Here is a 576,716-nt window from a genome sequence, read left to right as displayed (position 1 = left end):
CTGGCATATAGCAAGTGCATGATAGATAGAGGTTGAATGAATATATGTTAATTAAATAAATAAGATGAATATAGTTGCAATATATTTGTATACATCAACTTTCCAAATTATGTTACAACCATTATAGTGATGGATAAAGTGGTACAAAAGTACATATTTTTTGCCTGTTTATCATGACACCATTCTAAATATCCAACAATAGCTTTTTCATCTCTTTTCAAAATTACTTGAACTCAAGGTCCTCAAAGTCTTTTCTTTATCCATTGAAAATTGCACTCAATTTCAAACTTACGTCAACGTCACAAAAACATTATTTTCTTATTGTCACCTTCAATATCTTCAAAGTTAATTAGGCTCTTGTATTTCCTCTCTCCTGAACTGAAAGTGTTTCCCAGAGGTCTAAATTATAGCCCATGAACCCCCAGAGAAATGGTGGGACCATTTCAGGCCATTGGGGAGGAAGCCTCGGGAAATTTCTACCGTTTGTTGCTTACACTTAACAGACAACATCCTTCACAGATGACATCATTTTTTTTTTCTTTTTTCTTCCCTTTTTTTTTGCATGGGCAGGCACTGAGAATCAAACCCGGGTTTCTGGCATAGCAGGCGACAACTCTGCCTGCTGAGCCACCATGGCCAGCCCATGACATAGTATTTTAATCTATATTAGTTATTTTGAACTTTACACTGGCTAAATGCAGTAGATCATTTGACAGACTCTGTCAAATTCACAATATTTTGCAAAGTCCTGCCAAACAGTGATGCAACGTCATCACCTGAAGCATACTTTGGTTGTCACACATGATGCAATTGTCCTCAGCCTCATTTATATTTTACCTAGATGACTTGCTTTCCTTTTTATTTCCTTTCTCTCTATTCTTCTTTTTATGATCCTTTTTTTATTCAAGTCCCTCACGATGGGTCATCGATTCCAGACTGGGAAGATTAAGAACAAGTACTTAGTAATAAACCTGTCGTTATTCAGAACAAGTTCTTTTTAGTGAGATAGTAGTGGGCTTATTTCCTTCTTCTCCAGCACTGGAGCTCTGGTCTGAGACAAGGCACATAGGTCTAGTGGACTTGGTTTTCTCATTTGAAATGCCCACTTCAGGGAATTGCTGTGATGATCGAATGAGGCATTGCATGTAAAGCACAATAGTAACACCTATTTAAGGTGAGTTCTCCCTTATGGGTTTCCTAAAAGATCTGTTCAGATGGTCATTGGAATCAGAGATTAGACTTTCACTCGGGAAAATCTAAGTTCCTCCCAGATAGGAACCGTCTTATTCATGGTTGTATCCCCAGCCTTTTAGAGATTGCATGGAACAGAGTGGGAGGAAGAAAGGAACTAATATGGATTTAAATTCACTATGTGCCAGGTACTTCCCTAACCATTTGGCATCCATCTTCCACCTAAATCTCACAGTCAGCCTACAAGGTCGCTGTAATTATTCACATTCTTCAAAAGGTAAAACAAGGTGCTGAGAGCTAAAATACCTTTTCATGCAAGATTTCAATGCTTGGAAATGCCACACAGAAGCCTAGATGTGTCTTTCTCCAAATTTATGTTTTATTTGTCCAAAGAAAAACTGATAGTGGATTTAGACAAAGATCCCCTTTCCTGAAGCATGTTTTGGGGATATTAAAAGGGTTGTAAGATGGGGATAGTGTCTTTGATCCACTCAATTTGGGAAACAATAGATTACACTAATGAACTAAATGTTCCCTCTCCCCTTTATAAGACTACTCAGAGCCTGAGTGAGTGAATATACTGAACACTAAATCTAGAGTGTGAGGGAGCTGTTGTGTTGGATCACCTTCCACGGAACATTCTGGGAAACACAGATCTAGGTAAAAGACTTATAAATGTCCAAATGTTCCACTAAAGGAAATAATATTTCACTATAGTCTACATTATTTAGCAAAATAACCTAAGATCAAATCTGTTCTATGAGGGCCTATACAAAGTCCATTATAGGTAAGCAGGTGTTTCTCAGCAAATATTATACTATTATGCTGTTTACTGAGGGAGGATCTATACAAATTGTGCGTTTTTCCAGTAGCATACTTTCCCAGTTTATTGCATAGGGCATTGTTTTGGAGAGCTGTTCCCAGGTGCCAGAGCGCCAGACATCCAACTGCTCTAAATCATCCAGGAAAGGTGATCATTAAATAGATTAAAATGCATGGAAATTACCTAAATGTGGACCATTAGATTAAATGAAGCAGCTATGGTATAATCCCCTGATTGCTCCAGGAACTTTATTTAGATTATAAATGTACCAGCGTTGGGCATATCACATGATTAAGGAGAATATTACAAATCACACTGCTTCTCCCAGCCTCCTACTAAGGGTATGCAACTGAAAAATCTCCAATGCTTAATAAACTGTTACCTCCAAGAAGGCATTTTCTAGACCAATCTGCATTTCGATGTAGTTCAGAGCAAAACCTTATCTCTGAGTGGCATGTTTGCAAGAATAACAATGTTTAAATAATGTCTGAAATGGAGCATGAAAATCCTTTGTAACTCAAATGGACATATGGAGAAATCTTAAGCTTCAGCTCACATTACTTTGTTGATATTTCTTTGTAAGACTGACAATAAGACATCAGCACTTCCAGAAAGTAACTCTCTACGAGAGTCTTGTGCATATTTTTTATGTAGTTCTGGCTTGCAAACTCTCCTCATAACTCTAATAAACGCCAATTTGGGGAGCAGGAGTGGTTAGAATTCTAAATTTTTTATGAAATTCTATGTGAATTTGAAGTAGTGTATTTCTTTCTGTAACCTGATCCTCGGAAAAAGGGAAGGCAAAGGGAGCGGGACGGTGTACATGTGTGTGCCTTAAAAAATACCTTTAATTGGAGTCATTTAGGAAGCTGTGGATAAGATCTTTTTGAAAGAGAAAACGATCAGCCAAGGTGTTTTTCTTCCTCCTTTGCATCAAGCGTATTTTCGTTCTCTTATTAGATAATTTCATTTTATTGAAGCAGAAATCAAGGAAGGGAAAGGAAGAGAAAAAAATCTCACATTGTTTGGTGTCTATTCAGTGCCAAGAACTGTGCTAGGTGATTTCCATTTTATTGCAATTCCTTTCATTTAATCCTCATCACAACCTTTCCAATCAGACAACATTGACTCTTTTTTTTAGTGATTAAAAAACTGAATCTCTGAGACATTGACTATGGGCTATTATGATAGAATCCAATTTTAACCTATTTCTATCTTGAAGAAGTCCATGCTTTTCCTACTATGTTCTCCTGTTTCACTGAGTGTCACACATGTGCCAAAACAAAGACCAATCTAGCACAGTCATAAAACACTGACTGCTGCTCAGGTGAAAGCCTTGGTGGCAGGTGTTAGCAAATGGCAGCACTGACTAAGCCTGGATCCCTGCTGTGAAATGGAAGATGAAAGGGGGAAAAAGCAGCAACAGCAAACAAACAACTAAGAACTTAGATGCATTAGGCATTCTGCTAAGCATTTTAAATCCGTTATCTGATTTGTACTTCATTACAATTCTATGACGTGGGCACTACTATTTCCATTTAACAGATGAAGAAACTGAGGCTCAGAGAGGTAAACTGTCCAAGTCAGAGAGGTGAGAAGTGATGGACATGCGATTAGTCTCAGACTCTGAACCCAGCACGCACTCTAGAGGAACAGTGTGAGTCTCCCTGTTTGTGTGTCTGTCTGGTTTTTTACACACACACACACACACACATATGTAGTATGCGGTGTGGTGGGAGTCACATTTCATTCTTTTTCCATGTGAGTATCCCATTAGTACAGCACCATTTATTGAATTTTGTTGTTGTTGTTTTGTTTGTTTGTTTTGGGAAGTGCATGGGCTGGGATTAGAACCCACGGCTCTCACATAGCAGGTGAGGATTCTGCCACTGAACTACCTTTGCACCCCCTACTTTTTACCTATATATATTTTTAACCTATATTTTTAAAGAACTTTCTTGAGCTATATTTCTCTTGACATACATGGACAATTTTAAGTATAAACAATAATGTTTTTAAGTAAATTCACAGGATGTGCCAACCATCAACACAATCCAATTTTAAAACATATATACCCTCCCCCAAAGAAACCCCATTTCCATCAACAGTCATTCCCAGCACCCCAGTCCCCACTTCTTCTAGCCCTAGGCAACCACTAATCTTTCTGTCTCTATAGATTTTCCTGTTCTATATATTCAGACAAGTGGAATCATATAATATGGTGTCTTCAAAGTTCCTCTTTGTATCAGTATTTCATTTTTTTTTAACTGTTGATTAATAGAACTTTGTATGGATATACCACATTTCATTTATCCATTCATCATTTCATTGACATATAGGTGGCTTCCATCCTTTGGCTATTATAAGTACTACTGTCATAAGCATTCATGTACATGTTTTTGTGTGGACATATGTGTTTATTTGAATATATGTGTAAGAGTGCAACTGCTGGGTCATACAGTAACTCTAGTTGTAATATTTTGAGGAACTGCTCAACTGTTTCCCAAAGTGGCTGCACTATTTGACATTCCTGCCAGCTGTGTATGAGGGTTGCAATTTCTCTACACTCTTATCAACAATTGTTATTATTTGTCATTTTCATTTTCGTCACCCTAGTGATATGAAGTGGTATCTCATTGTGGGTTTGATTTGCATTTCCCTAATGACTAATTATGCTGAGGATCTTTTCATGTGCTTTTTAGTCATTCATATACTTCTTTGGAGAAATATTTATTCCAATCTTTTAATCATTTTTAAAAAATAGCTATTTTGTCTATTGTTGAGTTATAAGCAATCTTTATACATTCTGGACCCAAGATCCTTATCAGATATATGATTTACAAATACTTTATTCCATTCTGTGGATTGTCTTTTCACTCTCTTGATGCCGTCTTTTGGTGCACACAAGTTTTTAACTTCGATGTAGTCCAATTTTTCTATTTATTCTTTTGAGGCTTGTGCTCTCAGGTTTGTATATAAGAAAATATCATCAACCCAGGATCATGAAGAATTTCCCCTGTTTTCCTCTAATAATGTTATGATTTTAATTCTTACATTTAAGTTATGACCCATTTTTGAGTTAAATTTTGTGTGTGGTGTGAAGTAGTGGTCTAGCTTCATTCTTTTGCTTATGAGAATCCAGTTGTTTCAATAACACATGTTTAAAATAGCATGATTTTTAAAAAATATTTTTATTGAAATATCTTCACACACATAGTCTATCCAAAGCATACATTGGCTCACAATATCATCACGTAGTTGTGTATATATCACCATTATTATTTTTAAAACATTCACATCACTCCAGAAAAAGGAAATAAAAAGTTAAAAGAAATGACTCATATGTCTCATACCCCTTATCCCTCCTTCTCTAGTATTTCAACTATCCAATTTTTCCTCGTTATCTGTCCCCCCATTATTTTTGCCCTTATTTCTTTTTTTACTCATCTGTTCATACTCTGGATAAAGAGAGTATCAGACACAAGGCTTTCGCAATCACACAGTCACATTGCAAAAGCTATATAATTGGACAATAATTTTCAGGAATCAAGGCTACTGGAATCTGGTACAACAGTTCAAGGTATTTCCCTCCAGCCACTTCAATACACCATAAACTAGAAAGGAATGTCTATAAAATGCATACGAATAAGCTCTGGGATAACCTCTCAACTCTGTTTGAAATCTCTCACCCACTCAAACTGAATATTGTCTCATTTTTCTCTTCCCCCATTTGGTCAAGAAGGTTTTCTCAATCTGACGATGCTGCATCTCTGCTCATCCCCAAGAGTTATGTCCCATGTTTCCAGGGAGATTCACACCCCTGGGAGTCATGTCCCATGTGGTGCCAGGAGGGTGTGTGCAGTGAATTTACCTGTCGAGTTGGCTTAGAGAGAGAGAGGCCACATCTGAGAAACAAACGAGATTCTCTGGGGGTGACTCTTTGGCATAATTATACGTAGGCTTAGCCTATCCTTTGCAGGAATAAGTTTCATAAGAACAAACCTTAATATTGAGGGCTCAGCCTATTGAATTGATTGTCTCCACTGCTTGAGAGAGTATCAGAAATTCCCCAAAGGGGGAAGTTGAATATTTCCTGCTTTCTCCCCAGTCCCCAAAGAGACTTTGCAAATACTTTTTTACTCTCTGCCTAAAGTACTCAGGGCATCACATTGACCTGGACTAACTAATAAATCTCCCATGTTATTCAAGAGTCCATGTAATATGGTGTTTGAATAAACTGACCATACAAGTTACATTATGTAATGCACTATCCAAAATATAACTTTTGCACCAAATAAACATCTCTTCCTTTGGTCTCCTACAGTAGTTGAAGTTTTAAAATATGGGGCGATACCATCCTTTACCCTATATTCTGATTTACCGTAGTCCTATCCAGATCAACTTCATTCATATCTCTAGTCAAAGTCCGATCACTTTTTCAACTTTTTAAACAGTTGCTGTATGGGGTACTGCTGACTTTCATAGCTTCAGAGCTCTAATCCTGAGTCTCAGGTGTCACAAAACTACCTGAAGATTCAGGGAACAACCAGATTTTACACAAATAGCTCAGTATCTCAAAATTTCCAAGTTAACAGTTACAACTCCAGAATGGATGGAACTGCTGTAAGAGCTTACAATCTAGGGCCCTTTATAAATAGGCCCCAACCTTATAACTCATGCTCTTGACTTCAGTTCTCTGAGTTGCTATATTATAAATAATCCATGTGAGTCATGATAATATTTGACCTTTTGTTTCTAACATTTCATTCAACATATACCTTTAAGGTTCATTCACCTAGCTGCATGCCTCACAAATTCATTAATTCTTGCAGCCACTCAGTAGTCTGTTGTATGCATACACTACAGTTCCCCCTTCAATTCCTCAGTCATTGTCCCCTTAGGCTACCTCCATGCATTGTGAGTCAGGATGATGGCCACCATAAGCACCAATATGCCAATGTCCATTCGTGTCCTGACTCTCAATTCTTCCAGGTATATACCTAGCAAGGGGGTTGAAAAATCATATGGCAACCCCACCTACAGCCTCCTGTGAAACCATCACACTGTCCTCCAGAGGGGCTGCGTCTCTCAGCTTCCCTACCAACGGTGAATAGGTACATCGCTTTCTCCACATTTTCTCCAGCACTGTTTCTTTCTGTTCATTTTTAATTTAATTTGTGCATTAGACCATCCAACCTTAGTAAAAAATCAGTTGTTCCTGGTGTAATCACATAGAAATGCCTTTGCCACCATAATCTATATGAAGACGTTTCCTTTTCTTCTGTAAAGAATCTCATACCCCTTCCCCATATCCGCTGCTTGTTGACATTTAGTTTTCGCATAATGCCTTTGTTATATTCAGTGGAAGCATATTACAATGTTATTGCTGACTACAGACCCTAACTTGCATCGATTGTATTTTTCCTGTATACCATCCCATAAAATAGCATGATTTTCGACATGAGACAGACTTGGTTATTGATTTTTCTTCACCATTTTAGTAGCAGTTGGAGCTTGCATAAATTTCTTAACCTCAGTTTCCTTATCTGTGAGGCTAGTAATAAACTTACAACTCGAGTCTATTGTACAGAAGAAATTGGAAGCTCTATATACAGTCCCTACACTATCCCTGGCATACAGTCAATATTCAATAGATATCTACCTTCCCAACAAAGATCTTGCTGAAATCAAGTGATTAATTCCATCCTCATGAGTTGAAATAAATAGAAACTATCATGAATTTGATTCACCACCCATTGTACACTCTTCTGCGGTTTGCTCAGAAGACATAAATATAGAGATGATACTGTATGTTAGATATTTGAAAAGAAAGACATTTACAGGAAAAAGATGCCTGTAGGAGCTCGAACATTATTATCCAGTTTTGAAGATGAGATACCTGAGAACACAGCTTGAAAACAGTGAAATGGAACTTTGAACCTAAGTATTCCAATCCTCCATCATACACATATATACATGTATATATGCCAACCACATCCTAATGCCTCCACTTGTGAGGGTCAGCTTGGAGAGCATTTAATCTCCCAGATAGTATGTATGCATTTATTTATTTTTAATCGTCTGTCTTTTTTATTTTCTTTTGTGAAAAAATATCCAAAACACCATAAATTTCAAAGCACATCACAACAATTAGTCGTAGGACATATTTCATAGCTTGGTATGGGTTATAATTCCACAATTTTAGATTTTTACTTCTAGCTGTTTTGAGACACTGGAGATTGCAAGTAATATCAATATAATGATTTAGCAATCATACTCCTTGGTTAAATCCTATTTTCTCTGTTATAACTCCATCTTCTCCTTTAATCTTTCTCTCAGTCTTTTGGAGTATTTGGGCTACACCCATTCTACCTTTTTCACATTGGAAAGCGCTGTCAATAATATGGGATGGGGGATGGAACTAGCTGATATTCTGGAAAAGCCAGTGCCTCTAGGTTTCAGTTATTATCTGGCCTAGGAACCCATTTGGAGGTTGCAGGTTTCTGGAAATTAATCATAATGCATGGAAACTTTGTAGAATCTCAGATAGGGTCCTAAGTATAATTTAGGGTTGGCAGGAATGATCTTGGTTGGGGATTGGCAAGCCATAATAAGTAGCAATGTCTACATGAAGCTTGCATAAGAGTAGTTTCCAAAGTAGCCTGTTGACTCTATTTGAACTCTTTCAGCCACTGATACCTTTTTTGTTATACTTCTTTTCCTCCTTTTGGTCAGGAAGGCATTGTTGACTCCACAGTGCCACAGCCAGAATCATCCCTGGGAGTCATATCCCATGTTGCTAGGGAAACTTTCACACCTGGATAACATGTCCCTTGGAGGGGAGAGGGTAATGATTTCACTTGCAAAGCTGGGCTTACAAAGAGGGAGACCACATCTGAGCAACAAAAGAGGTCCTCTGGAAGAAGCTCTTAAGCATAAATATAAGCACGCTAAGCTTCTCTGCTACATAAACAAGCTTAACAAGAGCAAGCCTCAATATCAAAGGTTTGGCCTATTGACTTGAGAATCCCTAACGTGTGAGAACAGTATCAGGGGTTTTCCCTACAGTAAAGTTTAATAGTTCCATATTTTTTCTCCCATTTCTCAGGGACTTTGCCAGTGCTTTTTAATTATCTGCTCCAAATACTCTGGGATGTATCTGGACATTACATTAAGCTGTACAGGATTACAAGCCCTCATTCCCATTCTGTTCCATGTGTTTGGGTTGTTTAAATGATCTATTCAGACAAGTTGAATTAGATTATGTGCTACAGAAAATTTAGCTTCTGGACAAATAAACCCCTCCTCTTTTGGTCTCATAGAGTAGGTGAAGTTCTAAAATACAGGCAATCTCTTCCTTAACCCTGTATTCTGATTTACCTTAATCCTGACCCATTCAGCTTCATTCTTGTCTCTAATTGAAGTCTGAGATCTTTTTCAATTTCTTTAACAATTGGTGTATGTGACAATGCTGACCTTTAGAACTGCAGAACTCCTATTCTGAGTCTTAGGTGTCACACAGGTACCTAAAGGTCTAGGGAAATACCAGGTTATACATATATAGTACAACCTCTCAAAATCTAGAAATAAGGGGCGGGCCGCGGTGGCTCAGCGGGCAAGAGTGCTTGCCTGCCGTGCCGGAGGACCCCGGTTCGATTCCCGGCCCCAGCCCATGTAAAAAACAAACAAACAAACAAAATATAATAAAACAAGAAAATGTTTAAAAATGTTTCCCTTTCTTCCTCCCATCCTTCCTTCCTTCTCTGTCTTTCCTTCCTTTAAAAAAAAAAAAAAAAAAAAATCTAGAAATAACAATTACCACTCTGAAGTAAATGTGACTGTTATAAAAGCTTACAATGTAGGCCTCAATTTTCTTTTAAGTATTTTCTAAATGAGGTCATACAATATTTGCTCTTTTGCTTCTGGCTTATTTTTCATCATATTATATTCCACAGTTTTATTCACAATGTTGCATGCCTCCTGGCTATTAAAGTGAAGAGATTCACACTATTCTTAGACAAGATTTTCAAGTCAGTACTGTTTGTCACCAAAAGAAGATAATCACATGCCTGTTAATGCTTCCAAAACCTTGGGATGATCTGTTGAACCCAGCTACGTGCTCTCTCTTGGAGGCAGGAGCCATCTTGTTCAAACAGACCAAAACATATGTTGGTCTGATTTATATGTGGGAGCCAACTTCTGTCTTTAGGAACCTTCAGTCCTGCAACTAAACAGGTACTTCACACACACCATCCATTCTCTCCCTTTTACCATGGTTTACCATCGTAACTTGCCTGTCTATCTTTCTCTGTTACTGTCTTGGCCTTTTCTCCCACAGAGTGGTCTACTTTCTAGCATGTATAGAAGTTTCCTAGATCCTTCTTATTTGTTTTTCTTGAAGAAAGAAAACAAAGACCCTTATTCTTTTGAACGTTCACTGATGACTACTTTGGGAAAGTAAGTAGAGCTTGACAAGTGTGAGAAAGTAACAAAGTTCTGGAGTGTGACAGCTTGTTTACCCACCTTGCTCCTTTGATATTTAGAGAGATGGTAAAAGGAAGCTGTGTTGAGCCTTTGTCCTCCTTGCTTGCTGGGGATAGTGTTGACCAATCTATATTGTTTATTTTCTCTTGGGAGAAATCCTTGCTGGCTGCTGGATTTCTGCAGAGTTGCAATTTATTACTTGCCTACACACAACTTAATGCTCTACAATTGCAATCAGACTACTTACAATTTTTGTAAAACTAGACATATCACACTTCCATGCCTTGCAAATACGGTTCCTCCTTCCTGGAGTGCCCTACCTTTTCCCTTGTTCAAAACACAAACTCATTGTCTTGCCTTCTTCAGAAATAAACTCAAATCTTAAGCATTTAAAGCAGCCTACTCAGAGCACCTTCACACCAATATACTACCATTTTTCTTCTTTCTAGTGCTTATACATTCTTCCAGAACTACATTTATCACTTTATGTGTCTTTGTTTATAAATCTTTTTTTTTCTACCCTAGACTATATTTCTTGAGAGCATAGCCTGCCTTATTTGCCTCTCTTTCAGCAGCAACTTTTATCTGGCACAGATTAGCAGCTAATTGATATTTAGAAAATTGGTTTAATTACAAAGGAAAGAAAATCAGGAATTTGTGACTCCATCCATTAATGAAGAAAAAAGCAGTCTTCCACTGAACTGAATTAAGACAGGCTTCTGAAAAATTCCCACTATTCAACATGCTCTGGAAGGTTACTTGCTCAACGCCCACCAGTTCAGCCCACCAACACACCACTGGCTTACAATTTTCACAGGCATGGCCTTAAATAAGTTAATATTCCCATTTCTACTGACTCTTGGGTAGAAACAACAAGTTCACATGTTAATGGGAATAGAGAAAAAGAAGGAGTATATGAAGACAGAAAGGAGAAAGGCATTTCATAATTTATGACTGTGAAGCCTGGCACCTCATTTATTTTACAAAATGGACTGCTGTTCATATTTTTATGAGTTGGGACTCAAGACGTCTTCTTCCTTCTCTTCCATCCAGCACCAACCTTGCAGCCTGTGGACACGTTACTTATTCACCAGCTTACTCTTTAGCGTTATCTTTTTACCTTTTTTAAGCCATCACCTGGTGTGCTTCATTACCAGGGGCTGCTGCAAATGGTGCTGAGTGTGTCTCCCCGAATAGGGCACTAAGCCCAATCCTCCTTAATTGATACTGAGTACAAAACCAAGAAACTGTCAATGTGCCTCTGCAAACTTCCTTTGAACCTGATCATCCCATTTAGAATGAATTGACATCTGATCGGCAAGCAATCATGCCTAATAAGTTTTAGATTTGTTTATTCTTCAGAGTCACATCTCTCAAAACACTGTCAATAGAACAATTACATAGGCTTTAATCACTGGAAGTCACTTAGAGGAGTGTCTTGCTAGACTCTTATAGCTACTACTCAAGGCAATTCTTTGTTTCAATTCAGCTTTCCCTGATAATAATAGCAACAGCAATAACAATAGCAAATAAGATAAAATAAGATTGGAAATCTGAACAAATTGGAGGAACACTTTTTCAGCCAAACCTACGTCAATAAAGGTTTGACATATATGTCTGTCTGCCAGGAAATTTATTTTCTTTTGGCAAATTCTAATCAGTTTTATATCACCTCTCCCCTCCCAATTTGTGTCCTGAAGGGCCAAGGCAGCAGAGCTTTCAAAACATTCTTTGGGCCTCTATCATCCTTTGCAAGAAATCCCCTGGGGTCTTCCTTTCGATGTCAGCCATCCATTTCATTTTGTAAAACAATATATACTTTTTTATATTGCGTCCAGAGCCAAAAGGACAGAACAAAGGAAAATGTCAGAGCAGTCTAGACTTGGAAAAAACGGAGGTGACAGGGATTTTTCTGAAATGCTGGTCTTGTTCAAAGATTCCTTTAAGGTGTCCTGTTTTAGTTAATCTTTTCAAAGAACAGTGACACAGATATGAGTCTTCATTTTCTAGACAACAGCAGCATCAGTGACATGTCTACGATTTATGGCAGGGCTAGAAGTGGTAGTTCGTACCAACCCTGTTCAAAGACAAATCACAGGGGGTGCACGGGTAGTTCAGTGGTTAGAATGCCTGCCTTCCACGCGGGGGACCTGGGTTCAATTCTTGGACCATGTGCCAAAAAAAAAAAAAAAAAAAGAAGAAAAGACAAATCACGGGGTCTCAAGGATCCCAAGCCCTGTCTACTTCCGTGGAAGAGTTCTGAGAGCCCTGGAACATTCCATATGACTTATACTAAAGATGCCCTCTAGCTACTACCTGTGCCACTCTTGTTTCCCCTGTTTAGAATAGTGGGGACCACTCCACAACTCAAGTAGAAGTTGCCTCTCCAATCAATGACCGCTGATGCCCATCTGGCTGAGAGTCTTTTTTTTTTTTTTTTTTTTGTATGCTGTATGGCGTGGTCACATTTCATCCTTTTTCCATATGAGTATCCTGTTATTGCAGCACCGTTTGTTGATATATATATATATTTTTTTGCATGGGCAAGCATCAGTAATCAAACGAGAATTCTGCCACTGAGCCACCGTCACACCGCCCCCATTTGTTGTATCTCGTTTGTTTTTATTTGCTTGTTTGTTTGTTTTTTGGAAAGTGCATGAACCAGAAATTGAACCCAGGTCTTCCCCATGGCAGACAAGAATTCTACCACTGAAGTAGCCTGGTTTTTAATGCTATCTTACCTATGTTTGAAAAGTCCCATGGCTCATTACCATTTGAAGAGAGACCATTCAAAAGTGACTGTATTCTTCTAGATTTTATTTTGTGCATCCTTTCTAAGAAATGTAGATAAATCACTCAGGGTCTTAATTGGAAATCAATTAAGTCCCTATATGCTGACAAATAGCTAGAGACCTTGAGAAAATTTCAGCTCCCTATGTCTTAGAGTAATTCTCAGGATCTTAGAATGTTCCTTACCAACAGAATATTTCCTCTCCCTTTGTTTCACTGTCTTAAGCCCTGAGGCTTTAGACCCAAATTATTAGTTTTAAAAACTTTCTCAGCATTTCTTCAAGAAGACCTAGCAACTCCTCATGAGACATAGACTCTGACTCATTTGGCATGTCACAATTTCCAAAGTGGGTATAAAGACAAAAGCACTTCTCTTGGATATTTGTGTGTGTGTGTGTGTGTGTGTGTGTGTGCATGTGTGGTTGAGAGAGAGACAGAGAGAAGAAGGAGGAAGAGGAGGAGAGGGAAGGGGAGGTAAAGAAGGAAGCCACATGGAGACTCCGTCCAAGTATTTGCAAGTTTAGCCAAGAATCTACTGTCTCAGTTTTCTTTTTTAGGTTACAACGTAACAAAAAACAATTCATTTGATTTTCTTGGCACTGAAATGAGTGGTATCTTGTAGGTTTGAATTAGTTTTGGCCTTGTCCCACTCTCCCACCCTTTTAAACATTACTTTGGAAAAAACTCCAATTTAATAAAATATGTCACTGGCTCCTTTCCACATTCCATTTCAAACATTCTCCCCACATTTGTGACCCCTAACATTGACCAATGGAAACCCAGATGTCCTAAATTACTAAATGATATGCTCCAATGGACATCACTTTCTCCTAAAACACTGTATCTTATAAAAATCACCATTTCCTTGCTCATGGCCACAAAGTGAGGTAGAGACAGAACTTAGAACACTGGATCTTTATGACTGCCCTGCTCCTGAAAGTAAATGTGGCAATTTTTACTGAGAACAGATGTAATGGCATATTGGCCCCAATGCATTTTGACCCCTCCCTCAAGGTGCCTTCTGATACTCAGTGCCCTCATTGGGTGCATTCCTACTGAGTGCTCTGGAAATGAATTCAGCTCATCTATCCCTTGAGCTGAGTCCTGTCAGAAAGATATATGAAGATTATATAAAAATGCATACAGTGAGTCAATAATGGTAGTGATGGGGATGGTAGAGAATATATCTTTGTATGTGTGGGGATGGATGTGTGTGTTTATGTATGGATACCTGTGTGTATATTTGGGTATACTTATGTATGAATGTGTATGCATATGTCTATGTATTTTTATACATACACATGTGCCATATGTTTATATATATATATATGTTTTTTATCTTTATACATATACATGTACACATGTGTTTGGGGCCTGAAGAGAATATCAGAAGTTAAGTTGCCTAACCCCAACTTGGCAGATGAAGAAATATTGAGACCCAGATCATTTAAATAACTACTTTTTTAGTGAATCATAATACCTAAAACAGCTTCCTGCAACATTTTCCCCATTTTCTCCACTAAGTTATTATACACAAACAGTTGTGTTCCACTAGTTAATTTGGAAACAATGACATTGAATAGGGTGACAGAGGGAAACGATTTAGGGTTAAATCCATGATAGTTCATCAAGCCAGCCTTGGTTTTAGATGTTCTTACCAGACCATAACTAAACCCAGAGGTTTAGTTTATCTTGCATCCCACCAGAAATAATGGAGTGCTGCATATCTCTTCCCATCTCCCCCAAATATGTGCTGTTCCACAGGCAACAATGCTCAGATCCCTATTCCCAAGGCAAATAGCTATAATCTGCCATTAAATCTACAAAGCTCAGCTAGCACCCAGGATGCTTCCTAGGTGCTAGGAAATGAGATGGGGAAAAAAGCTCCGTTTGGAGTCAGTTCTTTGGAATAAAATGATTTTATGACTCCAAATATAACTGGCATTAGAATGCCAAATTATAATATCCCCGCTAGCACTTTGGCAAAAAAACCCTGGAATTTCAGTTTTTATGAATGATGTTTTGACATATAATCCTCTCCCTGCTGCATCGAACAAGGCTTAGTGGAACTATTCTTTATTGTTATTCCTATTCAATAGATACAGAAACAGAAGTTCAGAGAGGTGAAAAAAATCACAAAATCAAAAAACTAATGTTCACTATTCACATGGGTTTAAGCCCATTTGTGGGGTTTTCTGTCTGTTATTATTTTCAACATAAAAGATCACCCAAAATACATTTGATTTTAAAGAACATTTTTTCTGCTTATGGTTCCACATTTTGGACTGGGCTTAGCAGAATGGTTCTTCTGTGAGACTTTCCTGGGATCATCCATGTGGGTGCCGTCATTAGACAGATAGCTCATCTGAAGCTATTTGATCCAAGATGGTTGCACTCACATATCTAGTGGTTAGTTGGACTGTCAGCTATGGTGTCGGTCTCTTCCATATGTCCTTTCTAACAGCATATCCCCAGTTTCTTATTAAGTGATAATGGAATTCCAAACATGCAAGCCCTATTGTGCAAGAGTTTATCAATCCCCTCTTTTGTCAAGTTAACTCATTTCTCACTGGCCAAGGAATGTTATATGGTCAAGCCTGGTGTCAATCTGTAGTGGTAGAGAAGAATGGTCTTTACAAAGCCTGGATTGTAGGGAGTTTGATGCCAAATCTGGGTCTGTTTGATTCCAGGGTCTGTCTCCATCCCCGTCAAATAATACTGAGGATGTCTTGTTGTTTTGAAGTGTCTTATGTCACTGCTTACCCTACCATCAATATCAGTAAAATGACACTTTAAAATACACACACATAATTTCCCCACACATTCCACACATGCATTAGTGTATGTGTACAAAAATAGGTTGCCAAATTTAGAAAACAAGAAAACCTACAATGTTGGTCAAATGTCAAAAAACAAAAACAAAAACAGGAGCCAACTGAACAAGCTTCAAATGGCCAAAGCTGGACCAATCTTATTAACAACTAAATAAAGCTGCCTTGGATTATAACCCAAGTATAAAACAAATATCCATTATTCCATAATGATACAAATAAATGATGGTAGAAGACTTCTCTTTCATCCAGATAAAGTTTTCTGGATACTTGGAAATCTCTTCTCATATAGTGACGTAGTTTTTCCAAATAGAAGAAAAGAGCTATCTTTAATGGATCGTAACTTGACTTGTAGTCCAAACTAATATTTAGGTCCACATATAAGCCCATATTAGGGGGTGAGGGACACTTTCTGGGTCAACAGTATCCTTGACACAGGAGCCTGAAGCAAACTCAGCAGCAGAACAGAAGCCAGGGGAAAGGGATCCAATTCTGCTTTCTTGGGCATTGAGTTGGTCAGTTATGAATGATTCTAACTTGTAAAATGGAAGTAGTCATGCATTTTCTGCACAGATTTGATATAAGGATCAAATAGGAAAAAATGGAATGAAGGAACAGTTATTCAAAGTTCTTAAAAAATGCTTGGCAAATAATAAGCTCTCAAATAATATGCAGCATTATTTAGGCAGAAGTGCAACTTTTACCATGCTCAAAATACATCCATCTCTTCAGGACTTCTAGAAATTTCCTAAAATATATAGTAGTCTGAACTCAAATGGAGAACACACACTTTGCTTTATTTTTATAGGAATATAATGTATTATCTTGCTTAGTATAGTTATGAAGAAAAAAATGAAAATAAAATAATAAAGAATAATCATCTTCACAGAGTAGCCAGAGTAATACAACCAAAACACCGTGTTGTTTCCCCACAAAGTCTTTGAAAAACTGGCAAAAACTGGCAAAGTATTTTCCTCATAACTCCAGAAAACAGTAAAAGGGTTGCGGTAACTAGGTGAGCACCAAATCAAGAAAATGAAGCTTTAAAAATTGTAGGAGAACATCACAGAGACCTGCCAGTCTTCACCCTCTTTGTGGGCCTCTGGTGGGAACAGAGTTACTCTATGCACACAGGGTCCCTATAAGTGAGCTTGAATCCCTCCAGTGGCAGAATGAAAGACCAAAGACAAGGAATAGAATGAAATTTTCTCAACAAGGTAAAGGAAATATGTGAAAAGCCCACAGGTAACATCATATTCAATAATGGAAGAGTGAAAACTTTACTTCTAAGATCAAGAACAAGAAAAGAATTCCCATGGTCACCACTTATTCAACATGGTACTGGCAGTTCTAGTCAGGGCAATTAGGCAAAAAAAGAAAAAGAGAGAGAGCGAGGGAGGGAGAAAAGAAATAAAATGCATACAAATTGAAAATGAAGAAGTAAAACTTTCCTTATTCGGGGGTATAAGGGTATTCAGTGGTAGAATTCTCACCTGTCATCTTGGAGACCCAAGTTCAATTTCCAGTCCATGCACTTCCCCAAAAACAAACAAGCAAAGCAAACAAATGAACAAACAAAAAAATTCAACAAATGGTGCTGCAATAACAGGATGCTCACATGGAAAAATAATGAAATGTGACTGCATTATACAGTGTACCAAAACAAAACAAAAACAAACAAACAAAAAAGCCTTTCCTTATTTGCACATGGCATGATTCTATATAGAGAAAATCTGAAAAATCTGCAACCAACTACTAATAAACTTGTTCAGCAAAGTTTCAGGGTACAAAATCAACATGAAAAAATGTGAAGGGTTTCTATATATAACAATGGTGAAAAATCTGAAGAAGAATTGAGAAAGAAAAATTCCATTTGTTAAAGAAATTTAAAAAATCAAATATGTAGTAATGAATTTAACCAAGGATGTAAAGGATTTATACATAAAGCTCTAAAGCATTGCTAAAAAAAATCGAAGACCTAAATAAATGGAAGAACCTTTTGTGTTCATGGATTGGAAGATTAATATTGTTAAAATTTCAATTCTACCCAAAGCAATTTACAGATTCAATGTAATCCCAACCAAAATTCCAATAGCCTTCTTTGCAAAAATGGAAAACCCAGTCACCAAATTTATATGGAATGGTTAATGGGCTCAAATATCCAAAATCATCTTTTAAAAGAATAACATAATTAGAGAAATCACACTTCCAGATTTTTAAACTTATTGAAAATCCACAGCAATTAAAACAACATGGCACAGACACAAGGGCAGGCATATAGGGAAATCGAATTGACTGAAACTTCATAAATAAACCTTCACATCTATGGTCAACTAATTTTTACAGAGATATTAAGTCTATTCAATTGGGGAAGAATAATTTCTTCAGCAAACAGTGTTGGATAAACTTCATATCTATATGGAAAAGAATTAAGGTAGATTACTGAGGTAGTTAGGTTCAGGTGTCAACTTGGCCAGGTGAACATGCCTCGTTCTGTTGCTGTGGACATGAGCCAATGGTACGTGAACCTCATCTGTTGCTCATTACATCTGCAGTCGGCTAAGAGGCGTGCCTGCTGCAATGAATGATGTTTGAGTTAATTGGCTGGTGCTGAAATGAGAGAGCTCAACATAGCACAGCCCAAGCAGCTCAGCATACTTCATCTCAGCACTCGCAGCTCAGCCCAGGCCTTTGGAGATGCAGAAAGAAATCACCCTGGGGATAGTTGTTGGAACCCAGAGGCCTGGAGAGAAGGCCAGCAGAGATCATCCTGTGCCTTCTCACATAAGAAAGAACCTCAGTTGAAAGTTAGCTGCCTTTCCTCTGAAGAACTAATGAAATAAATCCTCTTTTATTAAAAGCCAACCCATCTTGGGTGTGTTGCATTCCAGCAGTAGCAAACCAGAACAACTATCACGTCACTCCATGTACAAAAATTTACTTAAAATGGATCAAAAACTGAGCTATGAAACTCCTAGAAGAAAATATGTGGAATCATCTTTGGGATCTTTTGCTAAGCAACAGTTTATTAACTATTACACCAAAATCATAAGCAACAAGAGAAAGATAGATAAATGGTACTATATAACAATTAAGAACTGTTGTGCATCAAAGGAGTTCATTGTGAAATTAAAAAGACAACCTACAGAATTGAAGAAAATACTTGGAAACCATTTATCTTATAAGATACATGATTTAATACCCAGGATACGTAAAGAAATCCTACAACCCTTAAATTCAAGAACAAAAAGACAGATAGTCCAATTTAAAAATGAGCAAAATATTTGAATAGGCATTGTTCTAGTTTGCTAGCTGCCAGAATGTGATATACCAAAAACGGAACAGCTTTAAAAGGGGGAATTTATTAAGTTGCAAGTTTACAATTCTAAGGCCATAAAAATGTCCCAATTAAAGCAAATCTATAGAAATGTCCAACCTAAGGCACCAACAAGAGGTTACCTACACTCAAGAAATGCCAGTGAAGTTCAGGATTTCTCTCTCAACTGAAAAGGTACATGGTGAACACGGCGACAGCAGCTAGCTTTCTCTCCAGGCTTCTTGCTTCATGAAGCTCCCCCAGGGGCATTTCCTTCTTCATCTCCAAAGGTCTCTGGCTATGTGGGCTCTGGTAATTTTCATGGCTTTCATGTATCTGCTTCCTCCAAAATGCTTCCTCTTTTAAAGGACTCCAATAAACTAATCAAGACCCACCTGGAATGGGTGGAGTCACACCTCCATCTAATCAAGTTAATACCCACAATTGGGTATGTCCCATTTCCATGGAGATAATCTAATCAGGCTCCCAACCTATGGTGCTGAATAGGGATTAAAAGAAATATTGCTCCCACAAGATTGGATCAGGATTAAACATGGCTTTCAAACCAGCACAGGCATTATTCCAAAGAAGAAATGTGAATGGCCATTAACAACACAAAACAATGTTCAATATCATTAGCCCTTAGGGAAATGCAGATCAAAACCACAATGAGATACCATCTCACATCCACAAGAATGGCTTATGATTGAAAAAAAAAGGAAAATATCAAGTGTTGGAGAGGATGTAGAAAAATAAGTAATTTCACTTCTAGATATATACCAAAAGATTGAAAGCAGGGACTTGAACAGATAACTTTCACACTGATGCTTATAGCAACATTAATGATAATTGCCAAAGATGAAGCAACCCAAGTATCCACCAACAGATGAATGGATAAAAAATGTGATATATATATATATATATATATATATATATACAGAATGGAACATTACTCAGCTGTAAAACTAAAATGACTCTTATACGTGGACAACACAGATGAACCTTGAAGAAATAATGTTGCATGAAATAAGCCAAACTCAAAAATATTGCGTGATCTCACTGTTATATAATAATTAGAATGAGAAAATATATAGAGTCAGAAACTAGAATTGGTTTACCAGAGGCTGGGCTTGGGGTAGGAAATAAGGAGTTAATGCTAAATTGGTACAAAATTTTTGTTTAGGGTGATGGAAACACATGGGTAATGGATGGTTGTGAATGTAACTGACACCACTGAATTGTATATTGAATATGGTTGAAAGGGGGAATTTTGGGTTGTATATACATTACTATAATAAATTTTTAAAAATAAGACCTAAGATTGTACAACATAAACAACGCATACCAACGTACACTATGGACTAAAGTTAATAAGGTAATTATAACAATAGTTTCATAGACTGTAACAGTCACATTAATGTAAAGATTTAGCAATAAGGAAATGTGCATGTGTGAGGAAGATATATAGGAACTCTATTGTCTGTATGATTTTTCTGTAAACCTACAACTTCTTTAATTAAAAAATTAAATGAATTGGGAAATATCACTTTTCTGCATAGATTTCTTCAAACACCTGAAAAATCCCTAGCAAATCATATAGGGTCTGGACCCCTGCCCATCCTTCTAACTCCAGCCACAGGTACTAGAATAGACTTTCAGATCTTCCACTACGCTGTACTCTTTCCTGCTTCCAGGCCTGTATTCATGCTGTCATCCCCCTCCCTGCCAACCCCCCAGAGAGCTCTTTACTTGTCTCTTTGACTCATTCCTACATGCTCTTCAGATCTCCTTTCCTTATCAGGGTTTCAACAGGCCATCCCTGACACTTCACACTAATTTAGGCCCTGTTCTGCTATTCTTTCTCATAGAACACTCTTATTTTCCTCCTTTGACTCCCTAGCACTTATAACAAGTTTTAATTATATAATTATCTGAGTGTCTGTATGTTAAAGTTTGACTCCACTAATTGGTTGTCAGCTTCATGGAGGCTGGACCATGTGTATCCTGTGCTCATCATCATATAGGAAGCATGAAGGACTGTGCCTGGATTTCAATAAATATTGGCCAAATGACATTAACGATCCAATGATTGATGAATGAATGATAAAAAGGCAACATTAGCACTACAATTTTAAAATTGCATATGAGGACACTCTTGAAGGTGGTACTTTTTGAGAAAGCATGCCTTTTGTTTTCTTTCTCCTGTCCATCCTATTGGGTCTCTCCTTTCTGCATTTAGGAACTCAAGCCTTTGCTGAAACTCACTGGCCTTTCCTGGCCAGGCCTCCTGAGGAGTGGACTCTGGTGTTTTCCAGTCTTTCTCCTGCCAGAAAGCTCCTCTCTGGCTGCCTGCTGAGTAGGATCCAATTAGCTCACTCAGGATATGATTTCAATTACTGATAAAGGCCTCATGTCATACCTCTCTTGTGCACATCTGCATGCTAATCCAAGTGGTGGCTCTCTAATGGAATTCTTGGCATCAGTAGGAGGTTGGGAATGGATATTCTGGGGGCAAGGACAAGAATGGAAAGGAATTCTTCATGGCCCTCCTTAAATCTTATACCTTTCAAAGTCTCAAAGAATATTACCATTACAGAGAGACATATATGTTTAAATGGAGTAAAACAAATGCACAAATAAAACAGACTACCTGATAATATGAACAATATGATGTTACTGAACAAGCAAAGAAATGTATGCATGAGTAGATACTGTCTGGAAGGACATATTCCCAGAAGTTAAATCAGACTTACTGCTTGGTGGCAGAATTAATGTTTTGATATGTACTATATATTTATATTACTACTTCTATTATATTATTAAAAAAATCCCATTGTACTTTTGAAAAGAAGAAGAAATGAATAACAACTTGAAAGTTTGAAGAAAAACAGACCAACCAGTTTTGTAAATTGTTCCTTAGCTGGAGGTTTGATTCTTTTGCTCCCTGTGAAAACACCTTCAAAACCAGCACCTTACAAGGAAAATAACCAGATTCCCATGTTCCATTATCCTGGTTTCACTCTTTCCTTCTTTTGGCACAAAATCAGAATCCTTTAAGGACCATATTCTATTAGCAAAGTAAGAAGATGGAGGGAAGACTGGACTGAAGTCTAGAAAACTTGGTTATAGTCCTGGATCTGCTATTTATTCACCTTGAGTTGAACCTTCTTGGAGTCAACTCCCCTTTCTGGGCCTGTCTTCACATCTATAAACAGACAGGTCTGGCTTAGATGGCCTCTTAAGGGTCATTTAAAAGCTCTATCTTTCTATGTCTCTGAGTATTATTACTAATAGGATTCTTCCTTCTAGTTCCACTTTATGGATCGTCAAATTGATTTCTCTAGATACTTTTAAAGCCCTGCTGGGCTGAAACTTCCAAATGCTCTCCTGCCATGGTTTCATGTCTGGTGTCCTACAAAGCTGTCTAGCTGTAAGCCCTAGAAAAAACCTGAGTAAAGGAAGCATAAAACTCATTGTCTAAATTGGAAGACCAGCTATTAATAATTAATGCCAGAAGATCAGCAATCACCTGGGACAGCCCTAGGTACAGCAGGGCACCAGGAAGTGCCCAGCTTTCAGTCCAGGGAGGCTTGGCTTTCTTGGCCAGCAACTCATATTTTAGCTGTGATCTCAGCCACTAGACTATAAACTCCATGAAGGAAGGAACAAGGACCATTTTATTCATAAAGGCATTTTCTCTTAATAAGTGCCACTAAAATATGTCTGAAAGGAAGGATTCAGAGAAGATGCTGTGGTTTTGTCAAATGGAAAATCAAGCTAGTGACACATCGTCTTAAGTGTCATGATTATAGAAGTACCAATTGGGTTGTGTTGCTTCTTTGTTTTTTCCTTCTAATTCTATAGATGAGGACTCAAGGCTTAGAGAAGTTAAGTGACGTGGCTAATAGGAATGTTCACAAGCACGGTAATATTTTTGTCTATTTTTCTATATCTTTTTAAAATTTTTCCTCTTTGCTTAATTTTTACTTAACTTCATGTGTGTGTGTATCTACCTATTATCTGTCTATCTCTATATCTATCTATCTACCTATCTATTTAATTTATAGGATTATACTACCAATAGTTGGCTATATTTGGATTAGAATCCATGGTAATTGATATCCATGCCAGGTTTTCAGAATCATCGCTCATGCCATACTTCTTTTCAATCCTAAAACCCTTACTTTGTTATTAAACTCTATGAGGCAGAGAAATTTTTATGCCTTTTTCCCTAGGAGACTTGGACTCTGGGAGCACTTTCCTTCCCATCACCATGCGGGCATGCACACACCTTCAGGATGCAGTTCTGAATTACTTTTGTCTCTAAAATAAGGTCCATCCCCTCCCTGTGAAAAGGAAAAAAAAAAAAAGAACAATGGTTTTCTTGTAAAATGAATGCAAATGTTTCCCTGAATGGCATTGCCATTGTCTGAGACTTATGTGGTTTTAATATGAAAGTATTTTTATCAGTAAAATGTAGAGAGGAAAGCATAAGGTAACCTAAATCTCTTTCTGGCTGGAAAACCTCTAAAGATGGTTTTGCCAAAAAGGCTTGGCAAGAATCAATGATACTTGCAAATTTTTTAGGGAAACTGTTTTCATTTAGTCTGTTTCATACAAGTGTCCAATGGGTTCCTTGCATAGGGTCATGTTTCTTAGACAATGACAAGGCTGTACCCCAAATTATGAGCTATGGCTGAAGATAAAGCAACAGAATGTCATTCTTGATTTGTTTCCTGAGCTGGAGCTATATGGCTAGAAACATCAAAGGGGTGATCTATGGGGAAAGGAAAGACTTAAAATGGCTCTGGAGTTGGGCACCAAAGCAGACAAGCATGGCCAGACATAATGTTGTTTGCTCCAAAAAAGGAAGATAGATGGTCCTTGAGCCAGCTGGCTTCTGACCAGTGAGATTCCCACCACACCCAGCAGTTCTGCCTGCATACATAGATTCAACTTCATAACTGAACTCTGCCTCTGTCTTCCAGGAGCCCCCTCCCATGGGGCAAAGATGAGCTCTGTAGAGTTTATGCTCAGTTTGCAAGCAGAAAGCTATGCTGTATTGGCTTGAGATACCAAAAAGATCCTGAATGCTAAAAGGAAACGAGTTGTGTTGGGAAGAGAAAGATGGCTTTGGAGACTGGTAGGGCAGGTTTAGAATCTCAGTTCACCCTGGAATGTTGGAGTAAGCATTACCTCCTCTAATCTTCACCTTGTTCATCCTTAAATTGTAGAAGCTATGTAATCAGAATCTTCAGAGGATAATGTGGGCCAACTGGGGAGTTTAAAAGGTGATGGAAAACAGGAAATCAGAGCTCAGGTCCTTATCTTGGGTGGATTTACTGACACATAAATGTTTCAGTTCTTCCAGATATTCACTATCTAAAGAAATCACCAGGCAGGACAACTTCCTCTAGTCAAATTTCTCAATTTCATGGTTGCTTCAACTTGGTTTGAATCTTAGACACAGGCTGAGTCTGACTTCTTTAGGCTGTGTGGAATATTTGATGGATACTAGATCACATGACCTCAAAATGGCAACTTTCATGGAGTTAGCACTAGACCAATACTCTGCAGGGAGACAGGGAGGTAGGAATGGTCAGCGGGGCAGTGATTAAGGGAAGAGTTTGCCATCACACCCATGTGGGCTTAATAGGCCAAATTAATTAGCATCATTAAAACTCAGTTTTCTGTTCTATAATGTGGAGAGACTATTCTATATTTTCCTTAGAAATAATGCCTACAAAATGTTTAACACATTTTAAGCACTCAGCAAATGCCTGTTTTAAATATTCCAAGTTTTAAGATCCCTCTAATATCCCTTCTCTATATACTCTATTTAAACTTTATATACATATGCACACATGCGCGCAATTGTAAAATTGATTTTCTATTTAAAAATTGTGGGTGATAGCTCTTAGTTTATATCAAAGTCATGAAACAAATAACCTCCTAAAAGTCACATGCTCCAGGGATCTCCTTGAATCACTTACCTATTTTTAGAGAAGAGCGAAGGGAGATCCATAGAAGCCAGTTGTCTTGCTTGGGTCATATAGAGAACTAGTGATTGTTTCCAGAAATGCTCAGTCAATTGTTAGTATCATGAAGTCAGGCAATTTTCCACAAGTTATACTACTGCAAAGTATCTAATATGGGTGGGGTCCTGTCAGTCTCTTTTGAAATTGTGCCAAAGTGTGTACACTCAGTTACCAGTTGCTGATTAAGGCAGACGTGTGGAGGGTTGTTTCACTATTTTATCACATGATGCCATCTTCACTAGAACTATAGAAGCAAAGTCTCCCTTTAAGACCCTTATATATGATGGAATCTTGCCTGAGCTATGATTAAGACATCACCAGGAACGCTGTCTTCCTGATCTTGTGCTCTCTTCCTGTTTCCGGTAGAAAGATCTAGCCACTAAATGGAAGATTGACTTGGCTGCCTTTATCACTGTGGTCTTTAAAGGCAGAAAAAAATTTGTCCTATTCTGGCACTGCTGACTACTAGCTTTGTAACCTTAGGAAACTCACTTCACCTTCCTGAGCCTTATTATCCTCATCAGGAAAGCCTGAGGTAGTAATCCTTACTTCATAGACTTGATATCATGGTCAAATACGGCTGTGTGTGTAAAGAGCTTAAGGAAGCTCCTGGTGCCTAAAAGAGCTTGATAAATGACAACCATGGTAATTAGCATGATAAGTTCCTCAAGAAAATGTTCAGTCCCTTCATGATTCTTAAATTCTGGCAGGAATAAGTGATGGAATAAAATGAAATCATTTGGTAAATTCTGCATCCAGGAAACCACTTAATGCCAGGCAAACTGACTTGCTGTTGATGTCTGTTTGAAACATGATTCATTTTCAAAACTTTGAACTATTTTGAGAAGTTAACTATATCATGCATTTTTAAACAATTATAGCAGCATAGCTTTTGCCAAAGAATGACATAATATGACCTTCTTGAGTAAAGGATGGGGATATAAAGATAACAAAGAAGAGAATGAAGAGTTTTATACCAGAGGGGCTAACCAGAAAAATAAGTTCAATGAGGACTATGTAAGAATTCTGTAACTTTAATAATTATTAGTTTTTAGTTTCCACCATTTCAACTCCATTTCCTCATGCATAGTAGACTTAAAGTCTATAAAAGCTCAACTTCTTACTAACTGTGGACTCTTAGACATGTCATTTCATCTTTTTGTACCTCGGTTTTCTTTATAAATTGGGGATAAAATAATATTTACTTGTAGAGTTATTTGGAATATTAATAAAATAATATATAAATAGGACTCAGTAACAAGTTTACTTTGAAGGCATATTTGAAAAATATACAGTTAGCCAAATGCCCAGTGTGGTGTCATAGTCACTACATTATTTTTTCCCAATGTGAATTAATAAAAGATACCATATATATAACTGATGTTACAAAAGTCAGAAAGCAAGTGAAGAAGAGTTCATCTGGAGTGGGAGGGCAATTACACCCTCAAGATCACACATCCTTTATAAATTCCTAAAATCAAACCTTCTTCATGCCCTAATAAACACAAGTGTATGATGTTGGACGCCATAGCTCTTATACCTTCTCCAGCCTCGAATTTCCAGTGTATCCTTTAGTACATCCCTTTAGCTCTCTGGGCTCACTTTTCTCATCTGTAAAACAAGGGTAGTGGAAATAGATGATCTTTTCAACCTCTTAAAGTGTTTCGATCTTCAAACGCTTTTCATTCTACAACATAACTTCACATTTTTGTCTTCTGGGCTCACCATTCCCTGAACTAGTGCAAAGACAACTAAATTCTACAAATATTTTATCATATTACACAGAGAAGACAGTATATTAGTGATGTACTATGACTTTCTAAACTTTTTCATAAGGCAATCAAAAAATGGGAATAATTTCGCAAATTTTGTCAGAAATAATGTCTCTGCCAGCAAAGGCTTTTAAACAGTAATGTTGTGAATTCAAGGTTGTGTTGATGGGGATGGGTGTGAGAGAAACCTTTCTAGTAATTCAAAGTAAAGTAAAATGGACTGTAATTTGTATCTGAATTTTTTTTTTTTCACCCTTGGAGTTATCTGCTCTAGTTTGATACTATTGTTTGCCCCAAGAGAGAATGCAGCTGTCGCTCTCTGTCTGGGGGTAGATATCCATCACCTGGAATGTATCACAAACTATTAATAATGCATCACAGCAAATCTACTTGTCTCAATAAACACCTTGTCTCCGAGCACAGATATAAGGTCCAGCAGGCAGATGTTGGAATTTATTATTGCCGCATTTCGCTTTTCCTTTTTCTCCAAAGATGATGTCCAGTTTCTGAGCTCCCCTGTGGTTAGTACAAAAAGAGGAAACTAACATTTACTGAGCAAACTCTGTGTGCCAGAAGCACATATGAAATCACATCAACAACCCGGAGAAGTGTATCTTGTCTATCCCGCTGTGCAGATGAGAAGACTGAAAGAAAAGAGGGGAAGTGACTTGCCTAAGGAGTCTCAGCTCACAAGTACTGAGAAAACTTTAAACTATAAGTCCAGGTGTTTTCACCTCAAAGTTCTTTCTCTTGCCTTTGTAACATGTGGTTAAGTCTGTATTTTTCATTTTTACCTTTCCTAATGTACCATAACACTGTAAAAAGTAAGTGCTCAGGGAAGCTTAAACAAATTGAGTTTGTGAAAGATGAATGTGAAAAAAATCCTTCAGGACATCTATCTGAATATAGATTCCTACCCAGGGACTGGGCTGTGAACCCCCAGAGCACATAGAGTTCTCCCAAAGAGCCGATTGGTTCCTAAGCCATTTCACTATTTCTTTTCCTGACTCTTAGTCTTGGATGGTGTCTGTAACCCAGTTGGCAAAAAGGCAGCTCTTTGTAACCTTTGATTATAGAATGCAGCAAGTTGTACTCAGACGTTTCTGTTTCCCTCTAAGCATGACTCCTTGCCTGGTTCAGGAGGGAGTGTTGCATGTTCACAATTCATCTCATATCTTAGTCTTGCCTATAAGAGATGAAAAAAAAAAAAAGACCGGCCAGCACCTTTAACCCTTTGCATCCCTGTCCCTACCAGAATATTAGCTCCTTTTCAAGAGAGAATGATTGAATTGCTTGATGCACATGTGCCATGCTTTACTAGTAGACAGGGTCACCAGTGGTCTTGTACAGTAAATGGTGACAATCTATGCATGCTCCAGAAGGAGGGCAGCAGGGCGGCTGCCTCCTCTAGGCAGCTCCTTTGGTTAGAGGACTCAGCATCTGCCGTGCAGGACCTCCTAGTATAGATTCAAAGATGAGAGACTGGGAAGGCATTTTTAGTTTTCTAGGTCATAGCTCTAATACCACTGTCTACGAAGTTCCAAACTGGGGGTTACAGGGTAATGTCAGAGCTAAGAATAAAATTGTCACCTTGTTTTCTCTCTAACTACTGCCATTATGCATGTGGCACTCCAGATCCACAAATCCAAAATGGAAGAGGGGATTGGGGCACTGAAATCCCACCCAAATCTCTGGCTACTCACTCTCAGTTGCATTCCCCTTAAAGCCACGGAGGTGCCAGCATTTGTGTTGCTGATTCCAGTGCACCTTGCCAATGACTTCCATTCTGGAATCAGCCCTCTTAGATCCCATTGTAAACTCCATTTTACAGATGAGAAAACTAAGGCTTGGAAGTTCAGTTTCCTTGTCCTCCTTAAGAAGCCGTTGAAGAGTTAGGTTGGGATTCCTTGGAATTGAGCTGAAGGGTTATCACTGCTTAGGAGGATCAACATATATGTCTTTAGCTCTCATGGAAATAAAAACTGAAACTCAAATTCAGGGGGGGCTGAGGTGCCCTTGAAGGAATTTGTGCATCCATTTCCCCGTGAGGCTGCTCCCAGAGATAGCCCGAGCATTGCGCAAAGGAGTTCTCGTAAAAATAGGCATAGCTCACTGGGCTCCATTTCCACAGCCGCAGGAGGATGAAAACTCCTTAGTGGTTATAAGAAACGGAACAATTTTACTGACAAATTAAAGGTTTGGGAGGCAGTGAGAGAAACTGGTCAACTGCAACTTCAGAGGAAGCCACACTGAGCATTTCAAAGGCTCCACTTCAATTACGAAGGGAGAAGCTGAGGTCTGGGAAGTGGTCCCTAATGTGCAGGCACCCAGCATTGAATATGCTCCTTATACTCAGCAGGGCTTGAGGCCTTTTAAGGAGGGACCAGATAACAGGGGAGGGAGGGGCGGATGAGAGAGAGGGAGAGGGAGAGATATCTGCCAGAGCAGAGTCCTGCCCTGCTCATAAAACTGTAGCGGGTAAGAATGGGATTTTTGAGATTGCTGTTTCCAAAATGAAGAACAGAGCGGGGAAGCAACCGGTCAAAACTACTTCAGCTTGGCAATGAAGGCTGGCCTTGGCTGCACGAATGAATTGAGATTAATGTTAATGAAGCACCTATTATAATATATATAATATATCATGTATATCATATATAATTATTATATATAATAGATATAATCTAATATATGTGTATATATTAATCCTAGCAGCCATGTTCTATTACCTACATTTTTTTTAGATAAAGAGAGTGAGGCTCCTCTGAGTTTAAGTAGACCCTGCACAGCTCACAAATGGCAGAGCAGTTGACCTCTTTTCCTAAGACCTATGAACATTTCAGGAGCCCCCAGATGTCATTTCCTTCAAATGAGCCTCCTTGTTGACTCAGGTCTGGGTTAAGTGTCACCATCTCTGAATTTCTACCGCATTCTGCATTCTGCCTCTCTATTGTGAGAGAATCTACGAGTGCTTTCAATCCCAGCCCCCCAGCACAGCTCAAAGATTGTATGAAAATGAGATGCTATCCTGAGCCTTCTGGTACCTTCTTTTTTACTTGAGAAGGCCCATGAACGTTACCTACATTTCCCTTCTAACCTAATTCCATGCTCTACCTCTTTATCCTCTTCATCCTCCTTCCTGTTTCCCCATAAAACTCTACTATCAGCCTCCAGTCGAGAGGAAAATTAGTCAGTACATGATGTCACTCCCAGGCATAAGTAATGGAGAAGTGTACCATTCATTTTCCATCCAGAAATTTTGTAGTTTCATTAACAGAAATCATCGCCATCCATTGAGATGCAAAGGATTAAATTACAGTAGTGCCAATGATAATAGCCAATGTTCACTGAGAATTTACTATGTTCTCTCCTTTTACAAGTGTTTCCTCATTTAATTCACACAATAGTCATGAAACATATGAGGTAACATCATCTCTATCTTACAAATGAGAGAACTGAGGCTCATCAATGTTGTCATTACTCAAGATTGCACAGCAATAATTTGGATCTAGTTCTACGTCCAAAGTCAACAAAGTTTCTCCTATATTAGCTGCCTTTAAAAAAATAAATAAATATAAGGAGTAATGCCAACAGTCATATATTGAGCTTCTATTAAATGCAAGCCACTACCACACATTCCATGTATGAGTCATTTAATAAGTTCATGCATGCAGAAATAAAGTTAGGGTCCTTTAATGGATTGATATAAAAGGGACTCATGGAGCTCAATGGATTTAGAGATGTTAAGGCAAACAGCTGGACCAAATGTCCACGTGCGGACCCTTCCAGGATTCACAGACAATATTCTAAAGATATGTGAGACCACATGGAAATCAGCAAGAAAAATACACACGTCTTCAAGTACATGGAAATCAGCAAGAAAAATACACACATCTTCAAGTACGGTTTTATCGCCTTGTCAAGGCAGGGGCTCTTCCATCTTTGCTTAAGCATTGTCACTGTGGGGCTCCATGGTGTGGCGACTCCGGGCAAGTGGCCCCTACATGAGAAGGTCCTGCTCCCTGCGGCTGATGTGCCATGTCTTAGCACAATTTTCTCAGCAGTCAGAATGGAGTGGCAATTATTTAAAATTGGCACAAGTCTGCATACTCCACTGGATTCTATTTTATCCCACTTTAAGCCTTTCCCTTGGGACAGCTTAAACAGCTCTATCTTTTTAATGACAAACTATCCATCCATAGGGCTTGAAATGAAATCAAGCTTTTGTTTAGCAATCGGTCTGTTTATTTATTTTCCAAGTTCATGAGTTTATATGCATGCTGCTTTTAATGGGCAGTGCATAAAAATGCCTCTTTTTGTTTTCTTTTTGTTTACGTAACAGCTATTATCAAGCCATTAGAGGCAGGAAAGTACCATTTACCTTCCAAGATGAGCTGTATTTTTGTATGTGTATTCTATGCAGACTGACCAATATGTTAAACATCCTTTTTAACTCCTCCTTCTGCTATAGATAGCTTCAAATCAGCTAAACAATTTTTCCCAGTAATGCATTAATGACACACAAACATAGACTGGCATGGATATATACATATGCTTGTGTACACACAAATGAACACACATATACGCACATACACACATATCTGCACACACAGAATCAAACTTTTCAATCAAAATGAAAGTCTGTGGCAGAGAATGTGAAATGAGTTCTAGCTTAATCAAAATCCAAGGCATGGTTATGTAAATCCAGAGTCTAGGACACCATAGTATTGTTTTAGGTCCATGTATAGCCCATTTAAGCTTTCATAATCAACTAAAATCATTTTTAGATTGTACCCAACAGGCACAACCCATACGGATAAAAACTAAAGAAAGTCATTCTTTATCCAATAGTTTCCAAATATATACGTAATGTACACAGACAAAATAGCCAAATATGAGAGCTGACTTTTTTTTTTCCAGGATTTCATTGATTTTTGAGAATAGTGTGATCGAATCTCTGGGGGTGATTAGATTCTTTCATGGGCGGGGCAGAGGTAGAATTCAGTTTTACTTTGTTTAACATTTTTGGTGAGAGGGGCAAAGTGCAGGTAACCCGCACTGGTGACTGTCATTTTCTGGATCTTTTTGTAAATATCATTTCCCATAATAATAACCATTAAAAATCTGATAGGAAGGCCATGATTTAAATTCACTTTTACTTCTGTGAAGAATTATCTTCATTTTATTATTGATCAGGATGGGACAAAGAGTGATTGTTGGCAACTAGGAAAGTTCAGATTGACGAGACTATAAACACTGAAGGAAATCCCAGGCGTTCAATAGCTAAAGATTATTAATCTCAGTCCTCTGATTGATATCAAAACCTAGAGTGACAGAATGTATTAAAGCAGTGGTTCTCAAAGGCAATTTGTCTCTCAGGGAACATTTGGAAATGGATAGGACATTTTTGCTTGTCATGACTGGAGATGGGGGTACTTCTGGCATCTAGTGGGTCGAGGCAAGGGACATTGGAAACGTCCTGCAATGTACAGAGCAGCACCCTAAAACAAAGACGTACTTGGCCCAAGATGTCAATAATACCAAGATTGAGAAACTCACCATCTTCCCTCTAGGACACCTGATGCTCTTCTGCATTTTACAGTTATGACCACTTTTATGTATCAGTATTCTAAGAAGGTTTGGGAAACAAATGGAAATATTAGCACGTGTTTTAGGAAGAAGAATAAGGCAGAACTGGATGTAAAGCCTGTCTCTGTCGCCTATAATCTGTGCATCTTGGGGAATGGCACTCTCATACTGACTTAGTTTTCTTGTCTGCATATTTAGGGAAACACTAGCATAAGCTTCATCAGATTGGTGTAAGGATTAAATGAGATAATTCATATTAAGAGTTTAGTGAGACACTGGGAATAGAGTACGTTTTCAACCCCTTAGTTGTTTCTATCTTCATTACTGTAACCGTTACTTCATGTGGTATTACCATTTTCTGGAGAACACTCAGTTTTTAATACTTTTGCTTTTTTAGAGAAAGCTTTTATCTCAAGGGTAGGTAGACCTGCATTCACTCAAGTTTGATTCTAGATGGCAACAGAATCAGAGTACAGGGCAGAGAGCCAAGTTGCAGGAGGGAGCTGTGAGTTGTCTTTTAAAGAAATGCTTTTCTATGAACAACTCTGGAAACTCTTTCAATATGGTATCCTCAGTATCTTCTCGGCACACTCAGAGCCCCTTGAAAGTGACAGTACCCTCTACTAAACAGAGCATCATTCTACAGCTAGGACTCGACTAACTTGTGGAATCAGAACTTTGCCTTCATCTCAGCGCTGTTCTTATGTAGCAAAAGAGCATCAGGTAGCCCACGAAGCTCAGGGGAAGTTCCTGTGTGAATTAAAATCACTGTCATGGAAGGACTAGAAAGGAGAGAGTAAAAGGTTGAGGTCAGAGGGAGAGATGTAAAATGTATGAGTTCGATATTATTGAACTTAGAGAGTTCAGGAACATTGTGCAAGGCCACACCACAAGTATGTGGGAAACCAACATCCAAATTCCAGAAATCCCTTGTTCTCAATCCTTCTATTATTTTTCCTTGGACTAAAAGAAATCCCCTGATTGGAGAAGCTATAAACAGGATCTGAACTTTGGTAGCTACAAGAAAGGCAGAGAGAGGCAATATTGTTATTGATAAGACATTGCAAAGAATGAAGTAGAATGTGTTGTTTACTGCCTAGTACAGAAAGCAGAGAAATAAGAAATATCTATCAAGCTCTGGCACATATAAAATAAACTTTCTGTTGAAAAACAAGAGGGAATTTTTGTGTTGGATGCTAAATCCCTATGCTAGCTGTCTGTTTCACCACTGAATGGCAGGATGGCAACACCCATGGGCAAGCATAGTCCACACAGCCTTGTTTGCCAATTGGGAGTTGCCACTCCATCCTTTGGGGCCCCCTGATCGACTTTGAAATCCTTTATGTAAACTGTCATTCTAACCAGTGTGCATTGGTTCCTATAAGGAATAACTGAGTCATTGTGGAACTCGGAGGAATATTCAATGCTTATCAAGGACATTCACTGAAGGGGAGAATTCCTTCATCATCATCATTGTTACTGTCATCATCACCATCATCAGCATTATACCATCTCCATCATCATCATCATCATCACTACCATTATCATTGCTGCCACCATCACCATCATCACTACTGCCGCCATCTTCCCCCATCACCATCACCGTCATCACCACCACCACCATCAGGATTGTTTCCATCAACACCACCACCACCACCATCATCACATTACATCACATATTGGGTTTGCATTAATATGTCATTTATTCCTCATAGCATGAGGAAGGCAAATATTATTAATCAACCTTCCTTCCTACATAGTTGAAGAAACTCAGGCTCAAATGAGTAAAATAATCTGTCCAGGATCATACTTGGGAAGACGTTCCTGCTACATAGCCATTTGTTAGCATCCTGCCCAATCTTCTAGGTTTCATGCAAGTGTTCTGTCCCTCACTAACCCATCTCACCATCTCAGGGCTGTTGGTGCATCTCTTGTGACAGCATATTCAGGATTTCATTGTGCCTGTTGAGATATGGTTAATTAGACATCACAGCTAGCCAAGAAATGAGAAGGTAGAGACTCTAGTATTTCCCAATGCACAGTTAGCACTTAACATATTAAATAGTTGCAATATCAGTGGCTTTGAGGTAAGTTCTACAAGTTTGTGAATCTCTTCCTGGATCCATATTAAAACTCTAAAATAAATGTTTATTTATTTAATAAGGCTGTAGTTGAAGCACTCCCAGCCTGAAAAACACAAGATAAGAAAATAAAAATTATGTTTAACTCCAAGGCTGACCAAGTCAGATGTTTTCTATAAAAATACTTTCCAAAAGAGATAGAATTTATAACTCAGCCATTGTAGGATCCTTGGGCCCAGGGTCTGGGCACTCTGGCTTACTCACTGTGAGCCATCAGTCCCTTGCAAGGCTAGAACTCTCATCAGGCTGTAATTCATCCGTTTGTTTCCCAGGCAGTGAACTCCTTAACTACAAAGACCTTTCCTCATTTATCTCTGAGTCCCTATCCTATCACAAAGCCTACAATAAAATGGGTGCTTTGTACTTTGTATATACTCTCAGATGAATGAATGAATTTATTTTTCTTTGTTTATCAATTTTTCCAACTGCAAAATGTTAGGAGATATGCTAGGTGAGCCCCAGGGAACACTGCAATTCTCACATGATAAAAGAGTATGGAATTTACTGGCATTTGGTCTGGTCCAGAGCAATGAATAGCTGATATGGATCATGTTCCTTTGCAGTTTTAGAGACGATAAAAAAAGGCTTAATCAGATTCACAAGGCCATTAATTTGGCATTATCTTTGCAAATGAAATGCATGACTACTGGTCAGGAAAGAACCCAGATAATGCTCCCCTACCATTTTCCCTTTTCTTCAATTCCAGTGCTACAGATCAAGCTTAACTGCACTGATGACCATCCACCATCCATCTACCTCCATGGCATCTCTGCAGCAAAAAACAAAACAAAGCAAAAAAAAAAAAAAACACAGGAAGAAAGTGGAGGAAGGGAGGAACAAGAAAATGAGCAGCCTCCAAGGGCCTCTGAGTCTGAACACAGGCAAGTGTTAGTTAGGGTTCTCTAGAGATATGAAACCAACAGGAAATATCTGTAAATATGAGATTTATAAAATGTCTCACACAACCATGGGGATGCCAGAGTCCAAAATCCATAGGGCAGGCCACCAGGCTGGCAAATCCAATGAATGTTCTTGACAAACTCCACAGGAGAAGCTGGCTGGCTGAAGAAGTGATAATTGTCTCTTCTTCCTTAAAAGCCTTCAACTGATTGGATCATATCCAAGTTGACTGGATTATCTCATTTGCGGAAGACATGCCCTTAGTGGATCATAGATGTAATCAGCCACAGATGCAATCAACCAACTGATGATTTAATAAACCAACCTTTGGATTTATCAAACAGCCATGAAATGTCTTTGCAGTAATGATTAGGCCAGTGCTTGCCTGACCAGACAACTGGGCACCATCACATGACCAAGTTGACACCTGAACCTATCACAGGAGGCAAAGCAGAAAAATGGAGTAAAGACACCCATTTCCCCTGTCTATGGCACAAACAGATGAGGTGAAGAGTTAGGTCTCCATAAGACTCCAGAAGAGTATCCAAGTAAACTGGCCACTCAGACTATTCCCAGCAGTGGACTTGTCAAAATCAGATTGTTACCAGCTACACGAGGAAAGACTCCAGCCTCAGATTGGGAATATACAGGTGGAGAAAAGAAAAGCCAACTTGCAACATCTGAAAGGCTGGCAACAAACACAGTCCTTTTAAAGCCCAGCCCCCTTTTCTACACACTGAGCACTTACGAAGGGCACTTGGGAGGGTGGTGGGGGTGTGCCAGTTTGAAGCTATTATGTACCTCAGAAAAGCCATGTCCTTTAATCTTCATTCAATATTTCTAGGTGGAATCTGTTTTACTGTTTCCATGGAGATGTGACCCACCAATTGTGGGTGGCAACTTTTGATTAGATGGTTTCTGTGGAGATGTGTCTCCACCCATTCAAGGTGGGGTTGCTTCCTGGAGCCCTTTAAGAGGGAGACATTTTGGAAAAAGCTTTAGAGCCATGAGAGCTACAAGAACCGACAGAACCCTAGGGAAGCCATTGAAGAGAAAGCTAGCAGATCTTGCCATGGGCATTTCCAGCTGAGAGAGAAACCTTGATTGTCAGTGGCCTTCTTGAACCAAGGTATCTTTCCCTGGATGCCTTAGATTGGACATTTTTATGGCTTTGCTTTAATTTGGACATTTTCATGGCCTCAAAACTGTAAGCTTGCAACTTAATAAATTCCCCTTTGTAAAAACCATTCATTTCTGGCATATCACATTCTGGCAGCTTACAAACTAGAACAGTGGGGCAACACTCTTTGTGGGACTTTCCTAATAGTTTATGGCCCCACTGGAGGACTGAATATTCCCCTCTCTGTATGAGAGAAACAAGATAGGTGGTAAATGGCTCTGATGATTTACAGAATATTCAGACAAGCCTTTATAATCTCTTCCAGCTTACTTCAAAACTTAATAACTGAAGTTCTTGGTCCCTTCCAACTCTTTCTCTTCTTATCCAGCAGAGAGATCTTAGAAGTTTATTTCTGCCTATGTCACTCCCTAGCTAAAAACATTTCGGTGTTTTTATAATGCTTTTAGAGTAAATACAAATATTCAATTATTTTAGCAGACTCCTACACATCCTGTCTACTGTCCCTGTCTGTATGTCTTCCAATGCAGCAGGATTTGCTCCTTTTGTTTCAGCTCCACCAAACTCCTTTTGGTTTTTAAAAAATTCCTTGAACTCTACCCCCTTATCCACCCACTCTTGAAATAAATCTTATCTATCCATTAGATCTCAGATCTGTCTACCTTCCCTCGGGGACACTTGTTCTGAACAACCAGCCTAGGTTAAGGCTCTCTCTCATAAGTTATCAAAACACCCTGTACTTTTCCTTCTTTTTGCTGCCATTCAGATCAGCAACATATTATGCCTGTATATCCCCACCTTCTATCTTCTCACTGTCTGCCACAAGATAGCTACTCAGTGACTTCATATTTGTTGAATGGAATTTGTGGAATGTTAACTAAAAAAAAGAATGAGAGTTAGGGTAAACAGGCTAGTTGGGGAAACACCATGTTAATGGCCTCAATTTGTCAATCAAGGAATCAATTGATCTATATTTCTATGCACATGTGCATGGTGTGGAGGCACACAACCTTTCTGATTCTGTCTTGGTTGTCTACTATAATATATCCAGAGACATCATGAACATGTTATTAATACCAAATTGTATATATGAAAAAGAGCCTTTTATTCAAAGTCAGGAGACAGGGTTTTAGACTCAGGTTCCAAAGTGATTAATTGCATGACCCCTGTTTATTATCTCATCTCTATATGTTTCATATTTGTCATTTATAAATGATGATGTACTCATTTATTCAATAACTTTGAGAAGTCCTTTGGTGTTTAAAGCTGGCCTAGATCTTTAGTGAAAATAGAAAGTGAGAGCACCATCTTTGCAATTGGGAACCTTCCAGTTTAATGGGAGATAGGCATATAAATAAATCTTCACAGTAACAAGGTAAGTGCCATTTTCAAGGATTGGACAAAGGGTTATGGAGGTGAGAGAAGGAAACCACTTCAGGGTGCCATTTGCAGATGTCAGAGATAGCACTCCTGGAAAGACTGTTTTCAGAATTAAGTTAAATGATGAACTCACCCACCACATAAAGGAAAGTAATGGGCATCAGCCCTAGGGCCAGAAAGTACTTAGTGGAAATCCTACTCCACTTCTTACTCACTGAGAGCTGAGGTTTCTACTTAGCCTGTCTAAGATCATTTTTTTCATCCACAAAATTGCAAGTGATAACCTCTCCCTTGCCATTTCCTGGTAAAATCTAGAGAAAAATATATGTAAAGGACTTCTTAATGACAGGTCTGACTCACAGTAGGTGCTCAATAAGTGATAGCTGGGTTGATATTTCTGACTATATGCCATCGCAGTTTCTGGGAGACCAAGGCAGGTGATTTTGGTGGACTCAGTATATTTCTGCTGGGTGGGGTGGGGTAGCTTGCATAACTAACCTGAGATGTAAGGTAAGACAGCTGAGCTTTGCCTTTTGATGTACTTTTCCTGAAGTGACTCTCAAAGGCTCTGTCAATATCAGTTTTCTTGCAATATCTGGAAATTATAGAACACTAAGGGGATGTTGCAGGGAAACCAACCTCTGACCACAATGGTGACCCCGGGAGAGATTAGGTGCAGGAAGATTCCCACCGGGCCTTCACCAGGGCAGCATGGCAGGCCTCCTTTATTATTTTCCAGAACTTGAATGGATTGCCTGGGCCCCGTGGAGAAAAGGAAGGAAGGGGGGTAGAATGCAGATAATAGGAAATGCTTTCAGGCAGAAAAACAGAGGGGATTTTAAAGATCTTAATGAGTTTGAACTGTTCTAGGCTCAAAGTCCTGAGTGGTCTCATGAAAGGTGGGTTTGGGCTCATAGATGCCTCTATGTTGAGCACAATCAGGACCCAGCAGTCTATTAGCTTTCACTTGTTTTTTAAGACTCATCTCAGACATTTCCCTCTCTAAGATACTTTCCCTGATCCTACAGATCAGGTTAGACCCTGTTCCTGTCTCTGTCATTCCGCTTATGATTCCACATCATTTGTAGCCACCACGTTAAATGAGGAGGTCCCTAAAAGGCACATCCATCTTGGTCCCCAAATCTGCCAGCCAAGACAAGCTCTTTTACTCCTAATTGATCAATATGGAAGACCCCTAAACTTTTTCCTTCAATCTCAGTCCATGCAAGCAGTTCTCAAGCCAATTCTATTCACACACACACACAACAGATTTGGGAGGAGGGACATGAGGCCAGCTTTTCTTCCTTCTCCCCCAGTATATTGAGGCTTTATCCTTTAAATTGTCAATTTTTCTGAGCCACAACAGAGTGAGATTATGCGAAAGCACAAAGGAAAGGTCTTATTTGATTGGCACTCTTATAGAGGTATGACCTGCATACAGCCCTGGGCTTGGAAGGTATTTAAAATAGACTTCCTCAAGAGGCAAATTTTGGGTTCTTCAAAGACCCCAGCTTCATTTACTGGGGCTCTCTCACCCACAGTTCCCTTGCTGGGGAAAATGTTTCTCTGTTGTGGTTGATCAGTGACTCCTTTCTCAGCCCCTAGGTACCCAGATTCTCTGATAGGATCTATTCAGCCCTCCAGTCAACCCTGTTTGGAGCAACTTAAGAGGATCCCATGTTATATCTCTCTCTTACTCTTGAGTGTGTGTGTGTGTGTGTGTGTGTGTGTGTGTGTGTGTGTGTGAGGGGTTGAGGGGGGCTCTTTAGATCAGGGTAAACACGCAGCATTTGCAGGGTGAACTCTAGAAGTATATGCCACCCAAATCAAGGTTCTTTCTCTTGAAACTGAAACGCATTTCTTCTCCTCTTCTTCCTCCTCCTCTGTCTACTCTTCCTCCCCCACCTCCTTCTCCTCTTTCTTCTTCTTCTTACTTTTGTTGTCTGCTATGACACCAACAACACAAGAGTCATCCATTAAATCTTCCCGGTAATTCTGCCAAGGCCCCTTGTGGAGGCTTGAAGGAAGGAAATACTCTCCTCCCATCTCCACGGAGAGAAGTGGAGAGGTTCACAGTATCCTGCACAGTATACTGCCAGCTTTCCCAAGTGGCCCTCTTTTAATTTTCCATGGTTTTGGTGTGATTGAGACATTTAATAATTATCACCCCAGTTTTCTAACTCTTGTCTTGAGGCCTCAGTCAATGCTTCCACTTTAACATCCTATTTGATCATGATCTTTGATTAATAAGAATCACTTCACAGCAATGGGACCTATTATGAGGAAGCTTAGCATATGAATTTGCACTTGGTAAACTGCTTCCTTATTTCTTAAGCTGGAAAACATGCAGAGATTCTAACTTCTTCGGGGAATTATTATATTGAAAGTAAAAAGAGAGAGTGTGGGGTTTGAAATGAGTAAATCTAGGCAAAGCAGTTTGAGAAATACTCCTAGAAAATTGTTAAATGCGTTCCAGAGCATTCTGATTCTTTAGCTCTTAGAGCCTTATCGGCCAAGGCCATGGGAGCCTAGCATGTTTCATACAATAAACATGAAATAGATATTTCTCTGAAGGGAATCAAGGGCTCACTCTTTAATTCTTTTAGTAAGCATGTCATCAGTGATAAAACAGTATAAATGTAAAAGTGTCTAGTAACATTGTGTGGAAGGGACACTATGTGGACAATAAATGTTCCAGTAAGTGACTTAAATGAGCAAATATCATTGATAATATCTTTGGTTTTCTGTCTTAAATATGTGCTTTCACATGTGAAACGTAATAAATTAATCCATTAGTATGTAGCTCAAGCATGAACCAGCAGGGTTTCAGGGATATGGCATTCATTCTTGGGAACAGAATTCTAGTTTTCTCACTAAACTTGGAATTGCTATTTCTATATTCCCAGTGCCGGAGGATATAAGTAATCCAGGTTATGTATATTAAGATATACAAGTATATTCTTTTAAAAAAAGTTAAATGGGTAAGTCAAAGAATGAATGAGTGAATGGGTTTTGGATCTGGGCACAGAGTGATGCATACATATAGAACCTAAACTCAAGAATCTCAAACCCAAATGAGAAAACACGTGTAAATGTTTTAAAGTAATGCAATGACTAGGAAGACCAAGGTGAATTCTCCCTGCAAGGAGCTTTCAGGCTTCTAAAGAGATCCTTCCCATTACAGGTCTCAGGATTGGATTCTGTTCCTCAAATGTACAAGGATCACTGAGGCTGATTCCTGCACTTGGTGGTCAAATAATTGAGTCAGTATCTTCCCCTAAGGTTTAGCTTTAAAATATCCAAGAGTTGTTGGAAGAGTTTAAGGGGAAAAATAGGAACAGTGGAGCAAGCACCTCAACCATCAGGCCAGATGAAAATTCATCAGCCACCCATTCATTCAACAAACATATGAGCATCTACTATATCCCAAACTCAATTATAGACTATAGGGGTTACAGAATGAATAAAAACAGACACAGTTTTTGCATATGGAGTATTTATTTGCTTGTCTAGTGGAGGAGATAGGTACTAAATAAATAAATATACACATAAACAAATACATATAAAATTGCATCTAGGATAAGTACCCTAAAAGAAAATTTTACAGTACTGAGAAAATGTCTAATTAGGTAGCTAGGAATTAACCAGGGCGCACAGGCATTGGAAGGCGGTAGATATTCCTACCCCAAAGTCTGAGAAATTTCTAAGATGTAATTTATCAAAATTTATATAATCTGTTGCACAGTCTATTTGCCATTCTTTTTTCCTTTCATTTCCTCCCATGCCTGTTCATGTATCCGTCTTTTAATTCAAAGTAAACACGTTTTTTATTCAATGTGTAATTTGGGTCAAATGTTGTGATGGTTGATCTCTTTTCAGAGCAATGAGATAACTCATTTCACTGAAACCCTGTGAGGTAGAAAGTAGAAAAGACAGTGACGTTAGACAGGCTTTAGTTTGAATTCTAGCTCTGTCTCTTGCCTATTGTGTGACTTTGGAGGAAATTGCTAAAACTTCCTGCGTCTTTTTCCTTATTTAGTCACAGTTTATGGTATAATTTTATCATGCAAGCATCATAAGAGCTACTTCAAACAGTTTTGAAAAACAGAGTGGGAATCTACCAGCTCATTACTTTAATGCATCCATTTGTATCCTTACCTCTTCTCTTTCTGAGTTTGTAGATGAGGAATGCACGTGTGCATAACTGGAGTGTAATCTCAACGTTCTCAGCATTTTGAATTCTATACCCAAAGTTTCTATATAATTTTCCCAGTTAATATGGACCTTAGTCCACATGACTTTCAAATACTCTTAAAATTCATGTTTTGGTAGAGGAGAAACAATTCCCAAGATCTGTAAGGCACTTCCCTGGAATGCTGAGACAATGACCTTGGCTCTGGCTGCCTCACTGAGAAGGTATGAATGGTGAGCTAATGAATGGAGCCCTGGGTGTCACAGGGGTTCAATTCTGCAGGAAGGGCAGGGATAATACACGTGAAAGTTGGCTACTTTATTTCAGTTCCAAAGTGACCTGGAATTAATTCTTAATTCTTCCCTTATTGTGTCCCTGCTTCTAAGAGACAGGAGAAGCAAGAGAGAGAGAGACAATTGGCAATTAAACACTGCGAGGACCTGGAACAGAAAACCACATGAGGGCTTGGGGCAAGGACAGAGTCATGAAAGCAGGGTTCACGAGACATAATTCCCTGGGATAATTGAAGCTGTCCATTAGTTTGTTTCAGGCATTTCCCCAATTGAAAATCGCTATATTCAATGAAAAAGAACCCCATAATTTAACTTTCTGGAGTTTAATAATAATACAACCAGTATGTTTTTGGCTAGTGTATAATATAAAAATAGGAAATTGGAGTTTAGATGACATTTAATTTTGAAATCAATAGTTATTTCCTATCCAAAAGTAATGCATTATGAGGGAACGCATTGATAGGAAAATGAATATGTACGCATGTATGAAATTTGCCTAGAGGTAATATTTATCACTGAGTTTTGTGTCACTGACAATTTTACGTCTATACATTTGTATGTTTTGATAGAGTTATTGTGTATAGCTGTGCTTTTATTTGCAAACTTGGGAACTCCTATACACAGTTTGTTTCTTCCTTTTCTCATTTGACAGTATTTTCTTTCCTTTTTTCATTTGACAGTAAGTACTTTCCTCTGCCACTAAGTATCCTTGGAATATAATACCTTTAACTGGTGAATTTGGATGCACTGTTCTTTATGGAAACATAGTGAATATTCCCCTGTTGCCTAGGCTATAGCTTATTACTAACAGTTTTCAGCTATCAGCATCACTGTGTTGGAGACTCTTACGCATGCAGTTCTGTCTGCAATTCTTTCTCTGGATAGATTCTTGATGGTTATATTAGCCAATCAAAAGATATGAATATATTAAGGCTCTTGATACATGATGCTAAATTATTTTTGCAAAAAATATGGATTTCCACAGGTATATAAAAGTGCCATTTCATGGGACTGTCACTCAACCTGAGTGTGCATAGTGGGTTTGATGGAGCAAGGGAAATAGGGTATAAGCATCATCAGTTTGAATCTTAAAGTAACATGTCTCATAAATGGGCTAATTCTCAATTTTTCTTATATAACTTTGCCATTTGTCTCTTCTTTTTCCTTTTGTGAATTTTCTGTTAATACCCTATGTTCATTTGTGAGACATCCTCATCCATTTTCTTGTTCTATCTGTATCATTTCTATTCTATCTGCTTTTGAAAAGGTGGTAAGTAACCTACAGCAAAAGATGAAGATGTGATCAATACATTAAAATCAGGCCAAACAAATCATGCCTTACGTGGACAGCTCAAGAATGTTGTAGTTTAGTAAACACTTTCTCACTCATCATCCCATTTGATCTTCGCAAGATATCTGTGAGGTCTGGTGTAATTACAGCCTTCGTTAGACAGATGTAGAAACTGAGAGTCCTAGTGGAGAGATGTTTGTGCTGGAGCACATCGTGGCTGCTAGCTGCCACTGCAGTCTGTGACCCTGTCACAGGGTCAAGCTCATTCAATAGATGAAGATTGCCAAGGACCTGCTATTTGCCAGGCAGTGTTCTAGGCACTGGAATACTTCAGGAAGCAAAATAGACAAAGTCTTCCTTAAATTTTAAAGTTAGGGGGAATGAACAGCAAGCAAAGATATACTTTATGTTAAGGGGATGAGCGTTAGGAAGGAAACTAAAGCAGGGTGAGGGTCGGGCTCAGGGTAGGAAAGGCAGGCAATATTGCCTAGTGTGCGCACTTATTAAGACGCTCCTGTGGAACTAGACTAGGGCTTTTTAAATAAAGGCAGGGAGAGAATGAGGAGGCTGCAGACCATTGCCACTTTTCACCCATCCCATGTCATGCAATCAAAATGCATTCAGAAGTCAGAAGTGAAATTGTGCAAATCCATCATCAATACCGCCTTCAAGGTCACCCGGAGAGCCAGATGTCCCCTCACGAGACACCGAGTACAGGCAAGCTGGCTGTTTGATGAGGAGGACAGAAATCTTGGGGGAGGCATAAACCACGGTTGCTGCTTCTATAAGAAATGCAAAGTAAATAAAGCAAGTGAAGACGAGGAGCAGCAAGGGAGACCCTACCCCTCGGAGAGTTCAGTGTCGCTTCCTGAACACAACCAAATAACTGTGCCGGCTCGTCCATCTGCAACGACAGCCCTTCCACTTGCTTGTCCCTTGATTGTGTGACTCAGATTACAAATATGGCCAAGGGAATCCCAGGCATCGTTGCAATGCTTAGGAGTCCCCAAAGAATCAAAGCGTCGCCTCCGCAAAAATCCCAATTCCCAGCATGAGGCTGGAATCCGAAAGCCAAATGGGGCATTGGAAAGATGTGCATTCATGTCACACAGCTGAGCCTGGAGTCCAGGGCTGTGTCTGACGGCTGTGAGATCATGTTTGGAGATGCTGATTGGCCTTATAATGACGGCTTGGTGGTGGAAGGTGGTGAGGTAAATCTTCATTTTTCAAAGACACTGGTAACAACATGGAGTCCTGGGAGGTTGTCTGCCGTCCTCTGATGACTCCAGGCTGCCGTCTGGTTTCTCCCTGTGAAAACTCACTGGGCAGACAGGACCTTCATTAAACCTCTCTAGGTCCCACCCACACACAAAAAAGATATTTTTCTTCTCTTTTCCTGTTATCTTAAGCTGAATTTTAGAGCTTCCCAGTATTGGTTTCCGAGTCTTCTTTGCAGACTTTAATATTTTAAAACACGACAAACATTAAATGAGCAGATACTGCTGCCAGGCTTTGCACAGAGCACCGCAATTGAAGAAATGCACATTGCTGGCTGGGGAGGAGGGGGCAGTTTCTGTGAGCGTGTCATATCTACCATCACCTTCATTATTATAAGATCAAAATTCCCTCTCAGCACGTGCATGCATTTTACACACAAAGACACATAAAGAATCAGAGCCCTGGGTTTGCACACTTCTTGGCCAAATGGAAAGAACAGGTCAGGGTGGGGGGTGGACATGGGAATCCCCTGAGCTGGTCTTTTCCCATCCAATGACATTGCTTTCACTGCCGCCCTACAGCCCATAACTCTCACAGCTGTGTCTTGCCCCTATCGGCTCCTAAATTCTCACTAGGGCTTCCGCTCATTTTATTCAATTGGCTATGAGACTATTGATTGTGCCAAACATTGTGCTGAGGATACATTGTCAGACAAGTCAGATAAAATCCCTGCTCTTGTGAGATTTTCACCATTTGGGGAATGCCAGGATTTATTAAACAAGGCATTTTCAATAAGATTGGTCATGCCTTGGAGAGGTACATGGTGCTGTGGGGAAACAGGAGTTCTTACTTTTCTAGGGGCCAAGAAAAACTCCTCAAGGGGTGTGAAGTTTACCCTATACCCGGATGGATGGGGTGTGTGGTTGTGCATGTCAAAGGGATGGAGACAGAAATAGAGATAGATGGTAGGTAGAGAGATAAATAGATACATGGATAGGTAGGTAGATACATAGATAGATAGAAACAGAGATTTCGAAAAGGAGAAGGAGCTTGTGGACCTCCACTCTGATGACTATTTGAGTGAAACCAGAGAGCCTCCCTATTTCCAGTGCAAATCTCCTGACTGTTTGCTCTGTATGGGCAGGGGTCCTCTGGCCCCCTGCGCTCAGCACCCTACTGAGGATCTCAGACATAATTCTTGCCTCCTACTTCCTTGGGAGTTGTCTTCAAGCACACAGGGGGCCTGGAATCTAAATCTCACCACTAAAAAGGCTTTGGCCAGATTTTTATCTACATCAAAGGGAAGAAAAAGCTGAAAATGGAACCTGGAGGATGGAAAGGGTACATGTGGGTGTGAAATGAACACAAATGGTCAGTTGGAGAGTGTCACTCTAGGACAGCTCCATTTGTTTGTGAGAAGAGATAGGGGCAGGCTGACAGCTGTCAGGACCTCCCGTCAACACCCACTTGTCTTCACACCTAAACTTTTCTTGGCTTTCACCCCTCCCTGCCAAACACTTTCCTTTTTTTTTTTTTTTAACTAGCAAGAAACAGTAAACTCTAATGTTTCTATACCATGCTAAGTATATTATACACACTTTCTCATTTAACCTTCACAATATTCCTAACACAGAGGCATGATCGTGGTATTTATCTTACATAGGGAAGTCAGCACCTCATCCAAGGTCCCATGTCTTGTACTGTAAGAACCAGGAATCAACCCCAAATCAAGGCCACATCTGATTTGTGCCAAAATGTCAGAACTTATGAAGAAAGATGTTAAAATTTAGTCCAGAGCCTTAACACTTAAAGTGATTTTTTTTTTCCTTTTTACCTAGTTCTTTTTTTACAAAGTTACCAACTGTGTGTTGGTGTGTGGGTATAATTTTTTTTTTTGCAAAAAAATATTATATTATAAACATATTAGCATCAAACAAATCTTAGTAAGCATACTATAAATGACTTCACAGTCTACATAACATTGATGCATCACATGGATGTGTATACCATAGATTTCCCCCCATGTTGTTTGTATTGTTTTAGAAATATAAATACCATAATAATAACAATAATATAATGTATAATAATTATAATAATATAGTATAAATAATGCTGCAATGAACATCTTTATAGGTACAACATAATTCATTTCTCCAAATATGGTAAAAGTTCTCGTGGTCCCTTCTTACTCAGAAGTCCTAGCTCCCTTCTTAATAAGGGCCACATCTTAGCGGTTGTTTCCTTAAGCAAGGAACACAATAGCATGCAGCTTGTATATGTCTCAATTATTTGAATATTGATAGGTGGGTGTGTGTGCTCATAACAAAGCCACCGTAGAGGTTAACCACCAAGATGATGACACTGAACGGGGTGATTTCAGCCTACAACAAAGGCCCCAACTCTTCTTCCTGCCTCTCCATTTCTCTTCTAGTATTTGCTAGGGAAGATGCAAATTACACTGGCGAAGCACCTTTCATGCCCAGACTGCACACATAACAATTCCTTGACTCCTCATCACTTCCCTACAAAGAATGACTTTGGAAGAAAATGGAAATCAAGAGGAAGTGACTGATCCAGGACTATAGAGCAAGAAAATATTGAACTGGATTCAGACACAGGTCTGATCCAAGAAGCCCACACACATTCTACATGGTACCTTCCTTCTGAGAGACACCCTTGGAAACAAACCTTTGGTATCTGAGTTGAATGTATGAACCTGAAGTATATGTAGATATAAATAGATTTCCACTCTTTTTGAGACAAGTCTGACACCAATTCTTTCTGCATGGTTTTTTGCAAACATTATCACATATCAGGGATGTTTTCTCTCAGTACCCTGCATTTTTGGCTTTCCTACATGCCAGAGACCATCGCTCCCCACTCCAACTTCACACTTCACATTTCCCTTTTAGAGATGCAGGAAAGGGTCTGCAGCCTGCTGTGCTTGGCTGCGGTTTATGTGGAGGGAGGTTAAGCTGAGAGGCGCCAGGCTCTGCTTCAATTACACTTTGCCTGTTTTTAGAGCTTTAATCATGACCTCTTTCTCAATAGATCCTTTCAGAAAGGCCAGGGGGAGAATAGGCAATTGGAAACCTTGGTAGTAATCAGGGTCCCAGACCTCCAACTCCTGTAAGAAACATGGCTGGGACATAACCTTCATTAAAGGAAAAAAAAAGCTAAGAACTTCTCATCATCCTGGAAGGAATCCATGGGTGGTAGGGGCAGGGATGGGGGTACTCAGAAATCATAAACAACACGTGGAAAGAGTAGGCGACAATAATCAGTTTGTGACTTTAAATTAGGAGGTCTCCTGGGCAAGATGTTTATGGACAAAGAATGAAGACCCCTCCTGAGTTATGTAATGAAATTTAGGGCCCCCTGTAGCTGGAAAAGGGGTGGAGATACTGGGTAGGGATTCATTGGAGGCTTACAGGTCATTAGCCTTAAACATCCTGTGATGGGAAGAAGGAAAAGAGAGGGCAATGCATGTTTTTGGTGGACTACCACCCTCCCACCCCAGGATCAGACATTTGCATTTCCTCCCTAGAAGCCTATTCAGTGGGGCATGCCTGCTTTTGATTAATATAAAATGGACAGCCAGGCCACAGGGCTCCCTTCCTGGACTGGGCTGATGCAGGAATCTGGGCCTCTGTGCACTAGGTCTCATTGTTATAAGGAGAGACTCTTTCCTGACACTTTTAGTAAGCAGGCTCCTGCTCCCATTCCTGTCCCAAGTAGAGTGTGACACATGACGGGATTTAAAAGAGACGGTCCCCTGCTAGTAATATTTTACTGAAACCCTCACTCCCCAAACATTTCCTTCTCATGTAATTTGTTCACCGGGGACCACATCATTTATTGCACCATAACTACCGGCTATCAAGTGCCAAGCTCCTGAATGAAGAAACACAGAGATGGATATTGGTCCAGGTGGATGAATGAAGAAAATAGCAGTCATTATAATAGTAGCTAATCTCCAAAGGCACTTTTTCAGCAATTTACATGGATCAGCCCATTGAAGTTCCAAGAGAATATTGCAAATTAGGTCTGTCCCATAGCTGGAGAAAAAAATCTGAAGTTCAAATTGTTACCAGACAAAAGTTGTGGATTCTTTTGCCTAATGCACTCAACAATCAATTCCTGAGACACTGGAGTTTCAAAGAGAGAGAGTTTATTACTAGGCACGTAGTAGGAGAGCAGATGACCTAATGGCCCAAAATCTGTCCCCCCAAACTGCAGTAATTCTGATAGTTTTAATAGAGAAAAGATGGGCAGGGTTTAGGATGAGAACAGTGGCCCCAGATGATGGGATTAATGGTGATATAATTGTTGAGCATGTGCAGACTGAGTACATGCTTAGTCACAGAATGTGTGTATGAAAATGGCAGAAGGAGGTAGAGGTGACTCTTAGGTTAAAGTCTAAGTTACCACATATGTCAGGTGGACCCATTTTGGTTTGATTCAGTCTTGGTTATCAAGATTACTTGGGGTACTTGCTCTGGGTTGACCCAAGACCCTTCATTGATAAGCATTAGGGACTGTCTTTAGTGATTTTCATCTAAAGATGAAAAACTGTGTAACTCAGTACAAATGAAGGTTCATCACAAGGTTTTTACAATCACAGAGGCAGAAGATAAGGGCTATACAATCATTATCAGAGATCAAGGCAGCTGGATTACAATTTAGAGATATCAGGAATTTCCCTTCGTCTACTCCAATATACCAGAGAGCAAAAAGGAATAGCTATATAATGATTCAGAAATCAAAATCATCCTTTAAATCTTGATTTTTTCAGTTACAAAATAATTTCTGAAACTTTCCCAAACTCACACCATTAGTGGTAGACTTGGGAGTCGACCTAGTCAGAAGATGTTCAGAAACTGGTCTCTAAATTCTTATAAAAGGAATTCAGGGAAAGCAATGTGAAGGGAAGGCAAGAGCTGGGCAAAGAGCGTGGGTGCTAGAGGCAGAAAAAAATAAATTTCCTCTAGGACAGGGACTCAAAACTTTTTCTATAAAGGATAAGATAGTAAACATTTTAGATTTTGCAGGCCATAAGGTCCCTATTTCAACCACTCAAACCCACCATTATAGGGCAAAAACAACCATGGACAGCATATAAACAAACGGACTTGACTGTATGCCAATAAAAGTTTATTTACAAAAACAGGCAGATTTAACTCGGAGGATATAGATTGCCTACCCTCGCTCTAAGCCATCAGTAGCTCTTGAGATGTGGGATGAGGTACTGTAAGATACTGTGAGAGTATACGATTCAACAACCTCATTTACAGATTAATAATTTAAGGCTCCTGGAATTCAGGAATAGAGGTCCCAGGACAAGTACACTGGTTATCCATTAACAAATTTGCCCAAGATCCCACGGTTGGCAAGAAGCAGATTTCTGGACTTTAACTCACTGCAGTTTAACTACAAAATCCTTACCCTTTCTCATTAGATTCTATTGACTCTTTTAATGTAGCTAACTGACATGAATTCTTGGATGGACTGTTTTCCAGCATGTTTCATTGTCTGGATCCTCAGCTTTGACCATGCTTGTACTAACCTTGTGACCTTGGACAAGGGATTAACTTCTCTGAGTGTCAGAATTAACCTTGTGTGGGCAAGATCAGTGACTCTGTACTCAGATGGACGTTCTTCTGATTATTGGCTCTGGGATCTACTAGCAGTGAGATCTTAGGCAAGAGTCACACTCTGATAGAGATGCCCGCCATTGCCCCTCACTCATATCTTTCTGGGATCACTCCACCACTGCCCCCCTGTAGGCTGCACACTCTGTAGGCTGAGGCACCTACATGAATCACTTCACATCCCGCTCCCCATATTTCCCCTGGACCTGACCTAAGCAAACTGCTCTAGTGGCTGAACTACATCAGGCAGTTTCCCTTCAGTATTTGCACTGAAGACACATTCTGAGAGGGGGTAGTTGAGTCCCATTAATGAGGAAGAGATGTGTAAAGACCCAGAAATGCTTGATGCTAAGGTCTCCGAAGGCACAATATCTCTTGCCTACCATAAAGACTTCTGTAGCTCAGCTTCTGAAGTTCTTGTATTTTGGACATGTTTGAATACATTTTTATTCTTTATGAGCAAATACGTCTTAAGATATCATATCTGTTATGCAAAGATAACTGATATAAGACATCATATCTGTAATGCAAAGATAACTGTAATGCAAAGATAACTTGATAAAGTTTGTCATTATAATGAGAGCACTAATGTAAAGGAGCCAAAAGCATAGATTTGACAGGCAAGTCTTTTTTCAAGAAGGGAAGTATTACAGCTATGTGGGAATCACAGACCTGTGCCCACTTATGAGCATGAAAAGACTATACAAACCATCCTGTCCAACAGCTAACACAACCTAGAAAGCCCTTGGCAGTCTTACTGACAGACATCTTTCAGTTCATGCCAAAAAACTGCTAGGGAAGAGAGCCCACCCCCAGCATGGTTTGTTGTCTTATTCCATTGTCACATGGCTTTGATCGTGAGGATCCTCTTATTTGTAATGTTTTACACATGCTGACTTTGAGATTTTCATCGCTGGTCCTCAGATTGACTTTTGGGACCAGAGAAGAAAGTGAATACTGCAAGTAAGCAAGTCACATGTACTGGAAGTACTAAAAGGGAATATGCAAAAAATATAAGCAGGCTTATATTGGAAGGGTAAAATCATGAATTGTGTTACCTATTCGCACATGTTCTCAAATTTGGTCAAAAGAGCTCTCTTAATGACAGAGATAGTTAAGAGTGTAGCACTTGAAGATAAAGGACTTTGTACCCCATCTTTCCTAACCTTTTTATTCCCCAGTCAGAACATCTCTAAATCCTTGTATTGATTCTTCTAAGATGTCATTTCCATCTTTGGATTATATCCAGGTTATCAACATCTTTTTAAACCATGGAAATTAGAATGAACACAATTTGTTTAGATGACCAGGGTTTTCACTTTTTAAAATTTATTTTTCTACCTAGTATGAGCTAACTCCAGAGGGCACAGGGGAGTACAGTTTTCCCAACTCCCCTATCTTGCCATTCCAGTAGCTTATATCAATCCATAAATAACAATTTGTGAAAACTATAAACAGGGCTTCATTTTAACAACCATCCCGGGAAGCCTGCCCCTACGGGACAAGAGATCTCTTGTGTTTTATACCCATAAGGACTTATTGCCCTCATAACATGTTTTCCTTCAATCACTCCCCTCTATCTCAGCTGGCACAAAGATTCTGTGACTTTCATTTTCTTACAAGATTTGGTACTGACCATTGCTTGTATTCCAGTATTCTTTGGACCGCCGGAGAGGTTTTGTTACTCAGATTTCCAGTTTCCTCATTCAATGCCTTATTTACAATACTCTGGAAGAGATTTAAACCTTGTTGACACCAATCTTGCCATGTTTGGTTATGAAAACTGCCAACATCTATGTCCTACAGTTGGGATTTTAATGAAAGCCAAGAATTATAAGAAAATAGATAACTAACAATCAGAACAGGACTTGCTGGTTTAAGCCAGACCCAGCACAGTGACAGGGAACAACTCAGACCATTGATAGTCAGTGTTTGCTCATTGATTATGGTCCAGGAGGGAGAGCATGCATTTGGATGGGAAAGGATTACTAGAGGGCTGGTTTCTTTGAGATCCAAGCTCTAGGACCCTCCAAGGTCTCTGCTGAGAAGGCAGCATGTGAATCCTCTTCAATGATTGAGGGACTCATAACGTTAAGATAGTATTTTGACTGTTTGGGAGCATTTTGTCAGGTGTCTCCTACCCTTTGCATCTTTGTATCTCACAACCTGCAGCCACAAACTAGAGGAAACTGGACTATGCCACGTGCAAAATTATTTCACTGTGATTTGTTTTTAATTGAAGACAGCCAAATTCTACAATGCCTGGTCCAGAAAACTCCTGAAGGGTTGCTTCTCCTGAAAACTAGGTCTCTAATTAAAAGGGACTGGAAGAGACTATACAACCCTTAAGAGATTAGTGTCAGGGGCTGATTCAAAGGACAGTAGAATATGCAGTAAAGTGATTCTCAAAATTAAGCATGCATGAAAAACTCCTGGAAGGCTAGTTAAAATACGAGTCCCTGGGTATTTAGAAGGCCTGGTGTGAAGTCCGAGAGTTTGCATTTGTTGAAAAGTCCACAGGTGATGCTGATACTGCTAGTTCCAAGAACCACACTGGGAAGCCTTAGTGTAGAGGGAGGGAAATGGGTTTCAGAGTCAAGATTACACAGGCTCAAGTCCAATCTCTGTCACTTTTAAACCATGTGGACTTGGTCAAGTCATTTCCCCTCTTTGGACTGTAGGGTATTGTTGTTGTACATTAAATGCTGATAAGAACTCCTAAGTTAAAATATTTTCCCAAGCAATCAATAAGATAATGTGTTTCAAGGCAGAGTTGTGTATATAGTATAGTTTCAACCAGCACAAGATCCCTTCAGTTTCTTTGCATCCTTTCGTACCTGGACAGGTGGGGTTCAAGGAAATGATGCCATCACTTTGTTTCATAGACAGTTATCCTGACTCTTTTCTTAGCAGGCTTTCTTAACATGGCCTTCATCCTATAAATAAAAACCCACACTGTCCACCACAGCAAAGACTACTCAAAGCCACCAGCCAGGCCAGTGGAGACAGGATGTCCCTGTTGTCTCGACATCTGGCCTCTCCAGCACAAGCCTCTAATTTTCTGTGGCTCCCTCCTGGACTCTTTTCAATGTGGGAGAGTGGTGTGGATAACGAGACCCATCTGTGAGGCAGCTGGATTCTAGAGGCCCCCCCTTTCTCCTTGCCTTTGAAGAGTCCATCCATGTTCTGCCCGGAGGTCTCCTATTGTGGCCAGCGCCTCTGTTCCCTATTAGAAGTGAGGAGAGCACAGATATGTTAAAAGGAGGAAGAAAATGAATGCCTTATTCTGAGATGTGCTGAGACGTAGCAGGATGGAGGAGCTTGCTGCAGATGGCTGTGTCTTGAACAGTTATTACTAAGGGTGCGTCCAAAATGACACTCATTTCTCTCCCATCACAGTAAAGTAGGCTGGAGTAGTGGCTAAAAATCCATGTGATTTAGAGCCAAATAGATTAAAATTTGAAGTCAAGGGCTACCATGAATAAGTCACAATGACCTTGAGCCTCAGGGTACAGAGAGAAGTTGCAGAGAGGTCTATAGAAGAGTTAAAAATCCCTGTCCTGTATTACCTTAACGTTATTTTCAAAAGCAGAAGCTGATAATCAAGAAAAACTAACTACTCTAATTTACTTTAAGATGTGAAAACCAACTGAACTGATAACCCTATCAAAGATGAAGTACACAAATTAATTTCCTTTTTTAATCTCTCCATTCATCTGTAACACAACTGTCTCCAAAGTACCAAGAAATCCCTTCTGAATCTGTTTTTGTGGTATCCTGAATTCTTTCCATCTAGATGGTTGGGGCAGTTTTTTGGTGTGAAATAAAGCACTTTTTGTTTCAAATTACGCCTTTGGCATAAATGTTGCTCAGTCTTCAGATTGTTGTTGAACAGTGTGAGCTTCTGCTACTTACCCGTACTATGTGTTTCAGCAAGTTACTTGATCCTGCTGAACCTCAGTTTCCTCATAAGTTAAATGGGTATAGAACCTACTTTTTAAGCCTGGGGTAATGATTGCTTAAGAATTGGCACATAGAAGATGCTCAAAACTGCTATCAAATCCTGCTTCCCTGAATTAGATTGTTTTACAAGTACTAGGTAGAGACAATCCTTTTCAAACCTGCTACAGGACTTTGTTTTTTTTATTTATGTTACCCTCAGTTATTTTAACTTGTAGATTAGCTATGTCAAAGCTTCAGAAAGTGCTCATAGCAGTTGTGTGCTAGTAGATGTTTGATAACCAATTCTCAGGAGAAAGAAAGAAATACGATGATTTGTAACCTGTGATTATTTCCATAGTGTAAATACTCTCACATTGACCAATATCTAGTTAACGAGGAGATGTGGCCAACCATGGAGTTAGAAAGAAATGAGCACAGCTGGCTCTCTCAAACGGGAAAAGCCACCTTTTTAGTACATCACTGGGTCACAGGATGACGAATTGACCATTTCAATCTAGTCACTGGGAAAGGCAAGGAGGAGAGAAGGGTTGAGGTGGAACACAGAAAATAAGTATAAGAAAGAGAGGGGGATGGGAGAGAGAAGAGAAGAAAAGAGGGAGGGAGAGAAAGCGAGAGGGAGGTTGAAGGAAAGAGAAGGAGGGGGTAGAAGAGAAAAAGAAAGCCTTAAATATCATTCCTTCTAATTCTTCCATTTTGTGAAAAGGGAAGCTGAAGACCAGAGAGGAACAATAAGCTTCCTAAGGTACCCCCAAATCAGTGATGGACTGGGAAAACCAAGCCAAGGGCTTAACATGTGTGATTAGAGACCAAATATTCCAAAGAGGGAACTATAATTAATGAGTGTAACCAAACAAAAAAAAAGTATGGCTTGAACCAAATGAAGCATCACTTGTGAGGCTGGATGACTTTCCTGGAGAAATACTCTAACTCAGTCACTTCAAACTCAACTAAGAGAAAGACTTGAAGACGGTTCTTCAGGAAGAGCCTTTGCATGTGGAGAATGGGCTGAAGGAACTGGTGGAGATTTTCAGTCCCTAATGTCTGTGATTCTGTGATTGAGGGGGGTGGGGCTGCCATTTGGTACTTAGCTGCTACACAGGAACTAACAGTACTAACCTGCAAAGACAAGCAATTAGCATGTAGCTAATAACCTCGTGAGAATTGCTGAGAAATTTGGCAGAATTACTCTGTGATTTCTCCCTTTGGCGTTTGTTTTGCAAAGGGAGAAATTTCTGTTGTGTTTCAGGTTTTATTCCTTGTGATATCAACATCCATTTAGACCAGATGTTCCAACCATCTTAGGAAATTCAGAGCTGCAGATCCTTCTTTCCTAAATTGAAAAGCTCAGCATCCCAATTAATGACACCAGATTCCTGCCTGTCAGAATGGTGCACAATTATTATGAGACTGATGAAAAGAACTTATTTTTAGGGATTCCCCGCATCAGACCCCCTAGCAGGCCTCAGCATCCTCAGAATTCCTGACTCTGTCAACTTACTACTTGATACTTCTCCTAAATTCATTGAAATTTCCCCCTCATTGGTAAAAAATGATGATATTGAACTCATTGCATAACAGTTGAAAGCACAAGTTTCAGAGCAAAAATATAAAAATTTGAATCCTAGTTCTGGCAAGTAATAGCACAACCATTTTAGGTAATGGATTTAATATACCTAAGCCGCATTTTGTTATCTGAAAGAAAAAAAAATGAAAAAAGATATTCTAAAACACGTGTTCATGCAAATTAAATGAGATAATACTTCTAAAGGACCTAGCATCACGCCTGGCACATGTTGAACAATTAATAAATGTTGGCTTTACAATCATAGTAATATTTTTTAATAAAAAAAAAAAAACCTAAGATTTTGGAGTAGCTAGAAGGAAAAATCTGAAATAGTGAAATGGTAATCCATAATAAACTTGGAAATCTACTCTGTATCTCCTTGTTGAAGTGTACTTTGAAGATCATGGCTTTTTTTTCTTTTCTTTGTATATATGCTATATTTAACAATAAAAAAACACTAACAAAACAAAACAAACACCACCACCAACAACAAAAAAAACCAAAAAGCTGAGAATCTGTGATTCGGTTATGTGAATGAGGATACTGATATTTGAAAAGAAGTGGCTTGACCAAGGACACATCACTTAGATTCAAACCCAGGTCAATCTGACTCCATCTGATATCATACGTTTTGCAAAAGCTCCCTCATAGGAATGGGGAGCAGGTATTCTTAATGATGCTTAAATCACTCCTCTTCCCATTTCTTTATGATTGGGAGTCCCTGAGCCAGATGGTAAGTCAAGTGGTCGAGCAAATGCCACCCTTTTAAAGTTCTGGGACAAATTGCCTAAACATTCTCCAGGCAATAGAATTGCAGGGAGCTAGGGAGCTATCTTATCATTGTTACTTCTGTCTTTTTCAAAGGGAAAGGACAATAGAAATGGATTGGGAAGAATGCTCCACCTTAAACCAGTTTCCAGTCTCAAATGATCAGTCGCGTATTATGGGCAAGTGAAAAACCTGGTAACTGGCAATTCGTGGAATGGCATGATGCTGTCTTCCAGTATCTGAAACATACTGGTCTAGGCCATTTATTTGAAGGAAAAGAAAAAAATATTCTGAGGAGAATCGTTTTCTAGCTTGACAATTTTATCTTAGTGTTATCTTGATCTACTTTTAAGCCTCCTGGGAAATCAACAGTACATTTGACTTCTCTCTGTGTCATCATGTTAGCTATTAGACGGCTAATTCGCCTCACAAGATACTCCAATATGGGGGGCATGAGGCTCATATTCAGAGTAGAATCTCACTGCTCAACGATCAGATCTTTTATGATTAAGACAGAAAAGCAATCCAAACATGACAGCCAATGAAAATGCTCTCCAATCACCTGTAATCACTGCTCTTGGGTTTCTAATGGATGTGGTCTCACTTAGCACCGATTATGCAGCTCTAATTTATTCTAACAATAATAATGTGGTTTGATTTTGAAGTTGCAACAATGGAAAGCTTCTTTCTTCTCTCTCTCTCTCTCTCTCTCTCGTTTTTCCTTATGTTTTTCACATTTTCTTTATGGAGCTCATATTATAGTAACAAAATTGAAAATAAAGGAAAAATTAATGTAGATCATGACAATGGCAATATGTGAAAATTAAAACACTCTAAGGAAGTTGAGTGCAACATACCAGCTTTGGTGTTAGATAATCCTGGATTCTAAATTCCTAATTTATTATGTATTGGCCATGGGACTTTGAACTTTATGAATAAATTTACCTGAGTCTTGGTGCCCTTAGTGTGAAGGGAAGATATTTCACGATTTTTTGTAAGGCACAACTGAAATAAATGAGTGAGCAGCTCCACAAATATGATGACAACTCTTGGGGGGAATCCCTAAGGAAATCTATTGCCTTCACTGTTTTGCAGTTAAATAGAATGAATTGGTGCCCGGACAAGGTGAATCTTAACTGAAACAAAATTTGTTTTCATAGTGTAAGACCTCTGGAGACTATACGACATAAATGTTAGAGCTTCTCACCACCTGGCTTGAGAACTGGAATAAGCAAGGGGGGTAGGGACAAACTTCAAGTTAGTGGTCATCAAATCATTCTCCACAACCTGAAATAGGGGAGAAATTCCCTGTGTGTGTTTGTGTCTGTGCATTCAAACCTTCAAAGGGGGGGTATCTGAACAGGTAGGACAAGACTCTGCTATTGCCCAAGGTAGAGGATAAAAGAAGAAAGAAATCACAAGAAAGAGAGAAATTCTAGTGTTCTGAGACTGTATAACTTTTATGGAACCTGGATAAATTATCAAACTTTGGTTAGCCTCAGGTACCCATTTCATAAGAATCTCCCTGTGTCTTTATCAACTGTCCAAACATCCACTTTAGCTTTCCAAGAATAAGGTGAGAAAAATGTATAGAAAGCATTGTGAATCTTCAATAACAGCCGAGCAAATTCCACTTATAGCTAAATAGTTCCTGGTGGAGAAACCAGCAAGGGAAATAGGATGTCCTATTTCTCTCACCCACCTCTTTATCTTCACTCTGCCAGGCTTTGTGTGAAATAGTTTTGTTGAGGGAGAATGAAGTGACAGACTTTGTTAGAAGAAAAGTAATGGAAATTAAATGGAAGAAGCCATCCCCACTAGAAAGAGAAAGGCGAGTTTGTCGTACAGCTATTCCAACCCGAAATTTCTGGAAAATCTTAACACCGTACGGATGAGTCAAGGCCGTGGGATACTCATGGGTGAGGGACTAGAATAAGACCCAAGAAATAATGGCAGAGGAGAAGAGAGAGGAAGACCAGAGGAAGAGAAGTTTTAGATCTCTGTTTGATATTAATCAGTATGGACTGAGATGTTACTTTATGGGGAATACGAAAAGGCATATTTTGTAGCATTCTTTGGATTTTTTGTGGGTAAAATATGTATTTTATTTTACCCACAAAAAATGAGAAAGTCTCATTTCTTTTTGATAATGATCCTTACCTGCAATGTACACAAAAATATATGGGCATCAACCATGACAACTGTGGGCTCAGCCACCATACAGGTGGACAGCTGGGAGAGGAAAGAGGCCAAATGGGCAGAACTGCATCAATGTTAAGACACACTCCTAAGAAGGTGATCAGCAGAATAAAATAAAATAGTGATATGGGGAAGTGCCTCACCCTCTTAGTGGAGTACCCCAGGAAGAGCTGTGCTTTTGTTTGCAGCTAAAGTAGTATACCTGTCAACTTCAGGTAAATAATTTGGGTAGGATGACATTCGTTCAATCATTCATTTGATTGTTAAGTGAATGAAATAGATGTGAAATGGCTGAAAGAGATGGCCTTTAGTCATGCACTGGCCTGGGTTTGGTTACTGCTAAAAGTCTGGGTGCCAACCAAGGACCTGTATCAGGGAGACCTAAAACAAGGACTAGACATTGTCACCAAGAGTCAGCAAAAACCCAGGTGCACACAAAAGAGTGAATGTTGACAAGTACTGAGATACACAGATACCTACTCTAGAGTATCAGGATTAATTCTTTCAAACTTGACCTGAATTGGTTTAAAGATTGGTTGGGATAGGACACCAGAGGGAAAGTCTCCAAACCCTGAAACCAGGTCAGCCTGGTCCAAGAGGCCATTGACAAAATGATGTATGTTGAAGCATTGAAGCATAAGCCCTATGGACATGTCCTATGCCACAAACAACTACCAGAGAAAGGAGGAATAAAACCCATAAAAATATGCACGCTAAAGGTGATGTGTTTACAAAGAGAAATTGGGCATTAACTATGCCTGCCCTTCATTAAAATGGCCTTGTGTGTGTATGTGTGGTGAGGTAGGGAGGATGGCCTGGTAGTTGAAAGATACTTGAGGAAAGAACCACTGGTGTCTACTGTGGAAGAATCTCCAAAGAGGTTGTGAGCTAGAAAGAAAGTGTAGTGACAGCGACCACCAGCCCCCTCTGAGTGGGGAGGCTCTGAGGAGGAGACTAAATAAATTAGTGTCATTTTAGAGGTGTTCGCTCTTTCCATTCAGCCGCAAAATGCAATTATTTAGTAGTTCATGATTCTTTTAATTCTGTTTGAAGAACTTAAGAGGTTAAGGGCTTGAAATGATAAATGCATTATTAATGTTGCCTCATAGAAACATCCAAGTCTATAATTTTCAAGGCAGAAAAAAAAGACTAATAGGTTTTATTCAGGTTCTTTTTTTCCCCTTAGTAAATTAACCTACAGGACCTGTGAGAAATGTATAAATTAGACATTGTTAGAGACAGTAATAATGGACCAAAAGCCATCAACCGAAGGTTTGATTTATTAGGAATAGTGATGGGCAGAAGTTTGGTTTGAGGGCCTCTTCTCATTCTAGCCCCTGGACATACAAGAAGGGGAATTTTCAGATCGATTCACACCATGAAGGACACATTCTCCTATGTGGCCTTATATGATCCCCAGAAGCCCATATGACAGAAGAGGGAGAATGTATGGTAATTAAGATCATGGCTTTTGGAATCTGACAGACCTAGGTTCAAATGCCATCTCCACCAACTATGAACCTGGGCAAACTCAGCCTTCGTTGTTTTCACTTATAAAAACAGGTACAATAATACTTTACAGGGTTTTGTGATATTTAATATATATCACACCTAAATTGGTAAGCATGAGGCAAGAATATGATAGGCAGTCAATAAATGAAACTTTTAAAACTTTTAGTGTTAATATTAGAATTAGAATTAGCATAATATCGATGCATTTGACAGATGAGATTTTGATGAGTGAAATGATTTACCTAAGACCATAGAGTTATTCTGTGGCAGAATCAGAGCCTTCTCACTTACTTTTTTTAATACATTATGCATGGTGGCCTTAAGCTACTTGAAACAGCAAACTCAAGTTCCTTCTGAGTCCTTGCTCCAACTCTCTTCTAGACAATAGTCACATAATATCCACTGGGATTTTTTTCTCAGATGATGTTCAAGCAGTCCAGCAAAACTAGTGGAGTTTGTGATCCAGGTTATCAGAGAAGATAGGGCTGTGCTGCAGAGAGATCCAGAGGTCTGTGGAAGGTTTTCCCACAGATCCCTGGTTATAGACCTGCCTGCACACTTCTGGGAGAGACTTCGTGAGGCCCACTAGAGAACGCTGCTACAAGACAAGGTTGAATGGAGATGCCAAAGATTGCACAGGTGTTTCTGAGTACTCAGGCTTCAGTTGAGGTCCTGAATGACCATACTTCAGAAAGGAGGCCCACCCTTAAAATAAGAGCCACGCCCTACAACTAAAGAGAAAACCAAAATAGATTCTTATGATTAAAGAATAAAATTAAGACTAATATATCAAAAGGAGTCACTAAAAATTTAACTCTCTACAAGAATAAAATTAAGTGTCCTTTAAACTTTAAATAAAGATAATATAATCCAGACTCCCTGTAGTGTTTCATCTGTAGTGTTCAGTATATAACAAAAAATTATAAGTAATATGAAAAAGCAGGAAAGTGTGACTACCAAGAATAAAGCAATCAGTAAAAATAGACCCTGAGATCACCAAGATATTGGAATTAGAACTATTATGTACATTTTCAATGGCAACATAAAGAGTACAAATGTGAGGAATAACAGCTAAAAGAAAAAAAAGGAGGTTATAGAAATGAACTAAATGAAAACGCCATAGCATGAAATTCAATAAATGAAGTGAAAAAATCACTGCATTGGGTTCACAGCAGATTGGAGATGTCAGAAGAAAGGACTAGCAAACTTTAAGGTAGAACAATAGAAATAATGAGTCTATCCTTAGAAATCATTTAAAATAAAATTGGTACTGAGACAAATATAGAAAGAACAATCTTTTCAACAAAAATATAAAAGAACTTTTACAACTCAACAATTAAAAAAGAAGAGGATTTAAATAGATATTTCTCCCAGGAATATATCCAAATGGCTAATAAACACATGTAAAGATGCTCAACAGCAGTCATTAGGGACATGCATATTAAAACCACAATGAGATAATATTTTCTAACAGCGAGGAAATTTTTCTCTAAAGCAAAAAATAGAACATATTGGTAAGAATGTGGAGAAATTGGAACCCTCATACATTGCTGGTGGGAATGTAAAATGGTACAGACACATTGGGAAATAATTAGGTAGTTCCTTAAGTTGTAAAACTAGAGTTAACACATGATCCAGCAACTCTATTCCTAGAAATGTCCTCAAGTGAAATGAAAAGAGGTCCACCCAAAAACTTGTACATGAATGCCCATCAAAGTAATAGTTGTACTACCCCAAAAGTAGAGACAGCCCAAATGTCCATCAACTTGTAAAAGGATAACCAAAATGCAGTGTATCCATATAATAGAATAGGATTCGGAAATAACAAGGAATGAAGTACTGATACATGCTAAAATATGAATAAAATGAACAGTATTTGGAATGAAAGATATGAGTCACCAAAGACCACTTATTATATAATTGTATTTATATGAAATGTCCAGAAAAGGTAAATTTCTAGATATAAAAAATAGTTTAATGACTGCCTAGTGCTTGATGGGGTTGATAGGGAATATACAAAGTGACTGTTAATGAGTACAAAGTTTGTTTGAGGGCTATTGGAAATAATCTAAAATTAGATAGTGGTGATGATTTCACAAAACTGAGAATGTACCAAAAAAATCACCAAATTGTACGCTTTAAAAAGATTAATTGTATGATATATAAATTATAACAAGAAATATGTTATAAAAGTAAATGACACAGTCCTAGTAAACTATGTTACAGTAGGAAATAGTTTAATATATCTAATTGAAATACCAAGGTACAGTAGAGAGATAATGGAGCAGATATTATTTTGTAAATAGCCAAAGTTTTCCAAGATTGTTGAAAATTAACATATATTTCCAAGTAATATGTGAATCTAATCAAGATAAATACAAAGACTATAGGCATAATAGTGTATTTGATAAAATCCAAGGAAAAAAGTAAACATCTTCTAAGTGGCCAGAGAAAAATGATTAAGTAAACTAGAACCATGCTGCATAGAAACTGGCTTCTCATGAGAAAGAATGAGACCAGAAAACAGTGGAGGAACAACTTTAAAAGACTGAAAAGAAATACTCAACATATTTTCATATCTAGCAAAATTATACTCCAAAAATGAGGATTAAGTAAATAAAATTTCAAGTTTAAAAAAACCTGAGAGGATTTGTGTTCAAGCAGACATGCACCTCAAAAATTGGTAAAGGAAGTTTTCAGGCTGAAGAAGTGACATCAGATAGAAATTCAGAGATAAAAACATTAAAAAAAACACCAGAAATAACAAATATATCAGTTAATATAAATTATTCTCTTATATTCTTCCCTTATTTTCCTTTAAGAAAATCTGATGACTTAAATTTTTAAAAATTAACATTTTTGTGGGGTTCATAACATAGGCACATGTTAAATATTTGACAAATATGTTAAATATTGGTAACAATAGTACAAAAGACAATGTGGAAAGTACAAATATACTGTTGTAAATTTCTTGCATTTTACAAGAAGTTATCCAATACTAATTATCCACAGACTGTGATGAATAAGATACCTATTGTAATTCCTAAAGCAACCACACACAAAAAATTGAAATATAGTTAAAAAGCAATAGAGTAATAAAAAATAGGACAGAATTTTAATTGTATAGCTGAAACACAATGGAGTCATTAAATATAATACAATTTTTTATTAAACCTAAGCTAGTCGAAGCCTTCGATCTCGAGGCTTACTCTTATGAAACTTATGTCTGTAATTGCAAAGCTAAATCTACCTCTAACTATGCATAAGAATCCTTCCCAGAGAACCTCTTTTATTGCTCAGATGGGCCTCCTTCTCTAAGCTAATTCTGAAAATAAAATCACTACACTTCCCTCTTTGTGGGACATGACTCCCAGTGGTGTAAGTCCGTCGCCAGTCATGTCATGGGACATGACTCTTAGGGATGAGCCTGGCCCTGCCATCATGGGATTAATAGTGCCTTCTTGACCAAAAGGGAGATAAAAGGGAACAAAGTAAAGCTTCAGTGGCTAAGAGATTTCAAATAGAGTTGAGGGGTCATTCTGGAGGCTGCTGTCATGGACACTTCAGCCAGATATTGCAAACTGCCACAGAATGCCAAGCCCCAACCGACATTCTTCCTGAAAGCCCTAAAGAATACCCTGGGCTCTATCTAAGACTCTATAAATGTTTTACTTAGTATGTTTACTTTTTCATTAGTACACTTGAGCCTTCCAGATTGGTCCTATGCAGGATAAGCCCCAAAACCCAGCAGTACCAGTCTCTCCAAGAACATCAACCTGTTTCATTTCTCTACCCCACAGGTCAACACCCCTTTCCAGCATGAAGTTAAAATGGTCAGTGCCCAGATAGCCCTGAAGATTGAGAGGATGATTACATGAGAGGGAGGAGGTGTAATGGAGAAATTCATTCTAATAAATGATTATGACTACTTACTTATTGTATAGATATTTCTTTTTAGTTTCTAGTGTGTTACAATAGCTAAAAGGAAATACTAGAAATTGATGAGCTGCAATCCTGTAGCCCCAATCTTTGATAATAAGCATATAGCTATATGTAAAAATAAGTCAGTTGCCCATGTCTGTATGGATCTTTTATTCTGTTTTATACTGGTTGTTTTATTCTATTCCACAGATCTATATATTATCACTGACAATAGTACACTGTCTTGGTTAACTTTATTGTATATGTTTCAATTGGGTAGAATGCAAAGCTAGGGGTCAATAAAGAGGGGGTATAAGGGGTATAGGATATTTTGAGTTTTCTTTTTATTTCTTTTTCTAGAGTAATGCAAATGTTCTAGGATTTGTTGTGGAGATGAATGCTCAACCATGTGATGATATTAGGAACTACTGACTATATACTCTGCATGGATTGTATGCTGTATGAATCTATCTCAATGAAATTACATTTGAAAAATAAAAAGTTAAGCAAAAAAAAAACAAAACAAACTAGGAACGTAGGAACAGAGGAACAACAAACAAATAGAAACCAAAAAACAGGATGGCACACTCATATTCAAGTATATTAATAATTACATTAAATGTAAATGAACTTAAAACCAATTAAGTCTATTATAAATGCACTTTAAATATAAAGACACCAATAGGTTGAGAGAAAACGAATGAGAAAAATGATATGTTAAAGAAACACTAATCATAAGAAAGCACGATTGGCTATGATAATACCAGTCAAAGTTGACTTCCAACAAGGAGTATTGCCAGAGATAAAGATATCTGGAAGCCTCTTTGAAAGAACCTTGTCTTTGTCTCAGTATCACAACCCCAAAATTCTTCCACATTTCAGAAGAACAGATGTCCATATAAAACACACATCATCCCTCATGCCTACAATAAACTATTCTGAGAGTGATGGCTCATGGTACTAGATTTGTCCCTGAGGATTAGCCATGTGCAGAACTTTCTTCAGCTTTCTCCAGGTGAGTGGATCATCTCTGATGATCTAAAGCAGTTTCTCAGTTTGAGATCACTTTGGTTAATCATGGGTCTTATCAATCACCTATTCAAATTCCATAACTATTTCATTTCAAAACTTTCTTCAAGCACTGTCTCTGTTGGTTCCGTGGAGACAGAGGTGAATTTGATCAACATCACTTTCAGAAAGTCTACAATCTGCACAGTTAAAGCTATATTAGAGCATGATATGCGTCACACTACACTTTGGGTAAAGGGCTGAACAAAGGCATGCATTTGCTACTGCCAAAATAAAACTTCTCCCAAATCAGTGGAGAGAGAGAGAGAGAGAGAGAGAGAGAGAGAGAGAGAGAGAGAGAGAGAGAGACTGCTTTGAAGGTGGCAATTCCTGGGTCCTAATCTTACCCTTTATCAACGTCCTTCTTTCCCCTGATTTACTTCACTCTTGCTGTATTGGTGCTTCTTGAATCATCTCTCCAACTGACCACTTGTACCCAGATCCTTGCTTTGGGGTTTGTTTCTAGGAAGAACTAACCTAAAATAATACACCTAGATAAGAGGCAGTAATTGTTTATTGGATGCAGTTTTTATGAAAATAGCTTTAGTCTTTGGGTCAAATAAACTTAGATTTGAACCGAGGTCCATGTCATACCATCTGTGTGTCCTTGAACAAATGAATGAATCTAAACCTCAGTTTTTATAGTCAGGTAGGTATCTTTTCACTGCAAGTGACTGCCTGCAACACAACTCTAGCTATTTTCAACTAAAATGGGATGTATTTACTCACATAATACCCAGGAGGTCAAGGGGTTTCATATGCCTTCAGAAATGACTGAATGTAGCCACTCAAATAATGTTGCTTCTCCCTCACCTCTTGTTCTATTTCCTCTTTGTCAGCTCCATCTCCTATTGGACTTTCCTTACAAAGGTAGCCAAGGGCACACAGTTGTAGGCTCGGCATTTCCTTAAGTGCCCAGAACTTGTGGGTGGTGTCCACCCCACACAAATCACATAGTCTAGGAGTGTGGTAAATAAGTGTTTCAAAAGTAAAGAAGCAGGCGATGTGATGGTGGCTCAGTGGCAGAATCCTTGCCTGTCATGCCGGAGACTTGGGTTCTATTCCCGGTGCCTGCCCATGAAAAAAAGAAAAGTAAAGAAGCTCTGTTACCAGAAGAAGTAAGAAGGGGTGCCAGCCACGCAGGAATGAGTGGGCTCTGCCAGTGGAGTGATCTCAAAAATTGGTGTGAGGATTAAACGAGGTAATCCATTCAAACTCTCAGCACAGAATCAGGACTGGGCTAAGGGCTCACTCATTGATCGCTGTCATTACTATCAACTACACCCTGGGGAGTGCCTAAATTGTCTCATCAATAAGCACATAAAGACACACCTCAAAAGATTGCTGAGAAATTTAAAATATCTAAAATCCGTGTTAAGCTTCAGGCTTCTTTCCTCTACAACGTGGGCCTCCTGCGTCCCACCCCTGCAATAGACATGTGTTGAATAAATGAATGAATGAATGAATATAATATCAAAATTCAGGATGACTTTTGTCTAAAATTCTACCCATAGTTATTACAAACTTGGGGCTTATTTCAGAGGACTATTCTGTACAAGAAAGTAATTCTGAACCCAGATTACAGAATTTCTTTTCTTGACTGGTTTTATGTGAAGAGAAATATCTTTCAAGGTCCCAGATAGTGGTACAGAGGAAGGCTGGACTCAGAGATGCCGAGGACAGTGTTCAATGCATTGGGCCTCATTCCCCATCCCATCCTCTAAGCCCTGATTCCCTCAGCATAGTACCTGGAATTCAGTTGTCTATTGGTGGCACAAAGGAAGAAAGATAAAAGATTGCGTTTCCAGCTTTTCCTTCTAAAATAAGCTACATCAGGCAGGTATTTCATTTTCATTATGTGAAGCAAACACCCTTGCCTCAAAGAACTCAATCACCCACAGCAAATAAGAAGGGAAGACATGATTTGTGGGTTTTGAGAATGTATTTCTTATCTCAATATACTGGGTGCAGATTTAATTTTACTCTGGCACAGCAAGTTCCAATGATGACAAAATCATTTAGCTTTATTCCTTAACACAAAGAAGGAATAAATAGAAGGACTACATGAAGAAATGGCCCAGAGAACATGGCCGACTTTCTCATCAGTGACTCCTTTTGGCTCTGACTCCAATGTCATATAACCCTGACCACATGGTATGGTATTTTGCAAGCTTGTCCAGTCAGAGAAGTACAAATATGAAATAATATGTAGGAGATGGACAAAAATGAGCACAAATTCTTCTCCCGGTGACTTAGTAAAATGTAACGTAATAAAACAGTAGCTACCAACTATTGAGCATTTACGGGGTTTTACTCATTCTGCTTTCATAGAGAGACATTTGGTCCCAGGGTGGTCATAAAAGTTGTTATGAGTTTACATATTTTACAGACAGGAACACTCAGTTTCAAGAAGATTGAATAACCTATTCAAGGTTATGCTGAGAGTATGGTTCTAATCAGATCTTGTAACTGCCTCCTTGAAATCTTCCCTGAACATCTGAACATGACTAAAGACGAACTCGAAGTCCATTCACCAAACTTGATTTCTCATCCAATGTTTACTCCACCAAACATCCTGATTTGTAAGCAGAAACCTAAAGATCATTCTTTACCATACCTTACCTCATACTTCAAATCTGGTCCATCACCAAACCTCGTTTATTTGACTTTGTTTTCTTGCACAGTACCTGGCACGGTAGATTCAGTAAGAAATTATTAATTTTGTGGACATACAACTGATAGAATAGGTGGTCTTCAGGGTATATTAGAAAGATGGATCAAAGTTCATGCCAAGATTTAAACCCAAGGCACATTTAGGGGCCCAGAGAAAGCTCAGTGAGATCAGCCCTAAAGAAACTTATCAATTCACACAATCCTTTACCCTCTATTCCATCCAAAGTGTCTTCACTACCCTCTATGCCCAGGTTAAGAGCGCTGGTCCAGAACATCATGTCTCCTTGGATTAGTGCAGTGTTTCTATGTCTCTTCTTATCTTCTCTACTACATTTTCCATTCTGCCAGAATCATCAGTTAGACCAAGTCCCATTAAAACCCTTTAAGGACTCCATCATGGGTTCAGCATTAGGCATCTGGCTCACATGACCTATTAACCCCTCATTTATACCCCAAATAATGCCCAGATGGGGACTCTGGGCAGAGAGGCCAGCTAATTTGGCCAAAACCAAGTCCCTCATCATGGCTCCATCACAAATCACAAGTTACTCTTTTTCCATCACACCAAGTCACTTCCTGGGAAGCCTGGCTTAGTATAACAGTGATATCTAGAACACACGGCATTTCACCTCAGTGTGGAGGAAATAGGCCTAAATAGAACTTCCAGAGGACAAGTCATGCTTCTGCTGCTAACTGAATTTTAAGACAGGACAGGCCTCACTGGTAAAATGATACCTTGGTTGCCTCATTGGTAAAATGTAGAGGTTTTGGGTACTGAAATCTGAGAGCCATTTAATCACTAAAATGAAACTATAAACGTATCTGCCATGTTGTTGAGATGAAATAAAATGATCTCAGGTTGAACTAGAGACAGTGGCAAACAACACTGGTGAATTTGAGGAGGAGCACTGGTGCCAAAAAAGTTTGTGTGGATGTACTGCCTCAGAAACCAGTGATTAAGCAAACTTGGGTCTTCCCCACCCTCTCAGTTTCTCTGTATTTATCCAAGCAACAGCGGAAATAGTGCTGAATTTTCTCCAGGAACAAAGGGATGGAAGCCAGGCCTCAGGAACACCTCTTCCTGCCCAGATTGAGCAGGGATCCACCCAGGAGGTTTTAGCCATGAAGACTGTGCAGCCTGGGCCAAATATTGCCCTTTCCATCAACATGACTGCCTTTTGAAATCATACCAGACATGCCTAATAAAAATGAATAATAATGCAGCACTCATCAGAATACTTTATTCTGTGAGCAGCCAGTTATCTTGTAAAGCAGCTAGAACAACCCTCTCTTTCCTCAAAAGAGAAAACCCAGGTGCAGGAAGGTCAGGAAAGTTATGCAAGGTCACACAGCAGGAAGAGATATTCAGAGCATAATTATTTTGACTCCAAGTCTTACATTCTTTCTTTAATACCTCTACCTAAAGAAGGGTTTCATGAGAGTGTCTGAGTGATAGCTCAGGTCTTCTCAGAGTCTGGCAGATTCCATTAATCACCTCCATTGATTTCCCTCCATGCAGAGGCACCTAAGTCACCAACTTTCATACTGAGGGGCCATATGGACAATTCCAAAATCTCTTGTCCCAGCATATGAGTCAATCATTTTTGGTCTAAACACCCAGTCACTACACTAGGGCAGCCAGGAACCTGGAGAAATCAGTCATCGGCAACTATGGGTACAAAGGGTCTGGTCACTGCAGTTCTGGAACAAGCCTTCTCCTCATTTACCCAAGTTATGGGCCTTCCTTCTGGTCATCTTGTTGGAGCTGAGAGTTCTGGACTTAGGTGAAGAGGAAATTAGCCCCTGATATTCTTTCTCAACGAGTTTATTTTGTTACTCATTGTAGCTTTGTATCAATGACTTCTTGATGAACAAACCAACCTTTCCCTCCTAACCTTGAGCCCTATCACTATTATCTATCAAGTATTAGATATAAAAACTTCACCTTTCTCTACTAAATCATAAAATAATATCTTCATAAACATTAAATCTTAATAGTCAAAATAGCATGATAATCACAAATAGCTGAAAATCATGACAATAGCTGTCATTTTTAAAATACTTACTAGATGCCAGATACTTTGACAAGTGCTTTATGTGTACGATTTTGTTTACTCACTTTCAACATTATGAATTAGAGTCTCCTGTAATTCCAATTAATATGAGAAAACCAAGGCTGAGAGAGGTTAAGTAAGCAGCCAAGTATAACACAGCTAAGAAGAGCAGAAGTCAGCATCCAAACCTAAATCGTCTTTATTCCAAAGATTGTTCTCTAAACGACCTTACCTTTTAATGCTACCAGCTGAGAGGTTATATGGCTTCAGGGTTAAAAGCTTTCCTTCTTGCTGTGCCTATTCTTGTAGAATTCTGTTGCCTCTGTCCACTTGCTTTGGCCAAGTCTGCCATATTATCACATTTCCTGATTTGTGATTTTGCATATATGTCTCTTTCACTAATTACCATGAAAGAGAAATACCCACTAGGTTACTCTCAAAGAAGGGCTGAGGTCAGATCAAAACACAGGCCAAGGACTTAAGCAGCTAGAGAAACAGAGCTCAGAACTTAAACAGCCTGTTGCTGAGTTACCCCTAAGAGCCAGGAAGATCCCAAAGGCAAGAAAAATGAACCTGAGAAGCCCCATGTCACAACATGGATCCAAATCATTGGAAGAAGCAATAGGCCAAAATTGCTTCTGTTTATCGATGAGTATAGTACCATGTGAATCTTCCAGTTCAGGTGAGAAGGGGAAAGGAGGAAGAATTTCCACTTAGAACTCATTGACCACAGCTGTGTTAAACAGCCAGCCCTAGCTCCAATGGAGGCTTAGAACTATGTGCAATAAATGAAGTCAATAGTGGGAAAGAAGATTGATAGGATTATTGAGTGAGTTAACTTCTAGTATCTACCCCCTTCATTGGCAGTTACCTTGATAAGATTCCTCAAATAATGAATGATATCATCCAAATGTATCATGCCCAACCCAAGAAAAAGTCAGAACATAGGATACTAAGGGAGTGTTGGAAGGTATAAGTTTATCAAAATGATCAGGTTCTACTTGAGAATGATATAACTGTTGGCATATCAATAACCTCAATAGAAGCTACAGGGTGATCAGTCACTGAAAACAGGTGCCTTTCAGTCAATGACAGTAAGAAAAGGCAAAAACATTGACCTGGCTTATTCCATATTGCACTGAATATACAAAGCTTCTGTACTCAGCAACAGACAGAATATGGTCTATATGAAGAACAGAACAGGGAAGCTAAAAGTGCAGTAGAGGTAGTGAGTCTTTTTCCCTATTCGTGGAAGTGAAACTGACATGGAAGATGGCCTTATTCCATCCTTGGAGAGAGTCTCTGCTGTGATGGACAGTTTCTCATCTGCGTCTCCCAAGAGCCTAGGAGAATCAGGTTAAATTCATCTTACTATGTTACCTTCTGAGGTTCAAGATGACTTCCCACATGACTGGAATAGTGGTTAGGTGTATTTTGGCCACAGAAAAGGAAGGCTCTACAGTCAAAATGACTAAATTTTGATCAGGTTTCTATGGCAGTATCCTGTAAGCTTGTTTGGAATTTATTTAGTTTACTATGTCGGGTCTGCTCTGGATGTGATGACCAGGCCAAGGACAGTTCTTAAATCCATGCTAACTTCATCAGATGACACCTTCTCCTACACACAGACACACACATATAGCCACAAAGACAAACACACACACACACACACACACACACACACACACTTGGGGATTTTGCCTGTATGACCAATTGACCTCCCTAGATGATAGACCTATATCCCTGTTGCCTCTTCTAATTGCTGTAGGGAACAGCTTCAGGCTTAATAATAGAAGGACTCTCTCACAGTCACATTTGCCCAAAGGTACAATGTACTGCCTTGAAAGGCACTGGGTTCTCCATCTCTTGACATAGATAGACATCATTAGGACACTGTAGGATTCCCAGCATCAGAAGGAGGGTGGACTAAATCACCTTTAAACTCCTTCTGACTCAGAGATCCTGAGGTACCCCCAAAATTTTCACCTTCATACTCTTTGCACCCACATAAATCTGAGGAGCATTTAGAGGTGTGTTGTCATTCATTCATTGGTTCATTCACTTATTCTTTTATTTCTTCAACTAACAAATAGATACATCTCATTCACCATGGCTCATAGAAGCTGAGAAAACCTAGAAAAAAATTAAGTAGTTTCCTTCCCTTTAGAAAGGGGTGAGTACTTGATGTGTCATAGAATGAGTGCTCTGAACTCTAATAGGTCAAAACACACTCTGCAAGATTGAGAGAAATGGCTAGGGAAAACTTTTGAAAAGTTTAAATTGTGAAAAGCAGTTGTTATACTAATCTGAAACCCTCTGGGTACCTAATGAAATGTATTTCTATCATGGGTTTATGCAAAATAGCCATTGGATGGCCATCTGGATGAACAATGGTTTGTGTGTGGGTGGGGGTCATCACCTTATTTAAGAAATTATAAAATGTCAGAACTAAAACTGCTTGCTCTAGTTTGCTAACTACCGGAATGCAATATACCAGGAGTGGAATGGCTTTTTAAAGGGGGAATTTACTAAATTGCTAATTTACAGTTCGAAGTCTGAAAAAATGTCCCAATTGAAACAAGTCTATAGAAATGTCCAATCAAGGCATCCAGGGATAGATACCTTGGTTCAAGAAGGTCAGTGAAGTTCAGGGTTTCTCTCTCAAGTGAGAAGGCACATGACGAACACAGTCAGGGTTTCTTTTTTGGCTGGAACTGGCACATGGTGAGCAGGGTGTCATCAGATAACTTTCTCTCCTGGCTTCCTGTTTCATGAAGCTCCCAGGAGGCATTTTCCTTCTTCATCTCCACAGGTCACTGGCTGGTGAACTCTGCTTCTCATGGTTATGTCGTTCTTCTCTGCTCTCTCTCAATCTCTCTCATTCTCCAAAATGTTTCCTCTTTTATAGATTTCCAGTAAACTAATCAAGACCCACCCAAATGGGTGGAGACACATTTCTACCTAATCCAGTTTAACAATCACTCTTGATTGAGCCACATCTCCAGGGAGATGATCTAAGTACAGTTTCAAAACACAGTACTGAATAAGGATTAGAAGAAATGACTGCATTTATAAAATGGAATTAGGATTAGGACATGGTTTTTCTAAGGTACATAAACCTTTTCAAACTGGCACACTGCTCATAGACAAAGATCATCACATCTACTCCCCTTGTATTTTACAGAAAAACTTGAGGTAAAGGGAGTTTAGTAACTTGTCCAAAGTCGTATTATGATTTTGTACCATTCAAGCTGGAATCAGGTGCTTGTGTCTGTCAGGTTTGTATGATGGCAGCTTGAGCAGATGTTTTATTTTTTATTAATATTAGTATTAGTATTTAACATTTATTAAATACTAGCCACGTGCCAGATAACTCCCAAAGCACTTTCAAAGCTTGTGCCATTGAAAAGAAGTCCACAAAATAAGCTTAGAAGCTAGGTGCTATTGTCTTGATTTTTACAGATAAGGAAATTAAATCTCAACAAAGTTAATTGACTTGTAAATATGCAGCAGAGGCAGAATATGAACCCATGTCTGCTCAACTCTTAAAGTACATAAATGGGCATTTTACCTCATGCCTTTCTAGTTTGCTCTGGTTGACTTCATTTGGTGATTTCTCCCTGATATCCAAAATCATGGAGAATCAAGCACAGGTCCTGTATTTGAGCTTAAATCAAGCTAATGATTGTTCAGAGCCTTAGGGCAATGAGAAAGAGATTAACTGATGCTCAGTAGCATTCCCATCCTCTTCTCCCTGTGGTGACTGCACCTCCAGCCAACTTAAACAACACTGAAAAAATGAAGCAGAGATAACTAATCTCGGGGCATGACCCCTCCCATTGCAGACATTCACAGCCGTTGCCATAACAAGAGCAGGAGCTGTGAAGAGAAGCTGGGAAAATCTGATGCAAAGAATGTTACACCCAAATCAGACTATGGACACAGACCAGAACTGGCCCTTGGCTCATACAGTGTGGGAGAACAGGCACAGATATCAGGGTGCAAACTGTACTTCCTTTTCCAAAGGACTCCTGGTTCTTAACTGAATCTTGGTCCTTGGACTCAGTGTTGGAAGGGGCTAGAGTCCCTTTTGGATTTGGGCCTTGGTTAATTCTCTCCCTTTACCCTGTTCCCCTATTTGACAGACTCAAAGTTCTGTATTTATTGGTCCCAGAATACTTTGTGCTATTTCTTACCACTGTGCTATTGTGCCTAGGGGCACCTTCTTCTTTCTTTTACTTGAGAATGTCCATCCATTCTCTAAGATTGAAGCAAAATGGCACCTCATCTGGGAAGGCCTCCAAATCCATTATAACTCCCCTCATTCAGATGAGAATGGTTTAGTTTCCTTCCCAAGGGCAGTCATATACCATAGGAATATCCATATGTGAACACTCCTGTATTACATTAAAATTGTGAGTCCATGTTCTTTTTTCCTCAGTAGACTGCTGCCTTTTTGAGAACAGGGACTAGGCTATATTCCTCTTTGAATTTACAAGATGTAGTAAAGAAAAACAGCAATTTTCAAATTCTCAATAAATATTTGATGAGGGAATAAATGAATGTACAAATGAACAATGCTTGAGCTCAAATTGATTTCATAAAAGAAGTCCTGATCTAGTAGGTGGGGCCAGAAATAATATAACTTTTACATTTCTTCTGGGAGCCTGATCCATGACTTTGGGTATGGAAAGAGTTCCTGAATCACCATGATTTAGAGGCTGGAAGGATGGCCCACAGAGGGAAGTCAATTCAACCCCATGCTATACAGATGGGAAACAAGTTTCAGGGAAACTGGCTGACTCAGCCAATAACCATCCAGCTGGGTAACAGGCCCAGCCCTCTTCTATCAGTCAGGAAGATGATATTAGCCATTTTGCAGATAAGACAAGTATATTACTTTATCAGATGTTTTCTGAGCATTTATGGTGTCAGGCCCTGTGTTGAAATGGGAGTCCAGTGACAAATAAGACAAACAAACTCCCTGCTCACCAGTGTTCATGGTCTGGGTAGGAGGGGAGTCAAACAAATTTTTAAAAAAGGTCAAAGTTCGTGAAAGAGGGTCACTGAACCTGGAGCTGTAGAGTCTAAATTTTCTGGAGTAAAATGCAGGCTAGAACTCAGGTATTAAACTTAGACCAGTGTGATGCTTCTTGTACTTAGTAATGGTTGGTTATTTTTATGCTAGGAGCTTATTAACTGCAATTCCAGGGTAGAACATTTTACATATTTTAATTTTCAAATCCTCCAATTTCTCCTAAAGTTAGGTTTATTGTCTTCCATAGAGATAATTAATAGTAAAGTTCACAGCTATTATGGGGTAAAGTCAAAGTACCGACCCAAGTCTATCTTTGTCTAAAGCTTGCAGCCCCTTCATCAACTCTGTACCTTCTACTCTACAATGGATTGCTTTGGATATTTGCTACATTCCAGATATTCTAGGTGTTGAAAAATAACAGGTCCCAGATTTCAGCTAAATCCCTGCCTTTCCAACAATTATTGAGCATCTATTAAGTGTAGAGATTGCTACTGGATACTAGGAGGAGATAATATGGGGACCAAGTAGGACTCCCATTCCAAAAGTCTCCTCTCTTCTCAAGGAGAGAGAGTAGGAACAAGAGTGAGAGAGAGATTGAGCAAGAGAGAGAGAAAGAAAGAAAGAACAATTAAATGGCAGAAGTGCCAGGAAAGATAGCCCCAAAGGACGGTGGTAGACATAAAAGGAAGTGACTCATTCTTCATAGGGAGATCAGAGAGGTGAATAACACCATAATGTTTATTTGTTGGTGGCCAACTTCTAGAGATTTAACTTTGGAATGATACAATCAAGTCCTCCTGCTGAGTACAGAGCCAGGAAGTTCAAACCCAGATCCTGGGCAAGTTTTAGTAGGATTGAGATATTGGCAGCCTCTGCATCTTCAAGAGCTCCCTCCTTAATCCTGAGCAGCTAGTAATTCAAGAACTGGATGAATGGATTGCCTAGTAGCTTGGCCCTTGGTAGTGTTTCTCAAATCTGGCTGCATGTTGGGAATACCTAGGAGATTTAAAAAGAAAACCAATACCAAAGACATACTCCAGACAAATTAAATCAGAACCATTGGGGAGGCGTCACAAGTTAATGACTTTACAAAACACCCTAATCTACAGCCAGTTGAAGAAGCCACTATTATATTAAGCACACACACACACACTCAGGTTTTGCAGCCCCAAAACCATGTCTGAGAAACCTTGAGGCCTGGCAAAAAAAATTCCCTGAGATAAATGAGGTAGGCTATGGTCATTGTTTTCCCAAACTTCTTCTCCACAGGGCCTGCGTACAACCACATAGATTATCATCTCTCTGGTCCACCTCACCCTCACTCTGCTACTTTACGTCTCAAGTTCCCTTCCTCTGTGGAGTCCACCTTGACCTTTCGTATGAGGTTTCATCCTTTATTTATTTACCTCTCCTCATAGGACCCCTTTCTCTACTTAACAGTCCTCGCCTCAGCCTGTAATTGTACAACTAAGAGGATAAATAGTTCGCTAAAGGTGGTCTACCCCATTAGACTGAAAACTTGCAGAAACAGGGATCAGAAAAATTGTGATTTAGCCTGCCTGTGAGCAAGACCAAACACGGTCCCTGGCACAGAGGAAAAACTCGGCAGATATTTATTGAATAAAATGAGTGAGTGAACGTGCAAATAATGAATGAAGGAAAAATTCATCTGTACTTCACGTTGCAAATCAAAAACTCATCAAATCTAGTGGGTTTTTTTTTGTTTGTTTGTTTTTTCCCCTATAACCTTCAGGCTTTTACTGCCTTCCTCAGCATTTGCACATTAAGTGACCTGCTAGTAGATCTGCATCTCAAAATCCCACCCATGCTTCAAGGCTTCATTGTAAAACCTCATCCCTCATCATGCTTTACCAAATTATCTTGCTGGAAGTGAATTCTCTTCTCTTCACAACTTGGAGTTCTAATCCAAAAGTGTTAACCTAAATTGCCTTAGGCAGATATTACCATTTCCAAGGGATAATAGGCAACTGGAAGGTGGTAACTGCCTAATTCATTTCTGCACTTCCCCCTATGCTTCCCAGTAAAGTGTCAGCCACTTGGTAAGTCTCCAGCAATTATTTCCTTTAATACCCATTGGAGTGAATGGGTAAATGTTATGGGTAAATAGACAACAGGTTTATAAATTCACATTTCAAACACAAGCAAGGTACAGTCAGGTAGATTTTTAAGCTCATATCTATTCCAAGGAACCAGTCAAGGAAAAAAGTACTAATCAGTGTCTTTTCTCTTTTCCTTTGTAGACCATACTCTTTTTGTTGTTGTTGTTGTTTAACGGAAGAGAGAATGAAGATAAGACAGTGGTTCTGGATGAAACTGGATAATTATATTTTTCACATTACGGTGCAGTTAGGATTGACAACTACTGATTATCTATGGCACTGTGTAGTTTTCAAAATAATTCACGACACAAAAGTAGTAATTGAATATAATTGCAAAACTGACTGATATGGTCCCAGCATATTCCTGAATTTATAGATCTCAGTTTCCCCATGCATAAAATAAAGACAGTGGAATAGAAGAGAGTTTTTTAGTTTCTATATCCCCAAGACATTCATCGTAGCACGTACAGGGTTCATGCATTCATATGGTAAATATGTGATGAATACCTACTATGTAACAGAAAGTACTGGATGGTGGTGAGTCACAAACAGGCATGCTTCTGTCAGTATGGCTCTCATCTCCTAGTGGAGGAGACAAGCATTCCTCAACAATCATACAGATATGTGTACAATTGCTATGTCTGGGAGATAAAGATATTTTGACAGGGAACAATATGGAAGCTTGAGTTAGTCCAGGAGGTCAGGCCTAATGGACAAAGCGGAAAAATCTGGAATGTGGGCACAGGTGAAAGACCAAGGGAGGACAGGGTGGTTGTGGAAGAAGAGACCTGGGGCCGGCACTGTGTGGCCATATAGGCCACCGGGCCATGCTGTGGATGTATGTCTTTTTACCACAAGGAGTATGGGGGTGTTTAGGGGTTTGAAGTAGAGATTTCACTTGATCCAACATGCTTTCTAAAGCCAGCACTCTGGCAATGTTATGAGAACAGACCAGGGGGTCTGTCACAGTAGAGCAGGGGAGAGATGAGAGACGAGGATGATGGTGAAGCAGATGAGGAGATGTGGGTGGCGAGGGGGGACTCTGTATACAGAAAGTTGGAAGCACCAGGTGATAGGCTGGACATGTAGGTGAACTACAGACTCTCCTGTTTTTACACCGTAAATCCCACCCTCTGGGGAAACTCCTCCGTCTCAGCACATGCAGATGGTGGGTCACCCTAGAGGGAGCTGTCAATAATTATATTTAGGTTTCTGGACTGCATAAGGATCATCTTGAATCCTCTTTAATTTGCTAAGGGTGGTGAAAAGGATGCATGATGAATCCACGTGAATGTGAGGAACTCGGTGGACAAATTTCTTCCAAGTCTACTTTCAGTTTTCATATTCTGGCTCCTCTAAAGCTAGAGCAGTACCTATGAAGGCAGCCCCTCCTGGGAAACTGTTCTGAGGCTAGAATCCTCAATGGACAAAGCTCTTCCCTTTGAGGTCCAAATGGCAAATTCTCCAATTTCATAAAACAGTGGATGATTGGAAGGCAAGAGACTCTCTACAATGCCTACCTCCACTGAGCCCTTAGCTAGTATCATAAGGGACCATTTAATTCATTGATTTTATGCATGGTTGGTTTCATGTTATACCAAAAGCAACGTGTTTTTTCTTTCATTCAATGAAGAACAATAGAATTTTCCTGTTCATCATTTGCATGCTCTCTCTCCCTTCCCGCTGTCCTTCTCTCTCACTCTAAATCTTTTCCTAAATCATTTGAGTGTCTCTTGGATACAAGGAGCTCCTTTATCCTTAAATACGTAATGTGTATTTCATAAGAACATAGGCATTCAACTTTGATAAAATCCTATTACCTAATCCAGAGTCTCATTGGTAACTCCCCCCACCACCTCCAAAATCCATAAACTGTAATTTATATATTAATTTGATCATACATGTATCACTATTTGTTAATTTTAAGAAAGTTCTTCTTCATTAGAAATTAAATTATGCTCACAAGATTATGAGAAAATAGAAGTGAAAAAGAACTCACTACCCAAGCTCAAAACAGTTTAGTCCTATTTCTTTTTATAAATATTTTAGCACCTTTGTATAAATTGCCATATCACACTTTACTGTATGATATACAATATTGTTTAACATCAAAACTTGATTTTGTCTCTCAACATTATAACACTAATATTTCTTATGTTGAGTCCAACTTTTCAAATAGCATTTTGGCTAATAACATGGCAGCTCAGCAAATGTGTATTCCACAATTGAGCAAGCCATTGGCCATGGATGAGCATTCACACATTTGTTTATACAAATGACACAATGAACATATTTGCGCATAAAGCTTTCTTATATTTCAGGTGATTTCCTTAAGCTGGATTCCCAGAGGTGGAATTTCTGCTTCAAAGGGCACTGGCAGCTTACTGTTCCTGAAATGTGCTGCAAAATTGCTTTCCAAAAGACTGGCTTTTCTACTCTTGCCAGGATGTCAAAAGTACCTGTGGAACATGTGAAACCTAGTCTGAAGGATGTCTCAGTTGCATGGGATAATACGCAGGGCTGCTCAATTCAAACTTAGCACCAGAAACTGCATTTCCAGCCATCTGAGTCTCATCAGTGCAAGCATCAATTTAGATCAATACCAAAAGGAGATATTTGATGATAATTGATTCATGGACACAGTTCGTTAGTGTCTTTGAGACCCCTGATTCTTTAGTTTATCTTTACTTTTCTTCAATTGAGTTTGTTTGTTTCTTGGGTAAATGTGCAGCCTTTCACAGGATTCATGTCTGTGCTTAAACATTTGTAGCTTTTGCTGCCTGTGATTCATCATCCTTTTGGTAAAGGAGTGCCCAGAAGTTTTCTTGGGAACCCCCTGCCACACACACACACACACACACACACTGCCCCTTAGTTTGAGTAGAGTTGACCCCATTCTCAAAGCCCTCACTGACCTAAGGCTGTTGGTGTTTTCCATTTTCCTATATCCAGTGATTGGATCAGAATGGCATGTGACCCAATTCAGACCAATGAGATTCTTGCATCTAGGGTTCCACTATTAAGGGAGAGAAGCCTTTCTCCAGATGGAAGCTCTGACTTCATGCCCTTAGTGTTCTGTCCTAGAAGATTTGGAGCTGTAACCCACACAGCTTAGGGCAGTGCCAGTAGCTGGGTTCCTCAAGGACACAAGCAAGTCAGTGGCCGAGCCAGGTTATTTTGTCTTTTTAATCTACCAATCTTTCCAAACTCCTTTGCTAATTTGGAAAAGAAGGATTCTTCTTTGGCTTCTGAAGATGCAGATATGTAGTTAACTGCCACAGCTTCTTGGGTTGTGGATTTAAAGGTATTATGGCCCTTTGAAATAAGATTTAGCTACTAAAGATTATAACCATTGAATCATCCTTTAATCCTAAACCTGTGTGAGCACCATTTGAATGGGATAGCCCAGCTTTCTACTGAGATTCTCATCACCCCAACACAGAGGGTAAAATTTCCTGGACTATACAACTACTCTGTTCTGGTTTATCTGACGCTTATACAGTAGGACCTCCCAAACAGCACTTGCCCACACTAAAGAGGCTCTTTGAGTTATTCTCTGCTGCTTTTCCTGACTAAAATTCCTCTTTCTCTCTTGCCACTGCCCTAACCCCAGGGTTGCAAATCCTAATCATATATCCCAAATGCTCTAGCTATGCTTCCTCCTTCATTTGCCTGGTTATGATTGAAGTTGGTTAAAATATATGCCCCCAATGAGAGGAGTTGCAGGTGATAATTTGAACGTGCAAATTCTATTTATTTAGCACTAAAGTAACTTTGTTTAGCAATGCTTTTCAAGAGATTTGGTTCCCAAATCACTGGGGATCCCTCCAGTAGTCCTGGTTTTCAAGGCAATTAATACATTGTACCTAGAATGACTTTTTCCTCTGAGCACCCTCCATCCCCATCTGAGCAGGGTCATTATTTGCTACAAACAAGCCCTTCAAAATTTTTAACAGCTCCTTCCAGACACTCTTCCCAGGATTGCTGATAAGAGACAAAAACACAGAATGTGATGGAGAAAACACAAAGTAGGAAAAAGCCTTTCTGGCATGTAGAAGGTTTGAGTCCATTTCCAGGCTTCTGGGGACTGACTCAATGGGTAAGAACTTTAGCCTCTCTGAATTTCAGTTTCTTATCTACAATGACAGTTTTTGATAAACTTTGGTATGGTTAGAATAATTTATTTTTAGAGTTTGAAAGAACATTAAATTCCACTACCCCAAACTAAAACACAATCCTAAAAGTGTGAGTTTTATCAATCCAATGCCAGAGTAGCTGTGCAAAATTTGTCCTGAGAGGTTAGGGGTGAGGGTATTGTCAATGATAGGTGAAGCTGAGTTCACTCTTAAGAGACCCAAATTAGGAATGAGGCACTGGGGACCAGGAACAAATCTCAGCTGAGAAAGGGTAAGTAACTGTAAAGGTATCAATCTAGGGAAGTAGTCTTCTTGGTTTAGTCTCTCTACTCCAACCATGACTGAGGACTCCAGGCTTCCAACTCCTTCCATGAGAATTAGCCTTTCCCCAGACCCCAGTGCTTGGGCTGGTTTCTCATATCTCTTCAGACACAGCCGTGTTGCAGGGATCACAGAAACTTGAACAGTACAAGCTTCTGATTGCTCTCCTTTAATTGTGGGAGATCAGAAAGGATCCAGAGCTTGGGTCCAACTGGGAACCTAGATTCAAACCAGGTCTAAAAGCTAGCTTATGTATAGACTGGTATAGCCAAAGAAGCTGAAATAAACCACAAACTCAAAGGTCCAGAGCTAGGATGTGCAGGTCAGGGAGAATGGGCCCACTGATTCCACACCAAGAAGGAATAGCCTGCAGTACATTCCCATGGGCCATGGGTGGTGCTTGTCTGGTAGTCACAGTGTGCCAGGTATAGTAGGTTATTGAGTTCCCAAGACCTGAAATGGGACAGAGGCTGGCAGGACTTTCTGAGGGCAGTAAAGGGTTGGAACCCCAGTAACTCCCTAAGAATTGTGATCAAACAGAATCAAAGAACAAAATCCATTGTGGCTGACTTGAGAGGAATAATTTGAGAGGACAGGGAAAGATGGCATACACATAAACATGGGGGCTCATGGGCTATGGCTATTGGAGATTAAGTTTCTTCCACTCCCCCAAATTTACCACATTCATGGTCACTTGGCCAGCATGTGATTGTCTCCCATTCCAAGGGAATCCTTCTTGCCTGTCACCTTTCTCCTCTGCATGTCTGGCACCCTTCCTTCTGAGCCAACACTTCCAGCTCTTGAGGGTTTGATTGCCCTGTGATTAAGGAGGTTTGTTGGGGTCCAACCTACTGAGAAGGGAGTGGGAGAAGGTAATAAATATTTAATGAGAATTTTGCTTCTGGGCCTTCCTCTTAGAGGGGAAAATGGAAATCAAAAGTCTTCATTGGAACCCCTGTTGTTGGAGGACAAAGAAATGTTCTCTCACTGCTGTGAAAATGAGCTGCTGGCACCTCAGCAAGAGGCAGCTCTGAGAGGGGGGAGCCTTTAATGAATCACAGAGCAAAGAGCCCTTTCCTGGAAGGAATTATCCCTAGTGCTTCCTCTAATAACACTCGCAAGTCTCAGCCTGATGGATGTGGAGTTTGGAGCACACGCTCCTGGGTTATAAGGTTGAGATTTATACAGCATTCCCCAGCAATGCTTCCCACCCTATTTTGCAGGCAGAGCCATCAGGTTGGGTCCTGCAACTTGCAGGGTCACACAGAGAGGCTGGTTAGGCCCTCAAATACCATATTGAGAGACTGGAGGACTAGACTTTCTCAGAGGAAACCTCAGAAGTTTAGGGGAGTTTGGCTTTGTGACTTTGGACGACTCAATTAACCTCTCTGTACCATAGATTTCCAAAACTGTTATGAGGATTTAATGAGATCATATATTAAAAAAATACACACTTAAAATGATTGGCATGTAAGTATTCTGCAAGTATTAGCCAGAATTTTTATTATTGAAATTTCTGTTGTGGTGGTTATTTTAGAGAAAGTTGGGGTTTGGAACTGAGGTATTGGGCAACAGCTGCCATGAGAAAAGGTAGGTTGATGGAAAATTCTAGGTCTTTCTAGTAATAACCATGATGTTTATTGATTACTTAGCATGCTCAAAGGATTTGTCCTTCATTATCTCACTTAACCCTCACAGGAAGGACAGGTAAAGGCGCCACCACCGTCATCATCTTGGGAAGTGGGGATCAAACCCAAGCTGCTTCCAAAGCCTATTTTCTTTCTCCATCAGCCATCTCTACTCCAATTCTCAAGTCTTCAGTTTATCCAGTATCAGTATACCAGGAGTTATGATTGCAGCCCTTTATCTGGACTGCCCCTCATTCTGCCTCACCCCTCAGCTATTCCCACTCATGGTATTAATCAGAAGCCTCAGACCCATTATTCCTATGAGATAATCCTGGCTGGGCCCAATGTCGCAGCCATGCTAGCACTTGCTTATTTCAATGGACCCCAGGTTTTCAAAGCTTTGGAAAAGCTCTGAGAACCAAATTCTCTCTTGTCCTTCCTCTTCCTCCACAGAGCTGGTACAACCTCTGACGGTATGCTTCAATTTTCACCCTTAGAAGTTCTGTTCTTATTTAGAACTGTTCCAAATCATACCTCCTTTAGTGAGAGCCTTGGTAACTTGGCCTGGTATTTCAAACTCCCAATTTCTGCCTGGGATCCTATTCTCATTCTAAAATCATGGTACCATCCCCACTTTGCTATTTGCCCAAGCAGCTGTGTCCCAGCATCTCAACTGGACCTCTGCACCCTACATGGTGGCATGGGCTAAAAGAACCTGATGTCACCATGCATCATAGGTCATCACAAATAAGGACCATGGCTTCCTGTCACTCTGCTGCTTCAGATATCAAAGCCAATCCAATCCCAAATTAAATAATGGGTCTTCTCACTCACTTCCATTATGCTTTATTCCGATGTGGATGAAGAAGGGGCCATACTTATTGAATCATAGAGGATATACTCTTGCTGAAAGCACATTTTCCCCCATCAAGTTCTTGCTTGGCTTCCTTTTACTTGTTCCAAGAATTTTCCCTTGGACTTCCTCCTACAGCCTGATTCTTCAAAGTTTCTGCACTTAGGGTCACCCTTGCGTTTTCATTCTCATATTAGTGGGAATACCCAACTGCTCCTCATAGATACATTAATGCTTGATGCCTGGTCAGCCCTGTAATCCTGTCTGTGCTGACTCCCATCACCTAACCCCTTAAATTCTGTGCCCTACTTCATTCTCCATGCATGTTCAAAGGCTGGTCTGATATGGGGAGGTGATGTGCATTGATGTGTGTTGAGTGTCTCTGAGGACTGTGTCTATCCCCCTATCCATAGACATCCCTGTCACACACAGAGTGGTTTGGACTGTGAATTGCATGAGGATGGGGCACTGACAGATTCATCCTGGTGAGCTCCAAGTCAGTGCTCATTAGAGATTGGGGCCCTGCATCCCCATTCTTCCCTAGGCCCCGTTGTGTTGAGTTGAGTCTATTCCTAAGAATGCTGAACTGGTGAAAAGAAAATACTTGTCCTTTTGATGTTGTCTGACCTCACAGATGACCTCAACATTAGAAACTCTACTGAGAAGGTCTCCCTTGGCAATGTCCCTTCCCCCATGAGGACAAGACATTATAGGATTAGAACTTCACTGTAAATAAATGAATTAATGAACAAAATGAATGGGGTCACAAGTGAATGAATGCATACAAAGACTCTGCAAAAATAACCCCCTCACCATCAGGGGGACCATTGATTGTCATCCTTTGGGGAAGAATAACAGATTGAGGTTCTCACAAATGAACAGATGGGAGATTTGGGGGAACAGATGCAAGGCCGGCAAGGTCAGAATTAAGAGGCTCAAAGCCCCTCTGCTGCTGGTGGCATTCAGGGTGGCTGCAATTACACTCCTTTGCCAGAGATTCTGTGAGGCAGCAGGGCACATATCAGAGCCTGCTCCTCCTTTTCCCCAACACTTGTTTCCAATTCTCTGAAGGGACAGCTGGATCTATTCCAGGTGAGCCAGGAGCCAATATTGTGCTCATCTTTCTTTTCACTGCAACAGTTGGCTGATTCTTCGGGGTTAAAGGGATTTACAGTGACCTGTTAATTGACACACAAAACAACCCATCCAAAGGTAAACTGATCCTATTCCTCCCGGAGGCAGCAGGAAACCTTAGTCTTTGCAGCCTGCCTTCTGTTGCTTGTTCTTTACACAAAGTGATAAGGTGACGATCATTCCTCAGTAAACACCAGCAGGGAAATGGTTAAGCATTGAGTGGAGTATCTCATTCCAGGAGGGCAGTTCAGTGGGTGACTGAACATTCCATCATCATTTGCCATCTTCAAATTGCCCATAAGAAGCCCCAACATCTCTATGCGGTGTTGGAACAAGGAGGGCTGGTTACTTTGCATTGTAGGCAGCCGGCAGGAAAATTTGAGCAAAGGCATTAGGATAAATGGGATGATCAGAGTGATGATAGAAAGAGGTATTTTTCATTGACTGCTTTTGTTGGTGATTTTTCTTTTTAGCACAGAAAGGCCATGTTTTGTAGAGGAAGAGCAGAGAGTCAAGAAATGTGGTTTTGAATCCCAATTTCCTTTTATGAGTGCAACATTCACTACAGCACCTTTCTGCATCTAGGTGACAATAAGGAATATATATACTCAATAAATGACCTTTTCCCTAACTGGAGATCAGACTCAAATCTTTCTCTTATGAAGAGGTAAGATGCTTCCAACGTTTTGGCCATGCTATGTGCATGATCCAGTACTATGGATTTATAGCCAGCAGCTCATTTAATCCTAGCAAATAATCCAAAAAAAAGAGAGAGAGAGATTATAATGGCCATTTTGTAAATGAGGAAACCAAGGCTCAGAAATTACAATTGTTCACATTGGGTTGTTGGGCCAGTACATCTCAGAGTTGGACTTCCAGGCCAGGCTGATTTAACTGAAGGGCTGGAGAAGCAGTGTGGGAGAATGGATTGAATTTTGCTGCCACCATATACCAGCCGTGTGATAGACAATTTACTCAGTTTCTCCATGACTTACTGTTCTCGTGGATTCAATTGAGATAATGAAACGCTTACCCCACAGAGTTGTGTGGCTGTTAAATGAGATAATACATGCAAAGCAAAAGTAAAGGGCCTGGCAAAGAGTGGGTCTCTGATGACTGTTAGTTGCTATTGTTTCCATCACACGATTTGTGCCTCTGGAACCTCAGCTGCAGGGAAAAGAAGGGACCATGTTCCGGAGTCTTGGAGAGGCTAAGTCTCGGTGACTACTTGGGAAGACTATCTCAATTTTTCCTGAGAGGGGTGATGGGACAGAGGTGGTGGGAAATGAGAGAAAAGAATGGTTCCCAAGAAAACTTACAGGGAAAGTAAACACAATGGAGAATGGAAAAGACTGATGGCCTTTTAAGTTGGGTAAACTATGAGAAAGGGAAAAATCAGTGGAACTCTCAAAGGTTTTTGGCTGGATCGAGCTATTGACTGGGTGATCTTGAACCAACATGGATAAAGCAGCCAGAGGAGGGAGTGGGCCACAGTGGCTCAGCAGGCAGAGTTCTTGCCTGTGATGCTGGAGACTTGGGTTCAATTCCCAGTGCCTACGTATGCAAGAAAGAAAAAGAAAATAGCCAGAGGAAGTTATATATAGCAGTTATCTATAGAGTCCTTTTATTGGGAAGAGCATATATGCAAGGACTATCATTCTGTGGAAATACTAATCAATAATTCTTTCCCTAACTGACTTGTATTTTATTATAAATAGAGAACCATTAGAATCTGGCATCCAGCTAAGGCAAAAATTACTCTCAGATCTGGAGACCAAGGAGAAAGCTCTCACAGCTAAAGGAGTTTACAGCGTCACACTCTCTTGGTTCCAGGAGCCTACAGACTCTGCGTTCTTATTTAATATGAACTAAAATTCTTATTATTTAATAAGAACCATAAAGTTCTTAGGTACTGCTTTGCAAAAGTCCCCAGGTGATTAAATTAGATTTGCTTTTGCCCTGCAAATTAAATTCAGAACAAGGTCAGAGTGTAAATCGGGCCTGATCAGAGCAGCCTCTTAACGAAAGCAACACTGTGTCCCTGCCTCTCATGTGTAGTGGGAAACATGAATCAAAATCCTTCTTTCAATTTGAAACTTCACTGCGGTCAGAGCAGGCTGAAGGAATGCATGGGGCAGCATAGGGATATCTTTTATGTTAACCATGGGTTTACTCGCATAAGGGTTTTAATAGAAGTCCCTGTATTGGCCATTGTTCCAGGAAGCCATTTGATTTGCATCCTTGGAACAAATGTACTGGATTTTGCAATTCTCTGCTTTCTTTGCGTAGTAAAAAATATTGTAAAATTCATCGCACAGAGTTCCAAAGGAGTGTGATACTGAGAAGGGCAGTGGGCTAACAGGCAACAAACATGGACAGTGTGCTAAGCACAATGGCAGGTCCCGGGTTCAAGAATTCATTTATTCAATTCCTACTTATTGAGTCCCTAAATGCTCCAGGCATTGTCCCCCGGGGCACAGGCCCCAGGCCCTCATGGAACTTGAGGGAAAATATACCACTTCCTAAAATACAGTCTCTGCCTTTCTTGAGCTCAAAGCTTACAAGATGATGAGCTTTCTAGGAGAGCAACAAGAGACAACAATCATCTTGATTGAGGGCACAGGCTTTGGAATTAGAGAGGCCGGATTTGAGTTCTTGAAATGTCACTTAATTGTTGAGCGGCCTTGAGCAATTGACCTCAGTTCTCTGAGTCTCAGAGCTCTCATCTCTGAAATGGGTATCCTAATGTTCAGCACAGAGGGCAAGTGAGAAATGCCCTCAGATGCTCTATGGGACAAACTAAGTACAGTATGTGTCATATGATACCAGCTGCATAAATGCCAGAAAAATGCGAGGTATGATTATTATCAGAGGCAGCCTCAAGCTAGTTATTTAACCTGCCTGACCCTCAGTCTTCTTGTTTGTGAAATAAGAATAATACAACCTCCCGCAGGGTTATTAGAATGATTAAATTAAATAATCTATGCACAGCACCTGGCACAGGACAAGAGTTCAGTTAATGGTAAATATTATCATAAATATTAAGCAAAGCACAAAATGCTGTGAATTAAATGCGCGGGAGCTAGTGCTGTTTGCCGTCTGGAGAGACTGAGGGAAGTTTAGAAACAGATTTGTTTTTAATCTGCAGAAATTCATAGAGACAAAAAGCAGAATAGTGGTTACCAGCAGTGAGGGGATGGGGATATCTGGAGTTATTGCTAAATGAGTGTGAGTTTGAGCTTGGGGTGATGAAATAGTCTGGAAATAGATACTGTAAGAATTACACAGTATTGTCAATGCACTTAATGTCAAAGAATTGTCCACTTGAAATGGTTAAAATGATTTTTATTATACGTGTATTTTACCACAATTAAAAGTAAGTAAATATGTTTTTTTAAAGTCTGCAGCCTGGAAGGTCCTTTTGAAAATCATCTCCCAGGGTGTCGTTGAAAACATATTTTGATGTAGACATAAACAATTCACAGACCAAGAATTTGTCTTTCCCTTGCAGTAAGTATTATCCAAAAATCTAAGGGAAAAGCGATTGCTACAGACATTCAGCACACGTCCACTCAGAGAGTGGCGACTTGTAATAAAAAAGCACCATCAGAGATTGAAATGTTTGAGGTTTCTTTTTAGAGGCTAGAAAGGGCCATTTTTTGACATATATACGTGCTTCTCAGAAAAGCAATATTATGTAACTCCCAGTTCCATTTCCAAGAAAGCAAAAGAGGCCCTTTTAGCCGATACCATTTATGAGGTAGAGATTTTTCATTAAATGAATCCCACTACTGCAGACCCATGTTGGGCCTTTCCCAGCTGGAGCCGGAGCCAGCACCGATTTCTGATCCCAAGGGCTGCCCACCCCGAGGGCCCACTGGCATCGCTGGATTCCTGGGTTGCAGCGGGGGTCAGCGGGGGTCTCTCTCTCTGTGTGCATCTCTGGTGGGTATGTCTAGCCTTGTGTCTCCATCTACCTCTTTCTCTCCATCCCTTTGCCTGTGTCTTTATCTCTGTCTCTTCTGCTTTCTCTCCCTCCCTCTGTCCCCTCTGCCCTTCTGCTCTGGTTTCTGCCCGGGGCTCTTTGTCCCTGACTCAGCCTCTGCCTCTGACTTCTGAGCCATCTTGTTTCTGTCTTGCTGACTCTGCTTCTCTGTCTCACTCTCTGGGGCTTTACATGCCTTTTCTTCCTCCCCTGCCTTCTTCCTCCAGCCTGTTCTCTGTCTCTGTCATTGTCTCTCTCTTTCTCTCTCCCCCTCTCACTTTTTCTCTTGAAGTGTCTTTTCTTGTTTTTCCATCTGTTTTCTTTCTATGTACCTCTGTCGCTTTCATTTTGCCTCATTCAATCTCTCTGCCTTCCTCTGTCTGTGTTTCTATCTTTTTGCAGACATTTTCTTTTTAAATCTTTCTCTGTTCCATTTCTCTCTCTTTCTCTTTCTGTACATTTTTCTTTTTGCCTCTTTGTCTGCCTCTGTTTCTCTATCTTGAACCTTGGGTCTCTCACGGTCTTGCCATGTCTCTGTCTCTCCTCCCTCAACACACCCACTCATGCATCCTACTCTTTCCCTTTCTGTATTTTGACCCAGTGGACTCACCAAGGAGAGCAGGTTGTAAATGTAAAGGACCCCCCACCACCATGCCACTGCGTGCTGGTTGGTTCATGGTGCCTTCATGAAATCACAGATGCTTATTTAATCCTGCCACAAACACTCTCTGGTTCAGTCAGCATCCACACGGCCCCCCACGGCCCCCCAGGTATACATAATGTCACTGACCCATCCCACTATATTCCAAGATCCCCTGGCACAAGCAGGATGCCCTGGGGGGTTCCTCAGGCTTGCACTGGACGGGTTTCATCTCCCAGGTACAATTCCTGACCCAACTCATAGGACTTCAGGACAGCCAGGTCTTAGTGAAGTCAAATTTAGTGAAGTCAGAGAAGAAATAAATAGATAGCTTTATGTGAAAAAAAAAAAAAAAAAAAAAAAAAAGAAGGGGAAGGAGAAACTGAAAACTCTTTCACCTGAGATCACACATATTGAAAGGAGTGGCACTGAGGTTCAAAGTAACCTCAGTCTGTTCTAACACCCAAGCTCTCTCTTCCCTTTCTTGTCTGATAGTATTTATCACCCAGGGTCCATATAAGGAATGAATGAGATATTACATGTGCCAAGGGTTTGCAAACTGTGACACTTCGGGAAAATATTATTACCTGTAAAATAGAAAGGTTAAACCAGACAATCTTTCAACATCTATAATTCCTTGAAATAGGCAGGATTTTTTTTTTTATCACAGGCAAAAGTGGACAAAGAGGACTGGTCTCTATGGAGATCAGAGGAAGTCCAATTAAACAGGTATGACCCAAGAAATTGATAAGTGTCAAGATCCTGGAGGGGCCAGACTGAAAAATGCTCTAAAGTTCTGACCTCCAAATCTCCTCCCTGGGGTGAACTCAGGGGACCCTTGATCTCTCTGGAATATTCTTCTTGTAGCCCGGATAAGCTTGCTCCATGCCAGGTTCGCCAGGTTCTGCAGCCAGGTGGCCTGGCTCTCCACCCCCATTTCCATTAGGTGGACTTAGATGTCATCAGGGAAATGGCTTTAGCATCATTCTCCATGGGGTTGCAATTATTATTTGATACTAGGAGTTTATAAGTCCCCACCCAATGCCCTATCTCTTTCCTTTAGGACTTCAGCAAATTCTCTCTGACATTTGATGGACCATAGATAACTGTCTTTATTTCCTTTTCTAGATGCCTTGAGAGATTCCCTTCCCCTCAACTTTGGTTATTGGGTTTGGACATCTCCTATTAAGTGCACTGTCTGGTTAAGGAAGAAGCACTTCAAAGCCTCTCTTGCTCCAAACTTTTTTAGGAAACAGCTTTTAAATGCATGGTGCATTATACCTAACAAGAGTAAAGATTACAAATGTTGATGCTTGTTGTGTGCTAAATAATTCACTTGGGTTATTTCCTTTATGGGTCCCAATACCCTGTGGTATCCCACTTTAGAAATGAGGAATCTGAGGTTCAGGATGATACAGTGACTCAGAGGCTACATGGCCAGGAAGACACAGAAAGGGAACCTGAGCCTTGTGGCAGCTGACACTGTTCGCTGCCACACTCTTCCCATCTCATTGCAGAATAAGAGCTTCCCTATTAATTATCATTGTTCTGACAGTAATCAATTCCCCCTCCCTGTTTTTTTCCTTTCCCATTGTCACTCCAGGCCACCATCACCTCTCAACTGTTTAGTGCTCACAGCCCCTAAGTGGTTTCTCCTATGGCCTCAAAGGTTAGTTCCAGCTCGGAACTATTGATTCTAAGTGTTCCTTCCTAACCCACGCACATAAGCATCACAGAATGCTCTCTTTAATGTATGTGTAGCTTTACCTAAGGGAATATGGCCAGTGCCAGGATCCGTGACTATCAGCCTACCTCAGTAGATTTTTTCTTTCTCTCCACTATTAATTTCATCAGACCCTATTTACTTCCCTGAGACCCATCTCTTCCAGGAATTTGGGACCTGGACTTTGTCTTCTCTGATAAAATCATTGACTCTCAGGTTGTACAGGGCCTGAAATAGACTGAGAAATATCAAGGATCTTTTCTGTGACTTACATCTAGTCTCTATTAAATAGATCCAGTGACAGGAAATTTAATACCCTTGCCAAAGAGGGTATTTCATCTGGAGATCCTGTTGGATATCAACATTTATAGATACTAACAATTCTCTAGTGCTCTCAATTTGCCTTTTTTTTTTTTTTAAGAACAGGTATTCTTCAAATGCTTTATCTCTAATCCTCCCAAACCCTGCAAGATAAGTATGAATAAACCCATTTTACAGATGAACATGAGATTGAAAGAGGCAAAGTGAGTTGGCCAAGGCCCCAGAGTTATTCAATGGCAATGTCTGGAATCCAACCTGGATCCAGCACTTGCTCTAAGTCTCCACCCTTTAATTCTTTCCAAGTGAACTCCCAGGGGGTCACATTATGCATCAGTTCCTGGGGAAGGGTCCCATCTCTTTTGCGCCCCAACTGCTTCTTCTGTTGACCTCAGCTTGAGGCACATGGTCCCAGGTCTGCCTCTTGACTAGAAAAAGTATTCCTGGAGAGTGAAACCCATCTCAGACTTGACTTTATCTCCATTAAGTACAGAACCTATCCAGACTTCGTAAAAATACATGTTTATTAAATGCATGATGGATTAGCACTGAGGTCAGCTTGATCCACTCTTTATATATTATCTCTTTCAACTCTCACAATGGGCATGAAGATTGCACTTACTTTACAAAAAGTAAAACAGGCTCAGAGTTCTTCCAGCTGCACTTAACTGTGTTCATCTTGAGACGTTGGATCAGCCTGAGACTCTTGCCCTTGCAGCTGTATGGTGCAGGTCCATCAGGAAACAACTTGCCTCCTCTGATGTTCATGTCAGCTTCCATTGAAAATGGGACTCAGTCTGTGCAACTGATCCTTGGTTGCACTGAGCATTCCAGCTCTGGGTTACCTCTGAGGTCACATAGGTACTTTTCCACTTCCCACCCCCAGGTAACATTTCCTGTTTGTTCCCCACTCGTTGAGTTAAGCACACTATTCTATAAAGGCTGAGTATATCTTTACACATATAAATGTTGAAAGAAAAAAAAAACCTGCAGGGCAATTATTCCTTTGAAATGCTGTATATTTGGAAATTGAGGTTAAAATAAAAGTGAGTTGTCCAAGGTCACATGACCAGTACCAATGGAACCAGCTTCAACCTGGACATGCTGACTCCTGAGACTGTTCTCTTTCCCTGTGTCCCTGCTGCTTCAGAGGCATCCAGTTCGCTCTGAGTAATCTCAATGGGGATTTCAGTCTGATTAAGTTAGGTAGAGCTCAGAAGACCTGGATTCATGTGCAGGCCTTACCATTATTGGAATGCAAGAACTCAAGGAAGACTAGTTTCCCTGGGTTCAGGTTCTGTGGGCATGTAATTTAATAGCTATTGTATATTAGAATCCCCCCTATTCAATCATTTAGCCATCTGGTGGAAAAGGAATTACCATTCTTATTTTATACATTTAAAAAATTATAAGTAACTGGGTGAGAGTTATGTGAGCAAAGACCCTTCCATATTGGTGTAGCTGTTTCTACTAATGAGATATAGGGATGTACTTTACACAATGGAGTGGGCAGTGCAGATTATTGTAATACATAACCTGTAATTAAAAGAGTGGATGCTTGTGACCTTGACTTGGCCTTTCAGTACTTTAATTAGAATTTATCCACTGCAACAGTTGGTGAGGCACTGTGATGCTGATATACAAGCAGGACTAGTATATTCAAGCCCAGAGGCTATGGATATGTGTAGGCACGGATTCTAAGGAAGCCCAGAGGCCATGGATATGCATAGACATGGATTCTAGGGAAGCTATTTCAGGGGCCAGGTTCCAGTCACCTGAAGCTGTGAGCCAGATGTTGTCTTGACCATGAGGTGTAGACAGCAGAGTCTGAGGTTGGATCCCTCTCTCCACTTACCTGGCTCCAACTTGGGCAGGGGTCAGAGTGGCAGCTCCTGGCTCTCCAGGAACTGCTTGGCTCTCATTTATGCTTGAAAAACCAATAAGCCTTTCTGGGGTATTTTTCTCACAGATTTCCAAGCCTGCCTATTGGCTTTCTGTCACTCTCTTCAGACCTGATTAACACCGTATAAAATCGAGGGTGTTTCAGCTGTTCTTCAAAGAGGAGGAGTCCATTTTTTGTGCTCTCACACTGAAATAAGCAATTGCATTACCTCCATATGAATGGAGGTGGGCGAAGCAAGATGGAATTGATCTTGCTGTTAGAAGGAAGGCTGAAGCTGAACCAGCAATGAATGTGGGCACACTGTTCAGGCTGGATGGCTGAGTCCTAGAATCAAGGAAAGATCAATGGGACCCAGGCTCTTGCTTTTCTGCCTGTCAGTAGACAGGCAAAGTGGCAGTACAGGCCTGGTGGATGGACACTGGAATGGCGATAATAGCTAACATGTACTTGGTACTTCTCAGGTGTTGTGCTGAGTGTCTTATATGATAATCTCTTTCACTCTTCACGAAAACTTTATGTGATAGAAATTATTATGTGCCCACTTTACAGATGGTGGAAAATGAAGTTCCGGAGAGGTTGCTTGAGAGAGCAGAATTGGTGAGTGATGGAGCTGTATTAAATCCCAATGATGTGGGGCTGGTCATGGTGGTTCAGTAGGCAGAGTTCTCACCTGCTGTGCCAGAGACCCGGGTTCGATTCCCAGTGCCTGCCTATGTTAAAAAAAAAAATCCCAATGATATGAAGATAGAATTCCTGTCTGAGCACCACATTCTAATGCATTCCTGGTCAAAACCAGATAATTTGCTTAATTGGGCCTATTAGGTCAGCCTATCATTTTGAGAGATAAATGGAAGAAATCTCAGAGACTCAAGACAAATAGCTTCCTTTGGGGCTAAGAAGCAGTCTCTCTCTGTGATGAAAGTCCTAATACAGAAGTTTCCCAAGGGGCTTAGCATGGTGTAGAGGAAAGAGCATAGAGAGATGGAGGACTCAATTTAAATCCTAGTTCCATTCACTGCCTTGGGACTGTGAGCTAATAACCTGGCCTCCCAGAGCCCAAATTCCCTAACCCATAAAAGGATGGTGGTGATACCTACTCTCAGCAAAGTGCCTGGCCCATTATAGGTGATTAATATCTATTGGCTCTTTTCCCTTTTCCCAGGGGCCTACATCCCTTGTGGTCTCTGAATGTATCTATGAGTCTACCCACCAATTTCCATGTTTCAGAACACTTGGCAGAACTCGTGCTGTCCTCCAAATACCTGCAGGAGGATCAACTCCTACTCTGAGCTTCTTTGCTTCAGTTTGGAATTAGATCAATGGTTACCTCCCGATGAAAAGAAACTTCAGTTAGCAGGTAGAAAGGCTTATGAGCAAACATATTGATGGGAAAAAGCATTCGTTTTCTGGAGGAAGTTTTCCAATATCAAATATCAAGTGCATATTTGGAAAGAAGAAAGCAAAAGTTCTTGGTGAAAAGTTTTGAAAATGCATCGACAGTTTCTTTTTTTCGTCACTGACCAGGGCCCTTCCAATTTCTCCCAGAGCTCCTGTTTCCCCCTACCATGCTGCCCTTTTTCAGACATGTGGTAGTATGCCACCTCTTCCTTAGAGCCATTTGCCTCCTTAGACTAGGTATATAATCAAACCCACCAGCAGAGCAAATGACCTTGGAAACCTTATCATTTCTGGTAATTACATATTGGTCTAAAATGGTCAAAATGATGTTATGAGATCAGATTAAATAAGATGTTTCTACCCACTCCTGAATTTATCTTTTGTAAAGGCCAAGAAGGCACCTCCATCCTAAATGTTTAATCTTTACCCCACTCCTCAATTGTTCATCCTTGGTGTTTTTACATCTGCAGAGGTGTTTCTTCACATTGACAGCACGTTAGGATCCCCTGGATTAGGATTTTGGAATTTTCAAAATCCCAGTGCCCAAGCCTCTCCTCATATCATATAAATCACACTCTCGAGGGCTGGAACTCAGGCATCAGTATATTTTTTAAACTCCCCAGTTGACCCAAAGCTGCAGCCAAGGATGAGAACCACTGTTTTATAGAGATAGGATTAGAATAATTCAGAGAAAAGTTTACCTTAACCCCTAACCCCGGTCCCTTCCCCTTGGCTCTACAATTAAATTTCCTCCCCACACTAACTCTCCTAAGAGCCTGATCAAATATTCATATGGCTTCATTTCTGAGGTTCTGGGCATTTCAGGCTATGAGCTAGCTGGCCTATGATGTGTTCTCTCTGACAGCAATTCAACAGCACCACTTGGCATGATTGAGCTCAAAAAGCAGAAAGATAAAGACCTCACATTAAACTAAGGGGTCTTGGTCTCTCCTCCAATCTCCCCAGGCTGATACATAGTAGATAATGGAGAACAGTACTGTAACATGTATGAAGCCCTGGGCATCTGCCTCCAAGGCAGCAGTATCCATTTCATCCATTTTCGTCTGAGGTCCAGATCAACATAATATCTGTTTGGTAGTAAGACAGGGTCTTTTGGATAGCTCTTCAATGCTGCCAAATTTTTCATTGGGAAAAGAAAATAATTCAATCCTAGAATCAATTGCAGTTTCGGTTTTTAAAAGGCCGAGGGACTAGGTTAGTCTGGATGGAGGTTCTCTTGCCCTTTTAGATTGTGACATCCCTGAATCTACCTGTATTTGTTGGGCAGGTCAGCACAGCTCGTCAGGGAGACTCATCCAAAACTGAGTTCCTTATGAATCTTCTATTTAATTCTCTTTATAGCATTTATCAAAGCCATCAGAACTTAGCAGGATGGTATTTATTTTGCTTGTTTAATTTTTTTTTATTTTTGGTATCTTCAGCTGATGTGTAAACTCGGGAGACACCAAATCTGGTTGGATCCTTGTGCCTAACACAGGGCCTGGTACACAGCAGGTGCTCAATAATATTGGTTAATAGAATGCTAAAGATGCAAACTGTGACAGTCGCCTTGCACTGGGTTTCAGGGCAAACTTTTGCTTTATTAGGTATATATACTTCATATTTGGCAGAGGTGAAGCCGTAGAATAGTGTTGGAAGCAATATTTTCTCTTGCTAGAAACGCAACCTTGCAAAGAGCCTGACTCTCGATTGGTCACACTGCTGTGTAGTCTTAGAGAAGTTGCATCCTGCACCTTGTGCACAAAAGGGGAATTCCATTCCTAACTCCCTGATGGCCATGCCTGTTTTCATGAAACAAGGTTCTGGAGGAGGCAGGTCTGCCTGTGAGCCTGGCTCACTATGGACTTCCTCTATGTGGTGGCACGGATGCATGTGAGAAGACCTGCCGACTCACATTCCAGCACTCCAAGTACCAGATGGACTTTTGGGTGAATTATTTAACTCTCTGGGTCTCAGTTTCCTCTTTTAAAAGACCTGTGTTTAAAGTGATACTTGATTAAAACCCTTATACACACAGTGTTTCACAAAGTGTGTTTCACAGAGAATTAATCCCCCCAGATATTTTTGTGTATAAAGGGCTCCGTTGTGAAATAATCTGGAGAAACTTCACATACTCTATGCTTCTTGATCTAGTCAAGATTCAACAACAAATATTTACTAGGTGCCCACTATGTGCAAAGCACTGGATGTCATCGGTGAACAAAATACACATAAATCCCCACCCATGTGGAGCTTACATGATAGCAAATAAACAAAATAAGTGAACAAGTACATAGTATGTCAACTGTTGGTAAATGCATTGGAGGAGAAGGTGGTATGTGGATGGGCATTTCTTTCTTTCATTTTTTCTACAGAATGGCAGGGAAGGCTCTGATTGGCCTGCTTAGCTCATATCTCCACCCCATGACTGACTGCTGATGAAGGAATAGTGTGATCATACACCCTCTCCTATGGCTTAGGAGACATAGTCTGCAGCCAGCAGAAGGAGAAGACAAAACTCACCAGGAAGATGACATAGCCCTCTCATAGGCTACTAGTCCCTTCCAGAAAAATCTCAAAAACCTGAGATATCCTGCTGTGAATAAATGTGCCTAACCTTGCTTAATCCAGTAGTTCCCTCAATGACTTGAGTGCATACTTCTGTTTTTGTAGTACCTACTCACATTGCACAGGGCACACTTTGATAAACACCTTGCTATAAATTTATATGATTTCATTAGTGCTCCATCTCTACTAAGTACAATCTCATTATTAGTAAATCTGGAGTTAGGGAACACTTAAATTTTTAAAAGACTTTCTAAACTGGAAGAATTCCATTCCCCTGTCTTTTTCTTTAATGAAAAGTGCATCTTGGAATAAGTAAGTGTTTTTCCTCAAATGCAGTGAAAAGTTTGAAGGAAATAGCTTTTTAGGCAGAGTGGTCCCATTGTTTAAAAAAGGATCTGCAAAGGATAAATGCATGGACCAGAAGTGAGATCACCTAATTCTGACGCTAGAAGAAACCTTTCAAACCACCGATTGTCCCAGGCAAATTAGTTTGGTTTAATGAGAAACTTTCATAATGTCTAATGGAAATGTTTGCAAAATCATAACCCTGTAAAATGTCATGTCGTATTACTTGTGACTTTGGGAAATGCCATGAAGTGAGCTATATCAGCAGGGTTCCTACTGCTTCCACTAAAATCCTCTCAAGGAGAGGAGTGTACAGTGGTTGTTGAGCCATAGGTCACAAACCATAAAACAGCTGGTTGGACCATAGTAGCAGAAGAACCTAACTATTCACAGCAGCTGAGGATGTTGGTGGGTAGAGTTCAGGACTGACCTCATTACCCAGGCATGGTTTCACTCTAGGAAGTCAGCTCACCCTCTGAGGAGTCTGAGTTCCCTCCCAGTGGGTGCCAGGATAATGGTGATGAACGCCTGAGGTTCGGGGAGAAGGTCAGTGAATTTGAGGGCGGAAGGGTCACTTTCAGTCAGAACTCTTTTTTTAATGACTCCTGGTTTCATTTCATTTTAAAATTCAATGCACAGCCATACAAAAAAAAAATATTGAAAAGTATAAAGAAAAATTCTCATAAATCTTCAGCTCACTTCACTTCTCGTTTGGTAAAGTGCTAACTTTTATGTGGTTCTTTATATGGTTATTGATGTGGACATGCAAATGAGTTTACACATTGATGTACTGTTTGTATTGTGTTGTTAAATATGTGTGTTGTTAAATTGTGTGTTGTAAACTTATTTATGTGAGCTTTATATTATGAGCATTTCCCAAAAGCATTAGACAGTCTTCACGTGCATCATTTTAATGGCCACATAATATTTCTTCTACTAGATGCACTATAATTTATAATAGTTCTCTTCCTTATAATGTACATAATATGTTTTGTCATTATAAATAAATCCAATAAAAAATTTTTGTCCATAGGACTTCAGAAAAAGTAATATTTAGCCACACAGTAATGTGGGAATTTTAGAAGGACATATATGGGATGAGTCAATGATTTTTCCAGGTCACTGTAAAAGAGTAAAAACCACAAAAGGAGAGTGTTGCAATAACTATGCTCACTGCTGATGCAACATAGGAATTTGTTTTGATCATAAGGAAGAAGGTTTGCAGTAAACTGTTTGAGGGAGAGAATTTCGAGGTATCAGAATTGGAAGTTGCTCTCTTCCCAGAGTGTGCATGTATGCACACACACGTACAAGCACACACAGACATGCACACATATTGCAGGGATCAGAACACTGGCACCACTATAAATGAAAAATGGCAGGGCTTGGGATGTTGCAGAATCCAGCTAGTAGTATATATCTGTTAATAATCTTGAAGCCCTCTAACACAGAACATAGTTTATAAAATAGTTTAACTAAAGACAGGACAGGAGAAATCAGTTCCAAAACATCAGGTGTCTTCCCACCTGTGATTTGTTTTTCCAAAGATGCTAAAAATAGAGCATGCAACCCAGGATAATGGAGATTTTGTAATACTTTTATGATCAGAATATAACTGTCCATATGACACGTATAGATATGTGTTTACAAATACACTTATTCTCGTCCAAGTCATATTTTTTTCTCAATATACTTCTAATAAGACTTTAGTAATAGTGGGAGTGCAGATCATTTGTCTACCAAACAAGTACAGCAATTAGGCTTATCCTGCCAGTAGCATGTACTTATTTAAAAGACCCAGACAGAGTGCCCTAAGGAACCTCATAGTAGATGTGCACTGTGATAAAACTTCAGCACAAGCAATCAATAAGTTGGTATTTCCAGCAATTGGGACCTGTCTAATAAGCTATTTGATATTCGGGCATCAACTGCACCCCCCTCCCCCCCCATATCTTAGCATGGGAGCAGCAGCCTTTTTCACCTCTGCATCTCCCATCAGCACCACACAGTTCCTTGGGTCATTAAACATTGTTCACCAGGCATTTTCAAAGTTTACCACTGTGGGAAATGTGACACCAAATTTTTTTAGAGGTCAGAGTCACTCGCCAATCCTCCTCTTCCAATTTAAAGAAAGTGGCATTGTAAATTATCTTAGAAGAGCAATTCCCAGATGGTGATTTTTTTGCAAGGATACTTCCTCCAAGTGAGTGTATTTTGATAAGTGACTTTAGCATACTGTGCAGGTTTGAAAGTATTATGTAACCCAGAAAAGCCATGGTTTAATCCTGATCTAATCTTGTGGGAGCAGCCTTTCTTTCAATCTTAATTCAACACTGTAGGTTGGAATCTTTTGATTGGATTTTCTCTGCAGAGACATGAGATGCCCAATTGTGGGTGTGACCTTTGCTTAGATGGAGATGTGACTCTACCCATTCCAGGTGGATCCTGATTAGTCTAGTGGACGCCTTTAAAAGAGGAGACATTTTGGACAGTCAGAGCCTACAGAAACGTCAGAAACGACAGAGCCAGAAGAAACTTCAGAGCAGAGCTGACAGCCAGAGACAGAGACACAGATGTTGAAGATGCTTTGAGCCCAGCAAATGTTGCCAAGAGGTGTTAAGCAAGCCAGAAACTGGAGAGAGCCAAAGGAAGCAAAGAGAAGGCAAGAGATGAAGGTCAGCCCGAGAAACAAAACAAGGAACCTCCACAGAAACAGAGGCTGAAAGCAATGGAGTCCAGGAGCAAGGGACCAGCAGATGTCAACCATATGACTCCCTCTTTGATAGAGGTGTTTCTGACCCATCAACCTTCCTTGAGTTAAGATATTTTTCTCTGGATGCCTTAACTGGACATTTTTATAGGCTTAGAACTGTAAACCTGTAACTTATTAAATTCCCCCTTTTAAAAAGCCATTCCAGTTCTGGTGTATTGCATTCCAGCAGCTTTCAGACTAACACACATGCACTAACATCTAATTTTATTTCTTGCTTGGTAATGTTGAGGTAACCTGAGCTCCATTTCCCTTCACTGAGGATGGAGGCATCTGAGTAGTGATTTGGCCAGGTTCCCATTAATCGTATCCCCTTCAAAGGGATAGAGGGGTGAAGGGGAGCTGACTTGTGGGAACCTCAGGCTTGGTTCCCTCAGAAGCCTTGGTGTTAGTTTTCAGGCTCTTCCAGACACCGTCCCTGGTGCCAAAGGTGCTCCGTCAAATCTATCCATTTCAATTAAAGGCTGGAGAAATGGGAAGAAAAATAATCAATTTTGCAGGCTGAACTCAATCATCCTGTCAACACTTTATCTTTTCTCCGGATATACTTGTGCAGGATATGTTTAATACGACTCTTATGACATTATTCACCGATGACACTTTTGGTTGGAAATCGATCAAAGCTTCTATGGAAGTTATCAAGTTAAGGGAAAATGACAAAAGTATAAATGTATGTGCGTGTATTTATGTACTTTTTATATGCATATTCGTACATCTATATGCATGTACAAAGCTTATTTACTACCAAGAACTCTTTATTTGTCACTCAAAGATCACCATGATCAAATGCCAAGCTCTATTACAAAATTAGCTGAATTATTTCTTAACAAAAATCTAATACTTCAAATTGATTAATCACATCCTACTCATATCCTTACATTTTACCACCACAAAAATATGGTCTTTTCTCATGCCCTTTCCTTTAACAGTGATGCTTTCAAGCATTTACCATCTATTATTGCAACTTTTAGGTCATTTATTGAGCAATCTGCTGTGCGATGCAGTGTATTTAAAAATGTGCACACATTATCTGGTTTTACCCTTCATCTTTTGAACAGACTTACATTCTAATAAATAAGTATGCTTGACTTGTTCATTCATTTATTTACCCCTTTGACTGTGTTACTTTTTATATTGTATTCCTTGAGAAATGATAAACTCAGTAAAGTAAAAGAGAGGGTGTATCTTCATCATCACTCTCTTTTAGCACCAAAGAGTGAACAGATTAAATTTTCAACATATTAAGTTAGTTAAATATAACATTTGTAAATCAATCACCTGATTCCTAAGTGAGTTCAGGTAACTTCGTCAGAAGTCACACAACTTGTAAGTGTGAGAGCTGGGAATTGAATCTGGCTTTGCCTGGCCCACTTCCTCTGCATAAACCCATCACTGACTAAATGTCAGTGAATTGTTTATATCAGACATGACACATGTCCTGGTCCCGAGTTGTGCTCTCTGAGCATGGTTCTCCAGAATATGAACTCTCAAATAATAATGGACCCTGCTATTGAGTAATCAGAGAGGTAGAGAAATAGCTACTGTGTAGACAGCCAGTGGTACCTGTCACCAAAAGAGAAGCATTCACTGGAGCACAGAGAAGGAAGCATTATATTTCATTAAGGCCTTTCTCCTTATCTCTCTGCATGTGACTATCCAACAGATCATCCACATGTGAGTATTCCACAAATTCTTTAACTCAACAAGTCCCAGATTAAATTCATTATCTTCTCCATAATATCCATTCCCCATCCTGTGATCCCATTTCTCTTGGCCTTCTAGCACTACAATTATCAGTTTGCCCAAGGCTCAAACCTAAATGGCTTCTTAAAATTTTTCTCTCCCTCTCAAACTTATGCCTTATGGTATTGAGTGCTATCCATTCTGAGATCTAAATATCTCTGAGATTTGACCACTCAAATCTGTGGTCACGATCACGTTTAGGTTTACATCTTCATAATGTCTCATGTGGTCTATTTGCAAACTTCTTAATGGATTTATCTCTGGTCCTCTCACACTCAATCTAGTCTTAACTATACCACCATCTGCACATTCCTTAAATATAAATCTACTCAAAACTCATCAAAGTATCATATTTAGTATCATGATTAAAAGACCCTTTGCTAGCTGACTCTTGTTCTACCATCCAACCTTATTCTTTGTTCCTCTCCCCTTTTCTTTACACCAGTGAGTAATCTTGAACTACATAAATTCAAGTAACCCAACATGAATGACTTGCCCTTGAACGATGATAGAATAATAGAAACTCTTTTCTTAAATGATTAAAAAATCAAATAAAATATTAAAACAGTCATTTTCAGATAATGGTCAAAAGTCCTTTCAGGGAAGTGAAAAGAAAAGTAACCTATGAGATGGCCTCAACTTACTTCCTGGAGTTTCTTCCTGGAAAGAGTTTCAAGGATGCAGTTAATAAGGGCAGAGTCCAAATGGAATCTTTGTCTCCCTGAGTGGAGGAGATGGAGTTGAGAGCTTGGGGAGGCCAAGGAGGCTAGGATTCACAGGGAAATTACTAGAGAGGATTTGAATACTTGGAGATGAGAGAGCTGTACACAGAGCTCTGGAGACATGTAATAACTGGCACCCGACAGGATAAGTTCACAATGCCAGCTTTCCAATAAAAAATTATGCAAGAGGATTGTGGGAAGATGATGGAGTAAGAGGCTCCAGAAATCAGTCTGTCCACAAGAATAAAGACTGGAATTATCTGAATCAACAATTTTGAAATTCTGTAGTCTAGTATAACTAATGTGGAACATCCAGGAAGGACAGAGAAGAAGAGGTTGGTAAATTGTTGTAAGTACTGGTGGATTTCACTCTCCTTGCAGTTGCTGTCATTCTCCACTCCCAGCCTCATGCAGGCAACAGCTGAATCGCCAGCTCCTGCTCCTGGTGCAGCTTGCTAGGGCCACGGTGGGGTATAGAGACCTAGTTCCCCAAGATGGGGAGTGGGGCAGTATGTGATCATGGATCATACTTCTGATTAGCTACTTCAGATCACTGACAGTAGGCTCTGAGGGCAGCCATGGTTTCTTCACCACCTTCTTAAGTAAAAGTGGCAGAGGATTCTCCAAGAGAGTATACTTACTCAAAACAATGGAAAACAGTTAAAGGTTTTCATTAACTTGGCAGTGAAAAAAAACAGAGCTTAAAAGCCACACAGGAAGCTCCTAGAGCCCTTGCTAGTCCTTTCCTCATCCCGTATCTAGCTCAGAATAGAGTTAGACTCCACTCACATTGTAAGGCCCAGGCCTTATTCTAATTGGGAAAGTCTGACCTCAGAAATTTCTCTCTGTGTTTACCCCTCTCCCCCAAAACAACTTGAGGCAGCTAAAGCAGTGTAAGAAACAATTAAGTCAAACAGGTTGAGGCAAGGTTTAAGACCTAGAGCAGCTGGGAGAGGTAGAAAGCATATATCATAGGCCACAGAGAGGATACTTGGATTCCTGTAAACAGAGGAAAACCTAGGGCGACCAGCAAACAGAAGCCCAGTTCAAGGCACAGGCTCAGGAAATACAGGGAGGAGCGTGTACTTTACATTTGCCTCAGGCTGATCTTCTGAAGATCTGAAGAACATCAGCCAACTCAAAGGTCATTTGAAAAGTTTTTTTTTTTTGCATTGATTTCTTTCGTTTTGTTAGCTCCTGGCACTCAAGGAAATCTGTCAGAATATCAGCTGGATACAAATTCAAGAAATTGACAACTTCTTAGATATTTTAAAGTGACTTTAAAAAATTAAAATATAAGTGTGCCATGAAAGATGACGAGACAAACAAAGAAAGAGGAAATGATGACCCATCCAAAGGTAGATGATACAAATCCAGAAAACATCAAAGAAGACCAGATTGTATATATATCAGTAAAAGACATTTTAAAAATGATCCTTGGGGGGGTGCGAGGGTAGTTCAGTGGTAGAATTCTCACCTGCCATGTGGGAGATCTGGGTTGGATTCCTGGCCTATGAACTTCCCAAACAAACAAAGAAACCACCAAAAACAAACAAAATTTCGGCAAATGGTGCTGCAATAATGGACTGCTCACATGGGAAAAGAATGAAATGTGGCCCTGCCATACAGCACACACACACACTCACAAAAAAAAAAAAAAAAAAAAAAAAACTGTAGAAAAATGATCCTCAATATTCTCAAGGAAATGAAGGAAAAAGCAGAGAAAACCTAAAGGATATCAAGACAACAATGAATGAGCAATATGAGATATCAATAAAGATACAGGAGTTTTTTTAAAAAGAATCAAAGAGAACTACTGGAGATAAAGACCACAATAACTAAAATGAAAAATTCCTTATGATAGTTTAACAGCAGATTGGAGCTGGAAGAAGAATCAGTGAATTCAATGACAATACAATTGAAATGAGTCAGGCAGAGGAACAAAAAGAAGAAAGAATTAGAGAAAGCTTAAATAACCTAAAGGACCTATGGTACACCATCAAGCATACCAAATAGAAACATTATTGGTAGCCTCAGAAGGAGAAAAAAGAGAGAAAGGGGAAGAAGGAGCATTCAAAGAAATAATGGCAGAAGACTTCCCAAACTTAGCAAAAGACGTGAATATACATACTCAAGAAACACAGCAAACCCCAAACAGAATAAACTTAGAGAGACTTTAAGTGAAACACAGTTACAAAGGATAAAGGTCACTATATACTGATAAAAGTATCAATGTAGTAAGTCAAAACAAATATAAATATATATGCATCTAATGGCATATATATTTTTTATCACAATGTGGTATATTTTACCACAATCGAAAAGAAATAATTTTTCAAAAATACCATTTTTGAAGTATAGATAATTTATTATGTGGTTTATATCTATGTAGAAGTAAACTGAATAACAACAATAAAACAAAGGCAGGAGAGGAGATAAGAAGAATATTGCTATAAAGTAAAAGATAAGTACTACAAACCCAAAATCAACCACTAAAAAGAAAACTAAAAAATAGAATAGCCAATATGTTAGCAATGGAGTTAACTTGAATCTGAAAAACATGTTTAATTAATCTAACAACATGCCTTGCTCTCTCTTATTTCTGCACCAATTGATATGCAATATATTTGCCAATTTTTGCTCTAGACTATCTGACAAACCCCTACTCATTTTTCAAGGATCAGTTTAATTAACACCTCCTCTGGGGCGTCTCCTAAGCTGCTCACTGTCATACATACTTTTAGGAAAATAAAATTATGTTCTTAATACTGTTTGTTGTTCCATTTTACTTATTAAGCTCTTAAGAGCAAAGACCTTGCATTTTCATCTCTCTATCTTCAACACATAGTATAAATCTGTCACATAGTAGGTCCTTGATAAGTATTTACTGGATGAATAAAGAATCTTTATTCTTTTATTAACTCTAATCTCCCTGTGGGTCTTTTTATTCTAAGCAGATTTACCTTGCTATCACATGTTGCTATCTTTGATTCAAAAATAATCAGCCTGGAGATCAACAACCCAGGTCAAAGATTAGTTATCCTTATTACTCTTGAAATCATCAAGCCCAAATATTTCATTAGTAAAATAATAAAGGCCAGCTTCAAGGAGAGTTCATCGGAATAGTTGAAATACTGAAGTTTCCGCTCAAACTGTCCCATCTCATCAAGTTTTCCCAGTGTACCCAAATGGAAAACAAATTCTCACCTCCTCTTAATTCCCTTGCCATTTGAATAGCGATTTGGCTATTAGGTATATTTTATATTTATATTTATAATATTTTAGCTTCTTTCATTTTCCTTATTTCTTGATTCTTCTCTGGAGTATATTGTTCAATTGAGTGTACATTCAATTACTGTCTTTAACCAATGGATGAAGAATTCAGAATATGATACATACAATTTTGATAAAGTTAATCACAAATCTATGGAAAGATGGGAAGCTTCTGAGCTCAGGTTTATACAGGGAGAATCTGAGGCTTAAAGAGGTAACAGCAAAAAAAAAAAAAAAAAACAACATTTTTGCAGACTTTTAAAATTCACATTATATAGTTCTCCAAGGATATTTTTGGTTGAGACTTTCCAGTAAGGCTGCTAATGTTTTTATTTTTTTGTTTTTTGTTTTCGTTTTGAAAATATTTTTTTAGAAATCTTACTGAAAATCTGTAGCATATCTCTCTATAAGTCATACAGTTATTGTTTGTTTTAAAAAAGCATTCACTGCAGGTTGTTACAGATCAGAGCACCACCAAAGGATGGAAATACAAAGATGGCTAAAATTATAATCTCTGACCTAAAGGAGCACCCAGTGATGGAAGACAGATGTTGACAAAACATTAAGTTCTGCATGGTAAATGAAAGATAGAGGAATGCCTGGAAGAGAGACACCTGCCCAAAGTGAAGGAATGAGAAAGAACATCCTGGGAGATATGCCATCTTATACTAAGTCTACTTGGAGAGGAGGCCAAGACCAAAGTAGGGCTGGCATGGAGGTTACTCAGCAAAGAATGTATGCTGGTAGAGTGAATAGGGGAATTTCAAGGGAAGTAAACAACAAATAATGTAGGCCCTTCTGTGCCATAGTAACAAAATTCAACTTTACCTTAAAGACAGAAAAGAGTCAGTGGAGTGGGAGAATCATTAAAATGCTTTAAGAAAGTGAATGACATATTCAGATTTCATTTTTAAAAAATCAGTGGCTCTATGGGGGATGGATTGGATAAAATAAAATTTCCAGTGATAAAGCCAATTAACTCCTTTGAGACTCATTTTCCTTATCTAGAGAATGAGAGGAAAGGGATAGATTATTCCCAGTGCTAATAATCTGTGAGTTTTTACCATGTGATATCTCTTCTGTGGCACTGTCTGTGGGATCTCAGGTATGGCACTTTCCTTCTCAGAACCTCTAAATTTCATCATCTTTAAAATGAGGAATTTGGGCAAAGCAGTAACCCAAGTCTTCCTTTGCACAATCATGGTCCTAAGATAGTTTTCTCTTAGGCTATAACAAATGTATCAGAACATATAAAACAATGACAAATAATTTTATAATTAAAAAAATACAGGGATATTGCACTCAGGTGTTTACTTATTTCTAGAGATTAAAAGGTAATTACACCACAAGTTTTCTAAAAGTTTCTCCAAACTCGATGGCACCACAAAAATGACTAATTGAATCTAAAATAATCATGTAACCCTCTTCCCACTTCCCTTATCTCTTTCACCCTGGCATGATATCCCCAGTGAGGTTCTCCCCATTTCGCCAGTGGAGATAATTTGGAGTGACCTTTCCATTATCGATTCTTTATTAGAAGCATGCATCTTGTTTGAACAGCCAACTCTGCAGGTGACTGAGGGTTCTTGGTGATCACTGAATAATTAAGCATGGGATTATGAAAATTGGAATTGCTTACCCCTGCCTTGGAGCTCCTGGAAGACCACTGCAAATGACTCAGTGCAATGGTTACTATTTTCCTAAACACTAAGGAACACAAGTAATGGTATATTTGCCACCAGGACATGATATAAGTCCTGAATTTTTTAAGTGCAGAGTGCAAATGTCCAGGCTCCACCCCTTAGTACAGAATGATATGGCCAAAAGTCACAGATGTCTGCAAAACTCAGTTCATTCTTGTGAAAGAAGGGGATACTAATGATAATGTGCTTTTTATTTTGTGGTTATAGAGTTACTTACCTCTCTATTAAATGCTGCAAACTTCCTTCTGCAGTTTGATCCCCTCATTCTGCTCTACTTTTTATTTTTCTATGGTACTTATATCTTCTAACATATTATATAATGCATTTATTTATTATATTTATGTTTGTTTTACTTCTCTACCATCATGCAGAAAATGAGCTAACTTCGCAAGTGCAGGGATCTTTACTTTTATCAGTGATTACCCAAAATGCCCAGAATATTTCCTCGCAAATAATAGGTACTTAATAAATAGTTGTGGAATAAAAGTATAAACAGCAAATTTGAAATAGGCTATTAGCAGCCAAAAATGCTTGATGAAATTATTGTCATTGATATCGTCATTGTCATCATCAATGCCAAATCCCATACCTTTGGTATTTTTATAGTTATCAAGAGCTGCCTTAATGAAATTTTTTTTTATTTTTCCACCATTGATAGTATCCAAGGTTACATTTGTGAAAGATGATGAAATCAGATTTTGATTTAGTTTCCACTGGACACAGCTTGGTTGATTTCCTGCTGTGCCAGGCACTCTGCCACATGCTGGGGAAACAAAGCAAAGGAAATATAAGTTTCAACCTTAGAAGCTCTCAAGCATGGTAATGATTATTATCTTGCAATTAATGAACTGAATCTGAGGCCATTAATAAAATTATTTATTCTCTAATTATATCACTCGTGATCCTCACAAGCACAGAAAAATGGTCTTTTCCTCTCCTTCTTCACCCACCCCCAACTCAAGGAGGCATAGGATAATGAACAAGGATTGGGAAACTGGAATAAACAAGGATGATGAGAATAACCCGGGGAACTTCTTGAATAGGAAATGACCCAACCCCACAATTCTAACTCTGAGGATAACTTCCTGGGATGGGGTCCAGCATCTAAAGTGAGGCCAGAAATCTGCATTTTAGCAAGCATCTTGGGTGATTTTATTTCAGGCAGGCTGTCCCACAAATTGAGGAACATTGATTTAAAGGGTGCATAAATTGTCAAACAGTTGTAAGAGCATGAAATGGCTCTGGGCTCAAGGGCACTGATGGCCAGAGCACATCAAGGCTGACATACATACATTGCTGCCAGTGGTTGTCATGGCAAATAAAGTGATTAAGACTTAGAGCAGAGGTTGTGGAGAGGAGTGACCTCACTGATAGTAGTACAATAGGGAACACCAGGACTCTGTCTCTACACACACACACACACACACACACACCAAGAAGCAGACAAAAACAGTAGGTTCAATTTTCACATAACAAAGTCAGAAGCAGTTGTTTGGTGATAAGAGAGTGTTGTGATATTTTAATTTTCATAGCCCACTCCTCAGATCTACTGTGGCCATGAATTTGGCAGCCCACAGTCCTGGTACAGGTTGCAAAGGCCCAAGAGAATAGTATGGACTTTGTTCTCAAAGAATTGTGGTTCTAAGTCTCAACCTACCTGATGTCTCTGAAAGACCAGCACAAGGGCTGACTTGGAGTGTTCTGAGGGCTGAGCTGGCTTCCTGGAAGTGTTTGCCAAAATCATTTAAAGGCAAATGTATTGGCTGCAGTAGCCTGTAGCAATGAATAATGGTTCACACAAGCAATAGACAGACTGAATAGCTTGGGAAGGAATAGTTTGGGAAAGGAGATGCAAAAGACAATAAGGACTTTCAAAAATGCCCATATATACCAGGGAATAGAGAAGGTCACACTCATGACCATGGCTGGATGCATGTTGAGCAAAAGACTATGCTAAGCTATCATGTCTGGCTGATTTTAAGGCTCCAGGCAGGAAATGAAGGCTCAGGGGCAGTTGTAAACAGTCTGATAAAGCAGTGAAAGTGGGTTCATCAAGCCAATTTGCAAAGATTATAAGACTCTGGAAGAGGCTTCCATCCTTCCTTCCTTCATTCCTTTGTTCCTTCGTTCCTTCCTCCCTCCCTCCCTCCCTCCCTCCCTTCCATCTTTCTTCTTTCTTTCTTTTCTTTCTCTCTTATTTTTTCTTCAAGTATTTAAAGAGATCTCTGTCAAAACACTATCTGACCACCAAGATAATGGAACACAGACTCAGTGGCCATATATGCCAAAGAATGCTTTACAAAAATAGCATAGAAAAGTCACTAATAAACAGAATAACAACCTATAATAAACAGAAGCAACAAACTCTGGAGAGGGAGAAAAACATAATTTCTGGCATTGCCAATGATAATATTAAAAATATTTATGCATACAAAGAAACAAAAAATATGGTCCATATATAGGAAAAAGTAGAAATTAATAGAGAAGTATCCCTGATAATCCAGGGCATTGATTTAGTGGACAAAGATTTTAAAATAATTGTCCTATGTATGCTCAAAGAGCTAAGGAAAACCTAGCAAAAGGCTAAAAGAAATCAGGAGATTATTTTTCAAAACAAATCATTCTAATAAAGAGAGAGAAATTATAAATAAGAATCAAATGGAAATTCTGGATCTGAAAATGCAGTAATTAAACAAAAATACACAAGGGGGGTGTATTTCTTGAAGAAAGATCAATTGAGATTATCCAGTCTGAGTATCAGAAAGAGAAAAGAATGATGAAATAAACAGAGCCTAAAAGTCCCATGGGAAATCATCAAGCATACAAATATATAGATAATGAGAGACCTAGACAGAGAGAAGAGATTGAAAACAAAATGGCTAAAAACTTTCCAAGTTTAATGTATGATACGAATCTACATATTCAAAAAGCTCGATGAATTTCAAGTGGGATAAACTCAAAGAAATTCACAATGAGACAAATTAAAGTCAAGTTATTAAAAGCCAGTGATAAAGAAAGTCTTGAGAATAGCAAGAAAAAAGTGACTCACCATATATAATGGGGCCTTGAAAATATTAATAGACAGATTCTACTAAGAAACCATGGAGGCTACAAGCAGTGTAATGAAATATTTAAAGTTCTGAATGCAAAAAAATAAAGAGAGGTTAAGACATTTCTTAATTGCTAGAGATATTAAGATATTCATATATATAAAACATACACACTCACAAATTCAAAACAGAGGAGGTATATCACTAAAGAAATTGCACTGCAATAAATGCTAAGTGGGGTCCTTTAGTCAAATAAGGACACTAAACAGTAACTTAGAGCCATATGAAGAAAAAAATACAAAGATAAGAAGAGCGACAAAAGTGAATATAAAAGCTGTATTACTGAATTTCAAATTTGTTACTCATATTTTTTCATATATGATTAAAAATGCATGGCAATAAGTATATGTGGTAGTTTGATTCAGTTGTCAACTTGGCCAGGTGAAGGCACCTGGTTTTGTTGCTGTGGACATGAGCCAATGGTATGTGAACCTCATCTGTTGCTGATTTACATCTGCAGTTGGCTAGGAGGCGTGCCTGGTGCAATGAATGACATTTGACTTAATTGGTTGGTGCTTAAGTGAGAGAGAGCAAAGTAGCACAGCCCAAGCAGCTCGGCATTCCTCATCTCAGCACTTGTAGCTCAGCCCCGGCCTTTGGAGGTACAGAAAGGAATCACCCCAGGGACAGTTGTTGGAACCCAGAGGCCTGGAGAGAAGGCCAGCAGAGATTACCCTGAGCCTTCCCACATAAGAAAGAACCTCAGATGAAAGTTAGCTGCCTTTCCTCTGAAGAACTAACGAAATAAATCCCCTTTTATTAAAAGCCAATCCATCTCTGGTGTGTTGCATTCCAGCAGCTAGCAAACTAGAACAGTATATATTTATATTAAAAGACAAACAATGCATGGATATAATTTGTGACAAAACAGCATTAAAATAGGGAGGAGATGGAGCTCTGAAAAAGAAGATTTGCTATACCAGTAAAACTAAGCTACTATTAAGTGAATTTGATTATTAAAAGGTGTAATCTGGAGCAGCTAAAAGGAGAAATATGAGAGGATTGTATGGTAACTCATGACAAACTCTGGGATCTGTCCTTAACTATTTGTTGAAGAGTGCTTTGTAAACTATTGCTTTTTTTAAACTATTGTTTTTTTATTTCTTTGCTTTGTATATATGCTATTCAATAAAAAAGTTAAAAATAAAAAAAATAAAACCTAGGTAGCCATAGATTCAATCTGTTTTCCCTTTATGATTCATAGAACTACACAACACAAACAGTGGACCCTAAGTTAAACTGTAGACTTTAATATGTAGTACAATTACAAAAATGTGCTATTGTCAATTGTAACAAATGTTTCACACCAATACATGGTGTTGGCGGTTGGGTAGTGTATGGAAATCCTGTATTTTATGCTGATCGTTCTGTAAACCCAAAAGTTCTCTAATATAAAAATGAGATAAAAATCTAGGTAAAATTTTTCAATAATGAAAAAAACAAAACAAAACAGTAAGAGAGAGTTGTAGCTCCATTGCTGGTCCACTCCCCAGTGTGGTGTGATTTCAGCCTGTGTTCTTATTGTGAATTCTTAGCCCAGCTCCAGAAGGAGATGAGTAAATGAGAGGCATATACTGATGTGCCTGCATGTTGGTAACAATCTATTATTAGCAACTTGAAAGATGAAATAGGAACTTGTTTCGGGCTTACCCTCCCAAACCTAGCCTTGAATTCATGAGCGGCTTGTGGGCACCTAGAGCAATGTAAGACACAATTAAGTCAATGCAACCTAGAGAAGCAATAACCTGCTTTACATCATACAATAGAGCATGGAGAGTAGGAGAATGTCTACTTCATAGGAAGTAGAGGGGACATTCAAATTCCTGCAAATGAAGAAATTCATAAGGCTATGAGCAAGCATAAGCCCCTGAAATGACACAGGTTCAGAAAGATGGAGAGGACTCTGCACTTCACATTTGCCTTGAGATGATCTTCTTGATAGGATGCTAAACTCTGATGAAGAGCCTTAGCTAATGCAAAGCTAGCCTGAAAAGACTGTGAGAAATGGTTTTACATGGTTTGTTTTTGTTGGCTTCTGGCAATCAAGGAAATTCTGTCATGTCACTAGCTGAATACAAACTTAAGAAACAGACAGCTCAGGGGCCAAATCCTTGAGTAAGCAACTTAAAATATTAAAATGCAACAAATGATTCCAAGACAAACAAAGAAATGGGAAATGATGGTAGATCAAAAAGAACAATAGAAAAAGTGAGAAACCATCAACAAATAAAAGACAATTTTGCACATACTAGAGAAAGACTTTAAAAAATTGATCTTCAACATGCTCAAGAGATAAAGGAAAACACAGATAAATATCTAGAGGCTATCAGTAAAACACTGAATAAACAATACAAGAATTTCAAAAAGAGATAGAAACTTTAAAAAGGAGCCAAACAGAAATACTGGAGTTGAAAGCAACAATGGAAATGAAACCTCGATGGTTTCAAAAGTAGATTGGAGCTGAGAGAAGAAAGAATTAGTAAATACAAAGATAAGACATTTGAAATCATTCAAATTAGGAGCAAAAAGAAAAAAGAATTTAAGTAAAGCAAACAAAATCTAAGAGACCGTGGGGCATCATCAAGTACTCTAATATGTGCATTAAGGGAGTCACAGAATGAGAAGAGAGGAAAGGCCAGAAGGACTATCCAAAGATCCAATGACTGAAAACTTCCCAAATTTAATGAAAGACATGAGTATGTATATCCAAGATGCCAACAAACTGTGAGCATGATAAACTCAAAGAGAACTACACCCAAGCACATAGTGATCAAATGGTCACATGCCAAAGACAAGAAGAGAGGCTGACAGCTGCAAAAGACAGTGTGTTATGTACAAAGGAATCCCAATAAAATTAAGTATCAATTTGACGTTAAAAGTCATGTAGACAAGAAGGTAGTAGTAGGACAAAGTATTTAAAGTGCTGAAAGGAAACAATTGCAAACCAAGAATTTCATATCTGTCAAAACTGCCTTTCAAAAATGAGGGAGAAATTAAAGTATTCCCAGATGCATGAATGCTGAGGAAGCTCATCATCAGGAGACCATCCTTACAAGCAATGTTAAAAGGAGTTTTTCAGACTGAAAGGAAAGGACATGGATAATGTCCTTGGATAATGAACAGAAGTGGCATAAATAATGAACTCTGGCAGAGGTAATAATATGGGCAATTATGAATGCCAATACTGTTGTATTTCGTTTTTTGGTATGTAACTCCTCTTCTTACATCTTAAAGAGGCTAAAATGCAAATTTATAAAAAGAATGAAAATCTATGGCTTGGGACACAAAATGTAGAAAGATATAATTTGTAACAAGTACAAAAAGATGGGGAACGGTGGGCTATAGGAATATGGTATGTGTATGCTATTGAAGTTAATATGATATCAAATCAAATATGATTGTTACAGATTAAATATATTAAATTTTAACCTCATGGTATGCACAAAGAAAATATATGGAAAATACATTCAGAAAGAACTGAAAACGAACTCAAAATGGTTGAATGCAAAAAAATCAAATAAATGTGAAAGGCATTAACAAAAGGATTGAGTGTAAAAGAAAAGTATAAGACTTACAAAGACCAAATACAACACCAGAGAGTCCTGCATTATTAGTAGTTATTTTAAACATAAAAGATTAAATTTTCCTGTCAAAATGCAGAGTTTGGCAGAATAAATCAAAACGCATGGCCCAAGAGTATGCTGTTTATAAGGGACCACCTTAAATTCAGTGACATAGTAATTTGAAAGGAAAGGATAGAAATAAAGATATATGCCTTGCAAATGGTAGCCAAAAGAGAGATGGTATAACTGTAATAAAATCTGATAAAAGATACTTTCAGTCAAAAAATGTTAGGAACAAAGAAGATTTGAATGGAAAAATCTTCTGTTCACATTTATAGTAGGAGACTTTAATGCATTTATGGTAGGAGACATCAATACACCACTTTCAGTAGTGGATAGGACATCTAGACAGAACATCAATAAGAAATTGAAGACTTGCACAATACTATAAATGAACTAGACCTAAGAGACATATATAGAACATTTCACCTATCAGCACTAGATTACAGCTTCTTCTTTAGGGTATAGTTGGATCATTCTCTAGGATACACCATATGTTCAATCATAAAACAAGACTCAATATATTAAAAAAATTGAAATCATATATTGCATCTCCTCTGACACAATGGAATAAGACTAGAAATCAATAACAAAGGAAGAACTGGAAAATTCAAAATATGTGGAAATTAAACAACACAACAAAAAATACAACAAAGAAATCAAAATGAAAATTAGGAAACTAACAAAGATTAGAGCAGAGATAATTGAGAGAATCAAAAAACAATAGAATCAACAAAAGAATCAACAAAACCGAAAGTTGGTACTTTGAAAGGATAAAAAACACCAGACAAACCTATAGGTAGACTGACAAAGAAAAATGAGGGCACAAATAACTAAAATCAGAAAGGAAAGGGAGGACATTACTACTGACTCTACAGAAATAACAAGATAATTGGATATTATGAACAACTGAATGCCAATACATAAGATAAATTAAATGAAATGTATAAAATCCTAGAAACATGCAAATTAATCACACTGACTCAAGCAGGAAGAGGTCTCCACAGTCCAATATCAAGTAATGAAATTGAATCAGTAATCAAAACCTTGCAACAATGGTATCCACGACCAGATAGTATCACTGTTGAATTTTACCAAAGATTTCAAGAATAATTAGCTCCAATACAGTTTTTTTTTTCCATGCAAAAAGTCAAACATAGAATTATTGCATGGACCTATAATTCTATGCTTAATTATGTACACAAAATAATTGCAAACAGGCGTCCAAACAGAAACTTGTATACCAGAGGAAAAACATTAACAATAGCCAAAAAGGTAGAAATAATACAAGTGTCCATCAATGGACGAATGGATGAAAAGTGATTTATGCATACAACAGGAATTTTTTCAGCCGTCAGTGGAATAAAATACAGATTCCTGCTACATTCTGGATGGACCTCCAAAACATCATGCTCAGTGAAAGAAGCCAGATAGAAAAGTTTCCAGTGTTGTCTTGGGATTAGTTAGTAGATTATAGGTGGTGAGACACAGTAAGAAATGTGTATATTTTGGGAAGTAGAGCTCACAGGTAATTTCTGATAAGGTGAATGAGAGAGAGTGGAATGGAGGACTTAAGAATGAGTCACACATTCTGGGAAAAGCAAATGGGTGACTGGTAGTTTTATTCACTGAGTTAAAGAATTACTGAGGGGGTTCAATAGTTGTATTCTAAATGTAGTCAGTGATACACCTTGAGTTGACTCCAGTCAGTTGAGTTACCAAGTCTGGCTATACGATAATAGATATCAGAGATATTGGACCTGGAAATAAGCCACTGATATTCATTGGGATTCTTAAGTACATTTGCAATGGACAGAATAGCAGCTCTTTGTACATGCTGTTCCCACTACCTGGAATGTGTTTCTTGTATTGCTTCCTACACGTCCACATAAACACTCACAAACACATGATTTCCACCTGGAATATTTTTAACAATTCTTCATGGCCTATTTTAAATGTTTCTCACTCTGTAAAACCACCTTTCACCTTCCCCCAAACATTAAAAGAATCAGTCATTTCCCAATGTACCCTCACAGAATTTTATTCAGGCTTCCAACATAGTACTTCAAAAATTGCATCATTATTATTATTTGGATGTCTGCTTCTGCACCAGTCTGTATGCTGTTTGAACATATATTTTAATTCCACGTTTGACAAGAGTCAGGGACTCTTGAATCACAATGATCTTGTTTGAAATTATTTAAAAAGTATGAGAAGGATATCTCAAATGATCCTTGTGATCATTGAATGAGAAAATGAGAAATAACCGAAAGGAGCCAGGAATGCAGTGCTCACTTGGCAGAGAAGGGATACAAGCTTATTAAGAATTTAATAATTCTTCTGTAGGGAACTAGCAGAAGGATTCTGGACCAGGGATACTAAACTTGGAGTCTCAACTCCCCCTCTCCCAAACAAACTCTTCTATGAGCAAACTGTGTGGGCTCGAGGACATTTATCCATAATCCTCTCACATTCTGGGTCTCCCCACCTTTCCAGGTGGAGTCCTGGAGTGGCCATAGAACTCTTTGACTTTATGTGATTATAGTGCTCAGCTACCATATGAAGACATAGTCTGGATGAGATTTCTGTCTATGAACCATCAATTAGAGACAACTCCAGGTGTTCACATAAAATTCTAATGTTCCCTTTCTGAGAAGTTCTGTCAAATTCTCCACCGCATGCCAGAATTGGAGCTTACTCACAGCAGCGGGATTGCCTTATTTTACTTTCTTTCACTCTCTTCTCCCCCTCTTCCACCCACGAGGGCCATCGTTAAAGCCTTCTTGCTGATAACTTCCTTCGTACACAATTTTAAAAACTCTTTGGAGTGAACGCCATTCAGGACCTGGTGTCCCTTCCTCAGGATAGAAAGAGGAAGGGGTGATGTTTCCATCTCTAGTGGTAACTCTTCAGCCAGACTTGAGTGTAGTCGTTGTGCAAGGGAACTGTCACTTTTTTTGGCATTTGTTATGTGATATCCACTGCAGCTGGCAATTTTCATTTATTTCTCACAAGTCTGAGACTTAGGTGGTTATTGTGGAAGCAGGCTTTAGAGGACATTTAATGAAATAGGTCTGAGCTACACTGAGCTCTCACCTCCAAGAGGCAGGCATGCCTGAACTAGTATCTCTTTGTGGCATTGATCTACAGATCAGGATATAGTATAACTACTGCATTTCCTCCATTTCCTGAATGATAGAAAGGTCACCCATATTAATTGGCATTCTCATTTGTCTTAGAATTCACCTTCCCCTTTCCCAGATTTGATATGTAGGACTTTTACAACTAAAATAGTGGCTTGGCCAATGGGTACTGGCCAACGGAAAGCCCACAGGATGATAAGGAATCAAGCATCATCCTTAGGGTCAAGGAATCAGAAATGCCTGAATTCATCTGAAACTATTTCAATCCTTAGGGGCCGGCACATGCACAGGAGTTCATGAATTTTTTATGCCACAATAAGAAGAAAAACTCATGAAGGACTAAGTGCTCTTAATTGTGATTGAAGGCTGCAGAGTCGGGTGCATCTTCCCTACTCCTCTCACGAATGGTCCAACCTCTTAGCATAATATGGAGATTGTTAAGTTTTGGAAGAGAGTCAAAGTGAGAGAAATTTTATGGAAATCTTGCATGGGGAGAAAAGATTTTGGATGTCAGAAAAAAATGTACTCCTTTGAATCAGGGTCAAGGTGCCACATGGCTTGGTTCCATGTTGTCAGAGAGCACCCATGAAGCCAATAAATATGTCTGACATTTTCTAAGTCAAAAAGTATCCCCATTACAGAAAAAAATGTATTTCATTGTTGTTGCTGATACTTTTTAATAAATGACAGAAATATTATGGCGGGAGAAAAATAAAAAAGAAACCCACTAGGGTATTAAATCACTCAATGATCGTAAATAATATGCCCAATATGCAACAGAATTTTGCTTAGGATAAATCTGGATCTTATCATAAATGAGAGCCATTTTACTTCTTAATGGTTTGGGTATAGGCTGCTTTGGAGAAATGGAGCAATGGAGAAACAATGTTGCTGGACTTATCATTTGGCTTTTATGAATGGGGGGGGGCTCATGGAAAATTTTCCATTAACACTAAGAGGCAATAGCATAACCATAACAGTTCCTTGGAGAAGCTATTCAAATACAGCAATATCCAGTAAACATGAATTTGTTAAAAAGAACAATAAAATTTTAACATAATATGATAATGTGCTGGATCAACAGAAGCCAAGAATTCTAAGTCAGTTCTCTCACTGTGGACACACAGAAATACAACAGAATCAAATTAACTTTCAATTTTAATCATGGTGAACAAAGCTGTAGGAATAGAGGGATTGAACCAGTCAAAAGAAATTTCTTGACGTAGTGGTAGATTGAAGCATTAAAATAATGCTGATAAAAGATATATATAGGTTTTTTTATTTCTTTTACTTATAACACAGCTCCTTCCCATCCAACTCCAGGATTCATGCTGCATCTCATTTGCTGTTTTTCAAGATTCAAAACAGAAAATGTATTCCAAAACTTTTAGTGAATGAAATTTCTATGCACATATCATTATCTATATCTAATATCATTATACATAATGGCTTTTGTAGTAGTAGCCGCAGAAGCTGCTGCTGTAGTAGTGACATCTGCAACAGAAATAATACAAGTGACGGTAACAATAGAAGCAGCAGCTTCTACTCCAGGGCCATAGCTGGAAAGATTAGGAGGTGCTTTAGGGATCTACTAGTTTTCCCTTTTCATTGTATAGATTAGGAGACTGTGGTTAGGAGAAAGCAAAGGGCCAATATAAGATCATACAATAAGTAAAAAACATATCCAGGAATACAATTCAAGTTTTCTCTTTCTCGGTTTGGTAAAATAGAACATAAATCTATAAATCAATGATCCTCAAAGATGTTCAAGAGTTGGGAAATCTGGTATTCATGGTAGTCTTTGCAGAACATTAAGACATAGTTACGTCTTCAAGACCTAACTAAGAATAGTCCCAGCAGAAAACACAATTGTGCTGCCTGCCCACCATGTATTATCCTAAATATACATGCTTTCATTTCAAGGAAAAAAACTGTCAAAGTAAATCTAATTAACAGCTTCTTAATCTTCGCATTGATATTTGTTTCCTTAATGTGCATGTACCTGGATACTTTTAGTAGTGCATAAGACAATGTGTTGTGGACTGTTTAAATAGAAACATCTTGAGTAAAGGGCCATTTGAATGGCAGAAGAAATTTCTTGCATTCATCCATATGTCCAATGCCCAACGGGAAATAAATTTTCAGCTTGGAATCGATCTTAAAATTATTCTTTATGTCATTGTTTTAGAGCTTTTACTGGAAGGAGAACCTAAAAAATCAGAGAACCCAGAGTTTTCATGTGTGAGAAGCCTAAGGAGACAAATTTCCTAGCTCTGTCCAGGCCCACCTGCCCCAAGGAGACAAATCTCTTAGCTCCGTCCAGGCCTACCTGCTGCTTTAAACAATCTCATGGTGAAGATGGATTAGAAATTGGTATTAGAAAACTGATGCCATCTGTAGAGGATTGTATGCAATTATGCTTCAGTTAACAGCATATTAAATCATGTCTGGGTCTCATTCTAGAACATGGTTTAATCATTCTCACCAACCCTGCCATCTTTATAAAGTCTTAAATTAAAGGATTCCTGCAGATATCATCTGCAAGATAGACAGGGAGTTGGGCTAAGGGGACCTTAACTGACCATGAAAGTCAAGATTTATGTGTCCAGAATGAGTTACACCATTCTGCCCGCCTCCTGCCGTCCCATACCACTCAACAGAATGTTTGGCATCTCCTTCTGAAGTGTCTAATGATACAGTACTTGTTGATAGATAAGTAAGCAGCAGCAGATGCAAATGTTTGAGTAAAAAGGAAGGAAATAAAAAATATAAATCCATTATTTTTCCTTATACTTTTTGCAGGGATAAGAATCACCATGACTCTAGGTTACAGATCTTGCCCAGTTTACAGGAACTTACTGTTGGGTGACAAATCATTTAGAGATAACTTTCTAGATTGCCAGAACTCCCTTTGCAACCCTTCTCCTCACCCTCTTAAGCTACAGCTTCCTCTCACCCCTCTTGACAGCTCCACTATCCTACCTACCATCGACTTGCTCTGTGCCCATTGCCGAATCACGTGGTGTGTTCACCTAAACATCGTGTCCCTCGCCCCCTACCAGGCATCTGAGTGAATGAGGACATGATTGCTGACATGCTTCTGGACACAGCACCAGGAGTACCTATCACCTTTAAAGATAAATTCTGGACTCAAAAATTTGAATAGGGAGTTCCTTTGTAGCCTTGGCAAATGAAGAGAGGTCACTTTCAGCCTAGTTTTAAAGAGAGGGCCACACAGTAAGAGAGAGAGCAGAGGGTCCATCATGTTCCTGTGTGCTGGGGTTGAAACAGAGCCCCTACAGGTGATCTTTTGGAGCTGGCAAATAACAACTGGGGCCAATTTTATTTCCATAATTCCACCCTAGGCTCTGCAGGGCTTGCTGTAGAAGCCTCCTGTTCAGAGCCACTACTTGGCCTCAGGAAAAGTTTCCTAGCCAAATTTAAACCCCTGGAGAGGAGGGATGTATAATTTAAGCACTAATATAAGCTAAGAGGGCAAGCAACAATACTCGCTCCCTCATAATGGAAAGATCATTATTTTTAGGTTTGTATAGAAAGCAGAGCTGGCAGCTGCGAGGGAAAATGTACCCTTTGAAAAGAAACTACTATTGTCACATTTAAGCTGTTGGGATACAGCTTTTGACTCAACAGCAATTGTCATAGGCTCAGAATTACCCCATGAAAAAATCACAGGCTGAACGATTTTGGAAGTAGCAATATACAAACAAAGAAAGGTGAGGGGTCAGGGCTGAGAAATGTTTCATGACCCACTATTTCTTTCACCTGCTGAAGAATTTTTAACCTTCATCAGAGGTGATGGGAGAATGACAATGCTACTTTTTTTTTCTTTTCTCATAAATATTTACCTTCTTTGCTTAGGAAAGACAACAGAGAGGTCAAGTACTTGCTCAGACTTGGCTTCAAATACCAGGTGTATAACTTACTAGCTGTGAGACCATGGTAAGAGTTCTGACTTCAGTTTTTAGCTATTTATCTAATAGATGCAAAATGAAGATAATTACAACATCTGTTTCAGAAGGATGAGGCATAGGTTTCATTAATTCTACACTTACTTATCAACAGCCATCTAACTGACATCTGACTGTTAGGTGCTGGGATACAGCAGAGAAAAGACAAGACACAATGTCCCTAGCCTGTTAGAACCTCCCAAACTAGGGACTCAGATGAGATAATGCATGTGTGGAGCACAGGGCTGGGCCAAAAGTAGCTACTTAATAAATGTGAGTCTGTATTCAAAAGCAAATTCCCACTGCACAGACCACTGCATTCTGGGGTTAGGTTAACTGAGCTTGACCCCAGTTCTCTCACTGTGGATTGCTTTGGGTGGGAGGAAGTTATGTAACTTCTCTGAGTTTGTTTTGCTGTCCGTAAAATGGGTGTAGCAACATCCATCTCCCAGGATTGGGGAAGGGTGAGATTATATAATGCATAGTTCCTGGCATGCAGAGAAATTTGTGAATCAAAAAATGCTCAGACTTCATTAAAACATTGACAAATTGTTCATGGCAAGGGGGGGCTGAAAAACCAACTGGGTCTGAAAGCCAAAAAACACGACTGGCAGATGTAGCTTCAGTCCCACTGGATTACCCTTTATCAGCACCTGCTCTATTCCAGGCACCTTGCTGGGGGCTGAAGAGGAGGCAGATGTGGAAACCACAGCTCCCCAGCCTTCTTGGGGGTGGGGGTGGGGCAGTGTCAGGAAGACAGAAAATTTAACAGCTGATTTAGGAGTGAGAGAATTTGGTGAGTGCTGTGGGACAGATCCAAGCTGAGGGCTATGGGGGCATTGCATGGAAACAATTGGTTCTCATGGGACGGACACTCACCTTGTTGGCAATCAGACACCTAGATTACTAGCTACACTGAAACCATGATGTTTTATCAAGCTGCACAAATGTATGCTTATCTGGGGAGATAGCCACTACTACATATGAGTACCATTCTAACCAGGGAGAGAGGAAGGGAAAAACAGCATTTACGAGAATCCATTAGGGGCCAGGCTCTGGGTTCCGTGCATTACAAAACATCATCTAAGTTGAACCATTTAAATGGAGCTACTGTGCTCCATTGTAAAGATAAGAAAATTAAGGCTTAGAGCAGGATCACGGGGCAAGATTATGCAATCAGTAAACAAAATGTGGTCTATACATACAATAGCTAACCATAAAAAGGAATAAAGTTCTAATACATGCTACCACATGGAGGAACCATGAAAGACATCATGTTGAGTGAAATAAGCCAGACACAAAAGGAAAAATATTGTACAATCTCACTAATATGAAATATTTAGAATATGCAAACTCATAGAGTCTGAAACCAGAATAGCATTTACCAGTGGCAGGGGTGGGAAATGGGGAATGGGAAGTTAATGCTTCCTTGGTATAGTTTCTGTTTGGGGTGATGGAAAACTTTGGGTAATTGATAGAGGTGATGGTGGCACAACATTGTGAATGTAACCTACAGCAGTAGATTGTACACTTGAAAGTGGTTAAAGCAGGATATTTTAGGTTGCATTTATGTGACCAGAATAAGAATTTACAAAAGAAACATAACCTCATGTAAACTATGGGCTATAGTTAATAACATAATTATGACAATATTCGTTTGTCAGTTGTAACAAAGGTACCACAGTAATGCAAAACATCAGTAATAGGGAAAACTGTGTGTGCCTGTTTGAATCTGTGGTGGACCCCAGAAAAGCCATGCCCTTTAATCCTCATTCAATATTGCTGGGTGGGAGCATTTTGATTGTTTCCATGAAGATATGAGCCAATTGTGAGTGCTAACTTTTGATTAGATGATTTCCATGGAGGTGTGTCTCTGCCCACTGAAGGTGGAGTTGCTTACTGGACTCCTTTAAAAAAGGAAACAGTTTGGAGAGAGTCCCTTTCTTAGAAGGGCCACAAGAAAGCCAGCAGATGCCACCCTTCCAGCTGAGAGAGAAACATCGAACATCGTCGGCCTTCTTGAACCAAGGTATCTTTCCCCGGATGCCTTAAATTGGACATTTCAGCCTTAGAACTGTAAACTAGCAACTTATTAAATCGCCCTTTTAAAAGCCATTCTGTTCTGGTATATTGCATTCTGGCAGCTAGCAAACTAGAAGACTGTATGAAGGGAACTGGTATATGGGAACTCTATATATTCTGAATGATATTTCTGTAAACCTACAACTGCTCTAATGAAAAAACAAATAAAAGACAACTCAGTATTTGTATCTCCAGATGGTATTGGCTGTAATGTTCTTCTTCCTAATATACCTATTTTTCACTATTCATCTATAAATCACAGTTTTCCTTTGGAGATAAAAGTAAGTCAGGCAAAGTTTGAAGACAATTTAACAAATTGATTCAGTGTCATCCAAGTAAATTGCACTACTATTGTCAAAGATTCCAAATAAACAATGTATTTAACCAGGTAAAATTATTCACCAAGGATAATGAGGTCTGTGTTTCAGCCCCACCATTCAAGTTATTTTTGTCTGTTGATTTTTTCCTGATTCCTTTATAGGGCATAGTATGCTGTAGTCATATGCAGTAGATTTCTAAAGGGCATAAGTATAAACCTTGACTTTGAGTAGGGATCCAGGACGTGATCTTGAAATCATCTTGGTGGTTAATGAGCATATTAAAATGGTCATATTATCTAGAACTATTCATGGATTGCAATATAATTGGATCACCTGGTAGACATAATAAAGAGATATGGAGTCAAGGAGAAACTCAAGGGAACTAAAAAAAGTGTGGTCAAAAGTCAGGGTTATGAAGGAAGAGCTTGGTTGTACTTTGTGAGATCAACTCACAAAATTCATGAGATTAGTCATCTGATACAGTTTCCTTTATAAACCAGTTTATCCCAATTCAAGGCAAGGATATATGTGCTTAGAAATTTAGTCAAGGCTTGGTAGGATATGAAAGAATCCTGTAGCCTGGTCAGTGGTACTATTAAATCTGATGAAATAGTATGGTAAAAGAAGGGAGTTCTGCTTTCATGAAGAAAAAGGCAAGAACTATACTTTGTCAGTGCTGATCTAGTGTTGTCTAGGGGTAATACATGTATAAGAAACCTACATTCTGGGCACCCAGGATAGTTCAAGAGGTGATTCCACTGCTTAGAAAATGCATTTCTCAATGACATTCATTGTTCTTTACTCTAATTCCTCATTCACAATACAAACCTGGAAAAGTCTGAGGTTGATTCCTTAGAATTACAGATATAGATATTATGGTTATTGGCAAAGTAAAACCTGCAACGAAAATGAACATGTTGGTCTCTGAATTCTGCTTTGATCTCTCATGGTTTTGGTCAGTATGAGTCAGTACAAAGTAGTTACTTACTTTTGAGCTCCCAGACATTGTTTCTGAACCCAAAATGCTGAGAAAAAGCCCTTAAACAATGATGGTTGCACCCAGACTGGAGCTCAGAAACACCTTGTCTAGATATTTGGCTACTACCTTACTGTTGAAGCTCTACTTTCAGAATGTTGTAAGTATTGAAGAAAAAACACTTATTATTATTTTTTTTTACAGAGAAGGGAATTCCTTGGTTAAGCTGGAAGACAATGGGTGTAGCTCTTTATCAGATCCTATTTTGTCTTTTGCCATGTGACATTCAGCAGAAAGCCATTCCTATTTTCATCATTTTAGGGAGAAAAGGTAGAGAAATAAGTAAGTCATAAGCACTCTACATAAAATACTCAACTTGGAGGGAGAACCATTCATATACTAATTTATGCACAAATTCATTCTTTACTTCTTTCATTCATACATTCATGAAACAAATACACATGCAGTGTGTACTATATGTAGGCATTGCAGATACATCAGTGATCAAAATAGACAAAGTCTGTGACCTCATGATTCAATAAAGTTGTAAAAAAGTTAAATGCATATTTAGTGTTTCAGATGATGATCAGTGCCATGGAATACGATCAAACATAGTAAGGCAGAAAGAGAATGCCAGTTGGGAGCAGAGGAAGTGGTGGGTACTGTTTTATATGGACATTGGAGCAAAGACCTAATAGAAGTGAAAGAATGAGCTATATGGGTAAATAAGGTAAGAGTCTTCTGGGAAGAAGGTAACACTAAATGTAAGAACACACTTAGTATGGTCAAGGAAGAATGGAGGGAAGTCAACACAAGGAAGAGTAGTAGAAGTTCATATAAGGGAGTTAATGAATGAAAGATGATGTGAGACTTTGTAGGATCATGATAAAGATTTTAGCTTTTATTCAAAGTGAAAGGGGAAGCCCATAGAGAGGTTTAAGTAGGGAGTGATGTGATCTGATACTTCACAGTACTTCTGAAAGTACTAAGGATACTTTCACTACTAAGTTAAGAACAAGTACAGAAAGGGCAGAAGCAGGAATACCACAGACAACTTCAGTATGATGATTTGAGCACCATCTTATCCAGCCGTCCATGTTGAGGCATCTTCACATACCTTCAGGGGCTGATTCCCTGGCCAGCTGGACAGATTTCTTTTCTGTCAGAGGCCTACCCTGAAAGAGAAGAAAAATAGTGGCTATTTTTCTATGATCTATGGAAAGAGCACCTATAGAATATTTGCCCTGAATTTCCTTGAGGTTGATTAGCTACCATTCTTAGGCAAGCAGAGAGTCACAAAGAAGAAAGATTAAGCCCAGAACATGAAAAGAAACCCAAGCGACTCATTTCTTACTTTATCGGTAACTTCACTCCAGTCAAAGTGAAATATTAATGCCCTCCACTGAAAAGACGGAAAATTGAAGCTTTCTATTCATCAAAAAGTTGAAAAGGGGAGAAGGAAATGAAGATGCAGGACCATCTCTCCTGTGCCCACATTTTTGTCTTTCTTCAGAGGTTGAAACTGAAGCATCACTACCACCATCCTGAGGAGAGAGAGGCAGTGGCATTGACAATGATGTTGACGGTGGCAACTTGGCCAGCCAAGATGCCAACTTTTCTGTATATAGTGTTTTGCAGATGGCATAAGAGTTGAAAGGACAATTTTAATGTGAAAAAAGGCAAAGGCACATCAATGATAGAATGTGACCCAAGGCAACCAAAGAGAAAGTTCAGAAAGACACTGACTGGAGACTTGGGAGTCTTTCCTTTCAGTGAGCACTGTCAGATCATTGAGAGGTGTGAACTGATGAGACAAAAGTTTCTGCATAAAGCAAGGCGACAAGATGGTGGAAGTGGACTTTGTGGTACAATACAAAGGTGGCAAGGGTAGGAATGGGACTTAACCCTCTGTCAATGATTCAATGATCAAGTAAAAGTTAACACATTTGTATAAGGTGCTCCCTTTGAACACTAAGTAGGAAAATCATTTGGAGTTAGGAATCTAAAGTTTGAAATTATAAAAGAGACAATTTACTCCATAATCTACCCAAAGTTTATTTTTTCCACAGTAACTTGTGTTGCACCAAAATAGACACATGGAAAGATCTGAGTTGTGATAAACATGCACCTGTCAACTACTCCTGGGGCTAGTAAAGGGAAATAATAGAAGGAAATTCATGAATAGCTTTGGCTAAAGAAGAAATCATGCCTCTAAAAAAGAACAATGGCATGGGGATGACTAAGAATTGAAGTGAATGAAAAAGAAGTAAGAATTGGAGATTTGTGACCATAGGATAGCTGAAACCAGCACTGTTAAACTGTAATGTTACCGTTACACTTTTTTGTCATTACATTTTTATGACTATTATAAATAAGCTCCCAAATATTTAGTTGCAGCAGGAGAATGCAAAAAGAAAAGAAAAAAGAAGAAGAAAAAGAATCAAGCGAGACTTCTGTCTTCAGCTCTAACATATAAAAGGTTATTCTTGTCCTTATACCAAGAAAAAGAGGAGCAAAATGAAAATAATGGCATTTTTTAGACTCATCAGAAAAATGAGTTTGTGGTGCAAACCATGGCCCCAATATCTGTAGAGATAGGAAAATCCAGGGAATCATAACCAAGGACTGTTTATCTGGAACAGAAACTGTTGGTACCATGAATTGGCTATAAATTGTTAAACTGGAGTTTTGACAAGTTGCCAGAGGCTAAATGAGGAATGGCAAAAGAGTGAAAAAACTCTGTTTCTGTGGTTTTGTGAATTTAATCATAAAGAAACCCAGTAGATTCCCACAGAAACAAAGGAAGAATCCCCTGTGGCTCTGGCAGAGAAAGAGGAAGATAAATCACTGCAAAATACACCCAGAAGATTCTCCAAACCAAAGTCTTACTCTCTACAGGAAAATATTTTGCCAGACCCTAATCCCAGCTGGGGGAAGGTAGTTCTTTCCACTCCAGTCCCTCTAGCCTTCCTGGCTCACCTAATAGGGAAAAACAAAAGCTGTACCACTGAAGAAACATTTTTGAAGTAAGGAGTCACAGGCTTACTGAAATCCTGATATTCATAAGATTATAAAACTCTTGCCCTCCTCCAGGCCTGACCACAGGGCTCTAGTATAATTACACAGCTGAAAAGGCTGTGAGACACAGATTCTCTCTAAGGAGTACATAGAAAGCCCAAAGTCAAGAAGGGAGTCCCCAAAAAGAACATTAGAGGAATTTGAAACCTCTGGCATCTACAACTTCAACAAGCACTAAACACACCCCAACTATTAGACAGTGTAACACAAATTCTCACACTATGGGCTTACATACCTCAGTTACTATTACTTGATACATGTCCAGCTTTCAACAAAAACTAAAAGTCACGCCAAAAGGTAAGAAAAAGCATAGTCTGAAGAGACAAAGCAATTATAAAACAAGCCTCAGATATGACACAGAGGTTGGAATTATCACATAGGGAATTTCTTTCTTTTTTTTTTTTAGAGAGAGGGAGGAAGGGAAGGAAAGACAGAGAAGGAAGGAAGGATGGAAGGAAGGAAGGGAGGAAGAAAGGGAAACATCTTTAAACATTTTCTTGTTTTATTATATTTTGTTTGTTTGTTTGTTTGTTTGTTTTTTTACATGGGCTGGGGCCGGGAATCGAACCGGGGTCCTCCGGCATGGCAGGCAAGCACTCTTGCCCGCTAAGCCACCGCGGCCCGCCCCCACATAGGGAATTTAAAGGGCTTTTAAAAAAAGAAAAAACCACTAAGGGCTCTAAGGGACAAAAAGTAAATAACATCCAAGAACAAATGTTAGATGTGAGCAAGAGTGGAAAACTCTAAGAAAGAATAAAAAAGATACACTAGAAATAAAAACCACTGTAACAGAAATGAAGAATGTCTTATACGGGATCATCATTAACCTGGACACAGCCAAAGAAAGAATCAGTGAACTTGAAACAGGTCAATAGAAACTTCCCAAACTTAAATGCAAAGAAAAGAAGAAAACAAAAGCAACAACAAAATATCCAAAATTGGGTATTCTATTTCACAACATTGAAAGGCGTAACACACATGTGATTAAAATAACAGATAGAGAAGAAAGAGAGAAAGAAGCAGAATAAATATTTGAAGAAACAATAGCTGTGGACTTTCTAAAATTAGTGACAGCTGCCAAGCTACAGATTCAGCAAGCTCAGAGAATGTCAAGCAGGATAAACCCATACGCACATACACACACACAAACACATGAGACAGAAAGAGTGAGAAAGAGAGAGAAGAAAAAAACTATACCAAGGCTTATTATTTGCAAATCAAAGAACACCAAAGACAATAGAAAGTCCGAAAGAAGCTAGAGGTTGAGAAGAGCTCATCTCTAGAGAAATAAGTGCAAGAATTAGAGTGGACTTCTCATCAGAAACCATGTGAGCAAGAAAGTAGTGCAATGAAATTTTGAGTGTTTAAAGAGAAAAACCATCAATTGAGAATTTCATATACAGCAAAATTATCCTCCACAAACTGAAGAACAAAAAAATGCAAGGGTAGTTCAGGGGCAAAATTCTCGCCTGCCATGTGGGAGACCCAGGTTTGATTCCCAGTCCATGCACTTCCCAAAAAACAAACAAACAAGGAAACCAAACAATCAAAAAACAAGCAAATAAAAATTCAATAAATGGTGTTGCAATAATGGGATACTCACATGGAAAATTAATGAAATGTGACCCCAACATACAGCATACAAAAAAAAAAAAAAGAAAAAATAAAGACTTTCTCAGCTGTAAACTGAAGCAGTTCATCAACAGCAGGTCTTCCTTGCAACAAATGTTAGAAGAAGGTCTTCAGGCTTAAGGAAAGTGATATATGTCAGAAACTCAGATATACATAAAGAAATGAAGAGTGTTAGAGAAGGAATAAATGAAGTTAAAATAAAATCTATTATTTTTCTTATTCTTATTTGACCTAAAAAATAACTGTTAAAAATAGAAGCAACAACAAATTGAGTGATTATGAATAAATGAAATTAATGACAGCAATATCATAAGAGAAGAATTGGGATTACTCTGCTATAAGGTACCTGTACTCTACATTAAATGGTGTGGTGTTATTTTGAGGTAGACTAGAAAAATTAAAAATGTGTATTGGAAACTCTAGGAAACTGCTAATTTAAAGAGAAAAAAAGTATAAATGATATAGCTAAGAGAGGAGGTAAAATGGAATCATATAAAATGCTCAATTAAAACAAGAGAAGGCAGAAAAGGAATGGAAAAAAGAAAAACAAATGCAATGAACAGAAAACAGCTACAAACATGATAAATATAAACTCAACTATATCACTAATAACTTTAAATATAAATGGTTTTAGAACACCAATTAAATGAAAGTAATTGACTGAGTGGACAAAAAGCAAGACCAAACTGGACACTGTCTTCAAGAAACCCACTTAAAGTATACAGATAATTATAAAAGCAAAGGACTAAAAAAGATATGTCATGCTAACACTAAGGAAAGCAGGAGTAGAAATATTGATTTCAGACATGGCAGATTTCAAAAGAAGGAAAATCATTAGGGATTAAAAGGGGTATTGCATATTGACAAAGGGTCATTTCTCCAAGAAAAAATAATAATCCTAAACATGTGCTCCTAACAACAGAACATCAAATATATAAGGCAAAAACAGATAAAATTGAAGGAAGAAATGGACATAGCCACCATTACAAATGAAGACTTTAAAGCCACTGTTTCAGAAATTAACAGATCAAAAAAGTCAAAAACCAATGAGGATATAGTTAAATTGAATGACACTATCATCAATCAACTGATCTAATTAATGTTTTTAAAATACTGCACCCAAGAACAGTAGAATAAACATTCTTCTCAAGGGCACGTAAAGAAATCACCAAGATCGACTACATTCTGGGACATCATAACAAACTTAACAATTTAAGCCATTTAAAAGTAACATAAATCAATATAAAGTATGCTTTTAAATCATAGTAGGATTAAATTAGACATCAGCAATAGAAAGATAACTGGAAAGTCTCCAAATATTTGGAATTTAAACAACACAGTTCTAAATAACACATTGTGAAAGAAGTCTCAAGAGAAATTTAATATATTTTAAACTAGATTAAAATGAAAATACAACTTATCAAAAATTATGGAATGTAGAAAAAGCTGGGCATAGATGAAAATATATAAAATTAAATGCATATGTTACAAAAGAAGAGAGTTCTAAAATCAATAACCTAACCCTCTATATTAGACTAAAGAAAAAATAAAATTATGCTAAAGCCACCAGTAGAAAAGAAATAAGAAAAAAATAGAGCAGCAATCAATGAAATTGAAAATGGGATAAAAATAGAGATAGATGTGAAAAACCACAAACCACTCACGTAAGAAATAAAAAATATCTAAATAAATGGATCCTTGAAATGGATCATCTTTTCATGGACTGAAAGACTCAATATTGTTGAGACATCAGTTCTCCCTAATTTGATGAGTAGATTCAACACATCAATAAAAAATCCCAGCTAGTCATAGGTATCCACAGATGTGTTCTGAAATTTATATAGAAAGGCAAAAGATCTAGAATAGGAAAACAACACTAAGGAAGAAGAATGAATTGGAAGACTCACACTACCCAATTTCAAGTCTTACTATAAAGCTACAGTAATCAAGATAGTATGGTATTGATGAAATAATAGATACTTATGTTCTAGTTTGCTAGCTGCCAGAATGCAATATACCAGAAATGGAATGGCTTTTAAAAAGAGGAATTTAATAAGTTGCTAGTTTAAAGTTCTAAGGCTGAGGAAATGTCCCAATTAAAACAAGTCTATAGAAATGTCCAATCAAAGGCATCCAGGGAAAGACACTTTGGTTCAAGAAAGCCAATGAAGTTCAGGGTTTCTCTCTCAAGTGGAAAGGCACATGGTGAACATGGTCAGGGTTCTTGGAAGAGCACATGGTGAACACAGCATTATCTGCTACCTTCCTCTCCTGGCTTCCTATTTCACAAAGCTCCCCGAGAGGCATTTTCCTTCTTCATCTCCAAAGGTCACTGGCTGGTGGACTCTGCTTCTCATGACCATGTCATTCTGCTCTGCTCTCTCTGAATCTCTCATTCTCCAAAATGTTTCCTCTTTTATAGGATTTCAGAAACTAATCAAGACCCACCCAAATGGGTGGAGACATGACTTTACCTAATCCATCTTAACAACCACTCTTGATTAAATCACATCTCCGGGGAGATGATCTAATAACAGTTTCAAGCACACAGTACTGAATAAGGATTAGAGGAAATGGCTGCCTTTACAAAATAGGATTAAGATTAAAACATGGCTTTTCTAGGGTACATATATCATTTCAAACTAGCACAATTTATATCAGTGGAACATAATAGAGAGGCCAGAAATCAGCCACACAAATAGAGTCAATTGAACCTTGACATAGGCTATTGAACAGATAAAAGATAACTTTTTAACACATTGCTCTGGGAAAACTGGATATCCATATACAAATAAATGAATCTAGGAACAGACCTATGTCTTTCAAAAAAGTTAATGGAAAATTGATCACAGACCTTAATATTAAATACAAAAGTACGGAACTCCTAGAAAACAAACACAGGAGGAAATCTGGTTTAGTAATGAAAAGAAATGAAAAAGTTGATATGACAGACTTAATTAAAATGAAAAGCTGCTACTCTGAGAGAGTCACTATGAAGGGAATCAAAAGACAAATCACAGTTTTGGAGCAGATATATGCAAAATACATATCTGACAAAGGGCTTTTACTCAAAATATACGAATGATTCTTAAAACTCGACAGTAGGAAAACAAGCACCCCAACAAACAAAACAAAACATGAACAAATTCTTGAACAGACTCCTCTCCAAAAGAGATGTACAAATAGAAGATAAGCATATGAAAAGCTTCTCAACCTTAAATTTGTCATTAGGAAATTGAGGATTAAACAGCAGTGAGATACCACTGTACACTTTTTAGAACCACTGTCATCCAAAATCAGGCAATACCACTTGTTGGTAAAGATGCAGAAAATAGGAGCTTTCATTCATTGTTAATGACAATGAAAAATGGTGCAACCACTTTGGAAGACAGATGTGCCATTTCCTACAAACTAATGAGCTTCACCATGTAACCCAGCAGTTGCAGTATTTTGAAAATTTGCGTTTTCACACTGAAACTTGCTCTATCAGCTGAGAAGGAATAGAAGCAATACCACTGCACAAATAATCTGTATACCTAATCCCTGATCTTGCTTTCTAAGATCATTCCCTAATAAAAGGAACCAGGACTCCTTGGGAGAAATGGCTGATCCTAGATTAAAGCAGGGAATATAAAACATAAACCTAGAGCATACTGTAGTATCATAGTAAAGAAATGCTAAAATACATACAGATACAGATACACATTCACAATAATATAGCTAAGTCAGAGGGACATAGGTACCAATAGAAATCATTCCTAATAGACAAACCTAGAACAATTTCAGGAGCATGATAAATATGTAATATTGGATTATAATTATAAAATAAATAGCCATGAACCTATAGTGCTATAAATCAATAATTGAATAAATAAATAAATGAAGGAGAAGAGATAAATTTTCCATCCGGAATTCCAAATAATGTATGTAGATACTACACCCTCATGGAGGTGCAACTTACAAACAGTGATGTCCTTCCAGACTACAGTGTGGCAAGGAAGAAACAAGAATAACTTTACACTGGAGCAACTTGACAAACACTATCTCAGCCAAGTGATTAAAATTAACATCATCAGTCATAAGTCATGTTTTTACATGTACTCATTTTTTTATTATTTATATTCTGATTGGAGAACTTGTAGGATTACAGGAAAATCATGCATAAAATAAAGAGTCCCCATATAATATATCATCCTAATATTAATACCTTGGATTAGTGAAGTACCCTAGTTACAATTCAAGAAAGAATATTTTCATAATTGTACTATTAACTACAGTCCATCATTTACAACAGGTTTCAAAGTCCTACAATCCTTGGTTTGTTTGTTTTATTATTTTTTTCTAGTAATATATATATATGTATATATATGACCTAAAAAAAACTTTAATCACATTTACGTATATAATTCAGTGCAGTTAATTGCATTCATAATGTTGTGGTACGTCACCACCATTCAGTACCAGTTTTACAATTTACTGAACTAGAAGCCCAGCTTGACCATTGACTCCTTATTCCCTACCCTCACCCTGTTTCCTGGTAACCCATTCTACATTATGACTATGAATTTACTTATTCTAAAAGGGCAGTATTTGCCCTTTTGTGTCCGGCTTATTTCATGCAACATGATGTCTTCAAAGTTTGTCCATACTAACACGGATGAGGTGATAAAAATGGAAAATGTAATTTATCTCTGGTCTTCCAACCCAAAATATATAACTTCAACTTAATAATGAGAAAAATTTTGAATCAGACGATTCACAATTGATGATCATTCTAGAAAATATCACCAGCAATGAATGAATGTCTCTATTTTTACACATCCTCTCCAGTATTTATTATTTTCCATTTTTTAAAACAGAAATCATTCTAATGAATGCAAAATGTTATCCCAGTGTGGTTTTAATCTACATTTCCCTAATGGCTAATGATGTTGAGCACCTTTTCATGCATTTTTTGGCCATTTGTATATCTTCTTTGGAACAGAGTGGTGGATAGAACATCTAGACAGAAAATCAATAAGGAAATAGATGATTTGAAAAATTTTCTAAACAAACTAGACCTAGCAGGCATACTTGAAAATAGGTTATTGAAACCTCCTCTTGATGTAGAATCCTTGGTTTTCTCTCTTCAGATCTGTCACCGTTTGCTTCACATATTTTGAGGCTCTAATGTTAGCTGCATATATATTTATAATAGCTAATTCTTTTTGTTGAATTAACCATTTTGTTGGTTTGCAGTAATAATCTTTGTCCATTATAACAGCTTTTACTAAAAGTTTATTTTATCTGATATTAGTAAAAATACTTCAACTTTCTTTTTTGCTACTATTTGCATGGTATAATTTTTCAACCATTCATATTGAGCCTACTTGTAACTTCAAATTGAAGATGAGTCTCTTGTTAACAGCACATAGTTGGGTCGTTCTTTTTTATCCATTCTGCCAATCAATGCTTTTTAACAAAGCAGTTTAATCCATTTACATTTAAAGTAGTTACTGAAAATGCTAGGCTTTCTGCTGTCATTTGATATTCTGCATTTGTAAGTCATATTTTTTCACCCTCAATTAATTGATGTCTTTCCTATTTATTTGATTTTTTGCATTGTACCATTTTGAGTTCCTTTTCATTTATTTTTGAATATATTTTTCATATATTTTCTTTGTGCTTACTATGGATTAAAATTTAACATCCTAAGTCAATCATGATTATATTTGTTTTTTATACCAACTTAACTTCAATAGCATACAAACACTATTACTACACCCCTCTGTTCCCTGGTTTTTCTTTGCATTTGTTACATATTTTTGTACATTTATATCCAAAACCAAAGATTTATCATTTATTTATTTGTTTATTTTTGACATAGGTAGGCTCCTGGCAATGAACTCAGGTCTCCAGCATGGCAGGCAAGAACTCTGCAACTGAGCCACCGCTGTCCACTCAATCATCATTCTTTTTTGTGTAGTTTCATTTTAGCATCTGTAAGAAATGGAATTACAAAGCAAAAAGGCAATAGTATTAGCATTTACAATTACCTATATTATTACCTTTCCCAGAATTCTTTATTTTTTTATGTTACTTCTATCCATTGTTCAGTATTTCCTTTCAGTCTGAAAACATTCTCTTTAACATTTCCTGTAAGGCGGATCTCCTGACGATGAACTCCTTTGGATTTTGTTTATCTGGGAATGTCTTAATCTCTCCCTTATTTTTGATAGAAAATATTGTCAGATGTAAAATTCTCATTTTCTTTCAGCATAATAATATTTCATCCTACTACCTTCCTTCCTCCATGATTGCTGATGAGAAATTGACATTTAATCTTATTGAGATTCCCATGTACATAACACATAGCTTGTTTCTTACTGCTTTCAGAACTTTTTCTTTGACCTTGGTATTGGACCATTTCATTACTATGTGTCTGGCATGGATAGTTTCATTACTATGTGTCTGGGTGTAGTTCTTTTTAAATTTATTGTGTTTTGTCTTTATTGGGCTTCTTGAATGTGCATATTAATGTCTTTTGAATTCTTTGAATACCCTTTCTGCTTTTTTCTTTCTTTCTTCTCTCTCTCTCCCTCTCTGTCTCTTTCTCTCTCTCTCTCTCCCTCTCTCTCCCCCTCCCTCCCTTCCTCCCTCCCTCCCTCCCTCCCTCCCTCTTTCCCTCTCTCTGTCTCTCTCTCTCTCTGCCTTTGCCTTCTCAGACTCCCATAATGCAAGTATTAGTATACTTGATGGTGACCCATAGGTCTCGTAGGATCTTTTTTTCTTTTTAATTCTTTTTATTTTGTTCTACTCAGCCTGTATCATTTCAATGTTCCTGTGTTTGAGACTACTAGTTTTTTCTTCTTCCACCTCGAATTTGTTGTTGAAAACCTCTAGGGAAATTTTAATTTCAGTTATTGTGCTCTTTAACTTTAGTTTCTCTGTTTTGATCCTATTGAGAGTCTGAATGATATTTCCATGCTGTCTTTGTTGATGTTTTCTGGAGTTTTATCCTTTCTTTGGATGGACCACAATTTCCGATTTCTTTGACTTATCATCTTTTGTTGCACACTATACATTTCAATATTTTATTTTTGTATATGGTATGGTAAAGGTCACATTTCATTCTTTTTCCATGTGACTATTCCGTTATTGCAGCACCATTGGTTGATTTTTTTTTTCTTAGGGGGAGAAGTACAGGGGCCAGGAATTGAGCAGGAGTCTCCCACATTGCAGGTGAGAATTCTACCACTGAACTACCTTTGCATCTTCCATTTCAATATTTTAAAATGTTAACTCTTGGGTTTAGTCCCTGAGCTCTCTATTCCTTAAGTTTATATCCAGCTAGAGATATGACAGGGATTTACTTGATTGCTAGGAGCTAAAGAATAAGCAAACAGACAAAGGCAATAAAATGCCTTCCATAGTCTTTGCAAACTGGCTTGGCATTGGCTGCTCCATAGTTTAGCCCTCCTAAGAAGATAAACCTGAGACAAGTTCAGAGCCCTCTGTCTTATCTGAGCCTGCATGGAGCTGCAAAGCCTGTTTCTTTTCTCAGGCTTATGCTTGCTAGTGACTTTAGGAATGCCCCCATTTAAAGTTCGAAGGAGTTCAAAGATTGCCCCTTCTACTCAGTTTGAAATAGACTTTCACACCTTCTTGGGTACTCTCTTGTGTGGCTTAATGCAGGCAGTCCTTTGCCCCAAGCTACTTCCACTTATTTGACCCTTATCCTGCTTTAATGTCTGCAATGAACTTCTCTGCAGGACAAATTCTAAGAGGGTAAGCTGAGACAAATTCTTCAGCTCAGTTTCTCAGGATTCCCTTCTGATAGTTACTCCCGTATGTGCATAGGGATAACTCTACTCCCTCTGGGACAGGACTTGGGGCCCACAGTGGGAGCATAAGCAGACTTCACCCTGCACTGTGGAGGCAGTGGGCAAGGGGCCAGCAAGGACTGCTTGTTCTATAGCTTTTGAAGCTGTATTTTCTTGATTCAGCCCTTGCCCAGTTAATGCAGCCCTTTAACTGTTTTCCATAGGTTTGAGGAAGGTTGTTGTCTGTAAGATTCCTCTGCTGTTTTTGCCTTGGGAAGTAGGGGGTGGAAAAGTGTCTGCCCTTAGAACACGCCTCAAGTGATCTGAAGTAATTGTCAGGGATCACTCAAGTTTGGAGGACTAAGTGTTTATGTACCACCCTGGCATCAGCAAGCTGTGTCAAGAGCTCAGGCTGCAGTCACCCTTGATGCTTATCAGGAGACTGGGGAATGGGGGATGGTTTTGATTGCAGAGGGAATAAAATTCACCCATATTTATGAGTCTCTTCCTCCATTCTACCTTGGATGTACTCTGTTCCACTAGACCCCATAGTTTCAAAATAATTGATTCAGACAGTTCCAGCCAGCTCAATAGTTGTTTGGATGGAGGGAATGATTGCTGGATCTTTCGACTCTACCATCTTACCACCTGGCCTGCAAATCTTGGTAGTTAAAATTCTGGTTCTGACTTGTTGGATCTGGAGTGGGTCTGAGATCTAAATTTCCAAACAGCTGCCTGGTGATGTCCATGCTGCTGCTCCATGGACCACACTTTGACGAGCAAGGCTGTAAAGAGCACTGTGCCTGGATTCTTCAGGTTAGCAGGATTAATTCTCTCCTCTACCATTTCTCTCTCTTGAGTGCTTTCTAAAACACATGCCATCTGAGAAACCTATGCTCCTCTCTTGTTCTATCTTTTTTCCTCAATTATTGTAAAACTTCTCTGAACTATGGAATGCCTAGCATGTGTATGTCTGTCTTGCCTGTCTCACTTTTCTTCTCTTTCTCTCTGGGGTCAGAAATCCTCCTGAGGTAAAGCCCCCCACATTGCACAGTGCCCCTTTTGTAAACGCATCTCAATTACAAAGAATGGCAACACTAGCAACCAAGACATGCATGAATCAGCTGCAGCACCATTAAAGTTCTTACAGTCCTCATTGCCAGGAGTCAGACTGTTTAATCCTCATTAGAATCACTATCATTAACAGATGGAGTTTGGAGACATAAGTGGCCATAAAACCCGAGTCTTGTTTTCAAGGAAATTGACACTCTTGGTAGAGTTTTGTCAGAGTCTGGGTCATTAGGAATGGTGGAGTCACCATTAAGCAAGATCAAGTCAATCACACTGAGGACGACAGGCTAGCCTGTTGGCAGCAGCATATACCCATCAGGAGCCCACAACAATACTCTTGCCAAAATAAACTGGCATTTTGGGGTTTGCATTTCTGTCTCTGGGATGTGGTCACTGAGTTATCAAGTCACACAAGACCCAAAGAGTCACAGATTCTATGCAGAAAAATCCAGCATAACTCTGCAATCAGGAAAGCACATTTTGTTTAATTTATCAGAAGTTAACCAAGTGTGATTTTGTCTTATTATGAAGGCTTTGCCAGCACTGATAAATGAATATGTGGATGTGCAGATGTATTGATGAACATGTTTAAAAAGTAAGTGAATAAATTTAAAAAATGAATGAAAAAGTGAAAGAGTTAGTGAATAAAGATTTGACAGACCCAATCACTTGGGATTTGGTAAATCATGTTATTATATTTTTAACACGCCAGAGACTCCATTTAAATCTAGAATCCTATCTAGGATATGAACAATGCTAATGTGAAAGGAAAATATGCAAATCAAATTTACCTATATGTGGACTGTGAAATTGAGAAAAGATGGAGAAAGATGACAAAAGACTGAAATGAAAAATCCGTGAAAGCAGGAACCAAGTATGTCTTATCCACAACCATGTATCCAGCAAGAAGCACTGTTTCCGACTCACAGGAGGTGCTCAATGAATATTGTTGAATGAATGAAGGGGTAGGTGATTAACGCAATTGCGCTAAGATTATAAAGTGCATAAGAATCATTTGTGGAGTACCCTTGAAGACTCTATATCCAAAAATGGTGACTCTGTTGTTCTGGGGGTGAGTTCAAGCTATTTATTTCTTCAATAATTATCCCTGGATCACTCAAGCACAGGAAAGCCTCACTGAGAAACTCCAACCACTTCTTTACATAAAAGTTATTTCCTGGTGACCCCAAAGAGGCAATCTTATGACATTCTGATGTGGAGAGATTTTAAATTCAAGATTGAAATCAGATCTTTGATTTCAGGGTCAGCGTTTTGCTTCTGGAGTGCTAACTTTGCCAGGTAATCATTTGAGCAGAATATTCTGTGAACAGGTATATTCCAAACTACACTGTAGGATCAGAGATCATGCCGTGACCTTAGTACAGTTTCTCACCCTCAATCAGCATTAGGACCCACTGATAAAAGGGGTTTAAAAATACTGGTACATGGTTCATACCATAAGCCACCCTAATCACAGATCTGGGACTGAGGCTCAGCCATCAGTATATAGAGTAGGTGTCCTCAATATAACTAGACTGAAGGACCTGCCACAACCTCATCTGCAACCACCTGTGTTTAAACTTCATCTACCGCTTCTTATCTTCATCAACATCATTGGTTATTTGTATTTTCTAAAATCTGCTGGATTTCCTTTCTATTTCTGGTTACATTTAAATCTTTCTAAAACCTGTTTTGGAACAAGGTAGACAGCAGATAAAATTGTTCTGGAAGAGCCAACCTCTCCACAACATTAACTAGTTCCATCCCTGCATTTTTTCCTTTGTCCTGTATTCTGGTTAAAAACAAGGAAAAAGCTGATTGCATTATAATGAACCAGAGCAGGTATAAATTAGGAAAAGAATCTATTTTTGAAATGACCCTTTTGTGTCATTTATTTTATTTAATAATTTGGTTTGGCAAGGCCATAGTATATGCCATCATAGTACAGCTTGGATTTGGTATGGGGAAAATTGTTTTGCAAACACAGTAAGCAACGACTCTTTTACTAGACTGCCCTTGAAATGGCACCTACATGGACCAGTAACCTTCGATGTGAGAGCATCTCTCACAAATGCATAACCTCCCTTTATTTCTTTTTATTGTGACAAATAGCATATAGACAAAATAGCAATACATTTCAAAACACACCTCAACAATTAGTTGTAGAACAGATTTCAGAATTTGACATGGGTTACAATTCCAAAATTTTAGGTTTTTACTTCTAGCTGTTCCAAAACACTGGAATTTAAAAGAAATATCAATATAGTAATTCAGCAATTATTACTCATTTGTTAAGCCCTATCTTCTCTGTTATAACTTCACCTTCTCCTTTAATCTTTCTCCTACTCTTTTGGGGTATTTAAGCTATGTCCATTCTAACTTTTTCATGTTGGAAGGGGCTGTTGATAATATGGGATAGGGGGATGGAACTAGTTAATGTTGTGGAAAGGTTGGCTCCTCCAGAACAGTTTTATCTGCTGTCAATCTTGTTCCAAATCTTTAGAAAGATTTAAATGCAACCAGAAACAGAAAGGAGAAATGAATTGAATGTAGGTGAAGACAATGAGTAAAGGGTAAACAAGAACAGGGCCATAAAATTATGCCATAAAAAGCAATCCACATTACCATCTACTCTTCCCAGGACTCTCCAAGGCTCACAGCATCTCCCCAATGCCTGTGGTCTCAGCCAGAGTGGTTTTCTTGGATACCGATTTCCTCAGGCCAACTGCCCCTGTTGACCAACGTGCTGCACCCGTTCTCCTGCAGAACACAGAATGCAGCGGTGCCTCAACTCCAGTGTGCATCAGTGTCTCCTGGAAGACTTGCTAAAACTCAGATTGTTTGGCCCCACCAGCAGAGATTTTGATTCAGTTGGTCTGCAGTGGGGCCTGAGGATTTGTTTTTCTCATGAGTCTACAAGTGTTACTGATGCTGCTGGTCTGGAGACCACAATTTGAGAACAACTGTTCTTCTGGTTTCCTGTTATAACACACACTCTTAGGATAGAGACAAAATGCTTTCCTGATTTACAAAGCCTGTTATTCTCAGTTCCCTCCTTCCTTAGACCCATTTAGCAGCATACTCTCTTTAGGTCCCAACTAACAGTGTACTTGCTCCAGTTTCTCAAATGACCCATACCTCCTTCTGACACATGCCTTTATGCATGTGGGTTCCTTCCCACATTAAACGCTCCACACAATTCCTGCCCCATGCCATATCCAATGCCTTCTGTCCAGTTCATTCAGCGTGTGTGTCATTTCCTCAGGAAAGCCCTTAGTTAAATCAGGATTCCTTATTTTGGACTCTCCCGGAACCACGTTTCTTTCTTTCATAACCCTTATCTTCATTGGGAATTATACATTCATGAGTGTGCTATATGCATTAATGTCTTTCTTCCCCTCTACACTCCAAGGCTCTTGAGAGTGGAAGCCTTGGTTTGTTCGGTGCATCAATTTATCCTTAAGGTCTAGCACTGTTTGGAACAGACATTGACTATTTATTTTTAATGGAATAATGTCCCATACACTCTTTAAATTTGGACTTCACATTTACCTCTAACTTTCCATCAACAAATCTGAAAAAGAAGAAAGATCAATTATGCAGTTCTCAGTCTTCCTATTACCCCTAAGTTCTCAGAAAATCAACTGCTCAGAATTCTTACAATCACCTCTGATTCTTTAACTGCAGTGGAGATTGCATGTGATCCAAACATCTGGTCAGCCAAAAGTAACAAAGCATGTCATCATACCAGTTTTTACCTTACCAGTTTGCTCCATAGTAAGTCGCTGGAGGGAAGTTCAGGTGGGTTCCATTAAAGAGTGAAACCACAGGCTTTCTAAGCCAATCTAGATGAGAAACCTGGACCTTGGTTAAGCTGCCCAGGGCCTCCCGGGATGACCGGGATTACATTACTTCTACAGTCATATTAATACTCAGGCTCTGGCCTTGCTGATCTGCGAGCACAAAGCTTCAAGACTGAAAACGTGATATAGAAAGTTCCAAGGCGGGCAAAAAGACGAGTGTAGTAGGGAGAATGTGAGCTGATCGTGGATCATACTAAACTGAGTTCAAATCCTGCCTGTGCCACCAACCAGGTGTGTGCCCTTGTCAGTGAAAGCTCTAGCCATCAGTTTCCTTGCCTAGCAATATTAAACTTGGTTTACTAAAAACTTAAAGGTAAATTGGATAATTTATACAAATTTCCCAGCTTATGAGGTATAGCACATGCTAGTTTGTTTTCTCCCAGCACCATGATTTTAATCAGCTATTATTTGAAGACAATAAAAATTTGATATAATATCACAAAGTGATGTCCCAGGAATGTTAATATGTGAAGCAAAGCAAATTTGAGGCTAAACTAAGCCTGGTGATTTGCTTTTGTTCTGGTTCCTTCTTGCATCTTGGGAAATACCCAAAGGATGTTTTTTGAAACACTGAAATAGAATAAAGTGATTCCCCACGGCCCAAGGGATGGTGGTGCTTAAAAGGCTGTGGCTTCTTATGGCTCTCAGGTAGGTGGTAGTGGTTTTTGTTCATGGCTGAGCCCTGAAATAAAGTGTGATTGTTATTTGGCTGATCACCTGGCTTGCTGACCTGCCAGAGACACTTGCCAAAGAACTTTATGTTTCTCAGTGTGTGTTGCATTTGTAGCATTTAATTCTGGAAATGACAAATGGTCTTGGGCCACCTCAATTCTGATTATCATGCAGAGCATTTTTTAAAGAATTTTCCATTTTTAATGTTGCTTAGAATGCCATAGCACTCACAGAGTATCAAGAGACCTAGTTTTTACCAGACTCTTCCACAGAAAGGGTATTCAAATAGAGGAACATAAGGTGCAGAATTACAGATGTAAGTGAAGGACCTGGTGAGTTGTAGAGATCATTCAGAAATTTGGTGTAGCTGGAGACTTGAAAATGTAAGGGGTAATGGTAGGGAAAAAAAGTTAGAGAATAATGTTGTTGGACAAAGACATTGCAGGGCCCTAGTGTTGTAGAGTTCTTATTACTTTAGGAACCACAGCAATAAGCTGTGTAGAGTGGACATGGACGGGCAGACATAATCAGGCTGTTTCTGAAATGTCACTCTAGCAGAAATGTGAAAGATGGGGAGATGATAATGCAGACATGAGAAAATGAAGCACACTAGTTAGGAAATAGAAGTAATCCAGATATTTAAAATTATGCATACACATACTCTGCATATATATACAGTTCCTAACATGAACATCTTAAATCATTGCTATACAAGCATGCACTCCCACCCACCCCACCCCACCACAGACACACACACACAGGGTTGAAGCAGAGAATTTGCAGTAAGAATGGATAACAGTTATTGAATTGAAGAGGCAATCCTAGGGAAAATTCAACTGGATGTGGAAAGAAATAAGGAAATAAGGGAAGGAGCAGGTTTTAATGTTGGTTTTTAAATCTGGGCAGATAAAGAAATGTTTATAAGGTAAGCTCAAAAAAATGCCTTTCCCCCCAGGGTCTTAGTTTTGCCATTTATAGACTTAGAAGATGAGAGGACAGGACTCCTACTGAGGAAGAGGAAGTGTGTGTGGTCTCTGTCGTATGACGGTGCCCAGCGTAGCTGCCTGGCCACCAAATAACAGTAGCCATAACTTTGGAAGGAAGTTAGTGATTTGAATACAAGCATGAAGCTCCATACGCACATATTGCAAAGCCAGGCTAATGCTTCAGGGCTTGTTGCATCTTTGAATACTAGAAGGAAAAGTTTGTGCTTAACGAAATTATTTCCTAGCTTGGGATAGATAAATTTGGTTTCTCAGTGTGCCTATGCTATCTAAAGGAACATTCAATCAAAGACACAATTTCCCAAAATGACAAACTCTGTGGCACACATCTACATGTAGTACTACATCCTCAGATGATGGGCATGTTATCACTGCTTCCACTTCCTTAGCTCTAAAACAGGGTCGCTCATGCTGATCTCATAAGGCTTTAGTGCCCATGGAATGAGAGGAACTGAATAAAATGTCCACAGTGGAGTTTCGACACCTGGGAGGACTCATTTGAAGTTATTTCTTCCATTTTTCTGTTTAAAGGATTCAGATTTATAAGGAAAATCTGTAACTCAGGGTTAAATATGGAAATATATATATATATATATATATATATATATATAAGATATGGAGTCTTATAAACTTGATTTACTTTAAGTTTCTTGAGCCTCAATTTTCTCACCCATAAAATGGATCTAACAGTAGCTACTCTACAAGGTGGGTTAAGTATCAGTAATAATCTTGTTTTCATTTGTCCATGTTCAACGTATGATCTAAATAAGTCATATCTGCTCTTATTCAAGGAGCTTCACTATGAAGCAGAACATGCTTTGAGGGATTTGCTCAGACAACAACCAATTCAGGGGAAGAAGAAATGGAAAAGTCACCACTTAACTGATTGGTGATGAATAGGTGGGGACATGGCATCTGTGATGGCTATATTCCAGTGTTAACTTGGCCAAGTGATGATGCCCAGTTGACTGGTCAGGCAAGCACGGGCCTGACTATTACTGTAAGGATATTGCATGGCTGGTTGACAAAAAACAAAAGAAAGTCTGGTGTAATAATCATCAGTTAGTTGATTACATCTGTGACTGATTACATCTGCAATCAACTAAGGCATGCCTCCCACCAATGAGATAATTTAATTAATTGAAGACTTTCAAAGAAGAGAAACTCTTTCACTGCTTCAGGCAGGGAGTAAATACTGTGGAGTTCATCTAGACCCTTCATCAGAACTGCCAGCTTTAAAGCCTCCCTATGGATTTTGGACTCTTCCATTTCCAAATTGCATGAGACACCTTTATAATTCTCTTGTTTTCAGATATCTCCTGTTGGTTCTGTTTCTCTAGAGAACCGTGACTAGTACAGTTTGGTACTAGGAGTGGTTCTTGAGAAACAGAATTTTAAAAATGGGTTTTTACAATTGGTTTTCTACTCTGATTAGACTCAAAGGCACTAATGACTCTTTCCAATAATCGAGATGGCACTGACAGTTGATGGGGTGAGTTGTTAAGAAAGATATGCAAATATCACAATTAGATTCTGCTAATTGTACACTTATACAAGGCAGGTCTCTGAGTTGAAGTGTTTTTGACACTTTTACAGAGTTTTGTGGAACTAAGAGTTATAGTGTTGTTGGTTGGTCATTGTTAGATGTGCTGGGTACAGCGATGAGGGAAACAGATGAGCTGAAGGCTTCAATTTTGCAATTTAAGTGCCATATGAATGATAAAAAAGTTTCCATATTTGTCCTGAAAGGAAATTTTATTTCCTGCAGTCATAGACTTGAGATCTCTGAAAACTAGACACAGAGCCTCATTGTGTGAGTAGCAGATTTACAACGTAAACTAAAATATCAACCTTACAGGGTGTCTGCTGTTAAGGTAAAGGCATTGGAAAAGAATGGGATTCTGAAATGTGGATTGGTGATATTTGACTTGATATTTATGGTAGTAGGGAGACAGACTCCCTGGAATCTGATAAGTGTTTGCTAGTCCTAAAATGCACTGCCCTGAGAAAACAGCTGCCTGACCTACAGCCTCCCTTGTGGAAACAGTTCTTGCCCTCCAGTCTGTGCAGAGGAGTTTGCCATCCAAGCTTCACCTAATGAGATTAACCTTTCAATGCCTGCTAATCCTGTTACCAACCCCCCTGGGGAAAAAGCCCTCATTCCTCTGTCTGGAGCAATTAATCCTATGGTAATTGGCTTGAAAGACACTTCTATTTCTTTTACTGACCCACCCCTCTTTTTTCAACACCTACAACTATACTAAAATCCCAAGAGGTCCTGAAAGGTGAGGTACAAAATTTAACTCATGAGGAGGTACATTATATTCCCAAAGAACTGGATGAGTTTTGCAGTCTATATAGACAGGAATCAGGGGAATGTGCGTGGGAATGGATAGTAAGCATGCATGATAATGATGGAAGGAATTTAAAGTTGGATCAAGCTTAATTTATTGATATGGACCCAGTAAGCAGAAATTCTGCATTCAATATTGTAGCTCGAGGGGTTGGAAAGGGCGTTAACTGTTTGTATGGATGGTTGGTTGAAACATGGATCAAAAGGTGACCAACATTACCTGAGGTTGAAATGCCAGAACCTCTCTGGTATAGTGTAGATGAGGTGATCCAGAGGATTAGAGGGATTGGAATGTTTAAGAGTGGATTTATCATGGAAGACCTGCTCGCACACCCCTAAGAATGTCCAGAGGACACATCTTTCACCAGAAACTTGAGAAGTAAATTACAAAAACAGAGAATCATGGCCCCTTAATCAATTCCCAGACCTGAGGCAGTTTACAGACCCAGAGCCCTTGAATGAGGGAAGGGCTGGGTACTCTTGGGGAAGGAAAATTTCATATTGCCCAAAATTTACACTGTTAAACTTCCTCCAAGCCTTCCCCAAGGAGACCTACAGTCTTTTACCAGGGTTACGATGCATTAGGAAAAAGGAAATAGTCAGATATTTCAGGGATTATTAGACCCTGGCTCAGAAGTGACACTAATTCTAGGTGACCCAAAACATCACTCTGGTCCACCAGTCAGAGTAGGGCTTATGGAGATCAGGTGATCAATGGAGTTTTAGCTCAGGTCTGTCTCATAGTGGGTCTATTCCAGTGGTCATTTTCCCAGTTCCAGAATGTATAATTGGAATAGACATACTCAGCAGCTGGCAGAATCCCCACATTGGTTCTTTGACTCATGGAGTGAGGGCTATTATGGTAGGAAAAGCCAAGTAGAAGCAATTAGAACTGCCCCTACCTAGCAAAATAGTGAATCAGAAGCAATACTATATTCCTGGAGGGATTGCAGAGATTAGTGCCACTCTTAAGGACTTGAAGGATGCAGGGGTGGTGTGCCCTGCACATTCCCATTTAACTTTCTTATTTGACCTGTGCAGAAGACAGATGGGTCTTGGAGGATGACAGTGGATTATTGTAAACCTAGCCAGGTATTGGCTTCAATTGCAGCTGCTGTGGTATCATTGCTTGAGTAAATCAGCACATCACCTGGTACCTGGTATGCAGCTATTGATCTGGCAAATGCTTTTTTACTCAATAGCTGTCAGTAAGGACCACCAGGAATAGTTTGCATTTAGCTACCAAAGTCAGAAGTATACCTACACTGTCCTGCCTCAGGAGTATATCAACTCTCCAGCCTTAGGTCATAGTCTTGTCCAGGGACTTGATCATTTCTGCCTCCCACAAGATATCACACTGGTCGATGATACTGATGGTATCATGTTGACCAGACCTACTTAGCAAGAATTAGCAATTATTCTAGACTTATTGGTAAGGCATTTGCATGTCAGTGGATGGGAGATAAATCTAATAAAAATAAAGGGGCCTTCCACCTCAATGAAATTTCTAGATGTCAGTGGTATGGAGCATGACAAGATAGCCCTTCTAAGGTGAAGGATAAGCTGTTGCATCTGGCCCCTCCTACAACCAAAAAAGAGACACAGTGCCTATGACATATTCCTTATTTGGGTGTGCTGCTCCAGCCCATTTACTGAATGACCAGAAATGTTTTTAGTTTTGAGTGGAGACTGGAACAAAAGGCGGCTCTGGAACAAGTCCAGACTGCTATGCAAGCTATTCTGTCACTTGGGCCATATAATTGAGCATATCCAATGGTGCTAGAAGTGTCAGTGGTAAATATGGATTCTGTCTGGAGCCTTTGGTAGGCTCCTATAAAGAATCACAATGTAGAACCTTAGGATTTTGGAGCAGAACCTTACTATTCACTCTTCTTTTGAGAAACAGCTTTTAGTTTGTTAGTAGAGACTGCTTAACCACGGAACATCAAGTTACCAGGAGATCTGAGTTTTCTATCATGAGCTGGGTGTTGTCTGACCCACCAAGCCATAAAGTTGGGCATGCAAGTAGCACTTATCATAAAATGGAAATGGAAATGGTATTAAAAGATAGGGTTCAAGCAGGTCCTAAAGGCACAAGTTACATTAGGAAGTGGCCCAAATGCCCATGGCCCCCACTGTTGCCACAGTGCCTTCTCTTTCCCAGCCCAGAGCTTTACAGCCTCTTGGGGAGTTCCTCACAGTCAGTTGACTGAGGAAGAGAAGACTCAGGCCTGGTTTACAGATGGTTCTGCAAGATATGCAGGGACCACCTGGAATTGGACAGCTGCAGCACTACAACCCCCTTCTAGGATGTCCTTAAAGGACAGTGGTGATGGGAAATCCTCTCAGTGGACAAAACTTCAAGCAGTGCACCTGGTCATTCATTTGCTTGCAAGGAGAACTGGAGAGAGGTGCATTTTTATACTGACACATGGGCTGTTGCTAATGGTTTGGCTGGATGGTCAGGAACATGGAAGGAGCATGATCAGAAAATTGGTGACAAAGATGTCTGGGGAAGAGGTATATGGACAGACTTTTCTAAGTGGCAAAGAACATGAAACTATTTGTATTCCATGTGAATGCTCACCAGAGGGTAACTTCAGCAGAGGAAGATTTTAATAATCAAGTGAATAAGATGACCCATTCTGTGAATCCAAGTCATCCTCTTTCCTCATCCACTCCTGCCATTGCCCAATGAACTCGAACGAAGTAGGCATTGTGGTAGGATGGAGGTTATCCATGGGTCCAGCAAAATGGGCTTCTACTCATCAAGGCCAACCTGGCTATGGGCACTGCTGAATGCCTAACCTGCCATCAGCAGAGACCCACACTCAATTCCTGATATGGCACCATTCCCCAAGGTGATCAGTATTTTACCTTGTGGCAGGTTGATTATATTGGACTACTTCCATCATGGAGGGGGCAGCAATTTGTTCTGACTGTAATAGATACATACTTCGGAATGCTTCTGCAAAAACTACCATCTGTGGACTTATGGAATGCCTTATCCACTGTCATGGCATTCTACATAGAATAGCTTGTTATCAAGGAACCCACTTCACAGCAAATAAAGTGTGGAAATGGGTACATCCTCATGAAATTCTATGGCCTTATGGTGCTCCCTATCATCCAGAGCAGCTGCATTGATAGAACAATGGAGTGGCCTTTTGAAGACCCAATTATGGTGCCAAGTAGTTGGCAATACCTTGCAGGGCTGGGGCAGTGTTCTCCAGGAGGCTGTGTATGCTCTGAATCAGCATCCACTCTATGATGCTGTTTTTCCCATAGCCAGGATTCCCAGGTCCAGGAATCAAGGGATAGAAATGGGAGTGGGACACTCACTAAGAAAATTTTTGCTACTGATCCCTGAAACCTTAAGCTCTGCTGCTCTACAAAGTCTTGGTTCCAAAAGGAGGAGTGCTTCTACCAGGAAATGCACCAATGGTTCCATTGAACTGGAAGTTAAGACTGCCACCTCACCTCTTTGGGCTTCTCATTCTGCTGAATCAACAGGCATGAAAGGGGAATACTGTTCTGTCTGGGGTGATTGATACTGACTATCAAGGGAAAACAGGACTGCAACTACACAATGGAGGTAAAGAGTTTTCCTGGAATACAGATGATCTTCTAGGGCATCTCGTGCCCTGTGATTAAAGTAAATAGAAAACTGCAACAACCCAATTCAGGCAGGACTACCAATGACTCAGAAACTTCAGTAATGAAGGTTTGGGTTACTTGACCTGGCAAAGAACCATGGCTAGCTGAAGTGCTTGCTGAGAGTAAAGGAAACATAGAATGGGTAGTAGAAAAAGGTAGCATTAAATATGAGCGAATACCCTGTGACCATTTACAGAAACAAGAACTGTGATTGCATAAATATTTCTTCGATGTTTTGTTTAGAGTGCTTTTGAATTTGTAAATAGCAAATATCTCATTGGCCTCTTGTCATATGACATATGTTGCATTGTTCATGTGGTAGTATTTAAGTCATAGGATGTGAAATTTAAAAGTGAATGGTACCTAAGAACTTGCACCCTATTCTGCAGAGATGTGGGGCATTTCGGTTGTACACAGGTCAGTTGAGTATTGATGAAAAAATATGTCTGTTATTGAGTTCTATTTGTAAATTAAGCATATTTCAAGGTGATGTGTGTAGCTGCCAAATTAACAAGAGTGGACTGTGGTGGTTAGGTACTGGCATCAATGGTCATGTGATAATACACAGTAGTCTGGACAGGCGAGCACCGGCCTGACCATTGCTGCAAGGATATTTTGTGGCTGGTTGATAAACCAGAAGGCTGGTGTAATAATAAATCATCAGTCAGTTGATTGCATCTGTGGCTGATTACATCTGCAATCAACTAAGGCGTGTCTCCCACCAATAAGATAGGCCAATCAGTTGAAGACTTTCAAGAAAGAAGAGAGACTCTTTCACTGCTTCAAACAGCGACTCTCTTCTGTGGAGTTCATCCACACTTTTCATCGGGCCTGCCAGCTTCACAGCCTGCCCTATGGATTTTGGACTTTCCCATTTCCACGGTTGTGTGAGACACCTTTATAAATTTCATATTTACAGATATCTCCTGTTGGTTTTGTTTCTCTAGAGAATTTTTAACTAATACAGCATCCAAAGCCCTAAATAACTGGGAAAGTTGTAATGTCTAAATATATATTCTTCTCTTTTTTGTATAATTTATTGTATACCAAGATGACAACAATTCAATTAAGTACAAACAAATGTAATTGAGCATTGACCAGATACTATATGGCAGACACTGTACCAAGTTGAAAAGAAACAGAAGAAGAAGAACAGAGAATAAAATGCAATGTACCTCATGTTTTCCAGGGTAAACAACCCACAAGCAAATAAGAGTGGGTATTAGAATCAATTTTTTGATTAACAGTGAGAGCACATTGGAGCCAATGCACAACAACTTATTCTTTGGCTCCTCTTCTTTTCCTTAACTAACCAACTCCTGTTCTTTTAAGGAATTAATTCTTCAGTTAAGAAGACACCCACAAATTTTAATTGTTTAAGGAGCACTGCATCACAGAGGTAACAAAAGATTATGCTCTCCAAGAGTGGCTCACACAGGGACGAAAAGAGATTTTGAACATCTATAAAACATGTGTCCCAGCGAGGGAAGCAGAATGCATTCTTCTATTTCTAAACAAACTACATTTTTTCATCTGGAATTATTTCTATCCTGTCAGCAGAAAAAAATCTTTGCATGTGGTTGTGTATTTATGAGTGAGTTTTATCTCTAAACAGGGTTGTAACTAAAAACAGAAATATCTTTTTATGGGAGACAGCTGGTTGGGAAATTAAAGATACACATGGAGGGAAAGGGGCTCAAATTAGACATTCCTAGACATAGAATGTCTGTAAGTATTAGGGAATCTTTTAACTTGTGACCTAAAAAATATTTCATCCCCACAAGTTTACCAGGATAAGTTTCAGTCTGTTATCTGGCAGTTAAGAGGAAAAAAAAAACAAACTTGAAAAGCACACAGGGCTATAACTCTTCAAAATCTCAAGAAATCATAGATAACCTATAAATAGTCATGTGAGCATAAAAATTCCTAAATATGCAGTTCCATTTATGGAAATCAGAAAAAAATTAACCAATTGAATCAGGCCAATTACGGGCTCACTCTCTCCCTCTTAGAGTACAAAAAAATGTGCTTCTGAAGTTTTGGACTTGATCTCTGCATTTCAAGCAGCTGCCATGTGTTTGTGCTGAGAGTGTGCTGTAGTTGCAATGAAACTATTCTTGGTTTTATTTTCCAAAGGCACGGGAGGACATGTTTACAAACCTTTCTATTGAGCCTAGGTATAACCCTTTGATTCTGGCAAACCAAACCACAAACTGGATTCATACCACCAATGAATGAAACACCCTCAGCTATTGTTTTCCTAGTGCAGGAATGGCTTTTAAGATAAATGTCCAGAATGCAGGCTGGATTCATTGGTGGCTGTGGTCTCTGCTGCACAAACAGCGGTGGGAAAGGTAACCACTTTCGCGTGGTGAGCTCCATGACCAAACTTGGGGGCTCCCTGTGTTTTAAACTGATTTAAGCTTTGGAGTCATCTGAACAAGAGCAAGGTAGAGAGCCAGCTACATGCACTGCTTTTAGTGATAAAAACCAAAATGGTAACCACAGAGTTGGCTGATCCTGGAGAAATTCGGCAAGGTCCATTTCCTGTACTTCTCTTCCCAGTCTACCTGGGCATTTCTCAAAAGTCCATCATTGATCATATTTTAATAAGGGAACATTATGCCTCCTCATAAATGAAATACTAGTATTAACTGGCATAAATAGAATATAGTCTTAGAATAGAATAGAGAATATAGTTTCCTTGTGTGTATTTTACATTTATTGCTCACTGAAAACTCTGAGCTTGATGTGGCTCTTGTGGTTGTTGTTTGAAGGGGAGGTTAGCAGGTGTTAGAGACAAATTACCAATAAAATCATTTGAAGGAATGATTGATTACTGAAAAGGTTATACTTTTTTACTGTGTAATATTTAGTGTCATATGTTCATAGTACCACCAACAAGCAATTTTAATATTGCCAGTGATTTGCACGCCACGCTCTGAGGAATGCTTTCCTAGCAAACAGCTGCTACTACTATTAAAAGCCAATATCGCTTGAGAAGGCATAGCCCTTTAAAGAGCTTATCAGTCATTATCACCTGGGAGTGGATGCAATTTAGACTCATTCCGGCCTATGGACCCTGGCTCATCTCCATTCTGGGGCTCAGAGAAGCCATGAAGTCTTTTCTCTTTCATATCTGTATGTTTTGGTCTGCATTGCTTCTAAAATCCAAAAACTGTCTCCCCCACCCCTCCCAATCAAGGCAGCCCTTCCCTTGACAAATATGCCTCTGTCCACTTATTTGAATAGCTCCCCCTCACCCACCGAGTTTCAACAATCAAAGAAACACTGGAGAACAAGTGGATGACATAAACTAAATGTGCTAAACTTCTAGAATTGATTAATCAGAAATACTTGCTTAATGGCATAAAGATACAAATAACTGGATGATTATTTTAGCATTACTTGATACATCAAAAAAAAGAGCAAAAATAAAGCAACATCATAAATATGGGATTGGTTAAAATAAAAACTACAACACATTCATAAAATACAATTTTCTAAGTAGTTAAAAATAATGGGTCATCTATATACTTACTTGGGAAGATAGCCACCTTATCTGCATAATTTATTGTGTGCCTCCTTATTCCTTACCTGGATTCATTAATGAATTCATTCAGTCTTCACCAAATCCCTAAGAAGTAGCAGTATTATCTCCACATTACAGAAGAGAGATAGAGAGAGGGCATATGAAAGATTGGTTACTTCCAAAGCCACCCAGTTAGTGGTAGAGCCTACATCTAACCCTAGGGATTCTGGGCTTCGGATAGTTCTTTTAAACTTTGTATTATACTGTAGGTTTTGAGGAATTGCTCTCAAATTATTGACATCTTTTATCTAGGAAAGAAGCAGCAGATTCACAAGGGGCCTCCCCGCATCCTCAGCAGTCCACATGGTGCTCCATTCCTCATGACTTTTACTCATTCCCTCACTGACTGAAGCCATTAAACTCTGGTTAAGGAGTAGAGGAATAAAAGAAACTATTTTTAGTTGTTCTCTGGGTCCAATGCCAGGGTCCTAGAGCTCCTCTATGCAGCCCAGTGTCAGGGATAAAGTCCTTTCAAAAGGACTCGCCCCAACAGGACTGGATGTCTGCAGCTGTATGCCTGCTGATTTCATCTTGGTGCAATATGTTCTCATTCTTTTTTAAAAAAATTAATTTAGTTTTTCTTTGTGAGAGGACTTGTGGGTTTGCAGAACAATTGTGCATAAAATACAGAATTCTCATACACCACCCCTCACTGGCCCCTTTGACCAGTGGTATTCCTGCCTAGCCCATCTTAACTCTGTTTTATTTTTACCTCTTCTAAGATTTGCGGTCCTTCCTAAGGCTTCCTCAGTATCAAATCTCAGCTTATCACTCTCCTCTTGTAGGGTGTGGGGATTCCTATCTCCAGGGAAGTGCTGAATCTGCATTATTGTCTCCTACCTAGGATGGGAAGGAGTGAAAGTGATCAGATCCTGTGGTTTTCGTCTTAGGTTCCTATATGTCTTTTCAAGATGAAGCACAGAATCACATTCTTGGTAACTGCTGATTAAATCACCAAGGCAGGGGCTGGCTTATTTTTAACTACATTATGATTTCTATTGGCAAATCTCCTCTGATAATTTCTCTTTGAAAATGAAAGCTCTGGGCGGTATGACAAGTATCTTGAAGTACCACCTTCCTACTGACAACAACATAATTATTATTATCATTGTTATTATTCCGCAGAGCTTTATTTGCAAACTTTACATGACAAGTATCTTTTATCTGGTTTGCTGCCAGATACCTGGTGTCCCTCCCTCTGTCTTGGTTAGCAATGCCTAGAAGCATCAGTCGGAAATAACAATCTATCATTCTGTGACCATCCCGGTGGAAACAAAATGGCAAAAGATGGTTGAACTTCAGAGGATTGAACTATGTCAACTGGATCCCATAGTGTTGCTGCCACAGCTGCTGCCACTGTTATACCAACTAAAGGAGTGGTTGATATGGGCAGGTATTTTTAATCTCTTCACATTCAGAATCTCTCACCTTCTCAAAAAAACATCAAGAAAAAACACTATTACTCCAACTCAGAGATTAGTATATCAAAGACCCCAGAGGTCAGGTGAATTGACCAAGGTCATCAGAAACTGGTAGAACCATGATTTGAAGGTGAACCTTCCTGATCCAAAACTCCTCCACATTGCCCAAGAAACTTCAGGCTTCATCATCTAGCCACAGATTTGCTTTCGGTAGGTTCCCCAACTTTGAAAGTAATTCCCTTGACAAATCTGAATGCTAAGGGAAGTTCTCTCTAATTTGTGGTCTGGGGCCACCAGGAAAGGGTGGGAACATATGGATAAGAGTTTGTTTTTCTCCTTCCAAACTACAGTTATGCATTTTGGAAGCCCCAAGAAGCTCCACACTGCTTTGTATCAACACACAGCTGTGGGATAGCTTCCAGAAAAGATGTTTATTTTCACTGACCCTTCCTCTCTCAACCTTTAGTTTTCTTTTTTTTATGGGTCTAAGTGTGAACACTCATCATCCGCTTGAAATCTTCCAGCTGCTTCTATAGCTCTTTGGAGACGGGTCTGAAAGCCATTGTCTAGTCTGCCCTGCTAGAGGCCCTTTCTAAGAAAGGAGACCTGGGACAAGGGAGGGGCAGAGAGGATAAAGAAGAGGCAAGCCAAGGATGTCTCTTGGTCCTTGGTCACTGAGGGGCTCTGGCTGCAGGAATGATCAGCAGACATGGAAAGTCCTTCTGGTTGCACTCCTGTTTGCTTTCCTGCTGGTCCTTTAGAGAATTTGAGGATTTGCCTCCAAGTGATTTTTCACTTGGTCTAAGGCTAAAGACCCCAGGTTTCCTGTCCAAAGCTATCACTCACTTGTTGAAGAGATAATGATATCTACTGAATATATTGCAGATGTGTGGTGCTAAGTTATATACATTTTAAAAATGCTTTTATTGAAATAAAATTCATATACAAGGAGATCTCTAAGTAGATCATGATCTAGAAATTATATTAGAAGATTCTGATATCTTGCATCTGAGAGGGTTTCAGGTGGAATTTTCAAAGAATAGGGATACTGGTAGCCTCTGACACACTCACAGTGTTTATTGCTGAAGCAGCAGGCTCTGATGCTTGCCCTCTTTCTCTGTAACGTGTGTGTCTCAAAGGTGCTGCCCTTTATTGCAGAGACTGGTCCACATGGACCCCCAGAGGAATTTTCATTTCCTCTTTCCACTGGATAAGAAGTGAGAATTGGATGTGATCCAAGTGAGAATTGGATATGGCAAGCTGGCTTCAAGGACAGATGTATGGCTTCCTCCTTTTCATTGCTGGTCAATTAGTTACTTAGGATTCTCTTTCTTCCAGTTTAGGCAGGTTTCAGGCTCTGAGGTTTGCTGTTGAGCCCTTACACCTGTGCCCTTGATCTCCAACTTTTTTGTTCCTTGAGGACCCCACTTCAGTTACACATGCCTGCATTCAATCCTTCACTTTCTTCAACTGCTGATATTTCCCCGTCAAAAAATATGTTAGAAAACATTCCACTGAAGAATCAACATAGTAAAGATGTCAACTCACCACACCCCCATCAATTGATCTATAGGTTTCATGGGATTCTTATCAAAATCCTGGCAAGAGTTTTTGTAAACATAGACAAACTTATTCTAACACTTATATGGAGACAATTTTGAAAAATAGGAATAAAAGAATCACTGTCCCTGAGGTCATTTTATAGCCACAGTAATAAAGACAGTGTGGTTTGGGCAGAAGGAAAAGACACAGAGCAATGAACAGAATAGAGAACCCAGAAATAGACCCATACAATATACCCAACTGATAGCTGACAAAGGCATGAAAGGGCAGCCTTTTTTTAAAAAATGGTACTGGAGCAACTGGACATCTATAGGAAAAAAAATAAAGGAACCTTGACCTGAATTCATCCCTTTTACAAAAATTAGCACAAAATAAATCTCATACGTAAAAGGAAAATGGCAAAATGTTTAGGGAAAAAAAAAAAACAAAACAAAAGCAAGAATAAAATCCTATGGATCAGAATGGGCCACGGTGGCTCAGCGGGCAGAGTTCTCGCCTGCATACCAGAGACCTGGGTTTGATTCCCAATACCTGTCCATGCGAAAAAAAAAAAAAAAAAATCCTGTGGATCAACAGCTAGATGAAGAAATCCTAGACTTGACACTAAAAGCATGAACCATAAAAGGGAAATTGGATAAGTCGGATTTCACCAAAATTTAAAATTTTTTCTCTATGAAAGACCCTGGTGAGAAGCTGAAAATAAAAGACACAGACTGGGAGAAAATATTTGCAAACCACATGTCTTGAAAAGGAATAATACCTATGATACATAGAATTCTTAAAATGTAAGAGTTTGGAAAAAAGACTCAATCCAATTAGAAAATGGGCAAAAGATATGAAGGGATAGTTCATCCAAGAGGATATATAGATGGCAAAGAGGCACATGAAAAGGTGCCCAACATCAGTATCTATTAGAGAAATTACAACTACAATGAGATGTCACCCACCTATCAGAATGACTACAACAAAAATCGTGGAAACACCAAATGTTGACAATGATCAGAAAAAACTGGCTCACGCCTGCATTGTTGGTGGCAATGTAATACGGTGCAGCCACTCCGGAAAGCAGTTTGTCAGTTTTCTATAAAACTAAACATACTGCTTCCATTTAACTCAGCAATCACGCTGCTGGGGATTTATTCTACAAAAGTAAAAATATGCTCACACGAAAACCTTTACATGAGTTATCATGGCAGCTTTATCCATAACAGGCAAAAACTGAAAAAAAAAAAGAAAAGCAAATGTCCTTCCGTAGGTGAGTAGTTAAATAAACAAGTGCATCTACAACATTTGTTTTTTTAAAATAACATAATTTTATGTGTCCACTTGTTAATTTAATGCATCGACTTGTCTAGGTTATGGTGTCCAGTTATGTGGTCAAGCAACTGTGTGATATCTCATTGTAGTTTTAATTTCTCTAATAGATAGCTTGATTGTTACTGTGCGAGTATTTCATTGATTTAAACCATTAATATATGATATTATGATGCATTCCTTTTCCAGATATTATATGATTCGCAGATATTATGTGATTACATTTACAGTCAACCAGGGAGATCGCCTTCAGAAATGCGAGAAGTTCATCCCATTGGTTGAAGGCCTTAAAAGGATAACTGAGGATTTCAGCTGTCAAAAAGAATTTCTTTTCCTTCTTCACTCAACCAGCTTCTCCTGGAGAATTCACTAAAATCTTCAGCAGAGTTCCCAACTTGTGGCTTTATGGAACTTGGACTTACCAATCCCTCCACAGTTGAATGAGCCACTTCCCATTCCAAATCTCATAATATTTACATATAAATAGGTACACACACACACACACATACACACACACACATACACACACACATACACACACACACACATACATACATATTCTCTCTGTTTTGTTTCTTTAGAGAACCCTGACAAATGCGCCACTGAATACTACCCAACAATAAAAAGGGAATGAACTACTGATACACATGCCAACTTGAATAGATATCAAGGGAATTAAGGTGAGTGAAAAAAAAAGCCAATCTAAAAAGTTTACAAACCACAAGATTACAAACTAACTTGAATAGATATCAAAGGAATTAAGGTGAGTGAAAAAAAAAAGCCAATCTAAAATGTTTACAAACCATAAGATTATATTTATAAGGCGTTCTTGAGATAATAATATGAAGATAGAGAACAGGTTAGTGGCCACCAAGCTTGAAGGCTGGTAATGGAGTGGAGGATGTGGCGATAATGGGCCTGTGGTTTTGGACCAGTGCAGTATCTTGATGTGGCTGTGGTTACACCATGTGATAAAATTACATATCATTATGCACACATACAAGTGAGTGCAAATAGCTTGTGAAAACTGAATAAACTCTGGGGATAGTACCAATGTCAATTCCCTGTTGTTGATACTGTACTATACTTAAACAAGATGTTATCAATGGGGAACTGGAGTACATGAGAGTACATGAGACTTTCCTGTGCATTCTTTTGTGAGTTCCTGTGAGTCTTTAATCACTCAAACTCAAAAATAAAATGAAAAACATTCCCTTGAGCATAGTACCCCTACAAATGATCCCCACTTTTTTCTTTCCCTGAAAAAGACACTAGCCTTCTGTGCTTCTTTCACTCATTAGTTCTACCACTTATAATCATTTCCTTCCACCAATCCACTTCAATTATTTTTCTTGATGTCTCTGATAACCCCCTTGGCTTCTTCTCAATCTTCCAAAAGAATTTGATCATGTGGTGAATATTCATCAAACTACTAGTGGATTAAAATTAGTGAATTAAAATTAGTGAAGAAGTAATTTTGTGAAAGGCATTTGAATGGGAAGTAAGTAACATTGAGTCTGTTAATCAAATGCATTTCTAAACATTGAGTTAAACAACTTGTTTTACTGCTAAATTTCTGAGAGCCTCTACGAATATGTGCAAATCCCAAACTATCCCCCAAATATCTAACCATACAAGCCTTTCTGTGAGGTAATTCATAAAACTGGTTTCCATAGGAGACCAATTGGGGAATGTTGCTATGGTGAACATAACTCCCACAACCTTACACACTCAACACATATGTGTATCGCTGTGTTTATGCACTCTTCCCTGACCTCTGTGGTATTACTTGGTTCATTTTATCTATTCTATTAATGTTTCTCTCGAAATTATATTTTTCCTATAACTTCCCATCCCATCTTCCAAACTATTATCCTTAGGTTATTGCAAAAGATTCAGTTTTCATGAAATTCATTTTTTTATTCTTCTCTTTCCCTTTTGATATCTATTTTCATGGTTTCACTTATCATTTCTACAGAGCACACTCCAAATCTGTCTCATCAGCCAGATATGGCCCTCTAATCCACACTCAGGAATCCAACAACTGGGTATCCTCACTTGGGTGTTCTGCAAAAAACTCTTAACCAACTTGTCCAATGCTGAATTGCAACTTCTTAAGCTTGGTCCTCTTTCCAGCTTCTTCATTTCAAGAAAAGTCACATCCATCCACCCATGTATCATCCATTTACCACCATGGTAAGTGAGATACAGGGGCGCAGGTGGGCAGTGGAGATATTCTAGCACTACTTTCCCCTCTTCAAACCATAATATTAGAACTAGAATTTATGGAGTACCAGCACTCACCATATAAAGTGGGTCTTATTTGCCCATTTCATTAATGACAATGAGACTTCAATGTCAAGTTCCATGCCCAAGTTCCTACCAAAACAAAAGTGGCATATACCTATGCTGTAAAAAATCCCATATCTGTCTGATATCAAAGTCCAGACACTTTACACTTAACCACTCTACCTCCTTTAGACTCAATCTTTCAAACACCCTTAATTTTTATTCTTCCCTCTCCATTATATTTGCACATCCCCATATCTTCTTTCCCAAACACTTGCACAGTCTCCTTAGCTGAATTTTTGCCCCATCCCCTCCCTTCTCCATTGAATATCAATAATAATAATTCCATCAAATATATACACCAGCACAAGAGTTTCATGATCTTTAGAAACTTTAACTAGTTCTCATTGTATACTGAACTGTTTGCAATCTTTGATCTGGCATTAAAAATGATCTACAATATGCACCAAACAGTATTTCCATCTGTATATATGAAATTGCACTACTTATTATTTTTCTAATCACACTATTCCCTTCCTAACTTATTATTTATGCCCATGCATTTTGTTCATATATTTGTTGAATGATAGCAGAATCTCAGGATCGGTAGCCCAGAGTCCTAATCCAGGACCAGACTCTATTGTGCTTTATATATATATCCTTTAATAAATTGAATGAAATAGCATGAAAAGCTATCAATAACAGATGGGGGAGGAAAACAGATGGAAAAACAGATAGTCAGTGAGAAAAGATGGACACAAGTTCAAGTCATTGCCCAAATTCATATAGAAAGAGTTATAAAAGGATGGGTAGCAAGATAGATACATTATTGCCAGCACAGTGGGTGAATGGTTTGTAGATCAGAGTGTGTTTTATAGATTATGTCTTAGATATGTGGAAAAGATTTAGGCAACTTCCTATATTACCCAATTTGAGCTGCAAAACAAGTGAGATTGTCTTTATTCAGCTGCTACTCATGAAGGCTTGAAGACCCTCAGAGACGCAAGCTCTAATTCTCAAACTCCCTCTGATTCCTGCTCTCCTAGGAGTAACTATTGCCTACTTACTCAGCATGAAATGTAAAGAATATTTTTGAGAGATAATGAAACCATGAAAAAAGCATAATGTCTTGCTTCATCAGTGGATTTCCTATGGATTTTATTGTCCTCATCAATAAAGCGAAAACATTGGATGAGGTAATGTAGTAGGATCACCCTTACCTTGATATGCTGATATTCTGAGTCTCCTGCTCTGAATGAAGTTTCTTGCTGGTTTGGCTTCCACCAAACTGGTCTGAGACAATCATGAATCACTTTCAGCAAGAGCAGGATGTGACTATGTGGTCTCAATGGATCTCATGCATCTCTCTGACCATCTTTTAGATTGCTTCCTTATCTGCAATGGTATCTCTTGCAGGTCTGATTCCCTGAGATGGACATTAATGTTGCAAGAACTTTATTAGAGGGTACTCTTGGGGTCAACACCTGCGGAAGGAAAAAGGAATGAGGAAAAAAAGGGTAGGAAGGGAAGACAAGCAGCAATATAATTTCAGTCAAGTTTTCAATGACTAAATGAGGGGCTCTGATTCCTTTAGAATCATCCCTAGTTGAAGTGAAGCCCATGTAACCCTGTGTCAACCAAAGACTGGATGTAGCCTTCCCCAGGAAAGGGGCATGGCCTTGGGCAAAGCAGTTCCTTTCGGCCAATAACTTCCTCAAAAGGACTCATGGCTGAAGGCTATCCTCATGCAGCACTTGCTGTAGCTGGATATTAGGCCCTAAGTTCCTGAAAGGGGTTTTGGTGATCCATCACAATACTGGGCTAAATTCTCAGGTAAAGCCGGTGCCTGGAAGTAACTAATGCTTAGCTAACAAATGGCATGGCTTTATGCTGAGAAGTGTCTGTGTTTTGAATTCTTGTGTGTTTCTTCTGTAAATTTCTGTGTGTGTCGCTTGTCATTGACATTGGTAGACTCATTTATGGCTTCCCCTATGCTTTTCTTTCTCAATACTTTAATGTCTGGCTAATTTTATTCTCCAATCCGCAAATCACTCTCTGACCAGAAGATATCATTTTTCACTTCTTTGTGATTTAAGATATCCATTATTCTTTTGGGTGGTTTGTTTGGGACAGGTTAAATCATAAAAGGCTGACCAGACAAATTGTCAATTGGATAGGACAGATAGGAGAAATGGATGGTTTATGGATTTATCTCATGGAAAGCAATACTGTCTGCCAGTTTTCTTGAACTGCTTTCTTTGCTTTATCTGTTGCAATATAAAGGAGAAGGAGTGAGGATAAAACTGGAACTTAGGATGAAAAGAAGAGGAAAAAGTAAGATGAAATACAGCAGTGCCAAAGAATATCAATCTGGCTACTCCCATAAGCACAATTCTCAGGTCCATCTTTGTTTTTTTTGCATATACAGTTCTCTCCATCTATGATTTCCTAGCCTCTGCTCTCCTTTCATCCAAGCCTCTTCTTCTAGAGCTCCCCAAAGATTCCCTAAACCACTCTGTCTTCAATAACCTACCTTAGTCTCTGAACTAATCTAATGCTTACTGCTGGATTAACAGAACTCCATGCAAGAAAAACTCATCAATCACCTATTCTGTACCAGGAACTGTGTTGTCTTCAGGACTGAAAAAGAAATAGCCAAAACTCAATTTCTCCCTCATGAAGGTTCTTTTCTGTAGGAACATTGGTCTATAAATTTTTAATAGCAGTATAATATGGTACCCAATTCCAAGGAGGAGAAAAGATATGTTGACAGAAAAAGACATGAAGTAAATGCTCAGTAAATATGTTTTGAATAAATGAATGCGTTAATAATCAGATTTCTAAGTTAGCAAACTTTTCAGGATGGATGGATAAAGCGCTAATGCAGGGATATCAGCTAGGAGATGTTGCATGAAATGAAATCTTAAATCAGGAGCAGCAGTTAGAGGAGTCAGAAAGTTAACTGGAAATCCCTACCTAGGGAAATATGCACATTGCATCTCTCTCAGAAATCTGTCATCAGGGCTTGTGGAGTCAATGAATGAATGATGACAAGGTTTGCACTTGTCCAAACTAATAAACCTACAAATTCAAAGAGAGTTTATTTTATTTTATTTTTACTATTTTAAGTTTTCATTTTGAATCTTGCCATATCCTCTCTTTTTGCAGTTTGCAGCAAATGTATACACATTTAGATTTTAATAGAGAAATGAACACTTTACACAGCGATCTTTTCCCATTTTAGAATAATCAGTTGTTTTACCCAAACATATTTATCATAAGACACTTTGGGAGCAAATCTGTAGTCTGTCAAGATATCAAACACATATTAAAGCTGCACTTTAGCAGTTTATCAGTGAAATAAAATTAGCTGAAATCTGAGTTGTCAGAGTGTCGTTTTTTTGCTGTTGTTGTTCAGTGGTAATCTGTTAAGCACAAAATTTATTGCTGATTTCTCTAATTCACGTAGTTCTTTGTCTTTGGGGAGGTAATTTTAAGTAAAACAAATTTATATGTCTTACCTGTCCCCTTGTCAAATGTATATACTCTCATTGGACTCAAGCTACAAAAGACAATTCATTTTGCCCTAAAAACACTGCATTTTTTCCGTTCTTTGTGATTTTGCCTGTGGGTTCCTCTAGTCATAAATGTTTTGTAGCACTTCTCTCCCTGTTGTTTAAAATCCAGACTTCCATCATAGGAATTAGTCACGGTCTTTTCTGCCTAGCATGCATCATATTAATACAGATCTTACTAATGTTTGGCACAAAGGATGATAATCATTTATTGAATTAAATAATGCATATACCACAAAAGAAAATAAAAGACCAAGAAAAGAATGCGTTTATAAAATCTCAATGAATATACACTTTGTATTTTTGTATTTCTTCCCCCCCCCCCCAAGAAACATGGCTACTGGGACACAGCTCTACATTTTTGTAAAGCTTTGCATTTCATTGTATATAAATTTTTATATGAAAGAAAGGCATTGTGAATAAATATTAACCTCTAGTATTAATATGCATACTGCAATCTTTATGTAGAAGTGTACAACTGTCTACAATCTACTTGTGTAAAAATGTGTAAAAAAAGATGGATTGATAGATGGATAGAGGGATGGATAGATGAATGGATGTGATTAAAAACAACTATAGTAAAACGTTCATGCTAAAATCTAGGTGGTAAGTATTTGGGTAGTCCCTGTAAAGATTCTTTGCTGCATGTTTAAAATGTTGTTTTTTTGTTTTTGTTTTTTTATATGGACAGGCACCAGGAAGTGAACCCAGGTCTCCAGCATAACAGGTGAGAACTCTGCCACTGTACCACCTGCTTAAAATTCCCCACCCTGTTTAAAATGTTTTGCAATAAAATATTGGAAAGAAAAACCAGGGTGAAGAAGAAAAATTCACCAGAGAACGTATAAATGTAAACAAAATAATCGATATGTTCTCTCCTGACTCTGATAATCAGGATTAACTCTAATTTTATTCATCAATATCTTTTAAGCACATACTCTGGCTTACATAACAATATTGAGAACTGAGCATTATTGACCCAATTTATATATATGGAAATGGAATAACAGACAGTCTGAATTGTGTGCCCAAAAGTAGGTGGTAAAGCCGGAATCTGTACCTAGTTTTGTCTGATGGAACATTCTACAGTATCAAAGCTATGAATTGAAAGAAAAATTGTCATTAAATCAGAAAACTACAAGAAAAGAGGGGAAAAATCTTTGCAAAATATTTTGAAGAAACTGTTGCAGATCACCCAGTTGGTCTAATTTTGCATGCACCCACACCCAAATATATATATGTGTGTGTGTGTGCATATGTATACATATGTGTGTGTGTGCATATGTATACATATGTGTGTGTGTGTGTGTGTATATATATATATATATATGTATATATAAAACATTCTGAGATGATAACGCAAACCATAGGCTCAGAGGTCTATATGTGTGTTGTTTGTTTGTTTTGTTTTGTTTTTTTGCATGCACAGGCAGCGGAATCATACCCAGGTCTCTGGCATGGCAGGCAAGAAGTCTACCTGCTGAGCCACCGTGGCCTGCCCTGTGTGTGTTTTTGAGGCCTGAGCAGGGAAGTTTTATGGGGAAAACCAATCCAAGATTTGTAGAAGGATTATAGGGAGCTCTGGCCTGAAGCCATTACATCATTCATATACTATTTTATTTTCTTTCAAGGAAATAAATTAAGGATATATTTGGAGGGTGAGCATAAAGTTTTGGAAATCCTATATATCTTTCCTCAGACTTGGATTTTAGAGCAAACTATACATAACAGGGTTGGGTCTTGGCTGGTCAGATCTAAGATAAGTGGAGAAAACACTTCAGGAGGAGTGACACAGGTTTAAGGACAGAGTTCTTACAGACAGATCATTCACAAACCCACTCACTACCTTCTGATTTAAGTATGCTACAAAGCCTCCATACCTTAATTTCCTTATCTTTCAAATGGGGCAATAAATCTCTACCTAGAATCATTGTCATGTACTTTCAGTTAGATATGGCACATTGAACACATGGGTTTGTCTCTACTCCTTCCTAATTGGGTAAGGAGAACAAAGGAGAACATCTAAGTTGAAAAGAAATGGAAACGCAGGCTTGGAAGATAGACAGCTGATGGAAGAGTGTAAACTGCTTAGCAAAGGAGAAATATGGAAGCTGTGCTGGAGATAGTTAGGGAACCTATTATGTAAAGTTATGCACATATTTTACTTTGACGAAAAGTTAACATAGGGTTAGGGCTTATCAATAACACAGGCTGTTACAAATATGAAGCCTTTCCTAGTGGTTAAAATGTAAGGTCTGAGTTAGGTCATCTGGATTATGAATCTGGTTCCATCACTTACAAGTTGTGTGACCTTGGGCAAATTCTTTACACTCTCATTGCCTTTTTTTTCCCGTTTGTAAATGAAGCCAATTTCATACATGAAATGAAGGACCTACTTCATAGCTTTGTTGTGGGGATTAAAGAATTAGTAAATGTCAATGGATTAGAACAGTTTCCAGTAACTAGAAAGTTTAAGTATAGTATTATCATTATTCAGAGCCACCTAAAAATATTTACATGTAAAATGCATATTAATTAATAAGAGGATTCTAAGCTTTCACTGAGAATTCAGTTATGTTAAAAAATGGAAAACATCTGATAGAAAATATAACATAATGTAAACAATGATTTTTTCTTAGTTGGATGTTTTCTGGACTTCCAAATTTTCTACAGTGACCATATCTCACTTTTATAATCAGAAATAAAACCTTGATTTTCCAGTGCAAATGAACTTTGGAAGATAAATCTGCCATCATAGGGAACAAAGATGTGAAAATTAAATGAGAAATGGTAACATCTGGCACAACCAGACAAGATATTGGCTATGTCCAACGGCAACATTCTGAAAATGAGTTGACAATTACTGTTGTCCAATCTGGGCTCCAGTTGTGAGTTGGGTTCCTCACAACACATTTACTTATCTATATCAGTGTATAGAGAGATTGTTTTATTCAAATATATGTGACAACATATAAAACATTTAGCTGAAATGACTTAAAGCCTAAATCATAAGCACTACTGTATGCCAGTGCTTAACAATTAATAAACAATTTAAAAATATTTGTTAATTGAATAAATCAAGACTATTGGGATAAGACTACATGCACCTTACCATATCATTATCTCAAGAGTAATTATGTAAAACAAACTATAAGAGTTGCTGCTTGGATTCCTGATAGAAATATTTATTTACCTATTCATTAGGGCGCTGTTCCAATCTATCAGCTTCTACTGTCATGGGACAATATAATGCATAGGAGTTTAAGTTTCTCCTGGGCTGCTCTTTTCCTGTGCTCTCCAAGCTCTGCTGATTTTCCTCTAATTGACTCTCTCTGTTCTATTCCACACTGACCTACATTCAGCTGGTCACTCCCTTGTATCAGAGCCCTTGTTACTCCACTGCAAAATAATCCCTCGCTTTTGCTGTAACTTTCATTAAAGTTCACTTTATGTAAAACCCACTTCTCTTATGCCAAATACTTTTTCCCACTCATTTTATCAGTGAATGAGTATCGAGAACACACTGAGGAGGGGCCCTGGCAAGCAAAACATATTTCCTGGAAGTTCCTCAGGTAGCCTGAAGTTTAGTGGAGGCTACGGGCATGTCGTCTGACTATCAGAAAAGAGTGGCCATGTACCTGAGCAGAGGTAAATACAGGGTGCTCATGGAGCTATAGAAGAAAGCACCTGACCTGAATTCTTGTGGAAGAGGACTCTACAATACCTTCTTTTGCCCCAGTCTAAAAGGAATGCTTTTCATTCTACCCAGTTGCTGCTGTGCTTTGTCCTTGTCCTCTCTCTGGAAAAAGCATGGGTTCCTGGTGTGATTCTGATTTATAAATGGATCTTTCATGGGTCTAAACATGGTAGCCAAGACACATCAGTATAACTTCATTAAACAAGCCCTAGTTTTGCAAAAGTCCAGGAGGCTTTTGTCTAATTTTATCTCATCCCAATCTCTTGAAGCAACATTTTGATGTCCATGAAAGAGCAAATCTGTCTTGTCCAATACTATGACATAAGTGATTACCACTGTTTCACACATAGTAGGTGTTCCATAAATATTTGTGGAATGCATAAATAAGGGAATGGGCCACAGACAGTACTCAATGAATACTTGTTCATTCATCTTTCAGATGAAAGGACTGGATGAGATGGTTGTCAAGTCCTCTTTCAGCTCAGAAATGCTTTGGTTATATGTCAAAGGAATCTTTTAATAAGAATGTCGTCCTCTCTGGACTTTTCTTCAACTAGCCTCAATTGCTAGAAAGAAAAGGCATCAAAAAATACATCAAGTAAGGCCTCAGCATCAAACACTTATGAACCAAAGGTGTGCTAGGAGCAGACATGAGCCCTATCAGAAGGACCTGGTTCTAATTCTGGTACTGCAAGTTACTGTTTGTGAAGCCCAGGGGCAATTCAGACCCATCCTCTGGGACTTAGGTTTTATCTTCTCCAAAAGAAAAATGGCAATGTGTACATGGCAAATAGAAAACACTCAGTATCTATTTGTTGAATGAAAGAATGCAACAGAAGATTGCATGAAATAGGTGAAATAGGTCACTGTCTATATTGCCTGACATAAGTGCGTCAAGGTGTTTGATTCCTCCTTCCATGCATTTTACAATGAAATACAAGTAAATAAGATAGTGGGCAGAATTATGATTTTAAAGGGTAAAACTTTATGACTTTTTTACTTTCCCACGAAATTAAATACAAAAGAATAAGTGAAATGAGACAAGCAATTTATTGACCCATTCCACAATGAGCCCATCTATATTATGCTTAGGGTCCTTTAACAAACAAAAATTAATTTCTGTTCCCACGAGTTGTTGGCACATTGATGGACTCCTTAATTACAGGGTCTTTGGCTTAGAAAATAATGATTGATTATTTTAGACTGTATTTCACTTAGTTATGGATGAGACCCTGAATATTTGCAAAGAGAAATTATTTCAAATTTATTATGATTAATAAGTGTTATAGACAGGGGTCTGAGTTATTGCGAAGTCTGAGACAATGGAGATAATTTTCTAGAGCATCAGACTGGGTTGTTCTGTGGCATATGACAGGAAATTGGGAAAATGAATTGCACTTCTGTTTATTTATACCACAGATATTTATTTGATGCTTTCTAAATATCAAACCCTGTATTGGACACTGGAGAAGTTAGATGAGATGTGATTCCTGCTCCCAAGGAACTCACCACATTCTAAAGAAAACCAACCCTTATTAAAATAAATTCTGGGTGATGACAGAGAGGCCATGAGAGAGTTCAGTGATGGGTCACAAATGACAATTTTATCTGATGTGCTCAAACAACAAACAAAACCAGCTCACAGAGGAGAGGAAGGTGAAGTTGGAAGCATGAGCAGTGGTCTTCATGGTGGACAGTGGTAGGGAGGACATACCAGATTGCCAAAACAGCCTGAGCAAAGTCCATTGTTGGTCTCAGAGGCAGCTTCCAGGGACTAAGCCCAGCAGGAGTGAAGAGGCACCAAGAGGTCAATGCCAATGATGGGCACAGGAGGTGAGCTCTCTGCTTTAGGTTTGTAAATGAGCAAGGAAAATGGTCACAGCTACAGTTTAAAGAGACTATTCTGCTAACAACATGGAGGAATGAAGATGGTAAAACTGGCTCTATGAGGCTCTTTGGGAAATGATTATGATAGATTGTTGTGGGAAGCAAGATTGGGGATGCTGGCGCCCTGGGTTAGTTTTCCAGGGTTGACATAAAAAAAATAAAAATAAATAAAAAAAACTACCACAATTTGGGTGACTGCAGGTATTTTTCTTTCATGAGGGGTATATATTTAATTATATTTGACCAAATATATGACATATGCAAGTCTTGGTTTGCTCTCTCAATTTTCTTGTTATAATTCTCACCAAAACATAATGCTTTATATTTCAGTCATGCCAACAGAACTGTAAAGGAAAACACAGTTCACAGCAGCTTTTGTGGTGATTATTCTTGCTTTGTAGTTCATCACATCATCTCAGAAAGGAAAGGAGACCCCTTAGTGATCCGCAAGGTAAGGCTATATGGACTAAGTTTGGCTAGAGGTGAGGAAAAAATCCTGAAACTCATGATTTCTCTTTAGCTGGGTTCCAGACTTATGTCTGTGTGTTTAATTACATAGGGATAAAATTATAGAGTAGTAAAAATATAACTCCTGGGTCACCTTAAGTGACTTCCTTCTCCTTCTTGTGGGCAAACCTGGGATGTGATTCTGTTAGTATTTTGTCCTTTTTTGATTCCTTCAGAGGAAGAGTGCAAAAGAGCCACAGTGAAAACAGAAAATGTGTACTAGATGGCCAACTAATGGCACAATAGGACAAATACAAAGGAAAACAAATTAAGAATGAATTTAACTTCTGTTTGTGAGTAGAAGTGAGGAGGAAGGATTGTTACAAAATTGTAAAAAAAAAAAAAAGAAATAAAAAATAAAAAAGAGATAAGAATACTTTGGACAGGCTTTCTATTCCCAACTTTTTGGCATATCAACCCTTAGAACAATCCCTGGAGAGGCAAACTTTTATATAATTTTTTCAAAATTGGGTTCCAACTCTGGTGCAGACACTTGCTACCTGTGGCGCTTGGAGACTAAATGGCTAAATCTCTCTCATTTTCATTTGTTTATTCACTCATTCATGAAGACAGGTCAGTAAAATTGCATTTATTTGGCAGTGATTAAGTGAAAGTGAATTTGCATTTTATAAGTGAGGAAACTAAGGTCCAAAGATCACATGGGGGTTTCGTAGTAGAGCTTAGACTTGTACCCAAGTATCCTGATAGTTACAGTAAGACTTTTCCATAGATGTTTTTTCCCTATTTTGTTTCATAAGGGCGCAGGACTGTGAAAAATATTTGTGTTTCTAGAAATCATATGAGCATTTTCCCTCTCTCTTTAGATTTATTTAGGGTTATGGGCCTTCGAGGGTAACTTGGACAAAAACATCTGAGTAGTTTATCAAGTCCCCACTTTGCTTAGGTTGTTCACCTCTGGCCTAAGGGAGTCAAAACAGGATCCTCACTCATAAATGAAGCCTGTATATCATTCAATCCATCCTTGTCCCCACCCCATGGAGAAGAGCCAGAGTAGCTAAAGGGAAGCTTGCTATCATTTATGGAATAGCCAGAACATAAATATGGCCATTGAAGATGCATGGCTTTTAAAAAAGAAATTGTTTTGCAATAAAGAGAAGTAATGATTATCAGAGCAAGAACCATGAAATAACAGATTGGAAATAAAATATGCTTTTATTAAGTCTCCATTTCTATGAGGCAGAAAAGGAAATAAATAACAGTACAAAGCTAGGGGCTGAGAAAATACTGCTAAGGGTGGGGTCTAATGACTTGACTATGAAACAAAGAACTGGCTTTAGAGAAAGTTGAATAAGGTGGTGAAATCACAAAGAATTTTCAAGATCTCCACTGACCTTATACGCAGTGCTTCTTTATTTCCTGACTTTTAATCTTAAAATGGACTCCAATTTTTAATTCTCTTTTCTAAGCTTTCCTGATTTCATTTTAAGAAGTACTTAGCCATTGTTAGACTTAAATAAATCCTCTGATTCATTAGAATGCATTGAGATTTTATAATATGGTGTTTTAAATAACACCACAATTAACATTCTTTATGCTCTGAGTTTTTATTCTCTGGTAATCTTTCCTTTGTCTCATATCCACGTGGGGTCTTGAAGCTATTGTAGTCAATTTCATAGAATATATACATGCATACATATGCACACACACAGACACATTAGTAGGTTGTCTAAGCTAGATCTGACTGATTATATTTTGTAAGTCATTGCAATGTCATATTCATATTGAAGTCTTTAATGAATGTGCTTTGTAAAAGGAAAATAGTAGGAACACATTATTTTTCTTTCACTCCTGTCTTTTAAGAGATCTCATTTATAACATTTTCATGAATTTATAAATTGGGTTTTAAGGTTTTATTAAGTTTCAGGTAACAGTAAATTAAAATCTCATTCACAGATGGTTCATTAATTTCATTTGTTATCAATAAATGCAGCTACATTTCTTGATTCATTTGAATGTGTCCTATAAATATATATTAATAATGAATTCCCAGCAAGAAATATAACACATTGTTGTGGAAAGCATATTATAATGATGACTATTTTTAAGTACGTGTTTAATACATAATTCAAATTATCAAAGTGTGGGTGTATAAATCATAGCAGAGTTTAGAAATGAACTTTTCAAATTTATATATGTAAATTTCTCGCAAGAATCTATTTCTCTTGTGTGTGTGTGTGGGTTTGTATAATTACTTGATAGGCATCCACACATATTAATGGTTTCTAAGCATGTCATAATTAATCTGTCTTCCTAACTGTAGCACAAGAGTATTTTTCTTCAAATTACTTTAACTGTTACTTGGCAGAATTTCCTAACTTTGGTTTTCCTCTTGATTCAATGGGTGGTTTAAATATTGGAGAGGTGGAGACATCATATCTGCTCTATGTGATTTGGATTGAGAGTTGAAGGACCTGAAATTTAGGATGAAGACTTACAGAACCGAGAACATGCAGGCTGCTTTTCTCTCCTTGGACACTGGAGCTTTAAATATTTATCCTGAAGGTGTTAACAACTAAGGATCATCAGCAGGGAAAGGGGCTGACTTTGGCTCTAGGAGGATGATAGTAGCTCAGTGAAGTCACAGGATTAAATTTGAACCTATGTTTAAGGGTAATTGGCCTAACTTCAGAAATTTTATCTGACCAACCCAAAGCACCTTACTATAAAAAAGATAGCCTTGGAGGTAATGACATTCTTGCCACTGGAAATATTTATGAAAATACAATAAAACCAATTGACATGTAGGAAATTTCTTTAAATGACCATGAAAATTTCCTTCAACTTGGCCATTTTATGAATCCTTCCCTAAGTCAAAGGCTTTTGAGGGAGGACCATATAACTTTGTGGATTCATCAACCTGCAGATCAATTTTTTTTTTTAATCTTCCAGGTTGGTTTTATCTTCTATGAAATTAATTTTGGGTCAGTGATGTCAACAAGGTGGCAATGTAAGACATCACCTGAGAAAAACTTCTCAGAGATTAAGCAAATAAAAGGAAAAAGTCACACTTACTTAAAACTCTGGAGGGCAGTAGAGACTGGAGGACTCCACAAATGCTAAAGTGAAGAAAAGCAAACAAACAAAAAAACAGGTAGGAAATTACCATCTTAAAATGCCAGTCTCACTCCCTGTCCTCTCTCAGCCAGTGCAGCTTGAGAGTTCCTCAGAAACAGAGAGGCTGGGATCCCTCCCACCATAGTCACAGACTTTAGAGTCACTCACAGGAGAGTAGTAGAATCCCACACATATCAAGGCACTGGTTACTGAGGCTACAGAGAAGCAAGGTAGAACACAAATCGCTTGGGAGTGCTTCATGTATAAGGGTGGCCAAGGTTGGGTAGGGAGAGAAGCTGCAGCAGAAAAGTGGTTTACCCACCAAACTCAGGTTCTGTTGGCTGGACCACCTAAATGCAAATTGAACTTTTATAGAATGACCCATCTTTCTGAATTGACCCCATCTGGCTCCCTAGAGTGGAATACCCTAATGAGGAGGAAACAGGAGGCAGAAAAGCATCATGGATGGAAATAATAGAGGAGAGGTAAAATTGAGAGGAAGTTCCCAGAACTAGAAAGCACAAGGAAAATGAAGCACTAAGTGAGGGAGAGAATTTAAACAAATGATAGTTGCTAGGGAGAAGGATCTACAACTGGACAGGCCAAGATTTCCAGAGAAGGAATAGAGGAAAGGAAGGTTTTTCCTGGAAGTGAGACAACTGCACAAAAAGTACAATCTCAAAATGTGTACCACAAGGCAAGAATCAGATGAAGAAGAACTGAAAACAATCTGCTCAGTTCAACACGGGCTATTAGAAAAGTCTAGAATAAATTGAACCAAGAGTCAAAGAACAGCCTTCAAGCAAAGCCAATCAGCAATAAAACTCTAGGCAAAAGAGAGAAGCAGCTCTTCAGAGTAAAGTCATCAATATAATCAGATGCTTAGATATTAGCAAAAAATTACAAGCTATACTAAGAAATGGGAAGATACGGCCCACTCAAAGAAATAAATTAAAACTTCATAGCAGACATATAATTTGGAACAACTTAAAAAAGTTGAAAAATCTAAATCAGTTCAAAGAGATGAAGGAAAGTATGGATAAAGAGATAATGGATATTAGAAAGGCACTGGATGACCATAAAGAAAACTTTAAAATTTTTCAAACACAGAAATTACGGGAGTGAAAGTCATAATAGAAGAGATTAAAAATGTGCTAAAGGTATACAATAGCAGATTCAAACAGGCAGACAAAAAAATAAGCAAGTTAGAAGACAGAGCAATTGAAATCTCACAGAAGAATGGATAAAGAAAAGGATGGATAAAAAAGATCAGTGTCTCAGGGATTTGAGAGGCAGCATGAAGCACACAAACATATTCATCATGGGTGTCAGAGAAGGAGAAGAGAAAGAAAAAGAGACAAAAAGAATATGTGAGGAAATAATGGCCCCCAAACTTACAAATCTTATGAAAGACATAAATTACATGTCCAAGAAGTGCAGCATACCTCAAACAGAATAAATCCTAATAGGCTTACTCTGAGACACGTAGTGATTACAACGTCAAATGCCATTAACAAAGAGAGAATTCTGAAAGCAGCAAGAGATAAGCAATTCACACATACAAAGGATCTGCCATAAGAGTAACTTCTGATTTCTCATTAGAAACCATGGAAGCATGAAAGCAATGGTATAAAATATTTAAGGTATTGAAAGATAAAAACTGCCAGCCATAATTCTTTATCCAACAAAACTATCCTTCAAAAATAAGGGAGATTTAAAATATTCACATATAAGCAGAAACTGAGAGAGTGTGTCAACAAGGGGCCTACCCTATAAGAAATACTAAAAGGCATTCTGCAGGTTGAAAAAAAAAGATAGGAGAGAGTAGCTGGAGTATGGTGAAGAAATGAAGATCATCATTAAGGGTAAATAAAAGGGAAAAAAGAGACAAAAAAAGATAAGACATATACAAATCAAGGACAAAATGGCTGAAATGAGTATTACCTTTGCATTAATAACACTGAATATTAAGGATTAAACTCCCCACTCAAAAGACACAGGTTGGCAGAATGGATTAAAAAAAGCATAATCCAATATGTTGTTTACAAGACACTCACCTCAGACCAAAGAAAAAAATGGGTTGAAAGTGAAAGGTTGGGAAAAGTATTCTACACAAAGAGTAACAAAAATTGCTAGGGTAGCTATACTATTATTAGAAGAAATAAGCTTTAAATGCAAAGCTATTATAAGAGACAAAGAAGGACACTACATTTAATAAAAGGAAAAGTCCACCAAAAGTAAATAATAATCATAAATATATGTGTACCTAACCATGAAGCCCAGAAAAATATGAAGCAAACACTGGCAAAATTTAAGGGAGTAATAGATGTCTCTGCAATAATAGTTGGAGACTTCAATATGTCACTTTCATCAACAGATAGACTATTTAGACAGCGGCTCAATAAAGAAACAAAGAACTGGACTATACCAAATTGACATATACAGAACATTGCACCCAAAACAGCAGGATATATATTCTTCTCAAGTTCCCATGGATCATTTGTGACCCATGTGTTGGGTTACTAAACAAGTCACAATAAATTTTAGAAGACTGAAATTATATGAAGTATTTTCTTGGGCCACAATGGAATGAAGCTGGAAATTAATAACAGGTGGAGAACTGGAAAATTCACAAATATATGGAAGTTAAATAACACAAACAATCATGAATCAAAGAAGACATTGTAGGGGAAAATAGTAAGTATCTAGAGATGAATGAAAATGAAGACACACCATATCAAAACTCATGGGATGTAACACAGGCAGTGCTGAGAGGGGAATTATAGCCCTAAATGCTTAGAATAAAAAAGAAGAAAGAACTAAAATCAAAGGTCTAACTGCACACCTGGAGGAACTAAAAAAGCAAGCATAAGGAAAGCAGAACTAATCCCAAAGCAAGCAGAAGGAAAGAAATAATAATAATTAGAGCTGAAATAAATGAAAATGAAATTGAGAATAGAAAACCAGCAGAGTATCCAGAAAACCAAAAGTTGGTTCTTAGAGAAGAATAATAAAATTGATAAACACTTAGCTAGACTGACAAAGAAAAAATGAGAGAAGATGCAAATAAACAAAATCAGAAACAATAGGGGGGCATTTCTATTGCCCCACAGAAATAAAAAGTGTCACAAGATCCCAGACTGAGCTGGGACTTAGCAACAAGGAATTGAGAAAGACTTCTTGGACCAAAACGGAAAAGAGAGAAATAAGACAGTGTCAGTGCTGAGAGATTTCAAACAGAGCCAAGAGGTTATCCTGTAGGGTGTTCTTATGCATCGTATGGGTATGCCTTTTTAGCTTATGGTTATTTTGGAGTGGCTGGAGGGAAGTACCTGAAAGTGTTGAATTGTGTTCCAGTAGGGTTGATTCTTGAAGATGATTGTATAAATGTATAACTTTTATAATGTGGCTCTGTGGTTGTGAAAACTTTGTGTCTGATGCTCCTTTTATCCAGGGTATGGACAAAAGAGTGAAAAATATGGATAAAATAAATAAATGATAGAGGGGACAAAGGGTGAAATAAATTGGGTAGATGGAAATACTAGTGGTCAAAGAAGGAGGGGTAAGTGGTATGGTGTGTATGAGTTGCTTTTTTTAAATTTCTTTTTCTGGAGTGATGCTAATGTTCAATAAAATGATCATGGTGATGAATATACAACTTTGTGATGATATTGTGAACCATTGATTGTATGCCATGTATAAAAGGTATGTGTGTGAAGATTTATCAATAAAAATATATATTTTTTAAATGGCCACAAGAGGATACTCTTAACTGTATGCCAACAGATTAGACAACCTAGATGAAATGGACAGATTCTTAGAGACACAGGAACTCAGAATAAATAGAAAACTTCATCAGATTAACTATAAATAAAGAGACTGAATCAGTCATTAAAAATCTAGCCAACAAAGAAAAGCTCAGGACCAGATGACTTCACAAATGAATCCTACCATCTTTCCAAGAAGAATTAATATCAATCCTGCTCAAACTCTTTCAAAAATTTGAAGAAAAGGGGACACTACCTAACTCATTCTGTGAGGACAAGATCACCCCAATTCCAAAACCAGATAAATATGCTACAAAAAAGAACATTTCGGACAAATTTCTCTTATGAATAAGATGCAAAAGTGATCAACAAAATGCTTTCAAATCAAATCCAACAGCACATTAAAAAATTATACACCATGATCAAGTGGGTTTTATGCCAGGTATGCAAGGGTGGTTCAATACAAGAGAACAGATTAATGTAATACACCACATTACAAAATTGAAGGGGAATGGCATGCCGGTTTGAGACAGTACGTACCCTAGAAAAGCCATGTTTTAATCCTGAACCAATCTTGTGGGATCAGCTGTTTCTTTTAATCCTGATTCAATAATGTAAGCTGGAATCTTTTGATTACATTGTCGCCATGGAGATGTGAGACATCCATTTGTGAGTACTAACTTTTGCTTAGATGGAGATGTGACTCCATTGCAGATGGGTCTTGATTAGCTTATGGGAATTTTTTAAATGAGGGAATATTGTGGAGAATTGACAGAAATGAGAGAAATGACAGAAGCCTCAGAGCTGAGAGAAACTTCACAGCAGACCTGACATAGGTGTGGACACATAGAGAACAGAGACACAGATATTTGGAAACGCTTGGAGTCTGCTTAACGTTATGAGATGTTAAGCAAGCCAGAAATGGGAGAGAGCCATGGGAAGCCAAGAGATGAAAGCCAGCCCCAGAGAAGCAAAGTGAGGAGCCCCCACAAGAACACAGGCTGAAAGCAATGGAGCCCAGGAGCAAGGTATCAGAAAATGCCAGCCATGTGACTACCCATCTGACAGAGATGTCTCTGATCTATTGGCCTTTCTTGAGTGAAGGTAACCTCTTGTTGAATGCCCTAATTTGGACACATTCACTTCTTTAGAACTGTAAATTTGTAACTTATTAAATCCCCCTTTTGAAAAGCTCTTCCAGTTCTGGTATATGGCATTCTGGAAGCTTGCAGACCAACACAGGGGGAAATCACATGATCACCTTGATTGATGCAGGAAAAGCATTTGACAAAATCCAGCATCCTTTCTTTATGAAAACTAGGAATAGGAATAAAAGGAAACGTCCTCAGCATGATAAAGGGCATATATGAAAAACCCACAACTAACATTGTACTCAATTGTGAAAGACTGAAAGCTTTTCCTCTAAGATCTAGAACAAGACAAAGATTCCAGCTGTCACTACTGCTATTCTACATTATGATGGAAGTTCTAACCAGAGAAGTTTGGCTAAGAAAACAAATAAAAGGCATCCACAATGGAAAGGAAGAAGTAAAACTTTCACTATTTTCAGATGGCGTGATCCTATATAGAGAAAGTCCTGAAAAATCTACAAAAAAGCTAAAAAAGAGCTAATAAATGCAAGATCAGCACTCAAAAATCAGTAGTATTCTATACACTAGTAATGAGCAACCTGAGGAGGAAATCAAGTAAAAATGATATTTACAATAACAACTAAAATGATATATAGGAATAAATTTAATAAGGACATGAACCAAGTAAAAATGATATTTATAATAACAACTAAAATAATCAAATATATAGGGATAAATTTAGTAAGGACATAAAGGTTTATACATAGAGAACTATAAAACATTGCTAAAAGAAATTAAATCCCTAAATAAATGGGAAGGTGTTCTGTGTTCAAGGATCAAAAGACTGAAGATCATTCGAATACCAATACTACCTAAATTGATTTACAATTCAACAAAACCCCAATCAAAACTCCTCCAGCCTACTTTGAAGAAATGGAGAAACCAAATAACAAATTTATTTGGAAGAGTAAGGGGAACCAACTACCCAACTATCTTTTTCAAAAACATCTTGAAAAAGAGCAAAGTTGGAGGACACACGCTTTCTGACTTTAAAACAAATTACAAAGCTACAGTGGTCAATACAGCATGGTACTGGCATAAGGGGAGATACACTGACAAATGAATCCGAATGAGAATTCAGAAATAGACCTTCACACCTATGGCCACTTAATTTTTGATAAGGCTGCAAGTCAACTCAACTGGGAAAAAATAGTCTCTTCAACAAATAGTGTTAGGAGAACAGGGTACTTATTTTCAAAAGAATAAAAGAGGCCCCATCCCACACCATATACAAAAATTACTCAAAGTAGATCAAAGACTTAAATTTAAGAGCCAGGAATAGAAAACTGCTAAAAGAAAACATAGGGAAGCATCTTAAAAATCTTGTTGTAGGCAATGTTTCTTAGATTTTACACAGAAAGCATCAGCAATGAAAGGAAAAAATACATGAATGGAACCTCCTCAAAAAAAAATCTTTTGTGTATCAAAGGGAAAAGAAAAGATAATCTACTCAATGGAAGAAAATATTTGGAAACCACATATCTAATAAGGGTTTAATATCCAGAATATATTTTTAAAACCCTACAACTCAACACTAAAGAGAAAAATAACCCAATTTTTAAAATGGGAAAAAGACATGAATAGACATTTTTCCAAAGACAAAATACAAATGGCTAAAAAGGGTGGAAATATGTTCAACATTATTGGCTATTAGGGAAATGCAAACCAAAACCACAATGAGATATCATTTCACATCCAGTAAAATGACCACTATTCAAAAAACAGAAAACTACAAGTGTTGGAAATGTTGTGGAGAGATAGAAATACTGATTCATTGCTGGTGGGAATATAAAATGGTGCAGTGGCTGTGCAAGACAATTCGGCATTTCCTCAGGAAGCTAAGTTAGATTTACCAAATGACCTAGCAGTCCCTCTACAAGGCAGTGCCCAGAACTGAAAACAGGGATTTAAACAGATATTTGCACACTTGTGTTCATAATATTATTATTCACAATTTTCAAAAGATGGAAGCAACCTAAGTGTCTATCAACTGATGAAAGAATAAAGAAAATCTGGTATATGCACACAATGGAATATTATTCAGCCATAAAAGAATAAAGTCCTGATGCCAGTGACAACATGGATGAACCTTGAGGATAGTATATTTAATGAAAAAGGCCAGATACAGAAGGACAAATGCTGTATGATCTCACTGATATGAACTAAGTATAATAAGCAAACGCATCAAGTTAAAATTTAGAATGTAGGTTACCAGGAAATAGATTGGGATTAGAGAATGGGGAGTTAATGCTTAACTTCTACAGAATTTCTGTTCAGGTTGATGGTAAAGGTTTGGAAATAGATGGTGGTGATGGCAGCACATTATTGTGAGTATAACCAACAGCACTGAACTATAGCAGTGATTGTGATTAAAAGGGAAACTTTAGGATAAATATGTTACTAGAGTAAAAATTAAAAGAAAAAGCATAGGACTATAAAACACAGGGAGCCCATTGTAGAAGATGGACTATAGTTAATAGTAAAAGTATATGCATGTTATTTTGAGGATTATAATAAATGCACAATACTATAATAAAAGGTGTTAATGTTGTAGTTTGCTAGTTGCCAGAATGCAATATACCAGAAATGGAATGGCTCTTTAAAAGGGGAATTTAATAAGTTGCAAGCTTACAGTTCTAAGGCTGAGAAAATGCCCCAATTAAGACAAGTCTATAGCAACGTCCAATCTAAGGCATCCAGGGAAAGATATCTTGGTTCAAGATGGCTAATGAAGTTCAGGGTTTCTCTCTCAAGTGGAAAGGCACATGGCGAACACAGTCAGGGCTTCTCTCTCAGCTGGAAGGGCACATGGCGAATACGGCGTCATCTGCTAGCTTTCTCTCCTGGCTTCCTGTTTCATGAAGCTCCCCGGAGGTGTTTTCCTTCATCTATCCCCAAAGGTCACTTGACTCTCTGCTTCTTGTGGCTATGTTGTTCTCTGCTTTCTTAGACTCTCACCCATTATCCAAAAGGTTTCCTCTTTTATAGGATTCCAGTAAACTAATCAAGATCCACCCAAATGGGTGGAGACACGTCTCCACCTAATCCAGTTTAACAACCACTCCTGATTGAGTCACATCTCCAGGGAGATGATCTAATTACAGTTTCAGGCATACAGTACTGAATAGGGATTAGAAGAAACGGCTGCCTTTACAAAATGGTATTAGGATTAAAACATGGCTCCTCTAGGGTACATACATCCTTTCAAACCAGCACAGTTAATAATAGGGTGGTATATGGGAAACTATGCCTATTGTAAATTATGGATGATAGGTAATAGTATGATTTTAATAATCTTTCATCAACCATAACTGAAGTGACTGCCTTTTAAAAATAGCACAATTATTTTTAAAAGTGTTGTCATTAATTGTAGCAAATGTTTCACATCAATGCAAGTTACTGGTGGTGGGATGGTATATGGCAATCTTGTATTTTATGCATGATTGTTTGTAAACCCACAACTTCTCTAATAAATTTTTTAAAATAAAATACAATAATTTAGGATCTGATACTATACCTCAGAGTTTTAGACTTTTAAAGTTGGGGGTGCTTCCAGACATTTTATAGCAAAGAGATGTCAAAGGAGAGAACTAATATTGAATACAGAAGAGTAAACATGATTTAATTAAGATCACACAGTAAATTAAGTTAGACCTCAAATGCGACACAAAAGACCCTTTGTACCCAGCCAAGTAGGGACCGGGAATTATCCTTAAATAGATTGATTGAAAGAGACACATTTAAGTGAAAACTATCCATTATCCCACTTTAAATATGGACATTGATTTGTGGAGACAGATAGTAACTCAGGATATGTTTCTCTCATTAAAAGAATTGCCTGTGTTAAGTGAAGAGAGCAAAAGCCCTACTGGTCAGACCTCTCTGAGAATACGTCCTGTTCATGCCTAAGTCTAAAGTCTGCTCAAGAATGAAGAGACTCCCCTTTCATCTAAAATGATACCCCTTTTCCATATTTGGACATCTTTTGGAAAACAGTAGTGTAAATTAAAATCTAACGGTGAATCAGATTTTCACTTGTTTTCTTGCTCCTCATTGCAGAGATTGCCAGGTTCTACAGTAATGGGACTTCCATCCGAGACTAAACCCAGGTGTGTGAAGCGTATAAACACGGAGGCATCTGACACTTGGATTCCACTGGACTGTTCGTTACTTGTTTGATTTGCACAGCATTTTTACACATTAATGATCGAAACCCTTCCTCTCACAATCCCAAGAAGTAAGCAAACAAGATTAGGAGTATTTGTGTTCTAACTAACAATGGCCTCATTTGTAGATATGGGCAGTGAGCTGCTTAAGGTCACACAGCAAATTATGACATGGTGGGAACCAGGACATTGGTATCTGGCATCAAATGATTGTCATTTAGTAGATATCCGCCTGTGTATTAATTCTCGCCTCTATTCAAGATATCTACTTCCTTTGAAACGGGACTCTTAAATTTCTATTGTGTCTCACTGGAGAAGGCCTGAATATTCAGCCTTGTTACCTTCAGGCTTGGCCATGTGACTTGCATGGTGAATGAAATGGGAGTGCAAATGATGTGTGCACATTGAAACACAACTATAAGCCATTGTGTGGTCCCAACATACATGGCCTCTCTATCCTGAGAATGGCAATATTCCAAATAGAATCTTCTTTCTCAACTTGAGTCCTGGCATAAAAATGCTGTGATTCAGGCCACATCCTACATAAAATAGTCATGCAGTGTAGATGTGAATAATTTTTTGTTGTTATAAACCACACTGAGGTTTGAGGATACTTCCTTTAGCATCACCAAACCTAACCTACATGGATAACACAGACTCCAGAGAAATTACCTTCTCTATCCTTCCCTCTGGAGGGAAGAAAAAGCTTTATTATTATTAAAAAATCAATATAGTAAAAATAAATCTTTAACGTACTCCGTTTAGTCTTTATGCAGATGTTTAATTTGCAATGTGTATGTGAACTAAAATTTATTGAACATCTACTATGTTTCTAAGCACTTTACACCTCATTTTCACTAATCTTCACATTAACTTTGAGATGTGGTGTGCTGGACTATAAAAAAAAAAAAAGGCAAGAAGTTCTCCTCTTTCCTGTACTGTGCCCTTACGATATAGGGCAGCAGGGTCTTCCAAATAAGGAAAAGGCCAGGAAAGAATTTTTTAAAACCACATTTCCTTTTTTTAAGATTACTTAAGGTTTGTGAAAGAGTCATTTCCAGAAACCAGATACTCTCTAATTCAGTGTCAGAGCACTTGAATATGACAGAAGAAGGAAATTTGGGAGAGAAATGCTGCATTTGTGTTATTTCTCTCTTGTCTGTAACTGCATTTACCTAGAGTGTCTCTGGGTCTGGAGTGTTGAATTGCTCCTATTTAGCACAAAATTATAATTTTGAACCATTTTCATGATTGGTATCATCAGGGCTGATATTACAGACCCTTTTTATGATATGCAGACAAGAGGAGGCCCATCATTTTAAGGAAAATGAGGAGCAGGAAAGCAGGCTGAGCATTTGAGCGAATTCCTAACCATAAAGCTTTGCAGAGGTACGTCTACATGTTGAGCTGTTAGGAGTGATACCATGTATACCAGACCAGAGACCAAGGGTGGAAGGTAAGATCTAGGGCCCTGAGGACTGAGAAAGTCAGCACAGAAATAATTTTATAATTATGGATGTGGCCGCCGGTGGACCTATTCTAGGTGCTGGCCTGGCCCGGCCACCCAGCGTTGGGCTCTGGTGCCCTTCAGCTCTTGGGAGCGAGGAGAGTGCTGCAGGCTGTGGATTTGCTGTGGCATCAGATGCAAGGTAACCATTGAAGGTGGCCTCATGCAATAGAAATGACTCACAGAGGGCCGCAAAGTAAACCAAGAATGAAGTTTAAGATTTATGAATTGTTATCACTCTAGATTTGCAAGTGGGGGAAAGATTGGAGAAAATGAGGGGCAGCTGTCCCTGTATTTTTTTTTTTTTTTCGCGTGAGCGAGCACCAGGAATCCAGGTCTCCAGCATGGCAGGCAAAAATTCTGCCACTGAACTACTACCGCACCGCCCACCTGTCCCTACACTTTACAGAGGTGAAAAAGGTTCTTGCAAAACGTATGATGAAACTGTGAAAAGTACCTGAGATCAACTCCAAAAATTGTACAAATAAATCATGTATTTTAAAAACTTACAATAGTTCAACTGAATGAAATGAAAACTAACAAAGACAAACTATAAGGACTTGCAAAGAGAAAGATAGAGGTTAGGAAGAGAATGTAGCAGGGCATAAGGAGACCAGGAGAAGAATGCTTGGGGCGGGAGGAAGTCGTGTTTACCAAAGGGTGTGGAAGCACTTGCAAATATTTTAATAGAGTTAGGACTATGCCCCATTAATTATAACCACTTACCTCTGCACCCCTTCTTGCTAACAATCACAGTTTTTTCTAGATAAGCCACTAGAGAAGAATTGTGTGATGTGATACAATGAAGAAAGAGGCATTTGCAAGAATCCATTCTGCCATCTATAGTTTTGCATTCTAGTGGAGTCACCCACATTCCCTAAGTTGAATCCTCATGACTGAGGTCTTTTGACACTCTCTTTGGTCATTTTAATACGTTACTGAAATGTCTGAAGACTCATTATAATTGTATTTAGACTCCCATCCATGTGCAAAAGGACTCCATAAGGAGTCCTTGAAATACCAGAGTCAGTTTCTGAAATTGTACCCAGCAACAGGGAAGATAGCCTTTAAAAAGCGATGCTTCCCAGAAGACAGTTCACCATTTATATACAGGCATTATTAACACACATGTGCAAGCATGTTTATCATTTATTTACAGGCATATATCAACACACATGTGCAAGCATGTTCACCATTTATATACAGGCTTATATTAACACATGTGCAAGCATGTTTACCATGTATTTATAGGTATATATTAACACATGTGCAAGCATGTTTATCATTTATTTACAGGTATATGTTGACACATATGTGCAAGCATGTGCATCCACACACTATGTGTGTGCCACTCATGACATGGTTCCTGCTCCAGTTAAGGCAGCACAACATATCTTGAAAATGAGGTCTGCCCATCTCAGACATAAAGTATGCATAAGGCAAATTACATGAGAAAAGAAGAAAACAAAAAAATAAAAAGGAAAGCAATTCAGAAGGGCAGTAGACCAGAAAATAGTAGTTAATTATGATTTATAAACTTATTACCTTACTAAGCATTGTAACAAAACAAAGAACAAATTTAATTTTAAATAACATTAAAGTAGAAAAGTTGCCTAGATGAAAACACAAGCCAAGAAAATGCATTTAAAGACTGAGAAATCACATTTTTTTAGGAAAGGGCCTAAATGTCACCTTTCAATTCAACTTTTATCCATTTAACATGAACGCAATAGAACTAATAGAGAACAATAACAATTCAGCCTTTTCTAGATAATTGTTATTAAGTAAAAATACATGTGTGTTTCATTTAGTTCTTTGATATTAGTTGCATGTTATTTGCAAAAACAAATTATCATGGCAGTTTATAGTTTTGAACTTCCACGTTCTTTGTGTACATATGCTGGGCAAATCATAGTCTATGCTGTGGTCTAAATAATGTCTGTGTTTCATTGAACAGAAGAAAATATCATATTCTTTATTTGAAATGGAAAAATTAAATTTCATAGAAATTGTGATATTTTATAAATCACCCAGACAATATGTGATAACAAAATTAACTTAGTTTCATTGATTATATAGTATTATATTTCATTTGAATTATACCTTTGAACTTCCTTGATTTTTCCCACTCACATGTGAAACAAGAAAATTGTTGTTGGAAATAAATCAAAATGTATGCCAGGCACATCCTGGCTGCTGGTGTTTCAGTATTTGGGAGGTGGTTCTGTTCTTAAACCAACGCTCTAATTTAAATGTAGACTGATGATCAGAGACAAAGGTAAATAATGATGTGTCTTTATACCTACAATGCTTAAGGGACTACAAGTTGTCCATACTCTCACCCTTCCTTAAACGATAAACTAATCTGCATGGAGCACCTGGGCTTTAGGCTTACGTCCTCTTCGTTTCCCTTGAACTCCCCAGGCTGAGCTCATCTGTGCCTCCATTGGATCAATATCATATTTCTATAATAAAATTGTTCACGTTTTGAGCACTTATTCAACGTCAGGCGCTGTGTAAGAGTTTTACAAAGATGATCTAATTCCTGAAAAAAAAAATTTCCTTTTGCAGATGGAGAAACTGAAGGGTGAAGAGATTAAAGAGGCTGCCTGAACTCAACAACCTTCCCCAGTGGGCCGGGCATGGACTAAGGAAGTATGACCAAGTAACATGTTCTTATTTTAATGTGTGTTGTAAATGCAATGGAACATGTTTTGTGGTTCGTTGAATGGCATGTTAAAGTTGACTGGGTGTTTGGTTGGTTGGTTTGAGTGTCTTTCCCAGTAGACTGGGAGCTTCTTAAAAAAAAGGAGTTAGAACTTCATTCATTCTGGAAGTGTTGATTACTTACTATACATTATATAACAAGGAACAGATTTGAAATTTGCTTTCTGGTTGGGGAGGGAAGGTGGTGGTGGGAAAGACAGATACATAGCACTTTCCTGCTATGGAGAAAAATAACCCAGGTATGTGAAGAGGCAGTGTTAGGGGTTAGGAGCAAGGAGAGCTATTTCACAAAAATAGAGAAAAGAAGCTTCGAAGTAAGGTGGCAATAATTTCAGGCAAAGGAGCAGTGATTGCAGAAGCACCAACACACCTAATAGGTTAAAGTAACACTACCAAGCAGACAGGCTCTAAAACCAAGTGAGAGTGTGCATGTTGGTAGCAAATGAGGTCAAAGAAGTAGCAGGGAGAGGAGGTACCCATTGGATAGGGCCTATAGATCTTCATAAGGCCTTCGGTTTTTATAAGAGGCACCTAGTATGGTTCCCATTCAATAGGTGTTTATTTTTTTAAAATTTGACCTTGACCTTTAACAGGTCATTCATCCTCTCATTGATGTAGAATCATAATCAGATAAATGATAGGATTGGTGATGGATTCCTTAACCTCTTAAAATCTGATTCTAAGTTTCAGAAGTAAATTCACATTATTGTAAAAATATATTCCTTAGTGACTTGCTAAAATTTAATTTTTATTCTAGATCAATAAAGTCATGAGGCATTGCTGACTCTAGACAAATCCTAGATGAATTCTACTCATGATTATGATTTTTAAGAGTCCAGCTTTTTAATTAAATTATTCAGTGTGTTATAAGGGCATTGTTTACCTAATTGGCATTAGTTAAGAAACTCAGAGCAAAAATGTGTGTCAGAGAGAGAGGGAAGAAAGGAAAAAGGAAGACAGAAAGAGGGAACGAGATACTTAGATCTCAATTTTCTCCACCAAATCTTTTGTTTTTGAACTTCTATATTCTTATAATAGAAATTTCAGCTGTCCAATCCAGTGCTGTCCAATAGAAATATAATGTAAGCCACAAATGTAAGCACATATGTAATTTAAATTTTTCTAACAGCTACATTTGAAAAGAGTAAAAGTAAAAAAGAAACAAATAACAGTAATTTAAACGTTATTGAAACCAGTATATCCATAATATTACAATATTTACTCAAAGTAAAGCTATTAATCTCACAATTTACATTCTTTTTCCAAACCGTCTTTGAAGTCTGATGTGCTTTGTGCCCTTAAAACATCCCAACTTGGACCAGCCACATTTCAGCCCTCCCGCTTGGACAAGAGAGACAATTGGTTACCTGCTTGTAGACATTTCAGCTGTTGTCTTCCTTGCTAATCTTGATCTTTTCTTCAGTACCCTCCAAACGGCAGTGTCCCTGTGAAGGCTGAGCCCACCTGAGCCTCATGTTCTGAATCATTCTTAATCTAAAATCTTATCATGGTGGTCTCATTTATTTGCCACCTGAGTGGTTTAAGTCTAAGTAGGGACAAGATCTACAGTTGGGATCTGGAAGAACTTCTGGGAGTGGTCTTCTTGTTTTTATAGGAACATAGGACAGGAACATTCTCTTAGTTCAACCTCTAGAGTACAGCTGCACATGGCAGGCTGTCTTCTTGGGGCAGGCTACAAAGTTAAGAGCAGTGAAATAGGAAGCGAGAAGGAGCCTAGTTCACAAGGATGCTGTCGAGCCATTGGAGTAAGCCATGGAGATGAAACAATAGTATTTATAATTCAAGATACTTTTTGAGTTTTCCATTAATTGAAAATATGTAATAAAATTCACAGCATCGGTGATGTTCTTTTGTCCACCAACTGCTTATTGCACCCTATGAACAGTGCTAGGAATGGGTCGCACATTGGTGATAAACTTTCTTAATCCTGCTAAGCCTTGGTTTACTGATCTGTAAGATTTTGCTGTAAATACAGACCTCATAATCTTGCTCTGGATATTAGACTATTATTAATAATTGTGAACTTTGCAAACTTTAGGAAATCAACTAAGGGATTACTATTGTGTAAGTGGGAAAGTCTAGTAGAGGCCCCTGGTGAATAAAAAATGGTTCCAATATGAGTTTCGGCAAATGGAAGGTGACTTTTCTTCAGAAAATCAACACTAAGTGAGGAGACCTAAAATATAGATGAGTTTTCAGCTTTTTTTGGTTTTTTTTTTTTACTCTGATAAAGGTGTGGGGCAAAGACACCATGCTGTTATGGAAAGAACATATTTTGGAATCTGGAATACAGAGGGCTCTGTGATTTAATGCTATGTGACTTGGGAAAAGAACATTATTTCTCTTAATTCACTAAGAAAATAGATGTAATAACAGAAGAGAAGTTCCACCTGCTCCCACCACCAAATATACCAAAGTCTCTGCATCTATATCCATAAGCCATGTCTTTGCTCCTGTTACAATGAGTGAACTCATCTTGTCTAGAAGGTCAATTTCCCCAGTGTGACCTGGACCCACTCATGCCTAGCCAAGGACATGCCTCTTATCATCTCTCTTTCTTGCATCATCAAGTGTCCCCTATGTATTGTATCATTCCCATAATCACACACACTGAAGTATTTCCCTCTTATCCCAGAACGTCCTTAAACTAAGGCCCGATATCTCTGATCGGAATTCTTAAGAGTGAAGGGACCATGCATTGTTTCAACTTCTCCACTCAAGTCAATTATCTCTGTCACCAAATCCAATGGTCATTTATTAGTCCTCATCACACACATTGGCAGCAACTGACATACTCCTTTCCTCTTAAAATACCTAACTTGCCTTCTGGGACAACACACTCTCAGTTCTCTTCCTACCTTATGGATTGTCACTTCTCAAATTCCTTTTCTGGCTTCCCCTCATCTTTCATATGCAAATACTGACATGCCCCAGAAACAGGTCCGCTTCTCTTCTCTGACTGCTTAGGCTCTAGGTTGTCTCATTTGGCTCTCTGAACATTGAACTCATATGTCTACCTCTTTATTTGATTAAACATCTCAAAATTAATCTGTTTTATAGACAAACACCTGATTTCTTTGCATCCCTCCCCTAAATCAGCTCCTTCTACAGTCCTCTCTCAGTAAATAGCACCTAGATTTTAATAGTCTCTCAGCTCACAGGCATGGTATCATTATTAAGTCCTCTTCTCTTCTCACACCCCATTTCCAATTCCTAAACAAACCCTGCCAGATTAATCTCCAGAATGTTTAAAAATCCAAATATTCCTCTTTTTTTTCCCCTATTGCTATTGCCTTAGTACAAGCCACTGGTATTTCTCACCTGTTTCTGTTCTCCCTACCCTGCTCCCAATGATGACTCACACAGCAGCCAGATGATCCTTTTAAAGTAGATCATGCCACTTTTTGACTCAGACTCTTCCAGTCCTGCCCTAACTGCTACAATTCAACAAAAATTACAAATAACCCAATTGAAAAATGAACAATGGACATGAATAGATGTTTCTTTAAAGAAGATATACAAATGGCCAATGGACGCCTGAAAAGATGTTCAACATCATTGGTCATCAGGGAAATGCAAATCAAAGCCATAATGAAATACCACTTCACACCCACTAGGATGGCCACCACTAAAAAACCAAACAGAAAGTATCAAGTGATGGAAAGATTGTGGTGACATTGGAACTCGTTTACATTGCTGGCAGCATTGTAAAATGATACATCCACTGTAGAAATCAGTTTGGAGGTTCCTCAGAAAGTTGAGCATAGAATTGCCATATGGGGTGGTGTGAAGGTGGCTCAGTGACAGAATTCTCACCTGCCATGCCAGAGATCCGTGTTTGATTTGTGCAGCCTGCCCATGCCAAAAAAAAAAAAAAAAGAGTTGCCGTATGCTACAACAACCTTATTTCTTGGTTTATACCCAAAATAAGTAAAAGGAAGGATTCAGACAGATACTTGTACACCAATGTTCATAGCAGCATTATTCATATGAGTCAAAATGTAGAAACCACCCAAGCGTATCAATAGATGAATGGGTAAGCAAAATGTGGTACATGTACACAATGGAATACTTTTCAGCTGCAAAAAGGATGAAGTTCTGATACATGAAACAACATGGGTGAACATTGTCACATCACATTGAGTGAAATAAGTCAAATGCAAAAAGACAAATAATATATGATCTTGCTTATATGGAATACCTGGTATAAGCAAATTTCGTAGATAGTAGGCTGGTACCAGGAGTCAGGAAGGTGGCAGGGCAGAATGGGGATTTATTGCTTAATGGGTGTAAAGTTTCTGCTTGAGATAATAAAAAAGTTGGGGTAATGGATGTTGATAATAGTAGCACAATGTTGGGAATGTAATTAGTACCACTGAATCATACACTTGACAATGATTACAGTGGGAAATTTTGAGTTCTGTATTGTTACTACAATAAAAAGTCAAAAACGAAATTCTGTCCAAGATGACCTGATTCTTCCCTGCCACCAGCCACCACCTCTTCACTGAATTCCTTTCACACTACCTTCCCCTTCCTCCTTCCAATCAAGTCCCACTGGCTTCCTTTATTCCCAGGAGCCATTAAGCATGCCACCATCCCAGCACCTTTACACCTGCTATTCTCTTTACTTCTCTGTTACTTACTTGGATAGCTCCCCCACTTTCTATAGGCCTGTACTCAAATATCCTCCTTGTAGGGAACTCTTCCCCGACAAACATATATAAAATAACTCCTCCTCAATGGCATCCTATTTTCTTATCTTATTTAGTTTCCTCCAAAGAAATTTTTACCAACTGACTTATTATTTGTGCATTTGTTTGTTGTATGTACTTCCCTCATTAAAAATAAAAACAGCACAATGCAGGGACTTGGCTGATTTTATTCACTATTCTACCTAGAATTGTGTCTATAATATCATAGACATTATAAATAAATACTGGATGAATAAATGAATTAACATAATAATCATCCATGGTCATACAAACTATATAGACAAATGCTAATCCCATATATGAGTAGGTTTAGCATTCGTATATATTTCTGTCTTATCTTTCTCAATATATACATATGCATTTGTTAGTTCTTCAGTTTGTCTTACAGAGTAGAGGCCTTTTAATATATTATGTTTTGTAGTCTAATTATTTCACTTAAAATCTAAACCAAATACTTTTCACACTTATTTTGAACAATTCATAAATGTGTCTTTTATCAATGGGATAATCTTTCTTCCAATAGATGAGTCAAACTTTTCTTCCCTTTTTCCCTGTAACTGAATATTTAGGCTTTCCCCCCTTTTTTTCATTCTTCTTATTAACAATGTAAAAATCATTTGGTACAAATGATTACTATATCAAAAAATGTTCTCAAGGTAAGATAAAAACAGGATGAGGGTTTTCCTGAGTGTAATTTTAAAGATTATCCATTCATCTTTCCAGATGGGTTAAGCCTACATATACTCCAGTAATATGCTTCCTTGGGCGGCCTTTGATGTCATATTGACATGAATGGATTGTCTTGGTAAGCTCTTTCCTGGTATTAGTAATGAATTTATTTTTATTAATTCCTCACTCCTATCCATTTCTAGGAATAAATATTTGAATCCTGTTTCTGATGCTCCAAAGGACTATCTGAAAAAAAATAAGTTGCCTTGATGGAGCTCGTCTAACTCCATTTTGATGGTCAATGAGGCTCGGGTGTTTTATCACATGGAAAATGTGTGATGTGGAGTTACCTTGCTATTCTGGCACAATTCTGCCTCTATAACTTGCCATCACCATCATCCTTAGTTGATGTGCCTTCTATCTTCTGAATCAACTAAAATATGTGTTCCTGGTGAATTGCATCATTGAAAAAAAAGATTTGCACAAGAGGCATATTAGGGTTTACTTTGTCCACATGTGAGTGTGAGAGTCATTATGTGGTCTTAGGAGAAGCACGTACTTTGAGTTAGTTGGACCTGAATTCAAACTTCAGCTCTCATGTATACTAACTCTGCGGCCCTAGGCAGGTTACTGAGCCAACCTGACTAAGCTTACCTGAACTCAACTTCCTTGTCTGTAATGAAAATAGAAAGAAAAATATGTATCTCATAGGTTGTTGTCAAGATTGAATGGCAACTGAACAAGAACATTACTACACTAAGTTCATGGTAAGTTCTGGGAATATTAGCTCTCTTTCCCTTTCTTCAACCACCTGTGGATTGTATCCATCTTTGACAAATATTCCATTTCTTTCACTGGAAATGCCCTCCCTGAAGGAAGAATATACAAACCTACCTAGTTAAAGAGGCATGTGACTTGCTATGACCAATCAAATGTCTATAAAAGTGATGTGCCACTTTCAAGCAAAAATACCTTGGTTCATCAAGCTTTTTTATACTCTCGGTCATGACAACCAGAGCAAGGGTTTTCTATCAAATGGGTCACAGAGTGAAGGTGACAGGGGAAGCAATGTAGCTGATCTGCAGTAGACATGTAGCATGAAAGAGAAATGAACCCTCCATTTCTTAAGCCTCCAGAACCTGGAGAATGTCTGCTATCAAAGCTTAATCTAGCCTATCCTGACTTCTATCCACCAGCCCAACAAAATAAGAAGCATCAAGTTTCTCCAGGTGAAAGAATATTATAACAAACAACACTAAAGCCATGCTTGCTTAGAACCTATTATGTGAGTTATTAAAGTTATTTATAGATACTATCTGCCTTCAAAGAGATCACAGTCCATTATTTCGGCATATGTTGTTATAAATTATCACTGTTCCCTTCCCACAAGGGAAGGTGTTCTCTGACCCAGAAACATGAAGGGGATGTCACAAAATGTCCTCCTTACAAAAGACTGTGGAGTGAAGAGAGATTTTTCTCATTGTATCCACATTATATTCTACATATGTCCCAAAGTGACTAACTCACTGCACTGTCTGTTATTGTAGAAGGACAAAAAGCAATTCCATAAGCTATTTTAGTTTTCCTAATGGAAAAACTAGATGCTGCAGATGAAAGAGTTATTAGAAAAATAAGTCTTGGCTCTTCTATAAAAGCATCCAAAATGTGCTGCACGGCTTGGCCAGTCCATCAGTGCTGAGAAGGTATGCATTAGCAGACAGGTCCCTAATCAAAATAAATCTTATATTTAAAGACTTTTTTCCCTAGAAAGTAGCTGAAGAAGAAGAAGAACAGCCAGAAAAAAATAGCAGAAGTTGATTCAAGTGAACATGTTTCAATCCATTTGATGAGTCTTTTCCGCCTTTCAAATGTTTGGCCCACCAAGGCAGCTATTTCCAGAGACAGGTAGAAGCCCTGCTGCTATAACTCGCCAAAACCACCCACCCACCCTGTTGCTTTACTGCTGACTTTCTTGGAACTACTTGGTGTTTTTGATGCTGTGCTTCTTTGCCCCAACATCTGCCTTTTCTTCTTAGTCTTGACATTGTATAGACCCTCAGCCCAAGATGAAATGAGTTTGCTCTTCCATCTACAGTAGCATTTGGAGAGGGCAGAAAGGTTTCAAGCAGCAGAGTTAAGCCTAGAATGAGGCGAGTGAGGGACTCACCCAAGGCACAACAATTAAGGGGTGCTAAAAACTCAGCAATCAAGGTAAATAATATTGTAATGCAATATGTTTTTAATATTTTTATTGAGAAATATCCACATACATACAGTCCAACCATGTTATACAATCAATGGCTCACAACATCATCACATAATTGTGTATTCTTCACCATGATCATTTTTAGAACATTCATATCACTCCAGAAAAATAAATATAAAGAAAAAAAAGAGCTCATACATCTTATAGTCTTTACCTCTCCTTCTCATTGGCCCACAGTATTTCTATCTATCCAATTTTTACTCTTTATCTCTCCATATTATTTATTTGCTTTTTATCCTCATTTTTTTTTTTTACTCATCTGCCCATGGATAAAAGGAGCATCATACACAAGGTTTTCACAATCATGCAGTTACATTGCAAAATCAATGCAATATTTTAAAATATCAAAATTTATGCAAAACTTCCAAAGTGAATAAACTATCAAAAATTTAAAGATAGAATCAGTATTACTATTCTTTCTTTTTGCCTCAGTTTCCAATACGGTTCTTTAGAGTGTTATTATTGATCTTTTCTTTTGTAAAAATCTTGATATTTTGTTCATCGTGGATTTTTGCATTAATTTAAGTTTTAAAAAGAAAGCATGAAAGACATTATTTATCTTAATTATTGTGCTTTTTGGTGCCCCCTTACACGTTGTAGCTATGATGCATGCCTCACTTTCCTTACCCTGGTCCCATCACTGTCAAACAGATCAGAGTTACATGTTTATGGTAACCATGGGCTCCATAAAAGCACATCAGGCCAAGCAATAGCTCCCTTATTTTATCTTTATAAACCTAAAAAGCAGACAAAGTTCTATAGCTAAGCTCTTGTCAATCCTGCCCATGATTCTGACAAATAGGTCATTCGTTGGAAAACATCTTTTTCTAAAAATAAATTTTTCATGGCCACATCAGCTTGGAAAAAAGGTCAGTGGAACAAAGCTAAACAGAAGAGAAAGAATATTTTGCTAGGTGTGCTAATATAGATTCTTGTGATGATGCATATTGTGAATCTCCAAGTAGATAGGTCTTCAGTATTTTCATATTTGAGCAAGTACCCCCTTTTTCAAGGGCTGATATTCTGTATAACACATCCAGGGAAATGTCTAGGAAACCTTGGGGAATGAACACTCTTTGAGAAGATGCACAGAGCTTGGGAAAAAGTAAATTGGTAATAGGTATGCTGACACAATCTACAGAATGGTGTCACAACAGAAAGTTGAAAATAGCTCACTTGCCGCTCTGGGGGAAGGAAGTTTATGTTGCATGACTTAACATCCTCCTGTTGCTAAATAACACGTAGTTTCATGTAGGGTAGAGTGGGAGAGATGATGTGAGTTATTGTTCACAATCTCCTCATAGCTGTTACACTTTCATTGACAGAAGATTTCCCTTTTGCTAATTTTATTTCAACTTTCATAAAATCATCATTCAGCATTAAAAGGTGGTGTCAAAGCTGGATCTGTAAGGAAGTGGGGAAATGAATTGAAATTGATTACTTTGAAGGCAAGGAAAAAGGCCACTCTCTCTGCATATAATGGTGAAATCCATTTTTTTCTGGGTGAAGCAATGCATAGAGGTTTCTCTTTTTTTAGATATTGGCAAATAAGTATTCTTAAAGACATCCCATTAAAAAAAGTAGACAGAGTTTATCAGTTGTTTTCCATATACGAGGCCCCATGCTAAGCACTTACATGGATTATCCTTTTTAATACTTATGACAGCCCCATGAGATAGGTTCTATAATTATCCCTGTTTTACCTAAGAGGAAATTAGGTTCAGAAAGGTTAAGTCACTTACCAACCTCAGGCACTTAGGAAGTGATGAGGCTCAGATCAGAAGCCAGGCAGTCTGACTCCAGAGTCTGCTCTTAAATGCTATAGGCTAGAACCTTAAAACCTTTGCCTTCTAACAACTTAGCAGGCATTAACTTGGCACCCAGCTGGTAAGTTCAAGTGGGAAGATGAACCATTCTGGCTAGGACCAAATAAATGATGTTAACTGGAAGGAATCAAAGAGCAACCTAGAGAAGTGGTGGCATCGATAGAACAGTTTCACGCTTATGATACAAACATCAATATAGTCAAAGAGAAGACAAGAAAAAACAGTCCATGGAAAGAAGTTGTCTCAGTGGAGATACTGCTTTGTAGCAGAACAGAAGTCTAAACTTCTTCCACATATCAGATCCATAAACTTCCAGAAGAGGAAAGAAACTTAGAAGTAAACAATTCTCAAGACCTGACTGTGGCAAAGATTTTCTCTGTTTTTCCTCCAATACCTATGTCTCCCTCCACATTTCCCAGCCCCCATCAGGACATGGGGCCCTGTGTTCTGACTGATGGACTGGTCACAAGTGATGTATGTCACGTTCAGGGTAAAGATTTAAGAACTTGTACATGCCCCATCAGCAATCCTCTTCACCTGCAGCAAAAGCAAACATTTCAGTGGTAGAGCCATAGATCAGCACTCAGATTGCTACTGCCAAGAGGACAGCTTCCCTAGACTCACCCAAGTAGTGGATTTGTGAATCCAAATAAACATGAATGTGTTAAGTCTTTGATAATTCATGGTTCATTTGTAACCACAGCATTACATAGCCTGGCTTATGTGACTATCAAGATTATCTAGGGAGTACATAGAAAATACAGATTATACGTCCACTCTCCTGTCTACTGATTCCAAATTTTCAAGAATGGAGCTCTTGACTATCTGTCCTTACAAAGCTAAGCTATTTTAACGGGTATTAGTTTTGGAAAATACTGTTGGACTATCAGCTAGTTCCCTCAAGATTCCCATTCTGATTCCTTTCCAGACTCCACTGTCACAGATATGAAAAGCAAAAGAAAACCCACAGCTGTTGAAACTAAAACTTGGAAGCCCAGTGTATATAGTACAATGACCAGGAGCATGGGTTCGAGCATCACTATCGTTATTTACTATCTGTGTGGCTTTGTGCAAATTATTTAACTCTTCCAAACCCAATTTTTCTCATCTGGAAATTAGAGTTAAAAATAGCATCTACTTGGGTGATGAAAATGTTCTTGGTCTTGATTGGAGTAATGCATACATAATTGTCTACATTTCTTAAAACTCATGAAATTATACAAATAAGATATGTGCATTCCACTGAGTGTGTTTTACTTCAACAGTAAGTAACAAAAAGGTTTTTCTTTGAAGAATTGTTGTGAAGATTATAACAGATAACCATGGAGGATATCATGATCTCTGGCACAAAGAAAGCCCTTAGAAAACACCTGCTATTAAATATTATATATTTAATATAATGATTCATTATCAGAATCATATTTCAAGGTTACACATACCTCAAACCATGGCCGTTTTGGGAAGCTAGGAAGAGAGGTCAGATTATTTTATATTATGAATTGTGTTCTTAAGGTGCGTTTCTTTCTGTTTTTAATGAGTAAATTCTTTTCATGAAAAGGATTTCAGAAAAACAAACTTCATACTTACTCTAATAGTTTCTTACAGAACGTTTTGGTTTCCTACCTCAGCTTATCCACAACTCATAATTTTACAAATGATGCATGCTCCAACACACAATATATATTTTGTTATGCCTTTGCTATAATTAATCAAGCAAAAAATGAGTATTATATTTCCTAATGACAACTTTGTGCCTGCAAAGAAAAAAATCTTGCCAAGATGTTAATGCATCTATATGGTTGTCTGCATCAAAATGCACAATCCTTAATTCTAATTTCAAGCTTTAATTGCCATGAGCCATAATAATTAAGGATTTGGGTTTTTAAAAATATATACTTTCAGTAAGCTTGCTCTTTAAGAAAGTTCACATAGTATGATGATGTAAGGTATGTTCAGCTCAACAGGATAAAGAATACCAGGTATTACAAATGTGTTTAGAAAGAGACAGACGAAGTGGCTGCAAATTTTAATTTTCTGGAACCCAAGAAAATGCACTTAACAATAATAGACTTTAAGAATAAGGCAGAGTTTTTGTTTTAAGAGATGTGTGAAATATAGTACAGACTCCCCTGTTAAAGAGGACACCAGGAAATATTTGAGTTTTGAAGAACATTGATGCTGTAATTCTGTGCCTTATCCTCTGCTGGAATTTCTGGGGAAGCAGAGAAAGAAAAAAAGTAAAACTGCTTTCTCATGAAAGCTACATCTTGTGTTGGGAATTTTGTCCATTGTTGGGGTTTTGATATTTTGACAGTCTTTTGGTTGCAGACTTCAGAACAACAGCAACAGCAAAAACAAGCACTGACATTTAAAACATAAAATTAAATAAGAGATAAATATGCAAGATCATCTCAAAGAGACAAACTGATCCAGGGCAACAGAAAGATGTGGCTGTAGCAAAATTGCTTATATTTATGTATTTGAAGAGAAGTGTGACTATCAAAAGAGAGACGAGCAGGAGATGAGATAGATTCGCAATGTGTCGCAGCAAGGTCTGGGGAAGGAGGGGTGGACATGTCCATGTGGAACTGTCTCCTCTTGGCAAGGCTACTCCTGTGGTGGGGATGGTGCACAAGGCAATCAGTCTGAGGCCATTGATGGCTTAGATCATTCCTGAGTTCTTCTTCCCAATTTATTATGTTCCCACAAATTTAGTAATTCTAACAAGTCTTTTCATGCAGTCTCCAATAGACACACACTCATACTACATTCAGACTTTGTTCATTGTTACTTAATTCATCAGCATTTTAATATCTTATGAGCAGTCAATACAAATTGACTTTCCCATAAAAGAAGATATTAAATACATGTTGAACATCTACCATTTCCATGTAATTAACATTTTCTTTTTGTTTAGCCCTTATTCCCAAAGCTAGACATCATTATTCCGTAAACATACATAAGCCAAATGTCTTCTCGTCCTTTAGCTTAGAAGCTACAAGAGAACTGCTCTGTTTCACCTATGACAATCCAGATTCAGAGCTCAACCCCTTTTTAGGATCCCCTTCCCCACCCCCACTGTGTCATAAAATCATTATCAACATGATAGAATGCATTGGAGATGTATGGCAGGAAAACTAAGAAGGAGACTTATATAATACCTATAAACCATAATCTGCACTAGACATTACTCTTCTCTATAGTCCCTTCTCAACTTTGGTGATACTGGTGCCACCAGAAGTTATGCAAAAGCAACCAGTACAATTTAGCTCTACCCTGACTCAGACTCCTAAAATTTAATACCCAACTGATCAAGATGTTCATTCAAAGCAAAGAATTCTCCTAAAGCTAGGATCTCCTCAAGAAGGCAATTTGGGAATCATCTTTCTCTATCTGAATGTTCTCTTGCTGCTTCCTCATCCATTCCATTTATCATATATTTCTTCAAAGCACATGTGGGGTTCTTCTCAGGGGAAATTCTGATGAGTGTCTTTGTCTTCATTGCCTTACAAGTAGTTGAGATAGTGAGCTTCTGTTTTTTTCCAGATTACTCATGTTAGCATGGACACAACTCGAGTGCTAGGAACACATTATAAATACTCTAATCAATGATCATTTCTAGGACCTCATTTCTGAGTTCTTAGACTTGCAAACTAAAGGCCAAATATTGAAATTCAGTATATTCTTCAAAGTTGTGTCATCCTGTAAATTCTCTTGACGAGCTCCAGCTGGCATTTCCCTAGTGCTGCTGTAGCAGGAAAGGAAAGCAGACACAGAAGAAAAAAATAGCCAGCAGTAACAAGGCAACACATGATACAGAATCCAATTTTGTGAGGCAGAGGATAACTTCAATAGGAGGTTCAGAGAGAGCACCAAGAATCAGAGAACTGAGGAAAGGCTTCTAGGGGTGGTAGGTCTTAAAGAAAGAGAGTTGAGGAATGCCTAACAGGTAAAGGGAAAATCACAAGTGAAGAGGTAGACACAGGCAAATTTTTATTATAAACTTTCCATTCATCTATTTCACTAAGCCTGACATATTTGACTAATTGGCTCAATCCAATTTGGGTTTTTAAATCCTTTGGGAGAAAGACTATCTCTATCAAAACAGCACAGAAACAGCTGGTTTCAGACACATGTTTAAATTCATTATTCCTGATGTGCTGATATTATCCACCAAACCATCTCACCATCTTTGATCTTCCAATTCCTATTCAAGTTCTTCTATTGACCCTACCTAAATTCCTCTTAACGTCTCTTCTTTGACCTCAGTTCTACACATGACTTGATCTGTGTCATGAATTGCATGTCCTCATTTAATTGTGAGGCAGCTCTTCCTACGAAGGGAACCATGACTTTTCATTAAAATGGGCTCATTAGAGAGAGAATCAAACAAATGAATTTGTCATCAATAATTGCAACCTACGCAATCAATAATGTATACATATATACAAAAGAAACAAGAGCATCTGAGGAATAGGGTAGGGCATAATAAATGCTGCAAAATAAATGGGCATAATGCTAGGACTATCTATTAAGCTTTTTGTCTCTCTTCTCCTTCCTTCTCTCCTGTCCTCTTCCTTCAGCATCCCTTTCCTCTTCTTCTTTCTATTCCTCTCCCCAATCCTTCCCTCCTTCCCTCTCTCTTTCAGAAAAAATACTTATTTTGTACTCAAACAGACTGGGGTTTGAAGGTCACTATCTAGTTAACCAGAATCTCAGTTTCCTCCAACTGAAAAATGGAGTTGATATCAACCATTCAGGATTGGTGGGCAGGTTAAATGCCTTGGTGTATGCAAAATACCTAGCAGAAGGATTATGAACCTCTTACACAACAGCTGTCTTGTAAACAGTAACTATTATATGATATTAATAGTAATGGTGGTAGTCGTAGTTTTCATATTAGTAGAAAGAAATGTTTGTATAAGGTATAGGCTACTCTAACTGACTTGTTAAAATTTAAATGAAAATTGAGACTTAGAAGAAATCATCGTTGTCTATAATGTTTTCTCCTATTCAAAGCAGATGTTCCTGTGAAATATGACACTGTCCATCAGATGGACATATAATCTGAGACCCTCTGCCATGAGACCCTAAGCTCCCTCATCCTAGGAGAACAAGGTCTGGTGGTGGAGATCTTTTCTGCCACACATCCTTCCTCAGACTGAGCAGCAATCCACCTCCCTGAAGCTTCCACCTATTAGTCTCAGTTCTGCACTCCCTGGGACCAGGCAAAATGAATCTAATCACTCTTCCCCATGAACACTCTTTAGATAGTTGAGCACAGTGATCATGTCCCCCCAGAGCATTCTCTTTTCCAAATGATACATCCTCAAACCTTTCTTTAATTTCTCCTCGTGGCTTGCACTCTAGATCTGAAATGTCTCAGATGTCAATGTGGCACCCAAGACAGAGAACTTCTACACAGACCATGATAGGGTACAGAGGACATAGAACCACCTGTGGTCTGCAATGTGTGCTTATCAGTGCAGGTAAAGACGACAGCAGTTTCTTTGCGTTAAAGTTTATCAAGTAAATTATCTAGATCTACGTGTGTATGTGTTTGCAAGGGTAAGCTGTGTATATGTTTGTGTGTATATTTCTGCCTTTCACACACACACAAACACACACACCTTTTCCCTCTCCCTCTTCCCTTTCTCTCTTTTTCCTTCTCTCTCCTATTAGAAAAGGTCTTTGCCAATAGTTTCTATCTTGCATGTTTGTTGTGAGAATTAGATGTCTAGATGTAAACTTAGAATGGTTCCTGATTCATGTAAGCATTAAATGAATGTTAGCTATTATTCTTATTTTATCCTACCATGAATGGATATAGTCCATTTCCCGAGGGCTGTGCTAGGTTCTGGAGGTACAGTGATGTATAAATTGTGGCCCTACCCTTAAAGAAATAAAACCCATGGAAGAAAAATTTATAAGAATAATGACAGGTTAACTGTTGTATCAGATCCTAGGTACAGGAGGAATACAGAGGACAAAGGAGGATGGCAAGAGGAGGAGACAAATTGTACCAGGGAAATCTTCCTGGTGAATAAGAAGTCTTTAAGAATAAATGGGAACTAGCCAGAGCCCCAAGGGGAAAGCTTGCTTTAAGTAGGGAGAGCAGTGTATGCAAAGAGGGCTCTATAGCTCTTGGTACATTTGAAGATAAGTAGAGAATGATAATCTCCCTGGATGTGGCTTCAGAACATAGATACCTCGTAAGATGTTAAATATCCAGTTTACAGCTAGGTATCATCCATCAGACTGCATGCTTTCCCGCTGACATATCAGAAATACCAGGGCATATTGGAATCAAAAAGATGTACGTAGACATCGAAGCCCCATGATGTCAAAGTTATTTGTGAAAGGCACTTAACGCTTTAAATACTGATTAGGATGCTGCTGCTGCTTTCCATTCGTGACATCATGTTTAAGTAGACATTGGTCAAAGGAAACATTCAAGTGGCCTAGAAATCACATTGTTAACAAGAGGAAAGTCAAAGATACTTATCATGGAAAAGTAATTACTGAGTATTGGCATGAGGGTGAGGAATGGGGTTAGGAGGAAGGGGGTGGAAAGGCCAAGACAAATTGGTATCTTCAGCTGCCTTTCGGCTTTGAAATCATGCTCCTTTTAAGTGGTAGTCTGGGTAAATTTCTCTCCTTCTTCCATCAGAACCTTTTGTAAATACACCAACTTTAGCTTACAAAAAGTCTCACTCCATTTTATACATCTGCCAGATCCAAAACAGTTTTATCTGATGATTGATTATTTTGTAGCACATCTTCTAATGTTTGCTGCTCTGACTCATCTGACTTAAAGAAATGACACTGTCTGGGTGCATTTCTCTCCTTCTGTTGATGTAAGCAAAGCTAAAGAAGCAGACCATTTCAAACAGCAAATGCACGTGGTAACTTCTGCTTCTTCTGATAAACATTTCTTAGTCAATCAAGGATAGCTTGTACTAAAGATTAAATGATGACTGTATATCGCATAGCAGAGGACTATTAGTGCAATTTGGGCCAGTTAATGGATTTTGCTTTTACTCTGTCTTTCTTTTATACTCTAAACTACAATCTCCCTGTTTTTTTTTTTTTTTAAGGAGCTGGCATGATATATGCAATTTTTTTCCTTCTCCTTTTCTGTCTTAATTCCTTTTCCAGGATTCCTTCTTCAATATGCTCTTTGTCAGTAAGGTTTAGCAAGCCTTTATTGAACACCTACTGTATGCCTGTATGCTTGAAATACAGCAATGGAGTTTTGACAATTACTGCCTTCTGGGTATGTGTTGTAGAAGAGACATTTTTCAGAAAAACAATCCCAGGGGATTATGCCATATATTGTAGCAAGAACAAATTATAGACAAGACTCCCCATGGGAAGGGAAAAGGTCAGGGAAGGTTTTCTGAAATGGGTGTTCCCTTAGCTCAATCCTGAAAGATGAAGGATAATGAAGGAGCAAATATTGAATACTGTATTCCAGGCACTGTAAATTATCACTTTTTAACCTGACAATCCTCTGAATACGTACAAATGTTACTAGCATTTTACAAATGTGCAAACTGCATTCACAGAGGGAAATGATTTACCCAACAAGTGTTCAGACTTGGGTTGCAACTTCCAAAGTAATCCTCTCTGCTAAAGTATTCTGCTCCCTCTCCTAATAGGGGCAGACAAGGAGAAGATGAGGATGAGCAAGGGTGCAGGTATCTTAGGTAGAAAGGAGGGTGGGTGATAATTCTGAATGTCACGCACAACAACATACCATTGACAAATGGCCTACGTTGCAACGTTAGGATGCCTAGATGAGTTGACCCTGAGCTCTGGGGCAATGTGAATGCCTCCGTGCGCCTTCTGGTCATTATCACTGCCCCACATCCTCCTCCTATGCCTCAAGGCAGGACCCCCACAGACATGGCATATAAATGCACCTTTTGGACACAGTCTTGAAAAGCTGTGCCTGGTGTGATCATAATCAGTAATCATGGGCTTTTAGAGAGAAGCTGGAATGCAAAAGCCTTTTGGGAAAATCTCTTTAAGACAAAAAGAAATTATGGCACAGAGAGTGGAGTACTTGCCCAAAGTCAAGGTCCAGAATCTAGTCTCCAGCATCAGAGCTCAAAGCAATTTCTATCTCTACCTTGGCAGCACTTCCTTCCTGACCCAGGAAGATATTTATGGATGTAGAAAGGGAAAATACCCTAGTATGTGGCATGGGAGCTTAGGTCAAAATGCAGGTTTGGGAACTTTACATTCCACTCCTGCAAGTCAATAAAAACCATCTGCATCTCCCCAATTCATTGAGCCAGTCATGGAAGAACCTTCATTTGCATCTTACTCTTCCTCATGTGCCTCATCCAACTCAACACAAAGCCTTAACTGCCACTTTCAGAACACACTAGGTCTTCTTCCTTTCTTTGCTGCCACTGCCTTAGCCCCAGTTAGCAGCTTCACCCTCCTGGGAACCTACAACAATCTCCTAATCAGTCTCTTGCATCCATTCTTGCTCCACACTGCAGCCAGTGGATTCTTTGTCAACAAATCCAATCAGATCACTTTTGTTTAATAAAACCTTCAATAACTGCTTAGTTCCTGGGATGCTAAAACAAATACTATACAATGGATTGTCTTAACACCAGGAATTTATTGACCATAGTTTCAGAGGCCAGAAGTCTTGCTTCCTCTAAGGATCAGTATCTTTTGGTTGGCCAGCAATCTTTGGGGTTCCTTGGCTTTTCCATCACGTGGCAATGCACATGGTGGAGTATTTACCATTCTCTTCCAGCTTCCTTTCACTGCCAATTCTGGCTGCTCCCCGTGGCTTCTCTGGCTGTGCCCAATGCCTTTGTATATCAGGACTTTGTCCGTATTGGATTAGGGCCCTCCCTCATTCAGTGTGGACACAACTTAGCTAATAACATCCTTGAAAAGGCCCTATTTACACACAGGTTCACACTCCCAGGGCCAAGGGTTGGAGTATGAACATGCCTTTTGTGGGGAACATGATTCAATTCCCAACACCGCCCATATGCCTTCCCAGTACTGATGATTAATAGTCAAGGTAATTGGAATACAGAACTCTCTTAAATACAGTTGTCCAAACTGTAGATTGTTTGCAAAGCACAGCAGTATCAATCTTGAATACATTTCTAATGGTTCCTCTGGATTACAAACACATTCAAATGTGCCTGTTCACAAATTTTAAAAAGAATGTAAATGTATGCACATACAAATATTGAAATAGCCTTCTGTGATGTGTTTAATAAGCCAGTCTCTCAGTCCACACAACACACAAACTCGAATTAGAAATCAGAAGCAGGACTGTCATTATGCATACCTGCATACTTCATTTTAGGAAATTCATATGTTTTAGAAAAGTGGTCTGTATACTACCATTTTGTAAATTGAATTATATTTTTAAAGCACTAAAAGAGGTAGCTATTTTTACCTTTAGAAAGAAACCTCTTGTAAAGCGTAGGATCTTTTTTGTAATGTGAATAAATCGGCATCATTAAATTTACACTGTAAACAAGGGACATTTGTACCATGCTTACCTTCAAGACTTTCTCAGATGATCTATCTGTATTTGGCTCTGGGTTTCATTCCTTCAGCTAGTATTTATCAAGCATTTACTACTCATATATTCATTCTACAAATGTTTACTGAATAAATGCCCAGCACTGTTATATGTTCAGGGTTCAGAGGTGAACAAGAGAAATTACGTACTTGGCCCTCTGAAAGCTTGTACTCTAGGAGCGTGATGTGACCAATAGATAAGTGAATGAAAATACATAACACAACTTCAAGGAGATACATTTTGTTATGAAGAAGATTAAAGTAGTCTAAGAAAATAAAAAGTAATGGTCTACAGGGGATTGAAGTTTTCAGTGGGTGTTTCTGCTGATAGGAGAGCCCGGGAAAGCCTTGTAAATATGTAAAGTGAGGGGGCCAGTCATGAGAAAGACGGGGGAACAGTGTTCCAGTCCAGGGAAACAGCAAATGTAAAGATCTTGAGTCTGGAGTACACTTGTGTTGAACAGTAGCAAGAAGCTCAACGCGGCTGGAGTAATCAAGCGAGAGAGTTGAAGGCAATGTGGTCAGAGAGACAGGCAGGAGATATCTCATGTTGCTCTTTCTAGGTTAGGGAGAGAAGGTGTGTCACAGAGCAACTGTTCTCAGCACCAGAAGGGGACAGGAAATGAGCGACATTGTGCCCATATCCTCAATAAATGTAGAGACTAGAAGGGGAGGAGCAAAAGATGAAGCAATAAAGTGAGTTGAGGAAGTGCACAGAAATATGTCAATGGATCTTAGCTAACAGGCTGGGTGGCATTGGAGATGGAATAAGAAATATTTTACAGAGCATTTTATTTTGGGTGAATGGTCCGGGAATCGAACCCGGGTCTCCCACATGGAAGGTAGGCATTCTAACCACTGAACTGCGCATGCACCCTTTACAGAGCATTTTAATGTAATATTTTGGTAGAATAGAAAATGTAGGTGATTGAAATGCATTACCAAGCACACCAAAAATGCTAAACTAGTTATGAAGTTTAGTTGGTATACCCCTTTTCTAACACACTTGAATTACACTGCAGAACCTCCTTCTTCTCAAAGCACTAAACTAACAAACTTTAACACGCAAGGAGTGCTTTGTCTGTGGCAAGCACTATGCCATGGATTTTATAGATATTAGTTCATTTGGTGTTCAGAGCCTTATAAAGCAACTACTGATATCACTCCCATTAGATAGATGAGAAAACCAAAGCATAGCAAAATTAAGTACTTTTCTCAAGTTACCAGTCAGTAATGTGATCCAAATCATTGTGTTTATGCGTTTTCTGAAGATGATATTCATTTAAAAACTCAGATTTCTTTCAACTCTGTTTTTCATTTTGGGGGATATTCATCATTTGAAAAATAAAAAACATCCTGAGCACCTACTTTATGCCCGCTCCTGAGCTCTATACCAGGAATATGTTGATGATATCTATATGATCCCAGGTCTGTGCTGTATGAATTTAAAGCTTGATGACACTTATGTTTCCACAGTGAGTTTTTTAAAGAACCAGGTAGCTTAAAAGAGAAGGAAAGAGTAAAATTCATACTCCAGATGGTTTGTTACAAATGGCATAGTAGTGAGGCCTCTGGAGCCTTTGCCCTTTAGATAGACAGCCCTTTCACCCAAGGAATATTCTGGCTGGAATAGTGGTGGGAATCCACAGGAACTGAGCAGAGGCTTCACAATCGAGGGTGAGAGGCAGGCTGTGGTTTTCCTCTGAGCAAGTGGACTCAGCCTTTGGACTCTATATGCTGGACTCTGCCATCACTGCTTTCTTCCCTTCATGCCTGCTGGCTTCTGACCCCGCAGAGGGCCTCTTGGACAGGTGGTTTTTAGTGAAAACAGACCTAGAAAACCCCAACAAAATGTCACTCTTTCCTTCAATGTGCCCCGAATGCATTGTCCTTAGAATCCACAGATTTCTGCCCATCGTGGAAAGGGATGGTTTCTAAATAGAGCATTATGTTTATATCTTCCTCTTTGTTATATCCTTCTTCCTCTCCTACCATCTCTACTTCTAAAATCCTTCCTTCCTTCCCTTCCTTGCACCCTTTCATCTTCCACCCTTTAATGAATATTCACTGTGCACCTACTGGGTTCCTGCATTGTACCTAGAGCTCTGACGAATGGAATGGCCTAAGATCTTCTCTGCCCATCTCCCTCCAATAATATCAAAATTGGGATTTGTTTACATGCTTCTCCACTGACAGAAAGGCAGGACAGTGGGATATCTTGTGATTCTAACACTAAGCATGGAATTCCAGCTCCACAACTTACCAGTTGCACAATCCTGAGCAGTACATGTCATTTCCTTGTTGCTTCTATCCTCCAGTCTATAAAATCAGGATAGCAATACATACTCTGACGAAACATTTTGAGGATTATTGGTTTTACACATAAAAGTTTTGGGGATATAAAAAAGCTGACTAAAGATGGTACTTATTATTATATTATTATTTTTGCCTCTTCTCTTTCTCTCCAACTTGGGCCCTCATGTAGACAAAAGGTAAACTTGCAGTGTTATGTATGAGGCTGAAATCAGCCTCTTATTCTCTAACCCTCTAATGTTCTAGAATATATGGTACTTAAGATGGCCCATAATGGAGCCACGGTGGAAAGCTGTTTCTGCCAGCAAGAGACTGTGTTACTAGTCCCCACTCTTCACCTTTCTCAGTATTCACACCCTTTGCCGTGTAACCCTGGAGTTTCTTTGCCTAAAACAATAAACTTATTTCTCCAACCCTTAACTTTCCATATGACCATCGGACATGCTTCGGCCTAGGCCTCCAGAGTCTGCACCTGCCTCTCCTTGACATTTGCGCCACCACCATTGCCATGGGAACAGGTAGGCTCTGAGATGCTTTCATTTTAATGAAGAAAGGAGCTTAAAGACTCTAGAACTTCAGCTCTGGAAGGACCCTCCCCAGAGCTCATCTTGGATAAGCTCCCATTTATATCAGCCAGAGAAACCGAGGCTCAGAGGAAGGGATAGCTTACCCAAAGTGACCCAATGAATTGGTGACCGATCCACGACATGAACTCAGGGCCGCTGCTTCCAAGGTTGGAACATCTAATTCTATATGATCCAGAACATGCTTTACAGTGTCAGGAGATTTTGAACTGCCATAATCTTCTTGATCAGACGTTTTACTACTAATCCCATTTATGATAAGCTTAATCTCAACAATTGTGATAATTCAAAATTGTAACATGACTCCTCTCTTGCTCAGATTTTTTAAGGTATGATAAAAGTCAGATCTAATAATTGATAGTAGCAATGAATAACTTTCCGCTATGAACCTGTGTTCCAGGTTTTAAGTAAGAGGGCAGGTTTAATCTTAATCTTTAGCAACCATCGAGGCACAGATTATAAACCCCATTTTACAGAATTAGAAACTGGATCTCATAGAGATAAAGTCTTTGCCCAAAGTCACACAGCCAAGAATCAGACACAGATCAAAGGCCTATGTCCTTCCCATTTTTCTCTGCAGAGCCAGCTGTGGGAGTTTCCACCCGGCATGCCTGATTCAGAAATCACTTGCCTCTTCCATCTTTTTCAGTGTCTTCACTCTGCTTGGGGAAGGCAAGATGGGAGTCCATCCCAATGCGACGAAACCCACTCCCTGCTTGGCTCTCGCCTCGCTTTTTACACCACTTACCAAAGGATACTTCTACAGCAGGAAGTTTTGAGAAGTTCTGGGGAGCCCAGAGCTTCTAAGTAGAAACAAGGAACTGGCTCCACAGGACCTGGCTTTCTTCAGAGTCTGAGGAGAGGCGCATCAAAGGGATGAGAGCCTGGTACCTTTGATGAAGGAACTGACAGGAAATTAACAGCCTCGTGCTGGCAAGGACAAAGACAACAAAGGGCCCCTTTGGGCGTCATCTCTGTCTGGACTGGAACAGGCAGGAAGCAGAAGGGACTGTTTAATACTGGCTCCAGAGCAATGCTGAACCGTGAACATTGGCTTCTTCCCTTGAAGATCAAAGTGAAGGAAAGGTAAAGCAAGTTAAGGTAAACATCCAAACTTTTGGCTGCCTGGCTGAACTGAATCTTTCAACTGAAGCTGTCAGTAGGCTCTTTTCTCCTTCTTTCTCTTTTCCTTTTTAAATCTAAATTGTAATCACACAGTACCCAGCCCATGAGCTTGATATGGATTTCTAAGACAGATCCTAACATAGTCATAAAAAAAATCCTCTCTGAAATGTGCACTTTGTACTGTGTCTATGTGTAGGTGTGTTTAAAATGTCACGAACTGGAATGCCTAACTCTAGTTCCCAGGAATTAATCACTTAGAAGAGTGAAAGGAGGGAATTAACTTGCTTTAACATTTTAAGGTTCTCCAAAGTAGTTGCCAAAATAGAACTTGCTGAATAGAAGTATGGTTATCTTTCCATAAGAACTTAAACTTGTTTTTTATGTTTTTCTGTCTTTAAAACTGCCTTGCAAAAGGTTTCCTCCCTGGGGCTTAGCTGCAGGTCACAGTTACTACGGGAATGAACATGTGAAAAGAAATATATGTGTTTTGCTTTTTTTGTGGCTCCGATTCAATGATTTTTAATAAATTTATGGATGCTTACAACCATAACCAATATCCAGTTTTGGAACATTTCCATAACCCCTCAAATTTCCCTCATGCCCATTTGCAATCAACCCCTGTTCACACCTACAGCCCTGGACAACCACTTTTTTCTGCCTCCTATAAATTTGCTTTTTGTGGAATTTCATATAAATGGAATCATCCAATATGTGGATTTGCATCTGGAGTCTTTCGGTTAGCATATACTCTTAAGGTTCACTCGTGTTGTAGCATTCAACAGTATGGTTTTCCTTATAGTTGCTGAATAGCATTCCATTGTGTGGATACACCACATTTTGTTTATCCATTCACCAGTTGATGCAAATTTGGATTGCTTCCAGATTTGGGCTTCTGTGAATAATGTTGTTAGGAACATTCAAGTACATATCTTTGTGTGGACATATGTTTTCAGTTCTCCTGGGAGAAATCCTAGACATGGCACTCATTGCTGAGCTGTGCAAAGGAATATGGCTGTTGCCGTACAATGGGTTCTATCTGCTCTGTGAGTGCAATGTCAGTGGAAATCTACAAAGCAAATTTCAACTTATTTTTTTTTAATTCCCTGTGGTTATCATTCATAAACTGGATGGTCCAAAGAACAACTGTTATTATTGATAAATGTTGTTAAGAAAGTAAAGGGCAAATTCAAGCCAGAGTCCAATCCCATGCTACCAGGCTCATCGTATCATACCTCCACAGTGGAACTGATTAAACTTCTCAGGGGTCAAAAGCTGTTCTAACCATCACAGATCCTGGATATCTTCTTGTGTGCATAATTAGATTGATGGTGGTTTCAGGAGTCTCTTCCCTCTTTTCTTGCGTAACTTCATTCATGAGCAGAAAAGGGTCAGCACCCACTATCACCATCACCATCACTGAGCCCCTTAAGAAAAAAAAGTGGGGGCTTTCGATCACCAAGATGAAGTCTGATACAGACGGTTGCTCACAAAATCTTCTAACTTCTGTCTTTGTTTGAGTCGTGCTTATTTCCAGAATAATATAACAGCAAAGGCCTGCAACAAAGCTGAGCGACACCATTGCCCCTTGCCCTCTGGTGAACTACAAAGTCCCCAGCCAATGAAAAAGCAAGAACCCATCTCAGTGTTGACTCAGTTGCTGTCATGCCACAGTTAAGAAAGTCTCCTTCCCAGATCTTGTGCACTAAGCCCCTAATAGTGACCCTACTTTGTCTTTTTTCATAATAATAATAATAAATTCTCCATATCTGGGCAGGATTTGGACGCCATTTTCTGAACATGCAATGTATGTGGAAGCATAATTTAGCATGACCAAAGACTGCACATGCTCAAAACCAATTCTTTGAAACCCTCCTTGAACTCTTTGGAAATCTCCTTGACTCCTTGCCACAACTATCTGCACGTGTATCCCCTAAACCACTATTAAAGAAATCCCACTCACTTCTCTTCAGAGAGAAGGTGCTGTCTGGACACGTGTCCACCCTTTTCCATTCTTTGGCCAAAGAATAAGGTATTGCTTTGCTTTACCGAACCTGGTTTTGTTCTAATGGTGCCAGCACCCTGAGACAGCAGGCACGCTTTGCAGGGTCGGGCCCAGAGAGGATTGGTGATATTTCGGGGGCGGCCTGGGACAGAGCCAAAGTGAAAGTTTTAGGACTAAGAGCAGACAAGTGACAGATGAAAAAGCAGGGACAAAGAAGCTGAGAGAGGAAGCCAGGCAGCGCTGTGGAAGGGACTCAGAGGGCCAGAGACCAATCGAAGCAGACAGATGGAAGAGGCAGGCGTGCCTCGGCAGTCCCCAGCGCCCAACATGTGTGTGGCGAGGGTGAGGGGGCTCTGGGGTCCAGAGGCCTGTCAGGGGTGAGGAGGGGCGGAGGGGCAAGGCAAGTGGGCAGCTGGAAACTTAGCGCCCCAAACCCTTCCCCGGCGGAGGGACGGGCAGTTTAAAGCCGCGGTCAACCGAGTGTGGCAGACACACAGGACGCCGGCAGGTCACGGGCGCCCGTGCCGCAGCACTGCGAGTGGCGGGAAGGAAAGTGGGCGAGGCGCTGGGGAGCCTAGCAGCCGGCTGTAAGCGTGGTGGGTAGCACGGGGCACCTCCCACTCCCCTGCACGTGCCCGGCGCCACGCGGAAACCCCCGGAGCTCCGCGCGCCCGCCCACCGGGGGACAGACGGCGAAGAGCGTGAGGGCGGGCTCCGGCCCGCTCCTCTACTCTCCGGGCACTCCTGGTCCCTTCCCCCTGCGCGTCGGCTCCGAGGTTTTTCTCTTTCTCCTTCGCCTCTGTTTCCGTTAACTCCTCTACCCTTCTCCCCTCAAGCCTTTTCCGTGCGCTTTCCTCCAGTGCCCTGGCCTCCGTTCCGCGTTCTCCTTCTCCCACTCCCTTCCTGGGCTCGTCCCCCGTTCTCATTTCCCAGCCTCACCCTCCGCCCATTTACTTCTTTTCTCTTTCCTCCACCTCCCTCCCAGCCCCCATCCCACCCCGGAAACTTGTCCCAGGTCAGGGTACCCACGTACGCCACTGTTGTTCCCCCCCGCCCCCCACTCCTGGGATCACAGTGGATGCGGGGCCCGCCGCCGACGCCCCCCATGCCACAAGCCTCCCGTCCAGTCCCTGGTGCGTTTCTGCAGCCCGGGCTCCGCCGGCCCTTTCCCCAGGGTCCAGCGGGGGCAGAAAGCTGGCCCAGGGCTCTTCCCCGCAGCGGATCCGCGGTGGAGGCGTACAGGGGAGGACAGGACCGCGAGGTGCGGCGCTCCTTCCCGCGGAACCGCCTCTCCGCACGCCGGGGCCGTGCTGGGTCTGCGGCTACCGGGGACGCGGGGGGCAACAAGTGACGCTACCTGCGGGGGCCACCCATACCTGGCTTGAGCCGGAGCCAAGGCATCCCCTAAAGGGAAGCCTGTCAGACCCTGTCCTAGCCCTCCCCACGTCGGTCCGCAGACCGGGGAGGGGGTAGAGAGACATAGAGCAGAGATCCGTGGCTCCAACCAAGTCGGCAGACCCCTCCCCCTGGTTTCGCTACCCGCCGCCCCAAGCAGAGTTTGAAAGGGGTGGGGGCAGGGCGACAGCTGCGGACGTGGACGGATCTTCGGAAGGTGGGATGGTGGAGTGAAAAAGCATAGGATTCGCTCCCAAATTCCTGAGTGCTTTCGCGCTCGGGCGACGCTTCCCCTCAACACAACAACTCGGCTGGCGGGCCGAGAGCCCAGCCTGACCAGCTGGAGCGGATTTGGGGAAAGGAGATAAAACGGGGCTCCCAGTCTCTCCCCAGCCTCCCTCCCCCGCACCCCCTCCCCTCACCCCCCATTAGCTGTCTGTCCCTGGAGCCCAACTTCAGTCACTCCAGACTCTGGGCCGCAAGGGAGCCGGAGCGGCCCGGGACGGGAGGGGCGGCCGCGAATCCAGGGGTTGGCACCCCCGGAGGGGGAGGGGCGGGACGGGGTCGGCCCCAGCGCCCCGCGAGGCCCAGCTCGCCGCGTCTCACAGTCTCCGCTACTCTCCGCCCCCCGCCTTTTCCTTCCCTCCCCGCGGCGGCCTCCGTCCTCCTCCGCCTCCCCCCACCCCCCCCACCCTCCCGCCACCTCCCTCTGGTTTCTCATTCCTGCCACTAGCGCTCTCGGCGGCTCATTCCGCGGCCGCCGCCAGCCGAGGGGAGCGTCGCGGGCCGAGGAGCAGTTGCCGCGGGGGCCGCTCGAAGCCGCCACCGACTTGTGAATGGGACCCGGACTGGGGTCGGGGCTGACACCGCTGCGCTCGCCTCGCGCCAGGGACCGACTGCCCGGAGCTCGCGCCCAGCCGCAAGGGGCCCAGGTGAGGCGCGTCGCCAGCCCCTGGATGGGGCTCCTTGTGGAGGTGGTGGGGGGGGCTCCTCTGGAAGGGAATGTCGGTGGAAGGGCTCCACTGATGCAGATCACAAAAAGGGATGGGAGGAGGTAAGAGGAGATTTATTTTAAAAATCAGAAAGGGAGAAGGGAACCAGCTGTGGGCGAGGGCAGTGCAGGGGGCAAAGGCGCCAGATGTGCGCTCCAGCCTCTCTCCCCCACTCCTCCCTCCTTTGAGGTCTGCACCTAGGCCGCGGGAGAGGGGCGTTTGCACCCTGCCGGGACGAGAGCCTGTAGAACGCAGCTCCGGACGCCCCGACTGCGCCGGATCAGGTCTCGGGGGGAAAGTCGCCCCCAGCGCAGCGCCCGCCCGCCGGCGCTGCACCTCTTTGCGAAAGCGGCACCACGACCGCACTCTGCGGGATTTCTTACTGTCTTAGAGCTCCTTGCTCCCCGCCGAGAGCTTCCCTGGGCTCAGTAAAGACCGCCGGGGAAGCCCGGGAAAACCGAAAGAACCGAGCCGAGGGCGGCGATTCCCTGGCACTTTTAATAGCGTGGGCTTCTGTCCGTTGACTGCGGCTCTGGAGCTGCTGACTGCGGTGCGCGCCCCAGCCCTCCAGCCCGAGTCCCTCCAGGAGCTGTGGGGGCGGGTGTCAGCGGGCGCCAGCCAAGGGGTAAGACGGCCAGCCGCTCGGACTCGGGCTCGGCTCGGCGAAGCTGCCAGGGTCCACGCTAACTTCGCGAACCCAACCCTCCCTGAAGTCTGCGCCACCTCCAGAGCGCACCAGACCATCAGGTCTCCGCACGCATGGCCTCCCTCCCTGAGCTCTGCCCGGGAACGTGAGCCGAGTGGTGGGGAGCCCAGAGAGCCCGGCGGGATGGGGAGGGCCATGAGGAGGGCACCCCTTTGGCTCCCAACCCGGGCGGAGCTGTAGGAGGGCCCGCCTCGCGCGGAGAAGAAAAGAGTCCCTGGAGAAAGTGGGTCGGAGAGGCCCGCGGGTCCGGCCTCCTTGTCCCTTTCTTCCAAGGCCCTGGTTTCGCCGGGGGCTCCGCGCCTGCTTCTCCCGGGTGAAAGGTTGTCCAAGATGCTCGAAGCCCTGTAGCTTTTATTGATAATGCAGCAGGAATTTCACGGGCCATCGCAGTGCTGTTAAGAAATTGCATCTTTTAATTATTTAATAATGCCATCCCTGCATGACGACGGGTCATCCCTAAGGAAGGGGGTGGGCGGTTGTTCCTGAAACCCTGCTGCTTGAGGCTACAGATTTGTTTAAAGTCTTCGCTTCCGATTTCCCCTAAAAAAAAAAATCTTCAGATGGTTCTTTTCGTGTTTACTCCTTCCTGACTATTTTTATCGGCTTAATATGAGGTAATGAGTTAGTTTTCGGTTTAATCAGAGGGATGCCCCGATAATTAATCTGGAGAGCTAATGGATCAATTTTTTAAAAATCACTTGGGCTTGCAGCGGACGTCGGTAGTTTTGCGGGGTGTCTGGATTTCCCGGTTACGGGAATGCAGACGTGTTTTCGGGAGCAAGGATCCGCCAGCAGCGCCCCAGCACGTTTTCGAGGCTGGGTTCTGAGCGCCTAATGCGAGGGAAGAGAAGAGAAGAGGCTGGCCTGCATTTCACTAATCATGGACTTTTTTTCCTGTTAATAAAAACATCGGTGCGGACACCAGAACACAGAGGTTGTCACTGCTTAACCCCTCTTTGCAGGGAGCCTGGTCTTCTTGTAGAACAAAGGAATAAAAGTTGCAAAACAAAGGGCCAGAGTTGGGGCCAATACCAGAGAGGCCCTGAAGCTTCCAGTCCCTAGAGTTCCTTAATTATGAGCCCTGACTCAAAGTTCCAGAGTTTGCCAGTGGGCCTTGGAATTCGAATCTCTGCAGAACTGAAATCCTGCCTACCACAAAGGAATGTGAGTAGTTTTCTGGAGAGACCAGGGAAAGGCATCTGAGAGGCCAGGAAACTTTGCCTGGTGAGAATTATCCATATGCTATGTTTTTAAGACATTGCAAATTAATACATTGAAATGTCTTACAGCCACGCTTTCATATTAAGTAGCATCATTATTTTACTTATTTCAGAGTCTGCCTAAACTGACCATTTCATGACACTGTTTGAAAAAAAGAAAACTGTACAAACCACCCCTCACCCTTAGCGATTCCCTGAAAGGACAGAACGAACAATCTGTCCAGGCCCCAGACATGTAGATATGCTCAAAGTGGACTTATTGCTTACTAGAAAAATAGAATTTTAAAGTATTTCTAATTGGTGCAGTGGACCGTCTTGATAGTACTTCAGAACTTTCATTATGTCCAGCATTCTTATCAGAATACCAGAGAGAAACATGGCTAGAAGCCTAAATTCTACTTTCAATTAAAATGCAATCTTTTGTTAATTTGAAAATTAAAAAAAAAGTTACAACTATTTTTTATGATTAAAGTGCATGCTTCTTCTTTGTAGCAGTGGCTGAGAATGTTTATGTTTATTTGTTTATTCATAGGAGGAGGGGGCTTGAAAAGCCACACCATGATTTGGGGATATAAGGATCAATTTCATGCTCCCTTAATGCCCTTGTCTCCATAATTCATGGTTTTTCTTTCACTTTGAATAGAATTATAAGGCTGCTTTGTTAAGATTCGGGTTTGGGTACCCTCATATGGGAAACGCCATGACTCTGACCTCAAGGCCTGATTTACAATACCAAAGTTACAATCCTGTGAGCATGGTGGGTCTCACAACCTTGCTTGTGAATTCCTGAGACTTACAAAGTTGGTGCTTCATGTAAACTTTGATCTGTTATATTCGGATCTATTTTCAGAACTATCCAAAGGAGATCTGCAAATCTGATTTTAGTCTTTATTTTTGATTCATTCATTTAGGTAGATGTTTAAGAAGCATATTAATGCCATTTAAGTTTATTTTATGTTGATTTTATCACTTCGACCCTAAGCATACCATTCATTATTGAAAAGGTAATAATAATAATACAGTGATCTATAGAGTTTGAAGGTAGGTAGCAAACCTTCTTGTCCTGTCAACTTTGCAGACTGATTGTGAATTCCTAAGGACTTTCCTGGAAAATATGAGCACTGTGTAAGTTCCCTAGCCCATGATTTAAGAGACAGAAATGGGTTTGGGGATACATTTTCCCCTTGTGAAATTGGTCATAGTTTCATAAAAAAGTTCCTAATTTGTCAAGACCTCTTCCCGTTCTGAGTTTGTCACGCATTGAGGATATAAACTTTTCCAGCCCAAAGTTATTACCCCAGAGTGCGTAAATATCTTTGGCTTACACAAAATCATGATTTAGTTGATCAGAGTGGGAAACATCAACAGGTCTGTTAAAAAAGAAAGAAAAAAAATCAAGCTGGAGAAAGTTGGTCAAATGCTGCTGTACCAGTAAGAGTAGGATCAGCTTTTCCATCAGGATTACTGTGATAGCCCTCCACAGCCTCCTCTAGGAACAGGAAGGACTAAAGCAAACACTTGAGAAGGATAATTAGACATCTTTCTGCTATAATTTTTCCCTGACATGGAAAGCCTTGTGCCTCTCTGGAAATGGACTCCGTGGAAGATTGCACTTCTAGCCACTAGAGGGCAATGGCGCCCTTTTCCAACTTTCTGTATGGGCCCATCTGCTTACGAGGGAACCATGAAAAGCGGTTTTGTTATCACCAGCCGTGTCTGGCCCCCTCCGGAGACACCAAATTCAATCTAGCTGTGGTTCAGGCTACTGCTTGAGCAGTTTGTCAGGATTAACATCTTTCTAGTCAGTGGATCCCATTACCTTCAGCTTCTTCGTCCCACCTTGGAGTTTACTAGAAAGTAGGAAAATGTGACTTGAGATTGTCTGAAGCGGAGTTTGAGTGGGGGCTGGGCTGCACAATAGACAAGATCTGCTCTCACAGAGGCCATGATCTGGGGAAGATTTTCTGTCCTTTTTTTTCTGGAAGAAAGAGCATCATTTCAGACTCCCAGGGTATGGGGGCAGTAAGAGGAAGGGATGGGAATGCATAAGAAAAATATTATAAGGCTGCGATCCCTGCCTGTTCTTTCAAGAGGGTTTGAAAGTGTTTGCAAGACATTTCTAATGTGCAAAAAAGAGTAGCAGTTGAATCTTCGGTAAACACTTTGGGGCATGGAGTTTTACTGTAACAGTAAATGCCTTACTATTATCTTTAAGCCATTCTTGCTATTGCTGTAGAAAATGCAACTTTAGCAAAGAGTAAAATTTAATTCAAGACTGGTCTGCATTTACTGTAGTTTAATCATTTGATTTTTTTTTTTGCCTCCTCAGTGATATGGAAATTATTGCTTGTGATAAAATTGCATATTTTGGGCTGCACAAATTTTTTTTTTTTTTTTTTTTTTTATTTTTTATTTTATTTTTATTTTTTTAAAGGGAGGAAGGGAAGGAAAGACAGAGAAGGAAGGAAGGATGGAAGGAAGGAAGAAAGGGAAACATCTTTAAACATTTTCTTGTTTTATTATATTTTGTTTGTTTTGTTTTGTTTTTTTATACATGGGCTGGGGCCGGGAATCGAACCGGGGTCCTCCGGCATGGCAGGCAAGCACTCTTGCCCGCTGAGCCACCGCGGCCCGCCCTGGGCTGCACAAATTTATATTTGTTACCGTTTGATAGCATCATTATGAAAGTTCAGAACAAGAATGAGAAAAAGAAACTAATGCTATATTATAATTAAAAGAAAAGCTCTTTTAAAAATATAAGTACTGTTTTAAATGTATACTTACTTGTATTTTCTTTAAAACTGAGCCCCTGGTGAATCAGCAGTGGAGCTTTTGCAGCTCTGAGCTGTGCTGGAGTGCGTAGACAGCTGACGAAGAAGGAATCAATGCAAATGGATTATGGGAGGGAGTATTAAGTAACTCAGCGGAAAATAAGACAAAGTGTTTTGTAAAACGATGTTCACTCACAGACAGTTTATTTAACTTAAAAAATAAGGTACTTTTCAATTTTAACTGCTTGTAAATGATGTGCATTTGTTAGAACTGGAGGCACATTTTCATTGTTATTTGGTTTAATTAGTTGTCAGTTGCAGAGTTGTGGGATTCCTATTGAGATAAAGCACGTCCTCGTGCCTGCGTGGTCAAAGTTTCTTCTCAGACTGAGACTCTCCTACACGGTGATACTAAGCTAGCAGGAGGAGAATAAGAGAGAAAAGAGGGAATGGGGAAGGGGAGTAAAACAGAGTGTGAAAGAGACGTGATTCTGTTTCTCAGGGCAGGCTGAACACTCGTGCCCTCCCCTCCCCCTCTTAAAAAATCATTATTTAGGCCACGCTGGACACCGAATGGAGAGAGTGGGTGTAACCAGCCAGGCCACTGTATACTGTGGCAGGTCCCTATTCTGTACTTCTGGCCCCAAGCGCTCCTCAGACAATGCTTTTAATAAGCTCTGCCTTCTTCTCCCTTTTCCTGGTGATACAGGTAAAGAGAGCCTTTACCCTCTCCACCACTTCTTTCATTTGCCAGAAACCCTCTTGATGGGGTCCCAGACCAGGTGGTTTCCACAAGCTGAGGTTCCTTGTCCACATTCCGTTCTCTTGGAGAAGATGGGTTGGGCCCCGGCTTAGTCCCAGCTCAGAGGATCACCTAACGACAATGGGGTGGGTGTGGCTGCTCCCTGGTCTTAGCTGAAGACAAATAGAGGTCTCCTTTGGGCTTCACTGGGCTCAGTCAAGAAGAGCAAATGAGAATTTAGTGGGCATCCCTGCTGTCGATGCTGTTTCATCCTTCTCTATAAGAACCTGCGTGAAGGTGGCATAGCAGATCAAATCTGGGTGTGCCCACCTCCCTGTCGGTCCTCTCAAAGGTTTTGCCCGTGAACACGTTCTGGAACATTTAGGCCTGTTTCCCTCATCCCTGAGGCTTGGACCAGTTCTTCCAGTTGGCAGAGTGGGGAGCTAGGGGGAGGGGGAGGCGTGCTAATGCAGACTTGGAGCCATGACTTCATTTAAAAGTTTGATATTTTGCTCAGCATACATTTTTTAACCTGAGTTTTAATTCTTAAAAGAATATTTATCTTGATGACTGAATTTTGGGGGCATCTCCTTCAATTTTGTGCCCGAGGTGAATGCCTTGCTTGCCTTACCTTCGTTCCACCCTGTTGCACTGTTTTGTTTTCTGAATTCCAGCTCTGCTGTGTACAAGGCATGTGCTCAGTCATCTCTAAGACTCAGAAGCCTCATCTGTAAAATGGAGCTAATACAGACATCGATGTCGTAGGATTATCGTGACTATCAAATTTAGCACAGACTAGTTCATAGCACAGAATTTAGCACAGACTAGTTCATAGCGCACATTCTATAAATGCTCAGGCCATTTGTCCTCTCCGAAATAAACCTGGAGTTTGGATTTACAGATTACCAAGTAGCAGTTCTTCCTTAGATGCATTAGGCCAAAATCCTGCACTGAATATGCTTTGGATTAAGGCCTTTTCCAATTAGTGATGACTTGTTTATTAGCACCTGCCTTTTAAAAATTATTTCATAAGTTTAAGTGATGCATCTCTCTTCCATTTAAAATATTCAAGAGGCAGTTGAGGTTGTAGAGATAATCGTTGCTTTTGAAAAGTGCTCCCTCCTTCTTCTCTTTGCTTTTTTCCCCTCTGTTCATTTTGCACAGGGGTCGGTGTGCTAAGTTACCCTGAAGTGATATCTTCTTGGGAAGGTTTGCTAAGCGCTGGATGTTGAGATATTCCTTGCAGGTTTGCCTTCACTTCAAAGGGGCTCATCACTATTCCAGATTTGCTTAAATGATAATTAGTCTCCTGATAAATCATCTCATTTCCAGAATATTTCTGTTGTTGTTCAGGTAAATGCCGTCTAAGGGGTTTTAAGGGACTTGATGGGGCTTCAGCAGTGACAGTTTTAACCTGTGACAGCAGTGCCCTTGAGGGAGGCCCAGTCTTGTCTTGTGTTCTTCCTCCTGCCCAGGCGAAAGCGCAGGGAATTGGCACTGTGTTAAAAGTCACAGTCCGCCTCGCGCAGCCCTTGATGATCGTCCAAGTGTTTTCACACCCCAAATCGCAGTCAGGCGGGGCTTTCCACAGCTCCTGGACCTTCCAGGGTGTCCTGCTGCTTCCCATCTGCGGCCGTCTTATATCATCTGTTTCTGCCCCAGGCCAGCTTTCCTCCCTGGGTGCGCCTGATGATGGAAGGAAATAGCTGCACGCGTCAGCCTGGGAAGGAGAAGGGGGAGAGAACTAACTTTTTGAGATCCTACTACGTGCTGGGCCAAGTACCTCACCTATTCCATCCAACCGCCCATGAGAGCAGTAGTGTTATCTCTATTTTACAAGTGGGACGAGAAGAAAATGGCTCTAAAGGAAGATTCCAAACCCTTGTCTAAACTCCCAAGTCTGGGAAGAGGTGACACTGGGTTTCCTAGCCTGTTCTCATGTCAAATGCTCTTCAGTTTCCCACTTTGTGTAATGCATTGCTACAGGCCTGGGGGACAAGGGGACAGGGCTGCAGTAGCCAGACAGAAGAGCTGAGCTCAATGCAAGACCCCGTGTCCCTCCAAGATCTCCAGTCTTATCCATTAGAGGAGCACCTGAGACCTTCTCCTGCTCCTCTCTCCGCAGGTCTTCTCTTTGACAGTGATTGACAGCTTCTTACATGTCCCAATGTCAGGCTGCTAACTGCCTCTCAGGGAACCCATGACGTGGTGATTCATTAACTCCATTCATTAAAATGCCACATTGTATGAAGAGCTAAAATACCCGTCTTTTGTAGCTTTTTCCCACTGGTTGCTCTTGACCCCCACCCATCACTTTTTCCTTCTCCTGACAGCCCTGCAAATATTTCAAGACTGGCACCAGATAATAGTGAAAACCCAGCATTAATTGCTCACTTAGCTTGTTTCAAGCACTGTGCTAAGAGCATTACACAACATGAGATGGTAAAATTTTTGCCAGCATCTTACTGGGGAGAAACATACGTTCCCATTGTCCTATAGGTGATAATAGGCAAAGCGAAGATTTCAACTCAGGCTTCTGACACCAAAACTTCAAACTCAGGCTTCTGACACCAAAATGTAACCACGGCTTCAGGCAGCTCTCAGCATTCCCTTGAATTTTCCTGCTAACCCTACAAAATACTGTCTCCAAGCCTCTCATCCTTCTGCTTCTATTCTATTTTGTCACTGTTGTCCTTAATGCAAAGCACCTTAAATCAGATTCCCTATTGCAGATAAAGTCTAACAACTGCACAATAATTTTCACCCACTACTTCCTAAAATGGTGACTGGAGACAGTTTTATAATGTAGAACTCTCAAGTATCAGATGCATAAAATTATCGACTGGGTTACCTGCTATCCCAATCCCCCTTCATTGAGAGGTGAAGTTTCAGGGAGAAATCCTGACTTTCTTAAAATCACACAGTCATTTAGGGACCAGATGGATCAAGAACTGAACTGTCTTGACCCTTGACTCAATCTTTTCTATTATTTTCATGCAAAGGTCCCTCCACTCACATACCCCCATATATATATTCATGGCTGGTTCTTATATAAACATGTCCTTAGTTCAAGGATATGCATAAATCTAAATTCTGTTATATCCTTGGGCAGTTGAGTTTTGAGACCTAAATGTGGAACTTTGCATGAATCCATACTTGTGAGTAATCTGTGGCCAGCCAATCTAGTATCATTTGATAATATTTTGCAAAATGTACCGTTTGAGCCCAGACTTAAGCTTTGTTTTACTTTATATTCGCTTACCTTTAATATCACCATTCGTAGATCCTGTAGCTCATGGTGTTAGAATGTAATCCTCACCTTGCCAGTCTCAAGCCTCCATAGAGCATCTCTCGCAGCTTTCAGTTCAAATGCCGCTTCACACATTCCTATGTCACCTACTCAGTGTAAGGCTCTGGGCTGAACACAGGGAATTAGTCAAATTGCAGTGTTTTCCTTCAGAGAGTTGGCAACATCAACATTGCAAAAAATTCTAGGTCTGTATACAAAATAATTGAGGATGCATTATTAATAAGCAGTAAATGTTGCAATGAAAGTGTAAAACAAATATGGTGATGGGAGTTGGGGCACAGGGTGAAGAAGCCCATCCAGTTCATTAATGAAGGATACTCCAGAGAAGGAATATCACAATTCCACTCTTACATGATTAGAAGAGACCCCAGAGGCCATGCAGAGCAATGCAATGTGCCATTGCAGGCTGACGTCGTCCCTACTGTGTGTAGGGATTGTGTCCTGGTTGCAGCTTGTGCACCACTGACCATATGGAGCTCATTACCCCCTTTGACAAACCATTAAGACACGCAGACCCTACAGCTTTAGAAATGCTTCCTTATTTTTAGTCAAACTCCATCTCTCCAAAGGTGGTGTTGCTTGAGCTGAGCACTTGATGTCATGCAAAATAGATGTAATTCTTCTCCCACACATCAGTTGTGCAGGATGCGATTTGTCTTTCAGGTTGTCGTCTCTCAGTTGTAAACTCCAGAATGAGCACCGTGCCATTTTTGTTCCGGCCCTTCTCAGATGGAAGGACTGAAGACCGAAATCTAGGCAGCTAGACTCTAGACAATCATCTCCCTTCTCTACACACTTCTTTTATTGCAGCCCAAGGCTACATTACATTAGCTTTTATTGCCAGCCACATCACCCAGAGGACTTACGCTCCACAGTTTATTTGTTTTTCCTCATGTGCTACTAAGTCGTATTTTCCCATCTGTCCCTGTGCACACAAGACATAATGGGGTACACTCAGTGGCGTTCTCCCAGGCTCTGGAGTCTGGCTGCTGTGTTTCCAAGCTTGGCCCTGCCACTTGCCAGCCATGCAAGCCACTTTCTCAATTTTACCATCTATAACACTGGGTTCATAATTTTATCTACCTTACAGGGTGGCTTTGATAGTAAATGATATTAATATATAAAATCCTTAAAATGGTGCATGACATAGGGTTGCTATTTATATTTCCATTACATTTTGCATTGTTAGGGCCAGTCCATTGATCTGTCTCCCAGAATATTTTTTAATTTAAATCTTTGGTCTGTTTCCCAGTACGTCTGTCATCCTTCTTATCCTCATATCATGATTGCTTTATTAAGTCATCCACTTTGCTTGGTAAAAATGACAAAACAACAACAACAACAACAAAGAATAGGAGCAGGGATATATTCTTGTTAAACCATGCAGGAATACAACATTTTAAATGTTACTCAGCCCTTGCAGTGCATATTCATCCTTCTGTTTATTGGTTGGTTGGTTGGGTTGCATAGCACTGGAATTCCCTTGCTGTGTCTGGGGCATAATCCACTGTAAGATCCTCTATAGAAAGAAGACTGAACTGTCAGAGAGTTGCTTGCCTAGCTCCTTTGGAAGCTAGCATACCAACTAAGCTCCAGCTCCACCTTCCCAAGATGTTTTAGTTGGGATTAAGTACCTTATACATGCATAGGCGCACGATCACCGGACATGTAGAATTTACTCTGGTGGTTGTGGCAATAGCTGTAGCAGCATCCAGGTCTGGGAGGCTGCAGGGAATGAGCTGTAGCCACCCATGTCCAGCCAGCCCAGTTGTCGTGTCCTCACCCACCTGGTTCCATGGCAGGATCTGTTCTGTGGTTCCTGGTGGTTTTGGGACCCTGCAAACAATGAACTACCCAATGTCTTTCCAATACATTCCCTTTGGCTTAAATCAGCCAGAGTCTCTTTCTGTTGCTTTTACTGAAGAACCCTCCCAAAGAGGCTTCATTTCCCCTGACCTGGCAAGACTGTGAAAGACCTTACCAGATGCAGCACTGAGTGAGATTTTTAAATTCCTCTTGAAGGCTTTTTAGATGTCAGTTGTCTGTCAGAAATTGGGCTGAGAAGGCTTTGCTAGAAAAGCCTGATGATACACTGAGTAGTCCAATTTGGGCTGAGCAGAAATTGGGCAAAGTATCAGGACCTGGGCAGAAGCCTAGTGATATAACTCAGTAGATGAGGTGGCATTTCCAAGAGCAGCTATTGCAGGTGGCGCAATAGCCAGGTATGTAGTGGCAAATGGTCTCTTACAAGGGACAAAGCAGGTTGTATGGAAAGTGGCCCATGGATGCAGGCCATGAGGTCAATGGAAAAATCCCAAAAGTCTTATTCAGAGGAAGCTAGAGCCAGATTCAAGAACAGGGGTCCCAGTTGGAACCCTAATCCAAGGGGAGTAGGATAGAAAGGAGTCTTCTGGAAAACATCATGAGTAAGCCAGGAACCCTGTTTGGAATATGTGGGGACTCTCTAGGCATTGATTGATGGGCACATGAAACATACCCCCAGGAGAATGGACAGTGGGCCCCAAGCAGCATGTCAGCTTCTGGAATGGCTAGCCCTCAAAACCCTCCTGGCAGGGTGGCCCAGGGACTAAGTGAACAGGTGAAAGTCATCAGTACTTGCAGCTGGACACATTGGCCCAGCAGGAAACTCACAGGTAAAAGCGACTTTCCTCATTGCTTGGTTCCATCCCACTGCAACCTGGGACAGCATTCCTCCTGCCCTTCCTTTGACAGGTATTGGCATCACCCTTCTAGAGAGCAAATTCTTCAGAAGTTCAAGATTTCAAAGCTTCTGTGGCTTGGGAGCCTGACTCATGGGCCAGGTAGCTGAACCGTCTATGAGATTTGATTTTGTGGCTGATGGGCTCCTAGCCCAGACCTGACGTGGTTGTCACTGTGCCCCACAGGATTCTCAGACTCATGCATTTCAGTTTCTGTGTGATACTTCCTGCCTGGTCTCCATGGACACAAGTCCAGAGCACAAACCAAGGGTGCCTTCCCAAACACAAGTGAGGCTGGATAGCAGGCTAGGAAAATATTCCTTTCCAACTCTTCATTGTCTCTTTATTAAAACTACATATTTAAAATCCATAAAAATATTTATATGCAATAGCAGCAAAATGATATTTAAATTCCAAAGCCATATTGATAAATGGCGTTGATTTATGTAAACAATTCTGATTCACAACACCTTCCCCTGAAATAGTCTCATAGTAAAGGGACCTATCTCTAGAACTGTCTCATTCTACTCTATGCTTCAAATATAGACACCTGTAAATACAGTTTTTGTTTTTATTATTATTTTGGGGAATGTAGAAAGAACTATATAAATGAAGTGTCACTGTTAGTATTATCTTATAATAAAAATTGCAATTTAGCAGTTAGAGCTGGGCACGCTCGCCTTCAGAGTAATGCATTGGTGATTCTTGTGCTTTATTCATTGCTAGTCCTGCTGCAAAACATTACAGGGAATCTTCAACTTCAGCAAATCTCGGAAGTGCATTTGGGAACATTAGTCAAGAGACTAATGCGGCCTGAGAGGCCATGGCTTTGAAGTGAGGGATGGTTTGTGCAGAATAATTTCGGCTGCCCTCTCTTAATAGTCCCCATTTCTGCCGAGCCCTGCATCACAAGACAGGGAAGCACCCACTGCTCATTGATTGAGAGCCATACCTTGTGTCCTGTCCTTATTGGATACATAACTTCTGTTCCATTGCAGGGATGGAAAAGGATCACCTATCAGCAAGCTTGTAGCCAATTACTGACCAATTTTCCCTAAAATTCTGCCTTGTGGTTTTCTCCCTCTATGCAGACCAGGCCAGTATGAGACTCACATTGCTGATAAATAGCTGTGTGGCCTTGGCAAGTCAATTAACCTCAGTTTCTTCATCTGTACAATAGGCTCTTTGGTCCTTTCTAGATCTAAAATGGTCTAGTTCCCAAATACTCTTCCACACATCACTTGGCGTGATACCCTCTGCTTGTGGTTTCGAAGCATTCTGTAGAAGGAATCCTGTGGACAAAATCATGGGGGTGTGAACAGACAGATTTGGATTGCCTGAGCACAGTGTGCTACACGTGAGAGTGGGACTTATGTTTGGGACCCATTGTAGAGTACCTTGAATGCCAAGCTCAAGCATTTGGACTTTATTTTCTAGACCCTGAGCACCTCAGAAGGGTTTGGAGCAAGGGAGTGACGTGTTCAAAGCTTTATTCAAAGATTTCTGGGTGGGCATTGAGAAGAACAGATTGGGAGAGGCAGAAGCTTAAACAGAGAAACCAGCAGGGAGGGAGCTTGGGCCACGATGAAGAATCAGAGCCTACGGTGGTGACATTTATGAGAGCTGATGTGTACTGAGCATTCGCTGTGTGCACACACTGTGCACAGTGCTTCCCATGAATCGTCAGATCCTTCCTCACAACAACCTCAGTGAGGTAGGAACTGTAGTTATCCCCATTCATAAAATGTGGAAACCTAGACTCAAAGAAGTTAAACCATTTTCCAGTGTCGCACTGTTAATAAGTGGTCAAGCAGGGATTTGAACACACGGAGATCCCATTTTCTTCAACACTGTGTTTTAGGGAGACAGATGTAAGAGGCTTTGCTACTGATTGTCATTGAGGAATAGGAACGGATACTTGTGAAATGCCTGCTAAGTGGCAGGACAGTGTCTTCTGTAGGTTATCTCGTTCCATTCCATCTTCCCAATGCCGAAAAGAGAAGCCCAATATCACACTGGTACAGGGAATTTGAACTCAGGGCCTGTAAGATCCAGAAAGCTTTTTCCATGAATCTTCTAATTCATTCAAGATGATGGATTCTTGACTTTCTCCTAGCCCAGGATGATTTCAAGATGACAGAGGGTTTTATTTGCTATGATGTGCTCATACAACTTAAATATTTAAAAAGATGTGTTAAGCAGAAAAAAAAATGTGTTTCTGAGATCTGTGTTCTCTGTTGAAATTTTGGCTCCTGTCCAGACCAAGCATAGATAAGGGTGCCATCAAAAGTGTCACATCAGAACATTTGTTTTGCATCCAGTTAACAGGGTGATTCTAGGGCTCATTGAAAGAAGACAAATAAACCTCATCTTGGCCCATTAATAGGCATTACCCATTTTCTGTTGGACAGTACCAAGAGTTGGCAAAGTGCATGTAATAGGTGCGAGAAGAGACTGACAATGCAGCTGTTATAATGTATATGAATAAGGATTCAGGTTTCTGAGATATGAAATCATCTGCTCAGAGTTCTAGGAGGACACTAAGTCATAAAATTTGGCATTTCCAGCCAAAATTAAATTAAAAACAACAAAAACCAAATTTAAATGTGAGCACCTACATTGCAAAGTTTTGTTCAAAGATGCAAAGGCCAATAAGATGTCTTTCAGCAGTCTCTTGCCTGTGCTTTGTGTGTTTTTTTCTGCTCTAGTATTCTTGAAGCATTTGCATATACCTTCATACATGCTTTCACCCATCTCTCCTGGTTTTAACCAACTCGCCATGTAACCAGAGGGATGTCACTTCTTTTCTTTGAACTCAAATTTCTTCTCTTGTGGAATGAGAGGCTAAGAATGGAAAATAGCCTCCTCACGGGAGGGGTCTGGAAGAATAGCTAAGCTCTGCTTAGAAAGTTCAAGAAGAAGTTCAGGTCATGCTTGACACAGAAGATACATCTATTATTTTCTTCCTAATCCAGGCCCTTGGTGTGTGTTTGTGTATATATATATATATATATATATATATATATATATATATATATATATATATATATATATGTTTTCATTTCTTCAATAAGAACCAGACTCATGGCAGGCTCTGGAAATTTAGAGCTTAGCTCTCAGTTCTCACAAAGAGCTGCCAAAATGGGTTCTCAAATCATTTAAATTAATGGTTATAAAAACAGAGTAAGGAATCTTTATGGGCAAGAATGTGAATTGATGAAATTCATGGAAATAGTATCACTCTTCAAGGATTATCTGTTTTTGCTTAATCTTGAAAATATTGTTACTATCTCTTGTATTGTTTTCCTATTTTTTACATTTGCATGGGAAATGATTTGATTAACATTTTTCTGAAAAGTGTTTCCTTTCAAGAAAATGACATTGATTTTATTGACCTGGCCCACCAAGCATGTCTTTCCATGCAGAGCTGATTTGGATGCAAAGCTGAGCTTTTTTGGGAAATGGTAACTTTACCTCTATTCTCTTGCCTCCTTTCAAGAATCAGTTGGGTTTCTTATAAGGTTGCATTGAGGATGCAATTCGCATGCTCTCAAATGTAAGAAATTGTGCTAATACAACTTTAATTTTTATATCAAATTGAACAAGAAATGAGTTTGTCAGAAATAATCATCTCTAATGCAGAAGTGCCAGGTTGGGTAGTTACTGAGATGTGACTGTTGCTCCAAGATGTGTGACCTTGTATCAGGGGATGTGTTGATGGAGGTCATCCAGAGTACTGGGCCCATTACACCTCCTGGAAAACTCTTAGGGTTCATTCCTGGCAGTGGGCTCACCCCAGCTGGGAACATTCCCCAGTCTCCTACTATACTTGGCCCAGACTCTGCCTCATTCCCAGGACCTTCCTTGGTCCTTTTTGATAAAAAAAGAAAACATTTCTTTATATAAATAGTTCAGTCTTTATGGAATTTAAGTTAACCTTAAATAAAGACATTGTGTCTTGAGGTTCATGGCACAGAAGTGGGCCTTGAAATCCAACATAGTCTGAGAAAGAACCATGAAGACCAGAGATGTTCATTATGATGAACAGCCAGCATTTTAAACCTATTAGTTATCTGTGAGGCCAGAATTCTCTTAACTTTATATTTCTTATATTAACTTTCTAATAAATGTTCCCCAAAGACTCAATGATTCTTACAAAATGCAGTATATCTACTAGTATATCAGAGTTTCCAGAGTCAACTTAGGTTCATCCTCATCTTTGTGGTTCTTTCTTTTGAGCTAATGGAGCACAGAGTGTTGTAAATCGTATGTCCTTTCAGTGCTCTGCTATGCCTTACCAAACAACAATGATAAAATTATCTGTGCCCTTCCTTGAAACTGTTAGTATGTGCTTTAAATTTACGGTTACCTTCAACTCCCACAAAAATGGAACTCGGCTCTGAGTGTAGCACAATGGCTAAAAGCTCAAGAGCAAGTTAGAAATGTATCTATCATATTTCTCTGCTGCAGAGAGGAAGTACAAGCTTGCTGAGTTTATGCATCTTGCTCTGGGTCATAGAGCCAGTGAATGCCAATGGTAGAGTTTGTTTCCAAGTTCAGTGGTTCCAAGCTCATTTGTCTGTGTCCTTTCTCTTTACTATAGTTTAATGGCTCTTGTTCTCTTCCATAGTAAACCCTCAAGTAGATTTAACAAGAACTAACTTTCCATGGCTTGTGAAAGTTTCATGATTTACTTTCAAAGGGAATTCCCAAACATAATCAGAGATAACCATGGTTTTCAGAGCTATGGTGAGCTAACATTGACATAGGCTTTACATTTGTGACCAGACCTGAAAAAGTAGAACTTCTCTGTCTCGAATACAAATTCTTCCATTGCTTTTCATATTTAAAACAGCAAGAGGGACACGGAAAGAAAAAAATCTGTTTCTTGCATAGCTCTTTTTTTCTCTCATCTTTTGTGCTCTCTTGAAAGTTTCATGGAAATGTTGTCATATGTATACACTAAAAGCTACAGGTAAATAAAGAAACTATAAATACTTGTAAAGTATGCAAATATGTATTAGCCAAACAATCACTCCTATATTATTGTCTGGTAAAATGTTTGTTCTTCAGTGCTTTACAAGTCTGTAGGAAATGACATAATCCATTTAAGAAATGTCGGGCACCTATTGTTTCTGGAGTCTTGTGCTAAATATGGAGGGGTTTGATATAAAAGATATAATGGCACATGCTAAGTTTATGGAAACACAATTAGCTCCCTACTGAATAATTTAAAATATAGATGTAAAGCAAAAATGCTGACACTAAATACTATTTGGCAAGGTGTTTTGACTATCTATTGCTGTGGAACAACCTACCCAAAAGTTTGTGACTTACAATAGCAGGAACCATTTATTTGTCTATCATTCTGTAATGAGGACAGAGTTTGCTGGAGTCGGCTCATCTTTGGTCCATGTGGCATTAGCTGGAGGAGCCACTTCCAAAATAGCTCAGTCATGTATGGCAAGCTTTTTCTAGATGGCAATTCAGCAGGTGGAAACGAAACTGGGAGCTCAAGTTCTCTTCCACGTGGACTCTCCATGAGGTAGGTTTAACTTCTCATAGCATGGTGTTTGGTTTCAAAGGGGAAACATCCTAATGGCGAGTGTCTCAAAAGGGAAAACCTCAATGAGCAAGTACTTGAATGACTCTGTTGGTACCATGCCAACATCCAAAGGCAGTCCCTTGGCCAAGCCCAGAGTCAGAGTATGACAGGCTTAGCCAAGGACATGAATGAAGGTGTGTTTAGTGGGGTTATCTAAATTAACAGTCCATCTTATGCATTTTCTCAAGAATAAGATATATGATTGTGTAGGAGAGTGGGTATATAGAGAGGTTGCAAGAGACATGATTTTACTTAGAAATATTTCCATTTGTTCTGTTCTTCTTTTGATCCACTAGAACAATTTTGGGTGTGACCATGAGTCCATAGATGCATGGAAATCAAAACAGTGAAGAAATGGATTTTCCAGATGGATAAATATCTAACTCTTCACCGTTTTCATTCAAATGTAATGTCTGATTTTAAGTCAGAAGTTTCCTTAGAGTTCATGTCAGCTGTGGTTATCTGACACGTTTTAGAGATGAGAACCTGCAAGGACTGTGCAGAACAAAGAGAAATGCTGCTCCCTTTAGTTTCGTTATGCAACCTGAGGACAATTTTCCTGTTTTGAATGCATGTCTACATTGTGTGAATATACTACATCATCATAACTGTGAACACTAGTCCCTGAAACAAAACAGGGCATCAGGCTAAAAATGTGTCAGCCATCCACCCATCCATCTGCTATCCATCCATCCATCCATCCATCCATCCATCCATCCATCCATCCATCCATCCATCCATCTGTCCCTCCATCCAGCCAGCCAGCCAGCAAACATCTATGGTATATTGATAATCAGTGAGTCTGGGGAACATAAGGTTAACAAGGTAGATATTTACAAAGTTTCTTCTTTTATTGATCTTTTATTTTGAGGTAATGGACAATAAAAAGCAAATAAATGAATGAAATAACCTCAGTCATAGTATTATCAGTTAAGTATGGCAAATGTGACATATTAAGAAGTGACCGGTACATTAGTGAAGGTCACTAATTGGAGGACTGGGAGGTCAGGGAAGGCCTGCCTGAAGGACTTATATATGAGCTGAACCCTGAATGCTGAGAATAATTTGGCTTTCGATATGATGGAAAGGAGTTTTTGACTGAGGTCATAACAAGTTCAAAGGCCTAAACATAGGAAAAGAACCCATTTGAGAAACAGAGAGAAGGACTGGGGGCTAACCAGATACCATGAAATGGATTTGTAAAGGTAAGCAAGAACTGAAGTGAAGATTGTGTAAAATACACATTGTGGGTTTTTCTCTCTACATAATTACTCTCTTTGTTTCATGCTTAAGCAACTACTAATAGCCAGAGTGAAATATTTTAGTCAAAATTATGGAAAAAAACCTTACAAGTAAAAAAACAAAACAAAACAAGAAGAAACTACTACTCATTCTTTTAAGTTGCTTTGCAAAGTAAGAAAACATCTCAATGATTTGACATTAACAATGAGATTCTTTGTGTAGCATTGGGGCATACTAGTGTTTAATAGGAGTCTAGTCGGAGAATCTCTCCAGGCTCTTTTTCAAAATATTAGAAATCCCTACAACGTCTTGGCAAATGTTTAAGTAGCCTCTGGTCCAACATCTTCTGGAGGGGAGCTCATTACCCAGGAAGACACTCTTTTCTATGCCTGGATGCTCTTTTCTCTGAAATGCCTGTCTGCCAAAATCTGTCTTTCTGTAATATCCACTCGTAATTTCTAGTTGTAGCCTTCAAAAATATCAGAACCAATCTATTTCCCATTTTAACCAGCATAGTTTCACCCATTTTAGAATGATAGTCACCATCTCTGCCCATTTCCAGCTAAGTGAGACTGCTAAGGAAGAGGAAGGTGATGTGATGGTGGTTGTCATTATGTGGAACCAACAAACTGATGAGCAGGGGTGGAAAAAAAGCAGATAAGGAAGGGAGAAGGAAAATGAAAAAAGAGGAATAAAAGAGAACAAAAGGAAAGAAGGGAGGGAGGGATGGAGGAGGGGGAGAGAGAAAGGGAGGCTGGGGAACAAAGCATTAGCGTCATGGCAGTCAGTTTTCATAATTGAGGACATGAAATCTCCACAATTGAAATAAAGTTGGATCCCCTAATGTGAAAGGAGGGCCCCAGAGAGGAAGAAGAACTTGGACAGCTTCACAGGTAAGGTAAGGGCTCTGGGTCTCCTGGTCACAGTTACCTGCTTATGAATAGCTGCCTCTCCTTGTGGATGTTCTGTGCCCTTATACCAAGGAAGGCTCATTTTAGCAATGTTGTACTTTTTTTAGGTGAGTGTTATATTTCTCAGGGGCTTCTGGGAGGTCAACAAATGGGGACAACATATTTGTATACGTAAGTGTTTGGAATGGACAAAACATTAGAACATGGTTTCTCTGAGTAATGGGCAAACATGTTGAATGAGGCTGCAAGAAACAGCCCACACATATTTGAGGGATTGCTTTGAGGGAGAAAGTTACCAGATTTCACCTCTGACCAAATTAAAAAAAAAACAAGAACAATGAAATATAAGTCCAAGAAGAGACATTTAGATTAAATCTGAACTGCTCCTTTGATGAGCGATGTTAGCTATCAGTGGAAGTGCTTGGAATTGTGTTCTCGGGGGGTATTAAACATAGCAGTTGCCCATCTGTCTTGGATATCACTGATAGATGCCATCCTGGCTGCCTTCTCACACCTACTCCCTCTGTTTTTTCTTGAGAAAGCTCTATTTTCTCATGGAGAGAAACTTGATCTGATCCCTCAATTGGCTATTTATCTCAGCCTTTCTCCTTAAATATTGGAGATTCTTAATGGCTTTTTCCTTAGTATTTTCTTCTAGGCATCTTTTCTTCTCCTATTACTCTTGTTCTGTGAGATTTTTCATAAACACCCATGGGACTATCTACTACCCTAAGGCTGGCTTGTCCTCAAACTGCATGCCAAACTAAACATAGCAAATCTATAAATGCGATTCTTCTTCTGAATTTCATATTTCACCGATGTCTATACCATCAACCCAATTTTCCAGCAGAAGCAAATGGTAGATTTAATTATGTATCCCCAAAAAGAACAAAGTTCTTTATCTTAATCCATGTTCCTATAGTGTGAAATCGTTTGTACATAATATCTTTGAATATGTTAATGTGAGTCAAGGTATGGACTCGTTTGTGAATAGAGTCTTCTAAGATCCAATTTAGGTATGGTCTAACTGATTCAAGATGAGCCTTAATCCATATTACTAAACACTTTATAAGAGAAAGCCACACGGAGAAGCAAGAAGCAGCAAACCAGCCAGAAGAGCAGACATAAAGAAAATGAAATCATCAGGTGATGGGAGGCAGAGAGGCAAGCTGAGAAACCCCAGGGCTTGCAGCAAGCCAGCACCAGAACTGTATAGACTTTGGGGAGAAATAATTGCCTTGCCCATGCCCTGAGTTTGGACTGCTAGCCTCCAAAACTGTGAGTTTATAAATATTTGTTGTTTAAGCCAACCCATTGTGCAGTATCGGAATAGCAGCATGGAGAACTAAGAAATGTAAATGAACACAAAGCTTTGTGCGCCCTGATTGATAGCTTATGTCCAGTAGAACAGCAGTTTCTATTCAGTTTCTTTCTGATATTTCTCTCACAGCATGTCCCTTTCACTAATTCCATTGCCGTTGTCTTAGTTTCATACTTTATCACTTCTCTTCTGAGCTTTCTCTTTACTCTAACTGGCCTCCCTTCTGCTTTTTTTTTCTCAGAGTCCTCCAACCTTCGTCAGCTAGAGCACTTACCCTACTCTTCTTTACTTGAATGTGAGCTTCATGAGGGCAGTGAGGTGGCAGGTGATATCACCCTTGCCTTTTTAGTGTTTGGCACAAAGCATGTAATAATGGCAGAACGCAGAAACACAAATCAAAATAGTTTAAGTGAAGAGGGGGACTTTTGGGCCTTATGATTGGGAAATTCAAAAGTGATGTAGCTTTTGGCAAGACTGAGCCTAGGAGCTTAATAATCTTGTGAACTCTGTCTGTCTTTCTACATCTCCATTCCATGTGGACATCTCCATCTTCTTATCACTACTTCTCCTTGGGCATTGGCTTCAAAGTCTACTTCTACAGATGGGCTTTCTCTATGTGACAAGAACAATGAAATAATGTTCGCTGGCAGTCTCAGATTTAAGATCACAAATGAAAGAAATACCTCTTTGCCTTCAAATCAGAAAACTGCAAGGAAGGACTGAGATGACCTTGCTTAGGTCTTAAATCCACCTCTGGGACTATCTCCTATGCCCTGTGAATACTCTGTTGGGCCCAACTTGGGTCATGTGCTCATCCATTCAATTGACAGTCGGGTTGGACAGAAAAGAAAAATCCATCTAACCACATCTAAGAATTGTTGTTAGATGGATGGATATATGAATGGATGGATGGAATATGCTTAAGTTTGTAATGTTTTTTAATTCCTCTAAGTCTTCATTGTGTTGTTCAGTCTCCTTGAGAGAAAGGACTTGTGCCACTCCCCTATGTAGAATTCATTCTGGTACGTCTGTTTATGTGCCAGTGATCCCCAGTAAATATGAATTCCATCTAATCTAAGTCAGTATTACATTTTCAACTCTAAGTCAGTATTACATTTTCAACTCAGCACTCTGTACAATTTGTACTATGCAGATATATTGGGTAGATGAATAAACGAGTTCGTGACTGATGAGTATGAATGAACAAATCAATGCGAAAATAGATGGTTGTAGGGTATTCCTTTATTTCAGGTTTCCTGATCAATGCATGCTTTAGATTCACAGATCTGAAAGAAACTTTGATGGTCATTTAATTCATTTACTTTTTTTTTTTTTTTTTTTACAGATTTGGGAGCTGACACTTAGAGAAATATAAATGACTCTCCCAAAATTACATGATGTAATGGTGACAGAGCTGAGAATAGGACCTCAGCAGTTTTAACTCCTAGAGAGACATGCTGTCCATGGTACACCCTCTTTTCACAACCAATATGCATTAGATAAGTCCTTATTATATTACAGACCAAAGAGAAGGTAGTACAAGGTTTATTAAAAAATGAGATGCTAAAGCTCCAATTTACAACAGCTCACACACGAGTGTGGAGAATTTGATACATGTCCAACAGCACAACTATTACATATCCAGAGAAGGTCTGGCATTCTGGCCAACTATTTTGACATTTCCTTGCTGTTTGAGTAGTGTTTTATATATTCTTCTTAACTTTGAACGTCTTGTCTAACTGGACTGCCAGGCTTACTTTAAAGAAGCATCTGAAGACATGTCAACACTAGCAAGTTGATGAGTCTTCCATAAACATTCAGGAAACTTCTAGATAACAGGGAGAAGGACATAATAACAGCTGGGGACAGTTTATTAAGAAATTCCTTATCATTCAGGTTCTCTAAAGATAATCATATTGGTTAGATTGGTTCCTCCAGCTGTTCCTTTACCCAGCCTCATGCCCTCTCTTCTACATTTGATCTCTTTGATGATCTCTGTTTTTCCATTGAGTTGAATAAGCTTGCATTCAGGTAGGAAGGAAAAAGCAAGGGTTATCATCCTGAAGCTCCTCCAAATCATTAAGACAATACTTAGCTGGGTTTGGGTGCTTCACCTGCTTTCTTGCAATGGCTTCCGGTTAGATAATCATTCTAGAAGAGCTTTGCTATCTGGGCTAAATCTCACAGAAAACCAGTTTACAGACTCATATCTGAATCTCCTCTTATGTGATAAAAGTTATGCCTTCATTTTAGTAACCATAAATAAACCCCCCAGCAGTGACCGGAAGGAGGGACTGTAAGGGGCTTCCTGTAAGGGATGGGGAGGGTAGCTGGTGCTGCTCTGTTCCTTTTTACAGGGGCAGATTACGTGTGTTCTCTTAGTAAATGTCCACAAGAACAGTGATTTTCTATATGAATAAAAATTCTTACCAAAATAGAACAAGGAAATAATAATAATAATTGTTCCCCTATAGCAGCGATCAGCAATCTGGAGTGGTTTTTATGCTGAGAACACAATTAGCAGGATTTGAAGATACATTTGTTTGTCACAACTAGGTGGTGGTGGGGGGGTTGCTACTGGCTTCAAGTGGACAGAGGCACAGGGCTCGGCTCAACATCCGACAATGCACAGGACAGTCCCCCCAGCCCCATAGAGAATTATATCTGGCCCAAAACGTCAATATGTAGAGGTTGAAAAATTCTTCCCTAGAGAGGATCAATCAAAAAGATTCATTGTTGAAGGGCCATAATAACTACCATTCACAAAGGTTTGTAGGGTGGGCAGTATCTTCATTGCACAGTTGAGGAAACTGAGGCTAATAGAATTCAATAGTCCCAAAGTCACCCATTGGGGAATCCAGGACCACACAGAGCCCAAACTCTTACTCTTAATAGCCAGTGTATCATCTTGCTTATTATCACTACCCCATCACAAAATAATATTTTGAAAGCTTACAGATACATTTCTCTCAATAAGTGAAATGTTTGTGTAAAACAACCAGATAAAGGTATTGAAAGAGAAGAGGCTTTACAAAGATAGCATCCGTGTGGTCTTCTGCAAGAATGCCTTTATCGAAATGTAATAATAGAGTGCTGCGAATTCCCTTTGCCAAGAACTTGTCAAAGAACATTGTGAACTGAAAGCACAGCATTCTAGTTATTGAACCAGTTAAAATCTGACCTTTGGATGTAGGAAAGAAAACAGCTATCATTTGACGGAGTTAAAATGTGTTTCTGGTTGCCATTAGAGGACTGGATGGCCTCTTCCATTTCCTTGAACTTGAAATTTTCTAAGATTCCCTTATAAATATTAAGAAATCTATTTCAAAGAATTGGTTTATGGAATGGTGGAGACTGGCTGGCTAGGCAAACCCAAAATCCTAAGGGCAGATTGTCAGGAAGGGCAGCCAGGGAGCTGCTGACTATGGGTGGGGTTTTGTCTTTCTGAGAAAACCTGTTTTGGTCTTAGGGTCTTTCAACTGATTGAATCAAGTCTACCAAGAATATCTAGGATAACTCTCTTTAATTATAGTAAGCCGATTATAGACTTCCATTTCATTTATAAAATAGCTTTGCAGCAACACCTAGCTTAGTGTTTGATGGAGTACCTGGGGACTGTAGCCTGGCCAAGTTGAACACATGAAATTATCACATGTAGTAAACTGTTTTTTGTTTTGTTTTGTTTTTTTCCAAATCCAGAAATTATTTGAGATGGTGGGGTAGGGTTACCCAAAAGTACAGTGAGTGTGTAGTACTGCAAAGCACACTCAGCCTTGGGAGGCTATAGGTGGGTGACTGTCCCCAGTGATCCCAATCTCCTGTGCTCTCCAAGTTGGTAAACATCTGTGCATGCAACCACTTACTTGTGTTTCAGGCATGTAACTCACTAGGATGTCACCCTGAGACAGTGTGGAGATTGGGAAAGAGCTACGATGAGGCAGACCTGAACCCAAACCCTTGCTCTGCTCTAAGAGTTATGTAAGGTGCCTGTTTCTTAACTGTACGAAAGCTAATACTACACTGCTTCATAAGAGTTGATGTGATTTACCTGAGAAGCCCCTGGGCAGTGTATGGCAATACAGATACACACATGCATAAATATGCGTGTATATGTATATGAACACACACACATACACACAATTGTCCATTTGGCAATATCCAACAAAATGCCTGTGATATAATAGGCACAGTACTAGGTACTAAGCGTACAGAGATGAAACTCTCATAGTCTCTACCCTCAAAATGCTAATAGTCTGGAAGAGGATGTAATTAAATTGGCAACATCAGCATTTGTAATCCATGCTATAATGCCCACACTTAAACCCTAAAAAGGCTTCATTGGATGTTGAATAACTGAAAGCAAAAGTTAATTGGCTACAAGTCTATCCTTTGAATATATGCCCCTTGGATGTACATTAGGGCCAAATCTGCCTTAGGAAGGAATTACTGCTGCTTTGGATTTAGCTAAAGCTCTGGGCAGACAGCCAGGCGAAAGATGATTGGAATTACAGTGGTTGTCCATGTGAAGAGTTCAGACAGTCAGGCCTATTTACCTGTCCATTTATTTATGGCGTTTCTTGTTCTTAAGAGGAGTTGGAATGGCCTTCATAAAAACCAACAATGTACTGAAGTTTCAAAAAAAATTTTTTAAAGATACTAGGATGAAGGGAAAGTAGGAGTAAAGTTGTAAGATGAGCAGAGGGCTTCACTATAAATCACATCATATTTTATGACATAGCACATGATGTTTCCTAGGGACCAAATAAACTAGGGAAATAACAGTAGCTATAAATCAGCACAAAATAAAAATGCATATGTGTTCAATTGAAGCAAAACATTTCTTGACACAGATGTCTGTAGAATTTCTCCCAAAGAGACTTACAAAGAGGACAATAGCTTTAGCAATAACCCAAGAAAAACCACAAAACTATGCATACAGGTGGGCATGTGTATTTACATGTAGATACACAGATGTGTACATAGAAGTTATCTCTAGGGTCCCTTAATGCTAGCTAGGGGGCCAAGCATAGCAATCCATTTCAGTAAAGCTAATTCTTAGGTAATGGTGTCATGTACTTGAGAGGGTTCAGTCTCCGGCCCAGCCAGCCATCAGTCTTGCTCTCCGTGTGTCTCCAATACATTGCTGCATGGTCACCTCCCAGAAGGACACACAGTGATGCTGACCGAAAGTAGAGGAGTATAACCAGATGAATCAGCGGCCTGTTATTCCAGAACCTCTCCACTGTTCAGAGCTCAGGGGGCCCAGAGTTGTTGAGGGCCCTGATTCCTGGTCTCGCTGTCACTCATCTACTCGGGTAACCTCAGAGAAGGCATTTGCCTTTGTGGCTGCAGTCTTTGCAGGCCTAGGAGTGGGTCCTTTTACTTCTAAGATTCTTTGGGTCTTGGAAATAAACAGTGACCAGATCCCGTTTCGAAGGTGGGTGTTTTAGTTTCCTGGCTGCTAAAACAAATGCCATGCAATTGGATTGACTTAAACAAGAGAAATTTATTAGCATGTGGTTTTGAGGTCATGAGAAGTTCAAAATCAAAGTATCATCTAGGCTATGCTTTCTCCCAGAAAAGTGTGGCATGCCGGGCTGGCTGCCAGTGATCCTTGGTCCTTGGCCTTTGGCTCTTCTGTCATATGGCAATACACCTAGTGGCCTCTCCTGGTTTCTCTTTTCTCTTCCAGGTTCTGTTGCCTTCTGGCTTCTGGTTACCCTGGCTTCTCTCTCTGTGGCCTTTCCTATATAAGGGTTTCAGGAATGGGATTAAGGCTCATCCTGATTTAGTTGGGCCACACCTTCACTGAAATAGTCTCATCAAAAGGCCCTGTTTACAATGGATCACACCCAAAGGAATGGATTAAGTTTCAGAGCTTTTTTTTTTTTTCTGGAGAACACAGCTCCAAAGCCACCATAGTTTGTCCTCTGGTCCTTAAAAAGGCATGTTCTTCTCACATGCAAAATATGTCCATTCCATCACAACATCCCAAAAGAGTTACATCATCTCAGTAACACAGTGACGATGCTAAGTACAAAGTCTCATCACATCAACTCTGGATGTGGCCTACCCTGGAGCAATCGCCTCGCCTTTGCCTGTGACAACCAGAAAACAACTTGTCTGCTTCCAATATAGAATGGATGGACAGGTACAGGATAAACATTCCCATTCCAGTTGGGGAAATTGGAAGGAAAGCAGGGGTCACGGGTCCCAGACAGTGGGTTTGTACCGTTTAGTACACTCTGATGAACTCCCAAGAAAAGGGAAACATTTTGTTTTGGTGATTACCGGAAAAATAATGAATCGATTACAAAGAACCTCATATCACTAGATATAAATTATTAATACAGGGTTCTTTTTATTCACTTTTTTTCCTTTAAGGAAGTTAAGGAACTTTTTTCCTGGAAGGGTCTCTCAGGGTGAGGAGAAACCACAGCATTCCACTGTGCAATCATGGCTTCTGGGTCTGTGCTGGATGGAAAGGAACCCATCATTTGAGTCCAGTTACATAAGAACTCAGGGTTCACATCCTTGGTCTAGGTGAATGGTCTCCTGGCTCATGGTCTTGGCTTGGTCACTAGGCTGTGGCAATGTCCTACAGCTACATTGTCTCCTGGATGCCCTCATCATAGCAGATGATGGTATGAGCTGCCTCATCTTTATGAAAGTCTCTGTGCAGAGGTCCATGTAATGACAGTATTATACTTAGACAGGTTTGGATGGTGTCAGGGAGAACTGGAGAGAGAGATTTCTTGTCCGTTTGTCCCAGAGCACTTCAAGTCTCTCTGGACTCAGGGGGAGTGAGAACCACCCCCTCCTCTGTTCAAGACTTTGAGGTGAATGTCCCAGGAGATGCTGTAGAAAGAACACTAGTCGGGAGTCAAGAATTCTGGATTCTTATCCTGATTTCACCATTTTTAGCCCCCAGAGGCTGGTGGGGCAAGGTGGCTAAACTTTGGTCCTTCGTAGGCCTTCAGCACCCCTCTCTTGGCCCCATCAGTCCTTCCCGGTCCTCCTGGCACCCTCTCCCACCCCTACCAACCCTCTTCAAGCATGAATTCTTTTGGAAGAAGTAGAGCATCCACAATAGAGAAAGTCTGATTGGAATAATCACCATGAGAAAAAATACAGCATCATGTGATGGAAAGAGAAGTGAACTGGGTCATGCTCGCTGAGGTGACCTAGGAAGACTTCTCTGAGGCGGTGACAGTATTTGAGCTTCCTCTTTATTCTTGATACCTAAACAGTTAAAATTGACATCTGAAAGAGTAGCTTTGTCCTTTGCAAATCCACCTCGGTGATAGTAGTAGGAGATGGAATTGATTTAGAGAGGGATCTCTTGCTTTAAATCCTTTGTGGAAAATATCAAGGTTTAATAAAGGAAAACAAATGAAGATCTTTGCCACTTGAGCAAGAAACACATTTATAACCCCAGAGAAGGGATGGGGCTTGATTTTAAAGATACATTAATCAATTCAGTGAACACTTATTGAGCTCCCCCTGTGTGCCTGGCCTTAAGCAGGGTACTGAGGCTAGGATGACGCTTATCACCCAGAATGATACACTTGGGTAAGGCTGAGTCTAGGAGGCTGCTAGTCTTCTAGTTTTCCGTTAGAGCAGATGCTATAATGTGGCTTTTGTAAAGAGCTAAAGAGGAATGGATTATTTGTACATAGTGGAGCTAACAGAGAATTATCACATAGGAGGTGATTTGTGTGAAGTGAAGGGCAATCTGCAGGAAAGATCAGGAAGCAGGAAGCATTAGGAAAGTGGGTGGCAGTAGTGTGGACTGGTGTTTGCAAGGGCTATGGGGCATTAAGAGACATTAGTAAGGTGCTGTCTTACTGAGCTGTGAGAAAAACTACAGAAAATGCTAAAATTGTATAAGTGAAAAAAATCATTGAAATCATTTTGATATATTCATATTATTTCTGTTGACATTTTGCAATATGAAATGAGACATTTACATTTACAAAACTTAAAAAAATATTGTTTAAACATTTTGTTTATTTTCTAATTTTTCATTGCTGCACATCAGTACTTGAGTTAACAAACACATTTAAAAGAATTCCAAACCTGTGGTATTTGGAGAAAAATGGCCTAGAAGTTCTTTCTAGTTCAGTCTGTCTCTGATAAATTAGTCATTATCCCTCTGGAACACATGCAAATTTTTTTAAAAAATTAATATTTTTAATCTTATTTAAAAATAGACTTTACATATTGTTTTTGTTTCTAAGCTTTTATAGTATCACAATTTATTTTCACTGTTCACTTTTTTTCTCTCCAAATTGAAATGAAAGCAAGAATAGAAGGCTTATGTGAGTTTGAAAAATGTGACTTTATTGTATGTTTCTGTTGGTACCCCAAGAAGAGCTGGGAAAAGAGGACCAAAGAGCTACTAGAAGTAAAAAGGATCTTAACGAGGGTTAGCGAAGGGTTGGGTTGTCAGTGGTTACAGGCTGAGTAAGGGGACATAAGGCATCGTCACAGAACAGATGAGCAGAATAAGGCTAAAAAGGGACTCTGCTTTTCTGGTGATGGTGGTGGGAGTGGTGGTGATGGTGATGATATCTAGAGGTAAAATGAAAAATAGGGCTTATGCTTGGAAGATTCATAATGGTAGTTGTAAGGGTGTAGATTTTATATTCTTTTGAAAAGCATAAGCACAATATCAGAAAGGGAGTTGTATAAATATTAAATCAAGTGAAACTCAAGGTCTAGAATCAAGTCTATCTATGCTGTGAAAACTTAGAGCATGTCACGTTTCAGAATAGAAATGTTTATCTCCATATCTGAATTTTAAAATTCATTGTGCATATGTTCTGTGATTTAAAAGTAACAGTCTTTTCCATTTTTCTCATTCGGTTGCAAATTGCACTTGCACCATGTCATCAAAAAGTTATTTAGTGGCAACTTATGGGGAGCCAAAAAGTTTCCTGTAATTTGCATATATTTTCCACATTCAGAATGTTAGTGATTACGTTTTTTTGTGCTCACTTAATGTATTATTATTGAAAATAAATATAATAATAAATGCGAAATGTTGGCTCTAACGGCATATGCTAAACATTTTCACAGTGCAGCACAGCATATGCTTAGTTCTTCATTAAGAGATTTTAAAATAACTTGTATTTAGCAAGAATGCATTATCTTTTATTCAGAATTAATTATATGCTGTTTTGTGTACCATAATTTAACATGCTACCCACTTCTAATATGAACTACGTGAAAGAAACTATGGTTACAATTCATTAGAATTGGCTTCTTTCCTTTGCAATTTAGTGGCATAATGAATACACAGCTCTGAAATGTTATTTGTTACTTGAATCAAAAGTTACATGAAGTGCTGGTAACTAACAGTTACAAATCCTTTATTATTACTATTTTTTAAGCACAGCATGCCTCAGCAGACTGGGATAAGTCATAAGAGTAATTGATGTATAATTAGTTATTTTATCATTCTTTCATAGTTTTAAGAACACATTTTCAGAAGGCTTGTTGGAATTAGAAGGTTAAAGAGCATTTAGAAATCATTTCGTGTTATTCAAACACAGGATATTTTTTAAATTGTTTGGAATTCCCAGCCAGACATGTCTTTGAGAGCAAAGTATGACTCTTGTAAAGAGTTTGATTCTAGGTGTCTAAATTTAAGTAAGTATAACATATCTTTTATAAATGAAACCAACAGTGTTGAACGATGACTAGGGTATATATTAGTTGTGCAGTTGAGTGCTTGAAACCTTTGTTGGATCAACTTCTAATGCAACTGTATTTCTTAGTAATGAGGAAGATGATGCCCAAAGAGGTGAAACCTTTGTCCATGGTAACATGGCTAGTGCCCGGGAAACCCAGAGTTAAGAGGTCAGGTCTTTTGGTCCAGGTAAGGCTGCTACTTGAGCTGCCTGCAACTTGCTCATAGTGTCATTTTAAACCTTACCTGTTACCAAAAGAGTGTCAGGGAGGGTGGTCCGTTTGAATACCTTGTTACCTCAACTAAGCAGAAAAAAGAGGACAAGAACAGCCAAAACGTATCAGAAGTGAAAGCCAAATCCAAATGCTGTTGGCATTTTTGGAGTATAGGTTGACAGATATACTTTTCCATTAAAAGTGACAGAACCTGAAATAAAAATAATTAATACTCAGTGCTGATCAGGGTGGAATGAAATAAGCATTCAAATACTCTGCTGGTGGAAGTATAAATGAATACTGGGAGCATTTGGCAAAGTTTGTTTTGAACCTAAGTATGCAAAGATCGTTTACCATAATCTTTTAACTTCTGGATATTTAGCCTTAGGACATATTCTGAAATACAAAGATTGAGTCTCTGTCTCTGTCTCTCTGTCTCTGTCTCTGTCTCTGTCTCTCTCTCTCTCTCTCTCTCTCACACACATACACACACACACACACAAATGTTCATCCAGGTGAATTCTATGGGATATAAATTGTCCCTGAATAAAACTGTCTAAAATTGCACATCATTTTTCTATTTATTGCAGGCAAAAATGGAAACATGTTAAATGACCTCTTCTAGAGGAAATCTTTAAATAGTAATGGCTTATTCAGATGAGAAGCCATTAAGGTTATATTTAGTAAAGGTACTTTTAATAATATGGAGATATGTTTTTACTGTAGTATTTATCAGAAGATGCGTGGTAAAAATTGAACAGAAAACACTGAAAAAAATTGGTTAAAATGATTTGATGGTAAATAACAATACCTATCCTTTGGGGACAAGATTATCTATTCATCATCCATTCATTTGTTTATTCAGTCAAGTTTGTTTAATCTTTTTTAAACCCCTACATTTCAAATGTTCTTCAATGAGGATTACATACTGTTATAAATCATGAAATGGCATTAATAGAGGTCAAATTGAGGAGTCCTCATACACAGGCATCTCAGCTGTATCAGGGAGATATAAGACAGCACTTGTGGCACACTTTTTAAAAGAGTCAACGCAATCCAACTATAGCCCTTACCTGGGAAGGAGTGTCCCCTCAAATAGGATTGACAGAATTCATTAGCACTTCACTTTCTCATCATTGTAATGTGTGTCAGCCCTGAGAATATGAGAGGTAACAGGTTGCCTTGCAAGCAAATCCACCTAAGTCAATCGGTTTACACCAATCCTCTTTACATTTAGCCAGCTGTACGTTTTTTAATTTCCATCATTTATAGCCACTGAAATTACTGTGTGAAAAAGCATAGCGTTTGTTCTGTAAGGAGCCTGGTGATGTATGAGTTGCATGATAGTCCGGGTCTTACTGCTAGGTAGCTTCTCATGGTCTGTCCGGGTTCCAGCCCAGGATGTAAATGTGTGCTCTGCAACACGTTAACTCAATTACACAGTCCTCTGAATTGCAGCGAACCTTTCTTATACAAAACCACTTGCTTACGCTCTATGGTAGCTGACACTTCATAATTCCTATGGGTAGGCATGCAGGGTTAGACTAAATTCCCTGGAATCTGAAAGGAAGGGGCTGTGATTAAGATGTTGAAATTGCTCAGACTATACTGCTGTCCTTGTTGAAGGAAGCAATACCTGAGTCAGGTACATAAAGGTAATAGCTGTGATTACCGGTTACCTACCTTCTGGGACATTTCCAACTCACACCTAACTCTGAAGCCTGCTCTAAATGGAAAGGTTCCAGAGCGAGCTGGTCTAGGGTTTTCTTTCATCGCAAAGGATATCTTTTCTTTCTCATTTAAAATTCACTGTGAAGGTCCTAAAGTGGGGTATTTAACTTTCAGGTTTCCATGATATATATATATTATGATTACACATATATATATAATGATTACACTTTCTCTCACTTCTTCTTTGCTATGGAATATCTAACAGTACAGTTCTCTGGGGCGCCCACTCTTTAGGCCAAACACTAGACCTCAGAGGGGAGGCTGTGGAATCTATTTCCTTACATGCCCTGAGAATTGTCTTTGTTTAAGACAGGATTTTTCAAGGGTGATGTGCAGATCACTTGTCTCAACCTTAACTGGGGACTTTGTTTCAAAGGCAGCTTCTGGGGTTGGGAGTGTGTTTCCACAAGCTACATTCGTTAGAAGCCTCCTTACATGACTGTAAGGCCACCTATAGCTTAGATGTTTTCCATCCTCAGAGTGGTTCTGCTCCCGCTATTCCACTCTCTGCTTCTCGCAGCTTTCATTACAGGTAGGCACATTCAGACTCAAGGTGAATAAACATTCTAATATCATGGAATCAACAAGGATGGATCTAGATTTGCCTTTCACAATGTGGCACCTGGACCAGCAGTATCATTATCTTCTGGAAATATGCTACAAACCAATTTCCTTGGGTCCACCCTCAGAGTTTCTGGCTCAGAAACTCTCGTGTTGGGCCCCAGCATTCATGTTTTAAAAAGCCAGGTGATTCTGCTACATTGTAAAGTTTGAGAACCACTGCTATAAAAATAAGCCCTAGCTGCTTGCCTTAACTTACTTAAATACTCACCTTACCAATTTTTATAAAGGATAACACAGCTTTTTTTCCTTCAAACCTTGATTCCTTTTAAAGAATCTGACGAGCTTGGAGATCTAGTGGAGATTTTTAGAATTAATATCATAGGCATATGGTGTCTTTGAAAGAAGCAGTGGTCCTAGCAGGAAGGTAATGGTTGCGTCTCTTAAAAGCAGGGTCACCATAGCTCAAGATCCATTGGGCTGTAAATTAGATGTCTGGTTCCTAAGTTAAATCTAGTTAAGTTGACTCTTGAGTTTAACATTTACTAACTGTGTAGCTTTAGGCAAACTAAAGGATATCTGAAAGCTTCACTTTCCACATCTGAAAAAAGATATAATGATAATATCTTCCTTTCAAATGGTGATTTTGAGCATTAAATGAAGCAATGAATGAATGGAAAGTACTTTGCTGGTACTCAGCAAATATCCAAGAATGTTATAAGATGCGTAACCATGGGTGTGTACTGCAGTTTCTGACCCTAAGTTCTTTATTTAAAATGAGGATAAGTTGCAGTGCCTTAAAGAGATGAGTTCTACCAACGGGACAAAAATGACTGAATCTATGTAGAATAGGGTCTAAAGTCTTCGTATGAAAGTTGAATGGGTAGAGACTGGGCCTCTCTGTATCCCCAGCATCTGGGAAGTGAATTGGGCACATATTGAACACTTGGTGAGCAAATGATCAATAGCTGAACTTTGCAAAGGGAGCTACTTTAAGGGCCCAGTTATATACTTTAGTTGTTTAATACTCCTGTTAACCCCGTGAGGAAGTTATAGTGACTCATCCCATTTTTCAGAGGAGGAATCTTAAGCTCAGAGAAATGGAACAAATTGGCTAAGGTAGAACAGGGCAACAAGCTCAGGTTATCTGACTCTAGGACATCTATACTTAATTGCTCGGCTATGCTGTCTTCAACTTTATGTGGCTTTGGCTGGTATTGCCTCGCAAGAAGCAAATGGGGTGGGGGAAGAAGTAATTTTTAAGTGCCTGTGGAGAATGCAGAAAAAGAAATTATGCCCTGGGATGAATCAGTTAGTACGTAACTACTAGACACTTAACTCCTGACCAAAGCAAGGGAAGAGAAGCTTTTTTCTTTTATTAATATTACTTTTGAAACTATTTTCTCATTAACGATGCAGGACAACACATAGGACAGTTGTGCAGTTCAGTGCACTGTTGTACAATGGACATTGTTAAACCACCACCTCTTTAAGGAAGGAGAACCTTGCTGGAACTCGGGAAACCTTCCCAGCCCCTTCGCTCTGGCCGCTGGCATCGTAGTCATAGCGCATTGACCGTGTCTGCCTCCTCGAACACTCTAGTCTAGTTTGGCACTTTTTCCTTTCTTTAAATATTTTGGTAGCTTTTAAGGCTTTTTTGCTCTATAGGTGCTCAACTACTCCTCTCATTGATAGAACGGAACCGTTTATTCCATAATACTGGGTTTCCCAACCTCAACATTATTGATATTTCTTTGTAATGGGGAGAGGGTCAGTCCTATGTGGTGGAGGCTATTTTGCAGCATCTCTGGCCTCTATCCGCTAGTTGCCCTATGACACCCTCTTTCCCATATTTGTGCCCAATAATATTGCCAAATGGCACTGGGGGCCCAAATCACCCCCCGGTTGAAAACTCAAGTTTTCTAGAGTTTCCCACAATCTGTATTGCATTCCTGTGATGAAGTTCATCATGTTCTGCTGTTCTCTTAATTTTCAGTGAATGTGCTGTTGGATCAGAGGCTTAATCAGATTCAGATTCAATTTTTATTTTTTTATGTTTATTTATTCATTGCTAGGCTACTTCCCGGGGGTGACGTGTACTTCCCTTTGGAGGCACATGATGTGGGTAATTTCTCCCTTTGTGATGCTAGCTGTCCTTGAAGCTCAATGCCGAGATCATTTAGTAGGAGTTCCAAAATGCTGACATTCCAGTGTTATAATATCTGCGTCATTTAGTTGTGAAAATGTTTGTATAAAGAGAAACCTTGCTTCAGTTGGCATGGTTTGAATGGGAAAGGGAAGACAGCGTATGTTTTCCCTTCATTTACCAGTCCTTCTTATATTTATTTTTTATTTGGCCTCACATCTCAAAAGGGTGACCAATGAGAATTTTTTAAACACCTTTATAAAACCTCATGGATTTAGGCATATTGATATGTTTCAGTTTATTGTAATTATTTTGATACTCAGATTGTCCCATTTTGTAGCCAATTCGAGCTCCTTTGGGCTAGTTCCTGAGTTCTTTTGCATTCGCCTCATAGCCTTTGACAGTTTCTTTTTCCTTGCTGCTATGACATGATGTTCCAGGCTCAGCTTGAACCTTTCTTCCCTCAACTCTGTAATTAGCCATTTCTCCAAGAAGCTCCATTTTCTTTGGTGGAAGTAGTATTTCAAGACCATAATTTAAGCACCAGGTAGAAAATTCCTTAAAAAAAAGTGGGGAGAGGGCTCTTTTATTTCTTTTCCTCCTTTGTTTGGTCTCCTTTCTGGGGGAGCTGTCACAGGTCTGGTTATCTGACCTCCCCCCACCCTTCCTTCCCACCGCCCTTCCTCTGCTTTGCAATGTTCTGTGAGCCCCTTTGAGTGCTTTTGCTTCTTAACGTTGGTGTTGGAGCTGGAGTAGTTGTCAGGCTGTGGGTTGTCACCTTCCTGCGTCTGTGGGAACAGTAGCGAGGTTGCACCTGCGCTTTTACAGCATGCCAAGTTGAAAAGGGTTCAGGAATAGTGTTGACTACTTCGTACAAGTGCCCTCAAACTGCCTGCAGCTGGCATTTCATGTCCTCTTTTCCTGGACTGGCTTCCACCTGACAGCCAGCCTCCCCATTCCTGCCATTTGAGCAAAGTCTTCTTAGCTTTTAAGACTCAGCTTATGGAATGAATTGGGATTTGTGTGGTCATCTCGGCCTCATCCTCTTGCAGAGTCAACCTCTCCTCCATGCTATTCAGATGCCAGGCATAATCCTTTTATGATACTTACCACGGTGGACTCAATCATTTTGTTTCATGTCCTTCTTTCCCACTAGGCAGTGAGTGAATCAAGTGAGGATAGGTCTCTCTGTTCTTTTCATCCTCACTGGTTAGATTTGTACCTTGGAAAGAGGCCAGGCTTTGCTATGAGACACACCTGGAGCCAAACTCCAAATCTGAAAAGTAGCTGCTCGGTGACTTAAGTGAGACTCTCAAAGATTGGTGCTTCAGAGTACTCATTGTCAGAACAGAAAAAGGAATAGCTCGTGGAGTTGTTTTAAGTATCAAGTCATTTGGAAATAATGTTCATGGGATACATATTCGGTATGTGCTTAAGGTATTCCCTCTCACTGTCAGAGTAACTTCCCTTCCAGAAGCACTTACTATGTTCCATGCACTACATCGTGCCCCTTGGTGCCTTCTCACTTGATTCTCCTGCAGTGCCCATATCCAGTTGTAGCAGTTGAAGGGAAGGAGGCTCACAGATGTTAGATAATCTGTCCAACATTTCTGGAGTTGCTGTGCATTGACTCTGGGTATAAACTCAGACTTTCCTGATGCCAAAGTCCATTCCTTTACCTGCTATGCATTCTTCCATTAACTGGGTGTTACTAAGCTTTGAAGAAATGAATGAATGATGAAATGAATGGATATAAGATGATGTTAGAAGTGTATTGGTAAATAATTATTTCACTCAAAGGACCTCTTTCTCCTGGGAAGTCAGCTGAAGCTGAACCTTGTGTTTCACATTTGGGCTGAGGCTAGAGAGAGCAGTATTTTGGTGTGGACTTCAGGGGTAAGGTGGAAAGGCAGGCACGCAGCCGGGTGTCCGCAGCCAGCTGGTCATGTGGCCACACACTGCTCACCTGTACTTAGGCACTGCTTGGCACTTATTTCTAATCAGTGGTTCCCCGTGATGGGAAGTTCCCTTAGTTCTGTGGGCATCACAGTATCCTCGGCGAGGCCAAGGTCCAGCATCTTCCTTTCCACACAGTTGTTAGCCTATTAAAGCCTGTGTGGCCCAGTTAGCACGGAGGCCGAGAGAGCTCAGTGCATCCTACCTGTGGCTGGCAGAATAGCAAGGTGCCACTAGGAGGAATTTAACCTGACATAGCCAAAGTAAGTTAAATATTCTCAAAAAGGATGTGGGTTGGAAAGTGGCTCTGTACATCAGGGGTGGCTTCTGCCTCTCAGGAGGACCTCATGCAGGTGGGGAGATGACAGACTATTAGGTGAACCTGGACTGAAAAGGGAAGCAGCTGCACCGAAGAACCACCTGGCACACAGCATCAGCTCTGTGGTTTCTCAGAATCTTCTCTCCCCTTAGTTTTCTCCTTGCCATCAGGCATCTGATGTAGACATTGCGTGACATTTCCTTGAATCTATTCTGTGTTCAAATTACAAATCGTGTTCATGTTTGCAACACCAGTTGATACAGGCCACGTCAGTATACTGACAGTAACTGGAAATGAATGTTTTATCCTAGAATATATTCGGGATAAAAATTTTTGGGTGGTGAGAAACCTTGATGGTGTGGAGAGTACAAAAATATTAGGGTTCTTTTTAAAGTGTTCTGGGTTTTGGTAGTGACTAATAACTTTCTACTTTGGTAGATAGCCAAAGAACCCCACCTTTTTTGATAAGCCCTATTGCATTGCATTCAACAGCAGAGGCTCCCTACCTCCCCGCGTAAGCGTGTATGATTGCGACTACACGAAGTGACTCATCTATGGAATCCTATTAAATTTTTATAGAGATTTTCAAAACATGTGTTTGGGTGGATCACTAAGTATTTAAGGGAAATATTGAAGCATTTAAAGTATTTATCAAATATAAATATATTCAACATGTAAACATTTGAAGTATGTGTATTTTAATATATAAAAGCAAATGATTTAGAAGATGACTTTTACTAAACAATTCTAATTCAAAACAATCTGGCAAAGATTTATTGAGTGATAATTACATTTTGGGCCCTTGCCACTGTTACATAATATGCTAAAGATGCAAATATGAATAGAAGTGGACATCTGTCCTGACATGGCTCACATCAGGGGAAGATATGTAAAGAAATAATTGTAGAGGAAAAAAAGAAAACAAAGAAAAGAATGGGCAAATTAAACTACCAAAAATATAACAAAAGAACAAATCTGGGAAATACTCAAAACAAATATGACCTACAGGAATATTTTGATATTTGGATATGTAAGGAACTTTTGAAAATTATTAACTAAAATACTATCACCCCAATGGAAAAAAACAAATAAGACGTAAGCTACAAATGACTACACGCACACACACACACACACACACTCACATATGCATGTAATCACATGAAGAATTTAAGAAGAAACAGTCAAACAGTAATGTGCTTATCACTTTTTGTGGGTGTAGGGATTGTTATATATATCATCATAGAATCAGGGGAATGTAATGGACATTCCATTACAATGTTGTTCAATTGTTAATCAAGATGTCTTTTTTGTAAACTACTCGGCAATTTGTACTTAGAGATTTACATTCTACCCTTTTTGACTCAGCAAGTTCATTTCGCAGCATCCATTCTAAGAGAATAAACAGGGATGTGGACAGAGATTAATGCACAATTAAGTTTGCTGCATTGTTACTTATAATAGGGAAATTTTGAAGCCACTGAGTAGTCCAAGAGTACGTGAATGGGTGGTTATATGCCTTTTTGCCCATCCTGACAGGCAATTATGCAACCATTAAATGCAGAACTTCCAAAGATAGTTTCATAGTGGTGTGTGAAAATGCATGGGGCATATATTATGGCAGGTCCAATAGAAGAGAGAAAAAAATCTCAATTGTCTCTAAAAACATAAAAAAATAGTGGAAGGAAATATTTGTTTTCTTATTTACACCTTTTATTTTCCAAAATTTTGACTCTAAGTATACATTATCTGATAGTTATAAAATATTGATTAATAAAACAAGAATTTCAGTGATAATCATAATGCGTTTGGAGGTGAGAATTATAGAGAGGAAAAAGAGGTTTCCAGGAGATTGATCAATTAATTTCTTTTGATGAAAGAAACAGGGAAAGCTATGTAATAGACATAGATTTTAAAGACTGAGACATAATTTGCCCCATGGACTAGAAATAAAAGGTCATTTCAAGACCATCAGGGCCATGGGTTCTACATATGACAGAAACATAAACACACCTGGAATGTTCAAGAGATGGAATTGATCTGGTGTGGCTGGGGCATGGTCTCAGTCCATCAAGAAAGGGAGAGACTCACCAGCCTGTGAAAGGCTTTCCATTTACAGGCCATGCTAAAGAGTCTGGGTCAAACGACAATAAGTGTCAAAACCTGATCACAGATCCTAGGAGACTCACAGCTAAATTCTGATTGGAAAACACACACACACACACACACACACACACACACAGAGTGTAGAATAAATTTCTTTACATGAATCAAAGAAAAGGCACATGTGTAAGTAGAGTACAAATACTTTTCAGAGAATGCTGTAGAGAAAAAATAGTGTTCTCCATGAAACAATCCAAAGCAAACCCTGAAAGGAAAAATAAAAATCGAATGTACTTAAAAGCACTACTTCTCTCCCATGGCCAGCTCCTTAAAGCCTTCTTACCCCTAGATAGGTCTTCAGAGAGGCTTTCTGACCAATCCCTACAATAAGGATTCCTTCCCAATTATTATCCAACAGTAATTGCTACTTGGATTGTAAGCTTAATGCAGGCAAGACATCTACTGTATATGCCATTATAACTCCAGTGGCTGGAAATAGGACATACTCATCGACTGTTGCTACTTGAATGAATTTCACAGAGCTGCTGCATATAAAAGGCTCTGTCAAAATTCAGGAAGTTGACTTCTGTAACTTCTCATGACTCAAACCACTGCTAGGTTAGGAATCAGCACAGGCACCTTGGGCTGGGGTGATGACACTTTTCACAGGTTGATTGGCTTTTCTCTTGATACTGTTAAATTGGGTGGAGATCTGTGCAGCTAGATTACACATGGTTTAAGGTCAGGAGACAGTCAGAAGGCCATGGTTCTGATTTCGCCTCTCCCAATTCCCTGAGTGGCATTCGTTCCGATTTCTCCCCTCGATTTTCTCCCCTATGACATGAGGATGTGGAATCAGTCTGTGCTGCTGATTCCAAGATCCTACAGCAGCAACCGCTACTTCTTACCTGCCTCATGAGATCTAGTGAAAAGCTCAACAGAAAAGCAGTGCCTGATAAATGCTTGATGACTTATTGATCAGCACATCTACTAGATTAGAATTCTTTATATTTTGAGATTGATTGAGCTCTCATAAAGTTTCTGGAAGTTTCTGTAGAAAAACATCAGCTGTTTTCAGTAGGAGAGGGGGATTATTCAATTATGTTTAATGGGAGAGACCCTGGTTTCCTTGGGGACTTTCTATGCCCTCATTGGGGAAATGGCATAATAAAAATATCTTCACTGATGCTAATACTGAAGATATCCAGTCTGCACTGGAATATTAAACACTTCCTTTGCCACAAGGAGCACTAATGTATCACATGTCTCAAGCTGAAGGCAGAAGGTTTTGAGCTCAAGAAATACATGCACATTTACTTACCAAGGAGAGATCTGAAAATTATTTTTCTCTGCACATGCAAACAGCAGAGTGAGGGCGAGAAACTATCACATCTTGCAGAGAAACACCATCATGTATTTGGCTCCCCAGATTTCATCATCAATGCCATGAAGATTTCTTTAAATTTTATATTTTATCAGAATATATAAAAGTAATTTCCAAATGAATGAATAATGCCATTCTTTGCTTTTAGTGGTGATGCATTCATAGGGATCGAGAGTAGGATGGGGGTAAGGGTAGGTCATTAGAGTCAGTGCTTATAGTCCAAGGATCGGAGGATCAATGTAATTGCCACCATCTCCTCCAGAAGCACTTAAACTTAAATGTCCCCGCATTTTAATGTCTATGAACGAACTTAACACAGGTGTTCAGCACACAGGAAACATACAGATGCATTTCTGGCTAACATAAATTGATGGGAAAATATTTGAGAGGCGACTGCTTTATCCTTGACATGAAGAGAGGTAAGATGCTGCAAAATTTTGAAGATGAACAGAATAGCAAAAGGTATAACGTTAAGGTTGTTTTATATATCCCATCAAATATTTGTGGAACTTGCTATTGCTCAGTTTTGTAGCTGTGTGATGACTTACTATTTAATTTTAAAGGATTTCCTCCTTTAAGCATATTGTGTTAAATGTAAAGCCTGTGCAGTACCTTTTGAGGTAGAACAGAATTCACATATTCATTGTGTTGGCTATAAGAAATATGTTAGTATTTTGTGTGGGTGAGTGGTAGCTTTTGCTAATATTACTTTTCCTATTTTCTTAGTTGCCGTTGTGCTATTGCGTTAGCGTACCACTTTTATAATTAGACTATGCAGTATCCTCATAACCATTATTATTAATTATCCTCTTTACATTCAATTTTAACTTTGCTGCTACACAGCCTTACAATAAAATAATTCTTTCTGGAGTTGAGAAGAGAAGATACACATGTTAATGAGCTTCGGTCTCGTGTTAGACAATTTGCTCCATTATCTCATTTGATCTATGTGTAATCCTCAATATAGATACTAATGCATGTTTCTTTTTCTCGAATAAGAAAACTGATATTTAGAGAGATTAAATGTTTTTCAGGTGTTCATATATTGGAGTGATAGAAGTGAAAGTTAGACATGATTTGGTGACTTTACATTTTTGGGACCTTTGCATGGTAGGTCTGCTAAGGATTGAGAGAGCCAATGGTTTTTTTCTACCCCCTTTGAAATAACATGGTACAGTGGAATGCCATTGTTCCATGTGCAACTGAGTCCCATTTCTGTCCCTGATGCTTCCTAGATGACTATTGGGGAACTGCACAAGCTCTCTTGAGTCTCAATTGCCCCTCAAAAAGATGTGTATGAGAAAAGGTCTCTTTCTGATTGTCTGTAGGATTAAAAATACCACATGCTTCCAGGACGTCCTGGGTCAGAGAGAGCTATTCTGGTTTCTGTCCTTTTCCCCACTGGCCTCTGTGTTTTCAGACTGTAAGACTCCAACGGAGGTTATTGCTGGCTCGGTTGGAGAGCAGCTCACGGAACCTGCGAAGGGGATTTTCCTTTTGGTTTGTCGGCATCACCCTGAGAAAGAGAAAAGCAGTAGCAAAGGCAGCCATGCCTTTCAAAGCTGAGAGGCAGGAATTGGAAGAAGGTTTGTGGGAGATAAATAAAAGAAAATTGTCTAGAATTGGTACAAACAAAATTTGCACTTAACAAGTGCTGGAGTGGTGAAACAGGATTTGTGCTCCTCTCACTGAAACACAATTACTGCACCTCACAGGGGAAAGCATCTCATTGGCAAACTCTCCCAGGCATAAGTGCACTAGTCTCATTTTGCCTAGGCTGCCTGGAACCTATGACTCGCAGCCCTTCCTGAAGGCAGGCACAAGGCAGTCAGCCAATGCCATTTCTGTTCTACAGATATCCTTTCTCAAAAATAATGATTACTATGTATCCAGCCCCATCTGTAAATTAGGTGTAGGGTATACCAGGTACTTGATCACCTTTACCGGTTCAATTTGAATGACAGCTCCAAGAGGAAGCCCTAATCACTTTTGTCTAATAGATGAGACAGTTTGCTCAGAGAGGTCAAACAACTGCCCCAAGGTCACACAGCTCTTTGTGACAGGGCTAGAATAGGGAATCGGGACCATCCAATCCAGGTCATCTTCACTGGCTTTGCAGTACCACCTTACCCATGGAAACATCAGGCTGTGCCTGTTTCAACAGAGGAGACAAATCTCCAGGACTGTATTGCTTTTGGAGGTAGATTTTCCTGAAATACTCTTTTGGCTGTACTGTGAAAGCCAGTGACTCAAAGATCCTTGCCAAGAGCTCATCATAAATCCTGTTTAGACAGAGAAATCCCTGAAGGCAGAAGGGTTCTTTGCAGTGGCCCACAGCCTCGAACAATAATGTTGAGAAGAGGGTGGTTTGCAGCTAAGCTTGAGTAAAAGCTGAGGGACTTGCTTACATGGGCAGGGACACACATGGTCCCATAAGTAGGATTTGATGAAGAGAGCCCCCCACCCACGTGGTGAATGGGGAAGGGCTTAAGGCAGAGACCGCTGTCACGTGTGAATTCCTCTAATCCTCTAATCCTGAATTCACCAGTCACCATGTCTCTTTCAGAGACAAGAAAGCTTAATTCTAAGCAAGTACTCCGATATTCTCTCCCATACCACAGCGAATATTACAGCCATGGCTAATAGCTATTTCTTTCAGTTCTGTTTCCCCCATCTCTTTATTCTAGTCAGGCTGGCAGACTAGTCTGGCAGTGCTCACTCCCAAATGATGGAGAGATGAGCAGATTTCCAGCCACTGTGGAATCAGCCTGCTAATAATTAGCCAGGATCTGCCATGTGTGGGACACATGCCATGCTCTATGGGGTGAGAGGAGAGGGCCACTCTGTGTGGATATGTGTGTACTTAGGGTTGCTTCTTTCCTTTCACAAATATATTCTAGTTATGCAGTTTTATTAAAAATTTTTAACCATTTCTTCCACCCAAGGATGGAACAAGATCTAATATTTCCGTTATAATTTTGGCATTATTCTCTACAATAATTAAGAAAGTTTTGTAAAGTAAAGCACTATTTTGAATATGGAACTTTATCATAATGCAAACCTTTCTTTTTCTTTCTGTTAAAATGTTTTAGTCTCTCTCTCTCAATCTCTCTCTCTTACATATATATATATATATATATAAACATATATACATGTGTATGTACATGCACAGACACCTGTACATATGCATGTACTACATGTACACACATATTCTGAGAAAGGATAGTATTTGAAATAGAAAAGAGAATTACTAAAGTGTACATCCATGGTAGCCACTTATAAACGTTAACTTCTTGGGGACTTTTCCACTTTGAGAAGAGTAGTGTAATTGTTCATGTATTTCTCTCTCTCTCTCTCTCTCTCACACACACACACACACACACACGTTTCATCTCACAGCAACAATCCTATAAAGAAGGCACTATTTGGATGACATTTTAGACAGAATTACTAAGGTTCAGAGAAGCTAGGTCACTGGCCTGAAGTCACACAGCTAGTGAGTGATGGAGCCTTAATCTGAGCCTTACGTTCCTAAATTCCAAGCTCTGAGCTCTCATTCATGCCTGGAATTTTATGGAAGACAGTTAATTCAGGCATATTGAACTGGCGCTGTTTTATTATTCTCATCAGAAACTTGTTTCCTTTGGAACCGAGTGGTTTTTGCATTGCAAAATAGTGCACAGCACTGCCCTCTGTAGCTTTCCTATCCCTGCTTCCACAGCCAGGCGAAGGGACAAGGGAATTAGAAAGTTAATGAACTCCCCAAAGGGCAGACACCAGGAGTCAATGGATATTTGCTTTATTCCATTTGATGTAGAACAAAACAAAATAACAAATGTTCCCTGCCTCTGGGTGCAAGGGCTTTGCTACAGATTTAACAACAATAGTGGTTCCCATGAATAATGAAAGAGTTTCCAAATTGTCTGAAAACAACCACGACATCAAAGCAACATACCATAATGAAACTCAGGTGTTTACTTTCTCCTCTCCAGTGCCCCAAGGAGCAGCTTTTTGGAAGGCCTCGCTCTTCTGAGCTCCACCCGATGACAGGCACATCGGTGCATCGTAGCTTTCATCTAGGCACTTTTTGGATGGGCAGGACCTGGATCAGAATCTGCACTTTAATAAGGTCCCTGGGCAACATGCTCATTACGACCGGAGAAGTGCTGTTCTCAGGAAGGCTGGGAAAGACAAGGGCTTACCTTCCTCTTGGGGTCAGGAGTGGGGTCAGATGAGTGAGTCACTCACCTCTGGGCCAAAACTGAAGAGGGTGGCCAAAAAATGCAACCATCATCATAAGCAATATTTAATGCAGTACTTTAACAATCCTTTTTCATGAAGGTATCTGAACAACTGAAAGAGGGCAGGAGAAGCTGGTAGAGGCCTGGGAGCTTTTTGGTTTTCTCTGATTATTCAGAATTTGCAGCAAGCAAATTTGCATTAGGAGTTGTTTCCGTTTTGGTCTGCCTATCTATACGTTATTGGATTTCCAATTACTGTGATTATACAGAAAGAATGGGCATTGTAATGTGAACATTTATGCCCCAGGGTCAGTCCAGTGGTTAGCCTAGATCATGCTAATGATGATGATGGGAATACCTAACTTTTATCCTGGGCTTGCTGTGTGCCCAGTGCTAAGTGTGTTCCATGAATGCATTCATTTAATTTTCATAAAAAACTCATGAAGCAGGTACAATATTTATCTCCACTTCAGAAGTGAAGGTACAAGGGATAAAAAGGGTAGGTGACTTGCTGGAGGAGAAGGATTCAAATCCAGACAACCTGGCGGCAGTCTACACTCTTTCCCACTTCACTGAACGCCCGTATAATGCAGTACAAAATGAATTGCCTGGGCGGGCCACGGTGGCTCAGCAGGCAGGGATCTCGCCTGCCATCCAGAGACCCGGGTTCGATTCCTGGTGCCTGCCCATGCCAAAAAAAAAAAAAAAGACTTGCCATTTTATTCAGCGTTCTAAAGCATCTCTATGCCCTCCTCTTTTTTCATTTCTTGCTTATCCAAGTGTCTCTGTATTCCAAAATCCTGCCCCTTTTACATTTTTATGTCAAAATGCCCTTGGAAGAGTGGGAGTGATAGTTGATGGTAGTGCCTTTAAAGGCTGTCCTTAAATATTTGACCACCATTTTCTTTTTAAATGGGTGAGTTGGGGAGGGGAGAAGACGCTGTTAGTTCATGGGCAGATGGAAAGCTTCAGGTCCTGTCTCTCAACTTGGGGTCCCTGTGGCTGCTGAGGGCGGGAAGTACCTGTGAGCCCAGGTGAGGCAGCTGCGCCTCTGCCCGGCCCGCGCCCCTGCTTTGGCTCTGCCTGTTCCCCCACAGCCCCTGCTCCTGCCCCTCCTGCTTGTGTCTGTGGGGGGCTCGTTGGCAGTGGGCATGTGTGCACCACAGTGGCTCGTTGACAAGGCTGCCCACAGTGCCAGGGACATGGGGCTTCCTCTTTGACTGCCCGGGAGGTCATCGCTCCTGGCCGCCCAGGCTGGCACGTTGTCCTGGAGCTGTCCAGAACACATCTGGGCCATACCTTCTCCCCGCCCTGTAGTCCTTGGTGTCCCCATATGAGGTGTCCTGAGACCAAAGAGAGATGTTGCCAGTGGAGACGGCATTGTCGTGGCTGCATCCCACCTCCTAAAGAGGATTCTAGGTGGCCAGCTGCTGCGCGGAGACCTTTGTGGTGGCAGAGTGAGTAAGTACTGGATTTAACAAACCTGGCCTCTCCATCTGCCAGCCTCAGTGCAGATGCCAGCTTCATCACCCAGCAAAGACAAGGGTGGTGGCACATAGATCCCAGCAAGGGGGGCTGCTTTCGGGAACAGAAGCTTTAGGTTGGCAGTGCTGTTTTATTTGTGCCCTGCCCATGCTGTCACAGCTGCCGAGTCTGTCCGTGCAGGCTGTTTCGTTGGTTTCAGGATTTGTTTTTATTCCATTCAGTTACTGCTGCCAGAGTCGTGGCTCAGGCACTTGGCCTGGACTGTTGATCCTCGTGTGAGCACTTTCTGAAGTTTGTTCTGGTTTGTCTGTGAGAGAGGAGGCATGGGCTGGGTGCTGTTGCCAGACTGTGATATCTGGGAATATGCGCTCAGGGTGTCCATTTTCTGTTTTTGTTTAGTCTTCTCATTAAATCTTCCTGGGTCTGTGGAGTTGACTACCAATTGGTGCCTGACCTAGTTAGAGATCCATGGCATTACTCCTGGCTTATCATAATAAACAGATCATAATGGTCTGCTCACTGGGATTCAATGCAGACTCCATTATTTTAGTGTTGTTTCTGTCTCCTTGGCGAGGATGTTTATGTATGCATTCACATATGCTTGTGTGTATGCACGCGTGCGTGTGCATGCATGTGTTGTGCAGCTGCCTAAAGGGAGGCTGACATTTTCCATTGCTATGCAGGGACTTTGCTTTTGGAAAACAGTCTTGTGGATCTTTGTAGAATACTGAGTGGGCTTCTTGGTTTCCTTGCCTTGATCTCCTTTCATTTCCTACTTGGAGCAGTTTCTCTTGAGCACCAGTTCTCACATTTTCTGCTTTTTATGTCCACTCTGTTTGCTTCTCTACTGCCAAAGGGCACCAGGGAGTTACTCAACAGAACTTTCGAGCTGTTTGTTCCATGAATGGAGAGTCCAGTCGGGACAGTTGTGAGGACAGCACGTGCCCCCAACCAGTTCCTGAGGCTGCAGTGCTGAGCCGTGACCCACGCCTTTTTCCTTTTGCCTCTGCTCATCTCCAAAGCCTGAATGAGAGCTTGGCTCTGTCAGTGTGTCCTGGAGTCTGGGAGCTTCTTGTCACTGTTTCACCTTGCATTTTGAAAGATATTCTCCCTAAACAGATTGCATTGATAAAGTAGCAACCAACCCATTTTTCCATTTTTAATTAGCCCTATATTCATAATTGCCCATCAGCGTTTCCAATAACCAGCGTTATTCCTATAAGTAAGTAATATTTATTTATTTACTGAGCGTCTTCTATGTGAACCAGGTATGCCAGATGCTGGGGATCGAAAAGTAAACGAGCTTCAATCTTGGCGGGAGTTTGTGATATATAATATTCTTGTCAACTCTTTTAATTTAGGTAAAATTTACTGAGTACCCACTGTGTGCTTGGCGTGGGGCCAAGTGTTTTATATATATCCACTCCTTTCATCTTCAGAGCAAGGAATTGGGCCTTTGAGGTGCATTTTTCAGATTAGGACACTGAAGCTTGCAGAGTTGAGTTGAATTTCTCACTCACAGTCACACATTCCATTTCAAGGGAGGGACAGAATTCAAACTCAGGATTGGTAGCCTCTGAAACTTCCCCATGGAGATGGCAGTCATCAGCTCCCTGCATTCCTTGCTTCTCTTCTCTACTAGACAGAGGTTTGTTTTTGTGGAAAGGGGGTACCTCTTCTGCTCTCCCCATGTTCCATGGTGTTTTATTTCATTTTTAGGTCTCTGGAAATGCTGAATACAAATGAGTTTGTCGGTCCATAGAATAATGGAGCCTCTAGCTTTCTAGGACATTAAACTTACTCACATCCTACTTTTCAGATAGGAGACCTGAGGCCTTGAGTGGCAAAGGGATTTGTCCATGTTCACACAACAACTGGACTTTTAACAATGTGCCCCTGATATGCAGGTTGGTTGTACTGGTCATTCCGCCTTACCTTGTTTTTTGTTAATTTATACTGGACTAGTTGGCAAATCTCAAGAGGTCTTCTGGGAAATTCTACCGCGGTTTCAAGTAAGAACAGCTGAACTTAGATACAGTATACATTCTCATTAAGAGTCATGTAAGATTGCTCTTGACTTTGTTCCCAGTACAATCCCAGGTACACTGTAAGAGATCAGCAGGTGTATATTGGATGGATGAAATGAAGGGGCCTTACGGAGTGTTCAGGACTTCTCTTTGGTGGTTGCTGACCTCTCTTCTTGGATTCCCCAACACCAGCGAGTATTTTAGACTCAAACTGATAGTATCAATATTTAATTTGACACTTCGATGACTCAGTCATTTAGTAACATAAACTGTTTTCCTGTTTCTATTTTGGAATAAATCGGCTGGTCCTTTTCGCCTCTCTAGGCTGAGTGCGTGGGAAGGAGGTAGAGGGCACTCAGTTATCAGACGACTGGTTCACTTTGGATGCAGCTGGCACAGGTACTACTCTGCAAAATAGGTACCACGTGTTTCATGATGAGCCTTTTATTATAAAATTAGCAATATTCTTTTTCTAGGACAGACACATTTTGAACAATTACGTAAGAAGACAGGAAAAATATCACCTGCAGTTCATCTACTGTGGCTCATGAGTTGCCCTTATTTTTCTCCTCCCTTCTAGCATCCAATTTGTTCAGGAATATTTTTACATTGTTATAATTGGAGTAGAGATTGTATTTCATAATGAACCCTGTTGAAATATTCTAACATATTTTTTCACGTAATTGCAACTTTGGGGAAGGCCTGCTATTCTATGCTGGGTAGGTATTGTGTTTTATTTAAATATTCTTTTATTATTACAATGCAGTTTTGACTCTACAGAAATATAGGGATATAATTCTTCTTGGGACTCTGGGTGAAATAGAATAGGATTATAAAATATTTGCATTTTCTAGAGGGTATTGCAATTCAGTTATTCCATTTGGGTCCACTTGTTAAAGCTCTAATGCTCTATTTCCCTAATGAGAAAATAATACTTGGAGCATGCATAGAGAAATTTAGAATTAGTTAATTTCAGAATTCTTTCCTTTTATATTTTATAATTTAAATAAATGAGATGACTTTGAAAGCAAGTCTTTGTCCTAATTGCTAAGAAAATTTTCCTCATTTCTGAAAATGGGTGGCATTTAATCAGAAGACAAAACAATAAAAGTAAAAAAATAATAAAACTAACTGCTTACGAAAGCTAACCTGGTTCTTTAAACTTCTTTATGTACAATGACTAGAAAGGAAGAAAATGGTTCATGTAAATCTATCTGCTTACTCTCAGGTCAAACCTGTTAGGATTAATCTTTTAATGAGGTTACAGGGTTTTAGGCAGTGAGTCTGTGGAAAGGCTCTGGTAATGATCTAACTTCTAAAAAAAGGCTGAGAGAGCTTTCATTAACTTGGTTTGCATCATGATTTGGCGAAGTCACTGGAGAGAATCTTCTTTAGGCCACTAAAAATAACCTCTAGATCCAATCATGCCGTCAGCTCTCCTCTCCTTTTCTTTAGTCATGTTTTATTTTTGGAACTCTCTTCATTCTTCTCACCCATCTGATCCTCCTGTAAATCTACATTTGCCTTGGATTAACTACTGCCTCCTTGTGAGTTGAGGAACAGCAGTAAGACGGGAAATTTCAGGATCCTCTCCTGTTTTGCCTTGCATTTGTCTTTTCCTCCCTCCCTCCCGTTCTTCTTCCTTCCTTCTCCCCTTCCTTCCTTATCTCCTTCCTACCTGCTCATCCTTTCTCTCATCCTCTGTCTCTCCTTAACACGGTTTCTAATTTGGTGTGCTTGTCTGCAAAGAGACTAGCACGTAGAAATTGTTGAATCCTGAAAGAAAAAAGATCGAATGGTCAGAGCTGTAGAGAGAACAAAAGTCTAGTGAGGGGTGATGGGGCTAAGAAGATGCCTCCTTTGAAGGCATATCCCACCCAAAGTTTGATAACTCCCTCTTTCCACACCCATGTACCGCCATGTCCTGATAGGTAATTTGTTTAGTTCATGTCTGTATGCCATCCCTGTCCAGCAGTCAGCCTGTGGTTTTCTGTATCTGTCCACTTCTAAGCCTGCACATCTGTCCAGGAGGAGGTTAAAACATACTCAAAGGAGTCATTTACTCCCCCTGGATTTAGTGTTCCTAGTTTTACCCATCTTGATTTTTACACGTCTTGAATGTCGTGCAGATTTTTATAAATAAGGTCTGACCCTAAAACTTAACACATATTAAACGGCCAGAGTAGGGCTTCTGTGGGTTTCATAGAAGAAAGACGAAAAGGAGGCGCTCCCAGAACCCTGCTCTCTGACTGCACTGGGATTGCCCAGCTTCTGCTAAGCAGTTCATGAAACCGCTGGATTAGATCACTGAGTTTCTGTTTGGCTCTTACATCTTGTGGTCTGTTATGTCTCTCAAACAAAAAGCCTAGGTCTTTGTGTTATGGTCGTTTGCAGCAAATGCAGACAATAATGCAATAGGGTCTGGAGGAGCTATAAAAGATGGCCATGACAGAATTTCTGCTCTTTATGAGCTCACAGAGATTGGAGGTGGCAGGCCTGTTTGGGAAAATGATTTCCTAAGCAGCAAGGTGTTTTAGGACTTAAGGCCTTAATGACTTATAAAGATTGTCGGCAATATTTGTTGCCCCGCATTCCAGCAAATCCTTACTGAGCACCAGCTATGTGCTAGGTGTGTACATGCTGGTGTAAAAGGATCTTAAGAAAAACACATGACACAACCTCTGCTGCACTAACCTGTTCTAATTTTCTATGCATCATTTATCATTATCTAATTGTTGGCAGTTTATTGTTCGATTTACCGCTGGATGAAAGCTCCATAAAAATAGCAACACTGTCTGTTTGGTACCTTGTGTCTGGCACATAGTAGATGTTCAAGAAACTTTTGTAGGCAGGAGAGAGATGGCACAGTGAGTTGTGTGTGTGTGTGTGTGTACATGTGTGTATGTGTGTGTGTGTGTTTGTAGAGTCACGGAGACGGGCCATCAGGAGATAACAGTTGGTCAAGGCATTAAAGGACAAGAGGAAGTTTATTCGGAAGAGAAGAGGAATCTGTGCAGAGGCAGGGTAGGAAAGAGAGAAACCATATGGTAAGTCACAGACAAAACAGCCAGTTTCTGGAAGGGGCAGCCTCATGAGATGCCTTCGTTAGCAGATGCTCTGGAGTCGGCTTGCCTGAGTTTGAATCTCTACAAGCTGAATGACTGGGGTAAAGTATATATTCTCTGTCAGATTTCTCAATTTTCAAACAGGGCTGATCATGTGGCAGTCCATTAAAGCATGGTATTTAGCACGAAATGGGGTTTAATTATTGTTAAAAATAGAAGGAACACGCCCAAGGAGACCTCGAGGGCTTTTGTGTAAGGAGCGGCACAAGTAAACCCATGGTTTAGCAAAGCGTGTGGCAGTCGCATGAAGGATGGGCTGGAGAGACCTGGAAGAGGCTCTCATGTCCTTCTGGGGGAAACATGCTGTTGTCCTCCCTCCCCCAACTCGATGGCCCGCTTGTGAGCATCTCAGTGTCTTCCTTGTGCCGGTACTGTTCTGAGCTGCTGAATGATTCTGTTTCCATGATGTTTACTCTAAGGATGCTCATTACCATATGTAGGATGTCTCTCCAATGGGATAAAAAACTCTCTGCTGTCAGTTTCTGGAATGGCTGTGACCTTCTCAAGAAACAGGTCACTCGGTGGCTCCATGGTCTTGTACCTGCTTGCGATTCCCCATCCCTTTGAATGGTGCGTCTCTTGCAGGTGTTTAACTTCATAGCCTCTGAGTTTTACATGGTTAACCTTAGTTCGTTTTGTTATTTCATGCCATTGTTTCTCCTTCTCTCATGCATATATGATACATTTTTGTACTGTGTGCATCATTGCAGGCAGCCTTAAATCCCCACTGGGATAAAAAGGAGTGTGTATAAAATGCATGACATGAATTCCAGGGTGAGGTAAGGTGAAGTCTGTGCCCAGTCAGTGTTCAAACTTGTTTCTATTTCTTCATGAAGACCTGGATACCTGGAGAGTTATTAGGTTCAGCGCCTGCCTCTGCCACCAGCTACCAGCCACCAGCTCTAGACTGACATTTGTCTCTTCAATCCCATCTCTGTGTTTGGAGGAAAACTGCAGTTGCTCCTCTTGGACCCTTCACACACCTGCCCTGACAGGTGGCATTAATGAGGGCATGGCAGTAAGATCGTGGGACACCAGAGGTAGAGACTGTCGAGGCTGGACCTCCTGAGGTTGGAGGCTTCTGGGGTTGTGCTCCTCACCCACTTCTAGCCCAGGACCTCAGTCTACCCATCTGTAAAAGCACTGCCATGGGATGAATGCGTGTTCCCCATCCTTCATTCATGTTTTGTCTTCACGGTATCCGGCTGCCACCCACAGTGCTAATTTACTTAATATCTTCCTTTTACTCATTCTACTTTTCTTGATGATTTTAAAAGAAAATCCTATCACTCTCATGGTTGGAAAACTAGTACTCCTTGTCATAAATAGAAGATAACTCTAAAAATATAAATAACCAAAGGGAAACAATATAGCTGAGTCCATTCTGAGACTGCCTTCTCTTTTTCAAAGGAGAAATTTGTTCAGAAATAGCTGCAAAGAGAAATTTTCTGTTGCTGTGATCAGGATCGAAAGAGAATTGAAATGATATTATCCCACTTCCCGATTCATTGTCATTTAGTGCAATAACAATAATGTTGAGGGTCCCTGTTGAATCAGGCATTGCATTAATTTCTTGATATTAAATCTTTATAAATAAACCCTGATACATGTGAGATGATGATGTTAACAGATTTAGTGAACATTGAATTTGTGACAGAAATAATCATGTAATTTATATGCAATACCCATGAATCCTCACCTCACCTGTGTGAGGTGTTGATTTGGCTGCACAGCAGGAACTTCTGGACTTAACTCAAGGCCACCATCCATACGAAGGGCCCTGTAATAGCTCTGCCTACACATCACCCCCGGAGCAGAAGGGGTGAGCACATGCAGTGTTCTCCCATAGGAACCAAGTTTGGCCCATGGCATCACAGACTCATGTTGACTACTGGAGAGGAAGAGGCCCTTGGAGATGATGTAGCTGTCTGTTTCCCGAAGTGTGGTGAGAGCACTGCTGGAGATGGTCAAAATCTTACAGCTAGGGGACTGTATTCCAGTTACAAAACTCTATAAACTTTCAGAGTAGGAAAGACCCTTACTGTCCCATCAGATCTACCTCAGCACCTGATGCCAAACTTCATTTTGTAACTTAATGGACAAATAAGGTGGTTTAAATATTTCCAGAGATGAGCAATCATGCCTGTGCTTTGTGTGTGTTTATGTGTGTGCACGCACATGTCAGGATAGACATATACACAGAGAGCTGGCAGCTGCAGGTATCACAGCCAATAAGGCATACAGATGACCTGTTTCAAAATCTGGCCCAGTTTTCTTGGTTGAAGCCAAAAGAGGGAGATTAATAAGTATATACTGTTGGGTAGCCCTCCCAGAGCCTCTGATTGAGGACACCTTCTCTCGTACACAGATGACCATCTGTCTGTTACATTCCACAGGAATGACCCAAGCTGGGTTTTGTAAGATAACTTAAGGCCACTTGACAAGACAATTTTTCTCTTCATTCTCAGTTCTTTACAATGGGATTAGTGGAAGTAGACTTCACCTGTCTTCATTTGAGAAATTCAAAATAGAAAGTTGAATAGAAAAGAGGGAAAAGACTCATGGACCCCTTTTGCCCTTTGAGAATGCTGTGTGTTTGTGTGTAGATGTGTGTGTGTTTGTGTGTAGATGTGTGTGTGTTTGTGTGTAGATGTGTGTGTGTGTGTGTGGTGTGTGTGTCCTGGGAGTACGTGGTCACAGAATGGCCTCGATAGTTTCGCGAGACAGAAATTGAGTCTTGATATTGGCAAGTGATTTTTCCCAAGAGCTTTAAGAATGTCAAAAATTTGTGCATGCTAGTGAAGAATATTGTTCCACCAATAAAGTGCAGCAAACTATAACTGAAACATTTTAATGGCGAGCTTCCCTGCCAACCCTGAATGAATACAGTGTACTTAATGAGGTGTGATGAGGATGCAGAGTGCCCGCTGGACTTGCTCGCTGGCTCATGTCAGCCCCTTTGTGGCCAAATTCAAATTTGTGCCTGAAGAAAATTACAAATCACCCCCCATTGCAAGCCTTCCAAGGCACTTGCACGTAGGTGAGACTGCAATGCCAGAGAACCATTCCTTTATTTACTAACTCATTCATTTGAAAGGCGTTTGGAACATTTAGTTTGTGCCTTTATGTACCGGGTGTGCTGTGGGCAAGAAAACCTACATATTCCTTGCCTTTGTAGAGCTTCTAGATGAACTAAGTTTGTAAAGCTTGTGTCTTCAGAATAAGTGCCTAAGAAGAGGTAAATGACAAGACGGCATTTTCAATCTCAACTCAATTTTACACTGCAGAAGGCCAATCCTACTTAATTTTTAGGAACCTTGGTTTTGTTTCTCTTTGAGTGTAATGAGCCCAGAGAGAAACCTTTTCTTATTATAAATTGATCACCTTGCAAGTGTTAGGTGGGAAGATATAGTAACAGGCTTCAATTATTTCTGGCACCCAGCAAAAACTTTGCAGCATTTGTGTGTGTTGGTAAATACTTCCCTGACTTTGTGAATGTGGAGATTTACATCCTCCAGAACTTTTCACATAAGCTTATTACTTGGTTGTGTGTGTTGCCCAGATTTGATAAAATGTTAGAGTTACTTTCTTGAGCCTTGCATTATCATCAAAGGTATTTGCCAATCTCTCATCTTGGAGTTTTCCTTTGTCTGTAGCTGCTGTCTTTTGGTAGCCCGATAAAGTGGTATTATCCTCAATAATTCATTTTTTAAGTCATTGTACTCTTTCCCTAAATGAGTGCACTAATTTATATCCAGAAGAAGCAGCTGAGTGGAGCTGGTAGGTGAGTAGCTACTGACTCATGACACCTATATTCAAATCCTGGCTTCACTGTTAAGTGGCTTTGTGATTTAGGACAACTTCAACCAATCTTTCTGTGCCTTGCTTTACTCAGTGTGGTAGTTAGGTTCAGGTGTCAACTTGGCCAGGTGAAGATGCCTAGTCCTATTGCTGTGGACCTGAGCCAATGGTGTGTGAATCTCATTTGTTGTTGATTACATCTGCAGTCGGCTAGGAGGCATTCCTGCTGCAATGAATGATGTTTGATTTAATTAACTGGTGCTTAAATGAGAGAGCTCAACATAGCAGAGCCCAAGCAGCTCAGCATATCTGATCTCAGCACTGGCAGCTCAGCCCCAGGCTTTTGGAGTTGCAGAAAGGAATCACCCCGGGGAAAGTTGTTGGAACCCAGAGGCCTGGAGAGAAGGTCAGCAGAGATCACCCTATGCCTTCCCACATAAGAAAGAACCTCAGTTGAAAGTTAGCTGCCTTTCCTCTGAAGAACTATACGTTAATTAAAGAAATCCCCTTTTATTGAAAGCCAATCTGTCTCTGGTGTATTGCATTCTGGCACCTAGCAAACTAGAACGCTCAGTTAGGAAATAGAGAAAATCATAGTACCTGTCTTAGAGGATTATTGTCAAAATAAATTATATATTGTAGTAAAGTAATTAGCCAAAGATCTGGTACATTTTAAGCTCTTGATGTTAGCAATCACCCTTGCCTGTTTGTATTGAGGTGTATCTACCTAACACTCACCTCCTGGGTGTGGAGAAGAACTGGTAATCAGCATCATTCCTATGTAACACTAATCGTGTCCTTAAGTCTTCAAAAATGATTAAATATGTCACTTGGCATGTGAGATATTTAGGAAATATTGATTACATTTTTCCAAACTCAGTACTCGCCCAAACACGTGCCTTTAATGTCAGTCAGCTGTGAAGAAAGTATTGGTTACCCAGTCTTTTTCTCGCTAATAAATAACCAATTGTTTGCAAAACGATAGTCTATTTTGCTGATTTTAACTGTCTTAGAAAACAAATCAAACAACTTGACATTGCTTTAATCAAGGCTGAATAATTTGAGCCAAGTGAGTACATGATTACAGTCCTTAAAAAATGCAAATTGTGCCTGTCATATATAGCTAAAAAGGAAATAGATATTTTCAATCTTGTAGAATTAAATATATATAGTTCTATGGGCACCGCCTGTTTAGCTACTATCATTCATTTATTTCTTCAACAAGCCAGGTCTTATAAAGGGTCAACAGTGTACTGACCCAAGCCAGACCAAGGTGGGTGAGATGTGATTTCTGTCCTTGTGGAGCTCACAGCTCCTTGGATGCAATGTTGGGAGGGGCAGAGAGCCATGACAGCATAGGAGAAATTAAGAAACAATCTAGTACACTCAGGGAATGCTGAAGCTCCTGAATCCACAACAGGGAGTCAGGGAAAATTCTACCAAACTTACACTGAGGTTGAACAGGAGAGGTCAGAGGAGGGAGGGGCAGAGGTGCAGAGACCCATACCAAGCTGCAGTAGGTGACGTGGGCAGGGGAGGCTGGGAACAGAGCTGGGAGAGATGTATAAGGTGTGTTAGCGAGTGTAACCATTTACGGGCTTAATATTATCACAGTTTTTTCATGCAGAGATCAAGGTTGGTGGCTTCCATATGTGTTGCTTTCCAATATTTAGATACTCTTTCATGAAAAGAGGCAAATAAGCAAAATACAATTTAAAAAGAGGGGATTCCTTTTCTGGAGCATATGTGATCATGTTCATCATGCCTGCTTTATTTATTTTCCCAGGGACTCTTTTACAAACTTTACTGACACTGTAGACATCCCTAAAACTCTCCTGAGCCAGGTTATATTATTTTTGTTTGCTTGCCAAAAAAGAAGGGAAAAAAAGTTAAAATTAAAATCACTAACAGTTTAAGGGAAAAGTAAAATAAACTCCCTCCTAGAAGTCTTTTCATTTTCCTTGCTTTCTATGTGTTCTTAAGTGTTCTCGGATTTTATAATGATATAGATAGGCTCAATATACATATGCAACTTTTATAATGGTTGTGTTTAGATTTTTCCCCTTACCCTGACTCTTAATATCCATTTTATTCAGTAGGGAAATCATCGCGGCCAAGTGGGAAGGGCAGAGGCTTTGGAGCAAGGGAATTCTGGATTTGAATTGCCATTCTGCTCCTCATTACTTTCTTTGTCTCGGGTGGGCATATTATTTAACCTCTCTGAGGTTTGGTTCCCTTCTCTCATAGGAGGTAGGAATGGAAAAAAACAAATGTCTCCCAGTGCTGTGGGGAAGATACATTGAAAAAGAAAAATGTACAAGAAAACACCAAGGCCGTAATATCAGGCATATGTAGTAGGTGGCAAATAAAACCGAAGCTTCCAGTATTTCAGTTGTTAATCTGGTAAAGGGAGATGGTGACACGCTATAATTTGGGAAGAAATAGGGATAAAATTTAAAGAGTAGCAGGAGGTTTGCTCATATGCTAGATGACTGTTTGTTTATTCATTTCCCAAAGTTATTACAAAGGTTGTGAATATTTATTTAGTTCTGCTCCCAATAGCCCTTCTAATAGGGAATTATTTGGGTACAACGAAAGACATTTGTAAATGCGGCTGATAAGACTGGCATTAGACAAGGAGGGTTTTGTTGGACACAAGAATTCTATTGTCCCCGGCTTCGGTTGTCAAGTGCCCAGGGAACCCAGAATTTATGGTGGCGGCACAATAGGCCTTTCAGGGTCCGGCGAAAGAGCTGTGAGATCCCACTCCCTGGCTTTTCAGGATCTCTAATCTTTTTATCAGGCGCGGACAATGCCGGATTCAGCTGCTGCCTGAGCCTTCTGACTGTCCATTGGCCATCAGGTATTGTGCAGTAATTACCATGGTGACAATGGACTCTCTCTACGCCCGTCCATCGGAGCTTTGGAAAACAGCGTAGGTTGTCACTTTGTATTAGGTGCCTCTAAAGGCATGGCTTACTTAGAGAAACTACCAAAGAGAAATAAAGATAATCGTGTTGAGAGTTTGATTTAAAGGGCCACTGTGTCAAATCCATTTGGAGTTGAGGAGCTCTTTATGGATGTTTTCATGTAATTATAGCTGGATGTTGGCTGTCATTCCCCGTGCAGGCAGTGAGTAACTGGCCTTAGAGAATTTGCAGGGAGGCATGAGCTATGGGCAGCTGGGAGCTCTTAATCACTCAGACAGAGCAAAGGTTTAAGCTGAGTCCATGGGCTTTGAGGCATCATTGAACTTTGAGACTCAGTTTCCTCATCTGAACAGAAGAGTAGTGTAGAAATCGTTTATAGATTAACATTAATTATGTCATTGTACATCAATATCTGCAAATATATTATAGTCTATAATAATGCATGTACATCTAACATAGGGCTTTGTGAAGGAGAAATAAATGATAAAAGATAGAATTAATTTTTTAATCATATACAACAAAAAATGCACAATCTATATCTTTACATAATCACAGCGACTGATATTGTGTGCCTGCTCTCAGTGAGATGTTGCATTTATTCTCAGTATTTTTCATGGTAATCCTGCAAAATAGTTACTATTGTCCCCATTTTGTAGAAGAGGATACTGAGGCTCAGAGAGTTCTTGCCCAAAGTTCACCCCAGTTTGGAAGAGTCATTGTCTGGGTGTAAGTCCTGTTCTCACCCATTTGCATAGCTTACTGCGTCCCCCATTTTTTAAATTAATAATCTACCAACCTGTCATACAAAATCTGCTTTCCCATATGGCTTTGAAACTTTGGCAATAACAGGAAAGAAAAACTCCCAGTGGCTGTTATTAATTGAGTTTATTCATCCCTTCAAGATTGCCAGGAATATGTGACACCCAGAGAAGGCAGAAGGCCCTGTCTACCTTGTTAGGTGCTGATACTTCTCCTCCCTGCAGAGAAAGAGAAGGAAAGCGCATCAGCAGAACAACTTGCTTATTCTAAACAAACTGAAAAGTATGTGGCCACGACTCTCCTTTGCTCAGTAGAAACTCATATTTACATTGCTTATTTAGTAGTGATATAGCTCATCACTGGTTTGGTCAAGTTCCTACCAAAATAGCTGAAATTCCCCATTGTGTTGCCATACCAAAAACTAAAAATGATCTGTCGTCACATACCAGAGGAAGGTGTGCTGGGAAGTGGGTCACGTTTTGGGTTCTTAAAGCTGGTAGGAGAGAAGTGGATTTGTTTTTCCCCAACCCAGCTATGTCCCTTTCTTGTTGTATATATTTGGGCATTTATTGCTCAGCCTCTATTTCTTTGCCTGTAAAATGGAGCTGTCACTACTTTATAGGGTTATGATGAGGATAAGAAAAGCCTGGCCCATATAAAAGCGCCCGTGAATGGCAACTCTTTCTTTCTTAACCCATCACCCCACTGCCATGTCTACCTCAATTTTGTGTACTCGGTAAGAGGTCTGGAGATAGTGGAGTATGCCTTGATGGGGCCTATTTTCATCTAATTTATAAATACTTTCAGCAATGCACACCCTCCCCACCCTTCCCCCCAACAATACGACATGGATCTTTTTGTTCATGTTGTGTTTGTTTTTGACAATGATCCTGGCCAAGCTCATATTCTAGAATAGGACCTGCTTATCCATGGGAATCTATCAGCCAGGGCTCTGATTTGGAGCAGAGGTCCCAAGCAATGGAAAGCAGTTATGTCTCATGGGTCAAAGGGAAGGCTCATGGCCATTGTGTGTTCCAAGCCATCCACCCAATCCCAGCTTAGCAAAAGGGAGCTGCCAATCACAACACACCCTTCCCTGGCTTTTCACCTTGATTTTGTGGACTCACCAGATGTTATTCTGTTTTTCGCTTTACACCCTTGCATCAGGACCTTGTGTCCTGATGTCTCACTCTGTCTGAGATAATGTATTATGGCAGGTCCTCCAAGGGTCTTAGGACTGTGTGGATGGGAGGGGGAGGAGGCCAGTGGTGCTGTGCGTGAAGGGGCCTGGGATGGCGCACAGCCCTTGGACAGTGAAGTTGGGAGGTCCTGAGAATAAGTAGGGGGTGGATGCAACAATGCTGGATTGTCATTCCCCAACTCTGAAGGAAACATGTAATTCCAGGTCTGGGGGTGTCGTAACACATTGGAGAGGAGGAAGATGAACCCACAGACCAAGAGAATGCCAACAGAGAAGCAGAGAATCTGTGGCATACCTTCTCAGCCCTCTCAGACACAGCATATTCTTTTTTTTTTTTTTAAGGAAGAAATTTTATCTTTATTTTTGTATCTCCAGTTCCCCTAAGTGTGCGCCTGGCACACAGGCAAATTCTTTTTTTTTTAACCATCAATTCTGCTAAAAGCACAAAGAACAACAGATTTCTCTTATGGCCATATTTTTTCCTTTCCTGAGAAACATAATATAGTTGTATACCAATATTTTTCACAGGACCCACAGGCCCTCTTTCTCAAATGTTTGCAGTGATCACAGTTCATAGACAATTCACCCATCTCCTTTGACTTTTCTTCCAAACCTCTTAATTGACTCACGGGCTTTTATGGAAGGGAGTTTTATAGTAAACACTTTGCAGGGAGGTAAAGAGTACAAGACAAAGGGAGGTTCAATTGTTTGTTTTTAGTTCACATGAGGAGGCTCTGGGAATCGAACCCAGGTCTCCGGCATGGCAGGTGAGAATTCTGCCACTGAGCCTCAATTAATTTTTGTAGATTTGAGAAGGAAACTTTGAAACATGCTGGCTTTCGATAGAGCTGCTTTAGGAATTGACTGGAGACTGGTAGAGGGAAATGGAAGGAGCACAGACTAAGGAGGTTGCAGTGCTGGTTTCTGTCCCACCTTGGCTGCGACAGAATGTATACCTTGAATAAGAAGTTCACCTTCTTTGTCTGTGAGGTCCGATGGGGTGCGTGACACCCACCAAGGAGTGGTCAACAGCATTGAAAGAGAATCCTTTCGGGGGGGCCCCAGGCAACTGTCTGTTCCTTCCCTGTCTGTACTGTCCCAGTTGTCTGCACACCGCCCTAAGGCTCCGAGGCTGATAACAACAACGGCATGGGTCCCTGGAGGAGTGGCTCACTGGGGGCCATTTGAGGAGACTGGCAGCCACATGTAACATGATGGCAACGCAGAACCCTTCCTCACCAGCTGGTGTCATGGGAACTGCTCCATGTGGCTCTTCCTTTATGACGCCATGTGCTCTTCTCTCCTGACAGTGCACACGAAGGGACGTTCCCATTGTTCTCCTTCTAAAGTCATCAAAACAGGGTTTTCTGAGCAAGATTTTAGTAGATTTACGATTCGTCTACAACACTTCACTAGGATGTTTTTTTTCTGGGGGAGGGTGTGGGGAAGGGGAATTACATGGGGGGAGCTGTTTCATGAAACCAACATGAGGCAAAGAACAGTGGATTTGGAAAGAAATAAAGTACAATAAAAAATTAAGTCCAAAAAGCTGTGTAAGCCCTGCTGTAGGCTGAGTTGGCCCTAGAAGGTAGCTCTAGAGATGAAGGGCATTCAAGAACTCCTTTATGCTGTTATACTAAGGGAAGCTATGACAGCCGCCACCTTTCTTGGTTCAGTGCCTCAGTTTTTAAAGATGACAGCTGTTCAGACACTCCATATTCTTCTCTTCATTCATTCAGCAAATATACATTGAGCAGCTGCTCTGGGCTAGGAAATGTGTTAGACACTTTGGGAGAAACGAAGCTGAATCAGACCAGAATCCAGGCAGAACACAGTCTCCTCACAGAAAATCCACTCTGGGGTAGTGGGGGTGGGGGAGGAAGTGTCTTTAGAAAGAGTTGCAGCCCAGTGCTCTGCTCTGCTGGGGTGGAGATGAGATCTCCTAGCACCACCACCACTGTTGAGATCGTTTGTCTTTGAGCCCGTCATTCCACAAGTATCTGGCAGCATGAGAACAGAACTTCTCACTTTAGGAGAGAAGGCACTTTGTTCGCAATCAGATGGGATGCAGTTTTGCCCAGAAACTAGCTCTGAGTTAATACCTCCATCCACAGACTTGCTGGTGCTAAAGCTAAAGCACGTAGCATGTTGCAGTAAGCTCAATGTATGGTTACTTTTGTCTTTGTTATCAGAGTACCCAATGCAGATGTGTTAATCACAGAATCTCTTGGTACCTCTAAATCTGTGACAGTTCCCCACTTTTCATACAATTGTAGTGAAGACTTCACATCTCTCTCGTCACCGCTGGACTGTGCTCCTTCTAAGGAGAAAAGTTTGTTATGTACAAATATGTATCCCCAGTGCTTAGCAATGTATCATTTTAGTGGTTCATGTCACCTCTGGGATTACTAATGAGCCTTTCACTTTTTGCAGAAATCACTGCATTTTCGACTCTGAAGCCCCGTGATGTTCATTCCTGTTGTCATTTCTTGAGTGATGATTCCAATGGGCGGAGTATCTTATAGAAATTGGCAGCAGGTATCCAATGGGTGAAGAAGGTAAGATGGACCAGCATTAATGAGCTGTTTGCATGAGTTGAATGTATGTCTACCTGGGCCATCCCCCAAAACTGTCTTGATTTGGATCTTCATCAAAGAGCTAGGTAGATTCTCAGAGGAAGTGAGACACCTACCTTTGTGGTCTTTAGGAATATCATTATTTGATGTTGTTGTTATTGGGTTCCCTTTATTGCATATGTACTATGTGTCAGTACAAATATGATCATTTCTTTGGCTCCAGAAGACCTAGAGTAGAAAGAGGAACTTAGGGTTGTTATCGTTCTTTATCAAGCACTCAGCTGGACAGACTGACTGAGAGTATGGCTATGTCATTTTACCCCCTTTTCTTTCTTTTGAAAGAACACCTTTAATATGAACAAGGCAGCTTCAGTCTCATGAGGAAAAGAACATGGTAGGGGGTGGTTCTTTTAGGACTCCAGACACAGATCACTAGATCCTGAGCCAGGGGATTTCATCATCCAGGCTCAGCTCTGCCCTTCATTATCAGCATCTTAAACTGAGCTCTTTGCTGGGCTACAAGTTTCATCGGGTCTAAAGTCTCTAAGAGTTCTGAAATTCTTAGAGTCTATGAATCCATTTGCTTTCCCCATCTGCTCGGTGGTAACTGGGGCTATTTTTATAGTTTGTCCAAATATCCAAATTCTTAAAGAAATTTAAGAATTAATTTTACCAGTATGACTTTCTACACCTTGGGGTTCTAGAGCCATTTATCCAAGTGTCTGTAGGGCTGATCACCATGCAGATGTCTCATGGCTACCTAAATTCAGAGGCTGAATATGAATCATGATTTTCACTTCTAAATCTTCATTTCCTCCTATATCCTACATTGCAGTTATTGCATCAAAATCTACCCAAACCTGAATCATGGGCAGCACCCCTTATGCTACTCAATCTCTCATTTCCAACACCAGCTTCATCATATCAATTCGAATTGATTCTACTCTCGGATTACCTCTGAAATCTGTTTCTCTCCATCCCTACCCAGTTTAGTTCATCTTCCATACCTATTCTGAACAATGTTCCTAAACCCAAATATTATGTTACTTTCCCCACTTAATACCTTTAAATGATAAAGCTCTGAACTCCTTAGTAATCTTCCAGAATCCTTTAAGTATAGGGTCCTTGTGTTACTTACCCACATCCATCTCTTGGGCACTCCTTCTCCCCACTAGCCCCACCAGCCCTTACTAAACACATCCACTGTAAGAATTACCCATATAGCACAACCATCATCCCCCAAAGCCCTGTAATCTCACTCTCTTCTGAGTGTTGGCACAGGCCAACACTCAGTCATCTCTGTATATTCGCTTGGACCTCGTTTTCTGTGAGGAGTTCTTTCTGGTCCCCTAAGACTGAGCAATTGGTATCTCCTGGGAAAACTTTTAGCAGTCAGGGATTATAGCACATACTATGATTTATGTATAGGGTTGTAAGTGTCTATTTAGTTATCTTCTCAGCTCTTGAAGGTGGCACTTATTTTGGGACCACCAAGCTCCCATTTGCAAGTACTGTACCTGGCACAAAATAGATTCTCAATAAAAACTTGTAAAATATCTGAACAGAGACAGCCTTTAGTCTTTTTTGAATACAAGATGAATGGGTGCTAATGTCGTAGAGAGAAAAGTCATAATAATAGCAGCTAGTTGGTTTTGAGTGCTTACTGTATGTACCGGACACTGTGATAAAGCCTTTAAATTTATCACCTCCCTTAATTCTTTCAAAAGTCTCTGTAATAGGTATTATCATTATTATCTACATTGTTATAGGTGAGGAAACTGAGTCTTAGAGGAGATGAGTATCTATGGCCATGTAAGAGTAAGTCTGGAGCTAGGAATTTGATCTTTTACTGCTCCCCTCACAGCTTTTCTAGGCTAGAGGCTTTTTCTGCAGCCCCAGACATGCTGTTGTTACATAGATGGTTCCTCCTTGAGACTGAAACCCACAAATCTTTGACATTCATATCTTGATGTGGCTCTGTTGTAGGCCAAATTTAGGTTTTGGAAGCCCCAATTCTTCCTCCCATCCCCTGGTCAATATTTGTTAGCAGCTGAAACCAATGCATGAAAACACTCTTCGTGGAAGCAAGGCTGTGCCTCCTGCAAATGCACTGATATGATTTGGAAATTGCATGCCTGACTCCTGTCTCATTCGCATATTTTGCACTCATTTGCTCTGAAGCCTGGCTTAGCAGACGAAACGTGCCTCTCCCGTGGAAACGTCTGTGAATGATGATCATCTCATTTCTGCCAAACCAAATGGGTCTCTTCATTTCATCAGCCCTCTGAATTCTTCAATAGGATATGTGGCTGACATTCCTTATTTTTCTCAATAATGGGGACAGTTAGAATGAGGTATCAATGGAGCAGAGTCAAAAGTTAAACAGAAAGTACTTGAATTTAATTTCTTTTCTAGGAAATCTGCTACAATTTTTTTTTTTCATGCGAAACTAAGAGCAGCCTGTTTTGAAGAATTCTGCCTATAGTTTACTCTAAGGAGGGAAAAGGTAAAATATTCTAATGCTTGCAGTGCCCTTCAAGAACCAAGACAAGGTGCGGGTGGAATGACCTTTTGATCTTTTAGCCTTCTACTAAAGAAGCTTCTATTCTTGTTCTACAGAACTTTGTGTCTAGAGGGGGAAAAGACTCATTCGTGATCATGCTGTAAGGTTGGGGAAGAACAAAGCAAAATTAACTAATAACTTTGGCTCAAGACTCAGATTTGTGATCCTCCATCAATTCATGGCATCATCATTTATTGAGCAAGAAAGTGTGCCACCTACTGGGTAGCAGAGATGCGAATGCATTTTACCCTTCCTTGAAGAGCTTTCAGTCAAGTAACTCTCTATATAAAGCTCAAAATCTGGGTTGGAAGGAGAGAGAGAGAAGGGGGAAAGGGAGAGAGAGAGAGGGAGAGAGGGAAAGGGAGGTGCTTTTTTATTTTTTTTTTCTGCATGGGCAGGCATTGGGAATTGAACCCGGGTCTCCAGCGTGGCAGGTGAGAGCTCTGCCTGCTAAGCCACCGTGGCCCGCCCATAGGGAGGTGCTTTTAACAAATGGTGGTGACAAGGTTTGGACTTACAAGATTGGCGCTCTGGCCGAACTCCGGGGAAATCCATATGAGCTTCTGTTCTTGGCACCTCTCTTACTCAGGAGGCTGCTCAGAGCAGGGGGAGGATTACCTGGGTAGCTACAGGATAGGACTTTTCAGCCCTCCTGCCTGGCTGAGCTCTCAGCAGGGTGCTGGAACACAGAAATGCATGTTTGGAGAAATTAAAGAGACCAGCCCTTGTGCCTGAAAAGTGTGCATACATACATCGAGATACTTCTGAGTCATCTTCAGCAACAGAGGGTACTGGCCGCAGGTCATCCAGTTATCTCTCATTTTCACAGAAATCAGTCCCAACTTGCTTCTTGAAGAGGAGCTCACCTGTGCTGGAGGCTTCACCAGGCTCTGTGTTATCGCTGACATTTTGAAATGTTGGCAGTCTACTTCCTAACCGCCTGTGCCTGCTGGGTCTGTCTGTGAAAGCACATTTCTTATTTGGGGATGTAGGCCACTGTAGAGAAACAGGCCAAGTGTTTGCCTGTAGCTGGCGTCACCGGAATCATAAAGAGATTCTTGGGTCACATGGCAATGGCTTTGCAGAACTTGTACGATGTGACAGCTTCTACTGCATCGAATAACGATTACATGAAGCTCTTAGGTGTCAGGTAATGTGAACCTCTCATATATGCCCAATGCTCATATATAATCAATACTCAAGGAATACCTCAATCAAAGGCATGCTTCTTTGGTCTTGCTTTATTTAACCAGTAGGGAACAAAAAGGAGAGAGCACAACTGAGAATAATGATGATAGCCTGTATTTATTGGGCATGCCCAGGTGCCAGCTCTCTGCTATGTGCTTTACATCTGTTAGCTCGTGGTCCGTGCAACGATGACATCACTTTTATAGATGAGTGGCCCATCATGGACAATGGGTGAGCCACGGCTTAAGGGACGCCTGGACGAAAGGGTCTCTGCTCCTCAGCACAGCACATCTTGCCTCTTACTGTTCAGGATGACACTTCAATTCTTTTGTGCCCTGGCTTCCAGTCATAACCAAGGTGGAGTGAGAGAGGGTCAGGAGGACAGTTACTATTAGAGTTACCCTACTTCAGGGAGGTGATTCATTTTGGTAAACCCATGTCCTAAAAGTCCATTTGAGTTATAAAGGAGACCAAGTTAGTTCTGACAAAAGCACCAGGATGTAGCTAAATGTCTACATTGTGTAAGAAGCAACCCATCAGAGAGGCAAAATGGACCTTAGATACATTCACTCATCAGTCATCTCTTGAGAAATTTCTGTATTTTAGGTCCTGGGCTAATAAGAATGAACAGAACAAAAGCCGTGGCCTCACAAGCCCCCTTTCTTATGGCAGAGTCAGGCTGACAAACAAATAGCTGTGGCATGAAATTACTTAGGACCATCACCACAGTCCTTAAGAGCACCAAGGGGTTGGCTCTGCTAAAGGAAATCATGGAATCCTTCAGTGAGGAGGTGACCTTTGGGGTCAGACTTGAAACATAAGTAGGAATTTAACAGGAAGAGAAAATCAGGAAGGATTTACCAGGCAAAAAAGAATACTATAGAAATTCTAGAGTCCATGTTTGTCATGACTAAGTGGAGAGTCCATGAAATGTTTGTTTTAATTTTTATTTATCTAAAAATAAGAAGCAAACATGATTTAATATCCAAAAGGTGAAAAAAAAAAGTCTACGGAGAATTAAATCTCTTTACACTCCTGTACTCCAGACACTCAGTTTTGCTCCTTGGAGACAACCAGTAGTTGACTTTCTATGTGACCTTCCAAGGATATTCTGGGCTGTTAAAAACACACATCTGTATAGTTGCTTCCCTTATATTTATACATATCCATGGTATCTGGCTATAAATATTGTTCTCCTCACTTTTCTACACTTTGATTTAAAAATAAATTATGAAGCTTTCCCCTTGCTTGTTTTGCTTGGTCTTTCTTTGACTTTTAAACTTTTTAAAATTGAGAATGTTTCAAACCAAAAGAAAAGCTACAAAAATAATACAACAAATTCTTATGAACCCATTATCTTGAATCACTGATTTTTTTAAAAAATCATTTTACTGTGTTCCACTTAGCCATTTTATGAACTTGAATATTTATCCCTAATTGGGGTGCATCTTGGATGTTGGTTTCCTCTCCCCAGCACTTATTTAGGGAGAGAAGCCAGATGCATCTGAAACCAGTGAACGCATTCCTGTCTCTCACAGTCCAGATCCTTGTGATGCCATAGAGGCAAATTCCCCCAGAATGGGGGTGGCAGGACGGGTCCTCTTTGGGCCACTTGATACCCAACTTGTACTGTCTTTGAGAATAGGCTTTGCCTTATCTCTTCAATGCTCAGAAAGAGGAGAGTGTCTTAGGCAGATGAGATGTTCTCTGAACTTGCTTTCTGAGCCCAGTGGTCCAGGGTGGGAACAAACAGTACAGTTGAAATCTAATCACTTCATTTCCGACAACCGGCCATTTAGATAGTATGACGCTTCTGTTCTGCTTGTCAGAGTCTACACAACGTCTCAAAGGCTGGGATAGGATTCCCTCCTCTTAAAGATCAAAGTGGCTGAGTGTTGCTCAAGTTATCTGTGCACTTCCTCTGTGCAGTGTGTGGCGAAGGATATTTTGTACTCAAAATGAGAGGGACTTTGAATACTGACAGGCAGAAAGTAACCTAATAAGACAATGTGATAGGGCTTTGCAGCTATGTGCTTTGGGGCTAGGAGTATTGTTTTCAGGCATTCATCCGTTCATTCATTCATCAAATAATTCCTGAAAGCCTTCATGGCACTCTTCCATGCTCTGTGCCAAGAGAGCACATACTCCTTACAAACTTGTGTCTCAAGATCTATAGGTGTCAGAGATAGAGACATATTGGGGCTAAATAAGGCAGTTGAACCAGAGTGCAGTGTAGCAGTGTCTCCAAGGAAGGACCTCCTGGCCATTCATCCATTAATTCATTCATACTTTAATCACATATTTACTGACTGCTGACTCTGTGCTCAATTCACCTGTGCAGCTGTGAATAAGACCATCCTGGTTCCTATTCTCATGGAACTCACATGCCATTGGGGCTAACTCCTGACCCTTCTAAGTCTGTGCCCTTCACTTGGGTCCATCAGAAAAGTACAGCTGACCCCAGAGCGTGTTAAGAGAAAATCACGCCATTTCCCCACTTCCCTTTCTAGCTTCATGTGATTCCTAAGCCACAGAATCACCATTTCCTCCAGAGGTTACTAACCACAAATACTCTCCCTGTGGGAGACCCAGAGCACAAGGCAGAGAAGGGAAGGTAGGAAACCACCCTAAAATCTGCTACCAATTAATCATGGATGTTGAAGATCTAGAAGGCTGCAGCCAGACACCTGGCAGAGGCCTCCATTTGGAAGGTTTGAAAAAACTGCAGAGGGGCCTGTGAGCTCATCTTTGCTTTTCAAGAGGCTCTGAATTTCAGAAGCTAAGCGCTCTTCCAAATGCTATTAGGTTGCCATAGCAACATTTCTTATACTTTTTTTTCTTTTTTAATTTTAAGAAAAATCTTTTTTAAAAATTCAGGCACATTCTTGCAGGGGCTAGTGAGAAGGTATTTCCAAATGAATGTCTAGCAACTTTCCTGAAGTATCCTATTTTTGTCTGTAACAGATACTGTTTTGGATCTGTCAATACTCCCAAACTCTCTTCAGAATTTCCACTTGAAAAATGGACCCAGGAAAATAGTTATTCATTGCCCCTAAACCGTTTACGTCATGCTTTGGGCAAAAAAAGAAAAAGCCTTTGTCGCTTGTGCAGTTTCCCTCTTGTCAGGGGTCTGATCTGGACTGCACGCCCTGCTGCAGCCTCCCCCCGCAGCAGCCGCCAGGAGCTGTGCTCACACGGAAACGCCAGGCCGGCTGACTCACGGGGGCTCGCGGGCAGGTCCGCCTCAGTGCCCCCTTCCCTGATCCATTGTCCACTGAGCTGCAGCATGATTTTTCTAAAATCCAAATTGTATGCAGTTTGTTTTTTTCTGCCTAAAACCCTCCGGAAGCTTGTCCTTGAAGAATGTAGTGGCTTGAACCTGTGTGCCTCGGAGAAACATATTCTCTGTCTTAATCCATCCACAGGAGTACAAACCCACCGCAAATAGGACGTTTGGGTTACTTCAGGTAAGGTGGGGCCTGACTGTATTAAGATAGGTCTTAATCCTATTACTGAAGGCCTTATAGGGAAGGTCACAGAGAGAGAGAGAGAGAGAATGTCACGGGAAAAAGTCAGAAGTCATTGGATCCCAGAGAGGCCAGGAGAGGCTGCCATGTGCACTGGCACATGACATAGAGGCCCAGGACCAAAGGTCACGGGCAAACCAGCCCCAGAGCACCACTGTCTCCTGGGACAAAACATCATCTTGATGATGCCTTGAGTTTGAACTTTTCCCAAGCCTTAAAACTGTGAGCCAGTAAAGTCCCATTATTTAAGCCTGCCCATTGCATGCTACTTGTTTTAGGCACCAGGGAACTAAAACACAGGGTAGAACCCAGAGTTCTTTGCCTTCAGACGATGACCTGACGTGATCCAGCACCCACTTCCTTTCGTATCCTGATGTGCCCATTCCGTCCTCCCACTGAACACTCCACAAATAGCATGTTATTGGTAGACCCTGAGCACATCATGATGCTTCACAACTCGATTCTCTTGCAGAAGTTTGCCCTTCTCTCTGGTCTGCTCTGTCTCCATTTGCCTGGGTATGCAGAGATGACTCCTCTCCTCCAGATGGGGTTCCCTGACCCCATGAGATACAGTCTATCATTTATTCCAGTTTGCAGGGTGACTCTCTTCCTCAGCTTCACATAATGACTTCCATGAGCCCTACATACCTTTGCCTTCATGAACTCATTCTTCATGAATTATTTAAAAAACTATATTGCACTGCTGCTTTGGTATAAAGCTGAATATAGTCTTCTACCTTAAAAGATCATCCTTTGCCTATTCATTTTAAAATAAGTTAAAACATTCCCATGAGACCCCCAAATGTATCATGTACTCTGATCTCTGCAGCAACTGTATCTCATGGGTAAGCCGATCCTGCCAGTCCTGTGTCACTACAACACATTGCCCTATTTGTCTACAAGCCTGCAGGTCCCTGAGGACAGAATTTGGAAGTTTAATGCCACTTTTCCCATTGCAGTGTCTGGAATACATGTGTATGCTTGGTGATTGCAATGGTCAGAATTGGTTTTCACTGGAGCCATCTCCGTCTATTTGGGCTTCCACAGCTGACATTCGTGGAAGACGCTCCCTGCTAGTTAGGGATAGGCGCAGTCCTTTAACATTTGTATAGATCTTCCCTATGTTTTATCCACAGCAGTCCCTTGAGATGGGCATTATCCATTCCATTCCACAGAAAAATAAACTGAGGTTCAGAGAAGTCAGGCAGAGTCTAGGAAACAGAGCTGTCCTCTACCCAGGGTCACACATAATCCATGGTGCACCCATATTTCTAATTCTTTTATCCTCCAATACCAGTGTCACTATTCTTTGAATCAAACCACACAGCCATCACCCCAAGTCAAAGCAGAAATTATCTAAATGCCTTCAACTCTCTTGGAAACTCCAAGATTTATAAGAAACCATAGATCCCTAGGCAGATAAGATTGCCTCTAAACTCTTTGGTGATATACCGTCCAGCTCCTCCTTCACTGAAACACTGGTGGTCCCAGCAAGTAGGAGTGATGTCGACAGTCAACCTTCATCTCTCATCTCCTTCAGAGCTAGCCTCAGCTTAAGGAGCCATCTCAAGATCATACCCTTTCCTGGGGCAGCCCACATTCACTGACTGATGAATAAAGGCCTAGCGATTGTAACTCAATTTAGGTGCATTTTGAAAAGCAACCCTAGCTCCAGTCAGCCGTGTGGGGTGGACTGAGGCTATGGTTGGGTATGTACCTCACTTCTTTCTGTCTCTGCTCCTGCCCTTTCCTTCCATGGGTGTTTTCCCCAAGGGCACCTCTTCATAAACTTCCTCCACGCTAACCTTACATCTTTAAGTCTGGTTCCAGAGAAACTAGCCTAAGACAAAATCTATTGACTATTTTGCAACAAACCTTCTTGTGTCTGTATATGAATACATCAGATTCAGTTGTTCCTTCAATGTTTTCATTGAATGCTTGTTTATTGAATGCTTAGTGATGTGCTAGGTACGAAATGCTGTGTTGAACAAGACAGTAAAGAATCTCTGATCACATGGAACTTCATTTTTTTTTACTCTGAAGACAGAATTTAATCATGTTTCTGCCACTCAAACTGTGAAATTTCTTCCAGAGCATTCAGTCTGTCCCTGCACTTCAGTGAAGGGACAAGAGAAGCTTCCGTTGATTAAGCTCTACTGATTGTTTTGCAGGATAAATACTGTCCCAAAGAGATGGATGCCAGTGTCTGGATGACCTCCCCCTCATCCATCTTGGGACTCTATGGTTAGCTTTATGAGATGGCCCAGAGTGAAGGCTTGGTTAGGAGGGGCTAAGTTGGAATAGGAGCCTGGGGTGGCTGCTTCGCTGGAGGATAGAGGTGCAGGTACAGGGAGAGCTAAAATGTGTGGTGAGAAGGCAAGTGGTGGGCATCACAGGCTCCGAGGTTATTAATAAGATCAGATGAAGAAGAGGCACGTCTAGATCTAGTATGTAGCAAGGTGGAGTATCAGGGAGGCGGGGCTTCCTTGGCATTGTCCCATAGTTCTTAATTAAAACCATCCAATGACATCCCATACCTTCTTAATCAGCATAAAACCAGGGTCCTGCTTGGCACGGTCACTCCCTATCTCTCCCTATGGCTCACTCTGCTACAGTCACTGGATTCTTACTGTCGCTTGAGCAAGCCCAGCTCTGTCTAGCCTGAGAGGCTTTGCATTTTCTGTGCTATTGGACACCTCATAGGCCTGGTTCCTCATCATGTAGGGCTCAGCTTACATGTCACCACCTAAGAGAGCTCCTAACCTCACAACCCCTAAAGCCTCACCTTTGACCCAGTTATTCAGCATGTCATCATTCTGCCTAGTTCTTCACAACCGTTATCGCAATCTGTGACTGTCATGACAGATTCATTTCATGGTTTCTTCTCTATTGTCTGTTTCTCACAAGAGATCCTAAGCCTTCTGTGGTTCAGAGATCTGAGGGTCTGCCTTGCCCACAGTGTTATATTCCCAGTATCTAGAGCAATATGCATTACATCAGTAGTAGCTCAGTAAGTATTTCTTGAAATAAAAAATGACCACACTAATGCTTCTTGCTTGCATACTTCCCTTATGGGTTGGCAGGGATGATGGTTTGGGTGTCTGCCTTAGAACACAGGCTGGAGCAGAGGGCTAGGCCCTGGGTTCCTCCACTCTGCTGGGAATCTTCAACCACCTCTCCCTCTGTTTCTCTCTCTCTCTCTCTGTGTCTCTCTGAGGTCCTCCTGGACCATCATTCATATTTGAGTGGCAGCTCCAGGAGCGCTCTATTCTCAGGAAGCAGACAGCTGCATAATGGCCTCACTGCATGTGCATCTGTACATTAGCACAGGCTTTTGGGGCCGGCTCCAGCTTGCCCGACCCATCTCCCTGCAGGAAAGACTGTGCATCTATAATACTCTGGAAAATTGGGGCTGACATGTAGCTTGGTGCCCAAAGTGGTTTCACACAAGCAAACACAGAGAATAATAGCCAGGCACTTAAATGCTTGAGCAGGTATCACTTGAAGGAACATTCCAATAATCCATGTTTATAAAGCCTGTTAGTATGAATTTTTTAAATGGCACTTACTCCACTTTATTCTTGACAAATGGTGTATGTAGCCATTGAGATATTTTATTTCAATTATGTGCCGGTGTTGTAGGGAGAAGGTTTCTGACAATAGCAAAGCATAAGCCATTCTTACTGTGCTTCTATCACTATTTCCTGTGCTAAACTCAACTGGACAGTTCATTAAAATGAAAAATTAACAGCACATGCTTTGGGGAGAATAATCATGGAACATGACAGCTTGTGGAGGCATCGGCATTCAGAGAAGCAGACAGATGACAAACATGCTGGTCTTCGGAAGAAGTGGCAATTGGCCAATCAGTCAGAAACCATGTGTTTACCGAGCACCTACTGTTTGTGCAACCTAAACTTGGATGTTTGGGGAGAAAGAACATGAAAGAGACACAGCCTTTGCCCTCAATGAGCAAGCCATCTATTTGGGAAGGCTGGGGAGATTCCAGCTGTCAATCAGGGAGCCCCTGACGAGCATGCATTAACTGCCTGCCACTTTAATGCTGACTCTAAGTTTAGCAGTAATTCAGTGTGGACAGGAGAGATTTCTTAAACCTTGAAGAATAGCGAGATTTTGACTGGCAAAATGTTTTAAAAAATAATAACTGATAATGCCTATGGGTTCTCCTTTTGGGATGATTAAAATATTCCTGAATTAGTGGTGAACGGTGCACAACTTTGTGAATATAGTAACAACCACTGAAGCACACACTTTCAAAAGATGAATATTATGATTTGTGAATTTTATCTCAGTCAAGCAGTTATTTTTTTAGAGAACTCTACAGAGCTAAATGAACAATTATAGCAGATTTTATTACAGGATCAGAGAGTTGGGCCTTGTTTGAATAAAGGGAAGGAATAAGGCAGACTAACATTGATTGAGGACTCCTTTCTGTAAGAAGAAAGGAAGCATATATACATTTTACAGATGAGGAAATCAAGAGTCAGATCAGTTAGTGCCTTATAGCAATTATTTCCCGTTCCAGAGCATTTTGAAGTTTGACAATGTTCTTTACTCTCTTCTGTCCTCTGTTTTTAAACACTTTATTTTATTTAGTTAATTAATTTATTTTGCATAGGTAGGCACTGGGAATCGAACCTGGGTCTCTGGCATGGCAAGCGAGAACTCTGCCTGCTAAGCTGCCCTGGCCTGCCCTGTCCTCTGTTTTTAAAGCATCCATCCCTGTAAGGAATGAACATTTTCGAGAGGGATGGGGATGTGCAACTGAAGAGGTATGCTGTATCTTGGGGAAAAGCAGGGGCCAAGAGAAAAGAGGCCGAATGTTCCTGCCCAGGCTGCCTAAAGAAGGCCACCTTCTCTTTTCCAGCTATTTAAGGTGTTTCCTCCTTGCTCCCACCTCCATTTTTGACTCTGTCTCCTCTTAGACTCTTACATGCAACCTGTTTCCCCAGTGCAAATGACATTTCTAAGCGAACCCATAGAGATGTGGGATCCACGGATATTTAGAAACAAGCCCTGGAATCAGGTGTCCTGCCTGTCAAATACAGCAGTAAGTGCAGCTTCCTCTTTTCCCTTTGTAGAAGGAGCAGGTCCGCATTTCTATTGTAAAGCACATGTCTAGATTAAAGTCACTTAAATCATTATCTCGCCTGCGGTTAATGAGAGGAACTTTGATTGTCATTCTCAGCTTACTCGTGTAAATAGCAGGTCAAATTCTCATCCTGTTGGACAGGATGGAAATCTGACTCAGGATTTGTAAATACTGCTTTTGCATTTAATTTATTTTCACGGGGACATTTTTTTCTCCTGCAGACAGTGGAATATCAGCATCCCGGGAAACAGCCTGTGGAGGAGTCATGATGCATTAACCTAAGCAGTGAGATCAAAACAGAAGCTGTTTGTGATCTTCAGCCAGAGCTCCAATCCCTGCAGTCCCCACTGTTTGGCTGCATTCAGGAAGCGTAAATAAAACTAGATCTTAGCAGAGTAAAGAAGAACCGGAATGTGTAAAATAGAAGGCTTTCTCAAGCAGCAGATATCCCCTTTCCATTTCTTTCCAGTTCTATTAGCTTTAAAGGAGTTAAAGGAAAATGAGTGTTTTTTTTTTTTTTAATAAGAAGGCATTAGTAGCTCTTGAAATATATCCCTGCCTATTTCAGAGTATTTTTGGGTTTTGTTGTCTTTTCGTCCCTTCTTGAAGGTACTGTATTTGCAGCCTGATGCCGGAGCTGAAATGCCTGGGTTCGTTCCTGGTTCTGCCACTTGCTGGGCAGGAGACCGCTCTGTGCGTCTCTTTGCTCACTTGTAAAATGTGGTCCAAGGTGTGCCCTCAGCCCAATGGCTGTGTCTTGGGAAGGACTCTTTAAATAGGAGTCAGGGTGATGGTGATGACAATGGATGACCCTATACATTCCCAAGTAATGTCTCTCAAAATGGAGCTGTGCGAACAGGGGCTCCCATGATTAAGTCCAGGCTACACCCAGCTTAGTACAGCATGTGCGTGCCACCTCATGCTCAAGGGCAGCTGGCATGAGCAGCGCCTGGGAAGGTCGCGCCAGGCACAGCCTTCCCCTGAGCCTCTGCCTCTACCTGCCCCACGCCCTGCTTACCACAGTAAGAAAGGCCGCAAGAGGGCAGGGTGCTTCTCTTGGTGGCAGGGCAGTGACTGTGAAGGTGCCCCACGGATCCAGAAGCAGCACAGTGCAGGGGGGAGGAGCAGAGTCACCGGGAGAGCCAGTGTTCCTAGGCTGGAATTGTGGCTCTGTGCGGCGGTGCAGGTGGCTGCACCTTGCACCCATGTTTCCTCTTTAGTGTAGTGGCGTGGAACACACTGACTGTCTTTACTGCCTCGAGGGAGAGAGGAAGGACTTACATTTATTAAACTATGAAGTTGTATTTGTCTTTGTCTTCCTTCCCCAAAGCAATATAGCACAGCATAGAGGGACCAGAGCTATGGAGCCATCCACTGGGCATCATTTCGGTTGCTTCTCGTGCTAATGTGTGACTTTGGCCAAGTGATTGAGCCCTCTGAAGAGTCCTTTTGCTCATCTATAAAATGGATGTGTTCATTTCCTATCACTGCTGTGGCAAATTAACACAAACTCAGTGGATTAAAACAACACAATTTTATTATCTTATAGTTTTAGGAGACACAAGTCTGAAATGGGTCTGATGGGCTGTTTTAGTTGACTAGGATGCCAAAAGCAGGCACCATAACACGGGCTGGCTTTTAATAATGGAAATACATTAGCTTATAGGCTTACAGTTTTGAAACCACAACAATGTCCAAATCAAGGCATCATCAAGACAATACCTTCTTTCTGAAGACTGCCTGCCTGAGATCCTCTTCTGTCACATAGCAATGCCCGTGGCAGTGTCTGCAGGTCTGCTCTTTGGGTTTTCTTGCCTTCAGCTTCTTGTGTCCCTGGATTTCTCTCTCTCTGTGTTCATCCCAGTTATAAAGGACTCCAGTATGTCACACCTTCACTTGAACTAACGTAATCAAAAGGCCCCACAGGAATGGATTGGCTTTAAGAACAGGCTTTTCTGGGGTGCACACAGTTTCAAACCACCTCAGGAGTTAATGTCAAGTCCTGGATAGGGCTGCGTTCCTCTTGAGGCCCTCAGGGAGAATCTGCTTCTTTGCTTTTGTCAGATTCTGGAGGCTTCCTGCATTCTTTGTTTTGGCTTCTTCTTGCACCAACAAAAGTGTATCACTTCAACCTCTGCTTCCGTTGTCAGATCTCTGTCTGTGTCTGGACCCTCCTGCCCCCACTTATAAGGACCTTTGTAATTACCTGGATAATAATCCAAGACAACTTTCTCATCCCCAGATCCTTAACCTAACTACATCTACAAAGTTCCTTTTACCATATAAGGGAACATATATTCACAGGTTCAGAGTTTAGAATGTAGATATCTTCGGGGCTGTTTTTCTTTCTACACAGTGGGAATGCTATGCTAATAGTACCTTCCCCATAGGACTTTTGCAAGGATCAAATGAGGTATTGTATATGAAATACTTAGCACAGTTCCCAACGCATAGTAATAATCCAATAAATGTTTGCTCTGTTCCTTAGAATTAGCAGTAATGACATTTGCTTGTGTACCTCCAGGAGATAGTTGGGGCCACCACAGTGGAGATTCTGACAGTCCTGTACTGTTAGAAGCAGAGTCACTATTTAACAGTGGCTGGGGGTTTCCATTCACTTTAGGCATGGAGGGAAGGCAGTCTGCAGACTTAGTGTAAAACACAGTCTACTGGTGCTAACTAGGACAAGTTTTGCCTCTTTTGTATTTGTAAACTGAGATTAGGGGGACAATGCTTGACTCATTCTTACCAGAACTGAAAATCTATCAAATGTTAATGATTTACCTGAGGTGAATCAAAGGACATGCATGTTGGTGCTAAGGTATTTTACTGGCTTCTCAGGGAAAATGCCCCATTACAAAAGAACAGCAACAACAGAAACAAATATGATAACCCTCTCCAGCCATCCTTGAGGGAGTTAAAGAGGGTCACTAACTGTGGGAGCTTCCAGCCTCAGGCTATGTGATGACATTTAAGGGAGGCTTACTGTGGCATTTTCTGCAAACTGTGGGTCAACAGACAATTGAGCTCAGGTTTTAAAGCCTAAGGAGGTGGGGGAGTATTGCAAAACCCTTCTATTTAGAAGGCATGGTGTCCATGGAACAAGGAGCAAAGAGCCAAGTGGAGCAGAAGGAACCTTCTTAGTGCCAGACACAAACGGATAAGGCTTTAGCATCCTAGTGGTTCTTCTTGCCTTCAAAGTTGACCTCCTGTTGGGGATTAGACACTAATTACCCATGGTACTGCGTTCACTGATATTATCTCTGGAACTCCTTTTGGGGTCTACATTTCAAATCGTCCTAGCAATGGCCAGAACCCTGTCCTGGGAGAAAGCTGGAAACTCCTCAACATTATCAAGAGATCAGATGGATGTGGAGCATGAGAGATCACACCAATGAACACGGGTTTGGTGAGTAGGGATTTGGGGTTATAACGTGATGGATTGGTGTTTCTTTTGTGACTCAGATGCTGGCTCCACGGGGACGTTTGGACACATCAGTTCTGGTGTTTGCACAAAATCAGTCTCTTTCATTACAAACCAGGGTCCCTGTGGGAGAAGGGACCTGCAAGCTGGTGCAGGTGCCTCTAAGAGTCTTGAGCAGAATGAAGCTAAGCCTTTGATTCGAGTCAGGAGTCACATTTCTGACCTGGTGTAAGCCGGAGCGAAAGGCGAGAAGCTTTGGGTGTGGAGAAAATCCTGGTTACTAAAGAGGCTGCACTAAGTGGGGTGGTCCTCAAAAAAGTAGGACTGTTAAAAGTGAAACCTGTAAGACCAGTCTGTCAGGGTTTGCCACTAGTAGTGTGACCTTGGGCAGGTTATTTAACCTCTGAGAGTGCCAATGAACTCATCCATAAAATAGGGATAGCAGTTGTGAAAATGTATAGAACGTGTGCAGAACACTGAAATAAAGCATGCTGACTGCTCAGGGTGCTGTTGAGTGTGGAATAAACTCTCGGTAATTGTAAGCCACTGTCATCATCAGCTGTTATTAATCCACTGGGCTCTCCTGGACAGAAGCATGGTGCAGACTGAAGGCTGAATTGGGGCTGATTTGGCAGCCCTCAACCCCCTCTGTGGAAACTGTATTTCTATCAGGGATGATTTTTCTTGTCTTGGGTAGGATTTTCTGCTGAAACCCTAATCTGCAAACAACAGCCCTCATCTTCCCCAGTATCTTTGAACTTTAAAGACTGTGGCTTATTCCTTCATTCTCCATCAACAAAATGAGGATGATAATAACCCTTACCTTTGTCGGCTGATGTGTAAAATGAGCTAATGGTTGCAAAAGCCCTTTGTAAACTACAAAACGCTATAAAGTGTGAATTATGAGTGTAGCTATAAACTATCAGCAGATGGGCTTGATAATACGATCTTCAAATCTAATTCAAAGATGCGTAACTGCCTATAGAGAGTGACTTCCTGGCAGGGGGAGTGCTGCGGATGCCAGCGGGCCGTGGGGGTGCCCGGTTTAGCTGCGAGAGCTCCCTGGTTCCACTGGGTGGAACACCAGCTACTGACCTGCAGGGCGACTATGCACTTAATTACCAAAGGCCTCGGAATCTCACTTCCCTCATCTGTAAGATAAAGATAGGAGTACAGCCTCATTGAGTCGCTGTGAACTGTAGAGATAAAGATAAGGATCACGAAGCCCTGGGCACAGTACCTAATTCAGGGAGATCTGGGAGTCTCCTAATTACAGTCCCATTGTGCTCTGATTGATGGGTGTTCAGTCCTTTGCCTTAGGCCCCTCATTGAAACGCTAATCAGGGTTCGAGCCCTCGCCATCAGCTGGGATCCTCTAGGGAGCACTGAGAGCTGAGGTCACTGCCATACCAAACTGCAGCCTCGCCTCCCAGCACTTGGCCAGCCTTGAGGACCTGCAGGCCTTTAGGGTCAGCTCCAGCAAGGCCAGGCCTTTGCAGATTTCATGGCCTCCTCTTGACAATGCCAGGCGTGGAGGTGGGAACAGGGAGGGAAGGAAGTGGGCTGTGTGTGGGATGGAGAAGAAGGCCACCTGTTAAAGCCAGCATAAGCAACCTGAAGCCTTGACCATGTCCCCAGATGGTGAGGGGGCCTGCCCAGACTCCAGGGCCCTGCATTACCAGCCACATATAAGCGTGTCTATTCCGCCTTGATGAAAATCCAGAGAAATGTAAAATTGACCTCAGGGACATTAAGTTCTAGAAGTTGTAGCTTCAATGCTGCTAAAAACAGCAGCTAGTGTTTTCTGAGCCCGAACCATACTCTAAACACAGTTGCAAGCATTTCAAGGGAATGATCTCCTTATTCACAGCGGCCCAAGGAGAAATGTACTGTGCTATTGCTCTCATTTTTTCAGATGTGGTAGCAGTCTCAGGAGGGCACTTGAGTGAGGCCACACAGGACCAGGAAGAGCAGAGGTGGGATTTGAACCCATTGCTCTCAGCCGTGGTTGTTCCAACCAGCTTATGGGGGGGGGGCAAATGACCTGGGGGGGAGGTCTGGGAGGTAACTGACAAGGCCGCCATGAGCTGGTTCCCTAGCCTGGCTCAGTCTGTGCTCTTCCCTACACAAGCTCATTTCTGGAATTCCCACTGGAGTCCTGAGTGTGTCCAGTGTAAATTCTTCTCCCACATACTCATTCAACAAGTAGACATTGAATGCTTCCTATTCGCCAAATACTCTCCTACCCTCTGGATGTAAGATGATGAACAAAACATACCACCCCCTTCATTCAGGGAGCTGCTGCACCCCTGGAAAATGTCACAGAAGTATGGCTAAACCTTTTATCAGGAATTCCAAACAGCTCATCTAAGGGGACAAGGAAATACAATTTCATATTCTGAATAAACCTAAAGAGCAAGAATAATCAGGAGACAAATATTAATATTTGACTGACTTTATTTGCATGTGCATATATCTCCAATTCATCTATTGTTTTGCAAAGCGGTGTATGATTTCTTAAAGTCTCTATGCGTTTTCTTCCTGGTTTACTGGTGGGGTGTACTCCCAGGTCTCTCAGACCAAGCCCTGGAAGCGGGGTGATTCTAACTAGGGTGTACCACTTATTAGACGGAAGAACGATTACCCTGTGCTCTGTTTAATTAAACCTCACTTAATGGGCAAACGTTTCCTTTAATGGGCTTTCTGTCACCTCATCAGTTATTTAAGGCAGTTCATTTCACAGCAGGGGAAAAAAGAGAGAGAGAGAGGAAAAAAATTCTCATTTGCTCAAACTCGATTGGTCTGAGGAAAAACGTGGCTGTCTAGAAGATGCCTAATTGCCGCCGTGATGGTGTGCTTATTCTCTATTTATTCCTAGGCTTCTTATTGAAACGCTAATCAGGGTTAGGTCTCACCTCTTGATGAATGATTTTGTAAAAACTTGATATTCCTCAGCTTAGCTAGGAATGTCTGCATGCAAGTATAATGCCAGTCTGAATGGAAAGATAAGTAATGCCCTTAATTTTGCAAAGAGGGCTGTGATTTGGTACATACAGTACAGATCAGGGAAATCAGAATGAAATTAATTTCTTTCTTTGCATAGGCACCACCTCTATTATACCATGAGCCACTTTATTTTTTTAGCTGTTTTTGCTGGGGATTTAGAGAACACTTGGCACGTGTATTTGGGCTTATTGCCTGTAACTCGGGTCAAATTTAGGTTCTGCCATTGGAAGGTGGGGAAGTTAAGTTTTCTTGTTCTCTGTTTGTCAAGTAGGAGTAATGATCACATCCTCACACAGTTGTAAGGATTAAGTGAGACCATATCATGCATTCTATTAGTTCAAGGTGCGACACTGTAGGTGCCCAGTACAATATTATTCCTTTTCTCCTTTATCCCGTCTCTTTCCCCCCACCGTGCCCCCTACCCTCCATCCTGGAAGGTGCAACAGAAGTGTTTATTTCCACAGCAGCTAACACGCGCATCCCAAATCTGACACTTGGGCACTCTGCTTCTTCTCAGTTCAAAGTTATTTGCGCTTAAGGCATCCAGATGGAAAATGAGAAACTAAAGCAGAATCCACTTATTTTGCCTATGGGACACCGAAATTATAGACATTTGGCCATTGCTGCATGATCAACTGATGAAAGTCAGTTTCGTCTTTTCATGCCACAGTATGAAATGAAGCATTTTCTTCACGTGCATTCAACAAAGATAGGAAATTTGTTATTATAATTATTACTTGCTATTTTATTATTTGTGTGGATGTGGTTCACTGCCTGCCTACTTTTCGTGCCTCGCCCCTTTTGTCTTTCCTGAGCAGTCCCAGTGCTTCCACAATAACAAATTCCCATCGTAGGTAAACAGTGCAAATTCCTGCGCCCTTTCCCTTCATTGCCTGTCCTCTCCCTCATCCATCTACCCTCAAAGCTGGGACAGAGGCATTTGGAACATTAGGTCTAGTTTTGTATTTTAGGGGTTTGCTCATGCATTGTCTCTGCCTGGGCTGCTGCCCCCACCTTAAACATCTATTCTGTTCGTCTCCTTTAAGGCTGTATTTGGGTTTATCCAGTCTTTCCTGACCAAGCATCGCCTCACCCCTGGTTGGTGAGACTCTCCTGTGATCCTTCTCTGCCCCCTAAAACTCCCATCAAAGTCATTTCTCCTTACAGTTTCCCAGCCTGCCACGCCCACCATTAGCCTATCAGTGACTCAAGGGGCGTGGCCACACCCTCTCCTTAACTGCCTCTGCTTAACACAGCGCCAGGTTCCAAGGCCAGGCTCGGGATCAGCCTGGTGAATGTGTTTTTATTAAAATTGTTCTGTGTGAACACACGTCCGTGCGTAGTGCGTCCTGAAAAGATCTTGAAGGCTGCCCATTAACCCGGTGTGGTGTGTGCTCCGAGCAGAAATCATCCCGACTCCAGGACTTGGCTATTGTTTTCTGAGAACTAGCATCAACACCTCCGAAGGAAGAGAACACAGCTTCTAATTCCTCAGTCAGTTAGCGCCAGAGATAATCCTTTCATCCTTAGGCCTTTTGCATCGTGGGTCACCGGTCAACATCTAATGGCCAATTCTGCCTCTTCCATGGAATCTGAGATCCTTCTTTGGGCTTCTCTGACTGTCAGTTAAACTAATGTTACAAATTCCTAAGCTGTCAAGATTTGCTCAATGTGGTTTTCTCTGTCCAGTGATGTAGTCCCCATACTGGCAACTAGGCAAAAGTATTCTGAGTTCAGAGTGAATTTAGCTGAGATAAAATTATTCTGGGAGTTAGAAAAAAAAGATAACTTGGAGCTTAAAGATTGACTTACTTAGTCTAGCTCTTTATTTTTCCAGATGCCGTTCCAATACCGTTGCCAGACCAAATACAGAACTTACAGTTAAATTTGAATTTCAAATACATAACAAAAATATGCTCTAATATAAGTATCTATCAAAAAATGGCATGGGATATCCTTCTACTAAAAAAAAAGCTGTTTATCTGAAATTCAAATTTAGTTTGGTGTCCTGTATTTTTGTTTACTAAATAACTGGCAACCGCTAGCTCCCAGAAAAGTTAATGACTTCCCTAGTAGCTCCCTGCTACTGTGACAGGACATCAAACTACCCAGGCTTTCTGAGTCCCAAACTAGGGCTCATACCTAAAGTCAGGTGATTCAAGAAGTGAAATTTTTCCTACTCTAAGGTAAAGTACTTTTGGCAAGTACGTGATACTTAGTCCTGCAGCAAAGCAAAGTTTGGTTTAATATGGAACAAAAAAATGAATCATATAAGGAAAATGTTATCAAGGATAGTTGCAACATGCATAGATTTTTCAATTTGCACATTCCAAATCTGAATGCAAATGCCAGGTGAGCTCCTATTAAGGCCAGTTCCTCTGGAAAAAAAAAATGCAGGAGGTTTTTGCAGTGTGAAACATTCGACAGGTAACAAAAGAAACTGTTCTGAGGGTAACTGAAGCCACACAAAAGAATAAGGAAAAACAATTTACTCTAAAGCTATCTATTTAACCAGTGTACATGATGACTACTTTTCTCCAATATAAATTTTCAATTTGTCTGTGTTTATGAGGAACTGGTCTAAAATTCTTTAGCTAGGTACAGGTGAAAGAAACGTCACTATTCTGCTATAATCTGAAGTTCTCCTCTCTGTCGTGCTTTTCCTGTTCCAGGAGTTGGTCACTGAGAAAGAAAAATTACATCTTTGTATCAAGGTCTTTATTACTCTTTCCAGAAAAATTTTCATATTGTCTCATCTGCCTGCTCAGGGTTCAATCACAGCACCAAGCTTTCTATTTATAGCAATTTGAAGGAGACTTTGCTTCTTTTAAATCTGCAAGACAAAATGTCTGCTTGGTTTTCCTTATTGCTCCAGGAAAACTTTCCTTGTTGTTTTTATTTTATTTATTATTCCCTGGCACCATTGTGTTTCACTCTGAACTTTTCCAGGTTAACATCTCCATCCCCTCCTATATCAAGAAACTTATACTCTGTCCTCTTGGTGGTGGAGGATTTTAATTAGGTTACGATATGAAAAGGATTTCCCTCTGCTGAGTAGAAACGTGGTTACCTGGACACATTACCGTTCTTTCTCCATGGGTAGACTTAATTGTTTCCCAAGAACTGAGGTTTGAGTATCTGTTAAAGGGAGATGTGCAAGCTAATGAAATATTGGCAGTGATGTTGACATAAGAAAATGGTTTAAATTATGCATCAGCAGAGAGCTCACTTCGTTCAGTGCCATGTAAAAAAGAGTTTCAGCAGCATCTTGGGAAGTCTCAGCCAAAGGGGTTGGTGCTCTGTGATATCTTGGTTGCAGAGTGAGTGAAGGGAATAAAGGTGTGGTGTGTATGTGTGTGTGTCCGTGGGTAAGGGGTAGGGGCTATAGCTAGAAAATAACTCCCCAGCAGTGGACATAGTACTAAGATCCCAGGTCCTTTGTTGCAGGTTGGTTCAAAGAGCGTCCATCTGGGGAAGAGCACAACCATACCAAGAGAAATACAGATGCATTTAGAAGTCAGCATCATTTACTGTCTCCTCTACCCAGGGTAGAAGTGGGACCCCAACCAGTAGGTAAAAATGACATAAACAGGAGTAGACTACAGGTGGAAACACGTAGTATGTCCTTGGAGGGACCTCAAATATATAGGACAGCATAGTCACGGAGGAGGGATGAGGGGGAAGTTACAATACCAACGCCTTTGTCCATTTCTATCTTACAAAGTTCTACCCCTCTTCTTCAGCATTCTTTCTTTGTGAAGTGGCCATGCCATCCTGAATATATCTTGACTGCTCTTAATGCTTCTATTTATCAGTCATTTTATTGAGCTGCATTGATCTGGAGCTGTTAAATTTTCTGTGTGTCCATTTTTTGGATCAACTACTTTTCAAGGGTTGAAATCCACCTTGTGAAGGCTGGGTGGACTAGACTAGATTACTGAGGTTTAATCCTGAAGATATCTTAACATGCCTTAAGCTTCAATGTTGGGGAGTGCTGGAGGGCCTGACTCTAGAGTACTCAGTGTCATGGTCAGGAACAAAATAAGAAACAGTCTCTGAAACAGGAGACAAAGGAATGTTTGAGTGACCTCATGGGCAGCCATCCTTGAGATGTAATGTGGGCAATTCTGGCATGAGCAACTTACTAGGAAGGCAGTAAACCCTTGTTGACAGGCTTCACGACCTATAGTAACTCTGCTTTTATTGCTCCTTCTTCATCATTCCTTGCATGAGTGGAGCAGTTGGGTCTCAAAGGTGCCTTCCCTTAAGGAATGATGCTCGAGAACATTTCTTACTCAACCACCAGTGTCATGGACTGTAAACTCAGTCTTCCAGTGAAATCTTTGTAGAAGGAGATGTTTGGTTAATGTGATGTAAAACCCTGTTCCCAGGTTTTAGGTGAATTGGGTTCTCTCACTCTGGTGCTCTATTAACTGATAGAACTTTATGTTATTTTACTTGCTTATTGGCTGATGTACTTTGGTGGAAACAAAGTCATCATCACTTTGTTGTTAAGAACAAAACGGTATCTTCTTTGCAATATTGATTTGACCAGTGTTTAGGTAACAGCTGCTTTTCCTTGTGGAGAATAATTCTGGAGCTCACCTTCACGCTATGGATAAAACATTGATGGGTGTCACTTGCCTCTACCAGTACCACCATCTCCTTCCATGAGCAGTGTACCCACTCTTTTTGACCAGAGCAATCACCAAGGAAGAGAGAGCATCCTGTGGTTAGTTCACAAGAGGGACACAGCCATCTTCCTGCTGGGCTGGTTCCTTGTGTTAGAAGATATTTATCATCTGGCTGCTATCCAACAATTCCCTGCACTGCTTGTATTTTATTACTCATTAGCACCTCCTTTGGAAGCTTAGGCATGGAAAGATGTACAGCAAAACTTTGTTCTAATGTGGAAAACATTATGGAGAAGAGGTCAAAAATCATAAGTTATCCATTCACGGGCTTTTTGGAAGAGCCGGGCAGGCTGGAGATCATGTGGAGAAGGGTGGGGCAAATCCTCTAAGTGCTGAAGGAACTGGCGCTATCTGAAGTTGAGAACATAAGACCCTTGAGGAAAAGCCCACTCCCTAAACATTCCAGTCACTTATGAGTTCCTTGAGGGCAAAGAACATGTCTTCCTAAATTCTTAGCCCATAACTTCAGAAATCTTAGTCTCCAGAAAGACTTCTTAAATGGTAGTGATGTGGAACAAGGCCTGGCTGAGCTCTGAGTAGCTCCAGAGAGCAAATGTAAGACAATCACAGGAGGATTACAGAAGAATAGTTTAATGCCAAAGGGTAGAAGGTCAAGAGCTTCTGAATGGTTTGCATATGGTTCAAATCCTTTCTCAGGCACTCATTAGCCATATGACCTGGACTAAATGCTCTGAACCCAAAGTGCCCCGAGCCTTTGTCTTCTTACCTGTGCAGTGGGGGCAAAAATATCAACCTCATGAAGATGCTGAAGGGAAATTTGTTATAAAGAATATATGAAAAGCACCTATCCCAATATCTGTTGCATAGTAGGTGCTCAGCAAATAGAAGCTAGGTGGTAGATGATAATTCACTAGAAGGCTCATCTACCCATGGACTGGTTTGTTGAAGAAGAGGCTGAATAGAGAATGAGTTGTTTGACAAGATGGCTTCTTGGAACTTATCCAATTAAGAGAACCCATGCCATCTTTTTGGCAGCTTTGTTCATAACTCCCCTCATCCCCCTGATGACTGCTTTGTTCTCATGCCATAAAGTGGATCATTGAGAGCCCAGTTGCCTCTGCAGAGAGGCTGAAGGTCTCTATCCTCTTTGGAATGAGGTACCCTGATATATTTTAACACCTTTTCTCATTGGAACCAGCCATTTACCCCACCCAGCCCCGATACCCCCTCGCCAGGGACCACAGCTGATCAGAATTGGAATCCTCACTTACAAGTCAACCCTACAGAATCCCTTTGGTTTTTGAAGCAAACCAGAAGGAGGACCATGCACATGAAAGGAACTCATTTTCAGTGTCTGGAATATTTTATATCCCTGACAGGGAAATGGAAAAAAAAAGCACATTTCCCTTCTGTAATAATAACATATCATTTATATAGATCTACAACCCACACTACTAAAGGTTAGAAAGCAAAACTTTTTAAATTATCCAAAGATATGTAAGTTGCCACTGCTGTCAGCATTTCATCATCCTTCCCTCACCTGTATAGCCCACATTTTGCTTTTACAAAGCGCTTCCCAAGCCTTTATCTCATTCAACCGCAAATTAACCTGGGAGTGAAGGAAGGCAGGCATCATTCATCCACAGTTTTCATAGGAGAGAACTGAGACCCAGAGAAGTGAAGTGAGTTGTCAGTTGTCAGTGGTTCCACGGTTTCCCGAGCAGGAGCCTCCTCCCTAAAGCGGGGGATTATGGGCACTGAAGCAGGAATTTACTAACCCTCTTGTGGACTGAGACAGGGAGTCTTCTATGTATGAAGATATCAGAAGTGGTTTATTTTTTTCTGCCTTTCATTTAATGCAGCAAAACCACTTTTCAAAAAAGCCCATTTTGTTGACTCTAGCGACATGCTCTGCTTACTATGCTGCTTTCTCCACCCCGTGGCCCCTTGGTTTTTCAGGGTATTCTACTGAGCACTGCTAGAGAACCACCCATCTCATCCACCCCCTTCATTCTGCCAATAGGAAAATGAAGGTTCAGAAATTGGATATGACTTCTTGGACATTGCATCATGAGTTTGTGGCAGGTCTTTGGGTTCCTCATACAATGTTTTTTTGTACACCTTCATTCATTGAAGAGATTCTGTAGCGGGTGTTTCATTGCCTCAGACTAGCACTGGCTAATAGAACTTTCTGTGGTGATAGAAATGGCTACTGAGCACTAAAAATGAAGCTAATATATTGAAGCGCTAAATTGTGAGTTTCATTTAATTGTAGTTAATTTCACTAAAAATAGCTGCACATGAGTGATTGCTCCCATGCTGTATATTTCAGTGGTTCTTGGCCTTGGCTATATATTGGAATAATCTGGGAAACTTTAAAAACGACTGATGCCTGGGTTTTATGGATTTAATTGGTCTGGAATGAGACCTGGGCACCTGGATTTCTAAGACTCCACATTTGATTCAGCCAAGTTTGAGAGACACTGGTCAAGATTCTTAAGGTCTGGGAGGGCAGACGTCGTGTCAGCTGTATGCACCACTGTATCTGGAGACAGGAATTCATTCGCTATGGCCCCAAGTCTTAAGAAACTTCAGATATCCTGGGGAATAGGAAGACCTGCAGTCAGGGGCAAAGCGCTATTCAACATGTGGTCATGAACAGCCAGTGTGATCTAAAGGAGGGGAAATAGTCACTTCTGCCTGGGGAAGGGGAGAATAAGAGTCTTTGTAGTCATGACTGTGGGTGGGTTTTAAATATGGGGTATTTTTTCCAGAAATCCGTTTGTACCAATAGATGTTTCTGCCAGGCAAGTCAAACTTCACGTCTGCAATTCACAATAGGATTAACCTGGGATTATGGAAAATCTAATTAAGGAAACCATATTATCTGAGCCCCACAAAAGATACTTAGCATTGCCTTTGAAAGTCCTGTCTGCCTGAGAGTGTCCGGCTTATACTTCAGAAAATGCTTTGCACACGCACAAGGCACTTGACTAGTTTTCTGTATTCCATTACTTTTCTTTCATCCTTTTTTTTTTTTTTTTATAAATCCCATTACTTTCGATAAATGACGTTAATACACCTGAAAAGAAAGAATTGGGCTTGACAGATTGGGTTCCTTTGAAACAACAATGAAATCATTATGAGGCTTTTGTTGGTGTCTGCTTTCTAAAAATAAGGCAGGGGTGGGTGGGTTGGACTCAGTGGTATCTGTAGGCATACAAAAAATTTTAAAAAGCTACTTGTAGCTTGATGTGATGACTTGGGGAGGTAGATTAGGAAAGAGACCTCCAGCGCAGCCACCCACCCTCTGGCAAAAATCAAACTTCCAATAATTGGAAGCAATGCGACGTTTCTGCTTTCATCCTGGCCCGTCCTCGGTGGCATCTGCACACGGATGAAGCTGGCGGGCTGGTGGGGGCCACAGAGGAGTCGGGTCACAGGCCGGACTTCCCACAATTCTAACGCCTCTCTGCTGTGGTGGTTGGAGGCACACTCTCCCCTCCCTTTAGCAATTATTTCAAAAGACCACATTAAGCCCTTGCCGGGATACGAAGGCCACCTTGGGATAATTCCTCCCCTCATTGTTTATACTTAAAAAAAAAAAAGAAAAAAAAACAGACTGTGGAAAGTGGTTCTCTGCAGGATGTCAGATTCCAGTGAGAATATGCAGATCATTTTCCCTCTTTGAGTTAGTTTTCCACTGACAATCTTTAAAAAGCGCTCCCAGATCCTTGTTTATGAATGTCTTTTCCCTTAAAGAACCTGGGCTGCTTGTTTCCATAGCAATGGGTTCAAAGGGAGGGTTGTTTTTAAGCCAGGTTTGGGGGAGAGAGGGCAGGGTAGATGCTATAAAAATTACCTTTCCCTTGTGGATGCTTTCCCCTCCCCATTTGCTTTCCTCTGTAGAGTGAGGAGTGTAGGTTTTGTTCAATTTGTCTTTTATTTTGGCTAGTTCACATAGCATTTCTGTATCTCAGTTTTCCCATTTATCTACTGAAGTGAAGGGCTAGTAGTCAAATGTGTCTAAGTTTTCATCTAATTCTGAGCTTCTCGAGTTAATAATGCAACAAAATGGAGATGGCAACTTAGATAATATCAGCTCTTGGAAGAACTCTTGAACTTTACCCTTGAGCAGCCATCAGATGGCTTCACAAGTCTAAACATTGAAAATCAAATTGATGTTCTTTATGCCCAAACCAGACCTTTTCCTGTTGAGACCAGGGATAGCTCTCCGACCTTTTCCCTCATCCTTCTCAGTCTGTTCTGTTTACAGGACCCTTTACATCAACATGGTTTCTAGAATGGCCACTTTTCCCTACCTGAAGGCTTATTTTTCTAGTTCAGAGTGATATCAACACTCACCTGAACTATTGCAATCATTCCAGGAAATCTTTGACACCATGCCCTCCTCTCTCAGAACATGCTGTGGGATCCTCCATTTCTGCATTGTCCTATATGGTAGCTGCTAGCCACATGTGGTTTTTGAGCTCTTGAATTGTGGCTAGTTTGAGTCAGGATATGCTGTAAGAACAAAAAAATACACTAGAGTTTAAGACTTAGGAAAAATGAGATGGCAAAATATCTCTTTAAAACTTTCTTATATGGATTACATGTCAAAATGATATCATTTTGCATATATTGGGTTTAATAAAATATACTATTAAAATTAATTTACTTTTGTCTTTAATGGGGCTACTAGAACATTTAAAACTATACCTAAGGATTGCATTATGTTTCCATTGGTCAGCACTGCTCTACTTTATCTCATTCCCCCTCATATGTTTCTATCACTGCATTTAACAATTCCTATTAAAGTACTGGTTCATTTGTCTCCCTGTAGTAGACAGTGGGTTCCTGGAATGCTTTTTGAGACTTGTGCCTTATTTCATTCTGTATTATGGTACCTTTTCCAGGCCTTATGGTATATATTTGTTAAAGCAACAAGCCCTTAAAGTTATCCATTTGATCACTTGCGTTCTGTCAGACCATGTGCTCTTCTCAATGCATCATCTTGGCCTTCCCCTATGAGACTGGTCCTTGTGTTTTTCCCATTTTCTATGCAGTGGCATGGATATTCACATAGGTTAAATTACACATCTAGTGAGCAGTGACCCTGGAGCTCTAATGCTCTAAGCCCTTCTGACTCCATAGTCCGTGATCTTAGTAATTTTGTCAGAGTTGCCACTCCTTAACTGTTTCTCTTGTGTAAGGCAGATAGCTCGAACCCCTTCAGGCTCCTAATCCAAAGCTGTTAATGGGCTTCTATTGCCTGTTGAGTAAAATCCTGACTCCTGTGCTGGGATTCAAGGCTGTCATATTTGCAGGGCCTCTGTACTGCCTAATACCAGAAGATACCATTCAAATATTCTTTATGATGTATCCTGTGCGACCCTGGCATCTGGGACCCCAGCCTTCTGAATGAGATGAAAACCTCCGTCTAAGGAAGCTTGCTCTGTCTCACACAGCACAGACTCCCGCAGACATGGAAGACTCTTAATAGGCTGATCCCAACCTCTTCTTTCACAGAAGGAGAAACTCAGTCCTGAGGCAGAATAATTTTTTTTTTCCTTATAGTCATGCAATTAGCCAGTGGCAGAACCTATGCTGGAACACAAATTCCTTGACTTTTGGTCTCGAGATCTTCCTCCAGCCTGAGTACTCCTTAGAAATTCAGACCAATAAGGACATTAAAGGTTTTTAGAATGAAAGGGAGGGATGGAGGGGAAAGATATTGTAGGAAAGGGTGAGGAGAATTGGGCAAGGGGAGAAAAAGGCATTTTCTGTAATTGAACAAGTGATCTCCACTGCTGTAGTATTGCGTCTTCGACCAGAGTAAGAGCCACTTGTTTGCACTTCGTTATATGTAGTTTACTAAGTTTGCTAGTTTGATGGTAAAAGATGGCGCATAAGTTAGCTCCTGTACAGGAGACCTAGTGTTCTCCAGTGGGTGAGGCATTATAGGCGACCCCACGGAAATCCAGGAAGAGAAGATCAGTAGGGCTGGGTCCCGTGAAGACAGCAGCTGTAGGGCGGTTGGTCAGAGAGCAAAGGGAGCGTCTGCCACTTTTGTGATTCAGGGACAGAGGCCATGCTTGTTTCCATTTGGCTCCAACTGGCTTCCTCGTGGGCTCTAGTTTCACTGAAACTTTGGCCTTAGGGTATCATTTTGTTGCTCTCTATCCACCAGGTGCCTCATAGTCTTCATTTCAGCTCCCTCAGTAACTGGCATGTAGCTCCTACTTTCTTTCATTTCAAATATGTGAGAGCATCTCATTCACCCAGCTTATCGTTTTGCCCAGATTACACAGGTTGAAACAATGGCCAGTTTATGGTTTGGTTGTCATTGGACCAGATGTGGTTCACTCAACCATGGCCCAGAGTGGGAGTATAAATTGCCTTGCGGTGCACAGTGTGGCTGCTCAGACGTTGGGGATTGTGGGGACATGGGTGTTCACTTGGAAGGAGTTGGAGTGGGCAAGTATGGAAAGACAGGATTGAAATATTGCACATCTATGTGCAGAGATGTGGTCACTGGCTCCTCTGCGTGCGTCTCCATGGTCCTGTTTGCATGGATCACACTGGATTCTTATTCATCTGTTCTCACAACCATCTCTCATTGTGTGAGGGCATTCCTACAGGCGGAGGGTGCACTTTACCCTCGATGTATCCCCAACGTCCAGCACAGGCCTGACGCTGTGGAAAGTTTTTGCTGAATGAAGTAATGGGCAAATAAAGAAGACCTAATCAATAACAAAGGGAGGTTTACGTATAGGCTTTTGATACCACCAGTGATGTTCCATCATGTTAAGCATCTGTTCATCATCACCAAAATGCTCTCAACTTCCCTTGGGCATTTTAGCTCAAGTGAAAGAAAAATTGGAACTACATCTCTCCCTACACATTCATATAGTGTTTATTCATAGTCAGAGATGACAGTGCTGACAGTGTTATTTCCTGCATGTGTTGATATATTTTATTCATCTTAATGATTAACATTTAAAAATATTGCAGTCAGAAAAAAAACTGTCTTAAAGATTGAATAGAGTGCAAATAATACGTTCTTCATTACACACTTTGCATGTAATCATCTTATCATTTGGAGATGATTTAATTACGTAAAGAAGTAAATTAATAATCACTGAATGATTCCACAAGTCTGGGACTGGTACTTAAAGTTGAATTCCATGATACTTTGTGGCCATGGGAACCTAAGCATATAAAAGCTGATTGTACATGCTTATAAAAGAATGAAGCTCATATCTAATAAAGACTCTTTTCAATAACAAATGAAATTTGGAACTGAAATTGTCCACGGAGATGGATCATGCAGTTTCCTTATACTGAAGATCAGGAAAATGGGCTCCCAGAGTTTAGGGAGTTATATAAAATGGTCCAAAGCCAAGCATAGGTTTTGCAGTTACGTAAACTCAATTTCCAATTGTAGCTCTCCCAGTGACTCAGTGTTTACCCCTGGGTGAATTACTTAACCTCCCTGAGCCTCAGTTTCTTCCTGAATGAAGTGTGGATAAGAATTGTATATATTTGTGATGAAAATACAATAAAATGGTGTGCACGAAACCCTTAGAGCACTGTCCCACGCAAGAAAAGCCAAGTGACTGGTTAAGGATGCCCAATGACCATTACCTAGTTTACATAGCCTGTAAGTAATGGAATCAGGATTTGAACTCAGGTCTGTCTGGCACACAGATGCTGAAAGGGCTTCCCCTTCCAAAGCTGAACTCCTGTGGTTCTCTATTTCTCCAAAAACAGAGGCACAGTTACAGATTCCATTCCCCTTTACAGAACGTTGTCGTCATTGGCAACGTGCCCCGTTTGTTACACACTTTAACATTCAAATTTGATCCTGGTTTGTGGAGCAATGTATGCAACGACCCCTTTACTGACTCTGCTGCATAGTTTACAACTGAGAAGAAGTGATTACCCCAAACCTAAAGCTTGCTCCAAGGGTAGAAATCAGGGATGAAGAATTGTGATTCAATAGTTCTTGTAAAACTTCCTTTCCCCATTGTCTGTGATTTCCACAGACATGGCATAATTCCTGTGATTTGATTTGAAAACTAGAGACCAGCTCAGTGCTGAGTGATGAGATCTGAAAGGAGAATAAAATATGCTTGAATTAATTTGCATAATAGAAACTGATTGGCTACAAAGCCCTGTTTGTTGAAGGAGAGACAGGAGCCCCTGAGCTCACCAACAAGGGGACATTGCAGATGCAGATTGGAATTTGGAGTTCGGGTAATATTCTTAATGTAATGATAACCTGCCTTTACTGTAAATTAGCTACTTGGAAATGAAAAGAACAGGTCAGCCTGTCTGATCCCTCCAGCTCTGTGGGGAGGAGGAAGCTGAAAAACCAAATCCGCTTGCTTTTTGCTAAGCGCTTTCGTCTTTCTTTCTCTACCGATAACAATTTCCAGCAGGAGTCCAAATATACTTAAACACCCGTATATGTCATTTTCTTTTTGTGGAGACAAAAGCAGGCACAGCAAGAGAGTTTTATGCTCAAGGCACAGTAGCTTATGATGGGTTAGCTTCTCTCAAGATAGAGGGGAGAGCCTTCCACTTAGGGCTGGTGGTTTTGCAAATCCATTTTCCTGTCATGCTATTACTCCTGTGACTTTCAACAACATTTATTTTTCCTCCCAAGCAATACGCTCCCCTCATAAAATCAAGTCCTTCTATATGTTTCTGCGGAACCCCAATGCTTAGGCATGCTGGCATACTGCTAGAAAGTGCTTAATGGAAGGAGCATTCAAGAACTGCTTTGGGGACCATTATTAAAACCAATTAGAACGTGGATAGATTTCCTTAATTATGACCAATGTCAAGGTCTTCTTAGGAGGGTGGTCTCCTGGTGTTAATGTGCAGTTCCTGCAAAATCTCTACTATTGAGTATATCAATCAAGTCTCTAGATTCTAGATGCATTTCTCAAAGAATGAATCTTTCTTGATACATCTCTTTAATATATAAGTTTAGAAATTCTGACGCAAGAGTTTAAAACTAAAAAGCAACCTGTGTTGTTGAAGGATGCGGCTGTACTGTGCTGTGCTGTTGGTGGACTGAGGCAGTCACCTCCTTCTTACCCTCACTTCAGTCATGGCTATGAAATGCTTTCTTACAGTCTCTCTGGTTTGGTTAAGGTTTGGGTCCAAGTTTACCACTCCCAGTGCCGCCAAAACATAAATCACTGTCATCACAAAACTGTTGTGCAAATGGAGGTGCATGTCTGTATTTAATCTACAGCCTTAATTTAGAGAAGCGGTATCATATAGTATTGTTAGGTGGGTAATAACACCTGACAAACGTTGACTATTATTAATATCTTCATCATATTACTATTATTATTATACACTAAGCCTCAAGGTTGGTTTACATTCCACTTTCAGGTGGCTTCAGCACAGGGAGCATCTAGGTTTCTGTTTTTATCACAGTGTCTATATCATTTCTTTGTGAATTTCAAACAAGGGGCAAGGGTTGGCATTGTTCAGTGGTTAAGAACACAGACTCTGAAACAGATGATGTGCATTCAAATCCCAGCTTTCTTAGTTACTAGTGGACACATTACTTGATTTATCTGGGTTTCGATTTCTTCATCCTTTAAAATAACGTATTCATGGTATCTACTCATAAGGTTATGATACAAATTAATAGATGGGATACTGTTTGTAATGGTTTTAGAACAGTGACTAGTACTATTCGTTAAGCAAATTTTCATTGTGAAAGTGAATAAATTTAAAAAATCATGTCAATGTGTATATTATTGATAGCTGAGATTAATCATTAAATTAATTATAAATTAGATATGATTTTGTAAGCACTTAAAAATAATAGAGCCAATGAATTGCTTTAAAAGTAAATGGGTTTTGCTCTTCTCTCCAAGAGAATAAAGGAGATACTTTCACCATTTAAATAAAGAGTGAAGTTATTGTTTATTGGTCATGTGAAAGCTTTTAAATTCATTAGTAGTAAGCTAGAATTTTTTTTTATAAAGGGAAAAAAGTTGTCATCTAGTTTCCACACTTCTAGTGTCAGAAATAATTGTGCTTTACAGCAAAATGGCAGCCAGAAGAAAGAGGTGCAGAAGCATCAACTTTAATTAAACCCTTTCTTTCAAATACACTTCACAGCTTATATGTAAGAATAATTTATCACCATGTGAATGAACACTTAATACTTGGCATGGTGCAAAATGGGCAAGGATCTTGTCACACCATATGCTCTTTCATTTCTGTTCTTCTACTTGAGTTTCTGTGGAAGCAATATCAAGTTTGAAGTTGAAGTATGTCGTTCAAATCATTCATTCATGTAACACTTACTGATGGACTGTTCTGAGCTCAGCATTGGATATGTAACTGTCAATGGGAAATAATCCCAACATTAAGAGACGTCCAGCCAAGTGAGGAGAGAGTGCATGGACAGAAGAAATCCCCCCATCTCTCATTGGAACTCTGGCAATGAATGTAAAGCCTGAAGCTAGGTGTAGAAAATGTCACACAGCTGCTTCGTGTTACCAAAAGTAAGGCAGAGCCTCTGAGAGGTGAACTGATAAGGCCCCATGACAAATTAGGAGCAGATTCTCCACCAAATCTTGAGCTTCCTGAGACTTTCCCATCACTCTGCATTGTCTCCCTTTGGGAAAGACACTGTGCTTTTCCCACACCATCAAGTTAGCCCACGGGAGCCAGCATTTGATTTATTATTAAAATGCCTGAGTTCTGAGGGCAAAGCTATTAAAGGATGACAGTGACATTTTAATCTTTCTCTCTCTTCCACACAGAATTTTACGTGTCCTGAAGTATCTGTCTTCAGCAAATGTTATAGGTTTAAACTCCCTGTTCCTTGAAAAGAGACTAACATGAAGACAAAGTGGTATTGAGGACAGATACTGCTTTGCCAGATTACAAAGGAAACAGGCTGGGGTTTGTGAAGCCACAGTCCATCAGAAGGGAAGGGATTCCATACCAACAAACTAGAATTCTGGTAATTTCCTTATCCCCTGTGACTCTTATTCCTCAATTCCTCTCTAGGAGAAGGCACCCTACTGCCCTCTTCTGGGCATCTCCACCTGTAATGCCAGAGCACCTCCTTCTACCAAGTGAGGCATGCAGGCTTGGATTTGTGGCACTTTGGGGAAAGAGGTAGAGATGCAACACAGGCCCTGTCCCCCCACCTTGTATTCAGGGCTTTATACGAAATAATTTGTATCATCGCCATTGTTCAGATGAGACCATGGAGACTCAGAGTAACTGCTTGTCATGGCCAAGGCCACCACGAGTGTAAGATATAGACATGGTATTCAGAGCCAGGTATGTCTCAGCTTCAAGTCTGAGCACCTTCCACTAGACCAAGATCCCTCCCTACCAACCCCACCACTCAGTGCATCCAAACCAAAGAGCAGAGAATTCTACCATAGCTCTGATTCCTACAATGTTTGATCAGCTCACACCTTTCATTCAACTGGTGCTGCAACAAAGTATCATTGTGAATGTCAGAGTCTCACCCACTATACACAACAGTCTTCTGAGATTCCTCTCAGGTTGTTGGTTGGGGTTGTCTGGTTCTGGGAGATGTGCCTCTGATTGGAGTCTGGTGACTCTAAGGGGAGAGGGTGAGTCTCCAAAGGAGAGTGTGAGGTACTAAGAGAAGGGAACCAGTGAGTGAAATTCCTTAGGGAGAACTCAGTTTCCACTGGCAAAAAGACTAAGTCCAGTGAAGACGCCCAGGAACCTGAGACAGGAATTGAGGACTGGAGAGAAGAACTAGAGTGCTGGAGAAAGGACAGGATGAACATGGGTCAGAAAACTGGAGAGGTTCTGGAACACTGCTGGTGGCTTGTCTTCACCACTGATGAGTAGTTGAGTCATGGCCAGGTGCCGGGAAAAGGAACTCTGGATCAGTTCATAGGGCAGATTGTTTTATTTGATTTTGCTTCTCCTGAGTGGAGAGAGCTTACAGAGTAACTTCGGTAAGACTGCCAGGCGAAGTTAGGATCTCTGGCTTCTTGGACGGAGCTCTGACCCGACAAGAGCCAATCTTGCTTGTTGAAATGACACTAGAGTTTTAAGCGATTCACCAATGGCAGCGTGATACATCACTTCACTGACAGTTGGTTTGGTAGCCATCAGTGTGGTCTCTTGGGTCATGCGCTGACCTCCTTGTCTAGCAGGATGTCTTACCTGCCTGTCTTCTTCATTACCCCTCCAGTCATGGTCGGACCTCTTGGAACATGCTTTGCTGTTGACTTTGGGACATGCTGTCTCATCTCAGTCACTGTCCCTCCCCTCCCCTTCTTATCACATGTAACCCTCACTTCAGGCTTCAGCCCAGCCGTCCCCTCCTCAAGGATGTCTCCTTTCAATTGCTCCGCTCCCTGCCATCCCCAGGATGTGCCATATGTGCCTCTCCTGGGCCCCCAAGTATCCTAAGCTTTTCTATTATAAAACATATGAAAGCATAATTAGTATCCATAATAATAATCATTATTGACAATAATAGGAATGCCTATTGTGTACCAGGCTTTGTGCTAAGCGAATTCCATGCATTACTGGCTAATCCCTGTGACAACCTTGCAGTGAGCGCCGCCCCCGTTTCATAACTGAGCAAGCTGAACCCAAAGAAGTTAGTTAACTTACCCAAGGCCAATAGCTAGTAACTACTAAAGCTGATGCTCAGACCCAGGTCGCTGGATTCCATAGCACACAGTGTTTTACCCTCAGATTAATCAGACCTTGAGGGTTTTGTGTGTGTATGTGGGTGTGCGTTTGTGTGTGTGTTTATCTCACCAACACACTGTAATCTGTGAGGGAGCAAGGGCGTTTCTTTCTTCATGCTCGTCCTGGGCCCCCAGAACAAGGCACTCACGTGTCCGGAGTCGGGTCAGTGTTGAGTGAATGGAATTGAAGTGAAAAGGGTTCGGAACCTGCGCCGAATGTGACCTCTCTTTTTGCTTCCAGAAGCCGACTGGAGAAGGGGGCAGCCCTGATGTGATGTGCTCAGCACACGGAGACATTCCATCCCGAGAGAGGTGTGCGTGACGCGTCCGGGAGGCCGCCGCTCGGAAGGCCAGCACCCGTCGGCAGAAAGGGTGGCAGCCGCATTTCCCTGTGCCCACCGCGTAACCGGAAATGAGGGACAACTACTGTCTACAAGCCGCCTTGGTGTGCCTGGGCGTGCTGTGCTGTCACAGCCAGGCCTTTGCCACGGAGCGGCGGAGCCACCTGCGGCCGTCGTTCCACGGGCACCATGAGAAGGGCAAGGAGGGGCAGGTCCTCCAGCGCTCCAAGAGAGGCTGGGTCTGGAACCAGTTCTTTGTGATCGAGGAGTACACTGGGCCAGACCCCGTGCTCGTGGGCAGGGTAAGGCTGCTTTTAGTCCATCTTTATATTCCTGACATAGTATATTCACATTTGTTTTCATTCAATAATTATATATATTTCTCCATCATTTTAATTTTTTTATTTATTAATTAAAAAAAGAACAACAAACAAAAACATTAACATATTCCATTCTACATATATAATCAGTAATTCTTAATATCATCACATAGTTGCATATTCATCATTTCTTAGAACATTTGCATCGATTTAAAAAAAAGAAATAAAAAGACCACAGAAAAAGAAATAAAACGATAACAGAGAAAAAAAAAGATTATACATACCATACCCCTTACCCCTTGCTTTCATTGACCACTAGCATTTCAAACTAAATTTATTTTAACATTTGTTCCCCCTATTATTTATTTTTATTCCATATGTTCTACTCATCTGTTGATATGGTAGATAAAAGGAGCATCAGACACAAGGTTTTCACCTTGATTGAACAATGATATAGCCTTCACAATGTGACTCTGTGATTGTGAAAATCTCCATCATTTTAATACAGCGAACAAATCTTCTAGTAGTCTGGCAATCCACAGAATACATTGTTCATGCACCCCTCTAGTCTTTTTTTTTTCAGTGCTTAGACTTATCCATGTTGAGAACTTTCGGTTTTCTACTTAAATGGAAATGACCATCATTTATTTAACCATTCTCCAACTGAGGGTGTTTCCCTGACTACACCTCGCTCCCACTTGGACGCCCCTTCTCAGTGTTCTCATAGCCCTCTGCACCCTTTTGTCACAGCTTTCCTCTCTGTGTTATGCATAGCTATTTATTCATCTGTGTCCCTGCTAGACACCAAGCCATTTGCATGAGGGACAGGGACAGCGTTGTATCCCCAGGTCCTGATACTAACACTGGCTGGTGTGGGGAAAGCCTCCATAAATAACTGATAAGAAGAAGGAATGTTTGTCCTGGGGATGGGTGTGTTTGAGGGGTGTGTTAGGGATGGTAGAACCCAGCTGGAGACAGCTTCAGCGTCCTAGCACTACTCAGGCTCTGCTTACCCTGTTATTTCCTGTGAAAAAATCTGCAAGCATAAGAGAGCCCAAAACATGTCTAAAAAAACCTGCCTGTCCATCATTGTTTGTGGTAAAGCATGCAGCTATCTTTAATTGAGATGTTAGTGACATTAGCTCCAAGGATATAGGTACTCATGCATGTAAGCACCGAGAGCCGTCTCTATGCAGCTGCAGATGCAATGCCAGGCAAGTGGAATCCAGGTCAGAAGAGTTTAGAGTCTAGTGGAAAAGGAAACCTAGCGATGAAACAAACAACAACAAAAAGCTATAATGAAAATAGAATAATGATTATGAATTTACATGGTAAGATTTTGAAGCTATGAAGAAGACATTCATGGAGAACGTGATATAAACTTATGACCTGAAAGATGAGTAGAAGTTATCCAGTGAAGGGGAATTGGGGCAAGAGTGCATTTGAGAGGGGCTGTTTTCTAAGCCTCATGGATTTCGACAAAGTTATCTTCGTCTCTCCTTCACATTTGAGCTCCTTATAAATGTAGTTGATGTACTTGGAGGAGGCTCATATTAGAGAGTTCATGTTCAGAGTTGGGAAGGGATCTTTTTGAAAAGATGTACCAAAGGAATTTTCATTTATTTATATCTGAAAGGGGAAGCTGTCGAAGTGGACTTGGGACATGAGAACACAGGGAAATAATAAGCATGTGGAATTCCCTAACTAAAGGTGGGCTCTATGCCCAGAGAATTAGAAGAGGCTTCAGCCATGGCAGGGTCTGTGTAGCTTGAACAATGTGGAAAGGTGGGCAGATACTACAAAATAGAAGCTTCTGCTTTGGGACCCTTCTCAGCGGGAAGCATTGGGTGTTCGGATGGGAGGTTGCAGAAGACAAAAGGTGGGGAAGACCATTTCAGTATCTCTGTGGAGCATGCCATGTTAATGCCTGCGAAAAGGGGGCATAGGGAAAAAGTGGGGTAAAAGGAAATGGTAGTATCATTCATAATGAGTTACCTTCAAGCCTAGACTTAACCATGAGAGTGAATCTCCAAGTTATGTCGGAAAGGGGTAAAAGGAAATAAAGTAGTGGAATCCTGTGGCTCTTCTCTTTGAGATCGTGTTGAGATATGGTTCCTCATAAATAGGAATAAATAGCAAACTCAATGACTTGTTCCCTAAACACCCTTGATTTGACAATCTTCAAGTTTGTTTTGACGACCCCTGAACAAGTGAAAGTGGGCAAGAAATGGACTTTCAGATTTTTTTTTTTAGGAAACAGTCTGTATTGTTCTGTGTTATGCAGAAAAGAGAAGCCTTCATTCTTTGATTTGGTTATGCCTCAGCAGCTGGTTCCCCTGAGGGCATTGACAGGTTTACCAAACTGCCTTTTGTGTGGAACCTAGTGGTAGTATCATTGTTAGTTATACAAATCATCTTTGTTGGGGAGAAAAGGAAAAGGAATTTATATCCAAATTTCAGATCTGAAAACAAAGTTAGAAAAGATAATGAGCAGTGTGTGTGTGTATTGTTTCTGCTTTTAATTTTCAGTCATTTGGTTGATCATGAAAAAATACCTAATTCCCGAGAAACTTGCCAAATTCATAAATAATACATGAAGGCCACTAGAAACTTTGGTTGTCTGGGCGCTCCCATTAAAGTAAGCATGTTATTTATTTTTTTGTTCCCTATTCATTAAGATGAGCCCCTAGCTTTTGCTAGGTCTGAGGCAAAGAAGAAAAACAAGCAACCCCAAGCCACTGAGGGAGCAGAGATCCTCTCCTTGTTGTGGGAACTTGTGTGTTTTAGTTTTAGGTAAACTCTATTGAATTGAGGACAATATTTTCACCTTCTGAAGGCCATCAGATGACTTCAGATTGTATGTATCCACTGTCTTATTCATAGGAAATGTGCTAGCCATAACCTCATGACCACACACACTAATAACAGAAGTGAGTGGGTGTTTTCTTTTCTTTTCCTGGGAAATACTGTAGACTAAAAAACAAAAATTATCTGTAAGATGTGTACTTACAGGTACCCCCTGAGCTGAAATATTTGGTGTTTCCCAGGAACACTGAAAATGAATGAGATATCTTTTGGGAAACTGGGACAGTACAAAAATTAAAAATGTGTTCAATCTTGCTTTGACTCTAAGCAAGTTGCTTAAGCTCTCTAGGCCTTGACTTCCCTGTAAAAATAATGTTGTTATCTAATATAATGATATTATTATTTATTTAATATTATAACAATAATCAGTCTCACAATTGTATTTATGATAATGATGAATTCCACTTGAACAAATCTTTTTAGTTTAAATAGATTTTCTTATATAGTAGACAGACCCAAAGGTTTTATCTCCATTTGCCTATGGTTGATGCCTAGGAGAATGGTGAAAAGCAATGCTTATCTTTTCCCACAGAGGGTAAAGGAAGATAGAGGAGGTCAGATTAAGATGACAGCTGCAGAAATTGAGGTTGGACAACAAGGGAAGGAGAGGCGTTCACTGCTACAGGAAAATCGAATGAGGGCTTTTGGGGAGTTCATATTATGAATCTCAGGCAGAAAGGCACAGGATTAGTGCTGAAGAAACCTGGATGATTTTCTTGGCTTTAACGGGTATCATCCAGGCAAATACCACCTTGACTCTGAGATTTGTCAAAGAATGGGGAAGAACTCAGGGATATTTCAGGTTCTTCCCATGGTGTAAGGACAGCTCATGTTGCCCACCCCGTCCTTTATGATTAGAATGGGGGCTCCTTCCAGGCAGGACACATTCCCAGCTTCCCACGCCCTCTCAGTCACACAGCAGGTCTTCTGGAAAGATCTGACCAGTTGAATTGTTTGTGGTAGCAAAAGCCTGGAAACAGTCTGAGTGTCCTTTGGAAAAGGACTGCTAAGATAAATGACAGTCACATCCATAGAGCAGGCGAGGTAGCTCTATATGTCATGAGGTGGGAGGTGTACCTGCATGCATTGCTATAAAACAAAGGAAAGGTGAAGAACGATGTCGCACTATGGCAATTTATTGTGTAAAAATAGGGCATGTATATGTCTGAAAAGAGATACATAGAATATCTCTTAGAGGATTCACAGGAACCTGGTAAAAGCAGTTGCTTCTGAGTAGGGAAAATAAAGGACTGGGATTCAGAATTGAGAGGAAGGCTTACTTATTGCATAAATATTGGTTTATATTTTTGACAACATGCAAAAGTTTCTTTCCAAATAACGACTAATGTATAAGTTATGTGTGTGTGTGTGTGTGTGTGTGTGTGTGCATTTGTGTGTGCGTGTAAGTATGAATGGGGTTGGGGTGGGGGAAGCACATGAATTCCAGAATTAAAAAAAAAAATGTTTGAACCCAGGCTTCACTGCTCCTCAGCTGTGACCTTGACCACAGCAACGGTCTTTGCTAAAACTCCATTTTTTTCATTTGTAAATGACCAGCTCTCCCTCTCACAGTGTGTGTGTGTGTGTCTGTGTTTGCCAATTTTGTAGCAAGGAGCACGCCAGTGAGTCTATCTCCCCATTCTAACCCTCTAGGAATTACAAATCTCAATTTCTCTTTTTTCTAGCTTCATTCCGATATTGACTCTGGTGATGGGAACATTAAGTACATTCTCTCAGGTGAAGGAGCTGGAACCATTTTTGTGATTGATGACAAATCAGGGAACATTCACGCCACCAAGACGTTAGACCGGGAGGAGAGAGCCCAGTACACACTGATGGCTCAGGCGGTGGACAGGGACACCAACCGGCCTCTGGAGCCGCCCTCGGAGTTCATCGTCAAGGTCCAGGACATTAATGACAACCCTCCCGAGTTCCTGCACGAGACCTATCACGCCAATGTGCCGGAGAGGTCCAATGTGGGTGCGTACAGCAGCCGCGCCTGCACCGCCGCCCCCCTGCCCCGCCGGCCCCCTGCCCTGCCTGCCCCGCTGCCCCCTACCGGCCCTGCCTGCCCACCTTCCCTGCTGGCTCCCCTGCCCCCCCTGCTCCTCCTGCCCCCGCTGCCCCCTCCTGCCCCCCTTGCTCCGCCTGCCCCGCCTGCCCCCTCCTGCCCCCCATAACCCCGTCTGTCCCACCTGCCCGGCCTCGGCTCCGCATCGCTGCAAGAAGTAGCCCTGAGCCGCTATCTTCCATGACACACGAATAAATTTCAGTTGAGGAGCTGAAGTTCCCGATATTTACAGTTGGACTTGAGGTTTTAAAATCTAAACTTAGAAAATATGAGGAAGTGTGAAGGAGTGGGGAAGAAGATGTTTGGATCTGGATAATCCCAGCTCTAACGTTTTATTAACTCTGTTATTTTGAATGGGCTTCTCTATTCTCTTACTTATGTCTTCATCCGTAAAATGGGAATAGCAACTTATTGTCTTGCAGTATTAGAGATAGTAGTATATGTCCAGTCACTGCTGCATGTTGATGCTCAGTAATTAAAAGCATCGGTAATATTGTTGTGTGGAGGCATTGCGCTAATTAATTATTTGCATTTAGTATTACATTAAATCTTTTTAGTGATTAATCTTTGCAATGAGGTAGTTCCTATTGCTCTATTTTGCAAGTGAGAATTCCAAGCTAAGGAAAGGTCAATTAATTTATATAAGATCTTCAAGTTATCGAGTGGATGCATGATACTACCACACTTAACTATGAAACTATGCTGCCATCTGTTATTAGAACAAATCAGAAGCCAGTATGTCTTTTCATCATACACAAAGATATGTTGCACTGCCAAAGGATCACTCTCTATAGGATTTCTTCAACTAGCCACCTTCGAGTGGCAGTCACATTTGTTTGGCTTTATAGAATGCATGAGGTCATTTGTGAAACATGCCGCATATAATTAGAAAGGCTTGTCTTTCAGACAGTGAGCGAGATTGTTCCAGCAGGAAGTGAATCCAGTATGAGTTGGAGATTTAGAGCCCAAATGAGTTTAATGATCATCAGGACCAAACTACCCATTTCATATGTGAGAAAACTGCACCAATTATGAGAGTCTTGCCTGCTCAAAAAAGTTAGGTGCAGAAGTGACTGTAGACCCTCGAGTTCCTGCTACGTTTCGTATAGAGCCTCTTGTACCAGCATGTATTCTTCTCCTCCTTCTCCCTCTCTGAAATAAAGCCCTTCTCATAATTGGTGACTGCCAGGCTGTACCATTTTTCATTTTCTTCACTTCCATTTTCCCTGCCTAGCCCCTCAGTTCCTTGGTATTCACCTACGGATTCTAATGGGAAATATTAGACATCAAAATATCCATAAGTAGGTGACTTACAAGTATCAGGACCTGTGCCAGAGGGAAAAGACCAGCATCAAACAGGATACTCCAGGAGAATTTTCATTGCTACAACTTGTGGGAGCTCCTTGTTGATTAGGAATAATGCCACAACCTTTTAATACAGCGAATGGGCGTGAACCCTTCATTGGCAGACAGTACTGGTTTGAGTTCTGCTGTGCCTCTGAGTGCAGCTGTGACCTGGACAGTGCCTCACACCTCTCTGAGTTTTCACTTTATTATCTATAAAATGAGGGTGAACAAACTATGATGAGACTTAAATAAAATAGATGTAAAATGCAAACAACATAGGGGACTTGGCAGAGTGCTAGCAACAAATTAAGCATAACAAACTAATAATTAAAAAATTTCCTTAGTTGCACCGTGATGGTAGAGAATAGAGCTCCTTCTTCCTTATAAAACTCCAGTGTCTGGAAGAGCACCTGGCATGAAGGAGGAGCTCAGGAACGGTTGTTTGCATGAAATAATGAATTACTAATTAGTAATTTAAAAATCAGATTTATATCTATGTCACATGAAAGTTGCTGACAACCCTGCCAGCTGAAGACTAGGAAGAGGTTGTATAAAAGAATCCCTGACCTTCCACATAGAACCTCATCCCTCTGGTGAAAATGTCATAGAAAGAGCGTGAGTCTGTCATGGAAAGAGTTAGATCAGGGCTAGACTCCCAACTCTGAAAATAACCAGCTGTGTGAAAAAGATGGCAAAATACCAAACCCCTGACGTTTATAGCTCACAAGTACAATGAATGTAAAAAAAGACCCGGCAGAGGGATACTGAAAGAACACATGTAAGGTGCTTAACGCAGCGCCAGGACCAAAGGAATTTGAGAACTGCTGGTTTTCTCCCTCCTGTTTCCCCTGCTCCCGACACTGAAGCCTAGCATGTCAGGCTCTACATACTTACGCAGTATTTCTAGGAGAAACAGGGATCCCATTTTCCTTGAATTTCCTGGTTTCTTTTCATTCTGACCCACAAATGCTTGCCTTAACTCTCACTGATTGTTGATTGGTTGCTTCTATTAAATGGCTACCTGACTCGTTAGAGGTGGGGAGAGGCAGTTTTCATGCCATGAAGGAACAACATTCTGCACCATATTTATAGCCATAAATTAATCAAACTGTAGTATTAGCAGCAATTTCATTACCTGCAAAGCAACAACCAAATGATGTATTTATTGCTCTGCTACAGATGGAAGATCATACTCTGTCCTTTCCTGAAAAGCAATTCATCATTAATTATCATTTATTATACTCTTTGGGGAGATTTTTATTTAATTATTTTATATACTTAATATTTCAATTGCATGGGTCTGAGAACATTTTTGCCATCCTGTTCGTATTATTATTTTAACTACACAGACATAGCAGGTTGTGCTGTGAATATAGAAAGTTCACTTTTAAACAATGTGAATTTAAGAAAATCAAGCAAGCAAAGAAGGAAGGAAGGACAAAACGAAGGTGGCTGTGCGTCTGAATTCTAGGAAAAGAAGAGCATATTGGATAACTGTGGGGCTCTTCTCCGTTTTTAATTTCAAAGTGAAACTTGGTAAACAAGAATGCAATTTGAAAAGCCGAGGGGGTGTTGCTAATTAGCATCTCTCTTTCTTAAGGAACGTCGGTGATCCAGGTGACAGCTTCAGATGCAGACGACCCCACGTATGGAAACAGTGCCAAGTTAGTGTACAGCATCCTCGAAGGACAGCCCTACTTCTCAGTGGAGGCACAGACAGGTACTGTGGAATGTCGTTGTGATTTGTGACACTGTGAATCAGCAGTCTAGACCTGTTCACCCCGTTTGACCCACTGTTTTCTCAAATATGGAAAGGGCACTGTAAGCCCCGCCTTACAGGGCCATTGCCAGCAGAGGTATGATGCGCGTCCCTGGCATATGCTTGGCATTCAGTGAACCGTATTTATTATTGCTCCCGTCAGGGTTTCGCAAAGTCACAATAGCAAATATAATGTTGACATTAAAATTTTATACCAGAAAAGACTTGAACTGTGGATCAAGAGACCATAGAACCTGAGGGCTGATATAAATTCCTATGGATTATTTAAGTGGAAGCTCTCAACTCTTGCTCTTAAAAATTCACAGTTCTGACAGCGTGTTGCATAAGGTTGAGGGCTGGAGAGGTGGCTGGTGCTGTTCCCAAATGTCTAAGAGGCAGTACATTCCCCAAATCTACTGCACTTTGAGATTCCTAATGGATTTTAGCATCTGGAAAAAAGCTCTGGAAATGTCCTACAGAAAACCAATAGCAAAGCAAAAATATGAACAAATGAAACAACCCAAACCAGAATGGCTTAATTTCAGGTATCCTAAATTGCAGCATAGAATCCTTTTATAGGAAAAAATACATACTGACATTGTAAGAGATAGTCTACAATATGCTCAAGGTATCCCATCATTTTTTCCCACAATATGCCCCAGATTTTTACAAATAATTTGCATTCATTGTTATAATTAAAAATCATATTACAAATTATCTGCATTTATTGTTACAATTAAATATCATGTGTGTATATGTATATATTGCCAATCAGGTATTGTGCTCATTTGCTTGACTTGATATAATTTTGATTTACATATATATATAACATACATATTCATTTACTTGTAGCTGCTTTGATTCAGAATTCAGTTTATGGGGTTACTTGCTCAGTTTATGGGGTTACTTGCATCAAAGGCATTTGCTATTTAGTCTTTGCAGGCTAAGCAAGGGTAAATGCATGATTTCATTTAGACTTTTGAGATGTTAAAACCTGGAAGAGGCTTGTAATTGCAACCTTCTGTTTCTCTGGGTCCTATGGTTAGGAACCACTGGGTTGAGTCTACCAAATTATTTAACAGGAAAATGAGCCCAATTAGTTCAAGGGGAGACTCATACAAACAACTAGGGATAAGTGGGATGAGAGCATAAGGCTTTCTAGTATAAATGTTGCCATATCTACAGAGAGAAAAAGCTTGTGCATGTTTCCCAGAGATTTAAGTGACCATGGCTTTCATGCAAACTACATGCCAGTATCCAGCGATCATATGGATTGATTTATTATCGTGTCAGTGAGAGATAATAGAAAACAAGAAATGTTTTCATAAACAATATGTATACTTTTAACCCATTTGGCTCATTCTTGTAAAAAATTAATATTAAAATCTTAAGGTGTTGCATTAAATATATGCCTCATTCTTTCCCTTAAAAGGAACTACATAAATATTCATAAGGATTGCATATAGATACTATTGATTTTTGAGGCCAAATGCATGGATTTTTAGTCAACGACGTTTATGTGATGGGCATCAAGTATTTCAGTCTTTAAGTTCTTTAGGTGTTATATATAGTTGAAGCGAATGAGGCCGTTACTTATATTTGAAATAAAACGTATAAAAACAACTGAAATTTTAATGATTTAATTATCAAGATTTGCTTTAAAAGAAATAGGACACCTCAGGTACAGTTAGAATTTTCTGTTGAAATGACCTTACTGGGAGAGCAAGGACTTTTTTTTTTTTATCATCTTTGTTTCCCAGTACCTAGAACTTCTTATTGTTATAAATGATTTTATAAATAAATCACTTGTCCAAAAAAAGGCTCGTGGTTTCTGTGATATTTCTTGCTCACCTGTGCAGGGATCATCAGAACGGCGCTTCCCAACATGGACAGGGAAGCCAAGGAGGAGTACCACGTCGTCATCCAGGCCAAGGACATGGGAGGACACATGGGTGGACTCTCAGGGACAACCAAAGTGACGATCACACTGACTGATGTCAATGACAACCCACCAAAGTTTCCGCAGAGTAAGTAGGTGGGCTTGGCTTTTGCTTTTCAAGGGTGCCACAACCAATGCTCTGTCTTCTCTGACTCACTTCTGCTTTACATGGTTGCTGAGAAAAAAGTTAGAAAAATAAGAGTCTTTTTATATCATTCTTGCAGAAAAGCAAAGAACACACAAAAATAAATGTAGTATAGTAGAGGTAGTGGGAGAAGGACAAGAAGTAAAATATTCAATGACCTTTAAAATAGATCTATTTTACTAGGTAATAGCAATATGATACCAGTAATTCAAATTAACTTTTCTCTGCCTCAATTTTCTCATTTCTCACCAAGATATAGTAACAGTATCTGAATCGACTATCTATTGCTGCATGACAAATGGCCCAAACCTTAGTGACTTAAACCAATAATAATCACTAATTTTTTGTGATGACTTGCAATTTTGTCAGGGCTTGGAGAAGACTGCTTGTTTCTGTAACCCAAAGCATCAATGATAGGTTGAGGGTAGGGATGGGGAAGGTGAGCCACTCACTTGGAGGTGGAAGATCCACTTTCAAGACAACTCAACCACATGGCTGGCAGGGTTGGTTCTCTTTGGTCCCTCTCTATCTGGGCCTTTCCATGTAGCGACAGTGAGGTCTGTCGCTCCTCACTGCACAATGGGTTGGGTCCCAAAAGCAAGCATTCCAAGGGTACCAGGCAGACACTGTGTTGCCTTTTGTGTGCCCTGGCTTAGAAGTCACATAGTATCGTTTCCACTGTAGTCATAAACCTACCCAAATTCAAGTCACATGAATGTGGCTCCATCCTGTGATGAAACGAGCATCAAAGTCATATTGAAGGAAAAGTATGCAACATGGAGATATCATTGTGGTCATTTTGGGGAAATATAATCTGCCACGGTGCCTAATTAATAGAATTCTTGTCAGAAATAAATGAGCTAGTGTAAGATCTGGCAATGACACCTGATCTAAATGGTCAACGAATGTTAACCATTATTATTATCCGAGGGATTATGGCATTTGTAAAAGATTTATGGGATTGTTGAAAGATTAAAAGAAATAAAGGTTTTGAAAGGTTTGAAAAGTTGCTGCTAATAATCATAATTGCAGTCCCTCTCATTTGATAAATACTTACTGCTGTTGCAAATCTCTATTAGAGTACACATTTTTACAGATTTAATTGGATTCCATGAAAGGTAGAATAAGTTGCCAAAAGAAGGTGGCCAACCAAGGACTCAAACACAAGTCTGGTTATGCATGCTGGGCGTATTACAGATATCCCTGGGCCTACGGTTTTGCTGGCATTGCCAGTCCATGGGGTATGCCATGAAAGTGTCTTCTTCATTAGGTAAGGCAGATAGTAGAGCCTGTGAGTTTATCAGCAGAGTGATGGTACCTTTTTCTAGTGAGAGAACAAGGAAAACAACCAAATATAGCCCAGGAAGGCACCAAAGTCACTCAAAGGAACCCAAAGACAATAATCAATGCGGGAAAGACTTTGAGATAAATTATGAGGCAACAATCAGTTCTTTACAGGATCCCAAAAAGAAAAGGGTGCTTGGCCTGGCCAAATACAAACTTTAGCATCGCCAATAAGCTTAAGACTCATATTGCACTCTAAAACCTGCATGCACCGTTATACATGCTCTAAAATTGTCTGGTGCGCTGGAGGGAAAAGACCAGGTAGCATTATCAGCAGGTAACTCTCATTGTTTTTGCTCGTATGCTATCATATAGTAAAGTTATATTGTTACTGTGCAGATACCAGTTTTGTAGCCTTGAACTTGAATGAGATTTTGAAAAAATCAACTTATGGTAGGGTTTTCTGAACCTCCACTTCAGCTGAAAATTATCTACAGAAAGACACCCTCACCTCCATCTTGTCCATTGATATGGAGGGCATGATGAGGTTAAGTGAATATGGGGAAAAAAACTGAACGTATTTGGAGCAAAATAATATAGTTAGGTAGATATAGACAGGTTATGGAACTGATAAGACCTATATAAGGGGAAACCAATGCTTAAAGAGGTTAAGTAACTTAATCTTAAACTATGACCACTTACCTTGACAATGGTAGAGACGAGGTCTCCAACCCTTGCTTCTCTATATTCTGTTTCACACAGAGTATATTTAAAATCAGAAGATGCAAATGAGATCATATTACTCCCAGCTGAAAACCTTCCGCGTCTTCCCATCATGTTTAATAAAACCCAAAGACTTTCATTTCCGACATTGCTTTCTTTTATACATTAGAGTCCCAAACAACTTATCATCTCTTACCGAGAGGCTTGTCTCTTGCTGCTGTGTGAAATCGGCCAGTATGTTCCCAAATTAGAGTTTTTGCCAGTTTTTTTGTTCCCTTCCCCTGTACTTTTTATTTGCAGGGTATTCACATATTCACATATTGTCTTCCTCAGTCCCTTCAGGGGAGTTCAAATGCCTGCTTCTGAAAAATGTCATCTCTGATCATCTTCTTTAAAAGCAACCAGTCTCCCTCTCTCTCTCCCACTCCCATTTCCTTTTCTTTCTCTAACACACACACACACATGTGTGTACTCACATTTTACCCAAACATACATGTTCATCCGCACTCATACTCATACTCACACATACACAAACACATATCTAACATAATCTTACACACAGTTGCACACATATGCTCACGCATGCTCACATATTCACACAAGTCATCATAATCACACTCATGCCCAGTCACACACACACTCACGCGCCATACACATTTACACACACCCAGGCACACTATACACACATAATCATACACTCACTATTTTCCATTACCATCTAATTTGTATTTTTCTTCTTTCTAGCAATGACATGGGAGTCATTTGCTTATTTTCTTTTTAATGTGCTTCATTAATGAAGGAATCTTGATTGTTTATTTACAATTAAAAATATAGGCACTAGAGCAGTGCCTGGAAAGAATATAATAGGTTTTTGATAAATATTAAATAAATATATACGGAAAGACCACAGTGTAGGAAACCCTTCCAAATAAAGTGATGCTTGGCCTAGTGGTGAAAAACATGAAGTAAGAAGAAATCCAAAGATAGAGTTAGATGGGGCATGACCTTAAAAGATACAATTTGCATTTTATCTTCATACTAATATGGAACTGTTAAATGCTTTTAAATAGAAAAGGGCTATTTCTGGGTGTTTGATAGAAGCCATAAATGGGCCTTGGATTTTAACTCTTGCACCATCCTGAGAACGTGAAAGCAAATCTCGACTATTTGAAAGCATGAAGTCATGCATGGACCTCCATCCTTTCCTGATGGGAAATGTGGCTGAGCATTGCTTTCCTTCCTCACAGGTGGCAGGTGACACAACCATTTCACCCTAGACCACTATGGTTTTATCATCCTTTATAGAACACATTCCTTAGACAACAAGCTACTTGGATTCATCCTCCCATCTATTCATTTCTTTCATATTTTCAATCAATAGAAAGTTCAATTTCAAACCCTTTGAGAAATTTATTAACAGTCAATGAAATCTAAAGTCTTACAGCTGACAAATAAAAGGGAAAATAAAAATAGATGCCTTCTTCTTTTAGGCGTTTACCAGATGTCTGTGTCAGAAGCAGCTGTCCCAGGGGAAGAAGTAGGAAGAGTGAAGGCTAAAGACCCAGACATTGGAGAAAATGGTTTAGTCACATACAATATTGTTGATGGAGACGGTATGGAATTGTTTGAAATCACAACGGACTATGAAACACAGGAGGGTGTGGTGAAGTTGAAAAAGGTGAGTTAGGGTAAGGAATCAGACCTGCCCATGACTCGGTCTGCTCTGCCAAGGGAACACTGCAGAAAGCATGGAATGAAAGGTTAAGAAATTAAAATACGGGGGACTGGGAGCCCACATGACTTTTCATTAGACCTCTGGGAAGATAAAAGAACGGTACTCTCTTGTATATTACTGCAGAAAGAGCTGGCAAAAGGATTGATGATGCCTCTCTGAGATTCCTGAGTTCATGTCTGTTTTGGTACAGATTTCCCATGGCAGGAAGGACGACTAGATAAGTCTGGATTTTGTAGAAGCATCCTGAGCATGCATGGAGTTCCCCTTTAGCTCTGCCAAGCTGATTCTGTTAATACAGGTTACTAAGAATGTCTCCTAACTCAGCCATCCAAGGCCCACTGCGTGGTTGGAGCCTCTGTAAAACTTGACCCAAACCTCTGTTTGCTTTTCTCTAAAAAAATCAACCTGGGGTGACAATAGAAGACCTTTCTCCATAGTTAACAATACTGTCACTAAAAACATGTCCCTGGGATTGATTCATTACAAATACAATTTTATTGTTTGCTTGCTCCTGTTTTGTTTTAAAAAGATATCATTTACTTAATACCAATTATTGCCCAGAAATCTCTTACAGACATCCTCTAATTTATTTTTTATTAAAACATAAAGTTTTTAGTTAAGTATTATCTCAGCGAGCAAGAATACTACAATTTAATTATATAGATATTGGGCTTCAGACAGATGAAATAAAGTCACAGTCATACTTTTAACAATCCTCAGATATGGGATTCAAATCTAGGGCATTATAGAACAAGTTTCCTCTGAAGACATTTTGATAACAGCTGGGCCAGTAATCATTTATAAAGGAAAGACAGATAGGATTCACTTTCAAGGGAACAAACAGTTATGCTCTATTTTAAAGCAGTTTTCCCCCCTGATTTACCACTTGAGAAATCAACACCATTCGATCATCAAAGTGTATGGAGCATTAAATCTGAATTGGATGTTGGGATTACCTTGGTTTTAATCAAGCATTCATTTTCAGCTTGGTTTTGTAGCATGAATATTAAGCTCCTTGGTGTGGTGAAAAAGATTGGACTGCAACACTGATAAAAAATTAATTTGAAGAATCAATAAAGAGGCTAGTAGCTAGAAAGAAGGTGAGAGTGGGTCAGGGGGAAGCTGGTCCTAAGAGGATCATTTCAGTGAGGGGAGTGGGAAGAGACATGCTCTAGGAAGTTGACCTTTTATCATATTTGAAAAGCTATGTTGGGTTTTAGAAAAATATTATGGGACAAAGGAAAAAGGAAAGGTGAGATGACTCTTTAAAAGAATAAAGAATATGAAGGGTATGGAGGTTGGGTGAACTTTGGAGGCTTAAAAAAGTCAATATTAGTGACAATGAATGGTATGACTGAGTAAACCCAAATCGTCAGCCACAAGGGAATGGGTTGCCTTACATTCTGGTTTCTAGTCTAGAAAAATAACTATGCGACTCCTGTATAGCACAGAGCTGTCAACTTAGGTTGTTAATTAATATTACTGTCCCTCCTGCTTGGCACTAACATATGAGCATTGACATAAAGGATTCTTGCTTCCTAACCTTTGCTATTTGAGTAATTGGATAGTTGGTTATGCTAAGGTTGTCACCTCTTTTCAATGTATTCAAGGCATAAACAAACACTGTGTCTTGAAAATCTTGAAACATTTAAATCACCCCATGGAACTCTCCCATCGCAAATGAGCCCTCTGCATACGATTAATTTGCACATTCCCCCCAATTTCACTGTGTTTATTACAGGCAAAGAAATGATCTTCTGTAAAGCACTGATGCTTAGGTTAAGTACAGGATGAGATATTATTTCATTATGAACGAACGTTTGCTGAAACTTGCAGCACAAAGTTCCAAATGCCCACACACATGCACCAATTGAAAGGCAGGCTTAACAGTACAATTAGGGATCCTTATGGAAGTCATTATATACAATTTAATGATATAAAGAGAGAGCATAGAAGTACTTTTGACTTTTAAAATAATTTCTTAATATAGTAGTTTCATTCATTTCTTAATTAATTCACCCATTTTCAACCAAGACATATTAAGCAATTGTTACTGATCATGCTGGAGATGTAGTAAACATGAAGTTGAAGAGAGTCCTGGCCACGAGACGATCATGGCTTAACAGAACAAGTATGTGAGAAGACAAAATAGAGCAGGTTTTCTCAGCCTCAGGACTTTTGGCATTTTTGTTGTTAGGAGTTGCTCTGGGCCTTGCAGCAAGTTTAGCAGCATCCTTGGCCTCCACTCACTAGATGCCACTAGCGACACACTGCTCCCCACCAGTCATGATAATTATAATGTATTAGACTTGGCCATGTATCCCAAGGTGTCAGAACCACCCCCAGTTAAGAACCACTGCAATAAAGCGTGATAAGACCAATGAATATGAGTCGTGGCTAGTTTCCTAGACAACAGTTCTTGAGCTGCATTTTGAAGGAAAGACAAATCAGACATACACATAAGAGCTCAGGAAAGTCTGGTATCAGTGGGTACAGGACACAATTAGTAAACGACAATACATTCGATCTTGAAGGTGGTAAGTTGAATGCAGCAGGACTAGTTGTGAAACAGTTGTCAGAATTCAAGGGAGAAATTACGAGGAACTGAGAAGGGCAGAAGACACAGTGGAATGGTAGTGGAGAATACAAGAGATCACTAAGAAGCAGAGTCATTCATCTATTGAATATTTTAGAAAACAGAAAGTACTTCTTGAGTACTGACTCTATATGAGACACTGTTTTAGGTGCCAGGAGTATAACGGTGAAGAAGAGAGAAGAGAATTTACTCTTGGCGGGTATATTAGAAAATCCCAGTGTGGTTAACTGAAGAAGAACTAGTGAAAAATAAAGAGGAGACTTTTAAGTAGCTTGGTAGACTTGGGAAAGAAAAGCCAGTCTGTCCTGTTCACTCCAACACGCTTGACCGAGTTGGATGCCCATATATCCTAGAGAAGTCACTTTAGTGGCACAGTTTCTAAGCTATTTGTTTTTAACCAAGCAAACTGAAACTCAGTGTGAAAGCAACATTAGAGGACATTTTGTAAAAATCACCCTATATTCCCTATTTTAATAAACTAGTTTTATGTCTGATAATTTCTTTATATACTTTGTCCACATGTATATAAATGTGGACACATAACATTTAACACAGCTGCAATCATAGGGTGATCTGATTTGTTAACTTAATGTCACATCGTAAGCATTTTACATGCTGTTACATAATATACATAATCACTTTAATGACTATATAACATCTCATTCCATCGATGGACCATTATTTCCTTAATAAAATCTCACAGTTGGATTTGGTCTTTTGTGTATACATTTTCCCTGATTAAATAGACCACTCTATTATATCTAACCAACATCACGCATTTCTAGATATTGTTTGTTTTGATTTTCTGTTGAATTGTTCCCTCAGGGAGACGTTTCAGAGGTGGGATTAGTAAACCAGGGGGTACAGAGATTTTCATGGCTTGTGCAGTGTGTTGCCTCATTTAGCTTTATTTCAACTACTCATAACATGAAAAATAAATATTCACATGGGAAACAATCTCAGATCCTTTTTGGACGGAGGCAGGGAATAAATTGTGGGTAAATACTTAAATGTTATCCATCAATAAGCCTTGCTCCCCACTAAATCAAAATCACTGATCCATATTATCGCTTGGTACCCTCTTTCCTTGATACTGGGGAGGCAGAGATGGCAAAGATCAACAAGACGCAGGGAAATCTTTTGAGCTACTTCTAGCTTAGCAGGGGAGGGAAATGCAGGGCTACAGAAGGGAAGCTTCAGGACCACAAAATTCCCCCTGCTGGAGTCAAAGAGGACTTCCAAGTTCGGGAGGCTAGAGCTGACCAGCAGAAGGCTCAGTAGAACCTAGCAAGGAGGCAAGGGCATTTGTGAAGATCTGGAGAGTCTGGCTTGGGACCTGGCACGTAGCCATCAGGCTGTAGTGTGACTATACTTGCCTCACCATCAGTAGGGCTTTCCAGTCGAACTTGCTTCTAGTTCTTGGGCATATGTCTAAACCCAGTTCAAAAGATTGTGCTCTGGTGGCATCAACAGACCATCTCAGATTAAAGTTTGCTTTCTTCTGGCTATAGATTACCTTATCTCAGAACTATCATATTCTAGTTGTTGATTCTAATAATTACAGATTTTTGAGAAATCTTAGCCATCTCATACCTTTACCCTATAAATATCATTCTTTTCTGCTGCTCAGTAACCCAACCAAGGTTAAAGATCTGCCGAGGCGCAGAAGGATGGAGCAGTTGGCGGTGGAGTGGGGGTGGGTGGATTAACTTCCAGAATAGGAAGTGTCGCCTGGCTCTTGGGGAGGTGGGGCAGGAAGATGATGTGAGAAGTCTCCACAATTGTGAATGTGGTTAACTTTCCTGGAACTCAGATGGTCCTTGGTTTGGAGTGGTGTAGAGTTAGGTCAGGGCTAAGCCCCGTGATTACATGCCCATTCAAAACAAGTGTTTGCCAGGCACGTTAAAATGACAACAGCATGGCAGGCAGATGCTTGACTCAAAAGATCAAAGTCTTTCCAGACATTTGGTAGTTCAGCAGCAACCAGACTGCTAATTAGAAAGTTCTGTTTCCTAGGCATTGGGGTTTGTTTCTTTGCTATGATTTTACTTTTCACCCTTTGCTGCCTGACTGTACATCCTCTCAGTCCGAATTAGGAAATGACTGCTTACCATCGATTTCCCAAAAGCTGCAGTCATTCAAATGATAACTTTTAGTTTTTTTTTTTGTTCCATGTCTGTGCAAAACCTGTACTGTTTACACTTGGTTTTCTTTAAATGGACCTTGCATTTTTACATATTTTTGTAATTTTAAGCAGGAAGCATTATTCTTATTGACCTACTTGCCATAAATAGAAGTTCCCCTAAAAATGAAGATAATCAAAACAAAACAATGTCATCACATTCCGGCCAGAGTTGTGTCACAGTCTTTCAGAAGGAGTATCAGTAAGAGTAAAGGATATGTGAAAAATCAGTGCTATTCCAAGCGGCTCTTCCTGCTGTATTTAGGATTGAAGGAATTGGAAAAGGAATAATTATGTTGATAAATAAGTTAATGCTATTTAACAGCCCTACTCACCAAAATTATCCGTTAACCACCTCACATTGTCTTTTGGGCCAATCCTTGTAAATGTCTCAGCCTTTGGGAAATGCTAAATGGTCAGTAAGTTTAAAACCGTGGTTGCCAATATGATGAAATCAGCTGTAGCCAAGGGAAAAAAAGCAAATGAAAAACCAAACAAGTGTCTATTGAGGCATACTTTGCTCTTTGGCTGAATTTCAGCTGGTACTTTTAGTACCAAAGTACTTAGTTAATGGGCTACAAAACTTATTGTTTTAGTGTTTCAAATCTATCCCTTAGACTTTTAACATCTGACTTGGGCACACTTGGTGCTGCCATGTAGACTGGGGTTCGTTTCCGACTATGGGATCCTGTGTCTGTCATGAATCTAGAAATACCCATGAAGCACATTCCAAGTTTCAGCAGTTGATTTGTCTGATTTTGTGACCAAATGGCTCAGGTAATTGGATTCTGAATAGACACCGGTTTTCTATTTTTGAGGAACTCCTCACTCAGCCCTATAAAGCAAGCAGGTCTTTCTCCTGCATTATTCTTTAAAAGAACTGGTTGTCAATTTTTCCTCATTCTGGCCAGCCCGTAGATTTTGAAACCAAAAGAGCATACAGCTTGAAGGTGGAGGCAGCCAATGTGCACATTGACCCGAAGTTCATCAGCAATGGGCCATTCAAGGACACTGTGACAGTCAAGATCGCAGTAGAAGATGCCGACGAGCCCCCCATGTTCTTGGCCCCACATTACATCCATGAAGTCCAAGAAAATGCAGCTGCTGGCACGGTGGTTGGGAGAGTGCATGCCAAAGACCCTGATGCTGCCAACAGCCCAATAAGGTACAAATGGATTTATTTTAAAAGATGAGATGGGGGGGTTTAGAGGCAAGAGGTTTTGCAGGAACACATCCTTGAATCTCAAAAAGCATCCACCTTTATCTCAAAAAGGGATGGTAAACAGGATTGAGATTTAGAAGACAGGGCTCCAGTTCACCTCTGCTACTAATTTTTTGTGTAGCTCTTTTTTCAAGCTGCATAATTTCTCTCTGGGATGGATTCCTCAATGTGCATATAAGTCTTGGCTAGACTATCCGCCCCAGAGAACTTTGGTGAAGGACAAATAATGATTGTGAAATAATTATATGAATTATAATTTTTCAACACCTTCCTACAATTCTGCTAGGTGTGTTAGGCATATGACCTCATTCATCCTTTCTATGTTATTGTTATAAGAATTATTATTCTTTAAATTGATGCTTTGCAGGGCAAAGTGCCTTGTCCAGAGTGACAACTAATGAGCAGGAGGATAAGAAAGCAAGCTCTTTGCATCTAACTGCAGCAGAGCAGTTGGGAAAGGTGACAAAGCACCAAGCAAATTTAAGGTGTTTTTATTTATTATGAATAGATCTTTTTGTAACCTATGAAAGCAAGCTGCAAAAGTGGCAGAACCTCATCCCAGCCCACCCCCAACCTGTACTAATGACCAAAGACGCTGATATTGAAGGTGAAAGAGGGTCAGGAGAAAGAGCCTGAGAAAGAGGCACAGTTTCAAGACAAACTTGCTCAGATCTGGATTCTAGCAGGCATTTGTCTTTTAAAGGCCACTCCCCTGATTCCTTTCTTCCCTGGATTCCTTCATCTGCTGTCTCTTGGTTTCCCTGCCTTCGGTCTTCTCCCAACCATTTTATTACCAATCCTGTAGTCAACATGATCGTTTTAAAATGCAAATCCAACCTTCACATCACACCTCAGTTAATTACCAACTTCAAAAAAAGCAATGACTATATTGTTCCTCATTGGTTGCCCCTCCAAAATAATCCAAACTCGATTCCTTAGTTTAACTCTTTTCCTTAGTCTCCTCCAAGCCAGCCCCTGCTGTACCTGCTGATCTCATCTGCTTTTTGTCTCACCATCCTCAGCTGCAGCTGAACCAAGCTACTTCCAATTCTCTCCTAATCCCTTTCTTGGTTGGAGATCTCTGCTTCTGCTCTTTTTACATTGCTACCTCATGCTCATTTTCTCCATATCTGTTTGGGAGTCACCTCCTCTGGGGATTGTCCCAGGCTCCCTCTGGATGGGTTGGATGCTTTCCCCACCTCACCATGCTTCAGCACAATTGCACCTTAGATTGTGTCTTGTCCCTTCGAGCTACCACCCCTCAAAGAGGCATGGGGATGTGTCTGTCTAGGTCAGATTTGGCAAACTAAGGCCCACAGCCACATCCAGTTGTCATCTGACTTTTCTTTCTTCCTTTTTTCTATTGAGATAAAATTCACATATTATAAAACATAAAAATTCACCTGTTTGTAGTGGATGATCCAGTGGTTTTTAGCATATTTCATAAGGTTGTTCAATAATCATGCCTGTGTAATTCCACCTTTTCAAATGGCACATTTGAAATTTGAATATTTTTAAATGTTCCCCACAAACAAACTCCATACCCATTAGTAGTCACCCTGTTCCTAATTCTGATAACCTGTGGCCATACTTTCTGTCTGTAGGTCTGCCAGTGCTGGCATTTCATATAAATGAAATCATACAATACTTTGGTTTTAGGGGACTGGATTCTTACACTCAGCATAATGTTTTCACAGTCCATCCACTTTGTTGAATGCATCAGTATTTCATTTCTTTTGATTGCTGAATAATATTCCACTGTATGTATATATCACATTTTGTTTATCCATTCATTGGTTGATGGGCATTTGAGTTTTTCCTACCTTTTGGCTAATACAAATAATGTCGCTATGAAAATTCCTATATACAAGTATTTGATGAACATATATTTTTTTTTCTCTTGGGGATATGCCTAGAGTGGAATTGCTGGATCATATGATAACTCTACTTTTCCTTTTGAGGGGCTGCCAAACTGTTTCCCACAGTGGCTGCACCATTTTACATTCCCATCAGCAATATGTAAGGGTTCCAATTTCTCCACATCTTCATCACTACTTGTTATCGTTTATATTTTTTCACTATAGCCCTCTAAGTTGGTGTGACATAGTATCTTATTGTAGTTTTGATTTGCATTTCCCTAAAGTCTAATGATGTTGAGCATCTTGTCCTGTGTTTACTGGCTCTTTATATAGCTTCTTTGGAGAAATGTCTATCCACATGTTTTGAGCATTTTAAAATTGTGTTATTTGTCTTTTTATTGTTGAGTTGTAAGTGTTCTTTATATGTTCTGGATACTAGAACCTTATTCGATATAAGATTATACTATAAATTACTACAAATATTTTCTTCCATTCTGTGGGTTGTCTTTTCACTCTCTTGATAGTGTCCTTTGAGGCAAAAAAAAAAAAAGAAAAGGTTTTTACTTTGGATGAAATCCAAATTATCTGTTGTTGTTTACTGGCATTTTAGATAACATCTAAGAAAACATTTGTATGATGATTTACATTTATGTTTTCTTCTAAGAGTTTTATAGTTTTAGCACTTACTTTTAGGTCTTTGATCCATTTGTGTTAATTTTTGTATATGGCGTGAGATAGGGGTCCACCTCCATTCTACTGCATGCATTTGTCCAGTGGTATCTGCATCATATGTTGAAAAGACTATTCCTTCCCCCAATTGAATTGTCTTGGTATCTTTGTGGCAGATCAGTTGCCCATAAATATTTTTTCTTGACTCAATTCTGTTCCATTGATATGTCTACCGGTATTACAGGACCACAAAGTATTGATTACTAGAGCCGTGAATTCTCTAATTCTGGTGTTGCAATCTTTTTCTATAAATAAAATTTTATTGGGTCACAATCACACCCATTGGTTTACATATTTTTAAGGTTTTTTTGTAAGCTCCTAGGGCAGTGTTAAGTAGTTGTGGCAGACTATAACCTTCACAACCTAAAATATTTACTATATGGATCTTTACAAAAATAAAGAAATTTATTTATTTTTTAAATAAAATTAAAATTAAAATTAAAAAAAAATTTCTGACCCTTTTGCTGGTTCATTGCTACATGATCCTGTTCTCTGTTTTTTAAACTTTTTATTTTAAATGGTTTCACTTCCTGGACAGCTACAAAAATAATACAAACCCCATAAGAGAACTTTAGCATACCCTCATCTCCACCCCTAGATACTCAGATCCTCCAATTTTAACATTTTTATACCTTTTGCCATTATAATGCTGCCTCTTAGCAAACTACCCAGCCCATAGTGGTTGCGGATAAATATATATTGGATGAATAAATGAAATAACCTCAGCTTCTCCCTAGAAATTAAATCTGACAGCTTTTTGAGTGCAAAAAGTATAAAGCATTTGCACATTTATTCAAAAAAATCTGAACACACACTGAGTGTTCCCAGACTAATTGTGGAGGTAGAAATTTATCAAGACTAAACTAAACATATTTGAGTATTAAAACAAAATATGCCACAAAGAGTGGAGTTTTCCCTTTATGTCAAAGAAAACAGTGGCAGGGCAGAAGTGCCAACTGTAAATGCTCTGCAGTTGCCTTTACATCCTTGAACATTGTCCCTTCCAGGAAAAAGGGAGAGAATTACCCTTTGCTGAGTAGCTCCTCAACCCCAGGAAATGTGTTGCACCAAGTTATTTAAGTGACTCCTCACAGCCACCTACAAAGGCTGTGACTGCTTAAGGATCAAATAAATGAGATGACTGAGGCTTAGAGGGATGAAGGAACTGCCTCAAAGGCACATGGCCAGTCATTGTTATGAGACTGGTTTTCTAACCCAAATACGTTTTGAGTGCATTTTGAGCTTTTTATTCTAACTAAGTAGCCATGATAAAAAGACTTCCCGAGAGTGTTACATACTGTGTTCTCTCTTTGCAGGAAGATACATTACATAATACCTGGGGACCATTTTACTGCCTTTAAACTACTCAAAAACTTTCATAGTGTGAATTTTAAATGAATTAACTTTGGCCTAGAAAATGGAAACACAGTAACAACTAGAGTGAGGAGGTAAAAATACGTAGAACAACCATTCATTTCCTTTGCCCTGCATTGCTGCCAGAGATCCACACCTGTAATTAGTTATTTGGGTCAGGTTTTTAGGGATTGCATTCTGTTCATGTAGACAATTTCTTTGCCCATAACTATCCAAGGATAAGCAATACTGCCCTTGAACTCACCCCTCTCTCCTGCGCAGGTCCTTGATCTTGGAAATGCCAAACAAAATATAGAATATTCAAAACTTTTCATGCAATGAGCCTCTTATCCTCACTACTGCCTTTCCTGTTTGCTTCTCTTCACCTGTAAGAAAATCTGTGGCCTTGGACATATGGGTGAGGCCTGATGGTTTCACACCAACCTGTTAGGTACTTAGACAGTTTTTAGATCTTTCTTCTCAGACTCTATACCATTAGACATAGTTTTGCTCACCATTTTCTTCCCCAAATTTTCTCTCCCCTTAGCTTCCTTGGTAGAAACCTCTTCTTGTCTCAGACAGCATCATCCCTAAGGTTTTCACTAGTCTTTGATCTCTGTCACGCTTTAAGGGCTCCCTGTAACATGGTCTTTTGACTTTGGCCCTTCTCTTTCTCTGTCCACTCTCCTGTAACATTCTCACCTGTACCATGATTGAAAATTGAGTTGAGGCTCCAGTTTCTCTGCCCACAGTCTGATTTTTTCCCCTTGATTGTAATTATGTATTCATACACCTGTCATCTGTGCATTTCATCTACTCTTTCACTCACTCATTCTTTTCTTTTTTTAAACACAGACAGGAGCCGGGAATCGAACCCGGGTCTTCAGCATGACAAGCGAGAACTCTGCCACCGAGCCACCATGGCCAACCCCTCACTCATTCTTTTGTTCAAAGTATATCTTTGAGCTCATGCTTATTGTGACATACTTAAAAAAGAGACCAACTCCACCCCTGACTCCATGAAACCTACCATCAAATTGAATTTGTATTCTGTCAGCACTGTAGCATATCCTTAGTTGAATCCCAACTTCTCCTTTCTGCTAAATTGAGTTTCTTTTCATATCTCCCTCTCTAAGATAGTCTAGAAACTAAGCCTTTTCCAGCCTCCCATAGATATCCAAACATCCACTAACTCTTATTGGTGCATTCTTCATCGCATAGTTTTCCATTCCCTCAGCCACTCATATACCTAACCCCCTTATTACCTCATGCCTTAAAAATGTCATCAGATCCTTAAGTTTCCTCTATTCTTCCCTCTTGCTGGGGCCATCCTGCTTATGCTTATGCCTGATTCCATTTATTTGTTCTTCTTCTCAAAAGCCTTCCATGTTAGCTGATTGGCCATATGATAAAGTCATACTTGGTAGATTGACATTTGAGAACTTCCATGATCTTCCTTAGTGTATAAATACTGTAGCAGAAACAACAAAAATATCTCATAGAGAACTACAACGTCAAATGAGATTATGGATGAGCTCATGTTTTGTATACTGTGAAATTCTGTAATGCACTATGGTTGGTCCCTCATTCCTGGAAAGAATATGATCTAGAGTCAGAACATCTGGACTCTAATACTGGCTCCTGCAGGAAGTAGATATACACCATGGACAAATCCCATCATTTGCAAATTGAAGAGTTTTTAAATCTCATGATTTCCAGTCTTTGTTACCTCTATTATTCTTTGACACTGTGACTTTCAAGGAATACCTTTAGACATACATAGTCTGTAAATTCTGTAAATTTTAGGAGAACACAGCTAAGATCTCTTAAAGGAGGAAACTATCCAGTTATGGAAGTTCAGCATATTACCTGAGTTAACACAACCCATCTTTTTTGTTTTTTTTTTTTTTTTTTTTTTAAAGGAAAGACAGAGAGAAGGAAGGAAGGATAGAAGGAAGGAAAGGAGGAAGAAAGGGAAACATCTTTTAAACATTTTCTTGTTTTATTGTATTTTGTTTCTCCGTTTTTGTTACATGGGCTGGGGCCGGGAATCGAACCGAGGTCCTCCGGCATAGCAGGCAAGCACTTTGCCCGCTGAGCCACCGCGGCCCGCCCTTGTTTTTGCTTTTGAAGTTAGTAAGGTGAAATGAAAAAAGAAGGGCCTTTTGGAGTTTAAAAGACAAATTAAGGCCAGGACTTCAGTTCTGGGTACACCTGACAAGTTATTTCACCTTCTACTCCTCAATAAAAGTCTTTCGCCTTCCCCCATTTCCTGCATTACCTTACCGTATTTATGCTACAATGATATTCTGGAGTTTGTTTGCTTTTTCAGTAGAGGAAAAAAATACTTTCTAGTGGGCAGGAGTAGCTAAATTACTCGAGCTGTACTGTTAGGTGTCGTCTGAGTCATTAGTGTGCAGAGTGTAATGTGGCAAAGCAATGGCCAATCTTATATTGTATATTGCACCCTCGAAGTCAGAACCGAGCTACCAAAATTAAATGCTCAATCAAAATGTAGTTAGCATTTTTCTTTCAATAAGGAGCACAACTGATTTTTTACTGCCATAAATGATCCTTGGTGATAAATTTAGATAAACTTGAAACTCTTTAACATCTCAAATGCAAAAAAATCTGGCAGAGTTCTGATACCTTTCTCACTTTCTGAGTAGTTTGGGAAGAAGGGAAACCCTCTTCCCAAATACAGTTTCATAAATATTCAGATGGTGGGTGGTTGAAGTAAACATGAAGCAATATGCAACATGTTACATTTAACATTACACTTCTCCATCAAATATGCTAAACAGCTCTTTCATTCATTGTACAGAATAAACAATTCCAATGTGGCAAAATAATTTCTATGAAAGATTCAAGTAAAGAGTTTAAAAAGTAAATTTGATTGAAAAAATTTCCTTACCTCAAGTGATTCATTGAAAGGTTGCTTTAAATATGGCATGGAGAAAATATTCAAATGTTAAGCTGCTCTGAATGTCTCAGTCTAATTGCCTCATTTTCATTCTGCTTAGGTATTCTATAGATCGTCATACTGACCTCGACAGGTTTTTCACTATTAATCCTGAGGATGGTTTTATTAAAACTACAAAACCTCTGGATAGAGAGGAAACTGCCTGGCTCAACATCTCTGTCTTTGCAGCAGAAATCCGTAAGTATTCTTCTAAGGGTTTTCATTCTACTTCGCCAAATCTTATTCCTTCTGACTCTTTTTATGTATGTGCTAGAAAATAAGAGATAACTGATATTGAATGATTTTTTTAGTCTTAAAATAATTATTTTAAAATAATTTGTAAAATAAATATTTTAGTCTTAGAATTTATTTGTGGTCATTGAGCTAAGAAGACATACAGGCAGAGGTATTTTCATTTTCTGTCACGCAACTGTGTTCAAACTTGGCAAGACAGCTGATAGTCCTCAGCAGCTTGAAACTTATGATCATTGGTGAAGAATTTCCAATTGATTCCATCATTAGGCTTTATTAAACCCAAAACAGAGGAATGCTTAGAGCCAAGGTTTACATGTTCATGTTTACCCGCAGACCAGTGGTTCTTACTCATGATTGTACTTCAGAATCTCATGGAGGCTTGTTAGAATACAAACCTCTGGCTTCCACAGGCTGAGCCTCTGATTCAGGAGGTCTGGGTTGGGGACTGAGTGTTTGCATTTCCAACAAGCTTTACCAGATGATTCTGATGCTGATCTGAGGACCACTCTTGAGAACAGCTGCTGTAGATTGTGTTCTAGATGGCCAGGCTCCATTATAAGTCTTTAAAATTAAACCTCCAATAGAGGTTTAATTGGTCCAATTAAACCTCTATTGGACCAATAGACATGAACTATTGGTCCAATTGTTACTGGCCTAACAATGACATTTGTTCCAGGACACACTAGAATTAGCAAACTTCAGGTTCTAGATGGCTTTTGTGCCACCACCTTTCTATGCTTTACCCAGATAGGCAGCTAGAACTTCTTCTTTCCCAGGGACCAATGTGGAGTCCTCCTGGGTATTGCCTGTCTGAATTATCTCTTTCCAGACAACAGGCATCAAGAAGCCAAAGTCCCTGTGGCCATTCGGGTCCTGGATGTCAACGATAATGCCCCCAAATTTGCTGCCCCTTATGAAGGCTTCATCTGTGAGAGTGATCAGACCAAGCCGCTTTCCAACCAGGTAAGGGCTTTTCTCCTTCCCTGTCCATGAAGCGCATTGGGAAATAGAGTTTCCCAAAAGAACATCACTGGGCAAGACCTCCTGATACCCAAGAAGGCTTCAGAACCCTAGTTTGCTATGGAGCTATGTTCCGTAGTTCAAACCAAGCTTTTAGGCCAGACAAAAATGTTTTAGTGAATGATATCCCAGTGTCAGCATGATTTATTTATGGGCCACCTTTCTCTTTCAGCCAATTGTTGTAATTAGTGCAGATGACAAGGATGACACAGCCAACGGACCAAGATTTATCTTCAGTCTACCCCCTGAAATCATTCACAATCCAAATTTCACAGTCAGAGACAACAGAGGTTCGTATCAAGGTTCCTATATATTTAGAGACGCAGACATGGAAAACAAATGGCTTTTATATTACAGAGAATGAGTATTTTTGCTAATGTTAATAATGCCTTCCTGTTGAAGAACAGACAAGAAATAGAAACTGCCACCTCTATTTTGAGACTTGGGCTCATTTGGTGAATATGAATAAATGAGTCTAATTTTATTTTACTTTTTTTTATTGACTTTGATATTCATGAAGAAGTGGGGAAACTTAGTGTCAACATGCAAACAACTTTCATTTATCTTTAAAAAAAAATAAGAGATTGATAAACCCTTAGGGGGAAACATGACTTTATGAGTATCGATATCAAGTAAAGTATTAGAAGAGATTAGTTCAACTTTCTAAGGCAATGTAATCTTTCAGCTCCCATAGTTTCCAAGTACAGCTTTAATGCAATGCAGTTGAGAACAGAGCTTGATATCTAAAGGAGGTTGCAGAATTGTCAACTAAAGGGCACAAAATAAAGCATTTTTTGTCCAATGTAAAAACTGCAAAATTTAACATGATTTCAACTTCTCATTTGGCTGTCCAAGGAAGTCTAGACTTGCGGATTGCTTAAGGTAGTTTCTTATTATATAGGTCCAGACTGATGTACTCCCTTCACAAATTTGTGGCAGAGGCAGGGACAGAAAAGATTTTCTTGACTCCCAGCCAGGGTGTTTTGCTCTGCATCTTACTTCTTAGTGAAACTATTCACATAAACCTGTGAAACATTGCAGTTCTGTGTAAAAGGAAGATGATGCCATCGTTTAATATAGGAATAAATGGTGGTTCTCCTGAGTATGCATGTTTTCATTAGCCCCATGTGAAGGATGTTCTAGGTTACAGGTTGATTCTTTCCCAGTGACTGAGTCAGGCTCATAGGATATTACGCTGACCCATAACTCTTATTACCCCCATCACTGTAATCATGGTCACCAACATGATAATCAGCACTAGTTAAGTTCCCAACACCATGCCAGGACCCTTCCCAAATCCTATTTACTTAATTCTGTCAACACCACCATATTATTGTTACTATTATTATTCCCATTTTTCTGATGAGAAAAGTGAGGCCCACAACTATTAAGTAACTTGCCCACAGTCAGTCAAATAGGACTTAGAGGTGGATTTTAAACCCAGACACTTAGAGGCCAGAGGCTTCAACCTGAATCACTGCACCTTACTGAGTTGAGGATTTAATCAGAGAAATGTTCCACATACTGCTTACATTGCAAGGAACGTAATCTGAGATACTTTAAATTTTATTCCTTGGACTGATCCAAACATTTAATATGGGCCTTATAAATCAAGCACACACCAAATGAGGCTGTGGAGTAGAGTGCAGGGGGCTTTCTCCCCCGATGTCTTGCTTTGCATAGTGGGCTTGCTCCTGAGAGCCTTTCTCCTATTAAGGAAGCAATAGACAAGACCTCCAGGGCTAGCTGCCTCTTAAAGGGATGCTACGGAACAGTCTCCAATTCACTTTGTAAGGGTTTCTCATCATTTTCAAGTGTAATCATTAGTTAGGAGTTCTTTAATTTTACATTTTAGCTAGGATTTTTCTTTTTCCTTCTGGCTTTAGTTCATGCACATATTTGGACACCTCAATCCACATAAAGGGGTCAGTTTCCCAAGCCCCAGAGTAAATGAATAGTTCTCAGTAGGAGCACATATACTCCTGGTGGCCCACCAATGTAACCCAGGGATTTCCTGTTGTAAAGTTTGGTTTTCCCAAAGCTGGGAGACCCTGTCATGCAAAAGGGGTCTAATAGATGTTTACTGAGGTGAATTAAAAAGAGAGTATAAGCAATGTTTTTTATCATACTTTCTAAAATATACATATTTCACACATGTGTATTATATATCACTTTTGTATTCTACTTATGTATACTTTCATACGCTTGCTTTCTAAGATACGTGTATATCTTTATTTGAGTTCTTGAGAATCCCTTCCTCCACTCTTGGAATTTTCTTAATTCTCAAATTAGTCTCAGATCCAACTCTAGGTTGATTGACCATAGAGCATTTCAGCCTAAGCTTATGTCAAGTTTTCCAATAAAGAGAATACTTTTAATAATATATTTCAGTGTGTATTAAGTTTTATCAATTGTCAGGTGTTTTGCCCAGGTGTCAAGAAAGCTCTGGTGCTCTTTTACAGACCCTATGCTGCTGCCTCATTTATGATCTGATTTCTCAAATGTTCGTGGACAAAAGTTTATCTGTGTATTATTATACTCTCCAACTTATACTTGGATTTTAACTGCTGGGTGAATTTTCAGCAACATCCTTGTCTGTCATGTAACATCCTACAAACAGAAGGATTTTCTAGACTCTATTCACTGTGCCAGCTCCTCCTCATTGTTTCCCTTGTCTTTCTTCTTTCTATATGTGCAATAATATTTAGCTCCTGTTAACCTCCAAAAACATTACATAAGACATATTGTTCTCTGGGGAGGCATACATATTTTACTTTCTCACAATATTTCAGGAATACCATCTTTATTTTCATGGAGATTTTATTACCATAGGTAAGCCAACTACCCAGCCAGCCTCCCCTGTCCATTATTCTAAGTGACTAATTTTACTATTGAACTCCCACTTTTACAGGGAGTGGCTACTTTTTAAGAAAAATGACTTTATTAAGTATGGCAAACAGTAAATGAAAACTCCAATGTTTAGAGCTATCACAGAATATTAAAGCAAATACAGTACTATAATAATCATTTAATAGAGTTTCTTTCTACTAGCTTCTAAAAGTAATTACATATTGAAGTAATCCAAAAGGAGTAATCACATTCCACATCCTATTAATAGCCCACTGAGTTACCAAATTTCTCGGCTGAGGCTGTTTTCCATAGAAAACATGAGATAATGGTTTGTATCATGCTGAGTAAAAGCATCGAGTTTCTTTCTCCTTGAGTGTTTACTTCCATTATGCCATGTAAATAATCAGTATTGTGTTTGCCTAAACTCTCCATACACATTTGGCATCTTTAGAAATATGAAGGAAAGCCATTTTAATATGTGAAGCCTTTTATTTCATTTTATCTTACTCGTTCTACAGCCCAGGCTTCAAAGCCAGTTCAGCAGGCAGTAGAAAAGTAGAACACAGGATGATTCTTCAGTATTTAAGTCCATCTTGGACTATTAATATTGGGAATGGCCCTGTTTGGGCAGATGAAGAGCTGATCTGCCCAGGTTTTGAGATACATTTACTTTGAAAAGATGAGACTTGTGTCATCTCTAAAAACAGAAGAAATAGGTAACAGTCAAGAAGAGTACAAAGAAAAAAAGATGGAGAATAATCCCTAATAATCCCCAGAAGAGATAAAATCTGAAGTTCAATTTAGAGGTGTAGGCTCTTAGGGAAAGTGTGAACAAAGAAGGATTAACTGTATTTCAATTTCAATTTTTGTCAGTCATTTTAATTATAGTGAAATGTATTTGCAAAACATGTTATAATTTTCTTCTATTCCATAATTAACGTAAATTCCTTGGAGGAAAATTAGAAACAAGCAGAAATAAAATAGAAAATAGTGAAATAACTATCTGGAAATAACCTCTGCAGATATTCTTCTTTAAAATTCTTTGCAGATTCTGTTTTTTTTCAAATGCAAGTACAAAATAACTGCCTACTTTTTTCTTAATTAATAATATGTGATATACATTTTTCTGCATCAATAATTTTTATCAACATTCTTCTAATTATATCCATAATTCCATACAATATAGATGAATGCGTGATATCAGTTAATTGTTGTGCAAGCACATTGTTTCATATACTTTTGCCAAGTATCTGATTATTCTTTTAGGAAAATTCTTAAAGTAGATTGCTGGAGTGAAAGCTTTTAATACTTAATCAACACACTGCCCATCATAAATATTATACCAATTAATAAGCCCATCAGTAATGTAAAAGAGAGCCCATTTATTCACATTCATACCAAATATAGATATTATTAATTTTTAAAATCACTGACAACCTGATAAGCAAAGGAAGTATAATTACATATTAAAATTTCAATTCCTTTCATTTCTAGTAAAGTAAGGAATTAAAAAAGTGTGAATTATCTCTTTTAAATTTTTTTTATTTCATGAATTGGCTATTTATGTCCTTGGCCCATTTTTAAAATTGCACGTTCATTAATTTTGCAATTGATTTACAAAGGCTTTCCATCTTTTTAATGTCGTTGACCATTGAGCTATCATATCTATTGCATATATTTCCCCAATGTTTCAATTATCATTTCAGTACTATTATTGTGTTCTTAGGCATAGATGCTGCACTTCTTTTATCAGTTTTTCTTCTATTTAAGATTATCCTTAGCAAAACTTTTATCACATGGAATTGATGTAAACATTTATTTTCTTTTTTTAATGTTATTTTTCCCATTTGAATTTTTATCCATGTGAAATAAATATACCGCTGTGTACTCATTGTTTGGTCATTTCCTAAATAGCATTTATGAAATAATCAGTTATTTTCTACTGCTTTCTAACACCATCTTTAGTATCTTCTATATTATACACTACTACATTTTTTTTAACTTTCTCTTCTTCTCGTTCATCTGTTTGCTGTAGTGCTAATATAATATTTTTCTTTAATGGTTATATATATGTAAAATCTGACAGATAATTTCTCCTCATTATTTTCATTTTATATTATCCTTAAACTTGGCACCAATTTTGTTTTCTTTATCTCTTCAGATATAATTTAGGTATATATTTTTTTCTGGTGCCTGCTAAATGCCTTTGTGAAGTTTATTGAGTTAATCTTAAATTCATGATTAGCTTAAGAAAAACTAAATTTAAAAATAGTCTTGCTGTCAGCCTTATCTGACTTGCTACTGAATCATTTCTCTCTTTTTTACTGTCAGTTGTGTTTCCTACTTTTCTGCATTTTTGTCCTATACATTTCTTATTAAGTTTGTCTCTAGCTATTTTACATTGTGGATGTGGTTATAAAGTGGAGTTATAAATTATATTTTCTAATAACTATTGTTAGTATAGATATTTTAATTGGTTCATTTATTACTGGACTTTGATTAAAATTAATATAATGTCTCAGATGATTTTTCTGATCTTCCAGAGAGGCAACCACATCAAAATTAAATGATGATTATTTGTTTCATTATTTTTAATATTTGTTTTCTTATCTAAATGTATAGATTTACACTTTTAGAACACATGCTAATAATAGCAATGATAATGGAATTCTTAATTATTACTTTAATAAGAGTGTTTGTTATTTAAGTAATATAACTTCACCATTATACTTGTTGCTAGATTAAGATTAAGATCTGTGGTGTGTGTGTGAGTTAGGGATTTCCCTTCCATTGTTATTTTACTAACAGCAGGGTTGTTCAATTTTTGTCACAAACAATTTTTGGATACTAAAAAGATGATAGAATGGTTTGTTCTTTGTTCTAAAGATCTCATAAAGCATTTAAATTAAAATATACTAATATTGAACCCCATATTTTAATTCTCAACCCTCTTTTTCCTAATAATGATTATTTGATAAATATAAAGGAAAGGAAAAAAAGTTAGAGATTAAATGCTTGTCTTTGTTCTTTATTTCTAAATCAGGGAACCATCTTGATAGTAATACATGAAATGTTTTACACATAATTAATTCAATGACTACTTTAAAAATATATATTCTGGTATCCCATCACTCCTAATTCGCAGACTGACCTACTCTTATGAGAGATAAGGGACTGGAAGTACAGAAAGCTAGTAGCACAATTGGAAAAGATCCCAGGCCTCCCCGCAGCCCCACGACTGCATGCTTCCCAACAGGCCATCTCCACGAAGGCTGGAGGCCTAACAGGTCATGCAGGTATTTGGCTATTAGAACATCATTTTGCCATTGGAAAAGCAGAGGAGAATTTCAGGAGCTCGTAACAAGTTCCTATTATAACAAAAACAAAAATGCTCTGAGTATTTTCCAGTCATCATGAAACACCCTCTCTGCTTTATTTGACCTTCTCCATCCTTGATGTTTCTTCCATGTTGAGTATCATTAAGATTCATGAAAAATGAGGAATTTCCTAGTTCTTCCACAATCTTTAATTTCCGCCGTTCCTTGACCATGGGAAAATGGGCTGTTCTTATGTACTGTGCCAGGATGAGTCGTAAGAGTGGGGCTTCAGGAGGGAATAAGACACAGTCCCCAGTGTCAAAGACATGTATTAAAGATATTTGTATTGTGAAAACACAGTTAATTTTAATAGGGACTTCCCCTCAGGGGTGTCGGGACTATCATGGCGGCCTGCAAACTGGTCTGCCTAGCACAGGCTTTGCCCTCACTTTACTCAATAAGAATCACACCTGTTGGTGTCCCTTCTTAGACTCCTTCTCTGGCTCTCCGTTGCCTATAGATTTAACTGAAACATCAGAGCTGAGTGAGCAAGAAATTCCCTGTGAACTTTTCTTCTATCAGTTGTTTTCTCTTGCTTAAACATTAAGCCGTAAGCTTCAAAAACTTCAAAATCATCTTTAGTTCCCCAAACTTGTTTTGCTCTCAAGCTCCATGTTTTTACTCTGCCTGGAATATTCTCTTCTTCCTTCCCTTTAAATCTCACCTCAAATGAAGTTGTCTCTTAGCTGAACCCTTGCCAGATGTCCTCAAGCCATTTAGATGTTCCTTCCCCTCTGCTCCGGAAACTGCACTGTTATTTTCCTTAGCAATCTACATTGTAAGCATATGTTTCCCTGTCTGTCTCCACCTAAAGTATGAGCTCTGTGTGGGCATTTATCCCAACCCTTAAGGAAAGTGGATGAAGTAAAGTGATAGAAGGGATGGAATGAGGACTTGTCTTTGGATCATGTAAAGTGCTTCAGAAACTTCAGGCATTAGTTACTATTATGGAAAGAACTGATTTTATGCTATAAGCTTCTGGCTGAAAAAGACAACATATCTCCTGATACTGAAATATTCGGAAGGAGTCAGTATTCCTTCACCCACCACTTTCAGTCATTTACCCATTCCTTTATTTATAATTCCACAAAACTGTATTGTACACTTAGGGCTTCAGTCCAGAAAGAGATGACTTTCAAATGTATTTATTTTGCAGATCTGGTATTATCCACGATGGGCCAAGTTGTAGTTTTATTTTAAATAAGCTCTGATGAACTCATAGTTAAGTGTGCACTGCTTAAAAACATTTGCACACCAACTAGAGGGTTAACAATGTGTGGGGAGGTAAGTGGTATGGGATATTTTGGGTTTTCCTTTATATTTTTATTTATTATTATTATTAGACTAATTAAGATGTTCTTAAATTGTGGTGATGATTGCACAACTATGTGATGATACTGGGAGCCATTGATAGTATACTTTGGATGGATCCTATGGTATGTGAATGGTATCTCAATAGAATTGCCTTAAACTCACACACACACACACACACATTTTCATGGAAAATGGGTCTGATTAAGTAAGGACAGTCAAAAGACTCATCCTGAGTAGGCCAATTGGCAAAATTTTATCATCCTTTTTCCTTCTTTCCTCCTTCTCTCCCTTCTTTCCTTCTCTGTTTTTCTAAGCTAAGGACTTTTTTTTTTTGAGCAGCATTAAATAGCATCCAGCTACACTTCTGGTTTTTCATTTTTATATTTTAAAGATAACCAAACAGATTTTTGTGGAAGTTTTTTTTTTTCCCCGTTTTTTCCCTTAATTGATCCAATGTAGAAGATGCTCTGCTGGCAGATCTAAATGACAGATGTCTTTTAATGCCCTGCTGTTTTCACTCGTGTAAATAATTATGTTCCTTTTCTGCCTGCAATTCATTGCTGCAATTTGTCCCACACAGAATAAATTATCTGGAGTCCCACCTCCCCACCCCAACTCCACCAAAAAAAATAGTATTGATCACTGGCTTAAATATCTTCTGTGATCTAGTTCACTTATAATACCTAAATGTTCATAACTCACTGAGTTCCTGTGTAGTTTTCCTTGAGTTAAAATAAAAAAAAAATACCTAGGCATAATGCTCTATCTCCCTTTATACACTATTGCCAAGGAAAAAATTATTCACAAATAAAAGCAGAGGGGGAGTGGATTCTAAGGACATGATAAAATAGGACAGTGGAAACATTTAGTGATGCCAGCAAGCAGTGCATAATGTTTCATATCTCATACACAAAGCTTGAGTTTCATACTTCATACCTACCATATTATTCTTTATTCTGCTCCAAGTTTTGCAGAGCCCTAACTGTACTTGGTATCCGGGACATTTATTAAAACAACACAATCACCTCATGCCTCCTTTTTCTAATTGGGAGACATTATAGCCATCAGAGTCTTGAGTCAAACAATCTTTTAGTAGTATTTTAACACTAGTCATTTATAGAATTTACCTCAATGCAGCATTTTTCTTCATTACAAAATATTAGGAAAATAATAGTTTGCTTTGGTTTGTTTGATTTTGGTTTCTTGCCTATTGATCTGTTTTGAGGGTGTATGTGGGGTGTGTTTTTCTGTTAAGTCTGCGAAACTGGAGATGTTAAATAAGAGGCTGTGATAGTGAAGAGGATCTGTTAAGCTCTGCACCAACTTGTACTTGCTTCTACAAGATGGTTCCTGACACCAACTGCCATTATTGCAGTAACTTAATCACGTACGAGCTTCCCTGTCCTCTCCAGGTGGAGTCAGACTGTGTCACCCTCCCGGCATTTCTATGTAATTGTCAATCATGGAAGTTCATTGGGACTTCTTCAAGTATCCTGAGTTTAAATCTATTACATAGACATGGTTGATAGAATCAATGTCCATGTGGTTAAAATCAATCGCCAATCCCCCTCTTTCCCAGAGGTGGGAGAGGAGGGCTGATATGACAAGGCTTAAAGCCCCAACCCCCTAATCAATGGACTAGTCTTTTCTGGTGTGGCCAGCTCCAGTCCTAAGACTGGCTGTTCCTTCGCTGTTGTTTTGTTAGAATATGAATGATCAGATATGGTCCTGAGCCCACCAGGAATAACAACAGACACTTCAATCACTGGAAATTCCAAAGACATAGAATTTGTCCAAGGACTGGGGACCAACCAAATTTTCATTATGCTACAGGGGCTTCTAATTAGCCAACTATATTGGGGGAATTTGGCCAAAAGCAACCAGAGTAATCGATGTGACTGATATCAGCTGCATGCTAATAAAATACAATGAAACCTATAGGAATTTGAATCCTAGTTGTTTATAATTTCCGTACTATCTTGAGCATGTGGTGCCTTCTTTGTTTCTCAATAAGAAAAAAAAAACCCTTTAAAATTAGAGTAACTATGTTGATGAACAAAGGGCAAATTCCAAGGGGCAATCAGGTCTTAAGGAGAAAGATACCTCTGAGATGAACAGCAAAAAAACAGCATCTGGGGGCACCATCAAGCATTTACAGGTGAAGGAAAAAGGGAAGGTAGTAAAGTATTGATAAAAGCAGATTGTCCTACAGTGTTGGGGCACTTCTCTTTCTTTGCGAGAGTGCCCGCATGTCCTTCTCACAGGACACATTCAATAAATGTTCTGCTTACTTGCTCTGTCTGTGCTGTGCCCTTGAGTTGTTTTTTTTTTTTCTCCTCTCAACATGGCCAAGAATCTGGGAATAAAATCCACCAACAGTACTTCATTGCATAATTTGAAAAATTGTTTGGGATTGAAAAAAAATTGTTTGGCTTAATTGAATTTGACTCAACCTAAAAAATGCAAAAGAAAAAATTAAATAAAAAGATGAAGATATCTAGCAGGAACAAAATCCTTAATATTGATATGGGCAGCTCTGGTCAGGCAGGATCAAAACTGAGGAGTGGAGATTGACTGCAGATCAATGAACCGGTAAAATCTGACCATGGTAGAGAAGTCAGATTGATTCTGAGATGAATAGAAAGGAATATCATTCAGACTTTCACTTTGGGAACACACATGCAAAAGCATCCATGCAAATATGAGCAAAATATGGCCCCTACTCTCAGGGAAGCTTGGTGGTGAAAAGGGCAGATATTAAAACAATTGCTATGGGAATACGTGTGGTGGCTACAGGTAGAGAGTTCATATGGTGTTTAAAAAGAAAGTCTAATTTCTGTTTTAAGTTTTAGGAATATGAGAAGTATAAATGCTATAAACTTCAAAATATCATTTGAAAATTTTATTATTTCAGGCCTGATTGAAGAAGGCAAACATTGACTGAAACAAGAAGTTTAAATTAAAATTATTTTTTTAAAAATCACTAATGTAAATTTAAAAAATCAAAATAAGTAGACTTTCAAATGATGTCTTTTTTGTTTTCTAGCATATATATTTCTGAAATTATTAAAGCTTAAAATTCCATCAAAGAATTTTGGGACACTATATATATATATATTTAATTTCATATGTGTGCATGTGTGTGTGTGTATCCATTTTCTTGAATTGCGCTTTTGCCACATTTCTAAGTTGACTGGGCCTAGGAGAAAGTAAGCAAATAATGATATTTTGTAAGTGGATGGTAACTGTCTTCAAATGCACAGGAGCTTTGAATGAGATAGTTGGATCTGTTTTGTTTTTCTTTTTTCCTGAAATTTGAGCAAAAAGGATAGCATAGATTAGAAATGAGCAAAGTATCTCTCTGGTAGCAGGGGACCGTGACTTTTATTGTTGTACCTTAGTCTCCTGCGCCTGACGTGTTTTTGTTGCATGATTAAAGAACCTCTTTCCCCCTAAGGCTATTGCCTCTGACCCTAGAGATATTCACCGATCAGTTGGCTTGGCCTAATTCTCCAGATCTTTAACAGTTTTGAAAGAGGAGCTCAAAATTAATGTACCTGTGACCCTTCTTTGCAGGCTACAGTGTACCTGATCCAGTCAAAGTGATAGGGAATCTTTAGATTTAGAAAAGGACAGAGGAAAAGAAGAGGGAAATAAGGGCATCTTCAGGTTTTTGGGGAAGCTCCTGGGGTGACTGAATTCCTCCCCTTGGGTAGCCTCTCTCCTAGTATCTTACTGAGAGCAGAATGGCCTCATCATTTACTGCAGTAAATGATGAGGCCATCATTTACTCTTCTCACATTTTTAACATTCAGGCACTGCGCCCTTATACTGCCCAGTTAGCCCTGCTGCTAAATGTGTGTGTGTGTGCTTATGAAGGGTGGGTGCTAGTACAGTTTACCAAGAGCTGTTTCCCAATCAACATTTTCATTTTGAGCATCCGTTTAATGTAACCTTCCACTATGCTATTTCATCATCATAACCCAGATTTTGTTTTGCATTCCAAAACTGATCTGATAGAGACCATAATTCTCAGGAACTGTCACATTTTGTAAGTGAAATGGCACAGTGTACAGGTAGAAACAGCATGTGATTAGATGTTCATGTGGCAGACATAAAAATTTGAAACCTGGACTTATTTTCCCATTAATAGAAAAACACTGCAAGTTGTGCATGACATAGACCAGTAATTACTGGCCCGTTTGCAAGTTTTTGCCTAAATGGGGAAAAAAATGGAACCAATTACATGTCTGTGGAAGGAAGGAGAACACTGGGTGTCGGCATGAAAAGCTGGGGTGCTTGAAAAACACCCTTAGCATGGGAAATATGGTGCCCTAGACTGAAGGGTATGAATTATTTTCTTACCTCCTGATCATAAGCCTTTCTGCATAGGCAATTGCATTCAAAGCTTCGGTGACATTTCTCAGAATCCACTTTTCTGTCTCTGCCAATAAGTTTCTCTTCCTCATTAGTCTCCTGCTCAAAGAGGAGAGTTCCAGAAAAAACTTGATATTTACTGAGTGCTTTAGTTTCCCAGGCTGCTCAAGTAAATGCCATGCAGTGGGCTGGCTTATACAATGGGAATTTAATGGCTCATAGTTTTGAGGTTAGGCAAAAGTCTAAGTCAAGACATTATCAAGGTGATGCTTTCCTCCAAAGACAGGAGCATTCTGGGGTTGGCTGCTGGCAGTACTCAGTCCTAGGCTCCTTTGCCACATGGCAGGGCACATGGCAGCCTCTCCTGGTCTCTCCCTTCTCTTCTGGATTCTGTTGATGTTTAGCTTCTGGATGCTCCTTCTGTGGTTTTCTCTATCTTTCTGAACTCCATTCCACTTCAAAGGACTCTAGCAATAGTTTGCGGTGGGTCACATCTTAACTGAAGCAACTTCATCAAAAAGGTTCTACTTACAAGGTATTCACACCCAGAGGAATGGATTAAGTTTAAGAACATGATTTTCTAGAGCTCCAAACCACTGCACCAAGCACATCCAACAGGCTGGTGCTAAGTAACTTCACGAGCGGAATTACATTTGACTCTTAAAAATATTAGCTTCACAGATGAAAATATGGAAGCTCAAGGCATTTACTTAGTATGTGAAAAGCCAGGCATTTAATTCAGGATTCATATCCAAGTCTGTTTGACTCTAAAAGATTGGGAGATTTGCCCTTTCGAGGTTTTGTAGAGAAGGATCTGAGAAATCTCTTGAGAGAAAATTTTAAATAAACAGAATATTTTATTTTTCTGCTTCATTTTACTAACCATGGAGTTTATCTGACATTTCCCTGAATGTTATTCACACTTTTTTTTTCCTGGGGTCCCCCAGAAATCTCAGTAATATTAGGCCAAGAGTGAGGTGTCTCTCTCAAAGATTGGTAGTGAAGGTAAGTCTAATTAAAATAATTGATGTAAAAGAGAGCTGTGGTCAAACCTAGGATGCAAATTTAGTTCTTAGTAGGTGGGGATTATCTGATTATTGTTGTTCATTTGTTTCTTTCTCCATATGTGTGTCTAGTTTCGTCTTTCACGACGTTCCTGTCCATAATGGCTCTTTTTCTTAGCAAAAGATCAGTGATGATGCGGGTCACAAGAAAGACCATCAGAAGCTTCTGATGCTAAGCGGTGCTTAGATGCTAAAATATAGGCTAGGATATCTTCCTCCTAACACAGGAACATGAATTCATGGTGGTGTATTGTATCTTTTACAATGTTTTTTCTGGAAGAAAGCCCCCATTCATATTTGTTGCCTTAGTGACTTGGATCTAGAAGGGGACATCTTTCTTTAATGTATCCATGCAAACAGCAAAGACCACTGGAGTGCCAAGCCAGGCTGGGGGCGTGGTGCCCTCCCATCTCACCAGCCCCATAGGACCTGCATGCCAGGTGTTAAGTTTTCTGGTAGAAGTGTTGAACATTCTGGAAGCACAGTGAAGAAGTCAACGCTTTGCTTTCATTGCTTTATTTGGTCTCGGTAATAACCCAGTGAGTTGTGCTTGACAGCCACCATCCCCCTCCTTTTACAGGTGAACAAGTGAGGCTTAAGACAGGAAGGACACATGACACAGTGGGTAATTAGCATCTGCCCAAGCAGAGACCATTAGTCCCTTGCTTTCCTACCTCTCGAATTGATTGTAAAATCCATGTGTAAGACATGTTTTGTTAGAAGAAACATTTTAAAAGTTCTCAAGATTCTACTGAATCTATCACTCAGAGATTGCAAATGTTTCAGTCAGCTGTATATTTTGATGAACTTTTATGTAACAGTGTCAGTGTGTCTGGAGAGGACTCAGCTGTTCAGAATTCGAAACATTTTGAATTCACATGCGGTGTCCTATATAGATCCTTGTTTCCCATTAGTGTTTGATTTTCAATTACCTTCATGTGGAAGCCAGCCTGCTGTGATCTGGAGGTGCAATCTTGCATGGATGGCATATTGAAGAATTGATTTTAAATTATGGCATCTACAAATTAAAAAGAATAGTGCTTGGTAATCCATACCCCTCTCCCAACACACCACCATGGATGACAGAGTGGGGCCCAATAAATAAGTTAAGTAAATAATCTGCTGGGCTGCCATCCTTTTCAAAGAGGCATATTAGACCAAGCAATTTAATGAACTCGCTTTTCTACTTCATTTTTAATGCTCGTTTTTATTCATGAGGGCCTTGGTAACATTTCAGATTTAAACATTTCAATGTTTAAAACGGTGGTAAACATTGGTGGAGGAGGTTTATTTCAACTCAAAATAATTTAAAAGAAGAATAGATAACATTTTGAAATAATATATTATATGTATGTAAGTCTTTTTATTGTTGTTTTGTTTTTTCAAATGCTAAGTATGGAGCAAGGATATAGGCTAGAACAGGAATAGTTTTAGGAGAAAGAATTTTCAGTTAAAATTTAATTTGATCAGTTTATTTGTTAAGAAAATATTTTTCATGGTATATCTATATCTATATGTATAAATCCATTTCCAATTGTAAAAGCAATACTTGCCAATAATACAAAATTCAGGGAATATAGAAATGAGGGCTAACTGCTCTGTCTTGTCTTGATTGAGATGTCAGCAATGAAGGGCAGAGTTTCCATCTGTAAGATGGGAGAGTTTCCATCAAAAGTCAGTGGAAGGGTGCTGCAGCAATGGCTCAGTTGCAGAATTCTTGCCTGCCATGCTGGAGACCCGGATTGGATTCCTGGAACCTGTCCATGCCATAAATAAATAAATAAATAAAAAGCAAAAAGTAAAAAAAAAAAAAAAGTCAGTGGAAGCACACCTTATCTTCTGCAGTACTCAGAATGAGTGTTCATCCTTATATGAGACTAAATTTGCCTTTTATATTTTTATTTTATAACTCACAGAGAGAATATGACTCTTCACCTAAAACAAATCCATTTTTATTTTGAGATGCTAGGTTATTTTTCTCCTAACACAGGAGCACTACTTCATGGTACTTCATTCTATTAAGATCTTATTAGCTATTGGGTCATCATGTTGGTGATAGCATCAAAGTTGTTGTAAATTAGTGATTCTCAACCCACAGATGCAGACAGGTCATACCCAGGAATCGTGGTGTGTGTGTTTGTGTGTGTGTGGGTAATTTAATGGACATATTAAAAATTTCTTGTTTTACATTTCTAATGTTTTCCCCAGAAAATGCAGCCAGGAAAAATATTTTTGACTGGTGGAGGTATGAAGAAAGCACGTTGAGGAAGCATTTGTGGAGCACAACTTATAAAGGATTGAGCAACACTGTGGCTCATGAAAACCAACATCTGGGGTTTTGGTTAAGCCCTTCCCAGAATACAGTCACATCATTTACTCAACAACATAGTCACTGAGCGCTGCTGCTTGTCAGACACTGCAGAAACTGAGATGAATTAGATGAAGCTCTCTGTTCCCTAGAAGCTCACATCCTAGTAGAGGTCCAGGCAATTATGTCAATGAGTAATGATGGCGTAGCAGGATACACACTTCAGTAGGAATGTACCGTGTTTGGGGTCACAAAGGAGATCATAGGGGAAGTCCAGGAAGACTTCCCTGAAGAGATGCCTCTATTTTATTTTATTTTTTGCATGGGCAGGCACAGGAGATAGAACAAAGATGGCTTGTAAAAAATATTTTTATTGCGAAATATCCACACACATACAGTTCAACTGTATCATGCAATTAATGACTCCAATATCATCACAAATATCCATCACATCCTATAGTTGTGGATTCTTCACCATGGTCATTTTTAGAATATTTGCATCACTCCAGAAAAAGAAATGAAATGAAAAAAAGGGAACTCATACATCCCATACCTCTTACCCCTTCCTTTCATTGACTCACAGTATTTCAGTCTACCCACTTTTACCCTTTAAAGAGATGGTTTTTGAGTTCAATTTTGAAGCTCGAGGAATTCGCCTGTACTGATAAAAGGGACAGTTATTTGGGGCAAGACAGCAGCAGGTAAATGAGTAAAGCACATAGAAAAGAACAGGGTGCTCAGGGGACAGAAGTGGAGTTCAGCATGTCAGGGTAAACTGGTACATGTGGGAAGGCTGTGGGATGTGAATCTAGAGGGCAAGGCCAAGTCTAGGGTAGGGAAATGTCATGTGGGTCACTTGACAGAGATGTGGTTTATGCAGACAGAAAAATCCTGGTCTTGTTTTAAGCAGGAGGGGTGGCATGGTTAACTAGTGGGTGATGGGTTTTGAGTTTCAAAAAAACTGTAACTGTCTCTAGGATTCTAAAATAGTTCCTCTTTAATGAAGACATTTCCTGTAAGACTCATGAGTGGGTCCATAGTTAGGGCAAAGTCTGTGGATGGACTTGGAATCTCTTTAAGAACAGACAAACAAAAAGGGAACCAGCCAAAGACTTGTAGTGCTGTAGGGAAAGTGCCAACATGAAAAAGAAGCTATTTAATTCTCACATTCAGTTATATATTTCAATATATTCTATGCTAATATAGATTATATAGTTGCTGTCCATTCTTTCTTGTAGTATTTGAATAAGGGGTCAACCTTCATGTAGAAAATGATGTGATTCCCTTGCCAGTGAAAGTATTCACCATGTGCCAAGCAGAAATAAACTGATTTCTGAGTTTTTTTCCAAAAGGAAAAGAGATTTTTTGATGATCTTATGCCAAATGGCTGTCACTTCTGTAGATACTTAGATTAAAGACCAAGTGGGAAAGGTTTGGGTTGTTCATGTTTGTGAAGACAAGCGTGTCCTCAAATGTGCCAAGTCAGATGCAAAAATGTTAAGGATGAAAGTGGTTGAAATGGGAACTATCATCTTGCATATATATTGCCACAATGACTTAAAAAGAAAAAGTGAAGGATGTGACATGAGTGGTTCTGATGCAAGAGTGCGCTTGTCTCTCCTCTGCCGACAGATAACACTGCAGGGGTGTACGCCCGGCGTGGGGGGTTCAGCCGGCAGAAGCAGGACTTATACCTCCTGCCCATAGTGATCAGTGATGGTGGGGTCCCCCCCATGAGCAGCACCAACACCCTCACCATCAAGGTCTGCGGCTGTGACGTGAACGGGGCGCTGCTCTCCTGCAACGCGGAGGCCTACATTCTGAACGCCGGCCTGAGCACGGGGGCACTGATTGCCATCCTTGCCTGCATCGTCATCCTCCTGGGTAAGGCTCTCCCTGGGCACCTGCAGGCAGGGCCCTCCATCTAGCTACCCACCCTTGGTCACATCTGTTTCTCCAGGACGGGTTGGGTACCAGGAATTGTGCCATGTGTGGTGAATACAGTTCGAGATCAGAAAGAGGCAGGGTCTGCTCTCTCGTATTTATGAGGCCATGGGGGAGGCAGGCCATTGACAAAGCAGTTATGGTAGAATGCGGGGAGAGTTATCATGAGCAAATTGCTGGGCATCGCAGAACTGCATAGCAGATGTCATCTGCGGGGTATTGGGGGGTCATCAGAGAAGGATTTACATTTAGGCAAAAACCTGGCATAGAAACAATGGTTTCCTTCACAAGGGGAAGGAGAAGGTTTATGACAGAAGGTATAATCATGGGACAAAAGATAGCATGTGGAGGATTTAAGGAACTTTAAGTGGGTGAGCATGGCTGAAGCCCAGCCCTGACCCTTCTTCTAATTACCCTATGTAATAGCTGTGTACACACCTCAGCTTATGGGGACCCCTGGGAAGCTGTTCTTGCACTTGCCAGCTGGGTTGGATGCCCTTCTTCTGCATCCTTATCCCATAGGCGCGTCCCTCTATAATAACAGTAATGCTGCCATGCTAATAGCATCTTACCATTGCTGGAGCTCAAGCTGGTTGCATCATTTGTTCCAACATCAAAGAACTAGTGGGTGACAGAGCCAGGATTCAAATCTAAGTATGTCTGATGCTAAGTTTATGCTTTTCCTACGATGTTTAGTTCTCCGTTAAATGAATAGTGCCTGATTCCATATAAGGAACAGACGGTGAATTCACCTAAGAAAGTATTTATTGGGTATGATCTGGGTACCAGAACCTATGTGAGGCTCTGGATGGAATTTTACAAGATTTCTGCACTCGCTAAGCTGAAAGTCTACCCAGGAAAACATATGTGAACAGATAAAAGACAGAAGGAAATGGCAATGCTGTGAGAGACACATGAACAAAGGTGGTGGGACCCAGAAAAGAAAGTACCCAACATTGTCAGGCAAGAAAGATCACAGACATTCTCCTCCAGCTGACACAGGTGTCAGATGCTGAACTGGCTTTCCAGCCGGAGAAGGGGTCTGGGATAATGGATAGTCTAAACAGAGGTATCAGAATATGCAAGGGCCCTGAGGAGCATATCATCTGGAGATAGAGACAGATTTATGGACTGGATGAGTGATATTGACTTGTAAGAACAGCGTCAGGTGGGTGCACAGACAGAGCTGGTATCAGTAGTGCTGTCTAGAGTCAGGATGGGACACCAGAAAGGGCTTCCATGATGAAAGATAAGGAGTCAGCAAAGCAGAGAAAGAAAAGGAGTGGTCCCAGCAAAGTTTCTGAAGTTTCTGGCAGGGACAAAGCCTAGAGAAGGATCCCTGTTTGTTGAGCACTGGGCACCGGAACCACGTACTGTCCAGTCAAGTGCATACTCTCCTCCCCGCAACTCAGAGGGATGGTGACCCCAGGGCACTCGCAATCCACTTGCTGAATTCAGATGCAAACGTCTTATTCCATCTTGCTGAGTGTGTGGGTGAAGCATCTAATGGAGAACATTATAGAAACCTCTTTTGAGGGAAGAAATCAATAAGGAAGTAAGCAGAGTCTGAGCTTTCCTTATAAATGGCTCTTTTCTCTCCCCCGAGACTGCCACAGCTTAATGGAATTCCCTCTCTCAGGGACGAGATAGGATTGCTTCCTCTGGGATTTCAGCTGATACTATTTTCCCATATTCAAATAAGTGGGGGGAGATTTGCCTCGAGAGTCTTTGTATTCCCTCTTATCCGTACTGTGAGCTGAAGAGAGTCCAGCCAAGCTCTTGAAGATTTCTTACTAAAGCAGAGCAACCTCGGTGCTGACTTGTAGGCCCGGAAGGAGTGGGGCATCACCTATAAAATTGTAGGGCCTGGGATTTCTGATGGCCTCATTCTCACACTGTGGAGAGGCAGTGCCTGGTCTCTGCAAAGAGAAACTGGTATAAGCCACTTTTAAGAAACGGCAGACCAACATATTTAGAATCTTCCTAATGCTTGAGGAGGGTGAACCCTGAAGTGACTTCCAAACAGTGCCTGGATCCATGTGTAGAAAATTAAAAATAGTCCGAACCTGCCTGTTTGTTGGGTAGAATGTTCTCGGGCAGCATGTCACACGGGAGGAGGCAGACGGAGGGCGATTTTCACGTACTTGGGGATTCCAGGTAAAACTCTCATTTTACCTATCAGTTACCGTATTGAAACTTTTGTATGCCAGGATTTACGGTAATCAGAGCAGCTCGGGGAAAAGAATTCAGGAATACTGGGCTTCACGTAAGCTTACTTTCTTTCTCTTTCCTTGTAGTCATCGTGGTATTGTTTGTGACCCTGAGAAGGCAAAAGAAAGAGCCACTCATCGTCTTTGAGGAAGAAGACGTCCGTGAGAACATCATCACCTACGACGACGAGGGCGGTGGAGAAGAAGACACAGAAGCCTTCGACATCGCCACGCTCCAGAATCCCGATGGAATCAATGGATTTATCCCTCGCAAAGACATAAAGCCTGAGTATCAGTACATGCCCCGACCCGGGCTGCGGCCCGCCCCCAACAGCGTGGACGTGGATGACTTCATCACCACGAGAATACAGGAGGCAGACAACGACCCGACGGCCCCACCTTACGACTCCATCCAGATCTACGGGTACGAGGGGAGGGGCTCGGTGGCCGGGTCGCTGAGCTCCCTGGAGTCTGCCACCACAGACTCAGACTTGGACTATGACTATCTCCAGAACTGGGGACCTCGTTTTAAGAAACTCGCAGACTTGTACGGTTCCAAAGACACTTTTGATGACGATTCTTAACAATAACAATACAAGTTTGGCCTTAAGAACTGTGTCCGGCGTTCTGAAGAATCTAGAAGATATGTAAACAGGTATTTTTTTACATCAAGGAAAGTCTCCTTTAAAACAAGCAAAGTTTTACAGAGAGAATGCATTTAATAAAACTGCAAGGACGTCAAAGTGGTAAATACTGTGAATACCTTTTCTCACAAAAAGGCAAATATTGAAGTTGTTTATCAATTTCGCTAAAGAAAAAACCACTTGGCATACAAAATATTTAAGTGAAGGAGAAGTCTAACGGTGAACTTACAATGAAGGGAAATTGTTTATGTGTTACGAACATCTAAATCTTTCTTTCTTCTTCCTTTTCTTTTTTAATTTGTCAAAGAAGCTTCCACAAAATTAGAAAGGACAACAGTTCTGAGCTGTAATTTCGCCTTAAACTATGGACACTCTATATGTAGTGCATTTTTAAACTTGAAATATATAATATTCAGCCAGCTTAAACCCATACAATGTATGTACAATACAATGTACAATTATGTCTCTTGAGCATCGATCTTGTTACTGCTGATTCTTGTAAAATCCTTTTGCTTCTACTTTCATCTTAAACTAATACGTGCCAGATATAACTGTCTTGTTTCAGTGAGAGGCGCCCTATTTCTATGTCATTTTTAATGTATCTATTTGTACAATTTTAAAGTTCTTATTTTAGTATACATGCAAATATCAGTATTCTGACATGTAAGAAATGTTACGACATCACACTTATATTTTATGAACATTGTACTGTTGCTTTAATATGAGCTTCAATATAAGAAGCAACCTTTGAAATAAAAAAAAGATTCTTTTGTAATTCTGGGTTTGATTCTTAACATTGAAAAAAGTCAGAATTTCTAATGCCCCATTTATAACTCTCATTTAAAATAATTGTGATCTTTTAGTAACCCTATTTATGATCTGTTTGTAGTCTGTCTATTGCTTTTATTGTTTATTTAAAAACAAGAATGTTTTACCAGGCAAGATTCTGTAACATCATGTAAAACTTTTCTGTACATTCTCCGTCTCAGCCTCCTGGTCTCTCTTTGCAAGTATCTTTCTTAAGAGAAGAATGTTTAAGAGCTAGGTCAGTCCCTGATTTTGTAATACATGTTAGATAATTATGCATTTCTCTTGTATATTGGTAGTACTATGGTTATGAGTGGCATATCCATGAGGGAATGAAACTATCAGAGCTCTCCTGTTCGAAGCGTAGACTCTATGACCCATCCTGAGCATTTGCGGGTAGCATGAGTAGACAGTCAAAATTTTGAATTTGCCCCACTTAGATATTGGGCCTCCAAAGCTGACTCAAGTTTTCTTCACATTGATCTTGCCAGACTATCCCCCTGTCTCAGATACTTTAACTGCTTAATTATTTTTCGATGGGATATTTTGAATTTTGTGAAGAGGAGGAGTGATTCTTAAAATTTGCTTTGGGCCATTTGCTCAGAATGAAGGCAGGAACCCGCTGGGTCACTGGGTCAATGCGGTTTGATCCATAAGTGTGCCTATTCTTACAGTCTTATGCAGTCCCAACTAGCGTCTTGGGAAGTGGGTTTTCTGTGACGGACATTTCCACTGCACAGTTGGGCCAAAGGTCAAAATGTAGCAATACTTAGGGAAAGTCCACACAAAGTCATGCTGCAGGCACTTTCTCTCTTTCAGCCTGGTCACAGGACGCAGGTTTTCTCTTGGACTGCAGATGATTTTCAGATATTTTTTTTTTCTTACTATATTGTGAAAGTTTGTTTCAAGTATTTCTTGATTTCCTGTTACATTCTATTTTTATGACTCAGTCAAAATGCATACAAAGGACAATGTTTTTATGAAGTGCTCACTTCCATTTTTACTTTGCATTTAAATCAAATTGGACTTAACACTTCAATGGAATCAATTCTACGGACAATGTCACTTTAGAATCTTTCACTTCAGTGAAGTACTCTATTTTCTCAAGACTTCCATAATTGCAGATTCTGTTCATTTTTGTACGTTTTTTTTTTTTGTTATCCAAAGAATATTTTGCTAGCTTTGCACAGATCTCCAAATGAATTTGAAATGAAGAAATAATTCGAAAGGAATATGAATAACACTTAAACAAGTATAGCTCTGTAAGTAACCTGTCACCACAGATGATCTTTTTGTTTTCCCTAGGAATGTATTTGATTAGATTTGACAGCTACATTTTTAGATTTGTTTGTTTTTGTTTTTGTTTTTTAAAAAGCTGGTCTACTTTTCAATAGTTAAAAGTACTTTGTTTTTTTTTTTCCTTTTAAAAATATTTTCTTTTTTACTTTAAGCCTCTATTGTTTGTAGAACCTTCTTAGAAGCTTGGAAATAAAATGTCTTTCCCTATTAGTGGAGTCCTTTTTCATTTGGTACATGTTGCTAAAAGTAATCTTACTATAAGTGGTTGTTCCTATTTCAATATAAAATACTCCATGCTTTATGATGCTAAAAGGAGGAATGTTCTTCTGTCCCTGAGTAATTGGTAGTTTTCCATTCCTTCCTTCCTTCCAGCCTTTTTTTGTACCATCCTTCCTTCCTTCATTCATCAAAATCTTATTTTGTAGACCCGTGCTAGTTACTTGAGGATACAGAATGAATCTTACTACCTCCCTTGATATCTTTAAGTCTTCCCAACTGTATAGAAAAATATCCTGCTGCTTTGTAATCTATTTAACTGTCTGTCCACCCACCTCCCCAGGCAATGCAATAGGCTATATCTTTTATTTCAGGGTCGAATTAATGTAAAAAATACATTAATTAAATGATATCACAGGAGAAGGTGAGAGAGTGAGCAAGAGTGGAGGTTAGGTCAGTTGAGCAATTTTGAACAGATTTTGTATTTAACTATGCTGCATCTTATAGGCCAGAATTCCTGGAGATAACAGGGAAGATAAGAAGAGGCTGTTATCTAAAGCTCTTGGATAATTTATTAAAAATGCACATTCATGTTTTCCAGAGAATATGGCTCTGCAGGTCCCGTGGGGCCTGGTCAGGACGATTTTGCAGTTGCCCCTGGGTAATTGGGCACATCGTTCACTCCGTTTTGAGAACATCTAAGAACTTGGGGGCAGGCAGCTGGAATCTCTTAGTAGGACAGTGGCGAAATCTATATGGCCGACGGTGCTGAAGACAGGTCAGGAGCTTGTGAAACTAGAGGCATGCCAGGAGGGTTTTTGTGGAAGTCAAAAGGAGATAGGGCGAAAGCCTGGAGTAATGAATTCCGTGAGGAGAAGAAGGCTTCTCTCCTGCTGCACTACCATCAGCTTGGTCCACGCCATGGTCCTCTCTGGCCCAGGGCACTGAAACATCGTCTTAGCTGTTCTCCCCTCCCAGTCTCTCCTCCACAAAGAAGCCAGGGGGTTACTGATAACACAGACTTAGGTCACGTGACTTCCCAGCTGAAACCTCTTCCCTAGCTTCCCAAAGTTTAAAAAAAATCCAGCCACCTTACTTTCTGGGTTTACATCACCAGGCCACTGCAAACCTCTCCAACTTATTATCCTCCCATTCTCCTTTGACTGCACTATGTTCCAGCCACATGGCCTTTTTTTTTCATACTTAAACAGACAAGACCTATTCTCTTTTCTATCTAAAGGTGACCGTTTGTTGGTTTCCTTCCTAACAATTGCAACTCTTTAAACTTATTTTGTTTGTTGGCATTTTGTTTTATTGTGAAAAATAACATATATACAAAAAAGCAATAAATTTCAAAGCGCATTGCAACGATTAGTTGGAGAACAGATTTCAAAGTGTGGTATGGGTTACAATTCCACAAGTTTAGGTTTTTACTTCTAGCTTTTCCAAGACATTAGAGACTAAAAGAAATATCAATACAATGACTCAGCAATCATATTCATTTGTTAAATCCTATCTTCTCTGTTATAACACCACATCCTCCTTGATCTTTCTCTCAATCTTTAGGGGTATTTAGGCTATGACCCTTTTAACATTTTCATGTTGGAAAACATGAAAACATGGAATAGGGGAATGGAACTAGTTGATGTTGTGGAAAAGCTGACCTCTCTGTTTTTCAGAATTTCTCTGGCATTAGAACCCATCTGAAGGTTGTAGGTTTCTCGAAAGTAATCATACTGCATGGAACCATTTTAGAATATGAGATAAAGTCCTAGGTGTTCTTTAGGGTTGACAGGAATGGTTCTGGTTGGGGTTTGACAAACCATGATAAATAGCAATGTCTACATATAATTTGTGTAAGAGTAGTCTCCAGAGTAGCCTCTCGACTCTATTTGAACTCTCTCAGCCACTGAGACTTTATTTGCTACAAATAAGGTAAGAATGGCATTGTTGATCCCATGGTGCCAGGGCCAAGCTCATCCCTGGGAGTCACACCTCACATTTCCAGGGAGACTTTCACCCCTGGATGTCATGTTCCAAGCAGCATTTGAGGTTAATGATTTCACTTGCAGAGTTGGGCTTAGAGAGAGAGAGGGGTCATTTCCAAGCAATAAAAGAGGTCCTCCAGAAGTAACTCTTAGGCATAACTATAGTCATGCTAAGCTTCTCCACCACATAAATAAGCTTCGCAAGAGTAATCCTCAAGATCAAGGGCTTAGCCTATTGCCTTTGAGGTCTCTAATGTTTGAGACAGTATCGAGGGTGTTCCCCAGTGGTGAAGTTTAATAGTTCCTTAGTTTTTCTCCCATCTCTCAAGAGACTTTGCCAATACGTTTTTATTATCTGTTCAACATACTCTGGGATGTATTCATGCATTACGTTAAGCTATAAAGAATTGCAAGCCCTTGTTCCCATTCTGGGCTCCCTGAATTTGGGTTGTTTAAATTATCTATCCAGACAGGTTGAGTTAGATCATGTGCTACAGAAAATTTAATTTGGGTCAAAATAAACTTCTCTTTCTTTGGTGTCATAGAGTAGATGAAGTTCTAAAATACAGGCAATGTCTTCCTTACCCCTGGGTTCTGATTTACATAGTCCGGACCTGATTGGCTTCGTTCTTATCTCTAATTGAAACCTGATCTCTTTTTCAATTTCTTTAACAGTTATTACATGTGGTAATACTGACCTTCAGAACTGCAGGACTCCTACTCTGGGTCTTAGGTATCACACAGGTACCCAAAATTCCAGGAAAATACTAGGTTATACATATATGGCACAGTCTCTCAAAATCTAGAAATAACAATTACTGCTCCAGGCTAAATGTGAATGATATAAGAGTTTACAATCTAGGCTCTTCTTGTCTTAGAAGTATTTTCTTAAAGAGACGACACAATATCTGCTCTTTTATTTCTGCCTTATTTTGCACCACATAGTGTCCCACAGTTTCATTTACATCATTACATGCCTCATGACTTTGTTCCTTTCTGTAGCAGGACAATATTTGATCACATGTGTACAACATAATTCGCCTTTCTACTTAGTATATCTTTCAACCATCTCCATCCATTAAGCATCATGTGTAATGTCCAAAGTCAGCAGTCCATCAACAATCTCAATTTTAGACAATTTTCATTGCTCCCAAGAGAAAAACGACCGATAAGCACACCTTCACCAAACAGAAAATCCAAATGTCCTGTTAACTCTTGTCCCTCTCTCCCCCCATTATTTACCCCTGGTATTACTGTGGTGCCATTGATGTCTTCCTGTTAAACGTAGCCCATAGCATGCAATGGTAGTTTTCTGCCTATACCTCGATATTATAGACTTTTTGTCGCACCTTTGAAGTAGTTTATGCAAGAACTTATTTGTATTTGTAGTGTTATCGGCAGGATACATGGCTCTATACAAACCCTTTCAATCATGTTCACCTTCAATATGGCAATATTACTTATGGACCTACTAATGAACTGCCTTCACTTCTCTCCTTTCCCTTACATTTAAATTCAACCTCATCAGCTAACCAGTCACCTATCTCTATCTTCTTCTCTATGTGCCCTATATTCTGTACTAGAAATCGCTGAATTTCCTTTACCATGGTCATAAAAGTGAAATCATACAGTGTATATTATTTTGTGCCTGACATTTCATTCAGCATTATGTCCTCAAGTTCATCCATCTTGTCATGTGCTTTAGGACGTCATTTCATCTTGCTGCACAATGTTCCATCGTACGTCTATACCGCATTTTGTTTATACACTTGTCTGTTGATGGGCATGTAGGTTGTTTCTATCTTTTGGCGATTGTGAATAATGCTGCTATGAGCATCAGTGGGAAAATGTCTGTTTGTGTCACTGCTTTCAGCTCTTCTGGGTGGTATTACCAGGTCATAGGGCAACTTGATATTTAGTTTTCGATGGAACTGCCAGAATGTGTTCCATAACAACTGTACCATTATACATTCCCACTAGTAGTGCACAACTGTCACATTTTTTCCACACCCTCTCCAACATTTGCAGTTTTTTGTTTGTTTAATTGCAGCCATTCTTCCAGGTGTGAGGCCATATCTCATTGTAGTTTTGATCTGCATCTCCTTTATAGCTAATGAAAATGCCCATTTCTTCACATGCTTTTTAGCCATCTGTACTTTCTCTTTGAAAAAATGACTAATTATCTTTAGACCATTTAATAAATGGGATGTTTCTTCTTTTGTTGCTGAGTTGTAATTATATATACAGGATATCAAACCTTTATTTGATATGTGATTTCCCAATATTTTCTCCCATTGAGTTGGTTGCCCCTTCATCCTCTTGACAAAGTCTTTTGAGGGACAAAAACATTTGATTCCATTTAATTCTGAGGAGTTCCCATTTATCTAGTTTTTCTTTCATTGTTTGTGCACTGGGTGTAAAGTTTAGGAAGCTACCTCCTATTACTAGGTCTTGAAGATGTTTCTCTATAATTTCTTATAGAAGTTTTATGGTATTGGTTCTTATATTTAGGTCTTTGACCTAATCCACTTTAAGTTAATTCTTATATAGGGTGTAAGTTAAGAATTCTCTCTCATTCTTTTGGCTATTGATATTTAGTTCATTTATGATTGTAATTTCTTCTAGGTTAATTGTCCCTTTTAATAATATATAGTGTTCTTCTTTGCTCTTATGATGTCTTCATATTTAAAGTCTATTTTCTCTGATATTTGTATACCTACTTCTGATTTCTTTTAGTTACAGCTTGCATGGAACATCTTTTTCCATCCTTTTGATTTTCAATCTATTTATATCCTTTGGCCAAAGATAAGTCCCTTGTAAACAGCATATAGCTGGATCATATTTCTTAACTTATTCTGCCAATCTGTATCTTTTAATTGGTGATCTTCGCTATTAACATTCAAAGTTATTACTGTAAAGGCATTTATTGAATCTACCATCTTATCTTTTGGATTATATTTGCCAGATTTATATATTCTTCTCCATCTTTCTTACTTTATCCTTTAAGTTACCCTTACTGGTACTCTTCAATTCTGTGCCCTCCTCCAGATCTCTCTCTCTCTCTCTCTTAACCTTTATTTCAGCCGAAAGAATTTCTTTCTTGTAGAACCTATGTCTTGACAAATTCTCTCAGCATGTGTTTGTCTGTAATAATTTTAATCTCTCCCTCACATTTTTTTTTTCTTTTGGCACATGGTCTGGAAATTGAATACATGCCTCAGGCATGGAAGGCAAGCACATTCTACCACTGAACCACCTGTGTACCCTCTCTCTCACTTTTGAAGGACAATTTGACTGGGTACAGAACTCTTTGTTGGAATTCTTTCTCTTTCAGGATCTTAATTGTATCATACCACTTCCTCCTCACCTCCATTGTGCCTGTTGAGTAACTAAGCTGAGCCTTATTGGTTTCCCTTGTATGTAGTAGATCACTTTTCTCTTGCCAGTTTCAGGATTTTCTGCTTCTCTTCTACATTTGATAGACTGATTGGTATGTCTTTGAGTAGACTTATAGGATTTATTCTATTTGGGGTTCATTGGGCTTCTTTGATTTGCATGTTTATGTCTTTCATAAGGGTTGGGAAATTTTCCCACATTATCTCTCTTTGAGTTTGTAAAAGTTGCTGGAATGCAATTTACCAGAGACAGAATGGCTTTTAAAAGGGGGAATTTATTAAGTTGCAGGTTTACAGTTCTAAGATCATGAAAATGTCCAAACTAGGGCATCCAGGGAAAGATACCTTGATTCAAGAAAGGCCAATGTGCTAGAACACCTCTGTCAGCTGGAAAGGCACAGGGCAATATCTGCTAGCTTTCTCTTCTCTTTTCATAAGGCTTCCTCAGGGGCATTTTGCTTCTGCCTCTCCAAAGATCTCTGGTTTTGTGGGCTCTGCCAGCACTGAAGCTTTTTACAAAATGGTTCCCTTTTAAAGGGCTTCAGTAAGCAACCCCACCTTGAATGGGTGGAGACACATCTCCATGGAAACCAACTAATCAAAATTACCATCCACATTTGGGTGGGTCACATCTCCATGGTAACAACAAGAAAGATCCCATCCAGTAATATTGAATGAGGATTAAAGAATATGTCTTTTCCAGGGTACATGTCAATTTCAAACCGGCGCAATTTCCTCAACTAATCTTACTAGGCCTATAACTATTCTCTTCTCCTTCTGGGATCCTGATGATTCTTATATTTGTGTGCTTCATTTTGTCCATCATTTCCCTAAGATCCAATTCAAATTTTTCTGTTTTTACTATTTGTTATTTTGTGCATTCAAATTCAATTTTCCTGTCCTCTAGTTTACTTTTTCTTTTTACTGCCTGTTCAAATCTGCTATTATGTGTCTCCAGTATATTTTTTATTTTAATCTACAGCATCTTTAATCTCTGTGATATCTGTTATTTTTCCATTTATTCTTTCAAGTTATTCTTTATGCTCTTCTCGTGTATTCTTAATCTCCTTTATGTCATTAGCCAACCCATTGAATTCATTTAGTGGAGTTGTCTGAACATCTTTGATTAGTTGTTCCAAAGTCTGTGTCTCCTCCTGTGTTTTCATTTGGTCCGTAGGCTGGGATACATCTAATCTACATCTTCATATGCGTCATGATTTATTGTTGCCTTCGAGACATGTAATTATCCTGATAGGATTACTTTGGAAGTTGATGTCCTTCAGTAGTCTACAGTTTTGCATTTGCACGATGGAGATGTGGCAGGATGCAGTGGTGGGGTCGGGCAGTGAGTTGGTGGCAGGCTGTGGCCCAGAGCTAGGTGCAGGCCAGGGGCACAACACTGGTGCCCGGGAGCATGGAGTGTAGGTAACAGGGTTGCAGGGGGTGGGCTGGGGTCATGGGAGTGGGATGCAGTGCAGGCAGGGTGCAGCGTGAGGTGGATGGGGGTGGGGAGGGGAAGGGGAAACTGTGCAGGTGTGCGGAAGGGTGAGTGTGCAGGCAGGATGCAGGTGCACGCATGGAGCATGGGGTTCCTGGGTATCGGGACATGGATATTGGGGCAAAGGGATATGAGTATGTAGGTGCATGGGGAGTGAGAGGTCAAGCGATGGGGGTGCTGGAGTGGAGTGGGTGAAGCATGAGTGTGGAGTTGGCTGTGGGAGGGGTTCCTGGTATGGGTATGCAGATGTGGGCAGGGGGTGGGGAGCAGGTGTGCTTGTGAACACAGGTTGGGGAAGCAGGGCCGGGGTGAGGGTATGGGTAAGCGCCTGCCAGGGGGCAGATGAGGATGTCATGTCCTGTGGGGGGGGGGGGCCCAGGGACTTGAGGCACTGCAGGGCAGGTCTTGGGTGCATAGGGCATGAGGGGGCGAGGAGCAGGGAACAGGGCTGCAGGGTGGGGTCACAGATCACATGGGTAAGGTGGCACGCATGGGTGGGAGCACAGCTTGTCTTACTTCCCTGTCCCCATCTCTCTGTCTGTACCCCTGAGGACTCCGGTTCTCTGTTTGGAGAAGGACGCATTAGGTTCTTTGCATTGGTTGGATGGCTTTTGGTTCTCTGTGTCCCAATTCCTCAGCTTTTTCAACCAGGGCCTCCCTTGTGGTGTAAAAGATCCTTTCAGGTCATTTGCACCCTGGAATTGCCGCCCCAGTCATTTTTCTGTCCCTTTCCTAGCTGTTCCTTGTAGCAGGGGCGAACTTGACCTATTCCACCATCTTCCGGGAAGTTTGTTGGCATTTTTTTGGTGTCTGTGAATCTGATTGCCCCAACAGAACGTAGGCTCCAAGGGGGCAGAGATATTGTTTTTTTGTTCTCCATTGTATGTTCAATTCCTTACCTTGTGCCTGAAACGTAATTGGTGCATAATACGAATTTGTGGAATGACTGAATATAATACGGATGAAGCTGTTTCATCAGGATTTGATGAATGATTAGAAAATGTCAGTGTGACTTCAAGTTCTCTCTTTCTCTCTTTTTTTTTTTTTGTATGCTATATGCCCAGAGTCATATTTCATTCTTTTTCAATCTTAGTATTCCATTATTGCAGCACTATTTGTTGAATTTTTCTTTGTTTGTTTGATTGTTTGTTTGGGGGAAGGGCGTGGGCTAGGAAGTGAATTCAGGTTTCCCACATGGCAGGCAAGAATTCTACTACTGAGCTATCCTTGCACCCTCTTCAAATTCTCTTGTGTGAAAAACTGAGTTGTTTGTGATCTTCATACCTGCTGTATTGGATCCAAAGGAAGTGGGCGTAGGTGAAAGACCTATACCTGGGAGGTGTTTGTGTGAGAGCTGGATAGAGCAGTCAAGTAGGTAATAAGTAGGGATTTGCAGGCACTCACTATAGAAATGGGGGTGGGTGTGTAGCTTAGCAGTCATTTAATGGGAGTTGAACCTCAGGAGCGACTGTGTATTGAATTGGCTTTTGCTGCTCTCTCACAACTTTAAAGGAGTATTTCATGGTATTGAAGAGTAATGTTGATTTTAGTTTTAGTAATAAGGATAACTAGGAAGCATAAACTTTCAGCTTGGACATCATATGGTTTGGAAAATAAGAAGGGAATATTAATTAATTTGCTAGTTCTTTTACTCAATTAGTGAGCATTTCTGAGCACATAATATAAAGGAGATAGTGAACTAGACATGTAACTCATCACGTTCTTACGAAAAGACCAAGTGTGTGCTACAATCCCCATATGATGGTGAAGGAAGCTGTATACCAGAGGGGATAAGCATCTTTCCAAAACATACACAGGAAGGGATCATCAAAGCCAGAAGGAAAAGGATCCCATTTCTTCCATCTTGGTCAGGAGAGTCATTCTTTAACGGCAGTGACTATTCCTCACAATCAGCAATTTAGCTGATCAAGGTCAGGTGAGGACGGAACAAGATGGAAGCCTCAGGTCCTCACGGGTTCCATGTATTACTGCGAGCAGCCATCCCCCACACAGCTTGACAGTAGGATTTGGTTATATCTCTGAATGCCCAGCACTAGCCTCCACATCCAAAGTGACATCTAGAACAGAACTGTGATATGTTCTAGGGTTTGCATCTTTCCAAAATATAAACTTTGAAACAAATAAAAAAGAAGCTGATTTGGCATTTTGTAGCGGTTTGTATTATGTTTTCAAGAGGTTTCATATTTCTTCCTATTCATGGGATTAAAAATGTGTTTAAAAAAATGTCACTGTCTGGAACCCCTGTCAGCTCTCAAGGGCCTGAGAGTAAGAAAAGAATTTCCATCTTGGAAACACTCATCTAATCATTTTTTAATGATCCAGGGGAACCATCATCGTAAAACCATGTTCTTCATTGCAGGGGACTTAAATGCAGTTTTATCATCCTTTGTCACTACAGGAAACTCATAGCTAGTACTGTGTCACCTCTCACAAACTCACAAAGACAACACTGGCCCATGGCTCAGTCTTCAGAGAGCTCAAATCTTCAGTTTGAGAGTAAAAGCTTTACTTTTTATTGGGTATGGCACTCAGCACACCCCTGTGTGTAAAGCTTGACTCTAACACTTTCTAGTCGTGTACTTTGAACAAGTGTCTTGACCTCTCTGAATTTCATTTTCCCCAAACATGTAATGGAAATGACAATTCTTACATTGCCAGTGCTGGTGAAGAATGAATGAGTGCATGTATCCAGAGCCACTAACTGTTCCTACACAGGGAAAAGACTTACTATAAGTTAGCAATTATATTGTCAGTGTCTATTTGGTTGCAGCAGAATGTAAGGGAACAATTTACTATCTCATTGTAAATGGGCCAGTTTCTTCAGAAATCAACTCACTTTCTTATTATTTCCCTCTCTCCTGACCAACATTACAACACAGATGGCTTAGTACACCAAAGAAGACAATAAATAAATTCAAATGATTATGAATTGTATAAATGCATAGAAACCGTGCATCAAATGGTATTTGAAATTTGGATGCTCTTGTCAAGAACTGCACAAAGTTTGACATTTCATATTTGATATATTTTCACTCATTTGTTCAAACAACGGTGCTGCCTTTTTTTAATAGATGTAACTCTTCTCTGAAAATATTTAGACTTGAAGATATATAATTTCATTAGAATGCTTCTCTTTCAATAACTATTCTGATGAGTTTAATTTAACTACAATTTTTATTTCATTTAGCTCTCAGGAATTACTTTATGCTATGGTAATTTTCTTCCCTCTTCTTTAAAAAAAAAACATCAACTGGGATGTGAGAGAAATAGTAGTGCTTGAAATATAATTTTCAAATTACCTTCTCTTATGAATTAGTAAAGAAGTGGTCAGTTTGATGATGCTGACCGAGCAAACTTGCCCCAGGTTTCTAGGTTACAAATGAGCTCTCATGGGGGCACTCCCTTTTCTTTTCTTAACTTTGCATTCCCAGAACAGAATAAGGGCTGAGTAAAAGTTAGGGGCAAGAATACAGGAATGGGTGGATAAAGGAAAATAAATGCTTCATTTCATGTTCTAGGTAGGATGGCATTATAAATGGCTGGAAATGTTTATTTGAGATTCATCTTGAAATCCCCAACCCCACCATGTTTTGACTACCATTACAGATAACGATTTTGCTTTGCACAAAAATCTCCAGCCTTCAGAAATAGATTTAGATTTGACATGATTGGAGATTCCTATTTGGCTTTCACTCAACACATGATGAGAGCAAATTGGACCCCAATGTACTGATCAGATCACTAAAGTGGTATCAGACGATCTGTGTGACCTGTCAACCCTGAGAAGGGCAATGCATTTCTGTGTTTCTCATTTTCTTTATCTGTGTGGTGAGGAGATGCAATCCCTGTCTGGCTGGCCTCCAAGAATTCTGGAAAAGATTGACCTAGAATACAAAAATAAAAGTAATAAATGTGTAACTTGCTGCACAAGTTAATGATTTTATTATTGTTCCTTTCCAACTGTGAATCACATCTTTCTAGCATCTATATTTGAGTCAGAAGGCAACCTCAGATCCAAACGCAGAATTAACGGACCCTTTGGCTTCTCTTCCAGTAGCGCCAGGATTGCCTTTAAACTGGCTCTCAGAGACGGATGCTGCATCTTTGATGTGTAAGGTTTGTGACCCCAGGTGTTCTCTCAGCCCAGCCTTCCAACTTTGCTGCAATCTCATCCCCTGCAAGGAAGTAAGTGTTGCCTAGAAGGCAGAGGCTGTAAGGGACATATATCTGAGGAGTTCAGTGTTTTGCAAGTTGGGAATGTGCATCTCTGGTGATTGGAGGAGATGGTTTTATGTATCAAATGGACATGGATGTGACACTGAATAACATAGAGTGAAGATAATTCCATTCAAGCTCCTTAAGCAGATAGTTTGCACACTGTTATCCCTTTGTTTGGACTCCACTTCCTCCTGAGGCCATCTGCCTGACCACCCAATCTACAACAGCTTCCCAGCCACTATCTGCCCTCGGATCATTCTCTGCAAATCACATATCATTTTCTGACTTTCTCTTTCCTTTCAGTGCTTTTTTGCTTATTTTCAGTCACTCTATCTCCTTATAGAACAGAAGCTTCATCGAAGCAAATACATACTTTTCACCATATATCCCAGAATCTAGAACAGAGGCCAGTACTTTGTTAATGCTCCGTAAATACTTGTTGGCTTATTGGGGGCTTTGGTAAAATTTTTATTGGTATTTCTAATAGCAGATATCTACTTTAGGGTTTTATGTCTAGCCATTGTTAAAAACAAAACAAAACAAAATGAAACAAAACAAAACAAACCAAAAAAACACTTTTCAAAGGGAGATATGACCCCAAACTTAAAACCTTTAACCACAAATGTGTCCAGGTGGAATTTTAAAAAAATAGTTTGTTTTCACTGAATTTATTTGTGCGATTTTTCCAAGCCATGCTAGAGAAGTTCCCCATTTATAGCAATACTACCCTATTTTCTTTTAAAACATTAGCATATTTGTAAAGCAAGCTATTTAATGACAAATGCATCTTTTAGTAAATCATTACATAAATGCATTGGGCGTGGGAGAGAGAAAGGTCATGATGAATTCAGCAGTGCTCTGAGAGTTTAGGCAACACCAACAGTGTCCACAGAGCCCGTTTAAGGATGAAGGAACTGAGGTTCTAGGAAGTGTTGTCTTCCTTCAACAGGCAGTGCACCAAGAAGAGGATCTGGAAAGAAAACACGGATCTCCTGCTTGTGACTTGACTCTCAGTTCTAGGTAAATCTCCAAAGAGAGCAATATAACCCATTAAGTCAATACTCATTTTAACAGCTAATTTTTCCTGACTAAACGTGAGCCTAAGTTCCCCCTCATTTCTATCCTTGCTCTACTTCAATGTCACCTCCTCAAGAGGGCTTCCATTGACCACCTTATATCAGATAACCCTCCTGCTTTTTGGAATCACTTTCTAGCCCTTTATCCTACTTTTTTTCTTTCTTTCACTGCACTTACCTGACATCACACTTGGTATCTATGTATTTGTTTATCATCCGTCTCCACCCACTCGCGAATGAAAATTCCATGGGACAGTGGCTTTGTTGTTCCCAGTCTGAATGTTAGACCCTAGAACAATGATGGCATATTTGGGGGCTCAATAAACATCAGTTGAACAAATGAATGAATAACTGTTCAAAGATTATCAACAGTTGGTTTTTTATGCCTGGCTTCAATTAAGCTAGGCTTTTCATTCAACTTTTTCTTTTAGTGCTATTTGTTAATAGCAATGATATCAAGCGAAATGAAGGTCAGAGAGGATATAGCATAGCTCCATTGTCCCTGCCAAATGCAGGCATTTCAGATGCTTGGGGCCAGTGATTGATCAGCAATTGTCAACCCCGAATAGGATTTTTCCTCTAGCTTTTTCAGGCAATAGAAAAACTAGAGCACTAAAAAGCTAGGCCTCCTCTGTGCAAAGAAGGGGTCACAGGTAAAAGGAAACAGTCTTTGATAAAGCTGCACAAAGAGCTCTTCCACTCGCTGAGGACCCAATGTTTAAATGAAAGAAAACTTTGAAGTCCCACTCTAGTAACCCACAAGGAAGCAGACAGCTTTGCCATGAAGATAGTTTCTAGTTAACTATGATGGATTTTTTTTTTAACTGTGATGGATTATTAAACTCAAACTGCTTGGGTGGAGAGGGAAGTAAAATAGTGCTAGTTGCTCTCCTAAGCATTGAATACCTGCTCTTAAACAGGATAGTGTGCTATATACACACTATTTCTACCCTAAGAGATCCGATGGACAATTTTTTGACTGCTCAGTCTGTTCTAGAAATTGGATCCATCTGCCATTTGTATTCATTTCCTTTGTAATTATTTCGATTTATGGAAAAACTTCCAAATAAAGAATATATTCTGAGAATCAATGAGCATATGGGAATTATTTCTCTTGCGATTTTCAGGCAAAGAAGTTGAAGTCCAGAGGATCCAAACATCTTATAGCCATCCTTTCATTTTCACTTGGTAGTTTATTGGAAACAGGCAAAGATAGGATGCTTTTTATGGATAATACCAATAAGTTTGGATACCATATGTTCCAGCGATTCCTGAGACGGTTTCAGATTCTGTTTGTGGTTCTAGAGTAATTTCTAAAAGTGCTGCCTTTCATTCTCCAACCTGGCCTACATAGGTAGTAATTTACATTGTCATCCTACCAATAATTTTTCCCACAATGGCTTGACAGTGTAATTGGTTTTCAGTGCCTCATAGAGACTTTTCCCACAATAACAGAAAACTGATTATCCTACTCCGGGACAGAAAGTAAGAAAAAAAGAGAGAGAGACACACACACATTAATTTCATTAATCTTAGAGAAATATGCCAGCATATCAACTTCTCTGACTTTTAAAAATAACTTCGTTTCCAGGATATAGGACTATTAAAAAGAAAAAAAAAAAGAATAGTTGGTTCATATTGTTTATACAGTCTTATGCTGTGTATGTCTTACTCAACATAGGAGCATTTTTTGTTACTAAAAAATATCCTTTTAATCCTCACTTGAATTGCTGCACAATATTATATTGGGTGGATGAATCACTACTTGTTTGATCGCTACACTAGAAGATATTTATTTAGCACTGTATGATAAGCTGGGTACTCTACAGGGTCTCCAGGAAAACAACAGTAGCAAAATGGGCCTATTCCCTGTCTTCAGGTGGATTAAGATCAAGTGGGGATTCAGGCGATAATCGAATGCAGGTTCAGGGATGTCACTACAGTCTGTAATGACCAAGGGCATAGAAACAATGATTGTTTCCTTATGGTAGTACTATGGTACATGGTGCTTGAGCTAATAAACTGTGCAAAACACAATTCTGTATTTCTGATAATTTCTTTAGGCTATATTCTACAAAGTGAGGTTCTGAGAAGTAGGATTGGGGATAAAACATATAAACATTTTTTAATGGATTTCAGCTAAATATTTTTAATTGTTTTCTAGAAAAATTGCTCCATTTATGCTCTACCAGCAGTGAACATGACTACCTGTATTTAGTGCCCTAATTTTTAAAAAATGTCACATTTTTTCATTTATTGAATGTCTAGTGATATTGAGTATTTCTCATGTGTATTAGCATTCTGCAATTATCTTCCAAGAGGTATTATCTTGTAATGTTCTCAGAGCCCAACTGAATTTTAATTTTAGATGTATAAGAGTTCTTTTTATATTAAAATTATGAACACATGTTCGACATTTACATATTTTTCCAGTTTGATGTTTATTAAATTTGAGTACTTTTAATAATGCAGATATATATATATATATATATATGTATCACTGGATCCTTTATGATAGTTCTCTTTGTGGTTTTTCCTATTTGTTTTATTTTAAAAGTTTCAAATGAATTTTCATCTGTAAAGTGTGATAAGGGTTAAAGTCTTTTCATTTAGATGTCCAAATGATTCATCTCCATTTATTAAACACACTGTCCTTAGTATTTATCCTCATAAAATGTATCCTTAGTAAGGACTGTATTAAAATATTTTCCTTTAGTTTTTTTGGCACCTTTGCTAAAAAAACAATTTATATGATTTTTATTTATGTATGGGCTCTTGTTTCTGGGCTTACTAATCTGTCCCATTAATTTCCATGCCAATCGTTACAGCAATACTGTAGCTTTATACTAAATCTTGAAGTCAGGCAATACAAGTGTTTCATTATTGAATTTTCAAATTTCAACCAGACTTGCAGTCCTGAGATAAACCCCACTTGGTCTTGATATATATTAGCTTTTTTAAAAAGCATATTCATGGATTTGAATGGCTAAAATTTTACTGATGAGTCTTGCAATATGTTAATGAGGTTTATTGCACTGTACTTTCCTTTTTTTGTAATGCCTTGTGTGGTTTTTGTATCAGGAGGATTCTGGCCTTTTAAACTCATTTGAGACGTAGTCTCTCCTCTTTTCTGGAAGAATTAACATAAAATTGGTACAATTTCCACTTTGTCACCAATGCAGACATCTAAGCCTGGAGTTCTTTGTGGGAAACTTTAAAATTACACATTTATTTAATAGGTATAAGGCGGTTTGGTTTCGTTCCCTTGGCTGCGCAAGCAAATACCATGAAATGGTTTGGTTTAAACCATGGAAATTTACTTACTCACAATTTTGAGGTCAGGAAAATGTCCAAATCAAAACACCATCAAGGTGATGCCTTATCCCTGAAGACTGCGGCTCTCTGGGGCTGGCTGCCCAGGATCCTTGGTTCCTCTGTCATATAGCAAGTCATATTGCAGCATCTCCTGGTCTCTTCCTGTGGCTTCCTCTCTGGGTCTGAGTTCCATTCTCTTATAAAGAACTCAAGTGGTAGAATCAGGAGCCATCCTGATGGAGGTGAGTCACACCTTAACCAAATTAGCCTTATCAAAATTACAATTCACACCTTCAGTTACAGATTCCATTTTCTGGGGTACAGGCAGTTTCTACCATCCCACACTCAGTGTTAATCATTTCTTCTAGAGTACTTTTGTAGTCTGTGCCTTTCAAGGAATTTGTCTGATTTCATCTACATTATAGAATTAAGGGCACAAAACTGTTCATAAAATTCCCTTATTGTCCCTTTAAAGGTCTATAGGACCTCTACTGGTGTCCCCCATTTTATTCTTGATATTGGTAATTTGTGTTTTTCCTTTCTTCTTGTTTTCTTCATCAGTCTGTCTAGAGGTTATCATTGCTTTATTTTCTTATTAAACAAGCAAATTTTGATTTCAGCTTTATTTTTATTTGACTTTTTAAATTTGAATTTTTAATCTTTATTATTTCTTCCTTTACACTTTGCACTTAACTTGGTATTCTTCTGGTCTCTTAAAGCAGAAATTTAGGTTATTGATTTTAGACCTCTCTGTTTTCCTTCATAGAAATATTTAATACTAAAAATTTCCTTAAAAGGCCTTACTTGTGGGCGGGCCACGGTGGCTCAGCAGGTACGAATGCTTGCCTGCCAAGCCTGAGGACCCAGGTTCGATTCCCGGTGCCTGCCCATGTTAAAAAAAAGGCCTTACTTGCACCCACAGTTTTGGTTTGCTTTTTTTTTTTTTTCATTTTTCATTCAGCTCAATATATTCTATAACTTCTTTGAGATTTCTTCCACAACTCATATCAAATATTTGAAGATTTCCTATATATCATTCGGTTTTTGAATTTTAGTTAAACTCCATTGTGATCAATGAAAATATTTTTTCTGATTTCAATTTTTGTGAATTTTTCTAGACATATTATGGACCAGCACATTGTCTATCTCAGTGGATCCTACAATTAGACATTTCAGCAAACTCCTAGGTGATGCTGATGCTTCTGGTCCATAGACCACATTCTGAGTAACAAAGCTCTGAGCTATTCTGAATGCACTAAAACATACCTCATATACTCATGGAATCAAAGGGAATTTTTTTTCCCACTGAAGATAATCCACTTCCCCAAGAGTAAAGACAAAGGAGACTGGCAGAGGCATCCTCTCCCACATGATTGGGACCAGCAAAGTGACATTTCGAGCTATCTCAAATGAATCATTTCAAATCACACAGAACTCTCCATCCAGTGAATTGAGATGTGAAAAGCAGACAGGTGTAGACCTATGTTTTCTCTGGTCATTACAATTGACCAGGATATGATAATGATAATTTTAAGGAGGCCTTAAAATCAGTTTCTTGGAAATCCCCACTAACCTCCTACTGTATTATCACATTAGAATATTTCCTTCAAGTGCCCAGCCATGCCCACTCCATTAGGATGAAGAGCTTCTGTCAAAGGTCAGCTGCCAGTGGGCACAACAGCTATCTAGAGTGTGTGCCAACCAAGCTCTGTTGCATTGATTTGATGTATTCAGCCTGAGGGTATATCGAGCTGTTACTCTCAACTCTCTGATGCTAGGAACTTCTATCGGTTTTCTATCTCAGATCATAACAATAGTACTCTGTAAATAGTATTCCAAATAGTACTGTCTTTTCTCTTTCAAGTCTAGTTAATCTCCATGGGTCACTCTCACCATGCTAAGCTAGGGGGAGTTCCAACTCAGCCATTGCTGATCCTTGGTTTCCTCTTCAGGGTTGCACTAGAACCCAAGAACATTCCAGAAAATGGGTGTTTTGGTTTGTGAAGGCTGCCAGAATGCAATGTACCAGAAATGGGTTGGGGTTTATAAAAGGAATTTATTAAGTTACAAGCCTACAGTTCTAAGGCTTAAAAATGTCCAAACTAAAGCATCCAGAGAAAGATTCTTTGTTGAAGAATTATATTGGGAGTTTCTGTCAGCTGGGAAGGCTCATAGCAACATCTGCTAGTTTTCTCTCCTGACATCTTATTTCAAAAGGCTTCCCCAGGGGCATTTTCCTTCTGCATCTCCAAAGATCTTTTGCCTATGTCAGCTCTGAAGCTTTTTTCCAAAATGTTTAACCCTTAAAAGACCTCAGTAAGCAGAACCACCCTTAAAGGGTGGAGACACCTCCATGGAAACCACCTAATCAGAAGGTCTCACTCACAATTGGTGGATCATAACTCCATGGAAAGAACTTAATCCAAAAGATCCCACCCAATAATATTGAATCAGGATTAAAGAACAGGGCTTTTTCGAGGTACACAATAGTTTCAAACTGTCACGGTGGGAAAAAAAAATGTGCTTAAACTCCATTTTAATGTAGTTGCAGCAGACGTTTTTCTTGTCCAAACCACATGTTCTAAGGGTCTCAGACTTCTCAGGGGTGTAGAAAATATCTCATATCTAGGGTTTCGCTCCTTGAAGATACCTTAACATTCTCCTCTGACTGACATATGCAGATTCTTGGGGTTCTGCCAAAGGGCAAATTCTGGGTCAGTTCTTTCAGGTGTACAACATACCTCTTTGTCTTAAATGAGAGAAATCTCTCCCCTCTATCATTTATCTTCATTGGGTTTAATCTTTTATAAAAGGGTTGGAAAGCTATTTGACTTGAGGCTATGTCTGCTTTCTCTAGGGCAAATATTCTTGAGGCTAGAAGCGCAAAACACCCTGGCAGTTTTTTTAAAATGGAGAAAAGTGTGATAGAATATATAAGGAGAACCAATTCTGATTAATATTAAACAAAAGTATTCTGTCATGTCATTCTAAATGTGTGTATGACAATAAACATGACAAAAAAGAAAAATATATATTTTGTTATATAGTGACAGTGGAAAGGAGAAAAAATAAAGGGGGAGTGGAGAGGAATTGTCATGTGGGTACAAGTTTTGCAAACTTTATATATTCTGTCCAGGAAATGCCTCAGTGAATTGATGTTTAAGGAAAGCCTTGATGGAAGTGAGTTGCTAATCATTCAGACATCGATGCTTAGTGAAAGAAGCCAGCTTCAAAAGCTATGTACTGTGGATCTACTTCTAGATGTTTTGTTTTGCTCCACTGATTTATCTATCTATCTATCTGTCAATACTACACTCTCTTAGTTAACCTACCTCTATTGCAAGTCTTAAGACTGGGTAAATTGCAATGCTAGTGGTCAATAAGAGGGAGAGGTGAATATTATGGGATGTGTGTTTTTTTTCTTTTCTCTTTTCATTTCTTTTCTGGACTAATGCAGATGTTCTTTAAAAATGGTCATGGTGATGAATACACAACTGTGTGATGTTATGATGAACCATTGATTGCATACTTTGCATGGATTGTATGGTGTGTGAAGATATCTCAATAAAAATACACATATATTTTTAAAAAACTACATGCTGTATGATTCCATATATGACCTTCTTGCAAAGACAAAACTATAGGGACAGGAAACAGAACAGTGGTTGCCAAGAACTGAGAGTGGGAGAAGGAGTTGGTTATGAAAAGGTATGGGAAAGTTTTATTCTATGTCTAGATTACGGTGGGGGTTGCATGATTGCCTATACTTGTCAAGACTCACAGAATTGTGCATTTTAAAAAGGTGAATTTTACTGTATAGAACTTACACCTCAATGAAACAAATGGAAAAAAAGTGCTGGGTTAGAAAATGTTTTGTCATTACTAAACAAGAGCATTTCCATCCTGTGCCATCCTCCCAGTAGGATTTCTGGTCCAGATCTGACATCCCAGAAAGGGGTCCTAGCTGCTTGGCTTACCTATGTGCATTTAACATAGGGTGGGCTTACTGCCAGCTTCTCAAGCTGCCAGGTTATATTCCTCAATTCCCATTAATCCCATTAAGAACAAGCCAGTGACTTTAATTTGGATTCCTGATTGAACTGTAAACTACATCCATCTGCTTTCTAGTCTAAAGCAACAGATAGACCGGTACTTCTCAGAGAGGAATTTGCTGAAATGCTTAAATTGGGAAAATGGGCAGCTGAAGATGTTAGTTCCAAAGCCCTTGGCATCAGGTAGGTCTCCTTCAGTCTGCGTGCGAGAAGGAACATCTTCTCGATGTATCTGTTCATCACTCCTGGGCCCATTGGCAAGGTGGGGGTACAGAAAGTTTCCTAAGGTTAACATGCCTGTTCACAGGCCTTAGATAAATAGACACTCAGGCATCTGTTTGTTCAGTTCCACACCAGTCTGGCAAGCTTGTTGCCAACAGTCCCTACTCAGAGTCCCTTGCTGTGGGCAGAAAGAGATGTTTTCCAATCGGTACCTGTGTCCTAGCAGCTTAGCCTCTATTTATCTTAAATTTAAGAGGATAAATTATTTCAGTAGGGCTGGGACTTTGCTTTGTGACTAGAGGAGGGGGATTTTCAGAATCTTACCAGCATGGAATAATTCCAAGGGAGAAGATAAAAATGAACTCTGAAACTCAGAAAACTGTATGAAGACACACAAATTATTGAACTAATTGTCCCTAGCTAAATAGAGTCTGTCTTTGCCTGCTCAGTTTCTTTACTTCTTCTACCCTCTAAGAAAGAGCCTGCATGGAGGAGCTGATCCTTTGAGGGTTTTGCAGTGCAAACTGAGGAGAGTGGGAGGCTGAAAATAAAAAATGAGGTTTTGGGGATGGGGCTTTGTTTTCTGGAAGTTTTGAGGAGAGAGGTGCTGGAGTAGTTAACAGTGTGCAAAAAAAATGGATGAAAGAGAGAAGTGATACTTAAGCTGCACTGCTGTGATCTACAGTCAAGATGTGTTAGAAAGAGCTTGAGTTAGTTTGCAATTATTTGGAGCTACTCAGCTATTGTTGCATTTACTCCATCTTTTTCTTTGTTTCTCTCTAAACTTGACCAGCCTTCTGAGCCTGAATCACGACTATGATGACTTTAGGCCTGGCAAATACCCGGATCTTCTCCTATATCTCAACTCCATATAAAATTGCTACCAAATATTGATTCTACCTTAGAAATATCTCGATTCTGCCTCTCTTCTCCATAGCAACAGCCAATTGCCATTTTATATCAAGAGACTTTTGAAACAGGCCCCTCTATTTTCTTTCTACCTCTAGTCTATCCTCAGTAATCCTCTCCCCACATTATTGGAAAAAAAAAAAAGCACAACAAAAAAAATAATCCAACTAACTTTATAAAATGCAAATGTGATTATGGCTGCCTCCAGCTTAAACCTCTCCATGATGTCCCATTGCTTGATGAAGCTGTAAATCCCCAGCAAGGTATGTGAGAACTTCCATGATCTCCACCCAACCATTCTTTCTATAATCATCTTCCACGAGGCCCAGGAGACTTTCTAAGTCCCATACACGGCTCTAGTAGCTGTCCTTGGACCAGGGCTGATTCTATTTATTCCATGTCAATGTCTGTACGTGCAGATCCCTCTGCTTGCATGTTCTTCTTAAATGTCTATCAGGTTCTCAAATTTCTACTACTTATGCTGAGTGGATTAGATTCTCTTTGTTTCAATCTTTTGAATCCAGAATAATATCTGCGTTCTTACAAAAAGACATTAAAGTGCTGTAGTTGATCTTATTGTTACTTATCACCTCTCCCCCAAAATTGTCAGTCCCCATTTCTAATATCAGTCCCCATTGTCATGCCAACAAATTAATGTAACTTGCTTTAAAAAACAACTTCATTGATGCATAATTTACATACCATACAATTCATTCCTTTAACGTAGACAAATCAGTGTTTTTGAGATATTCACAGGTTGTGATACCATCACCAAAATCTAATTTTAGAACATTTTTTCTCACCCCTCAAAAGAAACACCTGTGTCCATTAGCAGCCATTCCTTCTTCTTGGCTACTCTCCCTTACTTCCTCCTGCTCCAGCCCCAGAGGACACTTAATCTACTTTCTGTCTTATGGATTTGTCTATTCTGAATATTTCTAATAAATGTATTCATACATTTTGTGATTAACCTCTTTCACTTTTTAAATATAATTTTTTAAAGTTTCATCCAAGTTGATGATTCAGAACTTCATTCCTTTTAAAGCTGTAATAATATTCCATTGTATGGATATATGATAATGTGTTAATTCTTTCATGAGTTTATGAGCATCTAGGTTGTTTCCACTTTGGGCTCTTATAAATAATCCTATGAATATTCATGTATAAATTTTCATTCAGTCACAAGTGTTCTTTTTTGGGAGTACATACCAAGAAGTGGGATTATTATGTTATATGGTAACTCTACATTTAACATTCTGAAGAAACTGCTGAACTGTTTTCTGAAGCAGCTTCATCATTGTTCATTCCTACAACATTTGAGTGTTCCAATTTCCCCACAGCCTCAGTGACTTGTGTCTGTCTTTTGATGACCATGTGTGTTTTGCCTTTTATTTAATTAATATGGTGTGTTGTATTGTTTTGTCTTAATTTCTTTGGGGTTTCTTCTTTTTCAAGTAGTTACAGTATTTAAAGAGTGTTAAAAGGCAGCTTGAATACAATCCTAGCTTATCATTAAATATATATACATGTATAGGTTATTTACGTCCCAGAAAATATTTAAGATAGGTAAATTGTTGCTTACTATGTTATGTTCTGATGTAATTTTTAGGCTACAAATAAGTCTTCACTAGAGCAAATTAAAATATCCCTAAGGTGAAATATTATTATAGAAGTAATACAAAGTAGTAAAAATGAAAGCTTCAATATCCTCTTGTATCATCTGTAATTCAAGATTGCCCCAGATATTTACTTTTGCACTCAAAATGGGAATAATGGTAAAATTTTACTAATATAGAGTTATGTAGCTGATTGAAGGAAAACGAGATCACACATAATTGATCCTCGTTCTGAGTTAGCAATAAAGCTGTAGATACCTGGAAGAAATTTTCATTCGTGAGCAGACCTTCTCATAAATGTCTAAATTTTCTTATGAAAGAAAACATAAATAATAAAAATTGCTAATTAAAGGAGGGGAAAATAATAATAGACAATATCTGCACACACAGACACATATATATACATGCACACACTTTTATATATATGTATATCAAGTACAAGGACCTTTTGCATACTTTTTTTGATTCTCACAACCACCCTTTGTGGGACTGATTTCAGTTATTCATTCCAATGAAGTATTTTCTTCCAAAACACTGAAGGATGCCAAGAGAAGTTTGCTCTTCGACCTAGTTTTCATGTATTTTAAGAACAAATGAAAAATGTTCTTTTTCAAACTTTACTTTCAGAAATTACATTAGATTTTTTTTATTTTCAAAATCCATCTTTCACAGAGAAGACAAGAAATGTCTGAAGTCCACCTTTCAGTTGTTTGGGGATTCTTTCTGACTAAGTAACATTTTTAATGGAGAGAAGTGTCCTGTGCTTTGCTCCCATTCTTTGAAGAGGACATGGGTGTCGGCTGTCCAGTGGAAGGTGTTCTGCAAATTAATGCTGGACTCTTGCCTTTGGAATCGACCATAGCATGATTTAGGTTTGCAGAACATTGAGTCTTTCTCCCTGGTGTCTTTGGGCTGGGTTTCTTTGTAGAAGTGGAAAGATTGTTCTTCAGGGCTGATAGAAAGCTTCTACTTTTACAGGGATGTTTAACTTTCTATTGCATGTTTTACAAAGGAATCAACAATACACTTTTGGGAGTCTTTGCCCTTTTTCACAGTGTTTGCTTCTTTAAGACTGAGTGTATAATTTTTTTACTTCTCGATGAAGAAGCTTCTGAATTTTGTGTGCCAGTTTGGGCTTGCGTTTCAGATGCACTCTAGAGTTATCAGCACCAGCAACTGGAAACAGTATGGACATGTTTCTTCAAAAGTGCTTTATCACAGGAGACAGTGGACCTGGCCGGCACAGCTAGCTTGTAGTTTTCCTGCCACAGCCTCATTACAGCAGCTGCTGCTGTTTCCACGCCATGGAGATCCCAGAGAAAAACTTTGGGGTTTATTCTTAAGAGTGGAATTTCTGAGTCTTATGGTAATACTTATTTTGTGCATCATTTTTATTATAACAATCAGTTCATGTGAAATTACAGTTTTGATTTGCATTTCTCAAACAATTAATGATATTGAACATTCAAGTATTATTGACCATTTTCATATGTTATCTGGGTCTATTTTTTAGATTGAGTTAATTGTCTTTTTATTCTTGAGTTGTAAGAGTTCTGTACATGTTCTGGATTCATGTCCTTCATCAGATATATGCATTACAAATATTTTCTTTTGCTCTTTTGGTCACATTTTCTGTTTCTTAATGGCATCATTTGAAGCATGCAGTTCAATTTACCTTTTTTTTCTTCTTTTTTTTCTTTGCTTTGGGTTTGTGCCTATCAAAGGCATTACCTGCTTCAAGAACAGGAAGCTTTATTTTTCCTGTTTCCTTCTAAGAGTTTTATATCTCAAACTTAAGTCTGTGATTCATTTTGAGTCAATTATTGCATACAGGTAGGGGTTAAACTGCATTATTTTGCATTTGGATGCCCAGTTTTTCCACCATGAGTTTTTTGAAAGACCAGTGTTTCAGCATTAAATTGTCTTGGCACACTTGTCAAAAATCAATTGACCACGGATGTGTGGGTATTTATCTGGACTCCTAATTCTGCAATTCCAGCTTTTTGCCAGTACCACATCGTCTAGAGTATAATCACTATGCAGTAAGTTTTGAAATCAGAAGGTGTAAGTCCTCCACTATTATCCTTTTTTTGAAATTGTTTTGGCTATTCTGATTGCCTCCCATTTACATATGAATTTAAAAATCATATTATCATTTTCAGTGAACAAAACAAAACAACTGAGTTTTAAAAGCCACTTGACATGGTTTGTACCAAATCTGTAGACAAATCTATATATTATGTCATCTAGTCCATGAACATAGGATGTCTTCACATTTATTTAGATCTTTAATTTCTTTCAACAATATTTCATCCTTTGAATGTACATGACTTGCGCTTATTTTTCTTAAATATTTTTAGGTATTTAATTCTTTTTGATGCTGGTGTAAATTAATTCTTAATTTCATTTTAGAATTGTTTTTGCTAGTGTAGAGAAATACAATTGATTTTTATACTGACCTTGTAACTTGCAACCTTGTTGAATTTATTAGTGCTAATGGTTTTAGTGGATTACTTAGGATTTCTCTATATAAGATCATATCATCTGTGAATAAAGGTCATTTTACCTCTTTTCAAATCTGAATACCTAGCTAGGTGGTGGCCCTGTGGGATTGCACTGTGATTCCTGCAGGGGTTGGGGTGGAGTGGTGCCCCGCAAATTTGCCTGCTCTCCCTGGGACACCAGCAAACCACCTGATGAGGCCTGGGTTGCCTGTGGGGCCTCGGGGACACCTCTGAGTCAAGGACTTTAGGACGGTGGTCGCATTTCCTGTGTCAGACCCTGTGCCTAGCCCTTTAACAGGGTGTCCTCTTTCCTAAATCTGACCTTGAGACTTCAATAAAGTTTCCTTTTTGTTGGATGAAGCAGTAAAAAAAAGAAAAAAGAAAAAAAAAAAGAAAGAAAAATAATACCTTTTATATCTTTTTCTTGCCTACATGCCTGGGCTGGAAACTCCATCACAATGTTGAACGGAAGTGACAAGAATGGACATTCCTGTAACAGACCTTTGGGGGAAAACATTTGTTTGCTTTCATATATTACGTATGCTGTCGACTGTGCATTTTTCATGGATTTCCTTTATCAGGTTGAAAGAGTTCTCCTCTATACCTGTTTCGTTGAGTGCCTTCACCTTGAAAGGGTGTTCGGTTTCACCCAGGACTTCTTATTTGCTATTGACATGATCAAATATTCTCTGTCCTTTCTTTTATTAATATGGTATATTGCATAATTGAAAACCAGCCTTGCATCCCTGGGATAAATCCCAACTTTGCCCTGCTGTGTCATTTTTATATGTAGCGGGATTTGCTTTGACAGTATTTTGGTTAGGGTGTTTGCATCCACATTCAGGAAAGTAATTGGTTTTATTCTTATGATGTGTTTGTATGGTTTTGGTGTCAGGATAATACCAGCATTACAGAATGAATTGGGAAAAATCCCTCCTCTGCTATCATTTGGAAGAAGTTGTGATGATTTGGTATTAATTCTTCTTTAAATGTTTGGTAGAATTAACCAGTCAAGCTATGTAGCTGGGCTTTTATTTGTTGGAAGTTTTTGAGCTACTCATCCAGGCTTTTTACTTTGTATTAATCTATGCTGATTTCTTTCTTTTTTTTTTGACTCAGTTTTTGGTAGGTATTTCTAGGAATTTGTCCATTTGCTTTGTTACCCACTTTGTTGACACACAATTATTCAAACATTTCCTTATAGTCCTTTACTTACAAAAAGTTATTTGTGATAATCCCTCTTTCATTCCCAATTTTAGAAATTTGAGGCTTCTCTCTCTCTCTTTTTTCTTAGTCAGTACAGGTAGGTTAACATTTACCAATTTTGTTAATACTTTGGAAGAACCTGCTTTTGGCTTCCTTGGTTTTCTCTATTGTTTTTTTTCTCATCTCAATTTCATTTATTTCTGCTGTAATGTTAATTTTTTTCTGTTATTATTTTGTGTTTAGTGTGCTCTTCTTTTTCTATTTCTTAAGGGAGAAGGCAGGTTATTGATTTGAGATATTTCTTCTTTTTTACTTTTGCGTTGGCAGGCACCAGAACTGAACCCCGGTCTCTGGCATGGCAGGTGAGAACTCTGTATGCTGAGCCACTGCGACCCACCCCTTTCTTCTTTTTTAATGGAGGCATTTATATTAAAATTTCGTTCTAAGCATTGATTTTATTGCCTCCCATAAGTTTTGTCATTTTGTGTTTTCATTTTCATTCATCTTAAAGTGTTTTCCAATTTCCTTGTGTTTTATCCTTTAGCCCATCGATTATACAGGAGTGTTCTGTTTAATTTCCACATATCTGTGAATTTCTCAAGTTTCTTTTTGTTATTGATATCTTTTTTCATTCCACTATGGTCAGAGAGCATACTTTGTAGGCTTTCAATCATTTTCCTTTTACCATGGCTTGTTTTATGGTCTCCATATGTTCTATCCTAGATAATGTTTCATGCACACACGAGAAGAATGGTCATTCCATGGCTGTTGAGTAGAGCATTTGATAGAAGTCAGTTAGGTGTAGTTGGTTTATGGTACTTCTCAAGTTGCTCCTTAACTTTTTTTTTTTTTTTTTGGTATGCTGTGTGGCCGGATCACATTTGATTATTTTTCAATGTGAATATCCCGTTATTGCAGTACCATTTGTTAAATTTTTGCTTGTTTTTTTCCTTCTCTTTGCTTGTTTGCTTGTTTCCGGGAAGTACATGGGCTGGGAATTGAACTCGCATCTCTCGCATGGGTCTGCTTAGTTTTTATCCATTATTCAAAGTGGGCCATTGAAATAACCAAAATTGTTGCTGAATTGTCTATTTTTCCTATCAATTCTGGTAGTTTTGCTTCATATATTTTATTGTTTATATATGAAGCTCTATGTTTAGATGTGTCCATGTTTATAATTGTTATATCATCCTGGGGGATTACCCTGTTTTTTGAGTATAAACTTTTCCTTTTTATCTCTAGCAATATTTTTGGTTTTAAAATCTATTTTTTTCCTGTACTAATATCATAACTTTAGATCTTTTGTAGTTGTACTTTACTTTATATATCTTTCTCCATTCTTTTACTTTTAACCCATTTGTATACAAATTCAAATGTGTCTCATGGAGTGGGCATAATGTTGGATCTTAAAAAATCAAATTTGGCGATTTCTGTCTTTTGATTGGATTATTTGGATTATTTCTTCTGGTAGTTCAAATATACTTCCAAATCATCTAATAACTTTTTCATTTCAGTTAATGTACATTAAAACTCCAAAATTTCAATTTGGTTCCTTTAAACAATATTAATTAATAAATTAATCATCACATGCTATTTATTTGATGAGACATTGTTATTGTACCTTCCTTTAAGTCTTTAAATATGGTTTCCTTTAGATCTTTAAGATATTTTTAATAACTGCTCTAAAATTTTTGTCTGCTAATTCAGCCGCATGGGCCCTGTGGTTGTCTGAAGCTGAATGTACCCCCAGAAAACATGTTCTTCAATTTAATCCATTCCTGTGGATGTAAACCCATTCCTAGCAGGGCCTGTTGATGAGACTATTTTAGTTAAGGTGTGATCCACCTCATTCAGGATGATTCTAATCTTGTTATTAGGGTCTTTATAAATGGAATACATATAGAGACAGGGAGAAAGCCATGGAAGCAAGAAGCTGAGATCAACAGAACCCAGAAGAGAAGGGAGAGACAAAGATGCCACCATGTCTTACTCAGTGGCAGAGGAGCCAAGGATCACTGGCAGGAGGTTTTTGAGAAGAAAACATCACCTTGATGCTCTGATTTGGACATTTCTTGGCCTCAAAACTGTAAGCTGTTTATTTCTTGCCTATCTCAGAAAAATTTGTTGAAAACTAAGCACTTCAGATAATATATTGTAACAACTCTGGACCGTGATCCCCCCCAGGGGTTATTGTTATTGGTTTTTGCTTGGCCCTTTGTTTATTGGGTTGTAACTTTGGCTCAACTATTTCTGTGATGTCTATTTCCTTAATAGTGTGCAGCCTTTGATATCACAGCTCAGATTTTTTCCTTTGTCTACATCGTTAGCCTGACTGCCTAGGGGTCATCACTGTGCCAGCATGAGACACTTTTGTGTTAAAGATTAAGCTCCCTAGGCCAGGCTGGGTTTTACCCTCTACCATAGGGTGTGTGTATGGCTTGGAAGCTACTATCATCATTTAAGGGATTTATTTATTTATTTATCTTTTGCTCCATGTTCATTCAGACATTAGTAGGATGGAGGTTACTTCTCAGATGACACTTGAGAGGGTGCACCTTTGGACATGCACACAATCTTTCAGCCTGGAAGGGCTGAGTGTGGTTTTGTTTTTAAGCCTGTCTTCCTAGGAGCTTCTCCTGGGTCAGAATAACTTATTGCTCAGTTGGTGTGTGATATGGGGTAGTATTTAAGCCCCTATGCACTGAGGTTTCAACCCTCTTTTGAAGGGACTTTTTGTCATTTGGAGAATGCTTTCAAGCCTACACAGTCTGATTGCTCCTGAGTGGGAGCACCTACTGCATATGACAGACTTCCCAACACCCAGAATAGACTGTGATCCCAGAAAGGATCTTCTCAGTTTTCTCTTACCTCGGTTGTCTCTATGAAACTTCTGGTTGCAACTCACCAACATCCACTCAATTGTTTACCAAGACCTCCATTGTTTTTTACACATCCATAGACATGAAGGGCTCCACACTCAGTTCAAATAAAGTCCATGTCTTCAGGCAGAGCTTCAGAGCTTTTGTCCTTATGGTCTGCCACTCTTTCCGGGCAGTTCCCCAACGCCACTGCTCCAGAACTGGGGCAGGACCCTGTTTTTCCTAGAGTAACATTCTGCTCCAAGAGTAAACACCATAATGGGATAGAAACCCCTGAGGCCCTCAGTTTTCCCATCTGGCCATGGAGCCCCTGTTCTATGAGTATACTGGGGCAGAGGGGATTGGAGCCCCAGACTTCTTGTGCTATGCTGCCTGGAGTAGAGTTCCTCCCCACTGGGTGAGAGGACTGGGTAGAGAAAGAGTGCCCTATGCTTTTAAGACGTTCTTGCTTGGAATAGAGTGTCTGCAACATGGGCCTGTGATGGATGAAAAATGCAAGTTGCCTTCCCCTCCTGGAGTAAAGCCATAGTTCCAGAGGGTGACTTGCGTGGATAGGGACTCTTCATCTTTTTGGCCACACTCACCCAGAGTAGAGTGTCCAGGGTACAGCTTCCATAATTTAGAGCCAGAGGGAGGAGGGAAGGGTTAGCAGTAAGGGAGCAGGTGATGGCCCAGATGGCACTAGACTCTCATGTTCTTACTGAAATTCACTAGATGATCTTGAGTGACTCTTTCACCTTTTGAGTATGTCCTTAGGGCAATTTCTAGACATTTTAAATTAATTTTGTTCTTGTTGTTTCGTATCTTATGATTTTTACCAGTTAAATTGTTGTGCTTTTGCTTTTGTTTGTTTGCTGAAAAAAGGGTCCACTGAACTCCTTATTCCACTATCTCAGAATACCTGAAATTATTTTCTTCTCACCAAAAGTTCATAATATACTGAATCAGACCATGGGTGATTTTTTTTTCATATGTGTCCTCCATTTGCTTACCTATCACTTTGATTTTATCTATGTAACTTCTATCTCTTAAGCTTAAATTTTTGAAACTCTGCTCCCAATCCACCGCTTGCTCCAACATACACTCAGTTCTCATTTATCTTTCAGAGCTTTCTTTGAAAATAGAGTTAAGAATGTTTATCAAGTTTATTAAAATCCTTGGCTTTTTTTTTCCAAAGAAGATTTTTTTTTAAGTTTAAGAGATAGAAGTTACATAGATAAAATCAAAGTGATAAGGTAAGCAAATGGAGGTCACATATGAAAAAAAACCACTCATGGTCTGATTCAGTATATTATGAACTTGTGATGAGAAGAAAAATTTTGTTGACTAGCAGAAGGCTTGCAGTGCAAGACCTTGTCAAAAGAGCTGATAATGACACTTGAGGGAAACCAAACTATGGGGCAAACCAGAAGAGAGAGGCATAGGACAGAAGTCACAGCTGGGTAAAGAACAAGATTGATATTGAACAACCGGAATTTTCTATGCTGAAAGCATAGTGCAGAGGTGTGGAATATCAGAGATGTTGCAGAAATTTGTATGTTTACTGTATAGCCAGACTGTCTCTGCTCTGTGGGTGGGCTACGTGAAAATGACCTTGACCAGGGAGAAAACACATGTTGCATGTGTGGGCTGAACTGTCTCAGATAAATATAAAATTTACAAGGTCCAGAGTTTGATAATGAAGGAAAGCAAATGAAGATGTCAGGGCAGTGTGCCAGTTGTGAAAAACATCACTCTGGCAGGGCGGAAGAGAAACCTTACCATTGAAAGCTACCTTTAAAAGTTTACTACACACACACACACATATATATATACTGCACACACACATAAGCTATATACATATATAGCGTCTGTCCATTTGAAAGTGCCTACAATATTGACTAAAGTAAAAACAAAAGGTGAAAACAATCCACAAAGATTACTTCTTTCAACATTTCCATCCCTTTCCTTCCAGTCTTTTTGCTTTAAGCCAAGTTTTACTTGATCACGGTCATATTCTATGTATAATTTTGTACCCTGTATCTTCCTCCTAACAATATATCTTTCATATTTTTTATGCTACCAATTTCCCATAAGTACCATTTTAATGGCCACATAACAGTTCATCATATGGATATGTTATCATTTAATAATTCCTTTTATTATCTATTTAGAATTTTTTATCATATCAACAAAATTGGAAACTATGGTGTGATACACATATTTCTGCAAATACATTTTTACATATTTATTGTCCCCTATGTCTTAGGTTATTTCCTGTGGATGGATTTCTGGGAACGGAATTGCTGGCTCATAATAACCCTATATGAACATTTTTAAGACTCTGGTTCCATTAATGCCAAATTGCTTTTTAAGACTTCTGTATCAATTTACATTTCCATACAGTGAATAGGAGCTCTTAGAAAGATAAATATTAAGTCGCAGAAAAAGTATTCCAGTATCTCTAGGTTATAGTTAATGGGATGTGCTGCAGGGTATGATCCAAGAGATGAAGGCAAAAAATCATGTCAAGGTGTACAAATAGAGCATTTTCCTGTGTAAGGACTGGGTGGTTGTCTTCAGAGTCTTACCTGTATGCACGGAGGAGATACATACCACAACATCATGTCTCCCGGCATCACTCCCATCAAAGTGGGGTCCTGTTTTTCTCACTGCTATTCCTTTAGAATTCTAACTCTGAAACATTTTATAAAGTCAGTTCTGCCCACAATTCCTACTCAAGTTCAGGTTCACTGTCGGAGCTCAGACAATGTTTGTTGAATTTGCTGCACTGTGTGGATCTCAGGGAAGCGCCAATCCCAGGACTGCAGGAAAGGAAGCTAGAAGAGAGCAGAGGGCGTGGCATGCAGAGTCATCATGGAGACACAGCTCTGCCCAGATGAGCGAGGACTTCTTAGAAGTCATTGCAGGGAAGTATGTAGAGGTCAGGTTGACCAAGAGGTGCAGAAAAGGCCTTGGGAACTGCTCTGGTGCACACCTGAAGTAGGGTATTGCTTAGGAATAGTTGGTGGTTATCTTAGGCAGGGATGATTTCCAACCAAAAACAATAGAAGAAGCTGTTGTTACTGTAACTTAGGTTAACACAGTAATATGATAGAGACAAGATAAATTGCTCTGTCAGGGTTCTTGTCCTTCTCCTGCTGGAGGACTTTTCTATACGTAGACAATAATTTATCACAGCAACCTCATATATATTTGCTATATACTCATACATTTCTCCTGTAAAGAGATTGACTTATTTATAATTTACGTTAAAACTAGGTATTAAATTCTAAAACAGGAAAGCCATAAACTGGCCACATATAAAGAACATTTCAATGAAAAGTAAAATAAGAAAGCTTAATCATCAAAGAGGAAAAAATAGACCCCTCCCCCATTGCAAAGAGAGTAAAACAAAGCCTCTGAAATCGATTAATCAAGATGCTGGAAGTGGAGATGGGGATAGCTCAGCACATTCAAAATCTCATGAAGGCATTTTATTAAAAGGCTCTCTCAACAGCCTTTAGGTTAGGGCTACGTGATTATAGGTGATCACGTCATTTTATTTAAGGCTGATTTGAGACATTCACAGCTAATTGAATATGCTTAAAACCCAAACAAGATATCTTAGACTGGAAAGACAAAAGCAAACACAGAGAGAACAGACTTGACAAAGCATCAAAAAGGCTGACAGATTAAAGGATATGTTTTGAGGGGGCAATCCATTCTGAGAGCCAAAATGTACCTTGTGAAGCTGAAAAGGAGAAATATGAAGACGAAACAAAGCTTCAATCATATAAGATTCATAAAAATTAATAATCAGCATCTAGATTCTAGCTTATGTGTTGAAAGAAACGTAAATGTGTAATATAAAAATAGTCTTTTAATAACAAAAAGTTAGGATACAATTAAATGCCAAAAGGCACATACACAAAGTAAAGAAAAAAAAGAGAGAGAACTTGCTGTCATTATTAATATAATTTTAGTGAGTTTACTATCAGATGAACTGTTCCTTCTTACAGGAGTATATTCTTCAACTTTGTATATGTAAATGCCATCAATCTCTGCTTCGTTCCAAATCAAAGACCCCCTCTTTCTTGATCAACAGTGCTTTACATTTTTATGTCACTTGGCACTGAATTACACTAGTTTCTTTTAGATAGAGGCAGGAGCTCCTCTGGAGATCCTTACTTTAGTGTTTTATCTTAAGTAAATGTTTGGTAAACACCAGCCAAATGAATGCAGGAGAAAACCTTGTCATTCCAAAATGTTCTTCATGAATGTTAGCTTCAGTGTGTACCAGTTGTAAAAGCCTAATCTGCAAATCTATACTAAAGCAGAATTACCTTGGTCCCCTTGCATTTCAATATTTGATGGCCCCGTGAATCAAACTGAACATAAATAGCTCCACTGGTGAGACTTGATTGACACAGCACATCTATTCTGGGCAAAGTTCTGTGCTCAGCATGGGGGGATGGCTGAATCAATAGAACACTAAAGCCTCAAACCCGTCTTGGAGATGTTTGAATGCCCAAATGGAAATGTTGACCTTTTCTTGTTGGAGGCTAACTCCTCCATTTAATGAAGTTGCAGCTGCAAAGAAAAGTGCCTGGTCAGCTGGAGTCGGAAAATAATTTCATACTGATTGGATGCTGATAGTTCTTGACATCAAATCCTGTACCCTATCCTTTATTCCAGACCTTCCTTAGAGGGCATCATTTTGAATGGTCTGCTTCTCTCTAGCTACTCTCTCAAGCATAGCCAAGCAAGAGAAATGATATCTCCAGGAGACATGCTAAGGGACAAATCACCCATGCGTTCTCCAGAGGACTCAAAGGTGGATCAAATAAGACAATGAAAAGCTATTACTTGAGAGGTAGCAAAGGAGATAAAAGCTCTGGCTTCCTTCCACTTTCCAGGGAATCAGAAGGTGACATGTTCCTAGAACGCGTCGATCTGAGTAATGCATGCTGAGGACATAGCTTCCCTGGGTTGATGGTGACAGCTGGGACTTTTGAGTGGAAGCCTTGTGAGCTGGGGGGAAATCCTGGGATGAAGGATATGATCCCATCAAAAAGACATACCCCACTTTGGGTTCTGCCAGTTTCTCTATCTCAAGAAATGTTGAGTGTCACTTAGCAGGGAGATTCACTAACCAGTCCCTTCAGCCCTTCTGAGTTACTTCCCTGGTGGAAACCAAGAAGAGAGTAAAAAAATTTTTCCCCCTGCTTCAGAAGACTCAGGTAGAACTTATGGAAAGAAGCCAGGAGAATCTGAATCTAGCGGAAGCTAGTTTAATATAGTTTTTTTTTTTTTTTTTTTTTTTTAAGGAAGGAAAGACAGAGAAGGAAGGAAGGGAGGAAGAAAGGGAAACATTTTTAAACATTTTCTTGTTTTATTATATTTTGTTTGTTTGTTTGTTTGTTTTTTACATGGGCTGGGGCCGGGAATCGAACCGGGGTCCTCCGGCACGGCAGGCAAGCACTCTTGCCCGCTGAGCCACCGCGGCCCGCCCCTAGTTTTTGTTTTTATTTGTAAGTGTTTAAATGATCACATCAGAGCCATCCAATGCAGACTGAGCCACTTTTGGTGGAAGAGATAGCGAGCTCTCTTCTTCGTGGAGCAAGCATCTATCTGCGGACACCTCAATTTGGGATTTCGTTTAACCTCAAAGCATGAGTCAATAAACTACTATTGTTTAAACCAACCCACTGCATTTGTTTTAACAGCTAGGAAACTAAGCCAGAAAAAGACCAAAATAAATCTCCTTCTGATCACACACAAAAACAGAGGCAGTGAGCTCCCCATCCTCGGAAGTGTTCAGACGTGTGTTGGATGGTATTCCTCTGGAATGTTATCAGGCTCTTATAGACAGCAGTGAGCACGGTGGTGGCAAGGTGGCGGCTTGCATGTTCTTTAAGGTCCATTTCAATCTCCAGATCTTGTGACTTAGTTTTATCACCTATGAAATGGGGATTTAAAAAAAAAAAAATCCTACTTCACAGAAATTCCATGAGACTCAAATCTTGCACCACATGTGCGGTGCCCAGCACAGTGCAGGGCTGATGGCAGGACCTTCATTAAAGTTAGTTCCCTTCCTATCGACACTTCAGCTCTAACAGAAGCACAGCTCTTCTAGAAGACCTGATTAAAATTTAAACATACACCATGCTCCAAGTCATCCACCTGAAATGTCTCAGGAAAGAGAGGTTTGAATAAGTACACATGCTTATGATGGTGATGTGCTGACATTTAAAAGCAATAATATTTGAACTGAGCAAGGAAAAAGGCTGACACCCCAACGAGACTGCCGTGCATAATCAAGTTGGCCCTTTTCTTCACAAGGCAAGACTGTGCACCCAGGCTCAGCATGGCCCTGCCTGCTTTGTTTGCAGGTGAAATCTAAACCCAGTGCCAGTCACTGATTTGCTATTGCTCTGTTTGTTCAATGCTGCTGAGAGAAAGTAGACATACAAATCCCATGTTTGTCTCTGTAACTCTCAGACCTAGGCATTTGGTAGGCAAGAAGCTCAGTTCTAAGGCACAGCATCAAAATTAGGTCCTAAGCAAAGACACCGGGTAATCATGCTTTGCTTTGATCTCTGAGGGGTGGCTGTGAATATTGTTTTGATAAATGGACAAAAAAAAGCCATATAATTAACATGTTTTTTATCTGCAAACAAATTTAAATAAAAGATGAAAAGGAAACGCCCTCAACAAAGTAAAATTATCACGAAATATATTTGGAATATACATGTCAAATAATATTTTAAAGATATAGAGGATACTAGCTCTTTTGGATATGAAAATAGTATACTATACTACCCTATACCACAACTAAAATTAACACGGGGTGGTGCTTTTAGAAAATTAAACAGCTGATTGACACAAAAGAGAAACCTGGATGTTCACCAATCCACATGATTTCAACCTATCATTGTGTAACGAGGAAGGAAGAAACCATATTATAAATGGTATTTGCAAAGTTAGCTAATATTTGGGGAAATGAAAATGTTAAAGCATCCTTTGTCTCTATATGGCAGCATAAATTCCTGGTGGATAAAGGGATTCGATATAAAATAATCTAAGCACAAAATAATGCAATAAAATTGTATTATTGGAGGAGTAAATATTTGTGAATGATGAAGTGATAAAAAAGCTTAAAGTAAAAATCCAAATGTTCTAGCTCACATGAAATAAAAAACTTCTCTACAGCAAAATGAAACAAAATATTTAAAGAGGCATATTCAGAAAGGAATGCATGAATCATCAGCAAAGGTGATGCTATATAAAATAACTATGTAATTTATTAATATTTATAAGAAATGATATCCCAGATTATAGTACCTAAATTAGTATAGAAAAATTCTCAAGTAAGAAAGAGTAAATAATAATCTGAAATGAGGAAATACATGAAACATTTTTCTAAGCTCCAGTAACCAAGAGACAGAGAAATGAAGCAATCTGATGTATTAAATTTGTGGTGACCTGGTAAATTTCCCTGTTACTGAGGACAATGGAAGTCAGAGGAATCTTTTTGAAAGGCAATAATCAAAACATAACGAATCATACAAAATATTCACAACCTTTAAAGTAGTAACCCAAAGAATTATTATTAGGGAAATGAGTTAATGGAATACAAATTCTGAATTCAACTATCCTTTGGGAGCATTACCTGGGACTTAAAAATAAAAATATACAGAAGGAATTAAAGTAAGAATACTATTCCTTTAGAAGTGGGATCAGTTTGGGCAACTGAGTATGTTTGGGGGAAGCACTTCTAACAACTCCACTCAGAGTTTTTTCACAGAGTGTGAAGAAAGCTTTTGGAATTGAATGATACATTCCAATGGCATTTAGTCCTGTCCATCAGACTCAAGTAGGAAAGTTTTTAAAAAATACTGATGCCTGGCATCTCCTTCAGATCAATTTAATCAGATTTTTCTTGGGGTGCAGCCTAAGCTTCTACAAGCTTTAAAAGGGCTCCAAATGATTCTAATTTATAGCCAAATTGCTCTCCTCATGTTAAAATAAATTTAAATATCAGGGGGTCTCTCTTTATAAAAGTGTCCCAGGAATACAGAGCTTGTCTTAAAAATGTTTTTTCCATAAATAAGAATGGAGACAAAACCAGACTGCTTTAGGCCTTAGCACAAATGAATGAGATACTTTTTTGTTTTACATTGGATAAAGGTTTAATAATACACTTTTCTCCACAAATTCTAAATTTCTAGTTTTTTCCTATATTAATAAAAAACCCATTAAATAGAATTACTTACAATCGGTCACAAGATTTTCCTTTATTTAAATGTCGTTGGTAGTGTGAAGAGGTGTTATGAAGTAAACTTATAAATAGACCATGTTGCGGGAGCTGTTTAGCCGGTTCTCCCGCTTGGGGTCTCCCTCCTAGCGATGGGGGGGGAACTTCGCCGGTTCCCCGGGGGTTCGAAGGTGTGGAGGGCGCGCGAGACAAAAGACGACTCACGGGAACTAGTTGGGCTGGCGAGGCGCGCACACTAGAACGTTTATTAGAGGAAGTACACTGGTATATATAGGGTGAAGTGTGTAAGGGAGGGGGTGAGCGAGGAGGGTTCAGGGCGATTGTTTGATTGGTTGGGTCGGGTTTTATTGCCATAAATGGAAGGCTTTGGTGGGGGTTTCTTGGGGAGGAGACTGTTAGCACTAGAAGGACCAATGGGATGGTTAGAAATATGCTGTAAAGGGTTGCTAGGTAGAGAGCTGGAGGAATGGGGACCGAAATTACATCCGGCACCATGTATAAATATGAATAATATAATATGTAACCATATCTGTTTCAGGGAAACTTTATGACTCAAATAAAATGATGCATGCCAATTTATTAGCACAATATATAGCATTTAGAAGGAAATAAATACGTGGCAGTTTTTCATTTACTTTTTTTCTCAATAAAGTATCTTTTTCCTTTTGTAATAGTCATACATTGTATGATATAAATAACAAATATTTATTTCAAATTCTGAAATATGTAGAAAAGATTAAAAAATCACTCACAATTCTCCATCATTTAGAATGGTGTATGATATATATTTTGGTGTGTATCTTTTCAGAATTTTCCCCTATGTGGATGCATGAATATGTTATGCATATTTGACATGAATGGGGATAGATTATACACCATGTTTTGTAGCCTCCTTTAATGTTTTATAATGCATTATTGATAGCTTTTCACATCAGTACATACAGATGAATCTACCTTGTTGTTATAAGATTGCATAATTTTCCATTGTAGGAATGCACCATAATTGGCCAAAGTTTTCTTTCAAAATTTTCAGTGTATGAAAAGATACTGAGATGAGAAAAAAAAAATCTTTATGTATTTATCCAATTATTTATTTAGTATGAATTCCTAGGTGTGTATAGTCACGGTGCACATTTTTACATTTTTCAGATGCATCCTGAACATGTAAGGATACTGCAAGGCAGTGAGGGAGCCTGAGGCAGCCAAGTGTGCAATCCTTAGGCAGGCATTTTTGGCTTTGAAATCCTTGCTGCTGATGATTTGCATTCTGCAGGAAAGAGGAAGCCCCTGTCTGATGGGTTTCCTGTCTAGCAGCTGTGTAGCTATTGGCTCACCCTCCTCCAGAACTTCCCTGGGATCAGGACTCATCCCTTCCTCACTGGCTCTCATTTCTAGGGAAGGAAAGAGTGGGAGGAACTGGGCTGTCTCTTGCTTCAGCCGGACAGTGTGAGTCAGGTGGGAACGAAGCTGGGGTTTCATAACTCATCAGGGGTGAGCTGGAGAGAACGTCATCAAGAACATTCATTTGGGTTAAGGTAAGAGTAAGAGTTCATTCTCATGGAGAGAAAGCTGAACTACCAGTTATTAAACTTCTTTTCTCTGTAGCCTGTGATGCTAGGGCTTTACATACACCATCTCATTCAATTTTTGCCACTGGTTGGCAAGAGGTGCGTATTAACATTTACAGATCATGAAACTGAGCTTCCATGAGACTGGAAAACTGTCCAAGACACACCTGCTCTGCCAGAAGTTTTCACACTTCAGCTGTTTCTTCTTACCGTGATTCCAGTTCCCTCTGACTTTTGACTGTCTTCCCTCCCACAACTTGGTGCTTTAGGGGCCCCATCAGGAGTTCCCTGGTGTCTGTGCCATGTGTGAGAACACCCCTGGCCCCACACTGGTCCCATGGGGGTGAGGTCAGGGGAGCCTCTTGAACTGGAAGCAGTAGGGTCACAGGACAGCCTGGGGGGCATGGCCTGCTCTGCTTCTTGCAGTATTCATCAGACCTTAGTCCTTCCTTCCCACGCCATGGGTTTGACAGTAAAGTAAAAAATCCTGAACTTGTTCCCCTCAGGCTTTGTACTACTTAGCTGTCTGTTCTTAAGAGGTTTCCTTATCCTCTGGGTAGGAAGCTCAGAATATTCAGTATGTCATTAACTTTGCATCTTTCACAACTTTGTCGGTCCCCACAGCTGCAGGGAGGTTCAGCTGAAATGGTAACCACACAACCTAAATAACAAATTATTCAAAAGTCAGATCAAGAGACATTTAGTTGTTTGGTTTAAAATATCTGCTTCTTTAAATTATTATTATCATTTTTTAAAATTCCTTTTTCTTTGAGCAAAATCCCTGCTTAAAATCATCTCCACATTTCTGCATCCCCTTTTGTGTGTATAACAGAGTATTTCTGTTTCTTGGGGTGAATTAATAAGTATCTCGAGCTCCTCTTTGCTATAAAAATTACCCCAGTGTATTGAACTTTGCCTATCTACCTGCCTACCCCTTCAACTAAATGGAATCCTTCAGGGCAGGCATTGAATTGTTTCGATCATTTTAACTCCAGTAGCTCATGCAGTACTTATCTTTGGAAATAAATAATAATTGAATGATGAGTGAATGAATTAATGAATGGATGGATGTTGGTTTTAGCTCTAGTCCAATGATAATAAAATTGAAGGTCAGAGTTTTCTCTCTCTGCCAAATAAATAACCTCAAACAGAATAAATGTTTGAGAAGACTGTAGCTAGAACTTCTTTAAGAAATCCTGTGGCCAGCAGCTTTTTTTTTTTTTGAGATGGTAAGGTATGATGAGAAGATTCATCTAAAGTCTCATGGACCACTATCGAGATGATAGAGATTTACACACTATCTTTACTGACATACACATATACCTATAAACGTAGACACACACATATGTTTATATACACTTAAATGTCCGTCTGCTCACACAAATGCTAAAAAGCCTCCCTCCCCACTTAGATAACTCGAGGGTCACTGATTCTAGACATTAGCTATGAGGAGACCAAGTCAGATGTCATGTAAGCCAGCCCATGGCTAGACTAAAGCTGCATGGACAGAGGGCTCTGATGGGACAGGCATTCAGGAGGCAGAATCAAAGAAACAAACTTTCTTGTTCCTGCTTTTCTGGGAGTTGATTGTGTCTTGACTGTATCACTTACTGTGCTTAGCTTGAGGTGTCCTCTGTAAGTGTGAAATGCATATCATGGAGAATATTGTTTCCAGCCATTGAAAACTTTGGGCTGCAATTTGTCAAAAAGTCCTGCACTGGACAGATTACCCCTCCACCCTGCCCAAAGAGATCAGACCCAATGGCTGGTGATGCAAAACAGTGCTTCCTCGGATAGATGAAACCCTGCATTCCAGGACAAGTCCCCAGGCTTCTCATGCTTCTGTTATCTGTGGATTCTGTCTCTTGTCTGTGGTCTCCCGTTTAACACCGTCCATCCGGTCTCTTGTTTGGCTTTGACTCCTACAAACTGATCTTTTGCTCTCTTTCTGGCCTTTGTAGCCAATTTGCTGTCCCCAGAAATGGTGTCAGCCGTCTCTCAGCGGACTTGTGCAATGTCTCTGACCTTGGCCTCCCTCTTTGAAGCAGGGCTTTCTTGCAGCCTTGTCCAGGCTGTTATCTCTCACATCCATCCTTGCAAGGGGGTCAGAATGTTCCAGGGACTCATTAATCAAGAGCCCTTTCCTGACATCGGCTCTTTGGAAGCTCTCTGGGCTCCGTGAGTGCATCTGGAGGTGTGGGCTGACCGCACCAGGCGGCTTTCCCTCCCACACCCTTCCATTTATGGGTGGAAGACCAGAAAGATACAGTAAGAAAGGAGATGAAGTGCAGGAACGCTACCCTTCCCGGCCCTGCGGTTCCTCTGAATGCTCTTTTCTCATCACGTGTGCCTACAAGGAAAATCTCTATTAGCATCTGTCCCAGGGTTGACAAATCTTTTTCGGCAATTGAGCTGCTTCACTATACAAACAAATCATGTAAAACAAATTGTGAAAAACCTTTGATCCCTTTCTCTTTCTTTAAGATTTGGTGTAGGAAAATTCTCTTCCCCCACCCTAATTCCCCAATGGATCTTTTTTTTTTTTTTTTTACATAGGCAGGGACCGGGAATCAAACCTGGGTCCTCAGGCATGGCAGGCACTCTTACCTGCTGAGCCACCGTGGCCCAGATATCTTCTCTTAAAATAGTTGACAATCAGCCATCTCACTCCAGAGAGATTCTGGGGCTTGGAAGAGAAAATATGATGCCCACCTTTTCTTTTGGGATCTGTCATGATGAAGAAGGGTCATGCTGATTCTTCAGGAGGTTACATCTGGAGAGGCAAAATTCATCTCAATGGAAGCAAGAAATTTCTAAAAACGTTGCTACTAAACAAACCAAATGCTCTGTCTTGGGACTGAATAGGATCCCTGTAGCTGGATATTTTAAAGAAAATGTTAGACAATTGTCTTATTAACATTGAGGGGGAGAGGGGATGCTGTTTTTGGAAAGGGACCAAGTGACTTTTAAGAGCACTCCAAAATCTAAGATTCTAGGAGTTTTATCTGCTTCCTTGAAACACCTTCAGCTTTCTTCCCATAATAATTTAGGACCAATACCCAAAGGACTCTGATAGGGTTGACTCTCTTACAAAGAGGGTATATGGTTGCTTCATGGACTCTTGACCAAGTGCCCCATCAGTAAATTCACATTCCTCTCTAATCTAGAACGCTTTTTTGCTTGCATCTCTCAAATGAAGTCCAAAGATGGGGTCTTTGTGCTCAGATGTTTAATTCTTCAGGTTTCTAAATTTATTTAGAAAGATTACCTGAAAACTTAAGTAGCTGCATTGTTCTAAGTAGAGAGGTAAATTGCATACTTTTAAAATAGTGATTGGTTACTTCTGATGTGTGAAAAGAATGTTTCCAATGAAATGACAGCATTCTCAGAAGACTGTTGGAGAGGAAGGGCTCTTCAGATCCGTTGGAGCCTCTCTCTCTTCTCACTCTCTTTCTCTCTCATCATTCTCTCTTCCTCTCTCTCTGTTAAACTAGATCACCCCCTGTGCTGGTTTAAAAGCATGTATGCCCCCTAGAAAAGCCATGTTTTAATCACAATCCCATTTCATCAAGGTAGAATAATCCCTATTCAATACTGTATGTTTGAAACTGTAATCAGATCATCTCCCTGGATGATGTGATTTAGTCAAGAGTGGTTATTAAACTCGATTAGGTGATGACATGTCTCCACCCATTTGGGTGGGTCTTGATTGGTTTATTGGAGTCCTATAAAAGAGGAAATGTTTTGGAGAAAGGGTGATTCAGAGAGAGCAGAGAAGAACGACATAGCCACAAGAAGTAGAGAGCCCACATGCCAGTGACCTTTGGAGATGAAGAAGGAAAATGCCTTCCGGGGAGCTTCATGAACCATGAAGCCCAGAGAGAAAGCTAGCAGATGACACCTTGCTCGCCATGTGCCCTTCCAACAGAGAGAGAAGCCCTGACTGTTCACCATGTGCTTCTAACTTGAGAGAGAAACCCTGAACTTCATCGGCCTCCTTGAACCACGGTATCTTTCCCTGGATGGATACCTTTGATTGGACATTTCTATTGATTTTTTCTAATCGGGACATTTTCTTGGCCTTAGAACTGTAAACCAGTAACTTATTAAATTCCCCTTTTTAAAAGTTATTCCGTTTCTGGTATATTGCATTCCAGCAGCTAGCAAACTAGAACCCCCCCCCCAAAGAAAATAAGTGCAAATGTCATGAATACTAATTCAATATTAATTATTAAGATAACATTAAATACTATCTTAAAAAAGGAAGACCACAGAACGTATTGTTTCAATTAAAGGATCCATTGGTCCTTCACATTTGACAGTATGGAGAACTATTTATAAGGAATTGAAATTCAGGAATTGAACTGAAGTACAGGGAATGATACATAGAAAATATGTAAAAAGCCCTCACATTTCCAGGAAGAACAGTTGTTGGAGGTCAACAAAACTTAGTGGTGGACATGTTGAGCTGGTGACATAATGACCTAGAATATAGGTTGAAAGAAATTTCCTGTTACATATATATATGTATGTTTTGTGGGTTTTTTTTCTTTTAATGTCAGAAGGGTCAGAAGACTCTGAAGAGTTTATTTAGCACTCTCAGGAAAATGATTCACCCTTAATCTTCTAGTTTCATTGTGTGATCAAATGGCTTAATAGGCAAAGAGATTCTGGACAAGAAGTTGAATTAAATTGTGTCTGTCATGCACTATAGACATTAGGCACTTTGCATGAGTCTTATACAGGCTTCTTTGCTTCTTCACAATAAGTCTGAGAAGTAGGTGCTACTTTAATGAAGACTTTTCTATTTTCAGGAAGCATATTTTAGAGCAAAGAATTTTCTCAACATTTCTAGCTATTTTGTGACATATGTGTTCCTTTTATCTGTTCTAAGATATTCCCATTGAGCTCTTTGACTTGATGTACTGAAGTTTCTATCATTCTAGCTAAAACCTCAGTGATCTGCAATCTCTGCTCTTATCGCCTTTTATCCTTTACACTTCAAAATAAGCATCATCATTCTTATCAGATAGATGTGTACACATGCACATTATAGAACTAATCACACTGCATATAGCTGTCAATTGTAGGTCTGTCTTTCCATACTTTGACAGAATGAACAAAGTCTTAATCATCTTTGTATGCCCATTTCTTAGCATATTTGTTGCAGATAGGATGTATTCAAATTGCTGAATGAATGCGTAAATGAATTTATAAATGGATATTGACTTCATCTTTTGTCTTCTTGGCAATGGTAATATCTGGGGTCAGACGTAGACAATACTGGGTGAGGACTAGTAGGACTGTGAAGTATACATTCCACACCAGGGTGATATGATTGTTTTTATCTTTTTTAGAATCTTCTTTTAAGGAAATAATTTGAGATTAATGGGACACTTTCCTGCCAATTAGTGTACATCAGAAAAGAGATCAGAATCATTTGTAAAATCATCATCCCCACTCTTAACAACTCATATTAAAACACAATCAAACAGGAAGGCATTTCTTGATAATAATGAGTGTGGATGAGTGAAAAAACTGTGTTTCTGCAACCCAGGCTCTCTCAAGGATAGTGTTATCGCCCTTCTCGGAAACAACATCAGCACATTATTGGGGATTCCCTTGAGATATTCTACCCCTACTCTCATGCATGCATTATGAAGGGGTCCACTCCATCCTGCTGTCAGCTGGGATGGTGGTTAGCCATTTCAATCTCAGGGAAAACAACTCTATGGTGTGTGATCTCATATATAAATGGCTATTTATGCTGGGCTTTCCTCTACCCCAACCTGTCAAACCTCACTCCTTAGAGGTTTCTTATTGGGTTTTAATGTATTATCAAGGCAGAAGCTATCACGTGGCAAAGGAATTTTCTTCCATGATGAGGCCTTCAATCATAATGTATACTTTCTCTTTCTACATATCAAGCTACTCAGATAGATAGGACTACATTAGATCAGCATTTGTCTTTCTTGAAGACTTCTCAGACAAATGATACATTGAAAGAGACTTTTATTTATGTATTTATTTGAAAAATGTCTAAATTCAATGAGAGAGAGATGTGGATAACTGGGACGATTGGGAGTTTGATTTTGTCTCTTTCTCTGGGACTTTTTTTTGTCAAAGAGATCACATGGGTATTTTAATTTCAGGATCACTAATGTGGTCTCATCCATGTATGAAGAGTTCAGGAAGGTGGTGAGCTTTGCAGTTATTACTCCTGGAATTCGATCTTGACTCTATTTCCAACTCTTACTGTGCCTGGCATATAATAAGTGTGCAATAAATGGTAAGTGATGCTGTCTTTGCTGTCAGTGTCAGGCCTGGTGACATGGCCATGGTTCTCGGCCATCCCATACTCCCCATGACTTGCATTTCAGCCCCTCCTTGTTTGATTACCTCTAGTTGGATCCCACTCTCTGCTGTTGTATTAGAGCTGCCTCTTCCAGAGGTTCACTCTCTTTGAACTCAAGTTTTTTATTTCAGTGCAAAGCATGTTTTTAATGTTATCTGTCTCTTGCCTACCTCTCTAGTTTCAACTATAACTTACCCCTTCTCCTAGAGAACTATTTCTAAATGGGGTGATCTTAGGCAATTTAATTCTCTAAGCCTACTTACCTGTAAGGTGGCAGTAATCATAGTACCCACAAGAGAGCTGTTGGAAGACTACTTGATTCATACACACAAAGTGCTAATTGCCATTTCAAACCTACATAAATTGATTGGACAAAGAAAAGCATCCAGGTTGAAGGAGATTTTAGAGATGAGAAAGCAAAGCTTAGGACAGTGACAGCAATGAAAACATCTAGCATATGTTGGCGATTTACTATAGGTCAAGGGCTGGCTAAGCATTTCACCTAAGTTGACACTTTTATCCTTGCAAGGACCTTGAGATCTAGGTATCCTCATTTTGAAAATGCAAGGACTAAGTTTCATAGAAATGAAAATAAAACAAAAAATTCCATGTGTTGGTGGAGCCAGGGTTTTACCAAGGTTTGTGTGAAGGTAATGTAAACATCTATTTTAGAAGTAAAAAGGAAATAGATTATAATCTAATCTCAGGAATCACATACCATCACTTTTACCATAGTCCTACTGTAGAGAAGAGTGGTCACATAGACCAACCAGAGCATAATGTGGGAGGGACAAATCAAAGGTATGAGTTCCAGGAGTTGGGGGTCATTGGGGCCATTTTAGTGGTTGACTACCTCACCTACCTACTTCATTACAACCTGTTCTGACACGCAAAATGTGCAACATAAGAGCAAATACTGTGGCTGCCATGATCACCACTGAGCCTCAGGTTCTTGCACTGTTTCAGGCCACGCTTATGCTAAATGGGGATTTTTTGAATGAATCAATGAAATGATTTAGAAAAATGAGAAATTTAAGTTAGCCAGATAAAATTTGCTTGGGGCCATGGGTACAGAAAACAGAGGAGAAGTAGAAAGGGTGAGAAGAATTATTTAAGGAATGTGGTACAAAGGGAAAACTTTAACATGTTCATTTTCACTCTGGGGTAGAGGTGGGGGTGGAATAGGCAGGATAAGCACATCGAAGATAGACAATGCAGGGCCTTACAAGTCGTGGGAAACTTGGAAAATTCTTAAGTGATAGGATTTCAAGTAAGTGGGTAACAAGTCTGAGAACCAATTAGGGAATATCTAGACAGGTTTCCTTACATCCAGATCATCAGAGTCAGGCACCTGGAGGACTTACCTGGAACTCATTTGGTTGATAAAGGTTCAGCCCCCAACCAATTCTCAATCTACCTGGTTGCATTTGACTCCAGTCTGTAACATTGCCCATTCATTAGAAACAGCTAATCGTTTTCCCACATGTTTGTCCTTACCTGTCTGAGCATTTTTTAATGTAGTTAATTCCCTGTCTTTTTAATTTTACTTTTTAAACTTAATATTAAGAAACATCGAAAAATTCATATCATATGTGTTCAGTTCAATGAATTATACCAAATTAAGCACTTCCATGAACCCACCATCCAGATCAAGTAACAGAAGGCACTGGCATCCCAGAAGCTCCCCAACGACTATACTTCTTGACAAAGTCCTTCCATTATCGCTACTTGTCTCTATAACACCTGATGATCAGGTGTTCCTGATACAGTCTAAAGCCACCATGTTTAAAAAGGCTTCATTGTGCGTCTCAAATTTTGTAATAATTACCTGGGGCAATGAGTTAATAGCATAAAGCAGCAACAAGTTCTGAGAGCCAGAGATCATGACAGAAAATGATGACTGCTGCTACATATTTTTTAGAAAAAGGGGCCGGGGGTAGATGGATACTAACAAGAATTTTGCAGCTATTAGATAAAAAATTCTTAAAGGAGATGAAATACCTCATCATTTTTAAAAATGATAGGGGAGACTCAGAAATGTTCCATATCGCAGAAAAATCCCCAGTGCACATATATAGAAAAGAAGTATACATGCTCCAAAACAAGAGAAACATCCATATTTCCAGTTAAGTGTGGCTCTTAGCAGATAGCCATCACAACTCTTGTATATCCGCACAAACTGTTGTGTCTTTCTCAGTGCCTGGCAAATAGGAGGTACAAAACAGTGTTTACAGAAGGAACTTAATTCAATTTAAGTGAACAAGACTTGACCATTAATATCCATGCCTTCAAATTAGGTCTGTGTATTTACTCTCAAATGTCTACTTCAGATATAAAACTAAAAATCTTCTCAAATTTGGTCGTTTCCACACTTAGACTTCTTTTAGAAAATGACATCACCATATTCCTGCTTGCTGGTTCCAGAAATCTGGGAGTCAACCAAAGCATTTTTCTTCATCTCTATAAAGGCAATCATGATCCTTATTGATTTCATCTCATAAATAGCATAAAAACTGACCACACTTTTCCCACTTTAAATCTATGCTTTTGTCATCTCTGTCCTAGTTTTTATTAAAACTCATTTCTCCAAATATACCCCCAATCTCCAACCAATCCATTCCATTCATAGCAGTCAGGGGGGTAATTAAATAAAAGATCCGATTTTGTCCCTGTCCCCGTGCCCTGTTTAAATGCCACCAACGGATTCTGGTCATCCCTAAGATAAAGACCAAAATCCTTAAACTGGTCTAAAAAGCCCAGCATGAGCTGGCCTTGCCTCATTTTGTGTCACCTTCCCTTTTATTCGCTGGTCTCAGTAGCCTTACATCTATCCTCAGGACATATCCAGCTCAGCGCCTTCCTGTTTCAATGTTTTTGTAAATCCGTGCTCACCTTCAAACCATTAACTACTTTATCAGTTTTGCATCAGATGTGTCTCAGTTTAAGTCCATTTCCTCAGAGAAGTATTTATAATTCTTTTCCACAATGTCATGTGTTTAGACGAAGTATCTCTAGACTATAAAGGATTCCATATATATATTCTTTTTGGGGGGTATGCATGGTCCAGGAATCGAATCTGGGTCTCTGGCATGGAAGGCGAGCATTCTACCACTGAACTGTCTGTGCACCTACATATATATATTCTTTTATAATCTGATGTACTTATAAAGTGACAACCACTATAATTCCTACTGAACTGTAAGTTCTATGGGGGCAGTGCTCATGTCCTTTTTTATGACTTTTCCCCAATATCTAGTACAGAGACTGGCATAAAGCATATCCCCAAAGAAAGGCGATCTTTCATTTGTTTTCATAATTGGTGTGCGGATATATAGCATAAAATGTAATGGAAGCCTCATCATTTAGACTCACTTGTCCTCAGTTTTCCCAGCTACAAAGTGCCAGAGAAGAGTTTTCCGTTCATGAGTCTGCAGTCCATGGGAAATGTTTGCTTATCTGATGATGTTATACTTTTGAAGGTTCACAGAACTTACCAAACTCCTGAGTTCCCATCCACACCCTCCAACCCACTGCAGAGATGAAACTTTGCTGCTACACTCCCAAAACAAATGACAGAGATGAATGTCCCAACACTTTCCAGCAAGCAGTGCCAACTTTTCCCTTTGCTCCAGTTTATGATGAGAGTCCCTGCATTCCCAGTCATGAGTGTTCAGTGCTTAGAACTACTGTGTCCAACTGAACTTTGTGCTTAGCTCTCTGCCTAGCCTCCTTAAGCGCTATTTTGAATAAACTCCCCTCCTTTTCCAAAGCTGGTCAGAATGGACGTTTGAATAGTCCCTGTGCAAATTTATTCTCTGATTAACAACCCAGGCGATGCCTGGGTGCACAAATGCACACACACCACCAAATGATTGCAAGTCTGAGAACAGGTTTGGAAATACAGCGTGGGTTAAGCTGAGCCAGATAGTTTAAAACAAAGGTTGTACAAAATGCGCAACATTAATTAGAGGTGGTCTTTTATTTGATGCTGTTAGGAACAGACCTGATAGCTTAACGGATTCAGTTAGAGACATCCAAGAAGAGTTAAGAGCAGGTGAAGCCTGTTTTGACAAATGCTTTGTGGTAGAGACACTCTTCTCCCCAAATCTATAATGCAGAGACTTAAACATCAGCTTTCAGGTTTTATGTCCCACTCCATCCTTCTTTAGATTCCACAGGGAAGAAATGGACAGTCTTGGGCAGGAAAATTCTGAACTAGAATTCTTATAGTCTCTCTCTTTTATCTTTAAGATCCACATCATTTTTGCTCTTGAGTTCAAAGTTTTACAGGTATGGGGCACAGCCCTGTATTATGGGTTTGCCTTGACTTCATTTGTGTTCAACTTTGCTAAGCTTGCCGATGCTAGTTTGGGGGACATTCAGTAGGAATGCAAACAGCCACCAAGATTTTTATTGATCAGAAGGAACGTGTTTAAACAATTCTCAATAGATTTACCAAATAGAGAACTCCTCATGTTAGATTATCATTCTGTGAGCATTTCCTTGTTTTTAATTGGCCACTTGCTTCTTCATTACATTGGCATTCTCCAACAGTGTTTAAATGCTGCAGCTGTTTTTCCCCTGTGTTTGTCTCTTTTAGAGTAAACCATTAACTTGCCATTTCAGTCTTCTAAAAAATGTGTATGATTGACGAAACTTTATGAAACAGTGACAAATTGGAATAAAATTAGGGCCACAAACAAGGAACAACTAAGCGGTGTTCAGAGAGAAATTTGTTATTGTGGGCTAACAGTGTAATTGGCTTGTTAAATATATTATAAACAGGCTGGGGCTTCTACTCTCAACGTTTTCTTTTTCTCTTTCTTTTCCTTCCTTTTTCCCTCCGCTCCCTCCCCCTTTCTTTCTCTCTTTCTTTTGCTTTCCTTCTCCCAAGTCTTAGAGTTGGGCAATTTCATGCCATTCTCATTTGCAAAGGTTCTCATTTGCGATGCTTATGTTTGGTTAATTTTTAAATGAATGCCATGAAGGAGAATGTACTATATCACAGTAATCTTTTAAAAGATGAAGCAGCAAAAACCCTTTAGCGTTCCCTGTCTCCACCAGCTATTGGAGGCTTCCTTAACCAGCATTATCCTCTCTGTATCCTAGGACACTGCATTAAAATAGCCAAAGGTGCTAGGAATCAGGATAAATAAGATTTTCATCCTAATACTCTTTTATCTCTTAATTGAGGCATAATTACAAATAATAAATACACAGATTTTAAAGTAAAGTTTGAATGACTCTACTTTACAAGTAGGACTTCTGACAAATGCATATACCATTGTAATTGCTACCCAATATAGAGGAATTAGACTTTTCATTGTAAATCTTGACAAACATGCAAACATAAAAGTAAGGTTTTGAATAATTATTTTAAACTTTATCATTAAAAAATGATACTGAATGATCCTGTGTGGACCACACTATTTTAATTCTTTGTAAACAACCCTCAATTCTAAATTTAAAATAAGCCTTGTCCAGTAGACCCTATTTTTGAAGCTGCAGGTAAATGAAGGAAGGAAGTTCAGTGGAGTGTGATGACAAGGGCAGAAATCATCTGCTTTTGCCTGGAATGAAACTCAAGTCATATAAGAGGTACCATTTTAGTGTCCCTATAACTGGCCTCTGAGTCCCAGATCCCAGCTCTGTATTCTGAAATAGAACTTACTATAAGAAGGAGCTGGCAAATCATGTATGTGCTTATGTATTCATTTATTTATCTATTTTTATTGTGTCTGCAGCAGCCTGGCTGCTTAATGTCTGCATAACATCTAATTAAAATAGCTTTTAGACACTATATTTTTCAATTAAGATGTGAGTCACTAAACCAATCAATTATAAGTTATTATAAAATTTCAAAGGTGACTAAAATGCAATAGCACGAAATTAAGAAATCATTCATCATTTGTTCAGAAGGGCCACCTTGATTTAGAAGTGTCAACCAGAGAACTGAGCTCTTAAAAGTGTGTTAATTATGCCCACTCCACCCCCATGTCAGCCTAATGCATTAAAATAAATTAGAGGGACAATTTAGAAATATGCCCCTGAAGTTGCCCCTGCACTATTAAATCAGGACAAAGAATCATATTCTTTACGTCAACTTGCCAGTGATTTACACTGTCCTTGAGATGACTATGAATTTGGAATTGCTCACATCAGTTTTTGGAAAAAAGCCATGTTATTATGAAGTTCTGTCCTTCTTTCAGCTTTGCAATTACACCTCTGTATGTACCCAGATGTGGTTACATGCACTATTCTGGTGCATTTTTCTCCTGGCAGAAGCTCAGAACAGGAAAATTTTCATTAGGCAAGGGCTGTGGGTATCATTTAAAAAGAAACAAGATTAGTATTGACTGTGGGAAGCAGAGGTCAGAGAAGGGCCTGCCTCTCCCATTATAGCCCCTTTTCATATGTATGCAATCATTTCTGGTCCCGATGAGTCCTTTGTGCGGGGGGGATTCCTGCTTTAAATGTTGTAATACATCAAGCCAAGATTCATCTCAAGAAATGTGCTTCGAAGGCTATTCCAATTTTGCTGCCATACATTTTTTATTTAAAGAAAATGCTATGACATACAATATTTTAATATCTTAAAAATGCAGAGAGTGTTCACAGAGGGCAAAGACAGGAAGAGAAGCTGAGAAATAACCTTCATCAGTTGTTGTTGGGGTTGGACTTTCCAGTGGGGCCAGAAGAATAAAAAATGGTGGAGGATTCAGAAAGAACAAAATGGAGTAGAAGTGATATCTCTGCATTGCCTCATTCCCCTCTTCCAGAGTAACTTTGGAGGTAGAGGCCTCTGAGGCAGGAGCATCAGTACAACATCTGCTAAAGAGACCTGACCTTCCATTTCTCCTCTTAGATTGCATGCTCTGACTGCATCACTTTCTTCCAAGCTTTCTACCCTAAAATGTACACCAGAGCCCCACTCTCATCCCTCATCTTATCAGCCAAACAGAGGGTGGCTGGTTATTGTCTCTGAACCCTTCACAAATCCCCCAAAAAACTGAAATCTACTTGAACCAAGGCATGGGGTGGTAGGGCATTCCTAGTTGAAGAAATCTGCAGGTAAAGTGCATATCAGTGATGATGGACAGCCTGAGCTCCCATCTCCTCAGCCATGAACTTGGGAAAATATTACTCTCTCTATGCTTCAGTGGATTCATTTGTAAAAATAGAGACCCTGCCTTATGTGTTTTGGACAAATAAAGGATGTAATGCATGCCACGTGTCTGGTACAGAGCCTGCCACAAAGCCTGCCACAAAGCAGGGTGTGTAGTAGCACCTCTCCTCCTCTTCCTCCAGTGTTTTCCCCAGCTGCTTCCTTCTCTTCTGCCTTTGGTTGGTTTCCAGTCCCAGCTAATTTGGCAGTACTATCAAATCACCCTTGACGAGGGAGATGGGTTGCTTTTTCCTGAATCATAAGGGTATGGACATACAAGGCATACATTTCTGTGCTCTTGTCCAGATTTTAAGATCTCTTGGTTTCTAGATACTACTGGTTTCCCACCACTGCCCTTCTGACCAGGGTGGAATCCACCTCTTGTTCTCTGCAGTCACCTATAATGGAACACCTGGGGCAGGACTGTGACATTCCAAGACCTGCTCCTCAGTCATTCATTAAGTTAAATTTTTATTTACTGAATAAACAAGTATTCACTGAAGGCCTTCTCTGTACTTTCAACTCAGGCTCAGGCACAATCTCTTGTTCTCCAAGTCAACGTGGCCTTTGTCAGTCTCTCCCCAGATGGGCAGGTTTTTTCTCCCATTTCCCTATATTCCTTTTAACTCTGGCAACTCCCTTTTCTCCCATATTTAGGTTTCCTTTTATGCACAGAATCTGTACGGTGGTGCTGACCTTGATGCAGACTACTTATGGCAAGACAGGTATTTCTCCTGAGGATATAGATTACCTTCTCCAAACACAGAAGCATCATCTGATCTGCTTATAAGGAGCTATGTGTCCTTGGCAAGTTACTTGGCCTCTCTGAGTAGTATTTTTTACCTAAGTTTAAAGCAGAGCTAATACTGTCTCCTCTCTGGATCCTGTGAAATAATCATGATGGAGGCATTCAGCCTTTGTGAGCACAGAGTGAGAATGTGGTCAATACTCATAGCCTACCTTCACTCCCATATTAGTATCATCTTCAGTATCACAGATAGAAGACAGAGCCAAGTTTGCTCCCAGCTCTGCCACTTGCCAGCTATGTAACCACAAACAATTTGAGGAAATTTTCAAAGACACAGTTTTCTTTTCTATAAAATCAGAATAGAAATAGTGCCTCCCTTAGAGGAAGGTTGAGAGTTAATGGAAAAAGTGCTTATGTGAGTTTGATCCCAGTAAGGACAATAAATGAATGGGATTGTGTTCTAGTTTGCAAGTTTCCAGCAAATGTGGTATACCAGAAATGGTATTACTTTTAAAAAGGGGAATTTATTAAGGTGCAAGTTTGAAGTTCTAAGCCTATGAAAATGTTCAAATGAAGGCAAGGCTATGAAAATATCCATATTAAGTCACTGACAAAAGGTTACCTTCACTCAAGAAAGGACGATGAAGTTCAGGGTTTCTCTCTCAGCTGGAAGGGCACATGGCAAATTCTGCTAGCTTTCTCTCCCAGCTTCTTGTTTCATGAAGCTCTCCCTGGGGCATTTTTCTTTTTCATCTCCAAAGGTCTCTGGTTGCATGGGTTCGTTGGTTCTGGTTGCTCTAAAGCTTTTTCCAAAGTGATTTCCTCTTAAAGTGCTTCAGTAAGCAATGCCACCTTGAATGGGTGGAGACACATCTCCATGGGAGCCATCTAATCAAAGGTTACCACCCACTATTGGGTGGGTCATATCTCCATGGGAACAATCAAAAAGATCCCACCCAGCAATATGGAATGAGAATTAAAGGACATGGCTTTTCTGGGGTGCATAATAACTTTAAACTGGCACAGATTGTTATCAATTCCATCTTCACTACTATTAGAGAAAAAGCATGGCCCTCAACTACTTTGGTTAGTGACAGCTAGCTCAGTGGGGTGATGATGTATACTTTCGCTGAAGAAAGCAGTGCTAGAAAGGCAAAACTCAAGACGGACAAAAAGACTGGAATGACGTATAATGCCTTTTCTTACTTACATGACCCTTCTTCCCAACTCTGCCCTCACCCATTCTAAAAAATCTCACAGAAACTCTCCCTGCCACCAAATGGTGTGCTCTAGCTGCATAAATTATTCTTCAGTTCTGCTGTGTGGCTAGTGGTTAATTTAAATAAAGTCAGAAGAACATTTCCAGATGGCCCTGAAGATGCATCATCCAGGTGCTTTGCTTATGTACACTCAGATAAACACCTAAACAACCAATGGACTCTCTACTTATTGTGAACTAACCGCATACTGCAGAGCAGAAAACAAACACCATTGTCCTATTTTAACACTCATAATGAATCTGTAAATCAATGTTCCCATTTTATAGACGAGGAGACTGATCTTCATAAAGGTGAAACAAATGGATGATTTTAGTTCACATGGCTATTATAGAATTATCTAGAATTTGAATCTAGCTCATTCTGAGACTATTCTTTTCTCTATTATGATATTCTTCCTCTAAGGCAAATAAAAATTGGAGTGTGTGGCCTATCTACTGGAGGCCAGTATATTTCACAGGGAGTGGAGAGAAAGGGACATGTTAAAGCATGGATTTTTTGGAAGCTAAGAATTCATAATTAATTCTGCTGTTGCCGTGAGATGGAGGAAGGGTTATATTCCCAGTGATACCATTAAAGTTAATGGCCTGGATCATAAATGAATTCGATAGTTGAAAAACAAAATAAAAAAAATTGAGCTCTTTCGTCAATATGTGGCATTATCCTCATTTTTACGGTAAAAATATTCCCCTATCTGAAAGTGTAGTAAAATACTATGACATTTTAAAGAGTGTGTGCAGAAGCTTCAAGAATCCTCCAATGTTTAAATACCTCCTAACATACCTTATTATTCCCAGTTCAGAGATGAGAGAGCCAAGGCTGAGAAAGTGAATTGTTTGACTGTCCCCCGGAAGGAAAGTGGTAGATCCAGCTTTGAATCAAGGTGATATTTTTGGAGCTCAATTTGTGTGATGTTTATTCTTGTAAGTTGTTTTCAATCTATGTGGCTCAGTGGCAAGATTCTACGCCTCAAAATTGGTCAGACCTGGCTCTGGTCCCAATCTCTCCTTATTATCAATGCTACCTTGCTAAGCCTCCGCCCCTCTGGATTCAGTTTTCCCATCTGGAAAGAGAGAAGGACATTGTTTGCCTCATGAGGCTTTTGTAACTATTTGGTTTGACAGCAATTGTGAAGGTGGGCTTTGCCAAGTTTGGTAGATGTTTCATGCTCTTAACAAATGTTACCTTCAGTTCTTTCTCTTTGAAGAGTCCTTTTGATAAATAAAATAAACCTCACCCCATTTCTCAGATTAGGATGCCCAGGTCTCAGCTCCTGACAGCTTGCATGGTTTTAAGCTCAATATAGAGGCATATGGGAGATTTATACCTAGATGTGACAAATGGCTCCTTTCTCTATTCATTAGCTGGTGTCAGGATGAATATTGAATTTACACCTTGTCATCTCTCTTTGTGACTTCTGAACTATCGCTTTTTATGATTTTCTTAAATGAATATTTCATCTTTAGGACATGTACCTGACAATTTCAGGGATCAGTACCATCATTTTCTGTGTTCGTTCCAGGAACTTGTACCCATCAAACAGATGCTCAAGTCAAAGGGAGGGGATTTATTCTGTCCAGTACAAACAGACCTCCAAATTTTTGTTGGGAAGTGCAACAATCTTAGAGAATTGCATTCTGTCATGAGCCATCCTTAGTGGGAAGGATGCTACATTGCAGGGGAACTTGAATCAGTCATTCCTATAGTTATTAAACTTTCTTTTATTTCTTAAATGCCTATAATGTGTCAGACCCAGCACTAAGCCAAGTGGCTATATAGGTATTATAGAATGTATACACACACATACCTAAGAACATACTATATAACCATATGTATGTGTGTGCTTATATATATATATATATATGATGTAAGCACTAATTTTCAGAGGTCTTATGACCATAAATAAGTAACTGCTAAGTGGCCAAATGTAGCATATATCAAAGGAGAGATAAAACTAGTATGCTACGAGAATTCAGAGGAGAAAAGAGGACATCAATTCCACATTGGACGTATCAGAGATGACTTCCTGGATTGTGAAGCCTGGGAAGGGTTTAGGCACTACACCTGAGAAAACACAGAGCATTGAAGGCAAAAGGGACATGTATCAGGAAAAATTGTGACCAAGCCAAATGTTGGCAGACTTGGCACACTTTAAATTAAGGACAGGGACTGGGTCTCACTTATCCTTGTCTTCCTGGCACCTTGCGTCAGCACATTTAAGCAATCATTATAGGTTTGTTGAATGAGAGTAGCTGTGGGTAGAATGAACAAAACTCAGGGTAATTTTCTGCAATAACATAAGGGTTATAGAGCTGACTTCTGGGCAGGTTAGAACAAGGATGGGGTATATATTTTTGGATACATACAACTGTACATAAAAGGTGGAGTTGTGTCTCCCATTCACACACTTCTCCTGCTGTGCTAAACTGTGTGCTCGCCAAGGTTCATAAATATTGTGCTAACAATTGACCATGGAAATATAGGTGACTGAACAACAAAGATAACTTCATTTCACTTTAAATATGGCCCAGAATTCATTTTTATATGGTGGATGGGAAACTGCCAAAAGGGTCTACCTGCTCCTGGAGTGCAAATAAAGCCTGTTTCTGAGCTGTAAATCAGCCTTGTGTGGAACCCAATTGTTGGGAAGAGGCTTCATTTATTTCTGGCTCTCCTTTGAATTTTAAAGGTCTTGGTGCTGAAAGATGCTGAGATTCTCTAGGGCTGACCCCATCAGCCTTCATCTGCGAGCGTGCAATGAACCCCTGAAACAATTTCCCATCTGGTGTGCTAAGGACGTATGGGCACTGGAGGTTGGGGTGAAGGGCAGCATCCCTCACAGGCACTCAGCATCCGACCAATGTTTCCATAAAACTATGCCGTGGAGGTAGTCTTATTCTTAGAGCTGGACACATTATTTTTGAAGAAAGATCAGGAATTTGAAAGAAGGCATGATAAAGGGGAATTGAAAGTTGAAAGGAATGGAGAAAAAGTCTTTCAGTGGCAACAAATAGAAGAAATCTGACTCAAACTAACCTAAAGCAGGAAAAACATATTTAGGTTCTCATACAACAATTAAGTCTGAGGTTGGGGCAAATGTCTCCAGTGACTTAAAGAATATTGTCATCTCCCTCTCTTGCTTTCTGCCTCTCCTCTTTCTTTCTGCCTTTCTCTTTCCCTGTGCTTAACTCTGATTCTCATTTTGCCTACCATAGTCACACATTCTTCATGTATCCAGGAAACCAGGGAGTGAGCATTTGCTGCTCCAGGCTTGTATTGGCTTCACTTTCTCTTCCTGAAGGAAGTAGAGAGTTTGCTTAGCTACTTGTGATCCAGGGGATGTGTCTGATTGGCCCAGGTTAGGGGACAGATTTATCATGGCCAGAGGGATGGGGGTACCCTGACTGGCCAGTCCCGGGTACATAGCCACACCCAGGTGTACAGATTACTGTGATTTGCAGCCAGACATGAACTACACCGAGCGGAGGAGGGGCTGTTTCAAAAAAGAATGTGTGGGGGTGGTGCGGTTTCAAAGCCCAAGACAAGGAGCCTGCCATTTTAGAAATAAGAAACTTCTTCTAAGCAGTTCACTACACTTAACAGTGAAGTGCGAAACAACCTCTCCAGTCTTCAGTAGCCTGGGGAGGGTAGCAGAACAGAAACAAAAAAAAAGGAAGTGAAGGATGGGGCAAAGTCACCATATTGCAGCATGTGGTAGAGTGGCCCTATTGACAACAAAGTGAAACTTGGACCTTTTGAACTGCTGTAGCCTCATTTCATTTCTAATGCCAAATTTGATAGCTATAACTTTTGCTACAGGTTTAGTCTTGTGTTCATTGCACTAATAATAAGAGTGATTCTTATCAACAATTATATTATTAATAAGCAAATATCAATACATTAATAGGCTGTACAACAACAGTAACGATAATAATGATATTTTCAGGTCAAAAATATACCCTAACTGAGAAGGGTTCAGTCGTAAGGTCTGTGTGTTCTCAGACTATACGGTGGTCCAGAGAAGGAGAAGGGAAATTAGGCCTGGTAGGATCAGGGTTGAGGAAAGTGACTAGACTCTTAGGGATGACATCCGTGTGTATTACTGAGCATCAGCTATATGCTAAATCTGTGCTGTTTGCTTTATACTACTCCCTCATTCACTCCTTCAGCAGCTCCCATCAGCAGGGCCTATTACATTATCTTCATACAGAAGAGAGGATTGGAATATGAAGATTTTTCTCATGCAAGGTCAAACAGTATCAAGGATAAAACCAGTTTTTGCTACAGCACCAAAACCAAACAAAAACCCGCAGCAGTGTCCTGCTATGTCCAGGCACTTCTTTCCAATATATTCAATATTATTCGAGTGGGAGAAAAAAAAATGCTTCAGGAATACAAAGCATTGCTGGTCTTGAAAGCTGTAAAATGTTAGTCAGATGGAGTGGAGGAAACACACACGTTGGGAATAGCATTGCAAAGCCCTGGGGTTCTTAAACATTGAATATTTCCATCATGAATACCTGATCTGATCCCATTATAGGTACTTGGGTAATGTACATTAAAAGAGTAAATGAATGATAAATGAATGAATAAATATTCATTCATTCAGCATTTTTTACGTATAAAGCTTCATTATTAATTCACATGATATAATATGTCTGCTTGAGTCCTTTCAGGGATTGGACAAATCAATATGTTTTTTCCTTTCATTTCCACAAGAATGAAAGTAAGGGGAGGATTTTTGCATTCCCTTCATTCCCCTCTCCACCCCTCCGCTAGTCCTTCCTAAGTGGTTTTTAAATCTTTGCCTTTGCATCAAAATCCTGGTGTCTGACAAAGAAAAACTTCCTGTGAATTATAAATTGGATATATATTTTTTAATATAGGACAATCAGAATGCAGCTTTAGGGTGGCCACTTAATTTGGAGGGCATTATTTTTAGCCCTGCAAAGGACCAGTGGCATGAAAACAATTAGAATCTTCTGTCAAGTTAATTAAATTTTACTAACTGTAGTAATCTCAGTGGTCTTCATACACCAGAGGTAAAACTAATTAAAACGCAAATTCTTCCTAGTCTAATAAGGAGTTCTAACTTGGGTAGCTGAAGAATGTTGTGCATACTGAGAGATATTCAAAACTCATTTATAATGAGATGAGGGCAAACCCTTAAATGGTTCAGTTCCGTTGAAGGTTCGCTTGAGAAAGCCAATAAGTATGTGAAATTGGAGGCAGCCACTTAAGGAAAGGAGAGCAGACTGGTAAGCCAAGCTGGGATCAGGAGAAAATGGATCTTGTTTCGATGAGGTAGTATGGAAAAGCCGATGGAAAAATGAGGTATCCAGGTTTTTTCTTAAAAGTGCTATTTTCTCCCCAGGTTCCTTCTCTTCATTAAATTCTCAAAGGGCAGGCTGAGCTCATGGCAATTGCTTTTCCTGCAGTCTTCTTTTCTTACAAAGCTACAAGGAGCAAGAATGTTTAGTTTACTGGGATTCAAATCAGTAGTTAATCCACACTGAGTTTCCTATGGGCACTGATAGCCACTGAAAGGCTAAAATATTTGCTCTTTGCTAGCAATTAGCAGAGTGATAAGGAGGCAATCCAAAATGGCTCAGTCTTAGGCCTTTCCTTAGAACCATCTAACACCAATTTCTACCTCCTGTCAAATGTGTATGAATATTTGTAGTTGGGGTATTTGAAATGACTGTTGCCTCACAACGGACAACCTTCCTATAAACCTGGACACACTTCAATTGACATGCTATCACTCTCCCATTGATTGCAAGTGGCACATACCTGCTGACATTTTCCTCATTCCTCTGTCTCATTTCACTCCCTGTGGTCTGGACCCTGACATCCCACTGACTTTGGCACGTGCTGCCAATCCCCCTCTAATCACCAACTCAAATGGCTTTTCTTCCCTGCTACTCCTTTCAACCAGATTGGATCATTTTTCACATTGACCACCCCATCCCTCCTGGCCCACTCTGCTTTCTTTCATTCTGTGAGGCTGTTACAAATGCAGCAGGACCTTGTGAGAACAGCAATATTAAAGTCTCTTTCTGAAAAGGGAGCCCATTGACCAGTTTTGCTCACTGTGTACACTGGGATTCTGCCTGAAAACAACAGGATGGGTGCTATTACATTTGGGTATCTCTAGTAAACATTTTTGATATCTGTATTATATAAATAATGGAACATTTTTGATATCTGTATTATATAAACAATGCCTATTCCTTGGATAACATCTAGGAAGAGCAGAGTAAAAAAAGGAAAAGAAAGACATGCACACAATCAAACCACGACTGTATTATGTCCTTCTACATTTTTTCCTTTGAAGGTCTTAATGCAATGCATGCTTCTATGATCATTTTTGTCATGTAATACTCAAGTCTGAGAATTTTCTCCTGCCATTAAAGTAATTTCCTTAAGCAATTCAATATAGTGGAAAGAACATGGACACTTTAATTTGGCACATCTGACTTTAAATCTCAGCTTCACCTCTTATTAGCTATGTGATGTTAGGCAAGACTTTACATGTTTTTTAGTATAGGCTTCCTGCTCATAAAATAGGGATGATAACAACTATATCATCAATTTGATATGAGGACGAAACTGGGTAATGCTTAAAACATGTCTAGCTCTGTTGGTGGTTGTTAGTATCATTATTATTAGTAAATGCAATATAATGATTTCATAATATTTTATTATATAGATGTTTCATAATTTACTTAAATTAATCCCTGCCATTAAACATTTAGTCTTCTTCATTAGTTTCCTATTACCAATATGACAAAATAAATAATTCATATTTTATTAACATTTTCTACACACACACATACACAAACACACGTTACTTTTTAGAAAGGTTGAACTATTTCCTACTCTCACCTGCTACACATTAGAGGACCAGTGTTCTCTTGACTCCCTCCCCACAGCATTTTTAGTGTCTTTAGCTGGAAGAAAAAGGACCGCTCCAGCACCACAGCAATTGGTAAAGCACTAATGGCTTCACCAGAAGCTTTTTATTCAAGGTGATGGGACTCAGAAGTCTTTACACCAACCAGGGCTTGGCTTATCAGCCTGTACCTTTCTAGGAAACTTTACTTTCACCTGAAGACCATTTTTTATGAGACTCTACAAGCAATTCTAATCAATTGCTCCCATTTCTTCAGTCACTGAATCCACGTGGGAGATATTCATTTGTATAAAACCATGCCTGAGATTACAAGCAGATAAATAGAGAGTGATAGATTCATTTGGGGTGTATTTAAGAGGGCATGGACTCTTGACTCTAGAAGCTACCTCCTTTCAAGTTGAAAGGAGGTAGCCTGAGAGGGAAAACACCTTGATAATACAAGGAGATTAAGCACTGTATATTCTGTACTCATCAGTTATTCTGTTCACTGAACATTACTAAGCTGCAATGACCCCAATACTACCCTAGTTTCTTAGAGATATAAAGTGAATTTTAAAAATGTCTCTTCTTCAAAGAACTCCATGTCTGATCGATGGGAATCCAAAGAAGTAGGCTCACCATTATTGACACTTTAAAGTAATAAGTGCTATGGTGAAAAGACATTGAAATACAAAAGAGAGGAAGGTATATAGGTGATGAAATAGGAATGTTACTTGTGCTGAGTCTTTTCCAAGTAACCTAGGAAACCCAGTTTTAGAAACAGTTTGGATGATGAGCTATGCTAGAGAAGGAATAACCCATAGTTTGGATGGCTAGATTGGAGGCCGTTTGGAGGGGATTATCCAGTATCTAATAGGATGAAGCGGAATAAATGGGGAAATCAGATAATAAGTTAAAGTTTGAATACCATTCTAAGGAATCTGAATTTTATCATCTATGCATTGAAAGATATATTAGTTTCCCAGCTGTTAAAACAAATACCATACAATGGATTGGCTTAACAACAGGAATTTATTGGTTTCGAAGGTAAAGGAATTCCAAAACTGAGGTTAGTGAGGTGATGCTTTCTTCCCAAAGACTGTGGTGCACTGAAGCTGGCTGCCAGTGATCCTTGGGGTTCAGTGGTTTTTCCATCACATGGTGATGTGCTCTCCTTTTGCTTCTGAATTCCATTGACTTCTGGCTTTTTGCTTCTTCTGTGTCTTTTTATCCAAAAAGGCTTCAGTAATAAGATTCAGGCCCATACTGGTTCATTTGGTCACACCTTAACTGAAAATGACCTCATTAAAAGGTCCTATATACAATGTGTTTAATCCATAGGAATGGATTAAGGTTAAGAGCATATTTTCGTGGGATACATTATCCAAGTTTTCATAGAGGATCATTGTAGGTTTTGATGGCACTTGCTTTGCCAATCATTGGCTTTAGTTTCCAGACTCAGTTTACTCATTTAAACCTAAGGAAGCATGGGGGATAGTGCTATATCACAGTAGAGTGGCTGAGTCATGGGACAACATAAAATAAATGATGTAAAGCTAAGTATACGGTAATAATTTCATCCAACAGTGTGAAAGAAAGGGAGATTCCTATGGGGATTCCATCATAGACTCTTATTAGTTGCAGGGCAATAAGCTAATTACTGTGTTTTATCTTCTTCCTTCATAGAATTCCAAACTGTATGAGTGAACTTGATAAATTAGTTTAGTGAACAAAGACAGCCACCAGCCCCTGGAAAAAAATCAACAGAAGAAAAATGGTAGAATGATCAAACTTTCCATGTTAAACTCTGCTTTCCCTTCCCAAACCCAAAGCTCCTTCTGTTTGGCTGGTGTGAAAAGGGATAGGGAAAAGTTGTGTGCAGAATCAGCAGCCCTATCATGGGATATAGCTTGCCCTCTTTTAAACTCAATTTCCCCCCATGTTTTTGGATGATTTGGGTTAATTCTAGTGGCCTAATATTTGGTTCATAAACCACATACAGCCTTTCTATTCCTGGAGGGTGTTGAGTGCAGTTGCTTTGAATCTGATTGATACAATGGTTCCTTTTACAATAAATATATTTCTTTACTTATCCTGCAATCAAATTCATATCTAATGTAAACTACCTATATACATAATTTTTAAAAATTAAGCAAATGCAGGATCAGAATTCAGAATATACGTTACCAGGGGAAAGGTGTAGGTAAGGAATGGGGAGTTATGGTTTAAAATGCACAAAGTTTCTTTTTGGGAAGATGGAAAAGTTTTGGTAATGGATGGTGGTGATGATAGCAAAACAGTGTGAAGGTAAATAACAACACTGACTTAGATATTTGAATACGGTGAAAAGGGGAAATTTTTGGTTGTATGCATGTTACCAGAATAACATTTAAAAAAAAATATTTGGAACTGCACAACACAAACAGTGAACCCTAAAGTAAGTCATGTAATTAATAAGTAGAATTATGAAAATGTGCTTTCATCATTGTAACAAATGCACCATACCCATACAAGGTGTTAGTAATAGGATATGGGAATATCCTATTACTATATATGGGAACCCTGTATTTCATGCATGGTTGTTCTGTAAACTCACCACTTCTCTAATTTGAAAACAAACAAACCAACCCATAATGAGATACCACTTCACACCTAATAAGATGACTATAATTAAAAAAACAAATACAGACTATAATTCAGAATACGACAACTGTTGGCAAGGATGCGGAGAAATAGGAGCAATTATTCATTGTTGGTGAAAATATAAAAAGGTACAGTTGCTGTGGAAAACAATTAGGTGGTTCCTCAGAGAGTGAAGGGGAAAAAAACAGTATGATGCCATGATGATAATTTATTTATCTACTTAGTTTGCCTGGGCAGGCACTGGGAAACGAACCTGGGTCTCTGGCATGGCAGGCGAGAACTGTGCCCCTGAGCCACCATTGCCCATCCTATGATGGTAATTTAAAAGAGAAGTTAAAGAAAGTAGCATATAATAAAATAATTATTTAAAGTATTTTCATAAATTAATTGTACATGACATTAAACAAAGATAGAATGTAGTGGTGCAATGTTTACACTCATACCTAATGTAATACCATCAATGGGACACTTACAAAGGCAGAACCAAAACAGATGTATTGTTCTAGCAGCATAAATATCAGTAGGGGTATTTTCCAAAAGGTAAATAATTCATCATAAAATTTTTAAAATCTATAGTCTTCCCTGTTTTACACAAAGCTGCATTCCTGGAAAATTCTGTGTGTTTTCAAGTAATGAAATAAATCCCATCGTGTCCATGTGTAAAATGGACTTGAATCTAGGCATATATGATTTTTTAAAGGTTTTTAATCTACCTGAATACCTAGTAAACTTCCAAAAGCCACGTGTAATGCACAGGATACGTTTTCATTGTTTGGGACTGCGCTTTCATTGCACCCCTGATTGCCACTCATTAAAATACCACTTTGCCCCCGCTCCCACCATCTGTTAAGGCACAAAAACTCCCTAGAGATTTTTTTGATATGCACCCTAATGGAGTGGTACTGTATCACTTGAGGGCCATTGGAATAGTGCTTTGCTCAACCCATTATGTAGGTTATCATTTCTGAGGCTATGTCATAAAGTCCATATGGTTAGACATTCTGAAGGATTTCTGACCCATGGGAAGTCAGTATGCTTATGGCCCACTATTCTACTACTACAATGATTCCTATTGCAACTATAGCTAGAATTACTACTGCTGTTACAACTCTGACTACCACCTCCATGCACCCCCAAGCAGGAGTAGGAGTATTTACTTACATTTATGTTATTTTAATGGTGCTAATTAATGCCCATAACAACAGTGTGAGAGTATTCAGATAAGCAAGCTGAGTCTCAGAGACATGAAAAGATTTGTGCATGGGACACTCAGCTACTAGTGAGTAGACCCAAATAGAACCTGAATCCAAAACCCATGTTCTCTACTGCTATACTTTATTTCCCTTCATTTTCAGTTGAATCATGCTTGAGATACAGCCAGTGTTTAGACTCCAAACCTGAAATCTCTTGGGTTATAATTAGGGAATCACATCTATGTGTATTCTGATAGTGAGGGGCTTATTAAGAGAATTTGGCCAACTCTTCAACAGGTAAACCTGAGGCAGCAACCATTTATTAGTCATTTATGATAGAATAGAGCTAGAATTATGTAATGGATAGCAACATACATTTCAGAATCAAGTTGGTTGGCTCAAATCTCTGCTTCAATACTTACATGCCAAGTATCTTAACACTTCTGGGTCTCATTTTCCTTGTCTATAAAATGGTGGTCCCTATTTCATAGGGCTATTGGGTGGACAAAGTGATTTAATTTATATAAAGAGCTTAGAACAGTGTTTGTCACAAAATGAGGGACCAATATGTTATATTGTATTAGATAGTAATTTACATATGCCATCTCACTAATTTTTACAATGATCTAGAGCATTTTATCCTCTCTGATGCTCAAATCAAAGCTCAAAGACATTTTGTAATTTTTACGAGTTCACACAGCCCGCAAATTGAAGATTTGTATAAGCCCTAAGTCCCTGTCCTTTTCAGAAGTTTTTATAGAGTAAGAAGAAATGACCTTATCCCTTTTATCCCCAAAACACAGCTATTCTTTATGCCAAATCATTTATCTATCTTTTTCATGGCAAGGTAGAACATAATACCCAGCTCTGAGATTGTACAATATATGGCTATTTTGAAATATGTCAAAACGTTCATAGGTTAGTTTATTCTTTTAAACCAGAACTAGATTCTTATAGCACACCACTTGCTATTCCCCACAAAAATATGTAGATAAAAAATGAAAAAATATCTATCATCTGGACTTTTCTTTAGCTATTTGATGCCAAATGCCTGTAGGTATGGAAACATCTGTATGCTCAAAAAGGAGAAAACATCTAGAAGAAAGCACTGCATTTTTTCAGTATCCATTCAGACACTACAGCTGCATGAGCTGCATAGGCAGAGCCATGGTGTTTAAAGAAGTAACACCTTTAGCCTTAATCTGAAGGCCATATTAAGAACAGAATTTGACTGTGTTACAGCAGGGGATGGGGCCTCATTGTAATTTGGTTGCATCTAAGATTTGTCTCCATTTCCTCCACCAGGAAGCATAGGAATGTATTCACCACCAGATTAAGACCAGCATCAATTTGCATCTCTGCTCGACTGCACTCTAAGTTCTGTGAATATTAATGGAAATTTCTATGTTAGATGGTTGGCTGCTTAAATTCATCTGCCGTTCTTGGGCTGGAGCCACTCGGGCAATTAATGGTGAACACGCGCCCATTCAAGTAAAAGTCAGGTGTAGGTTACAGGCATGCAGGCAGTGTATGTGGCTAAAGGTCTGACTTGTGAAATCCAGCACAGGAAAGATCATAAAGTACCACCTAGATGGATACTTTTGAGTATTTTTTTGGTGCATAGTGACCCAGGGACAGCTGATTTTTCACTCTAATTTGATGACCTTCAAGCCCCAGTTCTAACTACACCTGTCCATGGAGTTCTGCCTCTATGCTGCACATGCAGTCCAGGTGTCTCCACAAGTCCCACCATTGCATCTGCGATGGTGTGCTACCAAGAACACTCCCGTGGACTGGCCATAGTTAGGAAAATCTGCCTGGGAAGCCCAACTTCCCCAGGTAATCATTGTGCATCCATAGACTGATTTCTAACCCCTCTGAGCCTCTGCTTTGTGATGGTAAAGAAGTTGATAATAATGGCACTTATTCCATAGGGCTGTTTGTGGTTTACATTACTTAATGGAAGTGAAGGTCATAACAGTGCTTGGTGCAGCATAAATGTTCTCTAAGAGCTATCAGTTAAAATTTTTAGAGGGAATTGGACAAACTAAACCACTTCAGAGGGAAAAATAAAGATAAAAAATGATTTCAATACAATGACAAGATCAAAGCATTACATAAATCTATTTGCTAAACCCCAATACCAAAATTAGATTGCTTAGTACCGAAAGACTTTAGGAGATAAGAGAGAGCTACTTGCAGAAGATGGACACTAGGTCAGGTCTAGGTTAGAATCCAAGACCTGGTCATCCACCAGTCAATTGTCCTTGGCTGCTGAGCTTATCTGAGCCTGTGTTCCTATGTAATATGGAAATAATAGCACTTGTACACATTGTAAGATTTCATAAGTAACAACAAGGCAAAATGCCTATGCTTAATAATTGGTAACTAAAAAAGACCCTGAAGAAACCTTTTCAAACAGTTCTCTTGCTACTCCTTGAGATGCAGGGTTTGCTTTTCCCATGATTAATTCCCACAAAGTTCTTGCCCTTTTGTCCAGCTGTGCCTTTATATACAAGATCAGTTTCTGTAATGCCTTTCTCCTTACGTTGTGGCCAGCACAAAGTACTCACATTTAAAAATTCTAATTGGCCTTTGAGAGTAGAATATCTACAAAGAATGCCCTGCTCTGCAGCCAGATCTGGGTGATCAGAGCCCCAGGGATAGAACAGGTGGCTGCAAGGAAAAGAGCCATCGCAGGGCAAGAAGGTTTGCCCTGGGCTCAATAGGTTAAGGCCTGCTTTTTCCCTCACCTGCCAACCGCTGTGCTGTGCAGGACACAGACAGGCTCTACATCACCCAGCTGCAAAGAATATAAATGGAACAACCTTTAAATAGAAGGACATGTGGTGAGATGCATCAAGAACCTTAAAAATGTTCGTAAAATCTAATGTGCAATTCCATTTTTAAATATTATTACATCAACAGGCATGTGAATTGATAAATGGGGGTGAGATATTCATCAAATTATCATGGGTTCCCGACCTACATTCAAACCCCAACAATATAAGGTTCGTTATAAAATGTTATGTTCCATCTATAAAATGGCCTACATTACAAATGATAGTTTCAAAGAATGTTTATCACATGGGGTCATTGTCGTGATACAAAATTAAATAAGAAACACACAAAAAAGTGTTATATGCAATATGATCCAAATTATGTGAAAGTGCAGAAAATAGACAAATAAGCTAGCTCAGAAATTAATAGCTGCTCTCTCCACATTGTGGACTTTTTAGTATTTAATCGTTTCCTTAAAATTAACTTTTCGGCAGAAAAAAAGGTATATCAACAGGTCAACATTACTTTTGGGAATCTTTGGTTTTGGTTCTCTCATGACTTTTGGCTGACCTGTGGATTCTGGGCAGACTAGATTACTAGGAGTGCCCCAAAGTCCCCACATGTTGCTGTCTAATCTGGGTCTCAGGTGCCCTGGCCCTGCCACTAGTGTTTTATTTTTTGATGGGCCCCTGGGTGGTCACAGACACCCAGCCATTCTAGTAATGAAAGAAGCCAAGAATACGACCTCATTTGGTTTTGGGTGCACTAGGCCCACTCACTCCCGTGATTAAAGGCCACCATTTACAAAGTGCCTGCGCTGTGTCAGCTGGCGGACTCTGTGCTTACATGTCTTGTTTCATAAAATCCTGAGGCACAGAGACAGAGTCAGGATGAGGAAGCAAGGCATCTAGGGACGCAAAATTGAAGGAGCCTCTGAGGGTCAGGCTTGCACCACAGGCCCCACTCTAGGTCTGGTCCCAGGCGGAGAGGCTAGATGATTTGTTCAGAGTCCCGAAGCTAGCTGCCAGGGAGTTGGGTTTAGGATCAATTCCAACTGATTCTAAACTCGAAGCAGTTGTCATTATATCTTTCTGTAGATTAAGATAATAACAGTTTGTATAAAGTACACAGGGCACTTGTGCATGTTTATGTGTGCATGCACACCATAATAATGCAGAATTCTTCATATTTAAAAGCATAAGGAGATGTATATTTGAGCAAATGGCAAGCACTGTGCTCACCTGTGTGACCAACCCCCCCATTTGGAAGGGGGACCCTATCAGGCACACTTCAGGCTCCGACTGGAAATTGACAACTACCTGGTCAACCAAATAAGGCATTTTCCCTCTGCAATTCAAGGATTTGCAGTTCCGTCCCAGGTGCTCAAAGCTGAAGTAATTAGGTACTGCATGGCCCCCAGCTGAGCTGAGCTCTGGGTTCACACAACTCTCCCAGGCCACTGGGCAGCTGGTCCATTGTTCACAGGTGGACCGAACCTCAGTGTGGCAGGAACAACAACAACAAAACCCACTTTTTGTCAGTTTCATTTTTTTTTCAGTTGGTTTCATGTTGAGGTGAAAGTATCATCACTCTAACACCAACTCCTCATGCTGGAGAAAGGGGTATTACTGCCCCCGCCCTGCCTGGGTGTGCATTCTAACACCTGACAATGCACAGCGCCCAGTCTGCCAGTGCCACCTCACAGCCGATGGGAAGGGGACCATTTTGCCATACCCACAGACTAAGTGGGCTCTGGACCTTTTTGCACCAGTCCCCAAGTACAGACATGCCCAGAGTTTCTGGGCATGGAAATAGATAAATAAACCAGTCAAAACAAACCAGTTTTGTTATGTTTTCCAGAGGGCATTTTTCTTCCTCCACTCGTTCATGTATTTATGTGCCAGACACAGGGTAAAGCTTTATTTCATTTAATTGTTCCCATATCCAGTGAGGCCATTTTTGTTTATTACCCTCCTTTTACTGATGAGGAAACTGAGAATCATGGAGGTTATATGTTTGATAGAATTATGGATGTAATATGTTTGATTCAATATTCCAGTCTGTGCGCATTGAAATCATGATCCAAAATTGCATCAGTGTTCTTTTTTTCTTGCTACCTTACAAATACTTGTAAAAGTTAATTGAATTTAGTTGAAGTATGGTGCTGGGAGTACTTGTGATTAATATATGCTGGCCAGATGGGAGGTTAGTGACTATATTTATGTCTTATATCCATAAATTCAATGTATGTTGGACTGAGGGGGATGTCTGAATGGGATGATGACAGTTGACAAGGTCATTTTCTGGTATGGAAAATCATATCAGAAAGTGAGTATGGACCTCTTGCATTTAATTTTTCCTATGCCTCTGAAATGGATATTTGCTGGTCATCTGGCAGCTAGGGCTCTTTTTTATCTGAAAGTGCCATGCTGTCTTGACTTCACTCAGCACAAAAGGAAGAGGGGAGGTTAGTTCCCATGGAAATTTACTCACATCTCCCTAGAAATGGAAATTGCTAAGGCAGCCAAAGGAATCACCCCTTCTGACTCGCTTGGTGAATTCTGATAACCCACTTCCTTACCCTCAGTTTCATTGCCTATAAGTGAAGGGCTTGAACTCAAGCTTTTCTCAGATAATCTCCACTCCTGAAATTGCATGCAATCTTTTCTATTTTCCAGTGTTTAGGGGATGGTAATAAATGTTGTGATCTTAAACCCAGCCTTTTTTGTACCATGAGTCAAACCCTCATAAAATGGTTTGATTTGTTATCCATTATGGCTAAATTATAGGGTGGTGCAATTTTTACTTGAGAACCTGGTGGAGAGATTGTTGGCCACCATCAGAGGGTCCCAGTTTGGTAGCTCTTTCTTGGGATTGTCAGCCTCCCCCCTGTCACATTACCCTGTCTCTGCCCAAGCTCTTGAAACCCTTCAGCTTCTTCATGTTGATTTGAGATGAATAATGCATCCTAATGGATGCAAAGACCTGTTAAGATCAGATCCCCTCCTATGTTTTCAGCCTCAACATGCATTACTCATATCACAGAGCACCTTTTGCTCCATGAGCTGAGGACGCTCTGATTCATACATACTGTGTCTGTGTTCCCTGGATAGTATCTATTCATTCTTCATGTACCTACTAAATTGTTGGTTTTTTTTCACTTGGAAATCACTTCTATTTGTCATTGATCAGCTGTATCAATTTTTTTCCATAATCGGCTGTTTATGTACATACATTTTGGGTTTTGTTGCTTAATATCTATCTGTTCTTTTAAACAGTGACAATGGTTACTTGATATAGCATTTCCAGTGCCCATCCCTATCCTGGGTACAGAGAGGACACTTGCTTACTTGCTTAGTAAATAAATAAGTGATCCATAGAAATCTGGACCAGGAATACATCAAGTGATTGAGCTGCCAGTGTTTTTTGTAGGTAGTTGTGGTATGAAGAGAAGGGTACTAGGCTTGGGTCAGAAACAGAGTATTATAAGTCAGAGCCAACAGAATAAAAAAAGACAGTCAATGTAAATCTCTGAGCCTTTGTTTTATCCTCTAGAGAAGGATAATTATTATCGCTCCTGGGATTTTGTGAGATATAATGAAACAGTGAACCTAAGAAGCTTAAAAATAAGAAAACACTGTAGGTATCTCAGGCATTGCCACTGTTTTTCATTTCCTAAGGGTAACCGTGATGCTGATTGGCTTGTAAAAGTCATTCACATGGAACACCTGTTGGAGTAGGGATGTGATGATTCCATTAATATATTGTGTTTACCAGGATACTGAGCCCTCCCAAACCACAACAATCACATGATAATTATGTAGCCCTTTTCCGTAAGCTCTATAAATATTTTAAATTATTTTGGAATTGCTTTTATATATTTCTAGAGTGTTATGCAGTTCTGTCCCAGAGAAAAGAACAATTTTCATTATAAATGGATAATCTTCTGTCTACAGTACATTGCCATAAAAAACTTGGAAATTTATAAATGGCCTCCAAAGTAACATGAAGTTTTCTCTGCATTTTTAAAGAATAATGATATTTAATTATATTCCAAATCAAAGCAAAGCCTTTAATGGTGTTACTTTGTTAACTCGTGAGTTGCTGTGACTTTAAAGAATGAATGAATGAATGAGTTTATCACTTTATTCTCCCTTTTTTTTCATAGATAATTTAAATGTTGTTTAAGGACAAGAGTATCAGACCCTCTTGTTTAAGAAGCAAATATTATAACACATATGCATTCCATGCTCAAAAGCAATAGATTTAGTGAGAAAAAAGATATATAAAATAGAAGTAAGATAATTACATTAATCCAGTGGGTTATAGTTTCCTGCTTTTGAAGAGGGGCAAGACTGGTATATTAAATAGGACATTGTTTAGGAAACTGAATTTCTTTCTCTCATCTCCTGGGAGAAAGGCCAAATGTTCATGTTGTTCTTTATCCAAGTTTTTCCTCTTTTTTCCTTCACTGAAAATACAAATGCTTTAGGTTCCTAAATGGGGAGTAAATCCTGAGCCTTTGCCTTTCTAGGTCTACATCAAGGACACATTACATAATGCTACCCAAATTTTGTTCCCTAACCTAAAAAAAATGGAATAGAACTAAGATTTTTCTCTTGGGGTTTTGAGATGGTTAAAAATGATTAAACATACTAAGCACCTGGTACAGTATTCGTGAAACAGTAGGAACTGCATAAATGTTGGTTTCTTTCACCTAAATATTGCATCTGTCTCTAAAAGTATTTTCACTGTCTTGGCTCCACTTAAAATCATGGTTTTTGCATACTGCCATTCCCTAAACTATTTTATTGCGGGCAAGAAAATATTTAATTAAACATTAAAGTAGATCAAGATGGCAGAAAGAGGTACTTCTGCCCCCCCACCAGAAGGTTGACAGTACCAGCAAGAATTGGCAGGAACATCTTTCTATAAGCTCCAGAAAAGAGTTAAAGGACTTCAGTAAGAGGGCACACGTCAAATTAAGACAAAGATCGTGTAAAATCAGCAGAATATTGTGGCACCCACCCTCCCCCAGCTTGGCGCACAGCCAGCCCAGGCTCTCAGCGCAGATCCCTGGTTCCAGTTCCAGAGAGAGCAGAGTACCTCTCGTGCACATACTGGGAGCACGTACTTGATATCAAAATACCAAGATTTCAACCACAAAAATGCAAACTGTGCAAATAAACAGAAAGTGATGGCTCAGGCATAGGAGGAAGATTAAAGCATTAGAAACCATCAATGAGGAGAATCAGAATTGGGATCTTCCAGATAAAGACTTTAAAAAATGATTCTCAATAGACTGAAAGACCTTATGGTGAGCATGGGAAAAAAAAAAAACCTAAAGGAAATCAGGAAAATGATGAATCAGAGTATCAAAAGAGAGATGGAAATTGTGAAAAGGAACAAAACAGAGTTAAAGAGCACAGTCACAGGAATGAGAAATTCCCTCAAAGCGTTCAACAGCAAATTGGAGTTGGCAGAAGAACGAATTAGTGAACATAAAGAAAAATAGTTATCGTCCAGGCTGAGGAGCAGAAAGAGGAGAGAATGAAGGAAAGTGAACAGAGCTTGAGGAACCTGTGGGCTACCATCAAGGATACCTATATTTATATACACCTATAAACATACATATAACATACACATTATGGTAGATCCTAAAGGAGAAGAAAGGAAGAGAGGGGGAGAGAGATTATTCAAAGAAATAAAGGCTGAAAATTCCCCAAATAAAATTAAGGACATGAATATACACATCCAAGACGATCAATGAACTCCAACCAGAATTAACCCAAATAGACTCATACTGCATCATATTATAATAGAAGTGTCGAATACCAAAAATAAAGAAACAATTCTGAAAGCCCAAGAGAGAATCAATGTGTAACATACAAGGGAGTTGCGATGTGATTAAATGCCAATTTCTTATTAGAAACCACAGAGTCAAGGGAAATAGGAAGACATATTTTAAAAACCATAAAAGCCCCAAAATTGCCAATCAAGAATTCTGAATTCAGCAAAACTATCTTTCAAAATGAGGGAGGAATTAAGACATTCCCAGACAAACAAAAGCTGAGGGACTTTGTCACCACTGGGCTCGCCCTCTCTAACAAGAGATGCTAAAGGGAGTTCTGTAGGTGAGAAGGAAAGGGCACTAGACAATTGAGTGAAGCCACATAAAGAAATAAAAATCTTTGGTAAGGATAATGGCAAGGGTAAATAGAAATACCAGGACCATGGTATTTTTCATCTACAATGCCACTTTTGACTTCCTACAGGATTCGCAAGACCAAGTGCTTAAAATGCAATGGTAATAAATGATTTTGGACTCATAATTTATAGACACATAATTGTGACAAGAACTACATAAAAGTGGGGGGATAGAGGAGTATAACAAATACAGTTTGTGTGTGCTATTGAAGTTGTTAATTTAGTATTAAAGCAGATGCGATTGTTATTAACTTTAAGCATTGTGGTGACCACAAGAAAAATATCAGAGAATATTTGAACTCACAGAGGAAGAAAGTAGAGTTACAGGGTTGGGAGGCAGCATCAATGGCAAATTAATATGAAGCGAGTATATGGTTTCTGTTTTGATTGAAGGGAAAGGGGTAGTAATGGGAGGTGGTGAGGATATTGCAACATTGTGAAAGTAATTATTGTCATTGAATGGTATGCTTGGAAGATAGTTGGGATGGGGACATCTATGCTGATTATGTTTCTACAATAAAGAAAAAAAAAAGAAACCAAAACCAAAGAGATAATAACGATTATACATGATATGTGATATTGGCTGGATCCAAGAATGGAAGAGAAAGGCTCAAAAGTACATTATTAGGACATAAGAATAAATGAGAATATAGACTGTAAGCTTTATATTAATGTAAATTTCTTGAACACATAGCTTAAGGTTCATGTAAGGTAATAAGTGAATCTCCTTATTTGTGGGAAATGTATGGGAAGTATTATGTTTTCACGGAATATATATGTGCAATCTGTTCTCAAATATTCATGAAATACATAAATAGATAACAGATAGATGATAGAAAAATGATATGACAAAGGTGGCAAAATATTAAACTAATGGATCTGAGTATCAGGTGGGGGTACATTGGAGCTCTCTGTATGGAGTTTGTATCATTCTTGAAATTGTCCTGTAAGTTTAAATAATTTCAAAATAAAAGATTTTTAAAAAATTAAAGTCAGAAAAGTTTCTCCTGGAACTCAAAGTACTCTTGCCCTCCTCAGCATAAATGTTGGCTTTTAGTCAAGAGTATTGATGAAAAGAATTTGTTCTTACAGCTAGAACAACCCAGCCATGGTAATTATTCAAGGGATGAGCTGTAGCTTTTTATTCATAATTAGATAATTCGGTTGTAAAATTCCAACTTTGAAATGCACAATTCTGAACATAAACAGAGAAAAAACAGGAACGTCTGAGGACTTATGGACATTTCCATTTTCTTGGAAGATGTTATCTGGTTAAATTTGGAGAAGTCCACTGATTTCTAAAATTGCTGCTCTAACCCCCAAAATCTTAAAAATGCAGGGGCCAATTAAGGCTCCATCATTTCTAGACATCTCATGGATATTGCTCATCTGTGTCTCTATGACTCTCATTCTCTAGGTTTCCGTAGCAGATCACCTTCTCCCACCTCTTGGATGTGCATATTCTGCCTTTCGATGAGCTATTACTATCGTCAGGTTACAATCAAGTTCTTACTGTCCATAGGTCTAAATCCCTTATGTCCATCAGAGACCTGTGCTAAGTTACTGCTCAGAAAGTCAGCTCATTTACTGCCTTTACTCATCCAAAGAGCATCTTTTTGTACTTCCCAAAAGCTAGTAACAAAGAGCACAAGTTTATGCATTCTTATTTATCTGGCCTCAATGACCAGGCTCTTTTCATGCCTCACACCATGTCTTCTGGGCTCAGAAACCAAAGGAGCAAGCAATCCTTCTTTTCTTGCTTTCAGTGCATTGTAGGGACTGTGTAAGAACCAGCAGGTCCAGAAGTGCCAGATGGTCGGTCCTGAGGTCTGTCTGTTGACCCATTAGCACACTCAGATATGGGCTTCTTTTTTAATCTAACACATCTGCCTAGGTAACATTATTATTAATTCTCCAAATACTAAAAATAGATCTTCAGCTTCTGAATGATATTTTCAGTAGAGATTTTTCTCAGGTCTTTATCCTTTAACAGCAGCGGGACAAAGTGTGTTGGGGTAGTTACATCTAGTGAGAGAGTTTCAGAAAATACTCAATTCTGAACACTTCTTCATGGCTTGGTGGAGCTTTTCTCCTTAAAAAATTTACAGAAACATTTTGCTTGTTTGTTTCAGATTTCAACAAGACATATATGTTTATGTAAAAGTGTTTGTTTCATTTTTACCAGGAGAGACATGGTAGCACTTGGTTGCAACTAGATTTCACATTATGTGGGAATTCGTGTCTGTCAGTAACGGCTGTCGAAAACCCTGAGAGGATTCTGAGGCTAAGTCTTGGTTCTGTGACACAGAGTGCTACACATAATCAGAGCAGAGTGAAACAGAGGTGGATATGGGGAGTTTTACAAATGACCTGCCTGTACTAGCAAAATGTAGTCCCACTGAATCATGGGAATTTAAAACAAGAAGGCTTTAAAAAGTATTTTATATAATTCCTTCATTTTTCATATCAGAAACCCAAATCTCAAATTGTTGAGTCACTTTCTTCAGGAAGTACTGAAAGTTCGAAGTACAAACAAAATTAGCACCCACATTTCCCCACTTTCTATTGCCTTGACCCTTTTGTCTTGTAGGGTTAGCACGCTGGTTTTTAGTCCTATTCTAATTCTGAGCACATAATTATAAATTGTCCTATGATGAGCAATTTTGCCACACAAGCTTTTTTTTTGCATGAAATGAGTTGGCTTTCCCCATAATAATAATGCTAATTATAACATCTACCTCATAGAATAGTTCCAAGGATTAGATTTATTAATTCATGTGAGTACTACAACAGTTCTGCCATACAACAGTTCTGCCACATAGGTTTTGGCTGTAAATATCATTTCTCTGACTCCAAATTAAGTTCTGGCATTTTTACCACAAATGTAGTATCTATAAGTAACTTCCACCTCCCCAAATCTGAATTGGTAGTTCTAGCTGAGTCGATACTCAAATATTTCTTGTACAATAATGCTGTATCATCTTTACTTTTTCAGAAAGCCTATGGACAAGTTCCTTTAAAGGAAATAATTTTTTTCACCATTTTTCAGTATCAGAAATGAGGGCAAGCTGGGTTGCCATGCACACTCTGGTTTCTGTGGGCTTCTATATTTATTTATTTATTTATTTATTTTATTTATTGATTTATTTATAACATGGGCAGGCACCAGGAATCGAACCCGGGTCCTCTGGCATGGCAGACAAGCATTCTTGCCTGCTGAGCCACTGTGGCCCGCCCGCTTCTATTTATTTTGACATGAATATGATGCCTCATGGATTGCACTACATTTAAGAATTCCTGGTAAGAGATAAGAAACATGATGCAGGAGTGACTTGAAGTTCTACTTTGATATGACTGGCACTGAACAGATGTTTTCTTCTGTTTTCTCTTTTGCATTCTCAAATCCCAAAGAATTCAATAATTCTAATAGTATTTACCTCCTTGATAAATTTCAAATACCCCCTCTTTTCTCCATGTACTCTAGTCTGGGATTTTGAAAATAAAATGTATCTTTATTGGTCCCCCTATATCCTTTTCCTGCCTTCTATTCCATCCTACATAATTTCACGAAAGTAATATTTCTAAGACACACAATTGATCACATTATTGCTTAGAATTCCCTATTGTTTCTCAATTGCTGACATTACAAGATGATGTGCAGAGCCCTACTCACTGGCTGCTGTCCATCATTCTTGTCTCAGATATCTCCATATACATCTTGTGCAATAAGATTTGGAGAACGATTTAGGGCTCTTCAAACACTCTAAACACTGCAGACACGCTGAGCGTAGGGATTGGAAGACTGAATCCTGTTTCAAGTCTTCTGCATACTAGTATCTCAGAAAGTTAAATACCAGCAAAATAAGCAGAATGATCAATGAAAGTTTGCTACTCTAGAGTTTGCAATAATGTAATAGTGCCCCCCACAGCCATATTCAATGAAAAGAAAACAAGAATAGGTGGTAGTGAACAATATTGGAGAAGATGTAAAAATCACTCCGTGTTTCCTTGTTTTTCTGCTCATTTATAAATCCTCGTGCTTGCTGTTTTTCAGAATGTCAGTTATCTTGCTGTGCAGGTTAGCACAAATGCAGTGACATGTTAGATATCTAACACAGCGCATCAGAATTTTTTCCTACCAGGTGCTTAAGTCTAAAATGGAATATTAATTAATTAGAATGGATGTTTGTTAGTGTGCCAGAAAATAATGTGGCTTCTTGCTTGCCATACGAATGTATGCTTTTACAAAATTAACACACACACACACATACACACTAAGCAATCACACCAAAAATGTCATGATCTGCTTTATATTTAACTTCATAAATAGCCTGCCTTCTTACCAAATTGATTCTGGCGCTGGTTTTCTCTCTGTGTAATCCACATCACTTGGACACTCTTGTTCTATGAAAATGCTTGGTGAGCTGATTTGTTCGCTGATTATTCATAGAACGCTAGAGAAATGGGAACAAAATGGTGATGGATGCCACTGTCTGATCCTTGGAGTCCTTGCATATGCATATGTGCAATTAATTGAGAAATTTTAAAGTGCACATACCTGAGATATATGGTTCTGGTTAGAAAAGTATCCTTCACAACTGTTTTAATGGTTTACCATTCTAATATCTTAATCCTCCTCACATGACCCCACAAGGCATTACTTGTCATTTTTCTCCAGAGGGTACAAGTGCATTTTTATGGCAAAAACAATTACAGGAAGTAAACTAATATAGTCATTATTAAACATTTATTAAGGTCCCACAGTGTGGAAGCCACCCATGCATTTTAAAAATAACTTTCTCACCATAACACTTGCACTATAACCAAAATTACTTTGCATTTAATTTTTTAATGTATATAAGATATTATAATTGTTAAGTTTCTGCAATTCCCACTTGGCCTGAGCAGAGGGAAATGACCAAATTGGTACTCTATTAGTCTTTAAGATTAGTAGAGTAGGGATTATGTTGACAAACAAATAACAATATAAAGTGTAAACTGAGTTCCTCTTCCTTGTGATAAAAGAATGTAATCTGGGGTTCCTCAAAGCCAAAGATATCCTGGGATTTTTAGTAGGAGGTGATATGAATTGGTTAGTATAGGAAAGGTGAACAGTTGCTACTCCAAAGTCACTGATGAGTCTCAGGTGTAGAAATTCTTGACCAAGCACAGGGAGCACACTGTAGCTACAGCTAGTATGGACTTTCAGGGAAGGTCTGTCGTTTGTGTTTATCCTGTTCCCTTGAGAACTATGCTGCCTACCTTCAATCCGGAGGGACTACCATGCATATTCCATCTTGTAAACACATTGTCTTGCATCATTTACCTGTCCACAGAGATGGGTGCAAGTGGTGAACATCTAACTCAAAGAAGGTTCTTTCATGAAATTAGGAACCTATATGAGGATCCAAAGAGTTTTCTTCTTTGGGAGTCATAAAGTTTGAAGATATAGTTTTGTTTCTGTCAATGAGGATCTTTCCAGCTATAGGAAGAGAACATACTTGAGGCAGGAGAGAACACAAGTGAAAAGTAAATAGGAATGAAAGTATACAGAGTGAATTAAGGAGGAAGGGAGAGAAAGAGAGGGAGGGAGGGTAGGACAGCAGAGAGAGGGAGAGAGGGAGGGAGAGAAAGAGAGAGAGAATGGTGATGTTGATGATGGCATAGTTTTATATCCTGGCCCTGGCCCTGAATTCATATGCAACTATGGACTTCTCAATTATGGGAGCCAATAAATCACTTTTCCTGTTTATGTTTGACTTGTATTTCCATTGCTTCCAACAAAGAATCTCAACTAAATAGTTCAATGATTTCAAACTGAAAAAGTGCTATTTAATATTATTATAAGTAATAGAAATAATAATAAACTAAGTGCCAGGTACTGGACAACTAGGTTTACTTCATTTAATTATTTAAATTCTTTCATTAACTCATGTATTGGTACTATTACTGCCATCACTATTCTATAGAATGGTGAAGTGACTTGCCCAGAAGCATTCAGATATTAAGGGATGGATTGTCAAAACTTGAATGCTTATAGGGGCGCAAAACCCAAGCGCTGGGCTCTGTTCCTTGAAGTCACTGACTTAAGTCTGTAACTCCCCGGTTAAAAACATCTGGCTTTTGAAATCCCAGAACTTAAAACTCTACAGGGGGTGGACAGCAAGCAATATCAAGGTAAAAGTAATACCTAAAAATAGTTGCAATATGTACTATATATATATATATATATTTGCTGCTGTATTTTAAAATTCCTATGCTCACGGAAACTTTTAAGATTTTTCTTCTTAACTTCAACTAAATATACCCAAGTATCTCTTATTTTATCACAGGTAATACACCTGCCAACAAGCATTTTAGATCATGGATTCTCCATTCAAACATTTAATTCATTTCTAGTTTTATGTGCCAGCTGAGGGAATTCTGATGTCCACATTTCCTTTGCTTTAGCTTCCTTCCTTCCTTCCTTTATTTCTTTTTTGAGAATTTCAAAGCAGAAATCTGCCAATTTCCTATTTTTCTCCCTTTCATATTTCCAAATTCCAGTTTTCATATGCTGGAATATTATTCAAGTAGCAGCCATGGTGTTTCTTAGTGTGTGAGAGTGTGTGTGTAGTTTTACTTGGCTTCTTGCACACATCATCTGTGCCATTATTCAGGACTCTGTTTCTTTAGCCTAGGTATTGAAAATGGATACACACGGAGCAGACTTGTACCCAAGCCCAGGAGTTCTACAGATCTAACAGTAATGCATATTTATTGTTGTAAGTCACTGAGATTTAGGGCTTAATTTTTCCATGGCATTATTTCAGCAAAAGCTGATCAATACAAGCCTGAAATAAAACACAATTGGATTAATTCATAACTTCATTTAAAACATATTTTTATGTGCCTACTCTCCTCCAGACAGTGTTCTAGCCATAAGAATTAGACCAGTGTACAAATCAATGTGTTTGTCCTCCTGGAGTTTACATTTATTGGGAAAAATAAGCTATATATAATATTATGTTACAGGATTGTTAGTTTCTATCAGATTGACAAGGAAAGCATTTCTAACAAGGTGATATAGAAGCAGAGACCTGAAGATTGTAAGGAAGCTAGTTATGCTGATAAATAAGGAAGCATTTTTTAGGCAGAGGGAACAGATATCAGTCTAGTGGGAAACCCTAAATAGACTGAGAGGCGAGGGTGTTGTGGGAGAAGGAAGCACTAAGTGCTTAGAGGAGGCAGTTTTTACCTAACTTCATGATTGGAATTGAATTCTGAGTTTCCCTCCTTTTATTAGTTCTTCAGATGGAAGTGTTGGGCTGTAGTACATATAAGGAAAACTTTTCAAAATTAAATGTTTATAATTATGAAGATGGTTACAGGCTATTTATCTTCAACAAATACTTTTGTTATCATCATTAGATATCTGATTTAAAATATCATTGATGTAGAGAGATGTAGTTGTTAGGTTAGTGGTTGGGTGATTTGCTGGCCTGTGGGGTGAGTGAATGGAAGCGCAAATTGATTAAATATTATTGGGTCAGTGTACCATGGTTATAATTAACATGGGAATAAAAAAATGACCCCCTTAAAATAATGTTTTTTAAGGTTTATTCCTGTCATGTTCTATGATTTACATTTTCATATTTATCACTTCTTTGAAATGTGTGAGATATACTTGCTTAAATTATTATTATTTTTTTACACAAGTCATAGGTTTCAGAAAAAAAGACTGCAGAAAAATACAGCGTTCCCATATCCCAACTTCACACATGCAGTTTTCCTTATTGTTAACACTTTGCATTAGTTTGGTAACTTGTTACCATTGCTGAATTATAAAATTATAATTATACTGTTCAGTATAGTCTATAATTTTGCATTCAGGGTCACTGTGTTAAACACCCTTATTTTTTTAATTTTAATTTTGGTAACATATATGTAACCTAAAAATGTCCCCTTCTAGTCATGTTAAAATATGTAATTTCCTGGTGTTGATTATAATCACAATGTTATGTTCCTATCATCACCATCTAGTACCAAACCTATTTCATTACCCCAAATAGAAACTCTGTACCATGTAAGCATTACCTTCCCTTTTTCTAACTGTACCATGGCCCTAACCTGCATACTAGTTTCTGACTGTATACATTTTCTTATTCTGCTTATGTTATATTGGTGAGATCATACAACATTTATCCTTTTGCACCTGGATTATTTCACTCACCATGATGGCTTAAAGTTTCATCTATATTGTTCCATGTATCAGAACTTCATTCCTTTTTGTCACTGAATAATCTTACATTGTATTATACTATATTTTGTTTATGCATTCATTGTTTGATGGACAATTGAGTTGCCTCAACTTTGGGGGGATTATGAATAATGGTGCTGTGAAACTTGGTGTGAAAATATCTGTCATATCCCTACTTTTGATTCTTCTGGGTATAAATCTAGATGCGGGATTGCCAGATCATATGATAATTCTATGCTTAATTTTTTAAGGAACCACCAAACTGTTTGCCACAGAAAAAATAGAGGTTGCACCATTTTACTTTCCCACCAACAATGAATGAGTCTTCCTACTTCTCCACATTCTCTTCAACACTTGTAGTTTTCTGGATTTTTAATAAATAGTATGTGGTCAATTGATTTTTAACAAAGATGCCAAGTTCACCCAATGGGGAAAGAATAGTCCCTTCAACAAATGAAACTGGAAATAGTGGATATCCCTATCTAAAGTGAACCCTTACCTCACACCAAATATAAAAATTACTAAAATTGGATCAAATACCTCAATATAAAACCCAAAGTATAAAAATCCTAGAAGAAAACATAGGGACGCCTCTTCAGGACATTGTGTTAATCATTGATTTCTTAGACTTTATACAAATACCTGAGAAAAAATTGATAAATAGGTCTTCATCAACATTAAAAACTTTTGTGCATCAAAGGACTTCAGCACAAAAGTAAAAAGACAACCCACAAAATGGGAGAAAATATTTGGAAACTACATAATCAATAAGGGCTTAGTATCCAGAGCATATAAAGAAATCCTACAATTTCACAACAGAAAAACAACCCCATTATAAAACAACCCCATTATAAAATGGGCAAAAGACATGAATAGACATTTCTTAAAAGTTCTCCCTCCCCAGCCTCACCAATTACCTATAGAAAAGCAAGTATGAAGTAGCCTAAGAACAAGAAACCCATGTGAAATAAATAGACAGAAGAGCAATAGAGGATGTGGGCTTTTATGGAGAAAAAATAGAGAAAAAAATTATAATGAGGAGTGAAAAGGAGACAAAAAGAGCATAAACTATCACACATGAAAATGTTGCCATTGGGATTAGTAAAGGAAATGTTATACTTCGTAGCACAAGCATTAGTGGTCTGTTCTTAGTGAAAAGCCATATTCACACACCTGTTATGTCAATGACCTCAGCGCTCTTGAGCATCTTATGCTGCCATCTGCAAGTCTTGAATTCTTATTTTATACTCAAGTATCTGGAGGCTCAGTGACACCCAGAGTCTAATCTAAGGTCAAGCCTCGGGATACTTGAGTATAAAATAAGAATTCAAGACTTGTAGATGGCAGCATAAGATGCTCAAGGGTGCTGAACCCCCACAGAATACTTGAACAACTAGAAAAACCTGACAGAGCCATTTTCCTCAAAACTCTGGAAAACAGTTTAAGAGTTGAATAAACTGGATGAGTGCTGCATCAAGAAATTTCAGCTTATAAATGGTAAGAGAAACTCATGACAACTTTTCTGGTCCTGCCTCCACCCTTTCCCTGGCATAAGGACGGGCAGCTTGTACTCCTGGTTGCAAATCTGGCTCTGTTGCTGAGGGAGAAGAATAACTCCTATGCACATACTGGAGTGCCTATATGTCAGTTCCAATGGATTCAGTAGCAGTGTGAAAGACTGAACCTGGAAACTGGTGTCTGGCTCATCCTCCAAGAAATTGCCCTGCAGATGAAGCAGCTTGCAAATAGCTAAGCCGTGTAAGAAACAATTAAGCCTCAGTGCCCTGGGGCAAAGGATTATCAGCTTTATGGCCTATAATATAGCACCCAAGAGAGGGGATATCTATTTCATAGGGAATAGAGTGAACATTTGGATTACTGTAAATGGGGGAATCCCTAAAGACACAGCAAGGATAAGATGAGGCTCAGAAAAGAATGGAGAGGACCCTGCAATTCACTTTGGCCTCAGGCTGATCTTCTTGATAGTAGGACTAAACTCTGAAGAAGAGTATTAGCCAATGCAGAGCCAATTTGCAAGAACTTTAAAAAAAGTTTTTGCTTTCATTTGCTTGTTTTTGTTAGTTCCTGGCACTCAAGGAAATATCAGTCATATCATTAGCTGGATATAAACTTAAGGAACTGTCAACTCAGGGACTAAATTTCAGAGTTAATGCATTTATATATTCAAATATAAAGTGTGCAACACAAGACTGTAAGACAAACTAAAATATAGGAAATGATGGCCCATTGGAAGGAGCAAGATAAAAATTCAGAAATCATCAAATAAGAAGTTGAGATTTTGTGCATACCAGATAAAGACTTAAAAAGGGATACTCAATATACTCAAGAGAATAAAGGAAAACATGAAAAAAGAACTAAAAGATAGGAAAATTATGAATGCACAATAATAGAATTTCAAGAAAGAGACAGAAATTTTTTAAAAGGAACCAAATACATTTACTGGAGTTGAAGACCACAATAACTGAAATGAAAAATTACCTAGAGAGTTTCAACAGCATTTTGGAGCTGGCAGAAGAAAGAAACAGTGAACTTTAAGTCAAGACAATTGAAATGATTTAGGCTGAGGAGCAGCAAGAAAAAATAATGAGAAGAAGTAAACAGAGCCTAAGAGAGCTGTGGGTCACCATCAGGTATACCAATATACACATTATGGAGTCCCAGAAGGAAAAGAAAGGAACAACAGGACTATTCAAAGAAATAATGGCAGAAAATATCTCAAATTTAATGAAAGACATGAAAATGTTTATTCATGAAGCCCAACAAAACACAAACAGGATAAACTTGAAGAGAACCGTGCCTAAACATATAGTAATGAAATTGTCAGATGCCAAGGACAAGGACAGAGATCTGAGATCTGGAAGAGAAAAGCAACATACTATGTAAAAGGGCATTCCAATAAGATTTGTTTCCAATTTCTCATCAGAAACAATGGGAGCAAGAAGGCCATGGGTTGAAATATTTAGAGTGCTGAGAGAGAACAATGGTCAAATGAAAATTTTATCTGTTAAGGCTGCCTTTCAAAAATGAGGGAGAGATCAAGGAATTCCCAGATAAACAAAAGCTGAGGAAGTCTATCCTAACTAGACCTGCCCTACCAGCAATACCAAAGGGAGTTATTTAGGTTGAAAGGAAATGATGCTGGGTGGACTGATGAAGCTTAAAGAAATAAAGATCTGATAAAAATAGCCATATGGGTAATTATAAATGTTGGTACTATTGTATTGCATAGTTTGATATGTGTATTAGACAGGGTTCTCTAGGTAAACAGAGCCAACAGGAGATATCTATAAATATGAGATTTTATAATAGTGTTTCAAACATCTGTGGGGATGTACGATTCCAAATTCCATAGGGCAAGCCTCAAGCTGACAGCTCTCATAAAAGTCTTCAATGAATCCTCCAGGAGAGGTTGACTTGCTGAAGTCAAAAGTGAGATTCTCTCTTCCGACTTATTTAAAGCTTTCAGTTGATTAAATTAAATGTCAGAAACTGTGGAAGACACTCCCCGTGGTCAACCAAATACATAATCAGACATAGATGCAATTGATGGTGATGGTTAATAAGCCAGCCTTCTGGTTTATTAACCAGCCACAAATTGTCCTCACAGCAACAGGTAGGGCAGTGCTTGGTTGACCAGACATCTGGGCACTATCATCTGGCCAGTTGACACATGAACTCAACCATAGCAGTTTGTAACCACACTTTTACTTCTTACATGTTCTTGAATGCAAATGCATAAAAAGTAATATTAAATCTATGATTTTGACAAGCAATGTATAATGATAAAATTTGCAAAAAGTGCAATATAAAGGTAGGGGGATATAGGAACAGTGCTAGTGTATGTTATTCAACTTAATCTGGTATCAAATCAAGTGTTATTATAGATTTAGGATGTTAAGTTTCAATGCCATGGTAAACACAAAGAAAAAGTCTGAAAAATATATTCAGAAGAATAAGAAAGGGGCTTAAAGTGGTACTTTCTAAAAAATCAAATAGATGTGAAAATACACATAAACAGAAGAATTGAGGGACAAAAAGAATATGAAGACCAAATAGAAAAATGGCAGAATTAAGGCTTGCATTATAAATTTTTACTTAAAATATAATTATATTAAAAACTCCAAGAATAGGTCAGAGATGGGTGGAATGGATAAAAATGCAGAAGCCAATTATATGCTATTTATGAGAGACTCACCTTAAATTTGAAGACATGAGTAGGTTGAAAGTGAAAGGATAGAAAACAATATACTATGTAAATAGTAACAAAAAGAGAGCTGGGATTTCTATACTAAGATAAGATAAAATAGACTTTAACTCAAAAAGAGTTTAAGGGACCAAGAATGTCACTATATACTAACAAAGTGAACAATTCAACATGAAAATGTAACAATTATAAATATATATGCACCTAACGACTGAGCCCCCCAAAAATATATGAAACGAATATTGACATATTATAAGAGAGAAACAGATAGTTCTACCTTATTAGTGGGAGACATCAACATATTACCTCCAATAATGTATAAAACATTTAGACAGAAGATCAATAAGGAAGTAGAAAGCTTGAATGATGTGACAACCCAATTAGACTGAAGTATACATATAGAATACTTCACCCAACAGCAGCAAAATACACATTCTTCTCTAGTGTGCATGGTTCATTCTCCAGGATAGAATAGATGGTCACAAAATAAGTCTCGATATATTTAGAAATTGAAATTATGGGAAGCATCTTCTCTGACCATGCTGTAATGAAGGTAGAAATAAATAACAGAGCAAATGAAAATTCACAATATATGGACCTTTAATAGCATACTGCTGAACAACCAATGAGTCAAAGAAAAAATCATAAGGGAAATAAGAAAAGATCATGAGAAAAATGAAATGAAAGCGTAACAAAACTTTTGAGATGCACCAAAGACAGTGCTGGGAGGGCAATTTATAGCTTTCAATGTTTACATTAAAAAAGAAGAAAGATCTAAAATCAGAGACCTAGCCTTACAACTGGGAGAATCTATAAAAAGAGGAGCAAATTAAACTGAAAGTGAACTGAATGAGAAGGAAGGAAATAACAAGACATGCTCCTATGTATATAAAATCATGAATAACTGTAAAGCTAGTAGAGGTAAGAAACAAATTCAACAATGTGGCAGAGTACAAGATCCACAAGCAAAAATCAGCAGTGTTTCTATACACTAGTAATGGTTAATTGTAGAGCAAATCAAGAAAAAATTCAATAATAATAGCATAACAATTAAATATATATGAATAAATTTAACCAAGGATGTGGAATATTTGTACATAGGAAACTATTAAATGTTGCTAAAAGAAATCAAAGAACTAAATAAATGAATATTTCATGTTGGTGGATTGGAGGACTAAATAATGCTAAGATGTGAATTCTATCCAGAGCATTCACAGATTCAACTCAATCCCAATAAAAATTTCCAAACTCTTCTTTGCAAAAATGGGAAAGACAAACATAAAATTCATATGGAAGAGTAAGGGGCCTCAGAAAACCAAAACCATATTGAAAAAGAAGAATGAAGTTGGACATTCCAGAAGTTCCAGTTTTAAAGCACCTTAAAAAGCTACAGTAATAAAAATAACATGGTACTGGCACATGGATAGGCATGTAAACCAACACTGAGTTGAGAATTGAGTTGAATGCTCAGAAATAAACCCTCACATCTATGGCCAATTGATTTTAAAAATTTCATTAGGGAAGTCGTGGACTGACAGGACAATAACATATACAATACAGGATTCCCACACACCATCCCAACACCAACACCTCGCATTGGTGTAGAAGATTTATTACATGCACTTTTTAAAAATTTGGCCCAATGGTAATTACCATTGTTATAATTGATGAAAGGTTGCTAAAATAGCACTATTAATGATCACCTACAGTTTACATTAGGTGTATTTTTCCCCATATACCACCCTATTATTAACACCTTGTATTAGTATCATGCATTTATTATAATTCATCAAAGAACATTCTTATACTACCAACTATAGTCCATCTTCTACAATAGTTTTCACTGTTATACAGTCCTATGTTTGATCTCTTAGTTTTCATTCTAATAACATAAATGACCTAAAGTTTTCTTTTTTAACTACAACCACTTATGTAATTCAGCACTGTTGATTATACTCACCACCATCTATTTCCAAACCTTTACCATCAACCAAAATATAAATTCTGTACAAATTAAGCATCAATTCCCCATTCTCTAACTCCAGTCTATCCCTAGGAACCTATATTCTAGATCCTAACTTTATGAGTTTGCTAATTATAATTAGTTCATATCAGTGAGATCATACAACATTTGAGAACTTTGAGGATTGTTTAATATAAGATATCTAGTAACCTAGTAACCAAGGAACATCTCTAAGATATTTATCTGGATCTTAATTCTACCCCGTTTTATGTGTGTATTATTTATTAAAAATATTCATGGTCTTCTGTACACGATCTATCTCCATATAGCCCTTTCCTTGTGTCCCTTCCTATAGGACAAGACTATATCCCCACCAAACTGAGTTAGGTTTGACAACAGAACTTGCTTTAGTCAATGAAATCTAAGCACAAGTGACACATGGCACATCAGGGCAGAAGGTTCAAGAGCCAAGATGAGATTCTCCTATTGCTTTTTCCCTCTGGGACCAGAAAACAATATCCCAAGGAAAGGTTTAGCCTGGATTCTGTAACAAATAAGATATGGGGCAGACACACAGAGCCACAACCAATAAACAGACAAGATGCATCATGAACAACAGATAAAGCTGTGGTTGTAAACCATTGGGATTTGAAGGTTCTTTGTTACACTAGTAACACCCAGCTCATTAGTGCAAATAGCAGGAGCACTTTTCAGGTTCTTAAGAGCTTTTTCATGCATTATGTAGTTTGAGTTCCATAACAATATTTTAAGCAAGTCAATTGGTAATTCTCATTGTAAGGATTTGGAAGTTTAAGCTTAAATGACACACTAAAACAGAAAAATCTGTGTCTAAGAAGTTGAAGAAAATAATCTTAGCTATGTTTTTTCCTGATTCCTCTTTCGGCTTTGTGTCCTTCATCATAGTCTGCCACATACGTGAGATAAGTCTAGGCAGTTACTTGGTATCTTTGGAAGTGCATTAAGCCATCCAGGATATGAAGTGCACTTACAGTGAGTAAGACACGAATTATTAAACGTTATCCTAGTGACCTTGGAAGTTCACGCAAAGGGTCTTCCTTAGACCAAGCTGCAGTTTATTCACTCCAGAGATCTCAAAGACGCGTTAGGTGGAGTCTTGACATGGTTCTTCTTATGTCTCCCTTTCAGCTGTCAACCTAGCCACAAATGGGACAGCACAAAACAGCTGTGCCTGTTTCTAGAATAACAGGAGAGTTAGAGATGGGGCGGGTCTTGAACAGAGCCAGGCTAGGATGAGCCCAAATTAGGTAGAGACCTGGGGAAGACACAGAGTGGAGCTGGGGGAGGGATGGGAGGAGAACTCGCAAGGAAACTGGGAGATATCTATAGCCAAATCTAGAGCAAAAGAGTCAAAAAAAGTAATTCCCAACACCTTGTGCATCATTCTGACTCTGCAGTTTGCTAGTGAGAATATTGGAGCGAATATTTACATTTTAGACGTTTCAGTCAAGTTACAGTTCTGCTCTTTGCATTTTGTGAAATAAAAAAAAAATGTGCACACTCTGTTAATGTTACCTCAGAACAACCACTTCTCTTTCCTTCTCTCAAGTGAGATACTGTGAATACTTGCCAGAAATATCAAATTAATGGCCAAGCCAGCTCTATGTTCTGATTTATCGTCCACATTGACTCTGAGTAACAAGAGCCATACATTAAGGAACAAAGCTCACTGCTGGGGTATTTATAACCTTGTCTTTTAAAACATTTGGCAGACGTTCAGACCTTCCATATGTTCACAGTATTAAACTTTACCATAAAAGGAACTAAGGAGTTACATTTGAAGAAAGCTGATATTGTACGGTCTGAAAGTCTGGTGGCTTAAAAAAAATAATGAAGTCCAACTTGAAATAACAGACGTTCTATGATCCTGCTGAAAGTTTAAATCCCACACAACAAAGTCGTGCTCTCCTGAACATTGCAGATGTCATATTTCAGGAGCTTTTTTGGTGACTCAGAGCAGACATGCTGAGCTTCTGAGTCTGGTTTAATAAGGTGCATTCCTGAGTGGTGAAGACTAGAAGGGGAGGCTCTGGGGCAGGGGCCGTGGTGGGCCAGCCCCCCTGGGGACTCTCACTTCACCCCCGCACCATTAAAGCAGCAGAAGCAGAGAAGTCTCCTAGGGGAGTGGGGGCCCTCCAGTGGATACACAAGCAAATTTATGGGAATGTGGGAAGAAAACACTGGAACTTACATTTATATTCATGTATCTAAATGGAACTTTTTATACGTGAAAAGTATAAAAAATAAGTAAAATATTATTTTCTGGTATTTAGAAACTGATGGAAGATGGGGCCCTTTGTCTGACCATCTGTTCAAGGGTCCCGGATACTGAGACATCTTTGATGCATGCTGAGGTAGGTTGAGAATTTCCTAACTTGGCAATGTTGGCAAATATTCTTCTTCCATTATTTTATGACCTGAAGTTTAGAGTTGCCTGGTTAAGTGGATTTATGGATTACTAATATTGTTTTGAAAAGTTAACTAATGCAAAACAGAGTAACTTTAAACAAAAATCCTGCAAAGAATATATGTATTGAAAATAATACTAATAAGGCAAACTAAAAGGGAAGGCAATGCTGTTCTATGTCTGAGCCTTCATCAGCCACCTTTCTGATGACCTAGTCAGATCAGTGAAGAACTAGGTAAAACACAACATTGGATTAATATACTATAGTATCTAAATTGGACTTTAGAACAGAAAAAGGTCAACTGTGAAAAAAACACCTGGTGAAATTCAAATAAATGTTAAATTTTAGTAAATATATGACATCAGTGTTATTTCTTAGTTTTTCAAAATGGCTATGTAAGTATTTAATATTGGAAGAAGCTGTGTAACAGACAGAACAGTTTACAGAAACAACCTGTACTGTCATTGCAATTTTTATGTAAATTTAAAATGATTCCAAAATAGAAATTCATTAAAATAATTCAAGGTGAACTGGAGATGAATAAATCATCATGAAATATACTAAATTTCCTGGAAATGAGAACGAAAGTCAACTTATTACTAAAACATTGAAATTCTAATCTTAAAACTATTTGAAATACAGGTTTATATTCAGTACATCTATGGCAAACCTCATCTTAAGTATTTGATTTTTAATTCATGAATAAATAGAAATAATGCTTTTAAAAATAAGTTCATGGGTGGGCCACAGTGGCTCAGCAGGCAGAGTTCTCACCTGTCATGCCAGAGACTCAAGTTTGATTCCTGGTGCCTGCCCATGCAAAATAAAACAAACAAACAAAAAAGTTCATAATATGGAGAGAACATTTTGAAAACATTTTGTTATTATGAGATTGTCTTGTTAAAAATGATTCACCATAGCTCCTTATCGGATCTTCACAGTTAAAACATGTTGTTAGTAAACAAAACAAAACAAAATAAAATATATAGGATTCACAACCTAAGAAATAAAGCTTTAGCTATCCCTGAGTTATGACCTCATGGCTGTTCTATCTGTTGAAATAGGATTCAGTTCTCCAAAGGCCAGCATTGTGATTAGATGATGATGGGGGAGAAAAAGCCAATGAACTCAGTAGGAAAATCAAATAACTGAATTGCCAGATCTTTCTTCATTAACCAAGTAACCCTTTCTACAAACCTTATTTTAAAACTATGAAATTCCACAATAGTGCTAAATTGCATCACTGTGTTTAGAATCTCTTCCCAAAATTTGGATAAAGTCTGTGAATTTATTTTTGCCAGTAAATCTATTTCTTGGAATTCATTTAGGGAACATTGGAGATACCTTCTTTTGTAAAAAAAAAAAAAACAATAATAGGGTTTATATCAGCATGATTTATGATACCAGAAAAAAACCTGAAGCAATTAAATAATTTAATGCCTCTCAAATAAATGATGGCACCTCCATTTGACTTAGTACTATCCAATCCTTAAAAGCCCACTTTAAGATACTGTGTAAATTAGGAAAAAAATGTTCAGGACTTTTTTTTTCTAAGTTACTAACATATATATGTAAGATGATTTCAGTAGAAGAAAACGAAACAAGACAAAACAATAAAACAACAGAATAGGAATTTAGTTTAAGCCTCATTTTCCTCATTTGTAAATGGAGGTAATAATACTGCCCATCTCTTGAGGTAATTATGAGAATTGGGTGAGGTAATACCTGCAAAGTACTTAAGAGGACAGCCTGGCCCAGCAACTTCCCCATAAGGGTTGTATATTGGCTGAGGATGGCAATGATTGCCTGTAGAAAATCTCAGGGATTGGGCTGGCAGATGGGCTCAGTGTTATTTCAACATAAGAACTGTAGCTGGCCAGTGCTTTCAGGAAAGACTTCTGCTTAAAGAGGATACAAAATGCAAGTGACTCTTCCCATGACCTACTTCTGAATGATACATGCCACCATAACTCCTGCCACTGAGACCCCACCACTAATATGATATGTTATTGGTGAATTAACTGTGAAATATAAGCTGTCGATGACTTGAGTCGTGGCTGCAAACAGGTATTTAAGAAGTCATCAAAACTCTCTTTTTTTGCATCTGTTCTCCTCGAAACTAACCTTATTCTCAGGCAAGACCTTCTCACATGGTGGCAAATATGGACAACACCCCTTGTTCATTTGCAGCTTCCCAAATAGCAAGCCCTGATAGATTCCTTAATTTTCAACAAATAAGGAATGCAAAGAGTATGGGTGTGATGTAATTCTCAAGAAGTTGGCCAGATGTGGGTTATGCCTCAATCCCTGAAACAATCAATGGTTTACTCTGATTTACGAGACTTAGGTGAGAGGCAAAAAAATATTTAGGGGCTATGAGAGGAAGAAGGATGGCTTTCTATAGAAGAATTCTTACAAAAAGAAAGATTTGGGACAAAGAAAACAGTAATTGGCCACCACAGAGAAGTTAACCAAAAAAAGAAATTCCTTTAACTTTCTAAATCTATTTCAGGTCCCTTTTCCTCCATCTGTAAAAAACCTTCAGGGCCCGTATTAGTTAGGGTTCTCTAGAGAAACAGAATCAACAAGGAGCACTCGCAAATATAAAATTTATAAAAGTGTCTCATGTGACCATGGGAACACAGAGTCCAAAATCCGTAGGGCAGGCTGTGAAGCTGATGATTCCAATGGAATGTCTGGACGAACTCCACAGGAGATACTCGCCAGCCAAAAGAAATAGGAAGAGAGCCTGTCTCTTCTGAATCCTCCTTAAAAGGCTTCCAGTGATTAATTGAGCATCACTCATTACAAAAGACACTCCCTTTGGCTGATTACAAATGGAATCTGCTATGGATGCAGCTGACATGATCATGATTTAATTCTTTGAAATGTCCTTATTGTAACAGATAGGCCAGCACTTGCCCAACCAGACAAGCAGGTACCACCACTTGGCCAAGTTGACACATGAACCTGACCATGACAGGGCCCATGCCGGCTGTAGCCACCTGATTCCTTAGGAAGTCTTCCTTGAGACTCCCAGAAAGAATGAGTACCTTGCCCCTCTCTAATCCTGAGCTCTTTGAATGTGCTTCCATCATTGCATGTTTCATGTTGTCTTGCAATTGTTTATTCACCTTTTATCTTCCCCAATAAATTGTGCATTCCTCAAGAGAGAGATTGCTAGTACTTTCTTCTTCTTCATTTGTATCTTCAAGTCCTCATTGGACAAATAAGTGGCAGTTTAAAAATATTCGCTAATTGCAGATGTGGCTCTAAAAGAGAATGTAAATTGAGACAAAGGATAGGAGATGTTCAAGAGTTAATATGCCCAATGAGGTACTGCCTATTTTCAAAGAGGTCATACACAGGAGGTGCATTTCCCCAGACGGCCACTATCTCCCTCCATTTCACATGACGTAGTAAAGAATAAACTGGTTAGAATTCAGATAAATCTGATTAAAATTATTGTTCTGGTCAATTATTATCTGGGCAAGTTATTTACTCTGTCTGAGCTTCTGGTTCATTATATGTAAAACACAGATTATAGCATCCATAAAGCAGAGGAGTTTAAAAATGAAATCAGAAAGCACACATGCACGTGTGCAGGGGCAGGTCTTCACTTTGCATTAGTTTTTCTTCCCTTCCATGTCACTTCTTTACCTCATTGCCTCTTATTCAGTTCCGTTTCTCTCTTGAAAATACTCCTTTAATATGCAATTATCAGACCAGCTTATTCTCCATGCCAGGCCAGCAGTTTATGGCATTGCTCTGCCTGAATTCTCTACGTTGACTCTCTGATGATTTTGATTCACTTCTGTGGTGACAGAATATTTTTTCATTTGCTCAATCTGTAAGTGTAAAATTTTCTACTGAATGTGTCTTCCTAGGAGGTATAATGCACATGTTTCTTCCACTTTGATGCAAACAGAAGTTGTTAGTGTTCTGACTATAGGAAGCTGGAGTGAAGTCAGGCATCTGATCCTGGGCAGGAACCTCAGACACAGGGAAGAAGTTGGGTAGAAATGAACTCAAGGAATCATGCTCGCTGCATTTCCCTCATTCTGGACTCTGTGCCTACTGTATGGATAGAAGGACCAGAAGTGACAGCAACACAAATCTAGACACTAAAAAGCAAAAAATAAATATATTGGCTAACTCAACTGACGAATTCAGTGATTACAATGGTCTGATTCCTTTCTTCTCTCCCTCTCAGCCCTCTCCTCTCCCTTCCTACAGTTCTCTCTGGCCTTTCTCTCTTATCAGCTTTGTTTTCATTCAGATTGTCTGTACAGACAGGAAAATGATAACTCCTTGCTTACAAATCTCTCAGAGTTTATTATCTCATGAAGAGTGCTTTCTTTCTCTTTCCCCCTTCCCTTTTCTTTCACCTTCACTTCTGCTCTCCTTCTCTTCCTGGGTCCCTCTTTCCTGCTCCCTGTTTTCCTATCAGTGTCTATATGAAACCCTATGGAAGGGCCTTGCTCAGGTTGGTGCTCACCCTGAGGACCAATCTCTGTGCACACAGGAAGAAGGGATGGTGTACCCTAATTGGCCAGGCCTGGGATCAGGGCCCAGCAGTGTAGCTGTGGTCATAAAAGTCTTCATGATAGACATCCATGTCAGAATCCCATGGCATGGAGGAGGAGTACTGGAGAGATGCATTTATCATATATTTGCTGATCAATGGAAAGTTCAGTGTTCTTGGTAAGCTAACCTTATTCATAGAGGGTTTTCATAATGGTACCTGAGAAACTCAATGCTTTAATAATTTGAGATTGTTGGAGACACATTTCTACTTCCACTGTGTTAGACACCATTCATGGGCTGGGTCCCTTTAAGAGGAAGGCAATTTAGCCTAGGGTAATGCTTAAGGAAAGTTTAAGATTTGTTATTCATTTGTATCTTTTGGAGTCATTCCCTGAAGCTTCCAATAGTAACTTATTATTCTCTTCAACAAGGCACAGTTATTCCTGGCCAAATGACCTCTTCATCCTCCTGTAAAATAATAAATCTAAGGTATGGCGAGAAGGCAATTTACATCAACATTATGCAGACTACTGAGTTCCAGTCCATTTCTTACTGCATCGGAGAACCTGATGAGGGGTTTAGAGTCTGCACGGTTCAAAGCTCCCCATGTGATTCTCAGGAACATGAAAATTTGAGGACTGCTATTGAGATTCTTGTTTCAAATGTATCAACCCTCATCTCTTGCATTTTGGCTTTTTAAAGGAAAGTTCAAGATCCTTATCATGATATTCTGAACTAGTGCCAGGATCTCCCCAGACAGAAAGAATTAGGAAGCACTGGTTTCAAGATTCTGAACCTTAGGTTTGTCATTTATGTAATAGCATTAATACTACTTCCTCCAAAGAGCATCTGAAAGGATTGAAAGAAACAGTTGGTATGAAAGTCTTGGGGACAGAGACCTATAGAGGTAGTTGTTCAGTCCAACTGCTTCCCCCTTCTCAGACTTGGTTCAACCTGTCTATGGTTCAGCTGCATCCATATTTCTCACTTGTTTCTTTCAAGACTAGCCCAATAAAAGAGCCAGATGGAAAGGTGAGAGTAATTATAACTGGACCAATATGAAAACTGCCTATATTTTCCTATAAATCTTGCTCTTTGCTGTCCAAATGCTCAGCATGTTACCTTTACTTGATTCCACAGAGAGAAATTAAGGAAGCTGAAAGGGATAAAAACCAAGAGGAGAGCTACTGTTTTCAATCACAAGGCAGACTTTCACATATCTGAATCACAATGTTTGTGCCCCTTGTATATATGAGACAATGTGGACAGAAGAGAATCCATGATAGAGACTTCAAATTTATGTGATGTTGTCAACTATAAGGGACCAGGAGAATCACCTATCCCAGTCTACCCATTTTGACAATGAGAAAACTGAAGTTCAGAGAAAGGAAGCAAGTTCGAGCTGGGACAAGATTACCTTGATTTGGAGGGGGTCATTAAGAGCCAAACAGCAACAACAACGACAACAAAAAATCCGGAGCTGGTTTTCTGATGTGGGCTAAGCTCCGGGTTCTGATTCCAAGATCTGCTTATACCTTATTATGCTCTTTTTTGATGTCTCTGTTTGTCTTGCAGCTCCACTTTAACCCCACAGCTTTGACTCAAAGGCAAAATTGTTATACTACAGATATACAGCATCTGCTTCCTGGTTTCTAATCTCAACTGCGTTGGTTTACCCAAGGGGAATGCTCCTTCTCTGGTGGCATGAAACCTCAGTACACCTCTGTATCTCGTCCAGGCTCCCTGAGGCCCAATCAAGACATTCCCTCTTCCTCCCATGCTGCCTTTGGACAAAACACTCTGTCTTCCATCTAAGAGTGTGATTGCTCAGGATCCAGTTCCAACACTAAAGGTACCTTTTATCACTTCACTACTCTATTTTGAAAGGGTTCACTGTTTAAAAAAAATAATCTTTTGCATTCATGTACAATGAAATTTGATCTTTTGATGTACCATCCAACGTGTTTTGACAAAGGCATCAGACAGATGTAACTACCCTGTAATCAAGATGCAGAACATTTAGGACTTACTTTTAAGCTAACTCTATTTGCTAAGTGATATTTGATTCATTTCCATATTTTTTATTTCTATTAGATATCTTCCAATCATAGCTTCTGACCAGCGTGAATGATCCAGTGCAATTAAAACAATTTGTTAAAACTTTCCAATAATACAGAAGATGTGAGATTTTAATTGGCCCAGGCAGCTCAATTGCCCATCTCATTCTCCTTTAAGCCATTTAAAATAGTGAAAGTATCTCATGGATCCCTGGTCTTGTCTTCAACTAGGCTCATATCTAAGGTTCATGAATGGGTTTGAGCCGGAACGGCTAAAAAATGCTTACCTTAAATTCCTTGAGGTTATTTCGGGTGATCCTCCTGTGGGGACAATCGGAAATTGTTGCAAAGTTTATAACATGGGTCTCAAAGGTATGAAGCATTTTTCCTGGCACAATATTTGGGAGTTTCTTCTCTCAAGTTATTTTGATGACTAAGTCAGTATTGATCTCTACATCCTCAGGTATCAAAACCAACTTGTCAGTGATAAAAACAAAGTGGCCAGAGACCTCCCAGGAATCTCTTGCTAGAAAAAAAGAAAATCTTCCTCTTTGCTGTCCAAATGCTCAGCATGTTAAACCTCACTCTGAATCTGCCTCTGAGACAGATAATGAGGTGGTAACACAATGTAGAAGTGTTATAGAAATGGATTGAGTGAAAAAGAATTTCTTAGGATATGAGCTGAGATATGTATACAAAACCAGGCAGCAATCATTAACAAAACTCATTCTTTGGCCTCACTCTCAATCTGTCTTTCCTTCATGGTTGAATACTGGGATTCTTAAAAAGGGAACAATGCATCAAACAATACACCTTTGTGGTTAATGAAGGTGTCAGACTGGAATTGGGTTTTAAAATGGAACTCCTTTGGCATATGCAATAAGGAGATAAGATATGTATTGAGGATTGCAAGAACTTAATTTTTTTTTTACTTCCTTTCACAGAATGTCCCTAAGTTTTAATGGTATCCAGTGATTCTTATTTTGCAGTAAATGAATAAAGAGAAAATATGGCATACATTGCCATAATTACAGAGACTGGTTATTTTGAAAATCAAGTCAACTTTGTAGAAATGAAAGGAAGTTTGGAGCTAATTTCAAACTATTCCTTCACTTTATATATGATAAACAGAGATGGATTGTACATGTTCTCTCTAGATGATCAAATAATGAAAGACTCGAATGGAACTGGGTTATTTTGGTAGCAATATTTTAAGACATTTTAGGCATATTAGAAATGTAGCTTTTGAGAATAGTTGGAATGTCATGTACCAGCTGCATGACCCGTGAGTTAGGGGACCAAGTCTTTTCTGACATTTCTGATTTACCCCGAATGTAACAAGAAGGATAAAGGATGGATTATGCAGGGCAATTGAGGTGGTTTAGGTCAGAACTATGGTTAGTAAATAGGACTTTACATGAATCCGTAAGTTTGAAAGCCTGTTTGCCTAGAGAAATCAATGCTAAGAGCTAAAGCAACAGTACAAGTTAAAGGAAAGAGGTAGTAAATTGGATACTAATTCCAAAACCAGCCTTCCCTGTATTAGGTAGACAACCTCGGAGAAGTATATTCCTCTCCTTGCGTTTTCTTTTTTGTTGTTATTACATGAAAATAGAAAATACCTATTTCACACCATATATAAAATAAATCTTAGTTGAATAGTCTGTCTGTATGTGAAAGATAAAGCAATAAAACTTTGGGAAGAAAATACTAGAGAATATCTTCATGAACTTCAGGTAGATAATTCTTAAGGAAGACACAGAAAGCATTAATGGTAAATCTGGGCTCCATTATAATCAAGATTTTTTTGTGTTCAACAAAATAATAGTTTACAGAGTGTAAGTGTGAGCCCACAGTTGGAGAAGATATTTGATATGCACACACACACACACACCACACACACACATCCAACAATGGACTTGTATCCAGAATATATAAAGAAGTGCTACAATAAACAAAAGGCAGTCAGTGCATTTTTTTTTTAATGGGAGAAAAACTTGAACAGGCCTTTCAGAAGAGAGGATATTAAAATAGCCAATAAACAAGGAAAATTGCTTAACTAGTCATCAGGAAACCACAATTAAAACCATAATGGGATAGGGGTATAACCCAACCAAAATGGAAAATGAAAAAGAAAGTCAACACCTCGCGTGGGTGTGGAGATTGGGAAGCAACTCGAACTGCATACTCTCTAGGTGGGAGTAGTTTAACTCGGTGAATCCATTTTTAAAAACTACTAAACTGAAGAAGTAAAAGTACCTCATGACTGAGCAATTCTGTTCCTGGACATACCACACAACAGAAATGTGTACATATGTGTGCCAAAAGCCATGTCCGAAAGTAGTCATAGCAACATTATTCTTCATAGCCCCAAACTGGAAACAACCCAAATATCATGAACCCAAAAGAAAGAAAGGATAATTATATTGAATATTTATGCAATATGCTTCTGAACAGCAGAGTTCATGAACAAACCACAACTACACACAACATTGTGATGAATCACACAATATAATGTTGACTGAAAAAGCCAGTCACGACAAAGTACACAGTAGTCATGTAAAAGTGGAGATAGCCGTTATCCTCTGTTGGGAGGAAACTAGTGGCTAGAAAGGCGTGACGGAGGATTCTGGGATTTGGGTGTGGTTCTGTTTCCTGACATAAGTGCTTGCCATGAGAATGTATTAACTTTGTTAAAATTAATGGATTTTTATATCTTTTTTCCTGAACACAAGTTACATATCAATAATATTTGGAAAAAAAAGGAAGTAGGTCATATCAGAGAATTTATGAGGCCATATTTATTGCACTTAAGAGGATACACAATTGTCTCGCAGAGCTCTTTTTATTTTTTTGCATGGTCAGGCACTGGGAATTGAACCTGGGTCTCTGGCATGGCAGGGGAGAACTCCTCTTGCTGATCCATTGTGGCCCACCCAGCTTTTTTTTTTAAATACAAATTTTTGGTCTCTACATGCAGAGATCATTATTCATTAGGGCCAGAGAACAACATATTTTTAAAGAAGCAACTCAGAGAATTCTAACTCGAGTGTTTTTGGATCACATTTTGAGAACTATTGTAATAAGGTCTTCTAACTCTGATGTTTTAGCAGTCTGTGGGAAACCAAGAAGATCATAAGATCATGAGGGTGTTTTCACCACAATTTTTGAATGAAGAAACTAGTGTTGAAAATGTATGGTCATGACACCAGCTGCAGAGTTTGCTGTTTCGAGAATGCCATCTGTTCTAGTTTGCTAGCTGCCAGAATGCAATATACCAGAAACAGAATGGCTTTTAAAAGGGGGAATTTAATAAGTTGCTAGTTTATAGTTCTAAGGCCGAGCAAATGTCCAAATTAAAACAAGTCTATAGAAATGTCCAATCTAAGGCATGCAGGGAAAGATACCTTGGTTCAAGAAGGCTGATGAAGTTCAGGGTTTCTCTCTCAAGTGGGAGGCACATGGCAAGCACAGTCAGAGTTTCTCTCTCATCTGGAAAGGCACATGATGAACACAGTCAGGGTTCCTCTCATCTGGAAGGGCACATGGCAAACATGGCATCATCTGCTAGCTTCTTCTCCTGACTTCCTGTTTCATGAAGCATCACGGGAGGCATTTTCCTCCTTCATCTCCAAAGGTCACTGGCTGGTGGACTCTGCTTCTCGTGGCTATCTCATTCTGCTCTGCTCTCTCTGAATCTCCTTTCTCCAAACTGTTTCCTATTTTATAGGACTCCAGAAACTTATTAAGACCCACCCAAATGGGTGGAGACATGTCATCACCTAATCCAGTTTAACAACCACTCTTGATTAAATCACATCGCCAGGGGGCTCTAATTACAGTTCCAAATTTACAATGCTGAATAGTGATTAGAAGAAATGGCTGCCTTTACAAAATAGGATTAAAACATGGCTTTTCTAGGGTCCATACCTCATTTCAAACCAGCACATCATACTTCTTGGGCTATTCTTCATTTGATCAATAGCTTCATAGAGATCTTGGAAAATAGATTGGGGAAGAGGAAGGGTATGAGAATGAATATGGAGCCCTTCTCATGCTCAAGTCACCAATTTCCATCTGGAGTTTGATAAGAGTGAGAACTTGTAGGACATCCCAGAAAACTGAGTTTGGGGTCCACTGGAATACAGCTGGGCCTGTCCTCACAGAGAAAGTTGCTAGGAGGGAGAAGTGGGATATTTTGCACATATGACTGCATAAGTAGGCACTGTACACTCTTCCCTAATAAAAAACTTCTGTGGTCCAGTGAGGGTGAGGAACACTGAATTTTCTATAACCCTCTTGACATCATCAATACAAAAGCAATATGTTTTGCAGTAAAGAAAACCATTTAATATTGCTTATCTTGTGGAACTTTTTTCATGTAACTTTTGAATATGCTGTGGACACATCATGGAAACTTCTGGTTTAATTAGATATGAATGAAATAAATTTCTCTGCCTGACATTGGTTCAGGACTGGGTTTAGTAGAAATGATGGAGACATGAAAGGTGAGGAAATCAGTAAGGGGAAATGAACTCACCCACTAGGTGACATTGGAGAAAGTTCTCTTTCAACTGGAATTATAGCAAGTCAATGGTGTAACATTAGGTTTTGTATACTAATCAAGATACTTAGCTGGCAGATATTTTGCATCTTTAATGAATGTAAACTATAAAATAACTAAGGTTGTCTAAATAAATTCAATAAACCTATGTGCATATATGCCCATATCCATCCCTATCTTGTCTCAGTAGAATGAAATATTTTCCTTCCATGATTCATCTATCCGCTATATTTTGCATCCTATTTTTTCTTGGCCCTTGAGTAATTCCATTTCATTAATCAAGCCTCTGTGTCTTCTATTTTCAACCTTCCTCTCTTAATTGTTTCTTCCCAATTAGCACGTAACATATGCAAGATCTTTCTATTAAAAATGTCTTCTCTATTCTTCATTCCTTTCTGTTGTCCACTCTTGCATACTCTTTCCTGCTAAACTGCTTAAAAGAACTGTCTGGTTATATTGGAATGACTTACTCACTATTCAATTCTGAAGTCGTTGGTGTTTGGATAATGCCTCCATTATATCTCTGAGGCTGCTCATTAAAAGTCATCAAAGGTCTCCTAGTTGGTGAATCCAATAACTAATTTTCCATTGCTATCTTAACTTGAAGTTTCTGGAACATTTAATCTTATTGATCTTTCCTTCTTATTGAAGTTCACTTTCTCTTTGCAATCAGCCATACCACTTATTCGTGGCTCTCCAGTTACTTCAGGAAGGAATTAATTTTCCAGACCATAACTTTAAATAGGAAGAAGGTGTTAGCTACTCTACTCCTTAGAAGATGATGTGGTGACAGCGAGCATGTAAACTCCTCCTCACCTTGAGACTCATTCCTTCACAAAGAAGGCATGACTCATTTTTTCATCTTGGGACTGATCTGTCTGATTGATGAGATGGCTGAAACCCTGGCTCTTATTTATCAGAGGCTAATTCCACTGCGCTCAGATTTGATTGACTCAATTTATGCTCCTAGTTTTCAGGTGGGAAATAGGCCTGATTTCTTTGTCCTTCCTGTTGATTTCTCACTTTTCCTTCAGATAGGTGTAGCACATCAACCCTTTTAGAAAATAATGGAAATGGTCTCCTTTTGTTATTCTGGGATTATTCTCTGAGACAGGGAACTAATGCAAGGCCTTTATTGCAGGTAGTAGTCTTTAGACTTGTTTTTCAAATATATGTGTCAGCATCAAAGCAAGAAAGCAGAGACCGTAAGAGATGGAAGAGCTGAGAAGACAGGTAGAGCATGGTGACAAAACCAAAACACAAAATCAGAACAGAGATCAGTGACAGTAGGAAGCTACTACCACCCCGAGAAATGGAGGGAGAAAAGGAGTAGTGTTACCAGAACCCAAGAGTGAACCCATCTGGTTGGAATTACAATCAGAGAGAAGGTTGTCTTACTGTTCAGAAGAAGCAGTTATGCAGTGAGTAGCTGGAACCATTGATGAGCCTATTAGCATAAAATGCTCCCGAAATCATAGAGGAGGAAGGAGAATCCCTAATTCATCCCATTCCTTCAATCTTACACCAGTGTTCTCTATTGGCCTAATATAGCCATAAACTCTTTGCATGGTCATCTGAGAATAACAGTTTGCAAAAAACAATCAGGGAATAGGTTTTAGGGAAACATAACTTTTCCAAGGAGAAGAGTGTTCTGAGGGCTATTGGGACACAAATAATGCTAATCTAATGATCCCAAATCATTCCTGTGTTTTTTCTCTACTAATATATCCCAAGGCATCAGAAGTTGACTAAATTGCACTTCAAGCTTCAATAGCTGCTTCTCATCAATGCACTTGTCAATAGTGCATGATCTTCTACTTCTTCTAGTTAAATACTGATATTCCTGATGTTCTCTTCATGATTTCATTTCCTATGGCTAGGCTAATATTTTCCAACGTCTATACCCTCAAATCTTAGTTTGCCAGTACTTCTATGATAAATACCAGAAAAAGAGTTTGCTTAAATAACAAGCATTTATTTTCTCATGGTTTTGGAAGCCAGGAGTCCAAAAGTGATATGTCATCAAGGCCATGTTTTCCCCCAGAATCTATAATATTCTGATGATGCAGTTAGATATCACATGGCAGTATCTTTCACATCTCTGGCTTCTTCTGATTTCTGACTTCATCTAATTGACTGCATCCAAATTCCAAATTTCCTTTAAATGAAACCTCCAGTCATATACGTTAAGACCCATCCTGATTCAATTTGGCACAACCTACTCAATAGCAACATCTTCAAAAGGTGCTGTTTGCAAATAGGTTCACTCCCACAAGAACATGGGCTGACATTTTACTTTTATTAGAGAAGTTGTAGGTTTACAGAAAAAATCATGCATGAAATCACAGGGTTCCCATATAACACCCTATGATAAACACTTTGCATTGCTGTAGTACAGTTGTTAGAACTGATGAAAGCACATTTGTATAATTGAACTAGTAAGTGTAGCTCATGATTTACCTTTGTGTTCACTTTTGCATTGTATAATTCCTTGGATTTCTCTTTATAATTTTATTTTAATAATATATATACAACCAAAATTTTCTTATTAACCATATCAGATATGTATCTCAGTGCTGTTAATTGCATTCACAGTGTTGTGCTACCATAATCACCATGTATTACCAAAATTATTCCATTGTACCAAGTGGAAACTCTGTATATTTTAAGCCTTAACTCCCTATTCCCTACCCCACCTTGTTCACTAGTAACCTGTATTCTAGATTCTGGCTCTCTAAATGTACTCGTTCTAATCATTTTATAGCAGTGAGATTATACAATATTTATCCTTTCATGTTTGGCTTATTTTAGAAATATAATGTCTTCAAAGTTCATCCTTGTTGTCATATGTATCAGAACGTCATAACATTTTAAAGCTGAATAATATTCCATTGTGTGTATATAGCACATTTTGTTAATCTATTCATCGGTTCATGGACACTTGGGTTGCTTCCAATTTTGGCAATTTTGAATAATGTTTCTATGAACATTGGTGTGCAAATATCTATTTAAGGCAATGTTTTCAATTCTTTTGGGTATTTACTTAAGCGGTATTTCTGGGTCATATTGTAATTGTATACTTGACTTTCTGAGGAACTGCCAAACTCTCTTCCATAAAGGCTGCATTATTTTACATTCCCACCAACAATTAATGAGTATTCCTATTTCTCAACATCCTCTATAACACTTGTAATTTCCTGTTTTTGTTGTGATAGCCATTCTAGTACATGTGAAATGGTATCTCATTGTAGTTTTTATTTATATTTCCCAGTAAGAAGGTTCTCTGGAGAAGTAGAACCAACAGGAGATATCTGTAAATATGAGATTTATAAAGGTGTCTCACACAACTGTGGGAATGGAAGAGTCCAAAATGAATAGGGCAGGCTGTGAAGCTGGCAGCTCTGAAGAAGGGTCTGGATGAACTTCACTGGAGAGATCTGCTGGCTGAAGAAAAAGTGAAAGAGTCTCTCTTCTTCCTTTAAAAAGCCTTAAACTGATTGGCTTATCTCATATGCAGGGGACATCCCCTGAGCTGATCACAAATGCAGTCAACTAGCTGATGATTTATAGCCTTGGTTTATCAACCAGCCATGAAATATCCCTGCAGCAATGGGAAGGCCAGTTCTTGCCTAATTAGACAACTGGGCACAGCACCTGGCCAAGTTGACACTAGAACTTAACCATCACAATTCACCCCTTGTCAATTTGGCAGCTAAACATAGCACCTTGAAACATGCTTAATTTCCAAGTAGAACCCAATAACAGTCTTATGTTTCACCTAACAATACTCAATTGTCCTGCATTAAAATAGAAATGCACTACGTCTCTCCAGAATAGTATGCAAGTCCTTGGAAAATATTCACTCTTAAACTTCATATCCTATAACTTAAGTACTATAGGTACATGAATAATACAACTTATGTTATGATATGAGGAAAACATGATACTTGCTTTATGGACAAATACAAACATACTCATAACAAAACAGTAAGGAAATATCCATACCGTCACAGTCCTCATTTCTGTAACTGCTCATGTGGTCATAGTTCATATGTACCACTACCTTCTTCCACTACCCATTCCATGTTCCCTTTACCCTCAGCAAACACTTCAGCTAGCCATGTTTCTTTGCCTGATGGGAAGATCCAAACCTTCATCCCTGAAGTTTCTGGGCCATTGGTAATCCTGTCTGGATAGGGCTGTTGCAGTTTTCCACTGACTTTAATCAATGGCCTGGTGGATCCCCTGTATTCCAGGGCAACTCTTCTTTACCTCCACTGTGTAGCTGCAGTCTTATTTCTCCTTAATAGTCAGGATCAATCACCCCAGACAGAACAGTAATCCCCTTTCGTGCCTGTTGATTCAGTGTCATGAGAAGTCCAAAGTGGGCAGGTGGCAGTCTTAACTTCCAGTTCAATGGAATCATTTTTCCTTCTGGTAGGAGCACTCCTCCTTTTGGAACTAAGATATGTAGGCCAGCAGGGCTTAAGGTTTCAGGGACAGGAAACAAAAATTTTTCTGTGGATCGCTAGGGGTGACAGTGAGTGGTGCCACTCATTTCCACCTCTTGATTCCTGGAACCATGAATCCTGGCTATGAGAGAAACAGCACCTTATAGTGGATACTGATTAAAAAAGTGATTCCACTATTCTATCAATCCAGCTGCATCAGGATGATGGGGAACATGGTAAGAACTGAGAATTCCAAAAGCATGTGCCCATTCCCACACTTCATTCATGGGTTCCTTGATTGGAAGAAATGCTGTGTGGAATACCATAATGTTGCATAAGGCATTCTGTAAGACCATGGACGGTAGTTTTTGTAGAAGCAATGCATGCAAGGAAGGCAAACCCATATCCAGAATATGTGTTTATTCCGATTAGAACATATTGTTGCCACTTCCATAATGAAAGTGGTTTAATATAATCAACCTGCCACCAGGTTGCAGGCTGCTCACCTCTGGGAATGGTGCCACATCAGGGACTGAGTGCAGGTGTCTGCTGCTGGAAGACTGGACACTCAGCAGTGGTTGTATCCAGATTGGCCTTGGTGAGTGGGAGTCCATGTTGCTGAGCCTATGCATAACCTCCATCCCTACCACCAAGCCCACTTTGTTCATGAGCCTATGGGGCAATGGCAGGAGTGGCTAAGGAAAGAGGATGACTTGTATGCATAGAATGGGTCAGCTTATTCACTTGATTATTAAAACCTTCCTCTGCTGAAGTTACTCTCTCATGAGCATTCACATGGGACACAAATATCTTCATGTTCTTTGCCTACTCAGAAAGGTCTATCCACATGCCTCTTCCTCAGACCTCTTTGTCATCAGTTTTCAATCATGCTCTTTCCAAATCCCTGACAATCTAGCCAAACTATCAGCAACAGCCCATGAGTCAGTATACAACACACTTCTAGCCAGTTCTCCTTCTAAGCAAAATGAACAACCAGGGCACTGCTCAAAGTTCTACCACTGGGAGGATTTGCCCTCACCACTGTCTTTTAAGGACATCCCAGAAAGTGCAGTGTTGAAGCTGTCTGCTTCTGGGTTTTACCTACATATCATGCAGAACCATCTATAAACTAGGCCTGAGTTTTCTCTTCTGCAGTCACCTGACTGTAAGGAACCCCCTAAGAGGCCATAGCTGTGGTCTGGGAGAGAGAATATAATGTGGCTAAATTTGGGCCATGGGTATTTGGGTCACTTCCTCATGTAACTTACTTGTGCCTTCAATACCTGCTCTGGCCCTATCTCTTATATACTATTTCCATTTTATGAAGGAGTTCTGCCGTGCACACCCAGCATTATGGCTTGGTGGGTCAGACAACATCCAGCTCATGATAGGCAACTCAGGTCTGTTTCATGGTAACTTGGTGGCTCATGGTTAAACATTCATTCTCTACTAAGACCTAGTCATAGGCTAAAAGCTGTTCTCCAAAGGAGAGTAGTTATCTGTAGCAGATGGTAAGACTTGCTCCAAAATCCCAAGGGTCTGCTTTATAAGTCTCCTATAGAAGCCTGCCAAAGGCTCCAGACTGCACCCTTATTTGCCACTGACACTTCTAGCAACGTTGGATTTGCTGGATCATATGGCCCAAGTGGCAGAGCAGCTTGCACAGTAGCCTGGATTTGTCACAGAGCCTCCTCTTGTTCCAGTCTCCACTAAAGACTAAAAGCTTTTCTGGTCACTTGGTAAATGGGCTGGAGGAGCACACCCAAATGAGGAATACATTGTCTTCAAAATCCAAAGAGGCCAACTGGGCATTGTGCTTCTTTTTGATCATAGAAGTGTCTCTTCTTCCTTAATAGTCTTCAACTAATTGAATTATCTCATTTGTGGTAGACATGCCTTTGGTTGATCATGGATATAATCAACAACAGCTGCAATCAACTGACTGATGATTTAATCCACCAACCTTCTGGTTATCAACCAGTCACAAAGTATCTTCACAGCAACTATTAAGGCCAGTGCTTGCCTAATCAGACAACTGGACATAACACCTGGCTAAGTGGACACCAGAACATAACTATCACAGATGGTAAACATCTTCTCATGTGCTTTTCGAACATTTGTATATCTTCTTTGGAGAAAAGTCTATTCAAGATGTTTGCCCATTTTAAATTGAGTGATTTATCTTTTTGTAGTTGAATTGCATGATTTCCTTATATTTTCTGGATATTAAGCTCTTATTGAATATATGGTTTCCAAATATTCTCTGCCAATCTGTGGGTTGTCTTTTTACTTCCATGATGAAGTACTTTGATGCACAAAAGTTATTAATTTTGATGCGGCCTCATTTACCTATTTTTGTAGTTTTGTGGCTTATCCTTTTGGTGTAACATCTAAGAAACTACTGTATAACACAAAATCCTCAAGAGCCTCTCTCTACATCTCCCTCTAGGAATTTTACATCTGGCTCTTTTTTTTCTTTGCATGGACAGGCACTGGGAATCAAATCCGGGTGTCTGACATGGCAGGTGAGAACTCTGCCTGCTAAGCCAACATGGCCCACCCTATATCTGGCTCATATATTTAGGTCTTTGATCCATTCTTAGTTGATTATTTATTTATTTTATTATATATATATGCTGTGAGGCAGGGGTCCACTTTCATTCTTTTGCATATGGATATCCAGTTTTCACAGCACCATTTGTTGAATAGACTACCCATTCCAAAGTGAATGGTCTATGCCTCATTGTGAAAAATCAGTTCGGTTTAAATGTGAGGGCTGATTTCTGAATTCTCAGTACAACTCCCTTGTTCTATATTCCTATTTTTTGTGCCAAAATCATGCTGTTTTGATTACTGTGACATTGTAATAAGTTTTAAGATCAGAAATTGTGAATCCTCCAACTTCAATCTTCTTTTTTGAGAAGTCATTGGGTATTTAGGGTCCCTTACCCTTTCACACATATTTGTTTATTGGCTTCTCCACTTCTGCAAAAAAGTCTGTTAGATTTTGATGGAGATTGCATTGAATCTGTAAATCACATTGGCAAGAATTGATATCTTAATAATATTTAGTTCTCCAACCAGTTGAAATCAGTCTTCCATAGCAAAACAAGGCCAGCTGGGTTAAGATTTGAACATGTCTATTTTGAAGGACATGATCTAATCCCAAACACCCTGATTTTTAATCTGTTTCCCAAATTTCGAAACTATGAGAAGAATTGCCTGTTTGACTAGTCCCCTCCATGCCTCACTGTGAGTTAGGCTGGTGCATTTAATTCAATATATCCTAAATTGAAAGCATCTTGTTCTCTAATTTGTTCTTCTTCCTTCACTGCTTATCTGAATGAGTGATACCTATATCCTCCTAGTTGTGCAATCCAAAATCATTGAAGTCCCTCTTACTTATACCCTCTATCAAAACATTCAAATACTCAAAGGGCTACCAATTATATACTCCATAAGAATATCCCAAGTTTCTATGCTGATTGTTGCCACCCACCTTTGCTGCTGTTGATCTTTTTCAGTCTCTACCTTCCCTCCTGTGTGTGTTTCCCTCATTTAGTCCATTCTTCATATGAGCTATCAATTTATTTCTTCAAAATTAATCATATTACCTTTCTGTTTGAAAGTTTTCAAAGGCTTTCCACACTTTTAAGGAGAAAAAAAGTCCAGTTCTCTTGCCATATCATATGGCATCCTTTCTGCTCTGCTTCATGCAACAGTGGTTTTGTTTCTTCATATTGCGCTGCATGTAATATAATATAAACCCAGGTGATAAAAGCCAAGGGAGCAAATAGCAAAATGTTGGACATTGAGGTCACACAGATAATGGGCAGTGGGAGATGTGAGGATTATTTGGGCCTGATAAGCCATGGGAAGAGTTTTAGTTTGTGCTCTGAGTGAAATGGGAAGCCAATGCAGATGTTATCATAAAAGGGCCAGTCCAGCTGCTGATATATGGGGAATAGATCACTGGTAATCAAGAACAGAATCAGGGAGAAATGTAATGGTCCATGTGAGAGATAATGGTGCTCAGGCCAAGGTGATGATCGTGGACATGGTGAGAAGTTGCTTTATTTTGAATGTAAAACCAATACATGGATTTGATATGGAGGATGTGAGAACTTGAGAATTATGGTAGTTAAAGGTTATTCCAAAGCTTTTGACTTGAACAATTGGAGATGATATCACTGAAATGAGTAAAGGGCAGGGATTCAATTTGAACATGTTAAATCTGAGGCATCTGTTGTACATCTGTGTGGAGGTGATATTGATATTGGGTAAGCTTCTTGTACTTCAAGACTCAAATGGATTACAGCTCCTCTCAGAAACTGTGATTTAGGATGGGTCACTGTTCTCCACTCTTACTAATCCATGAGAAGGATTAACAAATTTAAGGTTTTTAAACAAATGGATAAATGATTGAGAGAATTAATAAAAGGAAGAAAACTTTTGCTTTTGACGGGAGGACTAAAGAAAATAAAGTGTCAGTACAATGTCTGCAGAGAGTCTCTTGTCTATGGCCACACACTTCCAGGGATGGTTCACAACCAGTGACTGATTGAGGGGGAACTAGCAATTTGAGGGTGATTTCAGCCCAATGTGGGGAAATTCTGGATCGACCATTTTAAATGCAGAAATCCCAATTACGTTAGTCAAAACTGACATTTAGCCTGCATTGTAGCTTAACTTCTCCCTTGGCCCCAACTTTCCCCTCTTCTCCATAGCTGTTGATGGCAAGGGCACTCTCCAGCAAAAGTCTGCTTCGTGGAGAAAACAAGCCTGCAAAGTCAGTGCCAGGAGTGGTCTGGGACAGTAGGCGATAAGTTGGGATTTTGAACCCAGATCACTTACTGTGATGAAGGCTCCATCACTGGTGGTAGGTGAACACAGATAGTCCCTGGCACAAAAAGATTGTCTAACTGCTATAATTTTCACTTACGGTGAACTAGTAATGTCTAATGGTTGAAGAGAATGCATTAGCTCCTAACTGTATTGGGTGTTTGATTAAAATGGTGGATAAAGCAACTACAAGGACAATAGGAGAGGGGTGGTGTTTGCTAGGTTCCTTTTACTCACTGAATTATTAAGACAGCCAAGGCCTCAGAGCAACTAATAGACAACTGACAATCAGAACGAAAGTCACAGTGCCTCTTTGGCAGCATACAAAGGGGTTCTCAACTCCTACAGCAGGACAACAGAGAGAGCTGAATGATATGATCAGTACTTAATCATCAGGTTAAGTTAAAACCAAGTTAGGCAGGTCACTATGTAAGGTCAAAACCCTGGTTTGGAAAAAGCAGGATGGGAACAGCCAGGTTGCTGAACCTGAAATCTAATTTCCACATTTCCATGAGTCCTCTGAGCCTGTACAACTGATCCGCCCCCACCCTATTTGAAAGCTAGCAGGACCTCTTTTGGTCAAAGACAATTCAGAGACTTCACCTCTAAATGATTAACCCGGGTCCCCTTCAGGGTCCCTTTTGCTTTCCTCCTGGACCTAGACTTGTAACTAGGTTTACATAACAACATAGCACAGTGTGGGACATGCAGAGTCTGATAAGAGAAACTACAGACCATTCCCTGAAAGAACTAGTCATGTGTTAACAAGAATTAGGACAGTATGTGGAAAAGTAGATTCTGAGTTAGCTTGATCAAGAAGGCCATTCAATCCTAGCTCCAGAGTACCTTGTGGGCTTAGCTTTGGGAATGCATCACAGCTTGACTTCTTTCTCCACTCAATCTTTTCCCACTCTTGCCCAGGTATTGATTACAAAGGCATGATGAATGTAAGTGAACATATTCCCCAAAATGTAGCTGATTATCTCAAAAGTAGAGAGAGTCCTATCACATGAACGATTTCAGCAGAAACGAATGACCACTTAGAGGGAATCTGGCACAAGGGATTTGTGTTTAGATAATTAAATTAGAAAAAAAAGAGCTTCTTTACAGGCATAAATCCAGTTTTTAAACCCCCTAAAAGGGACTGATCAAGTTGAAGTAGGTCAATAAACCTGCAACTTTACTACCCAGCCTTCCCATTCCTTCTTGTTTTTCAAATGCAACTTTATTGAGATATATTCATACACCATACAATCCATCCAAAGTATACAATCAATGGTTCACAGCATCATCACATGGTTGAGCCTTCATCACTATGATCAATTTCAGAACATTTGCATTACTTCAGAAAAAAAAATAAAAAGAAAAAAGAAGATTGCAAACACCATACCCCTTATCCTCCCTTTATTCACCCCTCATTTCATATTCTACTCATTTCTTTTGCTTCTTGTGGCTCCCGTAAATTATTTTGGGGAACTCCAGGGTTCCACAGCATATAATTTGAAGTTTGATGGAGTAGATTCGTTTACTTCTTTCAATCCAGTGATTCTTTGGATTCATAATTAAATGGGCTATGATTTGTCAGAAAGATTTGAAACCAAAGAAAAAATTGCCAGAGTTTATGTGCTATACCCTAAATATCAAAGGTCATTAGAGTTGTTTTAATTAGCAATTCATATATTCAACATATGAACTATAATATAATCACATGTTTAAATATTCAATCATTTCTCAACTTGATTGTAATAACTTGCCTATAATAAAAGGAGGTCCCTCTTCATTGCTATGTTGAGTAAATGTAAAATTAATCATGGACCCATGCCAAATCTGCTTAGAAAACCACAGCAAATAAATTGCTTTCTGAGAGTAAATCATGCTGTCTCTCTTCCAAGAGCATTTTTATAATTACTTCTTTGATTACCCATGTGATAATATCAAGATGGATTCTTAACCTTTAAGACCAGGCCTTTGTGTGCAAATACATTGGAAAAAATATCCAATGATTTAATACTCCATGCAAAGGGGCAGCCCTAGGCACTCCTCAGTTCTGTAACAGATTGAATGGGGTCTCTGATGGAAAGACAAGATAATAAAGAGCAAAATCTTGGCAGGAAAATTACTTTGCTTTGAATCTTAATGGCAAAATAGCCTTGAAAAAGGCTAAGATTTCACATAGAGGTTGTTTCAATTGCGCAGAAATTCAAAAGTAATACAAAAATCATTGCAACACGTAGCTACAAAAGAATAAAATATAAAGATAGCACACTGTGTGCAAAAAACTCATTAAAAATCACACTGTTTTAGAGGCTTCACAAATTTTTGAAGGTTTCTCAAGGAATTTCTCTAACATTTAGAGAAATAGAGTTGTGGGTTTTGTTGGGGAGAGGGAATGTTCATCTAATTGAATCTATTCACCTCTTTTCACAGATGAAGAAATAGTTTCTTGGAGAAAATAAGTGAATGAACCATGACTATATATCAAAAGTAGCAGAACCTGGCACTGTCTCTTTCTAAAGCTAGTTTAACCTATGATGGTGACGCATTGCTATTTTGGAGGAAAAATGATTCAAATGCATTATTTTGAAGTTGAAGACATTTTTACCTCACCTTTTGTAAAAATGCAATTTTATTGAGATATATTCACATACCAAATAATCCATCCAAAGTATATAATAATGGCTCACATTATTATCATAAAGTTGCGCATTCATTCCTGCCATTTTAGAACATTTTCAGTTCTCCAAGAAAAAAAATGAAAATAAAAAAGAATACCCAAATCATCCCATATTCCTTATCCCTTCCAATTAGTTATTTAGTTGTCTTTATTTTCTTGCTCATCTACCCATACACTGGATCAAGGGATTGTCAGCCACACGGTTTTCACAATCACACAATCACACTATAAAAGCTATACAGTTATACAATCATCATCAAGAATCTAGGCTAATGGATTACAGTTCAAAAGTTTCAGATATTTCCTTCCTGCTATTCTAATACACTAGATATTAAAAGAGAAAATCTATATAATGCATAAGAGTAACCTCCAGAATGAGCTCTCAACTCTATTTTAAATCTTTTAGCCACTGAAACTTTATTTTGTTTCATTTCTTTTCTCCCTTTTGGTCAAGTATTCTTTTTCAATCCCACAATGCTAGGGCCAAGGTCATCCCTGGGAGTCATATCGCACATTGCCAGGAAGATATACACCTCTGGGAGTCATACATAGGAGGGAAGGCAGGTCACCTGAAGAGTTGGCTTAGAGAGAGAAGCCACATCTGAGCAACAAAAGAGGTTTTCTGGGGTGACCTTTAGGCATAATTTTAAGTAAACTTAGTTTCTCCTTTGCAGGATAAGTTTCTTAAAGGCCCCAGGATTGAGGGCTTGACCTATTAAATTGTGAGTCTCAATGTTTGTGAGAATAACAGGAATTCCCCAGGTGGGGGACTTTAATATTTTCTCATTTTTTCCCAGTCCCTTTAGAGGACTTTGCTAATACTTTTAAAAATTTTTCTACCTAGATTACTTTGGGATAAATATTGGGATAAATATGTCTTCAACTTCAAAATAATGCATTTGAATCATTTTTCCTCCAAAATAGCAATGTATCACCATCATAGGTTAAACTAGCTTTAGAAAGAGACAGTGCCAGGTTCTGCTACTTTTGATATACAGTCATGGATCACTCACTTATTTTCTCTATATTCTCCTGTGCAAATCAACAAGTATTTGCGCCCTATTTCATGTTCCATGCAATCATGGTATTCAAATAAGGTGTATTTACAGGTTAAATTAGATAGTGTGCTACAGAAAATATACATTTTGCACCAAATAAACATCTTTTCCTTTGGTCTTACACACAAGTTTTAAAACACAGTCAATATCATCCTAAAACTTTTAGTGTGATTTATCTGAATGTTGACCAGATCTTCTTCATTTATATCTCTGATCTCTTTCGCATAGCTGCAGATCTCTAGCTCTGCTTCCAGGGAATGACCAGGTTATACATAAAGAGCTCCACATCTCAGAATGTAGAAATAACAGTTACAACTCAGAATAAATGTGGCTGCTGTAAGAACTTACGGTATAGGAATCTTTACAATAAGCCTTGCCCTGATGACCTTTGCTCTTGAATTCAATTCTCAGAGTTTGCACATTACAGTTAGTGCATATTAGTGAGGCATTGTAATATCTGTCTTTTTGTTTTTGGCTCATTTCACTTAACATACTGTCCTTCAGTTTCATTCACATAGTATATGCCCCAGAACTTCATTCTTTCTTGCAGCTGCTCAATATTCCATTGCATGTTTACAGCATGGTTTGCCTGTCCTCATCAGCTAATGTACACTTAGGCCACCTCCATTCATTGCAAATTGTGAATAATGCCACCATAAACACCAGTGTGCAATGTCCATTCTTGTCCCTGGTTTCAGTTTTTCCAAGTATATACCTAATAGCAGGGTTGCAGGATCATACAGTGACCCTATACTTATCCTTCTGTGAAACAACCATAGCTGCCCTCCAGAGGGACTGCACCATTCTACTTCCCTATTTACAATGAATAGGTACATCTCTTTCTCCACATTTTCTACAGAACTTGTAACTTTCTGGGATTTTTTTAGAAGTTTTATTCACACCCCATACAATCCATCCTAAGTAAGCAATCAATGTTTTCCAGTATGATCACATAGTTATCCGTTCACCACCACATTCTTTAAGAGAACATTCCCATTTTATTCTGCAAAGAAAGAAGAGGAAGGAATAAAAAATGAAATAAATAATGAATGAACAAATAAAAAAGGAGAAACAGCAACAATAACATCAAGTATCCCATACCCTTCCCTTATCTCCCCCTCTTATTGACATTTAACTTTGGTATATTGCCTTTGTTACATTTAATGAAGGACATTACAGTGTTGCTGTTAACTATAGACCATAGTTTGCATTGATTGTATTTTTTCCCATGTATCATCTGTGCCAGTTTGAAAGTAATACATAACCCAGAAAAGCCATATTTTAATCTTGACACAATTTTGTGGGGGCAGCCATTTCTTTTAATTCTGATTCAATACTGTAGGTTGGAAACTTTTGATTAGATGATCTCCAAGGAGATGTGATATGCTCAACTATAGGTGTGACCTTTTGTATAGATGAAGGTGTGATTCTGCCCATTCATGGTGGGTCTTGATTAGTTTACTGGAGTCCTTTAAAAGAGGAAACATTTTGGAGAGAGCAGAGCTGACACAGAGGCTGACATTTGGAGAAGAGAGACATGGATGTTTGGAGAAGCTTGGAGCCCTGTAGGAGTCGCCATGAGATGTTAAGCAAGCCAGAACTTGGAGAGAGCCAAAGCAAACCAAGAGATGAAAGCCAGCTCTGGAAAAAGCAAAGTGAGGAACTCCTATAGGCACAGGGTTGAAAGTAACAGAGCTGAGCAGCAAGGGACTAGCAGATGCCAGGCACATGACTACCCAGATAACTCACTGGCTTTCCTTGAATTAAGATATCTTTAACTGGATGCCTTAGTTTGGACATTTTTATAGGCTTAGAACTGTAAACTTGTAACTTATTAAGTTCCCTTATAAAATCTGTTCCAATTTTGGTATAGTGCATTCTGGCAGCTTACAAAAACACCACCCCATATTCAACAACTTGTAATGTTAACATTCAGTTGTTCTCCTTCATGTAAAAACGTGCTTATATTTTTACATTTAATCACCAGCATTGTTCACTCTAAGTTTTGCTAAGTTATGCAGTCCCAGTCATTATCTCATGGGTTTCAATATGTTGTGTTCTCATTTTCATTTGCCTTGAGACATTTACTGATTTCTCTTGTAACTTCTTCCTTGATCCACTGGCTGTTTAACAATTTGTTGTTTAGCCTCCATATATATGAGAATTTTTCAGCCTCTTGTCTGTTATTGATTTCCAACTTCATTCCAATATGGGCAGAGAAAATGTTTTGTATAATCTCAGTCTTTTAAAAATTTATTGAGAATTGTTTTGTGACCCAACTTTTACTCTCTCCTGGAGAATGATCCATGAGCACTTGAGAAAAATGTGCATCCTGCTGTTGTGGGGTGTAATGTTCTATAAATGTCTGTTAAGTCTAGTTTATTTATCGTACTATTCAAAACCTCTGTTTCCTTCTTGATCTTCTGTTTAGATGTTCTATCCATTGGGAGTGGTGTATTATTGTAGGGGTGTCTATTTCTCCATGTTAATATATATATAATATATAGTGCCCTTTTTGTTCCTTTTTATTGTTTTATATTAAAAATCTACTTTGTCTCATATTAGTGTACCTACTCCTGCTCTGTGTTGTTGTTGGCATAAAATATTTTTTTCCAACCCTTCATTTTCAACCAATTTTGGTCCTTGACTCTAAAATGAGTCTTTGTAGACAGCATATAGATGGGTCCTGTTTTTAATCCATTCTGCCAGTCTATATCATATGATTGGGGTGTTTAATCCATTAATATTTAATGTTATTACTATAAAGGCACTATGTTTTTATAATTTTTCTTTAGAATTTTATGTGTCTTACCTTATTTTTCTCTGCTTTTTACCCTTACCAATACTTTTCATTTGTGCACTCTTCTCCAAACCTTCTCCCGTCTCTTCCTATCTGCCTGTAGTAATTCTTATACAGCAGGTCTCTTTTTCACAAGCTTTCTGTGTCTGTTTGCCTGAAAATATTTTAAAATTGTCCTCATTTTTGAAGGACAGTTTTTCAGATGGAAAATTCTTGGTTGGCAGTTTTTCTCTTTTGGTATCTTAAAAATATCATACCACTGCCTTCTCACTTCCATGGTTTCTGCTGGAAATCAACACATAGTCTTATTGAGATTCCCTTGTATGCAATGCATCACGTTTCTCTTACAGATTTCAGAATTTTCTCTTTGTCTTTGAAATTTGACAATCTGATTAGTAAATGTCTTGGGGTAGACCTATTTGGATCTATTCTGTTTGCAGTATGTGCATTCGTGGATCTGTGCTTTGATGTCTTCCATAAGAGCTGGGCAATTTTCAGTGATTAATTCCTCTATAGAGGTCTATAATAATTACCCTCTTTCCTTTTTCCCTTCTCTTATCCTTCTGGGACACCCATAATACATTTATTTGTGCACTCCATGTTATCTTTCACTTCCTTGAAGCTCTGTTCATATTTTTCCATTCTTTTATCTATATGTTCTTTAGTGTGTAGGATTTTAGATGTCCTGTCTTCTAGTTTACAAATTCGTTCTTCTGCCTCTTCAAATCTGCTGTTTATACTCCATTGGGTTTTTAAATCTCCTCTATTGTGCCTTTCATTGCCATAAGTTGTGTGATTTGTTTTTTCAAGCTTTTGAGTTTTTTTATATGGTCACCCAGTGTCTCCTTTGTATCCTTCATCTTGTTTGCTATATTGTCCTTCAACTTATTGATTTGATTAAGAAGCTTTGTTTGAACATCTTTAATTAGTATTTTCAACTTCTTTATCTTATTGAAGTATTAGTTTGTTCCTTTGGGTCATATCTTTCTGCTTTTTAGTATGACTCATGATTTTTTGCTAATGTTTAGGCATCTGATTTCCTTGATTAGTTTATTCTGCAGATTTTTTTCTCTCTTTCTAGGGTTTTCTTGTTGGTTGGATTTTCCCCCATCTGTTCTTTCACATTCAGTTTTACAGAATAGCATAGCTTTTGTTTGATCAGAATTTTTCAGTTATTATTCTAGTTCTTGTCCTTCCTATACAGAAGATTTTAATGAAGGTCACCTCAGATATGATAAACTGCAATCAGATTTTCCCAGACCAGACTGACTTATGTCTCAGGAGGAGGGTGAAATTATTATCAAATTTCCCTGAGGATGAGATCCAGTAGGCTGCAGTCTCTCTTGTGAGGCCTCTTAAGCTGTATTTTTCCTAGTCTTCTTAGCAAGTAGCATTTGTCAGCCTGTAGATCCCCACCAGTGTAAAGTGGTGTGGTGCCTTTAATACTCAGCAGACCCTGTTCCTGTCAGGGACATGTTTTGAGATGAAGATTGAGGCAGAAGGCAGCCCTAAACTATTCCTATTTTCCAACACCTAGGGTCCAAATTCTCTAAATGAGAGCTGCTACTTGTGCTGGGCCCTGTCTCCACCTTTTCTTGGTGGAATGCATGCCCTTTAGGGAATTATCTCCTTTACCTAGCTACTTTGTGTCTGACATGCTTAAGTCCACCCTTGCCTGGAGCAGTGCTGAAACCTGAGATTGCCTGAAACTATATTTAATGGCCTGCTAAAAAATGAGAAAAAAAAAAAAGGAAACAGGAGTAAGGATCCTTTTCAGAGCTGGAACCCAGCCTCCCTGGTTTATCAACCAAGAATCAGAGTTGGTACCAAGTTGTATGTGTCCCTTTTATCTTGAAGCACAGAAATTTCCAAGTATTCTGAGCTCAGCGAACTCCAAAATCTTCAGTTGTTTTGTTTGCTTTTGTAAGCCCCACCTTCTCTCTGCTGGGGGGAAACCTCCCAGTTCCTTTTCTGCTTATTCCAGGTTTATCTGCACTGAGAGCCTGTATTCAGCATCCTATATTTGTTAATTAAACCCACAATTGGAGCTTGGTTGAGCTACCTAATTTTGCTCTTTTTACCCACAGGAAAGTAACTCCACAATTGGAGCTTGATTGAACTACCTTCCCTTGCTCCTAGTAAAGACTGTTTCTTTTTCCCATGGGGAAGTAACTGTAAAACAGCCAGAAGGGAGGGGCACCTGCCTCCATAGTTTGGGACTTACAGTTCTGTACTGTGATCTCAGCCTTTCCACATGTTCCAGACTAGTGTATGATGTGTGTCTGGTCACAGGAGTCACCAAAACAGTTGTTCCAGACAGCTCCTGGCTATTTACTAGCTGCCCCGGAGGACAAACTGAATCTTACACCTCGCTATACCATACCATCACCTTGCTTGCCTTTCTTACCTTGCTTTTTGTTTCAAGATCTTTCTCTAGTTTCTCTTTTCATGTTCTCCACAAATAGATTCATTTATTCCTCAAATAATCCCTAAGTGTTAGCTGCATTTCAGGACATATGTTTAGAATATGAAAAGAATAAGCTGATATCCCTGGGATGAGGACAATGCTTTTGATGGGGTGAAGTCAGATATAAATAATTTTAATACTGCAGTTCAGGATTGAAAAAGGTGTTCTGAGAATATAGGGGAGGGAGAAACTATTTTGCTTAGCTTATATCTTAGAAGGACATGTACAGCAAGAGAGACTGAAGACAGAGGACATATTAGAATCTCTTGCCATGGAATAGGGTAGGAGATTCTAATGTGAAGAAAAAACAGATACAAGGACAGTTTTAGTCCCCTGTTTGCATGATTCCATTCCTGCCTCCTTGGTTCACTCCAAAGGAGGTGAGGTGAGTTATCCAATTAAGAGGGAGAGGTAAAACCAAGAGGCACCTCTCAGATGCCCCTATAAGAAAGGACTAGTGCCCAGTTGTGGGTATCATTGTCAGCATCCCTGTGTTAATTCTTTCAGGGTTCACCTCAGCTTTTAAGACCATGTCATGTTCTCTGCATGGTGGCCTAGCTATTTTGGCCTCATATAAAACTTTTACAATAGCCAGTCTTTGCTCTAGGGTTCTGCATTGGACTGGTAAAGACTTTGTCAGATCTGCTTTTGATCTGACAGCTCGCCCTCCACAAATTTGTTTCATCAAAATTTGTTTAACAGATCCTATTCACCAATAAACCCTTCACTCCTAGCCCTGTCTCATCATCTGCATCCTGGAGAACCTGATCTGTGACAGTTTATATCAGGCAGAGTGAAAAAGCAGGGGCTAAAATGAGGCTCTGGTGTTGGACCAGTCTTCCACCTGCTTGGCAATGAGGACAGAGTCCTGACTAGTAGTTGGGGCACAAACAGTCCCTGCCACTAGCAGGCAATCTGATTTTTAAAATTTTTCTGGTCAGTCACACTATTCTGGAGTTATAACTATTATTTCTAAATTCTGAGATACTGAGCTATTTGTGTATAACCTGATAATTCCCAGAAATTTCAGGTATTTATATCACACCTGAGACTCAGTTTTAGAGTTCTGAAGCTATGAAAATCAGCAGTACCCCATATAGCAACTGTTTAAAAAGTTGAAAAAGTCATCAGTTTTTGAGTACAGATATGAATGAAGCTGATCTGGATAGGACTAAGTTAAATCAAAACACAGGAAAAAGAATGGTATAGCCCATATTTTTAAACTTCAACTTCTGTGTGAGTCCAAAGGGAGAAATGTTTATTTGGTGCAAAATTCATATTTTGGGTAGTGCATTATCTAATTTAACTTGAATGATCAGTTTATTTGAACACCATAACATGAAATCTTGAATAGGGTGTGAGACTTGTTTGTTTGTACAGGTTAGTGTGATGCCCCCATATATCCCAGAGCAATTTGGGCAGAGAATAAAATAGTATTTGAAAAGTCTCCTTGTGAGGCTGGGGAGAAAGGAGGAAATATTAAACTTTCTTACCTGGGGAATTCTTGGTATTCTCACAAGCAGTGAGGACGACAAATTCAATAGGCTGAGTCCCCAGTTTTGGGGTTTCCCCTTATGAAACTTATGCCTGTAAAAGAGAAGCTAAGCCTACTTATAGTTTTGCCTCAGAGTCACCTCCAGAGAACCTGTTTTGTTGCTCAAATGTGACTCTCTTTCTAAACCAATTCAGCAGGTGAACTCACTGCCCACTTTCCTAAGTGGGACATGACTCCCAAGGGTACAAATCACAAGTGATTTGGCAAGGGGGGGCGGGCAGGACTCCTGGATGAGCTGCGTCCAGCATCATGGGATTGAGAAAGCCTTCTTGACCAAAGGGGGGAAGAGAAAAACGGGACAAAATAAAGTTTCAGTGGCTGAGAGATTTCAAATAGAGTTGAGAGGTTATCCTGGAAGTTATTCTTAGGCATTCTATAGATATCCCTTTTTAGGTTATGCAGTATTGGAGTGGCTAGAGGGAAGTACCTGAAGCTGTTGAACTGTGTTCCGGTAGCCTTGATTATTGATGACGATTGTATAACTATATAGCTTTTACAATATGATTATGTGATTGTGAAAACCTTGTCTCTCATATTCCTTTTATCCAGGGTACAGACAAATGAGTAAAAATAAGGAAAATAAATAAATAAATAACGTGGGGTTAGGGGGTAAAAAAATTGGGTAGATTGAAATACTGTGGGTCAGTGAGAAGGAGGGGTAAAGGATCTTTTTTTCTGGGGTTATATAAATGTTCTAAAAATAATCATGGTGATGAATACACAACTATGTGATGATACTGTTTGATTGTATACTGTGAATGGACTGTATGTCTGTGAAGATTTCTCAACAAAATATTTTAAATATATATACTTTCAAAAAAATGCTGGTAATGACTTAGGAGACTATGTTAATGTATGGGAATGAACTAGATGATTTAGGCTTTAGGGGAATGAAAATAATGGATTTCGTAGATTGTTGCTAAGTTGTATTTTGTTGCCCTTTCCATAAATAATGAAACACTGAAAGCACTTAACAACTAAAAAGTAGGTGTGGAAGTCAAGATGTCTCCATGGTAGCTTATGAAGAAGTCTCCATCTCAAACTCTTGGGGGCGCAGAACTGACCACCAAGCACTGTGTGATAGTCAGAATGGCTAAACATCAAAAACACTTAAATACTTAACCAAGGCAGGCCTGTTAAGCAAAAAATCTGGGTCCTACTTGGGAATATCTGGGTACCAGACATGAGATGAAGATACCTACTGTGTTAGTTAGATTCAGTTGTCAACTTGGCCAGGTGAGCATACCTAGTCTTGTTGCTGCGGACATAAGCCATTGGTACGTGAACCTCATTTGTTGCTAATTACATCTGCAGTCGGCTAGGAGGTGTGTCTGCTGCAATGAGTGACATTTGACTTAATTGGCTGGTGCCTAAATGAGAGAGCACCAAGCAGCACAGCCTAAGCAGCTCGGCATTCCTCATCTCAGCACTTGCAGCTCAGTCCAGGCCTTTGGAGATGCAGAAAGAAGTCACCCTGGGGAAAGTTATTGGAACCCAGGGGCTTGGAGAGAAGGCCAGCAGAGACCATCTTGTGCCTTCCACGTAAGGAAGAACCTCAGTGGAAAGTTAGCTGCCTTTCCTCTGAAGAACCAACAAAATAAATCCCTTTTATTAAAAGCCAATCCGTCTCTGGTGTGTTGCATTCTGGCAGCTAGCAAACTAGAACACCTACTTAGAAACCCCACTTTTCTAGCCCCAAGAATTTAACATGTCAGACTCCTCTGTACCTTCTGAGCCCATAGAAATGCCTTCTTCCTCACTAATAGCAGCTACTACTTCCATCTTGCAGAAAATAATACAGAAAGACCTTTCCTCCACAAGGCAGCAGGTACCCGCCCCCTTGTGAGATGCCCCCACCATCTCTGTCATGGACTGACAGTAGTCAGAGGGATTTCCATAGGACTGGATTCTAAGGAATTCAGTCAAAGAAGCAGGAGTATAAGACTGGATAAAAGAGCATCTATTGACTTGTGGTCCCTTTCTCAGAATTCAAAACCCTCGTTAGAATCTAGGAGCTGGTATAAACTTGTAGTTACAGTGACTCCTATAAGCCTGGAAAAAGTGATGATTGAAATGCCTGTATTTCTGAAGAAGATGGTAGAGGAAGAAATTAAAGGGCTCATGGAAGAGGATTTGCTGTAATGAGTGTATTTAGGTGATGACAGTAGTCCCTCTGTAGAATTTTGTTCTGCAGGAACATCTACCAAGGCCATCAGGGGTGCCCTGTTGAGTGAATCTCAGCATCATTAAGAAGTTCAATGGTGGCTTCTCTCCAGGTTGATGGTAGGTGAGATTGTCATAGAATTTGGCTTGTTGATAGCAATACTATACTAATACGATGACAGGGCCACAAGGATAGAGGCCCAGTTGTAGAGCTTAACAACCAGAAGCTGGAGATTGCAATTATCATAACCAATAACAAGGTGAGAGTGGCAGCCGAGGGGACCAACAGAGAGTTATGAAGATGGCAAAAAGATCACAGTAACTCTAGAAGCAAAAGAGATTGGTAGCCAACAAGAGTACTGCTATCTTTATTCAACAGAAACAAAAGAAGGAAGCTGAAATAAAATGTCATAACCCCTTGCCAAAATTTCAGGGCAAGTTTTTGGACCTGTAATCAACTGACTGAAGAGGACTGAAATGGTCATGTCCTCAGTAGAAAGGACCCTGTAATAAGACCACAAGTATACATTATGATAATTCCCCAAAAGAACACACGAGCATTTACTCCATTGACTATACACCAGGGAAATGGCACTATCCAAATATTTCAAGGACTATTGACCAAAGGGTCTGAATTGACATTGATACTAAGAAACCTGTAGGAGCATTACAGATCCTCTTTTTAAGTGTGGAGCCAGTTTGCAATAAAATAATAAATAGATTCTTGCCCAAAATTATAGTAGGCAGTGGGTCCACTTATTTTTGAGCCCACTCAGTGGTCATTTTCATCATTCTCAATTGCATAATGGGATTGACATTCTTGGCAGGTACAGAACCCACACATTAGGGCTCAGGGCATTATTTCTCAGTAAAACTTTTGTACTCCTAGCTTTGATTCAGGGTCTGCTTTCTGCTGCAGTAGATGAGGTCAGATGTTTATCTTTTTTCCACCTTCTAAACATTTGTAACTGGTTGGAAACTTAGGCATGTTTTCACTCAGTAGAACTGAATGTCCTGAAGTTCTGAGGGGAGGGTTTAGGAAGCCTTGCCCTCATCAACCAGCTCATCTTCTTCAGAATTCTGTCTGGGGGATACAACAGGCACTGGCCCAGACATCACTAAAGAGATGCCCTGTTTTCTTTTGGCTTTCTTGCTTAGTTTCTGGAGTAGGAGAATCCAGACTCTAAGTGGAATAGAAGGGTGATCGGTATATAAGTAGCAAAGAAGTAGCTGTGAAACCAAACTAAATCCCATGGAAAGAATTTCAAGTAACTGGCTACCTTTAAAGCAGAGAAGCCAATGGGGAAGCTACAAGATGGGGCCATATAATGAGGTGGATAATGTTTGCATCTTGGAGGGCCTTAAATGCTTTCTTAAATTGTTCCCCCACCTATAAAGGGATGAACTATATTCGGGGAGACTATTTAGAAAGTTACTGCACTAAACCAGGTCATAAACGGTGGGCATCTGATGAAAGAGACTGGGAGTAAGGATAAAGAAAAAAAGGTTTGATATGCAAAATGTGAAAGAAGTAAATCGACAAGAATCAGTGACCAATTGAATGTGATAGGAGTGAGTAAGAAGTGGCTAAAGAACAATTGTGTATACAAAGTTCAGGCTTTAGTGGTAGCTGAGGTGCTATTTAACTGTGAAAAGGGGTACAAGAAGAGAAAGCTGACTGGAGAAGATATTCAGTTAGGTTTTTACTGTGTTGATTTGAATGGCCCATTATATCTCAGTGGAGATAACCAATGGAGAGGATGGTTATATAACTAGGCTCTTTCCTGCATCTGGTCCTCCAGACCAATTAGTGTCTGGTATTCTTTGGAACCACAACTGGCTGCGGTTGTAATATGTGTGAGCTCCTCCCCTACAATTGGTTTACCCCTGATAGTCTGTGCACATGTGTGCATTCCTCATGACTCGGAACTTACTTCCCAGCCTTCATTAGGAGCGCCATAAAATTTGGTGAAATGAAGTGGTGCGCAGAGGAAAAAAATGAACAAATTTAATTCATTTGTAAGGAGGCCCAAATGCCTTCTTAGAATTAAGGCCAATTTTCTGTGCATTTCAATTTAATGAACCATTCAAAATGTTGGCAAATGGACAACAGCCCTGTAAATTGAAGATCTCATAAACACGCCTTTTGAATTGAGCTGGACATCTTAAATGCAGTACGTTTTATATTTTTTTCTCATAGCTGGAATCAGGGATATTTGTTAAGTTGCCCTTTCATCCATTTTAAAGATCCCTTGAACATGATTGTTGATGCTCACAGCTTCTGCTAATTACTTCTCATGTTGCGTTTTTACACTATACAGGGCAGCTTATTTAACTGGGCAAGTAGAGTCATTAGAAATATTTCATGCATGTTGAACCAAGATTTCCACCCCTTACCACATTTAGTGTTTACTTCCACATCGTCCCTCTTATCTAGAACCTGTACGATATTTGAAGGCAGCCCAGTCCTTGTCTGGAGCCCTTGATGTTTAAGATCAAATATATCTCATTTCTTCATTATTGCCTTTTTTTGTTAATTGACTTCTAATTCTCAACACCTTTTTTCTCAAATTAGCTGGCTTACGTTTTCAATGCCTAAAGCTTCCTGGTTTTAATCATATATGCTCCTCTTCAAATTTTTTAATCATCTCTGTTGAGGTATATTTTACGTACAATAAATGTACCCATTTGAAATTGTAGTATGGTGACTTTTGATAAGTAAATGCACTCATGTAACCACAATCACAATCAATATATAGAATGTTCCCATTAGCCCCCCAAATTCCCTGGGACCTCTTTGCAATGAACCCCAAATCCCAGTCCAGGTAATGACTGAACTGCTTTTTGTCCCTATAGTTATTTTTTTCTGTTCTTGAACTTCATAAAAAGAAATCATTCATCACTCTTTTATCCTTTTCTTCTTTTGTTTTGTCCAACATGTTTTTTCAGATTCATATACGTTCTTTCCTTTTTATTCATGAATAATATTCTATCGAATTATAAGGTAATTTGTTAGGACATACACCTATTGGCAGATATTTGCAGTTATTTTGGTGGTTCCCAGCTTGAGGCTATTGTGAATAAAATTGCTATGAATATCTGCGTCCAAGTTTTGGATGTTTTTTTCATTTCCCATTGGTAAAAACCTAGAAGTGAAATTGTAGGATCATCCTTCTTTAATATTTGAAATACAGGGAGCAGAGGCTATTATACCTTCCCTAACTCCAAAAACAATCTCTCTATCTCTCCAAGACCTGTCTAAAGCTCCCCCCTTTATGGACATACAACAGGACTGCCTACATTAAAAAAAAAAAAAGAAAAGAAAAAGAAAAATGTTTTGGGACCAGAGAGGCCTGTGTTTGAGGTTCAATTCTGACACTCATTAGTTGTGTGAAATTTGACTAATTACCTAATTTTTCTAAGCCTCAGTTTTCTGATCTGTAAAATGGAGAAAACAGAAATACCTACCTGATAGTTTTTTGAGCATGTAATGAGATTTAAGAATTAAATTAATGTAAGGGCATTTATTACAATGTCTGACACATAGCAAATGCTAAACAAATAAGTACACACACACAGCAAGTCACAGAATGGTATACTTGTATATACTTGGTATATACAAGTCGAAGAATGGTTTACACAATGTTTATAGTGCATCGTTGCAAGGGTTGGGGCATGGTATCAGCACATGAAATGCCTGGATGTATTAATTTTTGTTTTCCTCAAAGGCACAGATGGTGCGATGACAGCAACGTTTGTGCAATGAACCATAAATGTCTACATTTATGTAAGACATAAAATGGGGAGTAAGGTTTTTCTCCCCAAAAGTTACCTCCCCCTCTCACTGGAAAAGACTCATACTTGGGTCCTAAAAAAATAGCTCACGTTTCTGAGCACTTTCTTGATTATTGCAGCTTGAACAAAGCACTGCACATTAGCTTGAAAAGATCTCAATCAATACTAGTTTGGATTGCTTAAAGAGGTCACTGGCAGATCAGTTAAAATCAAAAGAAGGCTAGGGAATTTAACATGCTTTAGTAATTATTCTCTGGGCCCTGACCTCACAATTGTAAGCTTAGATGCTGTTATAAACATAGGTTTTAAGATCACTTTTAAAGAGAAATAGAGTAAGTGGTTACATGGTAGAGGTCATAAATATGTGCTTACAGGGGAAATGGAGAAGCATAGAAAACAACATATTATAGGATGAGTTGCTTGGAGTTAGAAACCTCATCACCTGGGGATTCAAAACCTCTGTCACTCAGACAACTTTGATGGAAGTGTAAATGATATGATCTGGAGAACTGTTTTAAATGATTCAGTTCTCAAGATCAGTTCTCTTCACTGATCTTGAAGACAATAAGAAGGTTTTGATGTTTCATTTGAATGATAAAAGAATCTGTAACTGAATTAATAAATTAAATAACTTAGGTAGATGCTTGACTACATTTGGATTTTCACCTTGGGAAAACAGAAGATCAACTTATATTTGGGCATATACAGAATATGATGGTACTAGCGAAATTAAGTATATTAATGGCTGGACAGCTACAAATTCATGAATTAGAGACAACAAAGTCTTTTTTCAAAGGGTGAGAGCTGTCTGTCCGCAGGCTGTGGCTTTGATCATATGCAACCAGTTGCCAATTGAAGTGAGCGATGCCAGACAGAGTGTTTTCTAGTTTAAAGAAAGTAACCATTTTGTTAGCAGTAGGAAAGAGTGGGAAATTACCCATGAACAACACTGTTTTCTTACAGCCTGAGGCAGAAGTAGTGGATACATTGGGAATTCAATTGCCAGCAGCACCACCATTGCAAGGCTTTGGAAATTACGTTAGTATTTTGATAATATATGCAATATGTAAACTGCTGCATATACGGAACTTCTCTCACCCCACACATATGCATGTGTATATTTTATGTACATATTTATATATGAATTTATACATATATATTTTACTATTGTCTTCAAGTTTCAAATAGGGATAAAGTACAATATCGGCATAACTTAAGGCACTTTGTATTATAATTTGGAAATGCAAATCAAAATTGGTTTGCCTAGTTGCGTGAGTTTATTAACAATAATCAAGAAAGTGCTTTGTAATGTGAGTTTAAGTAAGAAAATATCCTGTACTGATAAGTAACTCCTAGTCAAACGGGTGTAATGTTTTGGTGGAGGCAATGGAATTATTATCAATAATGATAAAAAGGAGAAGATGAAGCTCCTTTGGTTTATAGGCTCATGGATTCCTGTTTTTAACTTCAGACTACTTCTTTCTGTTTGTTTTTATAAAGTCATGTGTATCACTATGCTATTAATGTTTGTCCCGCTACATTGCCCTTTTTAAGAGGGCTGCAATTGGCTCTGTTCTTGCTTACCAATGGACCCTCAGCACTTAGTAGGTGCTCAGTAAATAATTGTTAAGTCAATTGCTCAGCCATGGTGCTCAGCCATGTTTCCATCACTCTTTGTGGATCACTGGCAGTCACTTCTTGGGCGCTTTGAACAAAAATGGCCCTTGGGTGCTCAGGTGGACCTGAACAATGGCAGTCAGCACTGAGGAAATGTCTTGGGACTGAGACGGATCAGAGTATTATTCCAGAGCTGTGACGAGACACGTGAAAAGAAGACACACTTGAACTTTAGATGAGGAAGAAAGCCAGAATCGACATTAGAAAAGCAGGTCCAACCATCAGGTTCTGGATCATCAGGGTGGATGTTGGATCATCACCAACAATAGAATCATCATCAGGACTATCACCGCCATCATCATGCAACTCAAATGGCCAAAGTAAGTGAAGGGTGAGATTAGGAATTGGAGGTCAGGATGAGCCTGAACATGGGATTCATTATGAATAATATGGATGATGCATGGGATCTAAAGGCTCATTACTTTAGCAGCAGTGGATGTGTGACATAAAGGCAAGAGTGCTTGCTGCTCATTAGCAAAGCATCTTTGAGAAAATTATTGGGCTTCCCAAGACTTGTTTTTTTTTTAATGTTTTTTTATTGTGAAATATAATATATATACAAAAAGTAATAAATTTCAAAGTACGTTTCAACAAGTAGGCAAGTTATAGAATGGATTTCAAAGTTTTGTATGGGTTACAGTTCCATAATTTCAGGTTTTTCCTTCTAGCTGTTCCAAGACACTGGAGACTAAAATAAATTTAATTATAATGTACAATCATTAACATTCGCAATTTCAGACAATTTCCATCAGTCCAAAGAGAAAAATAACATATAAACACACCCTCATCAAATAGCAAATTAAAACCTCCCTTTAACTCTTGTCCCCCTGCCCCCCAATTATTTACCCCAGTATTGCTGTGGTACTGCTGATGTCTTCCTGTTAAACAATTAGCATGCAACAGTAGTTTTCCCCTATACCCCTCTATTATTGACTCTCTGTACAAGACTCATACCTGTGAAGCAGTTCATGCAGGAACGTATTATATTTGTAGTGTTAATCAGTGGGATACATGGCTCTATACAACTCCTTACAATCATACTTCTCTTCAATATGGCAATATTGTTTATAAACCCACTAATGAACTCCCATGGCTTCTATCCATTCCCATATATTTATGCTCAACCTCATTAGGCAACCCTGCACCCATTTCTAGCTTCTGTGCATCTCTAGTTTCCTAATAGTGTACATTATAAGCCTCCAAGTTTACCTTTATTTGGGTCTTATTAGCAAAATCATACAGTATCTATCCTTTCGTTTCTGACTTGTTTTTAAAAATTTTGCCTCTGCCTCTCTCCAGGGACTTATTTATTTATTTGTAAATGTCTTTTCAATGCAATTTCACTGAGATATATCCATATACCTTATAATTATCCAAAGTATACAATCAGTGGCTCACAGTATCATCATATAGTTTTGAATTTATCACTACAATCAATTTTAGAATATTTTCATTACATCAAAGAAAAAAATAAAAAGAAAAAAGAACACTCAAAACATCCCATGCCCTTTTCCCTACCTATTATTTATTTATTTTTTGTCTTTATTTTCTTGTTCATCTGCTCATGCACCCTTACCAGTGACTTTGAACAAACTCCTTGATTTTTCTGAACCTCAGTTTCAACATCTGGAGAGTTGGGATTAGTAATACTTATTTCTTCTTAGGATCATTGGGAGGATTAAATGAAGCAATGCATGCAATGTTCAGCATGGTGTTAACCTCTAGTAAGGGTTCAATAAATAATAGCTGTCTTTCTTTGAAAAAAAGATGGAAAGATATCATATAAAAAATTTCAAAAGAGGAAGATGTAATAGCTACCAAGATGTTTAGAAATAAATACGGGATCAACATGCAAAGTTGAGTAAATTGTCTTCATTTTTCTTCCCTGTCCTTTGAGCAAAGATAATCATCCTCTACTTTTGTTCAATACTGCATGTTCTACAGATACACAAACTGAGGATAATTGATGATCCCAGTGTTTCTCAAAAGTGTAGTCCAGAGACCTCTTAAGGTGATATCACATACACACACAAAAAACATGGTCAGAACAGGGCTTTACCATATTGACAGCTCTGAGAAATCTTACAATGAAAATCCTTTTTCATTTTTTAAAAATTACTCGATATCATAATTAGCAATGAATGGACTTTCCATTCCTTTCCATTTTACATATGGAGGAACTGAGCCAAAGAGTGGTCCTGTTTTATAGTTTACTTAAATGTTATGTCTGAATTAGGAAGAAATAAATAGCTGTAAATATCCAAATATATGGGAGAATGAGAATGTGCTTATCATGCAAACATCTTACTGATTCATTTAAGGACTTGTTATGCTTGCATAATAAAAAATATTATTATTTTTTTTTATTTTTTAGGTTTGGGGATGAACATATCTTGAAATGGGGAGTGATCAAGATGTATCCCTAACGTAAACTATCTTTAGAACTGCAGAATATAATTTTGTTAAGACTTGGATATATTGGAGTATGGATAAGAGGTACTATAAAAAGGCACTTTTTCTTGCTTCTTTTGATAATAAATCAGGTGGATGATACCCGCTGGAGGCTTGAATGCCGGAGAGTGTATAAGATTATATTTTCCAGCAATAACCACATTCCTTTGTATTCAGAACCTTGCCACTTCATATCAAGATTGGAGACAATTTTCCTTTCCCTTGAATTTAAGCATGCAACAACTCTGATACAGAGTGCAGCACAACTGAGGCCATGCGTGTCTCTGAAGTGTTCCCTTTCAGGAACCACCATATTACAAGGAAGCCCAATGCCTGTACAGATATTCCAACTGAAAGCCTCATCAAAAGTCTTCATCTATAGCCACCAGTAACTACGAGATATGTGAGTGAGGAAGTTTCTAGATGATTCCAGCCCTTATCCTTCAAGTCTTCCATCTGAAGTCCTGGATATTGTTGAGCTGGAACAATTCATCCCAGCTATACTGTGTCTAAATTTGTGATACACATAACCTATGAACAGGATAAATGATTATTTTCTGTCACTGAGTCTTATAAGGTAGGCATAGTAAATGGAAAGGGGGGTAATTTGAAAAGGAAAGGGAAGAAAAAGGAACTAACTTTTGAAAATCAACTTTCTTCAAATCAATTTTGAAGAAGACCAAAATCTCTACAATTTTCCTTTAGAGATACTTGGGAGCTTTGTTAAGTTATTATGTGTGTGTGAGTGTATCTTACTTCCTTCATTTCACGCATGTTTGTAAGTGTATTTTATTTGATTAGTTTAACTCTGTGGAGGTGCTTACATTATCTCCATTTGGTAAGTAAGAAATTTTAAACATTTGTCCTTCATTTACAACTGTTAAAAATTTCACACTTGGTGTGTTAGATAATTAGGGTGTAATAATCCATATTAATCGGCCATTCAGGCATAGGATGGATTTCTTAAACCCCCCACTGTGTTGGCAAGAGTTATCATGTATCTTGGTCAGGTGTATCTTTGTAATATACCCCTCATAGTAGTCTCTAGCTTTCCAGCCAAGACTTGGTACTTCCTTCCACTCATCTCCCAGTCAATGCCCCTTATGCAACCTAGGAGATGAAGGTCATAGCGTCCAGTTAGCGTTGGTGCTTCGTGTTACCACTGTGGCATCTGTAGTATACATCTGGCATCAAATGGAATGAGTGTGTTAAGTTATAACCACATTTCACATCTTGAATAGCTGCAACTAATGGCACTTTAGACCTGAATTAACAACTTATCCTCAAGAAGCAACCTCACCTTTCCTTTGGATTGTGTTCCCTGTGCTTACCTTGAATTTCTCTTACTTATGTTTCTGATTTGGCAACCTAACAATGGGTCTGCATTTCTCCAGTTGTTGTGCTTGACTCAGCTTGATTCAATCCATTCATTCAATAGTCATTTATCAAATGGTTCCTGGGTCTTGTGTGTTGGCAAAGATTGGAACATCTCAGCCTGTGGACACCAAACCATGCAGTAAACACTCACCTGAATCACCACCATTTCAGTGAGGTGCCAATATAGACAGTTTTCCCATATGAGTCAACCCAATATCCAAAGAACTAATTTCAGAATGTCCCATGACACTTTTTTTTAAAATTTTGCATGGGCAGGCACCGGGAATCGAACCTGGGTCTCTGGCATGGCAGGCGAGAACCCTGTCTGCTGAGCTACCGTGGCCAGTCCCCTGTGACATTTTTAAGCAGAAGATAGTGGACTTAATGCATTTTTTATCATGTCAGATTGACTGGATTCAAACTTCAGAGCTGGTAGTGATATCTGAAGCAGGTTAGTATCATTTAGCCTCAGATTCCCCAAGTATATCTCAGGGTAATAGCAGCACTTCCTCATGGCCATATTGTGAGCACTAAATGAGGAAATCTGTGTAGCAGGCATAATGCAGTGCCTGGTGTATATTAAGCACTCAGCAGATTCTCAGAATAATGATGCTGACTGCGATGATGGCTCTCTTACACCATTAGGAGTGTGCCTGCATATGCCTGCAACTTTGCACTTGGTAGTCAGTATTTCTAAGCTGAGTTTTGAGTCAGACATCACTTTCTCCCATTTTGCACCCGTTTCTGGCTCCATTCCCACACCTGGCTTTAATTTTTCAAGCTTCTCTTGGCTACTGAACCTGGTGTCAGGTTCAATTTTCCACTCACCTGCCTTACATTCTGTTCCACAGGAGACAAATATTCTGGGCCACTGACTTGTAAATGAGGAGGTTCATCAGAAGGCAACTGATCCAAGTTGGGCAAATCTGAGCTGGTGCAATGTGAGATTGGATGCCACTGAGCCTGGGGAATAGGGCTAAGAGGCTTGTAATATTAAATATAGCTAGTTCTGTGTTTAAGATCATCATTGCTCAAGAAAAATCTGCTAGCATTAAAAATCTAGCTTTGCTAGTTACAGATTCTATGCTCTCTGTTAAGCTATTCAACCTTTCTGAGCCTTGGTCTACCTTGTATAAAATGGGCATAAGAATTGCCCCACCTACATAAGGATATTGCACAGGTTGAGCTAATACTTGCAAAGTGCTCAGCACAGTGCCTGACACATCCTAAAGCATTTTATTGTTCATGTGTATTTGATGCCCTGCCATACCACCTCAGGTCCTAACCCGTCCCCACAGAGGCATTTTGGAGCCAACAGTAGGCATCCATTCAGCTGTGGATTCAGCTGTGGCCATCTGGCAGGCAGTCTCTGGGAGTATTGCAAAGTGTGGTGGCTTCTGTGTGGGGATCAGCAGCATCTGCTCCTGGGAAAGAAGCTCTCATGCCCCCTGGCTTGTGTTCTGCTCATAAATTTTCCCCAGAAATTGGGACCCAGCTGATATCTACCATCCATGGCAGCAGGCACTCTCCCGTCCTCTCTGCTTGTCTACTTCAAACGGGGGCCACAATATTACTTTGCCTGTTGTGCAGGTGCTGGCTTACAATGGCTTTTTCAGCAGAGTCCCTTCAGGCCTCATTGCCACAGTTCCTAGAGAAATAGGAAGTTTTTCGGTACAAGATGGCCACAGAGAAAGGAATGCTTATTTTAACAGATTTAGATAATGTAATTTGCCTCTTTAAAAACATCAAGTGATTCTTGTGTTAGGCAAAATAACTCTCCAAAGACGTCCATGCTCTAATCTCTGGAGCCTTTGCATGTGTTATGTTAAATGCTACAGGAGAATTTTCAGATAAAGTTAAGGTTTTGAAAATTAAGAAATGAAGAATAATTTGTTTATTTTTATTTAGGAGGGTCCAGTCAAACTGCATGCGACCTCAAAAGCAGAGAACTTCCTCTGGCTAAGTTTGAGAGATATAGCAGGAGAAGAAATCAGAAAATGCAAAGCATGAGAGGGACTTGATCCTCTAAGGCAGAAGGTGGTCACTTGAGAGGCATCTGAAGGAATGGGGACAGTTTCTTTGAGGAAAGTCCGGCCCTATGCCGAAACTACTACAGTTGGGAATTGGTACTTTATTCTGACTGCACTGGGAGTTTTATTATTATTATTTAAATTGTTATGGGCAATGTCAAAATTAAGTTGAGAAAATAGTTTTTATTCCTGGAATAAACAAGTCAAATCAATTCTATAACCATAAGGAACTGAACTTGGTAAAAAATCAGAATGAGCTTGGAAGTGAATTCTTCCCCAGAACCTTCAGATAAGAGCCCAACTGATCTTCGATTTTGGCCTTGTGTGAACCTAGGCTGAGGATTCAGTTGAGCCCATCTGGACTTCTAATTTGTAGAGCTGTGAGATAATAAATATGTGTTATTTTATGGCATGACACAGTAATTTGTTATGGCAACAATGGAAAACTGTAACAACTCCTCCAAACTAATTTCAAATTCTTTAGGATGTTGTTGAAAGCCCTCTCTGGTCTAGTCCTAATTTTCTTCCAGCTCTTCATTCCAAACTCCTCCCTGCTGCCACCCATGACTGCCATTCTCTCATCTACAAATGGGCATTTCCATTGTGGGCATTGTTGCAATTTGGAGGAGGAAAGCTCTTCATTGGACAGGGTATTGAACAATACATGCCAGGACTTTTGTCATCCCTAATTTCTGGGTCCTAAATGCCAAGGGGATTGACCAGTCACAGTGACATCAATAAATGTCTCCTAATATTTCCAAAAGTCCCCTGGGAAAGTGTTATATCTGAGAGTCACTATAAACAATCCGTAGAAAGCCAATCCACATGCTTTGACAAGTACTAAGTATCCTCTAATAATGGATATACTGGAGTAAACAAGACAGAATTCCTGCCTTTGAAGGGTTTATATTGCAGGCAAATAATAGACAACAATAAGAAAAAAAAACCCAAATGGAAAATGTGAAAAACAAGAACAAAAACAGATAAACAATTGTGGGTAGTTTTAAATGTTACAGAAGATAAAACACGATAATATAGTGAAAAATGAATGGAGAAAGGTGGCTCCTTTACTGCAAGTGATCAGAGAAGGCTTCACAATGGAGCTTGTACTGAGTTCAGACCTAAAGTTGAGAGAGGGAGTGACCACATCAAGGTTAAAAGCAAGAAGACCCCAAGCAGGAGGATGAGAAAGTTCAAAAGTTTTGAGACAAGAAGAGTGTAGTGATCTTTGAGAGTTAGAAAGGTCAGTGGTAATGGAGTGGAGCGAGCAACAAGGACAGAGAAGCATGGAGAAGTCAGAGCAGCTGGCAGGGCCAAGATCATACACTGCTTTTGTAGGTTATGGCTGGTATTTTGGGTTGATTTTTTGTCCCTCAAAAAAATATGCTGAAGTCCTAACCCCTGGCATCTTTGAATGAGCTCTTGTTTGGAAACAGGGTTTAGGGAGATGAAATCAAGTTAAAATAAAGTTATATTAGATTGTGGTGGTCCCTAAATCCAATATCACTGGTGTCTTTATAACAAGAAGGAAATATGGACACAGGGTCACAGTCACAGGGAGAACACCATGTGACTGTGGAGGCAGAGATTGGAGTGATGCATTAACAAGCCAAGGAAAGCCAAGGGTTGCTGGCAACCACCAGAAGAGGCAAGAAGGATTTCTTTTCTGGAGCTGTCAGAGGGAGCATATCCCTGCTGACATCTTGATTTCAGACTTCTAGCCCCCAGAAACTGTGAGACAATACATTTCTGTTCTTTTAAGCCACCGAGTTTGAGGTAGTTTGTTATGGCAGCCATGGGAAACTACTACAGTTGGGAATTGGTACTTTATTCTGGTTGCACAGGGAGTTTTATTATTATTATTTAAATTATTATGGGCAATGTCAAAGTTAAGTTGAGAAAACAGTGTTTGTTCCTGCCCTCATCCACTTCCTCTTTCTCACATTATTCTGAAGCCAAATCTCAGACATAATAGCATATCATTTCTAAATATTCCCTTTCTAAATATTCTTAACACAGCAATTCCTTTTTAAACATGATGTTGATAACATTATAACACCCAAAATGAACAATAATTACACCCAAAATGAACCAATTGGAGGGACAATGCAGCAAAGTCTTCTGGTTTACCTGTTAAGACGCTCACCTTGGCACTGTGTGAGGTAGGATGGCAAAGGTGGAGGTAGAGATACTAATTAAGAGGATGTACAGGTCAGAAATGATGTGGATTGGCCAAGGTATTAGTGGAGAGGTGGTGAAGGCTTAGATGTGAGTTGGAAAAGAAAAAGATGAACTGAGAATGACTTAGGGTTTTGGTTTGGGAGACTGTGTAAATGGTTGTGACATCAGCAGAAGAGGAAAGCTGGTTTCTGGTGAAAGATATCAACACAATAAGCTTTGGCAACTGTCATGGTTAGGGACAGGTGTCAACTTGGCCAAGTTGTGGTACCTGTTCATCTGATTGGGCAAGCGCTGGCCTGTCTGTTGCAATAAGGACATTTCATAGGATTAGGTCATGATCACGTCAGCTACATCCACAGCTGATTCCATTTGTAATCAGCCAAAGGGGAGTGTCTTCTACAATTAGTGATGCTAAATCCAATCATGGGAAGCCTTTTAAGGAGGACTCAGAGGAGACAGGTTCCATTCCTGCTTTGTCTGGTGAGCCTCTCCTGTGGAGTTCATCCAGGCCATCCATTGGAGTCATCAGCTTCGCAGCCTGCCCTGTGGATTTTGGACTCTGCATTCTTACGGTCACGTGAGACACTTTCATAAATTTTATATTTGCAAGTGTTCCCTGTTGATTCTGTTTCTCTAGAGAACCCTAACTAATACATCTTGGTACCAGGAGTGGTTCTTAAGGAACAGAATCTTAAAAAATGGGTTTTTATGAAAGGTTTTCTACTCTGACTGGACTCAGAGACACTAAGGACTCTGATTCCTGTAATCAGAATGACACTCCCAATCCATGGACTGAGTTGGCAAAGGAGATAGTCAAAATATCATCATTCGATTCTCCTAATGCTTCACTTGTACGAAGCCAGACTCTGGGGGATAATGTTTTTGACACCTTTACAGAGTTTTGTAGAAATAAGAGTTATAGAGATGTTGGTTGGTTGTTGTTAGATACACTGTCTACATTAAAGGGTGAAAGGGGTGGGCTTAAGGCTTCAAACAAGAAGCTTAAGTGCCGTCTGAAAGATGTAGAGGTTTCTATGAGTATCCTGAAGGAAAATTTTATTTCCTGTAGCTGTAGACTTGAGATCTCTGAAAATCAGACTCAGAATCTTATTGTTAGAGTAGCAACTTTACAACGTAAACTGAAATCTCAGTCTTGCATGGTGTCTGCCGTTAAAGTGAGGGCATTGATTGGAAAGGAGTGGGACCCTGAAAAATGGGATGGTGACATATGGATTGATAATGATGTTGGGGGTGAGGTTGAAACCCTAGGCCATGCTGAGCCTTCTTTAGATAACCCTGTAATAGTCTGCCCTGAGGACACAGCCGCCCCACCTCCAGCCTGCCTTGAGGAATTGGCCACCCAACCTCCTCCTGAAGGGATTAGCCCTAGAGTTATTAATCCTGTTTCACCAGATGAAACTGCAAATGAAAGCCCTGAAGCAAATGGCTTGGAAGACATTTCTAATTCTTTTCATGACCCACCCCCACCACCCCTCATTTCTTCTAGACCTATAACTAGACTAAAGTCCCAACAGACCCCTAAAGGTGAGGTACAAAGTATCACACATGAGGAGGTACGTTATACTCCAAAAGAACTGTGTGAGTTTTCCAATTTATATAGACAGAAATCAGGGGAATATGTGTGGCAATGGATTTTAAGAGTGTGGGATAATGGTGGGAGGAATATAAGGCTGTATCAGGCTGAATTTATTGATATGGGCCCACTAAGCAGAGATTCTGCATTCAATGTTATAGCTAGAGCAGTTAGAAAAGGTGTTAACAGCTTGTTTGGGTGGTTGGTTGAAACATGGATCAAAAGGTGGCCAACATTACCTGAGGTTGAAATGCCAGAACTGCCCTGGTATAATGTAGATGAGGGGATCCAGAGGCTTAGAGAGATTGGGATGTTAGAGTGGATTTATCATGCAAAGCCTGCTCTTACACCCCAGGAATGTCCAGAGGATGCACCTTTCACCAGAACAGTGAGAAATAAGTTTGTGAGACTAGCACCATCATACCTCAAGAGCTCTGTGGTTGCACTTCTCTGTAGGTCAGATATTACTGTAGGAACTGCTGTCACTGAGCTGGAATCCTTAAACACAATGGGGATGACAGGATCCCGAGTTGGCAGAAGCAAGCTGGCAGCACTTAATCACCAAAGACAGGGTAGACCTGGGTATTATAATAGACAACAAACTCAAAGGAGGCATCAAAATTATATGACATGCAGAGATTTGTGGAATTGGCTAGTAAATCATGGGATGCCTAGAAATACAATAGAAGGGCAGTCTACTAAATTCTTGTTGGAGCTGTATAAACAAAAGAGTTCTAGGTCAAGGGAACAGAAGTCTAACCTGAATTACAAAAACACAGAGTCACGGCCCCTTAACCAATTTCCAGACTTGAAACAGTTTACAGACCCTGAGCCCCTTGAATGAAGGGGAGGCCAGGTCCCTATGGGGGAGAAACCTGTTACACTGCCACAAATTTATACTGTTAACCTCCCTCTAAGTCTTCCCCAAGGAGACCGACGGCCTTTTACCAGGGTAACTGTGCATTGGGGAAAAGGAAATGATCAGATATTTTGGGGATTATTAGACACTGGTTCAGAAGTGACATTAATTCCAGGGGACCCAAAACGTCACTCTGGACCAACAGTCAGAGTGGGGGCTTATGGAGGCCAGGTGATCAATGGAGTTTTAGCTCAGGTCCGTCTCACGTGGGTCCAGTGGGCCCCCGGACCCATCCTGTAGTTATTTCCCCAGTTCTGGAATGTATAATTGGCATAGACATACTGAGCAACTGGCAGAATCCCCACATTGGTTCTCTAACTCGTGCAGTGAGGGCTATTATGGTGGGAAAGGCCAAGTGGAAGCCACTAGAACTGCCCCTACCAAGCAAAATAGTAAATCAAAAGCAATACCGTATTCCTGGAGGGATTGCAGAGATTACTGCCACTCTTAAGGACTTGAAAGATGCAGGGGTGGTGATTCCCACCACATCCCCGTTCAACTCTCCTATTTGGCCTGTGCAGAAAACAGATGGGTCTTGGAGAATGACAGTGAATTATCGTAAACTCAACCAGGTGGTAACTCCAATTGCAGCTGCTGTTCCAGATGTAGTATCATTGCTTGAGCAAATCAATACATCCCCTGGTACCTGGTATGCAGCTATTGATCTGGCAAATGCTTTTTTCTCAATAGCTATTAGTAAGGACCACCAGAAACAGTTTGCTTTCAGCTGGCAAGGTCAGCAATATACTTTCACTGTCCTACCTCAGGGGTATATCAACTCTCCAGCCCTATGTCATAATCTTGTTCGCAGAGACCTTGATCGTTTCTCCCTCCCACAAGACATCACACTGGTCCATTATATTGATGATATCATGTTGATTGGACCTAGTGAACAAGAAGTAGCAACTACTCTAGATTTACTGGTAAGGCATTTGCGTGTCAGAGGATGGGAGATAAATCCAACAAAAATACAGGGGCCTTCCACCTCAGTAAAATTTTTAGGTGTCCAGTGGTGTGGGGCATGTCGAGATATCCCTTCTAAGGTGAAGGATAAATTGCTGCATCTGGCCCCTCCCACATCCAAAAAAGAGGCACAACGCCTAGTTGGTCTTTTTGGATTTTGGCGACAACATATTCCTCATTTGGGTGTGCTACTCCGGCCCATTTATTGAGTGACCAGAAAAGCTGCTAATTTTGAGTGGGGACCTGAACAGGAGGAGGCTCTGCGACAGGTCCAGGCTGCTGTGCAAGCTGCTCTGCCACTTGGGCCATATGATCCAGCAGATCCAATGGTGCTGGAAGTGTCAGTGGCAAATAGAGATGCTGTCTGGAGCCTTTGGCAGGCCCCTATAGGAGAATCACAATGCAGACCCTTAGGATTTTGGAGCAAAGCCTTACCATCTGCTGCAGATAACTACTCTCCTTTTGAGAAACAGCTTTTGGCCTGCTACTGGGCCTTAGTAGAGACTGAACGCTTAACCATGGGCCACCAAGTTACCATGAGACCTGAGTTGCCTATCATGAGTTGGGTGTTGTCTGACCCACCAAGCCATAAAGTTGGGCATGCACAGCAGCACTCTATTGTAAAGTGGAAATGGTATATACGAGATAGAGCCAGAGCAGGTCCTGAAGGCACAAGTAAGTTACATGAAGAAGTGGCACAAATGCCCATGGTTTCCACTCCTGCTGCCACATTACCTTCTCTTTCCCAGACCAGAGCTATGGCCTCTTGGGGTGTTCCTTACAGTGAATTGACTGAGGAAGAGAAAACTCGGGCCTGGTTTACAGATGGTTCAGCACGATATGCACGTACCACCCAAAAGTGGACAGCTGCAGCATTACAATGCATTTCTGGGGTGTCCTTGAAGGACAGTGGTGAGGGGAAATCCTCCCAGTGGGCAGAACTTCGAGCAGTGCACCTGGTTGTTCATTTTGCTTGGAAGGAAAACTGGCCAGAGGTGTGTTTGTATACTGACTCCTGGGCTGTTGCTAATGGTTTGGCTGGATGGTCAGGGACTTGGAAAGACCATAATTGGAAAATTGGTGACAAAGAGGTCTGGGGAAGAAGTATGTGGATAGACCTTTCTGAGTGGGCTAAAAACATGAAGATATTTGTGTCCCATGTGAATGCACACCAGAGGGTGACTTCAGCAGAGGAAGATTTTAATAATCAAGTGGATAAGATGACCCGTTCTATGGATACCAGTCAGCCTCTTTCCCCAGCAACTCCTGTTATTGCCCAATGGGCTCATGAACAAAGTGGTCATGGTGGTAGGGATGGAGGTTATGCATGGGCTCAGCAACATGGACTTCCACTCACCAAGGCTGACCTGGCTACAGTCACTGCTGAGTGCCCAATCTGCCAGCAGCAGAGACCCACACTCAGCCCCCGATATGGCACCATTCCCCGAGGTGACCAGCCAGCTACATGGTGGCAGGTTGATTACATTGGACCACTCCCTTCATGGAAGGGGCAGCGATTTGTTCTAACTGGAATAGACACATACTCTGGATATGGGTTTGCTTTCCCTGCACGCAATGCTTCTGCCAAAACTACTATCCGTGGGCTTACAGAATGCCTTATCCATTGTCATGGTATTCCACATAGCATTGCTTCGGATCAAGGAACACACTTCACAGCAAATGAAGTGCTGGAATGGGCACATGCTCATGGAATTCTCTGGTCTTACCATGTTCCCCATCATCCAGAAGCAGCTGGATTGATAGAACGGTGGAATGGCCTTTTGAAAACTCAATTACGGTGCCAACTGGGTGGCAAAAACTTGAAAGGCTGGGGTAATGTTCTCCAGGAAGCTGTGTATGCTCTGAATCAGTGTCCGCTGTATGGTGCTGTTTCTCCCATAGCCAGGATCCATGGGTCCAGGAACCAAGGGGTGGAAATGGGTGTGGTGCCACTCACTATTACTCCTAGTGATCCACTAGGAAAATTTTTGCTTCCTGTCCCTGCTACCCTGAGTTCTGCTGGTCTACAGGTTTTAGTTCCAAAACGGGGTGTGCTTTCTCCAGGAGAAACAACAGTGATACCACTGAACTGGAAGTTAAGATTGCCACCTGGCCACTTTGGGCTACTTATGCCTCTGGATCAACACACCAAGAAGGGGATTACATTATTGTCTGGGGTAATTGACCCTGACTATCAGAAGGAAGTAGGACTGCAACTACATAATGGAGGTAAAGAAGAGTTTTCTTGGAATATAGGAGATCCCCTGGGGCGTCTATTAGTACTACCATGCCCTGTGATTAAAATCAGTGGAAAACTGCAACAACACAATCCAGGCAGGACCACTAATGGCTTTGAGACTTCGGGAATGAAGGTTTGGGTCACCCCACCAGGCAAAGAACCACGGCCAGCTGAAGTGCTTGCTGAGGGGAAAGGGAACATGGAATGGGTAGTGGAAGAAGGTAGTGATAAATATGAACTTCGACCACGTGATCAGTTACAGAAACGAGGACTGTAATGCTGTTTTGTTTGTGTTATACTATTTAAGTTGTAAGATATCAAGTTTAAGAATGAATGTTGCCCAAGGATTTGCACGCTATTCTGGAGAGATTTAATGTGTTTCCAGTTATATGCAGGACAGTTGAGTATTGTCAGGTAAAAGAAAAAATGTGTGCTTATTTGTTTTCATTTGGAAATTAAGTATGGTCTAAGGTGATATATATACATATATATATGTGCCAAGTTGACAAGGGGTGGACTGTCATGGTTAGGGACAGGTGTCAACTTGGCCAAGTTGTGGTACCTGTTCATCTGATTGGGCAAGCGCTGGCCTGTCTGTTCAATGAGGACATTTCATAGGATTAGGTCATAATCACGTCAGCTACATCCACAGCTGATTCCATTTGTAATCAGCCAAAGGGGCGTGTCTTCTGCAATTAGTGATGCTAAATCCAATCATGGGAAGCCTTTTAAGGAGGACTCAGAGGAGACAGGTTCCATTCCTGCTTTGTCTGGTGAGCCTCTCCTGTGGAGTTCATCCAGGCCATCCATTGGAGTCATCAGCTTCGCAGCCTGCCCTGTGGATTTTGGACTCTGCGTTCCTACGGTCACGTGAGACACTTTCATAAATTTTATATTTGCAAGTGTTCCCTGTTGATTCTGTTTCTCTAGAGAACCCTAACTAATACAGCAACACAAGCTTTTCTATATATACCATGTACCTCCTTGGCTTCAATTTTCACGTCCAACATATCCCACAAGGTTATTTACTGAAATTCGCCTTGATGCTCCAGGCCCAGTTCAAATGTTCTCTTTTCCTTGGGGCCTTCTACAGTCTGCCTTTAATAGTTTACACTATTTATGATTGTGTCTAACTCAAACAAATATCCTAAGGTATGTCGTTTAAAATTTTAAGTACTGGTGAAAGATTTCTTACTTGAAACAACTGTGTCCACATCCGGGCTTTGCCGTGTACTAGCTGTCTGACCTTGGACAGGTCACTTCCATTCTCTGAGCACCACTTCCATCATTTACACTGAGATCATTCTTAACTACCTTATTTGGGTTGTTGGATAATATAGGATCTAATTTGACACCAGATTGTTTTAAACCTGGTATGCACTAGTCAAAGATGTCATCGTTTTTTTGTTGCAGTTATTATTTCAATCCTTCATTCTTCTTTTTCGTTCTCACCAAAAGGGAGAGAGTGATGGCATTCCACTGGGATATTGCCATTTTTGCTGGGCTCTGAAGTCAACACAGCAAACTCAGAATCAGAGGTGAGGAGGAAACTCTTGGAAACAAACCACCAAGCTCCAAGCACTGTGAATGGCTCAGAGCTCATGGGTGACTCTTTAAAGATCCTGTGTGGGAGACTTCAACTTAATCCACCTCAGGTCTGGATTAGCAAAAAAAGCAGACATTGCTTGAAGCTGCAGACTTTCACATTAGCCTAGTTTATGTAAACAGCCTGCCTTTCCTGTCCCCCAACACACACGTACACACATGTATACACACACACATGCACCTGCCACTGGGAGGCTGATTTGACCTACCACTTCAACCGCTGAAGCTTTATTTGGCCATTATTTAAGAGTTCAAGAGAAATCTCAGGATTTTATTATGCAGAAATTTTATAAAGGCCACCCATAAATCCCAATTAGGCAGCTTGTAGCAGAGCCAAGGGAGGAAGCACGATGTCTGTTTGTTCCCAGCGTCTCATTAATGACATGCTTTCACTGTGGGTTACAGATGGAAGTGATGTCTCTGAACAGGATTGTTAGCAGATGGCTGGAAAGTGGGGTTGCAGACTACTTTTTCCTGTGTCGCGAAGTCATAAAAAGGAAGGAGGCTCAGACATAAGGCTGGAAGTCAGTAGACCTGGATGGTGAAGGAGAACCACCTGGGGACCTCTATGGGTAGGCTCCCTTCACTCTCTGATCACTGACTTTGAAGTCAGACAGTCTTGGATTTGAATCTAGCTTCTAGTATTGAAGGGATGCCTCTGAACCCCTGGGCTTTCAGAGTTTTCTTTTATGCAAAAAGAGGGGGAAGGACCATGCATTCCATGTGGGATAACTATGAGGACTAAGTGATGACACAAAGAGCCCCATGCAGTGTCTGGAACCCATTTTTATAAATAAAAGTAAATTCTCTCTCCTTTTCCTTCTCTTGGTCTCCATGCTTTCAGACCTAAACAGAAGAACTGGATCCCAACAGAGCGTTGTTTGACAATAGACCTGTGGCTGGAACTAATGGAATTATATACACATTCTTTGTGAATCCTAGTTTGCAATTTTATCATTTTGAAGTCAGTCTAGAATACTAACTTGAAAGAGACAAAATTAAAAAAAAATCTTTCAAGTGAGCATCAACTAGTTAATTTAGATGTTAAAAATCAAAGACAGAGGCAGTGAAAAGAAGACTGTAAACTATTGAACATAAATATGAAAATGCATTCCTCTAGAATACTCTAAACTCCTTCTATGTACCAAAAATACTTTATCCAGGTATCTTGTGACTGGTATTTTCACCACGATCTTACAGTCGATTTGCAGAGGAGAAAGTTAAGACTCCAAAGCCACAATCAGCATGATCACACAACTTGAAGAATCAAGGGCTGGGGTGTGAGGGTACTTCAGTGGTAGAATTCTCGCCTGCCATGCAGGAGGCCGGGGTTTGATTCCAGCCCATGCAGTTAACAAAGAAGCTAACAAAAACAAACAAAAATTCAGCAAATGGTACTGCAACAATGGCATACTCACATGGAAAAAAAAGAAATGTGACCCCACCATGCAGCATACAAAAAAAAATCAAGGGCAGACTTGGGCACACCTGTGTCTGATTCAGGAGTCCAAACAGTTTTCCACATCCTGTCTCTCTTTTAAGGATGTGCTATTTTTCTTGAGTCACCAGAGTCTCCTCAGTTGTAGTCATTCATATCATATCTCCGGCTATTAATGAACAATTAACAGCTGTTAATTAATACCAATTAATGAACAATTAATTAATTAACTGATTATTTAAACCATAAGTCTCAACTATGAGCCGGACATTTCCATGCCCTTTGGGAGCTCACAGTTAGAATACAAGAGAGGCATGAACAAGCTGGCTAATATAAGGATGTGATGCGGTACGTGCTGAGGTAAGGGCAGGAGAAGATGCTGGGGAAGTTACGTTGGGATGACTTGTGAGGTAGGGGTCTATAGTAGTTTTAAAAAAAGTTATGGTTTTACTAAGTTCAGAGAGATAAGCAGCCAACTGTAAGTAGGGTGGCATAAATGGGTTTCTTTACATTCTCCACAGAGAGGCCCAGAAATGAAACAGACTTAGAACAATAAAATTCTCTGAAGAGTTTAATTAAATACCTTTTGCATTTGGAATGCTTTGATATTCATACTATCATTTTCCTGCACGTATTATTTTGAAGTCCCAAGGTGGAAAATTTAGGGAAAAGAATGTAGAGAAAAATTCCGTTAATTCTATTGCCTAGTAATAGTCATCAACATTTGGGTGATTTCCTATCTATGGTTTCCTCTCATTTATTTGTTTTTGTTTATATGCACTACATGTTAGCTAATTCTTGCAAAAGTAGGTTCATTGACTATCTTTGCCATCATTCTCTCTCACAGATCTGTAAGAAAGATCTACAAAAACATGCCTTTGGTATTCTTATTATAATGGTACAAGTATATATAATGGTCAGTCATAGTTAATTAAAATTCCTTACTATGGATTTAGCAGTATGTTGTGACTCCCTCTCACTATACAATGCACTTTAAGAAGGTAAGGATCACACTCCATCCCGTTTGTTCAGCACTGTTCCCCCAGCACCTCACTCAGTGTTTGCACATAGTAGGAACTCAATAAGTGTTTGCTGACCAACTGAAACTAGTTGGGTATTTAAATTATCAGCATTTTTTTTTTACTTTACACACACACAGACAGTCCAGTGAAAATTTCTCAACCCAAATCTTTGCCTGTTGTTTAACTTTTTAAAAGTTAATTTACTAAAAGTGGATTTTTTGGATCAAAGGCCAAGGTAAACTTAAAATCTTTTGATATATGTTGCCAAATTTGCATTGCACTGAAGCTGTAAACATTTTTCCTCTCACCATGAACGTATGAAAAGTCCTTTCCCTGTACTCCTGCCAACAGTAAGTATTATTTATTTTTTAATCCTTGCTAATTAGAGAGCTAGAAAATGGTATCTTATTTCATTAATGAGTAGTAAGGCTGAACAGTTGCTTATGATTTTACAGTCATTTGTAGCTCTTCAGTGAATTTTCTTCTTTTTTTACCTGCATGCTGAGTGTGGATTATAACTGTGCCTGAGACATTGTCGGTGCTCAAAAAATGTTAGCTTTCAGAAAAAGCCAAGTATGGGTATCATTTTATGTACACATGTGTAAAATAAAGATACGAGAGACCACATGTAAGTACAAAAAATCCCTGAAAAAATTATTTTATTTTCAATTTGGAGAGCTAAATATAATATAATATAATATTCCATATGAGATAAGAATTAGGAGCAAAGGCTCTAGAACAAGACTTCTTGGGTTCAAATCCTAGCTCTTCTACTTACTAGCTATGTGACCTTGATGAGAAACCAAATGGAGTAATTATCAGTTAATTGGCCTAAAAATGGGAGAAAATTCTATCATCGACATCATGGTGTTGTAATAAAGATCAAAGGTTTAAGCAGTGCAAATGTATAGAATTTTGCTAATGTATAAATTTTCAATACATTTTAGCTAGTTTTAAAAGCAGAAAAGCAGCTTTTTTCTTTTTCTTATTTTTATTTATTTATTTTTTGCAATGGATTTCCTACTAGAACACAAGTGTCATAAAATCCATCACTATAACTTAAGCCCAAATGGGAAAGGACAAGACTCAGATTGACATTGTTATCATTGGACATGTAGACTCAGGCAAGTCCACCACACTGGCCACCTGGTCTACAAATGTGCTGGAATGACAAAAGAACCACCAAAATTTTGAGAAGGAGGATGCTGACATGGAAAAGGAGTCCTTAAGTACGCCTGGGTCTTGGATAAACTAAAAGCTGAATGTGAGTGTGGTATCATCATTGATATCTCCCTGTGGAAATTTAAGACCAGCAGGTATCATGTGGCCATTGTTGATGTCCCAGGACATAGAGACTTTATAAAAACATGATTACATGCACATCGTAGACTGAACTGTGCTGCCTCATTGTTTCTGCTGTTGGTGGTGAATTTGAAGCAGATATCTCCAAGAATGGGCAGACCTGTGAGCATGCCTTTCTGGCTTACATACTGGGTGTGAAACCACTTATTGTTGGTGTTTATGAAATAGATTCCACTGAGCCACACTATAGCCAGAAGAGATATGAGGAACTCATTAAGGAAGTCAGCACCTACATTAAGGAAACCGCACCTACAACCTTGACATAGTAGCATTTGTGCCAATTCCTGGTTGGAATGGTGACACCATGCTGGCACCAAAGGTTAACAGGTCTTGGTTTAAGGGGTGGAAAATGACCTGTAAGGATGGCAATGCCAGTGGAACCCTGCTGCTTAGAGCTCTGGATTGCATCCTGTCATCTACTCATCCAACTGACAAGCCCTGACGTATGCCTATTCAGAAATTGCTGTTATTGGTACTATCCCTATGGGCTGAGTGGAGACTGGTGTTCTCAAACTTTCCATGATGTTTACCTTTACTGTGTCAATGTAACAACTGAAGTAAAGTCTGTTGAAGTGCACCGTGAAGCTGTGAGTGAAGCTTTTCCTGGGGACAATGGGGACTTCAATGTCAAGAACGTGTCTGTAAAATATGTTCTTCCTGGCTATGTGGCTAATGACAGCCAAATGGCCCACCAGTGGAAGCAGCAGGCTTCAGTGCTCAGGTGATTATCCCAAACCAGCTGGGCCAAATCAGTGCTGGCTCTGCACCTGTGCTGGATTGTCACAGCTCACATTGCTTGCACATTTGCTGAGCTGAAGGAGAAGATTGATTGCCGTTCTGGCAAGAAGCTGGAAGCTGGCCCCAAATTTCTGAACTCCAGTGATGCTACCCTCCCATGTGTGTTGAGAGCTTCTGTGATTCTCCTCTGGGTTGTTTTGCTGTTTGTGATGTGAGACAGACAGTTGGTATGGGTTTCTTTGAGGCAATGGACAAGAAGGCTACTGGAGCTGGCCAGGTCACCAAGGCTGCCCAGGAAGCTCAGAAGGCTAAATGAACTTCACCCATAACACCTGCCATCCTGAGCAAATCAGTGGTGGAAGAACAGTTTCAGAGCTGTTGGTCTCAATTGGCCATTTACCTTTAATAGTAAAAGACTGGTTAATGACAACAATGGCAATTTAAAAACCTTCAGAAGTAAAGAAATGTTTTGGGGACCATTTGTTCTCTGTGACAATTTTAAGTTATTCATTTTTAAAATGGAAACAACTTGACCAAAAATCTGTCACAGGATTTTGAGACCCATTAAAACAAAGTTTCATGAGAAGACTGTGTCTTCTTTTGAAAGGTCAGCTTTGAATTAGGCAAAAGACTGAGTTGCCCATAATCTATTTATTTCTGGGTTTCCATCTGCTGAACTTTGATAAGAATTTGATCGTTCAGGGTTCAGGATACTTTAGGACAAGAATTGAGGGTTTCTGTTTTCACCTGCTAACGAGAGTGATCATCACTTAAGTTCACAGAAGTGATTAGAGAAGAACTTGTGGGAGTGGTTTGTCAGTTGCAAACTTAGGATGGAAAAGCAAGGAGTAATTTGCAATGTTTATAAGCTACCTTAAAAAGACAGGTTCTGTAATGAAGACCACGTGTTGCTGGTAGAAAACATAAAACAATAAGCAAAGAAACAGATGAAGTTATCACACCTAATGATAATTGTACTAAGAAGGTACACAGGGAAGCGCGATAGACTAACGGCCAATAGGGTGGAGTTGGAAGGATGGTGATGTTTAGAGACAATGCACAAGGAAGATGTCTATGAGAAGATGAGGATGCAGCCAGGCAGAAAGAAAGGGAAAGAATGGTTCAGACAGAGGAAACAGTATATGCAAAGGCCCTGCAGTGGAAGGAAGTGAAAGGAGGTCATAGTTGTTGAGGCGAGTAAGTGAGCAGAAAAGTAGGGAATATTAAGTAGGAAAAGTCAGCCTAGGAAAGACCACTCAGGGCCTTATGGAGCATGAGCAAAGATTAAAGTTTGGATTCTTTTTACCTAGTAACACATAATAATATTAACCCTTTAAACAAAAATTTAGGATTTTAGGGGGAAATATTTAGAAATCACTTTGAATTGACTTTACATCATTTTTAGTAACACAAGTTATTGTATTCTTTAATACAAGATACATGAAGGTCTTTCGAGGTTGTGATGGAGTCACTACCTTGAATGATGATTCTGTCTTTCCAGAGATGCTTTGTTAGTCTATGTTATGACTTCTTCTAAAACTCAAGCCATTTATGGGAAAAAATGCAGAGGAAATCTCCCAGGTCGGTGTTTTCTTAAGAGACTGGAAATAGTGTGCAGTCCAAATGTCCCCCCAGGCTTATGACATCCCTCCATGTTCCCTCATGGAACTAATGATGTGCGATTTTTAAAACTGTCTCCCTAAATTGACCCAGCTTCCTCTTCTCTCTCGTCTTATAATTTAGCCATTGGATTGGCGTCTATTTTATGTTGGTTGTTTTACAGCTTTAGAATTCAAGGGCAGCAGCAAGGACGTTGGGTCACCATTGAGATAAACGGTAATAATGAAAAAAAGACCTAGATAAAACATTGTTAGGAAACAGATGTCTGTATAAGTAAAAATAACTCTACCCAGCTACCTCCACTAAACCCATATTTCACTAAGCCTGGGAAGGTGGGTTTAACTTTCCTTCTTCAATTTGTTGTACTGGCCAGGAATTGTGTGAGGTAGTAATCAGTAAATTTCATCTTCAATCCTGGAACATCTGTATAACAAAAATGTTAACTGACCTCTTCTATAAGAGTGGCTATTCCAACAGCACATTCACCAAGGGTATTATATATTATTACAAAGGATTATGTTGTGACATAAACCAGGAATGACTTAAAAGAGAGGCAAAATACAAAATTCTCTGATCTTAAAACTGGTCGTTCATGTCAATACTTAGGTGGCAATTCACAGTCATTTGTAAATGTTTTATTATAAAATTTAAGAATTCCATACTTCAAACACAGAAGGCAGCAGAAAGAGTTCAGAATATTCAATCAGCTCCATATGGATTTGAACCCTAGTTTTGCACTTGCTGCTGCAAAGAACTTGAATAAGTCTCATTCTCTCTTTTTTATTATTATTATTATTATTTTTTAATTTTTTATTTATTTAATTTTTACATGGGCAGGCACCGGAAATCGAACCTGGGTCCTCGGGCATGGCAGACAAGCACTCTTACCTGCTGAGCCACCGTGGCCCGCCCTCATTCTCTCTTTTTATTGGGGCCCTCATATGTAAAATGAGGATATTGATGATGTCTCCTTTTGGTATTGATCTAAGAATTAAATAATTCTCAGCTAGTGCTTATTGAATTGGTGTTGCTTCCGTTTATCTCATTCAAACCTCACTGTAATTTACGAAGTTGGTTTAATTAAACCAAGTTCAAAACTGATATTAGATGACTGGCCTAAGATTAGGATCGAACTCTGGTACGATTAGCTCCAAATTTCACTAACCTTCCAATCCAGCGCTCTGGATTTGCACATGTTAAGAGTCCTTTCATGATGGTTGGCAAGTCCCTTCTCCTTTTCACCCACAACTGGAAACCAATCTTAAACAATCTAGGATAACTGCTTATAAACAAAGTAGAGATGCTCTTCTCCCTCAAACACACTCCCCTTGACAGGGTACCACGCAAAGGACCATAATTTTGCAATAACAAAAATTGGAAATGGAATCAACTTTGATTTTCTTTTGCTAGCATTGCTTATGTCTAAGGAACTTCTAGGTCCTCTCACCTCAGCCTGTGCTGACATATTTGTAACCATTTCTTTTTTTTTCAGCTATGTCATGCCTATGAAGTTTATACCCATATAATCTCTAGTGTGGGTTAATGCTTTCCCCCAACCCTCAATCTTCCCCCCTCAAGTCCATCTTGTACTACTGTCAGAGTGATTTCTGTCTTACAGAGCTGTCCTTATGGTATATCCACTATTCAAAAGCCTAAACTGTCTCCCCATTGACTCCCAAGCCTGAACACATAACCCAGCCTTCCATTCCTAGGCACCTCTCTGGAGTATTTCTCCTTCTTAACACTGTTCCCCTGCATGAACCAAATGTTTCAGCCTTTTGCTACTCCTTTTGCTTGCCATAATATTCAATATAGGCGGAAACATCTTTCCATAACATCCAAATCCTTGGCTGCAAACTTGGCTTGAACACATTCTCTTCTGCTTTCTACAACTTCCCTTGGCTAGAAGAATTCTGAGAAGCCCCCAAAATGCATTTGTACTTCCTTAAAGTTTTCCTTATTAAAGTTTTTAATGATGTGGTGTGCTTTCCCATGACTGACTACAAGCTCTCCTATGAAGAACCCTTGCACTTTTCTGGAGATTGCTCATGTACCCAACACTGGACCCTGCACATAGGACATACATGCATAGTAACCATCAGATAATTAAACTTGTGAATATAAGCTCTTCAAAAGTCGGGTTTCTGTCCCAGAGTTCCTTGCAAAGGACCTTAAATTGTTGACATCTAGGATTTATTTAACTTTCTGCCAACCGCTTCCTAATCTTCCTGTAGGATAAGGATGATAATACACACTGAGTTTACTCTCATGACTTTATGTGGGCCCTATCAATGAATATCACATTGCACAGCCACAGTGAAGTGTGATTGGTTCAGAGAAAGACAGCTTACACAATGGAAGCCAATGATGCTCAGTGAGAACCAACTATTCTCCTATCTCAGTAGGGGATATGATGATAATCGTCTTGCAGCCATGAGGGGAGGCCATCTCCCAGATTTGAATCAAAGCAGAGCAAGCAGAACTGAAACATGGCAGGTGAGATACCCCATCCTGATTGCATCACTTGTTCTGTCACATCCAACCCTGAACCTAGCCAGATCTCTACCTCATGCTTAATTTACTTGGAAAAAAAATGAGTTCTTCTCTCTACTTAAACAAGTTTGAGTCTAGCTTTCTGTCTCTTGCTACCAACTGAGTCTTATGTATTAAGCAGTTATCAGTTAATTTTTTGAAGAGATTCTTAAGGCACTAAACAAAGCTGCCATTGATAGTCCATGGAAGAGCCCTTAACAAGGAGCCTTTGATATTGGAGAGAGGATCTGAATATTAATGCCGGTTTTCCAGTGAGGGCAGTGAATCTTGGTTTTGACCTTCAGCAAAAGCTAAACAAACAAGACTCTATCAGTTCCTCACAAGTTCCTGTCAAGCAGCATTAAAAAGACCAACACTGTATAGCGATTAATGTGATGATCTTTCACCGTGTAGAAATGCTTATCAATGACATGCTTAGGAGGCAGTTGAGTAAGGGTCGGGATAAGGGGGACAAGGTTAGAGAGCCAGGTTATTTAAACACAGAGAGATGCCGAGTAAGGACCTATGTGCAAAGATGACAATGAGACCATGTTTCTTTGCCCCCTGTTCCTCTGACTTTAGCAGTTTGGGCTCTGTGGTTAAAACACTTTTGAGTCTTGACTGCACCACTGTATCTCAGCTTCAATTTTTCTTCCTATGTAAACTGGAATAATGAGTACAATTTTTAGCAAGTTATCCACGACATGTGAGACACAACAATGATTTTTAGCTATTCTTGCTGTTTTCATCATCCACTTAATTACTGGGCAGCCCTGTTCTCAGATCTCCCACTTTCTGAATGGCACATCTGACTGTGTTCCTGTCTTTGCACAGTTCCATGGCTTTCCTTTGATTCCGAGGCCTTTTTGCCTATTACATGCAAACACAGATATGACTCTCTGGTTCTAAACCTTGACATTATCTTTAGGCAACAGAGTGACTTTGCCCTTTGATCCCTCTACGTTTTGCTTTTGTAGGCAATTCCTCCAGATTGGTTATTTAGCTCCACCTCCAGGATTCATCCCAGTAATTTCATTGCTGGCCCATGAAACTTTGCTTGGAATATACAAATACAAATCCTCAGTCAGTAACCCCTTATCAGTCACCTCCCAGATCCTAGTCTCTACCACTCTAGCTTCTCTAGTATTATGATTCTCAACATTTTTTTACTACAACCTATAGTAAAAAATATATTGAATCTAGGAAACACACATGCACACTAAGTAGAAGTTTCAGAAAACAATACTTATTCTTACCATGCACAATGGATTTTGATATTTCTCATCCAATATTGAAATCAATATCAATATCAATATTATTTTTATTTTAAGATGATCATGAGCACTAAACTAATATCATGCCCACGAACAGGCTCTGACCTGTAGACTGAAAAACAACACCATAGTTTAATATGTGGTGCACAGGGCTTTCCAGGTAAATGCACGTTACATCTAAGCAGAGCCTTAGTCCCACATCTCTGGGGAATCTCCAACCCTACCGACTAAGTTTGCACCACAACTGACTTTTAAATTCGTCTTTGTTTTCAGACTTAAAGCAGGAATCGACAGAAACAGACTATTCCATATTCCCTTCCCCCTGGACACTCCTTGGATTCTCACTCTGCTTCCCGAAGTATTTCCCACCTGCTTTGCTAAGTGAGAAAAACCATCCACAAAGAGGAAACTGAAGAGAAATGGGAGGCCAGGGTTTTCACATAAGAATGTCTCAGGGAATTTTAAAATATTTTAGGAGGTTCAGAGATTGGATTCCAGTAGGTTTGGCATGCGGTTATGGGGTCTGCATGTCTCATAAGCACCCAGAGGGCTCTGATGAAAGGAAAGGGCATCCCACACTTGGATAAACACCGGACTAACACAGAGTCACTCTGATCTCCATTTGTAGTTGAAATATGGAGAGACACATCCTCTCATGCCAGGGAGAGACAGCAGCAAAAATGTGAGGCTCTCCCGAAGGTTTCCTCTGGTTTGAGGAGGGGCTTTAGTATTATCTGAAAGTGGAGTAGGGGAGACCACACACACAGCCTTTCCATGTCCATTCTCTTCCCCTTCAATTTCAGCCCAGCTGACTCACTTCCATAAGCTAGACAGGTGGCTTTCTCTATTACATGATTAGGAGCATTGAGATGTGACGAGGTGGCTGGGAAGGGGGCAGCAAAAACAATCCAGTAATCTTCAGTGTGTTATTTTAAAGTGTGGGTGTTCCCTCTGTCAGGTCCTCATGGATGTCGAGCCTCCCTCTGCCCAGGGGATCTGTGTTCCCGTGTTTGCACTGTGGAGACGCTGGATTTTCTTTCATTCCCACCTCCTGCACTCTATTCATGGAAGAGCCTGTTGGGCATTTGCTAGAGTCATGTTTAGAGAAACCCCTCTAACAGACAGAGTAGAAACTCAGTCACCAGAGAACAAGGAGACAAAGACACAGCTTACCACCCTTCATTCTCAGATAGGAACTATTACTCTAATGCAGTCTATTGTACAATGTACTTCTGACTAGACGGCTTCTAAAGTCCCTTCTAATTTTGAAGTATCCAGAAGCCTGTGAATTACTGGGAACCAAATGTGGTTTAGTTCAAAGCCTTACATAAAAGGTTAAGGAGGAACAAGAGAGATGTATGAAATAAAATTTAGCCAAGGGGCCCTACAGGTTCAAGTTTCTGCGAGTCTGCCCAGGAGTTATCAACAGCTTGAAGAAGGGAAAGTTGTGACTGGATGGCAATTAAGACTTGGTGTGAATCAGGGATGACTCACCTCACGTATAGATGAAATTCTCTAAGCCTTTGGCTGTGTAGGCCTGGGCAAGCCACTGAACGATTCTGAGTCAGGTAAGTACCACTATTTGCAAAATGGGAATATAATGGATTTATTGTGAAGAGTGTATATTCCTTCACCTAGCAATCCATCCACTTATTCAGTAATTGAACAAATATTAATTAATTAAATATCTACTATTGGCTGAGTACTGCAGTAAATATTGTTTCATCAAATGAAGGAAGCTGTGTGAGAATATCTAGTTTGGTAGAACATATGATAAACTAATGGTTTTTCTCTATATATTTAGTCTTCCTCCCCAAATAGGCTTGCCTATATTGTTTTCTCTTATATCTTCCTTTTCCTGGATCTTCCCATGCCTTATAGTATCCTTTGTAATAGAAACCTCTTATTTTGGCATACCTAGTCTTATACACTGCTCTCCTCTTCTTCCCCCTCTTTCTTCTTCTCTTCTTCTTCTTTCTCCACTTCTTCCTTCTCCTTTAAAAAGAACCCCACTTTTCTTTAAGGAAGCATTGTGCCATCATTCCACGTGCTCCTGGTGAGACTCCCATCTACAGCACCCAGGCCATAGAGCTAGGCACAAGATCCAAGATAACCAATCAGTGTACTCCTTCTTTCCTAGCCACAGCTATTGGTCAAGGGAGGATGTTTGACCCAAGTGGAGCCAAGCATGGTCTTCCCTAGGACTTAGTATATGAATTCTGAATGAGAATGAATCTCTTTGCCTTTGGACATTATGTCACAAGGTTTTAGGTATGACTGTGCTCTGATCTGTTTTCCTAATACCCAAAAGAATTTAAAGGTCAAGAACAAAGATCATGACAGAGCCTTAAAATGCTATTTGACTTCTAGGAAGAAAGCCGAATAAAATAGCTAGAGATGAGCCCTGCTCCACAGAAAAGTTAGAGAAGATATAGGAGGGTGATTGAGGCAACAATTCGGGAGTGCAGCTGATCTGGGAGAGGCTTCAGAACCACATGGGGCAACCCTGGTTGCAGAGGTCGAGGAACTGCGAGGCAGAAAGCTGGAACCTGGCACGGAGGCGCAGAGCCCACGGGAATGCACGGACAGCAGCCGGGGACTAGAAAGTAAGCCAGGCCACATTCCTTGGGTGCGCTACTCTCACCAGCGCAGCCCGTTGGCCGGCCACTCACCCCACACCCCACGTACCCGAACCCTGTCACCCACTCCCATTCCCTGCACTCCAGGCAACCCTACCCTGCCAGCCCCCAGTGCAGGTAGTGTCCCCCACCCCCACCCCAAGTACAGCCCAATCCACCTCTCCTGCATCCCTCCCTGTTCCCTGTAGCCTGTTGCCAGCACATAAATGCTGTGGGCACTAACATTCATAACCAGGCTATTCCTGTCCCCCTACCCATGGTGTCACGAGCTTCACCCTGCCCCTGCCCCAAGTACTGTTCATCAGTTTATGGCACTCCTAGGCTCATGCATGTGCACTGGCCTCCAATCACATCACTCAGCTCTGGGAATGACACTTTATAGCAGTCCTAGAACTGTGCATTTGCATGGCTCTCAGCCACAGTTCCCAACTCTGAGAAAGGGCTGACTTGCGCAGCTGGGTCACATGTGCCCCCAACACATGAAAGCATAACACTGACCTGCTGCACAGCTATACACATGCACACAAACAGCCCTGTGCTTTAGACCAGTGCATACCAGTGTTACACCCCCCAGACTGGTGCACCCATACAGCTACGTGCTCCCTGGTCGCTGGGTGCCCATGTTCATAAACATCAGAATAACATCCCCAACCTGTACCTATCTGCCCTGAAACAAATGACAACACTGAGTGCCCCACCTCTTACCCTGCTCCCTGCTGTACAACCATCCTGTAAATACAAGGCCTTAGACTACTGAAAGAAATCAACTCCCAAAGTAAATCAATCAAGATATTTACATGTTATGAAGACAGCAGAAGATCACTAAGCATATCACAATGCAGACAGCTATAGCCCTGCCTAATGATCAAATTAAAACACCACAGGAGATACAGACATTGGAACAACTAAACAAGATACAACTCTATTTTAATAAAATAACTGGAATAGCAAATGACATAAAGGAGATAAAGAAGACAGTAGAAGAGCATAAAGAGGAATTGGAAAGAATAACTACAAAAATAGTGGATATCATGGAGATTAAAGACTGTTGACCAAATAAAAAACATAATAGAGGCACACAACACCAGACTTGAAGAGATAGAAGAATGAATAAGTGATATAGAGGACAGGATAACTGACTTTGAAGACTCAAAATAGCAAATGGCAAAAAAAGATGGAAAAAATTGAATGGGATCTCAGGGAAATGATAGATGAAACAAAGTGCACAAATATAAGAATGATTGGTGACCCAGAAGTAGAAGAGAGCAGTAAAGGGCTAGCAAGAGAAGTTGAAGATAAAAAGGGTGAAAACTTCCCAACCCTCATAAAGGACATAAATACACAAGTCAAAGAGGTCCAAAGAACTCTAAACAGAATAAATCCAAATAGGCCTTCCCTAAGACGCATACTAATCAGTCTGTCAAATGTTGAAGAGAAGCAGAAAATCCTGAAAGTGACAAGAAGAAAGCAATCTTCTATATACAAATGAAACTAAATAAGACTGAGTTCAGACTACTCAACTAGCAGCCTGGAGGCAAGAAGGCAGTGGTATGATATATTCAAGATCCTGAAAGAGAAAGACTTCCATCCCAGAATTCTAAACCCAGCCAAACTATCCTTCAGAACTGAGGGAGGGAGAGATTAAAGTTTTCACAAAGGAACCCTGAAAAAATTTGTCAACAAGAGACTTGCTCTACAGGAAATACTAAAATGTGTTCTGCCAGCTGAAAAAAAAAAAAAAGACAGGAGAGAGCAGTCTGGAGGAGGGCACAGAACTGAAGAGTTCCACTAAGGCTAATTTAAAGAATATAGAAAGAAAGAGGGAAAAGAATATATAGGTCTGACAAGTAAAATAAAAAGATAAGATGGTGGATTCAAGAAGCACCTTTTCAGTAATAACTTTGAATGCTTATGTCTTAAACTTGCCAAGTAAAAGATACAGATTGGCAGAATGGATTAAGAAACATAATCTAGTTATATGCTGCTTAAAACAGACTCATCTTAGACACAAGCATACAAATAGATTGAAAGTGAAAGGATGGAAAAAGATTTTCCATGTAAGTTGTAACCAAAAGAAAGCAGGAGTAGCTAGACTAATATCGGACAAAATAGACTTTAAATGTAAAGACATCATAAAAGATAAAGAAGAACACTATATGCTAATAAAAGGGTCAATTCACCAAGAAGATATAACAATCATAAATGTTTGTACTCCCAGTCAAGGAGCTCCAAAGTACATGAGACAGACATTGGCAAAACTGAAGGGAGCAATAGATGTTTCAACAATCATCTACTCTCCTCTATAGATAGAACAACCAGACAGAAAATCAACAAGGAAATAGAGAAAAAAATAACTTGATAAATGAATTAGATCTAACAGACATATATAGGTCATTGCACCCCAAAGCACAAGGATATGTATTCTTCCCTAGTGCTCATGGAACATTTTCCAGGATAGATCATATGCTGGGGCACAAAACAGGTTTTTATAAATTTAAAAGCATTGAAATTATTCAGAGCACTATCTCTGATCACAGTGGGATGAAGCTGAATCTCAATAACCACCAAAGAGCGAGAACATTCACAAATATGTGGAGATTAAATAACACACTCTTAAACAACCAGTGGGTCAAAGAAGAAATTGCTAGAGAAATCAGTTACTATCTGGAGGAGAATGAAAATGAGAATACAACCTATCAGAACTTATGGGATGAGACAAAGGCTGTGCTGAGATGGAAATTTATTGCCCTAAATGCCTATACTAAAAAATAAGAAAGAGCAAAAATTGAGGACTTAACAGCACACCTGGAGGAACTTGAGAAAGAACAGCAAACTAACCCCAAAGCAAACAGGAGAAGAGAAATAACAAAGATTAAAGCAAAGATAAATGAATGAGAGAACAAAAGAATAATAGAAAAACAATCAAATCAAAAGTTGGCTCTTTGAGAAAATCAATAAAGGTGATGGGCTACTAGCAAGACTGACAAAGCAAAAAAGAGAGAGGATACAAATAAACAAAATCAGAAATGAGAAGGGGTGCATTACCACAGACCCTGGAGAAATAAAGCAAATAATAAAAGGATACTATGAACAACTATATACCAATAAATTAGACAACTTAGATGAATTGGACAAATTCCTGGAGACACATAAACAAGCTAACTGACTTAGGAAGAAATAGAAGAGCTCAATAAACCAATTAAAAGTTAAGAGATTCAATCTGTCATCAAATTCTTCCTACAAAGAAAAGCACTGGGCCAGGATGACTTCACAGGGGAATTCTATCAAACATTCCATAAAGAACTAACACCAATCCTGCTCAAATGTTTTCAAAAAATTAAGGAAAAAGGAACTCTACCTAACTCATTTTATGAAGCTAATATCATTTTAATACCAAGATGTTATAGTAAAGGAAAACTGTAGGCCAATCTCCCCAATGAACATTGATGTGAAAAGGGTCAATAAAATATTAGCAAATCAATTCCAACAACACATTGAAAGAATTATGCACCATGACCAAGTGGGGCTTATACCAAGAATGCAAGGATAGTTCAACAGAAGAAAATCAATTAATGTAATACAGCACATTAACAAATTGAAAGGGAAAAATCACATGATCATCTTTATTGATGCTGAAAAAGCATTCCTCAAAATTCCGAATCCTTTTCTGATAAAAACACACCAAAAGATAGGAATCAAAGTTAACTACGTCAATATGATAAAAGGAATATATGAAAAACGAAAAGCCAGCATTGTACTCAATGGAGAGAGACTGAAAACTTCTCCACTAAGATCAGGAACAAGACAAGGATGCCCACTATCACAATTATTATTCAACATTGTGCTAGAAGTTCTAACTAGAGCAATTAGGCAGGACAAAGAAATAAAAGGTATCCCAATTGGAAAGGAAGAAGTAAAACTCTCATTATTTGCAGACGATATGATATTATACTTGAAAGATCCTGAGAAATCTACAGTAACGTTATCTGAGCTAATAAATTCAGCAAGGTGGTGAGATATAAAATTAATGTGAAAAAAATGAGTAACATTCCTATACACAAGCTATGGCCTAGCTGAGGAGTCAGTTAAAGAAATAATTCTGCTCAAAATAGCAACTAAAAGAATTAGGTACTTAGGAATGAACCTAATTAGGAACATAAAGGACTCGTACACAGAAAACTACATAACATTGCTAAAATAAATCAAAGGAGATCTAAATAGATGGGAAGACATTCCCTGCTCATGGATAGGAAGGCTAAATATAGTCAAAATGTAAATTCTCCCCAAATTGACCTACAGATTCAACACAGTAACAATCAAAATTCTAATAACCTACTTTGAAGATTTGGAAAAGCTAACTGCCGAATTCATCTGAAAGGGAAAGAGACCCCGAGTAGCTAAAAACATACTAAAAAAGAAGAACAAAGTGGGGGGATTAACACTCCTTATTTTAAACCTATCAAAAAATCACACTGGTCAAAACAGCATGGTACTGGCACAAAGATAGAAGTGTTGATCAATGGAATAGAATCAAGATTGCATAAATAGACCACCAAATCTATGGTCTACTGATTTTTGACAAGGCCCCCAAATCCTCTGAACTGGGATAAATAGTCTTTTCAACAATTGAGCATGGAAGAAGTGGATAGCAAAAGCGAAAAGAATGAAAGAGGACCCCTATCTTACACCCTACACAAAAATTAACTCAAAGTGGATCAAACACCTAAATATAAGAACTAGCACCATAAAGTTTCTAGAAGAAAATGTAGGGAAACATCTTAAAGACCTAGTAATAGCACGTAGTTTCCTAAACTTTATACCCAAAGCATAAGCAACAAAAGAAAAAAAAAGACAAATGGGAATTCCTCAAAATCAAATGATTCTGCACCTCAAAAGACTTTGTCAAAAAGGTAAAGATGCAGCCAACTCAGTGGGAGAAAATATTTGGAAATCATATATTGTACAAAAGCTTGATTTCCTGTATATACAAAGAAATCATGCAACTCAACAACAAAAGAACAAACAACCCAATTATAAAATGGGCTAAAGATATAAATAGGCATTTTTTTTCTGAAGGGCAAATACAGATGGCTCAAAAGCACATGAAGAGATGCTCATTTTCATTGGCTATAAGGGAAGTGCAGATCAAGACTACAATGAGATACCACCTCACACCTATAAGAATGGCTGTTATTAAACAAACAGGAAACTATAAATGTTGGAGAAGATATGGAGAAACTAGAAAACTTATGCATTGCTGGTGGGAATGTATAATGGTGCAGCTACTATGCAAGACTGTTTGGCAGTTCCTTAGGAAACTAAATATCGAATTGCCCTATGACCTAGCAATAGCACTACTTGGTATGTACCCAGAAGAGCTGAAAGCAACAACACAAACAGACATTTGCACACCGATGTTTTTAGCAGCATTATTCACAATCGTCAAAAGATAGAAACAAACCAAATGCCCATCAACAGAAGAATGGATCGACAAAATGTGGTATATACATACGATGGGATATTATGCAGCAGTAAGAAAAAATGATGTCCTGAAGCACATGACAAGATGGATGAGCCTTGAGGACATAATGCTGAGTGAAATTAGCCAGACACAAAAAGATGGATACTGTATGATTTCACTTTTATGACCAGCATAAAGGTATAATCAGAGGCTTATAATACAGAATATAGGGACTTGGAGATACATAGAAGCTGGAGATGGGCGAACTGTAACTAATAAGGTTGAACTCCAGTGTAAGGGAACAGATAGGAGCAAAGGTGCTTCTCTAGTGGATCTATAAGTAATATTACCATATTGAAGAAGAACAGGATTGAAAGGAGTTGTGTAAATCTACATGTCCCACTGATTAACATCAGAAATATGAATTAGTTCTCTCAAGCACTACTTCAAAGATATGATTCTTGTACAAAGTGTGTTTAAGTCCAGGGTACAGTGGGAAAAGCTATTGCATACTATAGGCTATGTTCAAAAGGAAACCACCAGCGCTACTACAGCAACAGCAGAGGTAAATAACTGGGGGAGGAACAAGAGTTAAGAGGAGGTTTAGATTTCCTATTTGGCATGAATGTGTTTATTGGGTTTCTTTCTCTTGGGAACAATGAAATTATTAAAATTGAGAATGTTGATGGACTGTGCACTTTGGACCCTCTACATGATGCCCAGTGAATGCAGGTGGCTAAAGAATGCACTGACAGAGAAGTAGAATGGTGAATGATGGTGTATACTTATAAACGAAGGTTATGCTGCTACAAAAAGGAACAATGTCGTGAGGCATGCAACGATGTGAATGAACATGTGGGACATTTGTGAGGCAAAATAAGCCAGAAACAACAACAATGGTATGGTCACCTTTAGAAAATGCTTATGGGGGCCAAGATTGTAAGCTTTTAGAGCAGATACATTAAGTCCCGAGTGGTGATTATTGTTTCTGAATTTTGAAAGGCTGTTTTATACAAATAACCTGATATTTAGAGATAAGAACAAAGCGGAACAGGTTGGGGTTGAAGTAATTCAGAACATAAGGGTAAGGAAGACTGTCTATATTTTAGATCCACATATACTCTTTGAGACCAATGGAAGAAAGGTTTGTTTTGGTCTGGAACTGAAATTTTCTGAAGTGCATAATCTAATTCAACCATTCTGTATATCTCATTTGAACAATTGAAAGACAGGAAACACAGAATAAGAAAGAGGTCCTTTAATCATATATAGATTATTGTTAATGCCTGGATACATCCTAGAGTATATTAAGCAGAGAGTCAAAAAGTATTAGCAAAGTTCCCTGAGGGAGGGGAGAAAGAATATGGAACTATTAAACCTTACCATCAGAAAACCCCCTGATACTATATCAAACTTTAGGGATACCCAAATTGATAGACCATGCCCTCAATCATGAGGTTTACTCCTGTGACACTTATGTAAGTAGTGAGGAACCTTAGACTACGTATAGACATGCCCAAGAGTTACTTCTGGAAGGCCTTTTTTATTGCTCACATATGGCCTCAGTCTCTCTAAGTCCAACTCTGCAAGTGAAGTAGTTGCCCTCCCCCCTACATGGGACATGATATCCGGGGATAAAAGTTTCCCTGGCAACATGGGAGATGACTCCCAGGGATGAATCCAGACCTGGCACTGTGGGATCAACAATTCCATCCTGACCAAAAGAGGATAAAGTAGTATAATTAATAAAGTATTGGTGGCAGAGAGAGTTCGAATAGAATCGAGAGGCTACTCTGGAGGTTGTTCTTATGCAAGCTTCAGTTTGACATTGCTACCTATCATAACCTGCCAATCCCCAACCGGGACCATTCCAGCCAATCCTAAAGAACACCTAGGGCAATATATTAGATTCCCACAAAGGTTCCATGCACTACAGTAACTTTTCAGAAACCTACAACTTCCAGATGGGTCCCTGGTCCAGATATGTCCTGAAACCTAGCCCAGCCTCTCCAGAACAGCAGATAGTTCCATCTCCCCACCCCATATTAGTGACAGACCCTTCTGATATGAAAAACTGAGAATTTCTATAGCCCAAACACCCCTAAAGAGAGAAATGGAAAGATCAAAAGTGATGATGGAGTTATACAGAGAAGATAGGATTTAACTAATGAATATAATTGCTGAATTATTAAATTTATATCTCTTTTAGTCTCCAATATTTTAGAGCAGCTAGAAATAAAAACCTAAAATTGTGAAATTGCAACCCTTGTCAAACTCTGAAATGTGTTCTACAACTAATTGTGGTTGTTGTGTTGTGCTTTGAAATTTATAGCTTTTTTGTATATATGTTATTTTTCACCAAAAAACAAGGAAAAAGTCAATTGTGATGATAAAAAAAATACTTAAGCCCTCTAGTCTCCTATATTCTGGAGCAGCTAGAAAGAGAAATATGAGAGGATCATATGGTAGCCCATGACAAATTCTGGGATCTATCTTGTAACTACTTATTGACGAGTGCTTTGAAAACAATCGCTTTTTTATTTATTTGTTTTGTATATAAGTTACACTATACAATAAAAAAATGTTAAAAATACAAGCAAACAAAACAAAACATTATTTGACTACTTGGTTCCAACTGTGCTTGAAACCAGATCCTCAGACCCTCAACTAGTTTTCTAGCGGAGTATATATTCTCCCCTTGTAATGAGATTTTCTCTTTTACAATCTGGTTTATAGTTAATTGATGTATGTGTGTGGCCCTCCTCTTACCCAATATTAGATCATCTATTTTCAAAGGAAGATATCTTAGATGTTTATTATTATTAATATTATTGTAATAAGATTAATTTAATATAGTGAATTAATAATACATATTATGTGTCAGAACTTGTGTTAATTGATTTATATTATCTTATTTAATTATTAAAATGTTGTATAAGTGTTATTTATTATTCACTTTTATAGATTAAACAAAAAACAGAGTCAGGTAAGGTAAGTGGCTTATCCAAGTTCCCATAGCAAGTGAACAGAAGCAGGATTACAACCCAGATCTGTTTCACTTAATATTTGTTCATATATATATATATGTACACTAAGCCAGTATTAGTTAACTATATTCCATAATGTTATCCTATACTCCATATCTTCCTTTATTGCTGAGGGACTAAGGATATGCCAAATGCATTCAAACCAGTGAATAAATGGCTGGATGACATAAATCGGATACTCAGAGAAACTAAACCTTATTTAAAGGGCATCACATGGGTCATTCGATGCAAAACACAGATCCAAATGTAGATGGCATGGCTTACAGTCCATTTTCTGGTTTCCCAAGTTACTGTTTGGCCAAAATCCCACAAGCTACTAATTTCTGAAAGAGAAGCCCACTTACAGAGGGACAAGCCATGATGGATGCGCAGTCCCAGCAGATGCACAGTGAAGAAGGATAGAATCATTGCTATGCATGATTTTTTAATAACTACCAAAAAATCCCATGTATGGGATTTCTGCACGTGAAAATTGATAGCATTGCCAATGCCACTCATCTCTTTAAACAAGCAAACTCATCTTCTCTAGTGCTGTTACATCAGTGATAAATTGGTTCTTCAGACAGATCTGCTTGCAGGTTAAAACTGAGATTGAATAGATAATAACTTTTGGGGTAGCAACGCCTTGCCATTGCAAATAATAAAGAAATTCATGACCTGCAAAGTGCAGGGTGATTGTGTTCTAAAAATACATTTTACCTGGTCCCAAAGTAGGTTCATTAGCTATCTAGGAAGGTGCAAACAAAATATTCAGTACATACAGGGAGGTGACTCAAAAGAACTATCTCAAATGCAGACAAGCCAGTAGTTCTGAAAACACATAGGTCAAAGAGGGGCTTGCTGCTGAGGGCCTTTGTAAAATGAGGCATAGGCCTGGCAGTTTGGCTGGGGGCATGCCGTACACCACACGGGGAATTAAGCTGTACTTCTTTTGTGACCTTATATAGCCTGATGGCTTTTGCAAATATCACATTAGAAACAGATCACTTTGATGGGCCTTCAGGAAGTGGATTCTCTGCTTTGTGTGATCATTTTTTCTTCCTTAGAAAAATAATTAGGTGTCCAAAGTATGTTGAGTCTGCCAACTTTTGTAGACTCATTAAACTGAACAAAGGAGGTGGCAAATGTAAGAAATCCCACAGAAAGGTAGAAGGAAGCCCACAGAAAGGAGAAAGGAAGCCTACTTTGGGAACTGAGATCTGCATTCAAGTTATAGGTCTGCCATCATTGGCTCTATAATCCAGCACGAGCCTCTAACCGCTCTGGACTTCAGTGATCCATCTTTTGCTATTAGGATGTTATACCAGCTAGTGCCTTTGACTTTTTTGAAAAATACTGTGCTGCTTTGAAATTGTTACGCATCCCAGAAAAGCCTTGTTTTCCTAATCCTGATTCAATATCGTAGGTTATGAACTTTTGATTTGATTGTCTCCATGGAGATATAATTCACTCCATTTGGGTGTGGCCTTTGATCAGATGGAGATGTGACTCTGCCCATTCGAGGTGGGTCTTGATTGGTTTTACTAGAGTCCTTTAAAAAGGGAAGCAGCTCCCCCTCTCTTTCTCCGCCGGCCCACCGCGCAGCGCCCACGCCCCGCAGCAGCCGACCCGCCCGCCCTCCTTCTCCCCTCTCTTTCTCCGCTGGCCCGCCACGCGGCGCCCACGCCCCGCAGCAGCCGACCCGCCCGCCCTCCTTCTCCCCTCTCCTCCCCCTCCTGCTCCGGCTGCTCTTCAACCACCACGGTGCCCTCTTCCCCCGCCTTCACCGGCTCCTCCACCACCAGCCTCTACAGCCTTGTCGCCCTCACCTTTCCTCCTCCAGAACAGCTACTGGGGGAGTGGAGATAATACAGAGCAGCTCCCGGAGCCACGAGGGAGATCAAAGGGACGGCGTACCCCATCCTGGAATGGCTGACTATCTGGGAGAACCAGCTCCGGTGAGATCACCAAGGGGCACGGGCTTTCCTGGGTGGGACGGCAAGCAACCGGAGTCCCTCCCTTCCACCTTCCCAGGCCAGCTGGTAGAATTGGACAGGTGGTCCCCTTAGACCGCGGCGGCTGGTGGCCCCACCACACGAGGCCCCCCGGAACAACTGAGATAGTTGGGTTGGAAATCCCCAGACTGTGGAGAACAGTGACCGGAGGATCCCTTCCAAACACGTGACTCCCCCGTCGGCTGGGAATAGTGCACTCTCCCGGGCTGCGACAGCTGGCGCCCTCCCGCCACGCCTGGTGCCCCGGGCCGACTAGCTAAATCGGCCGGACACTCTCCCGTGCTGCGGCGGCCGGCGACCCTCCCCGCATTCAGAACCCCAGGCCGGCTGGCATTCTTCCAAGATGCTTCGGCTGCCGAACCTCCCCTACGGCGAGAATTTTCCAGAGTTAAAGGACCCACAGCAACTTTCACTGGTAGAACCCATAGACAAACGTGTGCCACGAGCGCCACCTACTGGGCAGGATAAGAAAAACAGAATCCAGAGATTGCACAGAAAAACCTTTCAACCTGTGGGGTCGAACACCCAGGGAAATCTGACTAAATGCCCAGACACCAGCAGAAGATAACGGATCACGCTCAGAAAATTGAACATATGGCCCAATCAAACGAAGAAACCAATAGTTCAAATGAGATACAGGAGCTGAAACAACTAATGCTGAATATACGAACAGAAATGGAAAACCTCTTCAAAAACGAAATTGATAAATTGAGGGAGGACATGAAGAAGACATGGGCTGAACATAAAGAAGAAATAGAAAAACTGAAAAAACAAATCACAGAACTTATGGAAGTGAAGGATAAAGTAGAAAAGATGGAAAAAACAATGGATACCTACAATGACAGATTTAAAGAAACAGAAGATAGAATTAGTGATTTGGAGGATGAAACATCTGAATTCCAAAAAGAAACAGAAACTATCCAGAAAAGAATGGAAAAATTTGAAAAAGGTATCAGGGAACTCAAGGACAATGTGAACTGTACAAATATACGTGTACTGGGTATCCCAGAAGAAGAAGAGAAGGGAAAAGGAGGAGAAAAACTAATGGAAGAAATTATCACTGAAAATTTCCCAACTCTTATGAAAGACCTAAAATTACAGATCCAAGAAGTGCAGCGCACCCCAAAGAGATTAGACACAAATAGGCGTTCCCCAAGACACTTACTAGTTAGAATGTCAGAGGTCAAAGAGAAAGAGAGGATCTTGAAAGCAGCGAGAGAAAAACAATCCGTCACATACAAGGGAAACCCAATAAGACTATGTGTAGATTTCTCAGCAGAAACCATGGAAGCTAGAACAGTGGGATGATATATTTAAGTTACTAAAAGAGAAAAACTGCCAGCCAAGACTCCTATATCCAGCAAAATTGTCCTTCAAAAATGAGGGAGAAATTAAAACATTCTCAGACAAAAAGTCACTAAGAGACCAGCTCTGCAAGAAATACTAAAGGAAGCACTAGAGTCAGATACAAAAAGACAGAAGAGAGAGACATGGAGAAAAGAGTAGAAAGAAGGAAAGTCAGATATGATATATATAATACAAAAGGCAAAATGGTAGAGGAAAATATTATCCAAACAGTAATAACTCTAAATGTCAATGGACTGAATTCCCCAATTAAAAGACATAGACTGGCAGAATGGATTAAAAAACAGGATCCTTCTATATGCTGTCTACAGGAAACACATCTTAGACCCAAAGATAAATATAGGTTGAAAGTGAAAGCTTGGGTAAAGATATTTCATGCAAATAACAACCAGAAAAGAGCAGGAGTGGCTATACTAATATCCAACAAGTTAGACTTCAAATGTAAAACAGTTAAAAGAGACAAAGAAGGACACTATATACTATTAAAAGGAACAATTAAGCAAGAAGACATAACAATCATAAATATTTATGCACCTAATCAGAATGCCCCAAAATACGTGAGGAATATACTGCAAACACTGAAAAGGGAAATAGACTCATATACCATAATAGTTGGAGACTTCAATTCACCACTCTCATCAATGGACAGAACATCTACACAGAGGATCAATAAAGAAATAGAGAACCTGAATATTACTATAAATGAGCTTGACTTAACAGACATTTATAGGACATTACATCCCACAACAGCAGGATACACCTTTTTCTCAAGTGCTCATGATCATTCTCAAAGATAGACCATATGCTGGGTCACAAAGCAAGTCTTAACAAATTTAAAAAGATTGAAATCATACACAACACTTTCTCAGATCATAAAGGAATGAAGTTGGAAATCAATAATAGGCGGAGTGCCAGAAAATTCATAAATGCGTGGAGGCTCAACAACACACTCTTAAACAACAAGTGGGTCAAAGAAGAAATTGCAAGAGAAATTAGTAAATACCTAGAGGCAAATGAAAATGAAGACACAACATATCAAAACTTATGGGACGCAGCAAAGGCAGTGCTAAGAGGGAAATTTATTGCCCTAAATGCCTTTATCAGAAAAGAAGAAACGGCAAAAATGCAGGAATTAACTGTCCACTTGGAAGAACTGGAGAAAGAACAGCAAACTAATCCCAAAGCAAGCAAAAGGAAAGAAATAACAAAGATTAGAGCAGAAATAAATGAAATTGAAAACATGAAAACAATAGAGAAAATCAATAAGACCAGAAGTTGGTTCTATGAGAAAATCAACAAGGTTGATGGGCCCTTAGCAAGATTGACAAAAAGAAGAAGAGAGAGGATGCAAATAAATAAGATTAGAAATGAAAGAGGAGACATAACTACTGACCTCACAGAAATAAAGGAGGTAATAACAGGATACTATGAACAACTTTACGCTAATAAATACAACAATTTAGAAGAAATGGACAGGTTCCTGGAAAGACATGAACAACCAACTTTGACTCAAGAAGAAATAGACGACCTCAACAAACCAATCACAAGTAAAGAGATTGAATTAGTTATTCAAAAGCTCCCTAAAAAGAAAAGTCCAGGACCAGACGGCTTCACATGTGAATTCTATCAAACATTCCAGAAAGAATTAGTACCTACTCTCCTCAAACTGTTCAACATAATCGAAGTGGAGGGAAAACTACCTAATTCATTCTATGAAGCCAACATCACCCTCATACCAAAACCAGGCAAAGATATTACAAAAAAAGAAAACTACAGACCAATCTCTCTAATGAATACAGATGCAAAAATTCTCAATAAAATTCTAGCAAATTGTATCCAACAACACATTAAAAGAATTATACATCATGACCAAGTAGGATTCATCCCAGGTATGCAAGGATGGTTCAACATAAGAAAATCAATTAATGTAATACACCATATCAACAAATCAAAGCAGAAAAATCACATGATCATCTCAATTGATGCAGAGAAGGCATTTGACAAGATTCAACATCCTTTCCTGCTGAAAACACTTCAAAAGATAGGAATACAAGGGAACTTCCTTAAAATGATAGAGGGAATATATGAAAAACCCACAGCTAATATCATCCTCAATGGGGAAAAATTGAAAACTTTCCCCCTAAGATCAGGAACAAGACAAGGATGTCCACTATCACCACTATTATTCAACATTGTGTTGGAAGTTCTAGCCAGAGCAATTAGGCAAGAAAAAGAAATACAAGGCATCAAAATTGGAAAGGAAGAAGTAAAACTATCACTGTTTGCAGACGATATGATACTATATGTAGAAAACCCAGAAAAATCCACAACAAAATTACTAGAGCTAATAAATGAGTACAGCAAAGTAGCAGGCTACAAGATCAACATTCAAAAATCTGTAGCTTTTCTATACACTAGTAATGAACAAGCTGAGGCGGAAATCAAGAAACGAATCCCATTTACAATTGCAACTAAAAGAATAAAATACCTAGGAATAAATTTAACTAAAGAGACAAAAAACCTATACAAAGAAAACTACAAAAAACTGTTAAAAGAAATCACAGAAGACCTAAATAGATGGAAGGGCATACCGTGTTCATGGATTGGAAGACTAAATATAGTTAAGATGTCAATCCTACCTAAATTGATTTACAGATTCAATGCAATACCAATCAAAATCCCAACAACTTATATTTCAGAAATAGAAAAACCAATAAGCAAATTTATCTGGAAGGACAGGGTGCCCCGAATTGCTAAAAACATCTTGAGGAAAAAAAACGAAGCTGAAGGTCTCGCGCTGCCTGACTTTAAGGCATATTATGAAGCCACAGTGGTCAAAACAGCATGGTATTGGCATAAAGATAGATATATCGACCAATGGAATCGAATAGAGTGCTCAGATATAGACCCTCTCATCTATGGACATTTGATCTTTGATAAGGCAGTCAAGTCAACTCACCTGGGACAGAACAGTCTCTTCAATAAATGGTGCCTAGAGAACTGGATATCCATATGCAAAAGAATGAAAGAAGACCCATCTCTCACACCCTATACAAAAGTTAACTCAAAATGGATCAAAGATCTAAACATTAGGTCTAAGACCATAAAACAGTTAGAGGAAAATGTTGGGAGATATCTTATGGATCTTACAACTGGAGGTGGTTTTATGGACCTTAAACCTAAAGCAAGAACACTGAAGAATGAAATAAATAAATGGGAGCTCCTCAAAATTAAATACTTTTGTGCATCAAAGAACTTCATCAAGAAAGTAGAAACACAGCCTACACAATGGGAGACAATATTTGGAAACGACATATCAGATAAAGGTCTAGTATCCAGAATTTATAAAGAGATTGTTCAACTCAACAACAAAAAGACAACCAACCCAATTACAAAATGGGAAAAAGACTTAAACAGACACCTACCAGAAGAAGAAATACGGATGGCCAAGAGGCACATGAAGAGATGCTCAATGTCCCTGGCCATTAGAGAAATGCAAATCAAAACCACAATGAGATATCATCTCACACCCACCAGAATGGCCATTATCAACAAAACAGAAAATGACAAGTGCTGGAGAGGATGCGGAGAAAGAGGCACACTTATCCACTGTTGTTGGGAATGTCAAAGGGTGCAACCACTGTGGAAGGCAGTTTGGCGGTTCCTCAAAAAGCTGAATATAGAATTACCATACGACCCAGAAATACCATTGCTAGGTATCTACTCAAAGGACTTAAGGGCAAAGACACAAACGGACATTTGCACACCAATGTTTATAGCAGCATTGTTTACAATTGCAAAGAGATGGAAACAGCCAAAATCTCCATCAACAGAAGAGTGGCTAAACAAACTGTGGTATATACATACGATGGAATATTATGCAGCTTTAAGACAAGATAAACTTATGAACCATGTAATAACATGGATGGACCTAGAGAATATTATGCTGAGTGAATCCAGCCAAAAACTAAAGGACAAATACTGTATGGTCCCACTGATGTGAACGGACATTCGAGAATAAACTTGAAATATGTCATTGGTAACAGAGTTCAGCAGGAGTTAGAAACAGGGTAAGACAATGGGTAATTGAAGCTGAAGGGATACAGACTGCGCAACAGGACTAGATACAAAAACTCAAAAATGGACAGCACAATAATACCTAATTGTAAAGTAATCATGTTAAAATACTGAATGAAGCTGCATCTGAGCTATAGGGTTTTTTTTGTTTTTGTTTGCTTGTTGGTTTGTTTGTTGTTGTTGTTTTTTACTATTATTACTACTTTTATGTCTTTTCTTTATATTAACATTTTATATCTTTTTCTGTTGTGTTGCTAGTTCCTCTAAACCAATGCAAATGTACTAAGAAACAATGATCATGCATCTATGTGATGATGTTAAGAATTACTGAGTGCATATGTAGAATGGTATGATTTCTAAATGTTGTGTTAATTTCTTTTTTTTTTCTTTCCGTTAATAAAAAAATAAAAAATAAAAAAAAAAAGAAGTCTGTAAAAAAAAAAAAAAAAAAAAAAGGGAAGCATTTTGGAAAAGCACAGTTGCTTCAGAGCCAACATAGACACAGACATTTGCAGATGCGTGGAGTGCTGACAGAGAGAGCAGATGTCTAGACCCGGATGTATGGAGATATAGATCCCAGAGGACTTCATCATGTGCCTTCCCATGAGATGCTAAGCAAGCCAGAATCTGGATAGAATGAAGGGAACCTAAGAGATGAAATCCAGAGGTTTGCATCAGAGCAGATAAGTGAAGGCCCACAGACACTTAGAGAGGAAAGCACTGGCATCTGAAGCTGGAAGCAATGGAACCAGGAACAAGGAGCATTAGATGTCAGCCATTTGCTTTGCCATGAGATAGACAACGGCCTTTCTTGAATCAAATTATCTCTCTCTGGAGGCCTTAGTTTGGACATTTTTATGGACTTAGAATTATAAACTACTAACTTAAATTCCCTTTTTAAAAGCTGTCCCATTTTTGGTATATTGCATTTTGTTAGCATTGAGAAAACCAAAGCAAATGCTGATTGGGATCTTGCAAGTTGGAAAAGACTCCTAAGTGGGAGTGGAGGGAGAGAAAAGACAAGAGGGCACACTCTTGGATTGTGTGTGGGGAGAAATGCCCATTTATGTTTGAGACTACTAAAATGATGCAACTTTGGATTGAGTTTTGATTTCATTACCAACTACCTTTGATTTCCTCTGTCAATATAAAAACAGTGAAGGCAATAGCAGATATTGCATCTCTACAAGAAATTTCAGATACATTCCCAAAATTGCTAGTCAATTTTTGTACTGAGTGCCTATACTAGGACCAAACATCAGGTTCTCTCTCATGACAGTTATTAGAATATTACTGATCAGGGCATAGGCTACTTAAGCAACTTCTATGACATTGGTGTGTGCTACCTGATGTCAGCATTTTTTGTTTGATTTTTTTGCCCATGGACCTGAAATTGGCTGGTTAATGATGGGTCTAGAGTACTGGTGTAGCTCCCCAAGATGTTAACTCTTACATTTACCATATTGGCCAAGTTGAGAAGTCCTTGGAGATCCAAACGACTTCTCCCTGGACCCATTATCCAGGCTCTATCCTCTGTCGTTGCTTTACTCTACCTTTGACTCTTTGCCCATTTCCTGTAAGCTCCTTGTCCAGATCTGGTCCTTGTTCTTTTTTTTTTTTTCACATGGGCAGGCACCGGGAATCGAACCCGGGTCCTCTGGCATGGCAGGCGAGCATTCTTGCCTGCTGAGCCACTGTGGCCCACGCTGGTCCTTGTTCTTGTACTCTGTTTCTCATCATTGACTTTGAGAATGGTCCGGGTTATCTGCTATTTTCTTATTATTGAGCCCCTTCTTTCCCGTTGTGCATCTATGCTCCTTTTCCCTGACCTTTGTATATCACACACTGGACATTGGATGTCTCTGAGTTCTATGCAGGCTCCATTTACGGGATAGAGTACACCTCCCCTTTTTCTGAACTCCATCTACCCATGTTACTCTGATCATAGATGCAGGTTTGAATTATTTGTTGATTGTGCCATAGAGATAGAATTTCACAATTTAAATAAAGGAGCTTTTTTTTAAAAATTAATAGCTGCAAAAATATAAACAAAGGAACACTTATTTTGGCACAACCATTTACTTCTCTGAACTCCTTTCCTATGTGTAGAGTTTGAATTTTTAAGAACATGATGTCCATGGGCAGGTAGGGTTTTAAATGAGCAGAAGCATGTTTAAATTGTTAAATTTAACATATTGTTAAATTGGTACACCCAGGTCCTGAAGGATCTCTCCTTTCCTAACTAAAGTATGTAGATAGTTTCATCCACATGAGAACTCTGGTACGCACAAAAAATAAACAGTGCATAGCAAAATAAATTTAATGCCTCCATTATTTTTTTCCTAAAAGATTTGTTCAATAACTATTTTTAAAAGTGTTTTATTACTTAGAGACTAGCTAAGCACTTTCTGGGTCACTGTGTTAAATGGCCTGAGAAGTATCCTGCATTGGCATTATTTAGATGAAAACAACAAATGCTTATGGTTGGTATATTATTTTGATCCATGCCATACTGTTGAAAAGAATTTCAAAAGATGTAAACCTCAAAGTAACCTAATATCCTCTTTTAATCCCCTTATTTTAGAACATGGAGGTGAGAACGCTCCATACAGTGACCTTGTGATTATGTATTGAGCAGTGTGGACGGGAGGAGGGAAAGTGAAACAAAACAAAATGACAAAAAACAAGTAACTTGTGATTCATTTACTTGTTTTTCTTTTAAAAGAGATATTGAATTAGTAACAATAGCATAAGAAATATATTAATGGATTATCATTGCTAAAAAGAATGAAGAAAGAAACACATGAACAAGTCATCCCTGTAACCCTACTTTTACAGCTTCAATTCCCTCCTGAAAGGTAACCTCTACTACCAATCTGATCTGTGTCCTTGCAATCTATTTGTATACATTACCTAAATGCATGCATATATAGAAATATAAAGGTTTATGTGCGCACTGTAACTTTTGTTTTGGTTTCACTTAATTACATATATATATATACAGATACACATGTAAATGCACATAAAATATGTATCATATAGCATGGGGATAATATATTATTATATATATTTCTTAAGTAAAAAATGTTTATTTGATACAAAAATTATATTTTGACTAGTGCATTTTCTAATTTAACTTGTATGGACAGTTTAATTGAACATCATATGTACTGGAATAGGACATGAGATTTTGTTGGTTTGTCCAAGTTAGTGTGAGGCCCCAATAAATCCCTGAGTGATTTGAACAGTAAATACAGAAGTATTTGCAAAGACCCCGTGGGGGAAAGGGGAGAAATGGGAAAATTTTCAACTTCCCCATTTGGAGAATTCCTGATATTCTCTCAAGCAGTGGGGACAACCAATTCAATAGGCTGAGCCCCCAGTCTTGGGGTTTGCCCTTATGAAATTTATCCCCACCAAGGTTAGGCTAAGCCTACTTAAAATTAGGCTTTTTTACTCAGATGTGGCCTCTCTCTCTCAGCCAACAAGGCGAGTGAACTCACTGCTTTCATGTGACAAGATTCCCAAAGGTGTAAACTTCCCTGGTAATGTGGGACAGAAATTCAAGAATGAGCTGGGACTCAGCATCAAGGAATTGAGAAAACCTTCTCGACCAAAAGAGGGAAGAGAGAAATGAGACAAAACAAAGTATCAGTGGCTGAGAGATTTCAAACTGAGTCGAGAGGTTACCATGGAGGTTATTTTACACATTATATAGATATCCCCTTTTCAGTTTATGGTGTATTTGAGTGACTGGAGAGAAGTACCTGAAATTGTAGAGCTTTGTTCCAGCAGCCATGTTTATTGAAGATGATTGCATAGTGATACAGCTTTCACAATGTGACTGCGTGATTGTAAAACTCTTGTGTCTGGTGCTCCTTTTATCTACAGTGTGGACAGATGAGTAAAAAATATGAATAAAAAATAAAATAATAGGGGGAACAAAGGTTAAAATAAATTGAGTAAATCAAAATACCAGTGGTCAATGAGAGGGACAGGTAAGGAGCATGGCACATATGAGGTTTTTCTTTTTTCTTTTTTCTCTGTTTTTCTGGAGAAATGCAGATGTTCAAAAAAATGATCATGGTGACGAACGCACGACTATGTGATGATATTGTGAGTCATTATTGTAACCATGTCGAGAATGTTTGTATGTCTGTTTTTGTTTACAATAAAATATTTTAAAAATAGGGAAATTAAAGTAAATAGATACATAGGGTAGGCCATGGTGGCTCAGCAGGCAGAGTTCTTGCCTGACATGCCAGAGACCTGGGTTCGATTCCCAGTGCCTGCCCATGAAAATAAAATAAAATAAAATAAAATAAAATAAATAGATACATAAAGAACATAAAGAATAGATACATAAATGAATAAATAAATGAAAGCCACCCTTGCCTGCCATACACAGTCACTGCTGATTTTCAGCAGACCACTAAGCTATAAACATTAATTCAGTCCATTTTCTAATTTAATCTGGATCAATTTTATTGAAAGTTTGTGTAACTTGCTTTAAAATAATATATATTATATATATTATTTAAAATTATATCTATTATATATATTATTTAAAATTATATATATGTATTATTCTGATGGGATATTCTACAATGGAGCAGAAAAAGAAATATAACATATACCATGTCTTTATTGCTGTATTGTATTCCATAGGAAATAAATGCCAGTATATATAACCAGCACACAAATAATTTGACTTTTCCAATGTTGTAAATAATGCTGCAATCAGCACATGGGTAGATGATTCAGCAAGTAATTTTGCCTGTATAAACTGAAATTTAGCCAAGTTATTTCACATAATGGGTGGAGGAGTTACCTTCAGCGTGCACATGTGCGAGAACAGAGTAAGAGCTGAACAACCAGGTCCCTAAAAGTATAGGACTCTCTTGGATGATTAATTCAGGATCAACTCTGCTCATGGGGTGGGGAGCAGCAAAGGAGCTAGAACATGTTGGGCTTCCCTTTGGGGTTCTACCTTTAGCCCATCTGCCTCTTCTCTGCCCACCCAACAGCTTCCTAGCTTTGGACTTCTCTTTCTGCACAACTGCTATTCAAACCTGTGACCTCTTTGGTCTTGAAGTCCAGAGTCTTCAAGTCACACTGAAAACTACCTGATTCCTGAATCTCTTATGTGTGATTTCCTAATGCAGAAGTTGATTGTACCGTATGTGTGTGTGTGTGTGTGTGTGTGTGTGTGTGTATGTTGATCTCCAGGCCATGTCATGTATCTCTGAGGCACATGTTGTCTTTTTGTTAGGTGTCTACCACATAGGAGTGGGAGGAAAAATTTAAGTAACATGTTCTAGATAAGATTGTCCCTAATTTAGGTAGGTGGCACACTTGAGTGACGGCTTCATCCCTTATACCTGGGGCAGTGCTTGGTCAGCTGTGACTCCCTGTTAACCGTATGCTCACTTAGATACCAAAGAATGGCATCACATTCCCCAGGCACATGACAGTGAAAATAGCCATGGTGCTAGCCTAGGAGTCCAGAAACCTGAGCTTCTCATCCAGCTGCTGCACTCACTCTGAGCCTTATATTATAATGAGTAAAATGGATCCAAAAAATGTGCATGTAGCACAAATGTGAAGATTAAACAAGATGATGCCTGAAATACTAATTGAAAACCATAAAGCATCGTCTCTATATACGAAGCTATTGTTTTTATCTCTAAGAAAAGCAAAGTGACTCAGTAATCAGGAGAACTTTATCAAGCATGGTCATTTGCTTTCTCACCATTGCCTCCTCCTCCTTCTCTTTCTTATTTTTTTCTTCCTTTCTTCTTCATTATCATAAGCACCATCTATCCATCCCCTAATAAGCACAGGGGTTTGTAATAGGCACTTAGTTTAAGGAGGGAAACAGGAAAGGCTCATTTTCCTTCCTGCAGCCATTTTAGTTTGGGGGACCCAATATGATAATTGGTCAAAATAAGTAGTTTTATTTCCATGGTGACAAATACCTAGAAGGAGAAAATAAGGGTGAGGTGGCAGTTGTCTCCTTTAACACATCACAGCACTGCCTTTTTGCTCAAATTCTTTCTCTCCCTCAAATAGTATTCCCCTTACGCCTCAAAGTCTGTTCCTTCCTTGAAAGTTCAAGTTCAAGCCTCCCTGGCTGGTTATCTGACCTAGACTAGATTGGGAATGACTGAGACCCAAGAAAATCTTCTTTTTGGCATTTAAGAATCTTTGCAGGCTGAAGTTGCCTAAAAGGTCTCAATGCCTAAATGCGACCTATTGACATCATTGGGTTCATCTTTTATAAAGTTTACGGGATTTTTGGTTGTTAAATTGAATTTAGCTTTTTGCCAAAGGTTTTACTACGTATTAGATATTCTCAGGAATATCTCAGGAAATGTGTACAAAACCAAATAAATAAATACCCTTGAAAAATGCAGGCAATTTTACCATCAGCCCATATTTAATATAATTTTCTTAACAACGCCATAAGAACAAAGACTTAATATCTCCATTTAGTAGATGTGGAAACACAGGCTTGGAAAGACTAAATAATTTACCCAAGATCACGAAGCTAATGACTGATTACCTATCCTCAAAGTCAGGTGCCTTCCCAACCCCCCCCACATCAATTCTTCACAGGTGTGCCTTGAGTAGTGTGCCCTGCATTTAGCAGGCTGAAATCCTATGAGCAGAAACCCTTTCTGTTTATTACGGAGTACCATTTATAAACAGAAGAAAACTGTTTAAATGGCATTCTGGAAGTAATGCAGGAGCAATCATATAGCTAAACCTCATTTTCAGTCAAAATTAAGAAGTTGATGTCGTAAAAAGTGAAAACAAAGGAAACAAGCTAAATGTCCACCCATACGGGATGGTTATATGAATAATTATATTCAGGTATGGAACACTGTGGAGTTAATTAAATGGCAGTATAAATATTATATTAATGCACTTAGAAATGCATATTTGATGTTAGTTACATGCAAAATACACTTCCCAAAATATATAAAATAATATATATAATAATAAGTATATATTTAAATGAAAATGTTCACAGTGGTTATATGTGGTTGGGTGGTAAAGTTATATGGAATTTTGTTTAAATGAGCAGTTTTTAAAAATAAAACTCTTCTCCCTATCCTAAGGACAAAGGAAGACACAGCCAAATTCAAATCTAGCAGGTAATATTTATTTTTGGACGCAGTAAGTTCACAAAAGACAATTCCAATTAAATTACCATACTGTGTCATAGGAGGGAACTGCATGCTTGCTTTCTCAAACTTTTAAATTGATATTACAAGTTTTTAAACTTATATTAATATTTTTATGCTTGTCATTGAACTAAATATATGAAAGCCTTATCTGATTATTCCCATTTCCACACCCTGTCAAGTTTAGATGTCTCCACTGAATTGGTCCTGTGAATGTGACCCTATCTGGAAATACACGAACAAAGATCTTATTGGTTAAGCTGAGGCCAAACTGGATTAGGGTGGGCTCTAATCCAATATGACTCATGCCCTTAAAAGAAGAGGGAGTTGGATGTGGACCGAGAGGAGAACCCCATGTGAAAACTGAGGTGAAGAACACCATGGGTTACTAACCAGCCACTACAAAATCCAGGTGAGTCATGGAACATATTTCTCCCTATTGACTTTAGAAGCATGACCCTGACGACACCTTAATTTTGGACTTCTAGTCTCCAGAACTGTTAGGACAATGAATTTGTGTTGCTTTAAGCCAAACAACTTGTGGTACTTTGTTACAGAATCCCTAGGAAACTTTCCAACATCTGCCTTAAGGATTCAGTGTGTAGTAGGTGCATAGTCAATGCTGTGAAATGTGTATCACGACGTCTGGTTGGTGCTTAGGACACAAAGATGAACAAGATGTGAGAAGAATTAGCAAACCCTGACTGGAACTCAACATGTCTATTTGGTTCAGGACAATGAACAAAGTTCTGGGTAAAAATCTGAGAAGAAAGAAATTTTCACTGAGTGCGTGTAAGTGCTACCTCAAAGATTTCACATTGGAAAATTGTCCACATTCAAGAGCCCCGTCTTCAGAAAAGTAGCACCTTAGCTCCCAAGCCCTTTCATTGAGTTCTTCGTTTACTTATTCCATAATTTTTGAGCACTGGACTTCAGAATCAAGAAACCTGTGTCAAAGCAGGAAGCTGTCTTGTGCCTTCATTCACTTGGAGAGAACTCTGTTCTCCCTATAGCAGCTAAAGAATCTTTTAAAAGTTGAAATCTGATATATTTCTTTTCACCATGGGATGGTTTTACCTACTCTTGAGCTTCATATATATGAAAATAAACAGTATGCATACTCTTCTGTGCCTGGCTTCTTTTACTCAGCATCACGTGTTTGGGATTCATCTGTGTTATTGTGTGTACCAGTGGGTTATTGCTTTTTCGTGCTGTGAGCATTCCATTGTATGCATATACCACAGGCTATTTTTATCAGCTCTCCTGTTGATGGATAACAGGGCTGTTTCAAGTTTTGAAATATTATGAATAAAGCTTCTGTGAACATTCTTGAACAAGTATTTTTGTGAATATATTTTCATTTTTCATGGGTTATTTATTTCTCTGTGAGTGAAATTACGGGGTCATTGGCTGCCTCTAGACACGGAGCTGTATCTATGCACTGGGATGCCTCCAGGATGGACTGAGTAGGGACAGGAAAGAACATTCTAGGGTGAGAGAATATGTACCTTGATAAGGGTTTGGTTGCAGAGCTGTATGTATTTGTCAAAGTTCATGGAATAATTTCAGTTAAAATGTGTGCATTTCAGTGTATATAAATTTTACTCCAAATTTCTTTTTAAAAAGCCTAAACAGTATTGAACTTTATTTAATGATAACAGCCAAAGCATTTGGGAGGAAGTGTACTGATGTCTGAAAATTATTTTGAAATGCACCTAAAAATAAGATGGGTTGAAGAGTGAATAGATGGGTGAATGGACCTGTGCTCAAGTAATTATTGCGAAACCATTGCAGAATTCAAATGGTGACTGCATGGGTGTTCACTGTACAATTTGTTGCATTTTTTGGGTACAGCTGAAATTTTTCATAGTAAGTTGTTGGGGAAATGGGAATATCATCGTTCTACTTCCTTGCACAAAACCCTCCAATGGCTTCCCAATATACTTAAAATAGGATTTAAAGTAGTTATATTAGGCCATCGAGCCCTGTAGAATATGTGCCTGACTGCCTGTCTGAGTTCATCTGCTCCCACACTCACCATCTCTGGCTTATTTCCAGTCCCAGTGGCGTCTGTACCATTTGTAATCAAGTTTGAGCCTGCTCTGGTCTCAGAGCCCTCAGGTTTGTGGTCAGCTCTGCAGAAGAGGCTCTCAGCCCGGGTATTTGCATGGCTGCATCCCCATTCATCCAAATTCATTCAGCGGCACCTCCTCTGAGAGGCCTCACCTGACCACTCGCCACTCTCCTTCTCCCATCATCTCCTCGTATGCTGGGATTCTTTCTTCACAGCATTTAATATCGCATGACAAAATTTTAAATATATTTACATTTTACTGATTTTTTTTTCCCCACTGTAGTTTTATGAGGGCAGGAACTTTATTTTGTTCATTGCTGTATCACCAACTCCTTACACAGTGTCTGGCATGTGCTGCCACTCAAGACATATATGTTGGCTAAATAAATGAATGAGTAAATAAATAAGAAATACATACATTATATATATATATGTATATATATATATATATAGTCTTTAATAAGATTTTAGTTTTAGAGCAGTTTTAGATAGACATAAAAGTTGTGAAGGTACACAGAGTTCCCATATATTACAAACCTAGTTTCTCCTGCTACTACCAATCATATTAGCATGGCACATGTGTTACAATTGGTGAAGTGGTATTAATATGTTATTATTAACTAAAATAAATGCTTTATTCTGATGGTCTTGGCTGTCACCTAGTGTCCTTTCTCTGTCCCAGGATCCCAGCCAGAACACCACATTGCATATTGTAGTCAAGTAATGATATGCTCCTCTTGGCTTAGACTTTCCCCGTATTTGATGACCTTGACAGTTTTGTGGTCAGGTGTTTTGTCACATGTCCCTAAATTGGGATTTGCCCATAATGCTTTTTCACAGGACACAAATTATGCTAAAATCCTGCTCCCTGAGGAACTCTAACATGGACCCATCATCGAAAGCATTTGCACGACTTTGGAGCATGGACACCTTTTATGGGTTTTGTCTTCTTCGGTACTCTTATAAACCTGTCATGAGGAGTGTGTTTCTATGTCCGCCTGTCATATGAGATAACAGCTTCCAAAATGCTAAGTAACTTGGGCAAGATCACACAGAATATATGACTGTGAAGGACTCAAACACAGGGATTCTGAACCCAGGTTCAGCGTCCAGGATTCTCTCTCTGCCTCTCGGTCCACATGCTGTTGAACCCTTCACAAACCTGCCCTTTGCACCAAGCTGCTGCCCAAACCCAGCACTATGCAAAGGCATCATTATCCTTTTCTCTGTTGCTTTTGATCAAAATAGTAGCCTTGAGTCTAACAATCCTGCTTCACCAAAAAAAAAAAAAAGAAAGAAAAAAAAGAAAAAGGAAGACTCAGGGAAAATATATAAATTTAAACTGCTATATCTTATGAAAATATCATGCTCTGGGTTTGTCAACTGGTGAACTGTTTTCAAGAAACTTCCATTTGAAAAGAACCAACCATGATTAGAGTGATAGCACCAGTACCTGCATCAATCATATCCTCTTTGGTCAAGTTCCTTGGTCAACGCGAACATGAGTACTTCTCCAGCACTCTTTACCTGAGGTGTCTCTCTGTGCTGGCCTTCGTACACCATATATTCCCTCCTGCAGCATTCTCCATAATCCCTAGTCCATGTTATCAGTCTCAAAAATCCTGCCTTCCTTGTGAATATAGACTCCTAAATTGATTTGATTTACTTTATTATAAAACACTTCATTCTGCATCTTGTGTCATTTATTATGCCATTGTTATGCCCAGAAGTAAGGTATGTTAGCTGAGCTACTTCCTACGTAATCTTCCAGGCAGCCTTCCTTCAACCTGCCATAGGGTCCCATAGCCTCTGGGCTTTTGGTCTTACACCATTTATCATATCTATTGCTCACTTTTATTCATTGTCTGTCTTAAGGGTAGGAGCTATGTCTGCCTTGTTTATCACTTCATCCCTCAGGAAGGATTTCTTTATTGTAGGTGCTCAATAAATACATTATAAATACATTGGATTTGTGTAAACCATGGGTGTTACAGTATTTTTGCTTTTGTGTGTACATTTGAAAAATTCTATACTTAAAAAACTCTCTCAGACAGCCTTTAAAATGTGTCTTAGCACATAGGACTGAGAATCACACATATCGGTGACAAGCAGTTTTTGAGTGAATAGATGATTGTTATAATGTGAAGAGTGCAAGATTTGTAAGCCTAGATGAAGGTATATCAGCATGCAGGACCATCCACGTACATGAACAAATTCCTGTAAACATGAGAGAATCAAGAGATCCTTTTCAAATGCTTTAACCTCTGTTAAAGAAGAAATTATATCACATACTCAGTCACAGCAATAAGCACCCTTGTTAATAGCAGCCCTTATTTCTGAAAATGGAATAAAACTAGTTTTATGTGGCTATAAAATATATGCCTATGAAGAAACTGGTTGGAGTCCTGTCCTGGTTGGATCCATGGACTTTGAATCCTTAAGTCTTCTCTCCAGGAGAACATCTCTCCTTGCTTCCCTTCTAAAGTGGGAACCAGGAGATGTAGAATGGGCCTAATGAGGGGCTAGGGTACTGGCAAGGCCGTAATTGACATAACTTGGGTCCTGCCCTCTGCTGGCACATAGGTTGATCCTGTTACACATGTGTCTGTTTGGTTAAAAGCCACATTTACTTTTTTTTGTAAGTGACATACAATTGGGCAAAACCCACTCACCTAGGACATAGACTTATTGTCATGGTATAGTAGTCAAAGAGACCTGTGATTTTGAGTAGGTGCCCGCTGTAGATTCCCAGAGTGAAGCAGGTTGTGCTTGCACAGTTGGTTTCCACATCTAATGCATGTATCATGTATTTTCTGAGCTAGAACTTTTTTTCTTGCTGAGTCTAGAACCTACACAGAAACCCACCTCTTTTTTAATTCTCTTGAGACTGATTTCATTATGATAGTCTACGACATTCTCTGGCATCTTACACCATTTTTGTACCAGCTGGGACACTATTTTGTGCAATATTTGTCAGATTTCAGTTCCATTTTCTTCCCATTTTAGATGGCTTATTGTTTTCTTTATTTAACTCTTTATTCCATCTGGATCAAATGCACATTAGAATTTTACTATCCTTATATGCAATAAATTATACATTAATAGGATAGTTATGGCTTATGAGAAAAAGTTGTGATTTGCACTTAGAGAGGTTTTAATCAAGTTTACCATTCTCAAAATATCTGTTTTGCATATAAATAAGGACCCCTAAAAATTGATCTGTTTTGCTCAATTATAAAATGCTTCATTTAGAAGCCTGAGGGTAATCTGTTATACTGAATCAGGAGGAAAGGAAGATGTATTGCATTATACTCAATCTTATCAAATTGCTGCTATATTTGATGACAATGTCTGTTTATCATAATTATTATAAGTTGTCTAGGTTAATAAAATCAGAAGACCTATGCGAGATTTTTAAACGCTAAATTTATTATTTATGCAGTGTCTCAAATACCAGATGTCTTTCATGGATGTCAGTCCCATGGGTTGGACTTCTGTTGAGATTGGTCGAGTACTTTGTGTCTGATAAGGTAGATTCTAAAGCCGGGTCCTTAAAACTCTCTACAATTCAATGTTTAGAAGATAAAAATAACAAAGAGGAAGAAAGGCTCAGGATCCAGTTTTCAGGTATTTGGTAAGCATTTTACAAATGCTCTTCTCCCATCAGTGTTATTTCTAGTCATGGCAGATTCAATAGGAAACAAAGCAAAATTCCCCAACTTTGCCCAAGATTAAAAGTGAAGAAACTGAGGCTAAGAGCGTTAAGTAGAGAGCCCAGAATCACATTGATGGAAGACTTCTTCTCTTATTTCAGAACTGGGCTTTTCCCACAATTGACTATTGATGACAGAAGTGATTGGGCAGTAGGCAGGTGTTCTAGTTTGCTAGCTGCCAGAATGCAACACACCAGAGACGGATTGGCTTTTAATAAAAGGGGATTTATTTTGTTGGTTCTTCAGAGGAAAGGCAGCTAACTTTCCACTGAGGTTCTTTCTTACGAGGAAGGCACAGGATGGTCTCTGCTGGTCTTCTCTCCAGGCCCCTGGTGACTTCTTTCTGCATCTCCAAAGGCCTGGGCTGAGCTGCCAGTGCTGAGATGAGGAATGCCGACCTGCTTAGGCTGTGCTACATGGCGCTCTCTCATTTAAGCACCAGCCAATTAAGTCAGACGTCACTCACTGCAGGAGACACGCCTCCTAGCCGACTGCAGATGTAATTAGCGACAGCTGAGGTTCATGTACCATTGGCTTATGTCCACAGCAACAAGACTAGGTATGCTCACCTGGCCAAGTTGACAACTGAACCTAACTAACACAGCAGGGAAGGAAAGATATAGGACTCAGAACCTAAAACCTATGGTTTGGTTCTTGATGTCCCAGCTTTGTGATGTTGGGTAAGTTAAAGTCCTTTATCATGCAAACAAGATAACACTCCCTTCTATGCCTATTTCCCTGGATTGTTGTAAGGGACAAAAGTGACACTAATACTATATCAGAACTAAACCTGTATCTCTACCCAAATCATTGCCTCTGCAGAAAAGAGTCATTAAAATAGCCATCCATGAAAATGGGAAATCGCAGTCCATTTTTGCAACATTCCAGACACTGTTAGAAGACAGTGTAGGTCCATTCCGTTTTCCCCTATACCTTCAACTCGGCAAACATCAAGTTACAGAACGGAGAAATTTGTTCTTTCTTGTATACTTAGAACTCCCTTCAGATGTCTTTTCAGTTGGCAAGCTCACCTCTCCCTAGAAACACATGTTGGCTTGTGCTGGGTGTTTGGTAGCTGACATTTTGATAAACAGAGATATAAAAACATGAAATAAATTTCAGTAAGGATTTTGCCTGTCATTATTTTTTCCAGATGTAGATGTACTTTGAAACAGAAAAAAAAAATCACCTTGGTACTTTCATTTTAACCAAATTCCCTTTTTGCCAAAAATGCTTGGTTTTTGCCACAAAACAATATAATTGGGTTTAAACCAGGTGGAAAATTCTAAGACATGTTGCTCAGTAATTTGGTATCAAGGTGATTGCTCTGGGGAGGTGACCAGACCTAGAATACAGGAAAGCAATGTCTTGCCCAATTTGTATCTGGCTCATAGAATTTGTCCAGGGAAAGTATGAAATTGAAAAGAAGGGAAAAGTAAATAAGGTATGGCTAAGGTTAGGACTTGGGGATTCTGTTGGTCTCCTACAAATCCCTTTTTAACACTTTCAATCAGAAACCCCATTCTGTAAACCCTACCTCCTTGACATCCCTTTTATAGCTCATTTACCTTAATTTCCAATGAAACTACCTAGCTCAGTACTTTTTGTGACTTACAAAAACCCCCTAATTTCTCTTCTGCTTTCAGTTTTGTCCATTCCAATCCACCTTTGAACCCTGATGTTAGAATCACCTTGGCTATTAGCAAATATGATCCTATAACTCAGTTGTTCTCACACTTGGCTGAATTATCAGAATCACCAGAGGAGTTTTAAAAAATATATTGGTACCCAAGCCCCATCTCTAGAGATTACAACTCCATTACTTTGGAGTAGGACACAGCTGTCGGAATTGACCACTGCTTTAGTTATGCTTCATTCTACTGATATACAATTATATGTGTATATTACATAAGTATATATGTGTGTGCGTGTGCATGTGTGTGTGAGTGATATATCCTAACAAACCAAATCTCTTATTTCCATGTTTGTTTTCTCATTGACCAACACAGTTTATAATCAACACTCGAAATATTTTTTATGAATGGATAATTTAATGATGATTGAATGGAGTAAGAGAAACTCTTGATAGATATATGGAAAACAGGGTACAGAAAGTACCCAAAATCAGTATTATCTTTTAGAAATGATGCAAGATTGTGCATTGTACTCATTTTTAAAAGAACAGTGCAAAATTTAACATCAATCATATTAGGTCAATTTAAGATATGCCAGATAAGGAGGCTAATGGTTTAGTAATCCTGCACATTGTACTATAGAACTGTTTCTTTAATGTGCATGCACAAAACATTTCCTTTTGCACTGACCTTGTTTCTCCCTCTAATACAGAAAAAGCTCTCCATCCATTACCTTCCAGGATCACTGACACATACTTGACTCTAGAAGCTTTTCTCAAATAGGGTTCCCTGTTGATGCTAATGCAGCTGTTCCAGGAACCACACTTTAAATATCATATGCCTTTCCATAACTTGCAAAACCTCCTATTTGCTCTCCCACTCTCAGTTTTGTCTATTCCAATCCAACCTTGAAACAGAATGATGCTAGAACCACTTTGGCTATTAGCAAATACTATCCTATAACTTAGTAGTTCTCACACCTGGCTGAGTATTAAAATCACTAGGAGAGCTGTTTTAAAAATAATTTTGCCCAGGCCCATATCTAGAGACTCCAATTCCTTTGCATTGGAATAGGATCCTGGTATTGCTATTTTTTCAAAGCTCCCCAGCTGATTCTAATATGCAGTCAATGCTAAGAATCACTGATATAACTCAACCTCACCAGGGAACATATTAGAAATGCAAATTCTTGGTCCCCAATTCAGACCTACTGAATTAGAAACCTGAGGATGTGGTCCAGCAAACCCTGATTGAACAAGCCCCCACCTCACCCGCACAGGTGATTCTGATTCTGATGAATGCCCAAGTGTCGGAACTCCTGGCCTAGAATCACCACAGTAAAAGATTTGGACCTCAGAATTACAGGTCCGCCACAGGTTTGCTTATATAAGAATCACCCAAAAAAGAGTTTTAAAATATGCATTCCATGGCATTCTTCTCACACACTCATTTATTCAGTGTGTCTGGAATGGGGTGTTTCATTATGGATTTTAGAACTGATTCCTTGGTGTTTCTGACCTGCACTAAGGAACAGTGGGGATGGATGGCCTCTGAATTATCTGTCAAACTAGAGATGACTCCTTTCAATCTCTCCCTTTCCTGCCCCTCAAATTCTTATGGAGGGTGTATCATCTCTCTTCAAGTGACTCAGATTGACTGTATGTTAGAATCACGTAAATAATAAAACAGAAATATGTAAGTAACCAACCAACTAACCAGCCAAACAAACAAACATAAATAAATAAAGCATGGCCCCAGTCCCACCCAGAATAAGTCAGCTTCTGGGAGCAGGGTGTGGGCACTGCTAGTTTTTCCAGCTCCCAGAGTGATGCTTATGTCAGCAGACAGAAGCTAAGTAGGAGACCAGGCAATGTGGACCCTCACACTGTACCATATGTGAGCCACAGCTGATGATGAGACTTATACGCATCCCACAGGAGGCAGATCTAGCTTACTCAAGGCCAGCCAATCAGGTTCTCCATTTTGGGAATTGACCACATCAACTGATGCTGGGAAAGCATCTCCTTATTATGGCTATTACGTGGAGAGAAGGTCTAGCAATTGCTGGACCACACGGATTTCTTCCCTCCTGAAGTTTGGTTTCTCAGCTTTTCTTTTGATTCTGAGGCTACCCTAGTTTCCTTCAGTATGTCTTTATTTTTTTGTTGACTTGGTTAAAGTTGATTTCTCTAGTTGCTGGGCAAAAACCTTAAATAACATATTTGCCACTAATTAATGATTGACTTCAGGCTAGTTATCTTACATTTCTAGATCTCACTTTCCATCAGCTTTAAAAGGGGCTAATGATCCAGATCCATATTTTCTAACCACTTGAAAAAGTTAAATTTAATCTTTAAAAGAGTTACCAGAAATGTAAATAAATAAAATGAACAAAACTGATGAATAGTTTGTCTGTCTCAAATCATCACTGTAATAAAACTACTTCACTGTTGGAAGAAGCCTTGGCAAACCTCTCAGAAGAGCTAAGTTTCTTTGGAACCCAGATCCTCTTAAAGTGCTATGTTTTCATGATTTTTTATTCTTTATTCAGAGCCTTGAGCCTAGGAACAACTGGATTTTTCTATTTTGGAGCCTCATATTGCTAGATGAAAAGGGCCATGTAATGAGCCATGCAAACTGAAATTTAAAAACTCCTTCTCCAGAAGACCTTTTGAAAGACAACTGATTGACTAATCTATTTTTCAGTTATGAAAAATGCTATCTAAAAATAAGAATCCTATTATTCTGGAATATTTGGTTACCTGTCGTGTTTTGTCTCTGAAGTCTTTTAGGACACTGAGTTAAAACCCATGAAAAGGTCAAGACAGCTCTCAATTTCCAAATTAAATTGCTTGGAAACACACTTCAGTAAGACGCTGGATTTGGGGAGGCCTGCTGTGAAAGTTAGCAAATGAAATGTAAAACGTGTGAAGTTTTAGAGAAAGGACTGATTTTCAAAGATTGTGGCATTTCTGCTTTACCAAATGAGGCACTTGGTGGACTTAAATATATCTCTTACATATTCTGAGGTATAAATGAAAAATCATTAAAATATCATTCCATTAAAATCTGCACGCATGGCTATAAACCCAGAGATCACAGCCCAGATCATTTCTAAATAATCTCTGTACGAAATTTCTGAAAAACATCCTACTTCAAAAGAGGACATGTGTAAACATATTGATGTGTATAGAGATCATACTATATGCAAAAGCATTATAATATTAGCCCACTTAAATCTCCACAATTATTCTTTGCCAGGCTATCCCCCACCTACTGTCATCTGGTCCTTTCCCTCTACTCAACTAGAACTATGCTTGGAGAAGGATGGAAGTGGCTTCCTTGGAGTCTCCATCCAATGGAAAAAATGTTCTTTTCTTATGATTGATTGCTATGCTAGATGCAGTGATGTTGGTCATTTTCTCTTTCCTGAAACCATCTACCCCCCTTGACACTCATTACTGTGAATTCTTTGATTCATCTTCCTTCTGTGACTGTTACTTCTCTGTCTCATTATTCATTTTGTCCTCTCAACCCTTTCCTTAAATATTGACATTTCTTTACATTCTATCTGTGGATCACTATTTTAAACATGCACTAACTTTCAGAATCCCATACCCAATATACTGGACATTTCCATCTATATGGGCATAAGTATCTCAAACCCAGCCATGCTGGCTGCCAGTGGTCTCTGGCATCAGAATGTCTGCCCATGAATCCCTGCTAAGCACTTATTATAAATATGAGCTTTGCAAGTTTTTTATTAACCTCTTTGGGCCTCAATTTCCTTATCTGTGAAATGTTTTGAGGTTAAGCGGACAACATGTAAAGCATTTAGAAAAATTTATGGCACATATTAAGCTGAATAAAACTGCTATTTTTGTTACATTTTCTTTGAACCTGTTAATTCGTCTATATTATGAATCTTAATCTACTCTGTCATCCAAATCAGGAATTAGGAAATCATTTTTGACTGTATGCATTTACTTGTCTCTGTACAAATCAATCACCAAATTCCATTAATTTTAAATTTATAAAAGCTTTTCAAATTTGTTCTGTTTCCTGTGTCTTCATTACCACTGCCTTTGCTCATGTCATTTTCTGTTTCCATTTATTATCTATCTATCTATCTATCTATCTATCTATCTATCTATCTATCTATATCTATCTGTCCATCCATCCATCCATCCATCTATTTGAATGTTGCCTGCCCTTGGAAACTGGGAATTTATGAGAGAAAAGGAATGGAGAGAGTGAGAAAATGATTACTTACCTTGAAAATCTAGGACAGGTTCTTATGAGAGTTTTATGATATTGGGTAAAATGTAGAAAAGGAGAAATCTATTAATAAGCACCCTTGGACATATTGCTTTTACCTATGGAGGTTGGCAACCCAAATGCTAATTGAATAGAGCCACATTGCTGGTGTGACTGTTACAATAACTTTTCTTTCCTCTGGGGCTATTTAATAAAAATGCAGTATTTTCATGTACAGCTGAAATGTAGCTTTATTGAGGAACTTAAAAAGCAAGTTAATAACAGCATGCTTAGGGTTTAGGTGGGAGACTACAATAATGGCATATTTGAAAAGAAAAATCACACAGTAAACCTAGTCACACACTGAGGTGATTTTACAGATCAGATTTGGAATTCTAAGCAATCAAATGTAGGTGATGTTCAAGGTTACACAATCTAGCAAAGTTTAATCAACATAAGGGAATATTCAAAGCAAATATCTTCAATATTTTAACCATTGTGGAGCTACCTTCCTGAGTTTTTCTAATATATATACAAATCAGAAACAAATACCAATTTTTTTTTTTAAAAAGATTAAGATTGTTTAAAATCATGCTTTCAAACTGGGTTGAAAGATAAAGTAAAATATACTATTTTAGTATAGGCTATTTTTCTAAAATGAAAATCAGGAGACTATGTTCACATTTTGCAATTTATGCCTTTTTTCTTCCTCACATAAGCAACCAAATTAGAGTCATGAAGCATAGTTATAGATTTCTAATTTGATATCTTTACCTGAGTTGTATTGGGATAAAATTCTTTCTTGATAACTTTCCATAATCTAACAAAGTTGCTATCTTGGGAATATCATGAATTGTACTCCAGAAAAGTAAACTATCATATAATACTTATCGTGATCTTTTAGTTATCACAGATAGAATGTATGATCCATCTCTTTATGACTGCAGGTAATGCAAAATATGTTCCCCAAATTGTGGCTTGCATGCAACAGAATGAGAAGTGGAAACTAATATTTGAAACCCAGCAGCAATTTACAAATTTTAGATTATCTTTGCTATTCTGGAGTTCAAACCTAAACAATTTTTCCCTCTTTCTCTGTTTTTTTTTTTTGTTTTTGTTTTGCTTTCGGCCTACAAAAATGCTTTGAGTCTTTGACAGTACTCTTACCCAACTGCATAATAGTAAAATTGTTTGACTAATCTTTAACTGATCTCATCCATTTTTCACTAGAAGGACACCTTGAAGTAAAGGAAGTACTTCTTTTGACTTTAAAAAAGACAGAATGAAAGGGGTGGTGGTGGATATTGTTTGTAGAGATGTTTTACTCTTCTGGTTGAAGAATGGATTCTTCTGCTTAAAGGGAAAATTTAAATAAAACTGTAGACTCAATAGTCAAGGTCTTAAAACCAAGAATTAATGAAACTATGTAGTGAAGAAAAGTATGACATGCTCCACTCAAAGAATAAATTATAATTAGATTAGTAAATAAACCCTATCAAGACAGAGATGCTTCTTTGTAAATGTGTCCCAGGGATGTGTGCTAATTTATGGTTAAAAGTAGATTCTTCAAAACATAATCTCAATGAATTCAATTTGAAATATTTTCTATGGATTAGCATGGATATTACATGTAACGTTAGATTTGCACATTTAATCCTTTGAATTTTAATCCTCACACCAATTTGAAGCAATTATTATATCCTTTTTTTACAGACAAGGAATTCAGGGTATATTTTTTACAGCATGTGCTTTTATACAAGGTGTACTTTTTCACAGATAATGAATTCAGGGTTTATAGATAAGAAATTCAGGGTGTACAGGGCGAATTAGATTTGCACTTAATTTATTTAATCCTTTGCATTTTAATTCTCACACCAACCTTACAGCAATTATCATATCCTCTTTTTACAGATAAAGAATTCAGAGTGGAGAGGTGTATGGTTTTCCCAAGCTCACATTTCTACCATCTGAATCCAAGGAATCCACCTCTAAATTCTGAGTCTGTGCTCTCATGTGCATTTTGCTCCAGAACTGTTAGTGGGTAGGATGCCATAAGTCTTAAACCTGCCTTCAGAATTTGCATGTTTGAACCAACACAAGTTTGTTTGTTCTGTCATCCCACTCAATAATCAGACTAGCGATACCATTTCTCAATAAAATAAACCCTTAGTAAATAGGGGAAACAAACCTAAATGAAGACTATTCATCAAGGTTGTCTGAAATTGTTGAGAAATGAACAGCCTGAGAAAGTGGTTGCCTATGTTATGCAAATGCAAAAATTAACTTTAATTTGAACAAGTTGTGACTAGATGTCACTAGTGGCTAAATGACAAGTTGTGGGAGTTATTACCTTTCACAATTCAATACTTAGCAAACTTTTTTTTCCTTTTAAATCAAATGACACATTTGGTGAGGCAATAGGCAAATGGCATGATTTGTTTGTCACAAAGCTGGTTGGCTGTGAAGCATCCATTGCTCTTCAGACAAAATATGTAAAAGAGGCACCACTTTTATTTCTCAAACAGTGAGAAAATAGACAACATTCTTCAGGTTCAAACAACAAGCTCCAGCTTAAATTGCAATGATAATTTTCAGCTGTGATCGATTTAGTAGTGTCAAGGATAATACAGTTTTTATGGCCACAAGAAGTCTGTAATCTAATTTTGCAGAAATTCTGATCTCATTGACATGTTATCACTTTTAATCTTAGCATTTTCCTTTGAATTAGCTTAGAAAAATTCAATGGGCTGCTCTGCTGACAGCTCAACCCTCAGATTAGTCTTTTGCACTAAATTTTCAGATGCCAGCATTATTGTTTTAAGTCATGTTATCATTACTCTCAACAGTCAATTAAGGAGTTATTTTTGCAGACTATAATAGGCTGGAATTGCCGGGTGTAATTTCTTCCACACAGTAAGAACTATTCCTTTTAACAATAGACATTGTAAACTTAATTAGAAAGGCATGGCTGGTTCCACAATAAATTTTAGCAAGGGATAGTTTTCATATATTTAAGTCTTTGAAGAAGACAAAACTTTCTGTGCTATCTTACATATGACACATGGGCAGGGAAGCTCCAAATTATGAAGTGATTTCCCAAAAGCCTGCAACTGCTTTGTCTCTTTAATTTTGAGGTCTTGAAATCATTTTATTTTTTTTTAATGAAACCAGTGTGGGTTCTTCAGCTGTGATAGTTGAAGGAGTGTGGTCTAGATATTACATCATGCACCCTCCCCCTTTCAATGCTATGACTAGCTTTTGTAAACATTTCCATTAGTTGAAGAACAAATCCATACTAATCCAACTGTGTCATTCTTAATTCCATTCCACCTGTTTTTCAGACCAGACCAGGTTGACACAGTTTAGAAAGGAGGTGGGAAGTCAGGTACTGTTTTCTGAGAATTACATTGAATTTTAGCCACCTGCCTTTTATCAGGGGACTCACTTGTTTTGTTTTCACTCCTGTCCTTGATTGCCCAGTTAATCTGCTGCACACTAGAAAAATCAAGCTGTCTTTAAGTTTCTGTGAAATAGTCCTTGGAAACCCTTGTGACCAGCCTGCCCACTGAGCCATTAAGGGCAATTGAAGGGTCATAAGTCAATCTTCTCCAATTCGAGGTTGTATTCTGTTATTATGTATAGATGTACACAGTTGGTGAAACTTAGCCAAAAAAGCATGCCATTTCGAGCTCTGGTAAAACCATTGCTGATGGATGAGTTCAGCCTTCTGTAGAAAGTACCTTCAACAGACAGACTGCCTCTGGCAGGAACAGCAAGAGTTTGACTCTCCATTCTAACCTGATTGATTTCACTAACATCTCAATTAGGAAAGTGACAAGAGAAGAGGGATGGCCAGTGCTGAAAATATAGAAATATAGGCTTAATATATACACAGTTGGGAGTGTTTTCTTCTTTCAAGTGAGAGGTGATCTTTTTCTATCTCTATGAAAACTGAGGCATGTGTTCATCAGGTTTTGTCATTGAGGACAAATAAACTAACCACCTTTACTCTGCTGGAGATTTACATAGCATTGTGTCACGTATGCGTTTATTATCATTTGTGCAGATGCAATTTTACAATTATTTGGATAATTTTTAAACTAAATGCCTATCTCATCCACTACTTTGCAAACCTCCTGAGGACAAGAACGATATCTATTTTTGCTAAATATTGTATCTTAAGTGCCTAGCTCTGTCTTGAATTAATTATATTAATGAACTAATTAATTAATATACCTATTTATTATTTGGAAGTATTTCCATCATGGTGAATTTACTGACTTCTGGGGTGCTTACACTTAAGATTCTTTGGCAGCTATAGGTCTCAATTACAGTTAATAAACTGGATTGCCTTTATCTGCCAGTGTTTGGGGGACTTGGTTAATGAGAGAGTCAGCATGAGTCTCATTATATTAAGGCGCACTATTAAGATGGGTTTCGGGAACCATGGAGCGAGAAGCTGACACTGAACTTCTGATGACTTTACAAATATCCCTATCTGCTGTCCTGCTGTGGTCAGCTAGATCCCAGGTGTTTTTTTTTTTTTTAACTAATTGATTATTTATTTATTTAATTAGAGAAGTTGTAAGTTTATAGAAAAATCATGTAGATAATACTGATTTCCTGTATCACCCCTTCAACACACCATTTTTCCTTTTTCTAATGTTTCTTACAGTTAATGAAATGATATTATTATAATTATAATATTACTAGAGTCCATAGTTTGCATTAGGGTTCACTGTGCTGTATAGTCCTATATTTTAAAAAATTTTAAATTCTATTTATATATATATATATATATATACTATCTAAAGTTCCCCCTTTTAACCTCATTCAAATATATAATCCAGTGGTGTTAATTAGTTCACAATATTGTACTTCCATTACCACCATCCATTACCAAAACATTTCCACCACCCCAAATAGAATCGTCGAACCAATTAAGCGTTAATTCCCCATTTTCTACTCCCACCCCAGGCCATAGTAAACAATATTCTAGTTTCTGACTCTATGAATCTGTTTATTCTGATTATGTCACATTAGTGAAATCATGCAACATTTGTCCTTTTGTGTCTCACTTATTTCACTGAATGCATCTTCAAAATTCATTCATATTGTCACATGTATCAGAAATTCACTCCTTTTTACAACTGGATGATATTCTATCATATCTATATGTATCTATTTCTATATATCTCTGTATCTATCTATATGTCCTCTCTCTCTCTCTCTCTCGTTATATGTGAGAAAAAGAACCTTGTATACATGCACACATTTCCTTTATCCAGTCGTCTGTTGGCGGACACGTGGATTGCCTCCCTCTTTTGATAATTGTGAATAAATAATGCCACTGTGAATATCAGTGTGCAAATATCATTTAAATCCCTGTCTTCAAGCTTTTGGGGTATAAACCTAGACGTAGGATTGGCAGGTTATTTGATAATTCTAAACTTAGCTTTCTGAGGAACTTTCAAGTTGTCTTCCACAGCAGCTGCACCATTTTACATTCCCACTAGCAGTAAATGAGCCTTCCTATTTCTCCACATTATCTCCAGCACATATAATTTTCCATTTTTTAAATAGCAGTCATTCTAGCAAGTATGAAAGAGTATCTTGTGGTTTTGATTTCTATTTCTCTAAAGACTCATGATGTTGAACATCTTTCCATGTGCTTTTTGTCCATTTGTTTGGCTTCTTTGGAGAAATGTCTATTCAAGTCTTTTGCCCCCTTTTTAATTGGATTGTCTTTTGGCTTTTGAGTTGTAGGGTTTCTTTACATAATTTGGATATTAAATCATTATCAGACGTGGTTTTCATGTCTATAAAAAACCTTGCATTTTGTAGGTTGCCATTTTACTTTCATGATAGTTCTTTGAGATATAAAACTTTCAAAATTTTGGTGGAGTTTCATTTCTCTATTTTTCTTTTGTTGTTCATGTTCTTAGTATAAAGTCTAAAAATCTATTGCCTAGCCCAAATTTATATAATGCTCCCCAAGTTTTTTTCAAGTAGTTTTATAGTTTTGCTTCTTACATTTCAGTCTTTGATCCATTTTTTAGTTAATTTCATATATTGTGTGAGTTGTGGGTCCATCTTCATTCTTTTGCATGTGGATATACAGTTTTCCCAGCACCATTGTTGAAGAGACTATTCTTTTCCTATTGAGTCGACCTGGTACCCTTGCCCCATGTGTTACTCAGGGTTCTATAAGAAAACAGAACCGACAGGAGAATATCTGTAAATAATATGAAATTTTATTAAAGTGTCTCATACAACTGTGGGGATGCATGAATCCAAATCCATAGGGCAGGTTTCAAGGTAGCAACTGCAATGAAAGTTTTCCATGAATTCCCTAGGAAAAGCTGACTGGCTAAAGTAGAGATAGAAATTCTCTCTTCTGACTGATGAAGTCATCACTTCTTTTAAAGCCTTCAACTGATTGAATGAAATGTCTCTCATTGCAACTCTCCTTAGTTGATTGTAAATGTAATCAGCCACAAATGCAGTCAAGTTACTGACAATTTAAATTCATGAAATGTCCTCACAATAACAGGTAGACCAGTGCTTGTTTGACCAGACAACTAGCCAAGTTGACACATGAACGTAACCATCACACCCTAGGTCGTCTTAATATCCTTCCTGCCTCTAAAGGCAGCATCATGCATACCATCCACCTTTCAGAATGAAAGTTAATATGATTCAAATTGCATACAGACATCTACAAATATCTCCCTTGGATTTCCCATGGTGAATGTAGAATGAAGTATAAATTGCTTTCAATTTTATCCTCTTTAAGTGACTCAATACCAAATTCTACTCAGTTCCTTTATATGTTCCAGTAAGGAAAAACCTTTTCCCTACATTTAAAGTGTGTCTGCGTGTGTGTGTGCATGTGTGTGTGTGTGTGTGTGTGTGTATACATATATACTAGTTGCTGGTAAAATAAAGATATTGCAAAGCATAATATAAAATGTCTTAAGAAACATAGATGAAAAAATTATTCTAATTTAGATAGATATAAAGGATTTGAATTTTTCACTTTCTTTCTTGCTTATTCAATTTTTGATTCAGATCAAACTAACAGTTATTTGGTACTTATTATGTACCTGACTCTATGTGAAACAATTTTACAAATCTTGTTTGTCTGTTTTAAAGTTTTTTATTGTAAAATATAACATATATACAAAAAAGCAATAAATTTTTAAGTGCATTTTAACAAATAGTTATAGAACAGATTTAAAAGTTTGGTATGGGTAATAGTTTCACAAGTTTTTGTTTTTTCTTCTAGCTGCCCCAAGACACTGGAGACCAACAGAAATATCAATATAATGATTCAGCAGTCATATTCAATTGTTAAATCCTATCTTCTCTGTTATACTCCTCCTTCTCTTTAAATTATATATATATAATATATGTATAATATAATACATCTTAGGTAAGCTAAGCTTCTCCACTACATATATAAGCTTCACAAAAGCAAGCCTCAAGATCAAGGGCTTGACCTATTAATTTGGGTGACCCTAATGTTTGGCACAGTATTACAGGTTTCCCTAGGGGTAAAGTTTAATGGTACCATAATTTTCTCCCATCCCTCAAGGGACTTTGCCAATACTTTTTGATTATCTGCTTAATATACTCTGGGATGAATCCAGGTATTACATCAAAGGTTCTCATTCTTATTCTGGGCTCCCTTTGCTTGGATTGTTTGAATGATCTATTCAAACAGGTTGAGTTAGATTATGTGCTACAGAAAACCTAGGTTCTGGACATAATAAAACTTTCTTCCTTTGGTCTTAAAGAGTAAGTGAAGTTCTAAAATACAGGTGATTCTTCCTTACCCTGTATTCTGAATTACCTTAATCCTGACCCAATCAGCTTCATTCTTATCTATTTTATTCTAAGTATTTGCTAAATGAGACCATGCAATTGCTCCTTTGTTTCTGGCTTATTTCACCTCATCAAATGTCCCACAGGTTCATTCACATTGTTACATGTCTCACAACTTCATTCTTTTTTTGTAGCAGCACCATTTTAATCATATGTTTACACCATCATTCACCAATCTACTCAGTCATTGCATCTTTCTGCCACCTCTATCTACTGGGCCTCAGGTATAATCAAATTGTATTTTATTTAGAAGCCAGATACCCTACAAAGGTGGAAACAAAGGCCAGAAGAATTGCCTGACTTTTGAAGGTAAAAAAACATGAGAAAGATTTGAAACCAGGAAAGTCTCACACCAGATCACTTCTGGGGCATTCCTTTTGTGATCACCATGCATATGCAGAGCAGTAGTTCGTGGCTGGGTTTGTATTTTGGCTTCCTGCAGACCAAGTGTGCTGGTTTGAAATGATGTATGTACCCTACAAAAGCCATGTTTTAATCCTAATCCCCTTTTATAAGGGCAGCCATTTCTTCTAATCCCTGTTCGGTATTGTATGTTTGAAACTGTAATTAGATCATGGCCCCAGAGATGTGATTTAATCAAGATTGGCTGTTAAACTGGATTAGGTAGAGGCATGTCTCCACCCATTTGGGAAGGTCTTGATTAGTTTCTGAAGTCCTATGAAAGAGGAAACATTTTGGAGAATGGAGGCGATTCAGAGAGAGCAAAGAAGAATGACATAGCCATGAGAGGCAGTGTAAACCAGCCAGTGACCTTTGGAGATGAAGAAGGAAAATGCCTCCTGAGGAGCTTCATGGGGCAGGAAGCCAGGGGAGGAAGCTAGCAGATGACACCATGTTTACCATGTGCCCTTTCAGATGAAAGAGGAGCCCTGAATGTGTTCACAACGTGCTTTTCCAGATGAGAGAGAAACTCTGTGTTCGCCATGTGTCCTTCCATTTGAGAGAGAAACCCTAAACTTCATTGGCCTTCTTGAACCAGGGTGTCTTTCCCTGGATGCCTTAGATTGGACATTTCTATAGACTTGTTTTGATTGGGACATTTTCTCGGCCTTAGAACTGTAAACTAGCAACTTATTGGATTTCCCCTTTTAAAAGCCATTCTGTTTCTGGTATGTTGCAGTTCGGCAGCTAGTACACTAGAACACCAACTTTGTGACTTTGGTAGATGTCTTAGTTTCCTAGGGCCACTGCAACAAAGTACCAGAAATTGTTGCCTTAAAACAATTGAAATTTCTTGACTCAGCGTTCTGGAGGCTAGATGCCTGAATTAAAGTGTGAGCAGTGCTGGCAGTCTCTGAAGTCTGCAGGGAAGAATCTGTTCCGTGCCTCATTCCTGGTTTCTGGTGGTGGCCAGCAATCCTTGGTGTTCCTTGGCTTGTGACATAATTCAATGTCTGTCATGGTTGGCATATGCCTGTGTTCTCCCCGTGTCTCCTCTCTCCTTATAAAGGCACCAGTCAAATTGTATTAAGTGCCCATTATCCTTCGGTATTAAGTGCCCATTATCCTTCGGTATAGCCTCAGTTCAACTTGCATAATTGCATCTATAATGACCCTATTTCCAAATAAGATCACCTTCTGAGGCCTCGGGGATTAGGACTTACATATCTTTGGGGTGGGGGTGGGGAAGTACAGAACTCAACCTATAATAGCAAGTTGTTCAATCTCTTGGTTTCCTTATTTTTAAATGAAGTATATTAGTGTTTTGGTTTGTTAAAGCTCCTGGAATACAATATACCAGAAATGGATTGGCTTTTATAAAAGGGATTTATTAAGTCATAAGTTACAATTCTAAGGCCATGAAAATGTCCAAATTAAGGCACCAACAAGAGGATATCTCCTTGGAGAAAAGGCTGCTGGCATCCAAGGATCCTCTGTCACAGGGAAAGGCACATGGCAACGCCTGCTGGTCCTTTGATCCAAAATGTCTCTGTGGGCGTTTTCTTTCTATCTTAGCTTTTCTCAGCTCTGAGCTCTCTCCAAAATGTCTTTCTCTTAATGGACTCCAGCAAATGAATTAAGACCCATCTTTAATGGGTGAGGTATCTCCATGGAAACAACCTAATCAAAAGGTCCCATCAAACAATAGCTCTGCCCCCAAAAGATTGGATTAAAAGAGCTTGATTTTTCTGGGGTACATAACAGTTTCAAACCAGCACAATTAGAATTTACTTCACTAATACTATTGAGGAGTTTAAAATATTAATGATAGTTAATAAATCCATGAAACCATTTAGAAAAGTGTCTGGCACATAGCAAATGCTATGTGAATGTAAGCTATTATTATTATTACCCCAAGTTTACAAGCATATCTACCTATATGCTGAGAACTGATCTTAGTTGCATTCCACAGATTTTCTCTAAATTCATGATTGAGTGCTATTTGCTGGTAACGTTTGCAAAGTGTTAATAGTCGTTACTAAATTAGGTATGCCTCATAAAAGTTGGGATGTCCTGAGAACTATTCAGTAATTTTCTTAGTATGACTAATATGAAGTTCTTTGCGAGTTCTAAAGCTCTTATTGTGCACCCTTACAAATATATTTTGAGAATTTCATGATTCAGACAAAAAAAAAAAAAAACCCTTATCACTGGTGTACCACTGTTTCCCTGAATTGATGGCTGAATTAATATTATTTTTCCTTTGTATTACAATTACTATTGGTTTAATTCCCTCATTAGCAATTTAGTTCATTGGGAGCTATTTAGTTGTTCTTAGAGGGAAAGTAATATATATTTGTAAAACATATTTATCACTTTCCTATAACTGGACTTTAAGATATGTTTTAACTGCAGTTTAAATATACTATATTGCCTATACTGATTTTTAAAACAATTGCTTGCACTAATCCCAAATATAACCGTACAATGATTTTTTTCATTGATAGTGGTCTGCATATTCACTTTTACTATTTAAATGACATGTATCACATGTTCAATAAAGCTAGCAGATTATTTAAAGTTTGAATCACTTTGTTTTTAGTATAAATTCATCTACATAATTATAGACCTCTTACGAAATGAATAAGAATTCGTGCATATGTCTCTGTAAATATTATGACCAAGATTGATGCAAGGAAAGGTTAAGTAAGTAGGACTAAGGGGTTTTGCCCTCTTGAGTGGACTGTGGTCAAAACATGTGTAAGCCATTGAACCATTCTTTACTGTGTGATGGTAAATGCGGTATGACTCTTTAGTGTACAGATTCTGAACATGCCTGCCCCTAATTTACTACCCAGCACTGGAATTCCTTTATAAATCCTCTCAATTTATTATTTTGCATATAGTATTCCCATAGGGCCTTACAAAATATGAGAAGTGTGTGTGCATACAACTTGTATGTCTGCTCATCTTCCTTTAATTTTATGGAATATTTCAATCTATTTCCTAAAGCGAAATCCTACTTGGACTAGATTAGACATTATGTTTTCATTTGAGCTTTGGATCCTTAATCTTATTGCTTCCTGTTTTCCTAAAACTGGAGTGAATAAGCTACTTACAAGAACATAAGCTGGATCTGTTCAAAGCCATTTAACTGTATTTATTCTGCTCTTTGATTAATCCTACTTTCCCAGTTCTTCATCCTGTAAAAAATGTAAAGGAAATTATAGTCCATACCTGTAGTCCTTATTGGGGCATCACTTTGCTGGGACATTCTGATCACTGTTACTCAACTTTTGTCTTCTCTGAATGCCAGTTAGATAGACACATGCATACATACACACATACAAAATGGCAATCATTAGTTTGGTGTTGCAGCTTGGTGCTTCATTGTTATTTTAGTTAATACTTGCAAAGATCCTGAAAGAAGATGAGTACATGTTGCTCTCATTTTAAAGAGGAGATGCCTTAGTTGCAAAAACTCTAAGCCACTTGTCTAAAAGCTAAGTGGAAGAGGTTGGATTCAAAGAGAGATCAATTCTCATGTCCTTCAGTTTGTTACATACAAGCACAAATATGTGTTACCTGTTGGCAAAGAGAGCCTTTGGCTTCGTTCACTGGAAACTACTAGAGTTTAGTGTGAAAGCTCTGGGATTCACCTAGCCCTGGTGGTAGTGAGAGATGGTACAGGATGCCCAGGGACTTCTGGAGTGTCATGAATGAGCTGGCCTAAAGACATCAACACTCCTGGGTGCTCTCTCCACTGCCCAGCCCATAAAAACCAAAGTTCTTTACTATAAAGGTATTAAAGCCAGTGGATTACTCTGTGTTCCTAATTCAAAGAATCATACTCACTCATGTAATTTCTTTGTTTTGCAATTACTCATTCTGTAAACCATTGTTCAGTAGTCTCCTCGGGGATTGCAATCCTAGAACAATTGCTTCTCTGCTGAGCAGGCCCCATTTTTCATTTTGCAGATGGGAAAGTTGGTTTGCTTTTAAAACAACCAAAATAATTAGCTATTGACCTGGAAGGTTGGCTTTAATTAGGAACGACTAATGACCACAAATGAATAACCTCATGGTTTGTAGGAAGGAAAAGGACTGGGCTATTAGGATATCAGGCATGACTTTGATCACTGGTTTTCCCCTGAGACTGACAATCCTAAAGCTAAGATGACTATGTATGATTTTGGGTGATTTGCCTGGTTTCCACATAGTGTATTGGCAGAAACAGACTAATCAGGATTCTATTTGAGCCTCTGCCACTTCAACAAGTTTCTCAAACTCTGTGAAACTCAATTTCTGCCTCTATAAACTCATTTTTATTTACATTTCATATAAATGGAATCATATAGTATATAGTTAGTACTTTATGTATGACCTCTTCCATGTGTTATAGTGTTTTTAAAATAATAAACATTTTAATTAGAGAAGTTGAAGGCTTATAGAACAATCACACAAAAACAACAATGTTCCCACATATCCCTCTATTAATTGATACCCTCCATTAGTGTGGTATCTTTGCTACAAATGATGAAACAATATTAAATTTATTATAGTCCATAGTTTACATCAGGTATATTTTCCCATTCACCACCCTATTACTAATATTTTGTAATAGTGGCAAATATTAGTTATAATTCATGAAAAAAACATTTTTATATTTGTGCTATTAACCACAATTCACCATTCACAACAGCGCTCATTGTGTTATACAATCACATATTTTATCTTCTAACTTTCCCTCTTGTAACATACATGAACCAAAACTTCTCCTTTCAATCATATCCTCTCACATAATTCAGCACTGTAAATCATACTCACAATAATGCACTATAATCACCACTATCCATTTTCAAATATTTTCTATCAACTTGTATAGGAATTCTGCATGAATTAAGCATCAGTTTCCCATTTTTACCCCTATTCTATCCCCTGGTAACCTGTATTCTAGTTTCTAACTCTATGAGTTGGTTTACTATAAATAGTTCAAATTAATGGGATCATACAATATTTGTCCTTTTGTGTCTGACTTATTTCACTCAACATAATGTCCTCAAGGTTCATCAAGTTGTCTCTTTAGCCATATTTTCCATCACTCCCTGAATTGATTAGGGAGAATTTGTTTGCTTATCTTTGGCTACTTGTTCGAAGTTCCATGTCTCTTTTGAAGTTTTGACTATGCCATATATTCCTGTTTCTTAGTATCACTTGTAAGTTTTGCTGATGCCTAAGAATTTGATTATACTGATGAGTTTAATATGACGGTCAGTTTCTCTCCCTTATCTAGGGTTTTATTGTTGATTTGACTTTGTGTTAAGGCTCTTCTTTGACACTTGGTTCAACTTATTCTAGACCTTTAGAATTGCCCATGTTTAACTGATCAGATTTTTTTGGTCCTTCTTCATCTGATTCCTGTCCAGGACATGCAGTATAAATTTTAAGATTGATATGTGGACTTGTTTCACCCCCAAAAGAAAATGTCCTTTCTTCTGTTCCTTCTCAGTGAAACTTGATCTGTTCTGTTCATATATATATATATATATATATATATATACATATATATATATATATCTTACTCATTTCATTGTCTCTAGGTGCTTTTGCAGAATTTGGAGGGCAAATTCTGGGAAGCAGGTCACCCCAGAGAGGACTTTTCCAAGGCAGTATTTCCCAGTCAATTAAGGGTCAGGGACCAATGAAGGAGGTTCAGTCAAGCTCCAAACGCCATGGAGAGAGCGTCACAAGAGACACCAAAAATCTTTTTGACGTATCCCTGAAGCTGTGCTTTCCTGGCCTGCACAGCAGATGGCACCCTTCAGCAAACTGTTGCCTATAGCCCTATGTAAGCTCTGTATCTTTAAACCTCCACCACCTCTGCCCCTCTTCGGGACAGTGTTAAAACAATGGCTGTAAAGGACAGGCTGAAACAGCAGCTCAGAGCCAGAACCCAGTGATCTGAATTTGCTTATCAAATGCCATGATCAGCGACAGGCCGTGCTCCTCCAACTGTTCTTGGGGAAGAGGACTTCCAAGTACCTCTCCATCTATAGCAGCCCATCCGACACTGGATCCCAAGGCAAACAGCCTCGAGAGAGGATGGTGAGCATCTGTAGCTGCCGCAGAGCAAACTATACACTGTTCTTCACCACAGTTTCTCAGCCTGTTTGCCCCACTGTTCCCTGCATGCTGTACAGTGCTCTCCTGGCCTCCAGGGTCCCAGAACAGTTGGGTCAGACAATTCCTGCCTATCCACTAGCTATTTTGGGGGAGGAATGAGTCTGGCACTCCCAACTTCACCATCTTCCCCAGAAGTTACTCCACTAATTATTACTTAACTAGAGCTCTGTCATTGGAGGTGGAAGAGCAATAGACAATTCATGCTGCTGTTGGCAATGCTGATGACAGCAATGATGATAAAAGAGTCCCTGAAATTATTCATTAATTTCCTCACGTCTGTTTCAGGAAACATTTTATAATTTCTCTTCCTCTATTCCATATTAAATCATCCTAATGTAATCACCTCAGAATAGTTTTCAAATTCTCTTCCATCTCCTCAAATCCATTTGAACTCTAAATCCAAACTTCCTGCTCTTCCTTTTCCAGGAGGCTGTGTCGCAATTCTTCTTCTGTGACTGGTGATTACACTCAATTCTTGATATCCATAATTGCCTTGTTTTCTGCTCTACTGCAAAGGCAGAAACATTTTCCACTCATTTCCTAACAAGCCTTTTTTTTTAAATTAAATATAGTGTTCAACAGCACACTCGATTTCATTTCTCCTTTAGACTAATGTCTATGATAATCATTATCCTGCTTTAACAAAGAAGAAGGAGATTCCCAGACCAGGCACCCTCCCAAAAAAAGAAGAAGAAGAGCATTTATTAGGCTCCTTCTGTGTGCCAGGTGCTCTCCCAGGGCCTTGCTAATATCACTGTGTTATTCCCACAATGGGCCGCAGGGGTAAATGTCATCATTCCCTTCTTTTATTTATATGTTAAGTCCTCTGACCCTAAGACCATATGGTGTTGCCCATACGCATGCCCCACCCCCACCTTCCTGAAGATGATTTGACAGAGTAAGACAATGTAACCTTACCCAAGACATCTGACGATAACAGAATCACACATTGCAATACCAAGAGACAGGCCCTTGTTTGTTCCACCCTGCCCGGCGAAAAGTTCTATCAGATCTAATGAAAAGTTACCAATTTCCTTCTTTCCCATTAAGTGTGAGGAAAACTCTAGGCTCCTAGAGGAGCCTAGAACTCCAGCAAACAGTTAATAGACTCAGGGTGTATGCTACACAGGAAGTTTATAGCTCTTCAAACTTTTCAAAGTTGTATTTCTAAGGAGGCTTTTATCAACCCTTAAGACTGATACATTTCAAGTGAATGAGTCAGTTGGGAAAAACCACAGTAATTTAAAACGTGATGTGCAGAATCTAGGGACCTGGATTAGAATCCTAGTTTCGCACTCCATGTCACTCTGGGCAAGTTACTTCCCAAATATCTGTCCTTGTTTCGACATGTGAAAAGCAGAGAAAATGGCTCCTTTCACATCTGGTTTAAGGGGTCAGTGAAAAAAATCATATGAGGCCCTCGGTATAGTTCTGATATGTTGTAAATATTCTATACTGATATTTTTAAATCATTAAGTAGGTCCATTTTATTTTCAAAGCAAACTCTTTTGGTCTTCCCCTCCCTCTTTAACTAAACACCCCCTTATGACTGCCTTCTCCATTACCAATCTCTCTTTCTTTTTAAAACTGAGGCAAGGCAAAGGATGGCTCATAACTGGAAATTTTATTATTTCTAAATGTCAGGCAGTGATATTTTCTCAGGGGAAATGATTCTTCCAAATACCCCAGAATAACATTATTTGAGAGGAAAATCAACTGAAAGATGAATTCAGAGGTTTGAGTTGATGTTTCTGATGACTGGACTTGTCTTCCCTCTCTCTTTATAAATTTGGGTGAGCTTTTCAGACAGATAAGGCTTTCCTGGGCCTGTAAGCATGAGACTGTGCTCTTTGAATATCTATGATGCACTACACTTAATTTTTCTTCTAGAAAGTGTCTCTAGAATCTTTGTGAAAACATTAAAGGTATTATTTTGTGCAGTTTTACATCTTTGCTGAAAATATTTTTGGAAACAAACTGTAGTTTTATTTGTTTCTGCATATATTTAGTGGAGAGCATTTACTGAGAACTTCTTATAAGCAAAGCTGCAACGAGAATTATGCCTCTTTGGAAGAAGCATATAATTCTGAACGCTGGACAAGGAGGCAGGGAGAGCTACACTTCTGACAACCAAGGAGTGCAATTTGCCCTGCAGCCTTCCCTTCCTCTGGAGAAGTTATTATCTTCTACCTTTATGCATGCTTTAGCTCTTGTTAATTCTTCCACTGTAAAACTGAAATGGAACTATTTGTTTGCTTGTCTCCAACCCTCAAATCCTAGACAGTTTCAAATCATTTCTTATTAATAAGAACTAACAGCTCAAGCATTTACTGTATGTCAGAAATCTGCTAAATGTTTTTCACTCTGTATCTCTTGCATTTAATCTCATATTAACTCTGTTGGTAGTATCTATTCTATTCCTGTTTTATAAGTGAGCAAACAGAGGCACAGTGAGACTTGTACCTTGCTCAGGGTTACACCACTTAGAAGTGACAAGTTAGGATGTGGTCTGAGACAGCAACCTTTACCAGCCAAGCTTTGTGTTGCCTTAATATCGTATGATGTCCACAATTATGGAAGGATGTCCGCGAATGTGAGTAAATAAATGCATAATTCCAGAACTTCTCTGAATCTTGATGATCGCATTTATAAAATGTACAGAAAAATCCCAACCATATTGGGTGTTATGAGCATATAATGGATTGATACACACGGAGATGGCTAGTCAAGTGCCGGGTGCACAACTGGTGGTGTGTAAATATTTGCTCATTCGTATCAATAAGGCACTTCTGCTTTTAGAAAAAACACTTTTGGGTGGCACAAGCCTGAGTCTGTCTTTTTAGGTTAGAATACCTGGACTCCCACCAATGGATGGGATATGAAGGGGGATTAGCTTTGTAGAATGCACAAGGCAGTGAAATCATCCAGGGGAAATGGGGTGGACGTTCCAAGGGATTATGAGTCTGGCCAGGGCTGGACGCCTATACAGTGGAGCAGTCCTAGTCTTGGAGCACTTGTTTGATTGTGATGACATCATGCATCATTCTTCATGGGATTGGGATAAAAAAGGTATAAGGCATCATTAAGGTCAAAGAGTATCTGCTGTGTTCTGGGATATTGCTTACATTCACAATATACCTGGAGAGAAAATTAAAAACTGGCCCATGGGAAGTCACTGACTTGCCCAAGATCACACATTCTCCAAGTGGCTGAGGCCAAATTCTTACACAGGTCAGCCTGATACTTACACCTGTCGTCTTTCTGCTCTGCCTGAGGGTGATCTTTATGTCTGTCCCTCCAACTGTAAGAATGTGGGTCATGTTAAAGTCAAAACGAATATCAGCATGTTTAGTTCTTGTGCAGCTCATTTACCAATTTACCAATAGGGAAACAGTGCGCCCATCTAAAGGCTTAGGAAGCAGTCTGGGAAAACACCTCTGAAAACAGGAGGTGGCCCGGTGCTTGAGAAATGAAGTTCGTTGGTCACCCATTTTGGGCCGGACACCATGCTGGGCCCAGTGGCTGAAGGTGATCTGGGGGCCCTGTCTTTCAGATACCCAAGAACTTGCTACAGAGGACAGACAAACAAGTGACATCTGAGCAGTGTGTGAGGTGCTGGAATAAAGACATGCGACAAAACAGAGTAGAGATAAGAAGAAAGTAACACAGTGATAGAATCGATAAAACCTGGGTTTTATTTCCAACTTGTGACTTTTACTAAGTAATGTGAACTTTGGCAGCATTCTTAACTTCTCTGAACTTTAGTTTCTTCTTTTCTAGATTAAGAATGTTAAATTTATTGCACAGTAATGTAATGTGACTTCCATTATTCTGAAAGGAGCTTACACTGAATAAAATGCTAAGTTCTTCATCCACATCCTTTTTTTTTTCAACATAAAGTTTAACAGAAAATAAGGTTAACTGAGGATGGATCATAAATTAATATATTTTCATTCTCAAATATTTTGAATTATTCTCAGTTTGACATATATGGAAACCGAGGCACAGAGCAGTTAAATGGTAACTAAGAGAGGCTGAGTCAGGTTTTGAATTCAAAATGCCTTTTTCTGGAATCATGCATGTAATCATACAGCTATACTCTTGCTGTTGGACTGAGTGAGGAGTTTGGGGTCAGGGTGAAAAGTAGAGAGCAGCAGAGAGAGAAAGTTCAGGCAGTAGGACCTGCATGTGGGCATACTAAAGTGTGGCATTGCAAAAGTGTCTAAGAAATGTAAAACCTTTAAGGTGTTTGGTGTTCAGCATGCAGGGAAGCTGGGGAAGTAGACGGAGCCTCATTCTTAAAGAGCTTTGCTTGCTGAGCTCTATTGTATGGCCATTGTTGCAAGCAGGAGAAGGGAAGAGGGATGTTTTAAACTGGGTCTTTGGCAGATAATTAAAAAGATCAGAGCCTCTTTAGACCTCCAGTGACTCAAGAAGCTAATGCCAGAAACTCATGCCTGGGCGTTCCATAGGAAAACAGGTGTACATGCTGTTCCTGATGCCCCCTCCTTTCATTCTGTCAGCAGTTTCCTGAGGAACTGAGAATTTGTTTTTTTCTTCTTGAAAGCACAGATATATAGTGCACATCATGAAAACCTAAGTCTCCAATGAGAAAATAAGTTGAATTACATAATGAATGTGAATCTTCCCAATTTGCCATCTCTTTGGAGAAGCAA

At 39.3% G+C, this 576,716-nt stretch overlaps 1 protein-coding gene, 2 long non-coding RNA genes and 2 pseudogenes across 8 annotated transcripts; 4 read left to right on the top strand and 1 right to left on the bottom strand.

The window, feature by feature from the left end:
* Positions 1 to 178,764: 178,764 nt before the first annotated feature.
* On the top strand, positions 178,765 to 210,895 carry LOC143660340 (uncharacterized). The gene is made up of 6 exons (XR_013163966.1): positions 178,765 to 178,788; positions 183,330 to 183,379; positions 187,515 to 187,598; positions 202,538 to 202,656; positions 209,506 to 209,568; positions 210,284 to 210,895. It is a non-coding gene; the product is annotated as an uncharacterized LOC143660340 (long non-coding RNA).
* Positions 210,896 to 214,905: 4,010 nt separating this feature from the next.
* Positions 214,906 to 365,271, top strand: CDH11 (cadherin 11). Of its 6 annotated transcripts, XM_077132623.1 has the most exons (15): positions 214,906 to 215,088; positions 277,805 to 277,929; positions 293,642 to 293,747; positions 312,226 to 312,428; positions 314,402 to 314,803; positions 319,372 to 319,666; positions 322,705 to 322,824; positions 324,723 to 324,890; positions 328,445 to 328,632; positions 334,379 to 334,632; positions 341,654 to 341,790; positions 342,677 to 342,810; positions 343,040 to 343,157; positions 359,790 to 360,041; positions 362,399 to 365,271. In XM_077132623.1, the coding sequence occupies exons 5-15, from the start codon at positions 314,573 to 314,575 to the stop codon at positions 362,893 to 362,895; spliced, it is 2,394 nt and encodes a 797-aa protein (XP_076988738.1). In that variant the 5' UTR covers positions 214,906 to 215,088; positions 277,805 to 277,929; positions 293,642 to 293,747; positions 312,226 to 312,428; positions 314,402 to 314,572; the 3' UTR covers positions 362,896 to 365,271. The 6 variants fall into 6 exon arrangements, with proteins under 6 accessions (XP_076988738.1, XP_076988739.1, XP_076988735.1 ...); XM_077132624.1 differs by lacking the exon at positions 312,226 to 312,428; XM_077132620.1 differs by lacking the exons at positions 293,642 to 293,747; positions 312,226 to 312,428.
* A 10,923-nt stretch (positions 365,272 to 376,194) lies between these two features.
* Positions 376,195 to 462,748, top strand: LOC143660339 (uncharacterized). Its single transcript, XR_013163965.1, has 4 exons — positions 376,195 to 376,364; positions 377,347 to 377,417; positions 456,008 to 456,088; positions 461,810 to 462,748. It is a non-coding gene; the product is annotated as an uncharacterized LOC143660339 (long non-coding RNA).
* LOC143659980 (UPF0711 protein C18orf21 homolog pseudogene) lies at positions 388,254 to 388,893 on the bottom strand (annotated as a pseudogene).
* A 50,912-nt stretch (positions 462,749 to 513,660) lies between the features above and the next one.
* On the top strand, positions 513,661 to 514,906 carry LOC143658447 (elongation factor 1-alpha 1 pseudogene; annotated as a pseudogene).
* The last annotated feature ends 61,810 nt before the right edge of the window (positions 514,907 to 576,716 follow it).

The sequence above is a fragment of the Tamandua tetradactyla genome, chromosome 16 (genome assembly GCF_023851605.1).
Source record: "Tamandua tetradactyla isolate mTamTet1 chromosome 16, mTamTet1.pri, whole genome shotgun sequence".
NCBI classification, from domain to species: domain Eukaryota; kingdom Metazoa; phylum Chordata; class Mammalia; order Pilosa; family Myrmecophagidae; genus Tamandua; species Tamandua tetradactyla.
The sequence above is the reverse complement of the archived record's forward strand: the minus strand, read 5'-3'. Positions and strand labels throughout refer to the sequence as shown.

Excerpts from the sequence above, each read along its gene's own strand:
- CDH11 (XM_077132620.1), top strand. The coding sequence starts at position 314,573 with ATGAGGGACAACTACTGTCTACAAGCCGCCTTGGTGTGCCTGGGCGTG. Across the intron at positions 314,804-319,371 it reads ACCCCGTGCTCGTGGGCAGG|CTTCATTCCGATATTGACTC; the intron begins GTAAGGCTGCTT and ends TCTTTTTTCTAG. Across the intron at positions 360,042-362,398 it reads CTGCATCGTCATCCTCCTGG|TCATCGTGGTATTGTTTGTG; the intron begins GTAAGGCTCTCC and ends CTTTCCTTGTAG.